Genomic DNA, 446,537 nt, shown 5'->3' on the forward strand with positions numbered 1-446,537 from the left:
CCATTCCGCTCCCACTTTGAGCTTATGCATGAGGACTCCTCATGAGCCTGCAGTCACACTCATTGAGGGTGGTGGTATTTGAGCCATTGCGCTCCCCAGCACAGCCCACTGGACATGTAGGTCCATCCAGCCCAGAGCCTTCAACTCCCAGTCAAGAGGAACTTTGGAGGTTGAGGTCGTCTATCTGCCTTCTATGACCAATGCTCCTGCAGTCTCCAGTTGAGTATGTCCAGTGACAGAAAGCTCCCTCTCTGATGAAGTTGCTGTCTTTCTGAATTACTCAGAACTTCCTCCTAGACTGAGCTTGTATCTGCCTCCCTGTGACTTCTAGCCATGGGTCTAACTTGTCACCCAGAGCAACACAGAATGAGCTTGTACACTCCCACCTCTACTCTGCTGGAGTCCTGCTGAAGCATGGAGCCCAAGTGAGAACCCCAGGTCGCAGGCCAGGCCTTCCACCTGGATTGTTCAATTGTCCATCATTTCTCTCCCTCCAGACCCTGCCCACCACTGCGCGTGGCCTCTTCCTAAAGCCAGTGTCCCCACTTTCTCTGCTGCTTAATTGCTTAGTGCATCTTGCTCAGGCTTCTGTGTCTGATCTAATCAGAGCCCCCAGGGATTAGGAGTGGATTTGTTTCATTATCTTACTGGTAGGACATGGTGGTGTTTCGAGCACTGTGAGCTTTGGAAGAGGAGGTGTGGCTCTGTTCTCGAGGGTGGCTGAGGTGGGACCCCATGCTTACATGTCATTGGGTGTGCAGAATTAAGTGTGTGTGTGGCTGGGAGGGCTCGGACTCGCTGGGTGGTTTCTGAGGTCAGTGAAGGAGGAGGCATGTGAGGTTAGGTGGGACTTTATTCTTTCAAAATGTTTATTAAAAAATTTGGCCTCTTCTAAGACCCAGCACTATTGTATCCTGTATATGGGTCTGCCCGCATCAGCCGGCTTTCTGAAGAATAATGTTTCTCATAGAGGGTTCAGCTAAAAATGTATTTTCTGTATTCTGTGGGGCAGTTCCATATTCAGACTCCCCGTGCATTTGTGATTCTGTGTCCCTTCCTTGGTTCCCATTTCCTGAAGATCAGCCCTATGTGCTTCTAAAAGAATATGCAAATTAAGGGCAATGTCGTGTCCCTTGAAACTACTTCTAACACCACATCATAGAGAGTCACTGAAAGTGAAATTGTGTTTTTTTTACAAGTCCCAAGTACAGGCAATGTACCTTTCTGGGTGTTCTCTTTTGCGCGCCTTAGGGTAAGCGCCAAGACTCCTTTGGGGAGGGTGGTGGTGCTGACTTTTTCTCATTGAGACTCAAGCTCATCCCCTCCTCAGCCTTGTGGGATGGGGAAGGGCAGGTGGTTGTTCTTTCCTCCTGTTGAAAGAAGTCCATTCATTTGCTTTCCATTCATTATGTGTCGAAGAGGGTCTCGGGCTACAGAGGCGAAAGAAACAGCAGCTGCTTCTCAAGATCTCACCTGAGGGATGGCACTAAGAGGGGAAAGACAGGCTCATAAATAGGTGCAATCCAGACTATTTCAGAATTGACACACTCCATTTGTAGTTTGGGGATAGTTCAGGGCCCAGCTGGAAAGAGAAGGAAAGCCAGTGGGCACTTTCTAGTGTGCCTTTTTTCAGCTCCCCTGTCTTGTGCTGACAAAATTAACTTTTATGTATCTCATGTTGCAAATCTCTCATTAAAACCATGGAAAACATCATCCTACCTGGGCAAGTTATTGAACAACTCTTAGGCTCATCTGAAAAGTGATGAAAAACCATAGTACTTAAATCATAAAACTGAGAACCAAATGAGACACTTGTTTTGGCAGGGTGGCTAAATCATGTTTGAATAAGCCATGTCTACCACCTGGTGGCAGCATTGGGTAAGTGCAGATTTTGTTACTTCAAGAGGCTGAAAACTAGTTCAGACTGGGACAGTCAATCCTAAAGGATGGCCAACAGTAGGCCACATCTGTCTGGCTCTTCCGTAACAGACCAACTCTGAGAAATTTTCATTGTTGATGTTGGAGTCCTTTAAAAATTAGTTCCTGACTTATTTCTTGGATTTAGAATAATTTTCAACCTACATTGTTTGACCCATTTTTTTGGAGCCCGCTATTTTATTTAGGGGGTTTTTTGTTTGGTTTTTTTGTTTTTTTTGTATGCTGCTTTGAATCAGCAGTTTTGCCAGGTATGAATCTCTGATACTGTCTCATTCTATTTCTTTTTCTCTCTCAAGTTTTAATATATAGCCCCTGGCCTCAGCTGCGTATCCAGATTTTGTGGCTGTGAAGCTTATGCAATTTTAAAATCATCTTTAAGGAAAATAATACAAAGTAAAAATTAGGTACACAAATGAACATTGATTTGCAAGAGAAAAGAAAGGGCTTTGGACGAGGCGTGTACAATCGAGAGGCTCTGAACCTAAGCCTTGTTATTTTTGCTGCAAATTCACTTTTGCCTGGTTTTCTTGCTGTCCTTCTTTCCTGTTCCTGCTTTTGCAGTTTTCACAATACACCAAATTTTGTTCCCCTTGTAAAATAAACAGCCACACAAAAGCCTGTCCTGGTCTTTTATCTTCCACCTGTAGCAAAAAACGAATTGGTTCCGTTCCCGCTATAGTCCTCTGCAAACAGCCTCTCCTTAGCCTCTTCTCAGGCCTCGGGGTGCAGCAGGGTCATCTGGGGAAAACACACCCAAGCCTTGGACGCGTGGGCCATTCGGGCCATGGAGGCTGTGGTCCAGGCACTTGGAGGGCAGTCTAAGGAAAGAGCAGCTTGGGTCCAAGGTCAGCATGAACCATTGGTCCTGTGGACTCCTTGCGCCTCAGATGGGTGGGCAGAGGGAGGCCCTGAAAGTACGGAGCAGAAGGCGGGGGCCTCTTTTGCTCTGGCCAAGGGCAGTGCTGGTAAGAACTTTCCTGGGTAAAATGAACTACCCTAGAGAGAGGACCTACAGATACTCAGGGAAAAAGCCGTTTGTCTGCTGGCTTGGTCTGTAGTGAAGCCAAGCAGGCAATGTGCCTGTGGTATATCCTAAAGCTTACAGTCAGTTTTCAATATAATTGAACAGCCAAAGACCACAAAAACTTGAGGACAACCCCTACTCTCAAAGAACAGAACTGAACAAAGAGGAAAAAAACCCCTCAAAGAACACTGAAACCGTGCAATGAAATGGAAACTTCAAAGAAGATGTAATTAATAATATCAGGAAAATTGTGGAAACAAGAATAAGATAAAAAATCAGATAAAAGAAAGAGTTATGGAAGATTAAAAACATGAATTCTGAAGTTAAAAATTCAGTATAAGAGAAGAAACATACAGTCGAAGAAGTTTCTCGGAAAGTATAACGAAATAATCAGAGACTAACAGAGCGGAACAGTTAAGAAAATTAGAGGATCTGTTTAGTGGTCCAGCATCCAAATAATAGGAGTTCCAGAAAGAGCAAGTAGAGAAAACTGTGGAGAAGAAATAGTACAAGAGCATTCCCACAGATCAAAGAACAGGAAGATCTCTAGTTCAAAAATACCAGCGGAATGTCAGCGTGACGAATGAGGAAGGACTCACACCAGTGGGCCTCATCAGGGAATTTCAGTACATTGCAAATAACAGGAAGCTTCCAAATCTTCCAGAGAGAGGGAAAAGAAAAGTTACATACCTGAAGAAAATAATTACCGTACCACAGATCTTCATGGCAACAGTGAGGCAATGCCTCAAAAATCTGAGTGAAAATAGTTTTTCATTTTTTTATTGAATTATTAGGGTGACATCGGTAAACAGGATCACATATACGTTCCAAGCATACATCTCTATGATACAAGACCTGCATATTGCACTGTGTGCCCACCACCGGAAGTCAAACCATCTTCTGTCACCGTAATTAGGCCCTCTCCACCCCTCACCCCCCACCCCCTCCCTGTGGTAACCTCCCACTGCTGTCTGTGTCCACAAGTGTCAGCTTTTATCCCACATACGAGTGACATCATATGGCTTCTAGCTTTTCTGGCTGACTTATTTCACTTAGCATAACATTCTCAAGGTCCCTTCATGTTATTTAAATGGCAGTATTTCATCTTTTCTTATGGCTGAGCAGTATTCCATTGTATATATGTACCATATCTTCTTGTATATATGTATACGTATATATGTATTTATGTACCATATCAGGTTGTGGAGAAAAGGGAACACTCATTCGTTGCTGATGGGGATGTCGACTGGTACGGCCGCTATGGAAAACAGTCTGGTGATTCCTCAAGAATTAAGAATAGAGTTACCATATGGGCCAGGAACTCCTCTCCTGGTTATCTACCTGAAAAACTTGAAAACATGTATTTGCAAAGATATATGCACCCCTCTGTTTATTGCAGCATTATTTGCAGTGGCCAAAACATGGAGACAACCAGAGTGTCCTGCGATAGATGGCTGGGTAAAGTAGACGTGGTGCGAAAAATTGGCAGAGGACCGGAACAGACACCTCTCCAAAGGAGACGTACAAATAGCCAACAGATACATGAAAAGATGTTCAACTTCACGAGCTAATAGGGAAATGCAAATTAAAACTACAATGAGATGCCACCCCACCCCTGTTAAAATGGCTATTATCAACAAGACAGGTAATAAAAAGTGTTGAAAATAATTTTTAACCTAGAATTATATATCATGTGTGTTACGTTGTTGCAAAGATGATGGCAGCAGTTGCTCATATCTGGGCACTCATGCCCTTTTGCAATGTGACTCTGCTTCTTCTTCCGTCAGGAAGTGGAATTTATTTCCCTGCTCCTGGAATCTAGGCTGGCCTTGACTTAATTTGACTAAAACTAAAGAAGTAAAAGTGACACAGCATAAACTGAGCCCAAGGCTCAAGAGACCCTGAAGCTTTTGCTCTTGACCCTTAGGATGCCACCCTAAGATTGCCTGTGGGAAGAAGCCAGGTCCACCTTAGTGGATGAGAAGCCACAGGGAGGAGAGGTCAGCCATCCCTGAACCAGCCAGCATACTTAACTGCACATGGACAGAGCCTATTTTAGCCCATCCAGCCCCAGTCAAACTTCCAGATGCTTGCACCTGCATGAGTGACCCCAGCTGAGCCCAGTCAGAATTGCTCACCCACAGAATTGAGAGCAGATAAAATACAGGGTCTGGCAGAATTAAGGCCTGCTTTGGTGTGGTCGGTAGGGTAATAACATGGGTGTACTAATTTATAGTTTTAATTTGCACATTTTACCTATAATGTCATACGGTGTGCTTCGGTGTGATATTGTTATGTTACAGAATTATATGCTTATGATTTTGTAATAAAATATTTTGTAATAAAAAAGGAGAGTTATTTGTGCTGGAACCTGTAGTTTAAGTGAGTACATTTTGCAGGTGAATAGCATTCTTAGCCTGCTTCTTACCCATTGCTAGTTGGAATCCAGAGCTCTCTTTTTATTTTGAATAATCTCAGTCCCCTTTTCTTTGAGCAAATTAAACACTTTGTGAATTTTCTATGAATCTTATGGGGGTTTATTCCTGGTTCCAAATACTACAACCATAATTCTTTTTCATTTGGGCCTGTCAGGCTGCTATGAAACACCTTTAAGTTTCTTAGAAGCCCTTTTGCCTAAATGCGAGGATCTACTAGGCAGTCACTGAGACTTTAACAAAGGGTCTTATAGCAACATTTAAAAATTTATCTTTACCAAGTTCATTTGCTAGCTGGGCGGACTGGGGATGGAAATCATTTTATTTTACAACCCAGCAAGCCTTAAGCCCTTTCTATTTCTCTAAATGCTACTTGTAAACACGGTACCTTATGATATGCTTCTAGAAACACCGAACAGATATTTTCAACATACTGTCTAGAGATCGTCTCTCCCAAGTCCACAGGTTTATCACATATATTTTCTGTCTTCCACATTACTGCAGGCAATTGTTTTGCCAATTGTTTCACTGCTACATAACACAGGTAACCATACCCCATTCTCCAGTAGTAATTTTCTTGCCACCGTTCCTCGGCTGATCTGGCTTCTTCACGTGACCATCTCAGGTCAGTATCCAAGAGGGTGAGAGCAGATACGGTAAGGCATCTTGAGGCCTATTTTCAGAAGTCACACAATGCCACTTCCAACACATTCTATTTGTCAAAGCAAGCCACAAAGCTGTCTCCATCAAGAAGTGGGGAAATAGACTCTACCTTCTGGTGGGAGGAGTGGCAAAGTCATCTTACAGAGTGGTGGGAATAAAAGGGGTAGGAAGAATTACTGTGGCCATCATGACCGACCAAACGACCACACGGAGGCCAGTGTGCGGATAGAAAATGAAGATACCTTCAGACGTAAAAATTTTCAAAAACTCATCTTTTCTCTGGAAGCGACTAGGAAATATATTTACAAAACTGGAGAGTACAAATTAAATAAAGAGTAAGTCAAATGATCTAGGGACCATGAACTCCCACACAAGAGAGACGCCAAGGAAATCTCCCAGAGGGTACAGCTGAGGGAGCCTCGCTCCAAACTGGAGCAGGAAGATGGGGGGCCCCCAAAGGTGGGGAGTCTCTCAGAAGGACACCTTAGGGGAAAGGAGAGCCCCGGGAAATTATTTGACAGAATAGAAAGAGGCATTTCAGCGGTGTGGTGGTGTATGAAAATATATAACTAGCTATTCAACAACAACAAAAAAAAGCGATTGAAAAAATTGAGGTGAATGTGAACTTCAGGAAAAACACAAAGTTGTATAAGAAAAGCCATGTAATCGTGAGTGGTGCTTGGCACATAAGTAAACAATATTAACATGATCATCATGTAAAAAATCACTGAGCAAGAATTTAAAATTATGATAAAACTATATTGGGAAGATTGAGATGGGGCAGTGGTCTATAATGAAGCTAAAATCCTCATGCAGCAGGATAGAAAGTCAGTGTACTGTCTGAAACTCATAGATCAAAGTATAGGGGTATGCTTGCATTATTTAGAAATAAGTACCTCTAAAAAGTATGGCGGGATGGGGTTGGGGTTGTAAAATAGGGGGTTGATTTTTTTGTTATAACATTTTATTACTCTTGACTGTTTAAACTAAGAGATTGAATTACATTACTAAAAAAGAATGATTTCAAAAATAGGTTGAGAAGTATAAACTTTGGTTATTCGAGGAAACGTTATTGCTGGGGGCAGTTTCAAGGGAGTTATCAGGGAAAAAAATCCATAAGAAGAATCAAGAATAACCTATATGGTTAAAAAATGCAAAGGATTAATGTTAATTTAAATGCTAGTCACCATGTAAAGTCTTAAGACTAAAATCGAGTAAAGTGAATTCCAATCCTGAAAGTCTTATAGTTTAGTAGGGTAGGCATTATAGGGAAGCATGTATTTACAATGCAATGTGAAAAGTGCTACGTGAATAGGGACATGCCAAAAGTAATTTGAGACACAGAGGAGAGACAATCCTCGTTTGGGGTTCAGTTAGAGAGATGGCTTTCTAGAAGAGATGACTCTGGAAATATGTTGCAAGATAAGTGGGTTTAGCTGGTCATTTAGAGAGGGAAGAGCATTCCTGTTGGAGAAGTTCACCATGACGAACCTCAGTCTGTTTAGGAAAGTGTGATAAGTTTGGGGTGGCTTCACACAGGATGTGAAGTGGGGAATGACCAGAGATGAGCACGCAGCGGCAGGGTGGGGCCAATTGGAGAGGGTCTTGTGCGTCAGCTAAGGGGGTTGGATGTCAGGATTTTACTCTGAGGTGTGACACATCAAATGCACACCTTAGAATGATCACTGGCTCTGGGGAGATGTTCGGCGGAAGATCAAATGCGGGATGCAAGACTGGGGAAGGGAGACTCGTTAGAGGACCAGCATAGGAAGTGAGGGCTAGACAGGAAGGAAGAGTTGAGAAATATTTCAGAGGCTGATTCAGTGACAGGTCATAGTCACCAAATGCAAGATATAGGACTCACAGATGACTCCGATGTTCACTCAGCCATCAGACATTTCTTGGGTGCTTTTACTAGGAACTCTGCCAGGCACTGCGGGGGCTTGGGGTTAAATACAGCATGGTTCCTACCCCAGAGGAGCTCTCAATTTAGTGGAAACACAGAGAATAAATTAACAGGTAACTGTATCTGTGATGCTCTATTCTCAAGAGGAGAACAAAGTCCAGATGGACTGGAGAAGCTGCCAAAGAGGGAGAAGGTGAACCCAGAGTGGGAAAACCTGCAAAACTGAGGGCGAGAGTTTGGGAAAGCAGTGGTCCCTGGTGACAGACGCTGCCACGGAAGTGGGTAGCAGAGAGGCAGCATTCCCTGGATGGCACTGATGACCTCAGAACAGCAGGGACGGTTGCCTACCAGATGTCGTGAGGCATGGAGCAAAGAGGTGGTCAGAATGCTGAGAAGTGAATACAGCTCTATTTTTAGAAACTGATCAGGAAGGGAAGGAGAGATGAGCCAATGAGAGTCAGACTTCATAAAGATGTAGCTTTTAAGATGGAAAACATGAGTATCTATTCTCCTCAGGACCAGATATATAACTTGTGGAGCCCAGGGCACAGTGAACATGTGGGGCCTCTTGTTAAATTATTAAGAATTTTAAGACAGTAGCAGCAGAGCCTGAAACCAGTGTGGGGCTCTTCGAAGTGCAGGGCCCAGTGTGACTGCACAGGTTGCCCGCCTGGATTCTCAGGGAAGGAGCCCAGGGAGGATGGAACAGGGGCCTGGATCAATGACAGAACAGTTTGGAAGGGGGGGTCCAGACGGAGGGAGAGAAAGAGAGAAAACGTGGCGTTGGTAATGAGGTGGGGGAGATGGAAGGTGTGTGTGGGGGGAGGCGGTGCGCCGGAAGGGGAGGGCCATGCTGGAGAGACCGTGTTCTCTATTAACTTCTGTGGACAGAGACAAGTGACAGAAGTTTGCGGCAGCACGCAGGCAGTGGAAGGCCACACTGAGCAGAGCGGAGGAGCCCGGGGGTTGGCGGATGGGTCATTGCCAGTAGCCCTACTGCCAAATGGCATCGGCAGATGGGGCAGGAGCAAGGGAGGTCCAGGGAGCCTTGTGTCAAGGAGACCCTGGAGATGGCGGGGACTTCATGTTGGGACAGCGACGAGACGCGGGGTATCCAGGAAGACTGCAGGGCTTGCTCAGCGGGGAAGGAGTTGGGATTGAAAGTGGGAGGGTAGAGGGCCTGGGTCAAAGGGTCAAAGGAGTAGAATCTGTGCGTTTTGTACTCTGGCCATGTGCTGACGGTGAAGTTGGTGTCGGCTGGTCTAGAGGGCTCATTCAAAAAGTAGCTAAAGTAAGAAGAGCTAGACGCTCTGCCGCAATAAGCAGAAGTGTCATGGCTCATTGTTATTTTAAGACCAGGCGTAAGTGTGCACATGTGACAAGGAGAGTCCATGGAGACGGAAGGTTAAAGGGGCCTGTGAAGAGCAAAGTACGGGACAGGCTCCCTGCCACCTTCTTGAAACCAGAAGGGAGAGAGCCGTGTTGTAGAGTCCTCTTGTGAAGAGGCAGATGTTGAGGGCAATTGGAGTTATCCGTGTGAGATCTACACGAGATATGAAGAACCGAGATTTCCATGAGAGCTGCGCAAGATACGAAGAACGGAGAACTTGGCCATAGCCTGGAATGGAGAAAACAGTTAATTTTTATTGGAAACGAGGGGGGTCGCCCGCGAGCAGCGAGGAAAGCGGTGGGAAGGAGAGGATTCTCGCTGCTCTCGCTCGGCCGAGGCGGGCAAGCTGCAAACCTTCCCTCCAAGTTACAGCGGGTCCCTAGCTCTGCGCCGCCCCTCAGCGATTCGGTGACCTCGTGGAAGCGGTCCCCGCGGTCCAGTTAGGGCTTTCGGAGACGTCACTGGGCAAGAGGCCGCGGTGATGCAGCGGTCGACCAGCACTCACCAGGCATCCTCTGTGCCAGGCCTGGCGCTGGGGTCCCGAAGCGGAGCCTCGCACTCTTAGGCCTCTATCGTGGCGCGCCCTGGGCTTGTCTCTTAAAAAGACCGGCCTGAGTCCCCGGCTCCCCCTCCTCCTTCTTAGTTTCCTTCTCCCCAAGGAAAACCTCGCCTGGGCTCCAGGTGCTGCCACTACCCCGCTTGCTGCCGGGGCCGGTTCCCTCACCTCCTGGTGCCCAGCTGGGGTTTTCCGAATTCGGGCAGCAGCCCGCTGCCTAGATCTGGAAAGGGTTAAGCCCTTTCCCCGAGGGGTGAAAAGCCAGGTACCTCCGCCCCCTGCCCTGATTCCCGGAGCCCTTAGCGGTGCAGCTCGGCCGGGGCTCCCCAGGCCGCGGGGTGCACGTGCAGCCGGCGGCCCCAGTGGTGTCCGCGCTGCCCGAGTCCGCCGCCGAGGGGGTGGTCCCCGCCGCCGTCGGCCGCCTCGGAGCAGGGCTGCGGATGCTGTGCCACCCGTTCTCCCCTTCCCGTTCCCAGCGGCGGGTCGAGTCGGTAGGGGCAGCCGGGCCTGCAGCTAGGGGGACGCGGGAGGGGAGGAGCCGGAGCAGGAGGGGACGAGGGGCCCGCCGGCCCCGCCCCCGCCCCGCCCCGCCCCCCCGCGGCCGGAGCCCGGGCTGCAGCCCCGAGTGCCGGAGCCTGCGAGCCCGCGAGCCAGCGAGCAGCGGCCGCCGCCTCCCCGGCCCACCGTGACCCCGGCGTCCCGGCCTGCGGCCCCGCTGATTCCGGGGCCCGCGTGCCCCCGAGCAGGGATGCATCATGGCCACGCTGGCTTGCCGGGTGCAGTTCTTGGACGACACAGATCCTTTCAACAGCACCAACTTCCCCGAGCCCAGCCGGCCGCCGCTATTCACGTTCCGCGAGGACCTCGCGCTCGGCACCCAGCTGGCCGGGGTCCACCGGCTGCTGCGGGCGCCGCACAAGGTACAGCCCGGCGCGGGTGGGCAGGGCCCCCAGGACGCAGCCCCTGCCTCGGGGAGCGCCGGAGTTGGGGCGCCGTGGGCAGGCTGGTCGGGGCGCCGTCCCGGGCGACCAGCGCCCGTAGGCAGACCTACCCCCTCCCCGTGAGGCGGAGTGGCCCCTTGGACCGGGCGGCTGGCGCGGACCTCCCGGGCGAACGAGGAGGACAGCCCCGCTCTCCGGCCCGGAGCCGGGGGCGGGCGGGGCTGAGCAGGTGCCGCGCCGGCCCGCGGCGGGATGGAGAAGGTTCCCGGACACCGCGCCGTTAGCTCCGACGGGTGGGCGGGGTGCGGCTCGGACACCGGCAGTCGGCCTCGGTACCCGCGCGGGTGCTTAGCCGGGCGCAGAAAGAACCCGGGCCCCGGAGGACCCTGAGCGACGCCCGGGACAAAACCTCTCAGGCCTCTGGGGCAGCTGCGGGAGGTCGCCGGACCCTCGCCACAAAACGCTTCCCAGGAGACACCTCCGCCTTCTCCCCCCTTGTACCCAGGGGGGCACCGCCTGGGACGCAGACAGTGCACGGCGATAGCGCTGGGTGTAGTCCCCTTTTCTTAGGAGAAGCAGGTGGCCTTGGGAACCCTGGAGGAGCAGTCTCTGTGGGAGGAGGGGCGGGGGCGCGCAGGGGCGGCACGCGCACAAAGCCTGAGCCTCGCAGCCCCAAATCAGTGTCCCCGGGGAAGAATGGCTTCTCAGTCCACCCGATAGAGTTTTCTTTTTAACCCTTTGCAGGAGGCAGGCGTCTTGAAAAGTGTGTGTTGCAAAGAGCCGAACACTGTAAGCTAACCATTTAGTTAGCCAGGAGAACCCTTCCTCCCACTTAAGCAGATTGACTGCAGCTTGAAGAATTATTTCCCCGGTACATTTTTATTTTTATTTTTATTATTTTTTTGCTTAGGGTCCATATCGAAGGTTGGAGATGATGTATCCTTTGAGGATCAACATTGATAAATATGTCAAAGAGATAACCCGTGATACCAAAAATAACAAAACTGATTTTAAAAAATTCTTTAGATTTCTGTGTGATGTTCACCTGCCTTGGAAGTAGAGCGGGAGGTTGGGTGTGGAAACCGGTGAACTTTGGAAGGGTGTTTTCCTCTCTCTATTAGTGGTGTATCAGTGCTTCCCCTGCTACTTAATTAGTGACGGGTTTGCAGGAATGAGGGATGGGGCAGCTCTGTCTCTTTCCCTCTGTGGCGGTGCGGGAGGGATGCAGTCGCGGTTCCTAGGAACCTCTCTGGCCATAAAAGCAGGTTGGATTGGGAGATGGACAGAATGATGTACAGTGGAGTCAGCTTATCAGAGTCACTTTTATAAACTATTTGGTTCTTCTCCGTAAGTGGGTTAAACTGAAAGTTTTGAAAGGCCTCTTCAGCATTATGATACGCCATTCATTATGGTTTCTGATTGCAGTCATCTTTTGTTGAAGCCGCAGAAGACATAATTGTGGTCCTGTGACCTTGAAGTGGTTTCCTTGGATTTCATACCCTATATGCATGGTTGACCTTTCAAGCTGGAAGCTGAAATACCTTTTTATGATTCCATTGACTAGCCCCATAGTCTTTGACTCAGTGTTCCTGGTCTGGTAGGAGGACATCCCAATGCTTCAGCATTGCTCTCCCCACCACCCATCCCCTTAGAAGCCACAGCACAGCAGTGGCATGAGCTCACGCAGACCTTTCTGAGGTGTCCCTTGTGGAAAAAAGAAAACCCAGAAGACATCCTACAGGGACCCTTGATGTCTTGTCTTGGGGGCCAGCCAGCCTTAGTCTCAGAGCCTTTTGCCCAAACACTGCTGCAGTGTATTTGCATGTTTGGCATTTGTTTTTCGCCTGTAGAGCTGAGTGAGTGGCTGATTCTGTTAGCCCGGGTTTCGAAGAGCAGAATTCAGGGCATTTGTAGGCTTAAGTGCACTTTCATCTTTTAAAATGATGGTTAATTTCCAACAGAGAGTCTTAAAATTGGATGATCCACCTGTGATGGAATGAGCTAGGACACTTTGAGCACTTGGCATGTTGGTATGTGCTCTGTGGGAGATGTCCGTGCATGATCTCACTTACTACCACACACCTCTGGGAAGTGGAGACTTTTATATCCCCATTTTACAGATGAGAAAACTGAAGCAGAGAGTATGAATTAACCTAGTTTCTCCGATGGGAGTGGGGCACTGAGATTGAGGCCTGTGTGACTTGAGACCCCAGTGCTGTTCCGCTCCCTGGACCAGCTGTGTGGCTGTGGGCAGAAGCCATACCACCTGAGGCTTCTGTTCCACTAACTTGGGTAATTCACCTACTCACCTTCCTGTGCGAGGTGTTGTGCTTTTTGGCCTGGAGTAAATGAATGTTACAAGCATGAGTAAGAGCCTTGAGGTAGAATTCCTGGCCTGGTAGAGTTCGCAGTCAGAGATAAGCAGCCTCTGAGCCTGCTGTGAACTGGCTAATGGTGAATGAGTGGATAAAGCCATAGGTAAAGCTTTTCTGGCCACTTGGAAGAGCTTCTGCCAGGTCCCATGGAGCCCAGCCTGGCAGAGAAGGAACTGCCGGGCAGGTGGGGGAGCATTCTGGGTGGTGGAAACAGGGGAGAAGCACGGCTGCAGAACAGGCAGGCGCGCTCCGTGCTCTCAGCCACCCTGCACATACAAGTCCCTGGGGAGAAGACTTTCGTGTGAAGTGGATTGCACACACAGAAAAGTGCACAAGGCATAAGGGAGCAGTTGGATGAGTTTTCAGTAAGTGAACACACCTGTGTAACCAGCCTTGGAAGGCCCCAGCAGAGGGTCCCAATTTGTCAAGTTCTCTAGGGACTTTCCTGTCCTGGGAACCTTTGAACTGGATAACCTCTCAGGTCCTTCGTGCCACAACTTGAATCTACACATCTTTTCTTAACGGGAGGACATATTTATTTAGCTCATGTCTGCTGACTCCATTAGAAGTGAGTTAGTTGTGCATTTAATGAAACCATTTTCTCAGACAAAAAACCAATATATTGCCCTTAGGCCATATCTTTTCTTTTTTTCAAACTGGTAGATTAGAAAAAATAACCCCAGCTTTTTATAGTAGTTCCAGGGAAAATGATTAAATAAATGATTAGTTCGATAAAAAGGTCAAAACAGGTGCTGTATTCTCACTGGGGAGATGTTCATTTTGGTGGTTATATGTTTTGACTGGACTAGGTGTGTGGCCTTTTGTTTTCAAATGTTGTATAAACAGGTATCTATTTCTGGTGTAGTGTTTTAAAAGAAAAAAAATTGTAATTACAGGACTTCTGGTGTAGAAAGAAACTATGCAGTAGAATTAATGGACTCGCAGACCTTTCAAAGTTTAAATGTGTTCCTATGGATTGACACTGAAGTTAAGGCCGTAAGGATGCATGTTTCTTTTTGATAGACAAAACTGTAATTTTTACAAAGAAAATGATTGACTTATGTGTCCAAATGGCAAGCATGACTCAGTAATTTGGTTCCGGAAATGTCCGGGTGCCTGCTGTGGCCTGGGAAGGGGAGTAAGAGGAGCTGTTGTGTCCTAGACGCCCATCATTCACCACGCTCATGACCTCCCCATGCGCCAGGTACTGGGACCGTCATATCTCACAGCAGAGGAGACCCAGAGCAGAAGGGAGTCACCTGATCATGTGAGTGGGAAGTTCCAGAATTGGAATTTGACCCCAGGTCTGAGCTCTTACTGACTCCCTTCCGTGCCTGGAATGTCGTCCTCCCCGGCAGCCTGTCCACGGGCCAGAGTTCCATCTTCTGATTGAATTAGCCTTGACTGTGCTGTGTTCGTTTCTTTCTCACTACCTTTGTCTTTGTGGTTACCTTGCTGGCTCAGATCTCCTACCTGTAATAGAACCTTGGGGATCCAAGTCTGGGCTGGACCTCACCCAGGCTCTTAATAGATACTCTCAGGCCTCCTTCCTCTCCCGCTGAACCAGAAAGTACGTTTTTTCCCAAGATGCCTTGGTGATTCCTGTGCACACTGCGGTGTGAGCTGTGTGGTTTAAAGGTCATACAGGTCAGGTCTCAGTATGTGGGGGTTATCACTGTCTCCCATGTTCTCAGATAACTTCCTTGAAGGGAAAGACTGGTTGTCCAGTTCTCCAGGGTTCTCCTGCAAGCCGAGCAATGCTAAGGTGGAGTGTGCGCCGAGTTGATTGACTGCTGTTAGTTTTAGAACACAAATCCACTGGCATTATTGCTCTAATGAATTTCCACCTTAATCCTCTTAAGTGACACATCTGTTTGCTACATTACATTAAGATTTTTTAAAAGATGAGATCATTAGTAAAGTTGGCAAATGTGGTATGTCACATAGCATCTTAGGACAAAACTGTTTAAGAATGTTGTATGAACTGCTGAGAGCATCTCTGTGCAAGCTGAGATGAATCGGATTCTACCGTAATTAGCTCAGCTGGTTGGAGCTGTGCTATTGAGATCAGGATCATGGGATTGAACCCTTTATGGGTCAGTTGGCTTTACTTCATGCACAGCCACAGTCCACATCAGTAGCCCAGCCAGACGTCCAGCAGGTGCTGTCATGGCTTCCTGAAAGGATTTGGGTTGGAATGGACGGGTAGAACTCTTTGTGGGGACAGGGCAAATGTATAATGAGTTTGTGCTGGCTGCTGTACTGTAGGTCTCCATGCGTAACTTCATGTATTCTCACGACAGCTCTAGCAGATGGACAAGGGTATCCCCAGTTAACAGATGAGCAAACTGAGACACAGGAGGTTAAGCTGGTTTTCTGAGGCATGTGGCTTTTGAGTGAAGAAGCTGAGATTTAAAGTCTTTTTTTTTTTTTTACCCCAAAGCCTGTAGCCAACTGTGTCCCGTTATTAGAAAACCAGCAGAGCACAAGCTCTCCGTGCAGGAGGTGTGTGGAAGGGGAGGGGAGCTGGCTGCATTGCCTTTGCATGCGGCTGCCTGTCACAGGGCTGTGACTTAAATCGCTGTGTTCTGGGAAGTCTTTCAAGTGTTGAAGCTCTATGGGTCTGTGCCTTTTGTCCTCAGAGTCCAACCTGCGTCCTTCTGGAAAACAACAGACCTGCCTTCACCCTCCCCCCTCCAGACTCTGAAATGCTAGTTCTTAATGGTAGCAGATTTAAAACTGATTAACATGCTAAGGCCAACTCAGGAACACCCCTCCCCCAGGCTCCTCTGTCCTCTATGGTTCATTTCTCTCGAAAGATGAAACTTTGGAACACTTGGGAACTTTTCTGTCCTCAGAGGGAAGACGGCCACCAGTCTTGGCAACCTCACCTCCAGATGATGCCTCTGTTGGCTGCAGCTGGCTCAGGAATGTCCCTGATTTAAATCTGGCTTTCTATATTGAATGTAAACTATAAAAAATAAGTAAATTTGGCTTTCTAATCGGCATAGCTGGTTCCACTTTTGTGGGACATTCTCAGAGTCTTGGGTTTGTCAGCATATGCTCTTTTACAGAGACAACTAGATTGCTTTTTGTTTTGTTTTATTTTATTTTATTTTTTAAGGTATTTTATTGGGAAGTGTTTCTGTGCCTTGTTCTGAAATAAGAAAGAATGAAGGAAATTAAGTTATAATGAATGTTAATCCTCACCACAGAGATATAACCAGCAAAATCCAGGTTGTGGGAAATTATAGTTTCTTTAACAAATAAATTGCAAAGAAAAGAAATGAAAGGAAACCTTAGATTAAAAGAGATTTATGAGATCTATCAACCAATAGCAATGTGTGGTTCTAATTGGATACTGATTCAAACAAACATGTTGTAAATAAATATTTGTAATCACTGGGGAAAGCTTGAATAGTGACTTTTTGATATTAAAATTATTAAAGTTAAATTAATAAAAATGAGAGATTTTTGATGGTAAAATTATTGAAGTGTGATAATAGCATTGTGATATTTAAGGAAAAATTTGTATCTTTCAGAAATACATATTGACATATTTGCAGATGAAGTTATGTTATGTCCAGAATTTGCTCAAAATAATCCTGGATGAAGGGCAAGTGAGTGAGTGAGTGTGTAGATGGAACAAGACAGACCATGAGTTAGAGCTGAATTATGGGTATATGGGGGGAGGGAGAGGTCATTGTACTATTTTCTATACTTCTGCATCTCTTGAACCTTTTTTTATAATAAAAGAGCTTAAAAATTAGATTACGTGTTCCAGTGCTTACTTTGGGATGAGAGCCCTTTCATTAAAGTGCCCCTGTGTGTCTGGAGTGTGTTTGCTACAGGCGACATGGCCAGTCATCAGCAAATTTTTTGTTATGCCCCCACTTGCGATGTTTCTTCCCACCCTGTTGGTCATATTCTCATTAGAACCTTTGAAAAACAAGTGTAGGACATCAGTCTTTTAATGTTCAGGGTATCTTTCTAGGCTCAGTCAATTCTGATAATTAAGTCAGCAACCATCGGCTACATGAATTGTTAGTCTGGTTAAAAAAAGTGTTGTGGTGGGGTTATTACACATGGAGCTTCAGTGGATGCACCTAAACTTTATCACTAATCTGAGATGTTGCAGTCCTAGGAGAAAAATTCATAGCACTGCAGGCCTCCTCAAGAAACAAGAAAAATCTGAAATAAACAATCTAACTTTACACTTAAAGGAACTAGAAGAACAACAAACAAAACCCAACATGAGTAGAAGAAAGGAAATAATAAAGATCAGAGCAGAAATAAACAAGATAGAGTAAACAAAATATAAAAGATCAATGAAACGAATAGCTGGTTCTTTGAAAAGATAAACAAGGTTGAGAAACCTTTAACCAGCCTCATCAAGAAAAATAGAGGGAGGACCCAAATAAATAAAAGCAGAAATGAAAAAGGACAAGTAACAGCTAACATCAAAGAAATACAAAGGATGGTTAGAAAATATTATGAACAAGTACATGCCAACCAGTTGGGCAATCTAAATGAATTGGATAAATTCCTCCTAGAAATATATAAACTTCCAAAACAGAATCAGGAAGGATCTGAAAATCTGAATAGACAGACTACAACTAATGAAATTGAAGCAGTAATAAAAAAAAACCCCCACACTTCCCAACAAACAAAAGTCCTGGACCAGATGTCTTCACAACCGAATTTTACCAAACATTCAAAGAAGAATGGACACTTACCCTTCTCCAACTATTCCAAAACATACACGAGGAGGCCTGCATTGTCCTAATTCTAAAACCAGATAAAGACACAAGAAAGAAAATTATAAGCCAATATGCGTGATGAACATAGGTACTAAAACCCTCAACAAAATATTAGCAAACCAGATCCAGCAATACATTAAAAAGATTATACACCACGATCAAGTGAGATTTATTCTAAGAATGCAAGGTTGGTACAATATCAGTAACTTTAGAAGCATCACATAAACAAATAAAGGATTAAAATCACATGATCATATCAATAGATGCTGAGAGCATTTGATAAAATCCAGCATCCATTTATGATAAAAATGCTCAGCAAATTGGGAATAGAGGGAATGTACCTCAACATAATAAAGGCCATATATGACAAAACCCACAGCCATTATCCATACTTCATGGACAAAAACTAAAAGCATTTCCCTTAAGATGAGGAACAAGGCAGGGATGTCTGCTTTCATCACTTTTATTCAACATAGTACTAGAAGTCCTAGCCACAACAATCAGACAAGAAGAAGAAATAAAAGGTATCCAAATTGGAAAGGAAGAAGTAAAATTATCAATTTTTTTTTGTGTGTGTATGGCATGGTACTGTATATAGAGAACTCTAATGATTCTATCGGAATCCAGTAAAACTGATAAATAAATTCAGTAAAGTAGCAGTATACAAAATAAATATCCAGAAATCAGTTCCATTTTTATACACCAATAATGAACTATCGGAAAGGGAAACTGAGAAAACATTCCCATTTAAAATTGCATTGATAAAAATAAAATACCTAAGAATAAGTTTAATCAAGGATGTAAGAGTCCTGTACTCAGAAAATTATAAGACACTGAAGAAAAAAAATCAAAGAAGACACAAATAAATGGAAACATATTTTGTATTCATGGATAAAAGATTTAGCATCAGTATAATGTTTGTCCTACCCCAAGCAATCTATAGAGTCAATACAATTCCTGTCAAGATACCAATGGTGTATTTCACAGAACTAGAACAAATATTCCAAAAATATATATGGAACCACAAAAACCCCCAAATAGCCATAGCAATCTTGAGAAAGAAGAACTGAGTTGTAGGAGTCATGCTACCTGATATCAAACTATACTACAAGGCCATAGTAATCAAAAGAGCACGGCACTAGCATAGAAACATATTTATCGATCAATGGAACAGAATAGATAGCCCAGAAATAAACCCAGGCCTTTATGGTCAATTCATATTTGACAAAGGAGGCAAAAACATGCAATGGGGTAAAGACAGTCTATTCAGTAAACGGTGCTGGGAATATTGGATAGATATGTCTCAAAGAAAAAAAAAACACCAGACCACCTTCTTACACCATACAAAAGAATAAACTCAACATGGGTTAAAGACTTGAGTATAAGATTCAAAACAATAAAAATCCTAGAAGACAGAACAAGCAGTAAAATCTTGGATATTTCTTATAGCAATATACTTTCTGATAAATCTCTTTGGGCAAGGGAAGAAAAAATAAACAAATGGGATTACATCGAACTAAAAAGTTTTTGCACAGCAAAGCAAACCATCAACAAAATTAAAAGTCAGCCCACTAAATTGGAGAACATAATCACCAATGATACATCTTAGAAGGAGTTAATATCCAACATGTATAAAGAACTTATATAACTCAACACCAAAAAAATCCCAAGCAATCCAATTAAAAAGTGGACAAAGGACATGAATACACATTTCTCCAAAAAGGACATACAGCTGGCCAATAGACATATGAAAAGATACTCAATGTCACTAATCATTAGAGAAATGCAAATTAAAACCACAATGGGATAACACCTCACATCTGTCAGAATGGCCATCATCAATAAATAAGTGTTGATGAGGATGTGGAGAAAATGGAACCCTAGCACACTATTGGATGGAATGCAGACCGGTGCAGCCACTGTGGAAAACAATATGAAGTTTCCTTAAAAAAAATTAAAAATGGAACTGCCTTATTAGCCAGTGATTCTACTTCTGGGAATATATCTGAAGAAACCTTAAACACTGATTTGAAAGAATGTATGTGCCTCTATGTTCATAGCAGTGTTATTTACAATAGCCAATATCTGGAAGCAGCCTGAGTGCCCATAAGTAGATGAGTGAATAAAAAAACTGCAGTACATATACATAATGGAATACTTCTGAGCTGTAAAATGAAGGAAATATAACTTTTTATGACAACACAGACAGACCTGGAGAATATTATGCTGAATGAAAAAAGCCAGTCAGAGAAAGACAAATACCATATGATTTCACATATATGTAGAATCTAATGAACAAAATACACTAACAAAATAGAAAGACTCATAGCTACAGGGAACAGACTGACAAGTGTCAGGAGAAAGGTGGGTTTGGGGGCTGGGTGAAAAAGGGGAAGGGGTTAAGCAAAAACAAAGCTTAACTCATAGACACAGACGACAGTGTGGTGATTACCGGGTGGAAAAGCAGGGGAGTAGAAGTGCATAAATGGGGGATAAATGGTGACAGAAGGGGACTTGACTTTGGGTGGTGAACGCACAATACAATATAAAGATGATGTATTATAGAGTTGTACACCTGAAACCTATCTAACTTTATTAACCAATGTCATCCCAATATATTTAATAAAAATAATAAATTGATTATAATACCTTAGCACTCTTACTATAATGGGGAACTTTTGATTTCTGTATACAGATTAACCCATTTGTGGATAGTTCATTAAAAAAAAAAAGTTACCATGTATCAACCAAATTATCTATATACCCAGAATTTTATTTATAGAGTCACATAGTGGTAAATGAAGTCTATGTTATGTCTAGTTACAACTGGAAAACATACCTCCTCTTCACCACTTAGATTTTTAGCCTAGAAATTAAAATGTTGGGTGACTGCAAGAGAAAATGTTTGGAGTTTCATGTTGGGGGGGGAAATAAATCTCAAAGTTGTTGAACATGTTGAAAAAAAGAGAAAATTTTAAACATCTTGCAGTTCAGTATAGAACAATGCTCCTAGATTTGGCAAAAAGGACACAGAAAAATTGGTATGTTGATCACCTCATCTACTATTTTGAGCATTCTGGGAAAGGAGAAAACCCAGAAGAGTTTTTTGCTGTTGCTTAGGCTACTCCAACTCTTTCCTGCACTGGTGATTATGGCAGGGAATTAATGGTAGGGTCTTAACATGAGGTTGGTCATGGGACAAGCCAAAAATTATTTCGAAGTTCTCAGAATAGAAGAAAAATGATGCGCGTCTTCTGACCAGCTCATCAGATCCCAAGAGTGGCTTGGGCTTCATAGCCAATGACTTGATGGGCAAGCGCTGCTGTGTAGCTTAACACTGACGTACTTACTGCAGGTCGGAGGCTGCGCAGTGGGCACGTGGAGGAGAGGAGGAGGAGAGCCCTCCTGCTAACCCAGGACTTCACTCAGCGCTGCTGCCCTTCACTGAGCCAGAGTCACAGACGGCACTGAGTCAATCACTGTGCTGCCCCGTTTGGCCATCATTTTGACTAAAGAAGTTGACACCAATTACATTTCATATCACCTTAGCACAAGTTTGATCTGTGATTCAAACTCACCTTCTCTAACCCCTCCCTTACAATTATTATTGTATTTTGTCATGTAAAATGCACACTCATGGTTTTGGCCTAGACTTTCAGGAAAAAAGAAAGCTTTCATTTTAATTTTTTAAATTCAATTATTTATTTATTTATTTATATTGAGAAACAGAACCGATTATTGTATTCCAGGGTATTAGTTTGCATATGGATATCATTATTGCTTTCTAGAGGTACACTTTTAATCCATAAGCATAAATAAAAGAATTTAAAACATTTATAAAGATATGGAATTAATACTACCCATGTATAATATGCATCCCTATTTTTCCCTCAAAAATTTGGGCAAAAAAGTGGTACACAGCAAAATGTGGTAATTTAGAGTCAATGGTAATATCACTTACGACTCATGAAAACGTGAGTGTGTCTTGGTATTGGGGTTGAGACAACAGCTTGAAACAATGCCCCCCCCATAGTTTTATTAGATGAAAGCAAAATTAAATATTGTTAAGCACGCTGTACCCTGCAAGCCTAGCTCTCAACCCCTGTAAACAGTTATGAGGAGACTTCTGTCTGGTCCTCTGATTTTATCACACAGGCTGCATTCAGCTTGAGGGAAAGCAGCCGACTGAGGACCAGAGGTCAGGCAATAGCCAAGCTGTGGGGAGTACAGAAGACCAGGAGCACAGTCTTCAGTTCCATCCTGACCCACGTTGTGTCCACAACCTCGGCGGGGGGGTGTTTTGGGGCCCTCTGCTCCATCATCTAGCAATGTGTTCTTGTGCTAACAGCCTGCTGTCTTATTGACTGCAGTTCACAGTAAGTCTTGATATCTGGTGGGGTGGATGTGCCCTCCTTGTCTTGGAGCATAATCATCATTAATAAGAAACAAGAAAAAGGTAAGAGAGGACCAGAGAGGGTCCATTCAGTGGACTGAGCAACAGTTTGGGAAAGAGGCCTGTATGTTTGACTGTAAGGGGGAGAGGGAGTCAGATCATGCCATCCCCCCCTCCAGATTTCCCCTAGCCCCCCTGAGAGTCAGGGTCAACTCCAAAGCCCTTGAGCGGAGTGGTTGGCCCACTGCTCTGTGAGGGCAGGGTGGGTAGGTTGGTTGATTTTATGGTCTGTTTTTTTTTTGCAGATGTAGGTTTAGATCCTAGAACTGTGCCCTGCTTATAGTGTGTGTACAGTAAATAGTATTTGAATAAGTGAATTATCATAAACTTTAGAGTTGGAGATAAGGACATTTGGCCTCTTCTTACAAGCTGGGTCCACACAGAAGGCCCTTTTGTAAAGTCTCTGGTCAAGGAAGTTCTAGCTGCTTCTTCATGTATGACAGCGAGCAGTTTCCCCCTCTCTTCAAGAGGGGCCTTTTCCATTTTTAAACTTTATTTGTTAGAATTTATTCTTTATTTCTCCCTGATTTTTTCTTGAAGAGGTGGATCCTCATATCCCCACTGATGGGGATGGATATGGGTCTAGACAATTAGTTGAGTGCGCCCAAGAGAATGGGAACAGGATGGATAAGCCAGAGGAAACTTGTCCCCAGGGTTTGGTAAGTGGAGTGACCTGTGACCTACGCGTGCTTAGAGGGGGTTGCTGGATCAAACCAGTTATTTTTTCCTGTGGTGGCAAAAGTAGAAAGCTCCTTTCTTCTCATGTGAAAGCTACATTGTTGTTACTCAAACCTATAGGTGGGTTTGTGTGTGTGTGTGTGTGTGTTGATATATATACGTCTGGTACCCTAAAACACCTTCAGCACCTCAGTTCCATTTAGCTGAGAACGTAAGCCACGTGTGTAGAATCAGGGTGACATTGCTGGGAGATGTTACCACTAACAAAGCTAGATTCAATGAGAGAAGGGCCAAGAGGCAAGGAGTCTAACCTTATATAGCAAACAAAACATCTGCTCCCACTGCGAATGAGCACATGTATACGAAGTCTGTCCAGAAGGTATCCAGCAATGTAGCATGAAAAATAGAGACATTTATTGAAGAAGATATAAGATATGAGAAACATTGTACATAGGACAATGATTCCTCTGTCCCCTTCAAAATAGGCACCTTGGGACCTCATGCAGTTCTCCCAGTCACTATCAGCTGCCCCATCGTATTTTCCTGAATCTCATTGACAGTCTGAAATCTCTTTTCTTTCAAAGGTGATTTTAGTTTTGGGAAAAGCCAAAAGTTCCAGGGCGCCAAATCTGGGCTGTAGGGGCACTGAGTCATCTGGGTGATTTGATGTTTTGCCAAAAAGCTCTGCATGAGATGTGATGCATGAGCGGGCATGTTGTTGTGATGAAGCTGCCAGTCACCAGTGGCCCATAGCTAAGGCCTTCTGAATCACCTGAATGGTTTCCATGGAGGAATGTTCAAGCTTAATGAAAAATTTAACACAGATTTGTTGCTCTACTCACTCAGTCATTTTGAACGCGATGGCCACACAGTACACATGCTCACTCAACAGCATCTACTGTCCCCACTGACTAGTATAATGAAGTCGTCATAGTTCACGCATGTGCATTCCATTCTCCTTGGCTGCCAGGTTACATTGATGTCATGCAAACCGTTCTCATTATTAACAGCAGCTGGACTTTTTCCAGACAGATCTTGTAAATTTGGAGACTACTGAAAAGCACTCTGAAGAAATAGAAATCACTTTTCTCACCACCCAAAGGGAACCTCTCTTAACACTTCTACATCTTACCAAAATTTTACTATTTATGCATATTAAAGTATAATATGATATCTGAATACTTTTCCAAGTCATTAAATATTCATGGAGCATATCGTCTTCAAGGACAGCATGGTAATCCAGTTTGTGCATGTACCATGGTCCAGGTAAACATTGTTCCCATGCTCCGGGAGGGAAAAAGCTCTGTCTTCTAAAATGTTCCTTTGTCTCATGCTTTGTACTCAATAAATATTCATTAAGTGAATGCATGCATGAACGAGCCATTTGATGTTTAGCTGATTGCCAGTGAAAAAATACAGATAATGCTGTAATACATATACTCATAGAAAACAAGTCTTTGTGCTCATATCTGATTATTTTATTAAGATAAGTTAATAAATGTTTAATTGCTGAATAGAAGGGTAAAAAACGCATCTTGGACAACAGTTTCCCCCATTTTAAGCACTGGAGATGGTTGGAAAGATGGCCCCCAAGTCAATGTAGGGCCAAGTTGTGAAGCACAGCTTAACCTCCTTTCATGAGCAAATGGTATCACAGCTGAGAGTGACATTTGAATTCCAGGTGGAATTTAGAGAAGAGTATTAAAACCCAAGACTGCATCTAAGGGTTGCCTTTGCTGGGCTTTCCCTGCCCTCCTCCAAACCTATATGGTACACCTTCTGTACACCCTCTCACCTATGATACTCTGGTTCTTATTTCAGCCCATGCCGCCATCTCCCGACCTGGTGTAAATCCCCAGTAGCAGAGAGTGCTTTTAACGCACCTTTTGGTTCTGACTTCCTAGGACCTGATACATATTAAGCCCTAATAAGTGATTAATGAATATCTGCAAGAATGTTAAGTGCAGTGGATATTTACATGCATGATGCTTGCAGACCCCTCACCTTCAAAAGCTGGTACCCTCAGACCTTTGTCAGATCCTGAATCTGTAGATGTGATTTGGATGTAATAATCTGCCCCTGCCCCTCCACAAACTTCAGGTGAGTGAGGTAAAACCAGCTCTTCTATGTATCAAAACCTTCTTCTGGCCTCTTCTGCACTAGGTCCATGCTAGGTCCTCAGACAGGAAGCCTCAGTTTGACAAGAGAAGGCCCACCATCCTGTGAGTGCCATTTCCTGTGAGTTTGGAGGGGTGTGCCAATGCCCTGGGGCTCTCCTGGGTGCAGGTAGTGAGGCCTCCATGGGCCAGACTGGAGGCCTGCAGCCCACAATGGGGAAGCACCGCCTGGTGAGCCAGCTGTCCCCACTGGCCTTGTTCCTGAGCCTTCCGCTCCGCCTTGGTTACTGTTCCTGTTCATGCGGAGCCACGGGGTAGGGCAAGGACAGCTGTGAGCCTGTGTGAGAGGCAGGATCCCTGAGGCCGGGGAGGCAGCAGCATCTGTTATTAGTGGGAAATTCCAAGAGAAGGTGGGTCTGGGAGACTGGATTGGCGTCTGCAGAGTCCAAGTGCCCTTCTCTGTACATGGGGGGATTCAGCCCTTCGCCAATCTTAGAGGCTCAGGGTAGATTTTAATTTCAGGTGATGCATCACCCCTGCATCGTGCAGATCCTAGCTTCAGGCCGCGGGGAGTGCTCAGGCTGGCTCCTGGTCACAGCTTCCTTGAGTCACCAACCCTCTGGCTTCTGCAGGGCCTGGCAGTACCTGAGTGGCGAAGGTCTGAGTGGCCAGTCCTCAGAGTTGGGAGAGGCTATCTTCCTGGGGGTCCTCCATTCAAGTTCAATAGTCCCGTGTGTCTAGCGGCAGGAAAGGAGCGCTATTGGGTACCTTTTTTAGAACAATAGTCAAGGATATAAGTGGTTTTTTGTTCCCAGAGCAGGGTGCATTTTTGTGGACAGTGATTCATCACAGAACACGCCAGTAACAGAACCACGGCATGTCTGTGCAGTTTACGAGGCATTGGGACATAGGTTCTCTGGCTGATCCTCCTACAACCCTGAAAGGGGGTGAGGTGAAGCATTTAGGTCCCATATCCAAGATGAGAAAACTAAAGTGGGTTGGTTTCCTGACTGCTGAGTAGCCAGCGCCCTGCAAAGATGGCGGGGTGAGAACTCGGGCCCACGCCCTCTGACCTCCAGGTCCCAGCTCCCTCCTCCAAGGCTCCCTGCTTCAGTCTGTCAGAGATAAGCACAAGGAACATTCACTGACACCCAGAGAAGTTTGTGGTGGGAACACAATCAGGGAAATTTTTAGCTGAGTTGGTGGATGTCATATGTAACCACGTGGTGATGATTTTTATGAGGGTTGGACAGCAGAGACACAGATTCCAGGACATGAAAACTGTCATGCTATGATTCTTTGGGGAAAGAAGTCACAAACATAAGAATGAAGCAACAACAGAAGCCAGCATATGACTCCTGACTAAGTATGATGCGGGCAGCCTGGGCTGTAGAAATGTTAGAAGTAGGAAAGACCCCCAGTGGGCGGGGAGCGACTGGGTGGGTCTGAGCAGTGAAGGGCCTTCCATGCAGGTGAGACAGGACCCGGGCGGCCGAGGAGGGCCCTCCGGAGGGTGGTGACTCAGAGCAGTGGGCCTCGGGGCTGGGCCGGTGCGGCCGGCTGTTGTCAGTGCACACAAAACTGTTTCGGAAGTTACTTTCATTCCATGTAGTGGAAACACAAGGGAAAAGGAAAGGGAGAGGAGAGAAAAACAGGACTATGGGAAGAAAATAATTGCCAAGAAGAGATGAGGAAAACAGAAACGGGGAAAAGAAGAAAAGACGTGCGCAGACAGTCCCTGAAAAGGCATCCCTGGAGAACATGTGAAGAGGAAGAGTCTGGGACAAGCTGCCGATGGGCCTGGGCTGTGTGGGCGGCAGGGTCTCCCGCTGACCGCGGCCCCCGGTCACTGCCGGCTCCTGGTGGGCTGAGGTGTCAGGCAATGAGGGCTCAACTGAGCCTTTTCATGGGCTCTCCCGCCTTCCTCTCCTTCACAGTGTTTATGGGGTATCTGCGCGGTGTCCCTCTCTGTTGGGGTTAGCACAGCCACCACAATAAAAGAAACCGAGGGTCCACGGCACGGCGGTGGGTTCCAGCTCGGGCCCCGCCTGTGCATTCCGCGTTCCCTCTCTGCAACCTTTGAATAATAGCATCTCCCTTGGGGGGCCACTGTGGACAAAAATAAAAAAGATCCCACCGTTACATGTCACAGAGATCTGCCACTCGGCTTATGTGGCTTCCAGCCCCAGCTGCCCGTGGGCATCAGTTGGCCGTGCCCCTGTTTGCCAGCGCCTCCTCCGCCCGCCACACCTGTGACCCACAAACACAGCAGAACCTTCAGATGCAGCCCCAGCCCCCACCTGCCTGTGCACCTGCTCCCATGTATGACAGGAGCAGGCATGTCCCCTCTTCTGGCTGAGGCCAGGTCTCTTCAACATCTGTTTCCCTCTGTGATACGTCCTTTAGCATTGAGATTGGCTAAAACCTCTTTCATCCTGAAGATTCCTCCTCCCTGGCCCCTCTTCCTTCACCCTCGAGTGTCTTCGACCTTGTCGAAGCTCCGCTGCCTTACCTCTCTCTCCTTTCTGCTCCATTCTGGTTCCTGTTCCCACAGCAAAGCTGCTCTTAACTAAGGTTCTTGTCTTTAATGCAGTGGGTACTTTTCCATCTTGATCTTATTTAATCTCTTAGCAGCACCTGCCGTTTCTGGTTGTCCCCTCGGAGGGATGTTGCTCTTCTAAGCTGGGTAGCGAGAGGTTCACCTTCCTTTTCTCTTCCTTCTCAGTCTCTCTGCGCCCTCCTGCCCTTTGAATGCTGGCTTTCCTCAGGCTCTGTCCCAAGACTATGCCTTCTTCTCACAGTTGACCTCTTCCTCCTGGGTGGGTTTGAGGACTTTTGGACACCCCCAGACAGGTCCTCTGGGATGTCCCACAGATGGTGAACAAGCACTGTGTCTAGATCAGATCTTACCTTCCTGCAAACATGTGCTGCCTCAGAGAGAAACATCACCATCCAGCCGGCTGCCCAAACCAAGAGCCGCTCCTTGCCTCTGATCCGCATCTCTCAGCCCTCACATTCTGGTGATTCTGCTGCCCCTTAGCACTTTTCTCCCCATTCCTTGTATAGTCCTTGGCTATAGAAACTGCTCAGTAAATGTTGAAATGAATGAAAAATAAACAAGGTAATATATGAGAAAGTGTCTGTTACATAGCCATTGCTCAGAAAACATACCTATTTGGTTATCCATGGCTGTGAACACATCACTCTAAAGCATAGCTGCTGAAAGCATTTTTATTACCTCTCATGGTTTCCTTGGGCCAGGAAGTTGGGAGCAGCTCAAGGTGGTGCTGGCTTAGCCTCTCTTATGAAGTCGCAGCCAGATCGTGGCTGACCAGGACCATCTCAGAGGTTCCTGCAGTCACAAGTCTAGTGCCTGGGCTGGGAAGATGCAAACAACTGGGAGCAACTTGGGCATCTCTAGACCCCTCTGTGGCTTCTGCACACAATGTCTCTAGCATGGTGGCTTCGAGTGGCTGGACTTCTTACACAGCAGCTCAGGGCTCCAAAGAGAGAGGGCCGGGGGGATGCTGTGTCACCTTTTCTAACCATCACTCTTGTTGCACTCTACTCATTAGAAGCAGGTCACCAAGGCTGGCCCACGGTCAAGGGCAGGGAGATTAGACACCATTGTTTTACGGGAGCAGTGTCACAGGACTTGTGAACTTTTGAAAAAGAAATTTGTATGCAGTGCACTTCACTTTCATTTTTGGTGTACAAACCTGTGAGTTTTTTTAAATCGTTGATGCTATTACAGGTGTCCCACATTCCCCCCTCCTGTTGTCCCCTTCATCCAGCCCCTGCCCAACCCACCCTCCTCCTTCACCACACTGTTGTCTGCATCCAGGGGCTTTGCATATATGCACATATGTCCTTTGGCTAATCTCTTCTAGTCTCCCCTCCCCCCTCCCCTCTGAGATCTGCCAGCCTGATCCATGTATCTCTATCCATGCCTCTGGTCCTATTTTGTTTAGCAGTTTATTTTGTTCATTAGATTCTCCACATAAGTGAGATCAAACCTGTGAGTTTTAACACATACGTATGTTCTTGTAACTACAGTTAAGTCCTTACAAATGTTGTTGATAGGTTCTTGGAAACTGCAGCTTTAAGTGAAACTATGTAGTGAAACCAGTTTTACCATAGGCTGACTGATATTAGCAAAAGTTAAGTTCCTATGGCATATTTCTTGTCACAGCAACATCATCAAACTTCTAAATAAAGACCCAAAACACTTTTAATAGTAAACAGTGAAATTAATGTGAACTATACATACATGTAAGAAAGCTTAATAGCAACAAGAGGATTCTTTCCAACCCACTTTTTCCAGTTCAGGGTGGTGGGTGGCTGCAGCCGGTCCAGCACTCAGGGCACGAGGCGGGAGCCCACTCTGGTCAGACACCCTTCCACTGTAGGGTGCCTCACCCACACCCCCACGCTCAGACTGGGACAATGTAGGCATGCCAGTTGACCTAAGCTGCACATTTTTGGGATGTGGGAGGAAACCGGAGTCCCCGGAGGAAACCCACGCAGATCTGGAGGAAACATGCAAACTCCGCACAGACAGTGGTCCAGCTGAGGATTGATTTTTTCAATCCTCAGCTGTCTTCTTTATGTGCGTGTCTTCTTTATCATAACAAAAGGATGTTGAACGAAAGGACATTATTTGATGGCCTGCTGTACCATAGGATGCAGAACAATTCCAGCAACCCAAAGAATTCCCTAGGGCTACTCCTTTGCAGCCAGACATTCCCTGGCAACCAGGGATATGTTCTCCCTCCTTATAGTGTTGCTCTTTTCCCCAGAATGCCATAGAAATAGAATCATTCCTTATGCAGTCTGTAGAGACCTGCCTTTTTCGCTCTGAATAATGCCTTGAGATCCATCTAAGCCTTGTGTGCATCAGTGGTCCATTCTTTTTAGTGCTGATTGGTATTATATTCTATGGATGCACCAGTTCGTTGATCCATCCACTCCTTGAAGGGCATTTGTATTGTTTCTGGTTTGGGGTGATTACAAATAAAGCTGCTATAAACATTTGATCTTGAGGCTGCATCTCTTAGCCACTATGTCATACCCTTTTCTGCCATACTCATCTGCGTAGAGATTTTGTGTGAACATAAGTTTTCATTTTTCTAGGATAAATACCTCGAAGTGAGATTGCTTTCTGGCAGGGAATTCCTTGGCACTCTCCTTAGCTGGACTATCAGGAGGTTTTTACTTATTAGGCAAATGACCCTGTGTCAGAAGAATTTGTTACTCGAGTCTCTGGACTTCAGAGAATAAGCACCTTCTCAAACATTGCCCACAGAAAGGGCCATTCATTTACCAGTTGCTGTTGGTTTATTTGACTGTTCTTTATTCTCAAGCCTTTGGAGGCCCTGTTGTAGGTGAATTGTGAGGTGAAGCCCTGGTGTCCCCCTGCAGCCTCATCACCCCGAGTTCTGACTTCACCCAGCGCTCGCTCTGTGCCCTTGTTTCACAACTTTACAAAGGGACAGTGCCTGCGATAGAACCGTGTGGGGATACTTTTCAAACCTCATGGAGCACAGATCATCAGACATTCTGTCAATTGGCAAAATGCCATAAATAAATGAAGCAGCAAGCAACATTGGAGAATGCTAGTGTATGAAAAATGCACTTTGATCGTTGAGCAGAGAGAGGAAGTGAGCAGTAGCGGGGGTATGTGGCCAGAAGGCGGTGGTTCTCTTTCTGTGTCAAGTCAAAGGACAGATCCGAAGTGAAGGAGGCTGTGGGAACAATGGGAGGGGGCGAAATATTTAAGTTCAGAGGCTACAATATTAAAGGTCTGTTTTTTTTTAATGAGTTGGACCTTCTCTTTGTAAAGGAAAGCTAAGTGTGCAGAGGCGGCCAGTCTCCAGGTGGCCCTCAGTGGAGAACGCCTTCATCAGGGCTTCTCGCACCTTCCATTCCCAGCCCGGGGACCTGCCTGAAATGCACCAGCAGAGCCCACCTTTTAACTCCCTTTCTATTCTGCAGGATTATCCGGGATACTTACTTTCCTTAAGATATCATAGGTCATAAATTAGGTCAAAGTTTTAAAGAGGGGGAGTTCCGTTCACCATTCTAAGTACCTTTAAAATCTGAAGATGTCAGCCTGTGTGATTCCTAGACACATACGAGGAAGTTAAATGTGAAATCATGCCTGACCTCCACTGAAGTCTTCACTCAGCCCACGTAGATGTGAGTTCTTGTTCTTGGCCACGTCTTTGCAGTGGACTTGGAAATCCAAGAAGAGTAAAGCATGGGTGGGCCTTGTTGCTAAGGACTCATAGCAACAACACATGTGACACATGGACTGATATTCTAGTCATAGGTATCACTTTATTTCTATGAAAAATGCATTCAGAGTTCTAGACAAATCATAGTGAACTTCTAAGTGCCCCTCATGTGTAAGTTGGGTACTGTGCTCCTGCAGGAAATTGTGACTGGCCTATATAAAGCTGAGTTTCAGTAGACCCTTTAGTTTGTGTAAAAATGTTTAGGACAGTGCCCCTTATCTGCCTGCCTGGAAAGTCAGTCTCTCTCTCTCTCTCTCTCTCTCTCTTTCTCTTTCTCTCTCTTCCCCTGTCTCTCTCTGTTTTTCCTGGTCTCTGCCCATCTCTTTGTCTACTCAAGAGCTCTGTTTTCTAGATTCTGTCGCCTGTGACCAAAGTCTTTCCCCTCTGAAATGCCAACCTAACTCTCTGAGCCTCTTGGTTATCTTGCTCACCTAGTGTGCAGAAGCTTTCAACAGGTTCTCTTAGAGATGAAAGTTGGGGGATCCTGCAGAGAGGATATGGGGGTTAGGTGGAGCTGGGGGGCCTCTGGTGCATCCTGAGATTTTGAACTTCACATTAAAGTTTGCGAACAGCCCTTCGGTTGAAGGCCCAGCCTCACATCAGCAGTAACGGAGAACTTCCGTGAAAGCCCAGGCCCCATCCACGCTAACCTGTGCACCTCATTAGTTCCTGCCTTGCGCCTGGCCTGGAGCGAGGCCCCCCGGTCTGCCATGCCCGGTGAATACCAGCAGGGCTCAGCCGGGAGAGTTCCCCATCACATTGACCATCACTCGATTTTTGGAAACGAGATTTTGGTTTCCTGATTTGGTGTGTGTGTCCCCCGTCTCCTCCTCGGTGCACTGCCCCCTGGTGCTCTGAGCTGCCAGGCCCTGAAGTGGCAGCTGTCAGCCTGCTGTGGCTGCGTACGCAGGGCTGCTGGTGAGACAGCCATGAGTAAGAGGAGAGCTAATCCTAGGCTGGGGGCGGGAGGGCAGAGGAGGGGCTGAGGGTTCTTTGTGTCTCAGGGCTCTGGTGTCTTTAAGCCTCTTTTCTTCCCCCAGTCTCTCACTTTCATTTTTGCAGGAGTGCCTTGGCCTGCTTGGCCACTGAAGCAGAGCATGCCAGCTCCATTAAATGAACATTCACAGTTCTGTAAAGTCTAAACAGTTTAAATTTCACTATTCTGGGCAGTGTTTGTCTGGTGACTTGAGTTTGCCAAAGCAGGAGGAATCTGCGAGGGGGCAAAGACAGGCTTTGCTAGCTGCACACCCAGGGCCATGCTGTGCTTCCGCCTCCTCACGCACGTGGGAGAGGATTGGAGCTCTTCAAGAGGGCTCTGCTGAGTTCAGGTTGTTCTCCTGCAAAAATGGGGTTGCACCAATTGGGGTTCTCCTGCATGGGTCACTGGGCTCAAAACCCATGTGACAGGGAGAGGGTAGGCTCTTTGGGCTTTCAGAGCTGTCTGTATTTCACAGTGTATTTTGGTTACACTCTCGGTCATTGCTGATTGAACGGCCTTAGGTATGAGCGGTGTTTTCATAGTTTCCGATCAGTGTACAAGGCTCAGAGGAATCAGTGAATTGAGGACTGAACCGATCAGGACAACTACTGTCCCTCGGCCCAGTGACCCACTGTTCTACAGCCTGGACTCTTTTGGGGAGTGGGGTTTACGTTTTTAGGTGAGGCTCCTGTTCATGCCTCTGGGATCAATACTGGCAGTGTGTGGAGAATGTGTATGATGTTCTCAAAGCCCATTCCTCATGAACCTGGGTAATTAGCTCTCTTAGTCGTTTATATGAATGGGTGCCCCCCTCCCTGTGGGTGTGTGACGGGGCCTGGAGAGGCCAGGGAGGATGGAGGGACCCAGGTCTTCTCAGGCCACGGCTCAGCCTCCACAGCGTGTGGGCAATGAGGCTGTGGAGTATTTCCCTGTCTTTTCTCTCCTGGGTCAGGGTTTTCTGATGATGGGACCACTGCTAATCCTCATTAATACGTATTATGCTTCTGGAATATATAGAAATATTGCTTTCCCCTCAGTTTAAGTCAGTTAACACCAGTCACTGGGCCAGGTACAGGAATGAGAAGGCAAATGCCTCTTCGGGGGGCTTCCCAGTGCCCAGGGCTGTGGGCCCTTTGTGTAAGGTGCTGTCCACAGCAGTGGGAGAACCAGGTGGCAAACGTACAGGGAGGGCAGTTTCCCATCCACCGAGGAGGGGAGCTGGTTTTCTGTTTCCTGTGTCTGCTTTGCACAGAGTAGGCAGGTGAAGCTGTGTGTTCTCGGAGTCTTCCTCTGAGACTTCTAGAGAGACAGCGAAGCCTTGCTGTCCACGTGACCATTCCCAGCGCAGAGCCTTCTGTCTCTAGGACACACTCTCTTGAATGTGAATTGTCAACTTTCTGAATGTGAGTTTGTGTGTTTGGTAAGGAGGACCCAGTGTGAGTGTGGCTCCTTCCACCTCTTTCTTGCTGAGGAGTAGGGCGCTTGGCCATGGAGGAGTGTGTGGGGAGGGTGAATGGGTGGGGTCTTCTAAGATGGTGGTAAAACGTGGGGTGGAGGAAAGACTGTGAGCAGGCGCCAGGCTCCTGAGGCCAGGTATGAGGAGGCATGGTGGAGCAGGGTGGTGAACGAGCAGTGGGTGGTGGAAAGACTGCCCGGGGGCCAGGAGAATGGGCCAGGGGGTAGACACACTGCTTCCTCTTGAGAGGGTGACAAGGGGAGGGACCTTCTTGCTCTCTAGGAGGGCAGCAAGTTGTGCCTGTTTTCTTTACTGCTGAGTCCCAGGTCAGCCCCCACTTGTGGCTGGTGGGGGTTGGAGCAGGTGTGAGACAGGAGCAGAGGCACCAGGAGGCAGCTGTGGCCTGAAAGAAAGAGCAGGTTTCATGGGGAGTTGGTGGGTTCAATGTTGGGCACACTGACTTGTACCTTCCACGTTCAACTGGCCACTCTCTTCTGTTGCTGTTTGTCTTCAACATCTGGAGGCCTACACAGGCCTCCATGAGGCATTTTCAGCCTCCAGTGACCTGGCAGGGTCCTCTCGGCCCAGTCTTGCCCCTTCCCATTCTCTGTCTCATGTGTTATGCTTCAGCAATTTGACCGCCTTCATTCCTCGCATTTCTTGCTGCTTTCTGCTTTCTTGCCCTTGCTTCTGCCTTCCCTCTGTTCCTCCCTCACTTGCCCCTGCCTCTGCCCCCTTCTCCTTCTGCTGGCTGGGTCATTGTCATCATTTTTTTAAAAAACCCTTATCCAGGGATACTTTTATTGATTTTAGAGAGGAACGGGGGAAAGAGAGAGAGAGAGAGAGAGAGAGAGAGAAGAGGGAAACATTGATATGAAAGAGAAACATCAATATGTTGCCTCCTTGTACACGCCCCAACCTGGGATCAAACCCATAACCTAGGTATGTGCTCTGACTGGGGGGATTGAACCTACAACTTTTTGGTGTACGCGACAATGCTCCAGCCAACTGAGCCACCCAGCCAAGGCAGGTCGTTTTTTTAAGCAGCCTGCTCTGGCACGCGCTCACTCGTTCATCCGCTGATGAACACTCACTGCTGCCTGTTAAGTGCCAGGTGTAGCTGCTGGGTGCTGCCACTGCTCCTCCCCTGCCCCCGTGTTCAGGGGTGCTCCTGTGGGTGCTCCTTTGGCTTTCTGTTTAGTGCAGCACAACGGTGTAAAGCATAGGCTGTGGATCCCGCAGACATGCTATCAATCTTTCTGAGTTTCAATTTCTGCACCCACAAAACAGGAACCACTGAAGAGGGTGGTTTCGAGCCTTAAAGAGAATTGCATCTGGAACAACATTTAACACAGCACTTGGCCCACTCCAGGAATGGGAGACATCCTCTACTGCTTCTCTGCCCTGTGTTATTGCTGGGCTGGGATTCCCGATTGGGTCCCCTCCCCAGTGGGAGTCACACTGGTGCAGTCAGGGTGGCCTCTGGAAGGAGGTCGATTTAGTCAAGGCTGGAAAGAAGAGGGGAGTTTGGGTGGCTGGGAAAGCGGAGAGTAGGCTAGGGGCTCGAGACGGCGAGTGTGGGAGGAGCAGAGGACAGTTCCTGAAGGGCCTGGGACGCTAGGCCCAGGTTCTGGCCTTTGTAACCAGGATATGTTTTATCCATGATGAGTTTTGATGATCAGCAGACCTGGGATCAAGTTCCAAGGCTTTCAAGCAAACTGAGAAATGCAACAAATGTATTTTGAGTGTCAGATATGGACTAAATATCCAGGGAGGTATTAGACAGTGCATACCTGCCAGTTATTCATAATCTAAAGAGATAGTTAAATGAGCAGATTATGATTTTGTGTAATAAGTGTTATGATTGAGAGGTGAAAATATTTGGGGAGAAATAAGTTCAGTACCCTTCGAATACACTCTCGCAAGAGCTGCTGGGTCCCTCTGCACTCCGAGGGGATGGGGGCTGGGGTGGAGGGCAGGAGGGCTCAGAGCTGCCTCAGGTGGGGAAAACCAGGAAGCAGGGACTGAGGCCACAGCAGGTGCCTGTCCTGGTTGCTTCACTTTGCCTGACCCCAGGAAACTGAGCTTGTTAGAAGGGATGGATGGGCAGAAGCATCCTGATACGCCTGGGGCTGTGACCCCCAAGCCATCAAGGGCTGCATTTTGTGAATAATAAAAGATGCTGTTGGAATTCTCCTCATTAACTACAATCTTACCTCACAGATAATCTGACACAGTGCAGTCTTTTTTTGTGTGTGTGTGCGTGTCTTCTTTATTATGGTGTTAAGTGGAAGAATTAGATGGTGTGCCCAGTTGTAGGGCTTTGTGGTCTAATTTTTCCTTTTCTCATGGACATGGACAACAGAGGAGGGAAGAAGGGGACTAAATGGTAATGGAAAAAATACAATAAAAATAAATAAATCTTCCTTTCCATCTGCTTTGCTTGCCACTGCCAACTCCCCGACTTTTGCGGCCTGGGCAGATGGGGCCCAAGAGAGAACTGGGTTGAGCTGAGCTGAGAGCAGAGAGATGGTCTGGTTAGAGGAGCTCTGCTTAGGTCCTGTGACCAAAGGCCTAAGTAATTTGATATTTTTAATTTGATATTCAAGCCTGCTTTCCATCCCACCATTCCTTGACCAGCCACTTCTTGCTCACTTGCAGTAGTCCTCATCGAAATATCCAGATATGAAAGCTAACAGGCTGAAAGAGGAAAAATCATAGGCTCATACTATAGGGAAAAACTATTCGATACACTATGCACCCATTGTGGGAGGAAAAAACCTCTTAGCAAACTCGGTTCTCTGTAAACATAGATATTGATAAATGATATCTCTTTAAAAACAGCAAATATATTTCATGGTAAAAAACTGAAAGCCCTGAAGTCATACTGAGACAAGGAGATCAGTTACAGCACTTCTTTGCCACGAGATATGAAAGTCCTAGAAGGTACAATAAGGCCAGCAAAAAAGTGTACGCATTTGAGAGACAGAATAAAATAGTCATTTGTAGGCATCATGATTATATACAAAGATTATTCAAAATGACCTATAGTTCAACAATTAGAATTAACAAATAAATTTAGCAAAGTCACTGGATATAGGATCAATATGCAAAAATCAACTTTATTTCTATGTCACAGTGACTAAATTAGAAAATAAAAATGACAAGAGTAAAATAATCTGATTATCTAGGAACACATTTGAGCGAAGATTTTCAAGACCTCCACTTAGAAAATTGAGATATTTTTAAAGAACAAATTAAGTGGAGACATATACAATGTACATAAGTTGGAAGATTCAATATTGCAAAGATGTGATTTGTCTCAGGTTGACATATGGAATTCCAATTAAAATATCAGTAGATTTTATTTTATTTTATTTTTTGAGAAATGGACAAACTGATTCTAAAATTTATGTGGAAAATGGAAAAGGCCAAAGATGGCCAAGACAGTCTTGAAAATGAGCAAAATTAGAGGACTTATACTGTCGTATATCAAGACTCTTTGAAAGTTACAGGACCTAAAACATGGCAGTATTGGTGCCAGCACAGATAACTAGGCCACTGGAACAGCATGGCATCCAGAGACAAACCCACACACATGTTGGTGATGACAGAGGTGGTGCTGCAGTGTAGCAGGGGCAAGCTTGTCCTTCCGGTAAGCAGTGACACGTGAAATGCATATCCACGTGAAAATATATGAATCTTGCCCCTTATCTTGCACTGTGTGTATTGAAAAGTCAGTTCTCTACAGGTCATAGATCTAATGGTGAAAGGTAAGACAATAAAATCCTTGGAAGATAACAGAGATACTTTCACAACTTTGTGTAGGCAAAGATTTTTAGACAAGACACAAAAAGCACTAGTCATAAAAGAACAAATGTGATAATTTGAAGTACATTATAATTAAGATTTTCTGTTCACCAAAAGACACCAATACAAGTGAAAAGTCAAGTCACACAATGGGAGAAGATATTTATGTTCTCTGTGTATGTATGTATAAATTCAACAAAGAACTCATTCAAAATATATAAAGCCCCTACTCCTACTAAATAATAAAAGATAATCTAATAGGAGAATGGGCACAAGACTTGAACAGGAGCTCTAAAATGACACTCAAATGGCTGATGGCCTTTATTCATCACGGGCATATAAATTAAAACCATAGAGATACGACTGCACACCCACCAGAATGTTAAATTGAAAAGTATGATAATACTAAGCGTTGGCAAATGTGGAGCCAAAGGAACACTCACGTATGTACTTTTAAATATTCTTCCATAGCTTCAAAGCTGAACATTTGCATGCTTTATGACCCAGGAATTCCATACCTAACTAGAGACACGAAAGATATGTACACATACATGCCCCAAGAGGCATATGTAAAAATGTTCACAGTAGTAGTCAATGTGATAGCAAAAACTGAAACAATGCAATGTTCATCAACAATAGAATGGATAATCATACTATATTCATATAATAGAATATTATACAGTACTAAAAATGAATGTACTATTATATCCATGTAATAACATGGATGAATCTTACAAACATATAGTTGAGTGAAAGAAGCTAGTCACAGAAGTACCTATTGTAATTTATATCAAGTTCAATTACAGGGAAAGCTCATTTATGATTTTATCAGTTAAGATAGCAGTAACCTTTGGTGAGAAGGAGATATTAGTGGCTGGCTGGGGCGGTTGAGTTGCTGGTAATATTCTATTTTCTTATCTGAGTTGTGGTTACATGGGTGTGTTCACTGTGAAAATTCATTGCTTTGTACACTTTTCTATGTGTTATACTTAAATAATACAAACTTTACTTCTAAAAGCACAGAGGATGGAAGCAATTGGTATGGAATCTCTTGGCTGTTGCCATTTGGGAATTGGTTAGGTGGAAAAGAAGGAGGAGATGATAATGTCCCAAATGTTTTTCGGGTACTCTGATGTCAACGTTGTCCAGTGGCATCTCTGAGCACAGGGAGTGCTTTAGCATTGTGGTCTCTGAGGACCAGGAGGCAGTGATAGAGCCATTTCTGTTCCCTCTCTCCCTTGGAGGTGTGAGAGCTCGACTGTGTCTGCCTCATCTGTAGCGGGTGACGCTGGCAGCGCGTGGAGTGCCGCGGGCAGGAGGAAGGAAGCCAAAGGCAGCTTTCCTTCTTCCGTTCTCTCCCATCTCCCCTTTTCCTACTCTGCTGCAGACAGTCGGAATTCTTGCTAGGGAGCCCACACCCACAGATGAAAAAGACAGAAGGACGTTTATTTTTAAAAAAGGACAGATGTAAATTAGGATTTTGTAGACTGAGACACAAATGCTAAGACTTCACAATGTAGTAGAACTGAGACTCTGTGGGCAGGAGAGAGGGCTTCTTTGAGAAGGCAAGAATTCTATTTTTTAGAAGCTGAATGAAAAGATGTTTTAAAAACTTTATGCAGGGAATGTTAGGGGCTGAATGCTTGTGTCTTTCCCCCTCCCCCATTCCCATGGTGAAGCTCTAACCTTCATGTGACGATGGTATTTGGAGGTGAGGTCGTTGGGCAGTAATTAGATTTAGATGAGGTCCTAAGGGTGGGGCTCCATTATGGAAGTAGTGCTCTTCTATCTACTTAACAGGGATTTTGTACCCTTATAAGAAGAGAAAGTGACACAAGAGGTTCCTGTCTGCACACACACATACACACACCCACCTGCCAGGGAAAGGCCCTGTGAGCTCAGGGTGAGATGGTGGAAGCGGACCCTCCCAAAGAACCGAATCTGCTGGCATGTTGATCTTGGGCTTCCTAGCCTCTGTGAGAAATATGTATTGTTTAAGTCCACTGCTATGGTATCAGCAGCCTGAGCTAAGACAGGGAAATAAAGTTTCACCAGGTTTAACAGCTTTGATTCCTGCAACCTGGAGCGCAGTTGCCTCGTCCCTGAGGGCATTTGGGCCAGTGCTGTCTCCTGGGACCACTCAGCAGCCCAGGCACGTTCATCTTTTGGGAACATGGTAGTCAAGCTGCAATAAACAATGACCTGCATGCGTACTTGAGTTTCAGTCTGGCCCCATCTTGGAGGTGGGAAAGTCAAGGACAGAAATGAGAAACACTTGCGTTTATGGGAACTGAAAAACTGAAATGTGCATTGCCCGTGCCATAATTAGGTTGACTTCCAAAGTCAGGGTTTCTCTTTAAATTCTGCTCATTGTTCGTGTAACCAAATAGTTAAAAACCTTCGTAACGCCTAAAAAAGTTATGAAATAATTTTTTTCTTGATTCTTAATTAGTGTTGCTTCTCATGTATCAGGTCAGAGTTGAAAATTCTTCTCTATGGTTTAACAGGCAGTATGTTTCAAGGGTGGAGACTTTCCCCCTATAGCCCACACTAATAAGGCAGTTCAAATCGCTCTGCTTCTTGAGGAAATAATACTGAATTATTTGGTTTATGAAAAAGTCAAAAGCACATGACTGCCTTCCCTGCACTCCGCCGTTTCTCTGCTTGGAGATGGGCAGTTTTCATCCAGCAATTCAAGAGTTTGCCTCTGCAACGGCCAGTTATCTGCTAACCGGCCAAAAATAGACACAAAATCAGTTACTTTGCATGGTATCTCTGCAAAGTATGTCACGAGGGTTTCTTTGAATTGGGAGATTTTCCTGCTAATTTGGGAAGTAGCTGAGCAGACTGGCAGAGGTCCCGAGGCCCCGCAGCTCAGCTGTCTCTCTGCTTTTCCAAAGCCAGTCCCTTTCCACAACAATGCTGAAACTATGGGCTCCTTCACCTTTATTTAAACAAATATTTTTAAGAATTTGTATACATTAAAGGTAAATAAAACCCACTGTAGTGGTGGCATAGCTCTAGTAGAGATTTTGTGAGGAGTAGGCGAGTTAATACATGTGTAGCATCTAGACTGTGCTTGGAATACAGTAAATTCTCAAAAAATGAGAATTTTTTCTACCCTAGTTGTGTAGATAGTGCGCTAGCCACTGCTAGATGCAACACCTACAAAACCTTGACTTTTCACAATGGTTCTACATAATAGTATTTCTTGTTTTATTGATGAGGAAGAAGAGCCTCAGAGCAGTTAAGTAATTAATTTAAGGTCACACAGCCACCAAATGGCAGTGCTGGGGACTAAATCCAAGTGTTTCTCCTCTACCATCACAATCTTCTGTCTATGACTATTTCTCACACTGGAGTCTGAGCCTCCCAGAAGGTTTGGGGAGTTTTTAAGGAGGGTTGTCTATGGGATTTTATAATTTGAAAAATACAGCTTTATGCAAGAGGTTGACAAGCAGTTTTCTATAAAGTGCCAGATAGTGTTTTGTGCTCTGTGGATCATGCAATCTCTGTTCACACCATAGGCAATACTTAAACAAATGGGTATATCTATGTTTCAATAAAATTTTATTTACAGACACAGACGATGGGCTGGATTTGGCCTGTGGACCAAAGTTAGCTGACCCCCCGCTTTCTTCATGCTGCCTTCTGTTCTCTCCAAGCTCCCACCTCCTACGGTGCTCCCACTTCTCTGTTGGTGGCATCACTGTCTTCTCGGAAGCCTTCTACTTTATCTGCTTAGTTGTCAAAGTCCCGCATTCTACTAATGCTTGAGTGCCTGCCATGTGTTGGACACTAGGGATAAGGCAGTAGCCAGAGCGAAGTTCCTGACCTCATGGAACTGACATTCCAGTGGGGAGACAGACAGGTGTATGCCAGGTGGTGAAGGGCAAGGAGAATATGGCAAGAGGTTGGAGAGTGACAGAGCTGCTATTTTGTATGGAGTGGCAAACAGAGGACTCTGAGAAGGTGACATTGGAGCAGAGGCCTATAGGAATAAACTCCATGGCTATATGGAGGAAGGGTGTTCCAAGCAAAAGAGAAGAGCAAGTACAAAGGCCCCAAGACAGGTGTGTGCTTGGCCTGTTTGAGGAACATCCAGGAACCCAGCCTGGCTGGAGGGCAGTGAGTGAGGGAATAGTGGTGGGAGAGAGACAGACTGATAAGGGGCAGTTCACATAGCCTTGTAGGTCACTCTAGAACTTTACGGTGGTTAGCCACTTAGAAGTTCTGAGTTTCATGATCTGACACACACTACAAAGGATCTCTTTGGGTGCTGGGTGAAGCGAGGCTGTAGGGCGAGTGGCAGTAGATGCCAAGAGCCTCGCTGGGAGGATGGTAGTGGAAGAAGCTCATAGATTCAGAATACGTTACAAAGTTGGAGCCACATGCCTTCCCAACAGATTTCAGTGGGACATGGGAGGAAGAGAGGGATCAAAGCTGACTCAAGGTTTTGGCCAGAGCAGCTGGAAGGTCAGAGCTGCCCTTTGCTGAGATGGGAGGACCACAGGAGGGCAGCTTTATGGGAAAGGTGAGGGGCTCAGTTTGAATGTATTACGTTGGAGCTGTCAGCTGGATCTCCAAGTACAGATGTCAGGTAGGCGATGGATTTTCGTCTGGAGTTTTAAGTTGGGGCTACATAGTCAGGAATCGGCGAAAGGTGGGTGATGTTTAAAGCTATGAGCTGGCTAAGATTGCCCAGGGAGTAAGTGCAGAGAGAGGGTGGGCTAAGCTAGAGGCAATCGCCAGCCATGTTCCTGCCCTTGGCAATTTTTGTATGTCTGCACAGCCGGCCCGGGAGGGCAGGCCCCTCTGACCTATGTGATTGGCCCTGGTCTGCCCTCTAACCTCTCTGTGTCCCACCGTTCACCCTCACTCTGCCCATGGGCAAAGCAGAGTGAAATTCTGCTGCTCTCTTTCCCTGCTGAGTCCCCATGGTTCTTCCCACCCAGATGAACCACTCCCTTGCACAATATTATGTAACCGAGAGGTAGCCACTATGCTGCAGGCATGAGAAGACTCTAGAGAGGTGTAAATCATTGCAGTGTGAAGATTCATGATGAGGAAGAAGGTGTTGGAGATGTGACCAGAGACCTGCTGTGGTCTTGCAGCCTGGTGGCTGCTCTGATGGGGGGCAGGATGGTTCAGCAAGGCAGGGTCATATTAGGCAGATGCCGAAAGAGGGAGTAGATGAGGGAGTCAAGTTTTAGCTGGGAAGGAGGAGAACAGGACTGGAGAATGGGGGAGGCCAGCTGATATTGCGGCCTGCCCTCGGGTGAGCAGGGTCCCAGGATTGCTGCAGATGCCTTGGGGACACCTGTGTGCAACAGATAATGGAATCCCACAGAAGAACTTCAGCAGGGTGCCCACGGCACTGCTGGACCCACCCCCAACAGTCGGAGACTTAGGCAGGGCGAATAGCTTTCTCTTGCTTATGCCAAGTCAAATCAACTGGGAATGCCTACCCGGGGTGCAGTCTTGAGGTCAGGTCTCAGAAGAAAGAATGTGGTAATTGATTAGTCATGTCTACCGGGGGGTTTGTAGGGTTGGGTTTGCCATTCCGGTCCTGGTTCTGGTCCTGGAGGACGGTTCTCAGCTGACCGAGGGCTGTCTGGGCTGCAGAAGGGCTTGGCATTCCCCATACACCAGTGGGGTATCATGCTGTGTGAACCAGGCACCCACACAGTGAGATTTGGCATGAAGGTAACCAATTTAAGTGCAAACTAAATCTATAGTGTTTTGTAAAGAAAGTCACAGGTTTTCTCTTTATACTTTAGAGGTGACCCTTAATGCCATCGTGGTCTGTGTTTTACATCATGGAATGAATTACACAGAAGCTGCTAAAAAAGTAAAAACAAAGCATCTAAGAAAAAATATCCAGAGCAGTGGGAGATTCCTTCACTAAAAGGAAGTAATATTTGTGAAAGTATTGCGAGCACCGTAAAGTGCTCTATAAATGCAAGAACTTACTATTCTGTGTTGTTTGAGGAAAACCAGCTCAGCCGTCATGCTAACAATGGCAGAACAGACTTCATTAGGACTCTTCCTTCCTACAATTAATTACCTACTTTTGAAACCTAAAGAGACCCTCTGAGGATGAGCTTTGCCTGGTCTGGATGAATTGCTTGCTGGTGAGGGTGGGCTGAAGCCAGGGACCTTTGGCCTTGCAGGGCCCGTTGTCCATCATTTTGATGGCCAGTTTATCCAGTAGGGATGCAGCCCGTGAAAAGTTGGCTGTGGCCTCCGGTGCTTGTGCGAATTGGCTTCGTGTGCGGAGGCCAGCCTGGTCACTGAAAATGATGGGCCTGCTGGGCAGCCTGCTGTTTAAGGGCACATTTTCCTCCCAGCAAGGCGGCCTCCCTGGGAAGCCACATCAAGGTCGGGAGGGTCTTGGTGAACGCAGATCAGAGTGTATATTTCTTTCCATCACGGTCCACTGGACGCTCAGTACCAGCTGGTGAGTGAGTGTGGGGCTGGAGCAATGAGGGAGCACTGAGCCCACTCCGGGCAGGCCTGACCCTACCTCTGCCTTTGGGAGGTGACTGTCCCTGCTCCCTCCCGAATCCCTCCCCTGCCCTTGCCGACCTCATTCCATCCAGATCACAAATGCTCTGAGTGTCAATCTCTTTGGAAGATTTTGCTGCTTCTGATTTATTCCAAAAAGGTGTATATCCAATTATTCCCTTTTTTTTAAGAGGTGAAAAATGATAAACAATAAAGTACAAATAATTTTCCTGTTGGAGTTTGATAGGAACAGGCTATGAAATATCATCCTTAGTAAGCATCCCAGTAACTTTCGGGTTGACAGAAAACTTCAAGAACCTTCAAGAGGAGGGTTTGCGTTATTGTTCTTGGCTTCCGTATACTGTGCTCAGTTGACAAAGAAACAGGACTGATTGTCACAAACTGCACTGGAAGTTAGTCTAACTTGTAGGGGCCCCTGTTCCTCTGTGTGTGTCATTGGATGACATCGATGTCACCCAGTGACAGATTCGGGGTTTGCCGGCCGGTGCCATGTGCAGGTTTTCCCTGGGGTGCCCGCTGGGGACAGTGCCCCGGGTGCAGAAGTGTGCATCCACTCAGGAGGGAGGAACCGCGCTGTTTACTATGAAGCGGGGAAGTTTACTATGAAGAATTATTACACTATGATGAAAGAGTAATGACAGGGTGTATGAGAACTCTCTATGGAACCCCAGGGCTGAGGAGAGGGACCCAAGGAAGGACAAACTTGGAAGGGCTTCAGACCTTGTTGGGAGTGTAGTTGGCTGCACTGGATGAGAGAAGTTTGTTGGTCTAGCTGGTCTGCGGTCACTGGCCTGAGCTCCAGGGTTCAGGTGGGATGGGCACGCTGCTGGGTGCTGGTGCGGGTGCGCAGTGGGCGTGAGGCACCCATGCAGGCAGGAGGTCTGGAGCACAAGGGTCTCAGCCCAGAGGCCGTACTGTCCGGAGGACCCCAGGCGACAAACCCAGGGGGAGGCAATGAGCGAGCAGAGGGTCTCCAGGTGCCAGTGTGGGCAGGAGGCCTGGGGCCCAGCGCCGGTAATGAGAGGGCTGAGCAGGGCTGTGAGGTCGCTGGGCGATAGCACATCTGGGAGTGGAGCTGGGGCAGAGCCCCCTGGGTGTCCTATACCAACCCCCCGCCCCTCCTGCAGCCCCCTTCCCCGCCAGCGTCCCTCTGACATCCCTCGGCTGAGGAAGCTTCATTAACGTTGTGCTGCTGTCACGGAGAAATGCTTGAAGGAATTCCCTTTATTATTGCAGAGCGTATAGGGAAGGGTGAGTTTGGAGCTGAGAGAGAAATACAGTTATAACTGGCAACCTTGAGTCCCTCTTTCCTGCAGCACCTGTGGCCGCAGGACACCCGTGAGAATGTACGATGTCCTTCCTCTGGGCTGCCCCGTTTGTGTCTCCAGAGTGGCTTCCACAGGGGCTGGCTCTCCTTATGAGACCACGGCTTCCCCTTTGGCAGCCAGGGCTGCTGAGGGCAGAGGTGGAGGAGGGTCGTGACCCTCTCACAAGACTGCTCAACAGCTCATTGGAAGGGTGCACGTGTCAGGGACCGAGCTGCTGCCAGCCAGCGCTCCTGCCAGAGGTGTGCTTCCCGACTTGAACTTGAGGCGCTGTGGTTGGCAGAGTGGCACCTCTGAGCTCACAGAGGGTGCCTCCCTCTCTCCCTCTCTCTTCAAGCCAACTGGAGGTGCCAAATGCTTGGGGGACGTGTGTCTCCGCAGTCCTGGACTACTGCTCTGGTCACAGCGTAGGCAGTTCCTGGAAGGAGGGTTGCTCTATTAGCACACGTCAGGCGTGAGAGCAGGTTCTGTGGGCTGGACCAGCTCTCAGGCTCATTTGGGGAGGGTGGACATGCCCAGAGTGGTAGGTGCCAGGTTTAGGTTTGGAAGGGCTTAGGCCTTCAGTATCTCCCTGCCTGGGCCTCGGCTCCTGGAGGTTCTGACTTAATAATTGATCTGAGATGGGCCTCTGGCATATTGATGCTTTACTAGCACCCTGACCCCGCTGTGTGGTTTGAAAGTGCAGCCAAGGGGAGAATGCTGGTTTGAGACCATCTCTGCCTACTGGGACGGCGACACCACTTGGCTCGTGCCTCTCACTTGATTATTGCCTGTGAGCATTTTGAAAGCAGAGTGTTTTTCATCTTTTCCACGTATCTGTCCCCCAACCCTGCACTTGGCCAGTAGCAGCCTCGGCAGAACTTGCACTGCTTTGCACAGCCATTGGTGGTAGAATCAGTGGAGTCACAGGTACCTGCAGCTTTATCTCAGAGTCAGCCCCAGAAGCTTGGCCTCCGCCTGTGAGACCTCACTTGCTAGACTTTCTCGGGGTCCAACTGTCACCTGCCAAAGGAGGGAATGAGGAAAATCCGTCTTGGTGAGGGTGGCTGGGGAGCAGACAATGTCCACTGGCTAATTTTGACTTGGAACACTTGGCCTTCTGCCCTGTAGGAGTGGTAATTTGTCAACTTGAGTTCTTCTCCAGGAGTTCATTTACAGACTGAAAGGATTCCATGTTCTCCCCACCTAATTCGGGGAGATGGATTCAAACCATTGAAAAGCTAATCCAGAGGAATGTACGATTTTGCCCTGTTGGGTTTATAACCACTTCTGCCTGGGCAGACTCTAACATGAGCTGTCAGGACTGTTTCCAGATGCGAACAGTCCACCTCTTTTAGACAGTCCACTTGTCCTCCCTGGAATGTAGTGGGGGTGGGGGGTGGGGGGCGTTCTTTGTCTTTGTTTGGCAAACCCTATCGCAGCAGTTCGCAGAGTGTGGTCCTTGGACCAGCAGTTCCAGCATCTCCTGGGTGCTTCTTAGGAATACCCCTCCCCAACATATTCAGACACTCCGGGGGCGGGGCCAGCATTCTGTATTGTGAGAAGCCCTTGGGTGACTGATACCCATATTTGAGAACTGTTGCCCTACCCAACGGTCAGAGCCGGTGGGATGGATGCCCTAGTATCCTGCAAGTCCAACTTGACCTTTCTTTTCTTTTTCTTTTTCTTTTTTTAACTTCCAGGATTTTATTCCTACCCATCTTTCCTTTATTCATGCGTGCCTTTTGAAATAACATCTGTATTCCTATCCAAAGTCAGATGTCACTTCCTTCATGATGTCTTGCCTAAACCCCCCAGCAGGTACATCCTCACTCTCCTGATGGTATGTGCTTCCCCCCACCCCACACACACACTTAAACCTTCCCTGCACGGGGTCCCCTCAGAGCGACGCCAGCATCACTGGGCTGTAGTTAGGAATGCAGAATCCTGGCCCTGCCCCGCCCCCTGAATTGTAATCTGCATTTCCCAAAATCCGGAGGTGATTTCTATCCAATTGAAAGGTTAGAAACACCGATCAAATCACCTGAGTGTACTAAAATAAGTAAATACTTTACTGATTACATGATAAACAATACTTATGCAGTAGAAGCAAATGGGAAATACAGAAAACCCCAGAGATTAACACTAACAGGAGCCGATTCCCTGGGGGCTGTCATTAATGGACCCGTCCACCTTTGTTCTAGGAGGAGCTACATTCAGACGACACCTGTTTTTCAGACAGGTGTCATGCATTAAACAACAGCTAACACCACATCGTGCATAAAGGAAGTGTTCAATAACTTTTTAAGGACGCAAAAGAGGGAATTTAAGATTTCTCTGCTACTAGAAAGGCAGAGAAGCTGGAGTTCCTGGCATGTTATGGAGGTAGATCCAGGCTGTTTTGGACTAAGCTTTTCACGGCTGCAAAATCTTGGGTCGTGACCAGAATGACTCAGTCTGAAACCTCCATGGCTGGCTTTCCTGAGGGACAGTGAAGCTTCGTGAGAAAACGCTGCATGCAGCTCTCGGTCATGGTCAAGGTGCTCTGTACCAAGAAACCCACTTTCTCATCTACTCTGAGAACTGTACCTGGTAATGTGATGGTATGTTTTACTAGAATTCTCCAATGTGAATGAGGCGGGGGATGGGGAGAGAGGGAATCATTTTGCCTGCCACTCTGGCTCAGAGCCTAGGGACTAATTTAATTAATCCTGTAAGGATCCCAGAAGCTGGTGAGAGACACTCCGAAGCATTTCAGAGTCCACCTTTAGCCCATTCAGCCCAGCATCCCTGGCTGTGTGCCCTGTCTTTCAGGAGCTGTGCCTGAGGCCTGTCCCCACCCTCATAGACCTTGGGAGCAGCTGCACGTCTGCAGAGCCTGGTTTGGGTTCATGGATGCACATGGGAGTCATCTTGTAGAAATAGCTGTGACCCTGGAGTTCTAATCTCAGGGTTCTAGACCTGTCCTGCACTTCTCAGCTCTGTCCCCTTTGTCCAGCTTTGCTAGGGCTGTGTTTGTCCTGGGTAAGTGCCACAGACGACGCCACGGGGAAGTGCCCCGCTTGCTCTGTTTTGTGTGGATGCTCCTGTGCACATCACTGTTCTCAGTCTCCAGGTGGGCAGAAACTGGGTGGTACTGTGCTCCCTGCAGACTTCTGTGGCCAGGGAGTTGTGGCTCCGAAGTGCCAGCACAGGGGATGTGAAGTGTGAATGGCTCCAGCCCGCTCGCCATTACTCTCCCTGAGCAGGCACGAAGGTGTGTGACAGCCAGGTGTGTTTGTGCACGTGATGGCCTGGGCATCTTGCCGGGAGCCTGGAGGGTGGAGCGACTGGATCTCTCGTCAAAGGGAAGTGTCTGTCAGGTTCATGGGAAAGTGTGGGAAAAGGCCCCTGCCTGAAAGCCATACAACTCAGTCACTGACACCACCTGAGTCTGTCCCGACCTCTACACCCTGACCCCGGCAGCTGACTCCTTAGCAGGGCAAGGGCTCCACAGGGTGGGGCGGCAGGGATTCCAGGTGGTGGAGTTATAGCTTTCCAGGCCGATGTCGTATGGAGAGGAGTGATGCCATCCAAGAAAGATGGCGTCAGGGTGTGGGAGAGGGACTCAGCCCAGGGATCCCGGCGGCCGCCCTTCGGCTCTCTCCCCAGAGCCACTGCCCTCAGTCTCTTCTCACATGACTCTGGTCCACTCTGCCCTGCCTCCGCCAGAGCCCAAGATGAATGGCTGCAAACAAGATTTTGTGGGTTAGTCCTTTAAGAGTGCGCCTGTGCCTCTAGCAGACTGCTGTCTCTCCCTGGTGGACAGAATCCCCTCGATTTTCAGTCAGATGTTATGTGGGCGCCTCTTTCTGGCTGTGATGCTTTGGGCTGGAAGCCCAGCTTGGGGTTGAGACCCCACTTTTTGCCGGGGAGCCTTGCAGCTGAGATATCCCTCTGGAATCTCGGCAGCCACCCATGGCAGCCAGCCCTTTTTGCAGCTCCACCCTTCCTACCAGCATGGATGCGGCTTCTGTGAAACCTTGGTTATAAGACTTCTGTTCGACTGTTGATTGTTCTATATCTTAGTCATAAATCCAGTTTGGTTCTGGGAGGGGAGGAGTGTAACTTTCACCGACTCTGCCACCATCTTGGATCCGCCTGGTGGTGTCTTTTTTTAAAGCCAACATTGTATTGTAGTAGACTTTTTAGCTGTAAAGTGTCTCTAGACTCCAAAAGATGATGACTGATCCGAATCTCACAGTGATAATCTAGAAATTCAAAATCTCACAGTGGATATTCACTCACCAGAAAATATACTATGTTTTCTTTGATACCAAAAACTTGATCCTCAACCATCTTAGACTGAAAGTTATTTTTGAATCCAAGGTCCAATTTTTCAGACTCCCAATTGCACCAGTTCAGAGCATACCTAGGCTCATATACTGATAATACCGATTTTCGGTGACAGAAACGCACATCCTGCACAATGAATGAGATCCCAACCCCCCAGACCTGGTTGCAGCGATAGCCCTGCTGCCGGCTGCTGTGCAACGTGAATAATCCCAGAAGAGGTGATGACTTTTTCTTTCCAAACATTTATCAGACACGACTTAAAAGAGGACAATATGTTTGTGGTTTTTCAAGGAATATTTACTTGGCGCACATGGCGTCCCAAATGGAAGTTTTTCCACTTTCGCTGCCTTCCGCGTGCTGCTCTTTGGAAGGCTGTCCTTCAGCGCCTGGCGGCTCCCGGAGAGATCTGTCTGAGAGATGTGAGGTCTTCTGCTCAGGAGCAAGGGCAGTGGTTTTTTTTTTTTTCCTATTAAAAATGGACAAGTTGTAATTTAGAAATACATGGATGCCTGTGGATTTTTAAATTGGATTTAAAAAGCTGTGGCAAGGAGAACAGAGGTCAGCCTTTAATTACAGCCCTCACCAGCCCTGTACTTTGTCATGCCAAGTAGGGGAGGCATCACTGTGGAGCAGGGCGTCAGGCATCTCACGTGGACTCTGTTTGCTATGGCGACGGAAAAGGGGGTACAGAATGGGGCAGCAGATGCAGACTTGGGTGCCTGGGATGCTGGTGATCTTACAGGTGGCCCCAACCTCAGTGAAGTACTGAAGAATAGTGTGTTTTGTTGAGGGGTTTCCGCTGATCACTTAACTAGTCTAGGATCTGATCATGCAGTTCCTGCATAACTGGGGGAATAGAGTGGAGTAAAATACTGGCCGATTCCCTGCTGCTGAATTTGAAATCCTCTGGTCATTGAAAAGAACACTTGTGTCATGTGTGGTTGAAATGAAATGAAGAAATGGCACATTTAATTATAGAGTGTTTGAGAAAAAAAGGCCTTTGAGCTATCTGAGTCAGGTTCCAGACAGTCACGGGAACAGGCCAGGTGGATGGCGACCCAGGGGACCTGGGTAGCACGTGCCCCGAATAAAGGGTTGGTGCTGCTTAGCCTGGCATCCCTGGGCCCAGAAGGGATGGCCCAGGATTTTGGGATCTTCCCATTCTTCCAAAGAAACTGGAAACTTGGAATGTTATGTAAAATCTCTTTTAAGTTTTGGCAACTAACCAAAAATATTTCAAAGTGCCACACAGGCCAAACTGAGGGCATCAGTGAGCTGCCAGCTTGCACCCGGATGTCCGCTGGGCTCCCTCATTGTATGGATGCGATAACCAGCTGGCTCCGGGTTCTGCCGCTGGCTGGATGGCAGCCTGAGGCGTGGAGGTCCAGCCTCCTGCATGTGGGGCTCTTTTTCTCCTCCTCCCAAGGGCCATTTATGGGCAAGCCCTGGAGTGATGTGGATGTTCAGGGCTTTCTGGCCAGAGGGCTGTGCTGTAGTGTTCTGGAAAGCTCTTCCTAGAAGTCCAGAGTCACGGCCTGCTGGGCTTCTCTGAGCAGCGGCTCCTGCTCCTGGTGTTCGTGTCGCACATGCCAGGTGGAGCTGGATTCTTGGCCTGTTTATGTGTGTTCCTGGGATATCAGTGGATCTTCCTTGGGTGGTGGGTTAATCTCCACACACTTGTATCCCAAGGCAGGCTCGCTCAGCATGAAGAACACTGGACACAAGTGTGGTGGAGGAGGAGGAAGGAGCTGGGGACTGGGTGAAGGGGGTAAAGTTCCAAAGAAATTCAGAAAACCCCACCTTCCACCCACCCCAGGTTTCTGCTCTTAGACCTCAGCCTAATCTGAGGCTTATGCCATCCTCCACGGGAGCTAAAGTTAGGTATCTTTATTCTCAGAGTGGGCCCTAGACCCCTGCATCAGATCACCTGGGGTGGGGGGGAACCAGCAGTGTCCTGAGTCCCTACCCCCCTCACCCTCAGAATTAGAATATTGGGTTTTGACTGGGAAATCTCCCTATTAGACACACTCCCCCAGGAGGTTATTGTGCACATTGAACCACTGTTCTAGGGATGGCAGAGACACTGGGCAAGAGGGCCTCCCCAGTGATAGGCCCCACCGCACAGTATCGCAAACAGATGGGAGAAACAGGCAGGTCCACTGGCTGCTTCTGGCTCTCATCCCAGAAGCGAAGGCAGTGTTTGTTATGTGGTGGCCCCAGGGCTGGTTTTATAGGGCCAGGGTTGTGTGACCAGCGTTGCTGCATTGGGGTTTAATGCTCCGTGGTCACAGTTTTGAAATTCCTTTTTTTTTTTTAAGAAGGATGTTAGTTTTTTTATTAGTCTATTAAAATTTTTTCTAATAAAAAATTCTTAATATTTAATTTCTATTAAATTTATTGGGCTGACATTGGTAAATAAAATTATAAAGATTTCAAGTGCACAGTTCTATAATACATTGTCTTTGTATTATATTGTGTGTTCACCACCTGAATAATTTTATTTTTGACTTTGTGTCTTTGAAGTGAAGGCTAATGAAACAATGGTTCTAGAATTCTGTATCCTGCAAATATATCCTTCAAAGTGATGATGATATGACACTAGAAGCACAAACAACAACAAAAAAAATAGGTAAATTGTACTTCATCAAAATAAAAGCTTTTGCGCTTCAAAGGACACCACTGAGAAAGTGAAAAGACAACTCATAGATTGGGAGAATATTTTTGTAAATCATATATTTGATAAAGCACTTGTATCCTGGATAAATAAGGGACTCTTATAACTCAACAACAAAAAGACAAATAACCCAATTAAAAAATGGGTAAAGGATTTATTTTATTTTTTAAAATTTATTTATTTTTATTGTTTGAGTACAATTGTCTCCATTTTCCTGCCACCACTTTCCCCTGCCCCACCCACCCCCACATCCCACACTCAGTCCTCCCCCACTTTGGCTTTGTCTGTGGTAAAGGACTTAAATAGACAGTTCTCTATAGAAGATATGCAAATGCTCAATAAATACAAGACAAGGTGCTCACGATCCTTAGCATGGAAATGCGAATCAAAATCATGAGACAGCACTTTGCATTTATCAAGATGGTTATAATAAAACAACAAAACAAAATAAAACAAACAGAAAAATAGTTGGGGCAAAGTTATGGAGAAATTGGAACTCTCATGCATTGCTGGTAGGAATATAAAATGGTGTAGCTGCTTTGGAAAATGGTCTGGCGGTTTCTTAAAATGTTGAACATAGAGGTACCGTATGAAGCCATTGTTCTACTCTTAGTTATAAACACTCAAGAGAAATGAAAATATATATCTACACAAAAACTTGTACTCAAGTTGTTCTTAATGGTGGTATTCATAATAGCCAAAAAGTGGAAATAACCAAATGTCAATCAACTGATGAATGGATAAATCAAATGTGGTATATCTATACAATGGAATATTTTTTAGCAATAAAGGGAATGAAGTAAATCTCATAGCATGGATGAACCTTGAAAACTTTATACTAAATCAGCAATTTTCAACTTTTTTCACCTGGTGGCATACATAAACTACTAAAATTCTGTGGTATACCAAAAAAAATATGTATTTTATCAATCTGACAATAGGTATAATTTTGAATCATTCATACTGTATGGATGGCTGTTGTTGTGTTGGAGGCTGTCGCTTTTTTTTATTTGGCAGTCTAAGGGAAAAGAGGTCGGTACCTCTAACAAGTCAGGTATTGCATGTGTTAAAAACTCGGCATACAGGTTGAAAATCACCGCACTAAGTAAAAGAAGCCAGTCACAAAAGACCATGTATGATTCCATTTATGTGAAATATCTAGAGAAGGCAAATGTATAGACAAGGAAAGTAGGTTAGTGACTTCTGGAAACTCGAGGTGGTATGTTGGAAGGAATAAGGAATTATTGCTACTGGATATGTGGCTCCTTTCTTGGGTGATGGGAATGTTCTAAAATTGATTGTGGTGATGGATGCACTACTCTGTGAATATGCTACAAGCCAGGGAATTATACATTCTGAATGGTGAATTATATAGTGTGTGAAATATATTTCAATAAAGCTGTTACAAAAAAAAATGGAGGTGAAATGAAGATATTTCTAGAAAATAGAAACTGAGGAAATTTGTTCCCAGCAGACTCTCACTAAAGAGGGAAATGATCACAGATAGAAGAACAGAAATGCAGGAAGGAATGATGTGCAAGAGAAAAGGTAAAAATTGGGTAAATTTGAATGAATATTGACTGCCCACAACCATACTATGTATTGGAGTTCAAAACATTTTTCAATATCTCACAATGTATAGACTATATTAAAGTGGCTTAGTGTCCTTAAATTGTCTGGAAAGTGATACTCATTTACAGTAGGCTCTGCTGAGTTAGGAAGCCATGTGATTCTACATAGGGTAAATTACTAAAAAATTAATGAAAGAATGTATAACTAGGAATAACTAGAATAATAGAAAGGAAATATGGGATAATAAAGAACAGTAGATTAACCAAAAGATGACAAGAAAGGAAGAAAAAGGAACTAGAACAAGTCAATCAAATGCTAAAATATAGATTTACTTTTTTATTTATTTTTTACTAGTATACATTTCTATGATACGTGAACGTCATGTTGCATTGTGCCCCCCACCCAAAGTCAAATCATCTTCCATCACCACCTATGGGTCCCCCTTAGCCTGTATTCCACCCTTAGCCCCTTCCCTCTGGTAACTACCATATTGTTGCCTGTGTCTGTGAATTTCAGTTTTATATTCCACTTTTGAATGAAATCCTATGTTCTTAGCTTTTTCTGACTTATTTTGCTTAGCATAATATTCTCAAGGTCCATCCATATTGTCACAAATGGCAGTATTTCAACTTTTCTTATGGCTGAATAGTATTCCATGGTATATATATGTACCACATCTTCTTTATCCAGTCCTCTGTCAAGGGACACTCTGGTTGTCTCCATGTCTTGGCCACAGTGAATAATGCTGCATTGAACAGAGGGGTGCATATATCTTTGTTCAAATGTAGATTTGAACTCGAACATCAGAAACTAGTTTAGATTAATAGGTTTCAATTAAATACTTCTATTTAAAGACTAAGCTTGTCAGGTTGAATTCAGAAACAGTACATTCTACTTACAAGATGCACATCTTAAATACATGGGCACCAAATATTGTCAGTAAAAGACTGGAAGAAGGTACACCGTGGAGCGCTAACCAAAAGGAAGTGGCACAATTGTACTAGTAACAGACGACATCATCTTTACGCTAAGAAACATTGCCAGAGGTAAGGAGGAAGTCTCACAGTGCTAAAAGAATCACTCCACTAGTAAATATAAATAAACAAACAAACAAATAGTGACAGAGTAGAAAGGAAAAATAGGAAAATTCTCAGTTGGAGTGGGAGATTTAGAGAACCCCCCTATGGAGCGAGCTGATGAAAAGCCATAAAGACAGAGGAGATTTGAGAGTCCCTCTGAACAAACGCTGCCGCTGTGGAGAGTGCATTCTTTCCACTGAGTCATAGAATAAGTTTCAAGCAATCTTATAGAGTGGATATCATACAGAGTGTATTTTCTGGCCATAAATTAAGCTAGAAGTCAACAATAAAAAAGAGATTAGAAAATTCCCGAATGTTTGGAAACTATGTAATATACTTCAAAATAATCCATGGGTCAAAGAAGAAATTCCAGTGAAATTTAGAAAATACTTTGGACTGAAGATAATGAATATATGCCATATCAGATCTTGTGGGCTGTAGCTAAACCCTAGTTAGAAGGCAATTCTAGTTTTAAATGTACAAGATTGACAAGAAGAAAGACGGAAAAATCTTAAGATTTTAGACACCAGAAAAATACCGGCATCTTAAACACAAAGAATGTAAAAGGAAGGAAGAATAAAGATAAAAACAAATTAACGAGATAGAAAACAAACTTAATGAAAAAGCAATGTAATCAAAAGTTGGTTCTTTCAGCCCTGACCAGTGTGGTTCAGTTGGTTGGATGTTGTCCGGCAAAGCAAGGGTTCGCTGGTTTAATTCCTGGTCAGGGCACCTGTCTGGGTGGTGGGCTCGATCCCTGGGTGGGGTGCAACCGATTGGTTTCTCTCTCACATTGATGTTTCTCTCCCTTTCTTTCTCCTTCCCTTCCCCTCTCTAAAAATAAATAAGTAAAATCTTTTAAAAAGTTGGTTCTTTCAAAAAGACTAGTAAGTGAATAAAGAGCTGATCCTAAATTATTAGAGAAAAAAAATGGGAAAGTACCAATTACTAATATCAGGAATGAAAAGGGGACGCCCCTACAGATCCTCAAGACAAAAAAGTTAGCCGTTATCTTTAGGCACGTCAGTGAGCTTGTGGGATTTCAACTGCTATGTTTTTATTCACGCCAAGCCCCCAAATCACCTTTTCTACACAATGTCTCTGTTTGCTTTAGACACAAACATGTAAAAACCCCAAATCCCAATTTTATCCTATCTCCCTGCCTGCAGTAGCTTTTTGTCTAATAGTTCCCGTGTTTGTGAAAGGTACCATTATTTATTAATTTTCTCAGGCAATAAACCCAAGATTTTGCGCCTCTCTGTGGGATACCTCCACACTGGATCATCACCAAGTTGCTTGGGCTTTTCCTTTCTTCCTCCCCTCTCTTGCCCTGTATCACTGCTCTCCCTTCGCCTCTCTCCATTTCCACTGCCTTCATCATTGTCCCAGTCACCTTGAAATCACTCCCCATGCGCGCACTGGCCTCTTCACTTGCCTGCGCCTTCCTTCCCTGTCTTGCAAAGCTGGTCCTGCATGCTCCTGTCTACAATTTCTTGGCTCCTTGTTGCCCTAGAATCAAGTCTAAAACCCACTGGGTCCATGAGGTTTCCACTCTGAAGTCCTTGACCCTCTGTTGGGCTTTTGCATCCATCATACTTCAGTTCCCCATGCCTTGTGCTCCTTCCCCAATGAAAACAGGGACAGAAACAACCGAGGTAACGGATTCATTGTCCTCCTCAGTTTCCTGAACTCCCACTGGCTGTTGGTGGTCTGTTCCATCCACAGCCCTGAGTGCCCTGGGATCTGGCCTGTCATACTCCTGGCTGGGTCCCTCGGACATGGCACAGTGCCTGGCCCAGAGAGGTAGCATGGGAAAGGATTAGTAATTTGAATGAGTGAGTGAATGATAATGGATCAATAAGAATCCTGAATCTTAGTGCTGATAGTATTTTTCAACTTGACCGAAGTGAAACAAAATGGAAGAAGGTACCTGTAAACATAAATAAATATAGACCAGCCTTCTTCAAGAGAGAGGTTGAATGCATTTCCGTTATTTATTTAATGATAGAAAGGTCTTTTAAAAGAATTCAAATATTTACCAGATTATCACGCCCCCTCAGTTTAAGCGTTTAATGGGAGAATTTGGCAGAGACCTTTGCCCTTGGTTGGTGATCTCTACAATTTTGTTGACTCCAATAGAAACTTGGGGCTTGATTTGGAAACTGCCTAAATCAATTTCAGGATATTGCTTCTCTCACTGGGGTGGGGACCACTAACAACATAACTTATTCAAGGTTTTGGAGGAACTAAAATCCAACCGCTTTCAGGGTAAGTACATGCATACTACTTCATAATCCATGTATGCTGAATCTTCAAAACGATTCTCACACTTCCCCCTAGAACATTTACTGAAGTCCCTGTGATGTATATGTTGTTCCAGATGAGCCCATAGGGATTTAAAACTATTCTCGTGATTTGTTGGGATTAGCCAGCAGGGCCTATTTTCTTCTGATATCGTGTATATTAGGTACATTTGCTCTTTTCTTAAGAAAACCAACCAAGTGTTACAAGTATTTTTTTATATATGAAAAATGACCTCTTTGTATGAAAGGAATAATTTTTTATTGTGAAATGTATTATGCACACAAAGGGATAAATATGAAGCGCATGTCTAGTTAGAAGGATAATGAAATGAATGCCATGTCCTCACCGCCCGGTTTAGGAAACGGCAGAGGGCAGCCGCGCTTGTGTGTGCCCTCTGCCTTGCCCCTTTGCGGTGGCCGTTATGGGTAGGGGGCACCATAGTCCACAAAAGCTTGAATCGCTGAGCCGGGGTCTTGCCGGGGTCTTGCGTAGGTATCATCTAGGATCAAAGGGAACATGTGGCACTGCTTGCTGGGAAGCTCTCTTTCCTAACTTCTTTTGCTGGTCATCGAAGTCTAGTTTCTTATCTCTGCTGCCTTTAGAAGGAACGAGAAAGTTGAAGGAAGCCACAGTCTTCATGACTGCCTAGCAACGGAAGCACTGTCTGTGGGGAAAACGGGTGTCACTGAACCAGTGGACAGACACATGCTGACTGCCTTTGCCCAGCTCCTAGAGCTGGGATGAGCCCAAAGTGGGGTGCTCTGGGGTTCCCAGTCATCCCGGCCCTGGAGCTTCTCAGCCAGGAGCAGGGCCGGCTCATGGGTGTGTGACCTTGCAGTCAGAAGGGCCCTGTGCTTACAGCTGCTACTTTGAAAGTCTTCATACTTTTATCTCTGGATGTGCATATGTGAGTGAAGTACAATGAGACAAGAAACATGCTCTGGGGGCTTGGAGCTGCAACTCACCCCTCTTCCCCTTCCTGGGAGGGGCTCTCAGCTGACTGCTTCCCTACTCCTCTGTGTTCCAGGCCTTTCCACCCAGCAACTGCTGTTGTCTGTTGTCTGCAGATGGGCTTGGGCTCCGGGAGGGGCAGTGCAAGGCATGTATGTACGCTCTGTGGCATCTGAGGGCTGGGCATGGTGGTGGCATTCCTGCCTTGAGCTGGCAGTGCCATGGCACAGTCAGAGGGCACCTTGGTGGGGTGGGCACCTCTCACCCACTTCTGATCCAGGTACTGGGTACTTCGAGTATGAAATTGCAGCCCCTGCTGGCTGCCTGTCTGCTGTGCGTCTTTGCTCATGGTAAGAGATGGACTTAAAGGAACAACCATAAAATCTTTCTTACAAGTCTGTGGTCTGCTGGGAAGTTCTTCTGGTTGGGGCCAGCTGGACCGATCTCTGTTGGGCTCTGCCCTGCGTCCGTCGTCAGCTGAGGGGTCACCTGGAGGCTTGCTGATCCAGCCTGGCTCCCTCAGTGGATGTCAGTTGGCAGGCTGACAGAGGGGGCAGCAGGGGCAATTGGGTTTCCTGGAGGCTGGCTAACCCAGGCTTCTTCATGTGGTGGCAGAGGTCCAAAAACAGCAAGAAAAAGCAGCCCGCCTCAGTGAGCATGTATCTTTCAAGTCTCCGCTCTGTCACATTTGCCACCTCGTTGGCCAAAGCAAGACACAGGCCAGCCTAGATTCCAGGAATACAGAAAGAGCCACCTCTTGATGGAAGGAGCTGCGAAATCACATTGCAAGGGATGTGGGTTCAGGGACAGACAGGAGGAACCAATTAAATGACATAAGCCAATGACATTTATTTTAGCTTTTCTTTTTTTTCCTTTTTAACAATCAGCATATATTTTCCCACTTCTGAACTATTACCAAAATTAGCTTAAAGGATAGTCCTCGTGTATTTATAGAATGGTTCTGTGTAAATCTATTTCAGGGTTACAATAAATTTTATTGCTTAGACTAAGTCTCACTGTAGATCTGCTGCCAAACCCAGGTAATCATTAAACTACCCCAGTAACATGCCACTTCACTGGGTTAAGGAAAGAAAAGAATATAAATCCAGACGTGACATCAGCCTTGTTTTAGGTATGTTTTTTCTTCCCAGGGTGGTGAGCCTGCCCTTTCCTTTTGAGTGCAGTGCCTTCTTCGTAGGAATGGTCCAAAGAACCCCAGAGTGACTGGTGCAACCTGTCTGCAAGGAGCGGAGGGCTCTCTCTCTGTCCCCAGAGATCGAGGGCCCATTTCTGTGGTTTGCTTTGACCCGGGAGGAGTGGTGCAAAATTCCAGGATATTTGCAGGGGTCCCTTCTTGTGGATCTGTGACTGATTCCCTCCTGAGCACTCCACCCCCCACCAGAATCCTGGCCGCCGGTTTACAGCCTGCAACCTGATCTGAAGTCTTCCTGCTCTGCCACTGTCCCTGCCCCTAAACTTCCCTAACGCCGCACTTTTATAATAGCCCTGTAACGTTATCTTCCCACATGGCTCCCGGCTTTGTCTTATGTCCTGAAGTGCCCGGCAGTGTCCTGGCCACTGAGCCTGGAGCCAAGAAAGGAGTACAGGGGACATGCTGCCAGGGGATAAGGGTTGACATGAAAATTGTTGGAGTCAGGAAATTCCAGGGCCCTTAAGTCATTCGGGAAGACAGTTGACATGAGAGGCCAAGGGAAGGGATCATGTTGCCTCCGCATAAGTAGGAATTGAGGTTCCCGTTAGGAACTGGTCTGGCAGGGAGGTGTCTGAGTCCTTCACTCTGTAGGCAAAGTCTGGATATTTCCGTCTGAATCTTTATAATAACCACATTGGAATGAACCTCCACTCACGGCCTAGTCACGCTGGTGTGTGCTTTCATCACTGTTCCTTAGGTGTCCCGGACAAAACCGAAGAATCCATTTAGTGTACCTATCAATTGGTTTGTAAAAATGGTACCTAAAGCCACGCCCCAAAATATTGACACATTGTTTCAAGGCGTCAGTCTGGCAAAGAAGCCCTTTATTCTTACACCTTGGCTCATGTGATGGTTTAAATATTAATCTCATGAGCCTCAGGTGTGACGACGAGATGGCGTTTGTGTTGTGGGGCAGTGTGTGTTGGTTCGTTCCATCTCTTCCCAGGCAGCCCCTGTTGCTGGGACCTCTTTTGTGCCCACGTGTCCTGGCTCCCTATGGGCGGGGGTGCCTGACCTTGCCCCCTGGCTGTAGCCTCCTGTGAGGACACCACACACGCCTCTCCAGGGATTAAAAAGCACATATTCATCGTTACTGTTTTACTTGAAGGACTTGCTAGCACAAATGGCTAAACTGTTAAGCAGGGGGAGCCGGGTCACTGGTTTAGGAAGTAGTGGCAGCTTTTCTCCCAGAAGAGGGACTGGGCCAGTTTTATGGAGGAAGCCTGGGTCTCGGAGGCTGTGGCCGCTAATTATAGAGAAGGAATACAACTGAGGATGAACTTCCACACGTTTGACAGTTGGTTTAAATGGCTTTTTATTCTCTTCTGTGTTCTATTTGTGTGTCATTCTTACTCAATAAAATGATTTTTGAGGGAAGGGAGTGTTTATGTGTTGCTTGGTGCCCAGCCCGTGCCTGACATATAATTTTGTTCAAATTGAACCATGGAAATGGTAATAGTTAATGATGCCCTGAATGTGAGGAGAGGAATGTTGAGAACAGGCAGTTCTGCTAAGTGTTTGGGACTCGGTTGTCAGAAGGCTGGGGAGGTGCGGGGCTTCCTGTTGTGGTTCAGGGTTGGCTGGGAGCACGTTCAGACAGACACTTGGTGCGCCAGGGTGAGTGTCGAGGAAAACCAGATATTCACCTCGGGCTGCTGGGAGTAAAATCGGAAGGTATAGGGTGGAGAGGATGTGCATCATAGTCACGGTCGCCAGTAAGGGCTGTATCTGCTGGCCACCAGGGTTCCCCACTTCTGCCCTAACGAAGATCAGCATATGGCTGGGGTGGGTGGTTTGTGAGGGCTGGAAGCCTGGAACAGGGCCTCTCCGGCTTTCGTCCACTCCCTACTCTCTCCACTTTAGGCTGGGGGAGGGGCTTGAGAAGGCTCATTGATATTCTTGGGGATTTTGTAGCCAGTTGCTTAATATAGCCATTTTGAAAACGATATAAATGTACAATTAATAAGTTATATATAATAAATACACATTATATACATATAATAAAGTACACACTTCCAGTTATAAGATAACTAAGTCACTGGGATGTGATATACAGCTCAGTGAATATAGTCAGTAATATCGCAGTAACTTTGTACGGTGACAGATGGCTTAACTAGACTTATTGTGGCGATCACATCATATGGTATGAATGGTATCACATCATATCATATGAATGTTGAATGACTATGTTGTACAACTGAAAAGAATATAACATTGTATGTCCGCTATACTTTAATAAAAACAACCAAAACAATAAAGACAATAATAACGCCAAACATGGTGCTAATTGTTTTGTCACACTTTACTGACATCTCTTATAGCATGTATGGTAAACATGCTATGTACTGGTACATATGTGCTGCTGCATATCTTTTTGCAACTCCACGTTCAGTGACTTCTCGTTGTTAGCTTGACGTCGGCCGTGGTGGGAGTAATGGTACCACATGCACGCACACGTTCTGCCCCTCTCCACACCAGAGCAGCTTGTCTCCTTACTGGGTTCCCTCGTCAGTCCTGTCGTGGACCACAGCCTCACATGACTCAGACCCCTTGAGGAGAAGCAGAACCTCTTTATTCAAAAGCTTCTTTCTCTGGGCTCACCGGCTTCTAGGGGCCGAAGCCCAAGAAATTGTTATGGCTTGAAGGATTCGCATTATCGCCATCTTATAGGCTGTTGATTATATGAGGGATTAAAAATAAGCAAATGTGCAGATGCTATCCATCGAACAGACCAAATGAGCTTTTATTAGTTAACAACACCTGTAAGAGTTAAAAGCTAGAACGAACTGTAGTGAGCCCAGCTCTCTACATGGTCCAGTGTACATATTAACAGGTCCGGTTTCCAATGGAATTTTCCACCTAGAAATGATAGTCTGATTTCAGTCCTCAGGAGACCATTGGCCTGGGAGATGCCTTCTGCAGGAAGTCATTCCTTTCTGCTGGTTCCGCAGGTAGCTCCCTTGGGTGTTTCCCCAAGCCATGGGTGCACCTCTGACACCATAGTACCATGATTTGACCAATTTCATTCCTGGGTTTAAGTGCTTTCTCGGATCAGATGATCCATCTGCAAGTGCCAGTCAGGAATGCTGAACTTCACCAGCATACCCTTAGAGGACCACTTTGTTATTAGAGAAATAAAACAAGTGAATCAAATAGGATTAACCCCTTCAAACAACTTAACTAGGCATTTTTTTTTGCAAATAATAAAGAACAAATTCCTTTCATTCTGTTGAGGATGACCAGAAACACAGACCTGCGGGGTCTCTAATTGAAAAAAAAGAAAAGAAAAAGAAAAAAAAAACCCCTCATCAAACTATATGCTTAAAATCTATGCAATTTAATGTAAGCTATATTTGAATAAAGTTGATTTTACAAGATAAAAAAGAATCAGCAGCCTCTTATAAATGTTGATTCTAGACAAGGTAACAGTCTTCGTTTCTCTTGCTGAGGATAATAAGCAAAGCTTTTCTATCAAAAGAGACTAATTCCTTGTTTGAAATCTCTCTGTGGAAGTGTTATCAAATGTTCATTTAGATGTTTTAAAGTAGCCACATATTTGCCTCAACTTTAGGTCCATTCTCCCGTCATTTTGAAATAACCTTAACTCAGCAAGTTGATGAGTAAGAGCCACCCTACAGCCCGAGAAATCAAGCATGAACTTGGATTTCCTCATCATGTCAATTTTAACCTTTGGTAAAATTGTTTTCCTTTATTTCTATGTATATCAATCATTCTAAATGTCATGTAATCCTTCTGTAACTACTTCATAATCTTCCCGACTCACCACCACAAAGGCCTGTGCCTTGCTCTTGTCACTGTCCAGTGGAGGCTGGGTAGCGCAGGGCTTTGTTCCGGGCAGTGATTCAGGAACCTGAGCTCCTCCATCCAGGGCCCTGGTGGTTTCTAGGCTTTGGAGTCCTCCGCTGGCTCCTCGGTGCCTGGCTTCAGGCAAGAGAAGAGGAGTGGAAGGTTGCGCAGGGGGGATACGGCCAGGCCTGTCCGGGGCCTTGTTCCCTTTCGCCCACATTCCATTGGTTGGTACTCAGTTACATGGCCAAAGCCCAGTTATAAGGCTGGGATGTGAGGTCTGTGAGTCCAGCAGGGACAGGGAAGGGGGTTGACAAACACATGGTGTCACCTTGGCTACACCAGAACAGTCAGTTGCCATAAGCTGTATATTGTAAGACTGATATTTTTAAGTCCTTTGTAGGTGTCAGGCTACAGAGAGGCTCAGAACTTAGTGGCTAAGACCATGATCTTGAGCCAGGCGCCTGGTATCCAAATCCCTGCTCCATCATTTACCAGATGGGACATCAGGCAATGAACTCGGTTTCTCTCTGTGCCTCAGTTTTTCACCTGTGCAGTGGGGATGACAATAGAACTTAATATGGTTCACGTGAGGATCAAATGGAGTAACATATGCAAAATGCTTAGAAGTATGAATGGAATATAATTAATAACACCATTTATAGAAATACTTATATAAATAAGTATTTTTAAAATACGTTTTTAAAAACTGAGATTAGTAACAAAAGAGACTGCATGTCCTTTGTGGTATGTTGTAATTTGGATAGGTCGTCATCCAAACGGAGAATGTTTCAGTTCAGCTGTACAAATGTTTATTGAGCAACTATTAATTGTGTCAGGTATGAATGAATCTGTGTGAGTAGGCTCCTCACCGAATCAAAGGGAACAATGTGTTTTCCCCACCAAGTTTGCATTTAAACTCTGTGACTCTGAATCCGTGTTCACATCAACAGTGTGATCTTGGTTTCCACTCTCCAAATCCACAATTCTCCGGGGCCCCTCAGAGTGGAAAGCGGCAGCGGCCCGGTGCCCAAAGGGCTCCTTCTCTCCCCACCCCCCCAGCCCTACTTCTGTTGGGCCCTGTCATTGCCACTCCCTTCATAGGTGTCATAGCTGTCCACTCGCAATCTATTCACACAAACACACTATCTCTTCTGATTATGTTGGGAATTTTGGAATAATGCTTGATTTAAAAAACCACATGAGGGCAACATGAAGTAGTTCCTCCATGCAGAGCCCCCTTCCCAGGAGCAGGCTGGCTTAACAGGCTCTTTCTCTCACAGCTCGACGACTGCACGCTGCAGCTCTCCCACAATGGCACCTACCTGGACCTCGAGGCCACCCTGGCCGAGCAACGGGATGAGTTAGAAGGCTTCCAGGATGACGCTGGGTAAGAGCCACAACTGTACCGGCCGACTGGTCCTGACCGTCCAAGAAATGGGGGCACATTGGGTCCTGAAAATATTTTGCAGACACCACCATACCTTTGGCCTTGTCTTCACTCACGGTCACACAGAAAGAGGGGAGATGCAAGCAACACCCGTAGTCGCTGCAAACCCTTTTTGCATTTTGAGTAACTATTTTTTAAAAAATTCAATTACAGTTGCCATTCAATATTACATTAGTTTCAGGTGCACAGCACAGTGGTTAGATATTTATGTAGCTTATGAGGTGATCCCTCGTGAGTCTAGTACCCACTGGACACTGTATATTTGAATAACTCTTCTTGACAAGGCTACTTGTAGGAACATTTCTGGTATAGTTTAATTAAGCATATGGTATTTGCATCCTGTGTCCTTTTTTTAAAAAAGCCAAATATTATTAAATTAATATTTTCAAGATTTTGGTGGATTGACAACTGTTTCAAACATTGTTTTTAATGATAACTTCCTGGATGTTTAGTTTTCCTGGTAGATGCCCTAGTAGATCACTTTATATTATATCATCTTTTGAACTCATTGCAGTAGAAAACCATGATTAATTATGTTAATTAATATCAAGTCACTTTTAGCCTACATTTAGAATTGCTTAATACTTCTGATTGCTGAGTCTGAATAAAATAACATACATACAAAATCAAAGATGTGTACAGAAAGTAAAATCTCTGTAGGAATATGCCCATACAACCAGCCATTCCTATGTTTATTTATGATGCCCCCTGCCTCCTTCCTCATCCTTCATCATTCTAGAGCCAAGTATATCTCTGATTTTATCACCTTCCTCCTTAGAAAATTTCAGGGGCTCCCTGTTGCTTTCCAAATTATGTTCAGCTATCTTAATCGGATGGTGAGGGCCCGGGACCAAAGTGTCTTTGGCATTATTTTGCTTGAGTTAAAAATGTTACATTCAGATGAATGTTATCTGAGATGACTGATTTTTAATGGATGGCTCCAAAAAAAAAAAAAAGGAGGGGAGAGCTTTGTTAGTGTTAGTTTCCTACCTGACTCCACTGTGGACTGATGAATTCCTGGGTTTCCCCTGCTTTATCACCCATCATAATTTATGGTCCATTTTCCCTTAATTGTCCCTCTTTGCTGCTAAAACTCTACTAGATCAGAAATAGACCTGGCTGAATATCTGGTGCCTAGCATTTTCTCAACACCTTATAGGCACTTAGTGAAAATTGGTGGCCAGGTAAATGAGAAGATCCAGAATGGATTCCTGAATGTCATGACCATGAGCTCTAAGAAAACCAGGGTCCTTGGTAGGAACCAGCAAGTCTCTGTGAGGATGTCCTTCCTGTCTCCAGAGTCATTCCAAGGACCATACCAACAGTGTAGGGAAAACGATCTGGAAACTATCATTGGCTGTACGCACATGAGGAATTCCATTACTAAGTCACATCAGATCCTACTCATCATCACTTTTAAAATTACTATTATTAGGCCAGTAGACTTGAGGAAATTCTATTACTGTAGTTTTTACCAAGCATTTGACCATGATATTCTTATATATTATATAAGATTCCATAATTCAGGCTGGATGACCGTCTAATTGGGTGACTTTATGGCTCCTTGGTCCAGGAGTGTTATGAGTAAATCATTGTCAACTTGAAAAATATCTTTCGTGGTGTCATAACACCACTAGACCATATCCTGTTTGATTTTTTCTCTTATCAAAAATTGAATGATTTAGAGAGAGAAGCTTAGAAAAAACAAGGGTTACTATATTAGACAACAATATCAAGAATTAAGAGTCGGGAAGAAAATAACCTTTATGGAGCACCTGCCATGCCAACCACCATGCTAGGCACCTAATTCAAGGTATGTTTGTTTAATAGTTTATTCTCTTAACAGTCATGTGGTTGGATTTTATCATCTCCATTTTTCATTGGAAACAACTGAGGGTAAGAAGTTAAATTACACAGATAGGTCTGCAGAACCAGTCGATGGTAGAGCCAATCCTAAACACAGGTATGACCAATTCCCGAGTCTGTTCATTGTGTTTCACTTTATCATGCTTCATGGATGTTGCCTTTTTTACAAATCGAAGGCAAGACCCTCCACCAGAAAAAGGTTGCAACTTACTTTATTGTGAGACATTATTGAGGGACTCGCTTTATTGCCTTGGTCTGGAACCAAACCTACCATATCTCGCAGGTATGTGCGTACTCCTCTGCCATTCCAGGAGGGTCAGGGCAAGGGCACGGTAGGTTCTACTCGGGATGTACATTTGCACCTTTGATGCCATAAGGTTGGTTCCTGCCAAGGACATCTTCAGTCCCAGGCTAAAACACTGCCTGTAGTTGAAACAGCACCCAGCCATTCTGCCGGTTGGCTCCAGGGAAGAAACGTTTGCTCTCGTCCTCTGGCCCCGACACTACAGCTCACGCGGTCAACACCAGCCTCCAGGTGCTGAACTTTCTTTCCTGCCATTCCTAAGGAGCCAGGGACCCTGCTGCAAGGTCACCAGAGTAGATCCTGGGCCTACTTTCTTACTTTGTTCCCTTCCGAATCATCATCACCCGGCCCTGGGCCCCTGGTCCTCGGCCACGTTTTGGCACCCTAACAGCATGTGATTCTGGGGAAATGAATGACAGCGAGAAGGCAGGACTCACAGCGTGGGCAACTGCAAACGGGGGCAGGTAGCCCGAAAGCTGTTGGGTTGGGTAGCTGCACATTTGACAGGTGTCCCCCAAACTTACCCCAGATGTGGGGTTTATGTTTTTGAAAGTCTTTGTTTGTGGTAACCCACCCCTTGTCCCCTGGAATGCACTGTCCAGAAGACACTGGACAGAAGAGCGTGAAGAAGCCACCTTTACTGATATCTAGTGGGCAGGCCCCTCTGTCCCTGGCCTGGATTGCAGAAGACCTGCCAGGATCGTACTGTCCTGGCATTGCCAGGTCACCACGGCTATGCCCTGGTTATTTACTGCTGCCGAGCGCTGGCACAGCTGGCTGGAAGGAGCCTGCAGGCTGAGCCCTCTGCAGAGGTGGCGGGTGTCTGGGCACTTTTGCAGCGTCACTGCACTGAGCATCCCTCCTAGGTTCTCTCCTGGAACTGTGGCATTTGGCAAAGTCTGAGAGCCTGAGAACTCATGTCTCCCACAAATGGGAGTTAAAATGTAATTTCTTCCTGGTTAACAATTGTCCTTTTTAGGCACGAGGAGGTCAAGTGAAATACCATTCTTCTCTTGATTTCTTTGTGTAAATTATAGCAAAATATCTTCTAATGTGTGACCACTCGTGGAAGCTATGTGGCAGGCTATGTGAAAAGGATAATGTTTTTAGTACAGTATGTTCCGAGTGAATTTTCCTCGCTGGAGGAGTTTGTTTCTTTGTTCTTGTTCATTACCCTGCTCTTTTATGCCAGGACTAAAAATTAACTCACCCCTTGTTTAGAATTATCACTCAAGCTATAGCTGTTTGGAGAAGAGAGCAAAGACCTTCAAAAGCGGAAGGACAAAGCAATTATGCTAGAAGAAGGGAGCCAGGTCTGTGCGCTGCCTTCCAAGGCCGGGAAATTAGCAGTGGAAACAGAAGCCCCGAAGCTTCTGGATTATTATGCCTGACCTTGCCATGGTGTGACCTTGGGCAAGCCGCTTTATGTCTGATAAGAGTTAATCAAATTTATTTACAAAATGAGGACAATATTACCCGACCCTGTTTCCCTCCTTGTGTCAGCAGGATTCCAACAGGGCCTCTGGCATCTGAGGAGAGCGTAGTGCAGGGCAGCATGCTTCGTGGTTAGGGGCACGGGCTTTGTGGTTAGTCTGGTGGCTGTGAGACCATGGGTGTGTTACATCATCTCTCGGCGCCTCCATTTCCTTTAAGTGGAGATAATATAATCACAATACTGCCTCCTTGGGTTGTTGTGAGGTAAAATGCGATGATGTATCTAGAACAGTAAGCTCGTTTCCTGCATATGATACGTACTCAAAACGAGTAGCCCTTACTATAATTATAGTCAGAATTTGAGAAGATGGTACTTTGAAATGGAAATCATTGGATTTTAGACCTGGAAGGGCCTATGCATTTTTTTCCCCCCATTTTCTTCTCCTTTCCTCTCCTCTCCTTCCTTTCCTTCCTTCTCACCTGCCTGCCTTCCTAAAAAAAAACAAAACAATAACCTGGAGCCTTGCTCTCAGGGCAGAGCTGGGCCAGAGCCCCCCACCCTTTTTGCCTATTCCCACCCTACTCCCTCTGAAAGGGAGCTCGTGCCAGCTGAGGCCCCCAGGGTACTGTCCCTAGAAGGTGGAGTGGAGGGGGCAGTAGGTGGGAGCATTGCAGAGCTAAGAGTGGGCCAAAGAAACTCAGTGCTTTAGGGACAACGTAAGGACCAGTGTGGTTTCTGGATGTGGCGTAAGCAACAGGTGCTCCTCACTTTGAATAACTCAGAACATTCCCCTTTTCCTAGGCTTGCCCCCTGAAGGCAGCTGCTGCTTATCTCTCAGTTTGCCTGTCTTTCAGGGAGGCTGGTAAATACTTACGCCAGCCCCCTCTTGTCCCCAGGGGTTGTGTGGCAGCGGGGAGAGCTTGGCAGTATGAGGCTTGAGGCTGAGAAATGAAGAAGTTGGGGTAGTAGGGGCGGGTGGCCTTGATCCTGCCAGCTTTGCAGTGGACATGCTTAGAGGGGTGAAGGGGATTGGGAGATCTCTGGTTAGACTCTTAGACACCTAACTGCCCCAAGGATCAGTGTGTGCAGGGAGTCCACGAACCCTTGAGGTTTCTGCACAGTTGGTGGGTGTGCAGGGCTTTTGGATGGGGAAAAGTTTCATCAGGCTTTATCAGATTCCCAAAGAGTTCTTTGCATCCCAAAATGTCAAGTTTGAGGGAATAAGAAACAGTTTTCCCTTCTCATTGTCTGATACAAAGTTAACCTCATCCAGTCATATCTGCATCTAAATATGGTAGAATGGAAAATCACCTAAAATACATTTGGAACCTAAATCCAAACCTACTAAAACTGAAAAACCAAACAACAAACATAGACTCTGTACAAGTTAAAACAGACTGTGATTCAGGTGTGGGGTGAGGGGCTATAAAAAGCTTCCCCCTCTTTTCCCCTTCAGTAATTACCTTCAGCTTGGAGTGCAGGTGTGTTGTCGTCTGAGGCCCTTTTGGCAAACCAGTGGAGGGTATTAAGGGCCTCCTGTCTTCTGAGTGCTGTGCAGGGCTAAGTGCAACCACCAAGACCTGTCCCTGGTCATGGTGGGGGAGAAAACCGGCTCTTTCAAAGAAAAGGTACGGTCCGGGGCAGTTCAGTGCTGGGCTGAGGGGCGTAGCAAACAGGGCCCTTCACACCAGCTCTGGACCAATGCTAAGGTGGCTGCCTCTGAATCCCACGGGATAAAGCTGTTTAAAATGCTGGTTTCTTGGTCTTGCTTCAGGAAGTTTGGCCTGGGTCTGAGAATGTTGGAATCTACGGCATAGGTTCTGGATCTTGGAGACTATTGCAACCACCTGAGCAACTTTAACAACTTCCCTCCCGCGTCCAGCCCCAGACCAATGACATCAGGCCTTGGAGGTGGGCTCGGGCTTTTTAAAGCTCCCACCAGGTGATTCTACTCCATGAGGGAGCCCATTCCTGAAAATGCTGCAGTGAGTCAGGCAAGAGAGAACGAACCCCCGGGCTGAGTGGAGAGTGGAATTTGACAGGCCCTAAATATCTTCAAATGCCGGATTGTACAATGGGACAAGGACGGCAGCAGGTAGGAGTGGGGAGCCCAGGTAGGCCCTGGGCTGGACCCTATGGGTTGGAGTCAGACAGAGGAGAACTGACCCGCAAAGAGGGAGCTGGGACGGGACTCCTTGGGTAAGAGGGAGGGTGGGGTGAATGGACAGAACTCTGAGAAGGGAGGCTCTGGCCAGATGTGGCTCACTGGGGAGTCACCTAATGGACCTGGGGACCAAGATAGGCAGGTAGAGTGGGGTCTGACCAGTTGGAGAGGGGGAGAGAGCCATGAATCTGAAGATGTGGTACTGGTTGAGTAGAGAGAAACGAGAGAATAAAATGGACACATGAAATTAGGTGGATAGCATACAGCTAGATGGTAGACTGCTTAGAGAAGTAGTGGGGGCCATTTGGGGAGGGGAGGAGAGGTTTATACATGTTAGTCTGAGGTTCCTGCAGCCACACTGCAGGTGCGAGGTGGCCATGTGAGAGGGGCTGGCCTGGGAGCCAGGCGAAAAGCATCAGCGAGCAGAGAGGCTGCGGGGTGATCCACTGCAGGAAGGGAGTTGTAAACCTAGAACTTCTTCCAAAAAATGAAGTCTATTTTTAAAAAGTGGATACTTAGGCTGTCTCACGGACTCTGTGTTGGTTACAAGATGCCCTAAGAAACCCAGGCTTAGGGTGTGGCTTTCATCTCCGGTGCTTCATCGTAGTTAAAATTTTGCTGCTCTTCCTCCAGCATCGCACGGAGGCAGGGAGGTGAGTACTGGCTAGGGTACAGCTTCCCTGCTGTAGTGAAGAGATTCCAAAATACGGCAGTTTAAAGAAGATCAAAATTTCTTCCTTTCTGTGTAAGAGTTTAAAAGGGGGGGCGGTCCCTCTCAGCGCTGGTAGAGGATTCCATCTCCTTGGCCAGAGTTGCTTTGGCTTTTCCTTCTCATCTGCCTCCCAGCGGCCGGGAACAAGGAAATGCACAGACAGGTGCTTGTCCATTCCTTGCGCACAGAGCTGTCACTCACATGCCCTTGGCCAGAACTTGGGTTCACGCTATGAATGTTGGCTCATGTCCCATGCACCCTCTACTGCTCTTACTATGGGTGTACAGTGGTCCCTGCCTGAGATGGTGACGAGCAAGTGTTGGAGGCCATTAGGCCAGCCCATATAAAGAGCTTTTTCAGAAGCACCACCACCAACTTCCACATACAGTTCACTGAGGAGAACTGTGTCACATGGCCACTCTTGGGGGCCAAGGAGACTGGAGAAAGCAGTTTTTCAGTGGGTACTTTGTTACCTCAGACGGGATTGGGTTCTTCTTTATAAGGCAAAAAGGGAAAATGGGTATTTCACTAGCAGTGTGTGCCTTAGCAAGGAGCGAGAATTTCACAGGAAGGGCAGTTAACACCACGCACAGAGCAACCAAGCTGCGAGAGGACCAAGGCAAGGCCAGGGGAGTAGTGAGGAGGAGATTTGGGGTGTCCTCAGGGAGTGAGGAAGCAGCAAAGTAGTGGAGGAGAGAATAGAGGACAGAAGCAGAGGCCCAGGATCCCACCAGAGCTGGGAGCTGTGAACAGGTTCAATCAAGCTTTCTTCCCCATTAGGGGAACCTGAAGAAATAGAAGTCAAGTCTTCGCTTCTTAGGTTGGACACAGAAAACATAATGTTATTATCCCACTTTACAGACAAGGAAGCTGGGGCTCAGAGAGGCTGAGTAACTTGTCCAAGATCACACAGCTGGCTTTGGAGCCAACGCTTTTCTCTGCTACTGTCTGCTAGGGAAGACCAGCATGCGTCTGCAGATGAATCTGTAGCAGCTGGCTCTCTTGGACTTGGAGCTTTGGAGCAAAGTGATCTTAGCCAACACTGTCTTTTTGCTTCCTGATGACTAGTTCAAATCCTTCTTCATTTCTTGACTCTTCAGACATATCACTGGCTGAGTCTCAGCTCCAGAAGCTTGCTAAAACGAAGCTTATTCCTGGGGCAACTGCTGAGGGGGCCCCCATTTCTGCTTCTGCCACATGGTCAAACATGTTTTCTACTCTTGATTGAAATTATAGTTTAGTTCTAATTTGAGTGGAGGAATATTTGGGGGGTGTTAATTATGTTGGTCACAAGAAAAAGTCATCAAGCTTTTGGCTTTATGCCACTTAATAAATTAATGTGTGCACTTGTTCTTACTGTCACAAAAAGACTTTATATGTTATTCCTGTAAAATTATTCTCATGAGAGACAGGGCAGAACTGAAACCCATGGGAGTCTGTGAGGCTGACTTGGTTAACCCAGATACTCCCTCTCTCCACCCCAATGGCCCAAGGCTGAAGACATTATTGTGGGAAACACTTATGTATTCTGAGAAGCCAGGAAGTTTTGGAAAGTTCCTTTATCGGCAGTCCCCTTATATCCTTGGCCTGTTTGCCTTGATTGGAGTCTCCTCGAACTGTGCCTCTGTTTTAGATAGTTCTCTTGCCACTTGGGTAGCACTGGCCTTGGGTCCGGGCATCTGATTGGCTGTGTCTGGTCTCCAAAGCCAGTGATGTTTCCCTGGCAGTGGCTGTGCTGATAGGAATGGAATCTGAGTCTCCCTGGGGAGTTTCAGGTCACATTAAATTGTTTTTGCCTCTGGGCCATCCTGCAACAAACAGGCAGATTTGGAAGGAGTGGCAGCTTTGAAACTGATACAGTACGACAATATCAGGGAGGAAAGGATGCTAAAGTGCTTATGCTGAGTCCACATGGACAGCCTCGCACTGATTTTTTTTTTTTTTTGAACAAGGAAATTCTATGAAGGTAGATACCGAAGTTTGTAGTAGGGTTCTCCAGAGAAATAGAACCAGTAAGATACCTGTCCATCTACCTATCTACCTAATCTATCTAATCTAATCCATCTGGTCTACTGAGTCTATCTAGAGAGATTTATTTCAAGTATTGAGAATTGGCTCACTCGATTGTGGGTGCTGGCAAGTCCAAAATCTGTAGAAGCGGGCCAGCAGGCTGGGCATTCAGGTAAGAGCTGATGGTGCAGCCGTGAGCCCAGAATCTGCAGGGCAGGCAGGATTTCCGTGTTGCTGCTGCCTTGAGGCAGAACTTACGCTGTACGCCTCATACAGAAGGGCATGAGGGATGGAAGGAAGGAGCACCTGTCGGGGGTGATGGGCGCCCAGGCTCTGGGTCCGACGGTCTGCGTTGAATATGAGTTCTGTCGCCTTCTAGCTGTGTGACTTCAGCTATGTTGCTTAACCCTTCTGGGCCTCAATTTCCTTATTTTAAAAACGGCAATAATGTTACCTACTTTATAGGAATTTCGTGCAGATCAAATCTGTATAAAGTACTTAGAATCTTGTCTGGCACACGATAAGCATTCCATAAATGTTAACAACTATTATGATTATTATTTTCCAAACCCAAACCAACACAGTATCCCACTCAGTGCAGGGAAAAGTATACCCATGATTATTTAATTTTCCTCTGAAAGTTTTAGCCACGAGACAGGAACAGAAGACAAGGACATATTAACTACAAAAGTGGGGATAAGATGACTATTTTTAAATAGGTGATATGAGTATCTCCCTAAAAGAAGCCAAAAACTTCAGCTGAAAGATTTTTAGAATCACTTAATAACAGTGAGATGGCCACCTACAATGGGAATACATAAAGATCAACTTTTCTCCAACATATCATTAAAGCTATACATTTAAAGGGGTTTTATGATGAGTATCCTCGATACATTGATATTTGATATCAATTAAGTCTTAGGATAAACTTTATTTGATCCTGTTATATTATTTTCATAATTTGGTTTGCCAATATTTTCTTAGATATTTGCATGTCAATTTTTTATGTGTGTCCTCTTTGTTAAATTTTAGTATTGAGGTTCAACCACTAAAAAAAAAAAAAAAAAAAAAAAAAAAAAAAAAAGCAGAGGTGCTTTGGATTGGATTGGCCAAGAAGTTTATTATGTTTTTTTCTATAAAATAAAAGACACATTTTTCATTTTCACCAATAACTTTATTGCTTTGGATAGCTTGAGTATGTCGACTATGTCCCGCTATTGGCTTCTAGTGGGTAGAGGCCAGGGGTGCTGCTAAACATCTTTCAATGCATCAGACAGTCCCCAGCAAAGAATTATTTGGCCAAAACGCCAATAGTACCAAAAAACTTTGCAAACCGCTTTTGACACGTTTGATCAATCATAGCACCTTCTCCATACACTGCACAAATTTTTTTTTTGCATTTCAGTTCTATTTTTGCCTTTCTTGAAATAATAAAGCATAATATGCTGAAAATGTTGTGTATCTTCTTCCATATTCAATATTAAAATGGCTACACAAAAATTCACCATTTCAAAAAAAATTTTATTGTGTTTTTCCATTACCATTTAGTCCCCTTTACCCCATCCTCCACAATCACCACACTGTTGTCCATGCGGCCTTTTTTCCTTTTTGCTCAGTCCTTTCACCCCCTACCTTCCCCCTTGCCTCCTTAGCTGTCATCCTGCTTTCTGTGAGTCTGTCTCTATTTTGCCTGTTAGTTCAGTTTGTTCATTAGATGCCACATATGAGTGGAATCATAGGGTACTTGTCTTTCTCTGATTGGCTTACTTCACTTAGCATAGGGTTCTCCAGGTCCATCCATGCTGTTGCAAAGAGTAAAATTTTCTTCTTTATGGCCAAGTAGTATTTCATTGTGTAAATCTCTCATAGTTGATGTGTTCACTTATTTACTGATGGACACTTGGGTTGCTTCCGTATCTTGGCGATTATAAATAATGCTGCCATGAATACAGGAGTGCATATGTTCTTTTGAGTTAGTGTTTTGGGTTCCTTTGGATCCAGAAGTGGCATGGCTGGGTCAAAAGGCAGATTCATTTTTAATTTTTGAGGTATCTCCATACTACTTTCCACCATGGCTGCACCCATCTGCATGCCCCCAAAGTCACCAATTTTGATAAGTTTTTTCTAAATGTACACTGTATTCTAACAAAATTGTTTCAAATGAAGTTAAAAACAACTAAGCACTACCAGAACCATGGCACAGAAAAAACGTGACAGACATTTTGGCCAACCCAAATACCCTCCGTGAGTCCTGGAGCAGGTTGTAGCGAGGCAGTTGTAGAGCAAAAGGCCGGATGCTGCTGGTGGACTGTGGAGTCAGACGCTCTGTTTTCAGGCCTGATTCCATTCCCGCCAGCCCTCTGACTTTATGGAGGTTATGCCATTTCTACAAGCTTTGCTTTTCTCATCTGTAAAATGGACATAGCGATGGTACCCACATCCAAGGTGGGAGCAAGTGGGGGTGGGTGAGGGAAGGAGGGGAGATGAAGGACACTGTCTGTGGACCTGGCTGCAGTCACCACCGCTTGTCTCCCCCGGCTGACTCTCTCCTTTGCCTATAACTCCCGGGATTTGGGGCCTCATCCCATTGGGCGGCTTCCACAGCCCTTGGCTCCCAGGGTTTCCACAGAACTTCCACACAGATTTCTCCCATCGTAGCGTTTTGTGAATAGGGGCAGGCAGGGAAGGAGGTATAATATTGGAATGATGAGAGAAAACTACTACACAGTAGACCTTCTTTGTTCTGTGGTCTCTTAAATAGGGTTTAGCTTAACCCATCCAATCGATTGCCTGATTTCTCAATGGGCAACACAGAAAAAGATGGTTCCACTAGAACATCCTTGGAAAGACTGTCCTAGTTTTCATGAAGGTGCCTGGAGTCCTAGAGTGACCGCCCCACACACTCCTGGTGTGACGGGAGAATTGTGTGGGAAAACTTACGCATTTCCTCCAAGTGTGACTTTGCAGTTGTTTGAAGGTTAAAGCAGGGGCCCTTTGAACTTCTCCAGAACTTGAGGTATTCTGAAATTTTTTCTCTGGCCACCCATACATGCTTCCTGACTCTGGGCATCTAAAGCATGTCCTTTGCTCACTGTTTGGTATTTATTGTTGACTCACACTGCTGATAACACGAGTTGCAGACAGTGCTCAGATTTGAGCACTTCAGATTTGTTCTTCCTTATCGTTAGGGCCTTGCTACCTTCTGGGGTTCCACAGTCTCTGTTCCCCTCTCTGGGCAAGGCCCCTCACCCAACAGCAGCCTCCCCTACCCCAGAACGCCTTTCCTGGCTGTTCTCAAGAAAGGCCATTCAATAATTCAGTTCAGTGCACCTATCTGAAACTTTCTTCTTAGTACAATCACACGACTTGAAGGAGTGACAATATCAGGATTGTTGAGAGAGAAAGATATTTTTGTGTGTGTGTGAGTGAGGAAGAAAGTTTTGACGAAGTCTGTGCTTACAGGAATCACAAACTTGTCTTCGGAAGATGGGCCAAGGGTTGTGTATTTGTTCTTGAGACTGGTACCTGCACACAGCAAATGTACAACAATCAAATGAACAAAGGAAGAAGGAGGGGCTCCTGGGGATTTAAAGGGACTAAAAGCAGGTTCTCCACCTACAGGCAGGGCAGGAAGCTACTGCCTGGTTTTATAGGTCTATCCAACTCGCTTTTCTTTCTCCTTTAAAAGAATTAGAAAAAAAAAAACAAACCACTTTTGAAAGCACATTTTCCCCTCTTACCTGATCTCAAGTATAAAAATAAAGTTGCTTTAGGGATGACTATGAATTCATAATCCCAATATTAACAGTGTACTCTGGTGAGGTGTATGTTCCCTTCCCCCTCCCACACAACCATAAAACCAGGAGGCAGGAGAGCACTGCCAGACTCCGTTATAGACAAAGCCCTGATGGGCAGAGTTGAGAGTGGCCAGAAGAGCGATTGGAAGGGGGGTTCAGCCGCTGAGAGCCTCAGTGGGTTGGTTACCCGCTACCGTGCTGGTTGGCTGGTTTCATTTTACCTTTTGTCCACTGGCTCCCCTTTTCTCCAAATCTCAAAGCCTTTGTGACCCCCAGGTAGCCAGGACTCCTATTTCTTCCCATTGATCATTTTTTTTGGTCAACTGCCTTAGTCCTGCTTTGGATAGAGTGGGATGAGTCCTGGTAGATTCAGAATTGGGGAGAGGGCCATTTTTTCCTCCTCGTAAGAAATGGAGTGAGCCCGGGCTGGTGTGGCTCAGTGGACTGAGTCCTGGCCTGCGAACTGAAAGGTCGCAAATTCGATTCCTGGTCAGGTCGCATGCCTGGGTTGTGGGCCACATCCCCAGTTGGGGGGAGGGGGTGGTATGTGGGAGGCAATCGATTGATATTTCTCTCACACATTGATGTTTCTCTCCCTCTCTTTCTCCCTCCTTTCCCTTCTAAGAAATAAATACAATTTTTTTTTAAAGAAATGAAGTGAGAAGGAAACAAACGTGGAGCAAGGTGTGCAAATTGGTGTTCCTGATAATAAATAACCTATAAGCTCTTTGGTGGACTCTCATCTTCCTCTAAAAGATAAAAACCCTGCAGCTTGAATTGATCCACAGCAGAGAAGCTCTTTCCAATTCCCGCACTATGTGTGTCCCTTTCCGATATCCAGAAAAATGTAAAAATAGCCATGGGAATGATCAAGCAGATTTGTGTTACTACATTCCTGGGATTTTACTTTATGGGCACAGATTTTAAAATTTTCCCAACATGGTTAAGCAATGAGTACATACACACTCTGTGGATGGAATGAGTTGACTGGGTTTGGCAATAAAATGTCTGTGTCAGTCCAAGAGAGTCAAACTTTATTATTTTATTTTCTGTAAAGCCCTGTGACATCACGTTATTTCAGGATAGATCCTTGTTCTGTTTAGGTCCCCGCTTACCTGGAGCCTCTGTCAGGTGGGTGCGTCAGAACTTTCAAGTTGATTGACAGTGTCTAGGCTTCTTCTCGTCGACTCCTTTCATGCCCATCGATGTTTCTTCTCCTGTTTTCCCTCTTTTAGGCGGGGCAAGAAGCACAGCATCATCCTGAGGACACAACTCTCCGTGAGGGTCCATGCCTGTATCGGTGAGTGACATCTGTAGAAGGGGATGCTTGCCATCTGCCCTCAGTGATTAAACACATGATGGCCAATGGCACTCATGGGAATATGATCATTTTTATGCTACCCACTTGGGTTAGCCCCTCTCATTGGATTGTTAGAGTTTTTAGCGAAGCAATTTATAGCAGTAGTTTTTGAAGCCCTGCTCCACCTGGCTTCCTTCGTTTTCAGTTAGAGTATAGAGCTGGAGGTGGAACGTCGGTGATGTGGTTCTTCTTGGCGATGCTGGGGGAGATGAGGTCCTCCCCGGGCTGTGCCAAGGCGACTCTCCAGCCAGCTGAAGTGACCTCCATGTGCTTCCTGGTGGGTCTGCAAAGTTGCCTGTGGGGAAGCGAGGTCTGAGGCACCAGTTTCTGTTCAGGAGACTGAAACGGAGATCTCAGATCAGTAGGGTGTCAAACGGAGGTATCTGTGGCCCAGAATGGCTTGCCTGTGGCTGCTCAGGAACCCCATGGGGGCCATTCCTGCAGCCACTGATTTTTCTTTTTTCTGGACCCACTGGTTTCCCAACATTCAATACACAAGGATTGAATGGCAATGAAAGAATTATTTATGCAAAGTAGACAATCTCTATGTAAAGCGCTTCTAAAACTGGCTTGGTTTCCTCATGGCTTTGGGCCAAATTGAGGCAAGTATGTAATATAAAAAGAAAAGAAAGTAACTAAATTTTACTTTATGCATAGAAGTTGTTCCTGTCTGGTAATTTTGCTTTTACTTAATACACATTGTGGTCTTAATTCAGGCCTCTCATTAGGAGAGCATAAATCATCCTCTGGAGGCCCAGTCTGCACCTGGAGTGTGGTGTGCATGGGTGGAGTGGAAGGAGTCATTTCTGGTCCTTCCTCCTTCCTGCATCCCTGATGGAGACTCAGGGAAGAGGGTGAGGGAGGCGCGGATGTGGAGGGAAATCTGTGTATTCCTTCATTTGGGGTTAGGTATGGTGAAGCTGCAAGTGCCTTGAGTGACAGCTTTTGTTCTAACTCTGTGGCTAGGAATGATTGCGTAGCAGACTCAGAAACCTCAGGAGCTGGAGGGTCAAGGTGTCAGGAGGGTTTTAAACTTGTTGGAAGCAAAGTAAGGTTTACCTGTAGGATCATCGGCCAACATAACAGTTTTTGCTTCTCAACTGCCTGTAGCACTGAGTGATCATAAACCATATATGTGCACTTGATTATATTTAATTGGTTGCTTTTTTATTTTCTTCTTTCCATTTTCCCCCCAGTTATTTCATATTCATAAATCATGTCTATTTGAAGAAAAGGCCTAAGACTCTTTTGGGTAAACTTCCCCCACCCCATCCGAGAACTAGAGCAAATTCAGGCACATACGGTGCAACTGTTCAAGTTCAATATTGGCAGAAATATAGCTGATACCCAGTAGGATTTAGGGCATGAGTATAAATGGGCATTTCCCAGGAATAGCAAGGCACTGGAAAGCAGATTTACGCTAAAATGGGCTAGTTCAAAATCTTAACAAGCTAGCTCCTTTTAAGAAAATTCACCCTTTTGCAGTATGTGCTTAGCTATTTTAGTGTAGAAGTTTTTCTAATTAGCTACCATGTTATGGACTCACTGCAGGAATGTATATGTATTCTCTAGTCCCATGTAATCCACGTAAAACCCATGTCTTATCCCTGTGGCGTGCTGAGCACCTCTAGCCTGTCCAGCCTGCTCTTTCCCAGGACACAGGACACAGGACCGTCTGCTCGACGGGGTAAACTGGGTGCTTATGGACCAGTGTGTTTGTTCCCAAACCTCCTTAAGCCAATTGCACTTATTATTGGAATTTTGTCATTTAATGAAATGGTAACACGAATATTTTACAAACTGTTTAAATATGAGTATAAAAAGTCACTGCTTTGAAAATTCTTTGACTGTTTTGGAAAATATTTAAAATTAGTACAAAAGCCTTTTGTCAACATAAGTGGGTTGTGACAACAATAAAAGGTGAGAGAATGTTGTAAAAATGTAGGATTCTAGTCTTCACAAGTATCTTTATTCTTGCTTGACTTAAAAGAAACCGAGGGTGGAAATCATAGGCCATGTTATTGAAGTGGTTCACGAAAGAAGGTCCATACAGAATGCTAGGTAGTAGACCATTCCTTATTCAAGGAAAAGTCATGGGCCAAAACGGCATGAAAGCATGTTTCCTCGTGTGCTATAAACAGGGTGACCGACTGTGCCTCGTCACAGGCAAATCAGGATAGCTGGTCTCAATAGCTGCAAGTTAAAGTTTTATGGTATGTATTATTTTTAAAAGGATTTTCTGCTTTAATTAGCTTTCACCACTGATTCAGTCTGAGGATGTCAGATGAGGGTTTGACTGTGTAAGTAAACATCAGCACCCCCAAAAGGCAAAGTTTTTCCTATGTATTAAAAAATCCCCATTCCTATTATTTGCAATGTCTGGGATGGATTTATTACAGTAGCACTGCATGTTATCCTTTGGCTATGTACAGAGAATGGAATGCATCATGTGTATGAAGTACCAACATCCATTGTGACATATTCTTTCTGTTTCTAAATGGCAATACAGGGGAGATTTCTTTGGGATAAAAAAACCAAACCTGGCACAATCTTCAGTCAAAATGACAAAGGAAAACATGACAAGGGGGAAGACCAAAACCTTTCACATCAGTTGTTTGTTTCTTTTCCAGGTTATTTTCCCTCTTCACAGTATGATAAATAGTTGAGTTATTATAACATTGGGCAAAGGCTGCTGTGTGATACCTTCCATCATACGCAGCTTCCTTCCTGCCCACCTCATGGTTAGATTAAAGGATCCAAGATCAGCTTTGGCTCATGGGTTTAAAATGCTATCAAAAAAATTTCTCCAAAATAATGTTTTCCTCAGCCTGCATTCTCTTCTCCTTCACTCCTGTTTTATTAAGTGCAAGGCTGCATGTTGATGAATTGGAGGTGACACGCCTTTGGAATCCTCCAGTGTTAACTTTGGAACTCTGTACCAGTAGGGACGAGAGTGGAGTGGAGCCTCCATGATTAGCAACTGAGCAAACCTCATGCAAAATGAAGGCCACGGGGGAACTGCTTTGATGATCAGAGTTAGCAGCTGAGATAGGCCTTTTCTGATAGCGCAGTAGTTCTGAAGCACTTGGCAGGAAGTTGGAGTGAGGTTTTGGGAGCAGGGAAAGTGCCCTGTTCCCCAGTTTATTGCACCTCTATCTTCTCCTCTGTAATTTTTATTTCTTTGCACATTCTTAGTGTAATCACTAGATGTAACATATTGTGTGGCAAGCAATATGTGACTTGCCTCCTTAATCTAGCTTTAGTCCCTCCAAAAAAATGATGGTCACATCATGGGCATGAAGTTACAGATATGAAAAAAAAATCCTTTTCATAGGCGTGAGAAGTCTGTATTTTATGAGGTTAGCTAGAGAAAATAAATTTTTTGGTCCCTGCAAGTGATCCTATTTCCAGACACCAGAAGAATGTTTGGAGGGCCAACTGGCTCTGATGACTAAATCTCACCATGAAGAGAAAAGGAGCAGAAGAATTGTGGGTGAGGAATGGAACCGAGAATTAAAAAAAAAAAAAAAAAAGATTTGAAGTCATCAAGATTCTCAAGTTAATGTCTGAATGGTTTGTACTGGCTGACTTTGAAGGCATGTTGTTAGGCTTCAAGCTCCTGTGCTTCAGTTTCTGAAGCAGACCCTGTTTCCTCATTGGGAAACGAGCCCTGTTGATCGATCGTCTGGGACAGATAAGACTGACACTGTCAAGTATCCAGCAGTAGTTAAACTGAAGGATAAAATATGGGCTGAAGACTCCAAAGTGTCATTTATTCTAGTAGTTGTGAAGAACAACCTGGCACAAAGGTCTTCAGAGGCATGTGCCCAAAACTATGAGACGATGAGGTGCCCCCATGAAGGTGGAAATGAGATGGGTGAAGCGACTCATCTCTCCACGAGATTAGTGTCATTGCCCATTAAAGGTCAGGTCACAGGGAGAAGACAACTTTAAAAGGCAAGAAAACAATGCAGGAGGTGGCTGTTCATCCACTGATGCAGAAAAGTAGTCAATTTCCGGTGGAAACATCAATAGAATGCGGCGTCAATATGTCGTTTGCAAAGCATTTTCTTCTCAAAGAGCTAAATCATGCAGCTGCCTGCTTTGCAGTTATACCGTTATAGAAAAGAGGTGAATGGCCATGGGGCAGTTCTTCAAGAAGAACCTTCTGGTGCAAGGGGGCCTGAGGGAATCCATCTTAGGTGCTTATTGCCTGTTTAGAAGAGGTGGCTCCGCGGGGCACAGGGTGAAGCAGGATCCCGAGGCCATGTGCAGTCTAAATGGGAAAGATCCTGTATCCGGGTGGGCTTTCTTTGGTGGTGATGGAGGTGGTGCGTGTCTGCATGGAGTTGGTGACAGCTCAGGGGCTCGGGCTGAGGTCACATTCTGCCCAGTGTCTCAGCCACCGTGAGCTATACGGTGTGGAGCCCCCGGTCTTCCGTGTTCAGGGGGTGGGGGGTGGAGCTGCAGTCCATGACCCTGAGCTCCTCCTTCGTTCTCCAGTCTCCGTCTCGAGTTTTGTCTTTCATTTTTAAGCTCGTAAACAGGAGCATGGCTCCTCCACCCTCTCTCACCTTGCTGAGCTTTCTGACTGGGCGCAGGGCTGCTTTCTCCCTGCCCCTCTCTGCCCCCACCCCCCCGCCCCCCCGCTTTTGCATGCCCCGTCCTCTACGCTCCATGTGAACTGCTTTTGTGTGGCTGAGCTGCCCTGGCTTTGCAGGGAGGCTCCCCTTCAGCTTCCTTGGCTGGTGTTACACTTGCCCTTCTGGTGGGCTGCTGAGTGACACTGGACTTTGGACTTTGGATTCCAGTGTGATCCGTACTGTCCCTTGACTGACTATTTGGAATCTCCGTTAAAACTAGAGGTTTTCTCCTGGAAACAGCAACATGCCTTTTTGGCACTGTTGGGCCTAATAGCGCGTGGGTGGCATTTCCAGGCGGGAAGCCCTTCAGCACTGTGGTGCCGAGACAGCGGGGCCTGTGCAGAGACAGGTGTTAGCCTGGCGGTGCAGCCCCTCTGGGCGCCGTGGGGCCCACAGTGCTGCTCATCATCCCCTGTCATGTTCGTATGGCAGGCCCTGCCCATGGATGTCCATGTGTGACTGCAGGAGCAGAGTAAAGCGGGCTGCTCTCTGGTCAGGAGACCCCCATAGAGCCATTCTCCCTCCTCTTGGCCCCCCGCCCTGTTTCCCGACTCCGGGCCTTGACCAGGGCTCCTTGCTGACTCCTTCCTGCATCCCCACTGGCGACTGCTTTTGCCCCGTCCTGCCTCAGCCGCTGCAGCCTGGGGTTGGGGGGCGGTGCTCCTTCCTCTCTCTGGGTGTCGCACTCGCCAAGCTGACAGCATCCTGTCTGTACTCTTCCCTAGGGGTGGTATGTGCATTTGGTCACATTTCCTATTTTCTGCCTTTGACATTGAGGTCTGGTTCCCCAGAAACTCTGAAGCCCGTCTCCCACCCCCACGGTCTCCTGCAGAGTCACCTGAGTGCTCGGCTACAGCCTTGGCCCCCAGTGGCCTGGATTTGAAATCCTGAGTCTCCCTTTGCAGCAGGAGACTTGTGGTGCCTGCATTTTTTTTTTTTTTTAAAAAAACCTCCCTTTTACACCCCATCAAGCCTGTGACCCATTTTTGCCCAGGGTTCTGTTCTCTAGGTAAAAACAAGCTCTGTGGGTTAATCAGATAACCGCCTCCCATCATCTGTTTCCCATTAACCTGCCTCAGCTCCCAGGAGGCAGAACCCACAGAATGTCCACCCTGGGTCTGGGCTGGGGCAGGTCAGCCACTCTGTAGGTGGCTATGCCTTCTCCTCAAACAATGCCTGACACATGTGCCACCTCCATCGCCTCACCACCCTGTTCCAAAAGAAGGAATGCAGAAAGGATATGGGGGGGAATGTCGAACAGCCACCAGGTTTGTTAAACTGAGTGAGAGTCTAGTGTTTAAATGCGGGCAGATATTCAGTTCTGTCACATATCTGTCCAGAGATGCTATGATCTCAGTGTATAGAGGTCAGGAATGATTTCTCACCAAAAATGGAAGGAGAAAGTAGAGAATTTAAAGAATGACCCTACCATCTATAGACATGCAGATAAACATACATGTGGTGGGTGGATAAAGAAATAAAGACACACACCTATGAAAGAGTTCATGTGAGAACCTTCCAGACACAGCTGGCAACTCAGATGAGCTATGGGAATTAAGAGCTATTGAGAAAGGAGCTATGAATGTGAACAAATGTGGATTGAACCACAGGAAAGAAAAGTAGGCACATCAGGGTCTCTTATAGCAGCTTTATTTCATATTTGTACTCTCTCGTTTAAACTGCTTTTTCTTTGCCTCTTCAGGATTTTACCTTTCATCTCTAAGGATCTCTAGATGTTGGATAATAGAATCTGAGCATGTGTGTTTGCTTTGCACTGGCCGAATAATTGCCTATATTCTTACTAAGGAATGTGAAATTTTGGCAGGGGGAAAAAAAAAGAGCAGAAAATGTAGTCATATTGGTGAGGACACCTGTAGCAGATGTTACGAGACTAGTTTAAACCGTGAGCTGGCAGTGAGACTCTCAAGCTGCTGTCCAGCAGAACCCGTAGTTATGTCCAGAAAACAACCCCAAGGAAGGAAGCCATTGTGCTGTTGAACGATTTCTGCCAGAGTGTGTCTACACATGCTTCCCTGCACTCGTGCCCCCGCACCCTAAGTCTGACCTGCTTGTGGGTGTAGGATACAAACCCTAGTGACTGGAACTCTGTGCCCAAGGCTATCCCTATGAAGAGACAACTTCGTTTTTGTCACTGAACAAAGTTTACATTGGGAAACAAAACTCTTTGTCTTGTTAATAGAAGTTTTGATCTGTAAAGGGCCTGCCGCTGAAAAGGGGGATGGCGGCTCACAAACGACTTGCTGAATTCTTGTTCTTTAAGGATTAGGTGTGCACCTGTGTGTGTTTCAGGTGTTCCTGAGGGACTCAGAACAGATTCCTGGGGAGGGCGATTCTTGGGGCATTTTACGGATGTCTGTTGTGTTAGAAACACCTAATGGGAAGTATTTTGACTTGGAAAAAAGCATTTGGAAAGCTTTAGTAGTTCCAGCAAAACATGCCACCAGTTCAAGATTTAATTCAAGAAAAAAAAGGTGTTGGGGAATTTGTTACAAGTGCTATAGTCTCAAGTTTATATACTAGAGTAATAGCAATAGAATAGCAAAGAAGAAAATTAAATAGGTTAGCATAAGTGAAATGCCATCATAATTGGAAAAAAAATTCTGTTTTTAATTGTACCCAGAGGTGATGTCAATTATCTGGGTCCTGGATTGTGGTCCCGTGGGCAGGAGGAGGATCTGTTTTAGATTTTTAGGGAAATTTTGGTGGGATAAGCTATGGTCTTAGGCATTCACTCAATACTTCAGTCATTTCTTTTTTAAAAAATATATTTTGATTATGCTATTACAGTTGTCCCAATTTTTCCCCCTTTGCCCCCCTCCACCCTGTACCCCCATTCCCTCCAGCAGTCTCCCCCTCTCTTACTTAGGTCATGTCCACGGGTTGTGCATGTAAGTTCTTTGGCTAGTCCATTTGCTATACTGTTCTTAACAGCGCCCTGTGTATTTTGTACCTACCAATTTGTACTTCTTAATCCTTGAACCTTTTCCCCATTCCCTCATTTCCCCCACCCAACTGATAAGCCTCTGAATGATCTCCATATCTATGATTCCATTTCTGTTCTGCTTGTTTGCTTAGTTTGTTTTTTTTAGATTCAGTTGTTGATAATTGTGAATTTATTGCCATTTTAATGTTCGTAGTTTTGATCTTATTTTTTTTAAATAAGGTCCTTTAACATTTCATGTAATAAGGGCTTGGTGATGATGAACTCCTTTAGCTTTCCTTTGTCTGGGAAGCACTTTATCTGCCCTTCCATTCTAAATGATAGCTTTGCTGGATGGAGTAATTTAGGTTGTAAGTCTTTGCTTTTCATCACTTTGAATACTCCTTGCCAGTCCCTTCTAGCCTGCAGAGTTTCCTTTGAGAAATCAGCTGATAGTCTTATGGGAACTCATTTGCAGGTAACTCTCTGCGTTTCTCTTGCTGTTTTTAAGATTCTCTATCTTTAACCTTTGGCATTTTAATAATGATGTGTCTTGGTGTGGTCCTCTTTGTGTCCAGCTTGTTTGGGACTCTCTGTGCTTCCTGGACTTTCTGTCTATTTCTTTCACCATGTTAGGGAAGTTTTCCTTCATTATTTTTTCAAATAAGTTTTCAATTTCTTGCTCCTTTTCTTTCCCTTCTGGCACCCCTAAAATTCAGATGTTGGTACGTTTGAAGATGTCACAGAGGCTCCTTAGCCTTCGGTCATTTCTTAGTCTTTAAAAAAGACCACTTTAGATTCAATGATCAACTTAGTAACACTCTTAAAATTAGATAATGTATCTATAAGTATTATAAAAGTGGTAAAACGCTATAAAGATGATTAGCTTGAGAGGAACTTTCTTTAAAAAACAACAACAACTAAGAAAAAGAATTCCTGATTGTCACCTTGGACATTTAAAGTAACATGGACCATGATCACCCTATGACTCACCTTTGCAGTGTTGTCCATTCCCATCCACAGTTTCATGGACCCTCACTACCCTTCCTGAGCAATTGGAAGGGCTGAGAAAGGTGAGGCCCCAGGGGGTGGGCCTTTTCCTACAGGCCACATGCCTGGGAGGAGGCAGGACTAAGGCTTGAAGCTCTGGATCCTTGGCTAGTGTTCTTTGCACGGGTCTGCTCCTTCTCCTTTCCACCCACTTTATGGAGCCTTCAGCCCTTTCCTAGAAAAATGGTTGTAGAGACCAATGCAACCCTTCTGGTTTGAAGAGTCTGAGAGATGCCGGAAAACAGCTAAAATGTCTTTTGAAACAGTTTCACCAGGCTTCAAAAGGTGGTTTTCTAGCTGAGTTGGATGTGGCTCACAGATTGCCTTAGGGGAGGGGAAGGTAAATCAGACGAAAAAGCTGGATTTCACCCTGCAAGACCTGCCTATGTTTAGTAGTGCAGTTCAAAGCTCCTCTTCCCAGCAACCTGCGATTCCTGGGGCTGAAGTTTCCATGTTACTCCCAGGCTTCCCTCCTGAGCCTGTAGACACACAGCCTCGCATTTTAGGCTTCCTGTAGGAAAGTCCCTGGAAACGAAGACTTTTAACCGATGAGACTGCACGCTGTTGCTTCTAGCTTTAGAAGCTGCCCAAAAGGAACAGATGGGTTCTGGGCTGGAGGGGTTGAGGCCCTCTGTTCTTTTCTAAGAAGATCAGTGAAATAGTTATTCTGTGTCAGGTAGCAGCTAACTCTTGAACATTTGAAGGTGGACTGTTTTGTGCCCCACCCATAGAAGAACTAAAATTATTTATTGATTAAAGAAAGCTGTCAGAAAGGCCATGGTACTGATGGAGTTTAATGTATTGGCTTCAGAAACGAATTTCTTTGGTATTATCTCAGGAAGAAGAATAAAAGGTGGTGGTAAATGGGAGGTCAGAGAGCTGTGGAAGTGGGTAGGATGTCATTTTTAAGAGTGTTTCCAGGAGGGAGGGCTCTAGGTTCTTCGGTTCTTTGGGGTATTGTGTGACTCTGGAACTGCCTGACCTGTGAGTGTTCATGGTCTGGGTGGCTTGTGCACGTGCCAGGCAGAGGGATGTGTGTGGGGCTTGGGGACCACTTGCTGTCCCCACCCTGGGCGGTCTGGGGCCTCTGTGGAGCGGTGAGAGTAAATCTTGGCCCTGAGGTTGGAGGTTGAGATGGTGGTGGCTTGGGCTAACAGCCTGATAAAAGACTGCCTTGTGGTGCAGTGCTTTTGGGGAATGTGGTAGGGTTCAATCGTCCTTGTCACTGTTCTCAGAGAAGGGTCTGCTGACATGGGGAACAATTAAGCTCCTGAGTACATGTGCTTGGACATTACAGCTGATGCATGGAGAGGTATGTAAAGACCATAACATAACACCAAGTGCTAGTTACATTGAGCAATAATTTTAAAGTTGAAAAATTATGCTCTAAGCACTGTAAAAGTAGTCAAAATGGTCTCTATGAGTTGATACTTACAAAATGCTCAAATAGATAAGCTGTTCAAATCATACCTAAAGATACAGTCTGTATATTTTTTTAGCCAGCAACAGCCATACTAGTGATGGTAAACTCTCACTACACATATAGGAGTAATTGTGGCATCTGACTCAGTATCTGAAGGACTTTTAAAAATTTCTTTGGCCCAGGGCACCTTTAAAAGCTCTCCCATGATGGTCTCTCCGCCACCTCTCTTTCCTGGGGTGAGCTGGCAGCTCAGGGCACGCTGGGCAGGGGCCTGGGTCCAGGGCGTGATGAGGGTGACATGGGCAGCCAGGGATGGGCTGACCAGGCACTTGTCCCCTTCACCAGGCATTGGCTCCACAGCCTCAGAGGCCACCGGGAAGCAATGCCGAGTGCCATGGAGCACTTTGCACTTCATTAGAAAGTCATAAAAACAATTACCAGCCCATTAGGGACTTGGAAAAGGACAGCTCCACAAAGCTGTCCTGGCTAGGAATTGTCAAGGCCACTGTGCATCACTGATGTGATCTGTGCTGTGGATTTTCTGTGATGGAATTTAGTGGAACCCACGAAACAGATGTGTTTGTTGAGGTGGCCTCCCAGAGTGCATGGAGCAGCTCAGGCCAGGCTCCTAGAGGGCAGGACTGCTGGTCTGTCCCCACTGCAGGGCGCGGGATGGCGATCCCACTCCGGCATGGACTTGGGCTCCTGGTTGCAGCCTTGCTTCCCCTTGGCTGTCCTGGAGGTTTGAGGTACAGTCATTTCTAGGGTCTGGCTCAAGGCCCAGCCTTGGTCAGGACCCTTATGGGGCCCTAGGCTGTGGCTTCCTGCTCAGAGGGGCTTGGGGAAGGTGGAGTTCTAAGTCTAGCACCCCACTCCTGGGTGCAGCAGGAGACCTCTGACTTGGGCCTTGTGGGAAGGACTTGTGATGTCATCTCCAGAATGAAATATTCAAAACACACTAGTTTTTAAATTAACCCTCATCTGGCATGTCCTCATTTTCTTACATAAATGGCTTAGAAGCCAAAATAAAAATTAAAAATGAAAAAAGTGGGGTCCTGGAGAGGTCCTGCTAGGGTCTGGAGGCCCATACTATCACTGAGGGTGTTGGTCCCTCTTCAGGGGTGTCCTAGTTGAGGGGAGATGGTGCACAAGGGAAGAGCAATGGGAAGCTTTGAATTCTGGAACCAGTGTAGTCCAGCAGGTAGACCTGCAGCATGGCACTGATTTTTCTGACAATGGGGACCTCACAGTTCCTTTATGAGCTGCTGAAAGGACTGGTGAGCCTTAAGGAGGTCTTAGATGGAGAGCCTGGTATCTGGCAGTCCTGCAGGATTTTCATAAATGTGTGTTTTGTTGCTGCTGCTGTCAAGATTCAACAGTGTCCTGTGGGTGGTCTTGAAAACATCATTATCATTTATGTTACTGTAGTGTGAGAAATGTCCAGATTTACCCCAGACTTAGAAAAAACTCATCAACCTTTATTAAATGCCTACTGGGTGCAACCACTGTGTTTAGTGCTATAAAGGAAATAAATAGGCATATAAGTAAATGCAATACAAATATGAAGCAGTTCTATCTTCTCTCGTGAGTCTATTTAGAAGCTGTGTGCTTGAAGTTTCCAACTCTCCCCTGGGTTCTGGATCTGTCGTTGAGATGTGTGCTGTGTCTGCTGGATACCTGCACTGAATTCATCCCACGTCCGCCTCCCGTCCCCTCACCCCATCAGAAGGGCTGCTGCCCTCCAACCTCACACGTCTCCAGCACTTTCAGCCCCATACTGTGACCATTCTCTTCTTGCTTCTGCAGTTGCATGTGTGAGTTCTATGTCCTATTTCCCAGCGACACTGTGTGATCATTAAGGGCGAGTGGAGGGGTAATGGGATCTGGAAGGAGAGAAGAGTCCGAGGTTCCTAGGAGCCGATCATAGCACTGCCCTGAGCCTCAGTTTCCACACCTGAACTTGAGGACAGTTTATTTAAAGATCAGAGAATGCTCTCTTTACATTTTTAGTATTTTTGCCTCTTTTTTAGTATGGTTGTTACCAGACGGGGAGTAGGCCTAGAGCAGGTCTTCCTCAGGCTGGCCTGTAGTGTGTAGGTTCTTGACCTCGAGTAGGAAAAATTTCACAGCGTGAATCCAGGTGATTTTGAAGAGTACATTTATTAAAGCTAGAGACAGTGAAACAAAGGAAGGACTTAGGAGAGAAGAAGCAACAGGAGAGAGCCTAGGTAGGGCTGCTTTGACTCCCTAGAAACATTATAGGAAAAAAATTAGCCAAGGTGGGGCTGCTGTTAGCTCACTGGGAAGTAAAAGTCACACTGACTGAAGTGAGCCAAGGCGGGGCTGCTTTAGCTTGTTGGAAAGTCAGATAAAGCGGGCTTTGGAGACAGGTTCCAGGGTGAGCCTGGGATGAGGTGCCACTGCCTGCTGCTCCCCTGGTTGCAAGTCTCATGGGGCCTCTTAGAGTTTGGGAGGAGACGAAAAAGTTCATGCCACAAAAAAGGCATGGGTGTGCTCCAGAAGAGCCCGCGCTGGCAACCCTTTGTCTTGAGGGTTTTTATTTCTCTTCTGTGGAAGAGAATTTTAGGGAGGGTTTCAGCAGAATATTAATCAGTTTTCCAGTTGTGTTTTTAATATGCTGATAAATCAAAATGAACTTATTGGGGAGTTTGGGATTAGTTCAGTATCACTGTTTTACTTTTATCTAAGGTCTGTCTGGCTTTAATCAAGTTTTTGTTATTTGTTCCCCTGACTTCATCTGTCCTTGAGTTTGGCTGGCACAAAGGACATTGATTGGGTCTCCTACCTATCTTCCCAACTGGGATGATTTAAGCTGTTTATTCTCTGGTTAGGGAGGAGAGGTATAAACCATTTGCTCTCAAGGGTCCTGGGTTAGGGAAAACAGGGTCTTGCAGTTCACTAGCTGACTATAAATTGGTCGAGTTATTTGACCTTTTTAAATTATCTTGTCTCAGTTTCTCCATTCCACTTGCCAAGGAATTTTACTAGTTTCTTAGTATGCTGCCTAGTAGTTACATTGGGCTTTCTGTTGAGTCTCTTGTCTTTTTTTGTGTGTTTTTCTCCAAGGATATTTGCTCATAAAATTCTAATTATGTACACTCTTCATTTCTCTCCCTCTGACTCGGTAGTGTTCCATGTCTTTCTGACTTTGTCCTCATATTTAAATAGGACTAGATATAAAGCCCAAGCTAAGCAGACAGAACAAAACAAGCCCCAGAGCCCCCAAGGGACTCCTAGGTCTGTTCTTTCTTGGATATAAACAGAAATGGGCAGAATGTGTTCTTATGATTATAAGTCAGCCCTGCGAGAGGGTCTGGATGTCAGGGGGAGGGGGCAGGCAGCCCTCCCTGCCTGCCTATTCCTACAAGGGGTATTTCTTTTTTTCCTTCCTTTTCTTTCAGGAGAGTCTCACTTCCAGACCCAAGAATTGAAGAATTCACCTCCTTATTTCAAAATGAACTTACATAGTTACCGGTTATTGTCCTTTCTTGGAGCATTGATTTGTATTTTATTTTTCAGTTACAGTTGACACATATTATATTAGTTTCAGGTGTACAACATAGTGATTAGACATTCATATAATGTGAAGTGATCACCCTGATAAGTCTAGTACCCACCTGGCACTGTAGATAGTTATCACATTATTGACTATATTCTCTATGTTGTGTTTTATGTTGCCATGACTATCCTGGAACATTGATTTTTTTAATTATATTATTTATTTATTTATTTTGAGAGAGAGGGGAAGGGAGGGAGTAAGGGAGGGAGAGAAACATTGATTTGAGAGAGAAACATTGATTGCCTCTTACGTGCGCTCTGACTGGGGACTGAACCTGCAACCCAGGCTTGTGCCCTGACTGGGTAATTGAACCAGTAGCCCTTCGCTTTGAGGAATGTCAACAGCCAACTGAGCCACACTGGTCAGAGCAGCATTGGTTTTTAAAATGTGCTTCCTGTCCATGCAGACTCTATGATGTGGCATGGGTTTCCACTTCCCTCTGATGAGTGCGTCTCAGGGGAACCCTATGCCCCACTCTTCCTCTTTCCTCAGAGCAGAGACTTCTCCTCAGCTCCCCAAGAGGACTATGGCTCTCCCCCACTCCTCCTTCATTCTGAGGAAAGATGGGGGGCTTTGGGAGAAGGCAGAGAGCACATGAGGCTCAGGTTCTCCCACTTGTTGGAATGCCCCATTCTCAGGACTCTCGGCGAGCATTCGGCTCCTGTGTGGGGCCAGTGGTCATGCCCTGAATGGCTTGGTAGCCTGTCTGGCCTCAGATATGAGGCCGGTTCTCTGCGAGCTGCAGCAGGGATAAGCCTCTGCAGCAGGGGTAAGTGTGTCTGGCACGCCTCTTCTCCTATGTGCTTCTGAGCTCATGAGGGAAGACCACAGTGTTACCTGCAAGCTCTGCACCTCCTGAGAAGGAGATGGGGGATGTGCGGGCTTGAGTTCTAACCCTTCTCCTGGAGGCATGGAGCTGCATGGTCAAGCAGCTTAGAGGGTTGAGCTGTGTACGTAGCAGAAAGGGGTGACGTGTCCAGAGGAAGATGACAGGCAGCTGCTCGTGCCTTTCTTCCCTCTGCAGTGGTTCTAGCTGGGAGCAGCGTGGCTGTGCCAGGCTAAATTAAAACTGGAAGTGCCCTGAGCTTTGTTCTTTTTAAGGCTGGAGTATTTGAGGTTAAAGAGAGGGGGTGAGTCTAAAGTAACATGTGACTCTGTGGTGGTGAGCAGCCAGGTGCCCTCTTTGTGCTCCCTGTTCTAGAGGAGACCGAGCCTGTCCCAGTGCTGGCGTCCTGCTCGCACACGCACAGTGGCCCCTGCGCTAATCTCTGTTTTGATTTTCTGGGAGACATTCTATACCTTGGTATTTTCGGGAAACACTTATTTGAATAATGTAACAAAAGCAATTCAGGGCACCACGCTCCAGCTTCTGTTGCTGGGTGTCTCAAGGTGTGAACAAGACATGGTTTTGAGATGAGTGCATTTGCAGCAAACTTGATTTAGAAAAGTCTCTAAATGGAATAGAGCCAATAATATCATAACAATTATTTATGGTGCTGGGTGGGTACTAACTAGACTTATCAGGGGGATCACTTCATAACTTGTTTGTCAGACCACTATGTTATACACCTGAAACCAATATAATATTGAATCCCAACTGTAATTGAAAAAAATAATTAAAAAATGTGTAAAAAGAAAAATCCTTACTTGAGTGACTGATAAAACCGGGGACGCACATTTGCCAGGGATGGTGGCTATGCCCCACGTGATTCTCCACTCAGAGCATTCGGAGGGGAAGTAGGAAGTTATTAAACTATTAAACCTTGGGATCTGGCCTAATTGTGTAACAGAATTTATGGAAGGGCTGATGGCTAAATTTGGGGGTAAATAATCACTGGACCACATAGGATCATAACATAATTCGTGCATGAAACTAACTTGGAAAGACTGAATTCACCTGCGTGGACAGGAAATGATGCTGCCTTAGCTTTCTTTCCTCTTGCTCACAAAAGATGGTCCATAAACATTCATCAAAATGTTGCCTGTGCATTGGGAAATCAGGACTGGGGGACAGAGAGCTGGAATTGCCACCATGAGTCAGGATTCTGTTTCTGCTGCTGGAACACCTTCCCGTAAGCAGAAGGCTTGGTTTCACATGACGATGCCCGCCCTTCTGGGAGGGGGTGCTTCGCCGTCATCAGGTAGAGGCCCACAGTCACAGCCTTGCTGTGGAATAGGGTTTGGAGGACCACAGGCCACTTGGCACCTGCGAGCAAAGTGTACCCACTTAAATGGGGGAGGGCTCATGGAACAGGTGGAGAGGGGCCATTTTGCCAAGAGCTGGCCCCGCCCCTACAGCAGCTCCAGGGTCTCTGCATCTGAAGGGGAGCTTGTGAGTGCCCGGGTAGCATCTTGGAGTCCAGGTGGTGATCCCTCTGGCAGGCTGGGGCAGTCTTGTGCAGGCGACTCTCTTATAAGGGGGAGCTTGGTCATTGTGTACACCTCACAGGGTGGGTGGGGGCTGGACAAAATGACAGCATACTTCCTGCCCCTCTGGCTTCCACTCTGCTGGAGGACTGCTGGTGGCTTCCCAGACAGGCCATGTGGCCCCACAACTTTGTTTTGGGGCACAACAACTTGTACTCAGACTTTTTGGCTCTGGTTCAAATCTCCTGCCAGGCCACAGGGAAAGCAATGTAGGACCTTCCATGTTCTCCACAGATGAGACGGGGCACATCAAGTGTTTGTCATAGTCCCTGGCACACACTTGGTGAATCCTAGTTGTCTTGCTGTGGTGGCACCAGTCCCCACGTAACAGGGTGGCCTTTGGAGCTAGTCCACCTGTTTTATACTGGCTCCACCAATAATAGGCTTCACCGCCTTGAGCAAGTTACTTCTCTCTGCCTCTTTTCTCATCTGTGAAATAAGGCAGTCATAGGTTTGCTGGGGGTTAAATGAGTTAATCCATCAGGTGCTCTGAATCCTGTCTGGCTCATGGTAAGCACCATGGGGCAGTTATTATTGGCTTCCCCAGCACAATGCACTGTACATGGTGGGTCTTACTATAGCTACATGAACAATGAAGGCAGCAAGCAGAGTTTGGGATTATGATGAGAGCTGAGCTGAAATATCAGACCACAGAGTCACCTTCTTCTTCTTCCTGAAAGCCTTTCAATTTTTCCTGAGATGTAGATAAGATGTAGTAGCCAATGCTGAAGGGTTTGCTGTAAGAGCCTGCCCTGCGCAGGGGCAGAAGAAGGACTGCTGCCTGCCCTCCCAGGCCCTGGTCCTCAACGCTGGCCCCCGCACCCCCTTCCCAGGGATGCGGCAAGGTCACGTGGATCAAGGGCGAAGTTTTGATGGGACCGAGCAGTTGCATCTCTGGCTTCCCCTTTGACTGGCCTTGTCTGCGTTTCCTGCTTGGGAGCTAATTTGTGCCTCACTATGGAGTGGCTTCTTTTCCCTTTGCTGCCGGAATGGCAGATGGGAAGGGCGGTTTTAATGAATTACTGTTTTCTCGCAGAGATTAAGCTTTCATTATAAATATAATTGCAGGCACACAGCCTCCTGGTACTTACATATCATTTGCCAATTAGGATAATGGACTGAAGTCCCTAGGACAGTGAGAGAGACAAGGTTAAGCCTGTAACTCAGTTCTGGATGCTGGCAAATCAAGTGCTTTGCCAACTGGGAGCAACATATATCAAGTCTGCTCATAATATGCTTGTGCTAAGAGGTCTGAAAATATGCCTGACCTTTGAGAAAGAGAGATTAAAATTAGTAGGCAGAAACGCGGCAGCCCGCACCAGGAGTCTGTGATGTGGTCATTCCGCAGCGTTTGCCATGCCTGCCACGTGGTTCTGGGACGGCTGCAGGGCAGGAGGCTGGGCTGCTTTATTTTAGAGTTCAATAGTGACACGTAATGCCAAAAGCATTTATGATGGATCTGGTTCTGGCAACTGACATTGTGATGTTTCCACTCCTCCTTTTGGAGGGCCTGGGTCTTTGGGGCTCTTTCTCTTTTCTTGCTTTGTTCCCCGCAGAGCAGAATTTCTCTACCACAGTTGTCTTGACATTGGGACCAGATCATTATTTATTAGGGGCTACCCTGTGCTTTGTAGGATGTTTAGCAGCATCCCTGGCCTCTACCCACTAGATGCCAGGAGCAATCCCCCCAGTTGCCAGATGTCCCTTGGGCAGCAGAACTGGCACCGGTTGAGAACCAGGGCTCTGGAGCTGCCCCTGAGAGAGCTGCAGAGGGACGAAGGAGTGGTACGCGTCCCCAAGTAGTGCTGGGTGTTGGGACAGGAGTCTGCTTAGACTCATCCGCACAAAGAAAATTGGTGATTCATTCCTTCCAGAAACCAGTTGTCTGGAAGCCTCATCTCATGCCTGGTACTGTGTTAGACCCAAAGAGTACAGAAGTGAGTGAGAATACCCCAGCTCTGTAAGAAGTTGAAGAAAATCGGTGTTTTGGTAAGACCTGAAGGGTCCCCTTTCAACTATACTGACTGTAGGTTGGACCTTTTCCTAACTCCCTATTGGGCTGATATTATGGCCCCAACTTTCAGAAAAAAGAACCCTAGGCCCTGATGGTATTGTATGTGAGGGCAGAGAGCTATTCCACCTGAATACCCAGATTTGGGGTCTACAGATAAACTGGCCTAAGGAAGGATGATGGCGGGGGGGGGGGTGCATGGTTTGAGTAAAGCCTGGAAGGATTTACATAGGGAAGAAGGAGGGGCCTGAAGGAGTGACCAGAGGAAAGACATTGATGGGCCTGGGCAGGAGCAGAGTGACCTTGGCAGCAGACAAAATCCAAAAACTGGACAGAAGGCCAAGGCTGGAAACTGTGTGTGTGTGTGTGTGTGTGTGTGTGTGTGTGTGAGAGAGAGAGAGAGAGAGAGAGAGAGAGAGAGAGAGATCAGGCAGAGAAATACCTCGGTTTTCTGAGCTGTCAACTGGAGAGGATGCCATCTGCTTCATGGGTTCATTGTCAGGTTCAAACAAGATAATATCAATTTAAATATTGGGTTGCCGAAATAATGACTGTAATTAAGGTCTTTGTGTGGACAGTCTTTACAGACAATGAGATTTTCACTTTACTACATAGAAAATAAGGGAATCATTGAAATCAGATTTTGAGCAGGGAACTAGTAGGATGGAACTTGAATTTAAGGAAGAATATTCTGGAAATGGTATATAAGTTTGCATTGGATGGGAAGGAGCCAAGAAGTCAGGGTGGAGGAGAGGAGACTGGGGCAGCTGGTGAGCGTCTCCTGCCGCCAGAGCACTAGAGGCGGGCTCTGGGTGGCGGGGAGGGTCTCCCGAGTTCTGACTGAGAAGTGTGGTTGGGGAAAGCGGTGGTGGCTGGCCCCGATTCCATGATAACTGACTGCCCTCCGACTTCTCCTGCTTTCCAAAATGAGTGGAAGTGGTATACAATATTCATCAATACAGGACAGTATATTAAACAAGTATGGGTCATGATAAATTCTAAGGAACAAAGAAATGGGTATCACCAGGCTTCCAGGATGAATTAGTTACCGCAGCTGGTCACTCGAAGTTAGCACTTAACTTCCTGGTAGTTTAATTGCAAAGGGAGACTGCTGCCCCAGAGCCTAGATGTTTCTCTTTGTTTTCCATTTGAGAGAGTCTGGAGGAAGAAACTAGGGTTTAGCTCCATTTTAGACCATTATACATAGGCACAGAATATGTCTTTAGCTACAAGTTTTAAAAAACTGACCCCAACCTTGTTAAAAATGAGCATTTCTTATCTTTAACCTCTTTGAAAAAATGGAGGCATATTTTAAAATGCTGCCTCATTGGCTTTATTGGTGTCATTTCCATTTTTGCCAAACCCTTTCTGAGGCTGAGCTGGTGCCTGGGGAAGCATGGCAGCCCCAGGTGCTGGCATCTTGCAGGGTCCCTAAGCATCACAGGGCGTGTACAATGCCTGTGTAAGGGTGTGTTTTGTTGAAGTTCACGTAGGACAAATTCGGCAGAGAACCAAGCTCACACTGGAGTTTGAAGAGACCCAAGGGGGCTCAGAGAAGCCTGGAGGAAGAGTGGATACATGTGCCCAGTGGGCCGTCCCTCCAGCAGTGGCCGTGGCAGGGCATCTTTCCAGGGAGGAGTTACTGCCACCCAGGGCAGATCAGAACCCAGATGAACAGCCTGGCATTTTGATGAAGTGGGATCCATGTTCTTTGATTTTCTTTTTTCCAGCCACTGAAAACTGGCTCTCTCTTTCAGTTGGTTCCTGTTTATAAATTGAGTTTTCCTATAATTAACTGATTCTTTATGTACATAGGGTCATTCACATTGAATACAAATTGGTTTGATTGAGCAATCATGCTATAATTTCATTCTTCTGAATTGTTCATACAACAACTTGAAAATTAAAAGGGATAAAGGACAAAGAGTGAACAGCTTCCCTCCCATCCCTGCCCGGTCACTCCAGTTTGTCTGTGTCCCCAGTTTCTGGGTGTCTCTGCAGGGAGGGTCCAAGCGTGTGGGAGCAGAATGAGCACGCAGACAGATGCGCACGGAGTGCTTGACTGTTTGGTGCGCAGTGATTTGTTTACCATCCCCTCCCGAATCCACACAGTGATGGTGGGTTGTGGAGTAGAAGGACCCTTAAACTTGGAATGAATGCCTGAAGGCAGTTTCTCACCCAGCACAATGAAAGGACAGCTGCAAACCTTAAAGAAATGGAGGAGGTGGGAGGGGTGGCTGATTTGGGGGGAGATGTCATGATTTCAGTTTTGGGCAGGGGAAGGTTAGGAAAAGAACAAGGTAACTTGCTTAGAAAGATGGTAATGGAGGCATGTGAGAGGCGAGAGTTGGGTTATGAGTTCAGGGTTGCTTTTGCTGATGCACATGCGTACGGGAGTGGGTAGCATTAGAGCATCCCATATTTACCCATTTACTTCACATCCCACGCACGGAAGTATCAGAATAACTCTGCTATTATACAGCAGTATAAATCAGGGTGGGCTAAGAAATCTTTTTGCATTTTCTATCCTTTTTACAGTTACATTTCTATGTCTACATTGTCAGAATTAATAGCCATTTCAAACTATCCTGTTTTCATTTATTAACTCTTAGTTCTTCTGTTGATACCTTTCTAGTCATTTTGTGTGTTTGAAGCTCATTCTCTAGTTGGAGAGTCCTTGAGGTCAAAACTGTTTTCATAATAATTCTAAGGTATTATTTTCCTGTTTTCTCCACACTCCCTTTCTCTCATGTGCATACAGCTGAGTTATCCTGAAGGTATGTGACTTGTGATATCACAATAAATGGAAAATGTAAGCGGATAGGCGAGTCCAGCTGTTTTGTATTGAAAGATATTAAAGAGATTTCCAAAGATAAAAACAATGCTACTCTTATCACTAATTATTTTTGTTTGGGAAAACACAGTTATTTTTCCTAAGGTCTATTATTTATGTTAGCATATAATGGATTTATTTTTGACTAATTAATAAAATATTTAAAAAATTCTGTTTTAAATGCCAAAAGGTAAATTATGTAGCTACTGCCCATGTAAACAAAGCTTTCTGGGGTCCTCAATAATTTGAAGAGTGTAAGGAGCTGGAGATAAATGATTTGAGGATCCTCATTTTAGTAGATTTTTCAGAGGGTTTTAAGGTTTTGCACATTGTTAACAGTTTGTATACTTTGTACTTAATTTTTTTGCTATATTATATATCCTTGGCTCACAGTTTCTTTCCTTGTTACTCCATTTTCTTCTATATGAAGTGTTGCTTTTAAAAGGTCTGATGATAATCTACTTTCCCTTGTAAGTCACTTGTTTCTGCTTAGACTCTCAAAGGATTTTTTTTTTCTGTACAGTTCAGTAATTAGACTGTGTGTCTTGGTGTAGGTTATTCTGGACCAGTGTTCTCAGGTGCAGGGTGCTCTTTCAATATGTATGTTCAAAAAAAATATAAATTTTAGGAAAGTTTTCTTGTGTTACAGTTTTTAATATTGGTCTTGTTCCCGTGTTTTCTTCAGGGACTCCTGTTTTCTGGATGTTAGATTTTTTTTTTTTTTTTTTGCCTGTCTACAGTAATTCACTTTCTATTGAATCCTTTTCTTCTTTCCTTTTTAAATTAAAAAACGTCCCTATTTAACTTTTACACATATCTTAAAGCATTATCTGTTGTGCATACTTACTTTTGTGTTTTTTCTAGTTTAATGTTCATTTCTGAAATGATTTCCTTTTATTCAAATACCCAGGTTGTATCATTTCACTTTAAGTTTTCCTAATGATTATTTACATTGTTCTTTCATGTCTTACATCATTTCTCCATATCTTTTTAAAACTATTTAAAAAGTTTTATTTTTAGACAGAGGGGAAGGGAGGGAGAAAGTGAGGGAGAGAAATATCGATGTGAGAAACATTGATTGGTTGCCTCTCGCAGGTGCCCCAACTAGGGACCAAACCTGCAACCCACATATGTGCCCTGACTGCAACAAACAAACTGGAAACAAACTGGTGGTGACCTTCTGCTTTGTGGATGGCACCCAACCAACTGAGTCACATCGTTCAGGGCTCTCCATATCTTTTACTCCATTTTTAAAGCAGTAGGTTACGAATTTGATCTTTAGATTTGTCTTCATGGCAGGCCTTCACTGTCTATGAGGATGTTATTCAGCTCCTTATTCACTTTTTCCCTATAAAAACTGCATGTGATTTGACCTTTATACTTTATGCTGCTCATTTTTATGTGAGATTGATTTTCCTGAACTTTTAGAAGGAGCTTTGGTTCAGAGCTGTTTTTCTAACGTCCCCGAGCTTTCTCCTCTATTTTGGTATAGCATTCAGAAACATGACTGGTTGCATTTTGAGATTTCTGGGCTCTGTTCCTGTCTCTCAGTTTTTAACTGGACCATCTTTTTCCTTTGTATTACTGTTTTTGTCTTGCTCAGTTTTGATTCCAGTCCCAGCAGTTTCTCCTGTCCTGGAAGGGTGCCCTGAGGGCCAGTTTTAAGAATTCACAGGGTCTACTCCAGAATGCTCAGTCCCAACCATGAAATCATTAATTTGTCTGCTATTGGATCGATCAATACCCCTCTCAGTTTCGGCTGCTGTTCCTAAATTGGCCTATCACACTTTCCAGTGAATACCTCTCCACCGTTTTGGTTTCCCATGTTCTCACATCTATCGGATGCCTAAGTGCTTTGCTCTGTTTTCTTCTGAACAGATAACAATGCATGTCTCATGGTTGTTGGTGCTTTGTTCTTCACCTACTTACATTTTGGTGTTTGTGGAATTTTCTTCTTACCTACTTGTATTTGACATTTTATTGTGCATATTGTTTATGGGGTTTTTGTTTTGCTACCTAGTTGCTGTTTTCATTTTTAATTTTTTAATTATATTCTATTAATTATGCCATTACAGCTGTCCCAATAGTTGCTTTTTTTAAAGATAGATATTAGAAATTAAATATTTTAAGATAATTGTAGATTCACACGCAATTGTGAGAAATCATACAGAGAGATTCCACATATCCATCAGTCATTGGTTTTTCTATTTTTATCTGGGGTTCTAGAAAATTCAGGAACTTTTCCTCTATCACTGCCTCCATCTTCATAGACTCCTCTCCCCATTGGCGATTCTTCAAAGAATCTCCTTATAGTTGTTACTTAGAATTCACCTTTGTATAATAACCACCCCCTAAACCAAACAATAATAGTGTGTGGTTCAATGGTAGAATTTCCCTCCCTATCATGTCCAAGTCTGGGGAGTGCACTCCAGGGATAATGTGTCAATTCCAAGGTCATCAGAGCCGTGGTTTCCTCCCTCTTATAGCTCTGTTGTTGCCAGAACTTTGTCTCTCCATCCTGGGAGGCTGCCTGAGCGCTCGGCATCACGTCTGTTCTACAGGCAGCAGAGAGGAGGAAGGGCTCGAAGGCCTTGTCCCATCCTCTTCAGAGATTTTATGGAAGTTTCTGCTCATGTTGAATTGGCCAGAATTTAGTCCCGTGGCCACAGGTAGCTGCTGAGGAGTCCTGGAGATGAATTCTTTTAGCTGGTTGCATGGCCACCCTAAATAAAACTGGGGCTCTTTCAATGGGAAGAATGCAGAGTGCCTCTCGAGATAGGCAACTCAGAAACAAATGGATTTTTCCTGCTATGTGCTTGGACACAAACTTACAGAAAGTGAATAAATATGTAGGAAGTTAAAAGGACATTCTATGATCTTAATCTTAACATATTTTTCTTATTAAATTTATGCTGTTCTGCAAATGAAAACAATTCAGTGCTATGAATTAAGCTTTCTGCACAAATCTCAGATGCTGCCGGCATCTGATCCGTGCAGATCTTGACTCGGTGGGAGGGGAGAGATGGCTCTCCTTTTTGCCTTTCTAATGTTACTTCCTGGGTCACTGTCTTTTACGTGTGGTAATAAAGCCGACTCCCAAGTGCATCCAAGCTGTGATGACTGCGGATTGAAAAGGTTCCTTGGCTTCTTAACTTTGTCTATTTAGACGGTTAATCATCTGGATAGCCTTTGAAACATGTACCACAGGAAGAAGTAAGGGCAGTGGATAACTTTTCTACTTTCATTCAGAAGCTGGGATACCCTCATGAAGTTGTAACTCACTTCTTCTTGATTTACGAGAGTCGAAGACTTTGGCAGAATCCAAGTCGGATGTTCACTTGGAAAAATTTGTGTTGCGCACACTGTTGTGTAAAATGTGAGGATCCAGAGATGGTATTTAGTGACTGGAGTAATGAAAATGTACACCCTCTCTTTCCCATTGTGTGTGCGCTGGCTGTCCCGGATACTATTACCATGGATATATGTATATACTTCATATTCGCAAATATCTGTTTGAGATCCTGATTTCAATTATTTGGGTATACACTCAGGAATGGTAGTGCTGCGTCCTATGTTAGTTCTACTTTTAATTCCTTGAGCAGCCGCCATACTCTTTTCCATAGTGGCTATACCATTTTACATTCCTGGTAATAGTGCGTGAGGGTTCCAGTTTCCCCATATCCTTGCCAACACTTACTATTTTCTATTTTTTTATTGCAGCAGTTCTAATGAGTGTGTGGTGACATTTCATTTGTGGTTTAGATTTTAATTTCTACCCTTATATTTTGGAATCCTTACCTTCATTATCTTTAAAGAGAGAAATCCTAGGGCATTCTTTCTGTGACACATGGGTATTGTTTTGGAATATTATGGGTTTTCCAGTGGCCCAGGTGCTGCCGCCTGGGCTAAAAGAAGCTTTCTCTGCATTTCATGGAGTCTAATTCTTGTGCTGAAGAGTTTGCTCAATTCTCATACTGAAACTGTCACCTCATAGCAGTTGTATTGTGGGGCCAGATGTCTTTTGGAAGGAAAAAATATATCAGAAGCACAGAGGCTAAGAAAAGTCTTTTCATAAAATCTGCAGAGGCATAGGGGATATTTTTTTGGCAATCTTTTTTTTAATGCAAAGAAGATCTTGTTATTACTTGCTTCAAAATTATTTGCTGTTTTTCAAAGAAAAAAACCTGCTTAATTGGGAGAGATGCTAAGCTCTGATTAGTGCAGCTAACCGTATCTGATGTTCTCCCAACCAAAGCTGTGATGTAACTAATGTCCTGTTATCATTTTAGTGGGGGGTGTTTGGTCAGGTCTTTCAGCGGCAACACAAATGAAATCTTTAGGTCAGAAACATCCAGAATCTTCAAGAGAAAATTTGGCATTCTTACTCATGCAGACAGTTTATCTGTAATAAAACAATAGGTCCTGACTCTCAGTTTCTCCGTTATTTCTGCTAGGTTGTCATTTTCCCTTGTGCTGTGTCTTTCCTGCTCTTTCCCTTTGTTCAGAATCTCTGCACTTTGAAATGTCCCCCTTGAAGCCACAGTTGTTTGCAAGCTTGTTTCAAGCCGCACTTGTTTGCAAGCAAGTTATTGACCATTTCTCCTTTTAATCACTGCTTTAGAAAATTGTGGTAAAATATCCACACAAAAAAATGTACCATCTTAACCATTTCTAAGTGTATGGTTCCATGGTATTATGTTCACATTGTTGTGCAACCATCACCACTATCCATTTTCAGGACCCTTCTCATTTTGCAAAACTGAAACTCCATACCCGTAAAGACTAATTCCCCGTTCTCCACACCCCTCTCCCTGCCCCAGCCCTTGGCAGACACCCTTCTACTTCTGTCTCTATGAATTTGATTACTCTAGGCTCCTCATAAAAGTGAAATCACTCAGTGTTTGTCTTTTGGTGACAGTTGTATTTCAATTAACATAATGCCCTCAAGGTTCATCCACGGTGTAGCATGTGTTGACTTCCTTTTTCTACAGCGAAATAATATTGTATCGTATGTATACACTACCGTTTGTTTACCTATTCATCCATCTGTGGACATTTGGGTCCTTCCTTCCTTCCTTCCTTCCTTCCTTCCTTAATAGCGCTGTTATGAACATGTAAATAACTCTGAAATTATCTTGGGTATATACCCAGGAGTGGAATTGCAGGATCACGGAGCAATTCTATAACCATTGTCTTTGGAGAAAGAAAATGCAGCCATCCAATATAGATTTGGGTTTTGGTTGCACAGTTGGGTTTTAGTTCATATTGGTTTGAGCTGGTTGCATACTGGTTTGGATTTTGGTTGTATAAGAGGCCCGAGGGCGGTGGAGCTGGCTTGGGGTCTTGTGGCTGAGTTGAATGAGTGCTCCTTTAAGATGATGAGAGGGCTTCGGAAGCAACCCAGGGCAGAGGGACACCAGTGCACAGGCAGCTGGTGCCTCCTGCGTGCTTGGTGACTGAGCGGGCACGTGGAGCCCTCGGGTGGGCAGAACTTCAGGCAGTGGCCCCTGTAATTCCACTCTTCAGGGGTTGTGTTTTCTTCAGCCTTTGCTCCAAGTTCCTACCGGAGTAGATAAGCCTGACCATTTTCTGCAGGGAAGGTGCACTCTGCGCCTGCGCCTTCATGGCTGCTGGGAAGGGAAGTGCTTGAGTGTGTTGGGAGCAGGGAGGCACAGTGCAGAGGTGAGGCTCAGAGGAGGACTACGTGGTATGTGGGAATGTTTGGGACTTCTGGCTTTGGGCCTGACTACATTTGGGACCCACTTTTGGAGGACTGGGATTTTTGTGGCCCAGGACTTGATTGTCCAAAGTTGCTTCTTTTCCAGGGTTGTAGGAGAGTCTGAGGGCCTTGTGCCTGATACCAAACACACAGAGGGCCCTCAGCCTTCTGGGAAGGGGTGTGGCTGTTCTGAAAACAGACCTAACAAATGCCTTGGCTCTGAGTCTCCAAATGACATTTATGGAGCACTGGAAGGTACAGGTCACATGCTTCTTGCCTCCGTGGCCCTGGACCTTTAGCCCAGCCCAACCTGAATGTCCTGCTCACTTGTCCCAAGGAGGACAAGTGTCCATGGCAGGTTGCGAATCAAACATTTTGGTCCTGATCCAGGCCAAGCCAGGCATTGCCTGTCCCAGCCTGCGCCTTCTTTGGGACTATAAGTTGTCTCACATCAAGATAACTGGAAACAGATTTGAGTTTGCGATCTTGGGTTAACCTCCTGCGTCCACCTACAGGCTTTTGTGTGCCTGCTGTTGAGGCCTCTGGAAGCTTTTCTTAGGCTGTTGCTGGCTGGCCCTGCAGCAGCGACTCCTGGAAGCAGCTTCCCCAGCCCAGGAGCCCTGTGTTCAGGGGGTTCCAGCTCCCTGTCCTGTCTCGCTCCCTGTTCAGCCTTGGTAAACCTGCCTGGGGCGGCTTCTCTGGGCTCTGAATCCCATAGAACGCTGTTGCTGGGAATGCAGAATTCAGTCTTCCTTGTGGCCTGGGTTTCCATTACAGCCCAGAGGAAGACCAGACAAGGACACAATTAGAGGATCATGCTGGGTTTCAAGGCACAAGATAGCTGATGGCCCAAAGGCCAGGCTCTCACTTGAGGGCTGAAGCAAAGTGTGACTTGACTTCTGAACCATAGAATTCAACTTTCATCCACCTTGAGAAATAATATGGGAATGTTCCCAAAGAAACTGGGTCGGAGGAGGTTGTAAGATGGGATCCAGGCTACAGACCTAAATCACCTCTCAGCTGGCAACGCATCTTTCTGTGAACTGAAATGTATTATTTCTCTAGCTCCGGTGCTGGACAGTAGAGAGTATGGATGGCTTTAATTAATTTTCAAGATTTATTTTTGCTTGTTTATGGAGCCATGGGAAAAAAAAAAGAACTGGAAATAAAACATGCTTTTGAGAAAATGATAATCTTATATGCTAGAAATCTCAGTATTTAAATTAGACTTTCAAAATATTTACACAATTTAAAAAGCAGTTACTTCAATAAATTGTTACCTGTTGTGGGGGGGAGGAGAGAAATAGAAACGCTGTGCTCACTTCCCTTCTAAATGGACAGGGAGGCTGTCTTTAAATCTGGTTGTTGGCTGTCTGCCCCCGACCTCCCGGCTCTTCAGTGAGGCCCCAGGGCTTTGTTATGCCAGGTGCAGCCTCCAGGCCGGCAGCATCGGCCTCACCTGGTTAGAAGGCAGCATCCCGGGCCCCACCCAGAGTCTGCATTTCCCCCCATCCCTGGGTGAATGGTGAGCTCATTCAGGCCTGAGAAGGGCCACTCAGGCTGGTTTGTGGGGGAGGCGTGTTGGGGACCGAGGCAGTGGAGCCTTGGGAAGAGACGGAGTGCTCTCCTCACACAGCAGGTCCTCAGAGCTGAGAGAAGGACCAGCCCAGGGACAGTTAGGGCAGGTGGGCAGAGGACTAACCATGTGTGACCAAGAGGTGAGTCCCTGCAGTCATCTCCTGGAGGGTGGAATCCCTCTCCTCTCTCAATGGACAGTGGAGGAGAGGATGTAGCTCAGAAGCAAAGCCAGTGGTCAGAAAAGAAAAAGCAGCATTGTGAAGACACTTGACATTGAGGAAGGAGGGAAAAGGAGGAAAGACAGGGGCAAGTGACAGGGCCATGGACATCTATCTCCGTGTCACAGATATGCAGGGGGAGTTTGGCTGGTCTCTGGCTCTGCGGGGACAGCTGGGTTGGAGGTGAGCCATTGAATATTACGTGTGAAGAAGAGAGCATTTTGGAGGATGCGATGCATGGCCTGTCATTGACAAGGATGCCTTTCTCAACCACCAAGAGCTTGGGGAGGAGGAGCAGGCAGGTGTCAACAGAGCGCTGTGCCAGGAGGAGGGTCTCCCAGGTTCTCGCTCTGTGCACCGTTTGCTGCCAGTATGTGACTTCTCTTGGGCCATGGCACCTCTGTGATCCTCAGTTTCCCAATTTATAACACAAGCACAACAACATCCTGTGCTCTCTGGGCTTTTGTGAGATTCAGGTATGATAAAGTAAATGTTAAGTGCTCGAAATCTTAACTTCTATGAATGAGGCACCTTCGGCGGGAAGTCTCACATGGCGCACCCATGACTGCCAGCAAACCTGAGTGTCCGTGTTGCTGTTTTATTGATTTCCATGTGGGAATATTTAGTCACCCAGGAGAGGATGCTCACACAGACGTGGCCAGCTCACATCTCTCCTCACAGGTCTGTTGGGAGCTGCAGTGCAGCTGGGTGTGAGGGGGCAGGTTTGTTAGCTGCATGACTCGGGCATTTAATGGTGTCGGATGGTGGTAGCCCCATGTGGCCAGCCTCTCTCACAGGGACCAGAGGCCATGGGGCAGCGTGAGCTTTGCCTCGGCCATGTTGCCAGCAGGATTGTGACGATTTTTACACCAGCCTCTCACACATTTAGATGCCCGTACTCATTTTTATATAACAGTTCTGTTGCGATATAATTCACATACTATAAAAATCACTCCCCCTTTTTATAAAAAGCATTTAGTGTATTCACCTGGTTTTAAATTCCCCGAGTTGTGCAACCATCACCACTATCTAATTGCAGAGCATTTTCATTACCCCCCAAAAGAAACCTTGTACCCATTAGCAGTTACTCCCCATTCCCCTCCCCGAGTCCTTGGCGACAACTAATCTACTTTCTATCTCTATGAATTTGTCTATTCTGGAAATTCTATATAAATAGAATCATGATAAGTGGCCATTTGTGTCTGGTTTCTTCCATTTAGCACAATGCTTTCAAGCTTCATCCACATTGGGGTACAGATCAGTATCTCAATTCCTTTCCGTGGGTGAATAATGTTTCATGGTATGGATTTACTGCATTTCGCTTGTCCATTGCTCAGTTTATGGACTTCTGGGATCTTTCCATCATTTGGGGTGTTACGAATAATGCTGCTCTAAGCATTCACGTACACGTTTATGCGGACATATGTGTTCCGTTCTCTTGCATATATTCTTTTAAGACCATTTAGAAATCCATTGATTCCTTTAGGTAGGAATCTTTTAAATATAGTACTGTTGAAGTTGTGATTGCTCTTGTACAGTGCTAAGAAAAGGAGAAACAGGGAGCTGCTAGGATAGGATTAGAGAACAGAGTCAGCTGGGCTCATTAGGTTTAAACCTCACAGGAGAAAAGAAGAACCAAGCATTTTTCCTTATTTTTTAAATAAACAGCTCGGGTTAGGAATATGATACTCATGGTTAAATGCCTTGCTTGAAGTCTCTCAAGTAGTAAGCCGTCGGGTGGGATTTCCATGCCTTTACAGCCCATGGTTTTTCCATGTATATGCCTAAGGCAACCACATTAGTTGTTAAAGAAGTGAGCTTTTTAAAGCCAAATTATCCTGGAACGAAGCACATTTTGATTGTGTTTTCACTATTTCCTTGTCTAAATAAAAGAAAATTATTTCTTAAAAAAAGAAAGGGCAGAGAACCTTGTAAAGCTCCAGGGTGCAGGTGGCCAGTCATCTCTTCTCTTCCTTCCATCGTGGCAGGAAGGAGACCTTCCTGAGTCCAGACTGGTAAACTTTGATGATTGTAAAGAACCTGAATGTCCATCTTGATCAATATCTAGGTACATGTAAAAATACCTCCAAAAGGAGAGGTGACTTGTCCAAGGTCACACAGCCAGCAGCTGGCAAGGCCAGGACTAGAGGTTACTTTTTCATGGCTGTAGACATTCCCTGAGATTCACAGCTTCTCCTTTGCCGTGATGTTGTGGGATCCCTTAGAGTCATCATTCCCTTCCTTTATGTCTGAAAGGGAAATGGCTTTGTGTGGAGAGGAATTTTATATCTTTCTGCATTTTAAGAGCTTAACAAATATGTTTCAGTTTTCAGAATATCTGAACTAGAACCACAGTGAGTTTCCATCAGCTGCAGAAAACCCAACGTTTACACATAGCTGCATCTCTAGTTTCACATCTGCCGAGAGGCGTGTCTGCTTGGCCCGAAGTGGTGGCCAACAGTGACGCAAGCTAGAAACTCAAGCTGGCAAGATGCGTGAGGAAAGCTCTCCTTAGTTAGACTTTGCTGATCATGACAACGAAGTGAGAGTCTGCGAGGACGGTTTTGTTGGGCAGGGGCTGTGGCGGTGCCCTGTCCTGGGCTCCTCATGACTCCTCCAAGGCTAGAGCTAGAGCGCGCCCCGTTCCAGCTGGAAAGGCCTGGGCAGGTGGAGGGGCTGGGAGACGGCCCTCAGCCTGACCTTCTTCTGTCTCCTCCAGGGGCTGGCCAGGGTGTGTTCCGTCCTCTGCAGCCCGCCCTTTGGCATGAGACGGGCAGAATGGAGTGGGACATCGCTTGCAATGACATGTACCGAAGGGCCGGTCAGTGTAGAATGAAGACTGCTAGTTAGTTTACAAGACTCCATAATTCTCTTCCCACCTTAAAAACAAAAGGTCTCAGATTATCTGTAGGACAAGTGGCAAGCCTTTCCTTTGTGCCACTTGCTAAGATTGGAACGTTAGAAGCTCTCCTGTGTGCCAGGGCATTTTTTACAGATACATGCTCCCAAAGTGGAACTTAGCATTTAGGGACCTTACTGTTCATCTTTATAATGACAAGTATTCCCAGAAAAGAGTTTTAACACAGTCATCATAAAAAATACTGGAGAGTTTTGTAAAATATTACAAGCAGGACCTTAGCAAAATAATTCCAGATTTCGTTCAGATAATTCACTTTGCAAATTGTTCTCGAATTTTCCCAGCACCTGTCCGTCGAAGACACATGGATTCAAGGTGGAAATATTGTAACTGTACTGGGCTTCCTCAGCAGCTTCTAAAAGGACCTGGACTGCATTTCAGCCCAGTAGGATCGGACTCCGGGGGTGGGACCAGGAGAACATGGGTCCTTTAAGCTCTTTCCTCAGTGATTCGCACTAGTGCTAGCTCACGCCCCAGTGCCCTTGGGGTAACTATAGCCAGCCTTGCTCTGAGCTCCACCTGTCCTAAGCGCTCTCCTCAGGGGATCACATTTCTGCCTCATTAGCAGGGAGGTTTCCTTATCCCTTCTATACAGAGGCTGAAATTGAGCTTCCCCAGCTAAGTAACTTAAGACCCTTCCACCCCCTGGCTGCACCCTGAAAGTTTGGGCAGTGCTGGCTCCAGCCCAGGCTTCCCTTTCTTCCTGGGCTGTACTGCCTCCTGCTGAGCCTTCCTCTGGGGGCTGTCTCATTCAGCAGGCCCTCTGGAGAGCCAGCCCCAGGTCAGGGAGATGCTAAGGTGTTGTCTACTTGGGTTATAGTAACATACCTCCTGGGATGGAAGCTGCAGGATCTGGGGGTTGGCACTAGCTCATGGCCCTGGCCTTTTGTTGTTCTGTGACCTCATTTAACCTCTCCAGATCTCCAGTAAATCAGGGATTATAGTACCTACCTTATAGGGTTGATAGGGGGATTAAATGAGATAGAGGTATGAAGGACTCAGCATGGTGGCTGACACTTCAGAAGGACATGGGCTGTGTATGAGGTGGCTCAACCTCTCCCAAGTTCCAGATGCCCGAAGGGCAGCTTCTGCACCTTCAGTGGGCTTGGGTATCCCTGGGGACCTGGATTAATAGGTCTGGGGCAGCGCCTGGGATCCTGCATTTCTGACAAGTTCCTAGGCGATGCCAAGGTGTGGGTCAGCAGCGTCTGGGATTCTCATGCACCCACCCCAGTGGCTAGCCCGGTGCTGAGACATGACCACAGGGCGAGCTGAGGAGTAGCTGTGTGTTCACAGTACCGTTCACCCCATTCCCGGGTCTGAGGGCTGCCGTGCTTGCTGTTCTGCTGCGGCTATGAGTGTTTCCATCTTTAGTCTGGAATGTTTTTCAGTCCTTTTAGTGCCCAATCACTAGAAGAAGTATAATATCAAATATATATTTATACTTCAATATAAAACCAATGGACTAGTAAATGATAGTGTATCTAATGCTCTTTTCCAGTTTTTGCTTTTGTGATGTCATTACTGTTCAATTCTAATTTATAAGACATTAATTCCCATCAAGTAGAACAAAAAAATAGGCATAGAGTTGGAAGTTCAGAGTTTAATTCCTGGCCCTGCCCTTTAGTAGCAGTTTCTCTTGACTTCTCTAGCCCTCCACTTATGCATCTGCGAAATGGGCCCAACAGCACTGGGCTGCTAAATGAAATCAGGAGGCTAAGATTCCACCATTTTGTCTAATTATATATTAAGAAAAAAAGTTTTAGTTTGCAGAAGGATTCAGTTCAAAAATGAAAACATATTTTCAGTCTCTGGAGCTGTTCCTCTTTCTTATCCCCTCTGCTTTCTTTGGAGGGAGGTGTCATGTTAGGAGCCAAACTGATGGGCATGAAATGCTTGCAGCATGCAATTTAAATTGTAAACGTTTTATTTTTTGCCTACATTACTTGATGGATGTATGACATCTTAATGAAGGATTTCTCGAATACGTAAAATGCAGGCCAAAGTAGGATAATCAAAAACCAAAGAGGAATAAAAGCTCAGGACCAACATTTGTAGAACTCAGGATGAACAAAGAACACATCTACATAAGGCTCCCAAGGAGCCAGCTATGAGGACATTTTAATATGACTGTGAACGTGTCAAAATATGGAACAGATGTGCTTCTTATCCACATAGAGGAATAGCTCTTGTTTGTGGCTGTAAAGTTCATGTATGCTGGGAATTGCAGAATAATTATTTTCCTTTTTCTCCCTATGTGTTGGTTAAATGATGTGAGGCTCTGTTTCTGTTTAAAACACAGTACGCCAAGTTTGCCTGTGGGTTCCAAAAGTTGAATCAACTGTGCAGGGGTCTGTGCCCAGCATCGCTAAGCATGGAGTAGGTTCCCGATAATGGCCAGATGGCAAATTCACTTCAGGAGTGCAGCCTCTGATGGACTTTGATTTGCCCTTGGTTCATGTTGTGGCTTCGTCTGTGTTTTGAGGCAGGATGGTCCCTGCAAATGCTTTTAGAAGCGATGGGACGTGAGTGCTGGCTTCGAGGGCTGCTCAAGGCTCGCGCTGGCTTGCACTTCAGCTGCACATGACCTTGAGCGGGCATCTCTACGGGACTTGCTGAAATGTGACCTGCCCCAGGGATACGGACTTAGGTTCTCTGATCTGGACAGCTCGTACACCCGCCCGTCCTCGTGCCGCATTTTATTATTCTCTTGATTTTTCAGTGCTAACTTTTACACCTTTGTAAGAGCTGTCCTTTCAGAGAGTTTCTGTGTGTGCCTGAAACTGTGGCCTTGGACATGTGTGGGGATGAGGGCAGCATGTTCATGTTGGGACTCTCTGGCAGAGGATTAGAAGTGAGGCGGGTGAAGAGAGAAGGACACCTCTTATGCGTGACTTTGAGATGGAGGTGCAGCTTTTGTTTTTGAAGATTTGTGCCCTCTAGTCTGTCAGCCATTCTTCCCTTGGCATGAGCACACTTGATCTGGCTGTTCGCCTTTTACCTGAGATCTGCTCCCATTGGGACTGGGCGCTCTTAGTTTTGGAGTGTTCTGTGGGGATTTTGGAGTTCGTGGTGTCGCATGTTCTGGCTGACAGCTTGAGAGTTAGAGTAGTCTATAAACCACTTTGATGGAACGGTCAGAGGAACGGCTATTGGCAGTAGGTTGTGTATTAACAGTAGGCCCCCCAACCCTGGGGCACTGTTGTGATGTAGTCAGGCCACATATGCATTCTCATTCTGGTTTGTCACATCACCCACCCAGCCACCTACCACACACCCACCTGTGAACATCTGCTAAGCACACATGCTTTTGTGACTATTGAGGGATGAGTTCATGTGTAAGTCCAGTGCTTTGCACATAGTAGGCCCTCAGGGTCCATTGATAGGAAGTATAAGGGCGTGGTGTGACTGGATCACGCAGTGATGAGGATATGTTTGCCATTGTCTGATTTCCCTTCTCATCTCTATGTACCCCTCATTTTCCTCCTCCCCGGCCATGCAGGAGCATGATCGAGAAACATCTGTAAAGGGTTTTTTTTTGGGGGGGGGCTGTTGATGACACGCCTCCTGGAATGGAGGCAGCAGGGCCTGGGGGCCTTGTTAGTTCAAGGCCATGGCCTCCTGCTGCTCTGTGACCTCAGTTAACCTCTCCGGGTCTCCACTTCCTTATCTGTAAATCCGGGATTATAGCGCCCACCATAGTATGGGGAGGGAGGTGCGGGGGTGGGGGGGGGGGGGGGGGGCGGTTAGATGAAATGAGATGGAACTGTGAAGGACTTGGCAGATGTAGGGAAGACCCAGGAGGGCTTTTGTAAGGCCACAGAGCTTTCTGGGTGATTCCAACGTGAGCCAAATTAAGAATGACTACTTTACCACAATTTGGTGCAGTCACCACCAATTCATTGATCCTCCCTCATTTTGCATTTCCTGTTGTGTGTTCAGTAGTAACAGTCCCTGTGCTTTGGTAGCACCCCTGCCCCAGGCTCTCTGCACTGCGTTAGGAACCTCACACTCATTATTTCCATCTAACCCAAGTCCAAGAGCCTTGCAAAATAGGTGTTGGCATTCTCACTTTACAGATAAGAAAACTGGAGCTCCCAAAGACTCCTGGGCTGCCAAAGACAGGGGTGTAAGTGATGGAGCAAGAATTTGATTGAGTTCTGACTCCGAGGCCATGTCGTTTTCACAGGCCAGGCTGCTTCTCTAAATTGCTCTTTCAGCTCTGCAGACCCCCTGCATTAATTCACATGCAGAGTTAGACTGCTTGGCTTTGAATCCTGGCTCTGCCACTTCTTGGCTGAGACCTTGAGCATCCTACCTCGTCCCTCAGCATCCCCATCTGTAAAAGGGTCATAATACTTATCTTGCAGGGTTGTTGTATACTGAGTGGGGCTGGTACATGATCGGTGATTGTCAAAATCTTTTTTAAGCAGCGCAATCCTTTATGTATCTTATGAGGAAACAGAGAGGGAAGGCTGATGGCGTGGGGACTGTTTGGGTGAGAAGTGTGAGGCCTTGGCTGTTCAAATCCATGTGAGAGGGCCCTGTGGCCCCGGGACCACCTTGAAGAGCCCGTGGGTACTTGATGTCACCTTCACCAGGGTGATCCTCTGCCCTGTCCATTTACCTACTTTTAAAATCAAGAGCAGAGAACTTACTTGTTTATTGTTTTGGTCAGCTGTAGAAGAAAGAAAAAAAAAAACAAGTTGAATGGTTTGCAAAACTTGGGGGACATAAGTGTGGAATTTTGAAGGTGATCTCAATCACAAAGGAGAAATACGCACATCAGCCCAGTGAAGCTCAGTGTTGGTAGGATGTGTAAGGCAGGGCCTGCGTCAGTGGATGGTCCTGGATGCCCAAGAGGGCGGTTTTGAGAAGGTAAGGGGTTAGCCTTTCCAGGTGGAGGTGGTGTGGGGAGGGCTGACAGATGTTCCAAGGCAGCTGAGAGTGGCTGAGAAAGAGGTGTGAAGGGTGTGGGGGCGGGGCATGAAGAAGGGAACTCTGATGGCAGCAAGTGGGAAGACACCTTTCAGAGACTTCTTGGCAGACAGGGGTGGCAGCATCACCAGAGAAAGAGTTTGAAGACCAACAAAGCTAAGTTGGCCGATACCCAGCACATAGTGCCAGTGGTTACTTAGAGCCAGGGATGGGCACCAACACAGCAGGGAGTTGTCAAGGGTAGAGACACTGTGATCTGACCTAGGCTGGCGGGTATCCATCCCGAGGAAGACCAGGGCCCTGGAGCCAAGCCCCAGGGTATGGCAGATCATCTCCTTGGAAAGGGCAGGCCTCATGACTCTGCCATTAGAGGGACACAGGAATGGGATGTCTCAGTAAAAAGCTTATAAGAAGTGACTGAGGTAAATGGTTAAAACACAGATGAGTTGACCAGGTCACGGAATCATTATTTATTATTGTGGGAGGGGCTCCCGACACTCTGCTCACTCTCCCTGCTGAGAGCCAAGCCCCAGAGCTTTGGTGATGGGCTGAGGTGTCGCAACCAGCTAAAGGCAGGGCAAAGACTTGAGCTGTGGCCTTGGCCCAGCACTTCCCGTGGAGCTGAGCCTTGCAGCCTGGCAAAATCCTTCCCCTCCCAGTGGAGACCACCAGAATCACCGATCTCCATGGGAAACCTGGGGAGCGATACCTCCTAGGGCGTGGCTAAGCCACATGCTCGTCTCCTTCAGCTCCTATTGGTCTGCAACATGCAGGCAGGAGATTCTTAGCCAAGGATGGCTGTTGTGAGGACTGATAGTAACACAGAGTTGGCAATTCAAGAGTCCATAAAAACTTCTCATTATGCTGTTGGATGGCATGTGTGCTCCACGCTGATCACCCTTCCCCACTTCCCTCCCCTGGTGAGCCCCTAGTTGTCTTTCACTGTTCAACTTAGTGCTTGCTTGTCCAGCAGACTTTCCTTATTTCATCTGTTTTGTCTGGGTGGCGCACATCTGTGTTCCCACGTCCCTTCCTGTGTTGTTGTTGACTTTTTCCTCCACTGGGCTCAGAGCTCCTTGATGTTGTCTCTCATTTTTGCACTTTAAGTGCCAAGTACTGTGTCCATTTCAGGGTCTGCTTTGCAGTAGGTGTTCAGTACGTGCTGATTGAATGAATGAGTGAATGAACGGAGGATGTAGGTTGCAGTCATTCTCAGCCTCCAGCATTGACTGTCAGACACAGACTTTCAGCTGCAGGGAGAAGCCAAAGTTCAGTGTTTATCTCAGCTCTGCCAGTGTGGTCCGGTGGGGCTGCTCTGGCAGCTGCAGGGGCAGCTGGAGGAAGAAGGTGGCTTGGTGGTGGCTCGTCCCACTTTTACCCAAACTACAAAATCAAATGTCCTTTCTGCCCTGAGGGCTGGAGAAAGATAGCAGTCAGAGCGGCAATGCTCATGAGGAAGGAGATGGTCAGAGGAAAAGGACATTATCCAGGAGCTCTACCACCCACCACCGGGTCACGGGCCTGGGGAGGGATTGATGAGCTATAATCCACATACTGTACAATTCCCTCAAAGTATACAGGTCAGTAGTTTTTAGTATAGTGACAGTTGTGCAACCATGCCCACAATTTCGGGACATTTCATTACCCTAAAGAGAAACGTCATACCCATTAGCAGTCACTTTTCATTTCCCTCCAACCTCCCCAGTCACCCTGGTAACCACTAATCTACTTTCTGTCTCCATGGGTTTGCCTATTCTAGGCTTGTAAACAGAATGATACAATATGTGGCCTTTTGGATCTGTCTTCTTCACTTAGCATAATGTTTTCAAGATTTATCCATGTTGTAGGATTTACCTATGCTTCACTCGTTTTTGTAGTTGACTAATATTGCATTGTATTGATGTACCACATTTGATTTATCCATTCATCAGCTGATAGACATTTGAATTGTTTCCACTTATTGGCTATTATGAATAATGCTGCTTTGAACATTCAGGTACAAGTTTTTGTGTGGACATAATGTTTTCATTTTTCTTGGATATATATCTAGAGGAGAATTGTTAGATCATATGGTAACTCCATGTTTAGCATTCTAAGGAACTGCCAAACTATTTTCCAAAGTGGCTGTACCATTTTACATTCCCACTAGCAATCTATGAGGGTTTTAATTTCTTCACTTTCTTGCCAACATTGTTATTGTCTGTCTCTTTGATTATCATCACTTCAGTGGGTATGAAGTGGTATCTCATTGTGATTTTGGTTTGTGTTTGCCTGGTGGTTAATAATGTTGAGCATCTCTTCATGTGCTTATTAAGCATTTGTGTACTGTCTTTGGAGAAAAGTTTTTCAAATCCTTGGCCATTTTTAAAAATTGGGTTATTTGACTTTTTTTATTGTTGAGCTGTAAGAGTTCTTTATATATCTTGGACACAAGTTGCTTATCAGATATGACTTGCAAATACTTTCTCCTTTTCTGTGGGGTGCCTTTTTACTTTTTGGATGTCCATTTAAGCACATTTTATATTTTGATAAAATCTAATTAATCTCTCTCTCTTTTTTTTTTTTTTTGCTTACGATTTTGGTGTCATATGCAAGAAACCATTGCCTAATCCAAACTCAAAAAGGTTGACTTCTATGTTTTCCTCCAAGAGTTCTGTTATTTCAACTGTCACATTTAGGTCTTTCATACATTTTGAGTCAGTTTTTGTAAAGTGGTGTGAGGTAGGGGTCCAATTTAATTATTTTGCATGTCGATATCCACTTCTAGCAACATTTGTTGAAAAGACTATCTTCATACATTTTGATGAATTAATATTTAAACTTTTACTTCTATTACTTTTAAGTGCTTTGGTTAATTTCCTTGGATCTGTTGTAAAGAAAGTTATTAAAATAATGTGGTTTTTCAAAAGGCAACATTTATTATTATGTAATCCTCAATGAGGAATAAGTTGATTTCATCTCTATATTTGAAACAAACATCTTCAAAAGAATAGTTAATAATTGAATTCTAGTTCTTAAAGCACACGAAGTTCTGATTTCTAGACGCTTTCTTCTTCCTATTTTCCAGTGGTCGTTTCTCATCTAACAGTTTGCTTCTTATCCTTAGTTGTTTTGTTTTTATGTTGGTACAGTATAGAGTGTGCACAGTTAAAATGCTTGGAGCGGAGGATAGGTTAGAGTAGGTACTTCCATGGATTCGTCTCAACCTGGCCTCTCACAGGAGAATGCTCCGCCTGTTAGAGAGGAACCGAGATTCGATTCCTCTTTCCAAAATGAGAGCACAGAACTTGTTCCAGTGTGGCTTAGCCTCCTTCTGCTTGTGATCCTAAACCAAGGCCTCCATTTGGTCACTGGGAGATTGGCCTGCCAGCTGCCTTTTCCCCTTTGAGTAGCCCCTGCTCCAGGCAATCGCTGCTCTCTTGGCCTCTCTCTCCCGCCTCCCGCACGGACACTCCTGAAATAGGGACAGCCCAGGTGAGCCATCTGCAGAGAGACAAATGGATCATTGGAGCTTGGGGTAGGGTTTGATCCCTGTGTATAAAGTGTGTTCTGTGTTTGTTTAATTGTGACTAGGACTGGCCCCCGCAGCCCGCCCCACATAGACAGCAAGTGCGAGGATGCTAGTAGTGCTCAGGGCCACTGCCTTAGTGGGAGGGTGGCAGGGGACAGAAAGCTGCTCAAACAGTGCCTTTTCTTTAGTACTTTTAGAATAGCTTTGATCAGGGCGCCTGTACAAAAAGCATGGGCCTGCCATGTGTGTGTTTGCAAACACATTTTAATAGCAATTTGAAATAAAGCTACTTACCAAGTAAATACCAAGTACTTCAGTTCTAGTATTTAAAATTAAACCAAAACTTATAGAAAAAGGGCTAAGAGGAAAGGGTGATTTTCTTTAAAAATGTTGCTTAGATGCATATAATTTAAAATCATGGTGATTGACAAGTGACAAGGAGTCAAATTGGGTTTATTCTTGGACAGCTGGGAAAGCTATCTATATGTCTTGGAAGGTTATCATGACATTTTTCCCATGTGAAAGTAAATGTGATTCTGGAGAAGAGTTGCCCAGATTTATTTATTCTCCCTAAAGCAAGACTTGAGGTAGAGAGAAGAATTTGCTCTTAAAGCAATTTTATAAGAGTCAAAATACTTTTTGCCATAATTATATCAGATTTTTTGGGGGAAGGGATTAGAGAAAATTCACTATGGAATAAAATTAAGGGTAAAAATATTGATTAGGCATGGAAGTCTAATATTGAAAACAACATAAAAAACAAATATGTAAAAAAAGAATGAATGATGCGAGAATTTCCTCATCTGGGACACATGTCCCAGGCAACTCGCTGGGGAGTGTTCCCAGAGGCTGGCCAGGGCCACTGCCTGCCACAGGCATTTGCTGAACCGTGGTTCCGTGAAAGACACAGTAGAAGAGCCAGCGATGGATAGGGCCAGAACCCCGGGTCAACTGTACCTTTCTCAGAAACACAGTTGCATCCTTTAGACACCCTAGTTTTCAGCAATACTCGAGAAACTAGTCAGAAAGGTTGACTTTTGCACGTTTTCCAACATAAGTCAAAAGTTGTCAGGTTGAGTTTGCAAAAAGAGACCTTAAGAAAAGGTGTCTTGGTGATGGGTGGCTGGGGATGTCCTATTTGCCCAGAGGGGAAGTTCTTATTTCCCCAGTGAGCAACTCAGTACTTCCCATGTTCAGACCCACACCAAGGTGCATGCAAAGACCTTGTGAGACTGTGGCCCCCTCTCGGAAGTTTCTTTATTGTTTTCCGTGACTGAAAGAGCAGGAAGTATGAGGCGTTCTAGCTGGGGGCCTAGGTGCATGGCGCCAGGTGGTTGGGATTAGAATTGAGGAGGCTGTCAGTGAAAGGGGAAGAGAAGATTAAGAATAAAATGTGGCTTTTTAAAAATGTCTTAGTATGTACACCATTCACATTTAAGATATACAATTTAATCTGTCACTGAGGACAAGTGGTCCCTTTTCAGCTCGATTTCATTTGAACTGTTTCATTCAGGCAATAAGTAGCTAATTGCTGATGTTTTAAAGTGTATCAGGCTGCAGTAAATCTATAGGTAGCATAAACCCCTGTGACATTGTAAATAATTTCCAATAGGATTAAAATGACCAGTGTGTTTCTCAAATCATAGAAAAAATACCAAATTCTAGGGTATATTCAGTTATATAGGGTTGGCCAAAAAGTTTGTTTAATTTTTCCCATAAGATGGCTCCACTAGTGTTCAGTTGTCTTTAACGTCATTTGAAACAATTTTGTTAGATTGTATGGTGACAGCTGTCATATCAGCGTGCATTTAAAAAAACACATCAAAACTGGTGAGTTTTTGTGGAGCCATTTTAATATTGAAGATAGAAGAAGACGTGCAACATTTTCAGTGTATTATGCTTTATTATTTCAAGAAAGGCAAAAATGGAACTAAAATGCAGAAAAAAATTATTCAGTGTATGGAGAAGATGTTATGACTGATCAAACATGTCAAAAGTGGTCTGCAAAGTTTCTTGGTACTATTGACATTTTGGCCAAATAATTCTTTGCTTGTGGGGCTGTCTAATGCATTGGAAGATGTTTAGCAGCATCCCTGGCCTCTACCCACAAGAAGCCAATAGCGGGAGATAGCCAGCATACTCAAAATATCTGAATCGATGAAATTATTGGTGAAAATGAGAAATGTGTCTTTTATTTTACGGAAAAAAAACTAAATGGACTTTTTGGCCAACCCAAAATAGTCTTCATTTCAGACAGATAATCTTGTTGTACCAACAAGAGATTCTTTTTCCAAAACCACATAATAAGGGTGGTATTTCTCCTTTTTATGCCACTTCGATGAAGTTTGATATCTGACCAAATGATCATCAGATGATCTCTTTGCCTTCCACTGCTTAATTTCCACATCAGCTGGAAGTAAATTTGTTTTTCAGAAAACTCTGAGACAGACACGGGCTTCATTTCTTAACCATATGTCATTATACTGAAATATGAAAAGCTGGGTCAGACATCACTTGGGGAGTGTCACGAGTCCTTAATCCCTTTCCTGGGCATCTTAGTTCACATCAGTGAGCCGTGCCACAGAGGCATGGCCTGTGGCTGACACAGGTGACTGAATGAGCTGGGATCTTCTCATGAGTACGCATTCCATGCACAACTATTTGGTTTGATTCCTATTTTCTATTTATGAGAATACATAATTTTTATCTGTAAAGTTGTTCCCATGAGCCCTCTCTCCCCATTCCAGTTCCTATGGCCGTAATTTGGGGTTCTTGACTCCTCCGTGTTGGACTTTTGTGACCTGCTCCCTGTGGTCTCCCTCCTCTGGGATCCTCTGCCAACTCTTCCTCCATATGTTTTGCAGGTGATTTTCCTGAAATGCAGTTTTAACCGGGACATTCTGCTGCTTAGAGCTCTTTGAAGTCAGCCCCCATCCTTGCCTTCACGGCCTTTCTGTGCCCCTTAGACCAGTGTCCAGGCACCTTGTCCTGCCAGCCAGTGTCCTCTCTCCTAGAGTGCCTTTCCCTCTGTTTGCATTAGTCATGCCCCCTCCTGCTTCCTTTGCCTGCTTGTCAAGAGGCAGGGTTTTGTTTTTGTTTTTTTTTTAAATCCTTACTTGAGGACATGTTTCCATTGATTTTTAGAGAGAAAGGAGTGGGAGTGGAGAGAGAGACAGACAAACATCCATGTGAGAGAAACATTATCGGTTGCCTCCCAGATGTGCCCCGACTGGGAACTGAACCTGCAACCTAGGTATATGCCCTGACTGGAATCGAACTGGCAACACCTCTGTGCATGGAACATACTCCAACCAACTGAGTCACCCAGCCAGGGCACTTGTCAAGAAGCAGTTTAAACTGAAGACATGAACTTCTTTATTTCTATTTCAATTTCTCCCCTCTTGGATGAAAAGTACTGGAGTAACCAGAATATATATACACATGCCTTTATTTTATGAGATTATATACCTCAGGAACCTCTTTCTGTAACCACACACTTTGTCTTTTATTGCTGTTGCATATGTTTCTGAGCCAGCAAGGGATCGTTGAGAGAGGAAGAAGACAAATATGGAACTTTCTATGACATTCCCTCCCCAGATATTTGGAAAACAAGCCACTCAGAAACTGAACTACCTTACAGAAGATTATAATGTTGGCTTTAATTTCTTTTACTGACTTTCCATTTCCTTTGAGTGTCTTGGAAAACTTTTTGGTTTACAGAGGCTGTTTTTTAAAATAATTAATGGTTACCACTAATTCAAGAAATTTTAGTCTGAAAACTTTACTTTTAACAAAAAGGAGAAGCACTAGGCATATTAATGCATATATTTATGCATACTATTAGATGCAGACATCTTTTTTGTTTTGCCACCAAAAATGAGACTTGTTAGTTTTCACCTCAACGACTCACTGACACTCTTGCTTCTGCCGGGGGGTTGTCACTTCGAATCTGGAAACGCTGCACCTTCAGTTCATTTAGACTGACACCCATTGCTGATCAGGTTCAGAGGGGTGGTGGCTATTTCAGAGCGTAGGTGGTGGTAATGGTGTCACGTGCTCACATACTCTGGAAAGGAATTTCACGGCCATTAGCGTTTAGAATGTTTGTCTAATTCCAGGTGAAGACTCGAGGGGTAGAAAGATGGAATGAAATGCTTTATCTTCTGCTGCAGTTTTTAAAGAAAGCACCCATGTTGCTTTTGCAATAGGAGTTTGAAGATATTCCACATCAGTTTGAATGCTTTGGACGCATGAATGAGGCTGATGGAGATTTGGGACCGCCGCTGTGAAGCTGAGGTCACAGAGGAATTTAGGTTTGGGATGAAGAAGTTTGCAGGACAGGCGTGCCGCAAAATGTTTACTTTCGCTGCCTTGTTCTCATTGCATGACACAAATCAGGCCCTTTTGTCAGAATCTGCATTCTCTGGCTAACTGGGAATTTTATTTTCATGAACAGGTCTAGAACAGTGGTCTGGGAGGGAATTCTCAGTGTTTGTGGGAGGGAAGGGGTGAAAAAAGAGTTGGACTCTAAGAACAAGAAATAATGTTAAAATTAAGGTTTATAAGTTTTACAACAGGTCTGGCCATAAACATATTAAATTCTTACCAGTATCAAATTCAAGGAAAATGTTGTGAAATAATGCTGGATGCAGTCAAAGGAACTTTAAAATAATTATAATTTTGCTAGACAGTCAGGAGTACTTTGGAATCTGGCTTTCTAGCTGTGTGGAACGATTAACTCTTTTCTCTAAATATTTGGCCTTGCTCTGTTGTTGACTGTCCCCCCTTTGGTTCAAGTGGAGGCCTCCTGGGCAGCTGGTGGCCAGGCAGCTGTGGTGACCCACCTCAAGTGTGCCCCTCCCAGGGACGGTGCTCCCAATTTAGCTGTTGGGTTTGTGCAGAGCATGCCAGAGCACAGCAATCTGAGCTCTTGCTTTCCATTTAAATAAAAAGGCAGATGCTTCACACATGTTTTCACAAATTGACATAAACCATGGAAGGAAAGAATGCTGATACTCAATAGTTACCCTGTAGCGGCTTGTTGCTTGTAATTTTTAGGTTTACTGTCAGAGCAAATGCTGAAAGCCAACCTGCATCTGTGCTGACGCTGGATTAGAAGTAACCCATGCTCTTTTAAGTGCCCGAGTAATGGGTGAATGGGGCGTCTATAAATAGCCAGCTAGTGTGTCTGATGGGCCTCAGAGACCGGAGGGCTTCCTAAGGGCCAGCATTGTCCTATGTGGCCAGGGAGGAACACGGCCAAGGCAAAGCGGGTGCATTCTGTTTCGCCTTTCATTCCAAATCCAGAAGGGCAGATGCTTGAATCATGGAATTAGCCTGCTGTGTTAGCTCTGGGGCACAGGATACTGGGGAGGCCTAAAAATAGGGCTGAGAAAGGCTTTGCCCCTTTTCTTGAAGAAGACGTTGGCCTACTTGACTTTCAGGAGCGTCAGAAAGCTCCCCCCGGAGTATCATGTTAAGTTACACTTGATGACCTCTCCTGTTCCCTCCGTGGCTCACTATTTTGTGACACTGAGCTTCTCTTTGAATGCAGAGACTGGTAGAGGAGGATGTGGGCCCTGCGCATTCCTTACAGTTATGGATTTATACCAATCTGTCTGCACCCTTTTGGCCTAAGTGACAGTGCCAGGCACATGTCAGTGCTGGATTAATTGATGGTGCACGCTCGTAAGCATGCTAGCTGCAATCTGAGGATGTAGCCCGTGGCTGTCAAACACAGTCAGGTGCCGTGAGGACCGAGATTTACAGCCTGTGAGTCCTGAACCAGCTGCGAACACTTAGGGAGTGGATGGTACATTAGGGCCGATCTAGAATCGCATCTCTTGCTTGCCACCCGGTGTGGTCCTGCCCCCTCGAGCATGACTGAACTTGCCGGTGCCAGTCTGCTCACACCTGGTGGGGGGCTGGTGCCTGAATGTGCCGCCGTCTCAGGAGGGTGGCTGCCTGGGGCTTGAGGGTGAGCCTGGGAGCAGGTCTGTTAAATAAGTTCGCAGTCAGTTTTACCTGTGGTTGGTCCTGACTCACACACGACCCTGGGTTGCATCCCAAGCCCTTAGCAGATACCAGCTAGAAGTTGGGTGTTAAATATTTCTCACCTCCACACTTCAGGGTTTTTGAAAAAGCAATGTTTCAATCTTAAACTCTGCAACCTAAAATAAGACTAGAGCAAGCCCCAGCTTCTGGGAGCAAGTCAGACACCGCTAGCCCTAGTATTTGGCCGGTGTCCTTTAGCTTATCTGTTATCAGCTTAAATGCTCGGTAAATTCTGTTCCCATTCTGGCAGGTTTGTGACCTTCAGGGTCTGACTGGAGACAGCTCAGGATGAAAAGTAGGAAGTCATCCTTGTGGACCTTGTGGAGACTTGTTTCTCTAGACTTTCATTTCAGCTGATGACCCACAGTAGATCTGGAGTTGTGATATTTATCGCTGTCTCCTTCACCCTCACCTTTTCCTTACCTAGAAGACAAATGGTGAAATTAAATATGGCCGTGACTCAGCCAATGCCCAGCTGAAGCCCAGTAGTGGCCATCAGGAAATACAGCATCATGGTCGCAGGTCCTTGTTAGAAGTGGCATGCAGGCCTTTCAACTGTTCTTGCATTTTTTTTTTTAATCCTTACCCCAGGATTTGTTGTAGAGAGAGGCAAGGAGAGGGGTTGCGGGGAGAGAGACACACACATTGATCTGAGAGAAATATCAATTGTTTGCATCCTGCGCAAGCCCCACCTGGGGATAGAACCTGCAACCTAGGTATGTGCCCTGACCGAGAATGGAATGCCTGACCTTTTGGTGTATGGGAGGACACTCCAACCAACTGACCAGGGCCAACTGTTCTTGTTTTTCAATAAGGTTTTGGTTAGAATGTATTCTGGTAATAAAATAATAAAGTACCCCTGGGCATGTTTCAAAAATTAAAATAAAAATATAGATTAGGTTGACTTGCCATGTGACATTCATGTATGAGGAAACACAATTGAACTAAGTCTAATTTTTATGTTTAGATAATGAGAGAGAAGCTTTTGAATTTTTAAATATTTTTTTCAAGCGGTAACCAGTGAGGGAGTCGGAGAGCTTCTTTTGTAAGACTTTTCTCATTTTTTAAAGTCAGTTGGCCCTGAAAACTTCCATTTCAGTTGAATCAAGAGTTTGTGGAGTTGATAGTTCAAAGACCTTAAACTCTGCAACCTAAAATAAGACTGAGATTATATATAATCAGTTTTTTGCATGGGTTAAAGTGGTGACTGGCTTAACTGTTTTCTCCCATTAGAAAATATTTTAGAGCAATAAACATATACTAAACATAAACATATACGAAATGCGGCTCTGGGTCGAACAGGGTTGCTGACAGACCTTCTGTAATAATTCTCCAGAATCATCAGTCAACAAGAACACAACAGTGACATGCAGCCTTGATACCCAGTCATGAAATGGTGGTGGAGGTTTGGGATCATGGGCCAGTTCTAGGGGTCAACAGGGCCATGCTGGTTCCTGGGTGGCAGCACCTGTGTGGATAGGTGCTACAATGAGGTAGGGGGCGCGTTACCTGAATAAAGAGGGCCGTACAGGAGTCAGTGTAGGAATGGGTGGGGAGACTGAGGGCCAGAATGGACACAGGAGGAGGAGAGCAGAGGTCCCTTGGATCCCAGTACACCCCAAAGCCGCCTTTCTAGACTGGTGTACAACCATCATTTTTGGAGTAGGGAAGGCATTTCAACAAGATGTATCAGTTTTATTCTAATTTTTTTGTCAGATTTTTTTTTAATTGCACTTTTTTTCCCCATTACCATTTAGTCTCCTTATTACCCACCTTCCTCGGCAATCACCCCACTGTTATCCATGTCCATGAGTCCTTTCTCTTTCTCGCTCAATTCTAATTTTTAAAAGCTCTTCGATTAAAATCTGATTGTTTTTGAAAAAATGACACATCCCCATAGCTGCAACATTGAATGATATAGAGTAAAAGTCCTACATTCTGACCCCAGCTATGTTTTCTACTCCCATCCTCCAAACTCACCAATTTATAACCATGTGTAATCAGTGTTATTAATTCCTTGTGTTTTTATGCATGAAGAAAAAAAAGTAATTAAGTCCCTTTTTAAATAAAAAAAGGAAATATATCAAACTCATTGCCTTTTTTCACTAATCTTTCTTGAGGCTCTTTCCATGTTAGTAAATAGTTTTCTGTTTATTTTTAGCTGCATAATATTACATTGCATATATGTAGGAACCTTTAGTTTATCTATCCCCTACCCACGAATAGTTGGTTTGTTGTCTATTCATGGCCATTGTAACCCATGCAGCAATGAATAAATTTGTATATATGCCATTTCGCATGTGTGTAAGTTTATCTGTAGGATAAATTTCAGGAGGTGTGGGATGACTGGGTCAAGTGGTTTGTGCGCTTATAATTTTTGATAGATTTTTCCAAATTGCCTTCTATAGGACTTCTTCTAATTTTCTTTCCCACCAGTAATTTGAGTTTGACCAATTCAAATATATTGGAATACCTCTTGGAGCATCAAATAGTGATGCAAAAAGCATATTCTATGTGCAGGTCTGAAAGGAGCATCAGAAATCTGACAGTGCTTCCCAACAGTGCAGGGGACCCACTGAGTCCTGATCTCATGTAAGACAGGCCCACCCCGGACATTAGTGCTTGTTGTTCACTGCTCAAGGGCACCCACCCAGTGGACTGTGAGTGGGCCCAAGATCCAGCTCACCCACTAGGCTGCCCAGCACCAGCCCTGGCTGAGAAAGCGTTTCGAGAAACAAGGAGGATCCAACTCAGATTAGAAAACATAGTGACCCTGAGTAAGTCTTTGATAAATTTAATCTGACCCAGTTAAGCAATGACTGAAGCTGTCTTTATCAGATGTGTAGGAAGGGTGTATCAGGGAAAGGAACAACTAGCTTACATTTTTAGTATTTTTCACATGGAGCGGAAAAGAGTTAACGTTTCCATCATTTTAACACGAGATGCAAAACCACCAAGCAGGGGGTTGTAGGTTGGGAAATTCAGCCCAAGGCGCCCTCTTGCCCCGGCCTCCCCACTGCTCCTTGCTCCGTGGTCAGCCGCCCAGGGCATTGCTGTACACGAGCTCCCCTCTCCCCTCTGCCTGCTTATGCACCTCCTGAAGCTTTGTGTCCAAATCCTCATTCCATTATGAATTTTAAAATTTTGAAAACTTTTTCTGATAATAAAAGCAATGCAGACTTAGGATGGTTTGACTTAAGATTTTTGACTTTATGATGGTACAAAAATGATATGCATTCAGTACAAAAGGGCTAGGCTAAGCTAGGATGTTAGTAGCTTAGGTGCGTTAAATACATTTTTGACTAATTATATTTTCAGTTTATGATGAGTTTATGATGACGGACATAACTGTATTTTAAGTCAAAAAGAATCCATACACATTTATGACACAAAATTTACAATATTTGTGATATAAAGCTGTGATTACAAGTTTGCCATCTTGTGAGAGATTAGATCGCATTAGAATCTAATGCAATAAGGAATGGGCAGGTGTGCAGAAGGAGGTTGGGAATGGGGTAAACTGAATTTGGGTGAAGTTCTCAATGTACACAGAGCAGCTGAAATCATGTCCACATATTTTTGACTGCTGGGAAAGCGTAAAGAGAAAGCCATCTAACAGCGTTTTGCCAGGGTGAATCTGGTGAGAATTTCTGAACACCCACTGCGAATAGAATGATGGTGGATGCTGAGAATGTGGCCGGGGTCACTAATCACATAGGGGAGCTGATTTGGAAAAACTCTGCTGCCGATTCAATGCATCAAGTCATGCTGCCTAATAGTAGTGGGTAATAGTAGAAAGTATTTTGAGGCCCCATTGAAGGGCTTTGAGCAGAGCTTCTGTGACAACAGCATGCGCTGCTGAAGGTAGAAGAAGCCCTATAATGACTGCAGGCTTGTCCCTAAATGCAGTGCACACATAGATTTTTATTTATTATTTTTTTGCAGTAAAACATATCTTATTTCTTTGTAAGTGATGACTTGATTTACTTTTATTTTTCAATTACAGTTTACATTCAGTATTATTTTGTATTATTTTCAGGCATACAGCATAGTGTTTAGACAATTATTTGCTTTACAAAGTGTTCCCCCTGATATTTCCAGTACCCACCTGGCACCATACATAACTACTCCAATATTATTGATTATATTTTCTATGCTGCACTTTACATCCCCATAACTATCACCTAAGTTTTTATTAACAATTGATATAGAATGAATACAGTGGTATAGAATAGTACATTGCAAAACTAAACAAATGTCCATTCTGTTTCCTTTATCCTGCAATAGTACTTCACAGCAATTATCACCGTATATTAGACACTCAGTTCTGCATAACACTTGTTTTCAAAACACCTATCTGTTTTAATGTGATTGATATATGAGGGAACAACTCGAGCATAATATTGATTTTACATTTGCTTATGTGTGATTTTCTTTGCAAAAGCAGCAGAGGAACGCAGAAAATTGCGTCCAGCTGTGCCAAGCCACATGGGAATACATGAAACACACACATGCACACACCTCAGACATCTGCCATCTGCCTTGTATGTCTTGTTTTATGAGGCACACTCTGTCCGCATGTGGTGTTAGAATGTTCTCTCTGATTTCTAGGAATCATCCTACTCTTCAGTTCTGAGTTGCGGCTCTTCTGATGCCCACTTCCACCAGCACACTTCAGGTTTTTTCCTTGTCCAGTGCCATATTGATTGTAGCATTCATGTATTTTTTTAACCATTCAGCCCACATAAAATTGTGCTACAGTTTTAATTAGGTTCCTGTCTTTTCCCCCCCATATGTCTTTTGGTTTTTAGTGTGTGATTTTTGTTTAGCATGGCGATTTTTAGGAACACACATGTGGCGTTATAGCAAAACAGACTGCATGAGTACAATTGCCTTATTATGCTTCCTGTGCATTGTCTTGTCTCTCTGTGTTCCCACTTCCCACATGTCAGTTCATGGGGGGCAGGGTCTTTTCATCCTTTGTTCGCTGTTATGTCCCTATCGCCTTCTCAGTGTCCGGCACAGAACAGGGGCTCAGTAAACATGTGTTGAATGAATGAATCATCAGATTGTTTACTGGAAATACATTCTAGCCACGTTCTGTTGCAAATTAATGGTTCTATTAACAAAAGGATTATTATAGTTAAGGGACATGGCATAACCATTGAGTTTGGCAAACACGCCTGACTCTTTGGCCGACAGCTTACCAAGGGAGGGCAGGAATAGAAATGTAGGATATAGGTCACACAACTTTATAGTATTTAAATCTGAGAAGAAACGTTCTAACAATGTACTAAAAGTCAACTAAAGTAGGCACTGTCAGAATATTAGCAAAAGTAGCCCTGGCTGGTATGGCTCAGTGGACTGAGTGCTGCCCTGCAAACCAAAGGATCACCAGTTCAATTCCCAGGCAGGACACATGCCTGGGTTATGCGCCAGGTCCCCAGAAGGGGGTGCATGAGAGGCAACCACACATTGATCTTTATAGAATAAACATGATTAAAAAAAAAGAGAGAGAATATTAGCAAAAGTGGCCAGACCCACGAAGAGGGTTGTTCATTTAGTAAAAACAGTGAAAAAGAAGAGATCCTAGCAATGGTGTTTGACTTCGAGGGAATTTACTAAATGAAAAGGAATTTTTTTTTTAAATTCAGAGAGATGATATTTTTGACCAGTTATTAGTGAGGACCCAGGTGGTTTTTTTTAAAAGCTGAACTACTTACATCATTGCTTCAGTACCTGTCCTGTATATTTAAAATATGTATCTGGTTAGTGCTTGTATACATATTGGTGCCCATATTCATGAACTAAGTGTGCCCAGAGAACTGTTAGCTGGATTGTAGAGAGATAATTTGTGCTGCAACTACGGGCAGCACTTCATGTGTATTATTTCATTTCAAACTTACAACAGCTCCACAGGGTAGGTGATGTTATTGTTCTCGTCTTTCAGATAAGGTAGCTGAGTGCCCAGGGAGGCTAAGTAACTTAGTGGGAATGAAGCAGATAGTGAGTGGTGGACCTGGGACTTTGGGGTTTGGGATATGGAGCCCATGCCTCCAAACATCAAGGGCATTACCTAGGTTCCACGGATTCCGGTTAAGAAAACTTGTCTCTTGCCCTCCAGTGGGTGTAGATGGAGACATAAGCAAAAAATAACAGTGTTGTTGCCACCCAAGTGAAGCTAAGCCTGTGACATTGTGGGGGTTGGAGGTCAGGGAGCTGGTGCCTAACTGCTTCGTGTGGTGGGCTCCCTGTCCACTGACCACGTGCCCTCTACATCAAAAGAAGCAAAAACCACCCAAAGAAAAAGGAAACATATATGTGTACACAAAGGAAAGAATTAACATTTATTTGATTCCTATATCATTTTAAGCACTGGACTAGTTCATTTTTTGCACATTGTATTAGTAGCTAATAATTTTGGATTTGGACACTGTGATAAGTCCTTTTACTTGTTCTGTGTAATTTAATCTTCATAATACCTATAAGGTTTGTTCTCTTATTTTCATTTTCCATAAAAATCAAAGAACATGCCCAAATCACACAGTCAGTAAGTGGTTTTGTTTTGTCCTGATCCACCAATCAGTGGGGTAGGAATTAGCCAACCATAAAAGAAGAAATGCTCCATTTGAGACAACACGGATGCATCTTGAGAATATCATGCGAAGTGAAATTAGTCAGACAGAAAAAGTTAAGAGCCATATGACTTCACTCGTATGTAGGACATAATACTGAAAGGAACAAATGAACAAACAAGACAAACAAAACCTGATAGTCACATACAACAATATGGTGGGTAGGAAAGGGGGGTGGCGGGCAGTCAGTGGTAGAGGGGGTTGAGTATATGGCGATGGAAGAAGATTTGACTTTGGGTGTTGGGCACACGATGCAATACACAGAAGATGTAGCATAGAATTGTATGCTTGAAACTGATATAATTTTATTAACCAATGTTATTCCAATAAATTTAATAAAAATAATTTTAAAAAAGAAAAAAAATGAGGACACACAGTGAAGAAGTAGCACAGTTAGAATTTGAACTCAGATCTGTGTTCACTGATTTGATAAATAAGGTAGATATTGAGTTGAGGTGTGTTTCCTGAACAAGTATGGGAGATGTGAGACAGAAGTAACTAAGTTCCTACAAAGCTTAATAAAAATAAATGTGTACTTAGAATAATGACTATCTTATATTTAGAAGAAAAAAATCAAGTTGTCACAGTTTATAGACCCACAGTTTAAAATGTGGTAATTATGAGACAAGGATAATCCCCTCAATACCAGATCTGATCCCATCTCTTTCCTGGGGAAAAAAGTGGTTATTCCTGGTTCCCTTTGTCTGCAGAGTATGATTCTCCGATGTGCAATGCTATGGTCGATTTCTTGCCACTCCCCAGGCAACTCCTGCAAGTGCCCCTCTCTGCAGCCCCGAATGCTGTCTGCGTGTTTTCATATAGTATTTCAGTTAAGCTCTTCTCTTTTCCCAAAAGGCACCACCTCTTTCTTGCAAAATCTAGTTCAGGGTTTATTATCTTGAGGGCAGACTTCTCCAGATCCCTCAGGAAAAATTTAGTTGTTTCATTTTTCTGTTACCCAGATCTTTGTTGCTCTCACTCAGGAATTCAATATGCTGGTTTGCAACCATTGGCCGACTCTCCAAATGGTTCAAGGATTTTTATGGAAAGGCTTTCTTTTATCCATGTTCATGCTCATGGTGCCTGACCCAGGCCTGGCACACTCAGTCAGTGCTTGTGGAATGGGTAGGTAGATGGATGGATGAATGAATGGATAAAATGTTTGAATTATCCCATAAAAATGTGATACATGGTTAATAAATTTTTCTAAATTAGGGACAATTGCAGCCACTGTCACTGGGTGAATTGTTTTTCCACGCTGAGTGGAATTACTGATTTTTCATCATTTCTGAAAAGTAATGTTTCTCGGAAATTAAGATGCAAAATAGATTCTGAAGAAGACATGCTATAGATAGGCATCTTTCAGTGGATCACAATTAGAAATCTTAAAATTTTGGGCATTTGTTTTCCTGCCTTTCTAAACCCTGGTCATCCTTCCAGGTCCCAGGGAAACTCTCAGCCTGTGAACAACTCCTCGCTCACCTGCTCTGTCCTCTCATGCCCAGCATCTTCAGGGAAGCTATTTATAGTGGTGGTTGTGAGATATCTATAGGTCATCTCAAAGGTATAGATCATTGCTTTAGTTTATATAAATTCTGTCTTGGGTTACTCTTGATTCCCCAACCAGATGATAAATGTTTAGAGGGCAGGCACTACTCTTATCTCTTTCCTCCCCCCATGCATGTCTTAAGTAGTGCACGTCTGTGGTGAGCATTAGAGAAATTTTTGTTGAGTCCATCACCCTCTTATTTTGTCCTGGCAAATTGCAAAACACCCCTTTCTCCATTCCTAGGTTACGCTTATTGGGGAGAAGCAGAGCCCCATTCAGGCCTGCTTCAGTAGAGGGGGTCTGCTCTAGGGATATGGGGGCTCTCGTGGAATAGAAGAGCAAGAAAAGCAGTGGGGCCTCATGAGAGGGGTCTGGGAGATGGGAGTCCTCAGGAACAGGCAAACCAATGTTTGTCTGTCTGTCTGTCTTGTCAGGAGGTCTTTCATCCCTCCTTTTCCTGAGCCCAGTGCCCCACCCTCCTGACTTTTCCTGCTTACTGGATCTTTTTTGTTTTCTCTTTGAACATGGCAGCAGAGTGGCCCCTCAAAGGACTATGGTGCTTTCTGACTTACAGTATAAATTTTTCAAAGCAGGAGCTTGATTGGTTCCCTAGGTCAGGTGTTCTTCCCTGGTCCAGTCAGCTGTGGTGCCTGGGTGTCAACATTTTCAAGCAGGGGTGTGAGAACACATCATCAGAAGACAGTGGAGGCTTCCTGGGCATGCCAAGTTCCTCTAGGGAACTTAAAATATGTTTCAGCATGAAGGGTTTTGAGGTCCAATTAGAAACTGAAGATTATTTTTCCCAGAAGTTCCCACCAGCAGGAAGTCTGACAACTAGCACGGCAAGCTGCGGCTGGAGGGTACAGAAATCAGTAGTGTTTCTATACACTAACAATGAATTTTCTGAAAAAGAAATTTTAAAAGATTCCATTTACAACAGCATCAAAAACAGTAAAATTGCATGTTCAATACCTGGTTGGGGTGCATACAGGAGGCAACCAATCAGTTTTCTTTCTCATGATGATGTTTCTCTCTCTCTCCCTGCCCCTGTCCCCCTTCCCTCTCTTTTTCTCTCTAAAATTAATAAACATATCAGATGAGGATTAACAACAACAACAACAAAACCCCACAGGACACTGATGAAAAAAATCAAAGAAAACACAAGTAAATGGAAAGGTATTCTGTGTCCATAGATTGGATGGATTAATATTGTTAAGATGTCAATACTACTAAAGGCCATTTATAATTTCAGTGCAATCCCTACCAAGATTCCAATGATATTTTTAAAGAAAAAGAAAAACACACTCCTAAAATTTATATGGTACCAGAGAAGACCCTGAATAGCCAAAGGAATCCTGAGAAAGAAGAATAAAGGAGGAGGCATCACACTTTCAGATTTCAAACTATACTGTAAAGCTGTGGCCATCAAAACTGTATGGCACTGGCTTAAAAACAGACAAGTAGACCAAAGGAATGGAGTTGAGAGTCCAGAAATAAACCCAAGCATATGCAGTCAACTAATATTTGGCAAGGGGCCCAAGAATACTCAAAGGAGAAAAGGGTGTCTCTTAAATAAATGGTGTGGGGGAAAATGGTTAATCCGATGCAAGAAAGAAAGAAAGAAAGAAAGGAAAGAAAAAGAAAGAAACTTGACCTCTATCTTATACCACTCACAAAAGTTAACTCAAAATAAATTAAAGACAAATGTGAGATCTGAAACCATGAAACTCCTGGAAGAAATAAAGGGAGAAAAGCTCCCTGACATGGTATTGGTAATGATTTTCAGTGTCATGTAGGTGGCTTAGGCTGCAGTGAGAAGCAGCACTGCAGGGCCTAGGGCTTCTTCAGGGTGTTGAGCGTGCCTGCCCTGTCTGTCTATCTGTCTGTCTGCCTGTCTGCCTATCTGTCTGTAGGAGGGGGATGGGAGTGACACCTTGTATAGCATTAATTGCTACCAATCTTAAAAGATTAGCACACTTCAGTGGGAAAGGGAGCTGAAGAACCAAGGAGACTGGTAACTAATGAGATTCAGAGCCCCAGCCAAAATGGATAAAGATACCAGTTTTCTATGGCAGGACCAGGGGAAGCCACGATGGACTCCGTTCTCATAACTAAAACGCTGCTCAGTGGCTGCCACACTGCCTTTTTACTGTTATTCTTTTTATCTGTTACTGATGAAACTCATTTTTTTTGCTCTGGGGAAAGCAGGGCTTTAAAAAATGTCTCTCTACCTTCAGCTTGTGTACATAGATTATGACATTTTTAGGACTGAAGAAATAATCAGGGGTCAAGGTGAAAAGGAGTCTAAGGCTTGACTGCAGGGGAACATGACCCAGAGAGCAAGGAGGAGGGCAGAGCAGAACTGAGGGTGGAAGAAGCAACCAGTGGAGCTGCTTGACAATATGAGGAACTGCCTAGGGGAGAGGCTCTCTGTTTCCTGGAACATCCAGAAGGTAGCATGACATGGCCAGCATTAGAAAGATGTCTTAAGGCTTTGTGGCAAGAAAAGGTAAGGAGCAGGCCATTTGAAGAGCTGACCTGCTAGCAGTCTTGTGTGGCTCTTTCTCAGGACGGGGTGAGCAGCTTGCTGATGGAGATGTGGGCCTGTTGCCACCATCCTTCTGGGTTTATCTCCAGAGACCTTGAGGTTCCGGATATAAAGCTGAAGGATCTCAGAACAAAGAGAGAACTCTCATCCTTTCTAACAATGGAAAGATCTTTATTTGAAAGACAACAAAGATATGGGACTTTGACAGTTCATTGGCACTGATCTAAATTATAGGCCATTTTATGGTAGATGGTGTTCATTTGCCAGAAGGCTAGGGTTGAGCAAATAAGGCCAGTTTTTAAAAGTGGGAAATAAACAAGGTTAAAATGTTTGACTCCTAGCAGTCACTGGTGAAATTTATACTACCAGCTCACAGTAGATAATTAGTAATTTTTTTTTTATTGAATTAAGAGTGAAATTTGGGGGGCGAATTCATAAATATATTGTGAGCATTTCTAAATGATTTCAGAATTACTAGGAACCAGTGTGGGTTAGTGGAGTGAATAATGCTAAGCCAGCCTCAAATTGGAGGTACCATTAGGCTGGTAGGTCTTATTTGGGGAATAGATTTGGTAAGGATTTTTGTAGTATCCTTCTGGGCTAGATGTTACTCTTGAATGAAATGACCTTTTGTTTAAAAACAGTCTTGCTGAACTCATGGACATGGACAGCAGTGTGGTGATTGCAGGCGGGAGGGGAGTAGGTAGAGATGGAAGAGAGTATGGGGGATACATGGTGATGGAAAAAAATACAATAAAAATACAATAAAACTACAATCAATGAAAATAAAACAACCTTGTTTTCTTTTGAATAATTAAAATGGAACAGGTAGACCCACTGGATGCCGTAGGCTGTCATGTTTTCATTAAAAGAAAATCAATACTTTTCACCTTTTTTTTTTCACCAAATTGCCAGGTATAAAAATACTCATGGCGACTTAAATTAAAAAGCGTAGGGAATTTAGTCAATAATATTGTAATGACTATGCATATAGTGACAGATGGCTACTAGACTTATTGGGGGGATCACTTTGTAAGTTATATAAATGTGTAGTCTCTATATTGTACACCTGAAACCAATATAATATTGTATGTCAACTGTAATTGAGAAATAAATTTAAAAAATCAATGCCCTATATATGGAGGACATAATCAAAATGATTTCAAGTGACAGAAAGCTGATAGGATTACCTAATCTGTTATGTGACAAAGTTGAGGTCTCAAGATTGAAATCAACTAAAAAAGTGAAGTGTAATTGAAATGCACGTCCTGCCTCTGGGGTTAAAAACTTCATTATAGGAGTATAGAAGGAAACTGGGCAAACAGCATTTCTATAAAAGATGACCTGTGGGTTTTAGCTGACTACCTTTACAGAATATAAAACTTTATAAGCTGACAGGGCCTATAAAGTTTTATATTCTGTTAAAGGCATATAAAGGCCCTCAGCTGCAAAGCTCAGTAAGCAGTATCTTAGGAGGGGCTTCCACTCTTCAAAGGGTGTCCAGCTTGGGGAGGTCTGGCCTGGAAAGCCTCTTCGTGATGGGCGGGTCTGTCCTGGGGAAGGGCCTGTACTGGGTGGCTCCTGAGGACCGCATCCCCGCTGTGGGCAGAGGTCACTGGTGGACGGATTGGACTCAGGTTGAGCAAGCTTGATGGCTAGGTTAGGGTGTGTCTTTAGCGGGTGGAGAGTAGATTTGGGGCCCTCTGAGGTTCCTTCTAAATCTTAGATTCTGCAGTGCCGGACAATCTACATTTTGTTTTAATTTCAGAGCCACTAACATATGGTTTAGGAATGGGTTTGTCGTGTAATTTGGGTTGTGTGATACTATAAAAGGAAACTGTGATATGACTATCCTTGAAGTGGGACGGCTCAAGGAAGCTTCCAGAGAAGCGAGAGGAGCCATGACTGTTCTTGCAGAGACAGAGTTTTGTTGAATGTAATTGTGCTGATAAAATACACTTGTTACTTGGAAAAATACACGGGGACTAGAGAGAGTGCAGACAACGTGAGCATGTAGGGCATGTCCTCCAAATACATTTTGTGTTCGGCAGTGAAGGTTGACTCCATTTGTTAAATCTGAAGATTTTTCAAAGTCCTTTCTCCCTTTGGTGATTCTTTCTGAGCATTTCCGCTTTCCAGTAATCATAGCTTTGATTTACCAAGAAAGCCCTGCCTCTCGCGGAGCTGGGTTTTGCAGAGCAGTTATTACAGCTGGCAAGGGTGGCCGAAGACTGGCGGGCCGCGGCCGTCCTCGAGGCTTTCTGCAGAAAGAGACCCTGATTACTCTTTATTTTTGCTCATGTTGTTTTACTCTCATCTGTAATTTAAAATCCACTATACAAAGAGTCTACAGAGCGCCAGCTGGATGTCAGTTTAAAGACTTTCTCTAGTTTTAAAATTTTAAATAGGACTATCAATTTGGATGTTTTGCTGTTTAGAAATTGGTAAGATGCATCTTTCGGTTTCCTAAACTTCAGTAGATGGGGTGGCTGAAAACAAAATCACCAGTTTAAGATTTACGTTAAAGGTCTTTTTCTTTTTTTTTTCTTCCCCCCGCCCCCTCATAGAAAAGGGCTAGGGCTACCTCTGCTAACTTCATCTTACATAGATGAGGGAAGGGCCAGTGGGTTCTGGAACTAGTGTTCTGATTACAGCCTGGGAAGTTGTGTTCTTAGGGGAACTTCGAGGGTGTGCAGGGTGCCCAGCTCTGCCTGTCCTTCTCTGGGCAGGCCAGGCCCCCGCGTGGAGGGCAGGAAGGCAGGCAGGCGGGACCAGCACAGTGCTTGCGCTGATGGGTCACTGTCAACCACAGAAGGCAATAAATGGCACCTTCTTGCTGCTTTTGAAAAGCAAATGCCTAACTCATATGTAATAATGGCAATCTTGTCTTTGTTCATTGCTCTTTATCATATGACTGGATTGTATTTTTTTGGGCGGGGGGGGGGGGAAATGGCCTTTATTGTCTATTTTTTTTTTTTTATTCTCTGCCTTTTTGGTTTAGTTTAAAGCCTTATCTTTCTCTTTGCCTTTCCCTGTAATTGTTCATCTCACTGACTCTTGAACAATATCATTTATACAACTCAGACTTGGTAGGATACTGTTTAGTGGATATTCCAAACTCTGCTTTGGAAATACAATTCTTTTGGAAAAGCAATTAAGCAACATGTATTTAGCTTTTATTTTTATTGCTTAGAAAAGATCTTTATGAGTATATTCTTTTTGCCCCTGTAATTTAACTTCCAGGAATGAATCCTAAGGAAATCTTAGGAAATACAAAACATAAACACATTCATTTTAAAGCATTATTTATAATAATGTGTTATAACAATAAATACTGTAAAACTATATGTCTAATAGTAGGGGGATTGGTGTTATTTCTTCCTTTTCCTTGTCTGGACTTTCAGCATCTTTTTAAATATGTTCATTTGACTTGTTTGGGCAGCTTTTGGGCCAAGGGATCAGATCTTTTACGGATGAGAGGTTAGATTAGATGGGATTTAAGTTATTATACATGCCCAGCTTGTGTAAGGAAAAAATGCTTGATTTAAAATATCTCGTACTTATTGATTGTATAACCTGGGACTTCTGTTTCTTGAAGTATGCAAATTGGGCTACCTGAAGACCCTCATCTTACAGAATACTTAATACTGCTGGCTATAAAACATTAAACATCCTTTTAAATGTGTGGCCAAGATAACAAGAAATCACAGAAAATCCCCAGCATCCAAAAGCCTTTTCATAAGTGAGAACTGTGTGAGCTGATGCTAGAGCAACCCTGGGAAAGTTGTCGATGGCCAAGGGGTACCTAGCGGGGTGGGGATGGAAGATGAGACGTTAGGCCCAAGGAGGGGTGGGGGGCCTTATTTAAAGCCAGGCGCCTCAGGACCACATCCTTGGTGAAAGAACTGACCACACAGAATATGCCCATCAGATTGGGGAGAGATCGGCAGGTAGTTTACCACTCGGGCTTGGGGCTGGGCATGGTGGGATTTGTAACTAAAGACCTGACTTCATTTGGGTTTGGAGTTTGAATTATATTACTTGTGTGAGAATCCGAAAGCTGATGAATGTATGGTCTCACCTCACACGGCTCTGTGTCAGCCTTGAACTCCAAGTCATGCTGTATGCGGTCAGATGCTGATACAGGCCGCTTAGGATCCATGTGGTCTACAACAAAACAAAGTTAATCTACCAGCATCTCATGGAAACTTTGGTCGGGAGAGTGTGAATGCTTCTAGCGAGCAGAGGATGCTGGAAAGAAAGAACAGTACAGCACCTTACTGGTTAATGGGAGCTGTGTAACTGGCCCTTGATGGTTTTTACTGAGTGCTCTTTTGTTGTAGTTGAACATGTAGTTTTTGTAAAGACTTCCATAGATTCATCCCCAACCTTGGGCCCTCTGGCTTCTGTCTCAAAAGTTCTGAAGTGTTTCAGCTGTGGGTTTTCTCCCCAACTGGGGTTGCAGAAGGCTGCTGCCTCATTTGCTCACCCGCCTGTCTCTTGTAGAAGACCCTGTAGGTGCCTGTCAGATCTTTGGATCTGCCCCAGGATTTAGCAGAGAAGTCACTGAAGGTTTGAGGAATGAAAAAGGAATCCCCTGTGCTTGAGGACTGAATCAGTGCTTCTCAGATCTTACTGTGCACGTGACTTTACTGGTGACCTTGTTAAAATGCAGAGGATGTTTCAGTAGGTGTGAGTAGGACCAAGGCTCTGCTTCCAACAGCCTCCCAGGTGATGTCGGTGCTTCTGGTCCAGGCTCTGTACTTTAAGTAGCTAAAGATTAAACCACTCACCTTTCAAAAATAGTGGGGACATTCAGTTTCAGCCAGCCACGTGCTATGAGGACCAGCTCCAAGGCTCTTAAGGAAGCCTCTGCAAATCCTTCTGGGGAGAGCCCTTTCTTGCTGGTGGAGGGTGAGGTCACCCCTACCTGACCTCTGACCTCCCTTCCTTATTTGAGGAACCCCTTGAGAGGGTTGTACATGGGGTCAAAGAGCATCAGGACATGAATCCTCTGACCAGCTGCCTCTTAAGTGTGCATCTGGAAAATGGGGGCTTCTACTGGATGGTCTTCAAGTCCTCCTGGTGCTGCTATTCTGCCACCAAACCCTGAGGGTCACCTCAGCTGCCAGACCTCAGGAATGTAGGTTATCTCGAGGCAGGAGTAGTTGAGGCCAAGTTCTGAAATTTTTGTTAATGAACCTAAGCACCTTTATGGTGGAAGAGTCCAATCCACATAAACTATATTAATATCTTTCCACATATCAACATATTTCACATATTTGTCATTTTTAAATAGCTCAGTAGGTAAAGTCTCTCAGGTTGTTGGGATAAGGCCATGTGTGGTCATTCCCCTGAGGCTGGCCCTTGGCTCGTCTCCATATTTCCCCCCTCCCCCAAGCCCTGTTATTGCTTTGGGTGATCTTTTAAAATTGCGAGATCATGTGGTCAGGTCACCTAATTATGTGGTCTTATAGCCCTGCTCTACTTTTGATTTTTTTCAGAATGTTCTTCTCAATTGTAATCACATCATTTGCACAGTTACCTGTTTAAGGTCAGTTCCCCGACTAGATTCTCAATTCCAGAGGCCAGCCCCTCCCATCTTTGTCATTGCAACATTCTCAGCACCTAGAATGCTGCCTGGCACGTGGGAGCTCAGTCACGGCGGTTACGTAAACGAACACGTGCTCCAGAGCTGGACTTGCATCACGGTCAGGCGTGTCTCCCACAGCTCCATCTGCCCACCAACATGCACTGGGTGCCTGCATGGGCCGGTGTCAGACACTGGGGAGGTGCGGAAGGGTGTGCATGGACCCTGCCTTCAGCTGGGACGGAGCAAAGGAAACAGCCTATTGTATTTCACTGTTTGGAGTGCCCTCGGCAGTGTGGAAGCTCAGGGTTCCATGGGAACGTAGAGGAGGAGGGCCAGGCTGGGGGTGGATGCCTAAAGGGAATCCCCCTGGCAGCAGGGAGGCCTGAACTGAGGTCTGGAGGGCTTCGGTGTGTGTGCCGCCAGCCCTGCAGCGGGCTGGGTGTCTGAGAGCTGCTGGAGGGGGCAGAGCTCTCCCCGGCTGGATTCTGCTCCGCTTCGTGTTTGCTGAGGGCTCCTGGATTTTGACTTATGTGGCCATTGCAGAGATGGTACATTGGGAAACAAACCATCACTCACACAGCTGGGCTAGGCAGTTGCCTTCATATGCCTTAATTATAGATGGCTCAGTCACATTTTAGACATAGTGTTGCCCTGTGGAACACAATGTACCTACCCATAGAGTTGTGGACTCATTGAATTTGTTTGGTCGAGCTAGAAGGGACCTTGGTCAAGTTACAGTGACACGTTGCAGGATGAAAAAAAAAAAAATCCCCTCCTCTTACCCGCTCCAAAATCAGAAAGGCCAAGCCAAGTTATGCTAAGTTAGGATTTTTTAATTCTAGTTCATAGGAGTCAGTGAATAAAGCTGAGGAGTAGAATAATAAATTACTGATTACAGAGAGTTTCCTCTATGAGTCATGGTGTGAGAGAGTGTCAGTATTTTTCACAATTTAGAACTGTCATTGCCAGGGACTGAATATTCAGCAACCTCCCTCCAGACACTGGACCTTTCATGTGCCCTTTTAACGCCCTCTCCCCCTCCCATTCCCCGCGTCCCCTTTCCTGTTTGCTTTGTTTCACGTGATGTGTTTTGCAGCACTGTGGTTCACACATTCTTCTAAGCATGTGGCATTCTTAGAGCTGAAAGTGCTCTGTGGAGGCCAACGGTTTTTTTTTTCCTTTCCTTCAAGGTATACTCATGATAATATATTTCTCACACACAGAAGTATATTTCTATGTTTAGCTGAGAAGAGGTATATTTTCCTCTTTTAAAATTCCTAGAGGATTTTGTTTTTCGTCTCTTAGAAACAGATTTTCTTTGCTAGATTTCTTTCATGAGATGATTTTCTTACGTCGGTATTGATATGCTTACATTTCATGCAGTCTGCTACTCTGTCTCCCCTTCTGTGTTTGCATAGAAAAACTACAGGCAGCTTTCCAAGAAATGAGAATTTGGTGGGAAAATATTGTTTTTAAATTTATTTTTATATTTTAACTTTTCACTTAAAAATAATTATGGACCTCCCTCCATAATTACAAAAATAGTGCATTGACTTTCTGTATGTCCTTCACCGAGCTTCCCCAAATGTTAACGTCTAGGTAACTGAGCGGTAAACCCTAGTGCAAGCATCAAAACTAGGAAATTCATATTGTGACAGTACTAGTAACTATTCTATATGCCTTATTCAGATTCTGTCAGTTTTCCCACTATTGTCTTTCTTTTTTCCCCAGTTCCAGGGTCTAATTGAGCATCCAGTCTGGGATCACACATTTCATTTCAGTTGTCGTGTCTCCCGCAATTTTTCTTTCATGACCTTGATGCCTTTGAAGAGAACTGGCCAGTTAATTTCGTAGAATGCCCCTCAAAATGTGTTTGTTTGATCTTTCTTCATGTCTGAATTCAAGTTACGCATTTTTGACAGAAATAACACAGAGACGTCCTGTCCTCCTCAGTTCCTCACCTGAGGAGGTACATGATGTGAGAAGCTTTGTTGGTGCTGAATGGCAACCTGGGTCACTTGGGCAAGGTGCCATCTGCACACTTTCTCCGTTAAGAAGGTCCTGTTTTCCCCTTTGTAATAAACATCTTGTCAGGAAATGCTCTGAGAGTATGTAAATGTCCTGCTTGTTCTCATATGTTCAAATCTCTCGGTAATCCTTGCCTGTGACTGTTGTCGCTGTGGTGTTCGCCAACTGGTAATGTTCTCCTTCCATCATTCCATATACACTCCTAAATTGGAATTCTACAGTAAGGAACAGCTTCCCTTCTCTACTTATTTATTCATTTACTTATTAACATCTGTATGGACTTGTGGATATTTGCTTTATTCCATTGGTTATAAACCACTACTATCATCATTGATTTTATTGCTCAAATTCTTCCAGGTTTGGCCATTGGGCGATCTTTCAGGTTGACTCCTGTGTCGTTTAGGTAATTCCTCCTCATATTTTTTTGGACTTTTTAATTTTTGGCATCTCAGGATGTTTTATGCTCATCTTGTACTTGCCCTGCCCAATCCTACAAGTAGCCAGTTCTCTAAGGAGCTCTGTTTCCTTTAGTGGAGAATGGTAGAGGTTAGATGTGCTCATTGATGTTGAGGTGTCATTGGTTTTATACCTTTTCAGAGCACAGAGCTAGAAAACACACACACACACACACACACACACACACACACACACACTCTCTCTCTCTCTCTCTCTCTCTCTCTCTCTGTCTGTCTCTCTCCCTCTCTCCTTCTCTCTCTCTCTCTTCCTGTCTTCATCTATATATTTTTCTATCACAAAATTTGAGTTGGTACTGACATGACCTATTTTAATCTACCTCCATGGGGCTTATCCTATTCTTCCCCCTTTTCTTATTTGTAATTTGTTTCTCCATTAAAGAGAAACCTGGCTCCAGTTATTCTTGCTTACTCACTCAGTCTTAGAATAAAGTAGAATAGTTTCTGAGTTGTTAACCCGTGTGCCTGTGGAAAAATTAACTAGAGTATAATAATTATCGTATGGTTCTTTTTATCTTTAGCCTTGGAGTATCTAGTCAGGATACTGTTTTCCAAAGTTACTTAGGTTAGTTCTTTTCATTTCCCACCCCCCTCAGCATGGTTATGTTATTCATTGTGGTACAGTTAGATTCATTTGTTAGTTTTTGTACTCCCTTTTGGGGTCTCTGTCATATCCTGGTTGGTTTTGTTTATTTTTTGAACATGTGAGAAATTTAAGTACAATTTAAAAAAAATCAAAAAATCAAAACAATACAAAAAAAGCATACTCAGAAGAATTACTTCCTCCTTTTCCCACTGCCCCCTTCTTTCCGTCTTGTTCCCGTCCCATCCTGTAGATAACCGGTAACTTTCATTGCTCATTCATCATCCTGTATTTCATGTTGCACAAATGAGCAGATACATGAATATTTTCCTACCTTCTTTTTTTTACATGAAGGGTAACATCCTATAGATACTCTTTTGTACTTTGTTTATTTTACTTCACAAAATGTCCTGGAAACCTCTCCCTATCAATTGAGGGAGATCTTCCTCATTCTTCTTTGCAGCTGCATTATATTCTATTGTGTGGCTGCACCACAGTTTATTCAGCCACTCTGTATATGTAGGCACGCGGGTTGTCTTTAATGTCCTGCGATGACAAACAATGTTGTAATGAATAGCCTTATGCATGTGAAATGAATGTGAATTTTTGTATTGTGGGGGTGTATGGTCAGGGTAAATTCCTAAAAGTAAAAGGTAAGTCCAAAGATAAAGTGCCTCTCCAGTTCAGATGCTGCCAATTACCCTCCGAAGGATAATTTGCATAGGACAGTCTCTGCAAACTGTGACTCCTGTGTGTCCAAAGTTGCTGGCTGGGCTGACATTCAGTGATTGTAGAGATGAATATGAATGATTCTCTTGGAGGGTGGGGACTTGACCATGGTTCTTCTGCTCCTCCGTCTTCTGAGGCATTGGTGCAATACAGAAGAAAGAAGATGGAGGCCAACTCAGGATGTAGATATTCCATGCCTTTCGAGGCTACTTGTGGGACACGCAGGCTGCTGCTTGCGCTGGGGAATGAAATGATCTCTTATTTCAAGGGAAGACGCTTGGGGTGGGAGGTGGGTTACAAACTTCCGGGTTTGATCCTGCCTTGAGTTTTAGTGGTATGGCTCCTAAGCAGGCGTTTTATTTAACCTCCCTGAAAAATGAGAATAATAAATACTAAGCATGGAAAGTACATTTCATGGTGTCTGGTAGGGTGGACATGGCTCGTCTGAGGAGTAAATAAATCATAAATGGAGTGGTCCACAGTGAAAGTCATTTCCCTTCTCCACTCCCCAGTCCTGTTCAATTTATTTGAAGGAAGAAGGGGGATGCTAAATCATTCCATGGACTGACCATGAGGCTGTGTTTAAAATTCCTATAAAAATAAGCTTTGTTTCACTTTTAATATCTGACGGTCTGGCTAACAGTGTCAATGGAAGGTTTGGACCTCTGCCTCCTCTCAGTTTACTCTTTCCAGTGGAGGATGCCCTGTGGACGAGTTCCAAGAATCCTGGGTGTTTCCAGGTAGTTACCACTGAAGCTTTATCTGATTAGCCATAGCGATAGTGATTGTGGTCTTCTGGATCAACACAAGTTGAAGCTGAAGTTGCAAATTTCTTCCAAATCATTTAATAAAGAGCACCTGACCCTATTCCAGGGTTCTCCAGGGCTTTTTGTTTCATCCAAAGCGAGGAAGCCTTCCTACAGGCTTCTGTTGAGGAGCTGGTGTCCTGGCTCCTCCTCTGGGTTAGGCTTCGAGGGCAGGAACATGTTGCTAGGACAGCAGATATTAAAGGGTTGAGAATAGCTGAAGAGTTGCCCATGGTTAATCCTGCTGTGAATACAGGCCTGATCCACATGGGCCAAGTGTTTGAAAACCAGATCCCAGACGTGCAGTTGTCACTCAAGGCAGGCCCCTGGGAATTTAGAACATTGGGAACCTGGTCTCCCTGTAGCCCAGAAGGGCCCTGGGGGTTATCAGAATGATGGATCGTGGTTAGTGACAGTCTGAAACCACCAGCAACCCGAGAAGCCTGCATCAGAATTAGGCTGTCTTTTAACAGCTTTAAATCTATGTATTGATTTCTCCTACTCAGCGGCCTAAGCCTCTGTGGGCATTTTCCTTTTCCAATGCCCTGCCTCATCAGAATTGGAGATTGCTCCCCGGAGAGGTCATGGGATTATGCCTCATTGGCAAGTTTTGCCTCACTTTAATCCGCATGTCCCAAATTGAACCCCCTTTTTTTTTTTTTTTTAATGGAAAGGCTTTGCAAGTCACTAAGGATCTGCAAAGAAGTAGAGAGAGTTGAGCTAGGTGCCCTGGTTGGGGAGGCTATGAAATCATAGCCTGTCCAAGGTTGGTCCTGCTGGAAAGCTGCCTGGTTCACCGCGGCCAGTTCTTACACAAACTCAATTTGCATTCTTGTTCCCCTCCCTCGCCTGTGTGCTCCCTGTTGGTGGTGCTTGGTGTACCTTAGTGCTCTGAAAGTTGTTTGATGTATCCATCTCCCTTCACCAGAACAGAGTCTGACTCATCTACTTATCTAGTGCATGCATGGCCTGCAGACTTCCTCAATACAAATTTATCAAGTGAGTAAGAGAGTGAGGGCAGGGTTCAGATGGGGAGAGAATAGGCCGCCTTGCCCTTTTGCTGGGGAGGCGGCGTGTGCAGTGGAGAGAGAGCCCTCAGATCTTTGCCCTGGACCTGCTGTGATTGCCGAAACGGCATTTCCACATGGCACCTGGGGCCGCTCCTTCTCTTCCGGATTTGAGATGAATTTCTATCCAAGACCAGTGTCTTCACAATCCGCAGGACATGTAAGGGGCATCTCAGGAGGAGTGCGGGAGCCCCTTCACTGCCTGCCTCTATCAGAATGCTGTTGAAATTTGTTCTTATTTTCTGAGCTTTACTTGAGAAACTCATTGCATTGTGCCTTCTGCTTTCTAGGGTATCTTGATTAATAGGAATGTAAATATCTCATTTCCCAGACCTTCGATGCTCAGGACAAAACACATTAACTCTGTGGATTAACCCTGTGTCACTGTGGGTCCTCAGGGATATGAGCATGTGTTTGAGGGGCTCAGGCCAGTGTGTCTTTCAAGATTCTGTCATCAACATGACTTTGTACTCAGCCTGGGGACATGATTTGAATTTGGCTTTGATGTGCTATAACCATGTCTGGGCATCACCTGACTGACCTTGCCTAATTTGATGCTCTCCCCCTTCCCCACACACCTAAGTTGGTCTTGACAAAACTGGTGCAGACTGTGGATTGTAGAGCTTTGCGTGGTATAGACCACACGCTTCTCTTGACCTTCAGTGTGGCTATCCAAAGGGTTGGTGGAGATGGGGAAGGCTTGGGTGCTCCAGCCTCAGGAAGTACTCAAAACACGTCAAAAGCTAGCCAGTGTCTCAAGATGGCTACCACAGCATGACTTACAATGAAAATCTGAAAGCAACTTCAATATTTAATTGCAACAGGATATGTTTAAGCAAATTAGTAACTTGATGGAATTTCTTACAGTCATTAACATCATTTTTGGGGTAGTGACCCAGAAAAGAGTTGTTAGGATAACTAAAAGCAGGTTTCAAACTTGATTTATAAACACATTAAAATGATGTATGAATGATGAATGAGAAATTGATTTCTTTGGCTGCCTCTGAGAAAGGGAATCAGGTTGCTGGGGGGATCAGAGGGAAGAGAGACTATTGATTAGTTAGGCTTTTGTGCCTTTTGACTTGGACATTTAAAAAAATAATGAAAGAGAGAAATGTGGAAAAAAAATGAACTACAGCATTCTTATAATGATTTAAAAATAATTATTGTTTATAATGATTTTAAAAATAATAATTCTTATGATTTTGAATTAAAGGAACAAGTATGAGTACATGTACATCAAGAAGAACTTCTCTGGAATTGCTCAGGTGTTGAAGTAGACAGAATCCACCCTGTATTCCTGTGCTGGTGCCTCAGGGTGGGGGTGGGGGTGGGGGCATTTCATAGATAATCCCAAATAGTGGGTGGGTATGCTAGCAATAATTTGATTGGAAATTTGGATTGAATTTTCATTTGTTTCAGAGCCACGCATTTATTATAATAATGAAGACCTGTTTTTGTTATAATCAAGCCCTATTCTGCAGACTTCAGGAGCCCCGGTCAGGCCCGTGGTGACGGGCCTGTGTTCAGCTGGCCCGAGCTGAGGCCTGAAGGTGGACAGTGGCGGACAGCACCTTTGCCCACGTGGTTCACTGGGGGCTGGCTGATCTGGTTTCCCAAACGTTTTATGCACAAGGTTTCCTTACTCCATCTGCACAAGGGAGGGTTTTGTTTAGGCAGCCCTCTGCCCCTGTGGCTCTGGCGGCCCATTCTGGGGGACAGGACCTCAAATCACTGTCCCGCCTTCCCCTCTTGCTGGGCCCAGTCAAGCTCCAGGCACATGTGTGGGATGACTAAGGATGGGGATACCTGCCAACATGCTGGAAAGCAAGCCTGCGTGTGACCTCTGGCTATCCCTGGGGACGAACCATTGCTGGTTTTGCAACTGAGAAACTTGTCTTGGGTGCCTTTCCTTGCGTTGCCCATGCTCCCCAACCCCTCTGAGGCCTTACCTCCTTGCACGCTCTGTGGCCAAACATACAGCCTCTATCTGTACCCCCTGGCCACCCTCCCTGGCCCCCTTGCCCATTCAAGAGAGCCATTTCGCTTTTCTCAGAGGGATGGGAAGAACTCCTTCACTCTGAGACCCCATAGGGGTATTTGCTTTTATCAGATGGTTGAAGAGTGACAGAGTTAATTTTAACCAAATCAGTTAATCCCTAATGGTAGAATTTCGGGTTGTATGGCCAGGGCATGCTGGAGATATTTTGGAGCACTGAATTCCTTTCAGTGGCCTTCAAATCACTTCACCTTAGAAGCTGCCTACATTTCTTCTGTTTAAAGGCAATTCTGTCTCTGGGCTTGACTGCTAGATAATTGAAAGGAAATGGTACACATATATCTTAAGTTTTTATTATGTTTATAAGGTAAAACATACAAATAGGACACAAAATATTGAGTATATAGCTGGGATAATTTTCAGTACTATTAAATTTTTAATTTTCTTCACATCTCCACTACATTATGCCTTATATGTCCTTTTTATCTCAGTGTTATAGGTCTAGTGTGGAGGCTCTAGGGCTTAACGCTTCTGCTTAGCATCTCAAAGCTAGCAAACAGGATGAAACCAAAGTTTATCTGACTCCACAGCTTTAGTTACCGTGTTAACCATTTCCCTCACCTTTACTCTTCTCTCCCAACTTGTCCCACAGACTTACTACAGGAGATAATTAAAGGCATTCTAAAATAGCTGCATAATTGAAAGCCTAAAAAACTGTCAATATTTTTATGCTTGGCTGGAATTCTTGAAGTAAAAAAAAAAAAATGACAGTTCTTTCTTCTTGTTCTGATATACATAATTAGTTTTTCCAGTAAATTTTTCTTGATGCATGTGTCTTAAAATAAGAATTATTTAGGGAGAAATGCTTTCCAAGTCCAATTTAATTACTGATTCATTATTGACTGGTACCCAGAGTGGGGAAACAAGCACTGAAGATTTTATATGATGATAATCATGATGAAAATTACCATCATCTGCCCTGGCTGGTGTGGCTCAGTGGATTGAGTGCCGGACTGTGAACCAAAGGGTCGCTAGTTCGATTCTCAGTCTAGGGCACATGCCTGGGTTGCAGGCCAGGTTTCCAGAAGGGGGTGTACGAGATGTAACCACACACTGATCTTTCTCCCTCCCTTCCCTTCTCTCAAAAGAAATAAAATAAAATCTTTAAAAATATTTACCATCGTGTGTTTTGGTTTTGGATTCATGTTTTTATTACAGTTTGATAAAAAAAAGAAGATCCCACATTTGATGAACAGCTAGTGGTAAATCTGAGCGCAGACTTGACGGGAGAGAGGAGGCAGCCAGTGGGGCTTTCCTGGGAGGACGGGAGGGAAGACTGAGGGCCACAGGGGTCTAATGTAAAATCATCTGCAGTGGTTTGAGGTGAAGTGATTAAGGTAGAAGAGTGTTTGGACTGGAATTATTCATAACTAATTTTGAAGGAAAATCACTGGCTTAAAGATATTTATAAAACATGGATTTATTATTATTTTTAAATTTTTAATTAACTTTAGGTATATAAAGTAACTTCTTAATGAACAACGAACTCAGAAAAGCTGAACTTGGCTTCCAAAATCTGGAGTCCTCCATAAGAATAATTCATAATTACTTTCATTCATTTATTTGTTCCTACTATAACAATCTTTCAATTTAGTTTCTTTTTACAAGCTAAACTTACCCATGTTTTTACATTGTGAATTTTCTTAGCACACCACTTTCATTTCTTTCCTTACTTCCAGAGAAAAACAGAACACACCCCAATCAATTGAAAAAGAAAATATTTATAACTCTGGTGTGACGTCCCAAGTCACTCTAACACGTATTTCACGGTCCTGTGGTGGTCATCACTCATTGTAATGTGATGGGCAGAGGAAAGAGAAAAGCACTTCATACGTAAAGTTAAAAATCCGCAGCCAGGGTCGCAGGGCTCAGAGGTGATGATCCCGGGGTCATGTTCCCTATAACGCTGGCACTCACCAGGTGCTGTCTGGGGGAGGTACCGCGGTAAAGAAAGGATCCAGCAGCCAAAGGTCATTTCAAAAGAACTAAAATGGGTTCTCCAAGTTCTTCCAAGTGAACTCAGGTATCCCTTTCTCTTCTGTCTGTGTCTATCCGAACTCAAAGCTGCCTGGGGTGGAAAATCCAAACAATTCACCCTTCCTCCCCACCCAGCCCCCACGGTGTTGCCCGTCTTACCTTCTCCCTTTCCCCTCCAGCACTTTGGGCAGTAGACCGACTTAGCCGATTAGGTAAAACCTCAGACTTTCGCCTCTCTCCTCTTTCTTCTCCCCGCTAGGTCCTGGATTCTGCACACCCAGATTCAGAAAGCTGCTAGGCAGGAGCCCAGCCCTCCTCAGGGCAAAGTCTATATTCTCTGTGAGGGAAGGAAGAGTCGCAGGTTCCAGGCTAACAGCCCTGTCCCATCCCACGTGTAGCACTCGTTTCTCAGAGGTGTCGTGTATTCAGAAAGAACTTGTCTGGGTAAGAGTGAAATTTGCCACCAACGTTGCTCAGCACAGACGTCACACCACCCAGCTCTCCCAGTTCCTTTCTTTCCTGCCTGTGATTCCTTCTCCCTGCTTTGTCCCTGCAAATGTCTCCTCTGTCCCTCCACAGTCCGCAGCCTCATTTGCTGGCAAGGTCCTTCAGGCCAGTCTCAGGGTTCCACTTATTTCTGAGTGACTAGCCATCATCAAACTGTGTTGGCAGCTCATTGTCACCAGGAATTAGGAGAATTATGAGGGAGCCTGTTGGCATTTTTGTGCCACAGATGCTGAGGACATTAAGCCTTTGATCTTGAAGGCCTCTTGTGAGCCTTTTCAGTTTTTGTGCCACCTTCCCCGAGCTGTAGGATCTGACAGGAGGAGAATTAACGAAGCAGGTGTGTCTGGCTTAGCATTGTTCACCATTTGTTGTCTGTATCAGTCAAGAAAAGAAGCCCAAAGAATTTGAGAAGTCAAAAGAAAACCAGAGGTAGCTACCTTGCATCTCCACTACATGTTTTTTATTATAGTAAGAACATTTAACATGAGATCAGTTCTTTTAAAGATTTTTAAGTGTACAGTATTGTTAACTACAGCCACAATGTTGTTCAGCAGATCCCTAGAACTTACTCATCTGGCCTAACTGAAACTTTATGCCCACTGATTGGTCACTCCCCATTTCTCCCCTACCCCCACCGCTACCACCCAAGCCCCTGGCAACTACAGTTCTGTTACTTGCTTTTATGAGTTGGACTATTTTAGATACCTCATTTAAGTGGAATCATACAATGTTCGTCCTTCTCTGACTGGTTTATTTCACTTAGCATAATATCCTTCAGTTTCACCCATGTTTTCACATATTGCAGGATTTCCTTTTTTTAAAGGCTGAATCCCATTGTGTATGTCTATGAGGCATTTTCTTTATCCATTTATCTGTTGATGGATGCTTAGGTTGTTTGCTTATCTTGGCCATTGTGAATAATGCTGCAAAAAACATGGGAATACAGACATCTTTTGGAGATTCTTATTTTAATTCTTTTAGATAAATTCCCAGAAGTGGGATTGCTAGATAAAATGGTGCCCCTGCTACGAAAAGTAGTAAGGATCGAGGTTTCTCAAAAAATTGGAAATACAGACTGCATACTTTTGCCAGAGTTGTTCTTGGCCAAACTCAATGCTAGCTTGGTGTTGTCTGGGCCACATATTCATTTTCTGTTAGCTTTTTGTGTCATGTCATATGCCCTGGAGACATTGGGATCAACGGGTGAACTTAATGTATCTCTGGGTAATAAAACACCTTTTGTGTGGCATAAGTTTTCACTTACATGATGATTTGATCCCCTGACGAGCGTAAGGTGAATCGCATAGGAACTGAGGAAGAGGCTCTGAGAAGTGTCAGCCCTGTGGACACAGGGCGAGTGAGAAAGGAAGAGCTGGGCTTCACAGGTGTCCTGGGACCCCCTCGCTCCACCACTGGGCTCTATCGCCCATCGCATTCTGCTGTGGCGGGGGGTGGGGGTGCTGCCCAGTGTTCCCCACAAAGGGCCTCTTGTAGAGGCTTTAGACCTGGTTTTTGCTTTCATGAAGCATATAGTCCTGTGGGAACATAGGTGTCACATACATGTGTTAATTGCCCACAACCTTCAGATGGGGTTCGGAGTCCGGGGGGCAGTCAGCGGGCCTGGAAGGGCTGGAGCTGGAGTCAGGGGATGTCAGGGTGTAGGGTGTCCTGCTTGCTTTTCTGTGTATCTCTTAGGAATTTGTCCCTGAGTTCTGACAGCGCTAAAATATATATATATCTCAATCTGGATGCACCAGAAATCCCACCAGTTCAGTTTTTTCCTTGACTTTTTCCCTAGAGCCCATCCCGCTAACATCTCTGTCCTGCCTCCACACTTCCCCCCACCTTTGTGGGCTTATGATTGGGACATAGTTGGTGGTTTCCTGGGTCTTTGACATGGCAAAGGGTGTCCCAGCATCTGATGGCTCTTTTTCACACTTTCAACCAGTCCTTTCTGCAGCTCTAACCCGCACTGTGCTTTCCGCCTCAGGAACCGACTCGCTGCTGCTTGCGCGCCCTGAGGTTTCAGTTTTCTCTGGTCTGCAGAGTCTGAACAGGCCCACTTATCCCTATTTCCTCTGCAAACCCGCCAATATGAGGTTTACTCTCTAAGGAACAAAGGCATAAACCCAAAAGAATTAAGAAAACTGGAGAGGAAATGACAGGAGAACAGGGGGTCGGACATATTTCTAAAACTGGACTGCAACTATTCACGCTGCCGTGTTTAACTGGAAGTCACTTCAGTTTCCTGATTTCGCACTTTATGGCTTGCAGTATCTATTCTAGAACCTTCCCATAGGTAGAGCTCCTGCAGCAAGTCTCTCCCTCAGCCGCTGGCATGGAGCCCGCCCAAGGTGCTCATTTATATCCAGCCTTGTCAGTCTTAATCTGGGGAAGACTCTATTGTCAAGGATTGTTTGGATTTGAGAAGAAACATGGTTATGGAAGCATCTTGGGATAGAGTGGGAAGAATAAGAGGAAAGCCTTTTTAGTGTTTCACAGTAGATCTTTTGTTTTGATCATATCTATACAATGGTAATCTATCGTGATTCTTTCAAGGAAAATCTTTTGAATACAATTTTATCACAAGAGATTTGTTTTCCATTTAAACAGGTGCTGTCAATATTTGTAAAACTCCCATTTTCTTCGTTTTTTAAACTGTAAGGGATCACAGGTACATAAGTGCCTTTCATATGGGAAAAAGCCAAAGAATTTTTTAAATAGTTCAAAATATAAACCATATTGTGAGTCGCCCTGTCTTCCAGAGGCTCTGAGGTGAGTCAGCAATCATTGGCACACGCATTGCAGTTTTTACTGTGCACGTTTCCCTGTTGCCCGTACATGTCTTGATTCTGGCTGTAGCTACTGTTTGGCGAGATGATAGAAACAGATAAGTAGGACTGTGCCCTTCAGGAGAGTGGCACATTCGTCCCTTTTCCTCTGCAGCTTGGCTCTGCCCTTCCTTCCCAGTCACTCTCCAGGTGGCATGTTAACAGGCAGAGCCACCTGCCAGACATGAGCATCTTCTGGGCGCCACACCCAAGGTCAGAAGCTCTGCACGAAAATACTTCTGAGTCCACGTGCACCCCCAGTGTGTTGCTGGCATTTGGATTGGCCCTCCCCGAAGGCCTGGACTTTTCTGATGTTTTCCAGGCCCCCTGGGGAGTTAATGGGGCTTCTGTTCCTGCTGAACTTCTTTTGTCCCGAGCAGTGAACAGTGACCGGTGAGTCCAGCTCCTGGGCCCTTGGTGCAGTTATAATTAACTGGAGGCCTCAAACAAATCCTTTAACTATGCATGATTTTCCATCTTTGCAAGACCTTTGACCATCTGTGATGAATCGGCCTCTGACAGTAATAGGAAAGGAGTAGTTTTCTGACAAATGCAAAATGTTTCCCTTGAATGGGGGTTCAGGCTGTCCACTGTATCAGCCGCAGCAGCTCAGGAGTTCAGTGTGAGCTGGACATGCTGATCGTTTTCCTTTTCTACTTGAGAGAGCAAGAAAAGGCAGTTGATTATAGTACATTAGGAGGTATTTTGAAAAGACTCGGTCATTTCTTGTAAAAACAGATGTGTTCTTGGGTCATAGGTAAGGATGGAATAGCAAAATAAGGCTGTAAAATCATCAGCCTATAGTTTTTGAACTGTTCAATGAGGCCCTCGGTGTTCCTTGAGGGAGAGGGTGCTGCTGGAAGGGGCGGGGAATGGTTTCTAGCCTATGGGTCTCCCAGGGGTGACAGAGTCAGCGTTGGGTTCAGAGAGGGACCCATTTCTACTGTCCCCCGGCGCTGAACTCTCTGAGTTACACCACATTTCCTGAGAGAGGCCTGCTGGAAGTGCGGGGCTGTGTCCCCGCCCCAGCTCTTGCCTGTCTGTGTGCGGCAGGACCACAGAATGATGACTACCATCCTCCCTCTGTCCTGAGATGACTTGTCACAGCACCATTTAGTGCTGATGAATCTAAGCCCGAGAAGGAAGACACTGGAGTGTAAGTATTCTCCTTTAAAGGGATCTCCCTTTTGAGAAGGCTCATGTTTCCCCTTTTCATACCTGCACCTTTGGTTTTGTGGGACAGTGAAGAGAAAGAAGAGCTGGAGAGAGACGAGAAAAGCTGGATGGACCATAGAGCTACAGTTTAGATCCAGCACGTGGGGAAGTGGCAGGTGAGACTGAGGGCCAGAAAGTTTTGGGAAGAGAGAGGTTTTAAGGGAACAGTTGCCAACATGTCTATGACAGGGGTAAGCGAGACAGGTGAAGAAAAGCTTGAGGGTGTTTTGCTCTGTGTTTATGTCTGTTCAAGAGATTGCAACATAGATTTAAAAAGCCACTGAGGGTTACTGTGGTGTTGGACTTGCATTTGTAATGAATTCGGTGCCACACTGGGGGACAGCTGTGTGAGTCACTGAGTGTGGTCAGGGGCCTCCTCTGGTGGGTCATCAGGCAGACCTCCTGGTCGGCGAAAGTTGTAGCCATCAGCGTTGGTGGATCGTCTGCTAGGAAGAGCATCTTCAGATGTGGTGGAAAACTGTGGTTTTCTAGTGCAAGCTTCTGTACAGAACATCTGGTTTTTACAAGTATTTTGGCTTAAATTCAAATACTGAGGTGTCTGGACCCAGCAGTAAAAAGGCAGAATCTTCAAACAAGGAAAAAAGGGGGCAGTTTTTGTAGTTTGCTTTTATTCATGGAGTTGTAGAGCTGAAACGGATTCTGTAGAGTTTGACACTCTTGCTTGATGGGATGAGAAAGAAGAAAGCCATGCAGCTGCCGTGGCAGGTGGACAGGGATGTGTCTGCTTTTGAAGCTTGTTTCCTCTGGGATGGCTCCTCCTCTTTCCTGATTTCTCTGAGAGAGATCTCCAGAGATTAGTGTGGCTAACTTAGCTATGGACATCACAGCCTGGGAATAGCTAAAAGACAGCATTTTGTTTCTGCTTCATTATGTGAGATTTAGTAAACAAAGATCTAAGTAGAAAAAGAATAGCTTCAGAATCTATGTGCTACTTATTTCATTAACATCCTAACCGTTCTTAACATTTGGATGTCACAGAAAGCTCTGAGCTCTTCTGATGGGTAAGGTCTAGAGTCTCCAAAGAGAACACATTAGAATCCATAAAAGCATGGAGAAAGAAGGAAGGGTTTGAGAGGATTTGGTAGCCACCCCCACTTCCTCTATTGCGTCTTTTTCCACATTCTTCTATGCAGTGTTCTTCATCTGTGAGGCCAAATTAAAGCAATCGCTTGTGAGATGTGAATGACCAATTGATGAAATTCTCTCTGGAGGTATTTGGAGGCTCGAAGAAAACCTACAAACTCACCAGCGTGATAGAAAGATGAGAATGAAGACTTAGTGGTTAGTTAGGTTGGGCAGTGGAAGTGAGCAGGGTGGTCCCGGCCTCCCTTCTGGTTGCCTTTTCAAGGGGCGATTTCATCCCCATTACCCTTTATAATTCTGTAAGGAGTGACACAGAAGAGAATTGAATAGTTTGAAAAAAATATTTTTTAGTAACCTACAGCTTCCAAGCACTCACCTACCCCTCGTCGCCTTTACGAGGATGCATCTGAACGTGACAGGGTGCTGCAGAGAAGGTTGAAAAGCAGAGTCAAGGACAGAGGCTGCCTCTAAATTGAAATTAAGTGCTTGCCTCTTCCACGCCTTTATCTGCCTGTTGACCTTCTGCCACAGTGAGGGGAGCTGGGAGGGTCTCAAACCTTTTAACGAAGCACATTCATTTCTCTTTGGTGGGAAGTCACACTTTCCCCCCATGAAATTCTAAAATGGCTCAGTCGAACCTTCTGGAAGGCGCAGTCAAATAAGTTTTCATGAGTCTTCCCCACCTCCTTTTTATCCCCCTTCTCAAATATATTTTAGTATTTTCTAGATTTTAATAATCAGTCTCTCTATGGAACTTGACCTGTTCTCATTCTGCATTATTACACCTGCACGTGCCCTTGATTGCCTGGCCGAGGCTGTGTTGGTCTGGCATCTTCCCCATGAAGCCCTTTTCTTCCCCTCCCATACGGCCCTCTTTGGAAGGATGTCCCTATGTGTAGCCCATAGTGAGGAGGATGCTTTCTTATTTCTCAGTTCTTCCCCTTGCATTTATTTATTCAGTCATTTGTATCAGTATAGATTCACCAATATTTGTTTTATACTTTGGATTATAATTCAGTACTACTCTGGAGCAGGGGTTTTGCAAGTGACAAATTACTCTGCAGATATGAGGTACTGATATAATCATTGTGTCATATGCTAATCTAATCTGGAGGTCATTTTCCCATGAGGTAGTTCTAGAAGCTCTTCCCTGAACAGACCCAGCAGCCTGTGCAACACACCACATGGACAGTGGAGTTTAGGAGCTCCTAGCCGTTGTGTTCGGAGTGCGTTCAGAGTGCCAGCGGATGGCAGTGCCACATCTCCTGCTTGTACCATGTGGTCACTTAGTTGTAGATTTGAATCCTGGTTTGCTTACCATATAACCTTGGACAAGTCCCTAAATCTCTCTGAGCATCGCTGACTAATTGGTCAGCTCAGGACATTAAGACCTGCGCCGGAGGGTTGTTGTGGCGAGTGTGTGAAGAGGTGCCTGTGAAGGGCCCGCCGTGGAGAGGGTGGTTATTCAATTCCCTTCTTCGCCCTATTCCATCCCCTCACCTCTGGATCAGGGAAAGTGAAGTCTCCCTGGACTCTGAGTTGCAGGTGGTGACTCCTGGGTCATAGCAGATGATTTGTTGGAAATGGGGAAGGCGGGGGAGGTGTGCAGGGTGGGGACTGAGAGGGAGAGACCCAGTAGCTGGTGGCAGAGTAAAAGAGGGCAGGGCTTGGAAGGTACCTCTGGGCAAGTCCTCAGATGCTCCTCTGCTTCTGTCCCTGCTCTGGGGTCAGCTGCTCCCTTCCTTTCCCATTGCCCCCATCTATTCCTTCCAAGCAGGGTTTCTCTCCTTCCTCTGAGGGACAGCATCTTCTCACCACTTCTCTCTCTCTCTTTCTCTCTCTCTCTCTCTCTCTCTCTCTCTCGTTACCTGCTATTGTAGGGAGAAGGACTATTTTGGTTTCTAATGCACCAGCATGGAGAGTATACACACAAGGAGAGTGAGCGGACTTCCTGTTCCCATTCTCCTCTTTTATCCATTAGATTCTTACTAGGAGAATAAAGGCTATAACTGTCTGCTATTAGGTTGGGTGACCCTAACTTTGAACTCAGGCTGGTCTCATTCCAAGCTTTGTATTTACCCACTTTGCCCTCATGGTTTGACAGTGACTTGGCTTATGAGTCAGTGCTTGCCGGGCATTTGAACCTCAGTTAGAGGTATTTGAAGACTTACGGAACCTCTGAAGTTTCAAGGATTACCCACTTATTCATAGCTTCTAAGTTCGCTTATGTGGGCTGGCCTGGGAACTCATCCAACACAGGCAACGTTGTTTTCATAAGGAAATTTCTTCTTAGTTCAAGTAACTAGTTTACCAGTAAGTTCTTGGAAGGTAAGCCGTTGGCCTTGCGACTGGGGGCTCTGCCTGTGTACTGCGTACGGAACAGCGGGATCCCGGCAGGCAAGGGGCAGTGCAGTGGAAAGAGCACTGCCCTCGGAGAGGGGAGACCTGCTTTAGTCATGGACCGGTCACAAATCCCCGGGAACCTGAGCCAGTTCCCTCTACGCGTGAGCTTTTCATTTTCTTTTTCAATAAAATCAAGTTGGACTGGAAAATCTTAAAGATCCCTTTCAGATCTAAGAACTTACGCTCCACGTAGAAAAATATGCAAAAGTGAAAGCAGTTTTGGTAACTTTTAGGTGATTTTATGCAACCTGTTTTTATTTAAGTTGATTTGTCATTTTATTTTTTCCAGTGGAGAGTCCTGGGCTGCCCTAGCTGTTCCTGTGCCCTGGCCTGCGGCATTGCTAACTATGCTTTAGGAAAAAGGAGACCATACGCTTCTGCTGGCTTTGGTGAGGCTGTTGGGCGGAAGCAAGTAGATTCCCTTCCAGCTGCCTTCTTTGAGTTCTCTCATCTTTGATGTATTCGATGGCTAAAAACCAAATTATTTCAGATTATCTTTTACTGATTCTGGAAGGTTCCCAGCAATTTAAAGGGCAGCAACAGTGATCTCTTTGTGGTTGCAATTCTGATTTGCATGATTGCTGTATATTTTTTAAAGATTGACAGCTTTGTTGATAGGAATTTTTATCTCCAGAGATGAACTAATTTTAATCTCAAGAGTTAAACAATTTCACGAAAGTCCAAATTAGTTGGGTGGTTGTCTTTGGTTTCTATTATCTCTGAACTGTCAGGATTGTATACCTAGGAATTCCTTTCTGAGAGTTTCTTGCAGGCTGTGACAAGCTTTTAGCCCAAGTGCCAATTTTTCTGCAGAAAGTATAAATGTTGTCAGTGTTTTCTTGTATTTTTAGGTGCAGGAGACATTGAAAGGTGGGAAAATTAAATCCAGTCATTTCTCAAAAGTGTTTCATAGATGTATAGATTAATAATATAGTAATTGTCTTTTTAAAATAATTTTTTTTTCTTGTTTGGGTCCCTGTTTTCTTATAAGATACCCAGAGGCATAAAATTCACTCAGAAAATGGGTTTATGTTAAAAAGAAAATGCACAGTTATTGATGGAAATATTTTCACTCAGTGATAGGGCAGGTAGTTTTTGCAATGAGATGAAATAGGAGAAAGGAACCATCTTTAATTTTATTTAGACAGAAGAGCCTTCTGTTTTCCGTAGCTGCCATTCGACTTGACCATATCTATGGTCAGGTTGATAATTCTCTTGGGAAACATGCCACTCTACTTGAGTTTTCCAATGATTGTGTCAATATTGACGTGTCGAAGAAATGAACTGCGTGCCTCTCTGATAAAAGATATCTGGGGAAAGGATTAGTAAAGTACAAGTCAGTTACGGAGCAATAAACATTCCTTTCATTAATAATGTTCGAATGGTTCCTGAAGGACATTTTGCTGCTCTTAAAATTCTTCCAGGAAAGGCTCTGAATGGTAGCGGCACGCTTACCGCTGTTTGAGATGTGCGGCGACGCTGACCTCTGGCTACCTCAGGGGGCTCGGCACGCGCTGTGCTGTGCGGTGCAGCCTGGGCCCCGCACCCAGGAGGCTCGGGCCAGGGGCAGATTAGCTCCTGCCGAGTGAGTCAGGCCCAGCCAGGGAAACTTGGGTCGAGAAGATAAAAATTCCATCAACTCACAGTTAAGAGACATTGCATTTCTTTTCCTTTGGAGACTGCCAGTGCGATAACTTGCAGAAGTGGAAAGGATCTGCGTGCAAGTGGAGAGAGAGAGCGAGCGCCAGAGGCCCAGAGTCAGGGAGGGAGTGCGGAGGGGACCCCAGGGGCAGGAGGCCCAGGGTGAGGCCGAGATGGTCAGGGAGGCCCCTAGGAATGGGTGGTGATGGTTTGGTCCTGGGAGCAAGAACAAAGACCCGTCTCTCAGCCCCTTTCTTTGTTCTTCCTTTGTCTCTCTTCCCCTCCCTCCTTTCTGTGGTACTATTGGCCCTGAACATCCACAGGCTAGCTCTTTCCCACCCCCACATGCAAACACACACACACAGATGCACAGCACAAATACGGGCAGCCTACCATGAAACGTTTAAAACTTTTAAAATAAAAATAAAAGAGTCATGTATAATGAAAGTAGTGTGACAGTTTTAGGTAAAAAATAGACAGATGTGGATATCAGCACTTTAGAGGAGCACATGCAGTGATATTTGTTGCCACCTTCCTGTAACCGTGGGTCCAGAAGTGACCTAAGGTGACACGAGGCCTAGGCTGACTAAGGGGGAGATCGTAGTCTGGGCTGGCTTCTTCGAGCCCTGGGGTGGGAGCCAAGAGTCAGCACAGGCGGGTGGCACTGCCTTCCGGCCCCCTGGAGGCCTGCTAGCTCCATCGATCTGTCCCTGCCAATGTCGTCCAGGGATGGAATGTGAGAAGGCGTGGCCAATATCCTCCTAATGTTTCTAGGTTCATCAAACATCTGTTAGAGATTGGTCATCCACAGTGATTTAAACAAGGACCCCAAGTAACTTTTATCTCAAAAGGCAACATCTACTGATTGATGCTGGATTCTCAGAATGCTGTGCTAACAGTGATTCTAAGGCTGTGTCTGTGCTCAGTGAGTTCAGTTAAGTAGTACCTGCAGTGGAGATAGTGGGAGGGAGACCTGGATTCTTTTTCCTTTTCTAATCTAAAGCCTTCTAAGCCACATGAAGCTTCGATTTTCCTTCCTCTCTTATCCATGTATACATAATGTTTTGCCTGAGACTGAGATCAGATCTGATCTCAATTCTAACACATGAAATTAGAGCAACTCCTTAAAGTAGATAATACTTGTCAGGACAATCTGGCTCTCTCACCCTCTTGCATGCCTGTTTGCCCTGCCTTCTCCCCATCCCCCATAATACCAGCCTCATGAAGAAATAAAGATGTGTCAGCTCTCTGACAGAGCACAGCCACACCCCTGGGTGAATTACTGTGGTCCATGTTTTTCCCAGGAGAAGGGAGACTCCCAGACTACCTTGCACAGACGTGGTTTACTATAAAGGGGCAAATTTACCATCAAGCCCTGCATGAGCCCTTATCTGGGTTTGGCCACCTGGGCTGGTCTTCCCAGACTCTTGTTCACTCATGTTGACCAGTGAGTCCAACTTTTTAAAGATGGTGGAGAAGACATTGCATTCTGGGGGTGGGAGGCCCTCGGAAAATAAGAGTTGCAAGTCCCAACCTCTTCTGGGCGCTCTGCAGCTTCTCCTTTGTCTTAAGAGGCTGAAGTGCCTTCTAGCTTTTTGTTTCGCTTCTCTAGTGATCTTCTAGTAATTCTGACAGACTTGCAACACCCTGCAGAATAGTTTTGTTTTTTTTTTTTCCTGGGATGGTCTTCAACCCATTTAAAGCCAGAAATGCCCTTTCCTGTGTACTCTGAGTTCCTGAGAGAGAGAAACGCCACGCAGGTGGAGAGGTAGTACCACCACCCTTGGCTGCCCCACAGTGCTCACTAACCTGAGCAGAGGCGCGAGGTGGTCCAGCCTGACCCCCACAGGGTGGCCAGGAGGGAGCAGCATTGTGGGGGTGGTCAAGGGCAGGAGCTTCAGGCTCTGCCTGGATTCACACCCCAGCTCCTCAGTTTATGGCTGGGGAAGCGGGGGAGGGAAGGGGGACATCACGTGACTTTCCTATCCTCGATTTGCTCTTTTACAAAACAGAGAAAACACCATTTCCTCCTCACCTGGTTGTGAGGATCCATTAAGGGCATGTGTAAAGTGCTTGTCATACCACCCAGCATCTTAGCAGTGCTCAGTGCTGGCTTTGTGTCACTGAGTGAACAGTGTCCCTGTCCTCAAAGACAGGCTGCACTTGTTTACATCCAGCCCCGGTAAGACTCATGTTTCAGGCAAGGTGATGAGGTGACACTGGGCATCATCGGTGGCACGGGTGCCTGCACTGCAGACCCGCTGGAGAAGGAGACACTTTTAAAAACAAATTCCAATGGCAGGAAACCCTGAAAGACAATTTGCACAGTCTGCAGGCAGAGGGTAGGTCTGTCCTCAGCTGGACAGTTTGGGTGACCCCCAAGCTCCCACTGTGTGTTGGCAGCTCCATGTGAAGGTTCTGGGTGTGTGTATGGTGGGTGGGGTGGGGGCAACAAAGCGAAAATACTCAGTGGCAACCAGATCCGTCACTCGCAAGGCCCCAGTCTGGACAGACTGTCTCCGCTGTCCCTTCCACCCTGAAGACCCTGCAATACTGAAGCCATACGGGTCATGGTGCCTCTGCCCCCCGATCTGCATAACGCAGCAGACAGGCCCAGACTGGACCGAGGAGTTCAGGGCTGCAAGGGGAAAATGTGGTACTAAGAATAGCCAGCCAGACAAGGTGATAAGGACCCAGATGGTCAGGGACGTCAGCTGGGGACAGGGAAGGCGGAGGTGGTAGGGAAAGAACAGGGTGATAAGATAGGGACTGAGACACAGGAATGCACAGCTGGGGCTCAGGAGGCGGCTGTGGGCGCATGCTGTCGGCAAGGGTGCCCCGACAGCTGGGGAGAGGCCGAGGCCCGGCCCCGCCTCCCCCGGGGTGGGCCCCGCGAGCCCGTGCAGAGGCGGGGTAACTGGCAGGCTGGGCAGTCTCCACCTTTCAGAGGCAGCAGGATTTTAGCGATCACGAGCCTGTGGCTCGTGGAGGCATCCCTTCAAGGCTGGAGGCCGAGCTGCGGCTGCCCCAGCTCCTCCGGCTCCCCATGCAGGGCTCCTCCTCCCACCGCCGCGCTGGCACCCCTGTCGCCGCTGGTCTCTGTACCACTCCGGGGCGCAGGGCACCTCCGGGTGGGGGTGGCAGGAGTGCAGGCCTTATCAGTCTCCTTCTGGGCTGTGGGCCCGGCCTTGTCACTGGGAACATAATGGGAAATACAACGGACAAGGCCTGTGCCTTCCTGGAGCTGGGGGAGAAGGGAGGGCAGACAGACGGACAGCACACTGATGCTGATGCTGGGTTCAGATTGTGACGAGCCCTGGGAAGCAGACCCCGTCACGGGGGGCTGAGTCTTTTCCTGCCTTGGGACTTGGGCGTTCCTGTACATGGGGATCTTTTCTCTTGGAACCGTGACGGCACGGATGCTTCCCGAGACCTGGGGTGCCATTTGCTGTTTGACACGTGCCCGTGGCCGCCCCCCCCCCCCCCCCCCCGCCCCAGCCCCCCGCCCAGCACCAGAGTCAGGACTGCACACAGAGCGCACTGGCCCTCACGGGGCTGGATGATTGCTGTTTACTCCGTCTCCATGAAACTTAAGGAGATGTTTCCCCATGGTTAGGCTCTGTGGATTTGGGCACAGATGAAGGGCCCTGTGCAAACCACACTCAGAGGTCCCTGGGCCTCGTTGACAACCTCGGCCGACCGCGGTGCAGGCCGTTGTCCGGCCTAGTGCCGCGACTGGGGTGCGGTTGGCGGCTCCCGAGCCTTTGACCCTCCGACCCTCCCGTGGCCCCATGCCCTGCAGCCTGGCCGAGGGCCCCTCGCGGCATCCACCACCTTGTCCCACAGCCGTGGGGGTACAAAACAGTATGTGTAGGACACAAAAACCAAACTGCTTCATGAGCTCTCAGAAATCGACCCCTTCCTACCCAGCTCTCGCACCACCGCCAGGCAGCTGGTGCCCAGTGAAAGTCACTTGGCAGGGAAGTGTCATGCTTGACAAGGGGTTGCAAGTCCTCATGGTGGGCGTTCACGTGCACTGTGAAGCCAGTTGTTGCAGCCCAGGTTTCAAGGGCCTTTGAACGTCCTCGAGCGTGGGCTTTCACAGGACCCCAGGGAAGTTGTTGGAGGTTACAGGGTGGCAGTGGGTCTGTGGGGGAAGCTCCGGGGCTCTGTGGCTGAGCCAGAATAAGCATTATTGTTTCCACAAATCAAGCCATTTTCATGCATATTTCCCCCTGTGTCCTGATCTTTGTAATTATGGAATGCATATGTGTGGGAAGGAGTCTTTGGAAAATGAGTTCCTGTTCTTTGTCAAGAGGCTGACCTAAAAGTTTAGGAAATTGGTTCATGAGGAAATTCTGTAGTGGAGGGCTGGCAGGAACTCCAGATGGTAGGAGAGGGCGGGGTGCCCCAGGCAGGGGCCTTGTCTGCGTTGCTGCATCCCTCTGGGCCCTGGCAAAGGTCATGTGCAGAACGCATTGCACAAAGAATGCGTGTCAACATGAAGTGGCACTTAGAGTATTCTTTTAAAGTTAGAAGACCTGTGGATGGGTTTTCTGTTCTGCCATTGAGCAGGAACTGCGCCCCCTTTTGTCCACCATTGTCTCCTCCATGCTCAACAGTAGCCTGGCACATGGTAGACGCTCAATAAATATTAGCGTCAATAAATATTAGTGATATGAATGAGCATCCCGGAGTCTCCCTGCCCTCGGTTTCTTCAGGCATAACACAGCCTGGGTTACCTCAGCGATGGCAAAGGGTTTTACTGTTCACGCCTGTGACCATTGTCTTGTAGGACAGAAGAGCTCAGTGGGGCCATTTCTGAGGCAAGGTCGGGGGAGTGGCAGCAGGGTGAGCCCTTCCCAGTCAGACTTTCTTATGTCCTTGTTGCTCTCTGAAAACTATATGGTTCTATAATTACATATCATTAATATATTTAAAATGTATTATTCCCAGAGAGTTTTAACAAGGATGGTGCCCAGTGACCTGTGCAGACAATGGATCCACTCAGGGACTCTCTCTGTGAGCAAAATGAGAGAAGCGCCCTGCCTCTGGAGGGCAGCAAGCAGACCAAGGCAGCAGGTTCCTGCTTAGCTCTGGACCGTCCGGCGGCGAGTCCAAGTCCTCTGGACATTGATATTCTCACTGGCAATAAGGGATAAAATGGCCAAGGTGAAGTGGTTGGAACTGAAGTGACAGGTGAAGAGCTGGCAGGTGGTAGGCATACAATGAACGCCAAGTAGGTAGCGGCTTCACCCGTGGACTAAGGGCACCCTCCCATGGAGAGGCAATGGTGTGCGGTGTAGGAGGCCATCGTTGCCTCTGTGAGCAGAGACTGAAGGCTTCCAGTCCTGGCTTTGAGTGCCCATGAGAATTCCCTTGTGGCTCAGATATGGCAGCAACAGGAGTTAATGGTACTGATGCGTTTCTGCCATAAAACTAAAAGGGCAGAAGGTGTGCACTTTTTTGAGGGGGACGCTTTGAGAACATGAGGAAGCTACCCTTGGTCCTCTCCCCAGCCCCAGGAGGCAGAGGGCAATGAGCCTGTGCCCTGTGGATGCTGTCTCGAGTGTCATGAGCTGGGGAAAGCCAGGCTGCCTCCTGGTGAACTCTCACACCACAGCCCCTCGCCCCAGCGCTCACTCCCACCTGACCCCACTGGCGCGCATCCTGCTTCACGATGCGATGTGCTCTCTCCAGGATTCCTGCGGTCACATCTTCTCCCCAAAGGCAGCAAGATTATTATGGGTGGAAACCGCCCCTTATGTTCCCCTCAGTCATCCTACACTCACTGCAAGTGGTTGTCACCAGCTGCCCTGTGCTATGCTAGTGGCCCCTAGGCTCCTCCTGTGCACTGCCCTCATTCAGGACAAAGAGTAGTCCATGCAGTTAGGTTCCAGACAATGGTCTATTGAATACTTCTCCAAGTAAAGGCTCCTTTTGTCCAGACTGCTGACTTTGGAAAGTTCTTCTTGAGGTTTTGCTGTAGGAAACTAGAATCACCAGGGCAAAGACAGTAAAAGAGAGCTTCCCCGTGGGAAAGTGGCCCTATTTAAAGGTAGTTGTTTTTCTGCTACTCCCACAATTGCTTGTCTGTCTATCCACAGTGTAAGGGATATTTTCTTTGCAGCACACGGGAGGTTATTTGCTTTAGGGACATAAATTCCACAGTGCAATTTTGTTTCCACCCCAGGGAGTTTTACATAAACTAGATGATATGAATAATGATTTTCAGAGACTTTTGCAGACAGTAATAAAATAGCTGTGAATGAATCAAACCAGGTGGAGTCAATAACTGTTTCTAATTATTTTAGTGCCCAGGGTTGCCAGGACCTCAGCAAGGTTGAGAGGATGGAATAGTCAAACTCAGGTAATGATGTTGCTTGAAAAAAAATGGGAGTCTCTAATAAAAAATGAAGAGTGGTAAATGTAAATTCCATTGGTCTATTCTGCATATTTTATCATAATCTTGAATTTATGCATTATTTGGCCTACATGCTTCCCATAAAGGATGCAACTTTCATGAACTTTCAAGCATGAATTAGTGCCTGGTAGTGTTTTAACTAATGTTGCTAAAGGCTTCCTGTGAGCAGGTTGGGGACTGCTGGTGTTAGTATAATGGCAGCCAGCTTTAGAACAATTTAGTGCGGGTTACTCTTACATCATGCCTGTTTTATGGATGAAAAAAAAAACAACACAACTTGCCCAAAGTCGCATAGTTTGTAAGTGAAGGAGCTAGAATTTTATAAAATGGCTTTACTGAGATAAAATTTAATATCATAAAAGTTACCCTGTTACAGTATACCATTTAATGGCTTTTGGTGTATTCACCAAGTTGTGCAACCATCACCAGAATCTAATTCCAGAACATTTCCGTCATTCCAAAAGGGAACCTAGTATTCATTAGCAGGCACTGCTCATCCCCTCTGTTCCCCTCCACAGCCCTGGGCAGCTACCCACTAATCTACTTTCTGCCTCCACATATTTGCCAATTCATATAATAGAATCATCTAATAGTTTGTCTTTGCAACTGGCTTCTTTCACTTAGCATGCTGTTTTTGAACTTCACCATGTTGTAACGCGTATGACTACCTCATTCTTTTTGTTGCCAAATAATATTCCATAGTGTGTATATATCATATTTTATTTATCCACTTATTGGATAATGAACATTTGGGTTGTATCTGCTTTTTTACTATTCTAGAAAATATCGTTATGAACATTGTGTGGGCTTACGAAGCTAGAATTTGAACCTGGCTCTCCACGACTCTGCTATCTGCATGTGGTTGTCAAGAATACTTTTCATCTCCTCCAAAGAAAATAGGATTTCACAACAGGCCGAGTCCTTGGAGACGACCAGATCCAACTCTGAGTCCCCTTCACTTGACAGTGGGAAGCCAGCCCAGGGAAATGACACATGGTACTCTAGCCTTGCCTGCTCAAAGTCTGGTCCTTGGACCAGCAGCACCACCTTCTTCTGGGAGCAGGGCAGAAATTCAGAATCTCAGATCCCACCCCAAACTGCTGACTCAGAACCTGCATTTCACACGGTCCCTGCTCAAGAAAGCTGGAGAAGCACTGCTGAGTCATACGTAGCTGGAGTTGGAGCTGTGATTTTCCAGCTTGCAGTCCAGAGGGAACTTCACTCCCTAGAACATTTTCAGAATGCTTTGTTCTATAAAATATTAATAATTTCTCCCTTTATCAAGAATTAAGAAGTGGAAACACCAATAGTGTTGACTCTGTGGAAGAGGTGAAATTGAAAGGAAGATATTTTAGTCTCATGCTTCATCACTTTCAGAGTGTATTGCCAATCCTTCCAGTCACCTGGGCCCGCTGTGTCTAACCTGCTTCTGCAAGATTTCTGTTACGCAGGAATGTATCAGTCGCTCTGAGAATACCTTCATACAGAAAGCTCTTTTCCCATGAATGCATGTTTTGGGAAAACATCCTGAGGTATAAGTAATACTTGTGTATTAGTCTGGGTTTTTCAGAGAAATAGAACCAACAGAATGTGTATGCACATAAAAGAGGGCATTTATTATAGGAATTGCCTCACACAATTATGGAGAACAAGCCATCCCAACATATGCCATCTGCAAACTGGAGAACCAGGGAAGTTGGTGGTGTAATTTGGTTTGAATTCAAAGGCATGGGAACCAGTGGAGCCGATGGTGTGAGTCCTGGCCTGAGTCCAAAGGCCTGAGGGCCAGGAGTGCTGATGTCTCAGGGCAGGAGGAGATGGCTGTCCCAGCTCAGGCATAAAGAGAACAGCATCACTCTTCCTTTGCCTTTTTTGTGTTATTCAGGTCCTCAGTAGATTGGATGGTGCCCAATGCGTGCATGAAGGCAGATGATCTTCTTAACTCAGCCTACTGATTCAAATGCTAATCTCTTCCGGAAACACCCTCCCAGATTTGTGCAGAAATAGTGTCTCACTGGCTCTCCGTCATCCCTCAGCCCTGTCAAGTTGACACATAAAATTGATCAACACAACTTGGAACCTATTTAGGGAAACATTTCATCCCAGGATTGCAGATCCCACGTACCACATTCCCTCTGTGTTATAGTCAAATGGCTGTGATGTCTAAGTTTTCTATTTCAGTTTTTGGTTCTTTTACTTCTAGTGTTCTTCAATTGACCCTGAACAGTGAAGTAAAGATGGAGTTTAGGAAACCATATGTCTTCTAATATCTATGCAACATAGAATAATAAAAAGACCATGAAAGACACTTAGAGATCCCTAACAAACTCTCTTGATTTTTGGTTAACTTTGAAAACAGGGAAAATTGTACTCCAGAAGTTTTACCTGTCTGATTTTACTGACTCCAGTATGTTCGAGGGAACATGCTTCCCCTCGCTTTGTCTCCTAAGTTAGCTTGGCTCCTTCAGGAGGGATGCAGTTGGTGATGGTGATGGGAATGTGGACTGGGAGGGAGGGAAATAGGGTTGAGACATCAACCTTCCTTCCATGGGTTTTGGCAAATACTTTCAGACGGTACTTGTCCCATCCTGGCTGCCACTGGGGCCGTGTCCTTATAATTGGATGCCGAGTTGTAGGGTAGGAGGCAGACTGCAAACTGAGCACTGGCGCTGTTTTCCTGCCGCTGGTGGCTGGTACCTGAGGAGCAGTGGTTGGAGAATGGGGGTAGGGGTGGGGCAAGCCACGGAGACCCAGGGAATGCAGTGGGAATGTATTATAACCTTAAGGAGGCTTGGGTCCGGCTCAGTGGTCCTAGCAATGCTTTGCAGACCACCTCTGCCTCAGACCTGGCCTGAGCCACTGGGGAGGGAAAGGCTCACGAAGCCAGGAGACCAGCTGCCCTCTCTGGCCCAGAGTGGATTCCTGAGGTCTGTGGTCCTCCGGCAGGCTGTGTCCCTGTGTCCTCTGAATGTTGGAAAGTGTGCCCGCTGCCTGGAGCTGCTGGCCATTCATGGCTAGTTGTGGGCTCAGCTTAGTCTTCACAGTGTTCTGAGGAGGTCGAATATCCTGTGGCTCTCAGGAGGGTAGGGATAGAATGAGAATATTCTGGGGTCAAGGCATCTGGGCATTTCATATTCTCTGCATTTTATGAAACGTCAGGGTCTTGTGTGCTGCAGCCAGCAACAGTACAAAATGTGGGTGGGAGGGTGCGGGGGGGGGACTACTGAGCTTTGCTGGAGAAAAATCATTCACTAAAAACCAGAGTTTCAGAAACATGGAGTTATCATTATCACCCAGCCAATCTACCCCTAGATATAAAGGGGTGGGCAAAAGTAGGTTTACAGTTGAGAGTATGCAACAGCTTATTCTTATATTATTATTTATTTAATAATTATTGTATTTGTTATTATTAATCTACTTTTGCCCACCTCTGTATGCCCAAGAGAATTGAATGATGTCCACACAAAAACTTGTATACATATGTTCATAACATTATTCATAAGAGTAAAAGGTGGAAACAACCCAAATGTTCGTCAGCTTTATGAATGGATAAATAAAATGTGGTATATCCAAACACTGAACTCTTATTCAGCCATAAAAAGTCCTGAGGTAGTGATATATGATACAACATTGAAAACATTCGTTAAATAAAAGAAGCTAAACAACCAGTGAAAGGCCACATATTGCCCAGAACAGGCAAATGCATAAGACAGAAAGTAAACTAGTTGTAGCTTGGGGCTGGGAGGAGGGACTAGTGGTGAGTGGTCATAGGGTTTGTTTTAAGGGTTATGTAAATAGTCATAGTTAGATAGTCGTGATAGTTGCCCAGCTTTGTGAGTATCCTGAAAACCATCTAATCGTATAGTTTAAAAGAGTGAATTTTACCTTAAATAAGTATTTCTCAATAAAACAGACCAAACCCCAAGGTTTATCCATTGTACTTGGAGAACAGAAGGCCTTGGGACTCTTTCTGCCCTCATGCACTTTGCCTGGAAGGCGTCGCTTGCAGGATGGGTGCGAGACTGCGCTTTCATGAGGACACGGTTTCCCTCGCTTGTGGCTGTGCCCTCAGTTTTGATGAACCCGAGTGCTCACCTGTTTTGGAGACTTTGGCGGCTCTCTGCAGCCCCTGGGGCTAGGCCACACCCAGACATAGTGTCCCTGGTGGCTTGGGTGGCTGGCATTCTCTTCAGATCTGTTCAGAGACCTTGGAGGCAGGGTGGTTGTGAGGATGGTGGCTGACATTCCTCACTGACCACTACAGAGTTTAAATAGTTAAGTCAAGCAGTTCTCATCTCAGAGAGGGACGAAGAAACATCAAGAGACGGACGAGCCATCGTGGTAAAGACCAACGAGTGAATCTCTTAGAAAGTTTCCATAACATAATTGGGTGCAGAAACTATTATTTATGCTGCTTAAATGCATATTTGATGTTATTCTATTGTTTAACAAATCCAGAGGAATACATGAACAAAATTCCTGCGTGGGATTCCGGGAGACTTTTCTCTCATATATAGAAAAATAATTGTAGTGTTTTATTATTTTTGTGTGTATTTGCAGCATTTTTTTCACAGTGGGAATATATTTTATAACCAGAGAAAATATACACATTTTATAAGATGATAATGGCCTACGCAATGTTATCTAAGACCTATGGATTGAAACAATGCGATAGAGAGTTTACAGTTCACTGGGTATGTCAGAAAAAACATTACCCCAAGAGTGGTCAAGAGAAATTTATTTTTAAAAGCATTTCACTAATAAACAGTGATTTATAGTTTATGATGTTTGTTGGTTCGTTCGCTTATTGGGTCCATCCGTCTACCTGTCAGTTCTTTATTGAGCCCTGTTACTGGTCAGTCACAGGCTGAGCATGTTTGCTGGACACTGAGGTGCCCGGCCATGGTGTCTGGACTCCCAGAGGGCAGGTTTGTGGGGAGCATCAGCCCTGTTTCTACTGGGTGCCACCGGTTAAGGAATGTCTGCACAGGCTTCCGGTGTGGGGCGGAGTGGGGTGGGCGTGAAAGCGCACTCCTCTCTGCCAGGGGTGGGAAAGATGATGCCACCAGGTGGGCAGGAGGGAATCTCTGTCTCCAGCCCCTGGGGGCCCTGTTGGCCACAGGATTCAGGACTGTGGGATGAAGCCTGTTAAGGCCACACAGGGCAAGCTCTTCAGGCTCCTGCAAGAAAGGCCAGGCAGAGCAGGGGAGCTCAGCTGGGGTAAGCGACAGACTGGTTTGTGCTGTGGCGTCCCTCACAGCAAACTGGGCCAGCTCCAAGGAGAGTGGGGAGAGCTCACGGAGCTGGCAGCACCCCAGCAGGGCTCCTAGGAAGGGGTGGGCTTTACAGAGGCTGGATCCAGGGAGTCTTGGCCCCCATGGAAGGTCTGGGAACAGTGAGACTGGGGAGGGGTGCTTTTACCTTTCTCTTCTGTTGCCCCTCTATCTCTTCCTGATTTCCATTGTTCGAATCCTCCTTGTCCCCTTCACTTGTCCCCAGTTGTCATTACTATTGAAATGGCATGTTCTATAATTTGCATATTTACCAAATAACCTAAAGACTCTTACTCTCAATTAAAAATACAGACATGCCATCTGCATTCTCTTTTTTCTCCTCTGAAAAACCCCTCATTATAGGAAAGAAATGAGTGAATTCATCATTGTGTTTGTTCTTATGGATTAATGACCTGTAGGAGAAAAGGGCTCAAAGACTTTTGGGCCAGATAAAATAATCAAATTATATTGTGGTAATATTTAAAATCCCTGGTTTTGTCCAGTCAGGGCTGTATGGCTTACCTCCTGACCAGGAACCCGTAGAAACGAGTTCCAGCTCTCTCAGGATGAGCCTCAAAACTAATGAGGTAGTAAAGCCTTGATGTTGTGGGCGTCACTGATAGCAGGGCAGGGCATGGTGGAGGCCACGCCACTGACGGGGTGCGAAGGAGTGAGCCAGGGGTCAGGGCGGGTCGCCCCAGAGTGGACCCCCTTTCCCACCACACTAAGACCTGTGTGCATGTGGGGAGTGCATGTGAACTCGGATTCTGGGCTACCTGCCTGGAGTAACGAAGATGCCAGTAGAAGAGGCGATATCTTCAAGACAACACAACGGCGTTTTGTTCCCTGAGTGTCCTTTTCTCTAAACCCCCGGAGACCAAGGATGAAAGGATCCGAATGCTCCACTCTCCAAGATGTTGCTCAGGGCGAGGCCTGTCTTTTGGCCTTCTCCCTCCCCCCACCCCATAACTAGGCAAGGGCTGTAGAATACTTGGTGTTTAAGTCAGATCTTAAGCCAGTTTGAGTCACTGAATCCCCACGATCAAAGAGGGTAATTTCACATCCTTTAGCCACTTCAAAGCAAGTCGTGGGAAAAATTAGGAATCTGGAAGCAAATTGTTTTTCTTTGATGTATAATTCAATCTCTTGACCTTTCTTCCTTCCAAAATCAATCGTTCCTAAGTGGAAAGAGCCAAACTGGATACAGCCATTTCATTGTGGCGGACTGGAGGTCAGTTAAACCAAAGGACTCATTGAACACCTTCTTTACCAAGGAATGTTCTTGCAGCTGCCAGAATATGGAAGCAGCACAAGATGACGGTTTTGTCAGAGAACTGCCTACCATTCATTGGAGAAGCGAGAACTACATGCTGCACAACTGTCATAGTGTCTAATTAAATGGCGAACTGGGTAATACAGTATGATCAAAGAGGAGATGCAGCAGCTGCGACCGAGGTGTCTGGTGAGGATGGGTGTCTTAGTGAGTCTGTGAAGTTTCTGGAGTTTGGCGAGACAGGAGGATAGGGCGCTTCAGTAGAATGTGAGGGAGGCAGGGAAGGGTGCAGTGTGCATGAGGGTGCTCAAAGCTGGCTTCTCCCTTGCGCTGGGGAGGTGGTTGAGGCTGGCTGGATGGAGTGGCCCCACTAAAGACAGGTCCCTAAAACGGGAGGGCATGTCAAAGATAAATGAGGCTGGACACTAGTTAAAGTGGTAGGGCCAGATTTTAATCAGTCCAGTACCACTGCAGTAGGGAGAAGAGTCCAGTGTGAACTGTGCTCAACTTCCAGTTGAACAGAGGGGGCTGTGTGGTTTCAAGAGCGAGGGAGGGACCTGGGAGGGCTGAGCAGGGCTCAGCCGTCAGGGAAGTGAAACATTACAGAAAGCGGGAAGGAGAGGTCGGCCCCTGTGACCCCATCTGGGTTTGCTAACTGACACTTATCAAAGTTAGGCTCCTCCCCTCCCACCACGGCTAGGAGACAGAGGCCCCATCTTCAGGTGTTAGCTGGAACAAACAGTAAATTCTTTTGGCAGCCTTGAGTTTTCTCAGGCGCACACTTTAAGGGGATGGGGTCATCCTAGGGATGCAGCCTTGAGCAGTTAGAAACTGTGCTGGTATGTGTTCAAGTCTTTATAGGATGAGGCTGAAGCCTAGATGAGGGCTCAGAAAGGCCTGGCTAGAGTTTTGTCAAGGCCTTTATTTGATGAGGTACAGAATGGAGTTAATGATAGTTTTTAAAGTGGGAATAACCTGATGAAATAGATATTAAAGGAGATTATTTCCTTTTTTGAATATTAATCATTTTTCATTGAATCTTAGGACCATGAATGACCAAATAGAACTCTTTATTTATAGAAGAGGGAACAGAGATCTAAGAGACCAAGTGATTTTTTTTTCCCCTTTATAACATAAAAATGGTCAAAATGCATGTATATTACCAGGGGTGTGTGAATGTGTGTGTTGATTACCAGGGATGTATTAGGCATTGTGTTAGGTATTATGGGAGGCTCTTATCTGACATAAATCCCTGGGAGCCCCCAGACTCTCACAATCCAGTGAAAAGCGACAAATATGTGAAGAGTCGGCTTCATACATAGGGATGCTGAGCCTGTGTGGCAGGATGTGGTACTTGGCCAGGAAATGAGGATAAAAACAGGAGAGGCCCTGGACTGATGTGGTCCAGGAAGACAAGAACTGTGAATGCCAGAGCCAAGGGCACCGCAGAGATTCTCTGGTCCAACAAACTCACTTCAGGGATCTTGACACACGGGCAGGTTTTGCAGATTGAAAAAGAACAGAGGCTCTGGGAAGGGCGAGGAGACCCCAGGACCCCAGGGGGTAAAGCATGAAGTAGGAGAATGTAAAGTGGCAGCGAATGGATAAAGGTCATTGAGCAGAAGGTTCTGGAAGGTGAGGAGTCATTGGTAGCTTGTAATGCTGCTATGTTAGAGAAAGATTGAAAGGTTTTTAATGATACTTTTCTTGATATACCTGTCACCTGTAATGTTAGCAAAGTACCGTAGTTCAGGCCACAGTTACCTCATTTTTTGATGAATGTGGCAATTTAACAGATTTTCCTTCCCTATGTTCACTCAACAAATGTTTATCAAGTACTGTACATCCCTCCAAATGGTACTCCACACTGAATGTAGCTACATTGAATTGCGTCTCACTTCTCTACTTAAATCTGCTGGCCTGCTTTCTGCTACATTTATCTCCTCCTAGATATCATCCATTAGTCTGGGCTGTGATACTCCCGAGAGCCTCCCACGCTCCATGCTGGCTCCACGCCTAACCCCTCTGCTCCTGCAGACTGTGGACACTTGGCTATTCTGCTCTTCCAGACTAGCACTTGAGGTGTTCTTTTGTATTTTTTTTTTTAATTCAAGTAGCAACATCAAAGAGAAGATTTAATTATGTATTTATATTGCATGTAAAAAGACCAGTTTTAAAGGACCTCTATCAACTTCAGACAGTCAATGAAGTTCAAGTAATAAGCATGCGAGAATCTATCTTTTCACGTCCGATGGCCGCCCTCTCGGTGGCCATCTCTGGATGTCTTCGTTGGGCTCGGCTGCTCACATGTGTTATTATAGGTAAAGTATACAGCGATGAGCATCAGCTGTATGCACAAAACAGTTTTTAAGAAAACTAAACATTATTCCTTAAATATAAAGAATTAGGGAAGTTTGATTTTGGTGTAAGTCTCAGAGACTATGCATTTCCTTTTTTGTGCCTTTGTTCAATAAAGGATGCTGAACCTACTTATAATTTAACCCTTTCTTTGTCATTAAAATGAACTTCAGGCCCTCAGATGAGTTGTAATACTTTGGTTCTTTTTGCCTGTTGATCAGTTTCCCAGATTCACTTGTTTTTTTTTTAATATTTGTAAAGCTCATGGCCACTTGTGCTGGTGCTGGTGCTGTCATGGAGCTTACAGCTCTTGAAAACTTCTGCTGTGCGTTAGTTGGCTTGCCTCTGTCCTAATAGCGGCATTAAGGAATGATCAGTTGGGCAGATTATAAAAGGTCATTTTAGGATAACTTTTGGAATATATTTAATGGATATGAATATTCACTTTTCTTAGATATATATTTTTAAGAACTTTTTGACTATGTACAATAGAATGACTCTGTTACTAATTTGGGGAAAGTTTCTACCGGGAGGCAATGTCTCTAATCAAAGGATTAGATGCATGAATGTAAAATGGCCTTACTCCGCCCCACCCCTCCTCCCCTCTCCCCTGTGGCTGCTCCTTCAGTGGACTTCCCGGTAGGCAATGCTGCTTTCCTGTCCTCCCTGCCACCCACTCCCCCCACCACTATTCCCAGCTGTCGCTGCACGGGGACTGGGTCAGAAACAAATGAACCATTCCTAAAAACTGGTCACCCAGAACTAGTTACAATTAGCTCTTAAAACCAGCACATCCAAACAAATGGCTGAAACTTCATAAATAATGAAGAGAAACAAGTAAATTCTGCAAAATGTGTTTAGGCAACTTTGGACTTCCTGCAAATTGGCCTGCTTCCATGAGGTGGCACCTTGGTGGTCCAGTGGGAGATGGCTTTTCCCTGAGCCTCAGGCAGTTCCGAGGTCCACGGGCCAGATGGCTGCTTCTCCTTAGCGCTGCTCCAGACACCCCCTCGCCTTCCCCCCACCCCACCTCACTTCATGCAGCTTCTGATTTGCTGTGTTCCAACACTATGCATGTTAGCATCATGGACAAAATTGGATTTAGTTCTGTAGGGAGATACTTGCATGCATGCATGGAGAGAGATCCAGTGTCAAGTGTTTATCAAAGGGATCCATAGTGGAAAATTGGGGGTAGTAGCTGAAATGTCCACCTAGCAGAAGGACTACAAACTGAATTATGGTCCCTCTGGCTTAGGGAAGTTAGCATCTTGCCTGTGGTGTTGAGGACATTATCACCACTGACAAATACTTTCACTATTCAAAGTCCTTTCCCACTTATTTGCAGTTGTTAGTCTTTATTCTGGAGGTCTGCAGTTTCTGTAAGACTCTAGAAGAGTGGGAGAATAACTTTAGTCAACTTGGTCACTATGGCGACCGAATATTGCTTGCAGAACAAATGGTAGGAGACGCAACAGCAGTTGGTCCTGAATCTTTATCTTTGAGCAATAGTTCAATAGAACAGGCAGACTTCATTCCACCTGTTCTATTAGTGAATAATTTGCATTTCACATGCATAAGCAGCCAGCAGTGATGATTGCAATTAAAGGTCATCACAACACCATGAATTACCTCCATTTACCCATTCTGCTTTTTTCCTGCAAGTCGGGATTCCAGCCATTGTTTTTCTCGTTCCTTCCCTGGCATCAGGAAGCATTCAGACTTCTCTGGAAACCAGCCATTTTCAACCATCATTTTCTTGGGCTGTGATGGGCTGGAGTTATTGAGAGTCTTTTTGCTTTTGGAGAACATAACTCTTTTGTTCTTTTTGAAGCTTTTAAAGCATTCTCCAGCTGGTGTTGGAAATAAACCTTAGTTTCCCTTAGCTCGGTTCTTTCACTGAAGGAGAAATGCAAGAGGTTTGAAGGAAGGAGGGGAGCCGTGGAAATCATTGTTGGTGCTGTGTTTGCCTCTGCATCTCTTTTCTTTGTAAATTGCCTCAGGAATTTCTGCAGTCAGCTGTAATCTACTCTTGAAAGGGCTCCTTTTGGACCAAGCTCTTGGAGTGAGCCAAAACTCTCAAGGAGTGCAGGGTTTAGGAGGAGACAATGAAAAGAAAAGGAGTGTGTATTAACATGTCCTTCTATTGAGATTACGAAATTTCCTTAGGTTGTAAAAGGTGGCTGGGAAAAAGGAAGAAACTGCTTTTTTGGGAGGCAGCATTCAATTCTCTCCACTCTTCCTTTTTTTTTTTTTTTTTCCTTTCACCCTCGTCCCATACAAGCTGGTTGCCACAGAGTTTTTTCACGTGGTTCTGAAAATGGGGGCATTTGTTCGACTGGTACCATGGACAGATACAAAACTTCCTAGTTTGAATTACGATGCATCTCAAAAGAAACTTGAAATGCGCACGATAAAAATTTCACTTTTATTGTTGCTTCCCAAGTCAATTAAACCTGGGCATTAATGTTGGAAATCAGTTAAACAATTTTTGTATGAACAATGGAAGACGTAGGTATTTTTATCCAATGGCTGGCATTTTAAACGGCATTCCTTCCCCTCCTGCTCTCTAAAGAAAAAGTTCTTACACTCCTAAGTCAGGGGAAGTTTTTCTGAACCTGTAGATTCTGCCATTAATCTAGGTGAAAGGGAGAACAAAGTAATTCATGTTTCCTTAATTCCGAGCAATGACATGAAGGGAGCTTATTACTACTTTATGCCAGGATCTCGGTTGGAGTTTTAAGGAGTTCGGTAGAAGGTGGGTGTGCCTGACACTTAAAGATCTGGAAAGTCATTCTAAGCTATCAGAAATTATAAAAATAAAAAAAAAAGAAGGGGGTGGAAACAGGCTTCAGACACCCTATTCATAAGATGAGAGGGAGAGGGGACCAATATTTTCATTCAATCCTCAAAAATGTATTCCGCACCTATTGTGCATCCGTCAGTGCTTTAGGCCCTGGGGCTACAGCAGTGCAGAAAGTGGTGGCCAAGGCCTGCTCTTGTGGAGCTTGCACTGCCGTGGGGGAGACAGACGGGAGGCGAGGTCAACCGCGGGAGGGAAATACAGTGCGGCAGTGATGTGCTAGGAGAAGAACAAGAGGCAGGGGGTTCAGAAATGTGTGTGTGAGTGTAACGCCAGAGATTTTAAAGAGCCAGGAAGATCTCACCCAGAAGGGAGTGTTTTCTAAAGAGTTGAGGCTGTGAGTCAAATGGAGACAAAGGAAAGCACACGGTGCCCAAGTAGGAGGCCACGGCCTGACCCAGGGGATGGATGATTGCATAGACCAGGGTGTAGCAGTGCAGGGGGAGGAAAGGTTTGGAGGGAGTCTTGCCAGCTAAGGCTGTGGGCGTCAGAGAGAGAAGCAGGAGGCCTGGCCACCAAGTATAGCCTGGGCGTCGGATGCTGAGCCCTGGTCCCCCTGCAGTGGTCTCTGAGCAGTCACCTGAGACTTTGAGTTTGTCCTGTTTTATATTACACTTTGTGTAATTGCTTCCACCCTAGTTTACAAGCTCCCCGAGAGTAAGTGTACTCCTTTTTTATCTTTCTTGCACACCTCATGGAGTCCAGTAAATGCTGGCTGGAACTGAATCAGCTATTCTAAGATCAGCATTTAAGAGATACAGAACATCGTAGAATACCTCCCAGGTTTAGGATGCACGACTTCACCTGCAGTAAAATGGCAGCCAAGCACCAAAATGGACTCTGCTCTGAGCCACCTAGATGCACTCATTCCCCAAAAACAGGTGCCCCGGCTCAGGATATAGTGAAAAGAGGTGGAGCCTCACTTCCAAGGCCATCCCCCAGGCTCCCCGCCCCTGCTGCCCCGCCCCTGCCGCCCCCGCCCCACTGCCCCAGAGTGGCCTGTGCTTTGGGGAGGGGGATTGGGAGAACGTGGGATTTTGCCAGGTAGTGTGATCTCTGGTTTGAATGCCAGTCACTTTAAGTGACCCCACCCCGAGGACAAGCCAGCAGGGCGGTGTGGCTGATGGAGAGACAGGAGCTGACAGGGTCAGCACAGCCAGAAAGGAGCAAAGCCCCCAGACGTGAACTGGGTTCTGCTTAAGGCTCCACTCAGCAGAGCCAACCACCGTCTTTAAAGTGAGAGAGGAGAAGTGGTAGTAAGTTCACAGCTGCTCTTTACTCCTCCAGCCTGTCATTGGTGTATGTGTTTTAATAGATTAGTTAATCTATTTACTGAGTGTGAAAATCACATGTTCAGAGGAGTTCACGCCCCACTGGCTTGTTTTGTTTTATTCCCAGGTGGAAAAAAGTCAGAATTAATGCTGGTAAAATACATTACCAAGTATTTTCACAGGAGCAGGGCAGGTTTTATGTTCCCCTGTTTTTCCAGGGAAGGACTGGCTGGGAGATTAACTGCAGTTAAAGGGTGGAGGTACCTCAGCCTTTGTAGCCAGTGGTGACACTGACTACAATATCTTCAATACTGGAACACTTTGCCATTGCAGAAGTATGTTACCGTCCCGATGCTGGCGTTTGAGCTCTAGGGAGCAGGTTTGGAGCGCAGGATTCGAAGCACCCATGCTAGCCACCCTTGGCATGGGCTCCTTCAAATGCTAACTGGTCTTCCCTGGGGGTTAGCCTCTCCTCCGCACTCTTAAACAGTGGTGTCCAAACTCTTGGCGTCTCTGGGCCACACCGGAAAAAGAAGAGTTGTCTTGGGCCACACATTACGTACACAAACACCAACAAAAACTAATGAGCAAAAAAAGGTCTGTGCCTGATTTTCGTGATATCCACCACCACAGATAAGCAAAAAAGTCCTCACATTATGCAGCGGCCCTTTCGATAATCTTTTAAAATCATCGAGCAGGTCCCAAGTTTGTGATCACTACTATAGAAAATGTACATATCTAAGTAATAAAACTAAGTAATTTTTTAAGTAAACTTACGATTTTGTGTTGGGCCTCATTCATGGCCATCCTGGGCCGCGGGCCGCACTCCCCTGCTAAGGTATTAACTAAATGGCCCAGGTCAGGGGCTCCCCCGCTGTGGTCCTGTGACCTGTAAGCTTGGCAGAAATGCTGACTGTCAGCCGCCTACTTCAGATCTACTGACTCCCCGTCTGCACTTACAGCTCCACCGGCGTTGATTTCCGTGCACATTCAACCGTGAGGAGATTAAAGGCCCCACGAATCATTTTGAAAAGAACTTTGACGTGCAAAACTTGAAGTGTAAGAAACTAGGAAAATGTTTTTGAAAATAAAAAAGAACTCTTAACAATTCATAAGAAAAACATTAAAATCCCACTGTATAAATGGGTGGATGAGAATATAAATTCTCAAGATTGGAGGTACAAATGATCAATAAATGGTTTTTGAAATTCAGTTTTACTAGGGAAAAAGTTTGGTAAAAAAAAAATCAAACACTATAGAACACCATACAGAAGAAAGGAAAAATCTTGTACATTCCTGCCCTTGGACTTGTATTGACATTTTTGGAGCATTTTCTTCCAAATTTTCACTTTATGTGTTGATGGTATTATATGAACATTTTAAGAAAAATTTAATTTTTATGTAACACCAGACTAACATTTTTTATTTCAATATATCCTCCAGTGCTTTTGTGCTTGGAAAAATCTTTCCAATCTAGAGATAAAATAAAGAATTACCTTCTTTAACAATTAAAAAAAAATAAGGTTCCCACAATTCAACTGTTTATGCTGGTCTATCTTAAAATACACCATGTCTTGTGACAATGGCAACTGTGGATAATTCTTAGTCATGAGTATTCCTCTCATATGGGCCATTTGTGTCTCTCATTGCTTCCCTTTTGGTGCTGATTTCTGGAATTTTTTTTCTGTTTACTTGTCCAGTTCCTGTAATATACATCACAGAAAACATGTAGCCCACATTTCTGACGATCTGCTTTGCAGTAGAAGGTAGCATGTGGCTGCACCCCTTCCCTCACATGCCGCATATGCAACTGGACATGGAAGTGTTGCTCTTTAAATTATTGGATTCATGAAGATGTTAAAAATACCCCCCTCACTTGAGGCTGACTTTGCTCAAGTATCCTCTAAGGGGAGGTATTAAGTGATGGAACAATGCTAAGAATCTAGTCTTAGGTCCCAATGAGCATATAAAAACAGGCCTCTTCATATTTTTGAGGCTTGCAGAAAATGAACTGACGCTCTGCTTCCCTGCAGCGCAAAGCAGCAGTTTGGGCTCAGCAAACAGCTTGGTTTTATTCTAATGGCACCTCTATCTGCAGTCAGTGTTTGAGGGAGCCCCTAAGTGTGGTATAATGACGGGTGTTCATGTCCCTTTCCTGAGGAAAGGGCTCCAGCCCCTCGGGGGGTGTGGTGAAGGCTGGGGCCCTGCTGTCCGACCACAGAGATTACTGAGGGCATTTTCCATGCCTGTGGCTCAGTCTGTGTGCAGTGAGGGCAGGGCCCCAGGGAGACCACACTGGGGGCACCACACGGAGCCACCCTTGGCAGATTCCCATTCCTGGTTCCATTGCTAAGCGCCACCCACCCTCTCAGCCCTGCATCTGGAGATGCCACCTAGAAAATGGATCACACAGAGGGTGTGGCCGAGCCAGCCCCTCCACCCACCTTTATCACACACCTGCAGTTCTGAGGGAAATATATCTGCCCTTGGCAAGGAAGGGGCTGCCATCAGCACCCGGGGTAATGTCTACAGAGCTTGGGTGTCGGGGAATGGGTGGAAGGTCGCCACAGCCAGAGGACTTTCCTCTTGCGAAGGCGCTTCAATGCCCCCTTCCACAGCTACGTGTCCTGACCATTGTCATGTGCCAGTTAGAAGTTTACTCACTCTCCCTTCCTGGGTTCACGGAGATTTGATGACTGTGCTGCAGCATTCGAAGAGCGTGACACTTTGCTCGTCTCCCGTCTGTGGCCAGTGGTTGTGACTCTCTTGTAAAGGCGCCCTTGGCTCAGCCCGCAGCTGACTCAGTGGTGGAGGCACTGAGAGTGCGCGTGCCGGTGTCCTGATCGTGGCCCACAGTGCGCTCCTGAGCTGCTCCTGGCCCCCGCTCCTCACCACTACTAGGCAATCCAGGGCTGCCCTGATTCTTTGCCTATGAACCAACGCAGGTGGAGCAGGTGGATGACTCCAGTGTGGAGCTGCTCCTCCTGAGGCAGAGACCCTGGGAGGGGGGGAAGGAAGTCCACTCAGCCTCACCGGAGAAGCGGCCCTAAAGGCAGGTGTGGGGAGTACTGCTGGAGTGCTTTAATTTGCTAACAAATGGCATTACCATCACAAGACACCATCCACACTGAGTGAACCAGGAACTCAGCACAGAGCTGGTGACAGTGTTGGTTGGGTTAAACATCAGCAAACGGCACTCAGCAAACCTACCATGAATGGGACTGATGCCTGTTCCTGGAATCGGCCTGTGTCTAATAGAAATAAAATGAGGCTGCCCATTCACGGCTCCTCTCCTTGGTATCGCGGGACTACTAAGGCTCCCCAACAACATCGCGTGCTCTCACTTCTTGGGATCTGTTGCATCTGTGCCTCAGGCTGGAAACCTGTGTCTGCCTTTATTCACCTGAATAACTGACTCATCTCCCCAGAGTCTGCATGGGGATCCTGGGCTTCTGGAAGCCTCCCTGAACTCACTAGATGAGTGGGCAACCCTTCTTTGGCCCTTCTCTGTTTCATCGCTTCCTGCACAAACAGAATGTATCTATCAGTGGGTGTCTCCTATTGGGCTCCAAGTTCCTTGTGGGGCACCGTGTTCATCCCTGAGGCGGGGGTGCAATGCCTTCTTCATAAAGCAACAGCAATTGACTCAGAGTCACAAGCCCCCTTCTCTCTATGCTCTTACTCTGTGGCTCCCCTATCCAGTGGGAGAAGGTATAGCTAGGCAAACTGCCCATCTCATTAGGAAATACTGATGAAATTGTATGATCAGGAAGATACTAATGTGCCCCCTTATCCACGGTTTTGCTTTCTGCGGTTTCAGTTACCCACAGTGGAAAATTTTCAGAAGTAAACAATTCATACATTTTAAGTCATACACTGTTCTGAGCGGTGTGATGAAATGTTGTGACATCTGGCTCCGCCCTGACTGGGACATGAATCATCCCTTTGTCCAGAGTATCCACACTGTATACATTACCCTCCATCAGTCCCTTAGCCCTCTGGGTTATCAGATCAACTGACATGGTGTTATAGTGTCCGTGTTCTAGTCACCCTCATTTTACTCAATAGTGGCTCCAAAGCGCAAGAGTGGTGATGCTAACAACTCAGATGTGCCAAAGAGAAGTGGTAAAGTGTGTGTGCGTGTACAGGGTTTGGCACTATCTGTGCTTCCAGGCATCTACTGGAGGTTTTTGGAATTTATCCCTTGAGCACAGGTGTATGTGTGTGTGTGTGGGGGGGCGGTGCACTGTACTGATGTCATTGAGGCTTCTAACCCTGGGTTTTCTGGTCCTCTTCCTTGTAATGGAAGTCTGCCACATCCACAGGGTTTCCTAAGGACATTGTCCCATGTGCCGGACTCCCTGGCTGTCAGTGCAGAGGTGGTGAACAGTCACGGCTGGGTCATCTTGTGTTTTCACCGTGGCGACTTGCCGCAGATCCATGGCACCCTGGGTTTAGGTCTCCTTGGCACAGGACCTTGACCCAACCTGGAAATAAACCCAGAAGGAAAGCGTCCGGAGGTCAGAGGGAATCGGGATACAGATTGTCTTTTCGACATGTAGAAACCCTCAGCTCAGATGTGAATTTGTTACAAGACAAAACCAATATTTAAGGTTAGCTCTACTTAACTGTAAAAAAGCAAACCTATATTCTTTTACCGAAATAACCTCTCCCCCTTGGTGGGTGAATAAACTGTAATCAAAGGAGGTGTTTTAAAAATGTTGCAGTTTTGTTTGCATCCTCCGCTCCCCGCTGTAGATGAATGGCTGTTTCCATCTTGAAGAATACTTGACTGAAGAGCCCAGCCCCACGGGCTGGGTCCGGTGAACCACTGAGCTCTGCCATCTCTGCTCAGTGACATGATTGAAGCCAAACTGTTCCCTTTTGACCCCAGCTAATGATCCTTATCTTCTCTCCAGGGATTAGACAGTCACTTCTTTTTTCTCAAAGTGTTTAGGGCAGGGATGGTGAACATTTTCCCTGTCAGAGTCATTGACCCCAGGAAGGAAGAGGCCATCTCTTCGAGGACGTGATCGTGCCTTGGAGAGGCACCCCAAGAGCCCTGCCAGGCCTGTCTGAGCTCAGGTGACCTTCTCAGCACAGCTGGAGGGACCTGACAGATACAAGAGGTGTCTTGCCAGCCCAGAGTGCAGTGCCCATGAAAGGCCTGGCTAGTCACTATGGGAAGGATCTTGGCTATTTTTTAGGAATGTCACGGAGCCCTGGCCAGTGTGGCTCAGTTGGTAGGAGTGTCGTCCCATAGACTGAAAGATTGCAGGTTTGATTCCCAGCTGGGGCACATGCCTGGGTTGTGGGTTCAGTCCTCAGCTGGGGTGTGTGTAAGAGGCAGCTGATCATTGTTTCTCTCCCTCCCTTCCCCTCTCTCTAAGTATGTCCTCAGGTGAGCGTTAAAAAAAAAAAATGTCTTGGAAACCTCTAGGGTTGGAGAGAGAGGGAAAAAAACTCTTTATTGAACACAAAATGTGCCAAGTGCTTTACCAACATATGGTGTTCATTATCATATCACTTCAGAATGTTGGAATGTGCATTTTTAATCCTGTTTTGCTGATGAGGAAGCTGAGGCACAGAGAGGAATCTCTTCTGAAACGCAAACATCCGTTTAGGAGTCTGCATGCGGGCATTGTCCAAGGTGATGGGGGGTGACGCAGCAAGCCAGGTGCACACCAGGGCAGTACTTCGTGGCGGGTGAGGACCTTGCCAGCTGGAGTGCAGAGCAGGGCAGGTGAAGAGTGGCAGGCAGGAGAGGAGACAGGTGGCAGCCTCTGGGAGCTGAGGCTGGAGAGAGTGGGGCGCTTTGCTGAGGCCAAGCTACAGACCTGGCTACGGTCAGTCCCTGGGGAAGAGTTTGCAGTTTCAATGTGTATCCTCAATGACTGGTGAGTGGTATGTGATTTTTTTGCCCTGGTACTGGGATGGTTCTCTTCTCTTAAATTTGCTCCCTGGAGAGAAAAGCACAGTTGGGCCTCCCACCTCGTTGAGAGGGACGGTCTCCTGTGGACACCGCCAGGGGCTTTGAGTGCTCCCAGAACAGCTGAGAGAAGAGACCATGAGCTGGTTTGCTCAGGAGACCTCTCTTCCCTCGGAGCCCTGCCAGCAGGGGTGAGAAGGGCAGAGCGGCAGGTGGTGGTTGGCTGGGCGCGGTGGCGACCTCAGGGGAAAACACCCTGCGCTCCAGCAAGCTTGCAGGCAGTGCGGTTTCTTTGTTGTTGTTTAGAGGACTAGGAAGAGAAATATATGTAATTTTGGAAAAAAATAAAACCCATACACTTAAGTGTTTTAAATTAATTCTAAAATAAAGAAAGCGATGATAAAAGCCCATAAATAAATATTTTGAGGTTCTCTAGATTCCTAACCAGGGGGGAAGAGAACAAAGGAAGAAGAAACTGTAGAGAGGAGAGGGGAAGGCAGAAGGGCAGGTGGCCAAGGTATTGACAAGGATGCTACATACAGTTTAGTTTACTGTACATAATGTATAGTTTAAGAGGGGTCGAGAGGGAGAGTGCGCGAGCTGCAGATAGAGACCGAGGAGCGGAGTTCTGCAGCAATTCATCTGGAGTGAAAAGTCCCCACACCTGTTTGTCGCACCACTGGCTGCCGCTGAGTGTTTCTGCCGCTTTTCAGATGCTAATGGTCTGATTCCCGGGTCAGCAGCCTTTTCCGAGGGGCAGTGTCAGAGTGCTGACCCCCGTTGGCACATGCGCGGGGCCTCTGCGGATCCGGCAAGCGGGTCCACTTTTCCGCAGAGGAAGGCGGCAGGACTGGTCTCTGAGGACCCTTCTCTACCATCCTTTGATCCCTGGAAAAAAGAAGGCGTCTTTTAAACAGAATTTCAATTCACTAAGTGTTCTGCACTAGATGACCCCGGCCTCTGCGCCTCCAAGAAGGGACGCTTTTGTTCCAGCAAAGACTGGAGCGGAGGGAAGCGCACTCTGCTGCCGCCCACAGCTGACCAGCTCCTTCAGACAGGAAGACGTCTCCTACGAATGAATTCAGACCCCGCGGTACAGGGCTCTGCCTGGGCTGCTTTCCTCAGTGAAGATGAGGAGCGGGCAGAGTGGTTTCCAAGGTAACACACTGGGAAGCTGGGCGGGGCTCAGCAAGATGGTGATGACAGACAAGCAACCGCGCGGCACTCAAAATCCTATAATTTCAGGCCTGGTGCAGCCTTTTGGTCGACAGCTCCTTGGAGGTTGTATGCCACTTTAGGGGAGGGTGTGGGGTGACTCCTATATTTTGTCACCACCCTGTTCTTCCCTGGTGTTTCACTCGATCACAATGCCTGTAGTGCCTGCCGTCCTCTGCTGACAAGTCCTTTGCTCTGCCCGCTCTGAGCTTTATGAAACCAGTCATGCCTTCTTTGTCTTTTTTTACTGCCCTGCCTGGCCTGGCCTTTGGAACCCAACAAGTGGCAAATGATTGTTTGAAGGCAAGAGAGAAGCAAAGAGCCAGAGTCGCCTGCTGAGGGTTACAAAGAAGCATCCTAGAATGTCCAGGGTCCTAAAAGTTCTTTGTGCCTTTTGAAAATCAGAGAAAGCTACAGACCTGCACTATAAACATATGTGCAGACATATGCAAAACCCACACTTGGACCCTCTTTTGGGGATCCTAGGTCAACAGATTCCTGGACCCAGGCAGTAGAACACGTGTGTGTCCATCAGCCATGTACCGAGCACTGACCCCGTGCCAGACGTTGCTGCGGCTGGAGAAAAATGGCACAGGTGAGAGCTGGCCCTGGTTGGGGAGAACTCCTAAGTGCACCTGGAGGTCTCGGGCCAGAGGCTGCACAGGTGCAGAAGGGGTTGTAAACAGAGCAGTGTCCTTCATAATCTGCAGGCTCATGCTTCTCACTCCTGTGGGCTCACCTTTGGAGATGAGGTTTTAAAATAGACTTTATGGGGGGCAGTTTTAATTTTACAGAAAAAAATTGATCAAAAAAATAGAGTTTCCATATCCCCTTCCAACCTCCACCAACCACCTCCCCCCCCTTAATATCTTGCACGAATGTGACACATTGTTATAACTGATGAGCCAATATTGATGCATTATTATTAAGAAGTCTATAGTTTACATTAGGGTTGATTTTTTTTTTATGTTGTACCTTCTATGGGTTTGGACAAATATATAATCACATGTATCCACATTATAGTGTCACATAGAATAGTTTCACTCCCTCCCTCAACCCCCCGTCTCCACCTATTCAGGCTTCTCTCTCTCCCTGACCCCCGGTGACCACTGATCCTTCCGCTGTCTACATGGTTTTGCCTTTTCCAAAATGTCATCTAGTTGGAATCATACAGTGCTGTAGCTGTTTCAGATTGGCTTTTTTCACTTAATAATAAACATTTAAGGGTCTTCCACATCTTTTTGTGCCTTGATAATTCATTTCTTTTTATCACTGAATAGCATTCCATTGTTTGATATACCACATTTTGCTTATTCATTCACCTATTTAAGGACATCTTGGTTGTTTCCACGTGTTGGCAGTTATGAGTATGGATATGATTTTCATGACCTCTTTGGCAGTGTAGCCAGAGGGATATGGCAGAGTGGGGCTGTGACTCTAGGGGCTGGGCCCATTCACAGGAGAAAATACTCTAGAATGTTCTTAGGTTTTGCTAATCCATAAAGCTGTGGCCAGGCCAGATGCTGGGGACATTAGGAACCTGAGAGAGGTGTGGTTCTCCTAGGTTCTATTTCCAGGTCTCATAGTCAGCTTGATCAATTCAGTTAATCAATCATTTATTGAGATAGTAGGCACTGGGGGTATAGAGGTAAGTTATTCACAGGTCCTGACAGTAAGGAGCTTACAGTCTAGTGAAGCTGAAGAATTGCAAAAGAATCATTACATGGTGGAAATATTTAGAGAAACACTATATAAAAAGTGAATAATGCTGGCTGATTTGCAGGGTGAAAAAATAGTTAAAACACTAGCCAACATCATTATCAGAACTTGTTCCTGCCCTGCGTGATGAGTGTTGCAACATGGGTGAACACGAGGCCTTCACAGGGAGGGCGGGCCTTGTGCGCCTGCGGGGTTTCCCTGGAGGGCCTGCCCTGGCACCCGGGGAGGCGCGACGTGGGAGCCGCGGGAAACCCTGTGCCCGGCTGGGACGTGAAGTTTCTTTTGACCTGAGATTCAAAGACGGCATTTCGCTCTTCTGTGGGTATTACGTGCTACTGAGTCGGCGCCGACTCCTGGCGACTCTGAATGAGTAATATCCTGTCCTCAACAGCCCTGCTCAGCCCCTGTAGACTCATGCCTATGGCTTCTTTTCTGGAGTCCATCCATCTCCTAGTTTGTCTTCCTCTTTTCCCACTGCCTTCTTTTCTTCCCAGCACTACTGTGTTTTCCGAAGAACCTTGGGCTGCTTCAGTTTTCCCATGTTTGCCTCCTGCGATGTTTCAGGTTTAATTTGCTCTGGGACCCACTCGTTTGTCTTCCTGGTGGTTCAGAGGATCTGTAGAGTTCTCCTCTAGCACTGTATTTCAAATAAATCAGTTTTTTTTTCTTTATCAGCCTTCTTCAGTGTCCAACTTCCTTGTATGTACACAGTAATTGGGAATATTCTTAGGGGGCCTATTTCAGGGCGCCTACGGCCCATGTTCCCCAGTGTCCCACCGCTCAGGGAGTGGCCTCCCCTCAAGTCCAGCCACCAAGCTGGAGATCTGGGAGTCCTTCATGCCCCATGTCCCACCTTCAGCTCTATCCCTAAATCTCTCGATCACACCCTCCTCACCATTGCCACTGTTCTTGCACAGACCTATTGGCCTGTGCTGAGATGATTCCACCGGCCTCCCAGCTGATTTCCTGGCCCTGCCCACGTGCCCTCCAGCCCACTTGCCCTGCTGGCTGTGCCAGCAGTGAACTTGATAAAACCCTGTCTCATGAGATCCCTTCCCTGCTTAACATCCCCCAAAACCCTGCCACTGCCTGTGAGACAGAAAGTGGAAGCTCAATGACATGGCAACATGACCCCGTTCCTGTGTTGACTCCCCCTGATGTCCCCAGCCTGATGCTGTCACTGCCACAACCTGCTGGCACATGACCATGCTGAAGCGGTCGTGCTTTCTGAAGGCACCGCTTCCCTCTGCTGCTGTCCATGCTGTATGATGCTCTTTCTCCTCCTCAGCTTCCGTCTGCGTGGCACTGCTCGCTGTGGTTAATTTTTACCTAGCCTTTGAAGTCGGTTCAGTGTCACCTCATCTGACTCCCCAGTCTCAGGCCCAGGCCCCAGGTCCGTCCACGCCTTCCTCTGTGGCCCCACAGTGTTGCATTGCCATCTCACGCTGCACTGGCATCGTCTGAGGCCACATCTGCCTCCCTCATTGGCCATCAGCCCTTTGATGATTGAGACTGTCTTCCTTTGTCCTTGTAACCCTAGTTTTCAGCATAAGACCCGCTTAGTAAGAAATCAATAAAGGAACATTATAGAGATTATTTCCTATATTTCAAGTGCGATGGAACTCCAAGAGGATTTGGGTTTGAAGGTCTCCTGAAGCAGGCTCGTCTCATCAGCTCTCACGAGCCTGTCGTCATTTACATTTAGCCTCTTCACCCTCAGCCTAAGCGGCTGCCTCTTGGCCGTTTGGGGGAGCCGGGCCACCTTCAGTCTCTACTCATCATAATCACCACTTCTCACGCTGCCTCCAGGACAAAAGCCCTTGTTTTTCTACATGTGGGTTTTCTCTCTGAATTTACGTGGTGACATTAGCGCTGTGGTTGGGGTATGAGTGACTCTCAGTGGACCCGTGTTTATTTTTATTGTACCAGCAGAACATATGGCCAACTCCATTTCCACTGGTCTTTCTCAGTCACTCCGCCTCTGAGAGCCTCTAACCTCAGCACTGGGGCCAGCAACAATGTCGCTTCTCTGACCTTTGTTTCTTCCCCTGCGAAATGAAGATGTTGGAGTAGATCAAGGGCTCTTCACCCGCTTAGAATCTCCTGAGGGCCCACAAGAGCGTTAACATTTTGTGTCTGAACACCATTTTGTAGCTTGTTTATGACTTTCAAATGAGTCTGTGACTCCAAAAGCTTAACAATCAACGGAGAGGGATGATTTCCAAAATCTGACCAAGCAGTGTTTTCATTGAAAAATAAAATTTTTCCTGTGCCACTTTTTCCCCCCCTTTAACGTATCAACATATAAAATCAAAGCAGCAGTTGCAGGTTGCAACAGGTGTACTTAGCAGTCACCCATGTATCATGTGGCACATTTGAATTCATGGGAAGAGTTTCCAGAGTGGAATTCTTTTGACTTCGTTCTGACAGTAACTTGGGTTGTGGGCTTCCTGGCAGAGAAAGGAGCATAACCCAGCTTGGCCACCAATTTTCCGCAGGCTGTCTTTTGTCATATTCTACAGAGCTGGTCCTCCCCAGCTCTCTCTCACTGGTGAGTCTGAAAAGCAGATGTCATGCAGCTACATCCTGGCAAAGGAGGAATTCACATGTCGTGGCTGCACCTGAGAAATGGTGGTTGTATTGTCTGTAACTGGTGCAAACAGATTTTTAAATATAGGCACAGGCATTTTGCCTATGAATAAATCCCCATCCTTAACAGGATGTCTTTCATAGCAGCTGGAGGGTAAAAGGAAAGTTATTGTCTCCCAGTGCAGAGGAGGGCCTCGGGGGTCTTGGGCCACGTTTCACTTGGTTCCTGTGTATGACGCTTGGTGAGAGAAGGGTGTGTTGTAATGGTTCATCTTAAAGTCAGTGATTTTAATGCTTTCAGGCCATTATTCTAGATGTAGCTTTCACTCTCCCACTTTTCTTGATACACTCACAAATGCCTTGGGTTCCTTTCTTCCATATTCTTTTGCTGATGTAAATTGGCTCTAATTTTTCACTGGTTCCTTCTGGTGTTCTGCACTTTCTTTCCCTGCACACCGAGGTTTTCTTCAGGGTGCTCTTGGCTGAGCAGGGGGCCCGGGACCGCTCTGGCTGTGCTTTTCAGTGCTGCCATTCGCGGACCACGCAGGTTTCCTTCCTAACAACAGAGTGGGAATGGTTCCTAGTGGCCTTTAACTAATTTATCCTCTACTCCATGTTGTTATAAGTTGGTGTAGAGTGTAATACATTAATTGCATTCTTAAAGGACCATGTTTCATTTTAAAAGGCAAGGACCGTGGAGAGAAAATATGGGAGGGCAGTTAGGAAGACTTTAACAAATGATGTGATTATACCTCTTTCCCCCATGAAATGTAGGCTCTTGATTGCCCTTTACTCAAAGGCTAACACCATGCAAATGACTGCTTAAAATAAATTCAATTTGGAAAGGGGTAGGAGAATAAATGCAACACATCCATTTATTTACCAAGCACAAGCTGTGCTAGATATATAATCGACACCCCCCTCCCCCCCGCAGTGTCTCCCCAGCTGCTGGTCCTGCCTCCTCCAAGGGTCTCCTGCAGCCTGAGCTACTGGCCGTGCCCTGGAGAATGTGCTGGTGGGAGGGGGCCTTCTTTGCTCATCTCCCACCTGGCAGCCTTCAGGTGTCAGGAGAAATGGCAAATCTTTAGGCCTCCAACCTGATTCCAGCCCTACTTTTTTTTTTTTTCAAACATTCAATATTATATTGTATTAGTTTTAGGTGTACAGCATCATTCCTAGACTATTATATACTTTACAAAGTGTTCCCCCTATATTTTCAGTACCCACCTGGCACCACACATATTATTAGAATATTAGTGACTTCATTCCCTATGCTGTGTTTATAATCCCATGGCTATTTTGTAACTACTAATCTGTACTTCTCAATCACTTCACCTTTTCGCCCCCTTTTACACATGAGGATCCTGCTTTGGATTTGCTGTTGTGCTTTTTTGATATTCACCAGGAAGGGACCCACATTTCACTCAGGTACCTTTTCCCCCGATGCTCGTGGTGTGCTCAGGCTGAGCCGGGGTAGCAGGAACCATTTCCCCTCTGAACTGTCCCCTGGGAGGAGCTGCACCACCCTCACTGGCGTGTGTTCATACCCGAGATGGGCAGAGAAGAGGGGGGAGAACATCTGAGCTCCTGGGAGAAGTGCTAAGTTCCAGTACAGGTCGAGTCTCTGGAGCTGCCCTCTTGCTGACTTAGGGTGGGCTCCAGGCCCCTCCCCCTGCTCTGCTTGTGAGGTGTTTTTTCTTTGCTTTGCCTGATTTTCAGAGAATGTACATGCATAGAATTTCCTCCCTTGGCACACGGGGCCCTTTAGCACTGTCTACACAGCATATTGGGCATAAGTGGAGGGTCAGAGGACCTTTAAGCTCTGCTCCATCATCCATAGGCTGAAACCAAATGTGCACCTGCATTTGCACACACAGGCCCACAGACATGTGCATGCAAGTCCCCCAGAGAGAGAGAGAGCAGAGTTTGCAGACACTGATGGCAGAACAAGGAAGCACTAAGGTTATCAGTCATCCTGCATTTGGGAAGCTTTAGATTCACCATATAACACAGGACTGAGAATCATACCTGAATCATGCATGGATAGGCTGCTTCTAAAGGAGTGATTGATGTTCAATAGAAAATATATCCTTGAGTGACATCAAGCATACCCTTCAGAAGTTGGCATCTGCACTCTGTTCCTAGGTGAGTCTTCACACTGTAGTCTAAGTTGAAGGGGAGGGCCACAACCATGATGAGTCTGAGTTTCTGTACAGTGAGCCAGGATGCCACACAAATGGAGCAATCAGTTCCTGGAACAGAGAGTGCCCTCCGGCAGTGAAAGCTGCAGACTACAAAGCCTATGGTAGCTAGCCCAGCATCAGGGAAGCCAGGACCAAGGCTGTGGGAAGGAATGCTTCTCCCTTGGCCTGTGTAGGCTGCTCTTGAGCCACATCAAAGGACTATCAGCAGTCTTTGGTTTGATCGTAATATTTGACGTGGTGAAACTTCTGCTGGGTCCTTTTCAGCCAGAAGAATTTGTGCCTTTCAAAAAATGACAAATTATATGTTATTTACAAACATCCTTTACAAACGCTAGCCCTTCCTAATATCTTGGTAAACAGCGGTGTCTCTTAAAATGCTTGTTTAAATCAATAGAACAAGACATACAGATGGCCTACAGACATATGAAAAGATGCTCAACATTACTTATCATCAGGGAAATACAAATCAAAACCACAATGAGATCTTATTGTGCCAGGATGTCTACTATCAAAAAGACTACAAAGAATAAGCGAGGACAGGATGTGGACAAAAAGAGAACCCTTATGCACTGTTGGTAGCCACTATGGAAAATAGTATGGAGATTCCTCAAAATTAAAAGGAGAACTACCATATGACTCAGCAATCCCACTTCTGGGTATTTATCTGAAGAAAACAAAAACACTAATTTAAAAAGATATATGTACCCTTATACTCATTGTTTACAATAGCCAAGATATGGAAGCAACCTAGCTGTTCATTGATAGATAAATGGATAAATAAGATGTGGAATATTACTCTACCATAAAAGAGAAGGAAATCTTGCCATTTGTGACAACATGGATGAACCTAAGTGAAATAAGTCATACAGAGAAAGACAAATACCATGGTTTCACTTACATGGCTAATCTAAAAACAAAATAAAAAACAAAAAAAACAAATGAAATAAAACAGAAACAAACTCATAGATACAGAAAACAAGCTGATGTTTGTCAGATGGCACGGAGCCGGGGGGGAGGGGCACACAGGTAAAGGGAATTAAGAAGCAACACAAATTGTCAGTTATGAAATTAGTCATGGGGATATAATGTATTGCATAGGGAATATAGTCAATAATATTGTAGTAACTATGTACATGACAGATGGCTATTAGACTTATTATGGTGATTTACTTTCTGAGATATATACATATCTGATCACTGTTGTACACCTGAAACACTATGTTGCATGTCAACTGTAATTAAAAAATAAATAAAAATAAGAATCAACAGGACAAGTCAGGTAGGATAGAGAGGCTTTTTGGTACCACTGTGTTTTTAAAATAGGTGGTGATTTTGCATTAATTAAACACTATGAATTCATTTTATAGTTATCCTTTTCGAAAGTCAGTAATCTAGAGTAATATCTCTTTGAATGAGTATTTGATCATTTAAATTTTAACCGCAATGGTGATGATTCCAGTATTGTTCTCATATGATATAGGGACCAGCTAATGACATTTGTTAAAGTGTTGATTGCATAGGAAAAGAAAAGCTTTGCAGTACTTTGGGATAGGGCATCTTTGTCCATAAAAATGAAACTTCACTGTGCATCACTTTCATGAAAGGTTAAAAAAAAACAAACAAACTGCAACTTAGATGCCAAATGGAAAGATTTCTGATCTAACCCTCGCCTAGTGCTTTGTAGCCTATGGACTTAAAAAACAAAGTGTTTTACCAGTCATTTTAGCAAAAAGTCATACATTCTTATATAGGTTGGCTGAACTTATGAGCTTTGATATTAAAAAACAAAACTGCATTAAAATTTGTGAATTTCTTTCTAAGATTCATAGTGATAATTTTCTTGCATAAAAGAAATACTTATTAATTGGGAACCATGCTATTTTATTATTTAGCATTGTTTGGAATCAACAACTATTTAAGTAAAGTGAATAATAAGGATTTTTTAAAACCTTACCCAAAGATATTATTTCATTGGTTTTAGAGAAAGAGAGAGGAAGGGGCGGGGAGGGGGCAGAGAGACAGACAGACAGACAGACAGAGTGAGAGAATGTATGTGAGAGAGAAATATCCATCGGTTGCCTCCTGTATGCGTCCTGAGTGGGGATCAAACTGACAGCGAGGCTATGTGCCCTGATGGGGGATGGAACCCACAGCCTTTGGTGTATGGGGTGCTATTCAAACCAGTCCCGCCTCCTGGCCAGGATAATGAGAGTTTGTTTTTGTTTGTTTTTTTTTAATTAAAGACAATTAGAATGCAAAGTACTTACTTCTTGAGTAGAAATTCTAATTTGTTTTAATTCAAAAACATGGTTAAAAAAGAAGGGGGAGAGTTTTTTGGTTCCCTTCAAAAAAATCATTGACATTTGTACAAGGATGTTTCTCATCCAAGGGTAGCGGCACTGTCAGCTCTCCCTGAGGGCCTTCTGTTTGGTGCCACAGAGGAGACATTTGTGATTTCACAGGGGTTAAAAACGCAGTGAATGCAGACCAGGTAAAAGATAGACATTGTCAGACTGGATAAAAACAAGTTGCAACCATATTTACAAGGAACTCTACATAGATAGGTTAAATATAAAAGGATGGGAAAAGAAGCACTCTGAAAACACCAACCACACACTAACTGACCATATTAGTATTAGAAAATATTAGAAAAGTAGGTTTTAAAACAAGGAATATTGCCAGGGATGAAGAGAGACCTTATTGCATGATGATAAAGGTCAATTTGCCTGAAAATCATAGCAACCTTAATTATGAGTGCAGCTAACAACAGAACTTCAAAGGACCTAAAGGAATACCCATAGAGCTGAAAGAAGAAATAGGCAAATCCACAATAATAGTTGATTTTAAAACTCCTCTCTTAGTAAAATCTAGAATAGGTAAACATAAATTCAGTAAGGACAGAAGACCTTAATAATGCTATCACTCAACTTGACCTAGTAGCTATTTATAGAAGAGTCCACCCAATAATGGCAGAATACACAGTTTTTTTATGTGTGCATTAGACATTCACCAAGATAAAAAGAATCCAGGACCATAACATCAACCTTAATACATTTAAATAATTGATATATAAAGTATATGTCCTTAGCATCGAGAAATTAAATGGAAAAATCAGTAACAGAAAGCTATCTGGAAAATCCCCAAGTATTTGGAAGTTAAGCAATACAGTACTTCTATATAAACCATAGTTCAAAAAAGTCACAAGATTAAGTTGTTCCATTTCGAAGTGAATGGAATATTCAACATTCATTTAATTTTAAACCAAATGAAAATTAAAACACAGTATATCAAAATTTGTGGATTGTAGCTAAAGTAGTGCTTTGAAATTTATAGCATTAAGTATTATATTAGAAAAGAAAGAAGGTCTAAATCAATTATTTAAGTTTCCATCTTAGGAAACTAGGAAAAAAGGGCAAATTAAACCAAAAGCAAGCAGAAGGAAAATAATCAGTGAAATAGAAATCAGAAAAGCAATGGAAAAAACAATGAAATCAAAAGCTGATCCTTTGAAAACATCAATAAAATTGATACATCTCTAGCCAAATTAACCAAGTAAAAAGGAGAAAAGATACAGGTTACCATTATCATAGATAAAAATGAAGAGATTGCTATAGTCAATAAAAGGATGATAGGGAATATTATGAACATCTCTATGCCCATACATTTAATAGTTTAGGTGAAATAGAGAAATTCTTTAAAAGACACAAATTACCAAAGCTTGTTCAAGAAGAAACAGATAATCAGAATAGCCCTATCTTAATTGAAGAAATTTAATTTATCATTGAAAACCTCCCAACAACAGCAAAGAATTCCAGGCCCAGGTGACTTCATTGTGGAATTCTCCCAAATATTTAAGGAGGAAATAATACCAAGTCATTCTGAAATACACAAACTCATTCTGAAAGTCGAAAAGGAGGAAACATTTCCAACCTGAGGTCAGCATTGCCTCAGTGTCAACCCCATTACAAGAAAACTACAGACCAATATTCCCCATGAATATGCATGCAAAAATCCTCAACAGAACAGTAAGTCATTCTCAGCTGTTTGTTTTCCAATAACACTTGATCCTGTTTTAAAAAACTGATTGTTTCGACTACAGCATTAAGTACTAAAACCTTACCAATCAGAACACAATTAACCATGATTCTCATTCCCATGAATTAAAAGCCATGACCGATTGCTAGTAACTAAAGGAGACTGTTAATAACTAAAGGTGATATTGTGAATCCATTTAAGACAGATTTCTGCATGTCTGGTGGTACATAGCAAGAAAGTCTAAAGCAAGACTTACTGCCTTACAATAAGAGTACAAGAGGTACTCTCTCCTGCATAAGAAAAATCTGCCTCTCTTCCTCAGGGTATCTGTAGCCCCATGTTTGTTCCTGATAGCTTTATTCTCAATTATTAGTAGTGGTACTGGCAAAAATCAAAGTGTGTTTCTCTGGGATTTGAGAATTCTGAGATGTTAGCCCTAGAAACTGAACGAAGTGATCATCCCTGGGGACCGGGGTTCTAACAGGGGTGCCATGTAGTTCACTCCATTTAGTTACTACTCATGTCTTTTCAAGGCCATGCACAGACTTTAGAAGTCAGCTTGAGTCACTCAGGCCTCCTTTCTTAGGGTCTCCAATGAATTCAATATTCAGTTTGGGATGGTTGATTCCTTTGTAGTTTTCTTAGCTACTTGTTTTGAGGGGGGTAGTATGTTCTCTCTTAATGGAAACACTTTGTAATTAACAAGGGGCTGTAGACTGTATATTGTATTTAGATGTGGTGGATCCCATGGTGGACAAACAGTAAGGAGGTCTTGGGGTCAGACACGATTCCCCATGACTCCTGCACCTGCCACTCACCAGCTGTGCGTGTAGGTTGTGAGTCTAGAGGGGCCAACCTGCCCAGGGAGCGGAGAGGGCACCAGAGTGTCTGCGGCACAGTGAGGGTGGGCCCAGGGCTGCATGACCAGGGGCTGTATGGCCATGCAAAGGATTTTGGATTTCATTCTCAGTGCAGTCAGCAGCCACTGAAGGGTTTAAATGGGAGCAGTGATGTCATCAGGGGGTCATTTTCACCGAATCCTTCTAGCCTTGGTCTGGAGAGTGGATGGGAGGAAGGAAAAACGTCCAGAGTGAAGCCTTTGAGGATGCTACTGCCATGCCTATGTTGAGCGCCACCTGCTTTATGTAATTTTGAATCTTTTATGTGGGCATTTGTTCACTTCCAGAGACACTGTGCAAAGTGGTCATATCCTCCTCCTAACCAGACTCTGCCAGCTTTTTTAGATCTGTGTGTTCGATGCCCTTCCACCCAAGTCCGTGCCACTCGCATGTGGCTTTGCCCTTTACCCCACATAGGGTGGCTGGGCTACCAGCATGACATTGCTCTGAACTTTTTTATTCCATCTAAATATTTTAAATAATATTGCATTCTACTCCATCACATCAGTATTTGGTGTAATACAAAAGCCATTTTCCTCTAAATCTATTGTTATCTATTCAGATTTTACAGATGGGTAATCCAAGGCTTAGAGAGGTGAAACATTGGCCCAAGGTCACATAGCTAGTAGGTGGTGACACTGGCTTTGAAATGCAGGGCATCTGAATGTCCAGTTTGCTGTTACTTAAGTCCATTCTTCACTGCTGTACCCCCAGTACTGAGCACAGCTTAGGCAGGTGCTTAGGAAACGTGTTGGCGGATTTATAATGGGGCCATCTAACATCTGGTGTTAGGAACCCAACCCTAGGCCCCTGAGCCACCTGAGTCAGGGCCGCACTTGGGTTCTGGGAAACAGCAGAATCCATGCTCCCAGATGCACCAGAAGACCTGGACTTTTCCCTTCCTCCTGTGTGCCTTCAGCACTTTGTGAGCCAACTAGTAATTAGGAGATTACTCATCTGTTTATCCTGCTGCATTGTGACCTCTGGAGGACAGGTTCTGGGTCAAGTTCACCTCCTTCTTCACACAGGCCTGGCCTAACTAGTAAATGTTAAATGTGGCCGATGGGATAGTGGGGTTGTATCAGTTGGCCGGAGTCTTGGGCCAGAGAATGTGGAGCCACGGCTCCCCTGTCTACCTTGCTCAGGGTCAGGGCCCATCCTTGAGTGAGGGCTGAGGTACAGCCAGAGCTGAGGACAGGTTCCTGTCATCGAAGGCGCTAGTCAGACCTCAGAGCCCCCGTGCTTCCTTGGGGCTCTTGAGGAGACCCTCAGACCCCAGGGGAAAGGAGGCTCTGCAAAGCTTCCTCAGCCCAGCGGCAGAGAGCGCGGTGGCACAGGGTGGCAAGCCAAGGGAGGAGGGCAGGGAAAGGTGAGCTCTATTTCAGCTGCGTCAGCATTTCGGATATAGTGTACCATCAAGTGTCATGGTCTGTAAATAGCTGGACCTAGAGATCTGGAGGGAGGGAGGGTGGTGGCTGAAGGTGCAGATCTGGGCATCATTCTCTATAACTCTCCGCTCCCCCCTAACACTTCCAGCCCCCTCTAACAGCCCAGATTATTCTTTGCACTACTGGAGGTGAGGTCTGAATCCTAAATGAAATGGAGTTGGTTTACTCTTCTTCCAAGTGGAAATTCTGTGATTGCTCATATCCTCTCTGCATTTTCACCATCTGTTGAGTCACTATAATTAATTTTATATGTTGTTTCTTTATTTCAGAAAAACTGTACAACTCCAGTGGACGAGATTTAAGAAGGGCCCTTTTCTCCCTGAAGCAGATATTTCAGGTAAGAAAAGAAAAAAGTGCTTTTACATTCTGTTTTTGCATTGATGTGGAATGAGATATAGACAAGGTTACACCTTTTATTGATTACAGAAAGATCTCATTAGATTACAATGTAAATTAGGTCAAAGTACCAGTTGTGACTATTTTTACCATATCAGCTATTTCAAATACAATAAGACAGTTTTATTAAATCATATTTTTTCATATTTACTCCAGATTTTTAAACAGAAAAACCTGTACAGTTTAATTGAAGTCTTGTGTTCTAATCCCAAATACCAACCATCTTCTTCCTACCCCACTCCAGGTCCCTATCTACTGATTATTAAATTTTATCATGTACCTGCATGTTTCTTTATTAATGGTGAATCTTCACCAGCAATGTTACATTATTTTGTATTAATTATCTCTCTCTCTCTCTCACTATCTCTATATCTCTATCTATCTGTCTATCTCTATCTATAGATAAATATCATCATGGTGCACATACCATACTTCATCTTTACTTATTGAGAGAGGGATGCGTGCAGGTATGACTGGCGTGGCTCTGAGTGGATATTGCATTGAATGGATGAAGTACAAGTTGCTTTGTTCAGTCTCCTGTGCAGGCAGTTGGTCTATTTCCAGTGTTTTGCTGTTATAAACCACGTGGCCATCCCATGCCCCCTTTTCATGTGCCAGTGTCTCTCTCGGTCCATCTTATCCTCTCCTAAGGCTTCCCTAGGTCTGTGCCCTGACAGAGTCACAGGCTTCGTGAAGAGGGCTGGGACAGGTTTGCAGATGAGCTCCAAGACTGTCACCCGCATGACATGGCAGAAGAGAGACAACACAGGGGAGGGAGTGGGGCTGTCAGGCCTGGGCAGGATCAGGAGATAGCTTCATGGAGAAGATGGCCATTGCATTGAGCCTGTGTCTCTGTGGGTTTATCGTTCTTTCTATTACGGTTTTGGACTCTCGGGTAAATTCCACTTCTCTTCAGTTCCTGTCTTATCCATATGATAAAAGACTTTCTTCATCTTAGCTCGAATGGCAGACCCCTTCACAGGTGTCTTCCGGTCTGAGAGGGAATAGACAGAAAGGCAGGTCCACAGTCCGTCCCATTCGCCCCCTTGTGTTTTTACCCAGAGCAGAGCCCCTTCTCAGTGTCCGTTTGTCTCAGGTAAACCTGTCCTGTCATTGCCCTGAGGGTGTGCATCTCAGAAGAATTCCCCCAGGGTTTGGGGTGTGCCTTGGTTCAGGCTGTTTCTTCTGGGGAAGTTAAAGCAGCTGTCCATGGGCACTGCCTGCTTTTGGTCCTCCCCAGCTCAGTCCATTTATCTGCTTCCCACCAGAGGGGTTTGAGGAAGCCATTCTCTTGCTGGTTCCTCATAGTTTTCTGGGTTACTTCTGGATTTCTCAGTATAAAATCCAGGCCCTTCTGGATCTGTCTTCTGTGCACACCTCACTGTCCTTGGCTGCATCCTGAGTTCTACCTGTGATTGCCTTCTGGGAGCAAGCTGTGCCTTTTCTCTTCTGCACCTTTGCCCCTGGGCCTATTGCTTTTATCCCAGAATGCATTGCCACTCCACATCCACTCTCCATGTCCCTCAGTTCCCCATCTAGTATCTCCTTCTGTCAAAGAGTCTCTTCCTTAAGCAAATGACTCCTCACCGCAGTCATGGTCCCTCCAAATACTTCTGATATCCTCTGTGCTGATGTCAAGTATAGAACTTAAGATACATCAGGGCATCTGTCTGAGTCCAGTTATCTGGGGGCTCCCTGGGTCCTATTGCTGGGTCTTTGGGGCCTTGCACAGTACCTGGTGCCACTTAGCAATAGATGAATGGACCTGGTGGACCGAATAGTCTACCGGATGTCTGTCTCCAGTCCTCCCTGTCTCTAATTTAGTCAGTGCATCACTGACTAGTTACTTGTCCCAAAGTTCCACTTCTGACGTATGCCTCTGTGTATTGCTGTTCCTTAGATGAATGAAGCAAAACTTCTTCACCCTTCATTAAGTCCTCCTCTCCAGCTTGGATCCCTGACTGCAGGAGAGCCGGACTGTCACCGTGCCACCAGAGGGCCATGCCCATGATGCTCCTCACCTAATTCATTTAGTCCCTCTGTCTGCCTGCTGCTTCTGGTGCTCAGCTTTGCCTCCTTTCAAAACCTGTGTTCACCTTGTTGAGTATCCAGTGGGTGGCAGAACCACACAGAGAAGAGCTATTCTAAGTGACTTTAAAACACTGTAATTTGTGTATCTCAAACCACACAGACAAAAATGAACTGTGTACATGTTTACAATAATCATGTTGGTGGTGGTAGTGTTGGTATTGCTATTCTGAGACTGTGTGTATGTTTGTGTGGGTTTAAGTGTGTGTTGTGATCTCAGTTTTTTCATTCTTAGAGTTCTTAGGGATTAGGGTTCTTGGTGTGTGGGAGAAAAAAGATAGAAAGGTAGAAGAGGTTAAGTTAAAAACTCTGTATTCCTGAATTAGAAGAATCAGACTGAGCACATGTTATATATTACTTTAACAAACAAACAAACAAGCAAATAAGTATATTTCTAGCTCTGTTTATGGAAAAGGGCTAGAAGCAATGATCAAACCATTAGCAAAAAGCATCAAAGGCAGCAAGATTGCAGTCTTAAAATATTGAAAGGAACCAGAGCTCTTTGGAGAAATAGCTGATTCTAAGTCTGGAGTAGGAAAAGGGTAAAATAAACTTGGAACCTCTTATATATATATAGCAAGGAAGCTCTCAAATACTGCTAGGATTATTGCCAAAAGAACCGAGAAGCTTGTTGAAGAGCCTCCCACTGGCTGGCCAAAGATGGGACAATATCAGAAAGGGTGAAAGTGGCAATGAATTGAAGCACATCAAATGTTTGCATTAATGAGTTCATAATGATACTGGGAAAAAAAAAGTAAATCCAGTGGATTGCTCACCATTGGAGAATGCTAATGTCTAGCACATTACTTTGAAAATGGGTAAAGTTTTAGAATCTCATATTTATCTTGCCTCTTATGTGAATTTTAGGATAATCAAACAGTAGTTGAGGTGAAGTTTTGTTTATATAAGTATTCTAGCTAGGGAGGAGTGATAGAATATCATGATTTTGCAACCCCTAATGAATTAATGGATATAGATCTTGAGCATCAAGAACTGCTGATGTGACAGAAACAAGACACAACCAGATATTATATGCGTCCTCATGGAAACACACACTATGGTCAATGATGTGGTCAAGCTGACCAAATCCACCCTGGATCTGATCATGCCTCTATAAGCAATAACCAATTTATAAATGATCTCGGACTGAAGTACAAGTTAAACTGCACCACAGGAGTATAATCAACAAAACCCAGACTGTGGGCAAATGACCTAGTTTCTTCAACACATAAATTTCAAGGGAAAAAAAAGAGATGAATTAAAAGACAGTTAAGTTATATCGACTAATTGCCACATGTGGATCTTATTTGGATCCTACGACAAAATGTAAGAAAACAGTATTTATGAGACAGAAATTTGATCATTGACTGGACATTTGATAACATAAGAAAGCATTAATTTTTTATTATGAGTACATAATTTTAAAAAGAGTTCCTATTTTGCAGATACATATTGAAATACTTATGGATTAAATGATGTGATGTCTGGGATTTGCTTCAAATGAATATGACAGCAGACGGGGGTGGGGGATGACAGATGCAACAGGATTGGTGTGAATTGATTGGCACCAGGGGTTCACTAAATTATTCTGTCTTCTTTTGTATATGTTTAAAATTTTCCATGGGGAAAAAGTTAAAAAATAAAGCAAACATGTTTAGAGTCTTGTTGCACATCCTCTCACCCAACCTGTTCTGTAGCGTCGGCTCTCTGAATTCTCAGGGACACTATTTCTACTACTTATTCATCAAACAAATCTTCCTGAGAAGGCTTTGTCCACATTGCGTAGGCAAGAAAGACGGTGCTTGCTATCAGAAGTTTATAACCTGTCTGGAAGACCACCCATGTGTACAAAAAATAGCTGTAAACCACAGAGCAAGGATGCATTGGGGGTTGAATGGATTACCAGGCTGCATGCTCTCTGGGACCTAGATTCCTTTTCACAACCGTGACCCTGCCTCTCCATCACCTCCGTGTTTTCTAAGTGGGAAGGTTCATTTTGGAACCAGGCTTGTAAGGGGCGGGGTGCACAGGGGGAGTAAAACACAACAACAGTGAAAAACTAGAGCCATTGGTCATTTGGATTGAGTTGAACATTCCTTGACGAATCAGCATTAAAAAATGATCATAGGTTAATGCATGGCTACTATAGAAAATGTTGAAATGCAGTGATAATCACTTATCAGTTAGCGTTGACATTTTGATTTCATTCTAGTCGGAAACCAATGTTTCAAGAACCACTTATGAGTGTCTATATATTTTAGGATGTGTGTTTAAAGTCTAGTACATTGCCAATTTGGAAAGTATCATTCACATTTATTACCCATACATTTCTATTTTCTGAGTGCCTTATCTATATATGTGCATACATTTCAGTTAGGGTTCTGAATTATTTTTATAAACACTGTCTCCTCTGCCCAGTGTTTTTTCTAAATACCATTGCCAGACAGTCAGTCGACTCTACGCTATATTAATATTAGTGATTAGCTTGAGTGGTTTCTTGAGAGCTTGTTCTCACTTTTTCACCATGAAGTCATGTGTGAATCTAGTTTTAGTTAAAGTAATAAACATTTGTTACATGCTTGGAAAAACTTTCTGACTAGACATGAGCTCATCTAAATGTTCACTTTTCACATATGCTGGTGGAAAGGATATGGATGGAGAGAGAATTATTTTTTATTTCCTTTATACATATGAGTGTAAAGTAATTTTCCAAAAACTCATGATATTGTCCCATATCCTCTTGCTTCCCAAAGCCATGATTATCTTAAGGTCTGAGTTAACACAGCTGTCTCTCATTACCTCTGGGGCACAAGCCTGGGGCCCCCCTCCCCCCAGTGCCCTCGGAACATGGAGGGTGCTCTGGGTTCAAAGGGAGCCTCGGCCTGGCCTGCCCACATTTAGCTCAAGTCCTCCATCCATATAATTGGAAAATGCCATAAAATCAAAATGAGGGCCTGATTTAACATAGAGACTGGAGAATTATGCCAGTTCGCCTGAATGAGTTTTTCTCTTTTGGAGATAAACCATGGTTGCTGACCATTCCTATAAGAATAACCTTTCATTATTCCATTAAGCTTTCTACTATTTACATCACTGAGGTTTTTTATTTTTGCTCTGTTGTTATAATTGAAGATGAATGTTCCAGCCTTATCCTGGTTGCATTGGGGACAAGGTACTGTCCGACTGAGGACATCTCCTGAAGCAGTAGTGGAAGAATCCCTCTCCTAGATTTCCGCAGAAAGGGCAACTAAAGGAAAGTGACCGCACTCGGGGGCTGGTCGGACACAGGTGATCTTGGCCAACACTGGCCACTCTTTAGCCTTTCTCTGTAAAGAGAAGGTAAGATTAGATCAGTGGTTCTTGAACGAGTTGGCCTTTAGGATTTCCTGGGGAATTTAATAGCAAAGCCTGGGCCTGACCCCCAGAAATTCTGGTTAAGTCCATCCTGGGAGGGTCTTGCTTCCTATGCTTTTTTAAAGCTCCCAGATGATCCTAACACAAAGGAGTCTGGGCTGAAGCCCTCCCAAACGCTTCCTCATCACCTGGATGGCTAAGACCCATCAGAGCATGCCTGAATCACCTAGAGGGCTTGGTAAGCTTAGGTCACTGGGTCCCACCGTAGGCTTCCTATCCAGTAAGTCAGGGGTGGGGCCAGGGGTTTGTATTTTTAACAAGTTCCCAGGTGTCACTCTTGCTGTCCGTGGGTCTGGAGACCCGTGAGGTGCCTTCCATGTCCTGCCTTCTGTGATCAGGTCTGCAGGCTGACCAAAGTGGCTCTTTGGAAGGGTGGTGTGCTGCTCCAGGTATGCGCTGGGACCTGCGCTCTGCCTCCTGCTGGTCTGGCAAGCACTCAACTCAGGAGGTGGAGATGCTGCTTCCCTACATTCTGATACCATTTACAAGACCTTTGGAACCCCCATCCTCAGGGACTGTCTTTTGGAACACGCGAGGGGCTTTGAATCCTTCACTTGATGGTCTATGCCGCTATCAAATGTTTCCTGTTGTTAAAGCTTAGGGCTTTATGTGGCCTCTCCCTAGGGACCTTTGGGTTGGAGGGGTGGGGCCTGGTGATTTTTGAAGAATGAGAAACAGAACACTATAAATATTCCTGACAGTCAGGGGATTCATTTGCTTTATCTTTACTAGATTGCCCAGAAGGCAATGATTGGCCTTTGGCAAACAACAATGTGAAGACTGGTTGTAAAATTCCTCTGGCAACAGTTGAGATGCTTCATTTGAATAGAACAGAACAGTCTTTAGGGGTCGGTCTGGCTTCAAAGGCTTGTGTATAGTTTTAATAGCACATTCTGGATGGAAGGTGGACCTCGACAGTATTTGAAGTCTTTTTCTTTTTTCTTCCCCTCTCCTGCCAGGATGACAAGGATTTGGTGCATGAATTTGTGGTGGCTGAAGGTCTGACCTGTTTGATCAAGGTGGGAGCTGAGGCAGACCAAAACTATCAGAACTACATCCTGAGGGGTAAGTTACAACGGCCGCCAGCCCCTGCTGCAAGAGGGGTCTGGGGTCCTCTCTGGGAGGTTCAATGCTCAGAGCTTTTTGAAAGATTTGGATTAAGCAGCAAGGTGATAAAACCACCCTGTTGCGAAAGATGACACCTCCATTAGATTTTATTAATTTTTAGTAATTAGTGACTGAGCTAATTTTACTTTCATATGAAGTCTCTTCTGGTTATAAAGGAAAAAGAATGTCCTATGAATGAAGTTCTTTAAGATCTCTTTTGTTTGCTGTGGAAGGGCTTGGGTAAAGCCTGCATTTCAGCAGAAAGCCACCCAAAACCAAAGAGGGTAACTTATTTTCTGGGAAAAGCATTTTCTCCAATTTGAGTTATCACTGAGAGTGTCAGAAGTGCCTATTCCCCACTGGACAGGTCCTCCTGTTCCTGGCTCAGGAGGTGCACTCAGGAACTTGCACTATAAAGAGTAATTCTGAGATCTATCTCCATCATTTTATATTTTATAAAGCAATGCACCTGTGGAGTTTGAAGCACTGTCTACTGTTCCAGTTCATAAAGTTAATGTTCTTTTCATAGTTATAGGTTTTTTGTTTGTGCACCTTTATATAAATACTAATTTTATTTGATCCTATTCAAAAATCCTATGAATAGCAGGGCAGGAATTATTAGGTGGAACCCTATGAAATCACTGCTATCAACAGTTTAGATCTATAAAAGGGGAAATTTGATATAGTTTAATATCTCCATTTTGTAGCTGAAAAACCTGAAACTCAGAGGCGGGATATTTGCCTAATAAAGTCAGTTTCTCTAGTGTGTGGTCAAGCAGGGGCCGTGCCCCGGCGTGGGGGCACATCGCGGCTGATGCAGGTTCTCTCCCTGCTCCTGCATGTGTGCCTGCAACCCCACAACTCCATTTCCCTGGATGAAGGAAAAATACATGACACGTGTGATTTAATATCAAGCGTCCATGGTTAGTTGGAGACACGCAAAATGAAATGATCTGCTACAGTTCCTGTTGTGTTTTCTTAAGTTCTGTGTCATTGCCCAGCACATTGAACTTCGAGTCCTCCCATTTTTCTACTCCTGGAGAGCTGCTGTAACAAAAAGCAAAAGCAAAAGAAAAAACTTAGGGTTCATAAAAAAATTTTTTTAAGATTTATTTTCAAGTCAGTGCTGGTTGTTTCCACTCATTTTGATAAATGCCGAATGTGTGCGTGTGAGAGAGTTCCTCAGCCTCTGGTTTTTATAGTCCACGGTGTTTGCAAGGCAAAGGAATTATCTCCCTTTGTCAACCTTCAATTTTTCCCTGAGTGTGTGATAGACCCTTATTACAGGTTGTCAGTAGAGAGCCTCTGTTGGTGAATTTTATTATTTCTATCCTCAATATAACGAAAACATTTATATGGAAACTTCCCTAGTATGTGTAGACAAATTAACCAGAAATTTTGTGCTGCTGTGTTGCCTTCCAATGCAACTGTCCCTCTGTGTCTGAACAGATGGTGCAAACCTTGATTCTCACCCTCATATTCCATTCACACTAGTTCAACACCTTAAATTGAGGAAGACACAGAAATCAGGGTGGGAGAACTTCCTGCTTGTTTTCCATGTCACCTCTACTATGGATGTTCATAAGTTGAACCACATGGAAGGAAATAATGGCCTAATTCTGAATAGTGGGTCCAAATGGACAATAAATATATTTTTGTTATGTTTAAAGTATACATTATTTTAACTTCACAAGGAGAAGTGAGTGAGTGTATGAATGTGCACACACATACCCCCCTCTATAGAACTAATATTAAAACCATCTTCAGGAGTGTCCAAGCTTTTGGCAGCTCTCGGCCACACTGGAAGAAGAATTGTCTTGGGTCACACATTAAATACATTGCAACACGTAAACACACACACAAAAAATCTCATAATGTTTTAAGTAAATTTATGATTTTGTGTTGGGCTGCATTCATAGTCATCCCGAATCACACAGGCCACAGGTTGGACACCCCTGATATGTGTTTTTTGTTATTCTTCTGACCCTTATCTAGGAGTGAGTAACAATTAGTGATAATAGCTATATTCAAGGCTGGGGTGAGAGGGAGGACTCTGCTAGCCATGGTCAGTCTCCTTTTATCAAGAAGGTCAAATTCTTGTCAGAAGCCCCCTGCAGACCTTCCATGATTAGAACTGTGTCACATGACCATTGTAGCTGCAAGGGAGGCTAGCAGAGTACATATAGTAAGTCCTCGCTTAATGTGTCTATAGGTTCTTAGAACTATGATGAAATGATTTAACAAAACCAGTTTTACCACAGATGATTGATATAAACAAGAGGTAAACTTCCTACAGCGTGTCATGAATGTTATAACAAAATGCTGTTGAATGAAACGTTAGTCAAGGACCTGCTGTATTTGGTTTCCTGGACTTTGAGGGGCAGCAGCAAGAGAGAAAAGCATGGCTTTAGATCTGAGGGTTATCATTGCCTGCCACATAGAGGGAATTAGGAAGAAAAAACTCAGCCCAGCTCAGAAAGCCTTCTAGAAAGCAGCCGTGTGGTAACCTGGTTGGAGGTAGTAAGGACATCCCTGCTGCTGAGGGAATGGTTGGCTGTACAGAGGGCAGAGTAAGCTTAATGGCTGCACAAGGCCTTAAATGGTGAACTATGTAAATTGTCCTTCCTGGCAATGAAAGATGGTATTGACATAGAGTACTTCAGCTAGGCTCTCTGCCTTAGTGAATGCTTATCATTAAGCTTGCAGTGGTTTATTAATTTGCAGTGTTCTGATCTGTACTGGAAAGGTGCCAAAGGCAATTACCAAATGTTTTAAGAAGCAGAATGCCCAAGCACAACTAGGGGAGAGCCCTATCAACTACATGCTGCTTCTCGGCTGTGCAGGAAATGCCACCGAGGTAACACCCTCGTTGTAGACAGGTCTTCCTAGTGTGTGAGGAGGCTCCACGTGTCCATTGCCATCACCTGGTAGCTGTGTCCATTTATTGGAGGCCAGAAGATTTGCGGTGTGTTACCTGGGAAATGAGCACATGCTCACTCCCATTCAGGTTACGACAAGGCATCCCGTTTTCCACGTTTGCACACCTGCCCCACTTCAGCTAAGTCTCAGAAGACTCAGGGTAACCAGTGCAAACATCAGCACATTTTGATATATTTGACCAAAACTCATCGCAGGAAAGTACCTTCTAAAGGCTGTAAACGACAGATTTCTTGGGGTGTGACTTTTGTGTTTTTATACAAGGAAACTATCATTTTTCCTAGGCCACATGTTGAGTCACCCCTTCCTGACTTTGGAACACTTCTCATGTAGGCTTTTTGTAGGTTGTGATCAGCTGCTGGCCGCCAGTAGACATTTGCAATCAAGAATGACCTTTGGATTGCCTCTTTATGTGCTCGACCGTATTTTAACCGTATTACCTTAGATGCAGATGAAGAGACAGAAGCTGGGAAGGGTTTTAGTTTTGTAACTCACAGGTTCCTGGGGAGAACACAGCATGCTACCCAGAGGGGCACAGGGTCCTCACGAGGGAGCACCTTTGTTGTGGTTTCCTTGGTGATGTGGAGGAAGCAGGTTTAGGATTGGCTAGTTGGGATAATTTCAGTAGGCCCTGGAGGTTAGGCCCGGATGTCCCTCGTTATCTGTTGCCTGGCCCTGGGTGATTAGGGTGGAAATGTCACAGCCTGGAGTGTCAGAGCCCCAGAGCCTAACCCCTGGGTCAAGAAGGCATTTTAAAAAATGCTATTAATACAGCATAGGGAATAGAGTAGCCAAAGAACCTATATGCAGGATCCACGGACACAGACAATGGTGTTGGGGGTCGCCTGAGTGAGTGGGCGGGGCTAGGTGGACAAGGGCAAAGGGAGAAAAATTGGAACAACTCTAATAGCATAAACAATAAAATATAATTAAAAAACAAAAAACCAAAGATGATATTACAAACTGAGGTGGGTGGGTTGTCAAAGTGCCATGGAGGAGTGTGCCCTTCATGAAGTTACCTTCAGAGTTCTGCTCTGTGAGACCTCATGCGAGCCCCCGGGTCCAAAGGAAACAAGCACATTTGGAGAACCCAGTGCTTTCCACATCTGCTTTTGGAAGCCGTTTAATTTATCTTTATTTTTGCACTCAGCCCTCTGTCAGCTCCTCTTTTAAGGCCCAGGAATCTGTTGCTTTTCATAGAGGATGTATCTGCTGAGAAGTAAAGATAGGTTTTGAATTACGGTGTAGCCAAGTGTTCTCCAAAAAATGTGAGCTGGCTGCTGGGAATAGGTCTTAAATGTACAACATGTAGAAATAATATTTATCTGGCTTATTATTCTTGGATGGTTATAGCTAATGATCTAAAGTTTTTTTTTGTGATAGCCAGTGTTTAATATAAATCTACCGTGGAATTTGTACCTCACAATTACTCTTGTTGAAGTAGGACCTAGAGTGGTATATTCCTGGGAACTTAAGCTTTCCACACAGGCACTGAGCCTTCAACTGTGGGCCATGTTGGCCCTGAGGAAGTGACAAGGAAACCAAAATACAGCCCTGACCTGGAAAAGCCGGGAGGGTCTGCGCCTGTCCCATTTTATTGTTGTATTGCATTTGTCTTAAATGTTTAGAAATTGCATATAAATGATGTGCTTTGGGAGAGAAAAGAGACAAGTAGCATCAGTAAGACCAGCCACCTTTTCTGGCTGTACCACAAGGGCAGCTGACTCTTTTGAGCTAGTTTTACATGGAGAAATTGGATTTTATCCTAAAGCAAACTACCTGTTAATCATTAAAACACCACCTCAGTCATTATCGAAGCTAGATAAGATCTTAGGACTTCTTCAGTTCAACCCTTCCATTGTAGGAGAACACTGCAGATACTTTGTTTGCCCCAATAGTATGTTTTTAAAAATGTTATAATGGTTGCCAATATTAAAAATGGGATACTTTATCCAGATTTCAGACTTTTTTTGCAAAATCGACAATCTGAGAATTTCAGTGCCTTGCCAAATATCACTTAATTATATAGCCCTAGAGGGGAAAAAAAGCCTTGCATACTAGGGGATCTCTCAACAAGGGTCAGGACTTCTGGGCATGTGGTGTCTGTTGGCATCTATGTCAGCAGGAACAACAATATTACAGACAGCATAGGAAGAGATTTTGTGTGTTAGAAGGCAGTGGTACACAATGATCAAGTGGTAATTAAATCAACATCCTCCATTTCAGAAAAACTTAAGTGCTTGTGTTCTGGCATTTCAGAGCAAAGGAAGAGAGCAAAGGTTGGGTTCAGACTGTACACGGTGGTTAGGGAGGGGCTCAAACTAGTTCCAAGATGAGAACTTGGGGCAGAATGGGGAGATGCTTCCTTCCTGAACTGCGGTCAGGTGCTTGGTTACTGTGTTTTCCACTGAACAGCCTGGCCTGTCTGTCCTGCGTCCCCAGACTCTAGTCCTGGGCACACCTCTAGGCTTGAAGGAACATTCCTGTCTTCTGTCTCTCTCTCTCTCTTTTTTAAATCCTCACCTAAAGCTATTTTCTCATTCACTTCAGAGAGAGAGGGAGGGAGAAAGAGAGAAAGAGAGAGAGAGAGAGAGAGAACAAACACAGAGAAGCATCGATGTGAGAGAAGCATCAATTGGCTGCCTTCTGCACGTGCCCCAACTGAGAATCGAACTTGCAACCTCTTTGGTGTACTGGACAATGCTCCAACCGGCTGAGCCACCATGGGCCAGGGCCTTCTCTTCTGCCCCTTGCTGTGAGCTTTCTGTCCTTAGGATATCAGGGATCAATTGTGACAGCCACATGGCTGGCTCTGGTGTGGATGACACAGCTGCACAACTGCCCTGCTGCTGCCTGTTGTCAACCCCAGGGGGCTGAGGCCAGTGTGGAGTTTGAAGTCCCTCCTTACTTGATGTCTCTCCTTTTGCTGGTTTGGTGTGATGGGGCTATTCCCAGGAGGGAGTCAGGTCAGCTGGCACAAATTGGCAGCCCATGGGACCTAACTGAACCTGCAGGTATTTTGTTTGCCCAGTCTAGCACTTGAAAAGATTTTAAAATAATCATGGACATTTAAAAATTGGGAGAGTTGATATAACAATACAGATTTCTGACTTCCCTTGAGAAACTGAACACTTGAGCCAGCACTGGGTCCTCACACCATGTGGCCACAACTGGCAGGAGTTGGAAGAAGCTGCTCCTTTCATTTGGGGCATGTGGGCTGTTTACCACAGTTCCCACCACTCCCTTTTGTATTAGCCCTGGGTTGCTCTGCTTATTTTGTTCCCTCTGTGCCTCATGGGCATGTAAGTGTGAGACCTCTGACTAATGACGTCACAGTCTGTGAAATGAGAATTACAGTTATCTAAAGTAGAAAAGCCTGGCTTTATTATAGCTGGACATAAGTTGGGATGTCATTGCTACTTTGCAAACTTGGTTCTCTAGTCCAACATGAATTTTTTTTTTAATCCTACCACCCCTTATTCCTGGCATTTCTCGGTACATGAACAGCTCGGCGCTGTCTTCTTTCTCGCCCCTACTCTTATGTAATTATCTAAGGATAAGCATCCTATCACTACCTGGACAAGGGTAACCTATAGTCTGAATAGCCAAGCTTGGGAAGTGGAAGCTGAGCATATGCGGAGCCACTAGCTGAGACGAGAGCTTGTAGACAAGATTCCCCATTGGAAACTTGCTACATTGGTTGAATTTGTAATGTGACAACAACAAGGCTTTTGTCTCAGTCCTAAACTGTGAGCCTCAAACTCCACCCCTGGCCAGAGGTGATCATTCTTTCTAGTCTCTGTCATTCCTGGTGATTCAGGGCACATTTATTCCTACCAATGAATTTTGTAGTCATTTTTATAAAGTGGTATGTAACTTGGGTTATCATTGAATTAAATTTGTCAATTACTTTCGGAAGAATTGACAACTTTATTTGAAAATTCGAAACTATTGCTTGCATGCACTTCCATGTCCTGGGACAAATCCTTTTCAAGAATATATTCTCCATCTAACTCTTGTGTGTGATGTCTATATTTCCTTTTTCTTTTGTTACTGAATTCTACGCATATCTCCCCATGGTGTTTTTGTGTTTATTTTTTTCTTGTTTATTCATTTTTTAATTGGGCTTGATATTTCCCACATGACAGAGTGAGAGCATCCTCTTAGGTTCTTCTCCTGTTTATTTTGTGAACTTGGCTTGGGAATGGCATCTGCTAGGAAGTGTCTTTCTCATCTTCCTTGGGTGTGTTGTACTTCAGTCAGGGAACACTCTGTGTCTTGGGGCTGGTCTCTTCAGTCGTGGCATCCACTTGGCCAATGCGGCAAGTCTCATGTGTGAAGTCCCATTTCCCTGAGGCAGAGTTAGCCTCCTCTTCCTCTGTGTTTACGAATTTGAAACTCTTCCTTGGAGCACTTGGGAGCAGGGGATGGGGTCTTCACGTTTTCCTTGTTTTATCTTAGCCCCACGTTTGTTTGAAACTTCTGCTTTTGGCATCTAATGTTCTCTGTGCCCTCTTGAGTCTGACCTCGGCCTGACCTTTTTGCTCAACAAATTGGCGCACTGGTAGGGATGTGGCCACCAGGTTGAACCAGCCACAAACCTGCTGAGGGGTTTGGTCAAGGGCAGGAAAGCCACAGCCCTCCCTGTGTGGGGAGGGAGGCTGAGTCATTCTTGTTGCTGCTGTGGGTGCATGGTGGCAGAAATGATACCTCGGAATGTCCCATCTGTGGCCCCTCTTGCCACCCCCTCCATCCCCACCGTGCATCAGGCCTGGTCCACATTTAAAGACCTGAGGCAGAGAATAGTGGAGAGCCGCATTTGTATCCCTCACCTTCTGGCTGCATCTTTTCCTCTGGGTTCTCACCTCACCATATTTGGCTGCATCTAGGATATTTGCCTTCAGTCTCTAACTCTAGCTGGATATTTTCCAGCTCTTTAAACATGATTTTTTTGTTTGTTTGTTTTTTCACTATCCCTTTTCAAGATAATTTTTTTTCCCTATAATTAGAAAATGCTTTTCTTTTGGTAACTTTGCTCTATGATTAATAAGGTTTTTCTTTTCAAGTTTTAATTTTTCTAAAGTAAAAATCTATTATTAATTATTAATGCTCTGGAACATAACAAGCATTGGGTAGTAAGAGAAATGCTTCTAATAGAGCAGTCTTTATAAAGCAATGCACAGTAGGTCTACCTGGCAAACACTATCTCCAACCTGGAGCATCGTTAGACCAAATCATGTGAAATTGCTGATATTTGACCATTTTTTACCTGCAGAAATGGCAAAGTGAAATGGTTTAACTTAATATTATTATAATTTAATCTCAACCTTCCTAGACTCCTTCCTAGACTGATTAGATGTTTCTTTAAATTTTCTTTGCATTCTGTATAAAGTCACATGTAGACCAGTTTGTAGACAACTGTGATCCCCCTTCCCCCTACTCCCTGCAACAAAACAACCCCTTGTAATTTTGTGTGGTCATGTTTCCAAGCACTTCAACTTAAAGAGCCATTACTACCACAGGCTCAGCCAAAGAGATTTCTCCAGAATTTTCATCTCCACTGGAAGCCTTCATCTTCTTCCCTTTACATGAGAAAAGAAGGAAGAAAGAAAAACAGTTATTTGGCCTTTCCTATGTGTGGAACTTTCCATGGCCGAATCTCATTGCCGTGTGTTCATCAGGAATTTTTCCGCTTTATTCATACTGAAGATATGCCTCTCACTCCATCTCTTTCTACTTGCTCAGTAGACATTTAGAGAGGAACAGCTGACTAGGTGTACTCTTAATCACAATCATTACCTCCCCTGCTGTTAACTATTTCTCGTGGTCTTCTCTCCTAGGGCTCTACTTACAAATCCAAGTTTATGATAGAACAGAATGTCTTAAGCAGATTTTAAACCCAACCCTAAACATGGATTAAAACTACTTTCTTGGGCGGGATTTGCTGGGGACATGTCAGTTGCTATGTTCATTAGGCTCCTGCATTTTGGAGTGTTGAGGACCCTTGGTAGACAAGGCCAGCCTTCCTGCAGGTTGTGACTTTGCTTCCTGGTAATGTAGCTTCCCTGCCATCGATGTGCATGAGACCCCAGCTCAGGTCACCCTGCAGTGTCCCATATGTATGGAGCCAGCCATGCCTCGGGTATCCCCAAGGCTCCATGTCCAAACCTCAACACAGCATCTTTGCACACCAGTCGGTGTCCCCACAGCTGCGTCATTCATCATCCCTGTGAAAAACAGAGTCCTTCATCACATTTAAGTCAGCTACCTGGGGGCTCCCTAGACCCCCCTCTCTCACTCACTCTCTGTAATCATCGACCTCTAAATTTAAGCCTCTCTCCCCTTCACTTACTTCCTTTCAAGTCCTTACATCTCTTTTCATTTCCAGTTATAGTTTCTGAGTTCAGACCATCATTGCTTCCTTCCTAATGTTCTCTCTGAGCAAATTAGTCTCTATGATTTCATTTCTGCTTCCCTTTGGTCCACTTTACACCCTGGTCCCTGAGTTGACCTCCCCTGTCCATGATGTAGATCCTTCCGTGGTTCCTCTCATCCTCAGGAAGAAGTCCTAGCCCTTCCATGTGGGCAGGATATCTAGGTGGGTAGTATATCAGTTCAGTACACTCTAGCTTTCTCTCTGACCTTGGCATTGCCTACGAGGTCCCTCCTCACCTGGTTCACACTTTACCGTTTGCTTCCTGCTTGTGTTTAGGATGGGGCTAAGATGCCATTCTCTCTAGGAGCCCTTCCCTTGCACCCTGGAAATTTGGGCCCTCCGTGCATACCCTGGTATTGACGCTTACCTCACTGATAGTAAATATTTGTTGCAAATACACTAAGGGCCAGGGATCCTAGGCTAATTCCCTCTACCATACTTGGCTAGCTCATGCATGCCAGTTTCCATCCTTTATGCCAGGCACATTGTAGGAGCTCAGTGAAAATTGGCTAGAGGAGAAAATAGATGAATGAATTCTATGTCTGCCAAGAAGAGAACCCATGATCCCTGAGGAAGTGGCTAGTTTATACTGAGAATCTGAGAGGACTTGGATTTGCTAACCTGAAGCTTTAGCTCACCAGATTGTTTTGTTTCTGAGGCACTATAGCACATGCTGATTTCTCTTTGATACTTAGAAAAAAAGGCTAAATTATTGAATTTTGTTTTGACAGTTTTGCTAGATTAGTAAATAAAGATGGTAGTATATCTTGATTTTTAAATGTCATGGTTTCTGAAAATCAAATCCATGCAAAAATGGATCATACATATAACCTGTTTTGTATCTCAAGGAATTATCTCCCTGACTCTGAAACCGATGGATTATGAATTTCTTGGAGGCAGGAATAGTGTTGTCATAGTCCTTGCTGTCCCAGCTCCAGCTTGATCCTGATGCCTCAGAGATATATAACAGCTATTTGATTAAAACAGTTAAATGAATGGATGAGTGGGAGCCATGCCCTGGAGCTCTGTCTTGGTCTTACATAGTATTTTGTGAGTGATGGCGGGTAAGCGCATTCTTTATATTTGGAACTGGGTGTGCCTGATCAGAAGATGCAGAATGGGGCGATGCAGTAAGATGATAAGTGATAATGTGTGATTGGGAGTATTTTCATTTGATTTGGTTTTCAGTATCCTCATGAGCTCAGCCATGTTATCCCTTGCTTCCTTTTCCCTGCCTCTCCTTTCCTTTGCTACTTAAAACTGGACTCCCCCAAAGCCACTCCCATGCTAGGTTGACCTGACATTTCTGGAGCCAGTTCCCGCAGGCAGAATGGTGTTTCAAGGTCCCCGCTGCACACATTTGCCTCCCCGAGGGCTGCTTTGGCTTCAGGATTCCCTGAAACACTACTAGGGCATCCTAATCATCCCAGAATTAGAGCTCTAGCCTTTACCCACCCAGGTCACCCTGTCCTTGGGACTCGGCTTGAGCCCACAGGGTTTAAGTGGGGGATAAGTTTAGATGTAGTTAGCTATGTAGGGGTTGTTTTTGGAGGAAGGGGCAGACTTGTTGCTTTTAAAGGAAGATTAGGAGCAATGAGTAGGAGTTACAGGAAAGTGGTTTCTTGACTGAAGACAAGTTGCTAGAACAGAGTTGGAAAATTAGGGTATTTCTTTTGCCAACATAAACTGATCAGTGGTGACTTTCTGGAGCATTCTGTTGAGGATTCTGAAGCCACATCCAGCATCAGCAGGAAAGAGAGCCACGACCAATTGGTGATGTCTGTCAGCAGCCTGGGAGGGGGAGTGAGAGCAGGAATGCCATATATGGTGTTTGCTTATTTTGGGGGAATATTAGGGATTTTCAGAATGTTTGTTGAGTTGATTTCAGACAGGTATGTGGCAATTAATTTTCTAACCACAATGCTTTGCATTGGGACCTGCAGGGACCAGATAACCTGTTAGGGCCACGAGACTTGGGATGAGGAACAGAGGGGTGACCTCTTAGATCCCTTCCAGTGCTAAGATTCTGTGTTTCTGAGTAAAATAAAAAGGCAGAAGAGATGAAAGCATCATTGCTTAGCTCTCTTTCTTCTTCATGTTCTGTGTTAGTTGCTGTAGGACCCCCAGGTTCTCCCCAAGCATATATTATCCTGTTTTAGCTTCAAAGAAGGCCATCTGGTTACATGACATAGAGCCCAGCCAAGCCATTGAAAAGGAAGGGGAGATGCTCTTAGTCATTAAGGTGCTGCTATTCATGTTGATCTGCAGAATTTTGAAGGATTACCAGGGTGAGTATTTGTTTATATCCAGGAATTCATATGTACAAGGTGAGGTCTGGGAACAGTGGTGGGTTTGTTGCTTCTCCAGGGCTTGAGGACTGAAAGCCAGGAGGATTCACAGAAACCTCAAGGGGCTAGGGCTGGACTCATTGGTCAAACCAAGGCAGGACTGGAGAAGCAGGTTAAAGCCATGAGGAAAAGGCCCACAGACAAAGTTGCCTCACTTTGATGCCTTCTTGACTTCCCTGCTCTCTACTCAAATTACCAACTTGGTCTGAATATTTTCCTTCCCTGTATGCAGCTCACTGCCCTACATCCTTCTTTCTGTCTTTTCCAGCTCTTAATTGGAGGGTTACATAAAGATTAACCTCTTTCAGAGTTTAGAATTCATTGCTTTTTGTCAGCTGTGGCCCTTATTTCTCTGTGGTTGGAGCCCTGAATGAGTAAAGATGAATTGACTGTTTCATTCATTCATCAAAGAGTATGATTTGCAAGAATAAGGTGTTAAGAGAAGGGAGCTTAGACTATAGCAGGGAAAGTGACATACATACTGTGGTAGGCAGAATCCTAAGATGGCCCAAAAGATTCCTGCCGCCTGCTGTACACCCAATGTAATCCTCCCCCCTTGAGTGTGGGCGAGACCGGTGATCATGGTGGATTTGTGAATATCATGCAACCATGATTGAGTAACATTATAGGGCAAAGGTGAAAAGATTTTGCAGATGTTATAATGAGGTCTCAAATCAGTTGAGTTTGAGTTAGTTAAAATGGAGGTTATCCTGTGTGGGACAGGCCTAAACAGGTGAACCCTTAAAAGAGAGTCTATAAGTCATAGACACTCTCTTCTGCTGACTTTGAAGAAGTGAGTTGCCATGAGTTCTACAGCTGCAAGGAAATGAATGCTGCCAACAACCACATAAGCTTGGAAGGGGACCTCAAGCCTCAGATGGGGCCACAGCCCCAACTGACACCTTGATTGCAGCCTTGTGAGACCCTGAGCAGAGGACCCAGCTAAACTGTGCCTGGACTCCTGCCCCATGGAAATTGTGAGATAATATGTGTTGTTTTAAGCTGCTAAGTTTGTGGTAATTTGTTATATAGCAATAGAAAACACGTGCAGTTACATACAAAAATTGTAATACAAAGCCATCTGGACGTGCAAAATTGGTGCAAAATACTGTGTGACCTCAGAAGAGGCAGAGGTCTTTGGAGAGGGGTTAGGAGGAGGGTTCATGTAGACAACAACTTCTTATTGTCTTCCTGGGCTCCCTAGGCAACCACATGCCATCCATCTTAAACTGAATTCTCCACCGCATCCCTGCTGCTTCTTGTGTGAGCCTCTCATGTGGTTTGCTTAGACCCCTCACTCTGGTGGTGGTTACTCATTTTGGTCTCAAAAAAACTGGTGACATCCACGCTCATGCAATTAAAGGGCTCTCTCCTGCACCCAAATGAGTAACTAAAGGAGAAGGTGATTCAAAAGAAAATTCAGTATTTCCAGTATGCCACTGTCAGCAGAGAACATGGCAGTCTTATAAAGACTGGGTCCTCTTGGAGGATCCTACCCATGAATTAGAGATCGGTAACTGGGGCACAAGGGCCCTGGGGCAAGTCATGATCCTCTTCAGAGATGGTTTTTGCTCCTCTTTCTTTGCATCCCTACCATCCACTCCTTCACTTGTTCATGCGCCAGCACATGCCCTATGCAGAGAAATGTAGTGGGAGGGGGAGGGCTCAAGCTGAGGCCCCTCACCACAAGGAACTTGGCAGTAGCCCTAGGGTAGGAGCCATCAAGTAAAGATGGATATACAGAAAAACACTGTATTAAGTTAGGTTTTGGATGAAAATCCTTAAATCCTGTTTTTTTCCCCTCAAATTGCTTGCATCAGCATTGTTTCCAAAGGTGGTTGATACATTTTAAGTAGCTCAATCCTATATCATCCATTTCAAAGGCACAGGAAACTTTTTTAGTCGTTCTTTGCTCAGTCATTCAAGATGTTTGCTTTTCATAATTCAGCTTTTCTTTTTTTATAGAATCAGCTTAATGTATCACGTTTCATGGGAATTTCATAAAACATGAAATGTGGTACTTGAATCAACTGTTCATTCTTATGTAGGCAAAACACAGCACAAAGGTTTCTAGGCATTATCAGGCTTGCAAAGAAAGGAAATATGTAATTTTATGGTTTTGTTTCTGAATTCCATGTGGATTACAAAACTCCTCTTACATCAGTTGAAGTCCTAATGTGAAAGGTGCTTGGCACCGAGAAGGGCTGACCCTGTTGTCAATTATAGCTGAGATAGTAGTAACTTTCCTGATGTATTAGGAAGCACCATCCATTCTCTACCTGGCTGGACAAGCAGATATTCCGTGGAGGCTGCATCTAGGTGCTGTGCCCAGGGGAAGGGGACAGTGATTACTGGCTGCTCTTTGTTACCTGGTAGAAGGTTCCTGGGAGCAGTTTCCAGCCTACATCCCTTCTGACTGATCCCCGGGGAGCCATACCTGGTCGCCATGTAAGCAAGGTGTGCTGTTGTCCTTTTCAAGGTTTTCTGACTAATCCTGCACCAAGAAATAAGTATACAAGATCTGTCCAGAAAAAGTCCAGCCATTAATAATATAACGAGAATGGCTTATGCAACAACATTGATGTAACCTGGCAACCAAGGAGAGTGGATTGGAGTGCACATGTGTGAACAAGGACCACTTCACTAGGCAGTAGGGGCAGGAAACTGTTGACTGAGTATGTCTACTGTGTGACCATCTCATTCAAAATGACTGAGCGAGTGGCGCAGCGAATCTGCATCAAATTTTGCGTTAAGCTTGAACATTCCTCTGTGGAAACTATTTAGGTGATTCAGAAGGCCGCAGCTATGGGCAAATGATGATTGGCAGCTTCATCACAACCCTGAGCCCACTCATGCATCATGTCTTGTGCAGAGTTTGTTGGTAAAACAGCAAATCACTCAGGTGACTCAGCCCTGCTACAGCCCAGATTTGGCGCCCTAAGATTTCTGGCTTTTCCCAAAACTAAAAATCACCTTTGAAAGGGAAGAGATTTCAGAACATTGATGTGATTCAGGAAAAATATGATAGGGCAGCTGATAGTGTTTGGGAGAACTGTGTGAGGTCCCAAGGTGCCTACTTTGTACAATGTTTCTTGTATCTTCCTCAATAAATGCCTTTTTCATGCTACATGGCCGGATACTTTCTGGACAGACCTTGTACATCCTCATGAAAAAAGACACTTTCTTTTATTTAAAAGGCACTGCAAGTAGTCTGTGAGTGTTCCCTCAACTGCCAGGTCTTGAGATGGACACATTAGACCCTGTCTTATAACCTAATGGATTCCTTGAATAAAATGTTTAGTGCTCCTCTCTCCACTCTTTGTCTTTGCGGGTTTGTTGGTTGTCGGACGATGTAGGAGGAAATGGTTTTGGGTTGTTTTTTCCCATAGGGGTGACAGGAAAGGTGGTGGGCATACAGGACCTTCTCAAGCCCACTGTCTCTGTCATCTTGTGGGTTTTATGTCATCTGAGTGCTGTGGTGTCTCCTGACAGTTACCATCAGGAGCACCTTTTGGCCTCAGTACATAGCCCAGCCACAGAGCATGTTCATTGTCTTGGCATAGGATAGTGGGACTGAGAAGATGTATTTGTATCACCAAGGGAGTAAGGCAGCCTCCACTCTGGCTCTGTGTTGGGGTGTACATAACACTGAGCTAAGGGGAAGCGCCTGAATCCACTGTGCACTTGACCTCTTTGCTTTATACATGCTGACCCTTCTGCCTCCTCCTCCTTGGCTTACTGTAGGATTTCTCTTTATCCTTTGTGATGCCCCTCCCATGAGACGTTATGGGGAGCCCTTACTAAAGCTCCCCTGGAGGTGTGGCCTTCCCACCCCACAGAATATTTGTAACCATCTGTCCCCTTGTGCTTCTCCCTGACGAGGCCAACAGCTCCTTAATGAGCAGCCACTCTGATTTGCACCTGGATCCCCTGTGTCCCACTCTGAGCAGGCACTTCATGTAGTGCCTGGTACTCGCCAGGCCTTTCAGGAAAGGAATCAACCAGTAACTGTTGCCTAGAGGATGTTAGGGGCACAACAAACCCATGCGACAAGGATGAGGCAGAGACGGATCAGAATTAAAAGCTAGAGAAACAGGAGATAAGGCCCAGAAGAGATGACCGTGATGATAGCCAAAGCCACGTCCACACACATGCAGGTAGTTAGGTGGTACCTCAGCATGCATGGCTTGTCCTGTTCAGTCTGCTGTATTAGGCCCTGTGAGCCTGAAATGAACAGCCCCGTCCTGGGCTTTTAGAATGGTTTGATCGGGACAGAGTGCTCTGCATTCCTCATTGGAGCCCCGCGTTTATCAGGAATGAGGTCTGTCCTTCTGTTGCTCACTTTTTCCCCCTGAGCAAAGGGCACAGTGCTGAGAGAGCCCAAGGGCAGTGCAGAATGTTGAGGTTATGAGCACCCTAGGCTGGGTATCTAAGCTGGCATCTCCTGTCTCTCTGGCTTCCCCTTTTAGCCTCAGGTTGTGTGGGGAGTTCACCCCGTGGTCCTCTGGGGGCTGGGTGGTTTCATTTGCTAAGTGTTTATTCAAAACCAGGATCATGTGCACAGCTGAATGCCTTTGGCTTTCTTTGTTAACTAGACTTCTTATAGTATTGACAAGAGAACGTGGCTGTTTTGTCAGATTATGCCTTGAAGGTGTTGGGTGCTAAGAAAAAGTTGACTTCATTGCACAGCTTCTGCTCCTTTAGAAACCTGGTCTTGCGTACATTACATCACCTATTTCCACACCTGCTCCTGTGCCAGTGTGCCATGCCAAATCACTACTCACCTTGCTTCTGGCACACTCGCTAGCCTGCTCATGGATTGGTGTCAGCTGGGCAGAGTGCCGCACATCGCGGGGAACTCCGTATACTTCTGGGGGGATTCTGACCCCAAGGACACGTCGCCATCATTTGCTATGAAGAGGGTGTGTGGAGGCAGATTGCTTACTTGGAGTTTTATAAATAGATATAGCTGTTGGTGATACACAGGCTGGCTCTGGATGTTGCTTCTCTGGATATAGCTAAATGCCAGAATGTTGAGCACTGAAAATCCTATTGATAGGAGGTCCCTGTGGTTGTTCTGGAAACGTGGCAGCATTCAGTGACAGATGAGTTTAAATTCAGATTCCTTACCAGCCTGATAGAATCTGACATGCGACTGTGTCTGCTGCTTTTTGTGTAGCTGACTACTGGTCCTACAATGCAGCAGAGGTCCTGTATTCTTCTATTATAGCCCCGATTTGGATTTGGGAGCAGACTATATCAGCCACTTTGCTTTCAGCGGGAGAGCGCCTTCATTGAATGAGTGCATCTTGCTTTCTGATTTTTCTTTTCAACATGAGAAACTAAAAATATACAGGTTTTGGGGGAGTATTTTCATATTATATGTATTTTAAGTATGTGAAAAGGCTAAGGTAGTCTAAAGCCTGAGAAGCCCACATAATTTGGAGTGGAAGTCCATTGTCCGACAATGGAAGTCACAACTTTGACGAGGTTCCCCTCAGGGCTCTGGAGCAGCAGGTGCTATGAGGATTGGCTAGATTCCAGGAGCATCGCTTTTGACCTTGAGAGCTTCTGTTTCTTGAGAGGCACCAGCCTCCATGGATGGGAGGTTTGTTTGCATTGGGAGACAGGGACAGTGGCCTACGGTGTCTGAGTCTGCACCCACCGAAGGCGGAGGGCCTCAGGGTGCCTCTGCCAGGGTATGGCTCCCCACACCCCAGGTGAGCACAGGCTACCTGTGTGGGGAGGAGGGGTTTTTAGGGGTGGGGACAGATGACTCAGGATTATGAGGATGGGATGTATTTCAATCTGAGGTGGGAGACATACTCTCACCTATTTATTGGTCTTCTCATCAGTCATAGTTGTAATTAAAATTATTTTGAAATATATTAGACTTATAAAGGCATAGGTATAATAAAAACAACCCACAGCAGGTTAAGATAAGCATCACCAGTATATGGTTTGGCCTTTCTTGATCTTTGTGCACAATAGCACCTCCTCTGCACCCCAATCTTCCTTGGTTGGTGCAGGGGGTGACAAAGTCTGTCATACTATGTGTGCTGCTCAGCAGCGGTTTCTTGCCTCCATGCCCCCACTAGGAAAGGGCTCCATCCGCTTTGTTCGGCACCGAGTCTTGTCCTTGTGCATGTTTTTGAAAGGATGAGCGAACACAGCGGTGTGAGATTCATCCATGGGCTAACATGGCCCGGCCTCCCCCTTTCTACTACTGGATAGTATCCTGTTGTATGAATGTATCACAATTATTGAGTGGTTCTTGGGTTGGTCCACATTCAGGTTATGTCCAGTTTTTTGGAACTGGAAACATTGCTAGCCTTCTTGTGATGTTCCCTTGTTGCACGCACGGGAATTTTCCTAGGGTATATACAGAGGAGTGGAGTTGCTGGGTCAAGGGAGTTTTCACATTTATTCTAGGTGCTGAGTGTTTCCCACCGAGTCAGAGCTTCTGCTACTGAACATGGGTGTGGGGTTGCTTCTCCATGTGGGGCTTTGATTCTCAGTCCTATTCTCCCTGAGGCCCCTGTGGTGAGCGACCGTGTGACTGGGATGGCTGGTGACCCTAGTCCTGGAGTCTTTGGGCTGGAAAGAGACTTTTCCTTGGCCCATTTCCACCAGCCCTTAGGGCCTTGCCTCTCTGACCATCCTAGTTTAGTATCCCATTCAGTGGCTGGCCTGCCTGGCTGAATGCAGGGTGTTAGAGTCAGGAGGTGCCTTAGGGGACTCCTCGCCGGCCTTCTCTTAGAGAAATGGGGGCTCGGAGAGCTGAAGTGACATGTCCACAGCCTTGCAAGCTGTCATGGCCATGCCTCACTCCTTCCCCTTGCAGAAGCTTTCCTCTTCTTATTGCTGACACCGTTTGCCCCTTTGCTCTTTCTTTCAGCCGTGACTCTTACGTCAGTAGTCATGGCTGTTCCTGTTGTGTGAGGCTCTGGTTGTTGGGACCCTTAGCCCCCTTGTTTTCTCCCCAGCAGGCCCACCCCCTCCCTCCCTTCCTGAACCACAGAAAGGCACTTCTTGTGTCATTGGGAGGGACACAATGTCTGCAGGAGTCCTTTGCAGCCCCTCAGATTATATGAGTCCCTTGGTTTAAAAGGAGAGGTGTTGATATTTAAAAATTGTGCCTTGAGTGCCCTGCTGGTGTAGCAGAGCTTAGAGGAACGGATCATATACCCAAGTAAGTCAGGAAAAGCATCTCCAAAGTGGAAATCTCTGGGGTGGACTCTTAACCCACCTTCAGCCATCTACGGCCCGGGGCATGCTCAGAGGCAGGTGCCCAGAATCAGAACTGTCCACCTGTGGCTGGCTCCTCGCAGTTTTCCCTGGTGTCACAGGCTGCCCGGCCCAGCCCTTCTGCAGTGCTGGGGTCCTTGCACTAGCTCTTTCACCTTGCTGAAGAAGGGCTCTCCCCGCCCTCTGCACTCAGGCCCACCTTCAGCCTAGCCGCCTGCCCCGCTTCTGTCTCTGCTCCTGGAGAAACCTCCCTACCGTGCGGCTTGGATGACGTCACTGGAGGAAAACCCTGAATTCCTCCCATGCCCCAAATCTTGCCCCTGCTGTTTTTCTCTATAACTATAATTTGGGACGTCAGCGAGGCTCTGTAATTTTAAGGCTCAAAGTACGCTAAAGTATGGAGTTTCATTTCTCAGTTCAGTGCACACAGAGCAGAGATTGCCACGATTCAGAAGGTCTGTAGTCTTGCTCTGCATGTTTGGGAAGCTCCCAGGCCCTCATCCTCCCCTCCCCGCAGCTACTTCCCCCAGTCTCCCGTCCCAGGAAGAGAGAAGGCAGGAAGGGGAAACACCGCAGTGGCCTCTGTAGGCTGCCGGTGCGAGGGTGACCTGCTGAGGCGTCTTCGGGGTGTCGTGGCTGGTGGAAGGAGCTGCTGCAGGCCCTGGCCTTGTTCTCAGCTCGGCACAGCCGCCTCCTGGTTTTTCTCCTCACCAGAAACACTTCTGAGGCGCTCACCTGCTGGTGGGGTTCTGGAGAGCAAAGCTTTCCCAGGAACCTCTGAGAGTTGTCTGCAGAGCCGCTCCAGACCCCATTTGTGGAAGAGACCAGGGGCTTCCACGTGTTACTTCACAAACCCTGGCCCCCTGAAGCCCCCCAGGGCCCCAGCCCCACTGCAGCCTCAGAGCCTCTGCTTTGGCCTGGTTTATATTCTAGGCTTGCGCATAAGCATTCTTTGAAAAAGGTACTGTTGCTAAAACATTGAAAGGTCAGGAACGGTTGTTAGATGAGACAAAATACAATGTTTCATCCTGTCGTTGAGGGCCCTCCGTGATGGGCCTCCCCAGGCACAATGCTGCTTGGGGGTGGTCCCACCTGGGCTTTCCTTGGTGGGGGGCTGTGTAAGGACCCCACCCTCCTGTGACGCTGACCGGCGTGTCCACTGCACGGTGTCGTGCCTCCTGCCCGAATACTGTCATCAGGATCTAGGTCCGTGCCTGTGGGTCAAGGACTGGGTCCTGGGGCAGCCACTGTCATCGTCCCCTCAAGGATTTCCCTGCCCATTTCTCCATTTCAAGAGACTGGCCCCTGGCCTCAGCGTGGAAATGCTATGTATGTCTCTGAGGCAGCCCCCCTGTGGGTGCCACCCATGTCACCGCTACTATCTGGTGCTACCCCGGGGCCCTGTGTGTTTAGTCTCTATGGCCACTTGTTCCCAGTGCCACAGGAATAGGGAAGGATTCTGGAAAGAGTGTGTAAGAGGGGAAAGTTATATGTTTAGGTCTAGGCATGGGGTTCAATTGTGTGGCTAGTTGTAGAAATAGAATTAAAGATGCGGTTCTGTTGCCTGATTTCATTCATTCCGCCACTGGCTCACAAATGTAGCATCTTCCTCAGGCAGCCTTGAGTACCTAGAGTGAGGGAGCAGTTCTCTGCGACAGGAGGCAGATGAGGTTCCAGGGTGGGGGGGAAGGGGGTGGGGCGCAGCTGAAAAACATCGGACCTAAGGGAACTGTGCAGTGTGGAAGCTCCTAGGCAAGGCACTGCAGTGATGGAATCCATTCACAACTATTTATTGAGAGTCTGCTGAGGGCTGGGCCTAGAGATAAAGGAGTCAGATAAAGCCCCACCTGTCTATCTGGCTGGGGAAACAGATAAAGCCAAAGTCCACCCCCCTGTCCCTAGGGAGTCAGTGCTGAAACAGCAGGATACCTGGGGGTGTTGAGGGCCCCAAGGGGCAACTAACCCAGCTAGGGGTTAGGGGCGGGGCAGGGAAGAGGTGGTGGCAAGTGAGGATGGGGGGTACGAGTTAAGGGTAGGAGGCCTGTGCGGTTGTGATTGGCAAGGGGGCAGAAGAGGAAAGGCACAAGGGCAAGGGACAGCCTAATGCCTGCTTAAGACTTCCAGATGCGGGGGGCTCAGAGCAGGCGTGAGGCAGGAGTGAGGACGCGGGGGCTGGAGGCGGGCGAGGGCCTGATGGTGCCGGGTGTTGGACTCAGGCATGTGGTGGAGGGCAGGGCAGGCAGGGGGTTTGCGGGGGACAGTCATGGTCCGGATCTGTCTGTGGTGATCACCCTGGGGCTGTGGCAGCAGAGTGTGGGGAGAGCAGGTACGGCAGTGAGTGAGAGACGGAAAGGTCTCGAATGAAGTAATGGGGTAGGAGGAGCCGCTGCTTCCCAACTGGGTGATAAAAGTGTCCTTGCCTGCTGGTGAGGGGCTTGAGGATGAGGGCAGCATCAGGTGACTAATAGGTGCCAAGCTGGAGTCAAGGTACACAGTGACATCACTGAATGAGACAGAGAGAGGGGTGGGGGGAGCATTTTGAGGGGTGTGTTTGGATGGATGGAGGCTTGTGGACATTTATGTGGAAATGTCAGCAGGCGGTTGGAGATGTGAGTCTGAAACTCAAGAGGGAGGTTGGAACGGGTCTGACAGGGTTTGGGCAGCATCAAGGTTCTCCAGGCAACAGAGGGGCAGGATGTGGGCCTTGAGGGTGGCTCCGGCCCTGCCAGCCGGGGCACTAGACTTTGGTGGGCTGTGCTGCTTCTGTGTCCTGAGGATTGATGGGATGGGGGTGTGTCTGATTTAACTTGGAGCCGCCTGAAATCATCATCGGGCCCAAGGTGAGCAGAACCACGTCTCCAGCACTCAGCGGTGAGAAGCGGGGCGAGGGCATAGCTTGGTGGCTGTAGCCTACAGAGGGCACAGGAAGAAACCAGCAGCCACAAGGGAGCAGGAAGTAAACTGTCAGAGAGCAGGACAAAGCCCCAAGGACGGAGCTGTCACAGCAGCCCAAGGCCAGACCTTCAGGGGCCTGGGCTACAGACTACAGTGGACCTGAACTGAGTACTCAAGTCACAGACGAGGTGGGAATGCCGGTGCTTCATCAGTGGAAACCCAGAGCTCTGGGGGTCCATAGAACTTGAGTTGGGCCACTTGTAGAAGATAGACAGCCAGGTTTTAGTACCTGGAACCAGCAATTCTCAAAGGCATGTGTTCATCTGTAAATGGGATAATGCAAGTGTCCCCTTGAGGGCTTGCAGGATTGAATGAATGCACGTGTATGAGGCACTTGGATTTGTCCCAGCACAATCTAAGTGAGGGCGGTAGAGATGCTCGCTCTGCTACAGGCACGTCTGGAAGAAGGGACCAGCCGAGGGTGGAGGAGGAGGCTCTGGTCAGATCCCGAAGGTCAACCTGCCTTCCTCAGACAGTTGCTGGGCACCTGCTCTTTAAGAGGCGTGTTGCTGAAACAGACCCTGTCCAGAAGTGCTCGTCTTCAGAGTGGACTGTTGGCTGTGGCTCTGCGGGGTAGGGTGGCATAGGGTGAGGCCCCTGAAAAGTCTAAGGGCCTGTTGGTGGTCTCTGAGTAGGCGTCACAAACAATGGAAATGGTGATCACTGTGAAAACAAGGGGGACTGAAGACTCAGTGGGTGGTTTTTGGCTACATTGAGGTGAAGGGCCACCTCACAGAGGTCAGCTGGGAAGGGGACTTAATGTCTTAGTTGTTGAGAAAGGCATGGCACAGCCTGGCCTGCCCTTCAGGCCTTGCACAGAAATCGTAAGGTAAGAAAATCAGGCATTAGAGGCTCCCAGAGGGTGTGTGTATGTGTGGACAGGAGTAGGGACAGGAAACTGAATAATGGGACATGTTATCTAAAATGCTTGAGTATTGTTGAGAAATATTTTCCCATTAGTGTTAAGAATGCCAGCCTTGTAAGGCCATTTGGACTAATCTCCCATCCATGATGGCTGGGTCTCCTACCTCTAGGTCTTAGTACCGCTGGAGTGGTGACCCATCTCATTTTTCGACACTTCCGTAATACAAGTCCTTCCATCTTGGAATCTGCACCATTGTAACATCCTCCTCTTGTCCTTGGATGTGGGACATGCAGCAACTCTAATCCTCGCTCCAGTGCCAGCCCTTCAGACAGCCAAAGACCATGGTCACAGTCCTGCCGCCTGTTCGTTGGGGTTTAGGAGAAGATGGATCCACAGTTAAGCCAAGCCATGGTCCCCCTTCCCGTCCCTGGCAACACTGTGCTATGTTTCCAATAGTGAGAAAGGCAGCAGCCTCTCATGGCCAGCTGTGGATGCGACAGGGTGGGCCACAGGGCACGGCGTGACATGGAGGAAGGGACATTCCTGCAGCTAGTCTTGGGAGGAACTGGTCCCCATCCAGGGTGACTATCAGAGATGGAATTGTATCAGTGTGGCTCATAAGTTCAGCATCTGCCTATCTAATCACATTGGGTTATTACTGTTGATTGGTACCTTCCGAGGTATCCCAGAGGCCTTCAAAAGATGTGCAGGAACTGAGTTGCCTGCTTGTTTCATCTTTTCCCTGTTTTGCAAAACTCTAGGGAGCCCAGTGGCTCTGGAGATGCCCCCTCCCCCAACCTGGGCTAGAGAAGGGGTGGTTTCCCTGGTGCTAACTTGCAAACCCCAGGTCTAGCTTTTACTTGACTATAAATTTGCTGTCCTTAGAAGGCTATTCAAAACACTCAGGGCCATCTGTGAAAGTTTACCCCACCATGAGGGCAGTGAGGCAGGGAGACCCTACTGGGACAATCTGAGCCACTTTGATGTCTTTATAATGTTTTTCTTTTTATGTTTCTTGTTTTACTAACTTGTCCCATTTGTTCCTTCAAACTCCATCCCACTGCTTCCCTAGGAAATCTGCTTTTTCAGATTAAAGATATGTGTTACAAACAAACAAAAAAACACTAGCATTTCCCAAACAACGCTACCTGTGATATTGGGCTGTGAGCTAATATGCAGGTTCAACAGGTTGGTTGGTTGCTCGAGTTAAACGAATTTTTCATTCTCCGAGAATAAAGTTTCTAGACCACTAACTCCATCCCGGGTGAGGAGATCCGGAATGGGTCCCCGACTGGAGCCCGTCGGGCAGAAGCCCGCTCTCCTGTTCCTGGGTTCCTGTCCCTCCCCGCACTTCATCCCTCCGCCTCCAACAGTTACTTCCTAGTTGCACTGGGGAGAAATAAAGGGTTAATTTGAGATCTGAACACTTGAGAGTCATCAAAAGTAAAACACTGGGTCCAGGAGGGAAGCAGTTAGCAGGAATCCCTTTACTCAGGTTTGATGTTATTTTATTTTGCCCAGAGACAGAAGAACTGGAAATAGTTTAAAATACGTGTGCCTGTTACTTTTAAGTTATAGAATTACATAGGCAAATTGAATGCTGCTGAATTTTGCTTTAATGAGCAGACAATTATTTAAAATTCACATATTTTATTTCTCTGAATGCTTTAACAATATCTCAAAAATTATTTTTTTGCCATTTTATTTATATTACTAATTTGTGCCAGAGGTCAACAAACTTTTATCTGTAAAGGACTGGAAATGAAATATTTTAAGCATTTTGGTCCAAGAGGCAGAATGGAGGTATTGAGTAGGTATTTATATGATGAGAGAAAAAGCAAGTTTGCAGACTTTTTGTTGACTAGGTTCAAAATAGAAGAATAATAATGATAATTGAATACAGCACTTTTGTAATGCAGGTTTATATGAGTGAAATTTTGGTGGGGAGAGATAACATTTCTTTTAATTGAGGTTCAAAATTAGTATTTTCTATCATCAAATTGGCTGCAAAAATTTACCTGTATAAAACCGTTCTTAGCTCATACACTGTATAAAATCAAGCGGTGAGCAAGATTCGGCCCATGGGCTGTGGTTTCCCGACTCCTGATTTATACAGATTTTTAGATTGAAAAATTCACCCCTACTCCCATGAACAGGGACAAGGTAACTGCCTGTCTGGTCTTACACAAATACAATTTTATCTAACTTCATGGTCTCTTAATGCTTATGACCTTGTGACCCCTTGATTTTACATCATTGTTCTGTGTGTTTGTGGGATTTTATAAATACATTCTGGTGACTTCCTGTCATTAACAAAAATGGGTTTAAGGTAGTTGTTGCCCCACTGAGCCCACTTAGACATCCCAGAATCAGCCGAGACAGGGTCGCCCTCTTAACTCTTCCTACTATGTGCACAGTTAGCTCCCTGTGTTTCCTCCATCTAGGCCCCATGCTGGTCCTGCATGTGTGCAAGTGACTCTGCCTTGCCACTGTGACAGGGGCCACCTGCTGGCAAAGCTGCCCCGAGCACAGACTGCCTGCAGGAGGCAGAGGCAGCATCCCGGGGAGGGTCAGAGCGGGGAGGGGGAGGGGAGGCCTTGTTCCCACACTCCTGTCTGTTTTTGCTGCTCCGAGGCTGCATTGACTCTGGCCAGTCGGGACACACTAATTCTGCTAGCAATCCTGGCCCCAATACAAATGCCTGGGAAATATTCTTTTTTTTCCCCTTAGTTCAGCTAAAATAGTACAATTTTTCAAATGGAACATTTTCTAGAATTAACAATATAAAAGGAAAGAAAAACAAATATGAGAAAGGTAGATTTACAGAATCAGAGTTTGATTAAAACATTCTAACCTGACTAAAATCTGGCATGGCCTGGGTTTCCCCTGAGTGCAGGCCTCCTTAACCTCCTCGCCCTTCTTGTTTGAAAGCCAAGGCTTCTGCCCGCACCGCCTGCTGCATGGGGTTTAGATTCCAGGCTGCTGCTGGTGCGCTGGGTAGTCAGGCTGGCCTATCTCCACTGCAGAAATAACACCAACTCTTCCACCACAACCATCGTGTACTTCAGGGTGGGGGCTCTGGCCTGTGTGGTCCTTGGAGACTCTCCATCATTCATACTTGCTGTGGGCCAAGGACCCTAAGTTTTCTAGCTTTCTTGGGATCCCCATTTGTCACTATGATGTCAGTCTGTTGCTCTGGGTTTCTCCACTACCACACCTGGTCTCCTAACAATTCTCCATGCTATTCTCAGATGGGGGACATTCATTCCCTGACCTGGGGGGTCAGTGGGGATTGGGTAGCTTCCTCTCCTTGGTGGCTATGATGTTTCCTTCCTTTTCTTTGCTGGGGTGGTGCCAGAGAAGGTCAAGTGGACAGCCAGGACTTTTACTACTGCTCAGTTGAAATAAGACAAAAAGAATTACCAGAGACAGAGAAGGATGTTATATAATGATGGAAAGCTCAGTCTACCAACAAGACACAATGATATTAAACTTATATACATGAAACAACAGAGCTGCAAATTATGTGAAGCAAAAAACTGATAAAACTGAAGGGGGAGAGAGATAAATCCACAGTTGTAGTTCAAGACTTCAATACCACTCTCTTAACAATCAGACAGGAAATTGCAAGGATAATTCAGTGTCACTATCAAACAGTTACAGAACTCTCCAAACAATAACAGCAGAATACACAATCTTTTCAAAGGCCTTTGGGATATCCACCAAAATGGACCATATACAAAGATCATAAAACATACTTCAATAAATTTAAAAGAACTGAAATCATGGAGAGTGTGTTTTCTAATCACAATGGAATCGAACTAGAAATCAATGACAGAGAGGTAATAGGAAAAACTCTAAATCCTTGGAAACTAAAGTGTACCCTTCTGAATAATCAATGAATCAAAGGAGAAGTGTGAAGGGGAAAAAAATCTCTCTCTATAAATATCTTATATTGAATAGAATGAAAATGAAAAACAACACATCAAAACTTGTGGAATATATTTACTACACTAAAAACGGTGTTGAGAGGGAAATTTATGGAACTGAATGTTTAGGTTAGAAAATAAGAATGACCTCAAATGAATAATCTAAGCTTCCACCCCCAGAAACTTGAGAAAGTAGAGCAAAATAACCCAAAACAAACAAAAGGATGGAAATAATCAAGAACAAGAGTCAATGAAATTGAAAACAGGAGGAAAGTAGGAAAAAAAATCAATGAAACAAAAAATTGGTTATTTGAAAAGATCTATTAAATTGAGGAGTCTCCAGCAGGAATGATAAAGAAAACAAGAGAGAAGACACAAATTATTAATATCACAAATGAAAGAAGGGCTATCCCTAGAGACCCTATAATGTCCTGTGAATAATAAGGGAATACTACAAACAACTGTTTATTCACAAAAATTTGACAACTAACTTCAAGGAAATGAACCAATTGTCTCTCAGTAGGTAAATGGTTAAAGAAACTGTGATGCATTCATATCATGGAATACTACTTAGCAAGGAAAAAAAAAGCCATTAGCACACATAGCTTGGGGATTTTGCTGATTGTAAAAAGCCAATCTCTTAAGGTCACATGCTGTATGATTCCATTTATATAACATTCTTAAAACAACACTATGATGGAAAACACGGGGTACCGGGGGGTTAGCGGTGGGGATGATGGGTTGATAAGTGACTGTGTCTGTGAAGGGGCAGCATGCTGGGGGTCTTTGCGGTGATGACGTTGTTTTGCACCTTGCCTGTGGTGGCAGTTACACAAATCTGCACACATGATGAAATGATAGGGACCCATGCACGCATGTTATACCAATGTGAAGTGCTTGGTTTTGATATTGTCCTAGAGCTATGTCAGGTGTAACCTCTGGAGGAAACTGGTGAAGAGTACTTGGAACCTCTCTGTACTACCTTTGCAATTTCCTTTGTATTTATATTTCAAATTTAAAAGTTAAAAGAGACAAAAATCAATGGGCATTATCTGTCACTTAGCTATTATAAAAGTGCCCCCACCCTGGCCCAAAATATCTGCAGTGAGTATGGGCTGCACTAACAGATTTGTTGTGTCCAATGAAGGGACATCATAGTCCTCATGCTGTGTGTGCTGATTAGATTCATCTCGAGTCTCGTTTGCAATTTTGACGCTATGGGCTGGGCTGGCTGGAATCCAGGACACCATGTAGTTGAAGGAACCTGAGCAAGACTTTCCGGGAGGGCATGCTATGAATTTAGCTATTTGAATAGTTCACAGATAAAGAAGAGATCAGTTATGCTATGTGCACCTCCCAAGGCCCAAACCAGGGCCAGTGTATGGAAAGTGTCCGGAGTGAGATTGGGCCTCACTATAAGGAAATCTGGTCAATGTCCAGAAAGGTCAACAGGTCATGGCTGTGCTATTGTGGAAACATGCTTGAAGTAGTGAGCAGATTGAGTGCCACCCGTCAGGCATCCTGTCCAGGTGGTGACTGCAGTGGTAGAGATGGGGACTCCACAGGCACCTTTCAAAGGCGTGCCAAGGCCATTGGCCAAGTTGTGATTAAATAAATCCAATACTAGGTGGGTGTAACCAGGGGTGACAGAACCTTTATATAAACCATGTCTCAACCTTCACTATTTTGAGAAAATTAAAATTGAAGGATACTTTTTCTGGGATTATTTTGGTTTCACTAGAATACTAGTTCCAGGGTGGTGATGGCAGCCTCTGAGGACGGTGTGACCGTTGAAGCCCCGGGAATGGAGAGCAGTGATAAATTAGGGCGGGTGGTCTGCGCAGAGGCCTGGGTCTGAGGGAGCAGTTGGGGGAACACCGCTACACATCTCTGCGAAGCCTTGGACTCAAAGAGAGACCCTGCAGATAAGAATGTTCTCTGCTGCCCCTGGCTTCGTGTAGCCGGAATTTAAGAAACAACCCCTTTCATTTGTTGCTTCAACAAGCATGCTTTCCACAGATCAAAGCAGATTCCTCGATGACACACATGGAACTGCAGGCGTGGGGTGGAGTTAGAGAGAAATGTTAGGCAGGGTTGTCATGCCTGTAAAAAAGGAAGAAATTCTGCTTTTCATGCCCTATGTCCGATCAGGCCAGGTTCCAGTTATAGTGGTAAGATTGAGTGTCAAGGCCAGTGGTATCTAATTATTGACTTTATATTTGTCAGCATGCAGAGCAGCTAAGTATAGTTTCCAACAATATTTCCTCTTTTTGGAATAACTCTCAGAACTAAAAGTTTAGGTAGTGTAGAACAAAGATCATTTGCTGCCATGTTAGGCGCCCTTCTGATCAGAAATTGGGGTTACCCACACTAGGGCTCTCATAGACAGTTTGAGGGTACAATTGGGAGAAGGGTGCTCACAGTGCCTAATGCAACTTAGAGACATTGGGGGTCTTGCTAATTACACAATGTTAATGCTTTTGGAGTAATATATTTCACAGTGCTGCGGTAGTCAGGCCTGTGCTCGCCTAACCAAGTCCTTTTTACTGAGTGGTACCCAGTGATTTAAGCAGGCATGGGAGAGGTGGTGGGCGGGAAGGGTATAGAAGGAAAAGGCAGAGCTGCATGAAGGGAGGACAGGAAGGGCTGCTTGGTTTGAAAGCAGCTTTCGAATAAGGAGCTGGAAGTGCCGCCCCCCAGGCCGCCGCCCTGGGGTAGCTCTGTGCTGGCAGCCCCGACTCCAGGCCCTGTGTTGTGGGGCAAAGAGCACTTAGTCCCATAGACATTTGCCTGGGCTCATTTCCTCTAACCCTTTTCCCCAGGCTGGCTTGTTCTCCCCAACAGGAAGTGTTTGGTTCTGTGTTGTTTCTTTTCCTATTAATGTCACTTTTCAAAGGGAGATCATGAAAGACATGTTGCTATGATTTTATTTTTATTTTTTTGCTTTCAATTTCGGCACTCAGAAATCTGAAACGTAATACAGATGTCTGTGCTTTATCGTTTTCCATTATTTTTACGTTTCATTCCTCCTTCCAAATAAAGTGGGAAGTTAATCAGGTAGTCAGTAAACTGTAGAACTAGCCCCAGGACATTCGGGTAACAGGAAAGTTGTTCACAGTTCAGATTCTGGGTCCATAATTCCCTAAAACCTTTTTAAAGTTGGCTTTTAATCCAACGTGTCTCTTTATGGGCCAAAATTGGAATTGAGCCTCAGAATTGAACTGAGCTAAATTTCTAGGCTATCCCTCTTGAGAATTCTGAGAAATTAATGCCCTTTCTTTTAAGTACTTAGAGATCTTCAGATAACCATACCTGTGCTTTTAAAGTACCCTTCACTAGGACGCTAGCCTGAGGGAGAAGTAGAAGATGTGTGCTGTGACATCTAAAGGCTCCCAGGAAATATTCCTTGCCAGTCCAGTCCTCCCCGGCCAAACATCAAAGCTGTTTCACAAATGTCAACTTGGCTCCCAGTTTATAATGCTGGCTTTAAAAGGCCAGCGTACCAAGGATGGAGCTATTTATACGGAGGAAGATTTTAATGGGTTTGCCCACAGCTCTTTGTAGAGTTAGTACCATCCTTGTCTTTTTATGATGCTAGATGCCCTGTGAAAATTAGATGGATCAGGGCTGGTGCCCAAACAGGAAGTACAGTTCATCCTGATTTCCGTGGTTAATGCGCGTTTAGTCTCATGGGCGTCAAGGGTGGTAAGGGTGGCGGTGCCTTTATCTCTTTTATGGATTCAAATGTCTTCAGTTTATTTTTATTGTTAAAGATTTTAAAAAACTAGCATTCATTTTTGGTAAATTCTAAGAAAAATGATAGGCAATGGTTCACACTAATATGTTCGAAAAATAAAAAACAAAGTTGTAAAAAAGACCAGTTTCACTGAGTATTATCTATTACCCTTGGCTTTGGCATTTATCCTTTTACCTGCTAAATACATGTTGTGATCCCTGAATTATTATTTTTTCTAGAATCAATTTGCTGAAAAGGAATTATATTGGAAAAATATCCAGTCTGTCTTAAAATACTCTTTTTCTATTTACAAAATTGTGACATTTTTCTCTCCATAAAGAATGGCATATTTAGGGAAAAAACTTGAGATTTGCGTGACATCCTTTGTAAAGGAAATAAATTTCTAAGTTGTCAAAGGTAGTTTATAAAGCCTTGAAGTTTCTGGGGGTGCCTGTGTTGCTAAGAAATGCTATTATATTTAAATAACATTTAGTGTGTCTGTAAGCATTAACAAAGTGAGGAGGGGGAAGAGAGAATATGCATTAGCTCCCTGTGCTGGTTAATTTTATGTGTCAACTTGGCAGGACCACAGAGTCCAGAAGTGTGGTCAAGCATCATTCCGGATGTTTCTGGGAGGATGTTTTTGGATGAGGTTAACAGTTAAGTCAGTATACTTTGCAAAAGCAGATTTCTCTTCATAATGTGGGTGGGCCTCACCCAGTCAGTCACAGGCTTAGATAGACCAAGAGACTGATAATTCCCCCTCAAGCAAGAGGAAATTCTTCAGCAGATGGTCTTTGAATTTGAACTGCAGCATTGGCTCTCCCTGGGTCGTCAGCCTGCCAGCTCATCTTGCAGGTTTGGATTTGCCAGACTCTACAACTGCATGAGCCAATTCCTTAAAATCCATCCATCCATCCATCCATCCATCCATCCATCCATTTTCTTTCTATTAGGTTTCTCAGGAGAACTCTGACTAAAACATCCCCCTTCTAAAGAAATCCACCAGCAGAGAAATCTGTGATCAAGAAGTTAAATTCCATGGTATTTTCCTCGATAGCCTGGCTGGACTGCACACCATTACACAGGCACTCTTCCTGCTCTGTCCAGGGAGGAAAGGTCAGGGCACTCAGGGAATAGCAGCCCTCCAAGGAGAAACTTGAATCAGCTCGTCTACCTGGGATGAACAGAAGAGAACATTCTTGAAATTTCCAGATGCTGAAGAGCTTTTGAAGCCAAGCTGGGCTAAGATTCTAAAGATCTAGGAGGCCAGCCACCCCTGGGGAAGTTCTGGTGGAGGTGAAGGAACAGGTCTGGTGTGTTGGCATTAAGATGAGGTCCAGCTTAGTGCTGTAGAGAAAGGCACCGAAGTGTATTTGCTCTCTCTGCTCTTTAAATAGTATTTGGTAATATTGCCAGTGCTTAGTGTTTCAAAAACAGTTCTACTTCTTAAAATAGAAGTGTTTATGGACAACGATCACGGTTCTAATCTCTTTCAGTTATCTCTGATGGAAGCTGGGCACTTCATGGCTCAAAACCCAGATGAATTGTCTGGGGAGGGGGGAGGGGTTTGACGATAGCTGTAGCAAATTAAATCATCATGCAAAACATAAAATCGTTTTAAAGTCTTTTTATAGGCTTCTGGCACCTAGCAGGTATTCATTAAATATGTCATGCGAATAAGAAATTCTCTGGCTGTTCCCTAGAGAGGTAGATCCATATATTGATTTCTGTGGTATTGGCCTTGAATATGAGAGCAGGTAGGGTGCAGCTCAGGAAGAAAGGCTCCTGACGAGACTCTTGTCTAAGGAGAGAGGAGGTTTGTAGAGTTAGTGCTGGAAGCTGGCACGGGCTCCCTGCCCCGCGTCCCCACACACGCCCCTTGTTGCTGTGCCACACTCGGCTCACTCGTGGGTTGTTGATGATGAACAGTGTACACCAGTTGCTCACCATGTGCTGACTTTCCTTTTTATTTCACCTTGTTTGTTTCCCATCTCACTGCATCTAATCTGTGGGTAAATGCTTTATTAGTTGGGGCCAAAGCCCAGGCATCCTCGGGGCCTGATGAATCAGCTTGCGTCTCCAGTCAGCTCTTGCTGTGAGTTGTCTGGGCACCTGAGTCACTCACAGCCTGGGTGGCTGCAGACGCCACAGTGCCCATCACGGTCACAGTAACCAGCTATCCCAGTGCCTGTGGCCTTAAAAAAAGTTTTGGCGAGCTGAAAAGTTGGCTACAGGTTGAAAAAGCCAAGGAAAACCAACACAATCTGTGGAGCAGTAAATGTGTTTGGAGGAAACCTAAAAACCAGGTGAGTGTCGGTGGACAAGTCAAGCTTGGCAGCTAAGCGAGTCCACTCCTTTCCTGCTGAACCTTTCACATGTCTCCCTTCCTTCTTTAACATCCTCTCCAGGCGTTTTCTTCAAAAAGAGTAATGGGTACTTTTCAAGCTGTCTCTGCGCCTCTGAATAGAGAAATTTTGTGGATGGTTTTAACTTTAAAAAATTTAACGAAGACCAGCCTATCTTCAGAGGTTGGGATTCCTTAGATTAAAGTCTTAGACAAATAACTTAAACATTCTAAATCTAGGTTTGTCATCTCTAAAACTAGGCTAATTCCATCTACCTAGTGTTGTCATGGGGATTCAATGAAGCAATGCTTGTTGATTTCTCAATGTTGTATATACTAGAGCAGTCTTAGAGATAGTCATGCACACTTTTGCTTGAGGCTTCAGAATCTACAATTTAACCATCCTCAGCCCCCCGTTCCTCTCCCACCTTGGGTCAACAAAAATCTATTTTGTGTTCAGTGAGCCAGGACCAGAGCAGACAATAGTAAAAAGACAGATATGGTGCGACCTCTTGGAACTTTCCATTTTGGCCAAGACAACAGACAGGAACATATAAGGAGTATATGTAATAATGACAGGTGGTGATAACTGCTGTGGAAAAAAAATAAAGCAGGGCATAGGGATGGAGGGTGTTGGGTGTGAGGGGGCACTCCATTTTACACAGGGGGGATAAGGAAGGCCTCTCAGAAAAGGTGACATTTCACCAGAAGAGGGAGCGAGCTGGAGGCTAGTCTACACCCAAAATTTGAAAAAGGATAGCTTAAGGTGTTTGAAGCAGTTTTCTGAGTCCTCAGCTACCAGCAATGTTACTGATAACCTATTAGCCCAGATGTATATCACAAAATGTTTTCAGGTTCTGGAAAACATTTCTGCACCTGTGTGTGCATGTGTGAGTATGTGTATGCATGTGTGCTTTTGACATGTGTAGGGAGGGTGCCTTTCCCTTGGCATGGGTTAAGTTTTAACCTTACGAGGACACCACTGAAAGAAGGGCTCGGCAAGATTTAGCAGAATTTATGCAGAAGGTAGGGTGGTGCTCGTCTGGTACTCCTTCAAGTAGTGGTTGAAAGGAACTGTTGAATTGTTGCTTCTCTGACACATGGAAATAGGTGAAAACTTGACATATCTCTTTGTCTTTTAAAAATATCTGCTACTTTGATTTTAAAAAAAAATGCTGTTTAAAGATAGTTTTACGCCTCTACAACTGGCAGAACAGCCAGGTTCAGAGCCGGCTGCTTGTGAGGAGCGGCTGAGGGCTGCCTGGGACACCTCTTTCCTGGAAGGACCCTGCACGTGTGATGTGGGCTGGCCCTTGGGAATGCAGCCAGCATGAAATCTGTCGTGAACCTGTGTGTGTGCCATGGCAGGTTTTCTCCCTGGAGAAGTAAGTGCCGGAGCTTATAACTGTACAATGAGCCCTATTTGGTAGGTGTACAGAAGAAGAAATCTCTTTCAGGGTGCACTTTCTCAGGCCGTCATCCTACTATACTTCATCTTTATATGTCTTTGGTAATCCTGTTTTTAGTGTTACTATAAATCAGGATTGATTACCATTCCTAGGATATACTGCTCTGGTTCTTGGTGGCATTTTGGCTCCTCTTATTCCATATTTGTGTATTTATTACAAACATTTTTCTGTTTTGTTTTTTCACCAGTTCCTGTCATATGTGCTTCTGGTTTTGATATTTCATTAAAAAATTGACCCAGGCAACCTAAAAGCAACTTTAAATGTGTGGGCGGTGGTTGGTGAGTTTCATGTTTGGTATAGTCAACAGGCAGTGGCTCTCTCAGGAGCATAGCAGTTTTTCAGATGTTGGTCTATTGTTTTCTTCAGAGACAGTGGCATTAATGAGCAACTCCAGGAAGTTCCCCGTGTTCCATATCCCACAACAGGAAAAGTAAGGGGCAAGCTGGAATGGCCATTAAGGAGACTTGAGGTTCTTCTCTTGCCAGTTGTTTTTGGCTTAGACTTTAAGACCTCAAGTACATGACATGGATGAGTGTATTTGCTTGTACACAGGTGTCCCCCTACACACAATGCATTTTAGTGTCACATTTACGGGGTGTTATAGGAAGCACAGGCTTGTGTGGCATGAAGAAGTTAGCAACGCAGTCTAACTTCTTGCCAGATACTTGCTTAGTGCTTCTCTTTGAATCTCAAATGCTGGCTCCTTCAAAGCCTTCTGTTTTTCTTTTATTTCTTTTTTTAAAAAAATTGTATTATTTTTTATTTAGGGGAAGTTAGTATAGAAGCTCAAAGCAAGACGTGTGATCTAGGGACTTTAAAGTCAGTTCTGCTCATGACATGCAGACTCTCGATTAAAGCGTCGCAGTCTCACACAGTCTCACGGAGCTGATCCTCCCTGCCCTGAGCCTGTCCCTGAGGAGAGCCTTTCCCAGACCCCTTTCCGGGAGGGGAGTGGCAACTGTGTGGGGACAGAAGAGCATGGATGAGGGAGGGCCAAGCCCCCAGGCAGGTCCATTGCATTGGTAGTTTTAGGTCTGATGCACCAACCAGTGCTGGAGAGACTCCTCCTCCTCCTCTTCACTCTCTTCAAGCTGATTGTTTCAAAGCATAAGAGCCAACACACACAGGAGAACAACCAAAGATAGAAGAAAACATCGTTTTGTTTTGTTTTCCTTACTGTGAGGTAGATTCATAACAGGTTCGAACCACCTAATTTTAAAACCAAGGACAAGGACCTTAAACATAGACTTCCACAAATACAGTAAGACAAAAAGAGTAGAGAGAGAAAGAACATGGGCGGGCAGAAACCCTAGAAAAATTAAGAAAGGGGAGTAGCATTTGTGGGAGCTGGTCACCTGCTGATAGCTTTATACATTCTGCTGCTTTCCTCCCTGTGGTGATTGTCAGGCCCAGCATGAGCCCCCGTGGGGACACTCAGGTGGCCAGCTCTTTCATGAAGGAGGTTGTTCTGAGCTAGGCTTTGGAGAAAAAAGGGATTAATGAAGGAATAAAATGTGAGCTTGATGAATATTTAACACGGAAAGTTTGTTCATTCACTGAGCAAACCATCAATTGCAAGTTGACAGTTGGCCGGGTACTGTGTTTAGCTCTGGGAGTGCAACAATTTCTGAGATTGCAAGGAGCTTCGATCTGATTTGCTGAGGAGAGTGTATTTGTTATGCTGTTGTTTCCTTTTCACTTCATAGAATATTCTTCTATTTTGTTAGGTGCAACTGTTAATATTTCTAAATGCTTTTGAGGTGAACTGACCAACGATAATATGTACATGTTTAAAGCGTACCTATGTTTTGACATGTGTATACACTGGTGAAGCCATCGTCCTTGTGCCCCTTTCTAGTTCCTCTTGTCCCCAACCCCACCTGCCCCTTCCCCAGGCAACCTCTCTTCTACTTCCTGTCACCATAGATTAGTTTGTATTCCTCAAGCCTTATATAAGTTGAAGCATATAGTACGTTTCACTGGCTTCTTTCAATCAGAATAATTATTTTGAAATTTATCTGTGTAGCATGTTATTAATAGTTCAGTCCTTTATATAATGAGTAACATCCTATTGCATGGATAAACAACAATTTATGTATTTATGTATCAGTGGACATTTGGGAGTTTCCAGTTTTAGACTATTCAAAATAAAGCTGTTGTAAATATTCACGTACAAGTGTTTTCGTAGACACATACTTTCATTTTTCTCTGGTAAATACCTAAGAGAGAACGGTTAAATCATAAGGTAGGTGTAGGTTGATTTTTTAAAACACAGACTTTTCCAAAGTGGTTATATAACTTTACATCGCCACCACTACTGTCTGAGGGTCCAGTTCATCCCTATCTTTCCAAAATTTGGTATGGTTAATCTGTTTAATTTTAACCAATCTAATACTGTATGGTGGTAACTCACTGGGGTTTTAATTTGCATTCACCTAATGACTAATGATGTTGAACATCTTTTTTTATGTGCTCAGTTGCCATCTATCTATTTGCTTTGGCCAAGGTGTTTGTTCAAATCTTTTGCCAAATTTTAAGTGGGATCGTCTGTTTCTTCCTATTTTATATGTATTTTGTTTTTGTACTCAACATCCTTTTCTTTGTCTTTTTTTTTTTTTTTTGAGTTTTCAAAGTTCTTTATGTGTTCCTCATACAGGTCCTGCATCAGGTAGGCTATTTGCAGATATTTTCCCCCATCTGTGGCTTGCCTTTTCTTAATGATGTCTTTCAAAGGGCAGACATTTTTAATTTTGAAAAGTCTGACTTAGCAATTTTTTTCTTACATGGACTGTACATTCAGTGCCATATCTAAGAAATCTTTACCTCACTCAAGGTCACAAAGATTTACTCCCATATGTTGTTCATTTTGGGTTTATAATTTTGGATTTTAAGTTTGTATCTATAATCTATTTTGAGTAAATCTTTGCATATGGTATGGATCAAAGTTCTTTTTTCCCCCTATGTATAAATAATTGTTCCTGTGCCATTTGTTGGAAAAAAATGCACAGTACTATGTAAGGATTAGAGATTAATGTATGTGTAGTCAGAGTAGTCGTTACTGCTGGAGGGAGAGAAAGATGTGAGCACTGAGTGCTAGGCAGAGAGGCTTCAGCTAGAATATTGATTTTGATTTATTAAGGTTAATAGTATGTCCACGGGTATTGATCTGTTTTTATTTATACCTCTTTGTGTGTTTTTAATATTTTAGAATAAATTTTTTAAAAGAATTATCAAAGTGTGGCAGGAGAGAAATGACAGTTATTGTAAGTTTATTGTAATACATATGAGGTTGTATAATATCACTTGAAGAAAGCCTGTAATAGGTTAAATATGTATACTGTAAACCTTAAAGCAACCACAAAAATAACAGAGTTATATGTGGATAAATCATCAAGAAAATTTAAAATTCTAAAAAATAAATAATCCAAAACAAGCAGGAAAAAAAGGAGAAAGATTTAATGAAGTACAGATAGAATAAAGAGAAAATAGCAAAACAATAGGTTTAGACCTAAACATATAATTAACCACATTAAATATAATTGTTCTAAACACTCAGTAATTTAAAGTCAGATTATGTTTTTTTAAGAAAGGTAACACCCAATTTTCCTATAAAGACAAAAATAAGCTAAAAGTAAAAGGATGGATAAAAGATAAACCATGCTAATGTTAATCCAAAGACTATGTTAATGTCAGGCAAGATAGATTTAAGATAAATGAATATTGCCAGGGATGAAGAATGCCATTTCAGAACAATAAAGTGGTCAATTTATCAAGTTGATATAACAATCCTAAATGTCCCTGTGTATAATGACAAGGCTTCAAAGTACCTGAAGTTAACACAGGACAGAACTGAAAGGAGAGAGAGAAGAACCCACAATTAGAGTTGGAAACATTACTACTCTCACAGTAATCTATAGAACAAGTAGACAAAAAATCGGTAAGAATATAGAAGACTGAAACAAAACTATCCATCAACTTGGCCTAATTGACATTTATAGATTATTCCGCCCAACAACATCAGAATGCACATTCTACTCACGTGCCCATGGACAGACCAGATTCTGACCTGTTTTAATGTTCTTGTCTAAGATAATAATGTCTGTGTCTGTTCTGTTTAGTTTTGATTAACTTTTCTTCAAACTAGGGACAGCTTTTCCTGCTTCTTTGGATGCCTGATAGTTTTTAATTGAATTCCAGGCACTGAATTTTACCTTGTTGCTTGCTGACATTTTTGTATTCTTACAAACATTTGTAAAGCTTGTTCTGGGATACAGTTAAGATACTTGGAAACAGTTTGATCCTTTTGGGTTAGGCTTTTAAGACTAGCTAGGTGGCATCAGAGAAGCATTTGGTGGAGGGCTAATTATTCCCTCTAGGGCAAGATCCTCTGAGTACTATGCCCAATGCTCCATGAATATGAGGTTTTCTACCCTGGCTGGGGGAATAGCCCTGTATGTATGAGCACTAAGTACTTTTCCTTCTAATCTTTTTGGGTGGTTCTTTCTCTAGCTTCCCGTACTTGCATGCAAGGATTAGTACCCTGCTGAGTACTCAAAGGGGACCCTCTGTAGATTTCCAAGTTTTTTTCTCTGGGCTGCTCTCTCTCCTATTTGGTCCTGTGAATTCTATCTGTCTTGCTTTCCTAGGTCTCCCAATTCAGGGAGTCTGATGACCCTCCCTAGGGTCCCCTTCCCTGTGTCACAGTGGCCCGGAACTTTTCTCAAGGCAGTGAACTGGGGTTTAGTATACTTTAAGCAGAAGGGGAAATCTGATGCTTCTTTAATTCTGGCCAGAAACAGTAGCCTTGCAACCATTTGTATTTAAAATGCATTGACAATGTATAATGACACACAAAAAGTGATCAAACTTTTTGACCTATAACACTGCCTCTGGGAACATATCTTAAATAATTCTGAAAATGAAAAAAGATATGCATGCGAAACTATTCTGTACTGCATTATTTGTAATGGAGAATGAGAAGAAATCTGTGTTTAAGAAAAGGAGCGTGGTTAAAATCAAGTAACACTTATGCAGTGAAATATTTGGGGGTTATTTTAAATGTCAGTTTCAAAGATTTTCAATATTAAAAATGTTTAATATTTAATATTCTGTAGTATATTGTCATCACAACCTCATAAAACATTTATGTGGATAAAGACTCAAGTGACAGAGCACTTTAGCGAGATTGAATTCTACTTTAAAGAAGGTATTCATCGTTGTATTAGAATCTATTAACTTGGAATTCATTTGATAATTATTCTTTTAATATGTATTACAAAATATTAAAAACATACAAAGGGGTATACAGAAAAATAAGATAAATATCTATGGACTTACTATTAAACTCATGAAATCAAAGTCAGTGGTCCAGTTGAAGCTGCCCCACGCAGCACTCGGCCGTGGTGTCTTCCTGCTCCCTCTGGCGTAACTGCTGTCCTGACTATGTATGTATTAATCTTGAATTCTTCCATGGCTCTGTGTATATGTTTTCCAAATTTTTGTAACTGTATTTTTCTGTGACTTGATAAGGAGAAAGACTAATCCTTGTGTATTTGTTTTTGTTGTAGAGTGGCATATTTGTGTAAGGCTACATATTCATGAGCCATCTCCTGGAGATGGACATTTAAGTCGCCTCAGTTTCTCATTGTTACAGAAATTGATGTCATGAAAATTCTTGCTCATGTCTCCTTGTGCATGTGTGTTTCTGTAGGCCAGACTGAGCCCCTTAGTGTGAGAGAAGTTACAGGCTTGTGAGGTCAGTAATTACGTTTTATGGAGCTCAGCTACATAACCTCTCTCGTTATACCTGTTCTCTGGAGGAAGGGGTGTTTTACATCTCCAGGTACATATTAAAAACATTTTTATGTGATTCTTAATAAAACAGAAGCACCGTAAATTGCATTATTAATCAGATGAACTGAAATTTAAGTGACAATCTTGAACCTTTTGGTCAATCCATATAGCTATGCCTTAGTTATCTAGAATTAGGGGAGTCTCTTAGAATTGCAGTATCTGTTTTGGCAGCATTCATAAGTCATGGCTTACACGTACAGACACTGCATAATGCGACTCTCGGGATTTTCCTGCTGGACCTGCCTTAGGCTAAACCACCTCGGCTGCCTCCCCGCAGAGCTGCAGTGTGTCCGGCCTGTGCCGACATTCACATTTGGACCCCTGCGCTCCGCTAGTCCTGCCTCCTCCGGCGGCCCGTCCTGTTGCCACCAGCGTTTCCACGGCACAGGAAGAATCCCTGGGCTCCAGCCACCGCGCTCACCTTCATCTTTTGGAAAGTACTGTCTTCTCCCCTCTGACCTTCTCCTTGGACCACAGTCAGTCAACACTTCCTAATGCTCCTTGACCATTTCTTGGGGTTGAAAACTTCTGGGACTTGCTCAGCTTTTTAGGGCAGGGCGATGTAGAAAAGCCGGATGGTTTCAAAACCTTCCCCCTTCGATCACCTGATTATTGCAAGACTGCCTGCTACCAGCTGATGACTCCATGGCCTTGCTGAGCCTCCGAGGGTCCCTGCCTCTACTGCTGCTTCTCCTGGCTCATCAGAGAGAGAGAGACAGAGAGAAAGAGAGAGAGAAGGCTTACCTCCTACACTGAGAAGGAAGCTTTTAAAATGAACTATCTGACTTTACCCTTTCCTCCTTTCTAATGGGTTACAATTTGCATGTGATTTTTTTTTTAACTAATTACATAGCACTCAGCTACACCACTACCAATACCTCTGCCTCCTCTGTACCCCTGCTTGCACTTCGTTTTAGCACCTTGCTTGGACAGAACAGACTCACATTTTAAACAGAGCTGTGATTTTTTTCCTGCTTATGTAATGTTGGTGCTCCCTGAGGGTGTGTGACCATTTTGGTTACATCAATGTCTTACTCTGAGCTCCCTTGTCTCCAATTAGATGCTTCTTCTGTATGCCTTTTCCATCCTATCAGAGTTCACCTCTACCTTGTCCCCCACCAAAAATAAAGACAAAGTCAAGGAGAGTTCTGCATGAGGGTGATGAGGGCCACAGTAATGATCAGCTGTCATTTTTTTATATATCAGTAGGTGCGTATCCAGGTTTTGTGTAGCCTAAGGGTCATATGACTTGGGGTACAAAAGTGAATATTTTAGAATGGGAAAATGAATCACAACAGATGATAGATTATAAAAGGTTGATAGATACCACAAACATCTCAAAACTCAAAAAATCTTAATATTTGTGTTAGTCAGCAAACTAACATGCCTTAAGTACAGTTTTTCTTGCATATTTTGGCTGCATGCTTGCTATTCTCTTAATATGATGATTTGATAGCATTTTCTGGAGAGAAAGCAGGATGATAATCCAGTCTTTGTTCTGGTAAGACTGATCAGAATTTGCTTTGTATTATTAATAGTTTAGAGCAGGGATGAGGAGACATTTTCTGTGAAGGATCAGATAATAAATATTTTAGGCCTTGGGAACCACATGGCCTCTGTAACAACTAATTAACTGTTTTTATGGGTAAAAGCAGCCCTTGGCCATATGTAAATGATGGGTATGGCTATGTGCCAATAAAGCTTTATTTATAAAAACAGGGAGTGGACCAGATTTAGCCAATGGGCTGTAATTTGCTGAAACATAATTTGCCAACCCTTGCTGTAGACTGTTTCTTTTATCTTCACACCTCATTCAGGATAATCACTTGGAAATGTCTAGGATTTTTTTCATGGAGTGGGGAAGCTCTGTTAGTTTTCTTTCATGAGAATTGGAAGAGCTTCTTGCTCTTTGCATCTGAAGTGCTGGTTTTCCTCCTGCTCAGATATTTGCTTCACCCTTAGGACATGCGCATATTGCAATGTGACCTCTGGGCCTCCCCTGCAGTCAGGGTTGGTGAGTTGTGGCGTTAGGCCTCAGGCGCAGGCGTAGTCTGGGGAATCCTCCTTTCATTGGGATGGCCAACAAAAACCTAACTGCACAGCAAAGAGGTGGTAAAACATGTAAGTGCATCCCACTAAACCCGCACTTCACTTCCCTGACTGTTCCCCCACGTGCCCCTGATCATCCTACCACCTGCCACACAAGGAGGTATGATGAAGGGAACCAGAGTGGAATGGGACTATGGTCTTCAGTGATTGCTATGACAATGTCTTCCTTTTGCAAATTGCATGAAAATATAGGACCCTGAGAACACATCGCTAGGGCCCCTCCCAAGGTCTGGGGAAGGGGCCTGCAGGAGCCAGGAGCTCTAGGGTGTAAGCTTTGTTAGCATCTCTGTCCCAGAGGCTATGTGTTTCAACCCTACCTTCGTTTATGGAATGGAAGCATGTATTCACTGAAAAAGAAAGTATCAGCAAGCTGGGGAGAGGCATGCTTTTCAAAGACCTGTTCCTTCTAGGGCCCTTGAAATCATACTTCTAAAGGCAGCCAACTTCTTGCCTGCTTATTAGTTCAAGGTTGTGGGAAGTAAACTCAGTATGTCCTTGGGCACCCAGAGTGAGCTGCCTCTTCTTGGCTCAATAGAGTAGCATAGAAAAGAGGGATACACATTGCTGGAATTCCTCCTGGACTTGGAAACCCTGCCTGCTGCAGCTCCTGTCTCTCCCCTGATATTCCAGGCTGGGCTCTGCATCTGAGCTGCTGGAGCCCATTCTCTTGTTAGCTGACCTTGAAGCTTGAGCTTGGCCTTGGAGATAGTTGCAGGGCCCCGGCAGGAGTGGGAGGGTGTCGGTACACAGTATCCACAGATGAAAATCATGACAGGTAGCTGTGTACTTTCTAATTGTTCTATTATTTCATTTGATAAGGCATTACGAGTAGTTACTTGAGCTTGCAAGAAACAAACGTCTGTTGTCATCTCTCACTTGATTCTCCCTTCATCCCTGTAAGAAACATCACCATCTCTTTTTTTCCAAAGGTCAAATCACTTGTACAGAGTTGCTTGCTTGATAAGAGCTAGTGCTACCTGGCCTCAAACCCAGATTTCTTGGCTTCAGAGCCCATGCGTGCAGCAACCTCCCTGGCCTCCCGCCTGCTTCTTCCCTTCAAGTCTGTGGAGGAGCAAGGGGTCAAGGCATTCTCCATTCCTGGCAGCTGTGGGGTTCTGTCCATTTGGACAAGGCAGGTCCTGCCAAATGGGCCTAGCAGAGTGCCTGGAGCTTAGCAAATGCTCATGACTGCTTGCATGAATGAATGCATATGTCAGTCTTAGGAATTGTTGAGAGAGTTTGGGCCAAGTGGAGGGTAAGGCCCCTCACAGATAGCTGCACAATATGCTGGAAAGACTGGAGGGTGGCCTGCAGCAAAGCCACACACTGGTCTCAGGTTAAAACTTCTTTTCATAGGTTCCCTCCCTCCCTCCTTTTTTTATTGTGAAGAACGACTGTTTATTTTTTGCTTTAAGAAAAATATTTAATTAAAGGATATAAAGCAATATTTTGTCAACCTTTTTTCACATTATCATCCACCTAGAGAACCTTTTAATACATTTTTAAAATAATTTTTATTTATTGATTTGAGAGAGAGAGAGAGAAACATCGATTTTGTTGTTCCATTTATTTATACTTTCATTGGCTGACTGTTGTGTGCCCTGACTGGGGATCGAACCTGTAACCTTGGTGTATGGGGCTGCAGCTCTGACCAACTTAGCTACTCTGCCAGGGTCTTCATACATTTTTTTCTTAACTACCTCCCCTCCATGAAATTTTAATGTCATAGACGTACTATATATCTCTGATAGACTGTGTTCCTGTAGAGGACCATAAACCATTGTAATATCTGAGGTATTTTTGCCCCCAAGAATCAACTTTCCTGGTTCTTGCTCCCGTTGAGAATACGTGCTCTAAAATATTTATTCATTCAGTTTAAGTAGCTGATGACAGGAGAATTGCTCATGTGTTTATAGAACTGAAAACGAAGTGCTCATCATTGACAGCTGTAATGACTATTAGCATGGCAAAAACAGTTCAATTCTAATGAACATGAGATTACAGCTGCCAGGGAACAGCTGTTAAATAAATAGGAGTTTGGAGTGTTGGCCAAGGAGACAGGATGGGTGATGGGGAAGTCCATGGACTGACAGGCCTGGTCAGCAAAGGCTGGACTGGTCTTGCACCTACTTGTACAAGGAAACACCCCCAGAACTTGTACACAGGAGAGTGCGGACGCCCCAGTTGGTAGGCCAGGCTGCCTGGCTCTGAGGCGTTGTCTTAGTTGCTTTGAGGACTTTTCTGCTATTGTTATTAGGCCATTGGTTTATAGCCAAGTAGTAATTTGGTATGATTTTATTTTTGCTTATGTTATTGTGGTAAAATACGTATAACATAAAATTTGCCGTGCTAACCATTTCTGATTGTATAATCTGGTGGCATTCATTACCTTCACAGTGTTACACCACTACCACGTCTGTTTATTTTCAAAACATCTGTATCACCCCAACCGAAGCTCTGGACCCATTAAGCAATGACTTTCCACTCTCTCCTTCTCCAACCTCTTGTCTGTCTCTATGAATTTGCTTATTCTAGATATTTCATACTGTGTAAGTGCAATCATCCAATAGTTGCCCTTTTGTGACTGGCTTATTCTACTTGGCATGACTCTTTGTTCAAGGTTCATCTGTGTTGTAGCATGTATTTGATATGATTTATGTGTTAAAGTTATCCATACATATTTCAGTCTGTTGGAATGCAGATAATAGAGTGGACATGCACAACCAAGGGAGAGGTTTGCTTGTTATTTTCCTCTTTTTAAAGGAAGTTTCATTATTTTTCTTCATCTTCTTTCTTTGAATATCACTGATTCAGAGCCAATAGGTATAAATGAGTACGAGTGAGTCACAATAGGAAGGTTTCCAATCTATGCCTATTACGCATGTGTTGGTTTTGTTCTAGGTCGTAAAATAGTATCATAAACTACATTTGTCAAGCTTGTAATACTTCTAAAGAATTTAGGTTTAACAAAATCATAGATGAATGACTACCTCACTGGATCCACATTGTTGACAAGTCCTGCAGTGCCCTTGTGGAGGTCCACGACAACATACTAGAATCCTCTGAGAAGACACTGAGGATTGCTTTATTCTACAACATCATTTACTGCATTGCATGATGTTATGACTTTAAAATATTGTTTAAAAGTTGAAATTTTAAAACTCTCAAACATGATGAGGGCTGGGAGCCACTGCCAGCAATTTGGAGTTGGGGTGGGAGGAAGCAGGCGGGGCTGATGGGAATCAATATCGCCTGTCTGGTGCGAATCCACAGCCTTCTGCCCCCTGGAGAGTGTGGAGCTCTGCTTTTCAGGTGTTTGCCTTTGAGTTTGGTTTTGGTTAGAAGCATATACTGATAGTGAACTGAGAGAGAGCCCTAACCCAGCAGAGTTCTTAGGTAATGCTTTGGTTTAGCATGGACCAGTGTAGTTCACATCCCTGGCATGTAGGAAAATCACCTGTGGAACTTGGGCAATCACAGATGCCAGGTCCATGCACAGGACCAATTAAGTCAAGTGCTGGGGGCGGCGCTAAAGAGGGTGGGAGCTGCAGTTTAAGGCTTCTGAGGCATCACTTTTTCCTCTGCAGCCCAGCCTGAGAGCCCCTAGCAGATTCTGCCTGGGATGCTGGCCGCCAAGGTAATCCCAAGACACAGGTCCTTTTCAGGCAGCCACAGAGGGGACACCCGGAGAGGGGCAGCAGTGAGTCCCCTTGAAATACAGGTTCACTAATAGTTAGTAGGATTTTAGGAAGTATAGTAAGTTCGGATGTTTGGTAAGTTGGTTTTTGTTTTAGGAAATTAAAATTGTAAAGATTTTGGAAATATTAAATAGAAATGCAGAATTAACATACTGGAACATATTCTGATTGCTTTAAATGATGCCCAAAAGCGTATTTCTGATTTTTATGAAGTCACATCTGGGGTGCCTGGGACTGCAGGTATAGACACCTATTAGAAGTGCTCTCCCTAGCGCTAGACACTTCGTATTACATCCCCACAAATGGCTTTGGACTAGTAATGTTGTGGCAGTGTAGAATTTTGGGGCGAGGGGCTGCTCTGTTCTGAGAGCGTAAGTCTGGGAAACTACTGATGCGTCTACTCTTTACTCACATTCTGGAAACTCCTCTGTCATTCCGCGGCCCCATTCTTTAAGTTACAGCTCTCTTGTCCTTTTTCATAAAACCATCTCTAATTACTCAGGCTCATACCAACCCCACCCTTCTATGAATTGGGGTGTTTATGAGCGCCAGCCCACCCTGCTTGGGCTTAATTGTTCTCTCAAGCTTCATGCCTCTTGTCTCTGTCACCCCAGGATACAGGTAAGCCATTTGGAAGGGATGCCCCGTATGTACGCTTTTTGTGCGTCCCCTCCCCAGCCAGGGGCAAGGAGAGCTGCTTGTCAAGTGAACCCTTGTCACTGAGTCATGATGCCACGAAGTGCCTGTGGGAAGATCAGGGTTAGGCTGAGCCCACGAGACACCAGATGATCCGGTCACTGCTGAGCCTGTGGAGTCTGTTTCTGGTCCCATTTTGCCTCTGCTCCGAATCGCCTTGGGAAGGCCGTGTGTTTCCACTGGTATTTCATTGGATGTAAGTCCTGAGAGACCATAATAGAACAGATCATTACGATGACTATTTTTATTTTCACAGAGAAATTAGGAGTCTGCCAACATTTTTTTTAGAAGCTCAAAACCTGCTCATCTGTTAAACCTTTCTTCATTCCTTCACTTTCTCCTTACCTACAGCAGGGGGGAAACGTGGAGCCGGAGAGCCCGAGGAAGGTCAGGGAGCAGCAGTGTGACATCAGCCCCAGCGGTACTGAGGCTGTTCCAGAAGCGGTGGGGGGGCAGGGGGCAGTGAGGGCCTACCTTGAACCTTTAGTATGGGAATCTGGGATTTAAACTTTGCTGCTGGTAGGAAGGTGAAGGAATAGTCTAGAAATAAATCAGTCCCATGAATGGCATCAAGTGGGAGAAGAGGACTCAGAGAGCTTGGCTGTGTATTGTCCTGGTGGGAAGGTTGATCAGAAAGAACCACCCCAATGCTTCTGTTTTAGGGGTCCTTGTAGAAACTCCTCTGTCTTCTGAGAATTGCTGATTAAACTTGCAAGTGTTAAAGAGAAGCCCATAGGCCTGATTTATTTTAAAAATTACCTTGGGGACCCTTTTTTAGGAAACAGGAATTCTGGGGTGTGGAGAGATTAGTATTTTTTTCTAAGAATGCTTCTGAAAATTTGCATTGCAAATGCTGCTAAGTATCAGCAGGCAACTCAAAACTTTGACACCTTGTTGGAGCTCATTGTGCTGATCAAATTCTTGTCTTCAGTCTCGAATTGGCAGCTTCTTCTCCTTAATTTTCATGCAGTAATCAGTGCTGAAAGAATACTTCTTTGACAGTTGCCCTTGGGGAGAACTGGGCCTGGGCTTGTTATTTAGGGCAGACAGTTAAGTGGGAGAGGGAATAATAATAATGCAGACTCCAAGGTCTCCATTTAGTTCCAAGAATGTCAACAGTATCAGCCTCTTTTCAATATTTACTGCAGGCAGGCTTTGGTGAATAATGGAAATCGGGGGTTGGCAAATCCATTTCTGAGTTAAAAAGAGTACGTTTTAATGGTCTGATTAAAATAAGATGGAATCCCATCTTTAAGATGAATTAGCCCTTCCCAGAAGATAAGGTTTTAGTGGTAGTAATGGTTTTTCCTTCTCTGGAGATAACATTGATTTAAGAACCCTCAGTGGCTGTCTGAGCCCCCACTGTGTTCTGGTTGAATAAAACAGCATCAGTCTTGAGCCAGAAAGAACTGATTCCAACCATCAGCATAGCAACACCCATCTGTAGTCCTAATGCACCAGTCACGGGTTATCCCCCCGCCCGAAGAAAAACACTTTAGTGACCACTGGTAATTGTTTTTAGCAGAAAATTGCCTTTAGGGAGACAAGTCTTCTTCAAGTGTTTATACAATCAGTCTATTTTTCTGTACTTTGGGTTGAAATAAATAGGAGCTATTTTTAGTCACATTTCCAAGTGGTAAAATACCTGGTTTTATGAAATGGTTGTGGAATAGACTGTCCTTCCTACGGCCTCGGTGAAAAGAGAATCAAATCCAGAGTGGGAAGGCGTGATGAGTAAGTCTAGCGCTCTAATGCGCAGGCACGATGGCTGTAGTTAGTGATGCTGTGCTGAATTCCTGAAATATGAGAAGAGAGTGGGTTCCAGGTGCCCTCATCACACACGGAAAAGGCAACTGTATGAGGAGGCGATATGTTAATTAGCTTGACTGCAGTTTCACTGGGGATATGTATATATCGAATCACCTTGTGCACCTTAAATATAGTCAATTTTTATTTTAAAAATATTTTTTAAAGTTTAGGAAAGGAGAGAGAGAGTGATAAAGTAAGTGGTGCCTAATGTAGACAATTAATGGATCTGGGTAAAATGTGTATGGGCGAAAAAGAGTCCTGATACTATTCCGGTAACTTTTTTATAACTTTGAAATTATATCAGAATTAAAAGTCATTCCCAAATGAAAAAATAAAATCAGCGGCGAGGTGCTGTAGAAAGGCAAACTGAAACACTCAGACTTCAGGGGGAGGACTTTTTGTTTCATAGGAACTGTAGTGTCAAATATGCAAGTGGATACTAAGTTTACAAACCAAAGCCCTGTCTAGTATTGAAAAAAGGGCTGGTTTGTAATAAAATGTGATATACCTATAGTTAATAACAGTGCTTTTAAAAAAGTAAAACCACCCACATTGCATTAAAAATCCCTGGGCCTAAACAGGAGAGCTCTCTTAGAAGGTGCTGTAGCCCCTGCCTCGCTGAGCCCCTTTACAGAATACGGTGACCTGTGATTTCACTGGAATGCTGAGAGAGGAGAATGGGCGAGGTTCGCTAAAGACCACACAGGGCAGGGGTGTTTAAGAGCTCTTTGTTTAGAAAGGCAGATGACTCTGCCAGGAAGGAATTACATTCAGCTTCTTCCACAGCATTTTTGGCATCTTTGGCCAAAGGAAAGGACATGAACAAGCAGGCAAATAAGTGGTTTGGGATTGCTTTCTTGTTCATCTCTGATATGTAAGAAATTTTTTTTAAAAAAAGTATGTCTGCCTCTGGGTTGTAGAATGGATGTATCTTTCGTATGTAAGGACCTCTCTTAAATGCAAGGGACATGTAACTAATGGATGACTGAGAGGCTTAGGTTGTAGCAGAAGTTTTCAGAGACACAGCAGCCCGGACTGCATGGGCAAGAAGCTGAGAGGTGTGTTGGCTGGGGACGTGTGGAGCCCTGGGTCTCATCCCAAGGCAGAAGTGAGCCAGGAGGTTTGCCTGCCTCAGCTGACAGTTTCAGTTCAGTGCTTTGGGAAATTCGGTCTATCGTGGGTTAGAAAAAGAGCAGGAATCAAGGTTGGGGCCTCCAGCTGGGATCAGCAGTTGCTATAACCCAGGAGAGACAGTGGAAGCTGGACTTGAAGCCGTGAGGGTGGCGGAACAGGGTGAATAATGAACCAGCTTTCTGGTTGAAGGATTAAGAAGGGGCGCCCCAGGGAACCTAAAATTATGAGGGGGGCAATGGGGGAGGAGCTCAGGAAAGTGACCTGCAGGGATTTTTTGTGAAGCTCTGGGCTCACCAAAAGTGTGCATGCGTGAATCTGACCCTCAACAGCAGGTGGAACATTTTGAGCGCTTAATAACGAAGTGGATTGCTGCCCAGGTGCCAGACCAGCCGCTGCGTACACATGCAGCCCCAATCCGAGGGGCACAGCAAGGACTTTCGAAAACTAAACTGGAATTGGAACCATAGCCCACAAAAGGCATGTGGCTTGAACTGAACCAGGTTCATTGCCGGCTTAAACAGAAATGCCAACATTTTCTGTAATACTTAAATGAAATCCAGGGTCTTAAAACATCGTCTTCAAAATGTCCAAGATATATGCCAGAATTACTTGGCATACAATAAACTAGGAAAATCTCAACTTTCATGGGAAAGGACAAATCAACAGACCCCAGCACCGAGGTGACACAGATATTGAGATTTGTCAAATACCTTAAAGCAGCTAGTATAAAAATGCTTCAGGAAGTAGGGGTCATGGTATTGTCATAAATGGAAACATAGTCTCAGCAAACAAAGATAGTGGAGGTATAAAAAAAACTAAATGGAAAATTTAGAAATAAAAAATATAATAAGCACAGTAAAAAACTCACTAGATGGTCTCACTAAAAGATTGGAAATAGATTGGAAATAATAGACCTAAGTTAAATTCAGATGCACCAATAATTATATTAAATGTAACCGGCCTAATCACAGTAATTAAAGACATAATCAGAATGAGTAAACAAAGCAAGACCCAACTAAATGCTGCCTACAAGAAACCCATTTAATGCTATGTATAGGTTGTTTAAAAGTAAAAGGGTACAGAAATAAATGATTATGCAAACACCGATCAAAAGAAGGCAATATTAACCTAAGAGAAAGGTGACTTCAGAATAAAGAAAATAGCAAGGGATAAAGGACATTATAATGATAAAAGGGTTAAATTCACTCAGAAATCCAAAAACCTATAGGACTTCAAAATACATAAAGTGAAAACTGAAAGACCTGAAGTAAGAAATAGGAAATCCTCAGTGGCAGTTGGAGACTTCAACATACTTCCTCTTGGCAATCAATAGACCTGATAGACTGAAAATTGGCAAGGCTGCGAGGAACTGGACAATGCCGTTGACCGGCTGGTTCTACCGGCGGTTTTGGAACACTCCACCCAGCTGCAGCAGAGCATACACTCTTTTCAAGTGAACACTCACCAAGACAGATGATATCTTGGTGTCCCAGGTCATACCCCCATTTAAAAGAATTGAAATTGTATGTTTTGTGACCGTAATGGATTTATTAAACTATATTGATATATTGATTTATTAAACTATAAATCAATAACAGATGGGTAGCAGGATTATCTCCAAATACTTGGAAATTAAACAACATACTTCAAAATAATCCATATGTTGAAGAGAAATTCTCATTGGAAATTAGAAAATGTTTTGAACTAAATGAAGATGAAAATATAAAATATCAAGACTTCTGAGATGTGGTTGAAGCAATACATGGAGGGAAATTTATAGCATTACCTGGTTAAATTAGAAAGAACAACTCTAATATAAACATCACCTTAAGAAATTAAGGTAGAAAAGGAAAAATAAAGCCAACAAGTAGAAGGAGGGAAATTAAAGAGTAGAAAACAATGAAATTGAAAACAGACAAACAATAGGGAAAATCAGTGAAGCAAAAAGAAAAATAAAATTTTTGAAAAGGAAAATAACAAGCAGGGATGGCAAAGGGAAAAAAAAAGACACTAATTGCCAACATCTGGAATGAAGAGAATATTATAACAGACCCTGCAGACATTAAATGAACAATAAGAGAATTCTACGGGTAATTCTACACATGTAAAATTGATACCCTAATTGAAATGGACCAAGTCCTTAAAAACTACAAACTACCAAAACTCATCCAAAATTAAATAGATAACCTGACTAGCCCTATTACTGTAACTAACATTAACTATGACTATTAAATACATTTACTTTGGAGTTAATCTGAAAAAGGAATTTCCAGGCCCAGAAGGTTTCCTGGCGAATACTACCAAAGACAAAATAAAGCCAATCTTATATAATCTCTTCCAGAAAATAGAAGATAAAAGAATACTCCACAAGTCATTTTATAAGGCCAATATTACCATGATATGAAATGAGACAAAGACAGGATCTGATAGACCAATCTCTCTCATGAACCAAGATGCGAAAGTCCTCAGCAGGATATTAGCAAGTCCAGCAATATCAGAAAAGAATGATGCACCATGGCCAAGAGGGAATGCAAGGCTGGTGTAATATTCAAAATTCACTCTGTAATCTACCACATTAACAGTATAAAGAAAAGGCATATGATATCAGTTGAAGTAGAAAAAGCATTTGACAAAATTCAGCATTTATTATATATAATTCTTAGCAAACTAGAAATCGGTGTGGTGGGGGACTTCCTCACCTTGATAAAGGGCAATGTACAAAAACTACACCTAACATAACTGATGGGGAAAGACAAAATGTTTTCCCCCTAATATTGAGAACATGGCAAGAGTGTCCACTATTAGCACACATTTTGAACATTATACCAAAGGTATAATGTTCAAAAGTGTAATAAGACAAGGGGGGGAAGTGGGAAGGATGGATATAGATTGGGAAGGAAGAAATAAAATTGTTCTTCGTTACATAGAGCATTATTGTCTATGTAGGAAATATTGGGAAATCTACAAAAACAAAACCTAAAAAACTGCTAGAATCAACACATTTAACAAAGTTACAGGATACAAAGTCAGCACACAAAAATTAATTTTACTTCTACATGGTAGTAAGAAACAGTTGGGAATGGAAAAGTTTTTAAAATATTTCCAATAGCTCCAATAAATGTGAAATACCTATAAATTTTGGCAAAAATACCCCCTGTACAAGATGTGTACTTAAAAATGACAAAACACTGATGAAAACAATCAGAGAAGATCTAAATTCATAGACATAATAAGTCGTGATTAGAAGATTCCACAAAGGTCAATTCTCCCATAATTTATCTAGATTTAATGCATATTCCCATAATACTTCTAGAAAAGATTTTTTTGTAGATTTAAGCAAGGTGCTTCCAAAATTTATATGAGAGGGATGATGGACAAGAATAGCTAAAACAATTTTGAAAAGGAAGAATGACATTTTAGGAATCATGCTACCTGATTTTAAGGCTTACCGTGAAGCTATGCTAATCAAGATAGTGTGGTTCTGGCAAAGGGATAGACAGATCAATGGATTGGCATAGACAATCTAGAAATAGATCCACACAAGCGTAGCCCATGGATTTTTTGGCAAATTTGCAAAAGATGATGTTAGATCAGTTGGACGTCTGTATAAAAAAAGAAACTCAATCTAAACCTAACAATTTATACAAAAGTTATTTCAAAATGAATGATATATCTAAATACTATAAAAATTGTGGAAGAAAACAAAGGAGAATATTTTTTTGAATTTGAGTTAGACAGAGGGCCCACTCCCCCATTTTGTGTCTGTGAGATTCTTCCAATGTGTGCTCTGTTCAGTAGATAATCGTTGTTTGATTTCAGTGAGGTAGTTTACATGACTAACACTTACTGCGCAGTTACCCTGAGATAGGCATTGTTCTAACCCTACACTGCCACTGAAAAATGGGTACTACAGTATTATCGTACTATCTCATTTTTGAGACGAGGAAACTGAAGCATGGAAAAGTTAAGGAAGAGGTCCAGAGGAAGTTCTGCCGGCCGCAGAACAGCAAAAGCCCTGTGCAGCCTCTCATTAGACTGGGCTGTACTCTGCTCTGACATTCACGCCCTCCTCATCCTACTTGAATACACAACTCACTAATATGCATGGCTCCTGTGACCCAGACCATCTACTTTGTTTGTTTGTTTGTTTTTTCCTGTGTCAGTTTTATTCACAGGCCCACATTTAAGTTGGTGTTTCTTTGCTGTTGAAGTGCCGTGTTAATCCACTTGAATCTATTTAGCGCCATCTCGTGTCTGCAGTGGGTTTTACAGAAAGCTGTGTTTTAGCACTGGGACTACAGAACAAAAGGTCTAGCGGGCAAGTTTTTGATTACCCAAATGTATTCACAAATCAGCGCACGCAGAAACTTGAATTCCACTAGACATGAAATTTCTGGTGACTTTCCTCCTGCAATGTGATCAGTTAATAGAATCTGATCACGGGAGGGAAACAGATCATAAAGAGAAAACATAAAAATTCAAGTTGGCTTTTAAATCTCCTGTGGCCTTCTTTTTTTGTAGCGGTGTCTTGGCTCCCTGGGTTCCTGCAGTCCCAGAGGCCCTGAGGGGTTAGGACAGAGGCCTCCGTTCCACCTTTTCAGCCTTGGAGGAGGGCTGAGGGATGCGCTTGCCAGAGGCCGAAGAGTCTGTATCATTTCCCCTGCACTATTAGGATGATTTAGAAGATGCTGCTAAAATCTGCCTCTAGATTTGCTTTCTTTCTTTTTAATTTAATTTTTTTCAATTGCAGTTTAATTCAATATTATTTTATATTAGTTTCAGGTGTACTGCATGGTGGTTAGACTATCATATACTTTTAAAGTGTTCCCTCCACTATTTTCAATACCCACCTTCTTCCCACAGTGGAGCTCAAATAGGAAAAGGACTGTGGTGCAAAGTCCCCATCCCTGGACATTTGCCAGCTTGTTTTGGAAGGGAGAGGAGGAAAGAAGGGGAAGAAGGGAAAATGGGGCAGGATGTGCTGAATTCTCAGAGTTCCTCCCTGAAGTGGAGGTGGAAGGGGGGCCCTGCTAGTAAAAAAATTCTGAAACCCCAGAAAAGCACCTAGCCTTGACCCGTGTGGCTCAGTTGCTTGGGCATCGTCCCACAAAGTAAAGGGTTGCTGGTTCCCTTCCCAGTCGGAGCACATGCCTGCGCTGTGGGTTCAGTCCCTGGTTGGGGGCATGTGAGAGGCAGCCAGTGATGTTTGTCTCACACATTGCTCTTTCTCTCCGTCTTTCTCCATCCCTTCCCCTCTCTCTAGAAATAAATAAATAAAATCTTTTTAAAAAGCACCTGACATTTTACATTATGGTCTTATTTTTTCTATATTGGTTTATTTTTCTATTATAGAAGTAATAGATGCTCATAATGGAATAGGGGGAAAACAGGAAAAAAATACATCCAAAGAACATATACACAAACAGAATGCTTAATGTAGCAGGAATTATCCTTCTATGCATGAAGATTTTAGTGTTTAATTGAATTTTGTAATGTGTATTCATAATTTTCTACATTTTAATTGTTTTATTATGGACATTTTACAGGTTAGGAATAGCTTTGGTAAATTACCACGAATGCTGGGTGGTAGAACTACGATAGGAATTTAGGTTTTAGTTGATATTTTGATATCAGGACACTTCAGAGAGTGAGTATCTTTGCTTCCCCCTTGCTCCCCTTTAACGCAGGGTATTTCCTTAGGATAGGTTCCCGAAATCACAATGACTCGGGGAAGAGCCTAGAGAGGATGGTTGGGTCTGAGTGCAGACCTGGAGGGAGGAGCCCGCTCGTCCTGGCTGGAGGTGGACACCACTACTTGGTAGTGATGGGTTTGGGGCACATTCTCTCACTTTTCGGAGCCTCAGTTCTTTCCTGTGTCGGGTGGCGGGTAATAATATCCACTGCACAGTAGGGATATTGTATTAATAACACATGTGGAGTCCCCTCTCAGAGCATGGCACACAGTAAGCACTAAATATATAGTAATTATTTTAAACACAATTACAGTGCTAAATCGTCTTATTACAGGATTTATACCAATTTCCCCTGCCACCAGTAATGTATGAAGTTACTTGTTTAACCTCACTAGCATTTAATAACCTAATAATTTCTTTAAAAATTACCTTTGATAATTTAAGTGAAAAATGCAACCTTAATATTGTTTTACTTAGCATTTTTTTATTATAGTGAGGATGAACAACTTTGTATGTTATTATCAACCAGCTTGTTGACTCCTACGAAATGCTTTTGGCTTTTATTGTTTTTGTTGTTGGCATTTAGGATTTTCTTATCAATCTGTATGAAGTGTTTATACAATACATTATTTAAACCTTTATCATATTTGCTGTCATGTGTCCTTCTGTCTAGTGTTATCTTTTTTATCAAACTTTGGTTTTCTTTGTATGTAACCTGATTCTCATTCAGATGAAAAAGTGGTTGTAATCATGATCTCTTCATTATAAATTCTGTAGGTGAATGTTTTGTTGAATCTATGATATTCCTTGCAAAAATGACAGTATTATGTATTCGTTTCTAATCATTCTACCTCTTGTTATTTTTCATGTCATTAAGATTGCCTGAAACTCTAGAGCAGTGTTAAATAATCATGGCATTAGTGGGCTTTATTTCTGAATGATTCCTGATTTTAATAGGAACAGCTCCAGTGTTTCACTATTAAATAGAATATAAATCTGTTACTTCCAAAAATTTACTGTTTATTGTGTCAAGGATACATTAAATTATTGATTTTTTATTTTGAGCTTTTACATATTTAGGAGCATAATTTTTTCAGAATGAGTATGTGGTTGTTTTATTTGATCTTTTGTTGGTAGGATAATAGTGGTTTTCTAATATCACTATTTTATGTTTTACTTTTTTCAACTAACACCATTTTATACAGCCTGTTTCTGACAACCTACACATAAACTTATCTTTGTGTGTAATGCATTAGAAAAGAATATGAGAAAAATACATTAATATATTAATAATGATTAAATTCAATTATGCGATTATGAATTCTTTTCACTTCACTCCTCTGTGTTTTCCAGTTTTCTAAAATGTAATGTTCTACTGTTACCATAAAAACGTCAACACCATGCCAGTTAATTATGGGTGAAATGAGATTTAGGAGGTCAGACATGAGTTTTAGGGAACCTACTTATTTAGAGCATGTAACTTCTATTCATGATCTAGAGTCCAAATTATTTTGATATTAGGAAGCTGAAATAATAGTTAATATATTTTTTAAAGGTAATAACATGGCTTGGATTTTCTTTTTGAATAATGGCAATATGTAGCGACTGTATATTCCTTAACTAAGAATTTAGGACTTTCCTTCACTACGAATTGTCTGAAAAATGCTATTTTTCATGATTTCTGACATTTTAAAATCTGAAAATCCTTAAAAGAAACTACAAGTAATATGTAAATACATATGTATCCCTTATCTGAAGGATCCAAATGGTATCAGCTCGAGATGGTTCCGCAGCCCCTGGCGCCTGCCCGATCACTGGTGGGGCAACTAGACAGGTTGCCTTTGGGAGCCTCATCTGTGCTCTTGGCCCAGCAGGAGGCCACAGCCCAGACACCATCCTGTGGTTGTCTTTGCCTGTCTAGGACTGCACACAGATATAGAAACGTGAAAACATGCACTTATACCTCAAGGCACAGAGAAGCAGCAATCACTGGATTCGGTACCTTAATTGCATCTTCCAGACACCAGGAATAGCCCTTGTTTCTTCTGCTGTGGTCAACACTTTCCTCTCTGAAATGAGATTTTGCTAATTTCAGAGCCCAGGCATTCTCTTCAAATTTGGTTCTTAACATACTATGTACTTAAAGTATGAAAATCTCAGCTGACATTATGATCATTGAAAATTATGTTTACATGTAAAACCATAATGTCTCCTTTCTTCTTTTTCTCTTATTTTTGCAGCTTTGGGCCAGATTATGTTGTATGTGGATGGGATGAACGGAGTAATAAACCACAATGAAACCATTCAGTGGCTGTATACTCTCATTGGGTCAAAGGTAAGAGAAAGTCTGGTTGAAATTTTACTCAGTTTCAGCATCATATACCTTTCTTTCTGTAATCCTGACTGAGATGGTTTTGCAGAAAGAAATCCTTTTTAGCTTGGCCCTCGCCTTGTCACAGTACAAATTAGGACTCCTATTTTATAGATTTAAAAATACACCCAAATTGCAAGGGTTTATGACTCTTTAATGCATTTTATGTTTCCCTCTTCTAAATGCTTCCACTTAGCATCTCCGGTTTTTAAGGTTTAATTTAAAAATTATACCATAGATAGAGTATCAATCTTACCTGCTGTATTTCATGTTCATATATGTTTAGTTACTGAAGTACATATTTATGTGTTGTACAGATGTATGTGCATGTTCCTATATATAGATGAAGGACTGAGACTGACTTTCAACTCTACCATTCGTTATGAAGTAACCAACATTTATTAAAGATTTGCCAGGCAACAGACACCATAGTAGGTTGCTTTACAATCATTATCTCCTTTAACCCACTTGAGACCATTATAAGGTAGATGCAGTCTGTCCTGAAAAAGTCCAGCCACTGTTAATATAATAATGGTTTGCATGATACCAATGTAACCTGGCAGCCCAGGATAATGGACTGGAATGCACATGCATGAACAATGATGACTTCACTGTACTACTCAGTGGGGGTGGTAGAGCCTGCTGAGCATGCGTACTCTGTGGCTGTCACATTCAAAATGAGCAAGTAGAGCAACGAATCTGCATCAACCTTGCATTAAGCTTGTTGAACATTCATCTGTGAAAACTATTTCAGTGATTCAGAAGGCCACAGCTATGGGCAAGTGGTGATTGGCAGCTTCATCGGAATAATGTGACCCCTCATATATCACATCTCATGCAGAGTTTTTTTTTTACAAAACATCAAATCACCCAGGTGACTCAGCCCCTCTACAGCCCAGATTTGGTGCCCTGTGACTTCTGGCTTTTCCCAAAACTAAAATCAGCTTTTAGTCTTGGAAAAAATCAGCTTTTAGTCTTGAAGGGAAGAGATTTCAGACCATTGATAAGATTCAGGAAAATACAATGGGGCAGCTGATGGCGACTGGGAGAATTGTGTGAGGTCCCAAGGTGCCTACTTTGAAGGGAACTGAAGCGCCATTGTCCTATGTGTAGTGTTTCTTGTATCTTGTATCTTCTTCAATAAATGTCTCTCTTCTCATAGTACATGGCTGGATAGTTTCTGGACAGGTCTCGTATCATGCTAGTCTACCATTTTTGTAGCTGAGGAAATCATGCTTAGTTATGAAAATCTATCCAACTTCCTCCATGGATAATTGGCATGAGTCTGCCCAGCTAGGCCTTCGCTGTGAAGCCCTCATACTGTGGAAGGGCTATGCCAAGGAGGCAGATTTCATCCTGCGAATGGAGGTGTCCTGGAGGTTGGGTGAGGCTCTAGCATCGTCCTCTCTGGGTTCTCAGGTGGGGCCATGAGGGATCTAGTTGGAGGAGGGATTTGGAAGAAGGAATAAGAAGGGATTCTGTCCTGAGCAGGTGAAAATTAACCAAGGCTGGCGTGAAGTGGAGTGTGGGGTGGGGCATTGTGGGGGAGATCGAAGTGACTGCAGCGAGCAGCAGGGTCCGGCAGAGGAGGACCTAGAGGGCCTGGATGGGGGACTTGAACCTCACTTAAGCAGGTCACAGAGTCAGCCTAGCTTCCTGGGGGTCCTTGTGGAGCACGTGGTCAGCCCTGACAGTTCCCCATCCCTGCATTCATTGTCACCCTACTTTGGCAAGCCTGTTCCATGCCTCTGTGTCATGCTCTTGGTGGTGAGTCACAGCTTTTGGCCTTGCCTCTCACATTTTCTGCTTCCCAGGACTCTGCTGGGCTTGAGGAGTACTTGACCCTGGTTTGACTTCATGTCGAAAACAGATCTAGCTGGAGGCTGTACCTTCCTTTCGGACTTCTGCGGTCCTGGTGGCTGTGCCCTGTGTGGGCAGAAGAGCCGGCCCACTGCGCCTGGCACTGGTGTTAATACCCGCTGGGTCCCAGATTGACCCTTATTTTCCTCTATTTTCTTTCCCCTAGTATTACTGACAATAGAACTTTTTCTCTCTTTCATAACAAAAACCAGCATGGGTTTTCTCAGGAGACTGGAAACTTTTTCTCCTTCCTTTTTGTTTGGCTTTGTTTTCTATGGAAAATGGGAATTACTCTATTTACAAACTGCTGTAGGTGACCTTAGAAGCTGAGTGGAACGCTGGGCCATGAGTAAGATTCGGCTGGGCTGAGGGGAGATTTCTATCTCACATCCTGTCTCAGTGTTTTATGTCTTTTCCTTCCTTCTGCTGGGAGCCCTCCCTAACCTCCATGCTCCTTTGTTGCTGCTCCCTCCCCAGGGCTTTCTGGATGGTCTTGGGACCCCAAAAGCTAGGGGAATGGAGGAGATTTTGCAATAAAAATGGACTTTTGGTACATGAAATGGCTGAATTAAGAAACCTTTATAGCTTTATTATGGTCGTGATAAAACACCAACAGCCAGCCCTATTTTTAATAGGAAATAAAACCTAGCCTGCTTACAGTAGGAAACGTGACAGTCTTTTAGCTGATCGCCCGTGATGAGAGGGAGAAGAGGTTGAGAGGAAAGACACAAAGGAGAGAAGAGGGGGAAATGGGAAAGATGCGAGGAGAGACCACAGGGGAGGAAAAGAGAGAGAGGAGATGAGCAGAAGGAAGCAGCCCTCACAGGAATGCACAGGTCTGCTCAGTAGCGGGAGGAAGACTGACCCATCAGTGTTGCAACAGCATCCTGTCGATTTTTTTCTTTGAAATCATTCTGTAAGAAAAACAACCAACCAAAAAGGAACACACAGGAAAGTCCTTACTGCGTTTCTAAATACCATGGAGAAATTGTAAAATTAAAAACCCTCAAGAATGGGCATGTAGGAATTTTGTTCCCCAGCCTTCTTTTCCTGTGCAGCACACACAGCATTCAGGACCCTGGGCATCAGTTCCCTGGGCCTCTGCCCAGGCTGCGGTGTTTGCTCCCTCACTTGGGGCATCGGCCCTGGATCAGGGCTGGGTTTCTTCTCCATCTTTCATTTTCCCAAGGGAAGGTCCATAATAGTCTCTGGCTGTTGTGTTTAACACTGGGCTGGTCACTATGAAGACAAGAAGATAGAGCCAAGGGCCAGCCTCAGCCTTGTAGCTTATGGTGTTAGAAAGGGGACCATGGGTGATGCCCCACAGCCCACGTTCATTCATTGTGATGTCATTGTGATGTGACGCTGCAGAGTGTGCTCGGTTCCAGGCTAGTGGCCAAAGTCAACAAGAGCAGCAGCCACCGAGTTTGTTTTCAGTGCAGTTCTAATGAGGCTGCCTCTTATTTACAAAGCCAGCATGGTATCTTCCCCCCGCCACCCCCGACATTCCCCTCACCTCATGCCTGGATAGTGAGGAATCCGCAAGCAGAAAGGATGCACCAACCTGAAATTCTTAGGTTTTTGAGAAGGAAACCTTAGTTCCTTCCTTAACCGCACAAATTGGGCGATACAGCCATATGAGGTTTTCCCAGTTCATATAAAATTAAGGAGTTGGAAAGGCCAAGGACCCTAAGGGCTTTCTTTTGACTAAGAGTCAGATTCTGGGAACCTAAAAGGTTTACCTGGAGATCCTGTGGTTTTTACCTTAAACAGGCACAGAGTTGATGATGACATTCTGGGTTAGAGAAACCTTGTCATTCTCTTACAATTCTTCATTTTTCCTCCCATGAAAGGCAATAGGATGTGATTTTGCAGCCTGCCAACGGGTCATTATGCAATGCATATTTGCAGATATTTGAGCTCATAGTCAGAGGACAAAATGATGTATTTGCAGCCAAATTACTTTTTAAAAGAAAGAAAAGTTATTTTCAATAAAGTGCTTTATTCTATTCACCAAAGCCCACCTTCAAACTCCAGTCAGAGGTAAGATGCAGTTGCTCACCCCATGACTTCTCACATGGTAGGCATTTTTTTATTCATACATCTGGAAGTCTTAATTAATTTGGGTAAGACGATTCAGCTTATATAGCCTAGCCTTTGTCACTCTAACAGTACATCTGTCTCTCTGTATCTGCATGGATCCCCTTCTGGCTCATGAGGGGAGCCTAGGGACCCTCGACTTCTTCGGGGCTCCCCCGGGATGCCTCCTGATGTGGTCATAGAATCTGCCCTATCTGTGGTGCCGTCCACCTTGACTCACTCTGTCCTCTCTAGTTTTCTTTTAGCCCCATTGAATCTAATTCTTCCAGCTGTGCCCTAGGATGCTGATCACAGATCTCCAGATATCCTTTGTACTTGTGTGAGGTTGGTCACGCTTTCCTGCTTCCCCTACTACAGCTACTAAACCTGAGCTGAGGAGAGCCTGGGCCAGAGCCCCCTTCCACACACATGCAGTCTCTTAAACACATGAGGGAGCCATATTCTCTCCCTTCCTCCCTGCCATCCCCCCTTCCTCCCTCCCTGCCATCTCCCGCCCTCACACACACACACACACACACACACACACACACCGGGGACACTGCTAAAGTTTCTCATTAGGACAGTGAGATTATGATGATAAGTAACATGTGGTATATAGAGTGGAGTGGTGGAGGGGGAGGAATTGACAGGAATGGGAAGCTAAGGGCCTAGTACATTATCAAAGCTGTGAGGCGATGAAGCCTGGTTAAGAGTTACAGTGGAAACAAAATATGGAATAGAAATATGGAGACATTTTGAGGAATAGGTTGCTAGGATTGGGTTTCTGGATATGGAAAAATAAAAGCAGGAATCAAAGATGGGGGTCACCGTTTTGAACCTGGGAAGCCAGGAGTACAGCATTGCTTCTGGTGAGAGGAGAGAAGTTGGGAATTGGGGTTCCTTGGCAGGAAAACTTGGACACACTGGCTTTGAGATGAAGGACACTAAGCAGACACCTCCAAGGTGCCAGGTGCTCCAGTAATTGCTGGCTGGTGAGCTCTTTGATCTCAGCCACTGGCCCGTCACTGCTGTGGGGGGTACTCAGATGACCCACCTGTGGATGGGAGCTGCAGTGCTTTTGAGTTACACAATATAAAATCACAAAATCCTGTCCTGAAGAGGTGGCAAAGTCTTGTTAAAGATGCTCCCAACATTCACCAGCCACATTCCGGATGCTTCCAACAGCCATTGCTGGACGCTGGAATCAGGGAAAAAGCCTTCCTTATGGGGACCTGCAACTACCTCTCTGTCGTTAACCAAACGCTGCGCACTGCTTTCTGAAGCAATGCACACTCACTTCCACATGGAAGTAGAGTTTTTAAAGACAGTTATGTGGCCCTGTCCAAGCTATACGTGATGGTTTCCACAGGTAGTTCTGGGGACATAATTTGCAATTCCTCATCATACAAGTTACTCACTTCTCTGCCCATCCTGTACGAAGACTAGTAAGATGGCAGCCTTCTGGGGCACAGTGTCTTCCTTCCACACATCCTGCCTCTGATTCGCTAGGCTTTTCAGCAGTCACTCTGGGTGCCGGCTCAGATCAAGCTGGTAATCTATTCATCCCTCTCTCCCCCACCCCGCTCAGGTTTTGTTCACACCTCTGAGTTTGCCAGTTCGTTCCAGTCTGCGTCTCTGTTACTGTTTGACACCTAAAGGCAGGGCTTTGCATTTTTCCCCATGTATTTCAGGCTAGAGTTCCAACCTCAAGATAATTATGAGTTTTTATGAATTTTGGCCACTTGTCATATTAATCTGTTAGTCTTGGTTTGATTTGACATTAATTTAATAAGCAGAGCTTCTGTGTCATTGACCAAAATGTCAACAGAGGCAAGGGATGCATAAGCCAGCACAGCGTGCCAGGTGACAGATCAGTCTAGGCATGTTAGGATCACTTTGGGGCAGCCGGTGAGAAGACACCTAACTCTACATCCATCCAGTCTCTTTCCTCATAGAGTTGACAAGGCCTTCCTGAAGTCATGTTTTGCTGCCTTTGGTGGTAAGTGTGGAGCTTTAATGGTCAAATACACCTGTGTGGTTCTTTGGGTGGATTATTTTTTCATCTTTAAAATGGAGATAATAGTCTATAAATGGAATAATTGTAGTGAAGAATATGTAAAACACTACGCATTGTACCTGCACATAAGCGTTTTGAGCTGACAGCTCTTTTCCCACAAGTCCACCAGCTTCTTAACTGGTAAAAAGGACAACATACTCATTTGCCAGGACCTGCTCATCTGCAAACCAGTGTTCTCCTCTCTTTTCTGAGTGCTCAGGAGACATTTGTCCCCAAGTCCTCAGGAGCATATTGCAAGGGATCAATAGTGAATTTAGTGAAGTGGAGGGTATTATTTTAGACTTTGTCTTTAATCCTTTTCTGAAAATTAGGGTAAGTAACTCTTTATAGACTTTTGGCAACCCTTCTGTTTTCTCCCTGTTGTCTTAAGGTTTAATAATTTTAACTTTGCATTGTTTCAGGTACCTGCAGTATAAATTCTCAGAGCATCAAATATGATGCTGTTATTCTTAGTAGTCTTATGAAGGGTTCTTTTAATTGATGTGTCTAAATGTAGAAAATGGAGCACAGTTTCTGTCCTGATAAGCATGATGATCTGAAGTCCTGTTGTCCATGTGATGGACCAGCAGCTGTGCCCTCATTTAAGTCACATCATTTCCTAAGATGTTGACTCTCTGGATCTTTGGATCTTCACATCGGGGAACAGAAATTGTGTGCCTCCATGAGAATCATTTCACTTTCAGTAGAATGCTTATTAAGATTTTGTATATGGCTTCTGTCCAGGAAAGGAAACTTTCAGGCTTTGAAATGTTTCCAATGACTGACACAGTAAATGCTTTTTTTGTGGGTAAACCTTTTATCTACTCTTTTTTTTCTTCATTGTGTTGTTTTTTTGGGGGGAGGGGTTGCTATTTATGTTGATTTATCATTAAGTTTACTGATTCTTTGCTCAGTTGTGCTGCCTTTCTGATGAGCTTTTGAAACACATTCTTCATTACTTTTATCATGCTTTGTGTTTCTAGCATTCCATTGACTCTTTCTTATAGTTTGCTTCTGCTGAAATTTTTCATCTGTTCATGCATGCTGTGCACTTTTCCAGTAGAGTCGTTAATATGGTAATTATTGAATTGTTAATTCCAACATTGAGTCAAATCTGAGTCTAGTTCTGTTGATTGCTTTGTTTTATGACAGCATGGGTGGGAATTTGGACTCCTCTTGCTTTTTTGTACATCTTGTAGTTTCTGGTTGAAAGCTCTGTGCCTGGTTGCCCACCTTTCCAGGTGGCATGGTGGCTGCTCCCTTCAACCGGTGGGGTTGTCACTGTTGTTCTGGTTGTTTGACTGGGCACAGCCTAGTCTGCACTATGGGGAGATGTTTTTATGTCTCTAGCGCCCCCTTCAGTCTTCTTCATGAGTAGCATCAAGGTCAAGGGAGAGCGCCTGTGAGTGGATGCCAAATTCCTTTGTGTCTGTAGCTCCCAGGAGTTCCATACCCTTATGGTAGGCTGTGCTTGGCTTTTAACAGTTTGCTAAATTTATTATCTGGGCTTTTCTTACTGTTTGGTATGGAGGCTCCATCTTCCTTCCCTACTCTGCCTCAGAAGGGCCATTACTAGTGTCCCACTTTTATCTGGTGGAAGGAAAGCTGTACCTCCTTAGAGTTCAGGCTACTTGGTTGCCATAAAACCCCAACTTTCTAATGGACCCAAGAAAAGGTATGATTTCAATGATTATTTGGCTTTTCTTATCGTTAGGTTTGGAGGGACACTCCTTGTGGCTTTCTAAGTAGAAGTCAGAGGTCTAATTTTATAGATTTAAAAACATGTTAAATATATTCAGTAACATGAGATCTACTCAGCTAATGAATTCTACTGCATTTCTGAATTTAATCTTTCTAAAGTATTTTAAAAATAGTTTAAAGTATGTATATTATTCATAGAAACTTAGATTAAAGGTAATTTTTATGATGTAGTTAATGATAACAGATTGAGGAGAAAAACAGCTAAAGTTTATTGGTGTAATATGAAATCTGTTATTAAAAATAAACTTTTAAAACTTTAATTGAGATTTTTATGATTATGAGTAACATAATCATAACCAACTTTATAGGGACTAGCATGTTGAGGGGACCTCATGGTCCAGGATGGGTCTCCAGCCACAGAGCTGAACCAGCAGTTTCTTCAATCCACTCAGGGAGCTGATTGTGGTTCCCTGATTCTCAAGAGGCATCTGTACACTCTTGTACAAAACTTTAGAAATACGAAAAAGTAAAAATCACCTGAAGTACTACATAAGTATAAAGATTTTTAACTTTGTACATTTCTTTCTGATTTTTCTTTACATTTTTCATACATAATTAACTAAAAATATATTTAAGGCATTTTTATGTTTTGTAATATTTTAAAAATGTAATATTTAATGCCTATATAATATTCAGTCAAATGAATGTATTATAATTCATTTGACTTGTCTCATTCTTAAATAATGACAGTGTTTCTGATTCTGTGCAGTATTTAAAGAGTTTCATTGTTTCTAATTTTAAGAAAACATATTTAGTGAATGAGGCTGTGTTTGATTTTTCTCCATGTTTATCAATGTTTCGTTAGGTAAAAAATGTAGAATTCCACAAATTTTAATGGCACAGTCATGTAATGTTTATGTTAGGGACATTGTGGGTACAAAGGGCCAGCTTCCCCTTTAGGACTATTGATGGCTTTTCTGCTGGTTCTTTGGCTATGACACCCAGAAAACTAATTCGCACTTATTTGATCTCATGTGAGGATAATCTCAGTAGAAGAGAAAAGAATGGGCAGGGGGAGTCTTACTAGTCATTGTTTCAAGAAGGTGTCAGAGAAAGAGACTGGAGGTTCGGGCCAACTTTATAGGGACTAGCATGTTGAGGGGACCTCATGGTCCAGGATGGTCTCCAGCCACAGAGCTGAAACAGCAGTTTCTTCAATCCACTCAGGGAGCTGATTGTGGTTCCCTGATTCTCAAGAGGCTCCTTGATAAACCAGAATGACAGTTCACCATGTTCCATAGACCCATAAACGTGAGAAGTAGGAGCGGGGATGAAGCTTTGACTCTTCTGCCCTTTTAGGAGAAGTGGCCAATGACTAGCAGCTGGAGAAGGAATAGGGATGGTGGTTCTAATAAATAAGAATGTTTGAGGTGATCCTAAAACCCTGAAGCAGCTCGTGTGCTGTTCCTTGTGAAGAGATGTTCTAGGAGTGGTGAATGGACAGTGAGACCAGAAGAAGCAGAGGCTTCTGGGAGCCCGCCCAGAAGCGGCCCTGCAGGCTCAGGCTTGCCTTTGCCAGGCTGCTGACCGCCATCTCCATGCACCTCCCCACCTGCCAGCACTCACCTGTGCACCCTCTTCCACCCACTTTAAGGAGATGGGAGCTGGCTGCCAAACTCTTGCTAACAGCACATTCACCAAACTGAGGCTCAGTTCTTGTCCACTGTCATGTTTCCAGGGCCGGTATTTACTTCAAGTTCTTTAACCTTGATTATTGCTTGGAAAATAATATTTATCACATTTCTCCAAGGCTTAAGTTTTTGCACAAGAGAGAAAGATAGGGTTCCCCATAGTAGAGAATCAGATTGGGCAAATTTATTTATTTTTTTTACTTCCTCCAGAAATTAGCTGTCTGGCAAATTACATAGCATCCTAGAACATGAGATTTTGCATCTGAAGATAAGGATGTCACCACCCGGAAAAGTACTCAACCTTGTTGGTTTTCTCTTCTTCAAAGCGTTCCTTAAGGCAGTATTTCAGTGCAGAGTTTTAGTTAACAATAACAGGATGGATTTATGTTACCTGTGGTACCTGTGGTACCTGTGTTACCTAACTCTTCATAATTACAATGAATATCCCAAGGGAACATTAGCAAAGTAGACATTTTCTGGTCTTATCTACCTTTAGTCATTATTCTTTAAAAACAAAACAAACTTCCAGCTAAGCCCCAGAGTTTTATCTTAATAGAAAAGAATGTTCATTTATAGCGCTATTTATTATTTTGACATTTGTCTTAGTTATTTTTGAACAGTCTGCTGTATTTAACATTCTGCAAGATTTCCTATCCACTCACTAGCAAAATCTTAAGGGGTCCCCAGCCTTGCAGTTGGCCTAGTACATTCATCACAAAGCCGATTCCTAAGCAAGTCCTCCATCAGGCCCCAAGGCCACCGCACACGGATTTGGTGTAGGTGTTTTCCTGTCCTGGCAGATGTGCCAGCCCTGGTGTCTACATGGGGCACCTGAGAGCAAAGGCCCAGAGTTCTGTGCTCAGGTGACATATTTGGTGTATACTTTATTTCTGATTAGACATACCTCATTCTGCTGACAGTGTCTTCGGAGGGGGAGGCTGCAGAGGCTGAGGGCTCTTTTGGACTGTTAGATAAGCACTTACAAAGGCTTTAAGGCCTCATCGGAGATGGTTGCACAGGAGTTCTGAGCTTAAGTATATGTCATTGGAATAAAGTGTTTAATTAAGAAGCTCTTAAGTGAGTCACTTTAATTTTTCTGTTGTTAGAATACGTAGATATTCTTAGTTCTTCCTGGGATGCTTGTAAACAGTGGCAAAGCTTTATAGATCAAGTATCTCACCAATTTTGAATTCAGTTTTAATAACCAGCATCCACTTTTATAACATGTATTTATGTTTTTCTAGTGGAAACAAAACAGATAGAATGAAGCATCATTTTCTAACTCCCTTTGTAATTTAAATCCTGAAGTTTGGAAATTGTTTTCTTTTTATAGTTGTTGAATTTTTAGGAGAGGAGAAGGAATTTGGAGATTTTTCGGAATACTTTTATTTCTACTTAATAAGCAGCGTATTTGACATGCTAAGTATAGTTCCTGGGTTTCTCTAAGTACAATAAAACTTGCAGGGAGTTTCAGTTCACTTTCAAGTGCGAAATTATTGAGGAAAATTGCCTTTTATTCCTTTTCCATACATATGGTGGTTACATTTTATCTAAAACCTGGACACCTGGGTTCTGGACAGGCTGACTTCACACCCTCTCCATGGGTTGACCCAGAAAGTGAAAACAAACCAACCTCAAAATGTGAAAGCATCGTGCGATATCATCCCATTCCCCTCCATCCCAGCCTCCCTGGCAGGCAGGTGACACTGGAGCCCCGAGTTGTTTATGCAGTCTGGACACTCACTCCCCGGCCTGAGGCCTGACAAATGGCACAGCCCTGGTTGAAGGCATTTCTGTCCCTCTGAGGACGTGTGGCCCCTGTTTTACACTGAGTAGGAACAGAGGGTGTAAACTGAGAGCTGCAGTGGAAAGACAAGCTCAGCTCAGGCACCCCCAAATGTGCTAAAAACACATGAGAAGCACAACTGTTCACAGCCGGCTCTGTTCTCCTGCCCTGGCTGCCCCCTCATACCCCCCTTCCCACAACAAAGTGCTCGTCTCTGATTCCTGTTATATACTGTTATTTATGCTGTGTGTTTTAAAACAATACAAAGCATAATTAATTAGAAAGGACAATGTTAAACTAGAACAGTAGCATTGCCTAGAAGGCAGTTACATGAAAAGTAGGTGACGTGTGGCCCAAAGGCTGACTCTAGACCCTCAGTGTTTCCTTCAGCCCCGAGGAGGTAAAATGGTTGCGTGAGCAGGAACCCAAAGGCTGTCACAGAGCTTTTCTGCTCCATGGAAACCCAGAAGGGTGGCCAGATCAGCTCTGAACCCCGCTGACTTTCTTCCTCACTGCAAGGGCTGTGCCCTGGGAAGGGCTTCCTGCCCTCAGAGACCTGGCTCTGAGGGGCCTCTAGTGTGGGTAACACCCTCCGTTGTGTGTTGTGGAGGTGTTCTGGGCCCTCTCTCAGCAGTGGGGTGACCACCTTCCTGAAGGCAGGGCCATGGCTTCTTTACACCCCCTCAGCACCTCCTTGGGTGCTGAGCATCTGGAAGGTGCTGAAGGTATTGAAAGAAGCAGAGCATCTTGGGGTTGGAAGGGACTGGAAGTGGTGCAGCCAGTCCACCCCCGTCCAGGCTCTGAGTTCCTTCAGCAATAACCTGAGCCAAGTGGCCACTCAGAACCTCCGGATGTAGGAGTTTCACTCTCCGCATCAGCCCGTTTGCCTTTGGAACACTGCTTCTGAGGCTGACTCTTTCATGACTGGTTGCTTTATCTTTCCAAGTGATCGATTGTCCAGAAGAATGAGAATCAATTCTGATTGATTTTCCCTTGGTGCTAGACATACAAGCAAGTGTTTGAGGTTGAAAGTCATTTCAATGAGACTGTTCATTAGAACGTGAAGGGGAACATGAAGGCAGAGTTGAAAATGAGACGATTCGGGTTGAAGTGGCACCGCCACATCCCATAGAGAAGCATCCAGTGCCTGAGCCACACAGTGGTGTGTGCGCTGGCAGCTGTGTGGCTTGTTCCCATCCTCCTCATTCATGATCCTTGCTCTTGGTGCTGCAGTGGACTTGCCTTACCCAACCTGTCACTGGTCTCTCCTCTGCCCCTTTCAGAGGATGGGGGCCAAGAGTCTCCATAGCCACTCCTATTCGAGTGTCTAAGAGAAGCACAAGTGGTACCAAGTGTGGATTTTCAAGAGCTCTGAGATGAGCAGTAAGGTCTTTGGACTTGGAGGAATGGGCGTGTGGCCCCCATTGTGGCTGTTCCAAGGCGTTGGATGGTTTTGATTGCATTCCACATACTTGCGGGCATCAGATTGAGTGCTTTCTGGATAAGTGAGGGATTGATGTAGAGATCTTTTGAAGTAATGTACTTTTATTACTTTCAAGTGCATGCAGTAATGCTAGTAAGGTATTTCTGGGGAGGAGCCCTGCTGGATGTATTTTGATGATTAGTTAGGACATACTCACAGCTAGTACCATGCATTTCCATAAAGTTAATGTTCTAGTGCCCTCTCTTTTCTAAAGTAGTTTAACTACCTAATATATTATGGATTTTTACATAGTAAGTCTTCCAAACACATATAAACGTAAACTTAGACTCAACTGAAGCCAAATTCATAGAAATCTGAAATCATGAATCAAGGGTTTGGGAGTTCTCTCTCCCCCATCTTTACAGTGCCAAAAGAAAAAAAAAAGCTCCACATGAATTCTTTACAGCAAAGGAGAAGACAACATGAATAGGCATGTTGAGACCAACAGAAAAAGATTTGCTGGAAAACAGTGGTTTCTTAATTAGAGAACCTAATAATGGAGAATGGCTCTGGGTCCTGGGACCATGTCAACCAAGGCCATGACCACAGAGATGCTCAAAAGCAACCTCGATGAGATGGGCATTAGGAGGCCCCTGCAAGAGCAGCTAACGGGAGAGCGGGGCTGGGCAGCGGCCAGGTTCTTTCCCAGGAAGGCACCGAGAAGGCTTAAACCACATAATGACAGTCCGCCCACTGAGGAAGTCACCAAGCCTGGACTTGCTGGGAGTTTTATTTACTTGGAGAAATTTCTGCAGCCCTGAATGTACAAAGATAGTGCAGTTCATTATGCCATGCCTTCTCTTCTTACCCCCAGCCTTGTAGTTGGTGAAAAAAACACCCCGGAATTTAGTTTATTCCATCTCAGGGAACAGAGGACCAAATGTGAGATTGAAGTTATAAAGGTGAAATGCCCTAAAGAGCTGAAATCCCTCTGAAGAACTTAATCCCCAGTGTGCCAAGGACATAATTGTGAAATTGGAAGTTCAAGATGCTGCTTGTCTTTAGTGTAATTGTGCAGGGGCCTCAGCTTTGCTGGGGACCGTGATGGGGTGAGGAAATGGTAGTTGGGGCCAAGATGACTTGCTCCACACAGTATCAGGGGGATGGACTTGAAGACAAAGCCTCTGTGAAAAGAGTGTGCCCGCCTGCCCTTCTCATGCGGTACTGATGGAGCGGCTCCTGGGGGTCAGATGCTGTTTCCTGCGTGTCAGATTAAACATCTCTGCCACAGGGCTTATGTTTTAGCTGGAGGCCACAAAGGAGTATCCGGTGAACAAATGCGTGCGCAGAAATTTCAAGTCATAATAAAGGATGTGAAGAACATTGGGTGATGTGAGAGTGACAAGGGGCTCCTTCAGATGAAGTAGTCAGGAAGACATCTCCCATGAGGGGAAGTGTCTCAGGCCTGAAGGATAGGACAAGGCCACTCCATGGTGACTGCTTAGGGAATAGCCAACAAGAAGACTCTCAATCATAAACACCCTTCAGCATGTTGAAAGCATATAGTCACATGACTAAAGAAAGGTAGGAGGAAACTGGGCAGGAGGGAGAGGGACAGGACCTACGCCCTACAGGAGTGGGTTGTCTCCTGAGTCCAAGGCAGAGCTGTCGGGGGGCATTGACAGTGTGGTGGTCACTCTGGCCGCTGTTCGGTGACTGACTTAAGGGGGAGAAAGTGGATGTATATACATAGGAGGCTCTCCCAGTGGTCCAGGTGTACAGGGAGGTGGGGAGGTAGATGGAATCAGGGCAGCTCTCGAAAGGAGGTCTGTCCCCACCGGCAGATGGATTTGTTGTAAGAATGGGGTGAGAGAAGTTCAGGGTGACTCCCACTTGCCACTTGGGTTGGTGGGTCCTTGGATTGAGTTGGGGACTGTGCAAGCAACAGGCTGGGAGCTGTAGGTGGGATAGAGTGAGCATGAGTAAAAATCAAGAGTTCTCTTTTGGCCACATGGAATTTGATGTGCCTGTTAGCATCCGAGTGGAGGAGCCAGGGGTCAGGTGAGTGTGCAGTCATCTGGACCAGGAGTTTGGTCAGGCCTGGGGAACAACAGTGAGCACTGAGTCACAGATGGGACTTAACACCAAGAGACTGGATGAGCTCACCTAGAGAGAGTGTGTGGAGAGAGAAGGAAAGGGCACAGGAGTGCACTCCGGGCCTTGTTTTCACCCAGAGGTTGACTGAGTTCCATAGAAGGAGCCAACAAAGGGATGTCCATTCAGGTAGGAGCCTGAGTCAGCCATGGTAGGAGGATAATGTTTCTGGAGAGGACATTTCATTGAACTAAAATGAGCACAGAGAAGTGACCACTGTATTTGACTGCATGGAGACCACTGGCGACCTTAACAGGAGTAATTTAATGTGCTTGGTGGTGATAGAGACCTTGTTGGATTCTGTTGAGGAAGTCATCTGGAAGTGAAGAAGTGGAGCCAGAAAGATAACAGCTCTTTCGAGAAGTTTCGCTATAAAGGGCCTCTAAGAACCACAGGACTGTCTGGAGAGCTGTGGATTCCAGGAAAAGAAAGACTAATGTGGTGTGACAGAGGAGAAAAGGCCAAGGGAGTGGAGGTGTTTGCATGGTTTTGGAGAAATGACAGGGTGCGTGCTGCTCTTACGCTGTTCCCTCTGGGCACAGGGCTCCACATTCTCTGTAAAGTCTCCACATGTCCCTAATATTCTGATGGAGAAGACCCCTGCAGGAGGCCCTGGGTCTTCCTTGGGCTGCAGGTGGAGAGCCTGGAGCCGATTCTCCACACCCACGGTGGTGGAGGTGAGAGTCATTAATCGACTCATTCGTTCACTGAGGAAACATTGCTAAGCCCACTCCGTGCCAAACGCCATTCCAGGCCCTGCAGACACAGTGCAAGTGAGCCCCTCTCCCCTGCACCACCTGACTGTCTGTTGGGGGCGGGGCACTGGCAGACAAACGGCTGGGGGTGGGGAGAGCAGGCCAGGCAGGCTTATGGTTCCTTAGATGCACGATTCAAACCCATTTCCAGTAAATAGTTGCTATGTGAGTGTCCTGAGGTGGAGGTTCTTAGAAGGAAGTGGGTCCAGGAAAGGAAGACTGTGGGTGAAGGTTGCTTCAGTGACTCAGGGGGACAGGGACGGAGCTGACCTGAAATCCTCCGCACCTGCCACAGCCCAGGGCTGGCTGTGCAGACTTGGGAGGTTTGGGTATTTCTCTGGGCGAGTCACCTGTGACTTGTGTGAGGGAGGGACCCTGGGCTGTGTGTGGCTCCTCACAAATGCTATGCCTTGGACCCACCAAGTGTGGGTTTTAAGGCCCTGGATACCCTTCTTTGCTCAGTTTTAAGAACGGCTTATGGTTCAGATTCCTGCTCACGTGAGTTAGCTGTTGTGATGTTGGACAAGTCATTTAACCTCCTGGTCCTTGTGTCCTCACCAGAAAAGTAAGCATTGTGATCATTCCTACTTTATAATATCCTAGTCTAAAAAAGGCAGAGTACAGTAATCTCCCCTTCCCCCTTACCTGTGGTTTTGCTTTCTGTGGTTTTAGTTACCCACGGTCAACCGTGGTCTGAAAATATTAAATGGAAAATTCCAGAAATAAGCAATTCATGACTTTTAAATTGCTTGCCAGTCTGAGTAGCATGATGAAATCTTGTGCTGTCCTGCTATATCCCACCTGGGATATGAACACGAATCATCCTGTTGTCCAGTGTATCCACACTGTACTGTGCTCTCTGCCTGGTAGGCACTTAATAGCTACCTCGGTTATCAGGATGACTGTCCCAGTATTGCAGGGCTTGTGTTCAAGTTACCGTTACAGTAGCCTAACACTACGCCCTAATGCCTACGTCATTCACCTCACTTCATCTCATCATGTAGGCCTTGTATCGTCTTACATCATCACAAACAGAGCGTGAGTATAGTACAATAAGAGACACCGTATTCACATAACTTACTACAGTATATTATAGTTGTCCTTTTTATTTTAAGTTATTGTTGTTAATCTCTTACTATGCCTGATTTATGAATTAAATTTTATCATGCATGTGTACGTATAAGAAAAAAACATAGTAGAAAGGGTTTGGTACCATCTGCGGGTTCAGGCGTCCACTTGGGATCTTGGAATGCATCCCCGTGGATGAGGGGGAACTACTGTAACTGATTCAGCAACCACTGCCCGGGATATTGGAGACTCCTGGGTGTGAGTGCTGGGACCAATGGCCCTGGGTTCAAATTCTGGCTCTACTTTAGAGGTGTGTTCTTGGGCAGGGTACTCTGTGCCTCAGTTTCCTGATTTGTGCAAGGAGGGTAATTCTAACACCTGCCTTCTGAGGCACTGATGAAGAATCCTGTGTAAGTTGAAAAGAGCACCTGGCCCGCAGCAAGCTCTGGGTGCCAGCTGCTGTTAAGAGTGAGGCCTGTGGGTGCACATGGCTGTGTCTGTCCCTACGTGATGGTTTCTTTTCTGCGCAGTTCCGCCTGGTGGTGAAGACAGCCCTGAAGCTGCTGCTTGTCTTCGTGGAGTACTCGGAGTCCAATGCGCCCCTTCTGATCCAGGCCGTCTCTGCTGTCGACACAAAAAGAGGTGAGTGGTCCCCGCCACCCTCATTTCACCAAGGTAAAAATATCTGATGCAGGAAGCCTTCCACTTCTCCCATGTTCAAAACAAGATTAGCAATAAACAGAATTCCCTTTGTGTGGACCTCCCACTGCAGGAAACATATTTTGGGAGGATAGTAAATATATGAAGATTAGAGACAGAACAAAGGTTGGCAGCACTCATAGGACAGGCCTGACCCTGGGCTTGTCTTTACACTCTGTCCCCAGCCCTTGCCACTGAACACACACAGGACCAGCTCCTTCTCCTTTCCCACCTTGCCCGCGACATCTTGGCCCTTTCCTCCCCGCCCTTCATACATGCTCTTATTGGCTCTGGCCCCTCGTTGTTCCCCTTCCTCCATCCCACAACCCTTCCTCACTGGGAGCCCTCACCATCTGTCACCTGGTGTCCTTTGCCTCCCCAAAGTGCTACCCTGGCCTTTGCAGCTGGAAGATTCTTCTAAAACACAAATTTGGTCACATCATTTGCCACCTAATACCTGCCAGTGGCTGCCAGTGCCCACAGGATTAGGTCTAAATCCTTCACTGGACCTTGTAGCATCCAGCCCCTGTCCGCCTGCACCCCAATCTCCCACCGGGCCTGCACCACGCCCTCCCTACCCTGGGCCAGACAGCTCTGCACTCTCAAAGCCGCGTGCCCCTCTTCTCTGCTGCGTTGTTTTCTTTGCCCGTCTCTCCTGAGTGCGTGCCCTGCTTGAGGACAGCGTGCCTGGCTCTCCTGTCGATGCCCCAGCGCCTAGTTGGCCTGTGTCACCTACCTGGTGAAGAATCAGCTTTGGATTTGGTTTAGTGTGTAACATGCTATGGCCCCTATAATAGTGGGAAGCCTCAAGCTAAGAGGTTGGGCTTTTGTACTTTATTTTATCCTAAAAAAACAAAACAAAACACACAAAAAAACCTTTTGGTTTTCTTCCCCAGTAAGATACTATCATCATCATCATCATCATAATCATCATCATCCCAGTAAAACTCAACGAACAAAAACTTGATAACATTTATTTTCTTTTTATGATTATAACAGTAATACTCTATGTAGAAAATTTATAAATAGAACAGTATAAAGAAGACAATAGTAAAGTAACCTCCAATCTCACCAGAGAGAAATAGTGTTAACATGGTGATGTATTTCCTTACGGTTTTGTGTATGCATACCTGTGCACAAGGCCACGCACAAATCAGCCGAGATACAACTGTCAAAAGGAAACAAGGGGCCTAACTAACCCTTTTTGATTCAAATTATTTGTGTGTGAGATTCAATGTTGCCCTGAAACCCGTCTTCCAGGGCTAAATTCAAAGGTCAAAGAAAGTAGATCACTGGTTACTTTGAAGATTGGGATATAAGTTAATGAAAACCATCCAGAACCATAAATTGGGCTCCCATACTTTTCCCCTGAATGCACAGGCAGATGCCAGCTCCCCACATGGTGGATTGCAGGCCGGGGTCCTCTCTGGGCCTCTGTGTGGATGTGCGTGACAGAGACAAGCCCTAGTGTACAGCCAGGGGCTGTGAGTCTGGACGATGGGTTCCTGGTCAGGGCAGGCCTATGTGTTTTTTTCTCCCATAGCATGTTGCCATCTGGTATTAGGTTTGAAATTTCTTATGGCCAAAAGTAGACCATGGGGCCAGCCTGTGAATCCTTAATGAAGACTGCCAATAGCTAAGAAACCAGATTTGGTGTATCCGAGGCCAGTGAATGAGATTTAGGGCCAAAGGGAGTTGTTTGGGAAGACAGCGAGGCAGATCCTTTCATTCAGGCTTGGAGGAGCCAGGCGCCATTTCCCAGCTCTGGGGGTTACTTTAGGAGGATGAATGGACTCTTCATTTTCCTGTCTTAAATTTCACGTAACCTAGGGGCCCTTGGCATGACCTTGGGGTTGTGCTTTGACTTTGCTGAGTTGGGAGCTCAGAGTTTCCTTGCTTGGGCTTCACATTTCATAAAGGGAGTGTTGTGGGTTGGGGGAGCCATCCCGAGACAAGCCCAGGGCATGGCACCCTCATTCAGGACTCCATCTACTGTCCCAGCCAGAGGCTCCGTGCTGTACTCAGTCTCTTCTCCAAGACAAAATCATGGCCATCTTTCCCCAATTTGTTAAAAAAAAAAATTAAAGAAACTAATAGATTAATTACTTAACCTCATGTTTCTTCTCTTTTCTTTTATCCTTTTTTTGCCTATAAAATCTCTTAAGTTTTGGGCAACCACTGTCATCTCTCTGCTACTGAGCACTAGCAGCCAGGGGGAAAAAAAGGAATATCACTAATGGAAACAATTAAGACTTTGCTTATCACATGTGATTCAATAGCATGTTACTCTGTGGACATGTGTGGTCTTGGCCATAATTTTATAATGCATGCATATAACATCATTCTATTTTACTGCTAGTAAAAGTGTTCCTAAATCCCATGATGGAATTAAACATATAAATACATCAGGGTGTTTGCAGAGAGCAACATGCCTTCTAGGTGCCTTTCCACCAGCAGGTTGAGAAGCAGCTGTCCACTTCCTCTGGGCAGAGTGAGAGTAGACAGAGGTGCCAGAGGTGACCAAGGGCCAACTGAACATGACCACTGTGCACAAATTTAAGCCATAAATTTTACTTGTCAAGTGGCTTTAGACACATTCCTCTGGGGAGATAGGGCAGAGAATGGATATGTTAAAGTATAGACTGGTTTGTTTTAATAGAAAGGAATTCATTTGGATGATGAAAACTATCAGATTCAAAGAATCAACAAAGAAAATGAGCAAATAAGCTACAAGTCCTCAAATATTACTTCCACCAACAGCAAATGGAGCTGCCCCAGAATAAACTCCCCTAGTGGCTTTACGAACATTGTCACATGTGGGTTAACCAGCAGAGTTCACTGTGTGAGTGTGGACAGTTTACTCTTTGGCCACGAGTGGTCCAGTTAGGGAGCTGGCAAGAAGCTGAGGGGTCTAAGTCCTACAGAGGGCCGAATAGATATTTATGAATTAATGAAAATTAAAAATGCCCGGTTTGATCCAGGCAATTGACACATTTGCTCAGGGGCTGGAATGAAAAGGTGGATTTCAGGTGGCCCTTGGGGCATGATACAAAGGCTCTGTGCTCTACTCAGCTTCCCCCGCCCAAGACAAAGCGGTGGCCATCTTTCCCCAATGTGTTAAAAAAACAACAAAAACAACTGCATTAAAGCAGACACACATGTCTGCTCAGACTGTTGAGTCATCTTCCCTTTGGGTTGGATGTTCAAGTCACTTTCTCTTTCTAGTGGACAGGGACCAGCAAAAAGATAGAAAGACAGTAAAATGCACATGCAAGCCCGTAAAAGGGTCTTGCTTCATCATGCTGCCATAACAGAGACCCCCTTTCCTTGCAAATTCCTTGTGGTGATCAACGAGGAACTGGCGGAGAGCCTTCTGCAGCCCTGGGAAGGGGGCCCTTCCCTCTGACTATCAGGGTTTGTCGCTCAGACAGAGGATGGGGCAAGTGACCAGTCTGGGTAACCAGTTTTGAAATTTCAGTCATAAATTGTGAGTCAGCACTAATTTGGTTCAGTCTGCCTTTTCCTTCATTTTTTTTTTAGTACTGCTTTTGAAGAAGTTCCATTTTTCATTTGAATGTGAGGCGATGAGATATGACATAATTCTTAAACATTTGTTCCACACATGATTAACAGGGGGAAATATCTAGCCTTCCTTTCAAGCTGTCCTGTCTCTGACTTCTGCTGGAGGATGTATTGATCTGTGAAGAATGTACAGAGCATGGTGGAAGTCAGGGGTTGACAGAACTCAAGATCTATTTCCATTAGTATTTATAGCCGAAGTATGTATGTTAAGTGTGTTCATCAATCGTGTTGAAAGACATGGAACATACTGTGAGGACCTTCTGTTCGAATATTAGACCAACTCTTGTACAAGGCATTTTGCTAAATGTATTATTTTCTTTGGGGTTTAATGCAGAGACCTAGGAGGAAAGTAAAAGGGGGAAAGTACTGAGCGATTTATTCTGTGCTTATTTATCCTGGGTTGAGAGAGAGGCACCTTGGTTTGGTGGGAAGAGAAGACTGGCCTAGGAGCCTGTCCCCTGGGGGCGTCATCGCTACCCCCAACGCCCATTACAATTACAGCTACTGACATTCTTGTGCCTACCCTGTAACAGGCACCATGCTAAGAATTTTCCATATAAGAATTTTTTATATTTTTGATATTTAAATACCAACTGTGTGCTTGAAACATCAGAGAAAAAAACAGGCTCTCACAGAGCCTACATTCACTCCAGTGATTGGGGGCAGAGTTGGAGAGGGACAAAGGATCATGATTAAGGAAATTATTGTCCTCTAATGTACTTCTTTGTCAGTGTTAAGGCAAAAAGGTGAAGTGTTTATCTCAGTGATACCTCACAGTAATCCTGTGAGATTGATACTGTCCCTCCAATTCAGATGCATTTCCTGAGCCGCAATTCATTCCACCATTCTGGGGCTCAGTGTCTTTCTATATTATGTGGAGAAATTAGATTATATGGTTTATGATTCTATAACAGGACCCCTCCCCCCTCCCACCTACACACACAGACACACGCACACAGATAATCACTGTATGGGCCAAGCAAAGGCAGTGCTCTGGTGAACTGGACCACTTAGTTCCAGCAGGTGGCCACTACAGGGAAAGTTACAGCTGCTGGTGCTTAACCTAGGCCAGCTTGAGCCCGGCCAAGGCTGTTGTGTTGAACCAAAATGTTTTCTCCCCTTTACCTTCATTCTTCTAAATATTTTCCATTTTCTGGTCCCACCAAAAAGTAGAATGAACATTCATCCCAATAGTATCCTATTTTACAATATATCCTAGTTTACAGACTTAAAAATCCTTAAATACTAATAAGGGAATCAGATATCTCAGCTGAAGAATTTGTTTTTCAATTAAATTAAGCTAATATTTGGGTTTGTCTATATGTGAGAGAGGGAGGATACAATCTGGCTACTTGCCCCTCTATAAGGTGCTTCCCTTTGCTTCTCAGCCTTTCCTGCCCTTGCTGTGTTTGCATCTTTGGCTCCAAAATATGCAATCAGGGTGCAGTTCTGGGCCCACCAGCACCACTAAAGTTCCTAACTTCAGTGCTTTCTCTCCTGTACAGTCTTCCCTTTAATCATGCACGGATAACTGATAAAAATGTGTTTTCTGCTAGGGTCGGGTACTGAATGTGAATAATAGAAGTTGCCCTTATTATTGTTATAAACACAAGCACGGGCACTTAAAGTGCTTGAAATGCCCCTGGGCAGTGAGACCCAAGACCTACTAACCCCGTCGATTGACTGTCCTGAGGGCAGAAGTGGTTACTTTGCTAGGGTTTGAAGAATAAGCGAGGACTTCAACATAGTTTGGTGATAAACATCAGCAAGAAGATAATTAAGCAGTTAATAGGCAAAGGTTCATGCATTTGTGTTCAGAATTTGAAAGGGTTATGGAAACCTGTCTCTTTCTGACCAACTGGGCAACTTGGCTCAAGGAAAAGGCTCTGTTCACTTGATGGAGAGCCAACCGATCTCCACATCAAACTACATCTCTGTCTTTCACATCGTATAGTAGGTTCCTGTTCCTTTTTAAAAATCCTTCTGTCCTCTCTCCTTATCTTACTGTGTGCATGTACCCTCTAGTTCTTTTAAAAATGCCCCAACTTAACCCACATCGTGCCTTCTCAGGGATCTTGATTCCCTTTTCAGCAGACATTTTGCTCTGACACAACCCATCCAAGAACCAGCATTTAGAAGACACTGGTTTTAGGTTAGTTTAGAATTTACTTTGATCAGCAAAAGGTAAGCAATATCCTTGAGATCTTTACAGAGAAAGCAGGAAAGAGCTTCATGTTCCGCACGCCCACGCCAAGGGCAAGGCAGCACTTCAAATATTTGCCTCAGGCCCAGGAACTGTGTCAGGGTGTTGCGTCCCTTTTGCAGCCTTGGCCTTGGCCGTGCTGATGTGCAAGTCTTCCTGCTTCCCCCTGGAGTCAGGGGGTAACCACCCATGAGCCTATGCCTGCAGAGCCCCATTTAGGAACCTCCTTTGTGCCGAGACCTCCAAACCAGCTGCACTCAGGAGACCTCCCTCGCTGAGCGTCAGGTGTCGATAAGTGCTTTTGCCTTTTGAGTGCCTTCACTCTGTGTTGCCGTGTGTTCTGGTGCTCAGGCCTTCCTGCTACATTAGATTGTAAAACTCTTGAGGGCAGCCTCCCACTAGACCCAGTGCCTTGTACCTGGTTTAAGCTTAGACAGTAGTTATATCTTGATTAAATAGAGATAATATACTTCTGTTCTTGAAATGTTTGCTAGACATGCGTTTCACTATTAGTCCCTACAGCCCCCTGCTAGCATGAGTGTAAAGATCGTCCACATCCCCTTCCCTTGCAGGAGATCAGAGCATAGAGCACTGATGCTCAGAGATAAATTATCAGAAATTTTTGCACTTAGAGAGTGAAATACATGGCCTAAAACACTGCATGTGAATGCACTTTTTGAAAGTCACATAACTAATATAAAACGAACTTTCAATCAAATTGATAGGCCTCCTGACACTGAAAAATATGCATTTTCAAGTACATAAGGATAATGGGGTATATCATCACAAATTAGAAGCTCGTGTCACACTTTGATATTTGGTGACAGAGAGACACTGCCATCATTGGGTAGAGAATCTGTAGATAAACCCTGAAGTGAGTTGAATAAGGAATGTTGAATTTCTGTTCCTAATGATTTTTGCTTTGCTCATAGGAGTCATACCCTGGTCAAATATCATGGAAATCCTGGAGGAAAAAGATGGGGTCGACACGGAGCTGCTAGTCTATGCAATGACTTTAGTGAACAAGGTTGGTCAATGTTTGTTATGGGCTGAATTGTTTCCCCTCAAAAGCTATAATCCCTGGTACCTATGAATGTGACCTTATTTGAAAATATAGGGTCATGTAGTCAAGTTAACATGAGGTCATTAGAGTGGGCCCTATCCAAGTTGACTGGTGTCCTTATGAGAACAGGAAAAGAGACAGACCTAGAGGGAAGATGACGTATATACATGTCCATGAGGAAGACGGCCACATGAAGACAGAGGCAGAGATTGGAGTGATACTTCTATAAACCAGGTGATGCTAAAGAAAGCCAAGGATTTCCAGCAGCCAATCCAGGATGAGGCAAGGAAGTTCCCTCCCTGAGGGTACTTCACGCTTCAGCGAGAAGCATGACCCTGCAACACTTTGTTATCACAGTTCTAGCCTCTCAAACCTTAATAGGATAAATTTCTGTTGTTTTAAGCCAACCAGTTTGTGGTAACTGATTATGGCAGCCCTAGGGAACTAATACAATGTGAACATTTAGAATTTGCCTTCTGACTAAGAGCCACATCCCACGGGCCCCATCACCATGGCGGAAACCATGGCTGTGGCATGCTTCTTCGCAGGAGAAAACCCTTTGCACTCACGCATGGTATGTGTGCCTGCGTACTGGTGCACACATGTGTGAAGCCCTGTGTCTGCTTGCTTCCTGTGCTTTGGTCTTTTCCAATAAAACCAGGATTATGACAGAATTTTATGACAACTTTTCCTATAAAGATGTCCCCTCAAAAACATTTTTCTTAAAGAAACTAATTAGCAATTTTTACTCTAAGGAAATAGTACATGGTCAGGAAGAGATGAAGGTGCTCTTATTCCACTGCTTATTGAATTCTGAGTGCTGGGGGCTGAGTGAAAAATTCCCGGGGGTGAGTCCCATCCTCCTTTTAAGATGGTGACAACACCCTTCTGCTCTCATTCCTCCCATCGTGTCCCTCCCTGGTCACCACCTGAAGGGCAGTTGTAGCATCATCCCCAGAGATGCTCCTCTGGCAGGGGGTTGGTCTCACACTGGCCTGGGGCAGCCCACTTTTTGGACTGGAATTCCCTCCTGACAGGGCCTCAACCTTTTCCTCCATAATAACCGAGGCTGGGTCGGGCGGTTATTTCTTGCAGATCGCTGCAGCCTGGGCCCCAGGCCGCGTGCCAGCCCCGCCGGGGCCTTCCCGTGTACTCTGCAGGCTGCTGGGTGCAGGCCCACAGACAACACCCAGAGTCTCTCCCTGAAATGGAACCGGAGAAACATTTTCCTCAGGAACTGGAGAGAAGTGGTAGAGGACAGCATAATTATAAGGAGTAACTTCCACTAGATATGAAAATGTCGTGCACATTCTAAGGATCAAAACAAGGTGGTCTTGGCTCTTGGCTCAGCAGAAAGATGAGGGGAGCCGAGGAACACCAGCACTGACCCCAGTGCACAGGATTTCTCATGCTGCGACTGAAACCAAGGGGGACGAGTTAGCTTATTCATGATTGGGGGAGGTCTTACCACACAGAAATAAACAAAAACATACTCTAACCATATACCAAAATAAATGCCTGATCAATTAAATAGTTCAATGTAATAGATCAAACCATAGAAAAATGAGAAAAAACTCGATGTGAAGATTGGTTGGTCTCTGTTAGGTAAAGGGTCACTTTAACAGTAAAACCAGTCAAGAAAATTTCCAAAGGAAAGTGCTTAAATGTCTCAGTGCACAAAACTCTATAAAGTCTTATTTGTAAAAATGAAAACCACAAATAAAAGCTAAAGGCAGGTGACAAACTGGGAAATTATTTTCAAGATAAATAGGATGGAAAATGATACTATTCTAAATATATTAGGAGCCCAGTCAAAAAATTAATAACATCAAACCTATTAAGATTAAAAGAAATGTACAGTAAAACAACATGCCATTTCCCCTGGGTCACATTGGCAGTGATCGCTTTTTAATGAAAGGCATTGGTTGATGAGGACACAGGAAAATCTATTGCAGTTCTGGTGAGGAGTGAACACCACTTTTTGGTAGATAATAATTTTGCTTTCATTTAAAAATCTGTGAGTTTATTTTACCATGCAATTTTAAAGCAATTTTCTGTTGGTTTTTTAAGATTAAGGTCATCAATTTCCCGTCATCTTCGGTCACTGACATTGTTTTGGAAAACACTGAGTTCAGCAAAAATGGAATTTTCTCTCTTGCCCAGTGTTTTCCACTGTAATGCTGCCCATCTTATGGCTGGAGGCCGTGCTCAGCTGTTCCAGTGACCCTGGCAGCGTCGGCACGGTGTGGCCGTCCCGCTGCCAATCCCTGGCAGGCACCGGGGCGTCTCAAACTTTCCTTGGCCTCAGGCGCGTTTAATGTTCAGGAATTCCTCGCTTACTCTTTCTGTCTGGCAGTACTATCTCATCTTTTGTTAGTTCTGTCCCGGGGGAAGTCCAGGCAGGTCCTGAGGACATTACTGCAAATGGCATCTTTTCTTCCAAAAGGTCAACAGATTGCTGGAGCCCACACTGGTTTGTTCCCTGTTGTGTTTTAGTCACGTTCATTGCCCCAGTGAATCCAGTCCTCTAAGACCCCTAACAAAATAACAAAGTGACATGTTATGTGGGTCTGGGAAAAATCTAGACTTTGAAATCTAGGAAATTATTATATTGCTTTTCTTTTGTTTCAACTTAAGAAAAGTTGATGTCCTAATGATACGGAATTAAAAAAGTGAGCATTTTTATGACCACAAAAAGGGACTAAATTCTGGGCAGCTCATCGTTCTTTCTGAGACTGAAATGCTCCTTTGTTAAACAGGGGCGTTAATGGGGGCGGTTTCCAAGATCCAGACTAATTCTCACCTCTGTCCTGGCCCCGTCCCCAGCCCCATGTGATCAGAAGATCCGAGGGAATTTCAGAGACAACCTCCTACTGTGGAAGCTGAAGTTATGTAGTGCCATTCTTGATCCAGCTGAAATTCCCCCACTTGGCAGGGGGATCATATACTGACCACCTCATAGAATAAGATGAGGCGAGTGGGGAGATGCATAGCAGGCGTATTCCCAGGGGGCTGGCTGGAGAGTTCAGGGAAGGAGGGCTCCCAGGAGCCCCCGGGAAGCAGGGCCAAGGAGCAGTAACTCGGACGGAATTCATGCGTAGTATTTGCCTTTTTTTTTATTTTTCATTTTATATTTATATAGTTTTTATATTTCATTTTATTGTTTTTTTTTAATTACTGTACAGCAAAAATTGACTTTTTTCCTTTGCTATTTAGCTATGTAAGTTTTAACCCATATATAGTTAAGGATAGTCTTCATAATTAGGATACAGAATGTCTGCCTCCCCAAAATATCTTTATTGTTACAATCACATCCCGATCCCCTCTTCGTGCTCCAACAACCAGTGATTCATTCTGTCACTATGGTGTTGTCATTTAAGAACGTCACATGGAATTGTATAGGATGTATGCCTTTGAGGTTAGCTTCTCTTGGTGGAAGAGGTTCATCTACGTTACCAGGCGCACTCATAGCTCACTCCTTTCTGCTGCTGTGCCAGGCCCATTGTAGATAACACTACGGTTTGCTTAGCTCTTCACCCACTGAAAGAGACTGGGGTGTTCACAGCTTCTGGTTTTCACAAATAATGCTGCCCTGGATGCTTGTGTTCAGGCTTTGGCCACACTGGTTTGATGGAATCAGTGAAAACCCAGGGAGAGGAAACTAAAATGTCCTTTAGCACAGAGATTTCTCCCTCTGAGGGATGCCTGTGAAGATTCACTCGCCACTGGATCTGGCAAGACAAGGTCTTAGAGAAAGCAGGAAGCAGGTTATGAGGGGTCACCTGAGAGTGAAGGTATCAGGGGACATTTGCCTCCTGGACTGTTCTGGAGTAGCTGCCCCCTTTGCCAGAAGTGGGCACAGTGGCAGGGAGGAGTCAGGGTAGAAACGGGAAGGCAGGGCCCAAGGAGAGGTAGGAGTGTGGCAAAATGGCTGGGCTTTTTGTGAAAGAAGAGCTGAAACAGGTGAATGTGCTTCTAGGATGTGTAGTCCCCTCCCCGTGCAGGTGAAAACACTTAGGTGTACGCAGCATTTATTACAGCTTCAGCTTGTTCACAGCTCCCCGTTCTGTGTCCTTGCTGGGGTCACGGACTTATTAAGCTGCTGGATCCTGGTTATTTTTCGCTTATTTCTGATCTCAATAACAGTGAGTTGTGTCCTCCTGGCTCTGCCTAGAAAGGAAAAGGGCATTGTTTGCATTATGAAGAAAGGCGTTCTTTCCGACATGAATAGCCTCCAAACAGAAGTGTTAGGGAAGTTGGTGCTGTGAAGTGGTCGTTAGGAAAGTATTGGTGTTTTTCTCTTCCAAAGCAAATTGCCACATTTACAGTAATTTTGAAATATGTATGTAGGGTTCTTAGAAATGCAAAGATAGTGAAATAAATAGGGACTAATGGTCTGAGTCTGAAATTGAAGGTCAGAATAATTTGTGTAGAGGGCATGAGTGTGTGAGGCGAGGAGACTAGAACAGCGGCTCTGAGCACAGCATTGATTCCAGGTCTTCAGAGGTTACTGAAGACCTGGTCTCTTGTAACCTCTGGTAAATTCCTTTCCTCCCGCCCTTTCTGTCCCTCAGTTATAAGATAAGGGACTTACAGTAAATCACCTCAAAGGTCATTCCAGTTCTGACAAGAGGCTTGGTCTGAGATCATCCTTCTTGTAACAGAGGAAGAATTCAAAGAGAAGTCAGCTTTTTCTTTCTTGGGTTATTTATTTGTTTGTTTGTCTCTGAGTTGCTGCTTTACAATTTCTCATGTTTTCCTAAATTACGCAGACCAAGGGGAAGGCCTACCAGACTGAAAGAAAAGGAAATCATTAAATTGTTATCACTTCAGCTGTTGGTAGATGGCTCTTAATAGGAGTTTCTGATCACTGACTATGTTGGTTTTCTATTGCCATGTAACCAATTACCACAAACTTAGCAGCTTAGAACAGCACAGCTGTATCGTCTCACAGTTTTCATGGGATGGCATCCAGCACCGCCTAGCCAGGTCCTCTGCTCAGAGTCTCACCAGGCTGCAGTCAAGGTGTTGACTGGGGCTGGAGTCTCAGCTGAGGCCTGGGATCCTCTTCCAGGCTCTTGTGGTTGTTGGCCGAGCTCATTTCCTTGCAGCTGTAGAACTCGTGGTGACTTGTTGCTGCTTAGGGGCCAATGGGAGGACCGTTCTTCTAGTATCTGAGTTCAGGAAAGACCTCAGCCTAGTTTTAAAGAGCTCACCTGATTACGTCAGGCCCACCCAGGATAACCTCCTGTTTGATTAACTCAAGATCAACTGACTTGGGCCCTTAATGACATCTGTAAAATCCCTCCACCCTTGCCATATAATGTAACCTAACCATGGGAGTGTTCTGCCAACACTCAATGGGAGGAGAGTACGCAGCACCTAACAGCATGGGATCTTGGGGTTTGTTCTTCTTATGCTAAAGAAATCTTTTCTCAAATGAACTTGTCCTCTATCTTGCTTTGTCCTGTATTATTATGATCATGGCCACTGTCTACTACGCAAAAAATAAAAATGCCTTGAGAGCCTGGAGACAGGTCCTCAAGACATGTCTGTGCCCTGTTCTTTCTTTGTCCAGACGTTGTCAGGATTGCCAGACCAAGACACCTTCTATGACGTGGTGGACTGCCTGGAGGAGCTGGGCATTGCAGCTGTGTCCCAGCGGCACTTGAACAAGAAAGGGACTGACCTGGACTTAGTGGAGCAGTTGAACATTTATGAGGTAACAGAACATGCCTTTTGTAAGGCATCTCGCCGCTTGGACGAATGTCAAAGGCCAAGGTAAACATACTCTAGACCTGTGGCTCTGAGTGTGATATAACAGCACTTGCAACACCTGGGAGCTCTTCCAGATGCAGGTTCTCAGGCCCCAGCCGAGACCTGCTGAATCAGAAACGCTGAGGGTGGGCCTGGCACTCTGTGCTGTACAGGCCTCCTGGCAATTGGGACGTACACCCCAGTGCGAGAAGCACTAATCAAGCAGAAACTTGGTAGCTTGCTCATTTATTTAGTTATTCCTATTTTAATCTAAAGAATATGCATTCTACCAGCAGTACTTTCATTCAGGCTGAAAGAGAGAGAGAGAGAGAGAGAGAGACAGAGGGAGAGAGAGAGAGAGCGTGCGCGCCAGAGACAGAGAAACAAGGACAGACAGGCAGATAGAGGTCATGGTTCTTATATCTGATAGGGATGAATCTTCAGGCAGGGCCTGCTACATCATTTGTAGAACAAAGTAAAATGGAAAAAACTGCTGTTAAAGATACTAAACATCTTTTACTTTCTTCCCCAGTCTCTCTCACCTTGTGATTATGTTTGTTTTTAAAAAGTTTGCTATTTCATGTCATTGTAAGGAAAGAAACATTAAAATTTAAAAGTATTAGCAGGAATTTTACTGCTCATATTCATATTGTCCAATGCCAGTTTAAAATACAATTATAAAGGCATTTAACCTGTATGCAGAATCAGCAAAATCCGGTAGTTTGTTACTCCTACAGGCACAGGTATTTTGTTCTTACCGGAAGAGTGGAAACACTGTTCAAAACTAACTCAGCTATTTTTACTTCACTTCTTGATATGTGTTCAATCTGTCAACACTCTACCTTCAACTTACTGATGAGTAAGGAAGGCTAAAAGGAAAAGGAACTGTGGGCTGTGGGCTCTCCTGTCTTCTCACTTTCCCTATGTCGTCATTTCAGCCTACATGGCTGGTTAACACAGGAAAAACGTAACACTGTTGAGAAAGGATGGGATAGGATCCTTGGGTTGCCATCTCTCGTCATGTAAAGCAAGTTCTCGTTTACCTGGAAAGTGTGGCCTCCGGGGCTGTCAGTGACTCTGCTCAGCCAGTCAGAGGTGTACCGCACTCTCCTGGCACTCACTTTCAGTGCCCTGGGTGCGAGGAATGGCAGACATGCATATTGCACCTACTTCTCTATTGCATGCCCATGCCCCATTGGCGCACTGGACTTCACTTGTAAAACACAAGTTTAAAGTTAAAATTTATAAGAATTTCAAAATGGTGAAAGCAGAGCGTTAAGCCAAACACAGAGCCCTGCTGAGCATGACAGCGGAGCCCTGTACAGTTGCAGAGTCCACGTGCCCGTGGAGCACTGATGATGCTTTGGGTTATGCATCATGGCTTCAGGGCCTCCTGAGTTCTAACTGCTCCCAGTGGGTTAATTTTAGGTCAAATGCCCACTGTTGTTAAAGTTATTGATATTTATCCGATGTGACTATTGTCTGGGCTCTAAATGAAGGTTAGAGCATATTTTGGGACTAGCAAATTACTTATTGCTAAGCCTCATCATCACAATTTCTTTTCATGGCTAGTGGGGGACAGAATCTGGAAACACATTTCCCCTTGGCCGGTATGACTTTGAATAAGAAAGTTTATTCGTTTAGGCCCAAGCTTACCCATAATAATGGAGTGAACCAGGCTGTCCCTGAGGATTTTGTATCAGCAGTGTTTTACATTTTCTTTCACATCCCCCCCAACCCCCCGCCGCCCAGATTTCACTCTCATATCATAAAGGTAACTATTTCAAAGTGTAAATTCAATGGATTTTAATATAGTCACCAGATTGCATACCCATCACCACCGTCATATTGCAGAATTTTTCATCACCCCCAAAAGAAACCACACGCCTATTAGCAGATACTCTTCATTCCTCTCTGCCCCCCCACACCTCCTACCCCCAAACCACTAATCTCCTCTCTTCTGTTCAGATTTGTCTTTTCTTTCATATAAATGGACATTTCATATAAATGGAACCAACATGTGGTCTGTGTGACTAGCTTTCACTTAACATGTTTTTAAGATTCATCCATGTTGTAGCATGTATTAGTACTTTGTTCCTTTTTGTAGTAATACTCTATTGTCCAGCTATGTCACATTTTGTGTATCCATTCACCATCTGATGGACATTTGTCTTATTTCCATCTTTCCACTATTATAAACAATGTTGCTATGAACATTTGTGTATGTACATTGTCAATCCTCTTGGGTATATATGTAGGAGTGAAATTGCTGGTCATATGGTAACTGTTTAGCTATGTGAGGATCAGCTAGACTGTTTTCCAAAATGGTGGCACCATTTTACCCTCCTGCCAGGCATATAATGAGGGTTCTAGTTTCTCTACATCCTCCTTAATGCTTCTCTTTGTCCATCTTTTTAAATTCTAACCATCCCAGTGGGCATGAAGTGGTATACATTTTGATTTGATTTGCGTTTTCCTGGTGACTAATGATGTTGAACATCTTTCAAAGTGCCTATTGGCCATTTGCATATTTTCTGTCAAGATATGACTATTCATTTCTTTTGCTCATTTTTAAATTGGGTGTTTTATTACTATTGAGTTGTAATAATTATATAGATATTCTGGATACTAGATCCTTGTCAGATATAAAATTTAACATATTTTTCCCCTATTCTATGAGTTGTACTGCTCTACTTCTGATCTGACTCATCAGTCTTATTCATAATAACTTGAAAGTATCCTTTGTAGCTCTTTCTGGCAGTCCGACTACTACCCAGCACTGTTCTCTTGCTTTTCTTTATAATTTAACCTGAAAACAGCTTATTCTGTGAGCTAACACAAAGGATCAGATTATTAAATCAGAACTGACAAATCAGGGATCTTACCCAGTATCTACCCATGCTAATACTTTCGAGAATTCAGGGCAGTAGAAGTGTAGAGAATCAGGGAGTGGTCTGGGACATCCTTTGTGACCCACAGGTCCTGTCTTCTTGCATCAGACATGTGCTGTCTGACTCAGAACAAGAAACAGAGTCTCCAAGTGAGGTTCACAGGTCTTCTCACCCAGTGAGTAGTATTCAGTTATGAAACATGTCTACTGCAAAGCCCAGAGAGTCAGGGCTCGTACATCTATAAATTCTGGGTCTATTTACTGTAAGTAATCCTTAGCCAAGAACATATTGCTAAGGACAATCCAGAAATAAGAACTCTCATTTTAGCAAATACCATTAGACTGTTTATTAGATAGTCTAGTTATTAGCCTATTTATAAGAGATTAGATGGGGTCACTTGCCTTCTTTCTTTCCTCAGAAGCATCTCGCCTATAAAAGGGGTGAAGTATCAGAGGCCAGCTGTTTTAACTCCTTCATGCTAATCTATACCCCTAAACAACATATTGTTTAATTTTGTCTGTTTTGAAGCGGGAAGCATGTCATTTGTATCCTTTAGAATTTTCTCTTTTGCTTAATGTTTTTGAGTCCTACCCATGTTGTTATATGACTTTCTAGTTTGTGCGTTTTCACTGCTGATGAACATAATCACAATTTGTTTATCTGCTCTGCTCTTGATGGAGGTTGTCTTGTTAACAGTTCCATTGCCGCAATAATGCTATCATGAGTGTTCTTGTACTTTGTTTGTGTGTACACGCTCACATATCACTTTTTATAACTATTAGTTTTATTCTTGCTTTGTAAAAATATTTAGGAGTTTTTCTTCTTTCTCTTCTCTTCTCTCTGGTTTTTGATGGTTTAATAGAATTCCCTTGGGAAAGTGTGTATATGTGTGTGTGTGTTGGGGACAAGAGGGTATTTTTGATAACTATATTTTTTTTCCTATGGAAATCAATCTGTTTAAATTTCCTGTCTTTACTGGGATCAATTTTGCTAAATTATAATTCCTTGAAAATTCATTTCATCTGGATTTTTAAATTCGTTAGCAAAGAAATATATAGTCTCCTATGAGTGTTTTTAATTTCTTCTTTGTCAGTAAGATTTTCCCTTTGTTATTTTTCACTTTTTGTGTTTGTTATTTCTTCCTTTTTTTCTCTAGATCAAGTAGTGTTTTGTCTATTTCATTGGGTTTTTTCAAATAATAATTTTGATTTATGTATGATTTATGCTGCTTTTCTGTTTTGTGACTCAATACATTTTTATTTTAGTTTGTTGTTTTTTCCCTAGATTTTTGAGTTGTATATTTAATTTATTCCTATTCATCTGTTAACCATCCTTGCATTCCTGGAATATAACCCACTTGGTCATGATGTGTTCTTTTTAAAAATGTGCTGTTGGAATTCTGTTTGATATTTATTTAGGGTTTTTACACAAGTGTTCATAAGTAAGATTGGTCTCCCCTTCCCCCTCCCCCTACCTTCCCCTCCTCCTTTTTGTTTGCCATCTCTAGCAGCTGGAACAATACTGTTATGCTAGCATCATAAAAAAACAATGCTAGTAATCATGACACTTCTCTTATATGTTGCTCTTGTACAGTGTACTCCTAGTGCTGTGTCTGTGGTTTGTCTCCAGGGCACTTCTCTTGTTGTTTCTCTTCAGTGGCATCCCTGGATCCTTCTTCTCTGTCCCTTCCCTTTCAGTGTTGAGGTTTCCTCAGACCTCCTTTCTCAGTCTATATGGCCTGTCCTATGACTTACACCGTGAGTTTAGCAGCCTTGGAGGCTGATGGCTGATCTTGGACCTGAGCTTTCAGCCAGACCCACGGCTGCCTGCCCCTCTGCCTGCTTGTCTTCTTGCACTACATTTATTGATTTGTGGCCCACTCTATGGGGCCCACATCCTCTGTTGGGTCTGAAGATACAGTGATAGCAGGTCTGTCTCTGCCTCAAAGAACTTCCATTCTGTAGTCTGAGACAGGCAGGTAGCCGATTCCCCCAGCAGCTAAATGTAATGGCTCTGGAGACATAGAAGGTGCGGGGGAGCTTCAACTATATGCGACATGATCACCTGGAAGCCGCACATAGCATGCTACCAGCTCTAAATGAAGCCTTTATTTTCTCACATGCCAGAAATAAAAATCCCGTACAATCTGTTCCTTTCTCCAGCTGTACAAAAGACAGAGTCTCCCAAGTTACAAATCTGGAGCTACTCTGGACTTTTTTCTCTTTCCTCTGTCCCTACACTTAGAATTCTGATTACTGAAAATTGTACTTTCTTTATTCCCCTAGCTTTAGCCCTCATTGTTTCTTGGCTGGATTACAGCATTATCTTCTTACACATTTGTTCCTCTGTGAATTGGTTCATTCAACAGAATTTTACTGAGCCCCTACTATGTGCCAGACACTACCCTAGGCCCCAGAACACAGCAGCTGCCCAGACAGATAAGGGCACTGTCCAGAAGGAGTGCACATTCTAATGGGGTGTATACAGTGACAAAGTACATGGATAAGGTGAGAATCTGAGATTGTGAGCATGTCTACAAAGAAAAGAGGATGAGGTGGGGTGAGAAACTGAGGTGTGGATGAGGAAGGCCCATCTGAGACGATGGCCTAAAGAGAGACAGTGACGTAAAGGAGAGCAGCAGAAGAGCTGCAGCTCGGCAGGTGTGAAGGGTCGAAAGGACATTGGTGTGGCTGGAGTATAGGGCCTGGGAAAGCAACCAAAGCAGGGCCGGCGACGCTGGCTTCCTGCAGGGGCTACATCCTGGGGGGCCTTCTCCGCTCCCTCCTCCTTAACTACTCTCTACAGCTAAAAACAAGGGCATTCTCCTGAAAGTCGGATCTTCCATTTCTTTGTTGAACAAACAATAGTGAGTAAGTAAATGAATATATGAAAGAAAGAGAGAATGAATGAATGAAAAAGTTTTTTCATGGCCAGCAGGATATAGCCCAAACTCCTTGAACTGTGCAAGGGCCTACTCACTGTGTGGCCTCATACCCCTGGGACCTTTCCTCTGGCCATTCCTAAGAAGTATCTGAAGGTTCAGCCACATTCAACATCTCCTGTGTCTTGAATGTAAGAGACAGGTCTTTGGGGAGCTTTCCTTTATCCATCCTCTTTTCTTTGCCTGGAAAACTCCTCCTTCCAGTTCTCAAATCAGCAAACTCCTATGCCTCCTACAGGGGTACCCCCAGGTGGCCCTGGTCCATGAGGTCTTTTTTGGCAAGGTAAAAGGAGCTCCTGCTGCTTGTCCCCTGCACTTGGTTCATAATCCATGGAAGAGCACTTGCTTATGTCCACCCCTTGGACTGAACAGTCCTCAGGATGTACTTGCCTGTCTGTTTCCCTTTGAGCGACTCCACATCATATGTCTCATTCCTCTCTCTAGATCCAGTGTCCATCAGTGCACCTGCCCAGAGTAGTTCAGTACGTGCTCAAATGAAGGTCTCTTTTAATATCCCATGTTTTACCACAGTGTTTGCCAGATGCTGGGTGGGAGGAAGGGTGCGATCTAATAAAAAAGCAGCTAACCTTAAGAGGGAAGATGCCCTGAGTAATAACTCCAGGTGACAACTGAGTGCTTTATATCGGTGAAGTCAGGATTTTTCTTTTGTCCTGAAAGCTAATGTAGTTTTAAAATAATATTTATTGCCACAGGACAACTAAGTTCAGTATACACAGGGGCAGCGAGGAGGCCTATAGACAAAGCCAACGTTTCCTCTATGAATGTTTTTAAGCATTTGAAGAAAACGGTTGGGCTTCTAGAATTCTTCTTAATAGTAGAGGACGTCTGGTGACCATATGTCCTGGACTTTCTGGGGACAGGCCCAATTCCATGTAATTAATTCCATTTCAGAAAGGTGACTTAATCTATGTTTCATTCATTTCAATTTTTATAGTTTCATATAATTTTATAAATATGTAAATTCACAAATCAAAATAAAAAATCTCTTGTCAGATATTGTGTTCTAACTATGGATTCTCAAAATGTGGTCCTAGTAAAGGCATCTTTAGGCTGGAGACTTTGGGGGTGAGGAGTAATTTGTACTTTTAGAAATAATTCACTAATAGGCCTAATCTCTTAAGATCCTTCTTTGTCACAAGTGATAAAAAAATGTGTATCTGTTAGCTCTTGGCCATAACAAATACGCCAAAAACTTAATGGCCTGAAACACCAAGTGTTGCTCATGATTCTGTGGGTCAGAAATTCAGACCTGGTTCAGCCGAGAGATTCACATGCAGCTGCCATCATCTGATGGCTGGACTTGGGCTAAGTGGCCTAAGATGGCCTGCTTTCCTGGTTTGGCATTTGATGCTAGCTGTTGGCTGGGCCAGGCTATCCTGCACGTCTTCACATGATAGCAGCATTTCAGAGGGGCAAGTCCAAAAACACCAACACTTTCCAAGCTTCTGTTTGTATCGTGTTTGCTGATGCCCCATTGGCCAAAGGAAGTCACGTGGATAATCCTAGACTCAGCATAGGAGAGGGCTTCCCAAGGATAAAGAGACAGGAAGTGCTATTCCCTGGGAGCCCAGCACTGGTACAGTCTGCCACAACCTATCATCAGCACAGCTCCATTGTGACATGGTACCAGCACAGGCATCCATTTCACCTAGAAACTCAATCAAGTTGTCTGCATATGAAATAAAAGAAGATGTGGCATAGCAATATGGAAAAGGGTTGCATCTGTTATGTAAAGATGGCTGCCTACCATGGATGTTAGTAGTAGTAGCGCAACAGTATAAACTCAAAGAAATGTTAATAGCTTTGGCTTCCATCAGGTTTGTTCAGGTTGTTGGATATTAGATAATACTAAGAAGCTATTTTAGGTAGGATAGCGTATGGTGGTTATGGTGTTTAGAAATCCTTATCTTTAGGAATATATACTGAAATATGTACCTCAAAAAACTGGCTGTGCGAGGTCGGGAGCACACAAGGGGTGGGGTGTAAATGAAGCAACATTGGCCAGGAGCAGATCACTGCTGAACTATCACAGGTGTTGAACACATCACAGTCTTAATACTCTTCAACGTACTTTGTGTATTTTTGAAGATTTCCGCAGTAAAATGTTAGAAAGAATGCCCAGATCATTCAGTGGCCTCAAAGACTGGTGGAAGGTCACAGGAGCCTCCTGAAGCTGCTCCTAACTGCTTTCCCAGTCGGGGGACAGGGCGGAGGCGGGGGTCAACAAGCAGTCAGTGCTGGGCCCTGGAATCCGTGTGCTTCTCATCTGAGTTTTAGTTTACAAACACTGTTCCTCATTTAATTAAAAGAGTTAGGAGGCATCTGACAGGCATCCAGCAAACTCCATCATTTGGGGGAAGTTGGAAATCTTTTGGGACAGAATTGCTTTCACCTTGTGTTCTCATGGAGGGCACTTGTGGTATGTACAGTTAATTAGATTTGTGACCACAGATTATGAATAAGTCTCGTAGTGAGTTTTGGTCTCTCCAGGTGTTTTCCAGCTCTTAAGGTCCTTGACTTGAATCTGTAGGGCTCTCTAGAATTGGAAGAATTTGGAGCTTCCACTGTGGCCCTAATGTAAAAGTAAAATCTCTCTTCCTGCCATCAGCAGACACTGCTGAATCTAGGATTCATCTTGTAAAACAAAACCACGAGCTAACACCAGCCCCAAGTTTCATGTTAGACTATTCCTGCCTGCCAAGCCCGAGGCTGCTGTTGGCTCAGCTGGGACTCTGGGCCTTCTCGCCCCTCCACGCACTCTTTTCTTGTTTTAAGGAAATAGATGTTCTGTTGAAGATCTGAACATTAGAAAATCCCCCATTGGATTCCATTTTATGGTGGTGTTTGGTAATTTTTCTAGAATTTTCATTTCAACTCTCTGATTGTCTATCTTCCTTGACAAAAGGCAGTTAAAGTGGATTTTACTTTGTACACACAGTGTGCGCATCTGAAAGGAACTGTGAGCAGACTGGTATTTGATCTTTGGATCTCTGAGGTTAGACAGGAATTAGAAATAGCTGAACTCTACTTTAGCCCCTAATCTTGTTATTCCAAATGTGTGCTTAATAAGAAGCAGAATCAATACCTCAGGTCAGAATAAGTTCGAATGGTCTAGAATTTTTATATCTCAAAATGAAAAAAAAGCAATTGTCTAGAAATACTGAAAAATATTGTCCTTGGTTAGGTACAAATCATTTTCAAATTTTCCGCATAAAATGCCATTTGAAGTGTTGAAGTTGAGATGGTAAACCAAATGTATGATTTCTTGGTTCTTGCAGTTAAACTGGAGAGAGGAACCCTAGGAAACAGACTTTCCAATGAGATTTTATAACAATAGAGCTTTTCCTGAACTCATATCAGTTCTTACCTCAAACCTCTCCAAATTATGTCTGGTTAGTAAATTCAGAGGCACAGAATAGTCAAAATAGTGTTGAGTTGCCTTTATGTGTCTGAGAGTTTGTTATAAAATGTATCTGGCAGAGAGACAGAAGAGCTTTCGCTTAGTTCACCTTCTCCAAAGGCAAAAGCTAGAGGAACCTGGAGATGGAGAAGATAAAGGAAGGTTCACTCTTGTGAAGAAGGCCACATTCTCAGGAGCTCATTCCTCTGGACCAGCAGGAGAGTGGCCAACCTGGCCTTGACTCAGCCAAGCTCACCTTGTTTTGATGAACACTGCTGCCGAAACTTTGGACATAGGGGACCACTGATTCTGCAGAAGCCAGATTTTCTGTAGATAAATAGGTGATATCAAGGCCATATGGTATGATTATCTCTCTGTGTCTGTATGTTACTTCTCCATTCTTATATCAGGACCAAGTTGTGAGAAGTGACTGAGAACACCCGAAGGCTGGATCACTTGCACCTTTGGGGACATGAGACTATGGGTCTCCATGGTTGCCACGTAAGAGAGACTGCTAGACTTGGTGGAGCCTGGCTTACCTGGGCTTCAAGGTGACTGACTTGCCAGGTCTGTGCAATGGAGAAATTGGTGGGCATCCTATGCCCCTTCATCTAAGGGCATAGGTTATTGAGTCATATTTATTGAGTACCAGCCACAGGGAAAGCCCCACTCTAGCTGCTTTATGTAAATTATCCTCATATATGTTATTTGTACTACAAACCTGCAAATGTGGTACTTACTTTCCTCATTTGGTGGGCCAGAGAGAAGGCAGGTAACTTGCTGCAGGCCACACCAGATTTGTTCATGGCATAGCCAGCTTGCACACAGAAGTCTAGTCAATGACAACCTGTGCTCTTCTTACTGTCCAGTTTTAGAGAAGCTAGGCATAAAAAAAACATTAAGGAAAGTGGAGCTAAAGATGAGTTAGCCCATGGCTGCGAAGAGTGAGCGTGGAAAAGGAGCAGAGCTATGCCCAGTTCAGATCGTTAGTGTTGATGTGAGGTGAACAAGCTGTGGGATGGGATCCAGGACAGAGCAAGGTTAGGGATGGTCCAGCTGGGCCTCTAGAAAGGGCATCGACTAGGAGCAGGACCAAATAGCGCTTGGAAGAGGGGAGGAGGGTGTGAGTGACAAAGTGTAAGCCCATTGTTTTCCTGCACAAATATGCATCACTTTTAAGAGGAAATTTTTATAAAATTTTATTCTTGGGGTCAGGTCTATTTCTGGTATCTATTTTGCACGCTTCTAGTTTAACTCTAGGCTCCACCCCCAACCCTGAGACCAGGCTGCTGAGGGTAGTTGCTAACAACAGAGCTGTGTGAGATTCTGCAACCAGGTAGTACCTTCTACGGCACTAGGTCTCTGAAAAAGGTCTGCGGATGAGGCTGGTTCCCCTCACCTGGATCTTGTGGCTCTCCCCTCTGACCAGAGTCCTTGCTGTGCTTAGCTTTCTCGTTGGGAAAGCAAGCTCAGGAACCATGAGGAGCCTGAAGGCTTCCTGCCACTGGGCTTCAGGAGGACATCTGCCTCCTGGACCAGAGAAAAGCAAAGGGTGGCCTAGAGAAATGACAAAGCTGAGCTCCAGGGTAAAAATGCCATCCAATACAAAACATTTCTTAGACCTATTCAGGATACTTGTCTTTTCAGTGTGCATTTGATTGGGTAAATACACAGTGGCAGGCATCTTTCAGTCTGCAGACTGTGCTTTGGGTCAGTCTGGCTGTGAAGGCCTTTTGGAGAAGCTACGGCCACGGAATGGGGTGAGCTTGACGTGCACAGTCTCCTTTAGGGGCTAGGAAAGAATCGAAGGCTTTCTCTGCTTTTGCAGGTGGCACTCCGGCACGAGGATGGTGATGAGACAGCTGAGCCACCACTCAGTGGGCGCCGGGACCGGAGGAGGGCCAGCATGTGTTCCGGAGGCAGCGGAGCTGAGCACCGGGGCCTGGACCGCAGGCGGAGCCGCAGGCACTCGGTGCAGAGCATCAAGAGTCCTCTGTCAGCTCCCACCAGTCCCTGCTCCCAGTCTGCTCCAGGCTTCCAGCCCTGTCAAGTGCGAGATCTCCGTGAAAAGTAAGTGTTCACCCAGCGGTGGGGAGGGACGAGAGACGGTAGGAAGGGAGTTCCCCACCCCACTGGTGCCCGCACCCCACCCCACGTACTCTCCTGCCTCTTCTCCACCATTAAAACACCACCCAAAGTTGCCATGGAGCTACCCAGAGCAAGGTGGTCCTAGTGACAAGCACAGATTTGTTCATTATTGACCCCATGAACTCTTCTCTACCCCCTTGTGTTTTTATATGATTTAATATCTCAGTTAACACCTGTTTAGAAAAGCTTTGCTTAATTATATGGTAAAGAATCCAAAACACAAAGCTTTGGCCTAGAAATAAATGCCACCACATACACGTGACCTTGTAAGAGTTTGGAGATAACACATGACAATGCTTTAGTTAAATAGAGCAAATCTGTAGGAGTTTCAAAATACACATACATAAATATAAACTATATAATTCTATATAAAGTTTCAGTAAATACAAATGTTATCATTTATTTAGTCAGTCATACAGCAAACATTTTTCTTAAGTGTCTGTTATAGGCCAGGACTATCTGAAACCATGAAGATATATAAATGGAAAAGGTATGATCTCTGTCCTTAGGAACCTCAAATCTGGGTTGGGAGAAAGTAAGGATGAGGAAAGTAGATGGGAAGAAGTAGATAGGTTGACAGTCCCACGAGAAATTATACATATCCAAAATATAAAGTTTGACAAAACCTAAGGGAACTCAGAAGAGGTTCCATAAAACACAGGTGCAGCACAAGGATGGCCGTGCGATGCTGCCCTGGGATTGGGCCAGCTCTGCCTCCCTGATGCTGTCGGAGCACTAGAAGGATGGGGCTCTGGGGGCCAGGCTGTGCCAACTGGGTCCGCCGGGCTGACTGATACAGTTGCCAGTGCACCACTTCCTGCTGCCTGCAGGGTGGAAGCCCTGCTCACAGCATTTGGCTGGAGCATTTGCCCCCATCATGGAGATCCACCCGGGAGCCATATGTAGGTCAGGAGGCTGCATGGTGAAGAACATAACTCGGAATAAGTTGGATGACCTTAAATGAGTGATCAAGATATGTCCTTTTCTCTCCATCCCTAAGGGACCACCTACCCCCACCACTGAGAAGTGCCCTGAGGGGTCTGATATTCATGGAATGACTGCAGTGCAAACCAGGCCATGCCTTTGGGTGCCTTCTATTGCAGGAGGTGGAGGGATTGGTCTGAGAGTGATGTGCAAGGCAGGGTCCACGTTGTCACCTTTCTCTTCCAAGTAGGCTCTGGTGTTTCTGTTTCTGAGTGTCTGTGTACAACAAGCTCTATTTCAGTGAAAAGAAGACTAAAACTCCTAAAAAGATTGATGGAAGAGAACACCTACCGTTGACATTGCATTTTGCGATCTAATATCTTCCAGAAACTCTGGCCGTGCTCAAAGGCCCCTGAAGCTCTCTCCGGTGCTGCATCTACTAAGCTTGAAAAGTTAACATGGAGAGAGTTGAAGAAAGTGTACACAATGGGCTGAAAAATCTGTATTTAACACCACCAAAGATGCTGAGAATGGTAGTTAGGAGACATTACTGCAGCACTTTGTGACCTTTTGCTCTGTCTGACTTGTGTCATGTTTGTTTCTGTTCTATTTCTTGCTGTTACACTTTTCAAAGGTCCCCGTGTTGTGAGCTCAGATGACAGTGCCTTGTGGTAGGTAACAGCAGTGGAGTGGGCCATCCCTGGCCCAGCTCACAGTTTCGAGGCGCCAGGCTGGATGGGACCTGGAAGGGGGAGACCACAGACACCGCTCCAGGTGTGGTGCTATCTCAGTATTTTCAAACAGAGCTGATTTTTCATTTTACCAAAATTATCACCTTCATGTAAATTTTGTAGCATTTTTTTTTTTTTTTTAGAAAAATAAAGTTTCTAGCTTATAAAGGCAGATGAGGCCTTACAGGTTGATGATTATGATGTGGCTTCATCCACAAGGCCCGTTGAAGGGATTTTGCCGGATGGCCCCAAACGACAGAACAATTTTGGCAGAGCTGAGAGTGGGACAGAGGGAAAGGGCGACGAGAAGGTAAATTGGAAATGATCTCCACAGGCATAGCTCAGTCACCTGCTCAACATCTGTGCCTCTAAACATTACCTTAGTATGAAGTAATTCATTGTGTTAGATTCCCTGTAGACCTTGAAAGACACAGAAGCATGCCTGACCTAGATTACTCTTCATCTACCTGAATGTTCTGGCCCAAGCTGTTGCTAACTTATAGCAACATGCCCGCATATGCCACACAGGAGGAATTTCAGGCCGGATTTTATAGCTCTGTAACCCAACTAATGCTGATATCTTTAAAAAGAAGATAAAAATGTTAAAGTTTAGAATGAGATTCATTATGTCCTAAAATGCATATGGCACTCTGCCCTGAGTTGGCCCTTGTACATCATTAGGCCATTACATCGTTTAATTCTCACATTGTTCCTCTGTAGGATCCAGGCAGGATAAGCAGCATTGTCCTCCTTCTACAAGTGAAAACACAGTCAGAGGGTTGGTGCCTTGAGAGGAATCACAGGACTAAGCAGCTGAGCCATGGATTAAATTCAAGCCTTTGGTCTTTGCTTTTCAATGTCTAAATTGGACAAAACCACTTCCCAACTAATAATTCCTAAATGTAGTCATTGAATGAGATTTACACTTCTGACATTTTAGAGAGAGAATTTTATTTACATACCATGTAGATGTGTTTCTATTAAGGATAAATATAAAACTTCAAAGAGCTGAAAAGGAGAACATCTTCAGGTCTCCTTATAGACTTAGGCATGCTGGACCATGTGCTTTAATTCAAAGGACTGATACAACTCTACACTCATACTGCTTTGCTTTGGTTTCTGAAGAAATAGAAACCAAGTCTCACGAAGTGCTTACCAAATAAGTTATGTCAGTTGGCCATCTGGCACCTACAAGTGTCTTTTGTGACTATGTGTGTTTCATCTTTGTATTTAAATTTACAGATTTGATTGAAAGGGACAAAAATGTTGCCATTTCCATTTTTTTTCCAAGAAAACTTATTTTTACTGTCTAATCAGCAAAAGAACCAGTGTCTCTGGCTTAGATTGTAATAGTGTATAATCTTAGGACTCAGAAGCCTTCCAGGCTGTCTCGCCCAGCACAGAAGCCCTTTCTGTGCCCTCCAGGCTCTGGCACTCTCCTCACCAAGGCCCCGCATTCTATCCTTGTATTTTCCTGCTTGTTAGGAAGGCCATTTGACCTAAATTTGCTCCATAATGTTATAGCTCTATTATTGGCTTAGTGTTCTATTATATTTCCCCATAATGCTTTCCTATTTATCCTGTTTCTTACCTCCGTCAATGCGCCAGGCCTTGCTCCTGCTCTATCTATCTGGTAGATAGATAGTCTGTCTATCTGGTAATGAGCATTGCATGGGACTTAATACATGAACTTTAAATTTCATCCTGTTGATTTCCACACAACATTCCAGCCCTTAGAGGTAATTTTGAGCTTCATTCATTCACTGATGTTCGCAGTTGTGCCGTCCAGCATTCAGCCGTGTGTATATTTTGACACACATGGAAGAGTGACCTGGCAGGTTGCAGATGATGACAGCGGGTTAGGAGTGGCTGGTGCACACTACTGCCATGTGCCTCAAAGCCAAGGGTTGGAACCCTCTTCTGCCAAGGGCCAGGTAGTAAATGTCTTACACTTTGTAGGCCAGACAGCATCTGCTGCAGCTACTCGGCTGGGTTCTGCCTTTGTAGCATAAAAGCAGCTGGAGTCAACAGGTAAACAAATGAGCATGACTGCATTCCAGGGACACTTTATTTATGGGCACTGAGATTGGAACTTTACATGTCATGAAATGTTCTTTTGAATTTTTTTCTAACCATTTCAAAGTGTGAAAAACCATTCTTAGCTGCCAGACTGTATAAAAGCAGGTGGTGGGCCAGATCTGGCCTTCAGGTTGTAGTTTGCCAGCCCCTGTCCTGAGCAGCTGGGTTGCTTGAGGGAAGTTAGGAGAAAAATGGTCTGGAATTGGCAAAGAGGAGTGTGTAGGGTCTGAGAGAAGAACCCTTCATGCCATGTGAGAGGGCTGTAGGGAACAGTGTCCTTAGAACAAGGAATATTCCATGAGGAGAGCCTGACTACAGGGGGTTTCGCTGATGGCTGCTCATGAGTTCCCACGGCGCAGTGGAATATTGAGGGGGTTGGAGAAGGCAGGGGATGAGTCCAACCAGGGGACTCGTGGAGCCAGATGGGAGAAAGGGGGCTTGGTCCTGAGGCTGGGAACGGTTGGGCTGCTCAGGGACGTGGAGGCAGGCTGGGAGCAGTCCCAGGGGCCCTGGAAGGCAGGGGTCCTGAACAACAGGTAATTTTGTCCCCCAGGAGGTATCTGGCAATGTCCTCTCGCATTTTTGGTTGTCATAAGAGGGCTGGGGAGTGCTATTGGCATCTGGTGGGTGGAGTCCAGGGATGCTCATAAACATTCCCCGCTGCACGGGATGGCCCCCCACAACAAAGGATTATCTGTTCTCAACTGTCAGTAATACTGAATCTGAGGAGCCCTGCCTTAGGGGAAGGCATGTAATTGGTTATAATTTTTACCTCCTCCTTAGGATGATGCCAAGATTGGGAGTGTCTGGGCTATTGGAAGGAGGGTAACTTTCTTACAAGTACGTGGACCTACCTTAAATGCTCATGTTGATGAGTCAAAATGTACTTTTTTTTTCCCCAGAGAATATAATTCTAAAATTTCTAGGCTACTACATAGATAGTATAGTTGGTCCTTTTGTTTTTTTTGTTTTGTTTTGTTTTGTTTTAACTCTATTTAGCAAAGTTTTGCACCTCAGATTCTCTGGGAATATGCTGAAGCCTCTTGGGGAACCAAAGGCTTGGCTAAATCTCATGCCTTTCTCAGTAACCCAGGTGCCCAGTGTATCCTTCTAATAAGCGTCACATTCATCGCGTTCCATAAATTGATAATGGACTATGACACCAGCATAAAACAAGATGGCATGATAGAACAATGGTTATAGAACCGCTGGCATGCTATTCTCCAGGCAGGCTCAGGCACCTGTTTAGAGAAGTAGGAACATGAGGGACAAGCTCATCAGAGCTACCTTGTTCACCCAGTGTTCACAGATGATCAAATGGAATTGAGAAGGAGTGATGGACATTCTCCTCTTGGCTGGTGGTATCGTCAAATTTTATATTTTCAAATAAAAACAGTATAGGATTTAAGGATGTGGGACCAACTATTTGACATAAAATGGAAATAGTCGGGTCATAAAATCCAAAGATGGATATATGAACAATAGCTGTAACATCAGCTAATCTTTACTGAGCACTTAAGTGTTTTCCAGACATTATACTAAGAATTTCAGTGTATTAAATCCATTTTGCACCATTACCCCATGAGGTAGGTACTATTATTATCTCCATGTGCAAGGAGAAGAAACTGAGGCATGGGGACTCGAAGTAACTTGTCCAGAGTCCCACAGCTAATGTATAATGAAGCTAGCTTTGGAATTCAGATGGTCCCTGTCCTTTACCATTTCATTAAATGACCCTCTTTTTTCACCCCTGTGATTCTGTAACTATAAAACAAACATACTGGGTACTTGGCATTAGTAAGTAATTAGTAAATGCATGTTGCCAACTTTTTATATTTTAATTTTAGATTTTCCAAACCACTACATTAAAAAATTATTGCTTAGTGTTCCTTTATATGGAAATACCTTCATTCAGTTGGCTATGGCTTGATTCCAGTTTTTTTCCTGGTACCAAATTTGCTGTAATGAACATACACACATATTCATATACGTGTTAGCATCCTTTTAGGAGAGACTCCTAGAAGTGGAATTACAGATCAAAGGACACAGACATGTTAAATATTGATAGCACCACACTGCTCCCTGACAAGGCTAATCCAGTTTGCTGTCTCACCATCTGCTTGGGGTTGACCATATTCCCACACCATCACCAACACTGGATGGTAAGAGTTTTTCAAAAGTTTTGTAATTCTGAAAAGTGAAATGTGCCTCAGCATTTTAATTTGCATTTTTGATTGCTACTGAGGTTGTTCCTCTTTAATTAGTTCATTGATTATTAACCTCCCTTTCTAAGGAGTGCCTGTTTATATTCTTTGCTCACTTGTTTCCTGAATGATGTGTCCTTTTAAACTGATGAATAGCTACTCTTTATTTTTAATATGGAAACTTTCAGATGTAAAAACAGAGAGAATATTAAGTATTGACAACTATGTTACAAATATTTTCTCCCTATCTTTAAAATATCTTTTAATTTATGGCATCTCTTGAGGTATGCATAAAATATATTATTATAGTGTACAATTAATGAGTCTCTTTTCCTGTGTGGCTTTTAGGTGTCACGCTCTGTCCGGACAGTGTGTCCTCTTCTAACTGCAACCCCTCTGTGTTGTCCTGGGAGAACACTTTGCAGTTCTTCTTTTGGTATCTCAGGGACAAGTAGTAGAAGCAGTAGTGACAGCAGGAACCAGTATTTCTGGAGTACTTGCTTGGTGCTGGCTCTTGTGCCAAGCAATTTCACATGTATTGTACATCCTGTGAAGAAGGTGGTAGTATCTTCCCCAATTTACAGATGAAGAAACTGAGGCACAGGGAGGTTAAAGAACTTGCCTCAAATCTCACAGAGGAGAAGTGGCCCAGCTAGATTCGAACCCTGACAGTCCTAGTCTAGAGCCTGCGCTCAGAACCACACATTCCTGGAGCTAGTCTCTGAACCTATAGAATGTTTTCAGCCATAGTTAAGTCTTTCTCTTTTGAGGATGAATTAGATTCATTGAGAAAGCAAAACACCATTTAGAGCAAATGTTTATTGGAGCTTGGTAATCCTAATGAGCTATATTGTGTTTAGTTACTGTTTGATTTTGATCCTGAAATAACCATCCTGATTTGCTTCTTTTTCTCCTAAATTGGCGCTGCAGTCAATTCCTAAAGAGGAGTTCCAGAAATGTCAGAGCAGTAATTACCACATTGGGACAATCCTTCCCTGTTAATCATAACAAACCAGCCATAATCTTAGTGATGGGATAAGGAAAGAAAGTATAGAGAACAGAAACTCATGGTTGACAGGAAGCCACAGTTACTATCAATTATAGGAGGCTAAGCTGCCCTCACTTTTAGGAGACTCACACTTTGATGCACACCGATTCGGAGCCCAGTAGGTGGCAGAAAGAGGGGAGCCAAGCCTGAGGGTTGGTTAAGCCTCGGGATGAGAGCTGGAGGGAGGTGATTGGAGCGGGTGGTGTTTTCGGTTTTCCCCCAGGAGTAGGAAAGCGGGTTGGCACATCTCCACCAGCCACAGGAACCAGAGAGCAAATGGGGCAGCCTAATTACGGGACCGTGTGGTGTGGGTGAGCTCATTTTCCTGTATTTTGACAGGTAGGAGGCGAGCTTGGAAGCTGAGTTGTAGGCAGTACATTGCCCTCTGGTCTGTCTCAGGTCTTGTCCACAGGACTTTATCACCAGTGGTCACAGAAATCATTCGCCTGTTAACTGCAGGGTCTGTAGCAGAAAAAGAGAGAGACCCCTTGTTCTGTCTTGGAAGCAGCTGGCAATGAGCAATGGATTTGCAAGGAGAAGCCATTATGAGACTAGTAGTTGTATATATAATTGGTGTTAACCTGCAAAATCTATGACTTGGGTGACCTGCTCAGTAATGACTCCTGGAGGTTTGGCCAAGTGCAGTGGAACAGCTGAGGTCGCCAACAGCACGGGCACAGGCACGGCTCCCGCTTCCTTGCCTGGCTGGGCCTCAGTCGCCTCCACTGCAAATTCAGGCTGATGGTGCCTCTTTCCTGGAGGGGAGTGGTTAAGAGAGGCAGCCCAAATGTGTGCTTAGCTCAGTGTTGTTTTTACCGGCACTCCATGCCCTGGAGCTCTCCCGGATATTGTTCTATTAAAGGAGGTAATTGTTAAATAAATATGGACAGGGCCTGGAGAGAAGAGTCTGTACACTGGCATAAACATGCTAGAGGATTTCACAACCACCCGATTAACAACCCCTAGTACTGTGAGTGACAAGTAGCTACTTGGGAAGACTTATCTGATGGTAAGTGAATCATTATAAATGGATTCACCCATAAGAGATGTGACCTTCTGAGGTAGGTGTGATTGGAATACAGCCAGCAATTGTTCAGATGTATCATTTAGTGTCCAAGAAGCTCTGGTTCCCTGAGTATTGAATAAGGAAGGGACAGAAAGGAAGAGGGCCAGGGGACAAAGGGGAGCGAGCTTGGAACTGGGAAAACCTCCACCAAGAAAAGGCAGTGGCACCAAGGTATGAGGACGAAGTCACTTTACAAAGCCCCATCTGGTTTCTGGGGCAGGACTCCTGGTTTCTCGAAGATTCACTGTGACCAGATTGCAGATTTCTTTGCGGGGGTGGGGGATGGTGGGGGGCAGTGTTTGGACTTTGCTGAAGTGAATTGGGGGATCTTTCTAGATTTTGAAGAAAATGGCAAATTTTACTCTTAAAACAGCAGGGGCACTGATGAATTTCAAGTGAGGAAGTGAGGTCAGGTTTAGGTTTCTGCAGGGCCACCCTGGGAGCGGCGTGGAGAGCACGTTGGAGGGGAGCAGGCTGCGGACAGGCTTAACCTCTCAGTGCTTCAACACCTCTTCAACACTCCGCACAGAGTGAACCCGGTGCAGCCGGGAGGGCTGCAGCCGTCCAGGGCAAGGGGCTGAGGGCCCCGCGTGGCTGGTGCGGGAGAACGACAACGAGGGGCAGGGGATGAGATTCAGGACATTGTTTGTAGGACAGTGACTGGATTGTATAGTGAGAAAGAGACAGGGGTCTAGGTGATTCCCACGCAGCCGCTAACTCAGGGTCGTAGGATGGCTGTAAGGCCACTCAGTGAGCGTGGGGCATTTTAAGTTCAAGGTGCCTATGGTCGTTGGATAGGCACTTCCAGAACTCAGGTACTTGTAATGTAGGTGAGGGTTGAAGCCTAGGCATAGATGCCATAACCCAGGGCAAACAAACTGAGCAAAGAAAAAAAAAATGGATAAAGCCCTAGAAAGGAAAGTGTAGAATCATCATCTTGTGGAATGCTGAAACTGAGAAGTTCACTTACTTTCCAGGTCAGTGAACCTTGAAATTGGTTGTCTTCAAGTGTGGATGTTTCTAAAGCTAGAGCAGCCTTCCTTGGTGTGATGTTTCAGGAAGAGACAAGCCCCTTATGGTGGGAGGGCTGGCGGACATACTTCAAAGAGAAGGAAAGATTCTTGTTTCTAGCTAAATCTTTGGGAATTTTCTTCTTTCAGGGTCCAGCCCATTTCCCCCTGACCTGTGCACCTGCCACATTTCATATAACGCGCACCTTTCCATCTGTGTTCCGAATGGTCACAATCCTTCCTGAATGATCTCGGTTTTTCTTGGCAGTTCTTGAAGGTATAGGTGTGGGCGTGGGTGGTCCTTCTGGAGAGTAAGCATCTCTCTCTCCTTACATCGCCTGCAATTCCCAGGATCCCGTTGGAAATGGAGCAGAGGCTTTCAAACGATTACTAAGCTGATTGAATCCAGCCATGGAACGAGGAATGAGATTGTTTCTTCTTGACAAGAGTCTGTGAAGGGAGCCTGGTAGTAACTCTCCACCAAGGAAGGTTGAATGAACAGGGAAATAAAACCCTGAAAATGTAGGTTGAAGAGACCAAATCTGCAATGGCACAAAGGAAGACTGGGCAGAAGTGGTGCCGAGAAAACATCTTGCAAGCGAGCCCTTTGGGAACAGGCTGTAGAAATTGAAGAGGACAGGCCCAAAGAAAGCAAGCCCTGGCCTAGTGTCAGTCTTTTATCACACCATGTGCTCAGCAAGCTGACAGTGATCACAGAAGCATCATATCCATGTTGGAAAAAATATTTATTCCTAAGTGGGGTAGTGTTAATGGTTCGGAAACTGATCAGAATTAACATGGGCTATAGTCACGGTTCAAATATGTCTTGTCTTCGACTCTCCTTCTAGTGGAATGGGACCTTGGTGAGATGGGCAGAGGTGAGAGCTGCTCGGCTCCCTGTGCACATGGATACAGTGAGAGAAGACATTGATGTTCAGGAAAGAATCTGAAAGAAGGAAGAAAGAATTAATGGCTTTTTTCAGTCCTTAAATAGAAGAGACATTTCCTTTTTCTAGCCACAAAGGAATGATCATAGCAGAGGTAGCAGAGCACGGTGGTTAGGAGCTTGGATGCGGAGTTGGATCACCTAGGTTCGAATCCTGGCGTACTAGCTGTGTGACTCTGGGAGAATTCCTTAACCTCTCTGTGCTTCAACACCTCTTCTGTGAAGGGGGTCATCATAATACCTATCCTAGCAGTTCCTATGAAGATAAAAGGAGCGAACCCTGTAAAGGGCTTAGCATAAGAGTACCCAGCACAGAGTTTGTTAAATAAATAGAATAAATGGGTGACTCCCAGTAAAGCCTACTTTTCCTGAAGAGATCCTTGGGAGGCAGAGCCAAGCAAAGAAGAGGGAAGCCTGGCGCGTGCCCTCGGAGAGTGCCCTGCAGAACTCAAGGAGACCGGGGCACGTTTGGGACAGGTATCTGCAGCCTAAAAGCTTTCTGATCATCCTGATACAGCTTGCTTCCCCAAAACGCAAAACTCAGTAAGGAATTCAGAGGAAATTATATCACACCTCAGGAATACTCAATTACAGTACTCGCATTGCCCCAGAGAAATAATTTCATTCCTGAGGTTTTATTTTTCTAGCTCTGTTGTTCTGGTTTTATAAACATGAGATTAAAAATTGACTAAAGATGAGCCCTCGCAAGGAAGTGGCCGGTCAGGACCTGCTGTGTGCAAGCATTTCTCTCCTAGAGGCGTGGGGCCGGGCGGCTGGGCCGGGGAGGGTGTTGTGGCTGCGTGCCAACGGCAGGCCTTCCGAAATGAAGCAAATACGGACTCTGCTGGACTTCAGCAGATATCTTTCTTTGTCTGTATATTTTTCACCTATAACAAGTCTTATAAAATTGCCTTTGAATCATAAGGGTACAAGATTTTGATCAGGAAATGGGAAAAAATCATGAAACAAAGACAAAATGCCTTTATGTTTGTTAAAACATGGCTAAGACTCTGGTGCACATCCGCAATGTCTATCAGTAAATGAACAAGCCAGCACCTTTCTAGAAGAGAAGCCCCAATACTGAGCATGTTATTTTGCAGTAAACTTACATTGATAAGACTACTTAGTCAGCATTGGCATTTTCTGAACTTTGATATTATGATTACTGGCCTGCATTTATTAAGGCAGGAATACTAGCTCATGAGCTAAAGGGAGACAAAATCATATTCATTTATTCATTAATCATTCAATGTAATGTTGTCTGATACCTGCCATACTCTAGGTTCTAGGATGCAAGGGTAAACAAGACCTTTTGAAGCTTCCAGCCTCATGAGACAGTGCACACATAAATATTGTAGCAAGTGAGCAGGTGTAGCTTTGGAAGAGTACTTCTGCAGGGAGCAAAGAGGGCTGTGTGGTAGAGAGTAACAGGAATATAAAGATAGACCCTTGAGGAGGACGTGCAGAGGTGCACAAGGACGTGTGCAGGGACTATCATGGCAGCATCACTTGTAACAGCAAAGACCTGGGGAGTGGCTAGGTAAGTAAAACATGGACTAGCCATATGGTGGAAAGCAACCAGCATTAAGAAATTCACGATCTCAGAAGTACCAAACTACTTGTCACATCAATTGCTACATTAAAAGATTGGAGGATAATATGTCTATTTCTTTTAATCTGGAAATTTATCCACCAAATTTGTAACAGTGGTTACCTCTGGTAAAAGGGGACTTAATTTTGATCAGTAATATTATAGTTTTTTCAAAGGGAGTATAGATTCTTGTAGTTAAGTATTGATTTTAAAAGATTCTTTAGAAAAGAGGATAGTGGGATAGAGGTAGTCCAAGAAGCCTTCTCAGGAGGTTAGGCTGAGTCCTAAAGGATGAAAAGGGCTGTCTGGGCCGATGGAACACCTCGTGCAATGACAAAGGGAGGAAAGGGCATGGCATACCCACGTAATTAATAGGTGTCTCAAGAGACAAGGTTATAGAGTGTGGAGAGGGACGTAGAGGTGGAACGGAGATGAGATGAGGTTGTACAGTAAGCAGGTCAAGTCATGCAGGGTCTTGGAAACCACAGCACAGAGTCTGGTGGTAGTTTGGCATGCAGTGCCCATCCGTGCAAATCTGAACAGATGCCCGTCTGCCTGGGGGGGATCAGATCGGAGGTGAAGGAGGGTGGAAACAGGAATACTGGCTGGTTGCTATTGATTCAGAAGTACCAAAAAACATTGGTAGCTTGGACTAGGGCAGTTATTCTCAACCCTGTGGAGCATTTAAAATAGCTCCTGCTCAGTCCACACCCCAAAATAGTTGAATACAGTTTCTGAAGGTAGGGTCTAAGCATTCACATTTTCAAATAATATATCACAAGGGTGAAGACCATTAATTAGTCTGAAGGTTGCTGTTGACTGTGGAGTAACGTGGAGAGTTTAAGGCACACATTGGAAAGTCAGCAGGACCTCTCACTGGGTCTCCCAGGACCACCCTCCTGGGCCAGGCTGAGCCCAAAACTGCTGGTGACACTGTGGAGACGGTGTGAGTGTGCAGGGCAACCTGTGGACCTGTGACATGTGTCCATTTCCTTTGGTGGTGGTCTCTGTAGATAATTCTGACTCTTTGCTGCATTTTTCCCCCTCTTCCAATCATTTCTATTTTCTATAATTCATTCTTCATTGGCATCTACCCCAGTCAATGGTCAATGAAGTAGAAAGCAAGTGCTACCCAAACAAGTCCATGTGGTTACTGTTGGTAAGTTGGGGCATGGCTTGAGGGGTAGAAAATAGAAAATGAGGCTAATGGGAGAACGCTGGCTGATATATAAGATTTGGGGTTTATTTCTAGCTGTCAATTATCTGTACTTTATTACCATATTAAGAGTCGACTGTGGTGTGTTGAAGTCCGAAGCATGTAAAAAACCAATTAGAGTTTTAGAATCAAACTGAGTCATGAGTTAGAAAGATATTACTGCACACTAAAACTCTGAAACACATTTGGCTTCCTCATGGTGGGTTACATTTGATATCTGCTGCTTAAACACACACATATTATGTCTCTTTCATTTCTAACCAGGAATTCTCCATTCTTTATCTCTCCCATCCCATTTGTGAAAAACATAAAAGACAATGTGTGTAAGAAGGCCATTATTTGAAGCACTTAAAAATGAGTTTGATTGGACAACACATGTTACACAAGTGATTGAACAACTTCTAGAAATGGGCACACTTGTCTAATGTCCACACAATATTGTTTCTTCAGCTCTCGCAGGCCAGCAGAGCTGGAGGCTCCCATTAGCCTTTCCCCTTTATTTTATGGGTGAGATAAGAGAGCCCCAGGGTCTCAGGATGGAGCCAAACCAGATGCAGGACAGGGCAGTTGTCACCTCTGGAGGCTGCTGTCTTGAGTCCCCAGCCTTGGCATCCCTGCTGTTTCCAAAAGTTCACAGAGAATTCCAGTCCATGTTCATCCTAGTTTCTCTTTGGCTCTCTGAGACCTCTCAGGGACATGTAAAGCAATTCGCTAGTGTCTATGGCTTAGAATAAAGATTTTTTTAAAACATAAAATCAAAGTACATAAAAGAGAAAGTAGTGAGACATTGCATGGTCCTTGGCTATCACTAGATTGCTTTGTTTTACACATGTATAAATCTGTAACTCGGCTGCTAATTGTGGGTTTTTTTCCCTACTGATGTTTATACTCCACAGGCTGGAATTCCATATTAAACTACTCCATGTTTGCAGCAGAAAGAATGTGCTGGATCCATTAGTATTTCATTCTAAAACAAAATAGCAAAATAATAGCTTATTTATTAAAGTTCTGTTCTTGGGTATATCCAGTATCCACAGCCTGGACTTTATACTCCTTCTAAAATTTGTGTGCTGCAGGGACAATAAATACTTTCCTGTCTAACTTTGGGTTCTCACCATGGAAACATCAGAGCAACAGCTGGGCTCCGTTAGATGTCTTTTCATTCTCTTGGCTGGCAAAAATCTTTGGAGGGAAACGTTTTTCTTTGGTGGATAACAAGACTCTATTTTTGAATGAAATCACTGCTTGAGTTGGTCAGGTATATGTCTTAACTGATTAAGATCACTAATTGGAAATTTTTAAATCTCATCTTGGACCCGTGGTAACCTAAAAACATCCTTAAAGCGAACAGAAAGTGTGAGTCACTGCGAGGCTAAGTTCAAACTCCAGTTTAAGTATTCTCTAACACTCAGTGATGCAGATGAAGCCCGAACAGGCACTTTCTCTGTCATAAATTTAACAAAATATTTGTACGAGATATTTTTTGAATCTCATGATCTGTCCTATGCTTTTTACAGAATAAAATGGAGCATTGGAAATGTCTGTGTCTTATCTAAACCTTAATGCAGAGCTTTCTAACTAGTTGTTACAAACAGGTCACACATGTGTCAAGACTGATTACCTCAGGGTCACCAGGAAGGTCCGGGGTGACAGGGGCCCTGGACAGGCCCCCTGGGGGCCACACACGGCTTGTCCTTCCCTCTAGCAGGGTGTGCAAATAGTATTTTGTTGTCTGTGCTATGTGAGAGGATTGAGAAGCAGAGTTCAGGAGACCATTACTTAGAAGGAACAATACAGTAATGATAGTGTGATAAAACCAGCTTAGATTCTGTTTCTGTTTCATGGGGTAGCCTGCATGGTAGAAAGGATGCTGGCCTGGACATGAGAAGACAAGAATTCTCCCTGGCAAGTTATGTGATCTTGTCCTCTCTGGACCTCGTCTTTCCTTTATGTAGGGAGATCTCTCAGGTCATCTCTCAGTTCTTGCCAGTCTTGTTCTTTGACCATCCATGCACATTTCTCCATGATGAACACCATGCTAGATCCTCAACGCTGAAGAGCAGCAATAGGCAGCAGGAACTCACTGATGTCCCTGGGGGGTGGGCCACTAGAGAAACAGAGAAGCAGTAACTCCAGGCAGGGAGAATGACCCCTTCAAGGACCCGAAGCTGAAGTGCGCTTGATGTTGCTTAGATCAATAAACCGATTCAGACTGGGAGTGGAGGTTCATGAAGGGAAAGTAGGATGTGAAGTTGGAGAGATGATGGGGGGTTCGAGTATTATGCAGGCAAACTGGACTTGATCCTAAGGTTAGTAGATGCGTGTGAGCCAGGGAGTATCATGTGCAAAATCCCACCTTGTCCCCTCTGGCCTCTTTCTGTTTGGCCTTTTGAGCTTTGCTCCAACAGCACTGTGGACATCTTTCTCAGTCGAATTATTTCCTGATGAGATTAGTTGTTTAACATGTCCCTCATGGGCCTGTAAACTCCAAGGGTGGGAACCTCTTTTAAACACTATACCCCAGTGTTTTGCTCATAATAAATGCGAGCTCTTGCCCCATAATTACACGTCTTTGCTTTAAAAATTTTTTTTTGTTCTTCACTATAAGAAATCTCTGCACCTTCTGCTCGACTTTGCTGTAAACCTAAATCTCTAAAAAAATAAAATCTATTTTAAAAATTCTAATTGTTCAGAATTACACTGATCAGAATCCTTGGTTCATGATACATTGTCATCATTGGTCCACATCATTGGCTCTGTATATATTTTTATATAAAATTTATGTATTAATATAAAGAACATCACTGAGACTGTGGCCTAGCAAAACAACTAGAGTGTTATCCTCTAAAATACATTTACTTATGTACTTTCAACTCTTCCATCTCTGGACCTGAGTAATGAGCACTCATAATATAGTTTATCACTATTTTATGGATTTATTATTCATTTTTATTATTATCAGACATATTTGTATATCCAAACAGTGTATTATATAATTTTCCCTTTTTGAACGCTATAAAAAGTATATCATATTTCTCCTTACACTTGTTTTCTTCATTTTACATTATGCTTCTAACATTCGTTCATGTGGTCACATGAAGCTGAAGGTCATCCGTTTTCACTGCTTGGAATATCATGATCTATTTATTCTTTTTCCTGTTGGTGCACATTTGGGTTGTCTCCATTTTTGACAATTGCAGACATTGTTTCTGCAGGTATTCCCAGACTCATATCCTGGTGCCCATGGGCTTCAGTATTTCTAGGGAGGGTTTCTCAACTTCAGCGCTATTGACACGTTGGACCCAGTACTTCTTTGTTGTGAAAGGCTGTCTTTTGCCTTGTGGGACACAGCATCTGAGTCTGCAGACTATGGGCCTCTTGTTTTTCCAACATAAAAGGTATGGCTTCCAGTTTGGGACTGTTTGTCTTAAAAAGGAAAATACCTGATGAGTTCACAACAGGCCTATGTCCTAGAATAATTCTTTACCATTGAAAACAAGCAAAATAGCCCTAGAGGTATTTCAAATACCAAAGACTCTAGAATTCCTTTGCACAAATATAAACAAAATTAAGTTATACTTTAAGAGGAAATTCTACTGGGGAAAAAGCAAAATTATCTGAACTCATTCTTTACCTTTAAATATTATCACATCCAACATCTTGTTTGACTAATTTCATCATAGGATAAAACGAAGTAAAACCCAACATAGAAAGTCCTGTGCCCTTCGGGAGGATATTTCCTTCTCCACCTGTTTGGGTTGTACGGGGAAGTGCAATGCTCCGACCATAGGGCATCCTGGAAGTGGTCCCTCCCAGTCCATCACTGTGTTGCCTGCCCCCCTTCATGTTAGCACAGCTATGATACAAGCAAGATGTGAGAAGATTTAATGCAGGATCAGATGCTGAGCCTAAAGAGGAGACAGATTGGGATGTAGCTCAGGATCGCTGCCTTCAAACATCTGTGGGACAACTATGTGCAAGAGAAAAGGATAAAAAAGACAAAGCTTCCACAGGGGGAAGTTACAGAAGGAAAAGTGTTATTGTCAGTGCTGTAAACACTTTGCAATACTGTGTCCTCTTAACTGATCAAGCAGAGTTCCGAGTACCCACTGGGGGAGATGTTAGAGACTTTTTAAAGAGTGCCTAAAAGAGCATGATGATAATGATCGCTAAAAGAAGCTGATTTGTTCACTGTAGGTCACACTTTTTCAAAGTGCTTTGCATAGTAAGTACTACCTCCTAGGAGAAAGGCACTGTTGTTATCCTACATGAGGTAAGGGAAGTGGGGCTCAGCATCACACAGCTAGTAAGCGAGGGAGTTGGAGTGCAGCCCAAGCAGCCTGCTCCAAGCCTCTCCTACTTGAGCAGACTTTGCTTCTGGCTTTACCACCTGGAGGAAGCAAGTGAATCAGGTCATTTTGGAGAGAGAGGCTCAGTGTTTTGTTTCAAAGAGGAGAGACCTATTGGACGGCAGGGCAGAGATCTGTGAGTTCTGAGTAGACGAAGAGTAATAACATTGGCAAACTCCAGATCAAGCTGAGGGAACATGGCCTCAGGCTGAAGGTTGTGGGCGTAGTTTTTAACTGAAAAGTACCTGATTATCATCCACAGTAGATTGGATAACTAAACTGTGGTATATTTATATAAGGGAATGCTATATAGCAATGAGAATTAATGATCTTTAAGCGCACACAACAATGTAGATGAATCTCGCAAACGTAACATTAAACAAAAGAAACTGGACATGGTATGATTCCTTTTGGGTGGAGAAAAAAAACATGCAAAACTAACCTACTAACTTCCAGTAGGGGAGGGAAGCAACTGGAAGGGAGAGTAAAGGAGTGCTTGTTCTGTGATTGCATCTGTTTGGTGAAGCTTCAGGTTGGTGGACTTTCTTGTTATCTTATGCTTCAGTAAAAAAAAAAAAAAAATTACAACTAATGGTCAATGAGAAAAAGTTAAAGATCTTGGCAAGGTGAACATGGTGGATGCGTGAGAACTGAAGGGAAGAGGGAGCTGGTGGATATTCAGGAAGTACCAGATGGACACTACGAGGCTGCAGAAGAGATTTGGGTGCATGGGGGCTTATGGTGAGGGGGTAAGAAGTTTGGATGTAAGATTTCCAAGGTGGGCTAGTTCTGTATCATAGTGAGGAGGACCAATGTGTGAGGGGTGAAGTGAAAAAAAGGTGAAGGTCACTGGAGCTCAAGCATCTCAATTCCTTTATTGGAGCATTTAGAAACCCACAGGGTCTTGGGTAGGTATTTCATATGGACAGGGACATAAATCAGATGTTGATAAGATTTAGAGGCCAAAGGTAATGATTCATTTATTAAAGTCTGTACTTGTTTCACTGCAAGGGCAAAGCCTAAGTTAAGCACTTTAGCAAAAAGGGGAATTTATCATCTTCTAATAGTAAAAGGCTGGAGTAGAGCTTCAAAAGTACTGGACCCAGGTCTTAAAATTATTGTGGGAACTGCTATCCTGCCCCTCTTCTACTCTGCCTTTCTGGGCCAGTTTCCCTCACAGGCAGCCTTCCTCCACGAGGCTCCAGACTTAGGCTGGCCTGATAGCTACTGTGTCTCCTGAAGGCACCAGGAGAAACCCCGAGGTGACGCGGATTGACTCCACCTAGACTGTGAGTCCATCCTTGAACTGAGGTGGGTCAGCCCTCTCTTCCCGTGACTCACATTCACTGAGAATGAAGAAATGCCATGCAAAAACCTCACGGCCACTGTGGAGGTTAGTGCTGTGTGGCCTGACCCTCAGTGGTTCTAACCAACAGCGGCGCAGTGAGGCGGTCCGGACCCTGCTCGCTGCAGGAGCTGGGCGTCACCCAGCATTCACTGCGTGGCTGTGTGTGGAGGAGGAAAACCACATGAGAGTCCTGCCCAAGGCCAGAAGCTGCTCGGAGTCCCGGGTGGGGGGCAAGGCAGCGGCATCCAGCCAAATCGACAAAGAAATTTGGCCTGTGCTGGGTTATTGCATCTGCACCCCACATTTAAATTTGCCCATCTCAGAACTGTCTTCCTTTCTCCTAACAGATTGAATGTGCTCTTTTCATTTCAGCCAGCTGGATTTTTTTTGCTTCATCTTCCTGTTTGTCTGTAATGCTTATCTCGCTTCTCCATCTTGTCTCTGTGTGCATTTCTCTTTTCTTGGCCTTGACTCAGGGATGAGGAGGAGGAGGAAGAGGAGCAGCCAGTCACGGAGCCCAATTCAGAGGAAGAGAGAGAGGACGATGCCCCCTGTCAGGGCAAGGACAGGTACCAAAGGCTGGACCCTCCCAGGCCCCCACTAAAAACCCAAGCCTCCTTCCTAATGGATAGTTCGCAGCCACCCCTCAGCAGCTTCCTCCCTTCCCCACTACTGCCACTGGCAAACCTTGCTGACCCTGGACACGCAGTCACGGTGATTAGTTTGTAGGTATCACTGAGCACATTTTCATTAGGAACTTGGTTTTTCACTCAAATGCTGCCTTTCTAACCATGCTTTATGGAAAACTCACTCAATTGGTTTTCTTCCCACAGTTCCCTCCCTCGTTAAATACTTTAGTTCAGTCAGACTGACAGGAAATTTTAACCCTTTCAGCACTTTAGTAAGAACGATTATGTGTGTTTCCTTCTTCCTACTAATTTTATTTGTATATTAGCTAAAATGTGTAGGTAACTACTGTGTGAATGATGCAAGCTTTTTTTTTTAATCAAAATGGACAAGAATACTTTTTAACTCCTACAGCATAGAAAAACTTCCCAGTATTTATTTTCATGCCCAGAACAACTAATATAGCCCCTGGATCCTTTGGGGAGTTCACTCTTCTCTGCTCCCCTCTCCAAGGTGTATCCTTTATGTCTTCAGACAATGGTAATAGACACAGGCACCTTGCAGATGGTTTTAAGTTTTGTAGGTATTTCCCCAAAACGATGTCTATATGAAGAATAAAAATTGATCATAGGTAATTTCTGATTACTTCTGAATATTATTTTCTGATATTCAAAAATAATTCTAAATTGGTTTCCTCCACTTAATTGATTGTACCGCACATTGACATTTTTACTGTTAGTTTTTCCACAAATAAGATCAAAAGGATCCTGAATGAATTAGGGTAAAAATCTTTCTTACCAACTTCAAAGTTTATGTGATTTGTTGCTGCTGTGGCCTCATTCTCCAGGTCACCGGCACAAATAAAAGTCCTCAAATAGGCTCATTTGACATGCTGAGATGCCCACCATTCCCTGGGGTCATGGAATCCTCCCTGAACTGACAAACTAATGGTTGCTTCCCCGCTTTGGAAATACCTGGGAAGAAGCCAGCAGGTATGGAGAGTGGAAAGGAATGGCGAGGTGACAGGGAGTGAGCCATACATTTCAGAATGAGAGGGCGAGGAAGGTCAGCACTCACCAGGCTCCTGGTCCATGCTGAGACCCCGGCTTGGGATGGTGACCTCTTAGTTAGGGATGCTCTGGGAAGGGAGGGAATTTAATCAACAGTCCCACCTGAAGTGGAAAGTTAGCCACAGGAAATTATGTAGACCTTCAATAAATACATGGGTATGGCTCTATATGTGCTGAGATGTTCACGTTCTGTCCCCCACCACTCCCCCATACACACTCAAACCCTTCAGCCCTCGGTGACTCACGTAGTTCAGCACCTACAGAACAGATGGAGAACCTGGCCAGAATGTGTAACTTTCAAAGGCATCCCTACTGACATTATATCATCTTTACACACAGGTAGATGTTTGTCATCCTACCCTCTGAAGTGTTTTTGACTACATGATTGATGCTAGAGGGTGTTTTTGATCAGAGGCTACAGTAAGGTTTTTCAGTTTTAAGAAGAAAAAGTGTGCCTATTAAACCACCAGGGCTCGATCTTGACAATACCCAAGGCATCCATTAACATTGATCTGGGCATTGCTTGTTCCCTGGTGTAAATAAACCTATTAGACTTTCAAGTTACAGGAAAGATTCTGCTTACTTCTGTGGGTTTGGTGTCTTCTACTGCCCCTCCCTCCTGCTGGCTGCTGCTTTGTGTGTGCCCACCATGCACATCCACCACACGTGCCTGCCGTGTGTGCCCGCCACATGTGCCAGGCCTGCACCGAGCACATCCGTGTGCCCTCATCCTCCCATTGGGCCGGGAAGATGTATGTCCCTCCCCTTATACGTAGATGGAGCTCAGAATTTGAGGTAGGAAGGAAAGCAGCTCACATCCTAGCCCCAAATGGGCATGGCTGGGAGTCAGGGTCTCTGGGAGAGGGGCCTTGGTTTTGAAAAATTCAGTTTCACATAAATTCCCAAGTTATAAAGGCACGTATCAAAATATCTGAGTGGTCTGAATCCAGTCGTGTGAAGGGGGAGTGTTTTTATAACCATCACTGTGGCAGCAGGCGGCCGGCTGGCGGGAGATGTCAAGGGCCCGGAGGTAGAGGAGGCCCCGGGAAAGCGTGAAATGGGCCAAATGCGTTCTCCTTAGGCCGGCCCCTCCTGCCTGGCTCTTGGCGTTCCTTGCTGCCATCCTTTCTTTTTCTCTTATCCGTACCTACTCTCAAGAAAGGACTGAAAGCAGTGAGTATAGGGCTACAGGATGCCACTTCCTCAAGGCTGGACTTTTTAGGAAGAAGACAGATACTGTGTTTGACCAAGACAAGGAAGTGAAGTTCAAATTGTGGAGATTCCAGCCCCGACACAGCCAGGGTGCGGGGGAGAAACTCGGGGGGGACTGAAGGGCAGGTGCGGAAGCGCCTTTGGGGTCCCATTAAATGCCCTCCCGAAGGCCTTGGTATGCCCACAGGCCGGCAGTCTTACCTCCCAGATTGGCAGGCCCAGGGCACCAGGATTATTAGGCAAACCAAAGCTGCTCACGATGGGCTTTTACGCTGCAGTTCAAGAAGCACAGCTGGATTCTGACCTAAGTGGCCACAACGGTACTGGGTTTTTACCTGTCTTTTCCTTTTTCCTAACCTTTACTTCCTCTCTCCTGAATCTCTTTTCTTCCCCCTCCTTCACTTCCTTTCAACTCTTCCCCCAGCTGGACCGGCAGCGAGGCCGGCCCTGCCCCAGAAAAGAACCCCACTGGACAGGAGAGTCCAGCCCTCCCCTCTGCCTCCAGTGCCACCTCACAGGGAAAGCAGCTTCCTGCCAGCACTGCAGGGGGCAGCCCCTGGGGCAGCGGGGCCTGCAGACCGGCCCTGCTGCCCCACCCCACCCCTGCCTCGGCCTCTCGGACCTCCTCCACTGCACCTGGCCGCCCGAAGGCATCGCCGACCATAGAAAAGCTGCCCTATGTGCCCCACAGCCCCTTCCACCTCTTCTCTTATGACTTTGAGGATTCGCCCTTATCCACCAAGGAGAAGGAAGCCGAGGCCCAAAAGGAAAACAGGTAGATCCAACCCGCATGGAGGCCTGTGTGAGGTTAACCCGGGGAAGGCAACATAGCTTGTTTACTGCACCGCTTGTCCTCTGCTGTGTGCGTGGATTCCAGGTAGAGTGGAGCCCAGTCGTGGCTTAAACTAAGCCCCTGACCACTGACCAAATATTTAGCAGTAGTTAGGCAAGTCACACAAGGAAATTGTCATCTGCTTGAATTACAGGGCTCTTTTGTTATACTACAATCACTAAAAATGGATTTTAAATGTAAGGTTTTAAAAATATGCATGGTCTGACACCACCCATAGATCTTTCACCCATCCGTCTGGCACAGGGTCTTTTTTGACCTGTAGATTAAGCAAAGTGCTTAGTGGTCTTTCCTGCAGTGTTTTGAGTGGGGCATTCCTTCCTTTAACAGTTGCTCTGACTCCCTCCATTTGAGCACCTATTCTGCCTCTGAGCCTTACAACTTCCGGTCTTTCTCTTCTAATAGGTGGGTGTCTTTATTTTCTTTCCCTTGTCTATAGCTTTCTGTTTTTATTCTCATGTATGCATTTTTCTTTCAAAGATTGCTCATAGCTTCCCACAAGATGGCAAACAATGACAGTTGGAATCACTTCATGAACATTAATACAATTCCATTATTTAAAGTGTGAACACATCAATAATTTTTATAAAAATTGGAGAGGGGGGCAGGGGGGAGGGAGGTGCGTAAATCAAAACTGCACAGGGAATTTTCAGCAGTGCTTGACTAATGACTGGATTAGAAACTTCTGCAGAGCAGGGAATGGGGAACAGAGAGGGGTATATTTGGAGCAATCAGTTGTCCAAAATCAATAACTGCTAACACTGATGGCCACTCCCATCTTAGAGTAATAATAATCGTTAACATTTATTGAGCATTTATTAAGAGCCAGGCCCTGTATTTGCCATGAAATTACTGCTTTAAAGTACTTAACCCTTAATCACTTACCCCTTAAGAGGTAGGTTCTATTACTCACCCTTATTTACAAAAGAGGAAACTGAAGCACAGAGAGACTAGGTGAGTGGGGAGTGGTTTCCACCCCAGGCAGCCTGTTCCGAAGTGTGGTCCTAACCTGTGCATGACATAGGCCTCTCCCTTAGACAGTCTGTCAGTCTCTATCTTTTGTGGACTCATGTACACAGTAACTCCTAATCCCAGGCCCTAACCCCAGCTGCTCCCTGCCAGGGCTTCTTCAGGCAAATTGTGGCCAGTAAGACTTCTTGGAGGACCCTCAGCCTGGGTGCCCAGCAAGAGGTTATACCTCATTTTGAATGAATCTATACAGGACCTGGGCCAGGAGGGCAGCTCTTTCACACCACGAAACAGCCAGTCACTATGGGTTTTTACCTATCATCTATTTATCAGTCTATCTTATAAATAGAAGAATTAATTTAGAACTGTGGTCATCAACCATTTTTGTTTATTTACAACCTAAAAGAAGTTTGAAACCTGCCTCAAAGTTCCAGGTAGTCTGTTTAGTTGTTGTTGTTTTTTTTTTTTTATCATAACCTTACATAATTGTAAAGGATGTAATTTGTCTATTGTATAAGTGCTTTCAATTTATTTTTGTCAAAACCATGGGGCTTTGGATTTAACTGATTAAACAATGGGAAACACTTCCATATGCCTAATGAGATTGTCAGAAAACACCTGACTTCACGTTTCAATTCAAATAAGCTAACATGCATCCCTTTGACAGACATCTCACTTCTGGGGTCTGACTGGCAGGTAGGGGTGTGGGTAGGTAGAGACAGTGCTTGAGACCTGGCTCTGAGTTTGCCCCTGGATAAATAAAGCACTGCCTTCTTCCTCTTCTGTACTTCTTAGGGAATTTGCTCAGAAGTGATGTGTTCCCATGTTATCCCTTTGCGTGGTACCCTGGAGGTTTTACAGCTCAAAGCGGAGTCCCACACAGATTCAGCCTGGGTGAAAATTCTCATATTTTTTTCTCCCCTTGAAAGTGGAGGGCAGCAGTGGAAGGGGAAGCAAGAAAGGAGAATGGAGAGACGCTAGGATGGCCATAGGCACATACATTTTAAGAAAGAGCATATATGAGCTTGAAGATCTGAGAATTCATGTACTCTCTCTCCATAGTGGCCTTGTGTACCTCGAGGAATCTGTGAACTATAAGCTCTCTACAAGTCTCTTCCAGATTTGAAATTCTGGGATTGCTGTGATCTTTCCCATAGTTTTTGTGGATTACCTCCAACATGGCTCTTATGCCCTCTGAGAACAGTCTCTATACACAAGTTAAGAGTGGTACACTTCACTGAAATAAATTACCTCGATAACCTCATCTTCCCTAGTCGGGTGGTGGTAGCTCATGGCAGGGATCCAGGACTTTCTGGCGATGGTCTCACAGCGTCTGATAGGGCTTTCCTGGGACCCAGGTTCCTCCAAGCTGGTCTCCAAGTTTTACTACTGTTTATAGCCCTTGGGGAATGGGAGCAGTAGAAACATAAATTACTGAAATGAATATATGTGGAAATTGCGAAACACAGGCACATGTTTTGTGAATGAGGATTGATTTAGATTTAACTGAGAAAGGTTTACAATTTTTAAATACTTGACAGGAATTTGAATACTGTCTAAATATTGTTCGTTCCCATTAATTTTTGATGGTCACACGCTGTGGTTTTTGTGGGTCTCTCCAGCCACATATTTGACTGATCAGTGGATGATTGCAATTAAATGGGTTATAGTAGAGACAAACCAGTTATTCACTTAAAATATAATAATAATAATAATAATGATAATAATAATAATAATAGACTGGTAGTGAGTTGCATGATCCAGTTAGCTTCTCTGAAATTGAGAAGCAAAGCAATAGAGTATGTGGTATTTGAATTAATTGCTCAGCCATGAGAAAAACCAGAGGAGGGGAAAAAAAAAGCATTATGCTTGTCTTATTTCCATGGTATCATTTAAACGTAATTTTAGTAAAGTACTCCTGTTAAAACATTCTACCAGATGCGCACTTTGGTCGGAAGGGAGTTGATTCAGTTGCATGGAATAGCGAGATGAGATTCCAGGCCGCTGTGACGCATGGGGAAGCCTGAGGACCCAGCCTCTGCTGGCCCCCTCCTTGATCCTCCCCCTCTTCTTTGCCTCTGAGCTTTTTTTCATCGTTTTCTGCTTCTTCCTTCCTTTGGATGTTCTTCTCACCTTTTGCTTTTATGCCTTTTCTGTGGCCTGTGGTTTGGGCATCTTCTTGAAAAATCAAACCAACACTCAGAGAAGCAGTTAACCTGTTGGACATGTAGAATGTTTGGGTTTTTAAAAGGAAGAGAAAATAAATGCCAGGAACCAAGTCCCATGAAGGTGGCATGGCCACAGAGAAGGACAATGATGTAACAATTTGTGATCTGAGTCCCCATCTGCTTGGCGGAGGGCCTGGTGCTAAGCACAGGCCTCACATGTGGTACCAAATAAACAAGTAGAGGAACAGCCCGGCACACAAGACTTAACAAAACAGGATAGATGTGGGGAAATGTAAATATTTTATTTCTCATTATAATAGTGTAGTTTATTAAGGAAAACTGACAATGTATGTCTATTCCATTTTTTAAAAATAGACCTGCCTTTTTACACTTTTTTCCTACACATAATGTTTGACCTTTAAGAATATTTTTCTACAGTTATGTTCAAACTTGGTGTAATTATTATATCCTGATGTTTTAATTCTGCATATATATATAAAATATATATATATAATATATATATAAACATTTTCCATCTTATCACTTACAAAACTGGCAATAATTTCTGATGGTTGCATAATATTCCATTCTTACATGTTAGCTGGTTGGGCAGTTTACAGTTTTTCACTGTGACCTCAATAATGCTCCAGTGAGTATCTTCCCGCATGACATGTTCTGTATATAAATAACTATCAGGTCATTATAACTTCCAAAAGTAGACTTACTCTGTCAAAGGAGAGCTACATTTTGAGGTCAGCGTGGTTAGTACTGATTTCTGTTGACAGGAGTTTGGACTGGATTCACCATATGCAGGAAGGGTTTTGTGCAGTTATATCATAGTGACCCTTGAGGTCCCATGTACCCACACACAGTGTCCCTAACTAGCTTAGGGGAAGGAGTTGGCTCTCCCTTGAGTAGGTTGAGAGGCAAGGTTCTCTGAAGCTTGTTATTTGTAATCAGTCACCAGTGTCCACCTCCAGGCAGGGGATTCAAATGATGACTTGTTTTCTGGGAATATGCTGAGTGATGATGGCTAAACGCAAACTGCTGACGGTATTCTGAGAAACAAAGAAAACTCTAGAATTTTACAAATCTTAAAACTTGTCAGAGAAACAAATGATAAAAACTATAATTTTGGTTCTGGGGAAATAGTGAATAAACACATGGATACTTGCACCTCTAAGCAACAGGCTATTCCAGAGGCCTGGAGACATTTTATTGTTGATCGTCAGCCACATGATGAAATTATATTTGATGAATGAAATTGATTCAGAAATATCTAAAGCAGAATTTTTAATAAGATGCTTCTTTAGCCAGTCATCTGACATTTTCTATAAATCTTTGATGGAATTAATGTGAATTGTATAACCAGGGGAGGCAAGAAAGATCTTCATGATTCAAATGAAAATCATTTGGATTCTAATTTTTGTTAGCAAATAGTTTGACTACATTTTAAAAGACAGGAAATATGAGTGTCTTATTTAAACCCTTTGTTATAAATCCTGCTGTCTAATGATTTTGGACTTTGGGAAACTTTTTTAATGAGAAATAATCAAAACAAAGAAGTTATTGAATTTCTTTAAGTTAGTGTAATCACTAACGATGTTAGCATTTCCAGACGAGTTTTCTTGCAAAAATTAAGATAACTTGCTGTTACCTGTTTACTGACTCGTACTCATTTCTGTCTCTCCTTTCCCCGAACTTAATCCTCTGCACTCTTTAGATACAACAACTTTGGCAACCACTCTTATCACCCTTCAAGGCCTTCATCTGGATCCACTGCGCCTGCCACTTCCTCATCATCTCTTTCACTCCCACAGGAGGCCAGGCTGGAAAGGTGGGTTTTATGAGAAGCATTCTGAAAGCTCCACTGTCCTCAGCTAGAGGGCATACATGTGATTATAGTGCCTAGAGGAAAAATATAAATGAAACTATAATCTGAAGTATTTTCCATTACAGCATATAGCCCAAAGACAAGACTATTTTCTTTCTTTCACACTATTTAGTAAGTAACTTTATTAAAGATATCATTGTCTCATCTTCCTACCCACTTTTGATAGAAAGTATAAAAATATTTCCCCTAAACATTTAAATGTGAATGTGTTGGTTCACCCCTCAAAAAGTGTTCTAGATCTAGAGTAAGCTCCGTAATTTGTCTTATTCACATCAGTTTTCACCTTTAAATGATTAATTCTATGTAAATCAGGAGGTAATGGGCCTTTTAAGGTGTTGTGTAATTAATCCAGGACCTACCAGAAGAGAAAAGAATGGTACGTGTCCATGGAAGAAATTTACCTTGGCAAGAGTATTAGACCACCAGAAATTAACTGACTATTACTCCTAGAATCGAGTGATTGCGCAAGGATGTGTTTACAAGGGAAAAGGTAAGACCTGTAATTTTAGAACAATTAAAAATAGTTACCCTTATATGGCAAGAGTGCTGACTTAGAGAACGCTGGCTAGGTTTCCAACTCACTAGGAAGTTATTTCATCCCTGAGGGTAAAATGTCAATTATGCCAACTTTTACCATGGAGGGTGGTTCCGATGAGCAGATGAAAGGTAATGTGTAAAAGTGCTGCGGGAACCCCACCGCGTGGGCACGGTGGGGAGTGACAGAGTGTGATGATGAGTGTAATATCCAGCAGTTCGTGATCAGAAATCTAGACAGAAGCAATTCCCAGGGATCATTTGCCTCAAATCCGGAGCTTAAAACAGATCGGACCTGCGCTCCACATTCTGATCCTCTCCCGTGTACTGGCAAGTATTTGGCCGAGGGCTGCTGGTGGTGAGATTGGGTCAGGATGTGCCGCAGCCCGGGCGGAAGGGCTGTCCAATGGGGTTTGCTTCGCCACCCGTCACTGTTCATTTCTAAGATGATATATAAGGCCCATGGTGTTAAACTCTCAGGTTCCGCAGCCAGCTGTGGGCCTGGCCTGGGCATATTCAGGCTCAGTTAGGTCTTGGTCATGAGGTAACAGATACCCTCTGTCCTCTACCCTAGGGCGCCTCTTCTTGGGGTCAGCTGAGGTTGCCTGTGCTCTCAGAGAGGTCACTAATAAAGAAGATCCTTGCCATATGAGATGGAGGTTTGGGGACTAAAGTGAGGAATGTTAGGGTCTGACCAATGCTACATCAGACATCTCACACCTGCGAGGCTGCCGGCTCCTTGGGTGGTAAGCAGGCTCCACCCCTTGCTGTGTCCTCCCCAACACCCAACTTCGGCCATGGCAGAGCTGCAGTCAGCCATGGGTCATTGGGCGAAGTGCCCCCTCATTGGCTGGGGAACAGTTTGGAGGCCCCTGAAGGTGAGAAGTTACAAGGACAGAAGGCCTGCAAGCTTCCGAAGTCCTGGGCTTTGGGGGGAAGTTCCTCCCAGAGCCTAAAGGCAAAGCCCCAGCCTCCACCCTCTTCCCAACTCTCAGAAACCCAGGTCCAGGTTTAAGCTGGAAGCTCTAGGAGTGCAGGCTCCTGAAGGACTCCTGTCCGTGTCTCATTCCCTTCTTGGTCTGGCTGAGTGTCTCCTGGGGGAGAAATTAAAGGAGGAAGAGTGGGGCTGGATCCAGGAGCACTTGAAATGCCCTGGGGAGGAGGTTGGTCTTCATCCTGGGAGCACAGGGCTGTTCAGGGTTTGAAGCAAGCTGACCATGTCTTCTAACACATCAGTGAATACAGCCTAGTGGGGTGAGGTGGCAGGGACAGGGCCGCCAGAAGCTGCCTCCAGGTCCAAGAGAGATGACCGTGTCCAAGAAGGCCAGTGACCCAGGCGCTTGAGGGGAGAAGTGGGTTCGGCAGGTTTGGCTGCTGCCAGGAGGGTGGGAGCAGGGGAATTGGAGGAGGGAGTGAGGGGTCAGGCTTGCATGTGGATGTTAGAAGAGAGGAACCGAGAAGATACTGCAAGGAAAGCTCATCAAGGGTGGAGATGTTCAGTCTGGGGCAGGCAAGGTGTGAGGAGGTGTCTGTTTGACTCCCAGGGACACGTGGACTCAGTGGTCCTCGGCTTGAGGAAGGCACTGGGTGAAATCTCTCTGGGGGACCCTGTGCACTGAAACCTGGTCACCGGGAAGCAGCAATGCCACTAGCCTCTTCTAAGCTGCCTGTTCCCTCTCACAGTGCACTTCTGCACAGGAAATTCATCCCCTTGGCCATTCCTAGTGTCCACTAGTGAGTAAAGCAGCTTCAAAGAGTCTATTGCTTTTTTTTTTTCATTTACATGTTTTTTCAACTATCACATCTGTGGCTTTGGAAAACCATGTAGTGAATCATTTGAAATAGTAGATGTGCAGTTTCACTATTAAGACCAGGAAGCTACCTGGCCTGGCTTCATTGCCCCTTCTTACTCTCCCTTTGCCAGTTTATGTTTTGTGACTGTTTAAAAAAAAAAATAAGAGGGGTTCTCCAAATCATATTTGTACTCCATTGCCCAAGCATATTATGCCAGGTGCCTTTATGATAAAATGTTTTCATACAGTTTAATCTTTTCATTCTTGAAAACTGGATTCTTTGGATGTCACCCATCATCTCTTTCCACATTTGCATGTATTTTGCGCTCTATGAAGATATATGATTGTTTTTACTGCGGTTTGTACTTTAGTAGAATATGTAAGATTTATTCTGGAAGTGTTATACATATCCACATTTTATCAAAACCAAAAAGAAAAACGTTTTTTTCCTCAGGAAAGACAGTGAACTATCACGAACAATAGCTGCATTTTTTTTCGGTGAGAACCCACATTCTTCTGTCAGCGCGCCCCTGACTACTAAACAGAGCACCAGGGACCCATTGCAGAGCTCAGGAGCTACAGAACTTCTTTCCCTTGGTTTGGAAACAAGACGCACTTCTCAGAAGTTCTAGGAAAATCAGGCCAACTAAAACACCCCTTAGGGCAGGTCGGCCACTTTGACATTACTACTGAGCATCAGTGTGAACTTAAGAGTTTTCCATACTTTCCCCAAGCATATTAGTGCATTGGATGCTAGTGACACTCGGAATGATAAATTGACCTAACAAGGAAGAACTGAAGAAAGAGTACACAAAATTAAGTCAAAACAGGGGAATTAAAAAGAATCTGTCTCCACATCTCCCGTTGCAGCTTCGTTTATAGTGTTCTCTTTTAGAAACAGCAGAGCATTGATTTTCATGACATTGGAACTTGACTTGTGCCAAAACATAACAGAAAAACCAGAATTATTTGCAAAGGCCCTCAGGAATACAAGATGCAACTGTGTAATGAAAGCAGACTTTTAAAATGATTCAATTTTGAAAAATGTGCTTTTTGAGTGGAAAAGTTCTAAATATTTTCTTGTTAAAGGAAAACATAATTACAGGAGTAGTTGCCCATTCATGCTCAAGTATTCAAATGAAACAAATAGACAAGCAAACTATAATTACAGGCGAATCTGTGGCTCTGGGAAGTTGGGAGGGGCAGATGGCCTTCCCTTCCCATCCCCGTGGGGACATCTTCATCTTGTGGGCCACTGCAGAAAGGCGGCTGGAGGCTGGGTGGGTGTCGTGACAGCAGCTTGGGAGTGACTGTGAGGGAACAGTAAGTCCGTGTCTGGGGCCGAAGGTGCTTGAGGCAGCCAGCCTTTGCGGGGGGTTGAGAGTACACGGGTAATGAGGCCTGTCCTGCATGGTGAGAGGGGCACATGAGGTGACCGTGCCAAGTGCTCAGTGGGAGCACATTGGAGGAACCTCCGGCTTAGGTAATAGGGGGCCAGGGAGGACTTCCTTGGGGACATGCTGAGCTGAAATCTGAAGGATCAGTATGTGCCGTGAACGATGATTCCTTTCTCTTCCACTTACAATAATGCCACTGTTCACTGTCAATGACAGTCACCTGTTGATGTTTATGGATTAATGTCAGGTGCCCTTTAAAGAGTTTGGGAATTAATTACCGCCTTGTCTAGTCACCTGAGGTGAGTTTTTCCTACTTCCGGGAAGACTGTTTGGCCAGATATAAGTAATGGCACTTCCCCCTGGGAGTCATAATGGATAATAAATGATGAAAAGAAGATGCAACTTTAAATTTTATTAATTTTTACATAGGCTTTACATATACACAGTATAACATTTAAAAGGTATGAAAGGTTAAAAGTGAAGCTCCCTCCTACCCAGTTATCTTTCCCAGAAGCAACTGATCTAGCAATTTCTTACGTAAACTTCCAGCGATATCTTACGTTCACAAAAGCGTGTATAAAATTCAGGGATGTCCAACCTGCAGCCCCTGGGCTGCATGTGGCTTGGGCTGGCTGTGAATGCAGCCCAACACAAAATTGTAAATTTACTTAAAACATCATGAGATATTTTTGTGATTATGTGTCACAGTGCATTTAGTGTGTGGCCCAAGACAACTCTTCTTGCAGTGTGGCTGGTTCTTTTCATAGCAGTACTAGTAACTGTTGCATTATTTCTTTATTTTTAGAGAGAGGGGAAGGGAGGGCGAAAGGGAGGAAGAGAAGCATCTATGTGTGGTTGTCTCTCACGTCCCTCTACTGGGGACCTGGTTTGCAACCCAGGCCTGTGTCCTGACTGGGAATCGAACTAGCGACCCTTTGGTTCACAGGCTGGCACTCAATCCATTGAACCACACCAGCTGGGGCTGTTGCATTTTTTTTTTTAATGGCTGCATCATACCTTTTTCCTCTGGGCTCTACTTCGTATACCCAGCCCCATCCTGATGGGCCCCAATCTTTTGCTATTACAGGTGACACTGCAGTGTGATTCTTGTCCATGTATCATTTCGCACATGTATGACTCTCTCTAGGATGAATTCTTAGATATCAGTTTAGTAAATCATGTGTTTGTGGATTTTAAATTTTCATTGATTTTGGCCAATTGCTCTTTGTAAAGATTGTGCCGCAGTGTGAGAGAGCATTTACCGATGCCCCTGCCAGAGGGTCATTCAGTGTTTGAGCCCTGGCTCACCTGAGGCATTGTATGTCGTTAGAATTTACACTTTCATTTCTCTTATTATGAAAGTATTGAGCAAGTGTTTCATATGTCCAGGAACCTTTGATGTTTTCTGTTCTGTGGTCATTAAGTTGTCTTTTTCTCACTCAAGTATAGAGATTCTTTATAAGCTGTGTTGTGAGTAGCACTGATTTTCTTCAGCCATTGGTCCTCTTACTTCATTCTTGTTGTTTTTGCCATGCAGAAAAACATAAAATTTAGGAATTAAATGTATTAATGTTATCTTCTGGGTTTTGTGTTCTTCCTGAAGAAAACCTTTCTCCCATCGTTCCTTATAATACTTACATAGCCACAATTTTCACATTTAGATATCCTATCTACCTGGCAGTTATTTTGGCTTATGGTGTGAGGCAACCTAAATTTTTTCATTTTGTATATCATTTATTGAATAAGCCATCCTTTCCCTACCAATTTGTCATGTACCAGCAGAAATAAGGATGCATTTAGGTGTCTGTGTGTTCAAGCCGCTTCCTTAGGAACATCTCCCCTCTCTTCCTGGCGTCTGCCTTCTGGGCAGCCATCCTAGCCGTCAGGAGCTCTCCTTCCTCCCAGCACTTGTCTGTCCCATTCAGTTAGTAGTCTTTGGAATAAGGTAGATCATGTGCTACCTTGAAACAGTCCTGCTGTTTTGCCTCCTGCTGTTGTGGAGTTTTGTATGGGAATAGGCAGTGCTGGAATAAAGAGCACGGGAATATTTGGGGAAACTGAGACCAAGAAGCTAGGACCAGCAGAGGGGGAGCCTGCCATGCTGAGTGGTAGCTTCTCCGCCCAGCTCAAACTCCCCCTTATGGGCACTCACTTCCTGTGACCCCCCTCAACACGTGTCTCTGCCACTGGTGTGGTCCCTGCCCTTGGAATAATGGTCCCTGTTTCCGTGCATTTCTACCTGTTTCTAGTTACTTTAGCTCTTGTTCTTCCCTGCATGGCAGGACCGCTGACTACTGTCCTGTGTGCCGTTTGCTGCTACCCATGTCTTCCTCATTCTGATTTCCTTCCCGACGCACCTGTCTTTTCTGTATGAATCTGAGTGCTCACCCTTCTGGTTGTCTTTGGCTCTTATATTTCTTGCCTTCATTAGTATCTCCCAGTGCCTGTGCGTTGAGGTTCTCCTTCGCTGGTTTTCAAGTCACTGTTTTGTTTTTCAAATATATGACCCATGTGTTTGCCTGGACCCCAAATACTTGCAGGCTGTGTTCCATCACTCTGTCTGCAGAGTACTGTGTAAATTCGGTGGCAGTGGAGTCAACAGCACCACTGTCCAATGACGCTGTAGTTAAACTATTTTTTTATTTTACATTTAAATTGATTAAAGTGTATTATTAAAAAAAATCACTGAGAAAATCCTGAACAGCATGTAAAATGGGATAAAAGGCACGCCTTTTTATGTGATCACAGTTAACGGTACCCAGATCACAACTGCAAACTGGAAGTAAAGGGTACCGATGTGGATGATTCCTACCATTCAAACAAAGAAGCCGTGAGTTCCTTATAGTCTGCAGCAGTAGCAGCAAGCGGACTTCTTCCTTGCCTGCTGCTGTTTCCTGACAGCAATCTCATTGCAGGCAGTGAGTTCCTGTAAGGCACAATGTGGTCCTGATTAATTGATTGCGTTACATCCAAAGTGCAGAGGAGAAGCACTGATCAGTCCACAGAGTGAGTTTACAATAGGGTTTGCCTCCCTGATGGCAGTTTTATGTAACAACTGTGGGCGTTAGGGAACCTGGGCTCTGTGTTAGCCCTCTGGTGTGTGCGCGCACACACACACACAGATTCTGGGTCTTCAACAGATGCTAGCGATTCTTTCTCCCACATATGTTTTGAATCTGAGTCCTCCTCATCATTCCCTCTACCACCCGATTTAGTTCAAGATCTACATCATGCCTGGACTATATATTGCAGCGGTATATGTCTTCTATCCTTTCTGAAACACAGATATGAGCAGGTGACTTTTCCTGCTTAGAAACCTTGAATGACTCCAAGTGTCTGTTGATGCAGCCCAGCCTGATTTCCATCGCCTGTAGGATCTCTCATGTTTGGGTCGCATATGCATCTTCCAGCTTCCTCCCCATTCTCCCTGTGCTTTAACCCCACAAGGAATGTCACATGAACATACCAGGCTCTACCAAGGCCCCTTCTTTCTTATTTGCTCTGCCCCTTGGCTAGCATCCTCCTTTCTTCATTTAGTCGATTCCTTCACATACTCTTAAGACCCAAGTGGATGACATCTGTCCTCTAAGAGTCCTCTGACTTCTTTATAAAGAACGAATTCTAGCATTCGTTGGATTCATATCCCATTATTTCATCTCTCAGCCCTTTGAATCATTATATGTCTATCCATTTGTTTCTAAATTGGGGCTCACAACCCTACAGTGGTCCATGGCAGTGAACCAGGGTACCACAAAGCCACAGGGTGAAAACGGTTCTTCTTTCTGAACTGGCCATTTTATTAAAAGATTTGGGGAAAATATTAAGACAAGTAGGACTATGCCTAGGAGAGTCCGTCTTCACATGAATTGAAAACATATAAATGCCTGTGTTTGTGTTCACATATGTTTGTGCTGTTCCCATATCCCTCATCGTTTGCCTAATTTAGGACTTCTTCACTCTCAGACCATAGCCCTTGCCATGTCTCTTGCATGAGATTCCCCAGCCTCCTTCCCACTCCCCTGCCCTGTTCCTCTTTGTCAAATAACCAAGAAAACAAACTCATGAGCATTTGTTTAACCTGTCCGAATCCTGTTTTTCTTCCTTTGGCAAGTGAAATTAGGATAGATTTTTTTTAATTAGACAATTCTCTCACCTTTATTTAAGGGATATATGTAGCAACCTTAAGAGGTGTGTACGGTAATTTCTTTTGGAAGAGAGAACAGCGTTGTGTAACAGAATTAGGTGAGATCTGTAACAAAAAAGTGCAAATATCGCAGATCAAAGAGTGCAGTTGGAATTCTTACACCCACAGAGCTGGAGGCATCACAGTTACGCAGTGTGAAGTGAGCCATGTGCCATCACCCCCGCTGTGTCATAGCCCCTGACGGCCAGCTTTCCAATCGTCAGTGGCTACAGTGGTTTTGCACTGACATTGTATAAAGATCACAGAGCAAAAAGTGGAAGGGGGGGGAGACATTTTCCTTCAGAAAATGTATTTATTCTCTTATCCTATTTCCCCACTCCTTACCTGAAAGCCCAGCAATGAATGAGCAGCTTTTACTAATAGAAGGGACCAAATTTGGAATTTGGTGTATAGATAGGTAAAGACACATATACTGATACATAGGCACCCACTTTACCCTTTTTCATTCAGTAAGCAGTGTACAATGCCAGTGCAAAACCACTGCAACCAGCGACACCTGGGAACCTGGCCACTGTGGCTGCTCATGCAGGTACACACTCACACACACACTCACAAGAATTACTTGCGCATGTATTTCATTCAGCAAATATTTCCTGAGTAGTCACAATGTGCCAACCTTGTGCGTGGCATGGGAATCCAACACTGACCAGTTTCGGCCCTATCCCTGACTTCATCCATCAGGACGGCATTCAGTGGCAGGAACAGAAAATAAGCACACTCTCAGCTGTTTATTATAGAGTTTCCACTGTAGTAAACATTTGAAGAAAAAAATGAAGCTTCATAGAAAAGCTAGAGGGGAGCCTGGCACGGGTGCTCCATCCTCATGAGGGATACCTCTGGTGAGATGCCTGGGACACTTAGTCTTTAATGTGGGGCAAACTGCCGGTTGCCTCTAGGTCCACCCCCTGGGGAGGGGAGGGTCTGTGCGGGAGAGTAAGGAAAGAGGGAGATGAGAAAATAGGGTGAGTTCACATCTTTCTTTAAAACATGACCCTGAGATCTGAAAGGGTTGGGAGGCTGTGTTTGGAGGAAGCGCGGGTTAAAGAAGCGGTAAGCGCACCGCGGAGGGTTAAGCGGGCCTGGAGTGAGAAGAAGTGAGGAAGTGGAGAGGGTGGGCCTTCCTCATGGCCAGTCAGACCTGGAAATCATGCAGCACGGGAGGTGCTGGTGGCCATCAGTACTTTTGGAAGCTGCCAGGAGAACGGTTTCATTGTGAAGCCAAACGGGGTAGATTTGGTGCTGTGACAGGGGAGGACTGACCTCCTTCTGGCTGGAGGACTCACTTGTTCTTGGACAGGAGGGTGGAAAGTAAGAGGGAACGGGCAAGAACTGCTGTATGCCCGGGGTCAGAGCCCGCAGAAGGGCCAGTGGACAAGCCAGAGTGTGTCGCCCGCCAGGCCTGGGGGAATGGCTTTGTGCTTTATGCGTGCACCAGCACAGAAATGTGAGACGGCCCCTAGGGCCAGTCTCCCAGCCACTACGTGAGCCCGCCTGTGCCCTCCCATGTGGGGAGGCTCAGTTCTTCACTGCAGCAGTGTACGGCGGGCTGGGGAGAAAGCAAGAGGGAGCCTTAAATCCCCATTCCCGTTTTTGATGGCAGATGTCTCCAGGATTGTAGCAGTGGTGGGGGAGAGTTGCCTGTTTCTTGTGGTTTGCTCATTCCATCCTGAGAGCTGAGCTATGAGCATGAAGGTGTGAAGGAAGATTCTGATGTTCTCTTACTTCAGTTGGTCATAATCCCAAGTCACCTCTACTGTGAGCAAGAGATCAGCTGACACCAATTTCAAAGCCAGGTTCTGAGGATATTGCCACTTTGTTATTATTTTTGACCTCTAAGTCTTCATATTAAATCATCTACTTGTGAATTAAGTGATAATTTCAAATATCAGATAACTTGTAAAATTAGTATGGCTTCTATTAATATGTAACCAGAGATTATAATTTATTTTTTTAAATAATAAAGGCTGAAGATTTGTTCCCTTCACAAATAAGATTTTACTTAATTCAGAACTACCAAAGAGCATATATTGAAAAACAGGTGTAACAGTATAATTGACATACAGAAAAGAACATATCAGTTTTGACTTACTGTGTTTTGCCATATATAATGCATATCTACATTTTTTGGCTGAAACTTTCAAGGAAAAAAAATCATTTGTTTTAATTTTTTAATTCAATTATTTATATTTATATGTAGATACTTGCTTTTTTTGTATTATAAAGGAATTTTAGCCTTTATTTTTGAACATATTATGGAGCAAGAAATTTTATGTAACAAATAATTACAAAACACAAGAAAAGATACAAGGTATTTAAGGTACTACCCATGTATAATGGCACATCCTTATTTTTCCTCAAAAATGTGTGCAAAAAGTGCTCATTATACATGGGGAAATATACCATACTTTCCCATGGTCAAGATAATATGCTTATTCATCATCCTTAAGCATTTTCTCATGCTCTGTTTTGCGTCACTATATATTAGTTTACATTTTTTAGAGTTTTATATAAAAGTAATAATGGAATATGTACTCTCGTAGAGGGATTGGCTTCTCCCAGTGAGCATGATTGTTTTGAGATTCATCCATTCTGTTGTTTCCATTGTTCATTCCTTTTTATTGCTGAGTAGTATTCCATTGTATAAATATTCCACAATTTATCTGTTGTCTTGTTGGTGGACATTTGAGTTGCTTCCAGTTTTGGGCAATGAACATTTGTATACACATCTTTGTAAGGAAATGTAATTTCAGTTCTCTTTGGTAAATACCCATAGGTAAAATGGCTGGGTTCTATTGCAGGTAATTTCAAAAAATTACCAAACTGTCTTCCAAAATGGAGGTGTACCAGAGTAATGCTATCCTCATCAGAGGAGATGAAATGTCCTCCTTCCTCTTCAATTTTCTTTAGGGCACTGGGCAACACTGTGTCTCTGATCTAACGGGCTTGTTTAAAAGCCCAGATACCTTCTAAACGCAAGTTCTCCGTGCCTCTTATCTGTCAAGAGGATAATAATAGAACTTGGTATAAGAGGTTTAGGGATTAAAAGAGCCATTTCATGTAAAACAATTGGCACACCATATTGTCTCCACAAATGTTAACTCTTATTACCAACCATATTTCAGTGAAATAAAGTTTCTGTTCCAGATGTCCCAGGGAGGGTAGCTCTAGCCAGATGGGATTTCTGGGGTAGATTTTTGAGCCTGGTGTGGCCAAGAATAAATATCACGATTTTCACTCCGAGTATATCATCCACTCCCTTGCAAGCCCGCTGGCTTCTCACCACCTGCATTCCTGTGTGGCTTCACTATGTTTCAGCTGCCTCAGTTGTAACTTATATGACTTCAGCTGCCCAGGTGCATTCTAGGGTGGCATGCAGTCCTGATCACCCAGCTGGTGGCCACATTGAGAAGGTTCAGATCAAATTCCCAACCCACTCTAGTTTCTCAGGCTACATATTCCAGCAACATATTCCAGATCTGGCCTTGGGGGCTGCAGTCAAGCCTTGCCTCGCCTCTACAGATTGTAGACTCCCAACATGAGGGCCTACTGTGGCCAAGATAATGGTCTGAGCAAACTCACATGTGCTTCTCATTTTAATTTTATCATCCTTCATGAGTTGGGCGTATTATCATCTTCATTTTACAAACAAGTAAACCGAGGCTCAGAGAGGCTAAGTGAGTGGCCACACTCAGGTTTTCTCAGTCCAAACCCTGTATTTATTACTTTATGTCATAGCTGGTTCTCAGACCAGCCAAGAGGAAACATTGCAGCAACTTCCAATAACAGTAGGTATTTTCCTGAAAAACTTGACATGAAAGATAAAAATCTGTTAAAGATGCCTTTATAAATAGACAAATTTACTATGTTAGCTTGAATTCTGGTGTTTGGGTTGTTTTTAAAATTGTGATTTGGGATATCCCCCTGGTGTATGGTTTGAATGCATCCCAGCATTAGTGCTATAGGTGGGGCCCATTTCCAGAAACAGGATTTATAGGAGCAGGGTATTTGCTCTCACATGCTTGGCTAATCTAGGTAGCAGAAGATGTAGGGAACTTTAACTTATTAACATTATATTTATAACCCTTTGTTTCCTGTAGAACCAAAGTGGCTTACATGCATCCAGGACAGGGAAGCTGTTAGGAACCCTTTAATTAATTCTCTCTTCATGCTACAGGGATCTGTGTCAGGGGAACCCAAGAGGATGGATCTTGATTTGCTCCAGGCATTTTGCTTTATTTTGGGAAAAGAAGAACCATTTCTCATTGCTTGGAGTTAGCAGTTCTTTCTGAACTGAAATGACTGAGCAAAGAGCGTCCACATGTTCTTAGAGCTGCGCGCAGGTGTGTTCCTGGTGTACACTGGCCTCCGAGCCAGCGTGAGGTCCATGCTCGCCAGGTCCAGGTGGGCTGCGGGTGATCTGCATTGCCCACCCTCAGGCGCCCAGGAAGGAGTGACTTCATCCATCTGACAAGACTGGACACTTTTCACTTTCTCAAGTTCTAATACTCTTCTAATTTCAAACAAACTCCAACATCCTAATTTTAAATAAGGAAATGATGTCAGTGTTTGTGTTTTTCTTATCCTTGTGTACTAAGCCCTCCGGAATAACATCAAATATAAGCAATGATGGAGCATCCTTATATCATTTCTAATATTAAAACTGCTCTGAATGTTTCAGCATTTAGAATGGTGCTTACCATAGTTTTAGAAAATTTCTTTACTAAGTACCCATTGTCAGGTTAAGAAAACTCTTCTATTTCTAAGCTTGATAAAAGTTGTGTTTTTTTTATTTAATAACAAATGAGTATTGAGTTGAAAGCTTTTTCTGCACCTACGGAGGTAGTCATGGCTTTTCTCTTACAATCTATTAATGTAGTAAATTATATTCTTTGATGTCCTCATCTTAAAATATCCTTGCATTCATTGCACAAACCAGAAGATTTTATTTCAGATTTTTGCAGTGGTTTTCCTAACTGCAATCAGTATATCAACTTCTATCCTCATGCTATTTCTTGTCTGAATTTGGTGTCAGAGTAATATTAATCATGTAAAGCAAATTGGAGAGCTTTCCTTCAATTTGTTTTCTCAAACTTGGTATGTGATTAAGATGAACTCCTTCTCTAGTGGTAGAATCACTGAGAATCTGAGCCTAGAGGGGCTTTTGTTTTTGTTGTTTGTTTTTTGATGTTTGTGGCTATATCTGTGATTAATTGATTCAATTTCTTTAATGGTTAATAGGGTTATCCAAAATTTCTATTTCTTCCTGAGTCAGATTTGATGTTATATATTTTTATAAAATCACCAACTTTTAAAGTTTTAAAATGTATTGTCCTAAAATTTTCCCATAATTTTTTGATTTCTGCTATATCTATAATTTTATCTATCTGCCTATCATTTTTGAATATTGCTATTTACATCTTTTTTTCTTGAACAGTTTTGAAAGAATTTCCCTGTTTATTAATTCAAAAAATTATAAGCAGCCGGGTTCTTGTTTTATTGATTTTTTAATAAATCTTCATTTTCCTATTTCATTAGTTTTTGTTCTATGTTTATTTCCTTCCTTTGTCTTCTTTTAATTTAATCCATTGTTGCTTTTCATATTGTTGAGTTGAGCACTCATAAATTTTTACTTTTCTTTAAAATATAAACACTAATAAAGGCAATGAATTTCCTCATAATGCTACTTTAGAAGTATCCTACAAATCTTGATAGTTTCTTTCATTATAGTACTTTTTGATTATGTTCTAATTTTCTGTGTTCTTCTTTTTTGACCTGAGTTAATAAGAAGAATTTAAAATTTTTCAGTTAATATGTATTTTTCACATTTATCTTCTTGTTCCCTATTTTCAACTCGGTTGTATTGTGGTTAGGAAGGTAGCCCATATAAAACCAATTCTGGGCATTCATTCCTGAGCTTTGTGGCAAGATTGATGGTCAGTTTTTGAGTAGTCCCTGTGTGTTTGAGAAGAATGTATTTTCTCTAATTTAGGGCACCAGGTTATGTATGCGCATCTATAAGCTGAAACTTAATCAGATCAAACAAATCTTGTATATGTATAATACTTTCTATAAGACACTATGCAAGCAGTATAGGAAACCTCTCTCCTCTCTGTGATTTAGACTGACTATAGGTAACAGAAAAAAAAATAACATAACTTAAACAAGATAGAAATTATACAAGATAGTCTAGACTTCATTCATGTGAAAAATAAATACAATTCTGTCTATGCCTAAGTGTCCAGGGTTGATGAAGTAGCTCCCAACCTAGATTATGGGACTTGTTTACTCCTACCCTGTAGCCATCAGGGATGGAGATTCTTCCCTTTACTTCTCCTACCACCTCCAACTGATAACCAGGGTGACTCACTTTTTCTAGAGAGTGGCTGGGGGGCTTATGGAACAATGTGTATGATACAAGAGTCATACTTTTAAAAATTTTGTTTTTCCATTACAGTTTACATTCAATATTATTCTGTATTAGTTTCAAGTGTACAAGAGAGTGGCTAGATAATTATATATTTTACAAAGTATGTACCTCAATATTTCTATTACTCATCTGGCACCATGCATAGTTATTACAATATTATGGACTACATATGCTATATTTTTTATCTCCATGAGGATTTTATAACTACAGATTTGTGCTTCTTAATCCCTTCATCTTTTTCAACCAATCCCCAAGCCCCTCCCCTCTGGCAATAATCAGTGTGTTCTCTGTATCTATGAGTCTGTTTCAATTTTGTTTGTTTATTTTGTTCTTTAGATTCCATATATAAGTGACATCATATGATATTTGTCTTTCTCTGAATGACTTATTTCGCTTAGCTTACTACCCTCTAGGTCCATTCATGCTGTCTCAAATAGCAAGATTTCATCCTTTTTACAGCTGAGTAATATTCCATTTTATATATGTACCACCACTTTTTTTATCCACTCATCTATTGATGGGCATTTAGGTTGCTCCATATCTTGCCTATTGTAAATAATACTCTTTATATCAGGGTGAATACTTTCTTTCAAATTAGTGTTTTGGGTTTCTTTGATTATATTCTCAAAAGTGGAATTGCTGGGTCATAAGGCAGTTCCATTTTTAATTTTTTTGAGGAAATGCCATACTGTTTTCCACAGTGGCTGTTCCTGTCTGCATCCCCATTAATAGTGCATGAGGGTTCCCTTTTCTCCACGTCCTGGTCAACACTTGTTGCTTTTTTGATGATAGCCATTCTGATAGGTATGAGATGGTATCTAATTGTGGTTTTAATTTACATTTCTCTGATGATTAATGATGTTGAGCATCTTTAATATGTCTGTTGGCCTTCCATATATCCTCTTTAGAGAAGTGTTTATTTAGATCCTCTGTCCACTTTTTAATTGGATTATTTGGGTTTTGTTCTGGTTTTTTTTTTGGTATTGAGTTATATGAGCACTTTATAAATTGTGAATATTAACCCCTTATCAGATATATCATTGGCAAATATCTTCTCCCATACCGTGGGTTCCCTTTTTGTTTTGTGGATGGTTTCCTTTGCTGTGTAGAAGTTCCATACCATTTTCCACAGCAGCTGCACCAATTTATAATTCCATCAACAGTGCATGAGAGTTCCTTTTTCTCCACATTCTCATCAGCACATGTTATTTGTTGATTTATTGATGATAGCCACACTGACAGGTGGCAGGGGGGTTTATGTCTGTGGTTTTAATTTGCATATTCCTTATGATTAGGGGTGCACTGCATCTTCTCAGGTGCTGTTGGCCCTCCATATGTCCTCTTTGGAGAAGTATCTATTCAGATCTGTCCACTTTTTAGTCAGATTGTTTTTTTTGCTATAGAGTTATATGAGGAGTTCTTTATTTATTTTAGATATTTGCCCCTTATCATAAAGATTATTTACAAATATTTTATCTCATTTTCTGGTTTGTCTTTTTGTTGATAATTTCCTTTACTGTGCAGAATGCTTAGTATTTTATATACATTACATCTTTTTGTCCTCCCAGTGTATGAAGCAAGTTATTTATCTCCATTTAGAGATGAAGATCCTAAAACACAAGACCTGAGACACTTAGTTATTTTCCCCAAGTACTACCTAGGTACCGGAAGACTCACAGTTCTAACCAAGGCCTGATTGATTCCTACTTCAATACTTTTAATCGTAGGCCAGCCCACTAAAACATTAACTCATTATATCTTTAGGTCATCACTGAGTGGTCTTCTCACATCATCCTTTAGGCAGCACCAAGAGTCCCTGGCGGCAGAGAGAGAGAGGCGGCGACAGGAGAGAGAAGAAAGGTTGCAGAGAATAGAACGGGAAGAAAGGAACAAATTCAGGTAAGAAGGATTTTCAAATTTTTTAAATAATTAATTGAAATTAAAGCACATGCCTTCTTAGATCTGTATGATTAATAATAGTGCTATAGGATTCAGAAATTTGCATTTTCTTTGGATTTTGTCTCTATTTTCAAGGAAGAACAAGACATACCTGCAATAGGATAGATCTGGTTTGTTACGACCTTTTTCCCCCTCTAACCACATGGCAGGAAGCACAGCTAACAAGTCAAATACAATTAAGGATTTGTGTATTCTGAGTCCTCCATCATCTAAAATGGTCCTCTCCAGGTCTCCCTAAAGACAGAGAACCTAATTGTCGTAACTTAATTTGCCACTCCCTCTAAAGTTACTCATGTTTTATTCGTAATTTTATTCATAGTCTATTGCATGCCTAAAATAAATGCTTTTTTCACTTTCGGGGTTGCTTCTTGTTCCCTGTAGCAACTGTTAATATTTTCTTTAAAACAATAATCTATCCTTCTATGAGGGAAAGAAAAGTCATTGTGCTGATTACTCCCAGCCCATTGTCACCCAATCTCTGTTCAGCTCCAAGAAGATATTCCTGCATGTGACCCACACCAGGTACCATGTCTTAACCTGTCTACCCCTACTGTGTCCAGTGTTGCTTTTTTTCTTTTTCAGACAATTCACTTGCTCTCCCCATCCTCATCTCCATCCGCTCCCCTCCCCTGAGCTTCATACTATGCAGTGCTTCATGGAATGCCAAACATTTGCTAAGTCTTTCCATACACATTTCACTCCTTCTAGTCATCCTTTCCTTCCTCTTTCTTTCCCCTCCTTTCTATTTGCCTTCTCCTTATCTCCCCCCTTCTTCATCTTCCCAGTCATCTTTCCTATAGCCTCTGCATTTTTTTCTTCTTTTCATTTCTCTCCCTGTTTCCATTTCCTCTTTCCTCAATTTATTTTCTGTGGCAAATAATATTCCCATCAATTACTTCCAGTTAAACCTACAAAGAATGTAAAGCATTGTCCATGAGGATTTACAAATTCAATAACCTTCTTTTTCAGGAGCCAGGAAGAGTATGTGTAATTGTAGAAATGATCAAAATAAGAGCAGAATTGTGAACTTGCCATAACTGTGACTCACCACCATGTGAAAACAAATATCCCAAGTCTGTGTTGAAACACCAGTCCTGGCTTTTGTAAGACTCAGTTAGTGGGCTGCATGAAGTGAACCAACCTCAGCCCCCACCAAGATTGGGTGGCATACCCTGGGCTGTCAGATTTCTACCAAGTGATATATGGAAACGCCAGACCTGTATGCACCATTGCTCATGACGTAGCTCTGGAAGTTGTCACTTTTGGAAAGACCAATTTGTAAAAACCACTGGAACAGGTTAAATGCTTCCTGTGGCAGGGCTTTCTGGAAGATTTGCATATTTTACCACCAAATAGCAGCAGAGAATCTGACTAAAACACCTGGAAAGTTCAGAGATTAAGATACACATATAAGAATTTTGATTGAAAGCCTCTGAAAGCAGGGCAGCAGTTCTGAGTAAAATGGAGTCAGCACAGTCCCCTTCTGTCTCTTCTGCATCACTGCGTACCCCACAAATTGTGGACGGGGTGCATGGAGCTCCAAAGCCTCTGCAGGGTTAGAGGGAGCAGGGGAATCGGGGAAGGAGCCTTGTGTTCAACGTCCCACCTACTCAGTGAAAGCTGACCATTTTGTCCTTCCGATCACCACCAGGCTCAGCCTTAAAGACACCCCAAAACCCACATGCACGTACTAAGCGTGTACTGAAAGAACTGTAAGAGAAGGCCCCCTTTTGGGGCTAAAAAGCAGTAAGAAGAATTCCTGAGGGTCAGAGAGTAGAGGAAATCTCTTGTTGGCTTTTGTTTTTCCATATTTTTTCCTTCTCTCCTACCCCAGCCTCCAAGCAACATTGTTACAGAAGCACGGAGATGGTGGCAGTGTCCAGGCAGCTGCCTAAACTCTGAGGGAGGGCGGCCCTTCCTCTGACCAGAAGAGCTGTGACCCCAGGAGCACTAGGCACATCACCATTTTTCTCTCTGTGTCCTCCTGCCGTGTTGCCCCAGGTGCAGATGGAGTTACTGAAAGTATGCATCAGAGCAGGAGAAACAAAGCCCAAGCTTTCTGGCTAGAGGACTAGGAAGGGAAAACCCAAGAAAGCTGGGAAATGGTAGGACAGTGCAGAGATTTTGAGAAAGTACCTATTAGTGAAAGCATGGCCCAGGACCTAGGCAGCGTACCACAGACATGAGAACTAAGAACAGGTGGACCGCCGCTCAGGTCCCAGACTGGCCCTGGGTGGTACACACAGGGCTTGAGTTCAATAGCTCAAATATTTGAACTAAAAATATTTGAAAACTGAGCTAATATTGGAATCAATATAAGAAGACGGAACTTACAGGCTGAACCTAACTTAGTTGTTTGCCTTCTAAAGGAAAACAAAAGAAAACAATCAATGTTCTTCATAGAATCTAAATAAGATCCAGAGCCTCTTTGCAAAATATTTTAAAATGTACAGAATGCAATCCAAAATGGTTCGTGATACAAAGAGCCAGGACAAACTTAACTCAGAAGGAAAAGAGAATCAAAATATGCTAACCACAAAAGGATGTTGTCTTTATCAGACAAAGACTTTAAAGCATTTATTATGACAGGCTCTGAGAAGTAAGGGCAAATAATTTTTAACCAAATGAAAAGTTAAGTCTCTGCAAAGAAATAGAAAATATAAAGAACTAAGTGGAAATACATATGGAACTGAAAAATACAACGACCAAAATAAAAATGCATCAGGTGGGCTCTGTAGCTGAATAAAGATGAGAAAAGAACCATGGACTTCAAGGGAGAACAGTCGAAATTATCCAATCTGAGAACCAAAACAAAAACATTGAAAAAAATGAGCAGTTTCTCAGGGACCCATAGAACAATACCTAAATGTCTACCATTCATGTCATTTGAGCCCCAAAATAATAGAACAAGAGTGTATAATGCATTGCAATATATGCTTAGTCACTATGTTATAGTATATATGTCATATATCTGATATATATGACATATAACAAAAAGTGGATATCATAACTAGAATCTCTCTGTGCTCTTACATGACAAATGAGACCCACTGGGCACCAAGAGCAAATAGCGCACAATTATGAGCAAGGTCTATGAAGACAGGTTGCCTGGGTCTAATCCTCACTCTCTCAATGTGTGTGTGTGTATATACATATGTATATAGATGTGTGTGTGTATACATGTATATGTACATGTATATACATGTGTATATATGTATGTATATACATATACATATATATACAGAGAGAACATTTAAATAAACCTTGTCCAGGAAGGAATGCTGATCATCAGGACAAGCCACACACAACTATTAATTACAATGCCAGCAGTTTCTTCCTAAAAGTCTGAGGATGTGAATGAAAAGAAATTCAACACAGGAAGTAGGGAAAGCTGTATAAAAGTTACCCGAATGGATAACCTTTCATTACCCATTACACTGATTTAAGTTACTCATACTCCTTGTGTGTTTTTTCTTTGCATACCACCTAAAAGTTGTTCCTTAGCAGCTGTTGTTCTTGTTGAATATGTTCTTAAACTTCTTGGGTTTTCAAAAACTTTACTTCTAGTATGGAAAGTGATGAAGATGGATATTGATAAATGATGACAAATTTGAGTCTTTTTTGCTTTTCTCTCCTTCTCCTAACCTGTTTTCGCTGGTCTCACTTACTGCTCCTTTACATCCAGTTACCAGTGCACTGAGGCGTAGAATGCTTAAACTATGTTAGGCCCAGTGTAGGAAACCACAATGTCAGAATTCCCCAGTAAAATAAGTGGTCTACCGACAGGTGACTGATCACATGGTCTTAAACTTAGGTTCATGTTGGAACCTCACCAGGAGGAACAAACAAAACAAAACAAAAAAAACCCCAAACATTAAAATTGGACAAAATTGGACATCTCATGGGTACAGACAAAAGAGGAGGCACAAAGCAGGAGCTTCCAGTGATCCCTGCAGAGAAGCAGAACATGAGGGATGCAGAAAAAGAGCTCCGGGCTGTGGGAGGAATGTCCAAACTGAGGAGGGCAACACAAAATGGCCGCGACACTCAGAACCACTCCGATTTCACTCTGGAGGGGAAAGTTGTAGAGCTACCAGAGCTGGATGGACTGTTAATCACCTCTGAAAGCTGTTGCTTGCTTGTCATTGCCACATTTTATTTATGTACTGTTTGACTCTAAAAATTTTTTTCTTCTCCCTTTCCCTCATATGCTTGCATTCTTCTTTCCAAAGAGTAATTGGTCATGTCTCTGAGTGCATCCAATAATCCCATGTTTTTGGACTCCTTGTGATTTTATAGAAAATGCATTGTACTTAGGACTTTTAAAGTCCACACTTTCCCCTTGGTTTTCAAAAATTCAACTACAACCACTTTCCATTTCTGAGGCAATAGTGGGCTTTCATTTTGTACTGTTAATAATTTCTTGGCAATTTTCTGAGCATATAATTCTGTTTTTTTCTTCACTGTTTTGTTTCTTCCTTATATTTCCATTAGCCGAGAGTATTTAGACAAAAGAGAGGAGCAAAGGCAAGCAAGAGAAGAAAGGTTTGTATATCTCTTCTTCCCCATGTAACCAAATGGCACGGGACTTGGCACTTCTAACCAAGCATGCAGTGAGATTGTGTTAAATAAATATAATAGCTTTGCTCAAAAGACATAAGACTTTTGGTAATTCACATTTTGCAGAATAGAGTATTCTGGTTATCTAAAATTTTCCACATAAGTACAGGTTGACTATCTAGTGCCATCATGGTGTAAAATATGTCTGTCTCGAAGATTCTTCTCCAAACAAGCACATTAAGTTAGTGTATTGGCATATATGTTTTCAAGGCCCTGCACCAGCACTACTGAGCCTGGGTTAGGTGTCCCTACTGCATGTTTCCAGCTCACTTGTTCAGCCTTCCTGCAACAAATATTTGAGTGCATGCACCGTGCCGGGCACTGACTGCATGCCACGCCCACCTGAGACACTGAATGTGCCTGATCACTGACCTGTCTCCCAAATGAACTGTACTAAGTTCTTTGGTGCCAGGAACCCTGCCTGGTTTTCCTTGGTTGTCCCAGTGCCTCCCACAATTCTTGGCACGTATTAAACACTTAGGAAAGATGTATGAAATAAATATTAAAACTGTATATGATTTGAATCCCATTAAAGACACAGAGTTAATGTATTCAGCATCTGATCAGTTAAGATGAGCAAAGGAAATGGCTTTGGAAGCAGCACAGCACAAGACAAATTTTTACCTCGTCGTCCTGCAGTTATCCCCTCTGCCACCAGAGGGGGTTGCTGCCTGGGGAGATGGAAAGGCTGACTTTATACCAGAGCCAGTTGGGAACCTAACAATCTCTGATCTAAGCCAATAAAAAAGTGAAGTTAATTTTTTTAGACACCATCAGCTAAATAGATCAAGACAGTCTGAGGCATGGCGGAGTGGAGTCTGCCTGTGTTCAATTTAAAAATTAGATGCTTAGGTCAGTCTCATAAACAAAACTAAGGCATTGCTTTAATTCCAACATGTTCAATTATTGCCATCCTAATAACCAGTGTGGCCAGCAAATTTAGAGTGAAAGATACTGGTAAAGAAACAAGAAACTTCTATTTCTCTAATTCATATCATTTTTTTGACATTGGTAGACATGACATATAATTCTACTGAAAATGCCGTCGACTGTGCCCAACCTTAAGAAGTCCAATTTTACCTTTTTTTTCCCTTGGCTTTTCCTCCAGATTTTGCACTTTTTTGAGCTTCTGACAACTTGATTGTCAGGTAATGTCTGCACAGGCAAGGCTTGGAAGCTCTTGGGGAGATGTAAGGTCTGAACCAGCTCAGACTGACCTCAAAATTTTCCAAACCACCAAAGGCTTCCTCTTTCTGGATATTATTTACTGTTCTTGTTCCCAGAGCAGAATATCACTTACGCCTGGAAAACTTGTGCAGAGGAGTTTGCCACTCCTCTCCGGTCTCCTCCTGCTCTGACCTCAGTCCTGGCCTCCATGCCAGTCGTCTGCCTGGGCCTTCATAGCTGGTGCAGGGGGAGGCTCTTCACGGCCCCATGTGGCGTCTTTCCTGAGAGCCCACCTCTCTGTGTACATGGAGGTTTGGGGAAGCATTGGGAAGCATCCTCTGGTTTGGACCAGCCGCTTTCCTTGGTTAGCCTGCATCTTGAATTGGCTGGTGAAGATGGGAGTAAGGGAGATGTCCTTTCATAACCCTGTCTGGGAAACTGTCGGGGGTAAGCCAGGAAAAGATAAAACTTCCAAGTATGGTGGGCTTTGGAAATCGATGGGGAAACTGAGGGAGGTCAAAGGTGGAAAGAGATTCCGAAATAAGGAAAAAGACTCCCTCTGTTAACTCTTCATGATAGAGCCGAGCATGTGTGTAGAGCTCCATGTTTCTTACCCTTCATGCAGTGGCTCAGAAAAAGACGTCCAGAGTCAGAGCAGACGGTTTTTTGAGGTCTGTAACATCTAGTGTAACAAGGTGAACATCCCTTTGCTATTCTGAGATGTAATGGCCATCCAGACACATTTGATTTGATTGTGATGGATTTTATTTCACATCACCTCTTTCCATAATTTCAGACAAACTGTTCTATTGACAATGGTCCAGACTCAGAGTACATTTCTGTTGAGCTGGTACTTCTCATTGTTTTTTAAGTATTAGAAGAAAAGCTTCATCTGATAATGATTGATTTAAGTGACCTCCATAAATAATTTTTTTAAGGGAGTAATAAGCCATGAGATTCGAGCTGGGGGCATGTTGGGGCAGGGGTCAAGATCGGGACTAGTCTGAGGGCACGGCAGGACGCAGAGCGGGAATGCCTATGGCAAGCAGGGTTATTATGGGACTGGAGTACAAGGGAAAGGCCAGGATCTGGGAACTGATGCATGAAGTGATCAGCGAGGCAGGAAGACAGGCCTCTGAGCACTGCTTAACAGGTACGAGCACAGGGGAGAACTTAGAGGGAGCCAGGTTTGAGGTTAACGTAAGGGGGAATTTCCGAGTAAGAGGGTGGCAGGAGAACGCATCAGTAAGTAGAATCAGGTTAATCTGAAGTCAGGCAGGGTTTGCATAGGGTTCTGTAAAAAGAGACTGGGCCTGAGTACGTTCCCTTGGCTGCAGTACCGGCCCCGCTGCCTGCGCCCATGGTGGATGTTGAGTCTATCCCAAAGGTGTATTTGACTGTCTTTCTCACTGATCCGTCAACTCCCTGAGGTGAGAGGGTAGATTCCTCTTTATTATTAAATCACTGATGCCTCCTGATATTGTTAGCACATGGCAGGCACTTAACAGCTGTTTATTAAGTAATGAAAAGATGAATGAATAGGCAAAAGGTAGCGGCAGAGGGAAGACAAGTGAGAATGTTTAGATGGAGGCAGCAAAGGTGAAACGTCTTTTCTTGGGGCTGTGGATAGAAAACCCAGTGCTTTGCACACCAGAGGCTTCTTCAGAGTCTGTGGTTTGGGGGTTATGTCCCTAGGCAGCCGGGACTTGTGACAGTCATTGCATGGGCTGGTGGGCTTCGTGGATCAAGCTCTGTTGGCTCTCTAAGTGGCACCACTTAGAGTCCCTCTGCGAGGGAAGGTCATGCTCTAAGTCCAGCCTCCCCCAGGGGCAGCCGGAGGTGCATGTGGGCCAGGAGAGGCCACTGAGCTCTGAATGCCGCTGGCCCAGCCCTTCCCGGGCACATCAGTCTGGCCTCGCTGCTCCAGCCCATTGCCGGTGAGCACCAGTTTAGAAAGAGGTAATAGTTCTTGACCGCTGGGTCTCCCTGCCCCGCCATTTTTTTTAAGTCCTTAAATATGGCAAAATATATGTACCATAAAATTTACCATTTTAATCCTCTCTTTAAGTGTACAAATCAGTTAATGTTTAGTACATTCACATTGCTGTGCAAGCAATCCCCAGAAGCTTTTCATTTGGTAAAACTGAAAATTTCCACCCATTAAACAAGTCTCCACGTCCCCTCCCCTGCCATTTTGTCTACCACATAGCCATCCTTGGGACAATTCAGATTAAACCTGGGACTCTTCCCGTGCCTCCCGGGCCCTCGAGGATGGCATCCATGAGACAAGGGGTGTGCAGGAATAGTCTTTGAGCAGTATTTACGCAGAATCTGGGTAAGAAAGCCCTGGAGTCCCCCAGAAAATGAGGTGAATCCTTTGGCTGCTGGCACAGGCCTGCCAGCCTAACTGCCCACAGGATGGGGTGTGGAAGGGCCAGGATCAGGCTGGACCCACTGACATGAAGGTCATAAATGGGTTGTGCTCCTGGCTTTGTGACTGTTCTCTCTGCACTCCTCTGATTTTGCTGAGCACTACTTTTCCTCCTCCAGGATTCCAGTCTCCTGGACCGTGCTGGTCCCTTTATTTGCATGTCATTCCTTGCCTATCCTTTTCTCCTGTCACAGAAGGCTTGGACTCCATGCGGTGATGTCTAAGCTCACAGCCTCCTCCTGGGCTCGCAGCCTTCCTGGCCTTGAGTTTGCCACTATTTCATTTAAAATATGCCTCCTACAGGCTCTGACCCTCAAGATCACTTTCTTCCAAGATTCCCATCACCTCCACAGCCAGTGGTGTTTCCTTGCTGGTCAGAAATAAATTCAGAAATACTTTTCTTTCGTCACCTCTCCTACATTTTCTAAGGTGATGTCGGCACGAAAAGCCCAGAGTTTCTAAAGCTTTCTGAGCATAGCATCTCCGTCCTTCCACTGGGAAGTAGCTGTTCTTGAAGGTAATAGCAGATGTTTGTGTCTATGCAGACCCCCCACACATCTTTTTTTCAGAGATTCACCGTGTGAGTAAGCCCACTCCCCAAGAAAGTGAGATAGGGTGCATTTGCCCCATTGGCATCCGGTGCTTTAGGGGCACCTCTGCAGGCAGGGTGCCACCCTGCAGGGTTCCCACCGCACGCTCTGCTTGTTTCGCGCCAACTCAAGTGCAAGGTGCCAAGGGAAAGAACAAAGGAGGGTAATCTTCCTGTTCTCAAAAATCCTATTATCTGCTTGTTGGAAACAGACACACACATGTGAAAAGATGACTAAATATGCCAGGCAGTGAATGTAAAATGCCATCTGAGTTGAATGGACTACATATCCGACATGAGTTCAGAGGCAAGGCCAAGATCACTTCCAGCTGTGGTGGTCAAGGCCGGCCTCACGGGGAGGCGAGCATCGGGGCCTGGCCTGGAGGGCAGGCTGCTGTTGGACTGGCAGGAAGACGGGCTGATGATTACAGATGTGGGGGAGCCATGCCCCCCTGAAGGGCGAATGAAGAAATGCATGCTTTTTAAATGCATTTTTAAAGGTTTTATATAGGTGCTCCACCTTTCTTATCCAGGTTTTATATAGGTGCCCCACCTTTCTTATCCAGGTTATCTATGGGGGCTGTTTGGGGCTGGGTTGAGAGCTTGCCCACAGGGAGGAACTGAAGCAGTAAATCTGGATGGATATGAGTCAGGGTCTTGAATAAGCTGTTTCAAAGGTTAGTGGTGGGTAAGATAGTCAGAACCCAGCTACAGCTGGGTTCATAAATTTATTCCTGAACAAATAATGGTGGGTAAAATTAGCAGACATCTGGAAGAGGCACATATTTCAAAGTTATTTTGGTCTGATCTATAAAGCGCACCACGAGGAATATGATTGGTAGCTGGTCTTAATAAACAGTTAGTGGGTTCTGCCTGCCTGAAATGCAAAACAGATGTATCTTTGTTCTTTTAAACTGACTTTGATGAATAAACTATATGTGACGTCAGGTCCAAGCTATTGGATGTCTGAGTCCGACTCAGAAATATTTTAGTATATAAAAAAGTTTCCATGGTCGACACCGGGAGAACAAAGTGAATTCCACTCACATTGCTGTTAGCACTGAGGCAGGTTCAGAAATTCAGGGAGGCCTTTGTCCAACACCCCCTTTTGGTATTTGGGAGGCACTGTTTCTCTCTGCCACAGAAGGGCACCTTCCCATTTCACAGCTGTGAGCTCCGAGGGCGTGTGTTTTTCAGCTGTCACTGTTGGGCCTTTTTGATGGTCCTTATTGTCATTTTGCTTATTTGTGCACATGTTTCCTAAAAGAGCAAACTAGGATTCTGAAGCAGTGATCCAGTATCTGGAGACTGTGGGATGTGGCCATTCCCCCCAATTTGTTTGGTTATGCATGATGCAGGATTTTTAATCATTAGCATCTTGGCTTTGCTGGGTGTTTCTGGCAACCGGGCCCTCCAGCCAGTCCTGCGCTGTGCTCTGCGCATCAGGAAAGCAGCTCACTCTGCAGGTGTTTCGTCCATAAACAAGCATCAGCCACGAGCTCCTCTTTCTTTTTACGGAAACCCTTTGGAATTTAACTTTCAGATACAAATACTTGGAGCAGTTGGCAGCTGAGGCGCATGAGAAGGAACTGAGAAGCCGGAGCGCGAGCGGCAGCAGAGCTGACCTCTCCTTGGACCTGACCTCACCAGCAGCCCCTGCCTCCCCCGCCCCTCTAAGTCCAGGCCCTTCATCTCTAGACTCACAAGAGGCTCTCACGGGAGCATCCTCCTCCCCGGGAACACCTCAGCATCCCCAAGGTGAGTGCTGGGACAGGAGAGGGACACTGATGGGCTCATTAACACCAGACAGGCTTTGTCTGGCCAGTTATAACCATTCTTTCGTTCAAACTAATACTGTCGGTCAACTAAGCATAAGCTTAGGGGCTGACTGCAACCCGAGTTGCCACAAATAAAATATTAAAGCAAAATTACTTGGAAGGATTGTCAGTGTATGGTCATTGAAAAAGAATACCAAAAATAAGATTCACTTTGACATCTAATCCTAAATCACAGGGTTTTAACTTAGTTCTCTATAATTTGGATATTATTTACTTATTGGATCTGCCCCACAAAGTGGCCACTTTGAAATGTTCTTACCCTAGGAATTATTGGTCTGGTTTAAATGAACCCGATGGAGAATAAAATTAATCAAAGAAAAAATGTGGACTTGGTGCAAATAGGAGTTAAATGTTGAAGAAGAAGAAAAAATTGAATAGTGAAGATTACTGGCACGTGGTATGGGTGGAGGTGCTTGTGTGCAGACAGACAGGCTCTCCCTGGAAAAATTCCCTGTCGCGTTAGCTTTATTTGGGGGAAAAACAAGGATGTTGTACACTGCAGCCTTGGAGGATCAGCTGTTTCCCTGGCTGCTCTGAGAATAGCGGGTCCGTTTTCTTTGACATTAACAGAGGGGATGGTTCTTGGGCACAAGCGACTCCACAGTGTGTGTTGACTGTGCAGCTAGCACTGTTGGGTTTCATCGAGCGTTATGGCTGGCAGCCTGACATAGACTTAGCCAACTGAAGAGACACTAAACTTTTAACTCTAGGAGGGCTGACTAAATATGGCATAAAGTTTAATTTCAACAAGGCAGGACTCCATGACCTCAGCAGAACTGGATGTAACAGAACAAAATTGTCTGTCCAATTCTTTGCTGGCTCTCCAAGCCTCAGAGCTCATTCTGCAGGAGCAGGCTGGCTGCACCATAGCTCTCTGTCACATCCAGTTTCCCTTGGTGCCCCAGCCATAGAAGATTGTCCCAGGTAGATGGCTTAGTCATAGATGAATAATATCACTCTTAAAATATTGAGACTCTGAAAATCAGGAATAAAGACTCTTCTGTAAAAACTTTGTGCTTTACAAACCCTGCCTGATATCACTGCTCTATCTAAATTGTGGTATTTCCAAAGGCAATATAAAAAATATTTTCCTGCAAACTAGTACAGAATTAATATTGGGACTTTTAATTCTAATTGTTGTATGTCGGAAGTTTACTGAATGGTTGTCTCAGCTGTGAAATACAGTGTAGCCCCAAGCTGAGAGGGACTTGTCAGTATCTATAAATATTCTTTGTCCTCAAATTTTTTAATCTACCTGATGTCTGTTTGTGGCAAAAAGAGAGCTCCTCAAGCATTTTGTCCAGTTACTGTCAAACCTGAGGCTGTTCTAGCCAATTAAAAGGAACACTTTAAATTTCAATAAGAATGCAGAACATACTAATTTTGAGTATATACAGTATGTACTTGGGAGAAAATAAAGTTATTTCAGTATGCTTTCAGAAAGATAAATAGCAAATGTCAGTTTCCTCTGCAAAGAAGGAATTAATAGAAACTGAACGAATGTTTGCCTGAAATCACACACTGAGTGAGCGGTCTCTGCCTCTGGAAAAAGAATACAGAACTTGAACTTAGACATGATTGCAAATTGGTACAATAGCATTGTCTGATACTTGTTGTTTTCTGAAAAAGAAAACAGTGGCTCTTGTGGAATCTAGAAGAGCTGTCCATCACGTGTTAACTAATTATCATCCAGGCCAATTGAGACCAGTAATTAGTCTAACATCCTTGTCCTAGTACATAACTGAATGATACAACAGGAAATTATAAGTGTGTGAGAAGAAATGCTATTAGAAAGTGGTCTCAGAAAGAACTGCTGAGGCTTTTTGCTGAATTGAGGATCTTCGCCCTTACGACAGAAATACGAAGGTGGTAGGACAGAAAGGTGTCCCTCAGCCTAGTCTGTTATTGCTATTTAAAACATTCTGCTAGCATCCAAATAATAGCCTATTCTTTTTACCAGGTCCCATTTTCAAATGTTCAAACCAATTTTTTGCTTAGCCCTAACATTTACAATATCCCAACATCTGGAGGAAGAATAAAAAATATAATCACACATCCAGATGTTTGTCCTGCACCAAACACCTGGCATTATGTCGTCCAAATGTGCCAGGGGTTCACTCGCTTTTTCATTCTTTCTCCTTGTGGAATCGCATGATAATCATCCGCTTCACGTTTCTGTCATGGTCTGCCCCCCGCCCAATACTACTATTTAATACCTCGTCATGGAGTTAATTAAGCGGGGGGTGCTAGTGTCCGTCTTCTACAGAGTCTCAAAGAGACGGGAAGGTTTGCATCAGAACTTGCTGCTCCCTGCTGGGAGGACAGCCAGCGTTTTGGCTCCCAGCCCAGCCGCTCTCAGGGCGTCATGGTGTCACAGCACTTGGGGTGGTGTTCACTCAATGCCACACCTTCTCCCCCGTATCTGCAAAATCGGGGCCTACATTTCAGAATTATATTTACAGAAAAAGGAAAACCAAATCCAGTTGTCACTGAATTTTAAGTACCTTGGGATGCAAGGTCACTTTATGGGTTCTTTTCTTGTTAAATCTCCTTACTCAGCTTCTGGAGGAGTTTCAACAGCAGAAGATATGAAAACGTCAAAAGCTTCTTTACTTTTTCTCTTAGGAAAATATTTTAAAAGAGGGAAGGGCTAATGGTAAAATAGCCACAACACTGTGTGCCATCTAGTGAGATCTTTGAGCCAAAAACCTTCCCAGCTCAATCTGCTATAACTTTTATATGAATTATGCCACTACCCCCACCATCAAGTCGGCGTGTGCTGGAATTATTTTTCCATCTGGTCCTCTGGTGGCTCATGGCAGATGTTTGTCCCAGCACTGCCTAGCCTTAGTGGTGATGGTCTGAATATTTTTTCTCTGCGTAAAACTTAGGAGGCCCAAGTGAGGACAAATGGGTATTTACATGCATTCTCCTTTGCATTGTGTTGTGATTAACAGAGACAATCATCCCTAAATTTAGGTAAATGTGGAAGGGCCTATCTCTTTGCCCATTGTTTCATTGTCCTTTCCTTTTATTCACTTAGCTCTGGTGGTACACATCTGAATATCTATCTGATAAGTTTATTTCCTTTTATTTCAAGAAACTCACAGATGATGCTAGAAACAAATAAATTGTTCTTACAAACCAGAGAATGTTCTCCTTGGCATAGAATTCTTTGGTGTGACTCTTGAGAAGTGAAATCAATATAGCAAAATAACCTGCTATCCCAGTGGGTGCCAGATCTAGGAAACCTATTTCATGGAAACAAAGTGGAGAAAACCACTCATCTCAAAACTAGGTATTGACAGTGGTCTCTGTGGGGTGGCCCAGGGTTGAGCTACTTCCTTGGAGGCTAGAACTGTGTTCCTTCCTTGCTCCTTGTCTTACACACCTGAGTCCCTCCTAAGGCTAGATGGAGACAGGTGGCCTTTTCTGGTAGAAGGAAGCTGCCATCAAGAGTTTTTCCGTATCTTTCACCTACTAGTGACACCACGAAAGCATATATAATGGCTGGATTATTTTTCTTATTTTTAGTTTAGTGCTTTATGGGGTGGGGCGAAAGTAGGTTTACAGTTGTGAATATGCAAATCAGTTTTATTTTTAATTATTATTAATTATTGTATTGTTTTCCAAATGAACAACTGCATATCTTCTTTCACCCTGCCCACCAATTGCACATAGAAATAATACTTTAGAGATGCATTTGCAAATTTCACCACACTATATTAATTTTGTGTCAGGGAAAATTATGTTCAACAGTGATGTTTTTCCCTACTTATAATTGGATTCCTAGATATTTCCAAATATCTCATTATTTGGCCTGGAGATATGGACCATAGCCTGTATGGCCATGTGCTCTCACCAGTACTCACCTGGAGGCATTTAGAGAAATTGTTGACATGATACACTAATAGTTTCTTTTAGATATTCAGCATTTAGAGTGCTGGTAAATATGACAATTCCCCTAGCCACCTGATCCTCGCACCTGGAACTAAAATATAGATATATAGTTATATCACAAAATGGTCAATTTGTTTAAATGAATAATCATTTTTCATATATGTATCATTTATCATTATGGCTGTTGTTATTACCAGTCATTGAGCATCTTTGTCACCTTTGTTGTGTAACATGTTTTGAGTCCCCTTCAGGTGTAGACTCTACACTAGGTTACTTCATCCACATGGCAGAAATCAGAAACATCTGGTATCCTTTTTCCAGCTGGCACAGTAGCAGTAGAATATCATCAATCATCAGCCTAATGCATGCTGGTTCCCTTGCATAAAACTTTTGGACACCTCCAACCCGTATTTCATGAATTGGCAGGAAACTAGATTCCTTGTGGCTCTGTGACTTGGGGCTTGCTCCACCTCCCCATACCTCATCTAACTGCTTCTCCTTGATGCCACTTGGTCAATTAAACAAAATCTCTCGGGAACTCTACCCAAGGCCAAAGCCCTGCCTGCTACACCTGCTGTAGAGTTGTTTTGTTCTTTTCAGGGGGGAGATTTTGAAAATCATTTTTTTTATTTGCCATTTTGCTGCCTCTAACAGTGGAAGAAGGCAAAACCTTCCCTTTTTCCTCCTCTAGAGAGTAACATTTGCCTGCAGTGTGTTTTCTTGCACTGTATTTTAAACCATTAAATAGTCTTGAGTCCTTTGGATGAAGACAAAGTATGGACCTTACTTAAGTACACTTAAATAAAGACAAGGTAAATAATGGCTTTGGGAAAGTTGTTAAAGAAGGGTATTATGGGATCAACATGATAACTTCACAGATAGCAATTAGATATCAAAATCGGTGAAGGTTCTAAGGCTTTGCTATACTTGGTAAGCTAGTAAGTTAGCCTGCCACAATTTCATGGATGTTGGCAGAAGGCATGAAACTTCTGGTTCAGAAACAAAGGACTTCATTATTTGTAACAATAGTAGTAGCCAGAGTATCAGCATTTGTGCCATTTCTCCAAGACCCAGTTCCCACTAGGTGATGTGAATAGGCCCAAGTGCTACCTGAATGCACACACGGAGAAACCCTGAGCGTAGGGATACCAAATCTTTTATAGTAGGCAGTTAGCATGTCTTTCCTTTGTCCCAGAGAAAGCATTATTTTTAACACAGTGGACAGTGAGACATCCAGTTATTTGCTCTAGAAAGAGACACTGTCTCTGTCTTCCAAGGCGATTTGTATGTATCTGTAGATACTCCAGAACAAAGGCTCTCGGTGCTTCTGCTTGCAAGACTCCAGAACACATGAGACCCTTGGAGAATGCTTTCCAAACATTGGATTATAATGGTTTTGACCCAGCCTTTACAGTCAATATTACATCCTAAAATCTGTTTAATGTAAAAAAAAAAAATTAGGTTTTAGACAGTGATTTGTTTGTTCTTGACATAGCAGAAGATGATCAGGAGCAGCAAGACCCAGTCTGAAGCAGGCACTGGGGGTGAGTGAAAGGGAATCTAGAAAGACATCAGTCCCTTTCATTCCGGGTACGAGCCTTGGGCAAATGCTTCCAGGTTCAGTGAGAGGGCTTCCACAGGTATGGACAATGAGCATTCTTCAATCAATGTCGTGGTTTGAATTCCCAGAGTCAATGACTGAAACTGGGAAGTAGCAGAAATAATAATAATAACAATAACAACAGCTGCAGCAGCTTTCTGGCTCCTTCTAATATCCTTATCTGTGTTCAGGACCTTGATCACCCCTCTGCCATCTCTACCACTCCTCTTTTCCCTCTAACATCCCTGCCTTTCCCTCACCAACCCCCCTAAGTTATTTGTACAAGATGATACATGCCTTCAGTGTAGGACAAGGCACTCATGCATTGGCTTTCCAGTCCCTAAAAGTATGCTTTTTAAAGAGAATCCCTGAGTTCAGTGACCCTGGAATGCATTTTATCTTCCTCTGAACGTGGCATGCATTTTTGGAGTTCTCTGATGCTGGAATGTCCTCTGAGAAAGCTGCCTTGACTATATACATCGAGAAGTTTCGGTAGATTTTTGTTGACTTTCTAGATCCAGCATCTTTGGATCCCTGTGAATCCCTCTAGATGATCTCCAGACTCAATGTGTTATTTGGCTTTCATTTCTTCTACATTTTTTCATCATTATTTTCTCATCATTTTTCCCTCAATATTTTCCATCATTTTGTTTCAATCTTATTTTTCTGCCTGCTCCCTAAGGTTTTTTTCCAGGTTTCTTCTCCAGAAACCCTCTCTCTTCATTCCACACCCTCCGGCTGTGCCTTTGCATGCCTACCTGTGATTCTTAACTACCTACATTGGGCTAAAAACCAGCCTTGGTTTTCTTGAGCTCAGGGCATATGTATCCAACCTTTTTAGATATCACCCTCTGAATGCTTCTCAGATACTTCAGACTAAATATGTGCCAGACATTCAGATGGGAGATGTCACCCATCTCTCACCCATAGAACTTCTACCCTCAAACCTGCTTGTATCTTCTAATCCTCATCTGGTTAAGATCATCTTTCTTGGCCTAGCCATTTAAGCTGGAAGCATACATATAATTTTTGACTCTTCCCTCAATGTTCTTCCCTACATCCAGCCAGTCTCCAAGTGTTCATATGCTCCTTCCTCTCAAATCAGCCCTCTTCCCTGTCTTTCTATCACCAGTGCCTTAGTCCCAGTCTTAGCCATCATTGATCTGGTTCTAATAGCTCTTACATTTTCCAGATTCTTCATAGCAACCGAACCAAGAAAGTCACCACCTATACCTTGTCCTTAAAATCTTCTTGTAGCTCTCCACTGTCTACAACATAAAATTAAGACAACATGACACTCAAGACTCTTGGATCTCTAGTCCCTACAACCAGTCTGTCACCGCCACAACCATCCCCGCATGTTTTGTTCCGTGAGCACCTAACCACTCTCAATACCCGAGAGGTGCCATGTTCTCTCAGGTATGCCTCGGCGCCTGACTGCCCTCTTCCCCTGGGGGCCCACTGGACTTTTATTTATCTAGTTGAAGCATCTTCTCTTCTCTAAAACCTGTGTTTCCTTTCCTGTGTTTCCCTTCAGCTGTGTGTACCTGAGATACAGGTTTATCTCACTGCAACTGTTTCCTCCTCCTCGGTGTGTTCCTCACAGAAGGGCCCATGCCTGCACTCACCTTAGTTATCACGCAATGCTTGGGGCAGAATAGGCATTTAGTAAGTGTCTTATGAGTTCATGAATGAATAAACAGCATGAAAAAAGCAGGCACGTTAATATACAGAGACCGCGGTACCCAGATATTTATTACACAGGCCATGATAGAGGACACATCTTTGACTATAAGGGCCACTCTGTGAAAACTGAAGAAATGATGGTGGCCTCCTGTAAAGAGGAAACTTTTACGAAGAGGTGTCAAAATATGTGAGGGCTATTTCTTTCTGAGATCGAACTCTAAAAGAGAAAATTCAGAGAATGATTCTTAAAGTTATGATTAAGACATTTATTCAACTGTCTTTTCAAATACCCCATGTTTTAACTGAATTTTTCTCCATTTCTTTGTGAATGAATTTGTTAACAAGCACAAATAAACTGAATCATTGATTCGGTGGAAAGCCACATCCATTAGTGACTAGACTTAAGTGAGAAAAGCTCAACCTTTTGGGATGAGAATTTAAAAGTGGACTTTCGAGTTGTACCCCAATCTCAGGCTAGCTGGTTCTGCTTAGGCATTGGTAAAAAGAGCTAATATTTTCCTTAGGTATTGGTTGTTTTGATATTAGAATATCTATTGGCTATGACTTAAGAGACATTTTAGCTTGAAAAATATTTTAAGGAAGACATTTTTTCACATCTGACTTCTTTGTGCTTCACATAGTGCCTTGCCCATGAGAGGTCTATATAAATATTTATGGAATGAATGAAGTTGCTAACAATCACATTAGAATATCTAGTTAAGAATAACTCTATCTTGTTCAGCTTGAAAAAATGAATTAGCAAAAACAAAAACCAAAAAAAAACCCTTAAGTTCAATCAATTTATTTGCCAGCTGTTATTATTTAGGACTCTCCATTTAAGTGCTAGCGTCTCCCTTCCAAAATAGCAGTCTTTGTTTCGATGTCACTGATATTTCTGTCTGGGACTTGATAAGGGCTAGAGGTGCTGTTGATATGCATTGTCAGATTGAAATTAGACAATGTCTTCATGTTCGAGGATAGGTTTGTCTTCCTATCTGCCCCTAGGAGAAAATGGGCAGGTAGTTAACCCAGGAGCTCCACCAGCACTCCTGGGCATGGAAGGACAAACAAATATTAGAGTTGATCCTGTTTGATGCTGTTTGAACCCAGGTAAGACCTATCTGACATTAGAAGAGAAACTTAAACAAGTTCCAAGAAAGTCTTCATAACTAGGAGTTGATGTTTGAAATTATGCATACCATTCAAGTCTAAGAGAATGATAGAGCAATAAGCGATATGTAATCTTAAATTGCTCTTAGTTCTGTTTATAGTGTGAAATAGAATCTATATGGTTACCAATATTAGAACAAATGGGCCTAAACTGTATTCTTTTTTGTCCTGTGTGATACTACAGTGGAGTTGTATCATATATATGTTTAATCAAGTGAACTTAATCAGAAGCATAACCCAAGAGTGGAAATTACAACTTAACAGTGTTTATAATCCTGCCCAACATCCAACTCAGTTGTGTGTCCCCATGTGAGCATGGCATGAGGGCCACAGATTTGGGTTTTTTTTTTTCCCCTTGAGCCATTCCTGATTCTCATGTGCCTCTTGTAGTATGAATGACTTGCTGTATCAAAAGTGGTTTTAGAGTTTAAGTGTATGTATTTGGAGATAATACGGCCCATGATGATGAGATCAGTATTTCTTACAGCATTCCACTAAGGCCAGATGAAAACCTGGATTGGTGGAACTAGGAAGGTAGGTATGGGATTTATAAAGTGGCATCTTCCAAAAAGACCTCTGAAGGTAATTTTGACCATGTATGCTTTTTATCTTAAGAGGTGGCTTTGGCTGGAATGGTTTAGAAAATCTAGCTCTGAACTTTGAGGACAAAGCTGGGCTTAATTTTGAAGGCATACGAGTTCATTGGACTGATGAAATCAGTGTTTTCCAGGTGATAAAGTACTTCTCTGGTAAAGCTTGAGCAGTGATTCTCAACCAGGAGTGATTTTTCCCCCAGGGGACATGTGGCGTTCCAGAGATATTTTTGGTTGTCACAGTTGAGGGGGAAGCACTATTGACCTCTAGTGGGTAGAAGCCAAGGAATGCTGCTAACTGGCCTATAGTTCACAGGATATCCCCCCACAACAAAGAATTATCCAACCTCAAACATCCATAGTATCAAGGCTAAGAAACCCTGCTGTAGAGTGATTCTGAGTGAAGAGCTTAGAAAGAACTGGCCCAATACCAAAAGCAAAGGCTAAAGAACTTTCAAAGTTCTGAGCTTTTTCTCTTGGGACCTTTTTCACATTTATGTGACTCAACCACAGTTTAAAGCCGATAGTGTTAGTTATTAGCTAGGAACTGGGGAGGTCCCTGGAATCTACACAGTTTGGAGCAACTATTATAGAACTGGCTGGCCCAGCCCTTGGTTTCATAAGACCTGCCAGAAAGCCAAGTCCTGGCAAAGTCATCGAAACACCATTGCAGACTGAAATCAATTGAAGCCACCCAAAGACTTATTAAACTCAGATCTTTCTACCAGCAATTTATCTCTTCAAAGAAAAATTGCATGACAAGAGATTCCAATTGGACACTCTGAACTCAGCTGTCAGGGACATTGGTGAAAGCAGAATTGGAACATTCGTGCCCACTGTACTTTCTTTTTCTAAAGAAATGATTATAGCATACTTCTCCTTTAAGGCTTAAGTCACTCACCACACAGGAACATCATGATTCACAGCCCAAGCTTTCCAGTCAGGCCATTTAAAGTTCAAATCCCAGCCCTGCTAGCATTTGCTCTGCTTGTCAGTGAGTCCTTTGGAAGGAGGTGGCGCATGCTCAGAGGGTGGAGAAGTCTTCAGAAACAAGCATCAGTGGGAAAATGTCAACAGTGCCCACCTCCAGGCCTGGAGGAACTTGGAGTGTGGCTGGGACTTGATAAGGTCTTTGTAGCCTTGGGAAGGAGCCCATGAGACAGAAACAGTGGCCTGAGAACTTCTGCCATATTGCGACCCCATCTGCAGAGAGCAGGGGCATAAATACTCCAGGCTCTCCTTCTGCCCGCTTTTGTTGGTCCCTCCCAGGCGCCAGCAAATGTAGATGTTCTCCGTAGAGGCCAGCCTCCCAGGCTACAGAACAGAGCAGACTGAGAGTACCCATCCCCCTGTGTAGCCCTGGACCAATTTCTTAACTTCTCTGAACTTGTTTCCTCATTTCTCATATGGGACACTAACCTGCATATTGTTGGTGTGAGGTAAATAAGTGATGTGTGCATGGTATCTAGAACTGCCCTGGTGTATAGATGGTACTCAAAAGGTAGTCACTTTCATTTTTACTTCACATCAAGGCCAAGCTGAGCCTGATGTCTAGTGAGATTTTTCAGGGCTAGATGTGGGATGGGTACTGGGTTTTGGAGGGACGGAGAGAACAAGCCAGAATGAGTCAGTGTGTGTCCTGGCTGACCTGGGACAGGGGCTGAGCTGCTGAAATCCTCAAGGCCTGCTCTGTCCTCCCATCTCTCCCTCGTGTGTGAGCTGCATGAGGGAAGTACTGGTCACCTAACTGGGCACCTTCTCGTGTCCTCTCAACAACAGCTCTTTCCCTGTGGCTCTCGTATTGGTGTTCCCATCCTGGCTCCTACCCTCTCTCTCCTGTAATGGCTGTTTCCTTCGGATCAAGAACTCCTGTCAGAGACCATGTTCAGGTCGTGGGTCCTTGCTGCACAATGGCAGCAACCAGGTTCCTTGGTACTTCCTTCTGAATATACCATGAACGTCTTCCTTTGTATTATTTCTTCCACGTTACATAAATTAGCTGTTAGAGTATCCATTTATGCAGTTTAATTTTGATTTCTTTCTCCTTCTTCATACTCCCTGCCCCGCCCCCACCCACTTTGACCTTAAAATTTAATTTAAAGTCCTCTGAATCAGGTCAGTGCAGGTTCTGGCCAAATGCATTTTTCTGATCTTTGCTAAGTGCTTTCTGGCAATGCCACCATCCCATCAGTCTGCTCTCTCAGGATGTGGTCCAGAAAGACAGATCCCAGGTTTGGACACATATTATGTTGCCAGTCACTTCTTGCCATGTCCTCCTTTTGTTTCCAAACTTACTCCCCTCCCACCCCCTTGAGGAGAAGGGCCGCCTGGGCCCCTGGCCCAAATGCTCATAGCTCTCCCCCTTCCTTTGCCCAGCCCCAGAGATGCTGTCAGACCTGTCTTCCACCGTCAGAAGGGCGGGTGTGGACAAGTGCGGGGAGCCTAGCAGCCCCCGACTTGCGGGTTTGGTTTATCACAGTCACTGCTGAGCCTGACTCGAAGACAGGGCTGCGGGAGCCTTGCCGGTGTGTGCTTTGGTGTGGGTGCCTCGCCCCTCCCTTCCTGCCGGCCCCTTGGCCTGAGCCTTCCGTATTTCCTTGTGGCCTCAGCTTTCTCAGGGTAATAAGAGGACCTCCCGACAGGCAGTGAGGATTTGGTAGACAGCTTGTGTGCAGTGCCACAAAGGGAGCCAGCAGCCCTGCAGCAGCCCCTGCTCCCTCGAGTGTTAACACAGCCCCACGCCCAGGGGGACTCCAGGGTGGAAAGCTTCTTCGCACTGCCCAGAATCTCAATCACTTGCCCACGTGTCCTTCCAGTGGTGCTGTTTATTCATTCTGCTCTTGATCCCCACTGATTGGCCCTCAGCTCCTCCCCCTCCCTCTCCTTGTCTGCAGGGTTTGACTCCTGCTGTTTGCTCCACACAGACTAGTAGCTACAGGCATACCTCAGCTGTCCCAGAGGGAAGAAAGTATAGTTGGACTGTGATGCAGATATATCCAGGGGGTCCTATCAGATGAAATGAAACATGGTCTGTCTCTAGCTGAAGCAGCCATCACTGCCCTTGAGTAAAGTTCCAAGGCCTTATCTTGCCTTACAAGGCCCGTGCCCTGGCCTCCGACACTGGATATCTTTCATTCCCCCAGCACACCCTGTGCTCAAGTCTCTGCACATGCTCTTCCCTGTGCCAGAATGTTCTTAGATCCACTTTCCCCCTCCTTTTCATTTTTAAAGACTCTGCTTCAATGTCGTTTGATCACAGAAACATATATTCCTTCCCAGGCGTTGCCAAAGACCCTTTCCATACCTGCCAGGGCACCATGCTTTTGCTCTTAGAACAGCTATAACATTTATAAATATTTTTAATTGTGTCTAGTGGGAGCTGAGGGCGGGACTTCCCCCGTGTCCATTGGCAGTGGGGTTGGCCCACTTTTGCCATTCAGAGGCCATGGCAGGGAGGGTAGGATCTCTTTGTTGCTCTGTAACTTCTGTGATGACAAGAGCCAGGTCTGTCTTGCTTGTCACTGTCTCTCTCTCCACCAACACTGTTGCTGGGCCAGAGAAAGACTCATGAATACTGGGACTAGCAACAGTGGGAAGTTGTGAGAAGTTCCCTCCCCTGCCACGGTGTTGGCAGATACCTTAGTTCTCCTGAGGACTTTTCCTGCAGACTAGCATAGTTCCTCCTATTTCCTGGGGACTTGAGGAGTATAGGTGACACTTATCTCTGTGTCTGCCCAGAGGGACTTGGGGCAGTGACTCAAAAGAAATGGTTGTGTGTATGTGTGAAAGGGGGTGTTGACGAGGGAGTTCCTGGTGAAAGGTAATGGGGAGGGGGAACAGAAGGGTCCTGGAATTTAGTGTGTCCTTGCAGGGCTCCCTGAGTATCAGGGGGAACTCTGAGAGCAGATGGCGGGCCCCAGGCCTTGCTGGGGGCTCTTGGATGTGAGGACACTGTGGTCTTGGCCCTCAGGGACCTCCTGCCCTTGTTCCTGTGTTTGTTCGATACAGCTCCAGAGGGGTTCCGCTGTGGATCCTGGCTGCTCCTTCCAGGGACTCTGTCAATTGTTACCCAGTGCCCTCCCTTGGGTGCCTGGCCACATACCACTGTGACCTGTGATATGTTTTTATGTCCGGTGTCCCTAGCCAAGTGTGAGCCCTCTGAAAGCAGGGGTATGTGTTATGTCGATGACGCAGGTGTTGCCTGGTATATATATTAATAGCACAGAGATTGTTGGGAATGGGCAGCTATGTGTTTCCTCTCTGCCTCCACTTTCTCCGTCCTTGGTGGTTTTACTTGCCTTGAACATGTGTGAGTATTATTTAATTTTTTCATCATTAGGACAACCTCACATACCACAGATTTGCCGTCAGACCTTGTGGATACTGAGTCTGTGTTCCGGTCAGTTTTGGAGATGACTACCTCCCCAGTAGTAACAAAAAAAGAGAAACCACTCCAGTGGTCGGATCACACACATAAACATAGGCTCTAACGTGGAGGATGCAACTGCAGTGTTTATTCCCAGGACTGTGTGGCTTTCTAGAGCTTGTATGTCCATTACCACAGCTATCCAGGCAGCCAGGGGCTGTCTAACCAGAGGGCAGAGTCCCTGCTTAAGTGGAAGGAAACAAGACAGTGGGGTGCGTGTAGGCTAGAGTCAAACAACCATCAAATCCTGGATCCTTCCTACTTTGTCTGCCCTGTCTCCCGGGGATTGTGAGTAGACACAGACTTATGGCAACCAACTGCTCCCATCTCCCTGTTGGTGATAAAGCCACACAGAGGCAACCTCGCCAGCTTGCACCATATGCTCACCAGTTAAAACTCCAGTGCACGCCACATGCTAGGCTGTTGGGAACACATTTTTGTTTTGATGTGGCTATTCTGAAGTTAATGTGTGCAAGAGAAGATGCTTTCTGTCAACCAAATGATGGTGCAGCTATTGCTAAAACTATGCTTTTGTTATGCTTGTGAAATGGAGAGGGTTTTGTATTTCTTTGCTAAATACTCTATTATCAGATGAAAAAGAAATTACCATAAAAGTTCCTTCAACACCAAATGGAATGTTTCTTAAAGGCATGTTCTCTCTTTCCCTGTACCAGCCCAGTTTTTGCTTTTAAGGAAAAGTGCCTGTTCACGTTCACAGTCATGCCCTATGGTTTTCTCCTGCTGCTTCCAGCCAATGTGTGTCTGCCCGGAAACTTTGCCATCGTATCGCCGGGTCCTATAACCGTCCCTCTAGGAGATACCCAGCAAGGACAGCCCCTAGACAGCAGGGGACTTTGCTGTGCCAGGCCTCCCTCAAGTCTCCCGGGAAAGCAGACTACTGTGTTAGGCTAGAGTCCCCAGCAGAAGATGTATGACGACAAGTCATCAAGCCACAGGCAGGCAGAAGGGAGAGACCCTCCATCCTCTGCAGCATTTTTGTTTTGTTTTGTTTTGTTTTGTTTTGTTTTGTTACCAGAAGGGCACTCGAGGGAGGAGTCCCACCAAGGAGTTTTTTTCCTGTGCAGTGTTTGGAAGTAACTCAGGACCAGGAGAAGCTGGCATCTCCACCCTTACCACTGCCCACCTCCCTCCCAAATTCCCTGACACATTCTCAGGAGTAGGCAGCCTGAAAGTGGACAAGGAGCGAGGGTGCTGGGCCAAGCAAGTCCTGGCAGTATGACTTCTTGCTGCGATGCAGAGGGCAGCGAGGCCCCCTGCCCAGTGAAGGCTGAGCTTCCCTCTCCCACAGTAATGCCACTGCCTGGCCTACGGGGGGTGTGCTGTGCACACCCCATGGCCAGCCATCCCTGCTTGCCTGAGCTGGCAGAAGACCCCCAAAGAGAGAGAGCTCCCTGGTCTGCTTGTTTTTGTGGGGTCTGGGCAGGTCCGTCACAGTTCCCGCCACATGCAGATCCTGTCTGAACCTGTGTACACTGAGAACCCTTGGAGCGCACTGCCAGGATTCCAGCAATGTGGTTTCGCCCACATTGGTCAAGGACCCTCAGAGGTGACCCGTCTTCAACTCTTCTGGCCTTTATATGTGGCAGTGGCTCATAATTTTTTTGTATTCTCAATCTTTCAGCTACTTATCCACAGCTTACAGCTGAGAATTTTGCTCAGCAAAAACATGCAAAGAAAGCCACACCGTGCCATACCCCGCTCCCTAGAGGATGACACACATAGGAGCAAAAGCGTTTTATCTTGGTGCCAGCGTCAGGTGTCCAGTCTTTAGGTTTTAGTTGTGTGCCCACAAGGGATTCTTCTACATAGTTTTCAAAATGATGGACCAATTTACGTTATAAGCAAACATTCAAGTGAAGGGTGACAGGCCTCCCTGGTGTAGCCACTAATAAAGCATCAGACTGCTACTTGCTTACTAACTTGATTACCTTGGATTTTTTCCCCCTTTTCCTTGAAGAGACAGAAGGACCATGTATCAGTTTTCTATTGCTGCATAACAAATTAGCACAAAAATAGCAATTCAGAATGGCACCCATGTATTACCTCAGAAGTCCAGCATGACTCAGCTGTGTTCTTGGCCGTGAGCATCCCAAGGCCATGATCAGCGTTGTGTTGGCTGCGCTCTTATGGGGAGGCCCTGGGAAGATTCCACCTCCAGGTTCATTCGGGTTGTTGGCCGAATTCACTTTCTTGTGCTTGTAAAACCAGGGTCCCTGGTCCTGTTTTCTGTCGGCCAGAGTCACTCTCAGCTTGAGTTCGTTCATCATCACACAGTTCCCTCCATCTTTAAAGCCAGAGAGTCGTGTCAAATCCTCCCCCTACTTCTAACCTCTCTGACTTCCTTTTCCGCCACGAATCAGAAAACATCCTGCTTTCAAAAGGCTCCTGGGACGGGAGCAGGCCCACCTAGATAAGCTCCATGTATTAAGGTCAAGAGACTTGAGACCTGAATGTCAGCGGCACAACCCCTTCCTAGTAGTGCTTTGACCTGCCTTTGATTGAATCGACAGGGACAGGAGTCTTAGAGACCATCTGTAGAATTCTGGCTGCCACACAAAGCACAAAGAAATCACCCTCATGACCATCCTCACACCTCACTTGACACTTCCAAGAAATTCCTGTTGTGATTGTATCTCCATTGTTTTCTCCACCAGCCAGCACTGGGGATCCTGTGGCCGAACCAGGTGCAGAACCGGAACCAGAGGCAGAGGTGGGACAGGTGGCCGATGATACCAACCAAGAAGTAGCCCCTGCCCACGTAGGGACAGAGAGTGAAGTGGAGCAGGAGCCAGAAGAGCGAGCCTCCCTCAGTGAGAAAGAGAGGCGGAACGAGGAGGTGAACGAGAGGGACAACTGCTCTGCCTCCAGCATCTCTTCCTCCAGCAGCACCTTAGAGAGGGAGGAGAAGGAGGACAAGCTCTCCAGGGACAGGGGAACTGGTAATAAAGCCCCCTTCTCCATTAACATTCCAGGGGACCCCTGGGACAGGGGGCATGGTGTGCTGGCCTCTGAGGTGACCTGCTGGCTCAGCTCACTCACTGGGCTGTGTCGCCCAGAGTCTGGAAGTGAGGAATGTGACCACACTGTCAACCAGACAGCCAGCAGCTTCCAGCGGGGCAGGGGGCGGGGGTGGTCCCCACACCCTCCGCCATGCTGTTACATTATCATTTCTGTAGGTGGGAAAGGGCCCGATATTGAGGGCAACAGGGGATATTTCCTGAGGCATCAGCCCCAAATGCCTCTTTCCTCCTAATTGTTTATAGAAAGTGTAGCTTCTTTCTGATTTAAGTTTACAGACATGTCCTCTTGTTATCTACTCATTTGAAAGAGTTTTTTTAATTGAAGTGTGACTGAACATTTCAGACCAGTGCATATTTGTTTAAAAAGAATCAAATGAGGACTTGCAAAAAGTGGCAGTTTACAGTGTGCTGAGGTCCATTTGATGTGCTCTACTGGAATAGACATAGTTCAAATAATTTTCTACAATATACTCAGGGCCACGTTTTTCTTTGGTATAAAGTACATGCTCTTCCTTATGGAATTATATCTTTTTAGCACTATATATGATATTCAGTTCTCCTATGTAATGGTGACTTTATGATTAGGGATTAAATGAAATGTTAGTCCCCAGTAGGGACTTGGAGAGGAAGCCCATGTTTGCCTCGATAGTTCACAGGTTAAGAATGCATTGTCTCTGAAGATGAGTGAATGAAAATTGAATGGATGAATGGAGTCATAATTACTCCCATGAGACCTGTCAATCAATGGCTTAGTCTAAAATAGTTAGTTGTTGAGTTTTCACAAGTTACAATATATTAGGTTTTATTCTCTACAGTGCTAGTCGCTGTGATGCGGTTTAAAAAAGAGGACTGAAGGAATTTATTAGTTTATATCTCAGGAAATATTGCATTGAAAAATCATGTATCTGTTTGGTTGAAGAAGTATGTGCTAAGGATATTAAATTAATACTTACTTAATTTCCTTCAAAGTCATCTTACAGTTAGTCTCCCACATTCTACTTGTTTATTCACATTTAATGTAATTATGGTCATAGTACAAGATGTTGGGTAAGTCTTCTTGATCATTTTGGCCTTAAAATGTTTACTCCTTATAAATAACTTTCTGAATTATTTGTCATGACTAGGTTTAGCAGGCCTAAAACATATCAACAAGTTGGCTTAGTAAAAATAAGCCAGGGAACAGAACTTTCTTGGATCAGATTGTCCAATGTTCTTCCAAATAAGGACAACTTTCCAAAAATGGAGACTCTCCTCCCAGTGAAGGACCATTGACTTTTTAACAAAAACTGGTGGTGTCCAAGTGTATTCACTCAGGAACTAGGGCTTCACAGTGACTTTTCTGCTTCAGTCTGGTGCTTTTAAGTGATATGACCATGTGCATATGTGGTAGCTCTTTGGTTCTCAAAAATCCCAGTGCTTATGGACACCATCAGCAGTTGTGGGGTCAGGACAGATTTCTCAGCATAGGTCTTAGTTTTCAGAATGTTCTCAACTAAATCACCAAGTCAATCAAAGTGATTTCCAATCATATTCTAATGATTGTGTCTATTATTTGAAAATGAACTTGTGAGGATAGAAAGAGATTCAACTTATTCTGGGTTGTATACTTTACTTTTTCTTTGTTTCATGTGTTCTGTTCCATGCAAAGTCGTATAAAGAGGCACTATCATAGCATTCATGACACTTTGTTGTAATTACTTGTTTAACTGTCCTTTGTCTACACTTGAATGTAAGCTTTGTGAGGATGGGGATGTCTGTCTTGTTCATTGTGAGTTCACACTTCTTAGCTGGAAGTTCAGAGCATAGGAGGGGCTCACAAAACCATTGGTGGATAAATGATGAAGAGGCATCTAGCTAAGATGGAGAAGCTCCATTGCTCCCAGGTTCTCCCTCTTACAACTAAAATAATACTGGGCATAACTATGCACACTGGGCATAACAGAACAACCAAGCATAGGAAGACTCTGAAAGGCGGAAAGAAGACAGACTGCCTAGGGACATTCAGACTTCAATGACAGGGCAATGAAGCACCAAGTAAAGCTTACTCTCCTAGCCAAAACATTGGGAAAAGCATTGCTAAAACAACAGAAAGTCGTTTTGGCTATTAATATATTCCCTTCCCTGGACAAGCACTAGTGGAACACCTGCTGCTGTGTGCCCCCACCATCCAAACCCATAGCTTCCAAATACCTGGGTGCGCCAACGATGAATTCCATATGCAGCAAAAGTAACCTTTAAGAATGATGGGGAAATAAATACAGTTTAATAAAAACTAAGAGAATTTTTCACTAGCAGACCTATTCTTAAATAATGGATAAAGAAAGTTCTCTGAACAGAAAGAAAAGACAGGAGGAGACTTGAAATTTCAGAATGGAACAACTGAATGGGTAAATATAGGGGTAAATTAAAAAGGACTTCTTTTTCTTGTGAGTTTATTAAATTATATTTGATGGTAGAAGCAAAAATTATATTTGATGTGTTCAATATATGTAGAGGAAATATGACAGTTATATTTAAAAAGCGGAGAAAGTAAAGGGATTTAAATGCAAGTAAGTTTTCTATACTTCAAAGTAGTAAAATATCAATACCAGTAAACTAATGAATTAGTGTATATATCGTAATAACTAGAGCAACTGCTCAACTGCTAGGAAATGTATATGAAGCAACATACTCCAAAACACTACAAGTCAAATTGAAATTCTAAAAAATGTTCAAGTCAGCTACTGAGACCAAGAAGGGAGAAACAGGAACTGACGCAAAGGAAAAAAAATGAAACAAAAACAATGGCAGACTTAAGCACTAACATATCAATAATTACTTTAAATTAAAATAAGCCTGAGATCTGCACAGTGGATGAAAACACAACCCAAATCTATGCCAGCCATACAAAACTCATTTCAAATATAATGACATGGGCAGATGAAAAGTTAAAGTTGGGAAAGAGATAACATGTCAACATTAATAAGGAAAAGCAGGAGTAGTCCTATTAATATCAGATAGAGTTCAGAGCAAAGGAAAAAACTAGGGACAAATAAGCACACTGCGTAACAATATAAGAAGACCTAAATGAATAAAGAGAGTAAGTGAGAAAACCAGCATTGAAAATGTTACCCTATTATGCTGTTTTTCCTGTTGCCAAAATGAGAAATTGCCAACATTTCCCAATAAGTGGAGAGAGAGTGAGGCAATCTGCTGAGAGAGACTTGGCCACTGTACCTACCACAGGCCCCTGGTGCCAAAGCAGCCTCCCTATTTGCAGGACCGTAGGGCCAGTTGTAGGGACTCCAGATAACCAGATTTTTCCATCATGTGCTCAAATACCGCCTCCTGTCTCTTTGATGATGGTTACCTCCTAAGTGTTTTTGTTTGTGGAACCTACAAGAGGGCTCAACAGCTTCTTGTTTTAGTCTTGGTCTCCTGGAGAGGTTAGGCCTCTATTAAAGCAGAGCGCAGGGGACAGAGCCACACTGGAAGAAGCAGATCACAAGGGGGCTTTTGTGCCTCTCCGTGCTTCCCCTAAGATCAAGGCGGAGCCCTGTGGGAGGGAACAGCATGTTTGATCAGGCTCTTCTCCTCTGGTAGAATGAAAGCTCCTGATGCTCACGTCCATGGCCTAGGTCTCCTGCCACCTCCCAACACAAGTATCCATGGAGACCCTGCATATCTAATGGAACTCACATCCCAAAATACCCACCCCACAGTCCTGCTGGCCCTTAGGGAGCAAACTCAGAGGAATAAGATCCTGACTGTTCGTTCATGCATTTATTTATTCATGCTGGATGCTCGGGATGCAAGCGTGAACAAAACACACCCAAATCCCTGCCCCTTGTAGACTTTACATTCCAATGAAGAGGACTGTTTAGCAAGTAATTATAACTGTTTCAGTAATGAGGCAAAGACAGCAATAAAGTAAATAAGAAAACTGTGTGGAAGGTTAGATAGTAATAAAAATAAAGTAGGAAAGGATGATAACTGGGGACAGAGTAGGTCATTGGGAGTTAGAAGGCAGCACCCCATCGCCACCTAGTCAGGGCATTTTGTCAGCCTTGGCCACCTTCCCCTTCAATTGTCTTGTTTCTGCATGAAAAGCCCACATGTCACCTAATTGTTTTTCTCATGGTATTGAGACCCCTGCCACTTTCTCATTTTTCTTTTCCTGTTCGCTTTCAGGTTTGTGGTCTGCGGGTGTCCAGGATGCCAGTGTAAATGAACAGTGCGGCGACATCCTCACCAACAAACGGTTCATGCTGGACATGCTGTATGCCCATAACAGAAAGCCCACCGATGAGGAGGAGAAGGGCGAGGGCGAGCCCGCGGGGACTGAGCAGGGGGCGGAGGCGGTGGCCAGCCTGGCCAGCAGGATATCCACGCTGCAGGCCAACTCTCTGGCCCAGGACGAGAGCGTCAGGAGGGTGGACGTTAGCTGCCTGGACAATCGGGGCAGCGTGAAAGCTTTTGCGGAGAAATTTAACAGCGGGGACCTAGGGAGAGGGTCCACCTCCTCGGACACCGAGCCCAGTGACAAGGTCACGGAGAAAGCATCCACACAGTCCAAGACGGAATCTGACTACATCTGGGACCAGCTCATGGCCAATCCAAGAGAGCTCAGAATCCAAGACATGGATTTCACTGACCTGGGGGAGGAGGATGACATCGACGTCCTGGATGTGGACCTGGGTCACGGGGATGCCCCAGGACCGCCTCCCCCGCCCCCACCTACCTTTCTGGGTTTGCCGCCCCCGCCCCCTCCGCCCTTGTTGGACAGCGTGCCTCCCCCTCCAGTCCCCGGTAATTTATTGGCTCCTCCTCCAGTATTCAATGCTCCTCAGGGCTTAGGGTGGCCCCAGGTACCCAGGGGTCAGCCGGCATTCACGAAGAAAAAGAAGACGATCCGTCTGTTCTGGAATGAAGTGCGGCCTTTCGAGTGGCCGTGTAAGAACAACCGCCGCTGCAGAGAATTTCTATGGTCAAAACTGGAACCTATTAAAGTGGACACTTCGAGGCTGGAGCACCTGTTCGAGTCTAAATCTAAGGAATTGTCCGTCTCAAAGGTACTGCTAGCATCCAGTATGCTTTTTGATTTGCAGAGCTATTTTCTGCTCTTGAGTAGGACTGAGAGATCTGTTGTATATAAAATTCCCTTTATGTTGCTTTGTTGCTTCTGCTATTTGATTTTCAAAAAAAGGCAGTTAGTATAAAAATATGACCTTTAATATATTAATTACTGTTTGTGCTATATCCTAGATTTAAGTTAAATGAATACAGGACCATCATAGCTAAAATAGACAGCAGCTTCCTGACATCATTAGGCTAAGTATCTTTCAAAGACCCAAATAACCTAGAGGAAATGACAAAAAGATTAACCCAGGAATATTAGCATAGCCCAACAGCAGAGGCTGCCCTCAGCTAGAGGAAAGTAGACCTGCGAATTTATCAAACATGTGGACTTTATCCCAGAGGTGGGTTTAGTTACTCTTACTCAGTAGTAGTTTGAACCTCAGCTGTAACCATGCAGTGTTTTTGCAAAGGCAGTAATTCAAGTGGCATTTCTTTGGATAATCCCTGGCTGACATAGTGTGATGCAACTACCTAAATGTTTCCAAATAGCCATAGAGTTAGCATTCTACAAATATTACACATCCATCGAGATTTCTTATTTTCCATGAATGTTTGAGAATTCTGTAGGCCTTGCTGCTGTGGTATTCTTAATAGAGGTATCATGTCCACTTTCATAAATAGAAATCAGTGTTCATAAAGTTATTGGGCATTACAGGTAAAGTTGTGGTTAATGAACACTGATAAAGAAGCTGCAATGTACTGGGTCACAGACTTTATGACTAATGATTTGCTACATCAATAAGGTCTTCTTTATATACCGTAAAGAATTGCTTTTATTTAAAAAAAAAATACTTGTGATTCTGAGTGTGATACAGTTTTAAAACAGGTTTAAGGCTATCCTCTCTTCTCAGGATCTAGGAGTATAAGAAAATACTTTTAAAATATAATTTAGAGTGAGCATTCAAGTATGTATTCTCATGAGTGAATTTTAGCTCCCCATGTTTCTCCATTTGTCTTCGTTTTGGGTGAGTATAAGGCTGCCTGAGTCAGGCTTCCTGACCTGCTGGTCGGCCACCTACTGAATCAAAAAGTATATGCAGCATTGTCAGGGCAAGAGTGCCCTCCAGAAGAGGAGTCTAGTGACAGAGTTAGTGCATGTCACCTCTGTGATTGGCTGACAGGCCAGGTGGAGGAGCTATAGTTGGTCGACTTACTGCTAACACCTCTCTTGTTGGGGATTGGAGGAAGTCGGGGTTTGGAGCTATACTTGCTGCTCTCCCCGAGTTGGCTTTTACTGAGTTGGTCTTTACCATGGTGTCGAGTTCTGCTCAGTCTCAGGGAGGATGTGAATCGAAATCATCTCCAGGCTCAGGAATCCCCTGAAGTCAGAGTTAAAGCTTTCTCCTGTTTATAAATCCAAACCTCTAGGATCCAATACAGAAAATCATGCCAAATCAGCTCTCTCCTTCAGCTGAAAGTAGACCCCTTTTGTCCTCTCTAGAAAATGATGCCTAGGAAAGTGATGCTGAGCACTCACTCTCAGTGCCTCTCTGTCCTGACTTTCCCAGGACTGAGCCACCTCTGTGTCCCCTTCAGTTCTTAAAGTCAGGCCTGGCATTTAGAGAAGACTGGCCTGGCTGTGTTAAAACAGCAGTCTCTGGTTGCCAGGAGTTACCCTGCACTTAACCTCACTCATTCCACTCTCCAACCCACAGATCTAGTCCCCGGCTCCTTCCTCCTCTGAGCACGGACTCATCAGGCCGCTGCATCCTTTGGGCCTCCCCTGGTTGCTCATCCCCCTCAAAGGTTGCTGGGGAGAGGCTGGCCCTTGACTCCATGTAGGAGGAATAAAGGGGAGCCTCAGTTTGGCAATGAAGGCACTTCTGACTTCATTTTTACAAAGGAAATTGTAAAATTAAAAGCTTCCTTGAGAAGACCCAAAATGGACAGTTCCCCTACCTCCCTCCTTCTCTCGGACCCACTGTGGTCAGTGTTAAGTCTGGTTGGTGACTTCTCAGGAGCCCAAAGTTTCATTCTTACTTGAAGTAGGTGGCGACCTTCTAAGAGACTTTATTGCCTAGATAAAGGACAAATGTTTGCATAGTTTTTATAAAGTGAGATCCTAAGAGGAAAGTAGTATATTAAACAGCTTATCAAACCAGTTCTAGAATTTTCCACAACAAGACCTAGGAGCCCATACCTTTGTTTTTGGGAGAGAGGAAATGTGAGCAGGGACTAATTTACAAATATTACGAAGGTGAGAATGCAAATTAGGATTAAAACATAATACATTGGAAAGTTCAATCCATTATGTGTATGTTAGCACTGCAAATATAACCAATCTTACTTCTGTTTCTAATCCATGACTGTGATTTTTATGAAACACAGCTGTAAGCAGCCACTTCCGAATTCTGGCTCATGAGAAGTTTTTCATTAAACACAATAGAGTGTAACAAAAATAAAATGAAGTCGATTTTACAAGACAGCACAAAGCAAAGGGAATCTGTTTTAGTTTCCGGCAGAAAACTTACATGAGACCAGAGTCATAACAGGTCATGGTTATCAGCATCCTAGTCATCCCCAAACAAAGATTCATGTGCTGGAGCCAAGGCTAGGTCACCACTTAATGGAAATGATAAGAACAAAAAGACGTGCTTTTTGGTTTCCTTTCCAAACAGTTTCTGGAACTGGATCTACTTTCCTCTCTCTCAGGAGGAAATATATATAGTTTTTTAGTAAGATGACTTTAATTATGCTTTTGTGAAGAAAGACAGAAATTCTGTGCTAAATTTCATCACGTTGTGTTCCTACTGTTGGTCTAAGATGCAGAGAACCACAGAGGAGAAAAAGTGACCCCGGAGAAAGATATAAGGGCAGAAAGCCCTTGGGTGTCTGGGGACTTACCCTCCATGAAGTTGGCATCATCCTGAGGAGCCCTAGGAAGTGTCCTTGTAACCTGTATGCCTAATCAAGGGCAGCAAAGTCCCTCCTGCTTCCAAAGGGAGCTTTTATATCCCAAGTTACAGACAGACCAAGACAGGTGTGGGGTGGAATAGGAGACCAGAATGAAGAAGGAGACTTGGCTTTCCCTTGGGGACTCAGCGTTGTCTTACCTTGGGCTCGTTAGGTTTATCTTGGAGAGGGGGCTCTAGAATGGATCTGGAAAAATTTGTTCAACTTTATTTACCTGAAGATTCTTAAATATATCAGAATCTGCTAGCTGTGACATTTTAAGAAAATTCACAGATGATGCTGTCCAGGTTTGGGTACTAGATAAACTACATTAACATTGGAAATATAAGTGTTTTACAGTTGGCCTCTGCTATACAAGACTCAAAGGGCAAGTATGGGAAATTAATACTTTTTCTCCTAAACTTAAGAATAAGGCAAGCCTGTCCTGGCCAGGTGGCTCAGTTGGTTGGAGCATTGTCCCATACACCAAAATGTTGAGGGTTCGATCTCAGGTCATGGCACATACCTAGGTGGCAAGTTCAGTCCCTGGTCTGGGTATGTATAGGAAGCAACTAATCAATGTCTCTCCTCCCCCACCCCCCTGCCGCCCTCTAAAACCAATAAACATACCCTTGGATGAGGACTGAAAAAAAAAAAAAAGAAGCCTAAAGAAAACCTATTGTGGCAGCTCCTCAGAAACGTTATTCCTAACTAAAAGGTGTTTCAGCCTTTGTTTAGACTTAGTGGGTTTTTTGTTGTCATTGTATTGTTTTTTGCCTAATGCTTCCCTGTGTCTGCTCTCTTGTTACAAAACTTAGGAAAATTCCAACATTGTCACATCTTTCTGACATCTGTATCATGGCATCATTGTCATTATCATTGTCTCAGCAAACAGTTTGAAAATACACAGTGGTGTCAGGCTTTTGGCAGTTAGGAGAGCGTGAGGCATGAGATGCCATTTCTAGAGCCGGTGTCTTTCTGAGCCAGACCAGGGCCTGTGACAGTGATGTTGCGAAGCATTTAGAGAAGCCAGTGGCCTTTCATGGAAGCGGTGTTCTCCAAGACTCACAGAGCCCTCTTCATAAATCGTGTCCTTAGCCGGTTTCTATTTTCAGTTACAGCACCCTCTGGGGTGACAAGGTCTGTGTGCTGAAGAGCTACTTTTAAAGGCTGCATTTTTTAAATTTATTGTCAAATTACTCTCTAAAAATTCAAAAGGGTGATCCTTTGTGGCAGCATTTCAAGAACATCTGGAAAATAAGCCCTGTTTACCTGCCCAGGCCACATATGCCTCCGCGAGCTTTGATCACGGCCGCCTCCTCACTCTTCTCATATCATTCTGTCCCCTCCTGAGCACGTTGCAGCCTTCAGCCTTCGCAGTGGCCCTTCTCTGGATCTGGGTGCTCCTTATCATTCTGTGCTTCAGGTAGAAGCCCCAGGACTGGTGGAGCAGGGTTTCTGTTCTATTTTCAAGAACCACCTCCATGATTTGGTTGTGTGGTGTTAGCTGTGGCAGACTGCGTGACTGTGTCTTTGGGGTCGGCCGCACCCAGCCCCAGAGCCTCCGAGCTGCATGCGTTACCACTGTGTGTGGGAGGCCCGGACAGCGCAGCTCCCAGCACTGGGCGGGGGGGGGGGGGGGAGCTGGGAGGGGGAGCTTGGCATTTGTTGGGCACAGCAGGCTCATTTCAACATCGATAAAAACTTCCTGCGCTGTGGATAGCCGTGAGAACTTTATCCCACTTCATTCATAAAAACTAGACGAGGACCCTGTTACTGTTTTCCTATTCTGAGAAATTTTCTCTTACTCCTGCCTTGTGTTTCCTACTTTTAAATTGTTTTGTTTTCTTGAAAGAACAACTTTCTACTCACCTAACAATCCTGCCTCAAAGCCTTTTAGACTTTTGAAAGTCCAAGTCAGAGAGTCTAGTTGCAGGAGAGATCTTCTAAACATCTGTGACCCCTGCACCCCACCCCAGACTGAAGAGCCCAGGATCTCTGAGGAGAGTACCCCAAGTATCACTGTGACTTAAAGATACCCCTAGGGGTTCTCTTATGTACCCCAAGTCATAAAGCTTTTAAAGGTACTCCTTGGAATTCTCTTGTGTACCCCAAGTTGTAAAGCACTGCTCTAAATAAACTACATTTTCTGGTTTTCCTTCACAGAGTGTCGGTGGGTTGATCAGACCTGTTTCCACCTCAGATAAATGATGTTGAGTTTCCACAGTTAGTTCATGTTTGCCATTCTGCCATCAGTCATGGGGGAGACATGTCTCCTAGCAAAGAAGGAGAATCGCCTGATCTCGGTCCAGAACTCCCCGTACCATTAGTCCTGGAGGCCAGCCTGTCAGCCTCAGAAGAGAACTGGGCATATAGAAATCACCAGGATATTCTCCTCGTTAAAAACAGAAACTAAGACATTCTCTTTGGGAGGAGATCTTCAGTTCTACCAAAGACATGCTCATTTTTTTACATCTGTTTCCCATTCCAGGGTTCCATGTGTTTGGGGGCCTGCATAGACTCTCATAAGCATCCACAAGCCATTGTCAGCCATTCACAAAGCCTCATGCCGTCCAGGGCCTGGGAAGCCACTCTGCAGGCTCAATTGAGTACCAAGTCTCCCCCCTTTCCCCTGTTCAGGGTGGGGACACCGATCTGATCTGCCATTACTGTGTATGTAGGTGCCTTTGACCAGTGAGTGTGGTGGACGCATTAATTATGAAAAATATACATCGATCGACCACATACTTTTAAAATGCATTGTTAGTAGAATAAAAATGATAAAAAGGAGTCACTGGTGGTGAACATAGCTAAGAGCTAATTCTCAGAAAGCACTGTGATCCAGGAGTTGTCATAAGCACTTTACACATATTAATACCAGTAATTTTATTCCAACTGACTTAGCAGACACTTCAGTAGTGTTTACCATGGGCCAGGCATTGTTCTCACTGCTTCACATCCATTGTCTTATTTCATCCTCACAACAAACTTGCAGGAGAATCTGAGGCACAGAGATGTTCAGTGACTTGCCAAGGTCACAAAGCCATGAATGGGTCACACCCCAGTAGACCCCCCCTGGGTGATTTGCTTCTCCAGATATTTTCTGTTACCTTTCAGGGATCTCAAGTCTGTCTACATGGTCCCTGGATTCCATTTCATCCCAGGAATTTTAAGTTCATCTCTGAACATGTCCTCATACTCTTCTCTTGGGGATTTTCTATTCTTGCCATTTTAAAAGACTGTGTCTCCCTACCCCACCCCCAGTGACGTCTATGCTTTGCTATTGAAATTTTAAATTTCATTTGTCTGGACTCTGCCTCTAACTGTGTGACCTTGAGCAAGTCTGTCAACTTCTCTGAGTCTGCTTTTCCCTAGGGGGTGGGGCAGGGGAGAAACCAGGCCTGATCCCTTATGCCTGACCTCCTGGGGCTATTGAGTGCATCTAGTGCAACAGGGGCGAGCGCGCTGCACGGAGCCAAGTAGATGTGTTCACAGGCCTATCATTGCTTATACTATTGATTGTCTTAACCTTTGGCATATGGCTTTCCTGAGATTCCAATGTGAGATTTTAGGTTAGTCTCTAAGCGTGACTACTATTTAGCATTTAAATTTTCCTTTCCTCCCTCTTCTAACTGAATGCTCACCCTTCTTTTTTCTCAAACTGAATGATTATGAGGGGGAATGATGGTCCTTTTCCTTTTCCCCAGGATGTAAATCAAATCAGGTTGTGATCACTCTTACATGGTGGTCACCCTCCCCCAATAACCATTCAGAATGAAGTTTTTCTTTACTTGCACATTCTCAAATACTCATTCTTGGAGGCAGTACTGTGTTCTTTCCAAAAACCTGACTTCCTTCCCCCTCCCTGTAAGGCATATAGTCATCCATCTCTGCATCAAAGATTGGTGTAGCATGAAGACTCCCCAGGTGGACTTAAGTGTCTGGCTTAACTGTTCCAGAAAATATTTCCATTATTGTGTGCAACTTTCTGCCCATTGGAATAGCTGTTTGCAGGGCCCTACCTTTTAGAGCGTGTTGATTCTGGAGAGTAGACCCCAACCCAGAAAGTTGACCACCAGGTGACCTGAGGGCTGCAGAGAACAGTCCCAGCCCTTCCCCTGCACTGTGGATGCCAGCAATCGCTACAGAAATTGACTACCTCCTCTGTGCTTCTCTGAAATCCTGTAAATCTTGTGGCCTAGGGTGCTGCCTATTTGAAGTCTTCTCCTAGAAAGGGGCCCACTTCTGTCTTCCTGGATGCTGGACCCTCAGTGCTCTGAGGCAGCTTGGGAGAAAGATGTCGAATTGCCTTGGTGCCCCGCTTCCTGCCCCTTCTCTCTCTGTGGTCACTGACGGTGTCCCTGTCTGCCGAAGGTAACCTCTTTCTCTCACCACTTTGGCTGTCCACACCCACGTCCCCTCTCCCTGCAGTCCCCTTGGCTGAGTCAAGAACGAAACCAAACAGAAGTCCTACATGGCATCCAAGCCTGCAGCTTTTCTCCAGAGACAATATTTCTGGAAGGGTAATGACGAGTATCCCAGAGGCTCCCTGATTGTTGGAGCTCCAGAGGAGGGCTGTGCTACATGCCAGGGGCTGTGACCTCATGCTGCTCGGGAGTTCACATAGACTAGGCTTTGTAGAAGCAAAACCAGAGCCTGGATTCTTCCCAGGGTCCCTCCCGCCCCAACCTCCTTAAGGAAGTGAGTTCTTCTTTTCTCTTGAACATTTCTGGACATGTGTGGAAAAGTGGCATGTTCAGGAGCAGCTCCACAGAGGTCTTCCCCACATAGCCTCTCCTGTACTCTTTTGCTGGGGTGACAATCTCACCCCAGAGACAGTTGTTCCCATTTTCACTCCCAGCCAACTGCTAGCCTAGAATCTGGTGCCTGGAGGCTGGGCCCACAGGAGCCTCCTTCCAACACTCTTTCTTCCCTAGTAGTTCTTGGGGCTCACTGAGGAAGAGGGCAGAGAGTTTGGCTCTTTGACCTTTTGTCAAAGACTTAAGACAGTAACCCTTATTTCCTGTTGCCCCAGGACTGGCCATTGGTGTTGTGGGCTTCCTGGCCCTCCACAGCTATGCATTTCTTAGTCCTTGTTCATGAAAATGGCCCCACTCAGGAGTAGGCACCTCACAGACACTCAGGAAATACCCAGTTAGGGAAATGGGATCTATATCAAAGAGAGCCAACAGCCCAATACATATGCAGACACACTCAGCCAATCAGAAAGAGATTGTTGGAAGACTTGGCCTCTTCTCCTCAGGGTTTGCTGTCATGGACCATCACTAACAACGTCTTGAGTCTCCAGTCAGCCAAGAGGCTATGATGGACTCCCATCAAACTTATCCAAGCCTGTACTCTTGCTTTTTCTCTTCTGAAGAACGAAGATGTCAGTCAATCCAGTGTGTCATGATGTTTACATATCATATTGCTTTTTTTTGACTTCAAGTTACTTTCTTTAGTTCCATATTAGAAATCAGGCTTTCATAATTAATTGTGACTCAATAATCTTGGTGTCTTTGTTGGAATACCCTGGACCATTGTATAAGAGCTTTTTTTGTTCTATCATTCTATTCTGTCCTACCATTATAGCTATTCTGGTGCCATACATTTTAGTTATATCAGTTTTATAATGTTTTTTATAGCTAATTGAGTAAACATTACATGTAACTCTATCAATTTTTTATACATGTAGCCTTTCATAGTAACTTGGGAATATTTTTTAATTCCAAAGACAAATCTTGTTGGATTTTCATTAGAGATAATTTAAATGTGTTATTAAGTGAGAGATAATGAGCCTCCTTATAACATTTAGACTTCCCATCCAGGAAGTCTATTGTCATTTATTCACATCTTTTGTTACTCTCAAGACAATGTTGTCATTTCCTACAGGTAGGCCCTATATTGATATGTCAAGAGGTTTTGGTCTCTTGCTTCTTCATTTGGGTGTTGCTTTTGAGGATGTGTCTGGTATCCTATCAAATGCAGAACAACTTTCCAATTTCCTGCCCAGAAGTTATGCCTCCTTCATCTGCCCAAGTCCTGCTCCACCTTTGTCCCATCACCTTACCCTTTTGTTCTAAATGCCTTTAGTAGGGCATTTAACATTTCCTAATCTTCTTCACAAGGACCACTCTTTCTTCTTTCATTTCTGTTTTATATCCTCTTTGCAACATCAACCAGTTTTTTATTTTTCTGTCTTCAAACAATGAACAATCACTGACTTCCTGATCAAAGAAGTGCAATAAGGAGCCGGGTGACAGAGAAAGAGTGTTAGCAAGAGCGTGATGGGTGGATTGGGGAGGAGAAGATGCTAGAAGCAGGAGGCTGGTGGCGGGAAGCTGGGCACCAGGGGTGAGGCTCAGGGTGCAGGTGGTGAGAACAGAAGAATAGGTGGGCAGGAGAGGCTTTGAGGAAGAGGATGGATGACAGTTACTCTGTCACAGGACCACGTGAAGGATATAGTGAAGGATATAGTCACACTTGCTGATCTAGGACTTTGAACCCAAAAAGATGATTGAAATGGATCAGAACTGATGTCCTTAGGCATGGACACGTGCTCCCGGGCACAGAGAACTTTGGTCTTGCAGGTGCTTCTCTAGGTTATTGCTGGAGGGCGGGAGAGGGGTGAGGGAGCTGGACAGCCCTACGTGACCCACTACCGTATCTCAGGAAAAATGGACCCCAAGGCACTCAATAGCGTCCAGGGGAATCTGTTTGAATTATGAAGAACAGCATTTAAAACACTTCCTGGATAAAATCCAGAGATCAAATAATTCAGTTTCAGACATTAATTCTTATTCCTTCACGAAGGGGGTGGAAGTACTCTGACAATGTTTAGAGTCTCCATTATCTCAGGATGCTTGGAGGCTTCTCCCTGACTTACAGGGGACTGTGTGGGTGTGTCCAGGGTATAAACTGAATTCTCTTGAGAACGGGGACCAGGCTATGTCAGGCTCAGAGCCACTATATAGGTCTGTGCCTGTAGTTTTGCACATGGACACTGGCTGAAGGGGAAGGGCTGAAATCCGAGGGGTGCTTTTTTCTCAAGCTGTTTGCTGTCGGGCTGTCTCTCCCCAGAGCAGGGCATCTTTTCCTCATTTGCACAAAGGCTGTGATTGGGCTGGGCCTGCCAAGGCATCTCTCCAGGCTCTTAGGTGAGGGGCTAAGGGCCAACGATTCCTAGGGAATCCCTGCCTTCCAGTGAATGTCCCCTCCACGGGGCCTGGATCTGGGTAGCTGCCTCTTAGTGCCAGGCCCCAGGCTCCTCCGTCTTCCGTGCTGCCATCCTTATGTGGCTTCAAACCTTATACTTCCTCTCCAGGCCTCACGACCTCACTCTAGGCAGGAAGGAGGGGGAAGGGCAAAAGGCATGACCCTCTGGGTCTATCCCTTTTTAATCAGAAAAACAAAAGCCAGAACTAAGTTACAGGGCCAGCTTTAGCCGCAAAAGGTCCAGTGAGATGACTGATGTAACTGACACACTGCCAACCTGAGAAAATCAAGGTCCTATTGGTGAGCAGGGAAGACGGGAAGGGATGTCAGGTAGGTACCCTGCAGTGCTTGGATGGGTGAGCACCCCAGCATCCCAACGTGGGTATTGCAAATCATAATACCCCTCTTCATTGCCTACAGTTAGCATTCTGTCAAACCTTTTCTCAATCCTTAGGATTTCACACTCAAAATAATAGTTTTAATTATGTTTAAATTTCAGGGGTTCCCCATAGGCTTATTTGGTTAAGTAAATAGAAGACAAGCTTGCCCTGCAGAATGGGGATGCTTCCGGATGCCGCATAGCCCAGGAAGCCTCTTGTTCAGTGCTGATGGCCACACCCACAGAATTGCTCCTCCTGGCCACCAGGCCCCAGAACAGCTGGGATGCTTTCAATTATTTTCCTCGTGAAGAAATTTTAATTTATTCCCAAATGCATATTTGAGGATCTAAAATAGAATTTTAGTAATTGAGTTTGGAAGGGCTCGGTAGGACTTAAGGGGCCATGGTCCATTTCTCCTTGCCAGCTTCCAGCCTCTCATGCCGCAGCAGGTCAGCTTCTCCAGGCAGCTCAGCTGCGCCCAGGCCCAGCCAGCAGGGGGGGCCTCCGCGCCTCCAGCCGCTCTGCCGGGGCCTGCCTGCAGTCCTGCAGTGGAGTCAGAGCGGCTGGCTCCAGCGCCCCCGGATGCGCCCCACCCCCACCAAACTTCTCTGCTTCATACTTCTCTGGCAATTCCCAGCAGGCTCGATAAAGCCACTTCCTACCTCCTTATTTTCTCTCCCCAGCTCCCGACTAGATCCTAGACGTTCTTTAGGGCCCAGCTCAAGTGTCAGCTCCTTCAGACCCTGCCCCTCCATATACTAGATGAGTTAATTACCCCACTGCTGAGCCCCCTCGCCTTGGGAACACACCCCACCCTTCTCCTTCAGGAGGTCCATGGTGCCTAATTCATCATTGTCATATAGGCTTGTTACCTGAATAAAAATAGTCACACTCCCAGCTCTGTTTACCTGAAGGGAACCCTGAACCCGGTCAGGGAGCTTGCTGAGCCAGACCTCCTCCTCTTGTCCCCATGACCACTTGCCCCTAACTTCCCAAGAGCTCAGGGAGGAAGCTGAAGCCTTGTCGTCTCATCTCGGGTCAGGTGTTGGCTCAGTGCCTCACACACAGGGCTCTATGAGGACACCAGAACACCTGTCCCCTGTTCCTCTCCTTGGCCTCTAGGCCATTTGTCCCTCATTCTTCTTCACCAGCACATGCTCTTTGGTTTTCCTTCCTCCACAGGTCCCTCCTCATTCACCAGTGGCAACTGCCCAGGTGTCTGAGTGTGGCAGGTGCTCTGGGATAAGAGGCCCGGGGCGGGGGGCGGCTTGAATGGTGGGAGGAGCCCCTGCAACAACAAGACCAGGGGTCCATAGGGACTGACCAGCCAGTGGCAGCAGATTGTCCGCGTCACTCCTGTCTTCCTGGCATGTGTACCGACTGTCTCCATCTCCAGGATCATGACGTATGCATGAGGGCCAACCAGAGCACACTCCAACACCTGGCAGACCACTGGAAGGGAGCTCTGAGAGGTTTCAGTTTTGTTTCCACGGCGTCTATGGAAAAAAAAAACAACTAATTTTTTTCTTTCTTGCAAAATATCACAGTTTTCCCAATTGAAGGAAAATCAATTTTATTTTGTAATGTGTCTGACTTGTAAAGTTCCATTGCTGACCTGTGCTTGGCGGTTTCTCAGAGCTAATCCCTGATCTCTTTTTTTCTGTGCTGAGCAGTAGCCAGTCCTTCCCGAGCTGAATCGGGGCCACTTGTTTTCATCTCTAAATAAGTAGTGACTTTGCTCTTAATAATGAAACACAGAAAGGACCAAAGATGATGCATTAATCTTGGATTCTCCTTTTTTGTCACCAAGAAAACCGCTGCAGATGGAAAAAGGCAAGAGATCATCGTCCTGGATTCCAAGAGGAGCAATGCTATTAATATTGGGCTGACAGTACTGCCCCCTCCAAGAACGATTAAGATAGCCATTTTGAATTTTGACGAATATGCCTTAAACAAAGAAGGAATTGAGGTAAGAGGAGCTCTATCAAGCATTATGTGTGTTCTGTAATGAGTCACATATGTAAAGCATTACTGTGTTCATTATGACTTTCTCTGTAGGGTGGCTTGTCATTTTTCTGCTCAGCCAGACTCTGAATAACGTTAATAATTCTCACATTTTTTAAAACTTCTGGGGGCCTGGGGAAGTCCCTTTTTACCTATGAAGCTCAGAGATCCTCACTCTTGTTCATTCATGCACTTCCTTCTGACCGTACATGGAAGAATATTATAACCTCCTTAGGGGAGGATGTTCGGCTCTAAATTCACATCACTTCAAATCAAATGCGAGCGGTTCCAAAAGTAAGGTTTTCCATGAGTGCTCATATCCATGTAAGTGACTTGGTTTCTCTCTCTGCACTCGATTGGGTACATAGAGATATATTTCATTTGCCAACTGAATCTTCCATATTTCTTGATCTGCATGGTGCAGGCGGAGAGAGGTTGGGTGACTTGGCTGTGACTACATGACTGGTAGGTGGCCTTGCTGGAGCCACAGCTCAGCTGCTCTGCTCGGCAGGGTTCAGTGCTCTTTCACCAGGACCTGTTCTCCCTTCTCTATGAGCTGCTGCCAGTTTGCCCCAAGTTAAATCTCTTATTCTGATCATGGAAGCAGAGTGAGTAGAGCCAATGGCCCAGCTCACAGATTTCTGCAGACGAGTGATAGAGCCTGGGGCCCACTGGGTCAGAGCGGGGGTAGGACACTGCGTCATAGCATTAGGTGACACCCACCTCATCCTTCTCGTAGCAAGAGGCTCTGGATTTCTTTAATATTCTTCCATAGTTGGGGTTCATTCATACATAGTCATAATTATGTAAGACTTGAGAGTAGAGGAAACAAATGAGGACTGCCTACAGTGAGGGAAAGCAAGCCCTTGACAAAAGAGTCAGACGTGAGCTCGGTGCCAGATCTGACCCTGGCCCTGAGTCAGGGAGGGAGCAGTGGGGCATGTGGTAGCATCTGAACCCAGCTGGGCGGGCATGCCTCTGTGCTCTGAAAAGAAGGGGCCTCCACAGGAAACACAGTGTTCTTAGAGGTTTGTACTGGGCTGGACAGTGTCCCTTCAAAATCCATGCCCATCCAGAACCTCAGAATCTGACCATATTTGGATATACTCTTTGCAGATGTGATCAAGTTAAGATAAAGTCATACTGGATTAGGGTGGGCCCTACTCCAGTGACTGATATCCTTATAAGAGGGAAATTTGGACATAGACACAGAGAAGAGAATGCCATGTGAAGACAGAAAACATTCAGGGAGACTCGCAGAACATGGGGTGGCAGAAGCAGAGCCTGGAGTGATGTGTTTACAAGTCAAGGAACATCAAGGATTGCCCGCAACCACCAGACACTAGAGAGAGTCAAGACAACATCCTCCCCTAGAGCCTTTAGACAGAACATGGCCCTGCCAATCCCTTGATAGCAGACCTGTAGTCTTTCAAACTGTGAGAGAATACATTTCAGTTGTTGTAAACCACCCAGCGGGTGGTTATGGCAACCCTCGGAAACCAAATGCAGGCCTAAGCAGCTCCACTCTGAGAAACACACACACATCCTGTCCCGAGGAGCAAGGACAAGGATTGAAATGCATTTCCTTCTGGCTGGAGAGGAAGTTGAGCCCTAAGCCATAGAGTCAGGCCAGGCAGCAGAGCAGGTCAACATATCCAGCTGGGCAGGCAGGGAATGAGGGCCCATGGCCGACTGGGGCAGGGGCTCTAAAGGAAAAAGCCGGTGCCAGCAGGTACATGCAGACAGGGACGCTGCCAGAAGGAAGAAGGGGCTGGCCAGGCCCCAGGGTGAGGCTGCCCCACCCTGGGACCCCCAGAGAAGGCAGGAGAAGGGCATTGGCTTGCCATTAAGCCGGTGGGAGCTGCCAGCCTGCACAGACCAAGTGCAGAGTCTTCCGTCTAGGACAGGCAGTGTGGTGGCCCTGGCCCACGTTCTGATCATCCTATTTACATATCCGTGACTTTCAGAGATGGCAAAAGCTTCAGATTCACATAAAGAGAGGCTTCAAATGCAGCCAGAGCCAGCCTGATTTAAAGGGGAAAAATGACAACTTCCTCCTTTAAACATTTCTCCTTCTTGTTCAGAGAACTTGAAAGTCCGTTAGGAGAGATTGATTCCTTTGGGCTTTGCCTTTGTTCTTTCCTGAACCGTAGATCTCCCTGGGTGGGGAAAGTTTCAGATACAATAGGTTACTTAGATTTTAGAATGAATCAAATTTCTTTTCCCTTTCTGACTGGTTTCCAGCTGAGCACCTTTTTGATCCAGGAAGGACTAATGATAGCAACAGTAATGATGATGGATGTAGGAATAGCAACATAGTGCAAAGCCTGACTTCCATAGGTTTCTTCCTGTGGGCCAGGCACAGGTAGGTGCTTTACACAGATGCTCATCAGAACCTTATTAGGCACATACTATTATGTTTCCCATCTTAAAGAGAGTGAGTCCCAACTTTAGTCTGTGCCCAAGTTCACAAGCTAGTGAGAGGTCAAGCTGAAATATGAGCTCTAGACTCTGAGTCTATAGTGCAGAGCGTGGCCTTGGGGATGGCTGGCCTGGGAGGGCCCACGGATGCCAAAAAAAGGAGGAGGAACCTGAATGAGGAGTTAGAAGGCTCCTGAGACCACACAGTCCACCTCACAGCCCTGCCTGTTGTTTTCCCCCGGGAGGAGCTGATGCATGGACTGGTACAAAGCAAGAAGGCCGAGCGGTAGAAAACACTGTAAGCCTTTACTGAGAGTTTATTGTGTCATGAGACCTCAGCAAATCCACATTTAGTCACAACAACACAAGGTTACACATTTTTACCACAGTTTTCATCTAAAGCAGGGTTTCTCACCAATGACACCGTTGGCATTCTGGGCTGGGCATTTCTTGATTGTACGAGCTGCCCTGCACCTTGTGGGATGTTGAGCAACATCCCTGACCTCTAGCCACAAGCCAGTAGTACCACCCCAGTGGTGACAATCAAAAATGTCTCCAGACTTTGTCAAATGTTTCCTGGGAACAAAATCACCTGGACTGAGAACTCCTGATTTAAGGCTGTCTGTGTGAATGCAGAGAGAGAGAGAGAGAGAGAGAGAGAGAGAGAGAGAGAGAGAGAGAGAGAGAGAGAGTGTGTGTGTGTGTGTGTGTGTGTGTGTGTGTGTGTGTGTGTTTAACTGTTGTCAGTCATGGCTGAGAAGAGTCCAGCAAACACCAGTTCTCTTGGAGAACCCAGGCACTGTCCCGCATTACCTGCTGTCTCTGATCACTGATCTGAGACCCAAGGGGCATGCGTGGTCTGCATCCGTGTGCTAAGCCGGTTACCCAGAGTTTATTCTCTAGGCTTGTTATTCAACAATTAAGTCAGGACTGAGAAGAGATGGAAGCTGTGTCCTTACAGATCTTTACTAATAGGATTTCAGGCTTGCACGCAAGAGCCTTTTGCCAAACTGTCTGCTTCTGGGACGCAGGCAACTGGAGCATGGCACCACAGCTTAATAGGGCCATTTGAAACCTCTGTGTACCTAAATGTGATTAGGATGTATTAAATGACATCCTGTGGCTTTGCTTAGCAACCCAATGGTATGCATCCGGTTTGTTGTGTAAACCTGAGGAAGTAATTAACTAACTTGATTAAGGGAGTAGTTTTTCGTGAGAAGATTAAACATTTATTTGGGGCCATTTCTAGTAGTATTAATGATATTTTCCCAAGTATGATATCTTTAAAGTATCACAAATGGAAGTATGAAGAGGTTTCCCTTTTTTTCGTGCTTTTCTGATTTTTATTGTCTGTGTCTATTCAAGAGAGTAGCACCATTGAATGGTCCCAAATGACATTTAACTTGGCCCAGTTGGCTTCCAGACTTATCATCATCCTAGAGACAGAAGTTCCCTTTGGCCACAGGTACAGAACTATGGCACCTTTTTGGGCACTTTGCACTACACCACGCTGTCCACAGGGGCCCTAGTGGGTGCTGGGCACACCCAGGTGAGCCTGAGCTCAGGCACCGCAATTGGTCGGCAGTGCCCGGGAACCAGAGTGTCCTGATGGTTGGGCGTGTTCCCTGTACTGGTCACTTTGCGTTTTTGGTTGAATTGCTGTGAACTGTGGAGCTGGGGCTGGGAACTAGGAGTTGACCCTGGGTTGACCCAGCCTCGCTTCAGACAAGTCACTTCACCTGCAAGTTTGATGCAGTAATTTCCACCCTGTGTGCTTCACTGACTAGCCACAAATGAAAGAAGATACTATCAGCACACCTTGAGAAGTTTAAAGAAACAAAAAACAAAAACGGTCCCTCCAGGTCCATGGGAATAAACACCTAAGTAGAAAGCCATTATCTCATAAGAATATGTGTATACAAACAAGGCCCACCTCTAACAGCTTCAACTCTGCTGTTGTCACCCAGATCCTTGTGTTAGGTTCTCACCCAGGGCTGTAGCCAGGGTTCTGTTCAAAACTAACAAAGGCAGAATAATTGCTCGGTACTGTCTCATCTGCAGGTGAATGAGATGGTCAAGCCCCAGAACATTTGGGTCCATAAAAAGTGAGACATGTGCGTTTTTCTCTGAAATACAGCTTTCAGATACAAAAGCAAGTACACTTAAAGAAGTGCTGGAGAAACACCGTCTGGGAGAAAATAAAAAGCAAAAACACTGAGATGATTGCGTAGTGGTCTTGTTTGATGTTTTTCTCCCTGTGGAACCAAATGGTGATCATAAAATCACCCATAAACCTCCCAACAGGGTAGAAGAGCAAATTAGAGGTTCCCCCTCATGTTCATCTCCTTTCATCTGCTCATGGAAAAAAATGGCCTTCACCTCATAGGAGGCGGCTTTGACCTGCCATTCCACTGTCTTATGGCTATTTTTATTGTCAGTGATGTGTAAAAAAAATAAAACAAACTGGCAGATGGCAACCTCATAAATCTTCGACACTGAACAAATGGTTTAAATTAGTCAGAAAAGTGAAAAACAAAAGTAAGAGTGTCTGATTACTTTCCCAAAGGAAAAAAGGCAACTCAAATCAGGACAGGAAAATGCCTTCTGAAGAAGGGGAAAAGGTGTTGACAATTTTTTTTTTTATTTTGGAATTCTTCTACATGCTGAAAACTGAGCATGAAGAAAATTAAAATACACATTTTTGTTTTAATTTTAAAAATGGGTTGAGTTCAAATCCTGGGTGTTTTCAAAGAAGTGACATGTGCTTGGGTTGGGTGGGGTGTTTTCTGATGCCATCTTTGTGGTCAGGTGGGGGTCAAAGCGCGAGCCTGTGGGAGGGGAGGGCAACGAGCACTGTCGCTGAATATCGCCCCGATGTTCACATCCCACTCGCGTCACCTCAGTGTCTGGGGCCATGATGAAGGCAATGCTGGAAGGGGCGGTACCTGAGGGCGAACCTCCTGTGACCTCACTCTGCCGGCAGCCCAGAGCACACAAGCAATACCGAGGCAGCCCTCCTGATAGCACTCCCTCCAAAGCAGATGGCTTCCGCCCCGGCCGCATATGTCCTGAGGCACAGTCATGTAAACGCCTGCAGGTTTGCTGATTTTGATGTCATGGGTCCAATTTTTAAAAAAATTGTATTTATTTTTTGCATTAATATAGAGTCAAATTAAACTTTTGGGTATACAGTTCTAAGAGACTGAAAAGATGCATAAATTCATGCAATGGCGACTGCAGTCAAGATTCAGAACAGTCCCATTTCCCTCCCCCGCCCCCCACCAAAATTTGCTCTTGTGCTGCCCCTTTCTAGACGCACCCTCAGCTCACCTCTGGCCCCTGGTAACCACTGATCTATTCTCCTCACTGTGGTTTTCTCTTTTGGAGAATTTCACCTGAATGAAATCATGCAGTGAGTAACTGGCTGCTTCCACTCAAGCCTGGTTGATGTCTCTCAGAGGCATCCTGGTTTTAGTATGTCCCTAGAGTCTGTCCCTTTTCGTTGTTGAGTACACTTCATTCATCTGTTGAAGACTCTTGGGCTTGGGCCAATTTCTAGAATTATGGATAAAGCTGCTACAAGTATCCATGTTCAATTTTTTGTGCAGATGTAAGTTTTAATTTTTTTCTAGGGTAAAAACTTAACAAATGGAATTGCTGGGTCATATGGTAACTCTCTGTTTAACCTTTTGAGGAACTGTAACTTGCCTTTTCCTTCTCTTAGCAGTGACTTGCACAGAGAAAAAGTTTTTAATTTGAATGAAGTTCAGTTTGTCAACCTGTTCTTTTTTGGTTTCATGTCTGAGTTCATTGCCTAACGTGGATTACAAAGATTTTCTCCTATGTTTCTTTCTGAAAGTTTTGCAGTGTTATGTTTTACTTTTAGATCTGTGATTTCTGTTAAGTTAATTCGTGTGTAAAGTGTAAGGTTTAAATTGAGTTTCTTTTTTTGCATAAGAATTTCAATTGTTCTAAAGCCATGTTTTGGAAAACTATTTTTTCTCCTTTGAACTGCTTTTGCATCTTTGTCACGATCAGTGGGCCATATTTGTGTAGTCTATTTCTGGACCCCCTGTTTTGTTCCATTGATCCCTACGTCCTATTGCCCACACCACACTGTCTTATTACTAATATGCTAATAGTAGATTTTAAAGTCAGGTGGTGTGACCCCTTCAAGGTTGTTTTTGTTTTTTTAATTTGTCTAAAATTGATTTTAGAGAGAGAGAGAGCATGAGAAACAATTTCATTCTACACTTACTGATGCATTCATTGGTTGCTTCTTGCATGTGCCCTGACCAGGGATTGAACCCATAACTTCAGTGTACCGAGACGATGCTCTAACCAACTGAGCTTCCTGGCCAGGGCCAAGACTGTTCTTTTTCAAAATTGTTATGGTTAGTTTGGTTTATCTCCCTTGACATGTAACTTTTAGAATTAGCTTGTCTATAGCCACACACACACACACACAAAGAGTCATGGTGACATTTTTATTGGAATTAAGTCAAATTTATGGATCAGTTTTGGGAAAATTAATATATGACTCTGCTGCCCATGAATACAGCATATCCCCCATTTATTTAGATCTTTTTTGATCATTTTCATCAGCATTTTCTGCTTCCCAGCGTGGTCTGTTAGATTTATACCTAAGTATTTTATTGAAAATAGCATTTTTCTTAAATTTCAATTTGCAATTATTCATTATCAATATATAGGAATTAAATGGATTTTTCTGTGTTTTGATCTTATATCATACAACATTATTAAACTATTTTTAATAGTCTTTTTAGATTCCTCACAATTTTCTATGTAGACAATTATACCATGTGCAATTAGAACAGTTTAAAGTTTTCCTTTCCATTCCTATGGCCTTTTTTTTTTTAATGCCTCCTGTCTTGGTCCCAATCTTAGAGAGAAAATGTTCGGTCTGTCACCACTAAGCATGTGAGCTGGAGGTTTTTTTATATATGTCATTTAACAGATGTGGGAAATCTCTCCTGCTGATGGGTTGCTGAGAAGTTTTTTGTTTTTTGTTTTTTTAATGGATGGATATTGGATGTTATAAAAAAAATTTTTGTATTGATTGAAATAATTATATGAATTGTTCAGACTAGTAATCTGGTAGATTAATTATATTGATTCATTGTTGTATATTGAACCAACCTTGTGATTATTTTTATTATGTTGCTGTGTAAACTATAGTAATGTGTTAATATGTCTTAACATACTGACATTTATTTATATATATATTAAAATATATTGTTAAGGATTTTTGTATTTACATCTAGTTTCATCAGTGATATTAGTCTCTAGCTTTCTTTCCTTGTACCATCTTTGTCTAGTTCTTGTATCAGGGTAACTCTGGTTTCATATGTAGAGTTGAAAACTAGCCCTTTTTTGTTTGGGTTCAGGCCACAGGTTCTGACCTACGTCTTGCTGACTGTAGTTCCAGCATCAGCTCAGTTTCAAAGGCTAGTTCAGGTCTCCAAGTCTTTGATGTGCTGTTTAAGGTCAGATTCACATACGAGCATGTCAGGGATGAGCCCAGAAGTTCTTGTGCAACTTTATATGCTTACTTTGCTAGGCTCTTCATTATCCATCATCTCCCTAATACTTCCCAGTGCCCTGGGCACTGGTCTTCCAGCTGAAAGCTGGGGCTTCAGTCCACCTCCCTTTGCCTTCCACCTTCTGCAACTATGCTCATGCCTGGAGCCCAGCCGAGAGAGGACAGAGAGAAGAAAAGCAGAAGGGACCGTAACATCACTGATTGGAGAGGAAGGTTCCCTCCCTCAGATTTAGGTGCCTGCTCGCCCCTTCTGCCACTGCTAGGAGACCCCTTTCCTAACCCTCTCGTCAGAGCTCTCTGTCTGCACCTGATGCCTCGTTCCGGGTTTCAGGCTACCCGGGGCCTTCCGATGCCCAGGCTGTGGAATGCCAGAGAAAAATGGTCACTTATCCATTACCTGTTCAGTTGAACCTCCAGTTCTAATCTTCTTCTGCAGTCCACCTGCCACTGTTTATGTTCTGTAGAGTCTTCAAATATCTGCCCCATGCATGCCGTCCAGGGTATGTAGTTGCATTCGTGGGAACAGACAGGGTAGCCTGTGTCTGCTCCATCTCACCCAGTTGCTATCCAGGTGCTTGCTATGTCCAGCAGTAACCAAGGCCATTTAGAATCAATGAATCGATGCAAGTCACAAAAAGTATGCCACAAATCTCTGATGCTACAGAAGATGAAATGAGAGAAAAAGGATGACACCATATCTTAAATAATGTTGTATGTGCTGTGTCACGTGATGGGAATTGTTTTATTAAAATGCCATCAGTAAGGAATTTGAATCTGAAAGAATCATCATCCTTGTGATGCGTTTTTGCTTCCTCTGCCTTCCACAAGTGACTTTAACCAGAATCAAATAGAAACAAAAAGATATACTTTATTTTATTAGTAGGTAGGTATTACTCTTTATAAATAACTTCATTTCTCCTCAATCAGACTTGCATCTGATATTATTTAAAGTGTTTTCATTTCTATATAAATTTGGTTAAAGTATTTAAAACACTTAAATTTATAATATGTCCTATGTAGAAGTCAATCTGAGATCTTTGAAAATGATTTATGTTTGTATGCTTTAAAATGACTCCATGAGATGTACTAGAAAGCATATATTCCTGACATGTTTTACTCTGTTTCCTAGGGAACAAGGAGCTGTTCTCTAATCTTCTACTTATTCTTTCACCTTTCTCTCACCTTCATCCTCATTTCTTGCCTGGAATGTCCTTTTTGTGCAAGAACCAGAACATTTGGGGCAAGTTGCTTATGAAACAGATTAAAGGAGAGAGAGGGAAGGAGGGAAGTTTGAAACAAATGAATGTAAATTTAGATGGTACTGGGGCTTTTCCCTAAAGTGTATTTGGTTTAAACATTGTAATACCCATATATGGAAAGAACACTGACAGCAGACTATCACTACTACCTGTTGGAAAATTTCAATATGAATTTGGAAACATTGAAGCAGTGGGATAGGTTCCATCACTAAGAGAGAACATATACTATGTCATCCTGTCTTTCCAGAAAATTCTAACCATGATCCCTACAGAAGAAGAGAAGCAGAAAATCCAGGAGGCTCAGCTGGCCAACCCCGAGGCACCGCTGGGCAGCGCAGAACAGTTCCTCCTCACGCTCTCCTCCATCAGTGAGCTCTCAGCTCGTCTCCACCTCTGGGCCTTCAAAATGGATTATGAAACTACAGAAAAGGTAAGCAATAGGAAGACAGGCAGCCAGTTCTACATCCCCAGGGTTGAGAACCTCAATTTTGCACTGGCGACATGGTAGAGTGTCCTTCTTAAGAGAGGGTCTGAGTTGAACACGGTGTGGTTGTGTGTGCACTAAGTGATCAGCAGCCTGCCAGTGAAGCGTCATTCTAAAGTGTCTGCCTGGTACCTGCCTCAGACATGTGATTGTGGGTTTAAAGAAAAACTATTAATTTTTTCCTGACTTTACACTCATTATAGAAAATTTGGAAAATACAGAAAAGAAGCACAGTATAGGAAGTGATGTGTAATCCATCCGCTTGGTGATAATCATCTAAACTGCCATCAACTATGGCAAGTGGCAGGTCAAAGTGGGTCCCTTTGAGAGCATATCTTGGAAGAAAGTTGAAGACAGGAGAAGTCGAGAGATTGCAAGAGGTTGAGAGGAGAATGGAAGGAAAGGGGCCTTGGCAGTAAAGGCACAGGGAGGAGACCCATCTCAAGTAGAAAGCAGAAGAAAGGAGTCTTCTCTGGCCTGGGGCAGTGAGTAATTATGCCAGCTGAGCAAAAGGAACTAGTGGACAGGAAAGGGGAGAGGTGGACAGTAAGCAGGAGGTGAGCTTAGCTGGGACTCAAAGCACAGGTTGGGGAGCTGCATGGCCTTCTTCTTTCTGCAAAGGAGAGAGAGGGCACAGTCCTATATTGAGGGCCAGAAATGCGGCAGTGGGTCTGGGGAGCTTCAGGAGGAAACCGCTGAATTGGATTGAGGTGGGAATGCAGCAGGGATGGAGAGACCTGGGGCTGCTAAGGTGACTTGGCATGACTTGGTCACAAAACCAGTCAACATGTGTAGGTGCCTTTCTTTAACAAAGTGGGGTAATGTCAGGGAAAAAACAGACAATTGAGTCAAGGTTTGGTGGGGGGCAGGCAGGGCAAAACCTGGGCTGGAGAGAATGAAGCTGAATCTTCTGGCTTTGGGATACAGGCGAGGGAGAGGCTCAGTAAGAACATGGGAGTGGGGATCACACGGTGGCAGAAAGGGACTGAGGCCATGAGGACGCAGGGCACTCACCCCAAGTCCGAGAGAGTGGGAGTTATGAAGGCCGTGGGAATAGCAAGGGTGGTGGCCTTCTAGAAGGTAAGCAGGCTAAGAGGTGGCCGGCCAGAGTGCCAAGAGGGGAGATCAGGAGGCCTGGGATGTCCAGGGTCAGTGAGGCCACAGTGTCCAGTGTCGTCTGCCTGGTAGGAGAAAGGCAAAGAAGAAAACTGGTCCCAATTCCAGAGGAACCTGTGAAGGAGGAGCGTCATGGAAGTCAGCCATGGGGAGATCAAAGAAGGGCAAGATCGTGAATGAGGGTCTTGGAAGATGGGCAGAAGAAGGGGAAGACAGATGATTTATCACCCCCACATGAACTCTGTCAGCCACAAGCACCCATTCAGGGTCTCCGGGGAGACTTTGGGGAGTAGACTTGCTCCCTGCTGCCTGTCAATGTTTTTCCACAACAAGGAGCATGTGTAGGTCATGTGGGATTGCTTTATAATGAGAAGAACTCCACTTGTTATTACCTTGTACAAAAATTAAGAAGAACCAAGGAAAGCCAAAATGACCATTCTTTATCATCTTCTAATTTTTTTTTTAATTGAAAGGAAGTGGCAGAACCACTTTTGGACCTGAAGGAAGGAATAGACCAGTTGGAGAACAATAAAACCTTGGGCTTTATCCTGTCTACTCTCTTAGCCATTGGGAACTTTCTAAATGGAACTAATGTAAGTCTTTCACGTGACTTATCCTCCTACCTCCCTTGCCCCAAAATTCCTGCCCTTTACTTGCTGGTGGAGGTCATACCTCTGCTCCCCCAAAACACAATTGAAGCACTACTTTTGTAGTTTTTGCTGAAAATCTAGAAGAAATTTGTTCCTAAACAATATGTTTAAATATATGTATTTATACATTATATATTTAAAATATATATTTATATATTATATATACATTTTATATGTATTATATATTTTTATATATATACACATTTTATATGTATATCCTCACTAGAGGATATATTTATTGATTGTAAAGATAGAGGAAAGAGGAGAGAAACATGGATGTGAAAGGGAAACATTGATTAGTTGTCTCCCATATGCACCCCAACCAAGAATCAAAGCAACAATCTAGGTATGTGCCTTGACCGGGGGTTGAACCCAGTTCCTTTTGGTGCATGGGACGATCCTCCAGCCAACTGAGCCACCCAGCCAGGGCGAACCTGTATCTTGCTATAAATAAGAAAACTTAGAAAAATAAACATACTTTTCCTTTGAAGCTTAGCTACTCTCAAAATTGACATTGGAGGTATTTTCTAGGCTGTTTTTGTTTTTGTGTGATGTGTGCAAGCATTATAAACAAACTTTTAAAAAAATTGGCCCATATTTGGCCAGAAAACAGAATAGCAATAGGGCAAAGGGAGAAAAATGTTGTAGATAGCTACCAGGTAACAGAGACCCAACCTCACTGCACCTCGATTTCTAGGGGTGGGGCCTTGGGTCAGCTCGTGGCCAGCGGCCATGGTGGGAAAGAGCTGGAGGCTCATTTCATTCTCAGTGTGGCTCATCCATGTGTGATCAGCTAAGAATGGCAGAGCATGTGGCCTCAGAAACTTCAGTCACAAAGGGGCTAAATCTAAATACTGGGCTACTCCAACAGGGCATCGATTCTAACCATTTGTGCCATTCTAATAACCTGTGTAAAACTTCTTCTTCCTGCCTTTTATTTAATGTTTCCCTAACAGGCCAAAGCGTTTGAGTTAAGCTACCTCGAGAAGGTTCCAGAAGTCAAAGACACCGTGCACAAGCAGTCACTTCTTTATCACGTGTGCACCATGGTGGTGGAAAACTTCCCAGACAGCTCTGATCTGTACTCAGAGATTGGGGCCGTCACCAGGTCAGCCAAGGTACGTGCGTGGCCGTGGAGGTGTTGCTTGTGTCTTTTCCTCAGCTGGGTCTTCATCAGTCTTCTCTGAGGAGTGCCGTCTCTATTAAGTAAAACACGCAAGGGCTGCTTGCCTCCCCTGCTCTAGAATTGGTGAATATGACTCGTTTTGTGCCTTTTCCAATGGACTTTTAAGATCCTTTTCCCATCTCTGGTTCTCCATCAGATTCTTTCCTACTGAGGTATGTGAGTCGAGCCTGCCATCCCAGGCCAAACTGCTGTGTCCATTGTGGAGTGGTGTTACTCACCAGGCTGGATTTCAAGCATGAAAACTCTCCAGCTTGCTGTAGGTGGGCAGGAATGTCAGAAAGATGCCATTTGGCTCCTCCTAAGACTTCCATAGCACCTTGCGGTGAGGTATCAAGCCAGGAAACAGGGTATGCCTGGCCCCTGCTCCCCACGGATTGACCACGCCTGCGGTCTTCCACGGTGAACAGTTTATAGGGCTGTGACTGGTATATAGCACTGGCCCCTCAGGTGCAAGCTCTTAACTTTAGTGCAGAGTGAAAGTCTTCACAAACATAGGATTTATAGAAAAGAGAGAGTTGCAATAGCTGGACAGCCAGCTGCCCCCACTTCAGGAGCATCACTGAGGCTGAACTCTCCCAGAGGAATCCCAAACCCAGCAGACTAGGAGATGTGATGGTCTTGGGGGGCAACGGGAAACTCATGGGCAAAGGGTGTGGTAGAAACTCCTGGAAACACAACCCAGACTAAGGAGCTGAAAGCAGAATGACCTTTAGCTCTGGGACACATTGGAATCTAGTATGAGAAGAGGACAGAGTGATGGACAGAAGGGGGAAGAATGGGGAAGGGGACTTTGCTATTCCGCCCTCCCCCCCCCGCCGCTCCACGCCCCGGAGCTTGTCCTCTCTCTATCCTCTCCCACAGAACTGGCTTGGGGGGACCCAGGCGTTGCGACCCTCCATCACCTGCCTCAGGAGCAGCAGGCTGACAACTGCCAGGTACACTGAGCAGGTGGCCCCTGAGCCAGCCTGAGAGTGGACCTGCCTTAAGGCAGAAGGAGGCATGGCCAGTGATCCCCCAGCTCTGAAGACTTACAAAGGGTTTCCTAGAAAGCAGACTATTTCAAAGGCGCCTGCACCATGCTTACTCCATGACAGGCACTGCTCTGAAGTCTTTACAAATATTACTTCAATATCCTAAGCAAGGCAAAAAGCCCCTCTGCATACCCCAACGTGGGTCTGCCAGTGGCTGCTCTGGTCCCTGCTCCTCCATGAGCACTGTCCTGTGCCAGAAGGCAGTTTGTTAAGTAACCCTCTGTGAGACAAAGTCTGTCTGGCTGTCTAGATTCACCTTGGTCCTATTTCCAGAACAAATCAGTTCCCTTTTTACACATGGTCCATTGTTCCTCCCCAGGGATTCTCCTAGGAGGGAGCCTGCTTGTAACCAAAACAGCCCCAGCCTAGGGGTCCTGACCCCGGGCTGACCCCAGTGACAGCCCCTGGCTCCCCGCAGCATCAGACCTGTTCCAAAGGATGCTTAGTTATTATTAACTATTCACTAAATAACATATTCTTGCCTGAAGCTTGGCTATACAGGCCCAAACCGCAGATAGCTTCTACCCATTAACTTTGGCAATTACTAAAGATGACTATTGACGCAGGTCCCTGTGACTTGCAACAAGAGGTTGCGAGGGCATGCGCTACAATTGCTCGGCTTTACTTCTAAAGCCTTTGTGGGTGTTGAGGGCCCCTTCTCTGTGGACAGGTAGAAAATAAGCTACAGGAAGCCCCAGCCCTAGCGGCATTCATTCCACCCCTGGTGTGGCACGCTCTGGGCCTCACCACCACAGTTCCCGAGGGGCAGGGTCGCTGTGTTCCTTAGTTCTCCCACAGCATTCCAGGCTGACTTGGGAAGACTTGACTTTGCTTCACAGCGCAGCTCATGCGTCTTTCTGCACATGGAAAGTGGCCCATGTGGAGCCATCCTTAGGTCCTTAGCACGACAGAAGTCCAGGCCACCTCTCTCCCAGAGGTGGAATATGTTTAGGGGCAAACCTAGGGTTAGGGAATGATGGCTGAGAACTTTGACTCTGGAGCCAGAGAGATTTGGGTTCAAATCCCAGTTCTACCCATTCTCAGCTGTGTGGCCTCTCACAAGTTCCTTACCCTCCCTGTGCATCAATTTCTCCACTATGAAGTGGAGCTCGTAACAATCTGAGGTCATGCAGTCATTGTGGAGACTCAGACCATGTGTGCTGGCTCCTCAGCCCAGGAGGGCAGCCAGCTAGGGTAGCCTTCCAATGCTCCTCAGAAGACCTATGTTAAGCTCAACCCTCAAACAGCTTTTCATCAAAGACTCCCCATCTGGCTTCTATTGGCAGTGAGGTAACTTTCTTCTGCCACCACCTTCAGGGTTCCCAGTGGACTCTCTTCCCTGAAAAACCACCTCCCACCTCCGTGTCTGCTGCCTGCTCTGTGTCCACTGCAGTGCTGGCTGGGCAAGTGTCACGTGGTTAGGTAGCACAGGGCTACTCAGTCCGTGCCTGAGCTGAACTGAAGTTGTTTTATTGTGTATCAAGGGAGCTACCGGATACGAATGAGGACAGAGATGGAGAGTTACGGTTAGAACTATTAAGATTGGCTCAAAACCTCCTAAGCCTCCTAGATCTTACTTGTCAGTCTCAGGTCATCTGGACCCTTTCCTATACTTATTCTTTGAACTACTCAGTCCTTCTTTTCTTGATCTACCTATCTTTTTGTTTCAACTGAATGCTAGATTTTTTTTTTTTTTTCACAGCTCTGCAGTATCATGGGAAAAGTGAGAGCTTTTTTAATCTGGACCCAGAATTTTTTTGGTGCCAGAAAATCATTTTTCTCCAAGTCCCACGAACCTCCGTGCTCACCTGAATCCCAGAGCTCTGCCAAAACTTGCCTCCATTGTTTGGCTCTTTAGCGCCCAAGAAATCCAGGGCACCCCTGTCTCAGCACATCTTCATCCTGTCTGGTGACAGATTGTCTCCCAGGATTAACTTTGTTGACTTGGCCCCTCTGCTCTTGTCTGGAGGGTGCGGCTGGCCACTCCAGCCCGTCCCCTGGGGCACTTCCACCCAGGCCCTGCTCTCGGGACCCCCTCGGCGGCTGAGTGACGCAGGCTCACCTCCACACAGCCTCTTTCTCCTCCTGGCTTTGGTTTCCTGGCTGCTGGCCTTTCCCACGTGTCTCACCCTACCTTTGTCCCATCAGTCGCCCTCCCTTCAGCTCACCTGTTTATCTGTTTCTTCCTCCCCTCCTAGCCTCTCAATTTTTTCCCCCATCCCACATCTTCATGAAAGGCCCTCAAGGGCAATTTTTTATGACTGACTCTCTGATTTACATAATTTCTAGTCTAGATATTCTGTAAAAGCATTGCTTTAGAAAGCCTCATCTCAAGCTGCTTTGGACAATCCAGACTTCCCACTTCCTTGAAGAGCACATGAGGGCTGTGTGACATCTGTTCCTTACACATGTGGCTTGCATCTTCTGGCAAGACCACGTGCCCTCACACCACACACACACACACACACACACACACACACACACACACACACACACACACACACACACACACACACACACACACACACACCACCCACCCACCCTCCTCCTCCTCCGCCTCCTCCCACCGGTGGGTTCTGTACATCTGCCTATCTGCCTATAGGATAAGCTTCTTGGGTTTCATTCAGCATTTATCTTTGTGCCCCTTGTGCCTGGTGTGGGGACTGGCATACACCCGTTTCTCTGTGAGGGTTGGTTGACTGAGTGAATGGGTGGATAAATAAAATAATTCGTCACACAGTGTAAAAGAGATGACTGCGAGGAGAAGCTGGCCGTCCCTCAGCTTGCCCCAGCACATCAGAGCCATCCATGTATGACTATGGTGAATTCCTCCAACGTTAAGTGAAATATCATCTCTGAAAAACAAGAGTCCTCTGAAAATTTTAATGATACATCTGCTCAGTTCATCTTGTACTAGGGTTCCTTGATATCATGTTTTAATTTACAGTTTTCAAAGACTTGCCTACGATTTCTTTTCAAATGTGGTAAAAAAAAAAAAAAAGGTGACACTTGCATTGGGTTCATTTGGAGAACAGTTTTATCACTAAATAATTTGATGCCGAGATAATGACAGATACACATGTGGATAACTTTTAGGCCATAAATGTGTTTGTATTTCAAGATGTAAATTTGGTTTTGATGTTTATTTCTTCCCGGAGGCACTTTGGTTTCCTGGTTCAGGTTGGGGTCTGGTGGTTTCAGCGCGTTTTCAATGTTCTCTCTCTGATTTTCAGGTTGACTTTGATCAACTTCAGGATAATTTATGTCAGATGGAGAGAAGATGCAAAGCTTCATGGGATCACCTCAAGGCAATTGCAAAACATGAAATGAAACCAGTTTTAAAACAACGAATGTCAGAGTTCCTCAAAGACTGTGCAGAGCGAATTATAATTTTAAAGATTGTCCATAGAAGAATAATTAACAGGTAAGCGGGTTGAGGAACATATGGAAACACCAGTAAAATGACATGTTGAAAATGTTCTTCAAACCAAGATCTGAAGGTTAAATTTACAAAAATTGTACTATAAATTCTTGGTATATGGCCAGTGCACCTTTGATGCACATGTTTATTTCATGGGCACTTAATTTTTCTTACACACACACACACACAAATATTGTATAATTCCATTGCATCTTAAGGTTGGATAGAATCTCAGAGATGTCATTCAATATTTCTCCTTGATCAGGGGTTGAATCAATAACATCTCAGTAAGTTGACCCCTGAATCCCTGAGTCTGTTTGGACAGTCCTACCTACAAAGCTCACACATTTTGTGAGGCAGCTTGACTTGTTAGAGAAGATCCTTCTTTATACGATCTACCGTCTGCCCTCCGAGACCTTCCTCATTGAGTCTCTGGTGGTTGCCTTGTGCTGCAGTCTGCCCGGTCGAGGCTTGGGCCTCACCATGGTGCCATCCTTTGGACCAGCCTTCTTTAGAGTCACAGGATCCAAGAGGACCCTGAAAGACACAAAAGCCATGTGGCAGGCCTTGCTTGCCCACAGCAAGGCTGGCCAAGGTCTAGGCTCCATGGCGGTCTAGTAAGTGGAGCCTGGGTCTTCTAGTGTCCTAGGCCAGGGCATTTCCTACCATGCCGCACAACTTTCTTTTCCTTTGCTTCCTTGCAGAAGACAGTTGTGGGTGCCTTACTCTGACCTGCGGGGTCTGAGTGCTCTGTCCTGGGCCTTACACCTTGGCGAGCAAATGTGCAGCTCTGCAGACCTGCAGGCTGTGGTCTACCTGGAGCAGGAGCTCAGAGGGCAGGCCCTCTGAAGCAGGCCTCTCTGTAGTTCTGGTCAGGAAACCTTCTCTTGAGGCCATCCAACCACAGCCTTTCCCAGAGATCTGCTCCTCAAGCGCATCCCCTGTCTGTGAGCACTTTATAATCTTGTTAACCAGATGTGTGGTATTTTCATTTATCCATGGACATTTTATAGCTTCTACTTTTCTCTCTTCCCTCCCTCCTTTCCCTTTCTCTCCTTCTTTCCTTTACCTCCCTTGAATATAGAACTTCTTTTTTCAAATACAGTTGACATACAATATTATATTAGTTTCAGGTGGCCAGCATAGTGATTAGACATTTATGTACCTTACAAAGTGATCACCCAGTAATTCTAGAACCCACCCCACACCATGCACAGTTATTATAATATTATTGGCTAGATTCCCTTTGCTGTATGTTACATCCCTGTGACCATTTTTAAAAACCTAACTCGCTTGTCTGCCTGTAAACCTTCCCCCAGCTTGTGCTGCTTGCTGATTTGGTAATTGTGCCTCCTGGGTCTTGATCCAGACTGTTCGGGGGGTGTGTAGGGGTAGGGGTGCCAGTAATCTTTAAATGTTAGGAAAAGGAATAAGGAACAGAATCTTCCCTCCAGGTTGACAACTATTCACTACTCAGCACTTTTGGAATTTGGTTGTTCAACTCTAAATTGCCCTCACTGTACTCCATCTAGACCTCACAGCTGCCCTCTGAGTGGGAGGGCCTCATCCGAGATTTTGTCACATTTCTCACTGAAATCAAAGCACACTATGCTTTTAACATGGTTACAAAGGGGAGGCAGGGAATGTGAGCTGCTCTGGCCCTCCACACTTTGTATGATACAAGCATTTTCCCACTTAAAACTACTCAAATAAACACATAGTTTCCATTTAGAGTATCATGAAACTGGAGTGATTTTATGAAAGCCTTGTAAAGCTGTTACGCCTGGTCACAGTAACCATTTTATTCTGGACAGATAAAAACTTGGTGGTACATGTATTCCTTAAGGTATAATGCACACGTGTGTGTAGTTATATATGAGGCCTGTCTGGAAAGTACCCAGCCATGTGCTATGAAAGACATTTATTGAAGAAGATTCGAGATACAAGAAACATTGTACCTAGGACAATGATGCCTCAGTATCCTTCAAAGAAGGCACTTTGGGACCTCACATAATTCTCCCAATCACCATTAGTTGCCCTGTCATATTTTCCTGAATCTCACTGACAATCAGAAACCTCTTCCCTTTCAAAGGTGATTTTAGTTGTGGGAAAAGCCGGAAGTCACAGGGCACCAAATCTGGACTGTAGGGGGCTGAGTCACCTGGGTGATTTGATGTTTCGCCAAAAAGCTCTGCACAAGATGTGATGCATGAGCAAGTGCATTGTCATGATGAAGCTGCCAGTCACCAGTTGCCCATAGCTGTGGCCTTCTGAATCATCCCAATAGTTTCTGCAGGGGAATGTTCAAGCTTCATGCAAAATTTGATGCAGATTCATTGCTCTACTCAGTCAGTCATTTTAAGTGCGATAGCCACACAATACACATGTTCACTCAATGGTGTCTACCACCCCCACTGACTAGTACAGTGAGGTCATCATTGTTCACACATTCGTATTCCAGTTCACTCTCCTTGGCTGCCAGGTTACATCGATGTCACGCAAACCATTCTTGTTATATTAACGATAGTTGGACTTTTTCTGGACAGACCTTGTATATATAATTCTCCCTGGTAAGCCGGACACCCGGATGATTTGTTGCTCTCATGTGATCTGAATCCCTGTCTCCTCACTATTTGGGGATGACCAGTATGAGCTAGGAATTCATTGTAGTTAAGGTGGAAGGTAGAACAGACCTGGCTAACAGGGAGGAGGTCCCGGTGGTGGCTAAGGCACAGCATCTAAACCATAGGATCCTGGGTTTAAATGAGGACAATAAATGAGGACGTCAGGGGTCTTCTCTCCCTTCTTCACTGGTTGGGGAGAAGATAGGTTCTCAGATGGATAGAGCCATCAGAAACCTCACTAGTCTCCCATATGGACAGGCTAGGATTGATTTTGCTTTGCCTCTTCTAGAACCTCCTGCTTGATTGGCAGCAGAAGGGACAAGTCATTAGGTCTTTCCCTCTGCTCTACCCATCCCCCCAGATCCTGCATTTCTCCCCTCAGCACCCTTTGAGTTTCCCATAGTCCCTTGCATAGGCTCCCATAGGAGCTGATGAGTCCAGGCCCCCTTGCTTCCTCACCTCGCTGGCCTGCCCGTTGTACTTTGCCAGCAGTGCTCTGTTTTGACCTAGAACCGCTGTTCTTCATGGGAGCCTCCTGATGGGAAAAGAGTCCCTTTGCCTCAGCATCACCCTAGCCTCTCAACAGACCTCTCCTTTCCACACTCCAGGGCCTCCTTGGGGGGAGGAGATGAGGACACACATGCAGGTTTCTCTGAAGATGTGCTATTTGAGCAGAGACCGTGGATTGAGAGAGCTGTCCAGGCAACCGGCTGTGGTGTAAATGGTTTGAACATACGGAACAGCTGGTACTGATGCCTTGTTAGGGTCTATGATTCCCGAGTGGAGTAGCCTCCCTGCCCCTTCCCTCAGTTCCTACAGGCTCTCTGCTTAGCCATGTCCCATTGGGGTCCCCTACATACCATACATGGGGCCTGAGGCCCTCCGGTGGTTTGTTCTAGAATCAGGAGAATTCCATTTCAGAGAATTGGAGATTCCAGTGTGGCTGGAGCCATAGTAGATAAGGTCAGAGAGGTAGTGGGCCAGTTATGCAGGACCTTATATGGTAAGACCATATATTGTTTATTCATCTATTGATGGATATTAGGGTTGTTCCCACTTTTTGGCTATTATGGTTAATGCTGCTATAAACAGTTGTATAGAAGGTTTTGCATGGATACATATATTCATTTCTTTGGGATATATGCATGGGAAAGAAATTGCTAGGCTATATAGTAACTCCATTTTAACTTTTGAGTAACTGCCAGACTTGTCCACAGCAGCTAAACCACTTTTATGGACTCACCAGTGCTGTATGGAGGTTCCAGTTTCTGCACATCCTCATCAACACTTGTTATTGTGTGTCTTTTTAATTATAGCCATCCTAGTGGGAGTGAAGTGTGTCTCATTGTGGTTTTGATTTGCATTCCCCTAATGACTAATGGTGTTGAGCATCTTTTCATGCGCCTGTTGGCTATTTGCATATCTTTTTTTTTTTTCTGAGAAATGTCTATTCAAATCCTGTGTCTGTTTTTTGTCATTTTAGTGTTGAGTTGTAAGATTTCTTTATATATTCTGGATACAAAATCCTTATCAGACATATGATTTGCAAATATTTTCTCCTGTTTTGTGGGTTGTATTTTCACTCTTAATAATATCCTTTGAAGCACAAAAGCTGTTTAATTTTCATGAAGTTGAATTTATCTGTTTCTTATTTGGTTGCCTATGCTTTTGGTATCATAGTTAAGAAATAATTTCCTAATACAATGTCATAAAATTTATATTTTCTTTTAAGAGCTTTATACTTCTAGCTAGCATTTTTGGCTTTAAGCAGCATCTTTCAGCCCCCTTTACCATAAATTCATGTTGCACACTTTACTTTATTGTTCTTCACAAAAGGAATAAAACAATGTTCCTCATTTGAAAAGTAAACCAAACGTTATTCTAATTGTACAAATTAGAGGGATTAAACACAAAAGTTTTTGTATGCAAATAGTGGTATACTCTATGTAATACTGTTTATTCTATATAAACATTTAATTCTTTCTCATAGTATCTTCTTTCTCATTTTCTGATAACTAAAAATTGGGCACTTGTTTGCTCATTTGATTTCTTTTACAAAAAAATTTAAGCAAATAAAATTCAATAATTTTTTGTTTATAAATTAAATAGCTGAGATGAATTTATTTTGTGCTGCTCATCCAGTGTGTTCTAATTAAATTAAGATTGTATGCAATATTGCAAGAAAATATTCAAAATATTTACTCAGAGAAAACTTTACAAGCATCTTTTTATAAACCATCGATTTACATATAATTCATAATGTTCATGTCCTTTCCAAGTATGCTTTGGGGAAAGTTCCAAAGGAATTCTTAAGCCATATTTCTTTAATTCTTATTAAATTTTTATATAACCTAGAAACTACATATTTATTTTTTTTATAAGAGTTGTGCATATCCATTTTAGGAAGCATTAAAACACAGATATGCAAAAAAGAAAAAAGTAATTAATCTCCTGAAATCCTGCTACCTAGACATAGACTTTCTCAGTGAGAAAGTGAGTTGAACTTGACTTCTGGTCTCATTTTCACCTGAAGAGACCTTCAACCTCAAAGCTTCAGGAATGAAGAACAATGTCTTTGGCTGATTGGTTTCTTACTGAAGGTTTATAGATAAATGATTTTTGTTCCTTAAAACTGAAGTCATTGCCACTATTGTTTTTCCTTGCAGGTTCCATTCCTTTTTGCTCTTCATGGGGCACCCACCTTATGCAATTCGGGAAGTGAACATAAACAAGTTCTGCAGGATCATTAGCGAATTTGCGCTGGAATATCGCACCACCAGGGAAAGGGTTTTGCAGCAGAAACAGAAGCGGGCCAACCACAGAGAGAGAAATAAGACCAGAGGGAAGATGATCACTGATGTAAGTTTCATGAAGTCAGCTCTTTAATGTCCCACAGTTTGGGGACTGTGCTTTTTATTTTCTTTTTTTTTTTTAAATGTGCAGTGTAGTGAGCAAGGAACTAGGATATGTAAGTCACGAATGTGTGGCTGGAGGAGGAACCTGTAACCCATCTGGGTGTGTGGTGTGGTGCTGATGACATTAAATGCTTGTTTCCATTTTCAGCCTCTGTGATGGGAGATAATGCCACTTATCACAGGAAGACAAATGGGAATACAGGGTTTTAATTGTCATAACAGTGCTCTGTAACCAAATCAGTTGACACATGGATCACCCTTTCAAGGCATCTGAATAGAGAAATAATTGATGTGGTTGCTCAAAGACTCAATCAGATGGGCTCTTGAGTCAGGAGTTATCAGGATGGGAAGAGATCCCAGGGGACAGTGAATCCAGCAGGTGACCCTCTTGGGGTCCCTGCACACTTACATGTCTCTCCAACTCCCAGGCTCTTCCCCCACCTCTCCCACTGCGTCCCCAAGCCCACTGGGCCATGAGTGTGGTGGGCATTCAGATGGGAGATGCTTCGTAAGTGGAAGGGGAAGGGATGCGTGAAGATGTCAGAGACAGAGATATGCAGCTCTGGTGCCTCTTTCCGATGTGCCTTTGTGAAACTTACTGCGTTTGTATATGTATCTGAGAAGCACCTTGGCTCTTGGTGATCCAGGGAATGGAATGGGTAAACGAATAAGCCAGCACCCTTTGCATGTCTCAGCTGAACTCAAATCAGGCAGATTTTTGGGAAGAGGAATAATATCAATTAAGAAGACCTCATCGAGCCTATTTTGTGTGCCCTGATGGGTGTTCATGTTGTAGGAGAAACAGAGCACATGATTACTGTCCACATTCCTAAGGGGTCTGACCTTTCCATGGAGACCTGGATGCATTATCTTAGTAATTTTAAGATAATTCTGAGGAGAACTAGGGACTAATCCCTTCATCACCTACTCCCACTCAGACCCCTGTTTCCTTGGAATTTTCTGGACCCTTAGAGAGTGCTCAGATCACTTTTCTGCAGAAGGTGCCCTTTTATCAGTCGCCTGGTGTTCTGAACCCAGTGCCATCAGCTGAGTCTCCCTTCTCCTCTCCTGGAATCTGGGTTCAATAGAACCTTTCACTTCCTGGAGGACCGCGAACTGAATCCACTTGAGCAAACTATGTCCCACGTTTCCTTCCAGAGTGTTATTTTTAAACATTGTAAAAGGGGAAGACTTATTTTTGTGGAAATAAGACACAATGGAGGGTGGAAAATACAAGTCCAATATGCTTAAAATTATGAAAACACTTCAAAATTTCTTGCCAAATTCTTGAGATTTTTTTTTTACAGATTTCATTAATTTTAAAATTCTGTCCTTCTCTGAAAACATTCCGCTTTCAATTTATAAACAGGGGTAAATTTTTCTAGGGTTTGATTAAAGAGTATTTAAATTCCCGCTAAAATCTGGACAGCTCAGACTTCTTCAGGGTTTATCCTCAAAGTAGGCCCTTTTGTTAGTGGGCATTTGTGTTAAAAGGTTGCCATCTGCTGGAAAATTCATGTATTGTCACTTAAGGCCAAGTGCGTAGATTCACGTTTTCCCAACTGTCAAGTCAGCAAGTGCCCACAGTGTGCCCAGCCTGACGTGGGGTGCTGAGGAAGATGCGGGTACAAGAAAAGATAAATTTAAATCCTGAGGCGATCATGGTCTGGTTAGAAAACACATATCTACAACTTAAACCACTGAAAAGAAAGCCAAGCAATAGAGTGAGAATCACAGAGTCCCCAAACGTCAGAACTGGAAGCGATTTTGGGGGGAAACTTTGTAGAAAGACACTTCTAATATAGATGCTGAATAATGAGGTGAGAGGGAGTGGTGGCAGTTAAACAGAGGTGATTTTAGAAAAAGCATTATATTCTAAGACAGAGAAGTCTGGGTTAAATCTAAAGAGCCAACATTTGCAGAGTCAGCCCCACATCTGCTCATATGTGCGGGTCTCTCCTCTTCTTTCTCTGTTTCTGAATATGCAGAAAGCCTTCCTTAAGGCCCAGGAGTTCTCCCAGGGAAGGATCAGTGAGAAACAAATTCCTCATCCGTGTATCCCAAACTGGGGCTAAACAAAAATGTGGCCCCGACTACGCAGCACAAGGCAGTGGCCCTGTCTGCTGTCACTCTGCTCCCGATGGGCTGTGAGAGCCCAGGCCTTCCACCCCAGGACTCTTACCCCAGGGGCACCGGTGATGCCGCGTGGGGGGAAGCCCAAAATCCTAGTTAAATAAATGAGCTCTAAGATTAAGAAGAAGAAAAAAAACACCAGCACAGCAGGACTGTCATCTCTTGTCACGATGCCATTTGGCTGGGGCAGAGTGGAATGTGATGAACTGGAAGCATTGTGTCATTTCAGCTTCCAGAAGTTTAGTCAGTTCTCAGAAACCTTGTGTCTGATTTGCTGGCCTAACCCTGCCACCTCAATGGAAACAAACACAAGTTAAATTGAGGGTGTACTCAATTTAAGAGGTTGATATGACTTTACCCTCACTTTTTTTTTTTAAGAAAAGAGGTATTTTATTTGAAGTTACTTGAGAAAGTTTACCTAGTGAGAATGAAAAGTATGGCATGTCCGTTCTGACAGCCTCCATGAGGAATAGGTAAGATTTTAAAGAGAACTTAATGTCATGTTTCTGAGGAGAGAGGAATACGATCCATCCTGCACGGGCAGTTGTTCCTCTTGTTCTGTCTGACCTGGGTATGGAATATTCTTGGAGGACCAGACCCAGCAGTTCATGTTGCAGGAGAGGGCAGTGCCCAGCACACAGGATGAGAGGAGAGATGGCAGCTGATAGGTGGGGCTAGGCAGGTGGAAAGTCCACTCACTGTGGCCCTGGTGGCGGGCTGGTGGCACTGGGTTCCACAGAATGTGGCCAGCTGCGTGACAGTGCACAGAGCTGGGAGGGAGTCCACAGTAGTCAGGGAACCAGGTAAGCTGCCCGTCAGCCTCATGGGCAGCCTCAGGAGGTTGGCCTGGGGCCCAGCAAATCCCTTCTGATTCTGGTCAGGAGGGAGCCTGTGGCTCACACACCTGGGAAGTTTCCAGACGAGGTCAGGAGGGCTCCACAGGCAGGGCCTGGTATCTCCCAAATCCAGGGGATGTGCCCCCATTGTTGGGGTCAATTTCTTTGTTTGGAATTTGACATGACACGGAGATTATCTCATCTTTGCTGATTTCCGTGCCTTCTAAGAACCCCTTCTGTCTTTTCCATCCTTTCCTGTCCTCTCGGGTAGACTGACGAAGAGGATGAAGTTGAGGTACGACTCTTTATAAACATGAAGAATGCCATGTTTGACCTTCCTAGGCGTGCTGTAGAGTCTAACCTAACATAAGCACCGTTCAGTGATTTAAATCATGCATGGACATTTTCTGGTTGGTTTCTGTGTGGTTACTAACCTCCTTACCTTCTTGTCATGCTGTGTGTGCCAGGGACTGAAGGGTTAACTGCATTTTCCAAGCTGTCCCCGAGTCCCAGACCCTGTCAAGAGTGGCAGCTTCAGTGGGCCTTTCCCTACCACTAGAAAAGTAGGCAGAGAATTTTCCCACCAGCCCTGTCTGAGCCTTTTGGCAACACAAGTATGAATTGGATTCTAGACTAACCACAAAAAGAGCCCTAAAACGAAAGAGGAAGTAGGGCAGCAGCTGAGAGCCAGGCCAGAAAAGCAGTCACCAGCCGTGGGCAGCCTCTGACTTGTGCCCATTTCCTCAATTGGCATCCACCAGATCAGGTGGGATCAGTGAGCGAGAGGCGGGATGACAGGGGTTCCTCCTCCTGGTCCTGGTGCAGATGTCAGAACCAGAGGCCAGGTCTGGGCTGATTGGCCCTGGGAGCTGAGGAAGAAGCACTGCACACGTACAAGCCACAGATGTATCCCAGACTCTGTTGCCATGGCCATGACAGTGGATGAAGAGAGGAAGCCCGGAGTCTCTGGAGCTCCTCTCTGCAAACATAAATCTAACAGACTGTTTATGTTCCATCCAGATGTTGGACACTGTGTGCGTATGGCCCGCTGTCCTAGCATACCTCTTGTAAAACATCTATGTCCTGACTCAGTTCAGCTGGAATTAGAGAATAGTGTGTGCATGTAATGCTTGTGAAAACAACTAAATTTTTGACACCACGAGTAGTAAGTGTTGCCAAACGCAGTCTCAGCATGAATTTCTGAGTCACACTCTGAAACAAACCCTCTTGAGGCCTTCGGCTAGTCACCTACTCTTGGAGGGCCTCAGTTTCCTTCTTGGTAAAGTGAGGTGGGGCTAGTTCTGGAAAAAAACTCTCCCCAACTCTTAACTTTGTATAATTCTGTGACTGAATCCCACTTTTAAAATTCTACCACCATAAGTGATATATAGAAAATTTTAACAGCTTTCTGATACTAAGTGTAAAAAGCAAATTAAATTTAGCTCAATATATTTAATTAACAGGGCATATTTTGATACTCATATCAGAGCTTTGGTGTTAGACATGGATTTGGTTACTGAGTTTATTCCAGAGTTGATTTTAGTCGCCCCTTGTAAGCGCCCACTGAGGGAATTCACAGTGAGCAAAGAGACCCACTGCAATGGGGGGGAGGGTGTGGTCCTGGAACCAGAGCTTTTCTTTCCGATAAAGAACTTCCTGTGTATACAGATGTTTTGCCATTAGTTCATCCACAACCATCTGTGACTGCCATCAAGAATGTGTCTGCATAACGCACACAAACCAAAAAGGCAAAGAGAGACAGAGAAACAAAGGTTTTCCTCTACTAAACATTTTATAAGCTTGAGTTGGCTTGCGGAAAGGCAGCTCACGCCATCACCTCCTCTTTGGTCTTGCAGTCTGGCAAATTCTCCGGCAGTCCTCCGGCACCTTCGAGCCCACCCCAGGGCCTGAGCTATGCCGAAGACGCCGCTGAGCACGAGAACATGAAGGCTGTGCTGAAAACCTCATCCCCTGCCATGGAGGACGCCACCCCGGTGCTGGGTGTCCGCACCCGCAGCCGAATGAGCCGAGGTAACTCTGGGCTGGGCAGGACACATCTTCCCAGTTAGCCATCCATGGGGACCTGGTCGCCATCACAGGGTTACGGGTTACTGTGTCCAGGCAGTGGCTGCTAAGGGCAGTCAGAACTCCCCCGTGCTGACATAACCATATGCTTTTCTTTACTCACACCTTTGTGACCTACCTTCAGGAGCCTCATCTCAGAAACAAACAGTCCCCAAAATACAACTTAATTCACATAAGAGGAATTATTATTGTGAATGAATCCTCACAGGCTAGCATCAGCAAATACAGTCCCGAGGCCAATTTCAACTGGCCACCCATTTTGTAAATAAGGCCTGTGGAACACAGCCATACTTATTCTCTTGTGTGTTGTCTGTGGTTTCTTCCACTGTAGAGGCAGAGCTGTGTGGTTGTGACAGAGACTGCGGGGCCCAGAGAGTCTCAAACTTTAACTGCCGGGCTCTGTACAGAACACGGTGGCTGAGCCCCGGGCTGAAGCACTGCTCCCATTTGCCTTTTGAAATCCTCAAAGGCAGACAGGAAACTAAAACTTCAAGATGGTAAAGACAGATAAGAGTGTCCAGATTTGTATGATAACTTGGAAGGGATTTTTTTTTTTTTTTTTAGTAAGAGTTAAGGTGCAGTTTTCATCTGAGAACGCTGCCTTGTGTTTCCCTGGCCTCTCTGACTCCACAGTGACCTTCCAAAGTTCCCCCACTGCCTGCAGGATGCGCCCGCATGGTCCATGCTGTCTTTCCAGGCCCTCTGTGGTCCGGGCCATTCCTGTCTCCCAAATGTGGGACCCACTCGTCCCCACATCGTGGGCACAGTCTGTGTCTCCCTGAGCCCCGCTCTTGCTGATGCTGTCCCCTTCTTCGCAGCTCCTCCAGGCCCCATTTATCTCCAGAATTCACCTCCTCCACACCCCTGACTTGCAGGCCACTCTTTCTCTCCAGACGTGCATCTTGACCCTTTAACACGGCTTTTATTTTGATATGCAGCTAAGCATATGCCAGAAGAGGGTCTGTCTCCCTCTGAGACACAGATGATAATTAGAAAAGTATTATTTCTGCTGTCTATGAAAGGCCTCCATTTCTCAGAAGAGCCAAGAAGAGCCAAGGATAGAAAGTATGTAAACAGGAAAGAACATAGAAGAGGAGGAGAAAGTGGGAAAATCAGAAGGTGAAGAAAATATTGTAATTAAATGCTGAGGAGCAGAGACTGTCAGTCTAGATGAAGCATAAAACAAGGATAAGAATAAAATAAAACAGCTTTGCAGTGTTACGGGTTCTGAGGAGAGGAATCACTTGTACCCTGTGGTACCCAAAAGGCCTGTGACAGCCCAGGCATGAGTCTCTGAGCCTGGCAGCTCCTGCAGAATTTGTGTGCTAGGCTAACCGTGGTCGGCAGAATGACCAAGGAGAACACTAATGCCTGCACCGTGGTGACCCTGGCCCCCAGGAATCTTGAGCCCTGTACCTCGTGGGAAGGAAGCCATATTGGGAGATAGAGTCCAGTATCTCTACGGGGACATAACAGGTTGTGCTAATTTTAAAAAAGAAAATAATGGTTCCTGACTTGAAAAGACAAGAAGTTTTTTTCCCCTAGCTTTGTTCATTTTCACTAACTGATGAGAGGGATTAGAAAGGAGAGCTGTTCAGTGTCTCTGCACTTTCAGGGACTCCTGCTTCTGGGTAGCATGTCGTAGGGAATGGAAAGCCACCACTCCTGCTACAACAGCTAGAAATTTTTAAAAAGACAAAAGGTTTCTTTAAAAGACATCAGAGAACTGAGAAAGGAAAGAGGACTTCACAAACTGGAATTCTGATTGAGCATGGCGTGTGTTTGAAATGGCAATTTGACATTTCAGAATGAGACAGAATTATACATCAGTAGGTAAAAGGGAAAACAATAAATTGCTGGGCAGAACACAATTGCACTCTTGAGTGTTCCGCTCTGAGGGGCCATTGTTCAGAGGCACTGGAGAGCCCCCATCTGAGAGCAGTGCCACCGTGAGGACTCTTACCTCCGGTTAGAACACCTGGGCCACCCTAAGGATGCAGAAAAATGCAGCCGCAATTCCAAATATTTCTCAGAAGAACCTATATTTTAAAGGTTTCATGATGCTGAGACAAACTAATCTTCTGTTGGAAGCCAGTAGATCATGTGCCCTTGATTTAAACAAAGAACAGTTTACTGTTTTTGTGTATGCCAATGTTGTTGGTGTGCTTCCATTAATAACATGAAATTTTAAAAAGACATCAACAAGGATACCTCGTCACAGGCAAACATCAGCATACTATAGCCACAGGTCCCATATGTGCAGGTGACGGGGCACCTGAAATCACGGTCCTCCTTTTGCAAAGTGTAAATTATATATGAATTTAATTCAATCATAGCAATTTTACTGGAAGAAATTATGACTAATTTATAGCATGTAATATATTTGTGGTAAAATTTCAACCATAAATACCTGTCCATGAAAATCAGTTATTCCCAACTATTTCCATCAATATCCAACACCACAAGTTTTTAAAAATTGGTACGGGAGAACTCAAAATTTTATGCTACAGATTTATTAACATTTCCCCCTGCGATTTGGGAAAAGCTGGCTCTTCTTTAGCTGGACCTTAGTCAGCCTCATGGTACCTGTGTTCCATTTGGCTTAGAGTTTGAGAACACTCACCTACAGGCTTTTGAAATTGTTTGTTACAAAAAAGAGTGTAGGTAGAGGAAATTCACTATTTTGAGCATATTTGTATATCTTTCTTCTTAGAGAAGCATATTTCCCATCTTATAGATTTTACAAGGAAGCTGATCAACCACAAAGACACAGTTCTTGATTTATTAAAAGAGCATTAATTTCTGACTGTTTAACATGAGTCGGGGGACCCATGTTTTTGTGGTGCTTTCTTACTTGTCGATGGGCAGATGCTTCCAGGCCAGACTTGGACTGTCTTAATGGATAGTTATTAATAAATGTGTATTTCTGGTCAGGGGCAGAGGAATGTACCAAGAGAATTTATTTCAACTCTCCCTTTGCTGGTTGTAAAAGACAATCTTATTATGATATTGAAAAGCTAGCTATTGCTAAGATGAACTATGTTTCAAAATCAAATGATTTCTATTTAACTGAATGAGAAGTTGGAGTTAGTTAACATTCACTAGGCACATACAACCATGGATAGATAGCTGACTTAACAAATGTCTCTGGACATTACTACATATACATGGCTGGATATCTGTGATGTGCACATCACTGGCTGGGGGTGACGGGGGGCGGAGCCTGCCCTCCTGTGATCACGGGAGCTGGCAGGTAGAGGCTATGCATCCAGGCATAGAAAGTTGAAGGACAGTGAAAGACAAGAATACAACTGTGGTACAAAGTATTACAGTAAGAGAGTCCCAAGCACAGGTTTGTGGGAGCTCAGAGTCAGGAGGGTAGTGGTCACAGTGGTGCCCCTGCAGGGGGGACAGGTGAGCACTCTGAATCTGTCTCGCTCACCTGTCCGTTGTTGACAGAGCTCTGCTGCTGGACGAGCAGTGCTGTGTATTTTCTTCGGTGTTTTCCTTTTCTCTGAATACATTGTACTCCCTGTTTAATTCGTCAGGATCCACTAGTTCGTGGACTATGGGCACCGATGACTCACCTAATGTCACGGATGATGCAGCTGATGAGATCATGGACCGCATCGTCAAGTCGGCCACCCAAGTGCCCAGTCAGCGAGTGGTGCCTCGGGAGAGGAAACGCTCCCGGGCCAACCGGAAATCCCGTAAGTGCCTTTGACTTGGGGTGAGGCACTCACCCCACAGGTTCGTCCCTCCAGTTCTGTATGACCCCGGAAGGGCAGAGACTCAGAGGTGGGCTCCAGTGAGCTGTCAGTGGTGCCCAGAGGACCCACCTGTGCTCATCAGTGGAAGGTTTCACACTTGGCAATTAGCACGGGACTGTGGAGGGGGAGTGCTGCAGTCACCCCTGTCCAGGTATCTGTCATTTCTAGCCAGGCCTCCCTCTATTCACACTTTGTCCCTAGGAAGGTCCAAAGGCCCCTACATGTCTCCGGAGTACGGAGGTGGGCTCAGGGCAGCCCACTGCCAAGTACTGCCCTGGATGATTTGCTGGAGGCGGTATTTCTACCCCTCTCCCAGCATTAGGGGCCACTTCCAGGGCTGGAGATGGTTTCCCCAGGAGTTCACTGCTGCCGTTGAACATGTTCAAGGTGAAAACCAGCAATTTTATGGCCATTAGGATGCTTAAAATATTTAATGTTAGCTTAGGTTGACTAGTTTGTTTTTTTTTCTTTTCGTACCAAATAGAAGATTCTACTAAATCAAAGCAACTGATTTCCTCCTTTAGTTGACACCTGACACTTTCTTTTTCCCCCGAGTGGTGGGTGCAGAGTTGCCTCTGCAGGCACCATGCCGACTCTCATAGGGACCACTCTCAGGAGGGAAGCAGGGTTTCTCTAATCCTTTGATATCACTTGGGTTTGCTGTGGCCCTTGCGTGTGTCAAGAGGGAGCTCAGCCCTCGAGCTTTGGCCCAATTCTGGTCACACAAGTCGCAGCTTGAGTCTTCACTGGCTCTGCTTCCTGGAATAAGGGGTGGTGACTAGGAAAGGGTTTTATGACTTTTCACAAGAAGGAAGGCTGGTTGCCTCCCCATGTCCTGACTCCCAAAAGTGACAGGAGGGTGACTCCAAGTAGGCAGGGAGTTCACTCAGACTCAGAGAGCCCCCAGTGGTGCCACCCTGGGGATTCACATGGGAGGTGATTTGGGGTTTGGGCTGCGTACATTGGACCCCATGATTCTGTGTGACCCATTGGCACGCTTGTTTCCAGGGTAAAGAACACAAAATCAAATTGCTGCCAACTATTGGATGCTGTTCCTTTTATAGGACCCGCTTTCATTTCTGATGGAGACTTTTCCTCCAGAAAGTAAAGTAACACTTGACAACTCCACGAGAGAGAAGCAGGGCTTCTCAAACTGCAGAGTTGGAGGTGGCGGGGGTGGGGGAATACTATTTTCATTCAGTAAGATGGGTGGCAGACAGTCTGTTTTTGCCATGGTCCAGGATGAGGCCAGTGCTGCTGGTCCTGGGTACGCACTTCAAGTAAAAGGCCCCTGAGCTGTGGCTTTCAACCACGGCTGCACATTGGAAACTCCTGCAGAGTGCTGAACGCTGCATGTGTCAGCACTGCACCCAGGCCAACTACTTCAGAGCCTCTTGGGCCCTGCGCCAGCCCCTTGGGTGATGAGCGGCATTAGGAGGCGGGCTTTCCCTCCATTGTGTGTGTCCCCCGCCACATTCCCTCCATTTTCTAAATGGAAAACTATCATTAGGGGGGCTGGCTTTTCACATCTTCAAGAATATGTTTGTGGATGCCAACATCAATATCTGAGGCCTTTATGTTTATTTTTTCCAACATTTCGCTATTTCCTGGTGCTGCTGTGGAGTCTTTGCCAGGCTCCTAGTGCCCCGGCCTAAGAACTTGGCCAAGGATTGCTTCTCAGAGTGGGTCCTCAGACTCTGTGGGCATCTCCTGAAGGCGGGTTAGAAATGCATATTCAGGGATTCTGCATTTAACCAGACCTCCAGGTGACTTCCAGGCACAGTAATGTAGAGCAGCACTCAGGTATGAGGCCTGGAGTGGAACTTGCAGGGACGTCAGGTGTGCACATCTTCCCTGGCGAACTCTTCTCCAAAGACGGGCCCATCCACACTCTCTCCACCCTGCGTGCGCACTCAGTTGCTCCAGCCCAAAGCAGCACTTCCCTTTTTGCCTGTCTGAAGGGGGTGAAATAGCGTTTCCTTGTGCTTTTAACTGACTTTTCCCTGAATATTTGGAAGGTTGAGTTGAGCCTTTTGCCTTTTGCATCTCTCTTTTGTGGATGGCTTGTCCATATTTTTTTGCCTATTTTTCTCTTGCTCTTTTTCATGATAATAAATCTATTTCTTATGTAGTTTTTTAAATGAAACTTTTGAAAGGCTCGTGGAGGTCTAATGTAGATTATCCTCAGTATTTGCCCTTTATCGCTCCCCTATTAGTGACTTCAAGAAACTGGTAACCAAATGTCAGAAACCTTGCGCCTGATCACTCCTGGTCTTGCTACAATGGGGGAACCTCAGTGCAAGAAGCCCCCCCTGGGAGGGCCTGGGAAAAGCATGTGTGGTTGGGGGAGGGTTGGGGGGGGGACTGAAGGCGAGGAGTAGAAAAAGGATGCCAAGCCAGGGGCTGCCCTCACAAAGGTGGGCAGATTTGGGCCAGGAACCTCAGAAAAAGAGACTGCTTGAGACAGTGTCCTGGCCAGTCCCCATGGTCCCAGGGTATGCACTCCTCCTGCAGGTTATGTGTCTGTGTTGGCCAAGAGTGTTGGCCCAGCCTTCTTGTCTAGAGAGAACCAGATTCTTACAGAGATGCATAATGTCAGTGGGAACAATTGCACAGTCGTAATTAATTTTCCTCTTCAATCCAGCCAAAGAGATATTTTGCCTGTTTTTGTTGTTGACATAAAATAATATCCTTTGGTATCATTTCCATTCCAATCTTATGCAAAACAGCCATATATTCTTTTTATTTAGCCAAACACATTTCATCCAGTGATGCAGTTACTACAACAAATACAGCACTGCATGTATGTAAATGTTTATCTGTGACAGGTTTAATTTATTAGTAATGGCACAGTCCACAGAAATTTAAGATAGGGGAAGTTACTTTGATTTTCATTTGAAGGGTGATAAACTTTAGCTTTTCGCAACAGGTTAAAGGAATACGAAAAAAATAATTTGCAAAATCAATACGAAGTTTTGCCTTTTGGGCCCCGCCCTGAAACAACACTGTTTTTTATTCAATTGTTTAATGGTTGCGCTAAGGCAAGTGGATAATAAATAGCCAACATATTTGAGCTGTAACTCATTTGGCCAAAGACAGTAATAGTCCAGCTATTGCAGGGAACTAAACAGAATCCATCCCATAACCTAGAAATTTATGACCTGGAAGCCACTTGAGAATCCTCTGAGAAATTAAATGCCTGCTTTCCTGTTTGGTGCTGGTGGCCAGGTCTACACACAGCAAATGTCCTGCTAACACCTGAAATACGTGGCCAGTTGGGACACAGCAAGGGCATCTTTATTGATGCTCAGGTTCCCACAGCTCAGTTCTGTTGCTTTTCCAGCTGGTGTCAACAGGGTCTCATCAAGTAGAATGTTCCAATTGTCCAGCTGAGTCCAAGCCTGTGGAAGGGTTGATCCAGCACCTCCCGTGCTCCCCCAGGGTGTAGCCAAGGCTTTCCGATTGGCTGGTGCACCTGACCGAGGGGGAACGCTCTCTGAGCTTTTTGTTTTTATTTTTCTACTTTGGTTTTTCTTTTCATCATATTGGGGCAGATGTTTTGTCCCAGAGCTGTTTGTCCTCTTAGACCTCCTGGATGTTGGCCTTCCCTAGGAAACCCTGAAGCTGACCAGCATGTGAGGTGTTGTTATGAGGATGAACCTGCAGGATGGGCCTGGTTGCTGGGATGGAGAGGGGGCCCCTCCCCAGTGCTCTTGTCTCTTGGACCCATCTTGAGAAGAGGGCCTCCGCTCAGCTGGCTACCTGCCTGTGGCCACTAGCCCAGATGAGCACAGAACAGAGCGGAGATTAGGGACTCAGGGTTCACCTTTCCTCTTTTTCCCAGGAGCTTGCCGTGGTTGAGAAAGGCAGATGCCACTTCTCTGCTGAGTTTCACTCCCAGGGAGAGTCCGAGCCCCCCTGTGACATGACCATGGAGTTTTGGGCTGCATGCAGCGCAAAAATTTGGGGCTATATTTCTCTAAAGATGCGATCACTTTGATGTGACCTACAAGTCATTGACCAATTTCTTAGCCAGTTAGGATTGTAAGGTTGGATGCCCTTACAGGAACAGTTTCTCAGCAAGCAGAGCCAGAAAGTTTGATTCCAGGACCTGTTGCAAACGCAGAACTGATTTGATTTCATGTCCTGACTCACTCTCATCCCCTCACACCATGGCTTCCTCTTCTATGTGTCTCTCGTGAAGCTTCAACATTCCTTTCGAAGAGCATGTCGCATGTTTTACGTTGAGTTGATATAACTACAACCTTATTTCATTTCTCTTACAAAATATAGGGGGATGTAGCCATGCTATGTATTAAGCTGAATTTCATGGAAAAAAAGAATGATTGAATCTGAAAAATAATTGAATCTCTTTGGGGGGAAACACAATTTATGCCTTCCAAAATATTAGATTCAGCCCTAGATCTGATCAGTACACAATTCAGTTCTGTTGTCTCTACTTTTCCAAAGTGGTCATTGAAAATACCCAGGAATTCTCTCACTAATCCCCATTAAAAATTTTTTCTCTACATTTTAGTTAAGTGTTCTTCCTTACCATGAACCAATTTTATATTTATATAAAATTTGTATTTTTAGGGCAAGATAACAATGGCAATAGTCCAGAGCCTTTAAAACTAATACCCTTGGAAACAGTAAAATATGATGTTGGAAAGAACTAAAGCTTCCTCAGTCCAACTTTTGTCTTCTCAACAACAACGTCATTACTATTTACTCAGCACTTAATTAGTCTTCGAACTCATTAAAGCTGCTCTGACCCCTCTGCTAAAGACAGTTAAGGGTGGCCACCCAGGTGAACAGGACACAGGACAGGAAGATAAATAGGATGAGTCCCTGAAAGAACCAGGCAGAAAGCTGTCGCACTTTAGAGGATGACTTGAGGGCTTGTGCAGCCCTCAGGGCCCCTCGGCTGCCGGAGTAGAGGGGCAGGGGCAGGACGGAGCTGACAGTGGCTCTCTGATTCACCAGGGCCTACCTGAAGCCTGTAGTGGGCTTCAAGACCTTTTCCCTAGAAGAAAAAGATGGGGAAGCGAGGGAGGCATCTGTAGTCGCTGCTCTGCATTGGGAGGGCCTTGGAGGCCGGGAGGGAGGGCCGGGGTGGGGGCGGGGGGCGGCGGGTAGACACAGGAAAGGGACTTGAAAGAGGAAAGCAGGGGTGGGGCGCCGGGCGGGGGCATGATTTGAGTCTAGAAACTGGGGAGAGAAGTGAGGCCCAAACCAGCGCTGGTGCTATCAAAACTGCAAACACACCCCCAGTCTCCAGGGTCCCAGGAGCAGATCCCGAACAGGGGTATACAGGCCTTGCTTCTGAGCCCACAAGGGTGGCAGCAGCCCCCTACCCCAGAGCAGGGCTGGGCCTGAGGCCAAAACTCTGATGTGGCAAGGAGCCTTGGGGCTAGAGAGCGGATGCAGGAAGAGTTCTGGAAGTTTCACCGCACTGAATGGCTTTCGGGTTTTGTTTTCAGATGATTCACACTCCCAACTTCCCACATTGGAAATTTAGCACATTGAAAGGAGGCCGGCTTGGGTGCTCTCCACCACGTCTGTCTGTGTGCCAGGTGCCCGTCCGGCCCAGGGAGGAATCCGAGAATCTGTCTCTCCTCCTCTGAGAGCTGTTCAGAGGGCAAAGCAGGGGGATCCCAGCAGGGTGCTTTGGAAAGCCAAGCACCTTACTGACAGCAGGTTATGTGATATTTTCGTTGCCTTTGCTGCCAAGTTCAAAATCAATTTCCAAGCTCAGAAATTCGCACAACAGAGGAGGAGGTTGGGTCCTCCATGACTACTTGGCCTTACTGAACCCGTCTTGTTTGATGCCATGAGGGCAGGAGTGCCAGCCTCCCAGGGCAGTTAGGAGGGTTAAATGAGGCACCTGTGACAGGTTCCCACTGCCCTCCCTCCTTTCCGTGCTCAGTGACATTGCTGCCCAAAGAGCGTGCCCCTGGTGGGACTACAAAGCTGCCTGCAGGAGCCGGGGGGGCTGCTGCCTCAAAGTCACGGGAGAGTCTGTGCACAGAAACCGCTCCCACGCCGCCGGCACTCTGCTGCTACCCTCGTCCCCACGCACCACTGCCAGCTTCACTTGGCCTGCTTTAACTTGTAGCCCAGAGCCACCGGCACCTTCCTTTTGACCTCCAGGGAGCTGGTTTCATGGGCTTGCGCCTGTGCACCGAACCTTGTTGGCGTGGTGCTTGTCTGGTATTGTTGTGAGAGGGGGAACTGGTGACCTGGACTCCCCGCAAAGCGGGCAGGCAGTTCCCTCTAACCCACACTTGAAATGACGCTGGAAACTCTGAGTCTGGGGATCCGGAGCCGCCCTTCCTTCTTACCTGCAGACTTCCCAAGTCGGGGTCGCTTCTCCTGGAAAACCATGGAGAGAGCTTGTTTAATTTCTTTCCTCTCAGGCTATGCTCTACCCTCCCCCTCCCCTCACCCGTCACAAGACTTAGAGGAGGCAGCCTGCTCTTGCATTTTAACTCATTGCTTTCTGGCCATGCCTGCCTAGGAACCAAAGAGACTGCTGAGGAGCCCTGGATGTGAAAGTAGCCACAGAGGTAGGAGGGAAGAGTGATGGGCGCCAGGACCGTGGTGGTGCCAAGGGTGATAGGAAACATGTGACACCTTAAGTATTTCCAAGATTCATCTCAGCGTGAGTGAGCTTAGTGCAGAGTTACAAAAGCTCAGAGACTGCAACCCTGTCCCCACAGGGACCCCTGCCTTCCCTGCTTCTCAGTCACATGGCAGTGATTGAAGTCGGGGACCCCAAACCTGGCTAGCCCTTTGACTCTCCTGGGAAGGTTAAAAGGCAGCATGTGGGCCTCTTCCTGAGACCTTTGTTATATTATTATATTTTATTATATTATTAATAAATATATATTTATATATTAATAAAATAATATATTATTATATTCTGTGTGTTTAGGCTGAGTCTAAGAAGTTGAGTTGAAAGCAGTGAAGTTTGAGAACCTTGGCTTGTTCAAGTTTCCCTTTTTAAACTTTTTATTTGGAAAAAATATATACTTACAAAAAAGTTGCAAAAATAGCACAGAAAGTTGCCTTATATCCTTGCCCCAGGTTGCCCTAATGTTAACGTCTTGCATAGTGTAGGGCAATTTATCAAAACAAAGAAATGGACATTGACACAATACTATTAATGAAACTACAGGCTGGATTCAGGTTTCGCCCCTGTTTCCACTAAGGTCCTCTCTCCCTTCCATGCTGCTGCCCAGGATCTCACACTGCACTGAGGCATCGTGTCTCCTCTTACCTGTGGAGGCCATTTCATGACCTTGACACTTTTGAAAAGTACTGGCCAGTTATTTTGTAGAATGCCTGTCAATTAGGAAACCTCTACTTTCAATGCATAGGATTTGATGTGTGTGTGTGTGTGTGAGAGAGAGAGAGAGAGAGAGAGAGATGGAGGATAGAAATAAGGAAAAAAACAAACTCAGATGGTTAAATAATTGACATTGACCAATTATTTGACGAAACCCCACAGAAAATCTTGCATTGAATCACTAAGAACTATACACCATAAAGCGATTTACTATATTTAAGTCCAAAGGGCATGCCTGGACCCGGCATCTTCCCCCTCAGCAGGCAGGTTCCCCGAGGGACAGGGAGTGTGTAAATGGGCAGTTTTGAAGAGCAGCAGGGCCAGTTGGCTCCCAACTACAAGACACACATGTGTAAGACACCATGAAGTTCCACTATTAGTCCCTATTATCTTAGACACACTGCTGTCATTATACTTGGCAGAAAATCTTTAGACTCTTAGAAATCACAAGAAAAAAAAACCCAACAGAATGATTTATTTCCATTGTTTGATATTACGTGCAAAAAATGAAAAACAGTCTGTCAGTGAGCCAAGTGAAGGAACACAAAAAATGGATTCTGCGACCTGGAAGTAAAACTCAGTGCATTTTGCAACCATGTGAAAGATGGGTAGACGATGCCCCGCCAGGTTTCAGCAGGACATAGCTCTTTCCAGGTTGGGCTGAGTCAAACATCCTGGCTCAAATTCTCCTCTGATGCTTACTGTGTGTACTTGGGCCAGGGACTCCATCTCTGCCATTTACTCACTTCCTGGGGAGATACCCATCTCATAGGCTTCCCGCAAATATCAAATGGAATAATCCATGTTCCAACTCAGCAGACTGTGGCCACCATTGCCGTTATTCTCAGATTCAACTCCTTTTAGCGAACAGTCATCTGAGAGTACTTTGTAGGATTAAAATTCATTTTCACCTCTAGGAGGGTAGGAAATGAGAAAAAGGACTAAGGTTTTGTCCATGTCCCCAGACACCCCGTGCTGCCTGTTGACGCAGAGGCGCCCCTGTGTCAGATCCCACTGCTGTGACTGCTGCATGAGAGCTGTCACAGTGCCCGGTACAGAGTGGCTGCTGGTGCCAGCAGAGTGACCCACGCCGTCTATGGAAGAGCTGCGAGGCAGACAGAGATAAACATTTCCACGGTCTGTTCTCTGTTAAGCAGCTGCGGGGAGGGGAGGCAGTCGCATGTGACAGGCTGGGGAGCTCCAGCCAGCGCATTTGTAAGTGGGAAGCAGGAATGGGGAGTGGAAAGGGGCCCAGACATTATCTTATCAGACGTAAGCCAGTCCCCCTACCCTTAGCACTTGAGAAATCCTCTGTGTGTGATGGAAGGCTTGTGTCTGTTGTACAGGCCCCACACTCTGCCAGACTCCGTTTGCTGGTCCCCTCGTTCTCTTATGTCCTCAGCCCTCTTTTGCTTTCAGAAGCGAGAGCCAGCTGTCTGTCTGGACAGGGTCTGCAGATTCTTCACAGCATGTCCTGGTCAGCCCCCGGCCTCCCTGGCGCCAATACTTGGCTCAAGTAACGTTTGCTAGAGTGAGTGAGTGAACTGATGAGCAGACAGATGGATGAACGGACACCCAAAGAGCCCTTTCTGTGCATGATTTGAACTGGGGTACAAAACCGATTTTAACTGATTACCTTCATTTCACTTCTTTAAGTGGTAATGTGAATTAACTCTTTAACAAAGGAAGGATTCAAATTCTTTTGGGAGGCTAATACATTTATGTTTATGAGGGGGTTATTGTATTTTTTATTATACTTGTTGCGAGAGAACTTACGTGAGTTGCCATGCAGGCCTACAGAGAGTAGAATTCTGTAGATGCGACAGGCTTTTCTAGGAAGACTTACTTTTCAAAGACACATCTGGCAAGCAAAGGGACCTTAGCCTGCACTGGTGTTCCCTGAAGCAGAGAACACATAATAAGTCCATGTGGAAAAGGTGTGGGTGGGTCCCAAGGGGTCTAGCACATCAGAACTTCAAGGAGACCGTGATGCTGAAGGCAGTCTCTCTGTAGTCAGGCAGTAAGGCCGGTGAAGCACCGTGAAGCTTTGTTCTGTTCTCTCAGCCTGTCCCAGAGAGGCTGGCCCAATGCCCATATCTATTAGGAGATTATTGCATGTGCTATAAGGGGCCAGGGTGCTCATTCAAGTATTTGCTTGAACCAAACACTACAGTTACAGGACTAACACCAATGGGTGACCAGAAGTGGTAAAGCGGAATTTTAAATGCCCTTATGGGTAAGATGCCCATTTTAGGGAGTCTTCTGTCATTATTCGGTCAAGCATGTTTACCAAAAGGCACAAAGATTGTGGTTCGTAGACACATGTCCACGCCACCTTCTGCAGCTGGTGAAATTTAAGATGTCCTGCTAGTACAGCGTGGATGTCTTCAGGCAGAACTTTGTATCTTGGATAAGAGGTCCTAGTAGTCCTTGTCAAGAATGAGAAGTATTTTATCTTACTTTCTGCCATTAAAATTATCTTTCTTTAACAAACACTTGAAGGAGTGTTTAAAGGACCTAAAAGATTATTACAAACTAGTATTTTTATTGCAGCCCCATAGAACAAATTCCATTACTCAATTAAAAGTGATCTGCCTCCAGCCAAGGCTCTGGAGCCAAACATTTTGTCTGGATGAGTTAGACACTCAGTCTGGAGCCCAGGGGGCTGGGGTGGGGGAGGGTGAGCTAGTGCAGGAGAAGCTGCAGATGGGGCAGCTCCAGGGCCCAGAGCTAGGCTGGGGAATAAGGTAGTGTGTGTTGGTGGCATGGTATGGCTTTTTGTATCTCTATACAATCCTACACTTGATGTCTGTGAGCCTTCCAGAAGTGGGTTGATTCTTTGAGTTAAGTGCTGAGCACGCAAAAGGTTCCCCATAAAGTATTCGTTGCTTGACCAGTTGATGGATTAGGTGTTAGCCCCTGTTTAAGGTGCTGATTCCTGGGAGAGAAGAAACTATTTATTAATAGATATTAGCCCCTGTTCATTCTACTATGGGCATGGGTCTTTCAGACCCTCTGTCCACAGGCTAAGTGGGCTTTTTCCCAGGGGATGATAGGGAGACCTGGAATATTGGGTTTTGCCTGGAGACGTATGAGGTGAGGCCCAGCTTCTGGGGAGGCCTCAGAGAATGCAGGCCATGGTCACAGAGCAGATTCAGGGACTTGGGTCTGGCAAGGGAAGATGGGAAGATACTAAGGGTGAGCTTGACTTTCTTTGCATTCTGATCACCTCAGGGACTCTGGCTGATTTAGGATTTAGTATGGAAGGTAGATTTGTAACATGCCTCTTCTGAAAATAGAACAAATACCCCAAATGCTGTATGAACTTACATATAGGAAACATGAAACACAGTTTATAAATTAAGGGGAATGTAATTAGGCAGCCTTTCAAAGGAAAGGCTTTGTCTTGGAAGAGGCAGCTGTCTCCTCATTCACCCTTATCCAGCATTTATTTGGATGTCAAAACTGATCAACACTGAACAATGGGAAAGTCCATAATGCCAAGCTACATAGAAGCCAGCACTGTATCAGTGAAATATGAGTGTTCCTTCAATAGCCAGTTGTAAGCCCCAGAGAAGGGGGTCACTGGTCCTTCTTGAACCTTGTGTGTTTCACAGAGAATATCCACCAATTCCACCCAGAAGTCTGGCAGTTTGTAACTTGGCATCCAGTCTTCAAGGAGTCTCTGGTCATTCTCTCTAGAGGCCCTTTGATGAATTGAGACTGAGACCCATGATGCTCACAGATTCACCCTGAATGCTGTCCCTTAGTGCCCTGGGTTCTCTTAACACCTCGTTCTCTGGGGCCACGGGTTCTTTGTTATGTCCCCATTTGTCAGGTTATCTTACCTGCTTTGCATCATTGGAACGCACATTTTCTTAGGCTCTGTAATTACTTTTCCAGTTCTGATCCATTCCTTATGCTGGTCAGAGGCAGAGCTCTTCACGTGCCATGTGCACTTTTGCAATTCGCACCTATTTCTCAGGCACTTTGTAACGATGAGCCTCTCTTCCCTTCTTCCTTTACAAGATGCCCCTCCACTTGGCCCTCCAGGTCAGTGCCTGTGTCATTTTCAGGTCAGTTTCTTCCTGCCCTGGCAGATGGACGGCCAGGGCCCTTCAGCAGGAACGGAACGGGGCGGAGCCTCGGTGAGCCCTGTGACTCCCCTGGGAGCCCTTGGGGGGGCGAGGCCTGGTGGACCGAAATCTGTATGCCCCACTGCTAATTCCTCCTTCTCTTCTCCTCCCTCTGTGATCTGCTCATGCCACTGCAGTGCGGAGGACGCTGAAGAGCGGCCTGACCCCAGAAGAAGCCAGAGCCCTGGGCCTGGTGGGCACCTCGGAGTTGCAGCTGTGACACCCGTGGGCACCCTAAGAAGTGTGCCTGAACAGAGTGCATGCTCCTGCTGGACAGAGCCCCTTCCCTGGGGGCAGGGAGACTCTACACGAACATCTGGAGGTCCTGAAGGGGAGTGCCCATTTCTCTGTGTCACCGCGTGGCTGTGTTGCGTGCTGTGCTCTGACAGGAATCTATTGGAGTCTCCGTTGTGTACTTTCTTCATTGTGTCAGCTGTGTTTCTCTTGTTTCCGTGATACCTGGTTTAGTAGTTCCAAAGTGTGACACCTTTTCTGTGCAAGGAACAGCCCTTTTAAGGAGCAAATCACTTCTGTCACAGTTACTATGATCGTATGAGGCAATTGGATTAGATTCACAGACTGGGTCTCTCCGTAACACCAAAATATCCCAATGTAAACTCCAAAATTGTACACAAAAGAAAGCACAGATTGTTTACCAGTTGTGGATTTTAGATGTACTAAATGTTTATATGAATTCATAAATGTACACCATGTCTCAAATACTAAATAAAGAGTTTAATGTCATAACCAGAAATTTTCATTCTCTTGGCTATACGACTTTAAAGCTCCACAGGCTTCCTCCTTCCGGGTCAGCAAAACCTATTCTCAGATTCATCAGAAGGACCCTGGCTCAGAACGGTCCCCGGGCACTGTGGGTTTTGGTTTTTGTTAATAGAATGAGAAGCCCTGACAATGTGCTCTCTGCAGCTCCTGCTTAACTGGGCATTGGGGTTTCTTGCACAACAAGCTAGCAATAACCTTACCCACGTGCTTTGTTTTGCTCCATTGCAATGTGGGAGAAAAATTAAGGTAGGATTTCAAAGATCTCAACTATTCTGCAACTCATTGACTTGCCTCTTTATGTAAAAATTCCTTTTCTCAAAAAATTTACCAAGTCACCAAAGCAAAATGGAAATTGAACGTTTTGACTACAGAGAATGACAAATGTAGTCCTTGGCACTCAGTACAGGTCATCAGAAGCTCAGGTGTCCAGAGTGGGAGGCGCCATGAGGGGCCCTTAGCAACAGTAGAGACATGCTGAGAGGCTGCTGCCCACATAGTAGCTGAGCCCTCCCCTGAAGTCACTTGGTCCAAGGTTTCATGGCTCCCTGTGAAGAAACTGCCTCTGAAAACAGGGTAAGGAAAACCACTGCAGCAGGTGTCGGGGAATGGGTTTTAAAGGTCATTGGGTCATTGATTCTCCCTTTGCCTTGCTTGCAAAGCCTCTGTGACTCTGCATTGCTGAACTTGGGTATATGTGATTTCTAGACAAGATGTAGTCATATTGTCTGAAGAGCCAAAGAGCACAGATTCATGCCGTCGGCCTCTGTGACTGTGTCCCCCTCTTTTGCATCCTCACTCATTGACCAACAGGGAGCTCTTTCCAGCAGGCGTTTGTTAAGAAATACACAATGAATGTGAGCACCCCAGGAGAGCCCATGGCTTGCAAGAGTTAGTTCTGTACGTTACAGACAATTGAGTTTATTTCATCACTTTCTTAAAAGGTGTTAGGTATTAACGTTTGTTTCCTTATGGTTCTAAATAATGTGTAATATTCTGCATGTGGTTTAGTGGTTTGTGAGCATTCATTTGCCTTGGCACTGAATGCAGGCATAGAATATCAGTATCACTGGTGATCATGATGTACCAACAAAAGGAAGATGTGTTTTTCTTGCCTATTTTAATGAACAAATACTTTGATGCCCTTATAGGGCCTCTAGGTGTTCTGCTGAATTATTGCTTTAGAATAAAAGGTCACATTTGGAAGGAAGTGACCAAATAAATCTAATGCTAATTTTATTTCAAAAATTAAAAAATTCTCAGAGGAAGCAGCAAGCTAAACTAATTTCTTGCTTACAGCTAAGTAAAGAGCATTTCTTTTCATTGGGAACTTGTTTTAGTACTTTTTAGTGAAACTGAAGGATTTTTCCTGTTGCTCATGGCCACTCCCCTTGCTGCCACTCACTCTGGCTTCCTCTGTTAGTGTCGTTTGATCCAGGTGGTTAAATTTCTCTAAAAGACCTTTGAGAAGCATTAAAGTGAAGGGTACCTTACACCTGTGAGGTGCTATTGCTAATCTTGCTGATCATCACTATAGATATTCTTGTGCCTAATTCTTAATCTGGGTGGAAATTGCTGCTGGTAAAGAAAGACAAATGCTTTTCTGTTAAAGATGCCTGGGTTTGGGTTTCTTCAGAATCTTAAGGTTCTTCTTTCTATTTTAAGAATAACTTAGGGGTTTGGGAGCGGAGGGGAGGGTGCACAGGGACATGGAGGGCTGAAGACCCTGATTTGTTTTCTTCTAAGTCCATAATTGAACACAGTGCAGGGGGGGAAAGCAGGGGCTCCAGAAGACCTGGTTTCCAGGCTCCTAATCTGAAGGTGTCTGCCTCATTGTTCACAGCTCCCACGTCCACCTTTTCTGAGTTCATGGTCCCAGGACGGTGTATCACTAGGTACCACCGTGGTTAATGGCCACCCCATCATAGCAGGTCCTAATTGTGGGAATGTCTATGTTACTTTATAAGAAAGGGTCTTTGCAGATGTGACTAAATTAAGGGTTTAGACATGGGGAAATTTTTCTGGATTATGTAGATGAGCCCTAAATCCAATCATAAGTATCCTTGTAAGAGAGAGGAAGAGGGAGACTTGATATATACAAAAGCGGAGAAAGAGTTATGAAGACAGAGGCAAAGATAAAAATGTTGTGGCCCCAAACCAAGGAATGCCAGCAGCCACCAGAAATGGGGAAGAAGTGAGGAATAAATTCCCCACTAGAATCTCTGGAGTGTGGCCCCAGTGACATTTTGATTTTGGTCCTGTGAAACAGTTGAAACTGACATTGAACTTCTGGCCTCCAGAGCTATAAGAGAATACATTTCTGTTGTTTTAAGTCACCATGTTTGTAGTAATAAGTTATGACCCCTCTAGAAAAATAATGTAACACAAGTCACAAATATGCACTGAGGGCCTGTTATGGAGGTGACCCCGTGCCAGGGGCAGGGGACTCAGCTGGGAAAAGGACAATCACGGTCCTTCCCGTTAGGGAACTTACCTGGGCCATGAGAGGTAGTTGTCACCCCATGACAGAGGCAGGGGACGCAGCTGGGAAAAGGACAGTCATTGATCCTTCCCCTTAGGGTACTAACCCTAAGGCCCCGAGAGGTGGTTGTCAACTAAAATTAAAATTGAGTTTAATCAGCCACTCTGCAGCTATTTATACTTTTTATCAGCGAGGTAAGTAATAATAAAAGCACTCAGTTGTCTAGGAAATGGGATAAAATGACTTTACAATTGCAGTGAAGGTACATGATATTAAAATGCCCCATCACTTTTGTAAAAAAAAAAAAAAAAAGCAGTCTGTTTTGTATAAAAATCTGTTGTGTTTGCTAGGCAATTCGGGGAAGGGAAAATAGACTTTCTGAGTAATTTTTTAAATAGTTAAAGTATTTATTAAAGGCATCTCTGTGTGGACATTTGTTATATATTATTTTATATAATCCTTGTAGCCACTCTGCATTTTCATTTCATGTACAAAGAAACTGAGGACGAGAGATGTTAAGTATCTTTCCCCAAGGACAGAAGATAGGGAGTGATATATCCTGGCTTGTCACATTAGTTTAAGATGGCTTGTTAGTTTGATACTCGACTATGTTTCTGAGCCCAAACATGCAGGACACTGGACCGTGGATAGGTCTAGTGGGTGGGGAGCCAGCCGGTCCCATGCTGACCAAGCCAAAATCCTGGAGGCCAGGTTGTGTACAAGGTGGCAGTGCCATCTAAGTTCCTCTTAATAAGGGTTGATAATCATGTACACATTTCACATCAACTATTAATAATTGACAGTCTTCATCTACCCACCCATCCATCCATCTACATCCAACACAAATAGGAAAGGTTCAGAAGCTCAGGAGCATCTTTTGCGACTTTATGATGGAATGAATCTTGCTCCGATGGGTGAAAGGATAAGGTGGGAAATCATGTGGGTTGCTGATACACAACCAGGGGACGGCCAAGCCACTTACGTTCTCCTGAGGAGCACACTTAATTATTGTCTTTGAAAAGAATTTTTAAGAAGACCCAGCTGAAATACAATTTTATGGTTTTGTAGTTTAAGCCCCATTTCAGCCGTTGACATAGAAATTTTTCCTAACTACTGGATCAGCAACAAAGATTTGTTATCAGAATATTTTGTAACTTATAAGTAGAGCATTACATGTACAGGAAAATTAAATAGGGTGGATAATTGGAAGCAATACTTGAGAATGAAAAAGCACAGTCTGACTATGACTGAGGAATTGTGACACTGCAGTGCATCAGGACCATGTAGGACCAGTGGGTGTTGGATCCCCTGTGTCCCCAGGGCTCCATGCTGCAGGCTCCTTGCTTGTGGTCACTGCGGAAGAGAGGTTTGCAGGTGCCGGTCCCCAGGTCTTCAGAGGCTCAAGTACACTCACCTCTTCATCTCCCAGTGGAGGGGCCAGACAACCAATTTCTCTTTAACACAAGATTTTCTTCTATTCCTTTTGATAGAAACTTTAAGATACCCGGTTTAGGCAGAAACAGGAAGAAATGGATTTTGGTCAGATATAAAAGATATTCCATAGAGGACCTGCACAGCATGTTGTATACATGGCATTAAATCCTCCACAAGGTAAGTAGGCACCTTCTCTTCCTCTGTATTAGCACTGAGGTACTTGGACTGTTCAGTTGACCCGGCTAAGCAGAGACCTTGGCTTTTGCTCTTCCAGAAAATAAACCAGAAAGAGCGTTTCCTTTAGAGAGAGCACCTGACTCTTAATAGAATCTGCCAATCAGTGCTTTTAAAGCTGCACTGCTCTCTGGGCGGGGGCGGGGGGGTCCACTGAGCGACAGCCAGATACTTCTGGGCACGGAGGGGGCTAGGAGAAGGAAGCATCTGCCCTGCCCAAAAAACACTTGACTTGTATACTTAATGGAATAACTATATTTTGGTAAACTCCAACTTTCAAATAAGCTGGCTGCCTGGGGAAGCTTTTGTAGATGCTTTATCCAGTTCCTGAAACAAAGGGTTCTTGATGATATGTTGATTTAGACAAGGTCAGTTTTACTGGAACTCAGCACATGGCAGCTGGTGGTAGACATAGCTACAGAATTAGAGCAATTCGATCAACATCAGAGCCCTTCATCATTTAAAGATGAGGCAAAAAAAGAAGTGGCAGTGGAAAAAAGGAGTCTATCCCCAGCTTCACCCATCCTCAAAGGAAGGAAATGGGTTCTAATCCAGCAGCCTCCTCTTGGCAGGTATGAAAAAATGACTTGTCTCTTTTTGGAAGAAAAGCTGTCCTGAAATTGTCAAGGTTGTGCAAATTTGACAACTTCCTAAATTAACATATGTATACAGAAGTTCACTGTTGGATTAAACTTTATAAACTTGTGTTAATAAGCAAATGTAACATTTTTTCATGATAACATAAGGGTAGTTTTATTGTATAACCCGCAAAAAATCCAGGGCCTTCAGCTCTGGCCGGGTGGCTCAGTTGATTGGAGTGTCATTGTGCAACAAAAAAGGTTGCAGTGTTTGATTCCCAGTCAGGGCACATACCTGGGTTGTGGGTTCGATCCCCAGTTGGGGCACGTGATTGATGTTTGTCCCTCTCAAATCAATAAAACATGTCCTTGGGTAAGGATTAAGAGAAAAAAAAGAAAAATCCAGGGCCTTCAGTGGCCCAGACTCAGTACTTTGGTAAGGCAGATTTTTGAATGCCTTGTGCTTGATTGAATTGTTCCTATTTTTTATTGACTTTATAATATTAAAGGTGATTTCCCATTTTTTTGAGTGGCCTAAAACACAGGTTGTGAAGACAGTAATTAGGGCCCCAGCAGTATGTTTAGGATCAAATATTTAAAGAGAGAGAGTTTTTCTTATTAAGTTGCTCAGTAAGCCTGCATTCTAGAATCCCGACACCGTTCTAGAACCCGCGGGGTGGTGGGTTGGAGCCACCTGTGGGAGCCGTGCCCTGGGAAGCACTAGGCATTTAACTGGAGGCCCCTCAAGAGCAGTCTGTGCCCACTTGTATCCCAAGGGATGACTTCATTTACAGATAAAGTGTAAAGTTGGAAACTGGAGATTTGGTAAAGGTGAGCTGCTTTTCCATCTTACTGATCTTGTCTTTATTAGTTTGTCCCTTACAGCTTTTGCTTGAGGGATGAGGTCTCTTAACTGGATTAGAACTACTTTGAGGGCTTTTTTTGTTCCTGTCCTGGTTGGTCTACAAGGTGTTCTTATTGTTCTTAGCCACTCTTTATGCTGTGGGGGAGAAAAAACTAACAATGGTTTCCAGAGGAATATCAGGCACTTTGAGAAATGTCATTTCTTGAGTGATCCTTTCTGTGCTCAGAAGGGAGTTTCAAAGCCAGGCCCACCTGCTCTCCAGGAGGGGAGAGATGAGCTGCTTTAAGTTGCAAACTGGCTCCTTGATCTCTCTCAGCTTTCCACACTGGAGCCACGTGGAGGCCTAGAAGCTGTGCTGCTTTGGTGCCTCTGACTGCCCCGTGGACTAAGTCTAGACTCTGCACAGCCTGCTCTGCAGCCTGGACGAGGCCACTTTTCCAAGGCAAGCAGTATTGTGCTGACCCATCTCATCCCTGGGTTTCCTTGCAAGCCAGGAGTTACAAAAATATGTAAGGTGAGAAAGGATGGTGTCCTATAAAAAAGGTGTCTCAAACCAGGTAAATGTCTCTATTCTTTGTTAAGTATAACATCATATAAAAAGGCTTTGCAGAGTTATTGAGTTGTAGTGTAGAAACAATCCAGGTATGATCTGGGAGGGCTGGCCAGTGGAACTTCTTATGGTGCTGGAAATGTGCTGTACAGGTACTACTCAACGTGGTAGCCACTAGGCATGTGATTGCTGAATGCTGGAAATGTGAGTAGACTAAAAATTTTTAATTTTATTTGATTTTAAGTTTCAATGGCTACTTACGGTTAGTTGCCCAGATCTGAGAACACACCTTTCTATGTGCTTTGTTGGTATTTATTCATTTTACATACAGGTTTTTATGTGAAGTGTGTATAAAATTGCTTTAGACTACCATTTACTCCATCAAGAACTTCAAACAGTGTCTAATAAAGCCTGTCCAATCCCTGCCTATACTGTGTTCACAGCCTTGGGAATTCTTGTCCTCAGAGAATCCCGTGATTGACATTGGGAGCCATCAAGCATGTACTCTCTCCTCCGGAGGCATTCTGCCATTTATTCTCATTTTGTGATTCCAGCTTGCTGTCTTTTCTGGGGGTCAGTTGATTTACAGTAGAGCCTATTGCCATTTTAATCACTTTCCTTTCAAAACGTCTACCTCCTGGGTGAGTTCTTCCCCAGTGTAACCCACCCAACTGACATTCTGCCAGCAGCCTCCCCCCAGCAGCGCGCCTTCCCTCCTTCCCCAGGGCCAGCTTTATGCGTGCCACACCCCCGTCACGACTTTGCAGTTCTTAGTCTACACACTTGAGGCAGAGGAGCACACACTTGAGCAGAGGTGTACAATACGTACGTCCACTGTTCTTATGGTCCATTCGCTTCCAGCCTTCGCGAAGCCCGTGAGCACAGAGGGCCCACCATCCAAGAGTGTTTAGAGAGATTCAAAGTATTAGCGTGTTATAAATACAACTAAGTTGGGGCATTGAGAGCCCCCAAAGCCCTTACTTTCCATTTGAACCAGAATTGATTCGATGACCATGGAACCCTAACAAAGTTTTTCTTACTCATGTTACTTTCGTGTTAGCCAACCACTTATTCTGAAAATGACAGAGAAGAAAGAATAATGTACAGGAGCTCATTGGTTTTTTTTCCCTCCAGAACTTCCTTATTCATCAAGTTGAAAGTGTTGATAGAATGCGTACATATCAAGAAGTGAAGTAACAACATTTGAGCTAGTTTTATGCAGTGTTTCCAGGCTTCTGGTAAGAATACATATGCATACGCTATGTATACATAAGCTATGAAATACAAATTGTGTAATTTTGGTGATTCTGCATGAGTTAAGTGTTTTTACTTGTGGCTAAAACTGGAATTAGACAATATAAAGATGAATGATAAAAGTAATGCTAATAATTCAAAGTTTTAATTTTACTTAGAACAGCATTAAGGAGCAAAAACCGCTATAGCAAGCTGTTAGAGAGACCATGAAAGGAAAAACCTTTCAGTACCTTTAATGAGTTTCCTGATCTTTGAACCAGAGGCCTCACGCCTTCGCTTTGCACTGGGCCCTCCTTATCAGCCAGCCAGTCAGCCAGCTCCGCTCCTCCCCAGCAGGTCGTGAGCTTTTCCTTGTCAGAACCCCCTTCTGTCTCCAGCCCTTTGAGGACCCCCACTGATTGCCACCAATTTGAAGGGCACCATTGCTCTTGTGGCCCCTTCGCTATGACTAATCTAGGACTAAACCAGAACTAAGATGTAAGTCTGCACAAGTACTAGAGGAAGGATATCTGCCACCTGGAGGGTGACACAGTGTCTCAATGCCCCTCCAGCCTGGACTTGTCCTGGAGGAGCAATCAAAGGCTGGAATCTCTTACCTGGTGCTGCTGGTTCTCCCTTTGATCAGTTCCGGCAGAAAAAAAATTTAAAAAACCTTCTGGAACCCTGACCTCCAGCTATTGCCCTTTACAACCTGTTCCCTGTCTATCCTTTTCAGCCACTCTGTGGATGGCTGAACCGCTGTGAGTAGGCAGAGCAAGGGGAACGCTCCGGCCCACAGTGACTGGTTTCACCAAAGCTCTTTCTGAAGAGTCCTGCAAAACAACTCTTGGGGGTTTGTTTTGAAATGGCGGGAGTACAGCAGGATCACCTCTCCAAAAAAACCCCCAAACAACTGAGAAAGATAATTTTGGTAAAAGTGCACACATCACAACACAAAACTGGAAGCGAGAAAATTTTATAGGAAACTGATGAAGATGAGAAACTTTATAGGGAACTGAAAAAGAAATGAGCAGAGGGAGGTTTGTGATGAAGACATGAAGAACACACAGCTAAAATTTCAAGAGTTTACATGGAACATTATGACCCATCAAATTAAGGTATCATCATTAACCAACGAAGTAATCTGAGGAAGAGCAGAGCAAAAGTACTCTAATGTGGTGTTGTCCAACAGAATTTTCTGTGATGAGAGAAATGTCCCATTATCTCTGCGCTGTCTGTATGGAATCCACCAGTCACATGAATATTCAAAATGTGGCTATAATGCAATATATATAATGAGGAAATGAATATTCAGTTTAATTTAAATAGCCTCACATGACTAGTGGCTACCAACTGAACATTGCAGTTCTAATGCTTCATGGGTCAAAGCCAGCAGTTTCTTTGGGGGACTCCCCTGGTCACTGCTGAATGGTAGGGGGTTGCGGCTGGGAAGAGAGGAAGCTCCTAA

At 44.6% G+C, this 446,537-nt stretch overlaps 1 protein-coding gene across 6 annotated transcripts; it reads left to right on the forward strand.

Annotated features, from left to right (window-relative positions):
* The first annotated feature begins 10,515 nt into the window (after positions 1–10,515).
* FHOD3 (formin homology 2 domain containing 3) lies at positions 10,516–437,660 on the forward strand. 6 transcript variants are annotated; one of them, XM_054583546.1, is made up of 26 exons: positions 10,516–10,832; positions 64,828–64,934; positions 78,518–78,582; positions 200,000–200,067; positions 206,588–206,693; positions 264,238–264,332; positions 281,472–281,583; positions 288,358–288,452; positions 294,067–294,210; positions 305,327–305,568; positions 332,778–332,891; positions 349,068–349,202; positions 353,757–353,807; positions 359,613–359,827; positions 375,958–376,242; positions 380,494–381,374; positions 393,739–393,897; positions 403,423–403,605; positions 405,249–405,368; positions 406,382–406,543; positions 410,876–411,066; positions 416,354–416,546; positions 419,843–419,866; positions 421,428–421,602; positions 425,205–425,366; positions 437,051–437,660. In XM_054583546.1, the coding sequence occupies exons 1-26, from the start codon at positions 10,668–10,670 to the stop codon at positions 437,131–437,133; spliced, it is 4,332 nt and encodes a 1,443-aa protein (XP_054439521.1). In that variant the 5' UTR covers positions 10,516–10,667; the 3' UTR covers positions 437,134–437,660. The 6 variants fall into 6 exon arrangements, with proteins under 6 accessions (XP_054439521.1, XP_054439524.1, XP_054439523.1 ...); XM_054583549.1 differs by having other exon boundaries at positions 349,104–349,202; XM_054583548.1 differs by lacking the exon at positions 419,843–419,866.
* Positions 437,661–446,537: the final 8,877 nt, after the last annotated feature.

This window comes from Pteronotus mesoamericanus, unplaced genomic scaffold (genome assembly GCF_021234165.1).
Source record: "Pteronotus mesoamericanus isolate MK-2021 breed Mesoamerican mustached bat unplaced genomic scaffold, CSHL_Meso_final contig_74, whole genome shotgun sequence".
Lineage (NCBI taxonomy): Eukaryota > Metazoa > Chordata > Mammalia > Chiroptera > Mormoopidae > Pteronotus > Pteronotus mesoamericanus.

Excerpts from the sequence above, each read along its gene's own strand:
- FHOD3 (XM_054583546.1), top strand. The coding sequence starts at position 10,668 with ATGGCCACGCTGGCTTGCCGGGTGCAGTTCTTGGACGACACAGATCCT. Across the intron at positions 381,375-393,738 it reads AGGAATTGTCCGTCTCAAAG|AAAACCGCTGCAGATGGAAA; the intron begins GTACTGCTAGCA and ends TTTGTCACCAAG. Across the intron at positions 403,606-405,248 it reads ATTATGAAACTACAGAAAAG|GAAGTGGCAGAACCACTTTT; the intron begins GTAAGCAATAGG and ends TTTAATTGAAAG.